General features: G+C 36.2%; 6 protein-coding genes and 1 long non-coding RNA gene across 9 annotated transcripts; 2 read left to right on the top strand and 5 right to left on the bottom strand.

Moving 5' to 3' along the window:
* Positions 1–33,022: 33,022 nt before the first annotated feature.
* LOC150098626 (uncharacterized) lies at positions 33,023–34,850 on the bottom strand. Its single transcript, XM_090405574.1, has one exon. It carries the CDS (start codon positions 34,843–34,845, stop codon positions 33,121–33,123), a length of 1,725 nt encoding a protein of 574 aa, XP_090261700.1. The 5' UTR covers positions 34,846–34,850; the 3' UTR covers positions 33,023–33,120.
* A 23,276-nt stretch (positions 34,851–58,126) lies between these two features.
* On the bottom strand, positions 58,127–77,106 carry LOC150098625 (uncharacterized). Its single transcript, XM_090405517.1, has 2 exons — positions 76,919–77,106; positions 58,127–60,119 (listed from the first exon to the last, which is right to left on the bottom strand). The coding sequence occupies exon 2, from the start codon at positions 59,623–59,625 to the stop codon at positions 58,261–58,263; it is 1,365 nt and encodes a 454-aa protein (XP_090261643.1). The 5' UTR covers positions 59,626–60,119; positions 76,919–77,106; the 3' UTR covers positions 58,127–58,260.
* Positions 77,107–104,520: 27,414 nt separating this feature from the next.
* On the bottom strand, positions 104,521–121,572 carry LOC150098624 (uncharacterized). The gene is made up of 2 exons (XM_090404947.1): positions 121,361–121,572; positions 104,521–107,670 (listed from the first exon to the last, which is right to left on the bottom strand). The coding sequence occupies exon 2, from the start codon at positions 107,071–107,073 to the stop codon at positions 105,640–105,642; it is 1,434 nt and encodes a 477-aa protein (XP_090261073.1). The 5' UTR covers positions 107,074–107,670; positions 121,361–121,572; the 3' UTR covers positions 104,521–105,639.
* A 24,121-nt stretch (positions 121,573–145,693) lies between these two features.
* LOC150098623 (uncharacterized) lies at positions 145,694–188,656 on the top strand. The gene is made up of 2 exons (XR_016549511.1): positions 145,694–145,821; positions 188,033–188,656. It is a non-coding gene; the product is annotated as an uncharacterized LOC150098623 (long non-coding RNA).
* A 57-nt stretch (positions 188,657–188,713) lies between these two features.
* LOC150098622 (E3 ubiquitin-protein ligase Rnf220-like) lies at positions 188,714–352,597 on the bottom strand. Of its 3 annotated transcripts, none has more exons than XM_090405192.1 (15): positions 352,385–352,597; positions 328,345–329,032; positions 272,777–272,894; positions 272,625–272,667; positions 267,147–267,221; positions 261,585–261,627; positions 257,423–257,541; positions 243,752–243,875; positions 237,402–237,519; positions 229,293–229,379; positions 220,393–220,448; positions 215,244–215,298; positions 203,945–204,038; positions 192,758–192,832; positions 188,714–189,150 (listed from the first exon to the last, which is right to left on the bottom strand). In XM_090405192.1, the coding sequence occupies exons 1-15, from the start codon at positions 352,442–352,444 to the stop codon at positions 189,079–189,081; spliced, it is 1,827 nt and encodes a 608-aa protein (XP_090261318.1). In that variant the 5' UTR covers positions 352,445–352,597; the 3' UTR covers positions 188,714–189,078. The 3 variants fall into 3 exon arrangements, with proteins under 3 accessions (XP_090261318.1, XP_090261319.1, XP_090261317.1); XM_090405193.1 differs by having other exon boundaries at positions 352,369–352,402; XM_090405191.1 differs by lacking the exon at positions 352,385–352,597 and adding an exon at positions 351,576–351,826.
* A 49,324-nt stretch (positions 352,598–401,921) lies between these two features.
* LOC150098621 (uncharacterized) lies at positions 401,922–414,540 on the bottom strand. Its single transcript, XM_090405671.1, has 10 exons — positions 414,465–414,540; positions 414,085–414,127; positions 413,221–413,309; positions 411,778–411,868; positions 405,860–405,914; positions 405,642–405,697; positions 405,372–405,432; positions 405,003–405,123; positions 404,815–404,889; positions 401,922–402,262 (listed from the first exon to the last, which is right to left on the bottom strand). The coding sequence occupies exons 1-10, from the start codon at positions 414,528–414,530 to the stop codon at positions 402,191–402,193; spliced, it is 729 nt and encodes a 242-aa protein (XP_090261797.1). The 5' UTR covers positions 414,531–414,540; the 3' UTR covers positions 401,922–402,190.
* Positions 414,541–538,347: 123,807 nt separating this feature from the next.
* On the top strand, positions 538,348–567,848 carry LOC150098620 (uncharacterized). Its single transcript, XM_090405290.1, has 21 exons — positions 538,348–538,655; positions 538,793–538,947; positions 544,681–544,846; positions 544,955–545,103; positions 547,775–547,980; positions 548,076–548,297; positions 548,400–548,492; positions 548,570–548,788; positions 548,900–549,160; positions 554,789–554,995; positions 555,115–555,202; positions 559,586–559,746; positions 560,351–560,431; positions 560,623–560,802; positions 561,283–561,355; positions 562,581–562,778; positions 562,899–563,072; positions 563,192–563,370; positions 563,459–563,636; positions 567,378–567,580; positions 567,687–567,848. Exons 1-21 carry the CDS (start codon positions 538,348–538,350, stop codon positions 567,846–567,848), a joined length of 3,663 nt encoding a protein of 1,220 aa, XP_090261416.1.
* Positions 567,849–576,716: the final 8,868 nt, after the last annotated feature.

Raw genomic sequence — 576,716 nt, 5'->3', positions numbered from 1 at the left:
ATATAATCAGGTAAGATTTTGGAGAGTTTGTCCCAAGATATGAAAGAGTGGGGAGGGGAGAATTGTTCTTGTCACCGAGTTGAAGCAGAATTGGGTTGTGATCGGACGAAAGTTCATTTATTGTTTCCAGCTGATATTGGCATATGACGTTTTTGAGGACGACTTGACTTGACTTTAAACCATTACTCAAAGCAACATTCTAGAAGTCAAGACGACTGTCTTGACTTCTAGAATGTTGCTTTGAGTAATGGTTTAGAGTTCGACATTTGTCGTTGATTGTGGAGCTATGCCAGGCTATATGTTTGGCGTTAAAGTCACCAGCCATGATGATGGAGTCTGTGAAGCTGAGAATGGTGTCCAAGTCAGATACCAGTAATGGAATGCTGGGTGAATTATATACAGCATAGATTTTGATACTGCCAACATTGTTGGTATGAACATCAATGCCTGTTATCTCTAGGTTCTTGGTTTGTGGATTGGTCAGAACATTGTGGCTTAGGTAGTTTTTAATATATGTGGCTGTTCCTCCTCCACTGCTGGTGAGTCTATCTGTTTTGAACATAATATAGTTCCGTAATTTGGGGTTATTAGCTGGCCTGAGATGTGTTTCATTTACCAGTATTATGTCAGGATTGTGTCTGTGAGAGAACTCTTGTAGTTCTAGGATTTTGTTATTAAGTCCATTGGTGTTCTATGCAGTGATCATGAGAGAGTTGGGATGGAAATTTATTTTATTCATTATTGAAGGCTGTCAGAATTGAGTGGGTACCTTGTAGGAATCTTTTCATGGAGGACGGCTGTTAGGCTCCGACTCATAAGGTCAACAGTGATTTCTTCACAGGTGATACTCTGTGAAGTACTACTTTGAGATTCTTTTCACTGGGTAAAGCAAAAGTGTGATATGGAAGACTTTTGTTATCCATTAATCTTGTCAGCTGTCTGTAGTCCGTGACTGAGGCTGGCTGGATTTTGGCTCCTTCATTTTGATTTTTAGCCAAGGAATATGAGATTTTATGTTCCCTAAGAGCTGATGTGACAAGTCCATTTGTCGTTGTTCCCTAGTATAACTGGTGGAACCTTTTCGGTGTTCCTCGGGATATCTGATGTTGGTATGTCTTCATCCATTTGGTCTTCTATAGTTCTTCTTTTGTTAGAGTGCTCCCCTTGAGAGATGTTTTGAGAGTGATTTTCGTGACAGAGCAGCAATGAGGTCATCTTGTGAAATCTCATTCTCCTCCTCCTCCATCCTATCATTAGAGTGAATATATTGTTTTATAAATCCTGGCCAGTCAGATTCTAACTTGCCTATTATGAGTTTCAGTACCTCTAGGGACTGTTCCTTATTAAGGATCTGGATCAATTCTTCGATGTTTTCCATGTCAAAGTGTCGATTTCCTACCAGCAGAAATTGGATAATAGCAGTATAAATAATGCCGCAGGGTTAGGGGACTGCCAGCAAAGTATCCTGTAGACCTAGATGGACTACTAGCAGTATATAATCCCGCAGGGCTTGAAGCCTGCCAGCAAGTGTCCTGTAGACTGAGTTGGTCTACTAGCAAATTAAGTCTTGTTGCAACCTACCAATTGGGAAAAAGGAGTATCAGTATCTCACTTGGCCAGAGTTTAGAAATCTACCTCCCTATAAAACCTTAAATTCACCACTGGTCCTCATTGCGGGTGGGGCCTGCCGGCCATTTGACCTCTTGCACATTTCGTGCAGAGGGGGAGACAGTAGGAATCACACTGTGTTAGCGCTAGTGCAATGTAAGATTACTGAGAAACCTTGTATGCAATGTAACTTGGCTCAGTCTAAAATAACACATCCATTCTCATCAAAATCGTCATTCATTTCCCACACTAATTTTTCGACAGATAGATCCAGGCAAGAGGAAGGGAGATAAAGGAGGCTTCCCTCCACTAATACATCTGAAGAAAAAAAAAACATTCAGAATCTTCTGTTAAATTGGAACTACTAGTTTCATCCTATTCGATCTTATCGTTGGATTTATTTGTAATATCACTTTATAATATTACTATGGATATAAATATTGCTTTTTAATATTTAAAAATATTACAAAAATAATATAATATAAAGTAATCGTCATTAATGCAAGATGTGATTACAGTTGCTCCAATTGCTCTCTGTGGGAAAATGTTGGTCTCCTTACACAGTAGCTGTTGAGCCTGATAGGTTTACTTTGAGATTGCGAAAAGGGAACATAATTCTGTCGATTTTAATATTTTTTCAATCTCGTGGTAATATCAATGAAGGATCACTGAGGCACTGGATCTCTCATAAGATCACTTATATATTCATCTATATGTTGTTCTATGGAGTGGGGGGTTCATAGTTCTTAGTTATAATGGGACGCAGTGAAACAGAAGCAGGGGCACACCAAGGGTATTTGCTGCCTGGGTGCGAACTTTTATCGGCCGCTCTTAATACTGCATTGTATAATCCAAATTAGATATTAGCTGCCCTGAGTTTGCCGCCCCTCTCAATACACTCCAAAATTACTATAAAAAGTCAAAAGGACGTATAGGGAAATAAATTAAAACAGTATGTTTATTTTTGGAGTAAAACTTTAATTTCAACATTCTAAAATGTTATATTTCTTGCTTTTCTGTTAGCAAAATCGTCGAAGTCTATTTTATAGTAATGTAGGTAATTCTTAATCAATTATTTAGAAAAACTCCACTGACAACTAGCAACACTTGCAGCAATTGTGGGGAAAATTCGCAGTAGTATTACAATATTTGGAAGAGTTCTCGAGACTGTATTTTAGAATTAACTGCAAAAGTTCAAAAAGGTTCAAAGTGTCGCCCGGGGAGGACCCCCCCCCCCTAAGTACGCATCTGATGCTAAGAGTTCTTTCGCAATAGCCATTGTTCTGGAATGCTGTAGAAGAATAGGAGTTATATATTTTGTTATTCTTCTTCGTCGTCGTTTTTAATTAGATGGATTATTATTATTATTATTAGACACCTCCAGGGAGTCCAAAGACTCATCGAGGGAGAGTGTGCCAACAGCATCGAACGTTGCTCCCCCTTCCAACTACTAACCGCGCTCAAACTTACTTAACTGAGCCATTAGTAGCAGCAGAGGCTCAATATGCGATAACATCAATTCTACATTCGCCTGAAAAAAAAAAAAGAAAAAAGAAATCTGGTCTAGCTCAGCACGAAGTCAATACTGACCACAAATTCTTCTTTCACATCGGCTTTAGACATTGATGCCGTTTTAAAATGAACAAAAATATTGGTAGTGGTGATCAACGGAAGATGGCATTGTGTGTTGATAGTAGTAGAGTTGTGCGGGATTGAGTGCCCTCTTGCGATGAGTTAAGATGTTCTCCTTGGAGGTGTTGCGTAATAATAATAACACCATAAAGACGTAAGGAAACAGTTATCGACTCAAGTTAAAGAGACGATTCACTCTCTTTTGAAATCCATTAGTTTTATTGTACCTTTTTCGAATCTTCGGTAAAACGAAACATTATCTGTTAGGTATAGATCAAAATATTTCACTATATATATAGTGGTGTTCAAAACCTACAAAAAAAAAAAAAAAACCACTATTTCTGAAGATTACAACCGCAAATTCAGACGAATCAGCTTATGGAAATTTTTATAACTCGATTTCGAGTAGAAAGCGGGTTATAAAATATTTTTTATAACCCGCTTTGCGCGATTAAATTTTCCGAAATTGAATTCCTTAACGTGGTAGCACTCAATAGGATAAAAGCAAACGGCTGAGCTAAGTGAATTACACTTGAAGGAAGTTCTTTTCGTGAAGGAATAAAGTTACAAACTTGCATACTTTTGTAATGTCTCAAAGTCATCATCTACATGATTTCACGTGGAGAAGAATTCTTGGAATAACTGAAGAAGGCTGCAGAATTATTAATATTGACAGAGAGTTCGGAATCTCACATAGCGTTGTGTCCAGGTTCTGGGAAGCGTTTCAAACCAACTGAACTTGTTCCAGGCGTTCGCTAACAGGTCTCCCTAGATCTACTAAAGAACATGAAGACAGATTTTTGGTTTTTTCTTCTTCTTCATGTAGCTTCCTCAATGAGAAGGTGCAGCCATTTCCTTCCAGTTCTCTCTGTTGGTGGCTTTCCTTTTTATTTCTGCATAGCCATGTAATCTTGACAATGATCTTATATCTTCAAGCGATGTCCTTCGTTTTTTGCCTCTTGATCCTTTACCCATAATTTTTCCTTCTAAAACTGGTAGTACCTTCTGTCCTGCGACTAGCAGTACATGTCCTGCTAGTCTCATCGTTCTCTGGATCATTTCCTGTAATATAGATCTCTGTCTTCTCATTCTCTCTAGGACATCTGTATCTGTCACATGTTCTGTCCATGAGATTATCAGAGCTCTCCTACAGCACCACATTTCGAAGGCCATTAACTGTTGCCTTAGTCTCTTCTTGAATATCCATCCAGGTCTCACTTCCATATGTCCAAATTGGCCACACTAATGTTCTTATCATTCTTTTCTTTGTCTTGATACAGAACTTCTGAACAGATCTTTATTTTTCCAGAATACATCTTTAGCTGTGGCTGTTCTTATTTTTATTTCTTTATCTTGCTTTCCATCTGCAGTAAAGTTTCTGTTGTATGCTCGATTTTCATATTGTTTAATATGAAAATATTAAATAATATTATATTTAATAATTTCATTTGAGATTTTCATAAATTTGGTCTCTTTTTTTCATTTATATCTAATCCAAAGTGTTTACCTTCTTCAATTAGTAGCTGCAATAATTTGATTAATTTGTTTATGTTTTCTGCTATTAGAATGGTATCATCAGCATATCTAAGATTGTTGTATTTTATACCATGAATACTAATTCCTGTATTTTGTTTTTCAATCTTTTTCATCGCTGTTTCACTACGGATATTAAATAGATTTGGTGAAAGGATACAACCTTGTCTAACTCCTCTTTTAATTTTCACTACAGAAGTCTCAGAGTTAAATAGCTGCATTTTCTTATTGGTGTAAATCATTTTTATAATCTTAAGTATATGATTTTCTATGTCTAATTTATATAATATATTGAACATTGTATTATGTTTTACCCAGTCAAAAGTCTTTTTAAAGTCTATGACGCATATGCAAACGTTACTATTTCTTTCAAGTGATCTTTCTATTAGTATTTTTAGTTTCAGGATAGCATTAATGGTTCCCATTCCTTTTACGATGCCTTTTTGTTGTTCACTCAATTCACCTATTAAGGCTCTTTCAATTTGTTTGTTAACAATGGTTAAAATAATTTTAGATGCATGGGATATTAGGCTCACAGTTCTGCAATCCTCACAATTTTGTGCATTATTTTTCTTTGAAATTAGTATACAGATAAATGTAAAAACTTCAGGTAATTCTATTGTTTTATAGATGTCCTGAATGGATTCCACTAAATAGTTATTATTGCCATTCGAAGCTTTCAGCAACTCAGCTGGGATATTATCACACCCAGGGGATTTATTATCAAGAAGATTCTTAATTACATGTTCTATCTCCTTTTTTGCAGGTAGAGTGGTGTTATGTTTAACTTTGGTGTCGTGAATCATCTAACATGTTACCATTATCATTATCATATAGAGCTGATAAGTACTCCACTCATGTTCCATTTATCTTTTCCCTATTAATGATTATGTTTCCATCTCTGTCCTCGATGTTATTAGATTTTTGGTTATAACAGCAAAATGTAATTGGTACACCATGGCAGGTCACTTACAAGTCGCCTCCATTCAAGCACAGGTACAAGGATATCTTGACAAGCTGTGTAAGTTCTATGGTCAATTTTCTCGAGTTTATGGGACGAAAAACCCGTGTTTTCAGGAGTAAATATGATTTCCCCTGCCAGATATCAACTAACTCAGGAACTAGTCAAAGAGAGGTTTAGAAAAAACTCCTCTAGTGGAAATTAGAATTGAACTCCTCTTTATTCATACAGCTTAGTGCCATGGATGCAAACAACACTTCCACTGAGGTACAGAGGTGTGGTCTTTCTTTTGGCTAAATGTTCTGGTATACTGCATGGATGAATAACTGAATTAAATTCTTTGTTGAGAATGTCTTTCCCTTAGTCCGCGTGGTTAGCCTAGCGGCTTTGCACTTTGCAAACATATGCCTGGGGAAGGAGTGTCCCAGGTTTGATTCCCGTCGAAGACGCGAGGAATTTGAGGATCTTTCTCAGGCATAGCCAAGTTAGCCGATCTTGGGAGCTGGAATTAGGGTTTCCTCCGCCAGTTTATCTGAGTTTTTCATCCCGCAAGCAAGCAAACCGGCCTCGTGAACATACGCTTCTACATCCAAAAATATATCCCCCCATCGGCAGATTGGGCAACAGGTCGGTTGGGAGTGGTACTGACTAGTAATCACATCTAAGTAACACGCCGACCCTGCATAGGAAGTGGGAATAACGCGTAGTGAAAGAAGTTGAGAATGTATTTCCCTTGTGTTATTAGATGACATTTTAAACTGCTGAAAATGATTTACTACAAGAAAAGTATTTTTTTTAGATTTACATGTCCCATGTTAGTTTTTCAAACGTGTTTTCCCCAGGTTTTCTAATTAATTTGGTTTTGTTTACTGACTGAATCTTGATGGCTCGGGTATGCTGTACGCATGGGCTTTTGTTTGCTATAGGAACGTACACAGAGATATCTTTGGGTTGTTTACTATTATTATATGATGCCTCCAAGGAATTAAGGATTCAGTGAGAGAGGGCGTTCTACTCTACTGCGCCCAACTGACCATCTTACCTTGCTTACTTAATCCACAAACAGCACACAACCCGATCTACCACCCATACAAATAGTATTTTTTCTGTAAATTGTGATTTGCTGGCTGGTAGTTGACTTAGTCCATTTAGTTAAAGTATACTGTAGTTCCCTGTCTAATTACCGATTAGTACCTTGTTTTAGGTTAATTTTTAGCTGGATCCTGAGTTTCTTTTTTTTAACTAAATAAATCCTGTAATGCATTTTCTTCCCTATAGAGAGTAGGCGAGGCAGTTTTATTCCCATTTAACTGTTGGAGAATGAGGGAAAAGTTCATATTATGGTAATTTGATACTGTGGAATTCTCAATGTATGCCACATTGACCATAGATGAGCAGAAGAGTGAAAAGAAAGAAGGAACTTGTTAATAGTAGCTTTGAATGAATTTGAAGTTCGTTGTTATTTGGACATACAGGCAAGATTTTTTTTTTTTTATAGAAACTCGGGTTTTTAACTTATCAGAAAATCAAATCTAGAACTGCATGTTGGTTTGGTTAATGTGGAGCTTGAATATTGTGATCCTATCATGAAAACCCATGTTATGAACCTCAGTTCTGAATGTTTTTAGCAAATTCGTGTTCCAGTCGATGCCTGGAATTTTGCTTCAGCATGTTGGCTGATGAATAGCAATTTTTCATATTATCCTTTGTAGCATCTCTACAGTCACATTCGGTGTGTGTGGTGGGTTATTCTCTATGGATAGCACTTGCAATTGACTCGCTGTGCTTCCATCTCAGAATGGTTATCACTGATTGTGGACCTGGGATGGCCCAATTTTTCAACAATCTGCCAAAACAGATTGGCCTGCAACATGGCATCCTATCACAATGCCTCTTTTACACTCCATCACTTCCCTTCTTGCAGCCCTTTCACCAAGACACAGTTCTACTGACTTGGGAGTTTCGTATTCCTCCAATTTATATTGCCTACAAACACGTGACGCATTACAAGGCATGATAACTTGTGCATGGGTGAGGGGGGTTTCCATTGTCTTCCTTCCAAGCAATGTTTGTTATTAAATGGGTTTTATAGGATTGACATGGATTTTTTTTTCAATATGTACCATTAAAAAAGAGAAGGGTGACGAATTGGTTGCCAGAGGCAACTGTGAGTGCTTTTTCAGTGAATGAGTGCAAGGAGAAGTATGATCATTGTACATGGAGATGTCCAAGAAATAATAATAATGCGAGATGCAATATAGGCTGAGCACAATGTCTAAATTTTTGGTTCTTCAAATTTTTCTTGTATTGTCCTGGCATACTTGTTGGAGAACTAAGGCTTAGAGAGTAGTTAGATATGTTCATTGGAAAACAAGAGATGAAGGTATTCCTTCTTGCAACTACTTTTTTCAGCACGTACGACACGAGCTGGTATACCATTCAATCCCACAGATTTTTGGAGCTGAAGAACAAAAACAGTAATCTGGATATGGAAAGGAGGATTAATGGAGATAATCTTATCTGGCTCATGGAATATCAAAGGGCACTTGGTGCTGATGGGTGGGTGAAGAACACTGCATAGTATCATTCCAGGAAATTTGGATCAGGTCATGGTCTGAGTTACGAAGAGGATTGCTAACATCTAGTTTACTGGAAAAATTGGTTAAGATCAAGGAATTGATCTTAACTAATTTATTATTTATCCCTACATCTTAACCAATAATTGGTTAAGATGTAGGGAATGTAGTCTGGGATAAGTAGAAAATTTGTGTTAGAGAAATTGCTAATAGCAAATACCTTAACATTTCTTCCGGTTGTTAAAAGACTATTATTTCACGAGTAATGTTTCTGTATTCATATTTTATTGCCACCATGAAATTATAAAAATGTATGACAGCTATTATGAAAACACAATTGTTCACTGATTGACTTGCATAAACTGTTCATGTTCTTGGGTCCAAGAATCTTACAAGACTTTGATATGAAAACATCTGGACCATTTACAACAAGTCTTGGAACCTCCTTTATTGAGTGGAACTATTTTCGCCCTCTTTCCACCCCTCGGGACTAACCCATACCCGAGACTCAAATTAAACAAAATCGTCAAGGGTACTGACAATTCTTTAGCCGCTTCACGTACGACACAAGCTGGTATACCATTCAATCCCACAGATGCATTGACATTGAGGTTATGCAATAGACTACTCACCTCCACTTCATTCACCACAATTCCCGTATAATCTATTGGTTCATTCATTTCTGCAATGTCACGACCTGGATGATATATTCTTGCAAAGTGCTCACTCAGTACTCAACTATATCAACTGATTCGGTTACCTCCCTACCATCGGTATTCTTTAAAATCATTCTGCCATATACATTTTTCCTTTTACTTGCAACATATCTAAAAAACTGTTTAGGATTCTCTTTAGCCTGCATGGCCAATGTTTTTTCGTAATCCTTTTTTTGCTTTTCTTACCACACTCGTTACCCTTCTGGCCTGCGATTTATACCGTTCGTGTGCCTGACGGTCACCTTTCTCCTTAAATTCCCTTAATAGTTGTTTCTTTTTTTTTTGCAGCTCAAGCCTATTATTCATTCATTTAACCCCTACTTGATTTATTATTCGGACTCTAGGTATAGTCAGCCATTGCTTCATGCAAACACTTCTTAACTACCTCCCATGCACTATCGACTTCTAGTCCTTGCAGTTGTACATGCCATGGCACTGAACCAATCAAACTCCTATGCTTGTCATACTTTCCAGCCCAATAATTCCACATGTACTCTGTCTTAATTGTAAATTCCACACCTTTAGCCACTTCCCAAGTCAAGGCCCTATGATCACTCTCACCAATTGGTGGCAATGTGGTCATATTTGTTACAGCCAAATCCTGAAATGCAATTACTAGGTCAAGCACTCTCTGACCCCTAGTATTTTCCATTACATGCTGTCGCAGATAGTTATCCCTTAATAACCGCATAAAATCCAATTCCTTCCTCCTGTGTGTCCTCTCCTCACTCGCATTGATTGGAGTGAGGAGAGGAAATCGCCCATAATAATTACCCTCCTTCCACTCATTTCTTCTATTTGCTTGTGCATACTGTCACCACCATCTTTTCCATCACCTGGTCTATAGCAGCACCCAATTGTATATTTAGTTCTGCTAGCCACAATCTCACACCAAATGGCCTCAAATGTGCTCTTTTCTCTATCCTGCAATTCAACTTCTATTCTCCTTGGCTGCAGCTCATCAGCTATCATCAACAATACTCCTCCCCCATTTTATTCTCCCTGTCATTCCTGAACACACACTATACCCATCACATTCAATCTCAATAGCTATATCATCTACAGTCAGCCATGTTTCACTAATGCCAATAACGTGTGGTCTGGAAGTGCCAATCATGGCCAAAGATTCTTCCTTCTTGTTCCTAATACTCCAAGCATTAGTGTACATGCAGACCCCCATCCCCACCTTGATGCCTTATACTAACTATCCCATTCTGATTTGTTGTCCTTATTCGCTCGGGCATATTATACTCATTCATACACTCGACTGCCTCCCTAAAGTCTGCATATCTAATCCCTCCCTTAATAAATTTAGTTTCCCTGATTCTGCACATCCACTTCATTCACTTTTTCAAGTCTCCTTACACCAAATCCATTCAAATGCAAGCCATCCATCTTATATAGATCCTTTCGCACATCGAACTCACTCCACCCGTCCACAAATTCCACACCACTCGTCATACATAACACATGCATAGTCATTTGCAATTATGGCCCTCCTTTTAAACACTTCACTGTCATATCGTGGTAAAAGACTAATCATCCTAACTCTCTCACTCTTTTCTTTTGCTACCTCAAACAATTCATTCAGGTCCTCTATCATTTCCATTTTATCTCCTTTCAAATCATTCGTACCTGCCATAACAATCATTTCTTTCACCCTTTTCTTTTGCTCTCTAATAGACTCAGTTACGTCCTTGATGGTCGCACCAGGTTGGTACGATTTTGTCAAATCCTCTACTAACACACCTCGTACTAACGAATCTCCATACAGCACTCTCTCCTTCATTTTGTTTAAGTTCACTCTCATAGTCTTATTTTTCCTATCATACTTTTTATTATTGGCTGGTACACTCAGTAGACTTTTGTTCATACGCTCTAGCTGCTGCTTTGCTCTTTGTATTGCTCCACTCAACAACGCGATCTCACTCATAGTATCTATCTCATATTTTTTATTTTCTGTTAAACCATTAATTTGCTCTGTATTAATACCATCATTCACACTTTCTACATTCACGCCCTCAGAGTTCTCTGCTACAACCTCGCCATTTCTTGTCATATCACTATTTTCTTCATTCTGAAGTTTGACAAAAATATCACACTCATGACCTGAAATACACTTTAATTCCTCATTTTCCTTACATTTTCTACACACATTCACTCCTTTATTGTCATCTAACCATATTATTCCAACTGCACTCTGCAAAGCGTACATTTTGCAGATAGTACACTGAATAATCTCCTTTATATTACAGTTATTGAATAAAGATGGCGAACCATTATTACTAGCCGCCATTTTCCTTCTTACGGGAACCTTACTCACTTCTATTGTACTTTATCAAATTAATAATTGAAACACAAAAACACACAGACATACTAAGATATGCAAAGCAAACAAAACTATGTAATATTCAAGTAAATTTGTCAATGATAACTTAAAATAACACTTATTTTATCAGGAGCTCTCAACGAACACTACACACTATGAATCCCTCTAGCGGCAACTGTATTCAGATTACTCCAGAGTCAAAGGGATTCATCGAGGGAAGGCCACTTCTTGGTCATGCAATGCCTAAATACTTATTTGTATCTTTCTTAGAACACATTCGTTGATGTCCTTACAATGTCCACTAGCAGCCCAATGTCCAAAGTGTAGTTTAATGAACATGGGTTATCAGAAGTAGCTGTGAGTGCATTGTCTGTAAATGAGTTCAAGAAGTACATTAGACATTGTATGAATAGTAGCATGAGTTCCTGCAATGATGTGCATTTTTGTTGTGAGATTTTAAGAACATGGTGGACTGTGACACATAACTAGCAAAGAGAACAGCTAATAGTATACATATATACTGCCCTGTCAAAAGTATGGGATCTGCTATAATGGGAAGGTAAGACATCCAAGGCAGCAGTTTTGCAGAGCACAGCTGGCAACCATGTCCAAGCCATGTTAGTTAAGTGATTTTCAACAAGGCATGATCATTGGGTGCGATATAAGTGGCAAGCCATCTGTGAGATCAGTGTTCTGACTGGGCATCCATGATCCATACATGATATTGTACAGAAATATGAGAAGCATGGTGCTACAACAGTTCCACCACAATCAGGAAGACTCCTGTATCCTTTTGGACTACGACAAATGGGTTGCTTGAGAGGTCGCAAAGACTCACAGGACCACTCTTCAGGCCATCACAGCTGTTGTATCAGTGGACCTGATGGGTTCTTCCTTTCACCTCCCAATGTGGCCCATCAATACGACAGGGTAGTGTGCTCTTCATGAGATGGGGTTTTTTGATTGGGTTGTAAACAGGAAGCCTTTCATCTCAGAGGCGAATGTTCAGTGACATCAGCACTAAACCATTCACCAGTGGGCAAAAAAGATGTGGAGTGATGAGAGTCGCTTTCTACTCCACCAATTGGATGACTGTGTAGGTCTGGAGACACCCTCACCTCACGAGAGATATGACCAGTTGCGGCTTGTGCATAGGCACTGCGGAACTGCAGCACCCCCAATTTTTCTCGATATATAAATATATTTATATTATTTGCTTGTAATATTTAATTTTATCATCAACAATCCTTTACAATTCTTATTTTGTATAAAAAATAATAAAAATCCATCGTTTTTTTTTTTTTTTTTTTTTTTTCTTGTAGCACTTAGGAGGGCGAAAGACGCTAGCAGCACTGTGTTTACCACAGTGTCAGTATTTGCTACGCGCGCAAGCATATGCATATCATAGTGAGATACGTACTATTAGCATTGTCCGTCGCGCGGTTCCACTGTTGTTTATATGCAGTTTACGCCACTAATAGAGTGTTTGTAGTGCTTATCGTGTTTACTCCGTCTTTTTAAATATTTGGACATTACAATTAAAGACATAACATTTGTTATCGATTTTTATTTTAGAACATTATTGGGGTTATAATAACGGATTTTATTTTTAAGTAATTTTGAATTATACCAAACTATAATTTTATCGATAATAAACAAAACAAGAAAATATATTTTACTTTTAAATAATTTTGAATTATACCAAATGGATAATTTTATCCATAATAAACAATATTTTTAATGTTTAATTTTTTTTTAAATTACCATAATTTTGGTATTTTATCCAAACACGTATACACTGTACTTAGTGTATGTATATTTCGAAAGTTGCAGCACCCCCCATGATTTCAAGCCACCTCTGTATCTTAGCAAATTGAGCGCTCGTTAATTGAACAATCTCATTAGGTTCTGACAATCTGCATTCCATTAAAGTTATTCTTCCACATTCACTCTTTCGTTTGCGTCTGGCATAACAAAAAAATTATTTTGGATTACCTTTAGCTTGCATAGCCAATTTAGATTTCTGCACAATACTTGTTGCACAATGCTTTTCTGGCCTGTGCTTTATATACAGACAAATCAGCCCTTCAGAACACACGCAATTTACAGACAAAAAATACTAGTTGTGGTGGGCGATGGATGGAGATGATTCGTAGTAGAAGTGCGATGTAGTGGTTGAGACTGTTGTAGGTATCCTCCCATGATGAGTGTTCGGACTCCTTGGAGGTATCAGGAATAATAATAATAATATATTTCATAACTCCTCTCACTCTTATTCTCACAATATTCTTTCTGCATTATCTTCTTTTTGTGGATCTCTTGTTTAATGAGGTTGCACATCCATTTTATTCCCAACCTATTATTCTTCAGACACTAGGGATACATTCAGATACTGCCTTATTTAGGCACTTTTTCAAAGATTTCAATGCATTGCTGACATTTTTCCCTATTCAGTAACTGATACCATGGGACCAAAGATAGTATTCTCCTGGGTTGATCATAATTTCCAACTCTGTAGTTCACCACGTAACCTGTTCTAATGGGAACATCAATATAATTAGATACTTCCCAAGACAGCATGATCACTGTCAATAACTGGTGGTAAAATAGTCATATTTTTAATATAGATTCCTTCTGATGCTATAGACAAATCTAAAACTCTTTGACCTCAAGTTCCTTCTTTTACATGCTTCTTGAGAAAGTTGTCTCATAACAATTCAATAAACTCCTCTTCATTCTTATCATGAGATTTCTCTTTTACCCAATCAATGTTTGGATAATTAAAGTCACTCATAACAAACACTTGTTTAGTACTCATAAGGCTAAATTGGAGATGCATTTGGTGGACAGAGAAGTTTTGTTTTTCGTTGTTTTTTTTTACTGTGAGGATATCTTGTTTCAGGAGTCAGAACATAACAGATTAGGTGACAAATGCACTCCATAGAGAAGCACTCGCAATCATAAGATTCAGGTATGCTGAAATTATCACATGGTGGATTAGACATAATGTTTGTGTTGCTTTTGATATTTTCTTAACTGTTACCTCAGCATAAGAGAATTTCAGGACAGGTGTTGTAATGGCTAGCTTCCTCTTTTTTCTTTTTTATGAAAGGTCATTAGTACACTTATTGTATCGTGGATGGGCTAAGGATTTTTTTTTTTTTTTTTTTTTTTTTTTTTTTTTTTTTACAGCTTTTATCAATTATATATTTTTTTTGTAATTTTTATTTTTTTATTTTTACATAGTTGGAAACCTTGCTTGGAAGACCAAACATGGAACTTTTTTGAGCCACTTTAGGCCTCTAATAAGTGAGGTGGCAGTGGTCTCACACCAGGCGATGAAATTCACCCTTTCATCTAAAGACAATCACAAACATCCTTTTCTATAGTGGAATTCAAACCTGCAACCTGTTGGTTGGAGAGTAAGTATTTGCTTGGAAGACCAAACATGGAACTTTTTGAGCCACTTTAGGCCTCTAATAAGTGGGATGGTGGCGGTCTCACACCAGGCGATGAAATTCACCCTTTCATCTAAAGACAATCACAAACATCCATTTCTATAGTGGAATTAACCTGCAACCTGTTGGTTGGAGAGTAAGTATGATGACCATTCAGCGAACATCTTTGCATCTTGATATGAGACATTTTGTTCAGTTTTTATCTTTTGTATTTCTTTTTCATCCTTCCACCTTTGTCATGAGCAAAGTAGGTTGGATAGCCTCACTCACAGTTGACAAATTTAGGTATCTTTGCAGAGTGATATTTATTATCATATTTTTACTCTCAACATTGCAACCAGATGGTAGAACCATGACAGGCAGACTGAGCATGCCTGTATTTCTGACATTTAAAGCATCTTAGTGGATTACTGATGTAGAAGGTTTGAGTACATATTATATATCAGGATGCATTTCATACCTGTCATTCCTTGATTTTTAAGTTCTGAATATATTTCCTGATCTCGAACATCAAGGAGATCTCATTCTGATATCACATCTAGAATAATAGTTGAGTGTTAGTGTAATTAACATTCTTCCCACCACTACCACTGGACATTGCCTGCAATAGTTTTTCTGAATGTTGCTGATATGATGTAACAGAAGAATATCACCAGAACATAGTTTTACCAGTTTTGGGAGATCCTGCCAATCCTAAAACCTTCTGAATAAAGAAGGGCACTGGTGCACCCAGGAAGGGGACCAAGGGGCCCTGGCCCCCCCAAAAGGTTAAAAAGACTAGAAAATTTTCCAAAAATCTTTTCCTAATTAAAATTCTTCTTTTTTTTTTTAAATTTATGTTGTGTCGTGTCTTCTATTTCTATACTACTTATGAATTAGCAGTCACATAAGATGGGAATACCCTCTGGCTCTCAGGAATCACGACCATTGTGAATGCAAGGCGAACAAAGTAGTGCTCGGACGATACTTTGTTTGCCCAAGCCAGGCCAGAGATCACAGGCATCATGTATTGGCGATCACTGCAGATGCTCAGTCATAGGTCGTATGCAATGCATAGCATCTATTCTCAAATCGTCTACTCAAACCCCCCCCCCCCCCACTCCAAGATTAAATCCTGAGTGCATCACTGAAGAAGGGTAATATCCACCTGTTGCATGGATGATGAGACACATTGGTATATGCATGCCAGCCATGTAAGCCTTCACATTCTATCCCACTAACTATATCATCTTCTGTTAGCCATGTCTCACTAATGCCAATAATTTTTGGCCAGGATGAACTAATCAATGCCAAAAATTCCTCCTGCTTGTTCTGAATGCTTCTGGCATTAGTGCACATAAAGTGCAAAAATCCCTTAGGCCCACTGCTATCCTGAAGCTTTATACTATCCCTATTAGTTTATTATCAGTGGTACTAACTGATGCATAGTATACACATTCTTACACTTAACTGTCCTGCACATCCACTTTCACTTCATTCAACAACAACACTTTTTCCAGTCTAACACCAAATCCATCCATTCAGATACAAACCACCCTTCTTGTATAAGTCCTTTCACCCATCAAACTCACTCCACAGACTCCACATCACTCCTCCTGCATAACCTATGTATTGAGTCATTCGCTATTATGGCCCTCCTTCTCAGCTCTACTCTGTCATACCGCAGCAAGAGACTCACTATCTTAACGCTTTCATTCTTTTCTTTTGCTACTTATTACAGTAATTCTTTTGTGTCCTCTCTCTCATGCCGTACTTTTCTTTCAAATCATTTCCAGCCAATATGATCATCTCTTTCACTCTATCCTTTTGTGCTCTGATAGCCTCACTAACATTAATTTTCACATCCAGAAAGCACGATTTTGTCAATCTCTCATTGATAACATCTTTCATGATTGAATCGCCATACAAGACATGCTCCTTAATTTTTCTTTCTCTCTTGGTCATGCCCTCATTTCTCTTATCTTGCATTTCTTTCTTTCTGTTATCAGCTGACCCACTCACCAGACGTTTCTGCATTCGTTCCAGCTCCTGCTTTTCCCTGTGTATCACTCTGAGTAACCAAGATATCTCCCTCATTATGGCCAATTCTTCATTCTTTACATCAGTTATACTATTCTTTCGTTCAACACTTTTACTCCCTCTCTCATGTCACATTTAATCTCTCTTTCAATCCTATCTGCCATTACATCACACATTTTGAAGCATATTCTGAGTTCCATCCACTACTTCAATCTCGTGACTTGAGACACATTTTTGATCCTTGCTCTCATAGTATTTTCAGCACACTTTCCCACCACTATTGCTTTCAAACCAAATTCCATTTGCATTCAGTAATGCATACAATATGCAGAAGTCCCTTTGGCTAAATTCTTTAAACAATGATGCCTTGGATGTCATTGTTCTGCTTCACATCAGTGCCATGTGCTACACTACATAACTTACTGTGCAAAAGACTAAATTAACAATATTTAAAATAAAATTTTTAACTTAAAACTAATTAACTTCACTTAATTCTAATTTAGGATGATTTTTAGTAAAGATGGCAAATTAAATATGTAAACAAACAACAGAATTATTAAAGGTGGTATGATGATAGGAGGTTAACTGAATAAGTATGCAAAACAGTATTCAAATAAATTTTAACTTTTGGCTCTGAAATTGGATAGAAATATAAGTTAAGAAAAGTAGAGATCATGCATATTAAAGTTCCAAGGAAAATAAGGGGAATAAATATAGAACACTGATGGTACATATTAAAAATGAAAACATTAGAAAGGAAACTTGACATTATTAGCATTCAAGAATGCATGGGAAAAGCTAATCTAAGGTAGTATGGCCACTAAACAAGAATTGAAAGAGGTTAGCAAAACAGGTGTCTGATCACATGATTCCACTAACAAGACTCAGAAAAAATCAAGATCTAGATGAACAAATGAAATTAATAGCATATTATTATTATTCAGGTTTCCATGGAGTCATTAGACTCATTGCGGAAGATCATTCTTAGGAAACACAAAGTCTATCATACGACTCTTGAACTCCTTGACCGTTCTTGTTCTCACCACTCTATCATGCAGTGCATTCCACAGTTCTGCCACCCTGCATGCAAAAAAACCACTGCTCACAGCTTCCTTTCGTACTCTCCAGGGATGGCCCCTTGTCATCGCTCCTTCCCGCTGCTCCACCAAGTGAAAGAACTCTCCAGTGTCCACCCTGTAACTGCCTCTCAACAGTTTAAAAGTCTCGATCATATCACTTCTCTTTCTTCGATCCACCAAACTCTGCAGTCCACATTCCCTCAGCCAATCCTCATAATTTACACTGTACAGTCCTGAAACCATCTTTGTTATCTGCCTCTGCACCCTTTCCACAGTTAATTTATCCCCTTCATATCCTGGGGACCAAATTTGAGAACAATAGTCTAAGCGTGGTCTGATCAGGGTCTTATACAATGGAATGATAACTCTTCTATCTCTGCAGGTCATTGTCCTCAGTATTGCAGCAATCTTCTGGGTTACCTTCACCACCTTTGCAATATGCCCCCCTGAATTTCAGATTTTTATCAATCATCATTCCCCAGATCTCTTGTCTCCCCTACTTCCTCCAGTACAGCTCCTCCAATCGATGTATCCCAAACTTCAAGACTTTACATTTTGTGCATTAAACTGATACCCCATTCATTTGCCCATCTGTCTAGTTTATTCAAATCCTCTTGCAGGGCTGCCACATCTGTACTATTACTAATAACCCTTCACATCATCTGCAAACAACTGAATATACCTTGCAATCCACTGACAATGTCATTGATGTAAAGGTTAAACAATACAGGTCCCAGTATTGAGTTCTGTGGAACCCCACTTGTAACCTTCTGCTTCCTTGATATTGCCCCACCATACACACCTCTCTGATACCTATCAGACAGCCAATCCTGAATCCAGTTGACTAACTCGACATTTAAACCCATGTGCTGTAACTTAAATATCAGCTTATCATGTGGCACCCTGTCAAATGCCTTTACAAAATCAAAAAAAAAAAAAAAATGGCAGTATATGTCTTTCTCTCATCAACTGCTCTTGACACTTTATTATAAAAGGCAATCATATTACTTAAGCAAGAGCGCTCCCTCAACAAATGCATGTTGATTCTCACAGATAACACTGTATCTGTGAGTAATTAGTCCCTCACTAATTTCTCTAAGACCTTAATTACTGGTGACACACAAACTGGCCTATAATTAGACACTTCTAGTCTGCTGCCACCCTTATGCAATGGCATTATCTTACCTTCCTTCTATTCCTTGGATACCTTTCCCATAGCCAGACTTTCATTGAAAAGCCAGGTCAAAGGTGCTGTCAGTTCTTCAGCACATTCACTCAAAACCTGCGGTGAAATACCAGCGAGTCTAACAGCTTTACTGACATCCAGAGTACTCAGTATTTGGAACACACTCTCCGCTTGCACCTCTAAACCTCGAATCTGCCCTACTCCTGTAGTATTAAAACCTCCTTCTCCAGGAATGAAATACTCCAATAAAGTGTTCATTGAACAACTCCACTATGTCCTCTGCATCAGACACTCTATTCCCATTTTTTAATCCAATGTCATTCTTCTACAATCATTTCTCCTCCTACTGGCCACACAGCTAAAAAATTCCCTAGGATTTTCTTTGGATCTTAGTGCCAATCTCTTCTCATATTCCAGTTTTGCCTTCGTCACCATACTAGTCACACTCCTGGCCTAAGTCTTATATTCTTCATGCATATAATAAATTTAGTTTAATCCTTTATCCAAGTGTAAGCAAACAAAGTTTGCACCCGAAGTATCTTCAGGACTGAGGCAACTTGTGGTAAAGGTGGACTAAGCTCTCATCACTTGTCTTAGTATCTCCCATAATGCAAAGCACATCTCCTTGCAGACGTATAATGCTATGCATTAAAGGAAGGGCCACTACCCAGACTTCACTGGTTTCGACCTTTATTGAGGTCTCGTCAGTGGGAGCCAGATCCAAAGGTGGTGATACCAAGGTGGAAGCAATGGAGGAAAAAACTTCCAACATCTTTCTCTAAATCCAGAATAAGGTGAAACACCTTTTGGCAACTCGTACAGGTAAATATGACTTCTCCATTGTTTTCACCTTGGTATCACCACCTCTGGGTCTGGCTCCCACTGATGAGACCTCGAAACCGGTCTGGGTAGTGGCCCTTCCCTTAATGCATAGCATTATACATGTCTGCAAGGAGATGTGCTTTGCATTATGGGAGATACTAAGACAAGTTGTGAGAGCTTGGTCCACCTTTACCACGAGCTGCCTCAGTCCTGAAGATACTTCAGGCGCAAACAAAGTTTGCTTACACTTGGATAAAGGATTAAACTAAATTTATTATAGTCTAACCAAGTGGAAAAAAAAAAAAAGAAAAACTTCCAACATTCTTCATGCATCTACTCTCCACTCCTCTCCTTATATATCTTCCATAATCTCTTTTTCACCTGCAGTTCCTGTTTGATATTGTTTGTCATCCACTTTACACCAAATTGTGTCTGCTTCTTCACTCGTGGAATACAGCTTACTATTGCTGCTAACAAATATTCCTTTTCCAAGCATTAATGATATCCTGGCCTTCCAATTCTGCCCTCCATGAAACTGCCCCAAGTTGATATCTAAGACTATTATAATCACCCACCTTATAATTCTCATATGTTCCCTTTTCTTTGATACACCTGCATTACTATTCATCTTTCAAGTCAAAACCACATGGGCACTCTCTCCAACTGATGGGAGAGATGTCATCTCACTTATTATTTGGTCATAGCTCTTCTGATGCTATGACAAAATCCAAAACTCTTGAACATCTTGTTCCCTCTATTACATGTTGCCTAAGACATTTGTCCCTCAAGAATTCTAGAAATTCCATTCCATTCCCTTATTATTACAGGCATTTCCCTCTTCCCAACTTATACTGCTGTAGTTAAAATCTCCCATAACAATCATTCTTCTTACACTTGCCAAGCTCAACTGCCTAAACATCTCCTGCTCCCCCCCCCCCCCTCCTCTGTACTTCTTAGCTTGTAGCAACACCCCACTAAATATCCTGTCTTGCCCACCTCTACCTCACACCACATGCTTTCAAAACCATTAGTGTCACTGCCTTCCAAAGCCTCCACTCTTAGAGGACGTAAGTCATCACTTATCATAAGCAGTACTCCACCACCACGCTTTCCCTTCCTATCCTTCAAAAAAATGCTGTACCCTGCTACTTCTATTTCTGTTATTATATTATCTTCCATCAACCACGTCTCAGTGATCTTAATAATCTTTGGCCAGGCTGACGCTATCAGTGCCACCAATTCATTTCCTTTATTCTAGATACTCCCAGCATAAGTATAAAAATTTTGAAGAATGAAATGCAAGATCACAGAATTAACAGATTAATTTAGAAGAAAGTTGCTGATAAGATGCTAACTGTAAACTTAATGATGTAGTACTCTCATAATATTCTATCCTGTGCAATCTGTGCACATTCAGGAAATCATGGTGATTATGACAAAATCTTGAAGTTTTTATTTATCTTATTTAATGATATAAAATTTTCTTCCTCTGTATTTCAAGCATAAATGTTCAAACAATACTCTCATTACTCTCACGATTACTATCACACATCAGAATGTCAGTAGACTTTTAATGATATTTTGAAGATGCTTATACAAGATTTACATCTTGTATAAGCAGCTGATAAAATTTCATTTGTAATAACTCCAATACGCTTTGATCATTTGGGGGGGGGACAGATAAAGATTCCCTGAAAATTCTTTAAGTAAGTAAAGAAAATAATGGTTTGTGTGAAATAAATTGAAAGTTGTTTTGATAAGAAATTTTTACATATATAAATTAATTTTATTCTGTTGTGAAGAAACTTCATGAAATTTGTCATTGCCATCTGACTAATGAAAGGTGACTGACTAATATTTAAATTATTCTTATGTTTATTATAAGTTAATGTTTAACCAATGTCTAAGCCTTTCTACGAGAAAAGTTTATTATAAGAATAATAATTATTCTTTAAATTAAAGAAATTATATACTTGGCTTAATCCTTTATTCAAGTGTAAGCAAACAAAATTTGCACCTCAAGTATTTTCAGGACTGGGAACTGAAAAAAATTTCCAACGACAAAAAAACCCAAATTATTATTATTCTCTGTTGTAAACAGCAATTATTCGAATCTCATTTGAATTTCAAATTAGATTTAATCTCTATAAATTTCAGAAATTTTTCTAGACCTTACAAAACTATCATAAATTAATTCAAGAACTATGTGACCAGCAAAAATTTGTGTGCATCTTTTTTCATGCAAACAGTGAACTCTAATTTATTGCTTCAGTCTTAAAGAAACTGGAACATCAACTGAAACTCACTGAGCAAGAGACACCTGTCTTTATTAAAAATCATTACTAACAAGTTTACGTCCTAGTTTACTGAGCCACCACATTCATGGACTTTCAAATATTCATATAGCAGGGAAGATACTGAAGTTATTTTTTGTCTCTTCCTTGAATTCTCTTCAGTTCAGAAAAAGCAGGTTGCAAACCCTTAGCTGGTCACACCAACTTATATTGATTATAAAAAAATTAATTTTTATAGTCTTACTGATTAATTGGAAGGATGGACAACAGCTATTTTAACTCAGTAGTAACATTGCAATCACTTGGTTAAATAAATAATTTCTGAATTGATCTACAAACTCTCACCACAATTCTCTTGTTCTGACAGAACTGGAACAAAATGTGATGATGAAAAAAAAGGCTAATTTTTTATTGAATCTTTTTGAGATTTGGGAAGTCCTTCTGTATTTATTTATTAATAAATTCACGTATAACATTAACCTTCCATTATATTTTTATATATGTCATAAAATTTAGGTTGTAGGGTACAATGGATTTCCAGAAAAGTTTGAAAAACACTGAGATAAAGCACTCAATTTTCAATTTATAAAGAAAATATTAAAGAAAACTTAGTCAGTGGTCTTTAATATTTTCTACAATATGTAGAAAATATTCCACCTTCAATTTTATTATTCTATTAATAATAAAAGTTTGCTTTTCTATTTAAAGTAAAGAAATGTTTTGGTTTCTAAATTTAAGCATTGAGCTTATGTTCAAAAATTGGTATTCTGAAAAAATTTTAGGGCAGATTTTCAAACTGATATCAAATCAGATTCTTCTATTTTTTTTAATAGAATTGAAGAGTGATTAAAAGGGCACTTAGATTACATTGTGACTTAAGTAACTTTATTTTGTAAATTATACACATAAATATTTGTATATATGTTTCTTTATCATTTTCGGCATACCAGATACACTATGATAGTACAATACAATTATTATATCAGTACTAGTTTCCTATCAATAATTTTTCTTCTAAACTGATTTATTATTTGTCTGATAAGCAACAAGATCATAAAGTAATGTAATGAAATTATTTATTAGCATGAATGATAATGTAGTACAACACCAAGAAGGGAGATAAATGCTAGTGGGACTAGAGGTGAAAGAATCAGAAGTGTGTGTGTGTGAATGAAAGTGCTCAGTTACCAAGATTTGAATAAAGTTGTAGGAATGGATGACAATATTACCATTTATTTTCAGGAATGTGCAAAAGAATTAACTGTGCCTTCATCCAATGTTTAATGATAGTCTTACAACAGAAAAGGTACTTAAGTGGAAAGAGGTCAAAATAGGGTCAATGCAGAAGAATGGAGACAAATCTTTCAAATTAAAGATTTGTTGGCATATATATATATATATATATATATATATATATATATTAGTTTTAATTAGTTTCACTGATTGAGTTTATTCACCCCAAAATCATTGGAATATGTGAAACATGGTTGAATGAAGATGATATTCTAACAGTAATAGAAATGGCAGGATACAATATTTTTTTTAAGAATAGAAAGGACAGGAAGGGAGGGGGAATTCTGCTGATGATGGCAGAGGAATTATGTCCATATAAAATAGACATGAAAGAGAGAAATAATTTCAATGGTTATGAATTCAGTGTGGTAATAAGGAAATGTATAATTATACATATAGATATGAAGAGCATTTGGGAATAAGGAAAATGAATTTTTCGAGTTCTTGAGAGATAACTATCTCAGGTAGCATGTAAAGAAGTGCACATGAAAAGTGAGAGTTTTAGATCTGATCATTTCATCAGAGGATGTAATTGTGAGTGAGGTTTCACACTTTCCTCTACTGGTGAGAGTGATCATGAAGTGATCACCTGGGTTGAGGCTAGCCATATGCAGACATTTGTGAGGAAAGGATATATGTGGAATTATAAGGCTGGTAATTATGAACAGCTCGGAGCTATAGCATGGAATGTGGAGTTGAGTAACGAAATAAATGTTGCTTGGAAACTGACATAAAAATACATAACAGTATCAATGTGTGAATGTATTCCGAAGGCCAAAAGGCTGAATAAGGTAGGTGTAAAATGGATGAATGAGGAGCTTAAGCATGAAATCTGGAAAAAGAGGGTATTTTGGAGGCAGTACAAGATGAATAATGGTAATAATCAGTTACACGGAGTGTAAAGAACAAGCCAGGATAGTGAATCAGCTAGTAAGGAAAAAAACGGATGAAATTGGTAGAATGGTAACTGCTGTACAATACATTGTTGAGTATTCAGTGATAAATTTATAAGGGTGTTTCATTCTCATCAGGATGTAATCATGAGGAACTAAACAGACTTCTGAGTTGGAACAGTGACTGGCTGTGAGATAGGTATCGAAACTGTATATGAGGATGCAGTGTCTTGAAGGAGGAGGATCACTTGTGTGCTGCTGGGGATATATTCAGGCCATTGTTGTTTAATTTGTACATGAATGATATTGGGATGAGTTTAACTGGTCATATGCTGCTGTTTGCTGTTGATGCAAAATTGGGGAGAGTCAAGCAGATATTATGGCCTTACAGGAGGACTTGAATAGATTGCATGAATGGGGTAAGTGAAACTATCAGTTCAATGTCACAAAGTGTAAGGTTTTGAGATTTGGTAAGCAACATTGGGATGCAATGTATACACTTTGCATCCCAAGGACCCTGACATGCAGAAATAAAGAGGTTATGATGCCATTATGATATATGATATGGGCTAATGGGGGTCTTAAATTCATGTACACTAATGCTAGGAGTATTAGGAACAAGAAGGAAGAGTTTTTGGCCATGGTTGGCACTTCCAGACCACAGGTTATTGGTATTAGTAAAACATGGCTGACTGTAGTTGATATAGCTAGTGGGATTGAATGTGATGGGTATAGTGTGTTCAGGAATGACAGGGAGAATAAAATGGGGGGAGGAGTATTGTTGATGATAGCTGATGAGCTGCAGCCAAGGAGAATAGAAGTTGAATTGCAGGATAGAGAAAAGAGCACATTTGAGGCCATTTGGTGTGAGATTGTGGCTAGCAGAACTAAATATACAATTGGGTGCTGCTATAAACCAGGTGATGGAAAAGATGGTGGTGACAGTATGCACAAGCAAACAGAAGAAATGAGTGGAAGGAGGGTAATTATTATGGGAGATTTCAACTATGGTCGCATTGATTGGAGTGAGGAGAGGACACACGGGAGGAAGGAATTGGATTTTATGCGGTTATTAAGGGATAACTATCTGCGACAGCATGTAATGGAAAATACTAGGGGTCAGAGAGTGCTTGAAATAGTAATTACATCTGAGGATTTGGCTGTAACAAATATGACCACATTGCCACCAATCGGTCAGAGTGATCATAGGATCTTGACTTGGGAGGTGGCTAAAGGTGTAGAATTTTCAATTAAGACAGGGTACATGTGGAATTATCGAGCTGGAAAGTATGACAAGCTTAGGAGTTTGATTGTTTCAGTGTCATGGCATGTACAACTGCAAGGACTAGAAGTCGATAGTGCATGGGAGGTAGTTAAGAAGTGTTTGCACGAAGCAATGGCTGACTGTATACCTAGAGTCCGAATAATAAATCAACTAGGGGTTAAATGGATGAATAACACCATTAAGCTTGAGCTGCAAAAAAAGAAACAACTATGGAGGAAATTTAAGGAGAAAGGTGACCGTCAGGCACACGAACGGTATAAAGCGCAGGCCAGAAGGGTAACGAGTGTGGTAAGAAAAGCAAAAAAGAATTACGAAAGAACATTGGCCATGCAGGCTAAAGAGAATCCTAAACAGTTTTTTAGATATGTAGCAAGTAAAAGGAAAAATGTACATGGCAGAATGATTTTAAAGAATGCCGATGGTAGAGAGGTAACTGAATCAGTTGATATAGATGAGTTACTGAGTGAGCACTTTGCAAGAATATATAATCCAGGTGGTGACATTGCAGAAACGAATGTACCAGTAGATTATACGGGAATTGTGGTGAATGAAGTGGAGATGAGTAGTCTATTGCATAATCTCAGTGTTAATACATCTGTGGGATTGGATGGTATACCAGCTTGTGTTGTATGAGAAGCAGCTAATGAATTGTCAGTTCCCTTGACCATTTTGTTTAATTTGAGTCTCGGGTCTGGGTTAGTCCCAAGGGGGTGGATAGAGGGGAAAATAGTTCCACTGCATAAATGTGGTTCCAAGACTGCTGTTGTAAATTACCGACCGATTAGCATATCAGGAATGATTGTCAAGGTCTTAGAGAAATTAGTCAAGAAAAGAATACAGGATTGGATAGATGAAAATGTGATATTGTATGCGGGACAACATGGTTTTGTGAAGGGTAGATCATGCCTCAGTAACTTGCTCACGTTTTATAACACAGTGACGGCTGAACTGAATAGGGGTAATGGGTTTACAGTAATACTACTGGACCTTGCCAAGGCTTTTGATAGGATACCACATAGAACCCTAATCAGTAAACTGGAGCAGATGGGGATTGATATAGGGTTGGTGAGATGGATAGGAGGATGGTTGAAGGAGAGATACCAGAGAATAGTTTATTCAGGAGTGGAGTCTAAAAGACGGCTTGTGACTAGTGGAGTGCCACAGGGCTCTGTTCTTGGACCAATGCTTTTCAATTTGTTCATCAATGATATAGGAAAGGATTTGAGAGGAAGTGTTCACTTGTTTGCTGATGATGCAAAGTTGGGTAGAGCAATTATGAGTGCACAGGATGTCAAAATTTTACAGGATGATTTGGATAGTTTGGAGGACTCGGCTACAAAAAATGGATGTCAATTTAATGTGCCAAAGTGTAAGGTTATGCAGTTTGGGGTGAAAAGAATAACAGCAGTATATCACATTGGTGGAACCGTACTCCATGAGATTGATGATGCCAGAGATTTGGGAGTGTTGGTGGATAGGGAATTGAAGTTTAGGGGGCACATTGCAAAAGTGACTAAAACAGCTCACCAAATCACTTGGCTTCTGAAAAATACTTTAACATGCAGAGACAAACAAGTTGTTGTTCCTCTGTATCGAGCCTTGATAAGACCCCATCTGGACTACTGTGCCCAGTTATGGGCACCAGGGTTTCTTTGTGATGGGGAGGAAGTGGAGAGGATCCAGAGAGACGAGTGACCAAGATGATAGCAGGTCTGTGGAATGAACCTTATGAGAATAGGTTGAAGATTTGTGGGTTGCAGAAATTGGTCGATAGGCGAAGGAGGGGTGATATGATTGAGACATTCAAATTACTGAAAGGTTTCTATAAGATTGATCCAGAAGATATTTTTGAAAATATGACTGGTGGTGGGAGGACTAGGGGCCATGAATGGAAGCTGGGCAAGAGCGTGGTTGACAAGGGTGTTAGAGCTAGGTTTTTTACTTGGAGAGTAGTGAATGAGTGGAATAAGCTTCCAGAGTCTGTTGTGGGTGCTACGACTGTGAATACGTTCAAGGCAAGGTATGATAGATACCGTGTGAATGTCGAATAGTTGTTCTTGACATGATGTTAAGGCCTCCCTCGATGAGTCTGTTGACTCCTTGGAGTTGCCCGGAACAATAATAATAATAATAATAATATAAGGCCTTGATCAGGCTTCATATTGATTATTGTGTATGGGGATGCAATATGTTGGAAAGAGTCCAGAGCATATTCTGAAAGTTGGTCAGTGGTCTTTGATATGTGGAGTATGAGGACAGATTGAGAGAACGAAGTTGCAAAGCCTCGTGAATAGGAAGAGATTTTCCATAGAATGGGAAGGGAGGGGGTAGAACAAGAAGCCACTTTTGGAAACTGTATAAGGAGCATGTGAGCAGAGGAGTGAGGAGCAGGTTCTTTGCATGGAGAGTGGAATGCAGTGCTTGAGTGTGTTGTGAATGTAGACACATTGAATCAGTTTAAATCATGGTTGGATGAGCATTGTGTGCAATAGTATATACCTGCCATTACAAATCTCTGACTCTATGAAGATCAGATGATGATGATGATGATGATAATAATAATATATCTGCAGCTGTAATTAGAGTACTGGAGGGAGTTGAGAATTTGTAAAAGGTAGATCTGGCTTTAGCTGAAGGCCAGCATACTATGTCTGCCAACTGTGTGCGTGTTAAAGTTCTTTGTATCTTAAAAAGATTTAAATCCAGGTCTTTCCAAATGAAGGCATTGTTGATATTGACTAAGTTATGGAGGCATGCTTACTTTTTTTTGCAAACTATTTGCATTTTATGATAAAGTGATCTATGAACTGAATAAAGGAGACTCACATATGGTGATATTTTTGGACTTTGCAAAGGCATTTGCAGCACATGACAATATATAAGTGGAGAAGATGGAGATGGATAATACATGGACAGGAGATCAGCATTAAAAATATGAGTATGGGGGAAGTGGGAAACAGTATCCAAGAAAAGAATGGTAACTAGTGGTGTTCTGTTCTTGGGCACCTAGATATCATGTGGACTGATAGGAGAGGTTCAGCTGTTTGGTGATGATTCAAAGTTATGTACAGTTTTAACCTTCAGGAAGATTTTAGTAAATGTTTCAGCTCGAACAAAGGATATGGCTGTTTACTGTATTGGTGGAAATGTGCTTAAGAAGGTGGATGAAATTCTGGATCTGGATTTGTAACAGTTGACCGTGTTGCCATGTGAAGATCACATGCATGTGGTGGGAAAGCTACACAAGACATTGCTACATGATATAATAAGGAGCACACTGACAAGTAGAGATAAGGTGGTGTAATGCTACAGTCTAAGGCACTCATCAAACCATACATGGACTATTCCTGCCCAAATATGGTTTTCTAGTTTCCACTGTGAAATTTTTCACATTCTCCAGAGTGACTATGGCAATGTAGGACTCTGGAAAGGAGAAAAGTTGAGGAAATATAATTGCAGAGTTTGGTTTATAGGTGGAAAAGAGGAATATGATAGAGATGTTTAAGTTGCTGAGGGAATTTTACAGGATTAACACCCCCCAACTGGCCATGACGTCTATAGATGTCCAGCAAAATCTGGATACGATTCTGTAACACCTATCAAATAACATGGATAAAAATTGCAATTAGGTCTCACTATTTCATCTACTACGGTTAATAGAGAGGTTAATACAGAAAGTATTATACATAGAGCAGAGGGCAAGAGGGGACTGCTGAAAGTTGTGTAAAGGATTAGTGGAGTAATAATGACGGAAGTGAGAAGTAGATTTTTACATGGATACTGTGTGAGTGGGTAGTACAGGAATGTGTTGTGAATGCTAAGAATGTGAATTTAAGTTTCAGTGATAAGATATGTTGCTCACTGCATGAGATCTCCCATGATAACTGTTCAATATATTTATAGTATAAAATTATATTATAACAGACTCCTGTTAACTGTAAACTTCTTTTGCTTAGTTGTATGAAATTAGAAAATGGCCTAGTCATGTGATAACCAGCCAACAATTTTTTCAGCATCACAATAGAAAAATCAAGAGAGTGTTTAGTTTGAATTTTTCACTGAAAGTGATTGGTCAACACTGTATGATGGTAAGCAATTTAAAAATCTTTTCTTTCCTGAAGCCTGTAAAAAAAAAATAGTCACTGCTTTTGTAATATTTGCAGAGCGCTTAGCTTTGCAAAAGGCCTGGCTTTGCTTCTCATCACAAGGGTAATCATGATATGGCCTTTTCCAACTGAAGGCAAGTTTAACTGGTCTCAGATAGAGGAAGCAAGTTTTTTCCTTCCATTAAACTCGGGTTTCTGGGAAGGAAAACAGGCAAACTGGTGAGAGAACACACACAACTAATAGACAAAAAAAATTAAAAAAAAAAAAAAACACTGTATAATGTGATTGTGTAGTACAGATGGAATTGTGTAGTGTAAGCTGGTCTTCAGTGATGAGTCTTGGGACTATGGAGGTGTCATCATAAGATAATAATAATATGGCAGATATGCACTACAGTGAACATCACTATGATGAAATGATGTGCTATAACGAGCTACAGAGTCCATTAAAACGAATGTACTACTTTAAGCTCACTATTACAAATGGTAAATGCTCAAAACCTTCATGACAGAGAACTGAATCTCCTAGCAAATGATGTCACAATCAGTAGACAAAGGAAATGGCAGGAAATCATACATTGATGACAAAACAATGTTTATGTATGGCAGGAAACAGAACAAAGGAAATTTTATATTAAAAAAGAACAAGGAAATCAATGCGATCGCCAACTGATGACAGAACACAAAACATGTAAAAGTATCAACGCACACAATAATGGGAGATATATAAGAAGGAACAAGAAAATTATGAAATTATAAAAATGCTAATGCAGAATTAATATTTAAATTTTTTTAAATATTATTGTTAGCTTAAATTAATGTCACTTAGTTAACATTTTCATGATTAACTAAATATTTGCAGACTGTAAAATTATATTAAAAAATTTAGATTAAAAAATTATATTAAAAAGCTTGGAGCCTGTGTAGCTCAGTGGATGTGCCGTTTACACACCACGGCACTTGGCCGCACGAAGGAAGACTTGGTTTCGAGTCTAGTTGGCGACTAGAGGAAATTTTTCTAAGCCTTTTTTTAACCGGTTCCTGAGTTAGTCGATCTCTAGCACGGGCAAGCGGGTTTTCCCTCCCGGAAACTCGGGTTTTTCGTCCCGTAAACTCAAGAAAATCGACTGTAGAACCCACATTATTTCAGACATTAAATATATTGTGTTAGGGACCACGAGATGGCGGCACATTTGAGCCGTCTCTCTTCACTGCGTACCGCTTAATTAGTGATAGCCTTGGGCCATCTATGTCTGATTGGTACCAGTGGAGATTGAACTGCCCGCTCAGTCTCCAAAAGTTAGATAGGGCTAAATGGCCTCGCCTACTCCCCCGTATACGGAAATAAAAAGGCGTTAGATGATTTTTTTTTTTTGAAAATTTAGCTTAAAAAAATCAGAATAAATGCAGTTTTTTACTTTTAGGGTAAAGAGCCTTTCAAACACAAAATGAGCTGTTATTTACACCATCTCCATACCTACAGTATCAAATTATGCCAGGTGTCCATCACTGAGTCTGTCCAATTAGGGAGCTGATTTGTTCAAACCAGCTGCATGAATCACTTTCTCCTCTTCAGTTGATTAATATGTACACAAAGGCTCATCACTTATGTCCTTTCCCTATTTGTAACTGGAAGTGATCAATTATAAAGTTGATTGACTGCTGAAGTTGTCAGGTTAGTTTTGATCATAATGGTACAGGCTACACATGATTTAGTTTATTATGAAGATTTCAGGCAAATGACATTAATTCAAACTAATGTAACATTTCAAAACTTAAACATTAATTCTGCATTTTCACATTTTTACAATTTCATACACTTCTAGTTTTTTCTTGTCTCCCATTATTGTTTGCATTTGTACTTTTTCATGTTGTTTATGTTTGGTTCCTGTAAATCCTTTTTGTATTTTGTCATAAATGTATGATTTCCTGCCATTTCCTTTGTTTCTTGGGAATGGAGTGTGTGTGTGTGGGGGATAAATTTCTTATTCTAACTTAACTATAGCAAACCTTATGGACTATAACAAACTATTTCTCTTGTCCTGAAGGGTTTGCAGTAAAGAGTGTCCGCTGTAGTAGTAATAATAATGTTGACATTGCTCCATATGTAACAGTAAGATATACAAACTTTGATTTTCTTTTTTAATACTTTTAGGTATATATTTTTCCCAACATTCTAGATAGAAGTTAATAGCTATAGCAATTAACGCTGATGTTTACTTAGTAATGATGTTTTATGAATGGTAAGCATTTTAATTTTAATGCTTCTCATCTGTTGTGAATTCTGTTCTGAAGAGCAGTATGGTGTGTTTTAATGTTAGAATTCTGAACTGAAATATGAAATCCTACTCAAAGGATAGATACCGTAATCTCCAAATTATCTACGTTCAAATAACAGCCTCAATTAACCAATCCTTGAATGTGCTAGCATATAAACAGACTTCTATTACAGTACCATGTAACTGTACCTTCGATTAATTGTACTCACAATTACCCAACCAACAAGCTGATTTAACAAGGTGAATGGATAGTTAAGGAATTACTATATAGAAAAGCAGTTGTTTGCCACAATAGTTGAAGATGATGGATTATGTATATAAAACCAAGCTTTGATCATGACTTTGCCCAGAAAAACCAAAACATAACTTAAAGTGCCCAGGTGTGGACTGTCTTTGGTGTGGTTGCAATTCCCCATATTATGGGGAATTGCAACCACAATTCAGAAATCAATTCAGCTTCGTATAGAAGTGCATGTTGAAGTATCACCTATGGTAGAACCAAGGCCTCAGCTTTATTCACTAGTGATCTTATTTCTTCTGATCCCTATGATGACCAGTCCACCACACGCACACACAGTGAACTGGGATAGATCTGAAATCATATGCAGATGCTATAATGAACTTGAAAGAAAAATTTTGGAATCAACAGAAATTGTACTGAACCCTGTCCATCTTAATGTGAACCTTAACTACAACCTTTTTGATCATTACTCCCTTGCTTTCAGCTGTGGTGTATGTGTGACCACACAGCTAGTCCAAAAATTCATTTTTTTTATGAACTTATTTTTTTAAAATATGTCTGATAGCTGCGAAAGCCTAATTCATCATAAGTGTGTGTGTAAATAAAGAAAGAACAACTCACTGTTTTCATATGGCTAAAAATTTGTAATCATATTAGACTATCATATCAGGTACAACACTTGAACGTGCACATCAGAAGATGCTGAATTTTCAAGTTGTAAGATAAAATGATCACTGAACAAGAATTAAAGAGGCAGTAAATAAGAATTAATTCTGGACCATTCTTAGAATGCTGCTCTATAAATCACTCTTATTTGTGAATTCCAACATGTTGTGTGAGGTATCGTTTCTTTGGAAATGGTTTTCCACATATTTCACAAGTGAATGGCCTGGTGTGAATTCTAATATGCGAGGTGAGGTATTCTTTGCTGGAAAATGCTTTCCCACATGTTTCACACGAAAATGGTTTCCCAGTGGTGTGAATCGAAACGTGTCTTTTAAAGTTTGATCTATCTGAAAAAGTTTTTCCACACAGCTCACATCTGTATGGTTTTTCAATAGCATGAATCCTTATATGTCTTGTAAAGACATGGTTACGTGAAAATGCTTTACCACATATTTCGCACGTATAATGTTTTTCATCAGTATGAACAACAACATGTGATTTAAGGCATTTTTTGTCTGGAAATGCTTTGCCACATGTCTCACATGTGAACTTTGTCATATTAGTATGTATGCCAATGTGTATTCTAAGGTTTTGCTTGCTTATAAATTCTTTCCCACAAATGTCACATATAAATGGTTTCTCATTAGTGTGAGTCCTGATGTGTGTTTTAAGGTTTTGTTTTGTTGAAAACGTTTTCCCACATGTATCACATGCAAATGGCTTCTCGTTGGTGTGAATCCTGATGTGTATTATAAGGCTCTGTTTTGTTGTAAAAGTTTTTCCACACATTTCACATGTAAATGGTTTCTCACTAGTGTGAATTCGAACATGTGCTGTAAGGCTCTGCTTTGCTGAAAATGGTTTCCCACATGTTTCACATGTAAATGGTTTCTCAATATTGTGAATCTCAGTGTGCAATTTAAGGCAATGAGTGTTCAAAAATTCTTTGTCACGTGCTTTACAACTAAATTGTTTTATATTATTATGAACTTTTGCATGTGATCTAAGATACTGCTTGTTTGAAAATACTTTCCCACATATTTCACATGTATAGGGCTTCTCTTTAGAGTGAATTTTAATATGCCTTATAAGGTGTGGTTTATCTGCAAAGGCTTTTCCACAAATTTCACAAGTAAATGCTTTCTCACTAGCATGAACAACAATGTGTTGCTTAAGGCACTGTCTGCTTGTAAATGCTTTATCACATATTTCACATGTGAATGGTTTCTCATTAGTGTGAAGTCTAATATGTATTGTAAGACTTCGTTTATTTGAAAATGACTTTCCGCATATATCACATATGAATGGTTTCTTATTAGTGTGAATACTGATATGTGATGCAAGGTTTGTTTTGTCTGAAAAGGGTTTTCCACATATTTCACATGCAAATGGCTTCTCATTAGTATGAGTCCAACTATGTCTTGTAAGTTTTCCTCTGCTTGAAAAGCCCTTCCCACATATTTCACACCTGTGTGATTTCTCATTGGTGTGAATTTTAATGTGCGTTGTAAGACTTCCTTTATTTGAAAATGCTTTTCCACATATATCACAAATAAATGGCTTCTCATTAGTATGAACCCTAATATGTATTGTAAGATGTCCTTTCAATGAAAAGCGTTTCCCACAAATTTCACACGTAAATGGTTTTTCATCAGTATGGACCCTCATATGTCTTGCAAGTTTAAATTTGTTTGAAAACACTCTCCCACATATTTCACATCTAAGCAATTCATTATTAGTGACAATTCCAGAATGCACTATCGGATTTTTTTCTGTTGAAAATATTTCCTCGCATAAGAGATTTTCAATATCATCATTCATCCTGCACATAAGAAATTCTGTTCGCTTAGAAAAACTTTTGATACACATTCAAAAATTTCCTTGATAGCCTGAATTTTTATATTTTCATGTGATTACTTAAATAATTCCATAAAAGAGTCTATAAAATCCCCTAACAAATTTCAATTCTGTACAGTTATATTTTTTTTGCAAGAAAGAATTATCATTGATATGACAACTTCTTTCATACATTAGAAAAGCACAAGTTTGTGTCCAAGGGATAAATTTAGCCTATTTTTTCAGCTATTCTGTATTCTGAAGCCAATTTGTCTCACAACCATAAATTAATTTTTATGTCACTAAAAAATACTTTTTATAATAATAAACACAATACACTCTTTATAGAAACAGAAGAAAGTGCAAAACAGTAACTCTTTATGCTCCTGTTCTGTTTGCACCATCTAAAAAATTCTTTCATATGCTTTGTAAAACTGATTAAAGACTGCTCCAGAAAGATTTATCTAATCTGAATGATAAAGAAAATAATGCATATTAAATAAAATAGTTCTCTATTGTAGAATCATGTACCCACATATTTTAATCAGGAAAAATTCATTTGAATTTCTCTTTTGAACATCTTTTGTCTCTTACGGTATCAAAGAAAAACGAAACTTGCCATCTGAAAGAAACAAAACATAGTCATAAACAGAGTATTCTAAATGCAGTGTGTGTCTATATATATATATATATATTATTATCATTATTACTACAAGAAAACTCCAGAAAGAAAATTCCTCAATGAGTCCGACTCATCGAGAAAGCTATATATCATCCATACACCTGTCATACTTTTTCATGAATTCATTCACACTATCTGCACTCACCACTTCCAAAGGCAAGCTATCCCCATGAGCGCTAGATGTTTTTCTCATGCATTCATTCTCATCTTCCATGGATGCTCTCTCTACTCTCCATAAAATAAAAATTTCCATTTAATGGTATATAAAGAATAGTCATCTCAAAGCCTTGTAAAGAGGCAAAATGACCATCTTATCTTTACATGTCAATGTTCATTTCAGATTCAAAAGTTTGTAGGTCTCTATCATATTACCCCTGATATCTTTAACACTTAACTTTGTCTATTCTCTCCATATATCTGCATCACTCCGAAACCAGGAGGCCAGATCTGAATACAACAGTTCAGATGAAGTCGTATCAAAACCTTGTTGGTCGACTGGTAGAGCCTCTGCTACTAATGGCTCAGTTAAGTAAGTTTGAGCGGGGTTAGTAGTTGGAAGGGGACCAATCGTTCGATGCTGTTGGCACACTCTCCCTCGATGAGTCTTTAGACTCCCTAGAGGTGTCAAATAATAATAATAATATATCAACTTTGTCAATTTTGAGTTTTACATCTTGCAATAAGCAAGGAGTGTTAAGGATTTTAAGATTCTATATGATAAATATGTTGTCAGTTGAATGAACCTCCCACAATGAGTCTGCCTACTCCATGGAGAGTGTAATAATAATAATAATAATATGACCTGCCCATTGCCATTTGGATCTTTTAATGGCAGTTATAATGTCTCCCACCCTAGTCTTCACACCCCTAGTCCTAATGTTGTCCTAAAGTTATAACTCTCATCCCCAGTCCTCTGATCCAAGTACTGCGCTTTTTATCTAGAATGGTAATACCAAGTAATGATCTTTCCATTTTTCCTCTGGGTAATCCTCAACTTGTTGGTCAATTTTTTTTGTCAAAGTCCACATTTGACTTCCATATGTCATGACCAGAACCCGTTGAATACATTTCTTTTCAGGAAGGATTGGGATGTTCCCTTTGAGTGCTTCATGGTGTTTTCCAAATTATAATATAAAATTACTGTATACAGAACTATAACATAACAAATAATGGAACATGAGTGTATAGTGCTCAGTAGTGTGCTGTGATAAATTAATGAAACAGGAGTGTATGTGGTGCATTTATCTCAACACAATAAGCTGAAAATGCATAGAGCAAGAATAATTCTTCGCAGCTGTTGCTTTATTAATTGAATGACCCATTTAATGCAGCAGGAGAAACTAGGTCATTAATAAATTCTTCCAATTAAAAAAAATGCAAAAAGTGTGTTCTGAGGATGCTTCACCCAGAAGCATAGCCTGTGGAGGGTCTAGGATTTTTTTGGGGTGTGCATGTGGGGGGGGGGGGAGCAGAAGTAGACTTCTTTAAAAATTTTTGCATTACATCCAACTCACTCTGCAATTTCTTTCTGCATTAAATTTCTCTGTAGTAGTCAATTGCAAACTTCGCATCATTCTGTCCACTCTGCTAAATATCTCCATGTTGGGGGGGGGGGTCCATTTCCTTAAACAACCAAACAGACTTATTAGCAGAGGCAAGTACCTATGCCAAGTTTTTTAGCATAAACTTTTTTTATTTGGGGGGTTTCTTTTTCTTGTTCTCTCTCTCTCTTTCTTCTTATTCTTCAACTTTCTGTACTTCTAGTTTATAAGGTCTTCAATTGAGAGCTGTTTTTCCACAGCTTCCACTAACTACTCTATATTATTGTGCAAAAGGGGAGTCAAGTGCCTTTCTGCAATGAGTCCTTGGAGGTGTTATGTAACAATAATAATAGCTTCATTTTCAACCTCCAATTTCAGCTCTTTAGTTAGCAGCACTATCTTGTCACCAATGTATTGTAAAGTTTTGTCAAACCATATAAACATATTCATTATAAAATATTAATACCAGAAACACTTACGTTTAATATTTATATGGTAAAATTTTCGGCTAAGTTTCATAGCCATTGTCAATACAGTTATTGGAAAACTGAAAAAAGAACAAATCGTTTTTTCAGTTTTTCCTAAAGAACAATTTTCAAAAGTTTGCAAAAAAGAACATTCTTTTTTTTTTTTTTTTTGAGTTTTCCTATAACTATATTGACAACGGCTATGAAATTTATCCGAAAATTTTATAATATAAATATTAATGTAAATGTTTCTCGTAATGGATATGAAACTTAGCCGAAATTTTTACAGTAAAAATATTTAACGTGTTTCTGGCATTAATATTTTATAATGAATTCTTCCGCTTACGTCTCGATTTTCAGACGAGTTCATATAAACGTATGAACATATATTTATTGCTGTTTCTTCAGACCCCATGAATACACTCTGCTGTCACCTCACTCCATACGCAATATCTTTGTGTAAGATATATTTCATACAAAAGTCTTCTCAAACTCATCAGCAATTGCCTGAGAAAAAGTACAGTATTTATTAAAAAACAGCCTTGGGGGCAGCAATAACATACTAGTGCAGCGCTTCCCGAACTGTGGGCCGCGGCTCCCTTGGAGCCTGTGAGTTTTGTTGAGGGGGTCGTGAAATAATGAAAACAAAATTAACATTTGTACTGCAAATATACAATAACAATATATCTATCTATATAAAAATGTAAGATGCTAAAAATGTAATATTTGCATTTGAATTTTGCAATATTCACTGTGAATGTTTTGTACCGAATATAAATACAATAAATATTATAATAATATGTCTGTATTACAATTTTTTTTTTTTCAATGAGGCCTTGAAATATTTTAATTTTTCCAAAGGGATCTTTACATAAGTTTGGGAAGCACTGCTCTAATGCATGGAATACAGGAATGAGATGCTATTCAGTTCCTTCCGTTAAGTCATCCTGCAAAACAGGCAAATTGGCCTGAGATTTAAATTGCATGCATTGTAAATCGAGGACTAAGTGTGTATCTCTCTCTCCTTTTCCAACATAAATGAAATTTCAAAGTAAAGGGTTATTATTACCTCTTAGAGGTACATTTCCAAGAAATTACATAAAAAAACACTAACCTTTAAACTAATCACTAGCGATACAGAAATGCTTATCTGAATTTCATAATTGGGTCCTACTCTTTTAATATTAGTATTTATTCACTAGGTGGATATTTAAAAAAACAGTGAACGCATGTGGTTATGGTTTCAGTTCTCGAGTGATGAAATCAGACAAGCAACGAACAGAACAGGCCTTATTGATTTATTCGAAAAGTTTATATCTGTATGGTCATCTTATTCTTCTGAATGAACAAATGAGAAAATTTCCTTTCGCTCCTTCACTTAAAAGAACAAACTATTAAATCCCAACACTGTATTTTCAAAAATTTAATCAACTGTTTACAAACCCCTAGCACATTTTTGTAAATGTACTCTCGTACCAGAATGCAGATTTAAAGTTATGTACAACGCTAAAAAAAATCAGCTAACGCCTTTTATTCCCTTATAGGGAGTAGACGAGGCCTTTATACCGTATCTAACTTTTTTGGAGACTGAGTGGACAGTTCAATCTCCACCGGTACAACGCTATTAATACAAAAATTTCACATATATTTTTCCTCGCTTCCATTATTCCCTTACACCAGTGAAAAATTAAACTAGCTAATTCAGTCAGTATGAACTTATTATTAATTTAAATTATTAAATTAACATTTAATAAAATTTCATAAAACTGCTAATTTACAATAATTTGCTTTAAAGATAAATATTCGAATCCAGGGTATACCAAAATGCAGTTTACTCACAGTGTTTTCGACATTTCTTTTTCTTTTCTTTTTTTTAAGGAAAGATATGTTTTATTTTCATGTTTATATTTAATAATAATATAATAATAATACTATAGAAACAGAACTTAATGGAGAGGAGCGATACCAGATGTATACATTTTTATAGATTTATACATATAGAAATATAAGCTTAGGGTCCAACTTCAGCATAGATCATGTTAATTTTACCCAGCAAAGGGATCCTTAAAGGTATAACTCAGGATAGGAGGAGAAGGGGAAAAAATATGAGCAAGTGGTAAATTAGTAGGGCTAACAAAATGCCACACCATTTTAAAAATCAGAACTATTGCAAAACAACAATAGCAACAAAGCTTCTATTTGTTGATCTTTTGCAATTTAAGCACTATTGGAAGAACAACGAGACATTGCACTCTTTGACTGGAAAAGACCTGAATTCGATTCTTGTCGTAACGAGAGGAATCTTTATATGGTCTCTTTCCATTGACAATGAGTTAGCCGATCTCGCAAGGCAGTAGCAGGGGTTCTTGCCAGAAACTCGGGTTTTTAAGCCTGCATATAGGCAAATCAGGAGAACACACACACACAGTTTACAGACAAAATATACTATTGAGTGTGGTGAGCGGTAGATGCCATTGTGTGTTTACTGTAGTAATGTTGTATAGTTGGAGAATTAAGTAAGAAAGAAACTGAGTTGTATTGGAGTTGTGTGCCTTCCAGTTATGAGTCCCTGGACTCCTTGGAGGTGTCACGTAATAACAGCAGCAATACAAGGCATCTGCTCAATCATCACCACCATGCCATTTTCTCTTTCTCACTATATTCAATTTGGTACATTATTTAGATAACGGCATAGCCCAAATATGATTTCCCTTCAATTCAATCAACAACTCATTGGAAGGACTAATATTTTGTTACCTACAACATATTGCAAGGACTTTCTAAAGTTCTTTCAAGGACCACTAAAGGTTTTAAATCTATTGTATCTGGACTGTCAAACTGAATAAAGAGTTAGACAGTCAAGAAATCCTGTAGAGATCAGGCATGGAATTTATTTTATTTCGTTTTAATTTATTACTTTACATAATTTTATGTGGCCTGGATAGCTCAGTGAAAGTTGCATGTGCCATCCAAAGCACTAGGTTGGCCGAAGAAAGAGCGTCGTAAGTTCAATTCCTGTTGTGAAGAAGAGGAACTTTTGCTAAGCCTTTTTGCGACCGGTTCCAGAGTTAGACAATCTCTGGCATGTGCAAGGCAGTGTTTTCCCTTTCTTATGGAATCTTGGGTTATTCATCCCTTAAACTTAAGAAACTCGACTGTAAAACTCACACTATTTTCACACAGCAAACATTGTGGTAGGATTAGGGCCCACGAGATGGCGGCACTTGCCAGATGCCATGTATAATTAGTGATAATCTTGGGCCAGCTATTTCTTATTGGCTACCAGTGGAGATTGAACTTCCCCCTGTCTCCAAAAGTTAGGACTAAAACGGCCTGGGCTACTCCCTGTATAATAAAAGAATGTACAATAAAACCTGTAGAATAAAATTTTATTCTCCCTGTAGTATAAAAGACATTAGCTGATTTTTTATCTCATCTTCTTTTTACCCTCTTATACCTTGTGGTGTCGAGGGTTTATTAATCTATGGACCTGAAACTGTTCACAGGATAACGTGGTCAGTCCTATGCCCAGGTGTATCCTATGTCTGTAGCGTTCAGTTCTCAAGGCCTGTTTGCCTGTTTTGTGGGATGAAAAACCCTGGATAAATTGGGGTAAAAAACCTATTGTCTATGCCCAAGACTGGCTAACTTGGCTATTGCTGAGGAAGATCCTTCAGCTCCTCACGTCAGCGACAAGAATCGGACTTAGGACACTCCTTCCCTGATGCTGATTTTTTATTTATTATTTATTTCGAAGCACTTCAGGTCATTAGTATCCATGATGGTCTCACTCTGCTTATTCTTATCCACAGTAATGAATCCATCTACTACATTATCATGAATAGCCGGATTCGATTACATGACTTATTGAATTGGGAGTACGATTTTTTATTATTTGACAGGTTACTCTGGAAGAGGTTAAAAATAGTCCTAGAATTCGTCTAGTTAGTGACGAGATCAAACCTACAAGCCTAGCATGATGGAAATTACAACTCGTTTGCACAGAATTTATTCTAATGCAATTCAACGTTGACACCAAAAAGTTGATTCCCAATTAATGTTACACAGTTACGTTTATTCCTGAAGAATAACGGCTCGTTACAACGTTTCTGGTTGGTCCATGCAGAGAATCTTAAATAGGCACTAATTTCATAGGTGGCTGACTACTTAAATACTGGCAGCTCAGCAACCTTAACAGAAAGTAGCAAGTATATTGACGCTTCGTGATAATAAACGCATGTAGGGAGCCCCAAAATAATGTTTTGGGTTCAATGGGCTTCTAAATAATAAATAATTCACTCTGTGTTTTATTACCAAAGGGATCTGGCAGGCCTCCATGGTCCTAACTATTCGGAAATTCGTCGGCAGCCAGTTTAATATTTGTTGTTCCTAAAAGATTAGTGTCATTTCTACCAGGGTGAGCTGAAAAGGTGTGATAATCACTTTTAAGGAATTGAGATAGAACCATTTATCATAATTCAATCTACCCCTCGTAGCTAATAAGTACAGGAATATCCTATAACGATATAGTAAACAACCTACCATGTGTGTCTAATGCTCAACTGGTATAATTGCATGAAAGTGCCATATGAATTTAATCGAACATTTTTTTGAGTTGCGAAGTTAAAACCGGAGTTTCTTCAGAGTGACTGACTAACTGGTGGAAAAGTCACTCTGGGCGATAAACCGAATCGAGTCTAAAGGTTAATCTGTGATACAGCTTATGACCACCAGGTTATGTGGGCAGCTAAACAACGACAATAATAATAATAAACAAACAGTAATAAAAAAATAAATCAGCTAACGCCGTTTATTCCCTTATAGGGAGTAGGCGAGGCCTTTATACCCTATTTAGCTTTTGGAGACAGTGGACAGTTCAATCTCCATCGGTAGCCAATTAAAGATAGCTGGCCCATGTCTATCACTAATTATAGCAGCCACCGATGAAGAGGCTGGCAAACAAGTGCTGCCATCTCTTGGTGCCCAACCCTAAGAGGATATTATTATTATTATTATTATTATTATTATTATTCCTGACACCCCCAAGGAGTCCGAGGACTCATCGCGGGAGGAAACCTACAACTGTCTCAACCACTACACCTAACCTCTATTATGAATCGTCTCCATCAACACCATCTACTGCCCATTTCCACCACCACCACAACTTGTATTCTATGTCTGTAAATTGCGTGTGTTAAAGGCCGATTTGTCGGTATGCGGGATGAAAAATCCGAGTTTCCGGGAGAAAAAACCCTGCTACTTCCGTATGAGATCGGCTAACTCACCTTCGATTGAAATCGTCCAGATAAAGATTCCTCCCATCGCGACGAGAATCGAACTTAGGCCTATTCCAATCGAAGGGCGCAATGTACCGTCGTTCTTCCAATTGCGCTACGGATGCGCAATTGGATATGTTATTGTCTGAAATAATTTGGGTACTACGGTCGATTTTCTTGAGTTTACGGGATGAAAAACCCGCTTTCCCGTGCTAGAGATCGACTAACTCGGGAACCGGTCGAAGATAGGCTTCACAAAAGTTCCTCCAGTCGGTGACTAGACTTGAACGTAGGTCTAACTTCGAGCTGCCAAGCGCAGAGGACTCAAGCACCACTTCCACTGAGCTACACAGGCCTCTACAGTTTTAGATTCTTCAGTAAATTTTGTCATGAAGTTAATTTGGTTATTAATTGAAGATTTTAACGATGTAAGCTTTTTAATTCGTATTTCAGATTTTTCCGGATATTGAGATGAAAACTCGCGATGCAATTTTTCATAATGACGTTTTAAATTCCCTACATTGAAATTGCTCACTGTTGAACACAGATGAGGCAAAAAGCTTTACCATTTTTCTCAATAAAAGCATAGTCTTCTTCCCATTCTTCCTTAAAATTTCTGTGTTCGTCGATATACTTCGGCTTCTGTTTATTTTCAAAAGTCATGCTGCAAAATATTCTATAATAAAATTTTAAAAATAAAATATTAATATAAGAACTACGAAATTCAGTAATGTATCTTTTTAAATTTTCTGACATATAAATATAACTACATTGCCGAACAGCATGTGAACAACAAATTTCATCAAGCCACTTGAGCACTCGAGCAGTCATTGACCAATCGAGCAGCAAAATACAGTTAATTAGGAATGGCAAACAAACATCGATGATTTTTAGAGAAAAACATCGCCTTTTTTCCCTTTGCCTCGAGTTTCTTTAAATTATCACGATTCAGAAAAACTTTATTAGGCCATTGCCCCATGTCTGCTAGAAAATTAAGAAAAATTATATTTTTTATTTGTTAGTTGAGCCCCAATAAAACTTGACAGCCACATGCAGATCGCGAGGCGCAGTTTGGCCACCGTGGGCATATAACAACAGAAAGCAAATAATGGAACTACAGATTGATATAAAGCCGGAAACAAGTTTTCCACTGAAACACAAGAAAATGTGCAAAATTGTGATTAACGACCTAGGTATAAAAATAAATAAGTCTACTAATGACGTTATTCCTCTTTAGGTAACCTTCATGAAGCTTAGAGAAATGTTCATGACAATGTACCTAATCATAAAGTGATCAATGTGCAAACATTTGCTTGCAAATAGATTGCAGTGCTCAGCTCTTTTTGTTTCCTAAGTTGAACTGAAGATCTTAAAGATGCGATTTCACAATGATTCTGCAATTCAAAATGTCAACAGAACTAAATACCATGACAGCAGATTAGTTATTCAAGTCATTCCAAGGCGCCAGTATGAACAATAACAACAGGTAAATCTGGTTATATATATAGTCGGTGACTGGGGGAACTCTTTCTAAGCTTTTTTCGACCGGTTCCCGAATTAGTCGATCTCTGGCAGCGACAAGCAGATTTTTTCTCCCGGAAACTCGGGTTTTTCGTCCCGTAAATTCCAAGAAAAACGACTGTAGAACCCACATTATTTCAGACATTAAATACTAGCGTTAGGGTTAGGGATTTTTCCTTCGAGTACTTGTGTAAACCTGTTACGCAATCTAGCGGTCGACGACAATAAAAACGACGGTTACATGTTTTAATAGCAAACGAGACGAACTTGTTCTACGTCTTTCTTTAGCGATTCCTGAATCAATCCATTCGTCGAAGACTAGTAAAGCTCTACTTTAAGAAAGTAGTTTTCAACTCGTAGCGTTTCAGACTAGTTGTTCGGGTTAGGGCCAATGTCCTGATAGATTTCTCATTGATAGCTTCACTTATCATCGACGGATATAGGGTTGAGCCCAGCATCATATCGAATCTTCATATGCGTTATTTCTTTTTGCAATAAAAGGGATAAGGGATAAGAGCCTGTGTAGCTCAGTGGATGTGGCGTTTGCCAACCACGGCGCTTGCCGCACGAAGGAAGACTTGGTTTCGAGTCTAGTCGGTGACCAGAGGAAATTTTTCTAAGCCTTTTTTCGACCGGTTCCCGAGTTAGTCGATCTCTGGCACGGGCAAGCGGGTTTCTCGTCCTGTAAACTCAAGAAAATCGACCGTAGAACCCACACTATTTCAGACATTAAATATATTGTGTTAGGGTTAGGGACCACGAGATGGCGGCACATTTGATCCGTCTCTCTTCACTGCGTACCGCTTAATTCTGATTGGTACCACTGGAGATTGAACTGCCCACTCAGTCTCCAAAAGTTAGATAGGGCTAAATGGCCTCGCCTACTCCCCGTACTTAATAAAATTAAAAAAGAATAAAAAAAAAGGCGTTAGCTGATTTTTTTTTAGCTGATAAAAGGGATAAAAAATCAGCTAACGCCTTTTATTCCCTTATAGGGAGTAGGCAAGCACATTTTGTCCCTAACTTTTTTAGATACCGAGTTGGCAGTTATCCTCATCGGTAGCCAGAGACAGTTGGCACAAGACTCATTAATTATAAGCAGCATTCAATGAAGCAACGATTGAATACTATCGTCATCTCGTAGTTCCTAAGACGATAAGTTATAGTCTCTAATAATGTGAGTTCCACTGTCGATTTTGTTGAGTTTACTGGACAAAAAACCCATCTTGCCCATGACAGAAATCGACTAACTTGGAGTAGAAGAAAGGCTTAGAAAAAGTTCCTCTGGTCTACGACCAGAATCGAACACAGGCCTTTCTTCCATTGTCCTGGCTGAGGAATAAAACTACACTTCCACTGAGCCTTGAGGAAAAAAAAAAAAATTATTAGAGAATTAATTTTCTTTGTCTTATTGTTTCTGTCCTGAAAGAGATTGAGCTGTTTATGGATGTTGATTTCATATCTGCTGGTTTCGTAAAAGAGCTCAGATCAGCTTCTGGTTTAGGAATGTAATGATTTGTGTTCATCCAGCATGTGATGCTGTAGTCTCTGTGGATGCTTTTTTTAAAAGCATTAATTATTAAAGTACAAAAATAGTCTTCACCAATACATGGACTGAAATATGAAAATCAAGATTGTGTATCTCGACTGTTTCTGAGATGGAGGTTTGTTCTGACCTAGTACATGCTTATATCCTACTGCGTGTTTTATTGATCTTACAAAAAAAAAAGTGAATTCATTGCGAGTATTCGCTGGCCCGTTTGCATGAGATTAAACATGATCATCTTATGGATGAAGCAAATTAATCTTCCTTTTTTTCAAATAAAAAAAAAAAAACTTTAAAGAATTATCGAATCGATGGCTTTTCAACTGAAAGGTAATTATTACATTACATCCTCACGACTGCACACAAAATATCGATTGTAAAGAGTACAGTATTTTTATTTTTAGGTAGGAAATAAGGGGGGGTTTGCTACTACTGATATTGGATGACTTGAATCAGTTAGTATGGAGGCCTATGAATGAAATACTAGCAAGTTTCTCATGTGGCAATGAGTGTGAAGTCATCTGGTGTTAGATGGAATCTTAACAAGATCAAATAAATAGTTGGGTATTGTTAGCGCTGTGGATCGGTTGCTAGCAACAAAGAAATGCATTACCAAATAAATACAACCAGGTGCGAAAAAAGTAATCATAATGGGAGGACTAATTATCCAAACATTGATTCAGTAGCAGCAAAATCTCATGAGAAACTGAATTTATTGAGCTGTTTGGAGACAACTTCCTCAGTCAGCATGTGACAGGAGGAACCCAAGATCAGAGAATGTTAAATTTGATTAGTCAGAGAGGAGTTCAGTTAAAGACATGACTATTCTGCTCCAGTTGGCAACAGCGACCATGTGTTCCTCACTTGGGAATTGACTAAGTTTATGAATATTTCATTCAGAAAAGGTTACATTCTGAACTAGAAAGCAGGAAATTACGACCAACTTAGGAGTGTGTTGGATTCTGTGCCATCGTATCAGTTGTTGGATGGGAAGGATATTGAGAGTGCATAGGCAGTGTTTAAACATTTCTAAACACTTTAAGAATGTGTCTTTAGTGTTCGAAGAATAAATAGAGTAAGAGTAAAACGGATGTATAATCTTCTCAAGCTGGATATTTGTAAGTAAAGGATTATGTAGAAAAATATACCTTGTGCATTTGGCTGATGTCCATTATGAAAATTATAAGTAGCAGGCCAGAAGTGACAACTGTTGAACGGAAAGCTAAGCCGAAGTATGAAAACTTCGGCAAGCTAAACGCAAACCGAAAGAATTCTATAGTTGTGCTGCAAGTAAAAAAAAAAAAAAAGAATAACTCTACAGAATGCAAAAGTTGTTGTTCAACAAATGAGCCCATTTTGTTAAAAGCTATCAACTTGGTGTAATCAACAACGCTAACTGATACCGCTTTACTGAATGAAGAAACTCAGGTGTATGAGGTATTTGAGCTGTTGCACAAACCGAATAAGAAATCTGCAATGGGGACTGATGGGATATCAGCATGGGTGCTAAAAGATTATTCAACTGAACTAGCTATTTCTTTAACAAGGCTATATAATCTGAGTCTCAGAACAGGGAAGTCTGCAGGAAGGGAAAGAACGTATGGTAATTCCATTGCACAATTGTGGTGCAGAGAGAAGTGTATGCAACTATCAACCAATTAGTACCTCAGAAATGGTGGTGAAGATTTTGGAAAAATTAGGACTTGCATTCAGAAATGGATTGACAGTAAATCTCTGCTTTGCAAAGAGCAACATGGGTTTACTAAAGGTCATGTTTTAGCAACTTGCTAACATTTTACGTTTCCTAAACTTAAGGACCAACACTATTTCTGAAGATTATAATCGCAAATACAGACAAATTAGCTTGTGGTAATTTGTATAATTGACGATTTCGAGTGGAAAGTGGGTACATACAAATTTTCGAATAGTGCACAAAGGGATAACAAGATAGCACTCAACAGAACAAAACATTAAAGGCTGCACTACACAAATTATTTAAAATCCTTAAGAAGATTGCAGATTACTGATATCATCAAAGTTGGAATCTCACGTGGCATATTTCAAACCAAAGGAATGCGTTCCCGACGTTTCTTAAGTTTGTCCTAGCTCTACAATGGAGCGTGAAGACAGATTTTTGGTTATAACAGCAAAAAAGTAATCGATGTACCATAGCAGGTCAGCGTGCAAGTTGGCTCCATTCAAGCTCAGGTGTGCGGTTATCTCGACAAACTATGGCAAGTAGTCTTCGACAGGTTAGGCCTATACACCTGAAGGCCTGTAGTCTGTGCGCCTTTATCTGCAGCTGATCATAGAGCACATTTTCAGTGGTCCATAAAAATTAGACAATAGGCCAATGTACTCTTTACAGATGAGTCATTTTAGTTTAGTCTTTCCTTCGATTCTAGACTATGCTTGATCTGGTGTGAACGTGGTACAGCTTACGAGTACCATCGCAAGATTGTACTGATGTTGAATTGCAGAAGAGTTTAACCACGTCGCCGTCAATATGGATAAAATACATAAATCCTCTCCACTTCGTATCCATCATATATTTCAATGTAATATCAATGGTATTACAATTTTAATATGCACTTCACATCCATGGTAACCTGGACGCATATATATGTCTTGGCGGGTTAATCTAAGAATGGCAAGGTGATTAAACCAAAATAACAATTTTCCTATTCTAGATATACATAACAAAAGTTACATACATCTACACCACTGCAGGACACATACATATAATCAAAACATTTAGCATGATAAAGATTAATAAAATGTGTTTGCTGATATTATTTCATTCACTATTGGATCGGACTACATAAATCCAGTACATCACAGTTTACTAAAGGAAGGTCATGTTCACATTTCATAAAAAAAGGAATGGATATACAACACGATTAGATTTATTATTATTATGTGACACCTCCAGGGAGAGTATGCCAACAGCATCGAATGATCCTTTCCAACTATTAACCACGCTGAAACTTGCTAACTTTTTTGCATGAGCTATTAGTAGCAGAGGCTCTACCAATCGACCAACCTTTGCTGGCAACCTTTTTGACAAGATTCAGCACGAAAGAATGAGTGACATATCAAAACATGTATTGGGGATGTCAGCTATCAAGCTTTAAAATGATCAGTGGTGTATACCATAGGTCAACCCTTGGTCTATTTTTCTTCAATCTTTGCATTAATAATACTGAGGATTTAACAGGTGGCATACAGCTATTTGCTGTTGATGCAAAGGCAAGCAGGGTGATCAAGAATGATTTAAATAGGCTGGAATTATGGGCATGTGAAAACAGATGTCAGTTCAATATTAGAAAACGTAAAGTCATACAGTGGAATAATGAGATATCCAGTAGCATATTATGCTACTGGATATCTCATAAAAGAAACTGACTAGGTTTAGGGATCTTGGAGTTTTAGTAGATAGAGGATGAAGTTCATTGGTCATACAGTCTCTTCTTCTTCTACGCGTTATTCCCGCTTCCTGTGCAGGGTCCGCGTGTTATTTAGATGCGACTTCTTGTTAGTACTACTCCCACCAACCCGTCGCCTGGTCTGCTGCTGGGGGGGGGGATATATTTTTGACTGTAGAGGAGTATGTTCACGGTTTGACCGGTTTGCCTGCTTGCGGGATGAAAAACGCCAGATAAACTGGCGGAAAAAACCCTACTGACCGCGCCCAAGACCGGCTAACTTGGCTATGCCTGAGGAAGATCCTCAAATTCCTCCCGTCTAGAACGGGAATCGAACCTGGGACACTCCTTCCCCAGGCATATGGTTGCGAAGCACAAACAAAGCCACTAGGCTAACCGCGCGGTATTGGTCATACAATGCAAGTTGCAAATATAATTGCAATGCTAAAACAAACACTGACATGTCAGAATAAGGAAGTAATTTTGCTTCTTTACAAGGTTTTGATATAACTTCATCTGAACTACTGTGCACATATTCTGATATGATGCAGATAGTGGAATGGGTGCAAAGCAGTGTTAATGATATCAGGATATGGAATGGAGATTGAGTAGAGATTACAAATTTGTGGACTGCAGATACTAGCAAACAGAAGAAAGAGGAATGATATTGTAGAGACTTACAAACTTTTGTAAAGGCCATATATGATACCACAATAGATAGCAGTTTTTTATTTCATGGAGTGCGAGAGAGGACATCCATGGAAGTTGAGAATGAATGCTATCGAGGAAGGGCGAGAGCTAGATTTTGCCTTTGGAGACTGCGAATACAAATAGTGAATGAATTTACAAGATGTGACATAGTGTGAGTGATATGTAGCCTCTCTCAACGAGTCCTCGACTCCTTTGTAATAATAACATCCAAAGATTACTAAATACATCTATGCCACAGGAGGATGTGAACCCACAGTATGTGGGTCACAAAGCAGACGTGATTCTTAATACTGTGATAAACTAGTAATACATTTATTGTGTTAATTTAGCACTGAATTCTATATATCAGGTGAGGGTTACATTTCAGGAAATATTTTGCATAAGACATCAAAACAATTTTTTTAGCATAAAATTCTTTATTAATCTGTTTAATAACTAAAAATATTACAAAATATTTCACTGTTTATTTACATTTCCAACATTATTTTTGCTTTTATTTCGAAAGACAAGCTTTTCCATAAGTTTATGTATTATTGTATGTTTGCCACTGAATGGATGATTATATCCTTGCTGCATAAAAAATAATTTTTCCCAAATACTTATGGTTTCTTGGACTTGTGTACAACATATGTGATATAATAGTAAAAATAATTCAAATATTTCCTATATTTTAGCAAAAAGTCACATTTTATAATAACTATGTCATATCAATACACAGGTATAGGTATGTGGCATGCAGGCACTTCATAAATAACAGGAAGTGAATAAACAAAGCAAGGCCTAATATCTTGAAATGTGTCATCTAGTGAGCTTGAATGGGCACTTTCAGTTGTTGGTCTGAGGACGAGTGCTTTCTAGATGTCAGGTAGCTATAAGCATTCAACATTACTGAGGTTAAGGTAATTTTTCAAGGCAGAGGCAGAATTCAAATCAGTCATTTGTACTTGTATTTGTTTCTGTGAAGGGTATTCAAATACATCTGCCAGTTCTGGGCAGCACTCTGAGTTCAGGGGTTCCATTACTGTCTGTCCTGCCAGTATGGCTACAGCAAGAGATTAATTATAGCTGCAGGGCACACAGCAACAATGAGGCAAATTTGTTTCAGGTTTACCATGTACCCTGTCATGCCAGGAAACTAAAAATTTCTATTTAACTACATTCAGTACTGCACTACTATTCATGACTTGAAGACCATATTTTTAATGCTCAACGAGGAATACACCGGGGAAAAAAAAAGCAACAATTATTAAATAAAAACAGGTTTTATGTTTTTTAATACTTGTATATTGCAAAGGTGGTGAAAGTAGCACAGAGGATTGCTGCAATAATGAGAAGGACACTGAACTGCAGAGATAAAAGAGTTATCATTCTCTTGTATAAGCCTGATCAGACCACACTTACATCATTGTTCTCAGATTTGAAGGGGATAAATTAACTGGGGAAAGGATACAGAGGCAGATAACAAAGACAGGTTCAGGACTGTACAACGTTAGTTATGAGGATCGGCTGAGGGAATGTGAATTGCAGAGTTTGGTGGATAGGTGATATGATCGAGACTTTTAAACTATTGAGAGGTGGTTACAGGGTTGACACTGGGGAGTTCTTTCACTTGGTTGAACAGAGGGAAGGAGTGATGACAAGGGGCCATTCCTGGAAGTTACAAAAGGAAACTGTGAGCAAGAGGGTGAGGAGTGGTTTCTTTGCAAGGAGGATGGTTGAACCATGGAATGCATTGCATGATAGAGTGGTGAAAGTGAGAACAGTCAATGAGTTTAAGGAGTGGTATGATAGACTGTGTTTCCTAGGAGGGACCTCCCGTGATGAGTCTTTTGACTCCCTGGAGGCCTTAATAATAATAATAATAATAATAATAATAATAATATTTACTGCAGAAGCAAATACAAGTATAAAAAACTCTTCCTTGAAAAACTATCTTAACTTTAATGCTCAAATTAATCAGCTTAATGGTGCATTTTAAAGCTTTTGTTTCTTCAGTTCTTATATAGTGCTGCATGCATATATCTTCACATGCATATTATTCCCTGACGATGCCAATCTGATTATGACAAAATATAAGAAATAATAATTAAATTATAAATAGTTATATCATCTATGTTGTCATCTCCTTCGTAAAAATACCAAATGACAATCAAAATACGGTATAAGTTAAAATATCAGACTTTTCTTTGTTGTATGAGTCATTTAATACTTGATTACGTGCATTGTTAAATACAACACATTCATCATTTTCCACTTGTAATAAATATTTATTTATAATTTTTATTTACAATAAGAACATTTTTTAGCCATGTAAATTCTATGGTAGTATCATGATGACCAAAAACGGAAAAAATACTAGTGACACAAGTTTTTTTTCTGCCACTGTAAAATTTTCTTGTCTATTTGATCATGGGCATATACAAAATATTTAGCATAGCAACAAAAAGTTCAATGAAATGTCTTTGCTGATGGATCACGTTGCATAAAATAAACTGGACTTCAGTTTTATATACACTGCTCAAAATAAAGTGGTTATTTTAGTTTCTGACATTTAATTATAAATTTCTGCAAATAATTATAACTATCGGATACTTTACATATGAATAAATATTTCTTACCTATGGAATGGGTGTAATTGATGAGATATTGTTTAAATAATCGATATGTAATACAAATTTAACAAATTACATTTTAGCGTGAAATAATTTTAACAAGAATAACAACAAGAACAGATAAAAAATTGGTGCATCTTGATTGCATCGACCAGATAAGATGGTCAAACAACTTCTTGTGGGATATTTCCCACTCTTCTGTGACAGCGATTTCGAGCTCTTGAAGTGATCGTGGTGGCACCAGTCGAGCAGAATCATGCCTACCTAAAGCATCCCAGGAATGTTCGATTGGATTACAATCCAGTGAACAAGGCCAGTAAATTCATTCAATATCTTCTTCCTCAAACCACTCTTGTACTAAATTTGCATGGTGTGGACAAGCATTGTCATCCATAAAAATTAATTCTTGGCCAATTGCAGCAGCATATGGATGAAGTATAGGTTCCAAAATCAAGATATCTTTGGGCTATTTCTGATAAAATAGATATCAGTATGGCCACCTATACATATTCCAGCTCATATCAAATTCCCACCTCAATGTTGGGGTTTTTCATGACCTAACTGTGGATTATTTCTTGTTCCACTTTCATGCCATATCAAGATACGTCGGTTATCTGGTTGCAGAACTGAACCTGAACAAAATAATGAGTAGTAGGTGACACAAGTTTCCATCTGAAATGATAATCATGCACTGTGGAAGTGAGCGCAACAAGCCATGCTTTTATATCCCTCACATGCTAATAAGGCTAAGACACGTTTCTTAACATGATTTTGTATGCAGTTGCATGTTCTACACTGTTGTATATTAAAAATATTTTAAAATAAATGTGTTACATTTGTAAATTATTTTTATAACTTTATAATTTACAAGAAAACCAAAATATTCCCTAATTGTTTTGAGCAGTATACTTTGAATAGGCTAGAGAAGGAAGAAGAGAAATGCATTTTGAAGAAAAAAATATGAACTGTTAGTCAGTGGCACTGTGGTTTAATTCTGACAGAGTCAAAATATACTATAAATTAATGATTCATGAATATTAACCACTGTATTGGACACAAACATGCAAAATAAGAATGTGCACTGTATCACAGAAATTAAAATACCATGGATACAAAGTATAAGATAGCTCATTATTTCATCTACCACAGACCAAGTAGGTGGTTAAACTGTGAATTTTGGATGGATTTAGAAAACTGTTTTCACTATTGTCAGCACTGAAACTGAAAGTTATCAAAAACAAACAGTTAAATTTATAAACACATTCAGCTCTCACTACCAAACTATTCCTGTAATCCCCAGTTTGTTACAGTGAGTTACCTGTAATGAGGACAAAGGTTGTGTAAAACCACAACCTCTTCATTTTTAGAACTATACTACAATTTAATTATATTACACTAATATGACTTTTACGTTAATTACAGTTAAAATATATCTAGTCATCTTAAATAAATATTTTCTTATATCAATGACTTCATGAAAGAGTACTATGTTGCTAACAGAAAATTCACATTATGAATAAGTTCTGCTAAAGATTATGCAAAATAAACTATATACAACAAACTTATGCTTTTTTTCCCTATTAACAATGAATGAAATTTAAATTCACAACTAAAAATAAACTTGTTACTAATATACATTTCATTTTATGGCATTTAAGTGAGGATGCCATTATGTGTGGTCATGCAAAAATTTCTGAAGTGTGATTAATTGTCCCAGTTCATTCATGAAATAATGTCCTTAGTAATTGTATTTGGATATATGTATCATTTGGACTGTTAAATTAGATGATTTTAATTACTCACTGAGATGCACACTACCAACTTGCTTAGTCGAGTACTGATGAGCTAGAAAGGCTCCCAAACTTTGTGGATGGCACTGCCATAAAACAAAAATCTATTAATGCCTTTTATTCATGAAAGAGTAAGCAAGGTTGTTTAGCCCTAAAAACATAATAATAAAAATAATTAAAATTGGCAGACTGTGCATCCTTAAAAGATATTTTCATATATTTAAGATTATAATGAACAATCTTCACGACTTCAGTTATAGGATCACTTGGAAGAAATGTTTTCGAAATGGCTTGGAAAAGCAGCAAACTATTTTTAATGAAGATGATTGTGAGGTAGAACAATATCCATGTATCACATTACAAAATAATTATTAATTAAAAAATAATAATGATGGGTAATGTGATTCTGATGATGTAGAATAACAAATGGAGAAAGAGAAAGGAGTGATCTGTTTGATTAATTTGATATTCTGATATATAGTATTCAGGACTCATTAAGAAGGCTTCTGTTTTGAACACCATATCATTGTGATATGTTGTCCAAATAGCACCACCACCACATTATGGCTGAGTGGTTAGCCTATCTGCTCTCCAGCCAAAAGGCTGCCAGTTCGAATCCTGCCATGGGCATGGATGTTTGTTTAAAATCTAGTGGTAGTGGTCAGCAGTGGATGGCACAGGTGTAGTTGTGGTCAGTTGGTGGATAGAGTGGCGGAGACAGAGTTGTAGAGAAGGTGCCCCCCTCAATGAGTCTTTGGACTCCCTGGAGGTGTCAAATAATAATAATAATAATAAAAGTTTTAATGGGATGAGTCAAGAGTGGAAGAGGACAGAGAGAGAGAAAGCAAGAAGCCAAGAGAGTTGTGGCACAGGCGAGGGCCATGGCATATCAAGATCTGTATGATCAATTAGAAACAAAGGAAGGATAGACAAAAATTTACCAACTAGTGAAATGTAGAAATAAAACAGCAAAGGACATCTTACATATGAGGCAGATCAAAGACACTGAAGGAAGAGTATTATGGAGGGATGTGAACATAAGAAACATATGGAGAATATACTTTGAGGGACTTTTGAATGAGGAAAATGCAAGGACTCACAGAGAAGATGGGCAGCCTTCTGAGGGGATGGTGCAGAACATCAGTAGAGTTAAAGTGATGGAGGCCATGAAGAGGATGAGGAATGGAAATCTCCAATTTCCATTCCTCACATTCTGTTTCTGTTCCATGCCTCCACTGGAATCCTGTCGGGATTCCAGTGGAGGCATGGAAGGCACTGGGGGAAGAGGGAATTCACCTGCTGTAGGACCTGTTCATGAAAGTTTGCCAACAGGAAAATATACCCGAGGAATGGAGGGAGAGTACTCTTGTCCCCATCTACAAGGGTAAAGGGGATGCACAAGACTGTAAAAATTACAGAGGAATAAAGTTGATGTCCCGCACAATGAAAATCCTAGAAAGGGTTGTTGATGGAAGATTGAGGAAGGAGGTGGAGATTGCAAAGGAACAATTTGGCTTCATGCCTGGTAGATCAACAACAGATGCTATTTTTGGGTTACGGCAGATGATGGATAAGTTTCGAGAGAAACAACGGGAGCTACATCTGGCATTTATTGATCTGGAGAAAGCATACGACAGAGTGCCAGAAGTCTGGAGGTATCTGAGGGAGAAGAAGGTTCCAGAGAAATATGTCAGGTTGATGCAGGAAATGTACAGAAATGTGAGGACAAGTGTTCGGACCTGTCTGGGACAGACAAAGTTTTCAAGTAACAGTTGGCTTGCATCAAGGGTCAGCATTGTCAATTTCTGTTTAACATTGTGGAGGTGGTGAGAGAAGATGCGCCTTGGACAATGTTGTATGCAGATGACATCTTGCTGTGTACAGATTCAAGAGAAGAAGTGGGAACTAAACTGGAATGATGGAGAAAAGTACTGAGAGAGAGAGAGAGGTATGAGACTGAGCAGAAGTAAGACAGAGTATATGTGTTGCACAGTGGGCAGCAGCCAGGAGACAGATCTGGAGCTGGAAGGAAATGACATCAGGAAGGTGAGTGACTTTAGATACTTAGGTTCAACAGTGGAAGAAGATGGAAGAGCCGAGAAGGAAGAGGAATGCAGGATACAAGCGGTTTGAGGAACTAGAAGGAGATGGCTGGAGTGTTATGCAATAAGAGGGTGCCGATCAATCTGAAAGGCAAAATCTATAGGACAGTAGTGAGGCCAGCTATGACGTATGCTATAGAAACTCTGGCCATGAGGAAAAATAACATCAACAGGATGGAAGTAGCAGAGATGAAAATGCTTAGGTGGATGTGTGACCAGAAAGGATCGTCTGAGAAATGACTATGTGAAGGGAACAGTGAAAGTTACGAACTTAGGAGCAAAGATACAGGAGGCAAGGTTGAGATGGTTTGGTCATGTGATGAGGAGGGAGGCTGAATATGTGGGAAGAAGGGTCATGCAGATGGATGTGCAAGGAAGGCGGAAGCGTGGGCAGCCAAAGAAGAGATGGAGGGAGCTGGTAGAAGAGGACTTGAGGATGAAGAACTTGGATGTAGTGACAGCCCAAGACAGGAGGAGACTCGTCATCAACAGTGATATCCCACTTAAGTAGGAGAAGCTGCAGAAGAAGTGAAAAAAAAAAACATACTCTAATAAATAAAATTCTACATTACTTATTAAACTGCAAGCCCATTTAGCTGAATGAATAGCATATCTGCCCTCCAACCCAACAAGCTGTTGATTTGAATCCTTTGTGGGCATGCATGCTTGTGAATGTCTCCAGGTGGAAATGAATTTGAGTCATGTGTAAGACGACTACTACTATCCTGCTTACTAGAGGGATGAACGACTTGAAATGGGCTACAGTTAGTCTATACAACATGGCTTAAAGATTATCTATTCCTTAGCCTGCCTGTGATACTAATGTAATATAGATTTATAACAAAAACAGGTTATAATAGCCATAATTATAATAATAGTGTCTAAAAGGATTAGCATGGGAATTTTCCCATAAACTATACCTGGTTTATAACCTTTTATGAGTAGGATTCACATATAAAACATTTCTGTAGGAAATGTCTGTTTGTAATCTACAAATAATAATTCTATCAATGGCTTGCACATAAAAGGCAGAACAAGGATAGCTGTACCTGCCTACTGTAAAAAGTTTTATTTTACACAAGACCAATTAATTTATCAACAAGCTCCCAGCATGGATAATTCTTTGGTTGTTCATATTAACAGAAAACAAACTATATCAGTTATATTTCTAAAGAATACATGATTTTACACAAATTTCAGGAAGAATTTCTGCTGACATCAACAAGACCTATCTATAAAACTCAGTTCCATTCATCATCAGAGACAATGTTCCTCTATAAGAGACATATTTTAATAAATCGAAGCAAAGCACAATTTGGATATACCAGTTACAGTTTTTTTCATTACAAATTCTTAAGATTCTATGAGTGATTCTCAGTGATAAAATGTCTTATGAATTTTATACATCTTGTGTTATTTACCAATAATACATGGACAACCAACTCAAGTCATGAGGCAAGATAATTATCTCTGGAATTTAACCAGTTCCAGTGCTACTATTAAATAATCCATTTTCAAATGATTTTTGACATTCATAAGAAATTTCCAAACAAAATGCAATGATCAGAAAATTATGTAGGAATGTAACTTCATTTTCACAAGATTATAAAATGATAACAATTCAAGCATTCACAAGTTGGTTTGTCAGATTTTTGGGGTAGGTTAAAAGGCTTTATTTACATTGCACAAATAATTTAAAATATCAAAGAATAATACAAATTTTTATGGCACGTTTAAACAAAAATGTCCTTGACAGACATATCATATGCAAATAATTATTCATCAGTATGAATCCTAATGTGGGCAGTAAGGAACTGCTTTTTTTGAAAAGCTTTCCCACACATTTCACACGTGAACGGTTTAGTGTGAAGTTTCATATGTGATGTGAGATAATAATAGTTTGAAAATGCTTTCAGGCATATTTCACATGTAAATGGTTTCCCATCAGTGTGAATCATAGTGTGCCTTTTTAAGTATGATTTTTCTGAAAAGGCTTTACCACATACTTCACAATTAAAGGGTTTCTGATTGGCATGAATTCTAACATGTTTTGTAAAGACTTGCCTACGTGAAAATGCTTTCCCACATACTTTACATGCAAATGGCTTCTCATTACTGTGAACAACCAAGTGTGATTTTAAGCGACATTTATTTGAAAATCCTTTACCACATATTTCACATGTAAAGTGTGTAGTATTAGTGTGTTGGCTAATGTGTATTATGAGATTCTTCTTGCTTAAAAATGTTTTCCCACACATATCACATATGAATGATGGTGTCTGATTAGTGTGAATTCTAGCATGTGCTGTGAGAGATACTTTGTTTGAAAAGGCTTTACCGCATGTTGCACATGTATATGGTTTCTCATTAGTGTGAATTCTAAGGTGTGCTGTAAGGCTTTGTTTGCTTGAGAGTGCTTTTCCACATATATCACATGGAAATGGTTTCTCATTAGAGTGAACCCTGTAGTGCCTAATAAGATTTGTTTTGTCAGAAAATGCCTTCCTACATATTTCACATGCAAATGGTTTTTCACTACTGTGAGTCCTAACATGCTGTGCAAGACGTGTTTTGTCTAAAAAAGCCTTCCCACACATTTCACATGCAAATGGCTTTAGTATACCAGCATTATGAATCCTACTGTGCTTTCTAAGGCGTCCTTTGTTTGAAAAGGCTTTCCCACATATTTCACATACAAATGGTTTCTCATCGGTATGAACGACTATATGTTGTTTAAGACACTGTCTACTTGAAAATGTTTTACCACACACTTCACATTCAAATGGTTTTTCATTAGTATGAATTCTAACGTGTATTATCAGACTTCGTTTGTGTAAAAATCCTTTACCACATACATCACATGCAAATGGTATCTTATTAGTGTGAACTGTTGCATGCGTTGCAAGATTATCTTTTCTTGAAAATGCTTTCCCACAAACTTCACATGCAAATGGTTTCTCATTAGTGTGAATCATAATGTGATTCTTAAGTTTTTCTTTTGAAGAAAGTGTTTTCCCACAAAGTTCACATGTAAATGGTTTTCGGGTGTGAATCCTTGCATGTGCTATAAGATTCTGCTTTGCTGAGAATCTTTTCCCACATATTTCACATATTACAAGATTTTCAGCATCAGGATTCATTTTGCTTAACAAGATGTGACAAATATATCTTTCATTTAGAAACTTCCTTAATGGTTTAAATATTTAAGATCAGATGATCTTGCATTACCGTTTTTATGTTTATCAAAAGCACTGCTCTTAATAAACATCTAAGAAAGTGAGTAACAGAAATTTAATTATTTGCTTCCTATTATAGGGAATAAATCCTACTTGTTTTATAATCCTCTTCATAAAGGCATTTCAATGTCATACCATTTGATATTCTTATTAAAAAAGCTTTTTACAATTAATCATTTCATGCAATGTAACAGAGAGAAAAATTACTTTTTATACAGCCAATCTGGTGTATATAAAACCTGCACACACATATATTTAAATAATACAACAATTAATTCCCCTTAAAGAAAGTGTATATATTTTTCTCTAATTACGAACCAAAATCTACTAACAAAGGTAGTATGCGAATATCATCAATTAGACACTTCTTTGCTCAAAACTTTTCCAAACTTGCTTATCTGTAAAAAAAACAATAAAAGTTAGTTTTATACAACTGTTGCAAATACAGCAATCTCTCAATTATTCAACTTTCATTAAATCCTCATTTAAGAATTGGGATGCATTACCATGAGAGGCAACACATTCTGATTAACACTTGAATTGGTTAAAACATTAAGTGACTCCTATATTCAGTTCACTATACCTCAGTTAACAGCAAATGTTAGGAGAAAAACCCAAGAAGATACCAAGATAACAGAGAGATCACTACAGAAATAAATTATCATAATATCCTCTGTGTAGTCAAGGCTGAATGCAAGAGCTACCACTGTCCTACCCCATAGCTCACTGTGCCTTAAATGCATTCATTGTTTCTGCACTCACCTTACTGTCAGGAACCAATCACCCACTACCCTAACTTTCCTCTGGTCAGACTTTTCTTATACATTCCAGGCATAGCTCCTCTCACCCAAACTGTATGAAAAAACCTCATCCACACTGCAAAATAATCCGAAAGTGGTCTGATCAAGGCATTATACAATGGGATCATGATCTCTTTCCATTTCTAAATGCCACTGTCTTCCGCATCACCATCATAATCCTCGCAATTCTAGCAATATGTCCCATAAATTTTAGCACCCCCACCACCAATATATCAATAAAATGTACATCACATGTCTGAAACATATTTTCAAGAATAAGAAGGTCAAATAAGGTAGGTGTAAAATGGATGAATACAGAAAGATTAAGCATGCAATCTGACAAAAAGCATTATGGAAGCAGTACAAAAATCAGCGCCGAAAAATATCTTAAGGAGAGCAAAAATGCAGTGTGGGCAGTAGGAAGAAGGAATGCTTATGGGAGAATGATCTGCTGAAAATGTTAGAACTGCAGAGGACATAGTTAAACTATTTAATGAAAAATTCGATAACATATTTCATCCTCGTAAGTGTCATACCATGTGGAGCTTGAATGAGAAGAGAATGCCATAGCAAGGACATGGTGAGTAATGGGGTATAAGAGGAATATCCTGTACATCCTCAAGGGGTGTACAGGATATGATAGTACTACATGAAAAATTTACATCGTTACTAACTTCCTATCTACAATTTTCCTCCAAATCAGTCTGTTACTTGTCAAGACTCCAACATTATCAGATCTTATATTTCTATCATCTAAGGCACTTTGTACCGTATCAATCCACCTATATCTTGGTCTTCCTCTGGGTCGTTTTGCTGCCAACCTGGCAGAGAACACTTGTTTTGCTAATCTTTCCTCTCCCATTCTATTTAAGTGACCATACCACCTGAGATTAGCTCTGCTAACGCATTCCTGGATGCTGACAATGTCAAGTTCTTTCCTAATATTCTCGTTTTTAATATGATATTGCCATTGATGCCATCTGTTCACACCACTAATCTTTCTCAGGACTCTAATATCTGCGGTCTCTGGCCTTTGGTCAAGTGTTTTACTTTTGACCCAGCCCTCAGATCCATAAGTTAAAACTGGTTTGAACACTGTCTCGTATACAGGTAATTTAGTGTTCGGACTAATTTGTCTCTAATTTCTTACGAATTTATTCAATTGACTTCCTACCATATCAGCTTTGTTGATTCTGTTGTCTATTTCCATATTTAATTTACCATCTTCACTAAAAAACGTGCATAAGTAGCTGAAATGTTTTACCTGTTCCACAGGATCTCCGTTCACAACGCAGTTGACATTTTCAATGATTTTACCTATTTTCATTGTCTTTGTCTTTTTATTGCTGACCTTCATACCATATTTATTACAACAGTTATTCAATTTAGTCAGAGAATCTTGCAAACTTGTAGCAGATTTATTTAGAAGTATAACATTGTCCGCAGCATAAAGCAAAGAGCTGACATTAACATCTCCATCTCGAACTATCATTTTTAATACCACTTTCCTTCATAATGTGATCCATATAGAAAATGAATAACAGAGAGGATAAAGTACATCCTCGTCTCAGACCAGATTTAAATTTAAACCATCATCCTGTACTTCCTTCAATTCTAACTGCTGACTTAAAACTCAAATAAAGACTAAGTATTGCTCGATAAAATGCTCCATTGACACCATATAACTGTAGCGTATTGAATAATTTCTTTCTTGGCACCTTGTCATATGCCTTTTCAGATAGACTTTCTCAACTATTTGTCGTAAAGTGAAGATCTGATCCTGAGAGCCTCCGTTCGGCCTGAATTCAGTTTGTTCTTCACCAAGATTTTTTTCCACAATTCTTCTCAATCGTTTCTCAAGTATGCTTGCATAAATCTTGCCAGGAACACTCAGTAGGGAAATACCTCTGTAATTCTCACATTCAGTTTTATTTCCCTATTTATATATGGGTACTATGAGAGCTCTACTTCAATCATCGGGAATTCGTCCCTCTGTCCAGGCCTTCTGAAGTATGCAGTGCAGTCACTGTAAGACTTTTACCACCATACTACAGCATTTCTGGTCAAATATCGTCTACTCCTGCTGCCTTTCCACATTTCAAGCCTTTGATGGCTTTTTCTACTTCAAGTATGGATATGTATTCATGACTGTATGCCTGTTGAGTGTTTTTTAACACTGTGCTATCATTGCTCAGAGTAATAACTTCAAAAAATTTAGCAATTTTTCGAAGTTATTACTCCATACTTCAAGGATATCTTTTTCTCACGTTTTCATGTCACCTTTATCATCTTGAACTCCTTTTACAGCACTCTTTCCTCCATTTCTAAGCTTCTTCAACAACCTCCAGAATACCTTACCACCTTCTTGATATTTATTTTCTATGTTCTTGCCAAAGTCCTCCAATGACTTTTGTTTAGCTAGTTTTACACAGTGTTTAGCTTTCTTACATTTGTCTCTGTATTCTCTAAGAGCACAAGCTGACTTATTTGCCAGGAACTTTTGATATGCTTTCTTTTTTTACTTCACTGCCTCTTTAACTTCCTGTGTCCACCATGGAGTTCTGATTTTTTATCCTTGCACACAACCTCACCACATGCCTCTATGGCTGAATCAATCAGGGTTTTCTTCAAGGCTTGCCACTGAATCTCCAAGGTTTGTTTCCTGTTCTCAGACTCTTTCATTTTTTTTCAATAACCTTTGTGTATTTTAGTCTACAGTTCACATCTGAGAACTGCTCAACTTTTATTCGCTTTAAAACTTTCTTACATGTTATTCTTTTCGATATGAAATTCAATTTTATTCTGCTCAAGACTAAATAGTGATCCCTTTCAAATTCAATTCCTCTGTACACTCTGGTGTCCTGAACCAGGGAGAAAACATCACTATCAACAATAACATAAGTCAACGAGGCTTTTCTTATTCCTTGCCTCTTCTCTCCATGCGAATTTGTGCATATTTTTACGTTGGAACATGGCGTTAGTAATAACCAGTCCCTGTCCCGAGCAGAAATCCAACAGGTATTAGCTTTGCTCTTTTCTCCAAATTTTCCCAAAATATTTTTGTATGTCTGACAATCATTTCCTATTCTGCTATTTAGATCCCAAACAAGGACCAAATTTTCCTTTTTCATTGTGTCAGTTGCTTTCTCTAAAGCATCGAAAAATTCCTCCACTTCGACCTTAGTAGAACCTTCTGTGGGACCATAGGCACAAATAAGTCTCATTGTCTAATTCCCCATTCTGATATTTGCCCACATCTCTCTACTTGAGACTGGCTGTCATTCAAGAAGATTAGCCTTGTATTTAGTGTTGAATACTATGGCTACTCCTTGTTTTCCTTGCCTGAATATAACATTTTGTATTTACTGCTCAGAAAGATCTCACCAATTTTTGTCTTTTTTGTTTCAGTCATCCCTATTATGTCGATCTGTACTTATCTAATTCCTCAGCTAGCTCCATTTCTCTGCCATTCAGGATTCTTATGTTGATAGTACCGATCTTTAACTGTGGTTATGTTGTTTTCACCCCAAAAACAACGGGGGCCTTGTTTACCCGGGTGACGCCCCAGCTGGCATGAAATTTTCTCATGTTGTACCATCATTCTGTAATTTGGTTTAAGCCAATAAGAATTACAATTTGGTCGGCTAAATCCCAAATTGCCAGTACATCCTCATTCGTTCAGTATCCAGGGAGATACCCAACAGGGTGCACCACGAGAAGGTGAAGATTGGACATTAGGTAAGAAGCCCTGGTCGGTTCTCCGCATTCCTTTCAAGGCTATGTGGAGGTCTCCTCTTAGTTATACAGCTTTGACCCTTAAGCACCCCATCATCAGACATGTATGGAGTCAAATGACTCCCTGCAGGAGGTCCAGTATCACACATACAGGTCATCATGTCATGACTTAAATGTATTGTCTCCACACTTTCAGGCAATGCATTCCAACCACCCTCCATGGACAAAAACTACTCTTCATCCATGTGCTCACATCCTCTTTATATAGCTTCCAGGTAAAGCCACTAGTTTTTTCATCTGTCTCTACCCATTCCATGACAAATCTCATCCACATTAATCCAGTAATAACCCCTAACAACTTATACATATTGATCATGTCTCCCCCCCCCCTGCCCATCCACAGCTGGGCAGTCTTGACATGCTTGTTTAAGAAATGCCTTCTAAAAAGGTAAATTTCAATGGAGTGTAAAGTTGTTCCACTTTATAAAAGTCATTCTATTTATATCATATGCATGTTAATGATACTGATGTTTAAACAGGGATGTATAATTTTTTGCACCTGAGGCACAGGTTGGGATCAGCAAAGAGAAATAAGCAGATGTTTTACAGGACGTTTTGAATAGATTGAGTGGACAAGTGGATGTGTGTGTTTTCGCGGGCCGGGTTACTATTTTAGTGTTATGAAGTGTAAAATTTAAAATTTTATCTCGAAAGAATATTAAGACTGGTATACATACAACTGGTGGAAATATCTTGGAGGTTGAGAAGATAAGGGATGGTGGACAGGAAACTGAAATTTAAGGCAACACTGCTAGAATGATACACCATATTAAAGAAATTATTAGAAGGACACTGACAAGTAAATAGAGAAAGGTTATTTTCACTACTTAAAGGCTTGTTCAGGCCATATATAGATTACTGTGAACAAATTTGATCTAGTTTTCAAGAAACAAGGATATTTTTGAAAAGGTACAGAAAAGAGTAAGTTAATATCAGGTCTCTGAAATAAAATGTATGAGGGCATGTTATTTTCATGGCCTAGCAGATAGGAAGGTGGGTGATATTACTGAGACATACGTTAGCAAGAGATTATTATTATTATTATTCAGGCCTCCATGGAGTCAAAGACTCATCGTGGGAGGTCCTTCCTAAGAACATAAAGTCTGTCAAGATTCATCGAGGGGAGGTCCCCCTTAAGAAACACAAAGTCTATCATACCACTCCTTAAACTCATTGACCGTATTCGCTCTCACCACTCCATCACACAATGCATTCCATGGTTCAACCACCCTCCACGCAAAGAAACCACTCCTCACCCTCTTGCTCACAGTTTCCTTTCGTAACTTCCAGGGATGGCCTCTTGTAATCACTCCTTCCCACTGTTCAACCAAGCAAAAGAACTCCCCAGTGTCAACCCTGGAACCACCTCTCAACAGTTTAAAAAGTCTCAATCATATCACCTCTCCTTCTTCTATCCACCAAACTCTGCAGTCCACATTCCCTCAGCCGATCCTCATAACTATGCTTGTGTACAGTCCTGAAACCATAACATGGTTAAGATTTTTCAAAGATTGGAGGAAGGTCAGGTAAAACAATAAGCATCTCTGGAAGTTATATGGGGGTGAGGGATGAACAGGATTTCCTTGTATGTTGGTGAGCAGAATACATTGTCTAAGTGTGGTGATGAGTTTAAGGTATGGTTTTCAATGAACTTTGTGTGATTCCCTGACTATGGTCTGATGATGATTATACAAATAATAAACAAGGATATGTTAAATTAATTTCACTATATACACTTTGATTGCAGCTAGTTATCAAAAACAATCACAATTATCAGAATTTCTATAAAAATATTATATTAAAATGAAATAAACAGTAGCTCATTAGTCATGGTGATAAATCATCTCTGCATCCAATTGTATTGTAAAATCTCTTGTGGTCAAAAACAGAAATATTTTTCACTTGTATCGATTTTACATAGGCCATAAAATACTTATAATTAGAGATGTATGTAACCTACTGTAATGTAATAAATTTTTGCAATATAATGTTAGAATATCTGAATGTAGAACCACAAGCAATTTTAACTAAAAGGATCAGACAGGATTAGGCTAGTAAACTGAAGGTCAACAACAGTCTCAAAGGTCACCGGAGTATGAGTTTTGCCGCCAAAACCTAAAGTAAGCATGGGTGATAAGGGCGCGTCCAGTAAATCCGAGAAGTTTTGGAAGGAAGGCCAAGGGACAGCAAATGATATAAAAGACAGACATTGAGGGGCGAAGACACTCTCTTATTTTTTGTTCCTGTGGTAAACTTCTCGAGGAGGGGAAGAGTCAGGTCCTGCGAGCAGTAGTTCTAAAGATCATGGGGAGTTCGCTAGCAGATGAGGCTGTATTTCAAGGTATCCTCCCGTAAAATTCTTCAATGAATGTACCGATCTACGTGCGTGATGATTTGTAGCAGCCGAACCAGTTCCTGACATTGCAAAAGAAATGCAGTGCTGTTAGCAGGGAGGAAATCGCCAGACGAGTACCATCGGATAGTATCTGATCACAGCCGTAGTGCATGTTTAAGAAAAGAACCAGTAGAATTCACACTTAATTCTTTTGGATTCAGGACTGTACAATGATATAATGAGCTTTTAAGTAGATTGTTTTTATGTTAATCACCTAGATTATGTGTACAGATGATAGATGTTGATTCTGTTTAACTAATGACATAATGTGTTGAAGAGGTCAGAAAGCCAAGTCAGTTTGAATGTGTATAATAGAATACTGTTGACTTAAATAATGCTAGAACGTATATAGTGTAATTTTGCCTTATATTAATAGTAATGAGAGTAAGGCTATGTGTGCTAAAGTCCATCCACATGTCTAATAAGTTGAGTGTAAATAATTTCCATGTCTAATGCTTTAAGTGAATTGTTTTAATGAATGTGTGGAAAATCAGACATATGATATGTACTGTTTCCTTTATATATTAATTGTCTTAGTTAGAATAAACATGTTTGGTTTTGTTAATGACTTGCTTGATCTCTGTTAGCCAATGCACTTTCTCATAAAAACAAACTTAACCTGTATGACCTAAGCGAAGTTATGACTGAGTAATTCGGAGTTGCTTGAGATAAAATTGATTTAAGGGTTATTTTATGTGCTTAGCTAAATTATTTTCTTGTATGTAAAGGGAAAAAAAAATCTTTTAAACAATCCTTAATGGTGCAGTCGTTAACAAAAATAAATTTTTAAGGATTAATACATTTGAATTATAGCAATGTAGAGTAAGGATTTGGTTCCACACAAAGACTTTTCCTAAGTCTATGGTACTAGCATGAGTGAGAGAATACTTAATGGCATTGAAAGGGGGGGGTGAGTAAAGCTAAATACATTACTAAAGGATTAAAGTTAAATAATATTATTATACGTGAGTTAGAGATTAGAACACATAGGCATTTTCTACAAGCTCAAGCAATCACGAAAATAACAAAGTAAGAGTGGAAAGGTTGGTCGATTGGTAGAGCCTCTGCTACTAATGGCTCAGTTAAGTAAGTCTGAGCACGGTTAGTAGTTGGAAGGGGACCAATCGTTCGATGCTGTTGGCACACTCTCCATCGATGAGTCTTTGAACTCCCTGGAGGTATCAAATAATAATACTGAGTTAAAAAGTAACGTAATAAACTATAAAATACAAAAAACTAAACATTACACTATGACACATGCAATTCACACATGACAAATCAAGAGTGGCACAGAGCAACAGAACATTCCAATGATTACAAAAATAAAACAATGATTTTGGTTTCTTATGCCATGATGGACAAAACTCCAATGCTGTCTTAATCTTTTGTTTTATACTCCACAAATTTCTTATTCTCACCAGATGATGCACCTTTCTGGCTGCACATCATTCTCATATCAGAACTATATGATCATTCTTACTATCAAAATTAAGTTATTTTCTTGAGGGAAAACATGAAAGTAGCAAAAGAGAAGAGTGAGCAAGTAAAAGAAATGATGTGCAGTCTGTGGATGTGTGGAGTGAGTCTGATGGACAAAACTTACACAAGGCCAATAGGTTGCATTTAAAAAGGAGTTAATGTTAGGAGTCCAGAAAAGTGCTGCTGAATGGAGTGAAACTGGAAGCACAAACCAGGAAACTAGAGGTATTATTGGTGTGTGTGTGGGGGGGAGAGATGCAAGTGAGTGTGTGTACATGGATGCAGGCACCAATGAGACAAGTGAGTATGAGAAACAAAAATGTTGAACATTGTTCTTCAGGTAACTAATGAGAATGGGATAGTCAGCACAAAATGTAAGGGTGGTTATGAGTCAAGGGGATAGTGCACTTTATGAACAAATAATGCCAGAAGTATTTGGAACAGGGGTAAGAAGTTCACAATTAGCCAGTCCTTGACCAAAAGTTACAGGCATTAGTAAGATGTGGCTGACAGAAGATATAATTATTGGGATGGAATGTGAGAGGCACAATATTTTCAAGGGAGGGCAGAGAGAATACGATTGGAGAGGAGATATTACTAATGCTGGCATGTGAACCGCCATCAACAGTAATCACCCCCACAGACACATACAAAAAAAAAAAAAAAAAAAAAAAAAAAAAAAAAAAAAAAAAAAAAAAAGTAGCAATTAGCAGGTCGCAGAACATCGGTTGAGAGAACTGCAGCTTGCAGAGTGTCAAGAAGAGTCATTTGTGTTGAAGGGAAGAAAGGATTAAGAGATGTGCGATTCATCACAAAATCATGTTATTTCTTGTCCATTGCTTGATTTACTAGCTTGATTTTTGTTGTTGCTTTTTTTTGTATTTATTTATATGATGGATCCGGTACTGTCAACAAATTCTGGTGTTAAACCTTTCGGTAGCACTTGCAAAAGAATATTGCATAATGTGCTGACATTCTACAAAAAAGAATCATTAGAAGGCAGTCTCCTTGTTCCAATTTCTTAGGTGGCAAAATGTGCAAGTGAAATTGTGTTCTTGAGTGATACTTGTGACATTAAATTAAGAAATATAAACATGTTAACACAAGAATATTTTAATATTTACCAAATATTTCAGTCTGAAATTAACAGACTATTCTCAGTGGCTTGATAGGAACAGTTTTTTACAAGGTGGAATACAAACAATTGATCGTTCAAAAGTAGGACGAGCTGCATGATGTTACATTGCTAAGATGAACAAATTATAGGTATTAATTTACAATTTCATATAATAATCTTAATTTATAAACTCAGAGATAACATTAGACCAGGCCTGCACAACATATGGCCCGCAATGCTATTTATTTTGGCCCATCTGCCTGATTGAATTATTTAATCACACAGGGGAATATGAAATTAGACAATTTTTTCCTAGCATTGAATTAAATTTTTCTAAGACTGCATGTTTACGTTCATGTGATTAATGTCACAATCATGTTTCTTTCAACTCGACAATAAATTACATTTGGAGTTATTCCCACTGTCGTATTTAATAACAAATTATTATAATCACTTCGAGGTTTTGTTAGTGCTAGTGTTGCTGCGGGGAAATTCAAAGTTACATCTCCGTGATAATGACTTGATGTCTACAAATGAGAACGAATCGTATTACACAAATTTGGCCGTGCCTTGACTGGCTTTGGCAGTGTAGTGGTTGGTTGTAGCTGGAGCAATACATTACATAACTGTTATCATAACCTGCATTATTATGAGTTTTTCATCGTTAGTTTTTGTAATTAATATTGTCAATCTCGACACGATGAGCTTAAGTAAAAAGCGTAACATTAAGTAATATTTTCGGTCATGAACTTGAACAAAACTAAACAGCAGTCATCTTTAAGTGATATCAATTTAGAGGCCATATTCAGAACAGCCACCAAACTTTGATAAAATAGTGGCAACAAAGAAATGCAATGTGTCCCATTGTGACATTCTGAATGTCACAATGCAACATTCAGCCACTGATATTTCACTGAGAATAAGTGTGATATTCTCAGTGAAATTATTAGTAAACTTTGCAGCTATATCTGTTTGTAAATAATTTTGATTATAATTTTAATTGTAACGCTCTAAAAAATTTAAATATGCATATTAATTAGCATTTACTGTAGACCTACTAACAAATTTACTTAAGTGTAGCTGCAGTGGACTAGTCTAAGATTCTAGATCCGAAGTGATCTGGCCCTTGGTCAGGTAGTCCAAGTTCGGTTTGGCCCTCAAAGACAATCAAGTTGTGCAGGCCTGCATTAGACTAATGTAGGAATTAAAAGGTCTCAATTAAAAAAAAAATAAATAAATAAAAAACCTAGTGTTATCACTTTCCCATATTTTTGACAAGGATAGGCAATCATTTCGATTCAAATTAGGACGGTGAAGTAAGGCCTCAGCACTCTCTTTGAATAAGCGTTTGAATTTATAGCGACATCTGTGTAGAAGGCAAGTCCTGGACCAGAGAATGTTGTGGCTTGTCTCTATCCCCTGCTGTGCCAATCCAGACTTATCAGATTTGTTGTGAAGAATATACAACTGACGTTCTTGTATTCTTTTTTCTATAGAGCGCCCAGTTTGTCCAAAATACAACAGATTGCAGTTACAAGGAACTTGATATACACCATGCAGCAACATAGTTGAGAGTTTATCTTTAGAAAATGGGAAATATGTGGATATTTTGTTAATAGGAATATAAGTGGCTGTTAAATCATATTTGTTCAGAATTCTTGATATTGGTTCTGAGATTCTGGAAATATATGGAATTAGAACTCTACATATTGATTCTTTGTTGTTTTGGATAGGATTGCAGAAATCAAACAGATGTTGTGCAGTCTTATCAGAAGTCACGAATTACAGAAAGAACTCATTTTCATGAGTTCTTTCTCTAATTCGTGGAGGAGTTGAGCAATTAGTTCTAGCTTGTCGAATTACACATTTTATAATTAATGTTTTTTGATAAGGATGATGGGCAGATTGTTTGAGAACGTAATGTCCAGTAAAAGTAGGTTTTCTGTAAACTGCTGTTGTCAGAATACCTGAAGGCGAACGGATGAGAAGGATGTCTAAAAAGGATAACTTGTTGTCTTTTTCAATCTCCATGGTATAAACTTAATATGAGGGTAGAGAATTGATTTTGGCTAAAAAGGAAGGGGTAAGGAATCTCTGCTGTGAGGCCACAGTGAAAAAATGTCTATATATCTAACCCAAAAGGATGGTTGGTATATAGATGAAAAAAGGATGTCTTCTAGATGTTCCAAATAAAAGTTGGCTAGAGCATGTTAAAGTGGACTTCCCATGGCCGTTCCTTCCACTTGGTTGTATTTGTTGTGAAACAAGAAATATCCAGAGTGCATCACGAAATCAAATAATTTTACGATATCTTGTGGGAAGATGTCAGCCAGTAAATGTAAAGTCTCTTTGAGAAGTACATTGCTAAATAGAGATTCCACATCAAAGCTCATAAAATCAGTAGGTTGTAATGAGATTTTTTTTTTTTTAATTTGTTTAAGAAATCAGAAGAGTTTTTCAAAAAAGAGAGTGTTCTGCTTATATGTGATTTCAATAATTTCACTAAATATTTGGCTATGCGGTAAGTAGGTGAATCAATACAGTCAACTATAGGAAATATTGGGCAAATATTAAAATATTCTTGTGTTAACGTGTTTATATTTCTGAAGTGAAATTGTGGGCATACCGGAATCGACTGTTAAAAGAATTCATAGGGAATCAAAAGGCAAAGATAAGTCAAAATTTAAATCTCCTAAAAAGCACCAGAAAAGCAAAACCATCGAAAACATAACTTTGAATGATTTTGATATAGACGTTATAAGAAGTAAACTATTCACGAATAGTTTTTCTAGGAAAAAAGAAACTTGATGGAAAATATTTCATGAAATCGGATTTTGTTTCAAAAAGACACAGGAGGAAACGTATCGAGAGTGACAGTTTTATCTAGAATGCAGTATTTGAGAGCAATACAACATTTCAGGAAGAAGAAAAGACTGATTATGTATTGAGACAAAACTTGACAGTAATTAAACTTTTGGAAGATAATGGCAATCTAAAGAAGATATGGAGTGTAACAAACCGGAAATGCCTCACAGCACATAATAATTTTGTGTGTGGTTGGAGAAATGGTTTTTTTTCCCGAATTCAAATTTACTTTAGAAAGCCAATTCAACAACTGGAGATTATCATAGTCAAATGAATTCTATGATCTTCAAAATGTGGGTAGAAGAAAAACTAATATCAGACATTCCTAAAAATGCAGTTGTTATAATTTATAATGCTCCATATCACTCCACCCAATTAAACAAATTCCAAATTGTTCTAATAGGAAGCAAGTCATTATAGATTAGCTCTTTGCAAATAAAATTTCCCCAGATATGAAAAAAATTAAATTGCTCAACTTGGTCAAAAAAAACTCACCCAAAACTAAACTATTTTATTTCGACATGATACTCAAAGAGCATGGATTCCTAGCCTTGAAACTACCATCATCAAATTCCTGACATGTACCCTCAAGGGGTATATAGGGTATTATGATAGTACTACATGAAAACTTACATTTAACTTCCTATCAACAATTTTCTCCCAAATCAATTTGTTATCTATCAAGAGTCCAACATTATCAGATCTTATATTTCGGTTTTCTAAGGCACTTTTCACTATATCAATCCACCTATATCTTGGTCTTCCTCTGGGTCTCCTTCCTTCCATCTTGGAATCAAACACCTGTTTTACTAACCTTTCCTCTCCTATTCTGTTTAAGTGACCATACCACATGAAATCAGCTCTATTAACACATAATGTTAAGTTCTTTCCTAATCTCCTCGTTTTGAACATGATAGTCATTCATGCCATTGCCATCTGTTCACAACCCCTAATCTTTCTCAGAACTCTCATATCTGTGGTCTCTGGTCAAGTGGTTTATTTTTAACCCATCTCTCAGATCCATAAGTTAAAATTGACTTGAATACTGTCTTGTATACAGCTAATTTAGTGTTCTAACTAATTTCTCTCTTATTCTGTTTAAATTTATTCAGTTACTTCCTACTATACTGCCTTTTTTATTTCTGTTGTCTATTTCCATATTTAATTTACTATCTTCACTAAAAATTGTGCCTATATAGCTGAAATGTTTTACTTCTTCTATAGGTTCTCCATTCATGATGCAGTTGATATTTTTAATGTTTCTACCAATTTTCACTGTCTTTGTCTTGTTATTGCTGATTTTCAAATCAAATTTATTACAACAGTTATTCAATTTAGTCAGGGAATCTTGCAGACTTGTACTCGATTTATTTAAAAGTATATTATCATCTGCATAAAGTAAATAGCTGAGATTAACATATCCAATTCTGTTGTCAGGTTTAATACCACTTTCCTTCATAATGTGATCCATATAGATAATGAATAACAGTATAGATAATGTACATCCTTGTCTGACACCAGATTTACCATCAAACGATCTTTCTATACTTCCATTCTAACTGCTGACTTAAAACTCAAATAACAACTAAGTATAGCTCGATATAATGCCCCATTGACACCATATAACTGCAGCATGTTCAATAGCTTTTCTCTTATCACCTTGTTATGTCTTTTCCAGATAACAATTAATAATTAATTGTTAATTTAGCTGATTTTTATTAATTAATTAAACATAAAAATCATTAAATTAATTTGTGCTGATTTTCATTGACATATTCCATTCTGATCACCAAAAATTTATAATATTATAAGTACTTACAAGTGAATGCAGATTTTTTCTCCTGTGTGCTGGTAGTTTTCCCCTCCTTTTGTACATCCTGGAGTTCGCTTTGTAGGCTGGTGGTGGATGACTTACTATCAGTTGCGTTACAAACACCTTCAATAAGAGATTTCTTAACACCAAAATTAAACAGTCCCTTGTCTCTTATTCATATTAAAATTTAAATCTGCAGGTCTATTACTTTTAAAAAATCACGGCACTACGGTTTCGAAACTTTCACGCTACGATACGAACTTGCGAAGAAAGTATTCAGTATTACTAGATTTGAGAACCGGATGCAGACTACCTTGATCTTCAATTTTAATGGAAAATTTTCTTTATATTTCCTTGCTAATTGGTCACTAACATTTGCAACACAGATGTTATTTCTTTCGGTTTTGAGAACAGAGGATACACTGCCCATTGCTGTAAATGGCTTGCAAGCAACTTTTACGATCGGTCAAACAGCGGTATTCTCTTTCCCAAATGTTGAAAGGTTTTGATGTGTGAAAATTAACGATACACAGATATTATTAGGCATTCTTGGTCTGAGCTTTTCGACATATTCACAAATATTATTCTCCTCAGAATATTTCCATTATAAAATATTTATTCATGAAAAATGCTTAAAACTAAAATGACAAATTCCAAGAGAACTTCACATGGAAGTTCTCCTGGAAAGGTTTGGGAAACTCTGCTCTAATACATGTAACAGCTGTCCATGATGAATCCTATGAAAAACTTTAGCAAAGTCCAAACATATTATGGTATATCCATTTCCTTTGTCCATTATTATCATTACGTGACACCTCCAGGGAGTCCAAAGACTCATCGAGGGAGGTCACTTACTCTATATGTCTCCGTCTTCACCAACTACACCAATGCAATCTACCACCTGCCACTACCACTAGTATCTCCACAGACAATCACAAACATCCATGCTCATGGCGGATTCGAACCTGCAGCCTTTTGGCTGGAAAGCAGATATGCTAGCCACTCAGCAAACCAGGTCAACTATCACAACTGTGACATTATTATAAAATGCAGGCAAGTTACTCAAACATGACCTTCCTTTAGTAAATCCATGCTTTTCTTTGCTAAGCATAGATTCTCTTAACCCATTTTTGTTTGCAATCTCTAACCTTTTTTCCAAAATTTTCACCACTACTCCAGAAATACTAATTAGTTAGTGGTTTGGCACATCAGTTTTTGCACCATCATTGTGAACTGGGATTATCATACATTCTTTCTGCTCCTCTGGAATCTTTCCTGTGTTGAGACTCAAATTATACAGCCAAGTCAGATGAAAACTCTTTTAGCATCCATGACGATATCACATCAGTCCACAATGTCAAATTAATATTCAGCAGTTTGTGGATTGGTCTAGTATCTCTTTTTCATACACCTAAGTTTCTTCCTCATGTGTGTTGGTAGCTGGCCTGGTTGGCTAAGTGGCTAGCATACAAACTCTCCAACCAACAGATCACAGGTTTGAATCCTGCCGTGGACATGGATGTTTGTGTTGTCTTATCTTGTGTACTGCTATAACCTTTGATATGGCATAGTATGACCTCTACTATCCCTGCACCATTAAAAAACCATAAATCATCATTATCATCATGTAGCAGTAGCACTGAGCGCAGAATTGCACATACAATTTTCTGCTTTGGAGTTCAGCATGTAATGCTTTCAAAATGGACTATCCATACAATTATCTACTTCCCACATCAGTATAACATGATCACTGTCACCTCCCAAAGCCAGAACAATCATGTGTTTCACTGAAATTCCTCTCTGACACCATAAACAGATCTAACACTCTTTGATTTCCAGTTCCTTCTCTCATATGCTGCTTAAGGAAGTTGTCACACAGCAGCTCAATAAATTCGTTTTCATTCCTTCCATGAAATTTCACGGAATCAATGTTCAGATAATGAAAGTTATCCACAACGATTAATCATTTAGTACCTATTAGGTTTGTTTGGGGACGCATTTCATCATCACCAATAGCTGATTCACTAGGTATTATAGCAACACCCTATCATGTATTTGATCTTGTCAGATTCCACCTCACATCAAATAGCCTCAAACTCACTGCTACATGGAAATCTGTTCCTAATAGTACAATCGCAGCTATCTACCCTAACTGGACTGAAATCCTCTGATATTCTTTGTATCACACATACACACACCATTTATCTACTATCTTGTCTATTCTTCATAAAAAATACTGTACCTTTACACACAATACCAGTTAGTACATTTGCATCTAAAAGGCAGATGTCAATAATCTGAGACCACAATGTATTCACTAAGGCAACAAACTCAACTCCTTTGTTCCTTATACTCCTGGCATCTGTATACAGATATGGTAAGTTACCTCTATGCTTTCTTGTATACTCTCTACTGTAGTCAATGACTCAACTGGACAACTTGCACATTCCTGTTCAAATCTAATGGGTTACTTATGCAGATGCCCATACTTAAAAGTCTGAAACAAAGCACCGTTTCCCAATAATAACGACAACAACAACAAATGCAGCATTTTCATTTTCTTTGGAGATCTCAGGTGCCAAAAGGTTAATTTCTGAACTGGAATTCAGTACTCTAGACCTCTAGTCATGTGTATCTATACATGACTAAATGTCTGCATGGATGTTGTTGTTGTGTGCATGCTATGGATAGCTCACAGTACTTCTTGTTCAGTTTCACTGAAATGTAATCTGCATGCAATGAAAGTATATATTACCTCTTTGCAAAAGTGAATAACTTTGTATAACAAATCATAAAACATGCAGAAAAAAAAGATTTAAGCAAATACCTGCTTCACTTGTAGTAATATGATCTATAATGTTAAGACCTACGGTTAAAAACTGCATTGGGTTAAATCAATTATCTTAAAAACGATCAAAACAGCCAAAATTTACCTTAACCTCTGTATCTTCTATTCACGCTTTCTGACATTAGCATTGGACCTCTTGCATTAAAGGGATCAGAACAGATACACTTGTAGACAGTCCTTGCGAGGGGGAATTAAGCCTGAAGCTTGCTTTTCGGCACTTTTTTTAAATCTGGCGAAAGCATTTCCGGTACTTATCTCAGTTGACTTTGTATATCTCGAAACTGTTGGGATAAATATTTCAATTAAAACAAGGAATTAAATTATAATATCTGGTTTATACATTGATCGCAATGACTCGATGTATACCACGTGACCACCTGTAAGTAAAATCTCTGTTTTTGGAATTACTTTCGGCGCCTTTTTGCAATTAACTCTCGCACCAGATACCGTATGGATATTCGAATTCTGAGTGGATATTAGGAACGTTAATCGCGTACCACAGAGACAATCATGCTTTCCAATGCAGTTATTATTTCTATTATTATTACCTGAGAGCATATCTCTCCACTACTCAATTAAACAACTACAGCGAACCGCAACTACATTATCATTTACAGCAACGCCATCTACTGTCCATAACCACCACTAGTATTTTCAGAGATAATTAGAACCATCCATATCCGGCCTTTTTGCTGGAGAGGGGATACGCTAACCACTCGGCATTATACGAAACAGGAGTAGAGAAAGGCGGGGGGGGGGATGTCAACAGCACTCGGTGTTCCCAAGTACTGACCGCACTCGATGCTGCTTAACTTGTTTAATACTGATCGGACGGGAATAATTTAATTCCTTGTTTTATTCAACGCGAGATGACCGTTAGCCATTAAACTTTTTATTATTTTATCCTGTTCTATCCTATCATTCTCATCCGTTTAGGATGGGTTGAGTCCCCTCCTAATGAGGGATTTATTGTTTTACACTAGCAAAATTACTGGGCTTTACTAAGGCCCTTCACTCAATATACTTAATTATTAAATAAAGACAATTATTCTTCAAAGACAATAGATCATTTTTCCCCTCAATGTTATCAAAGTTCATACATCGACATCAGTGGTTTTAACAGGCACTTAAGCACCCACGACCTTCCATGTATCCTAGGATTTCGTAAAGCATAATTACATACGGTAGCTAGCCCTGCACCTATAAGTATTCTTTTACTTATAAATTGAATGTCTTTTATTGGCAGATTTCTTTTATTGAGGACCAAAAAACCCTTCCAACGCCAGAATAAGACCTTCTAGCTCAGCTTCTAAGCTCATCGTGTCCTAGACGGGATTTGAACTCAGGTCTTTTTAAGCAAACGGCTTCGTCTATACCGACTAAGCTACGGAGACTTGACAACATTCATACACCAAAGCCTAATTTTCAAGAGCAAATTCAAAACATTTATTGTATAAATTTCGAATTAAAAAAAATGCTAAGCATGTTCTTTAAACTATGACTTTGAAAACAAAAGAAGCCATGGTAAGCAACCTCCCCACCTGTTTATAGTTAGCCAAACCAATCCCATTTTTCATTTAGAATGATTGTAATGATGCATTACTGAGATATATTAGATTACAGCCTCATCACCTTATCTTTCAAATGCACATCACGGATCGCTAGTTGAAAAAGTTTCAGTCATGAAGAATTTGGGTCCCTTGAGATGTACTGTGTTGAATATCATCACAGTGCAGATGCCGAAAACAAGAACTGTCAGATGAACTGCAGTAACGTGATTTAAAAAAAAAAAAAGTCTCAAAGCCATCAGTGGATTAAGTTCACTGAAACCCAAAAATAGGCTTTAATTTGGTTTATTTGGATTTACAGCCAAAGCTATTATTATTATTATATGGGAAACAACATGGAGTCCTTACACTCATCGAAAAAGGCCCTAAACATTATACGAACCACTCCAACATTCACACAATATCTATCATACTTTGCTTTGAACTTATTCAGTCAGAGCACCCACAATAGATTTTAGCTGCCTATTCCACTAATTCATTAGTCTTCAAGAAAAAAAATTCACTTTCCTGCTAACGACTCTTGCTCAGTACCCAAGGATGATTCCTAGTTCTCCCACCACCAAATCTGTTCTGAAAAATTATGTAAAATTAATCTGTATTAATAATGTGAAAACTCTTTAGTAAATCGTTTTTCAATAATTTCACTCGTTTTCAACCTGCCAACCAATTTCCATAAGCCACAAATCTTTGTTCAACAAACCTGTTACCTGTTTGGTCACTTGCCTCTGGATCATCAATTCCTCTTCCACATTCCCAACAAACAATCAGATCTGTGCACAGTTATCAATATGGAATCTTAGCAGGGGGGTCTATATATAGGTATAATATAATAACTCTGCTTTCTTTGTTCGTCAGGGTGTTCTTCAGTAACCATATTCTCCGATGAGATGTTTTACCCATGTTTAAAACATGTCCTCAGAACGTTTTAATTCCCTATCCACGAATACTCCGAAATCCCTGGCTTCATCAGTATAAAAACCCCACTTGCCCGTGCTACAGTCTAACCAGGGAACAGTTCGATGAAAGGATTAAAAGGTTCCTTTAGTTGGCATCTAGAATTGAGCTGAGGCCCTTCTTTAGGCGGCTTAGTGCTGTGGATTCATACAGTACTTCTACCAAGCTGAACAGGCTCCTGAGCCATAAAATATAATTAATATTGCGAATTGTTAACAATAGTGATTAATATTATTTATTGTATAAGTTTTTAAACAATGGCTTCACATATGTAAGAGAAAACTAAATAGGATTTACTAATCATATATATTTGATTCAATATACACTGCTTGGAAAGAAGTCAACAGACATCCTAATGGGCACGGTGCATCGTCACATAAACGAGTCACGTGTTTGAAGGCGGTATAGCTTGAAGAAATATGATACTCCCAAGTCAGTGAAACTGTGTCCGGGTGAAATGGCTGCGAGAACGGAACTGATGGAGTTTGAAAGAGGCGTTGTAATAGCTTGCCATGTTGCAAACCTCTCTCTTCGGTAAATTGTTGACATGGGCCATCCTTAATGATACTATACTGAGATTAAAGCGTAGGGAGTTAATTGCAAGTGGTACCCGCGGTACCACTTGCAATTAACGACCCACCACGCTCACTGATCATCACCTTCGTGACATCGTACGGTGTAATATGCAAAACCAGCCATTTGTCGGCCGACACGTTGATTGCTGAGTTACGGGCATCGATTGGAACACAAATATGTATAAAAACATTCAGAACCGAGGTTCACAACATGGATTTCCATGGTACGACCGCAATATGCGAACCTCTTTACCCGAACTAACCTTCAAATGCAATGGGCTTGTAAGTGGGAGGTGGATGCTTAGAAAACTGTAGCATTCAGCGACTAATCACGATGCATACGCTACCGAACTGATGGTTGAGTGTGGCGAATGTCCAATGAACGTCTCTTACCAGGTCGAGTATCCCCAACTATGAAATTCGGATGTGGCGGTGTTACAGTATGGTCCTATTTTGGCTTGGAACATCTATTATCAGTGCCACGAACACTGAAATCCGAGTAGTATCTGGACAATGCAAGGTTTCCTACTTTTTGGCGTTTCTCCAGAGCTAATCCTTGTCACTTTCAGCAGGACAATGCACTGTCAAAAGGCTGCTGCTACTGTAACTGCGTGATGTTCGTGTCCGTTGTGTACATGAACGTTACTATACTTGACTGGTTGCACAGAGTTATGATCTCAACCAAATTGAACATGTTAGGATGAACTAGAGCGCCAGATGATGTTAAGGAACGTCTTCCCTACAACAGGTCAGGACATCATTACATACGTAAAGGAAGGAGAGCCTAAAATGCCCATTGTTCGCTATAGTACTTTTATGCGCCTGCAGAAAAGTATATCCCATAAGAATGCTCTGTATTACAGCAAAAGGAGGTCCTACATCTTATTAAGGCGTATCCTATGGCTGTTAGTTCCTCACACTATGGTATCCGTTGACTTCTTTCCAAGCATTGTATCATGAACTTCTTCAGGGAGAAGGCAAAAAAACTGGCAACATTTAAATGTTGAATACAGGAACAATCTCGATCGATCGCTGCTATGCGGTACGAGGAAACAATATTACAGTTTAGAGACGTGGGAATAAATGTATAATTAAATTACTTAAAAATATAAATAAACAATTGACAACTATCACTTCCCAAAAATGACAAATAGGCATACAGTCTGTCCGATTAAGATGGTGGCATAAGGCTTCACACGATTTGAAAAAATATACGATGAAATTTGAACCTACTGGAGTGTAGCCTCTTGGTTTACTTGCAGTGACCTGTCTATTGTCGATGGCATGAGAAGCAAGGCCTGAATATTCCGATTCCAAAAATCTTATATAATTTTGATCCTGGATTCTAATGTTAGGAGAACGGCCAGTCTCTCCAAAGTTGCAAAGATGGTGACAACAACAGAGTATTTGCACTAGGCAAGGATAGAGGTGAGAATATCTTTGAAAGACGGTAAAAAAAATTACAACTTCCAGGACGGTTTAAAAGTGGTATACAAATTACACCTATAAAAGGTCATTGACGTTTGTTCAGATGTTCTTTTAAGATAGGGTATCATGATTCTTTCAATGTCGGATTGCAATCTGGAAAAGATATTATAATTACCAAATATTTTCTCTATCAGTCTTGCTGTATCTATTAATAAAGTAACTTTCATTTTATTTAATTCTTCTGGCAGAACACTCAGAAGAACAAATTGTGCCTGCTCTACAAGAGACTTTTGAGAAGGATGATGATGTGAGGTTAGATATATCAGCCAGTGAAGAATGGTTTCAATTAGTTTTAAAATCTAAGTCTCAGCTCTGGCAGGATTCCAAGGGAAAGAGAGAAAATAGTACATACACCATTGCATAAACATGGTTTCAAGACAGAAGCAACAAACTACAAACCAATTAATATATCAGGAGTGTTATTAAAGTATTTTAAAGTATTAGAAAGCTTGGCTAAAAGTAAAATTCAGGAATTGAAAAAGCATAGCTTTGAAAAGGTAGGCCCTGCATCAGTAATTTGTTCACATTTTGTTACATTTAGATAAAGGAAATGGCTGCCCCATGAAACTGCTGGACTTTGCAAACGCATTTGACAGAATAGCGCATGGAAAATTGAATTGCCAGAGATGTATGATAGGAATTGTGTTAATAATAGATCGAGTGGGTCACCCGCGATGAGTCTTATGACTCCATGGAGTGACCATAATAATAAGCTAACGCTTTTTTATTCCCGTATAGGGAATACGTGAGGGCTTTAAACCCTAACTTTTGGAGACTGAGTGGGCAGTTCAATCTCCACCAGCAGCCAATCAGAGATAGCTGGTCCATGTCTATCACTAATTATTCACAGTCACCGACAAAGAGACTGGCAAACAAGTGCTGCCATCTTTTGGCACCTAACTCTAACAGGATATGTTACTGTCTGAAATAATAGGGGTTCTACAGTCGATTTTTTTGAGTAAGGGATGAAAAACCCGCTTGCCCGTGCGGGGAAATTTGTTAGCCTTTCTTCGATCGAGAACCGTTCGACGGAAGGCTTAGAAAAGTTCCTCCAGTCAGCAATTAGACTAGAACTATAAGTGAAACTTCGTGGAGCCAAGCGCAGAGGATGCAAGCACCACTTCCACTGAGCTATACAGGCCTATGGGTGGCCATTATATTATTACCAGAAGAGTTACAATGTATTAAAATATATAAAATGTAGAGGGTGTTAGTTATTTTACAAATGAAATAAAGGATGTGCAAAGTGGATTTATGAAGGGGTAAAATCAAAGGGTGAAGAAAATGTATCCTCAGTATCAGAATGATCTTAGAAAAACTTGCTGATGCCCCAAAAAAGTTTATCTTTATTTTATATATTATAATAAAGCATTTGATAGTATTCACCAAAAGAAATAAGAGAAACATTAATATAGTTTGCAGGTGACTCAAACCCAGCAAACTCTTTCCACACCACCTCTTCACATCATCCATTCACTCTCTTGACTGTCCTTTTCTAATTATAGTGATTTTACCATTCTACCAAACAGCAAGATTTTGATCCGCTGTTCTCCAAAGAGCTTAAATTTCCTTTAAATTATTTTTTGTACTAGTTCTCTTTGCAGTTTGTTTTTGTATACATTTCCTCATTCTTTATCTTTTCCATCCATCCAAATCGTAAAATATTCCGATAATATATTCTCTGAAATGCCAATTTTCTTCTCAAATATTTTTCGGCCATTATCCATACAACCATGGAGCCCACTTGTGAATATATGCATGTCCAGAGTGGTCTCAGCTTTTTGACAAAGCTCACTGATTTCCCATCGCCTGTAGGCTTACTTTCGCTTTTGTTTCAGTTCTCTTTTTCAATCTAAATAGGGAGCTCCTAATGTCTTCCATGCCCATTGACATTCGTTTGCTCATTCATCCTCTTCTCTCCAAATAACATTATTTTAGTTTTAGGAATGTTGATTATCAATCCACTTTTTTTTTTTTTACGTTGAGCCCATACACGAGAGGTTGGTAGATCACCTATAATACATCAAGGGGAAGGATGTTCCATAGTATAGCGGTTGCAGGGAGGAGAGAAATTTGTTCTGTGGGTTTCAAGGTGCACTGTGTAGGGATGTTGAGCAGTAGCTGCACATGTTCCAAGCAGCTTAGAACTAAGTGGGGGAATTATCGATGCTATTGTGGATGAACATTTTCCATGGAAATATTTGTAGAAGACAGTGCCTTCTACGAATATAGTGCAGAGACTGATCGCCTTCTACTCCCCTTAAATTTTGCATTTAAATATTTTTTTTATTTAAATTCAACATTGTTCTTTCTAGTCCTTCATATTCTTCAATAATGAATAAGTAATCTGAAAACAGTAAATTACTGATTTTTGTACCCGAAGTAAAATTCCTGTTATATTTTCGCCTATGATTTCTATTCTTTCCAACAAAATGAAAAAACTGCTCTAGGATATTAGGTCACCTTCTCTGGTGCCCAGGACTGTTTTACCGCTTCTAAATTCAAGAAAATATGCAAAATTTAAAAAAAAAAGGAAAGGGTTTTAATGAAATAAAATTTTGCCGGTTTTTACCGCCATCCAAACATTCCGCTCATTGGCATTACCTGTTTCTCGGGGAGTTATGACGACCCTGCCCGTTCGTCTTGTTGCCCAGAACCATCTTCCCGTTTCTCTCTATTATAATTGACATTCTGCGAAAAAACATATCAGATTTCTGTGTATTCTATAAGAATCAAGTGCACTCACGCCGTTTTGACCTATACAGTACTTACTGAATGTCAGTAAAAAAAACCTTGTTTTATTTTTCTTCTTCTCTTCAAGGATTAGTCTTTTGCCTGTTCCGGCTTCACTGGTCTTCCTCTCTCTCTCTTTTCCTTTGGTCTACATCTATCCGTTTCTTTTGGAAGTCGATATCTTTTCATCCTAAATGGATGTTCTTTCCATTTCCCTCTATATTCCTTGAATTTAATCTAACCTAACCCTGGTCCTCCACGTTGGGGGTTTTTGTATAAAGTTGGTTACCTTATCAAGTAAAAAAATTCAATAACTCAGACGCTTGAACTGGATTTATTTTTACATGGCATTTTCTCCACAATTAATTTTAACATTAATATTTGATGCATGTGGTAAAGTGTGAGGACCCGATAAACTACCAACAGAAATTATTAAACTAATCAATGACAGTAAATGGATAAAATTATTCAACAGAATTTATGACTGGATGAATTCAACTTTATTGTATTGCCTAAAAAATCTAATGCAAAAACTTGTGATTTCAGATTGATTAGCCTAATGAGCCACTCTCAAAATATTCCTAAAAATTATTCATAAGAATACAGCAAAAATGTGATGATCTCATTAGTGAAACTCAGTTTGGTTTCAGAAATGGCCTAGGAACAAGAGAAACTTTTCTGCTTATATATCTTAGAAGAAAGATGCAGAGAAGAAACTGACCTTTATACAGGGTGTTCGGGATAAATTTGACTTATTTATAATTAATTATATTTTTCCGTCAGTTACATGTATTAACACACACTTCTCTTCATTTAAAAGTTTGGACCCTTCTTCATTCATATACAAGATGTCAGAAAGGATGGATAGCTGGAACCCACCTGAATCATGGAAGAGAATAACTTGTATGATGATGATTCGTGCCCGCCATCAAAATAAGGATATTACGACTGCTGCCCAATGCTCCCTGAATACAGTAAAAACAATCAGGCATGAACTAGAGACTTGCAATGGTGACTACGAGGATGTAGCAAGAAGAAAGATCCCTAGCAGACGATCTGATTGCGTTCGTACAGCAGAATTCCTCGCAAATCTGCAGGAACAGGTGTTGAAGAACCCTGGCATTGGAATTCGGGCTTTGTTCGTGGAGTTGCTAACTGTAGTCAAGCCCTGGATAACAAGGGTAGCCAATGGTAGGCCGTATGTATGGCAGCAGGATTCGGCCCCTTGCCACACCTCTGGGAAAAGTCAAAAATGGTTGTCTGAAAATTTCTACGACTTCACCAGTCCAAATGTTTGGCCTCCAAACTCCCCAGACCTTAACCCCATGGATTATTTTGTATGGGGCGCAGTTGAAAAAGACACCAATCGCACTTCCAGTAATACAAAAGCCCAGTTAATGGATAAAATTAAAACAGTTTTTGCGGCCCTTCCCAGGGAGACTGTAGCATCAGCTTGTTCGAGGTTCCGAAGCAGAATTGAAGCTGTGATCGATGCTAATGGTGGTTATTTTGAGTAAATCTTGTTGATAGTATTGTAATTAACTCTGCCTGTAATGTTTTTTTGTCAATTCATTAAATTTAATAGATACAAAGAAGATTTTCTTTTTCCTTACGAAACTGTCAAATTTATCACGAACACCCTGTATTTGTTTTATTGATTTCGAAAGGCGTTTGTAATGTCCAGCATAATAAACATCTTAGAACAACTAGGCCTAGATGATAAGGATGTTGTAATCATTAAAAACTTCTACCGGGAGCAGAATGCATCTGTCCTAGCAAATATCAGGACAAGCAGTATCAAAATTTAAGAGTGAGTGAGACAAGGATGTGCACTATCTAAACTTCTATTTAACATCTATCAGAGGGCCTTATTTTGCAAAGGCCTTAGAAGGAAGAAAGGCAGGAATAATCATAAAGTCAATTAATAAATAACTTATGCAATGCAGATAATACTGCTTTAATTATAACAAATATTCAAGATCTTCAACTATTCCTGGACTGTGTCAACAAAGAAAGCACAGAAACGTGCCTAAAAATTAATGAAAAAAAGAAATTATGATAAGCAACAACCCAACGTTAGCAAGCAGACGTAATTCTAAATGGAAATAAAATAGAACGAGTTAACAAATTCCAATACCTGGGATCCTGGCTAAACGAAAGTGCGGACTGCAAAATGGAAATAAGATCAAGATTTGAAATTCTAAGACAGTCCTTTATCAACATGAAACCTATTTTATGTAGCGATTTAAACATTGAAATTTGAGTATGCATGATAAGTATGGTGAAGTTTACTATATGGAAACATGGACGATAAAAGCAAATACAGAAAAAAAAAAAAACAAACCCGAAAGCCTTTGAAATGTGAATATTTAGGATCCCATGGATAGAAAAGGTGATGAATGAAGAAGTACTGAGAAGAATAAATAAAAATCGAGAATTAATCAAAATTGCGAAAAGAAGAAAAAATGCCTACTTAGGACATCAAATAAGAAACCATAAACATAACATTCTCCAGGTAATACTAGAAGGTAAAATCAACGGTAAGAGAAAACCTGGAAGAAAAATATCATGGCTAGTCAATATAAAAAACTGAACACAGAGCCACTAAAGGCAGAAGTAAATTTGCAAAGGTGGTCACTGAACTCCGTTAGGAAACAGCAATTAAAGATGATTTGATGCATAGTACTGCTGTCACTTCTGAATCCTACATATACTCATCTTCTTGATTTCCTTCCGTTACTTTCTTCATTCTTTCTGTTAACATCATGTAAGTCCTTTCCACCATATGACAATTGCACAACAAAAAAATCCTTAGGTCTTATTGATATATAACTTTTTCAGCCAACTAGATAAAACGATCTCTGGAGGATTAGTTCACAAGGAAAATTCTTGCGTTTCAATTGTGAAACACACCTGCACAGATTAAAGGCATTCAACTAATCATAATCACACTCACAAAGAAGTTGTAAACCTACAGCACACTATATATGCTTGCCACCAACAGGCTGTGAATAAGTCGTAAATATTATTATTAAGAGAGACTTCCAGGAGGTTAAGGATGCATCGAGGGAGACCACATACATGCATCAGCTACCATACTTATTCTTGAATTCATTCATTCACACTTCTTGCCCTCACATCCAATGGCAATCCATTCCAATACGCACCTCTATGAGAAAAATCTAGTCCTCACCATTCATTCTCCACTTCCAAAGATGCCCTCTCCCCACCCCTGCATAAAATGAATAATTCCATCAACCAAAATCCTGTATGGCCCTTTCAGAAGTTTGTAAGTCTCAATCATATTATCCCCTCTTTCTCCTGTTTGCTAGTGTCTGCAGTCTACAAATTCTCAATCTGTCTTCATAATCAATATTCCACAATCCTGATATCATTTTTAACACTCCTTTGCACCAATTATATATTTGGTTTAATCCATTATCCAAGTCTAAGCAAACAAATTCGTGTATAGAGGCTTAAGTGCTGTGAAGACATAATGTTGGAGGTTTAATGAATTTTTTACAACACTCAGAAAGGATTAAAAAGAATTTAATACTTCCTATATTTCGTCCTAGTCACTAGGACATCTATGGGGATTATAAAAAAACTAATGTAACATAACACAAATATCATACAATACTAAGCCCAACCACGTGGGTGACACTAAAGTCCTATCTAGGTGGAGCGCCCTCTAAGGGCGGTTGTAGGTGGCCTGGAATATAAAGTAGGATCTCCAGTAACACTACAAAATCACTAGCTTCATCAGTTTCTTCTAGCATAATCTCAACACCATAATATGACATTAGATATCTAATCACACCAAAGTGAATACTTTATATATATATGCTGACACCTATTTTTTCATGCCCACAATTCCAGCCTATTCAAATCATTCTGCAAGTACTGCATATCAGCAACATTCCTGATTACCCTACCTATCTCCACCTCATCAGCAAATAGTGGTACGTTGCTTGTCAAATCCTTCCCAATATCATTAATGTACAGATTGAATAACATTGGACCAAGCACGGAGTCACCCCCCCCCATATACCACTTTTTGATATCTGTCAGTCAGCCATCCTCTTATCCATACTATTCTACACCCTCTGTCCAAAAAGAAACCGAACTTTTCGAAAATATAAAACTATTGGCGCCACCTGTTGTCGAAAGCGGCGACCTTCATTGGTGTTGTGTCAACTGTTTACATTTGTTTCATTAGAAGCCGAGTTATAGTGCCAAGGGTGACAGTGTTTTGACGAACGGTCGTTGTCACGATATTCATGCCGTACGCGACGAATTCTCGCTGTCAATCGCTTCAAAACGTTGAATTAAACTCGCCATTGACTTTTGGCCAGGCGGAACGAATTCTTGGTGGATAATACACTTGGAATCGTAGAAACAAAGAAACAAATCAGCATCGTCGTTACTTTTGACTTTTCCAAGCGACTTTTTTTCGGATGCCCCTCTTCTGGTGGTCTCCACTCAGCACTCTCGTGCTTTGTTTCGGGCTCATACTCAAAATACGTTTCGTCACCCGTAACGATCGTTTCAAGGAAGTTGAGTCCTTACAAGCGATTTTAATGAGGTCCTTACAGTGTTCAATGCGATACATTCTTTGATCGTCGGTCAACTTGTGGGGAACAAATCGCGAATTCAATTTACGAAGGCCCAAACACTCGGTCAAAATGTTGTGCAGTTGATTTTGGAATCCCCAATTCACCTTCAATTAATCTCACGGACGATTTCGGGTTTTCTTTGATGAAATCAGGGACTTTTGGATGTTAACTTTGATCAGTCCAGTTTTTGGACGGCCCGGCTATTCGTCGTTCTCAAGCGTTTCACGACCACTTTGAAATCGCTTAAACCACTTGAGTACTGGATAAGCATTCATCACCGTATGCTTTTTGAAGTATTCGATGCGTTTCGGTAAAACTTCTTTTACCAAGTTTAACACAAAAGTCAATCGCAGCTCTGTTTGAAACTCATTTCTGACTGTTCGTCAAAACAGTTACTATAATAACTCGGCGTCTAATGAAACAAATGCCATAAACAGTTGACACAACACTAATGAAGGTTGCCGCTTTCGACGACAAAACGATACAACAGGTGGCACTACTAGTTTCTTATATTTTCGAAAAGTTCGGTTTCTTTTTGGACAGAGGGTGTATAATCCAAACCCATATTCTCCAATTTATGCAACAGTCTACATTCTGTCAAAAGCCTTAGAAAAATCCAAAGTATCATGGCGTATCCATTCCCCTTTTCTAGTTCAATGGTAACATTGCTGTAGAATGTGAGCAAGTTGCTAAAAACATGACCTTCCCTTAGTAAACTCATGTTGCTCATTTCAAAGTATAGATTCACTGTCAACCCATTTCTGAATGCGAGACCTAACCAATTTTTCCAAAATCTTCACCGCCACTCCTGAGATACTAATTGGTTGATAGTTGGATACAGTGGTCTTTGCACCATCCCTATGCAACGGAATTATCATACTCTTTCCATTCCTGCAGAATCTTCCCTGTTCTGAGACTCATATTAAACAGCCTGGTCAGCTGAACACTCCATTCATAAACTTAGTCACTTCCCAAGTGAGTACCGCATGATCACTGTCACTAACCAGGATAGTTGTCTTTAACTGAAACACCCTCTGACACTATAATGAAATCTAACAATCTTTGACCCCAAGTTCCATTTGTCACCTGCTGCTTGAGGAAATTGTTCTGCAACAGCTTAATAAATTCGTTTTAAATATAGAACACACTGGCATGTTCTAAATTAAAACGGATATCTAAAATCCTCAATATAGTGACTGATTACTATATTCAAACTAATTCATCTCTCTAATAAACATGGTGGTATCACACCAGCTATTGAATATCGAAAATGCCTTTTATTTCTAAGGGAGTAAAAGAGACTTTTTTTTTTTTTTTTTTTGAAGATCAATAGCTGGTCAATCACCATCCTTAGCCATCACTGACAGCTGGCTCAAGATTGCTATGGATCCAGAGGTATCTTGAAAGAAGAGCACAGCAGACAAGTGCTGCAATCCCAAACATTATAGGTTACTTTCTGAAATAGCATGAGCTCAACAGTTGGTTTTCTTGAGTTGTGGAGTTAAAAAGCAAAGTTTCCAAGAGGGAAGAACCCTACTTGCCACTGCCAAAGATTGTCAATCTTAGAAAATGGCTGAAAAAAGCAATGGAAAATTCCTCCAATCAATGACTAGAATCAAACTTTTGCAGCCTAGCATTGTAGAAAAAAACATCATTTACACAGGCTATGTCTACACGAGTATACTGAATATCACTAAACACCTATACCATATCATATCTCAGAACTCAAACATACTGCCTGTAATTTGGAAAGTAGACACTACTTAATCGAGATTGGCAAACTGTTCTAACAGTGAAAATTGGGCACCATAAAGCATTTCCTATTCTTAAAAATTAGGCCAAAACAGATCTTTATTTTGTAGAATTGAAATGATTAAAATATTTATTAAATATAAGAAAGCTATTGTACAGAGTCAATACATTAATAATGAAGTAAAAAAAACAACTTATGTCCTTGGTCTAATATTTCTATCAGTGCTAGTGAATTGTTCGACTGAAAAGCAGAGTTGAATTACGTTGTAATTACAGCCAACACAATTACTGATATGGGTATTTTGTCTGTTGTGCATTCTGCCTGTTTTGCAGGATAAAAAGCAGTTTCTCTGAGGGAAAATCCCTCCACCAGGTATGAGCAGCTTTCAGTTGAAAAGTGCTTATAAAGGTTCACTGCATCACAGAGGGCACTCAAACCTGTCTATGATGCAAGCTTTCTAACCCAAGAGCATTATCGACCAAACTTAAAAAAACAAAAGAAATTAATGTTACAACATCCTCACTGAACAATTATTCTATTGGCTGTGTATATACAAAGCAAGCAACCTTGTCTGAAAAGAAATATCATATAAAATAGTTCTATTGTAGTTAAGATTTTCTGAAAACACATGTAAATATTCATGTAACACTACATTCTTGTCATTATATACGTTTAATATGTCATATACAAGAAATTCCAAAGCCTTTAGCATATCTGTGCCATGTATACAGAAGTAATTGCATGTGTGTGAGAGAGAGTAAAATGGAATGAAGAGGACCTATCCAAAGAGTAAAATTAGATAGGATGAAAGAAGAGCAAGAGAAGTTGATTTAGTAAATTTGAAGGTGTACTTCTGCATGAGTGTTGGTTTAAGAAGTTACGAATGTGATAAGATCAGCTAAGATATTATGAAAAGATCTTGACAGTTGAAAAGTTGCACACTATAAGGTGTCTTAAATAAAGCAAAGAAATGGAATATACTTTCATTTTGCAGATGGAATTTGTGATCACTAAAAGGTAACGGTCATCATTGTACAGGAGGAAAAGCATTTGTAAAGAGCCCTGGAGTACTCTATTACAGAGAAAACCTGTAGAGAAAATTCAATGCAATTGTAAAGGGCAGAAGGCAAGTATAAGACAGTAGTTTCATAAAGTCCCTGTCATATTACCCATTCAAATGCTCTGAAAACTACATGAGTTTCTCCAATCTTTTCCATGGCTGTGTGCAAAGGTAAGTGAAATTGATAAGAAATGCTGTGGATCTAGAATACCAAAATTCAAACTACCGTATGATAATTGCTGTTCTGGTTGGCTGAGCAGATAGCATGGTAGCTCTCCAACCAACAGAATGCAGGTTTGAATCTTGCCACAGACATGGATGTTTGTGAATATCTTTTGGTAGAAGATGAGTTTCATCTCTTGATGTGAGACTACCACCCAGAGGATTTGCAGATTCTGTATAATCTCTCTGTGTGTGTATATATATATATATATATATATATATATATATACAGGACCAACAAATATGCTTGTGCACTCACTTATGGTGAGTAGCTGCAGACTGAACAAAATTCAATATTTTTTATTTAATAAAAAAACAACTTTCTAAATAAATTTTGTAGAAAACAGAAGTATCTTCATAATATAAAGGGACATTCTAAGAACAAAAAATAATATAAAATTAATTTTTCCAAAAACAAAAATCTTATTTTTACTGTTCTTCCTATTCTTATTATTTATTAACTTCTTTTTTTGGAATGATTCTCACACAAAGGAAATGTTCTCCAAACAACGATACTAATCACTTTATGAAACTCCAATTGACTTATCCGGACACATTAAAAAAATGAAAGGGAGGGTCACGGGTACATACATTTTTTTTTTGTTTGTGGTGAGGAGTTGGCATAATTTGAGTCTGTGTGTGTGCACGTGCACGCGTTTATATATATAAATGAATAAAAAAAAAATTTCAATACCATCTTGATTTCATACTGATGGATAGATGCAAGACAAGAATATTCCTGAATTTCAATATATGACAGATGATAATTCTGAAGCACATACAGATCATAAGGATTGAAAGAGGCATGCAATGATCTGTCCTTGGTACAGTGATTTGCATTTATTATGTATGCAGAAGTTGCAAGACAAGAAATACCAGGTCAACTTTTTCTTTGGGTGATGTCAGAGAGAGAATGACATGGAAGGGCAAAAGCTGCATGCAATGGCCTAGACAGGTATGCTTGTAACTGGAGCAGGAAGCAGATTTTCTATACTGGTTCCTTTCAGATTTTGATTTGTTGATTGCAAGATAGGAGCTTCCATAGCTCAGTCAGTACAGACGATGCCCTGGGTTCGATTTCCGTCAGTGACATGAGGAAACTATTGTCTGGTCTCTTTCAACTAAAGGTGAGTTAGCCATTCTCATATGGAGGCAGGGGGGTTTTTTTACCCGGAAATTTTGTAAGCATTGAATTTAGCAATGTTGTCAGAAATCTGTGAAGAATGGCTAAGAAAATCAGAAATCAGATTGTAAAAGTAGATATTCTAGAAGTTTTGGTGATTTGTGCATTGCAGTGTTTGTCAAATGAGAAAGAGTAATGTAATGTGCTCTCATGAACAAAACTAGTTGAATTTGAATCATCAAATTTCTGATATGTACCCTCAAGAGATGTACAGGATAACATGATAGTACTGCATAAAACTTTACATTATTACTAACTTTCTGTCTTCTAATAAACTGCATCAATCCATCACCTAGATCTTGGTCTTCTTCTGGGTCTTTTTTCTGCCATCTAACACATTTTGTTCAGTTTTCCTTTCCCATGTTTAGCTCTGCTCACACCTTCTTGAATGCGAACAGTGATAGGTTCTTAATCTGCCATTGATGCCATCTCTTCACTCCTAAATTTTACCATAGCTCCCTTACCAGTGGTCTCTAGTCTTTGATCAGCGCTGTTTTATTTTATTTTTCTTTTAAGAGGTCCTGTGGAGGGGGCAGCTCATAAAAGTTGTAGCTTAGGGCATCACACCAACCAACCTTAAGTCTATTTTTCATCCAACTCTCAGATCCATAAGTTCAAATCAGTTTTAATGCTTATATATACCTCTATTTTAGTATGCTGGCTAATTTTTCTGTTATCCTGTATCAAGTTACTCAGCTTGCTTCTCACCATACCAGACTTGCTTATTCTATTATCTATTTCCAAATTAATTTACCAGTACAGGCATTTGTGAAAATTTCATAAAGATAATAAGCCTATACTATATCTTGCAATCTGATCTGATTTTCCCTTTCAGTCGTTTCTGACCATATGAGACTTTGTAGGTATTGTCCACAAAGTATTCCTGGTGAAATTTTTGCAGGGTAGTTCATCATTGCTTTTCCTAACCCCCCAATTTTATCTGAGCTTGGGACCAGTACATGGCTGGGATGTATTCATGACTGTAATCCATGTGTGTTCACGGGGCCAGTTTGCGTGTTCTGGGGGATGAAAAACCTGAGTTGTCATATTTCTCATAATAAAAAATCCTTTACTTCTAGTTTTGTTTTACCAACACCCAAAATACTGGACAAGATGATGTTTATATTCTGTACTAACTAACTTCAATTATCATAAACATATTACAAGTAATCCTTCCTCAGAAAATAGGTTTTCTCCTTTGCTCAGACATTACTGCACCTCTTAAACTATTAACTTTACAGAAATCCAACCACTGAATACTGTTCTTGCATCTTAGGAGTGATGGTGCCGCAAGCTCCTTAGAATTCCTTGACTCAGTACAAAATAGCACAATTTGATGGATTAGCCTTGTTCCATTAATTCACATTTCCTTTCCACAGACATTCAGTTGCTACTACTTGCATTTTCTACAGATCTTTGTATACTCATTGCTCATCAAAATCAGCATTTATTAAATCAGTTAAAATATTTAAATTTTTTTAAAATGTTGATCCCATCCACAAAGGGTCATAAACCTATAGCACAATATCATACTGTTTGTGGCTTTAGAGAATCTTGCTCTAGAGATCAAAAGTGATTATTTCTAGCCACTTTAGACCTTCAGCAAGCAGTGCAGTAGTCTCACACTGGGACATGAAATTTAAAGGAATTTCATGTCCTAATGCAATTTTTTTTTTTTTCAGTGTCATAAAAAAAAATTAATTTTGGAACTAGGAAGAAATGCAGCAGCTCTTTAAATATCTCTTCACAATACTCACTCCAAAATTGTAGAAAAAACTTTATTTTTGTCCAATTGTTCATTCTCTTTGATTTATCTCTTACGTATACCTGCAGGTTTCCAAATCCAACTAGTTATTTCTTTCAACTTCCAATTCAACTTATAACACTACTGATTATAGACTGAAAATTATGTAGCACAGTTGATTTAGAACTTTTTTTCAGCTTTCATAATGCTCGTTGGCTATATATGAAAACTGGTTCTCATGTGGTAAGCAAAAGGAAGAATGATTATAGAAGGATAAATTTAAAGAATGCTAATAATAGGGTGCCAGAAGCAGGAGACAGCTGAATTATGAATAATCACTTTGTGTGCATCATGCAGTAAGTGATGTGACAGCAATTGAGATGACACTACAGGTAGATGAACTGGAAGTATTCAGGATATTAAGAAATCTCAATGTGAATTGCAACCCGTTGGCACCAGCACAGTGCTACTAAGGAATGCGAAAGAGGTGCAAATAGTTACATTACATAAAGAAGGTTCCAAGAATGAGGTAATTACAGACCAATTAGTATCTCAGGAATGGTGGTTAAGATATTAAAAACATTGATTAAAGGTAGAATTTAAGAACTGATGAACAGAAATATGATACAGATACATTTCCTTTAGTGTTACATGGTGATCAGCATTCATTTTAGACAAATTATGGACTCTACAACTGTGTTAGATAAAATAAAATAATTATTTCTAACATGGTTGTAGAGTCCATAATTTGTCTAAAATGATACAAAGAGAGACAGTATTGTTTTTGTGAATGGAAGGTCTTGCCTTAGTAACTTAATACATTCATGCTGGGACATGTTCTGTGCTGCACTATGGCAACATAAGGCACAATGCTGTCTGCCATGAATGCGTTAAGTGACAAGCTGAGTTGGATAAGGAAAATGATTGCATCATGATATTGCTGGACTTTGCAAAGGCATCTGAAGGAAACTGCATAGAATCCTATATAAAGTTGGGGGAAATGGTGATGACATATCTCAAATGGTGATGGATAAGAAAGTAGCCAATTGACAGATCAGAGAATAGTATATAATGGAGGCAAATCAAACAGGCAGTGTTTGAAGACCAGTGGTATGCAACAGAACTCAGTGCTTGGACTGTGCTATTCAATTTTTACATATGCTAAACTAGAGAAAGAAACAGTTAATAAATGTTGCATAGTAATCCTGCAGGATAATCTAAATAGACTGATAGTTGCCAATTCATTGTGTTATGCACTTTAGGATGAAAAAACTACAGGCAAAGTATTATATACTGTGAACTGGACTATAAGAAATTGATTAGACTAGTTTTAGATTTGATATTTTAAATGCATGTTATTTAATAAACAATCTAACAATAACTCAAGAATAATAGAAATATTTAATTTAGAAACAGGTTTGTACAGCTTCGAAATAAACATACAGTAGTATCTCGCTAATCCGAATCTCTTTAGTCTGAACCTTCCAGTAATCCGAACTACAGTTTGATAGAAAAAAGTTTTATTTATTACGTATTATTATTTTGTGTTTTATTATTTTTAATTAATAATTATTATTTTAACTATTATCATTTATTTTATTATTATTACGGTACAGTATTTTTTTCATACTGTCGATTGTACGGTTATAGAGGACTATTTTGATTAATTGTGTATGCACGTTTGCTTTTTCATACTGTACAGTACATACTGTATTTTCGGCATGAATCACAAATATACACAAAAAGAGGAAATTCAAAACGTGCATAATTTGATTAAAAATATAAATCCAGATGTTGAAATTTCACAAACAGATGTTGTGGAATGGATTACAGATAGAACTGAAAGTGAATTCGAAATCAAATCAGATGAAATTATAAATATTACGCTACAGAATGAATTAGAAGACGATGAAGAACTCGAAGAAAAAAAAGTAAAACATGAAGCTTATGTGTATAGAATGGACTAAGCAGAATGATAAGCCACTGCACAAAATTTTGTTGCTAATGCAGCTCCGAGAAGATGCATTCGAAAAAAGTTTAGCTTCAAAGAAGCAAAAGAAAATCAGGGACTTTTTTACAAAGAAATAAAAAAAAATTTTTTGTGCTATTTTGTGAAACTTTTTTGTGTTGTGTACAAGAAAGTGATATTTTTTACATAAATTAAGTTACGTACCAAACTATGCAATTTTGTTAAATCAGAATCCTCAACAATACAGGTACATACAAATTAAATTTTTTACTAAAATAAATGTGTGTACCGTATTATTATTTTTTTTTGTTTTACTTTACAGTACAGCAGCTTTTTCTATCAGTTCATTTATTTACAGAATTAAATTGATATACCATTAGAATCTGATTATTTTTGTCTTAAACGCTAGTTATTGTTGTCTCTTGAGGAGAAATTCGCTAATCCGAACAAGCACGGTTTTTATTAGTTCGGATTAGCGAGATACCACTGTATATACATGGCCTTATATCACTGAAATAAGAGTGCCGATTTATGTTCAAAACAGATCCCAGATAAAAATCCCAATTTTTACATAGTCCAGATAATAGGTATAAAGCATTTTTTTTTTTTTTTTTGAGATATGCAAAAAATTAACAAAAATAAGGTTATCTTAAACTTACAACAAGAACAACATTAAAAGCTAACAAGACTCTCTGATGATGATAATGTCCTGATTCGGGAGGTTTACTGAATAAGATTATTCATAAATATTATGTACATGCAAATACATTCATCACCAGTATTTGATTTGCATAAGAAGTAAAGTAGCAGTTAAGACTGTGCTAACCAACTCTCTTACCAAACATTACTTGTTTATAAACTAATCATATTTTACATCATCACTAGGGGAAACTTCTTTAAACCAGAAGGAAGACAATTTCATGAATGATTAAAATTGCACTTGAGTAACATAAACAGAGAAATAATTCATAAATGGCTTCAAAATTTAAGTTTGAGGCTTGTCATTACTATTCATCAATACTTTTATAAAAAAAATATTTAATCAAAAACAACATTTGTAGACAAGTCATGGTTTTTTGTTTGACAGATAATTATATGTAAACAGTTGTCTTAAGTATCTATCAAGTAATGAATTCATATTTTGAATTCATTACTTGATAGAAATATTATTATTATTATTCAGGCCTCCATGGAGTCAAAAGACTCTTCGTGGGAGGTCATTCCTATGAACATAAGTCTGTCAAGACTCATCGAGAGGAGGTCCCCCCCCCCCCAAGAAACACAAAGTCTATCATACCACTCTTTAAACTCATTGACCGTTCTCGCTCCCACCACTCCATCAGGCAATGCATTCCATTGTTCAACCACCCTCCATGCAAAGAAACCACTCCTTACCCTCCTGCTCACAGTTTCCTTTTGTAACTTCCAGGGATAATAGCACATCTGCAAATATAATGTGCAGATGTGCTATATTTCACAAATTTTTTTTATATCAACCACAAAGGTGAAAAGTTGCAAGAGTATAACCCAACAGTGTAAATGGCTTCAGGACTGTACAAGGATAGTTATGAGGATCGGCTGAGGGAATGTGGACTGCAGAGTTTGGTGGATAGAAGGAGAGGTGATATGATTGAGACTTTTAAACTGTTGAGAGGTGGTTACAGGGTTGACACTGAGGAGTTCTTCCACTTGGTTGAACAGCGGGAAGGAGTGATGACAAGAGGCCATCCCTGGAAGTTATGAAAGGAAACCGTGAGCAAGAGGGTAAGGAGTGGTTTCTTTGCATGGAGGGTGGTTGAGCCGTGGAATGCAATGCCTGATGGAGTGGTGGGAGCAAGAACGGTCGATGAGTTTAAAGTGTGGTATGATAGCCTTTGTGTTTCTTAGGGGGGGGGACCTCCCCTTGATGAGTCTCGACAGACTTTATGTTCTTAGGAAGGACTTCTCACGATGAGTCTTTTGACTCCATGGAGGCCTGAATAATAATAATAATAATAATAATAATAATAATAAATACATTAAGATGAAAGTAGGAATCTATTAGCATTATTTAAATTAAGGAGATATTAAATCCCACATTGTTTTAAAACCGAATAAGAAACTCAAAGATTGGAATCAGATCACAGTTTCATGCCGAATATAGTAAACTATAAAAGTATCGGCGATTACTAGCGTGAGCCAATTCAAGTAGTACAATCTCGGGCAACTCGCAGCAAAGGTGGTAAAGTTCTGATCGCTATTCTTGGTATTATCCATAATGTAAAAACACATTTCCTAGGAAATGTATGCTGTTATTACACCATGGTGGGAGGCCACTACCCAGACCGGCTTCAGCCCTCTTTGAGGCTTCATCAGTGAGCAGCTAGACCAAATAGATACCAAAGGACATAACGAAAAGAACTCATATACTCTGCCATACGAGTTGTCAAAAAGGTGCAACCATTAAACTACCCAAATACAAAGAGCCAATAGGTATTTGGGTAATCTATTAGCAAATAGGCTAATAGATTACCCAAATACTCTTTGTATTTGGGTAATTAATTAGCATGTTTCATGAACAGCTGGATATTGTAGACTTTGGGAAAGAGAGTGCGAAAGGTTGTTCTAAATTAAGAGCAACTTATGTTTTTATTCTTAAAAGAGAGCAGAATCATCAAGGCAGAGAAATTGGGATAACACTGTCCATGAAAATAACTATAAAAGAGAGAGACAATGCAGAAATAGAAAAGAAAGTGATTGAGAAGAAATCTATGAGAAAGGAGTCATCAGCTAAATGGATAGTCCTCTTCTGGAATGTGGCAAGCATTTTTAGACAGGCATTTACCATAAGCATTGTGGCCTGTTTTGTGTGGAAGTGATATAAAAAAATATCATTGACATGAATGAACCATAGCTAGACTCTTTGAATCCTAGAAAACTTTAAATTAACATAGGTAATTTTAATCAGGGAATAATGAACAAATATATGTGTGTACGCAAGCATGACTGAAACAGAACAACTAAGTCTAAAGAGCCCTCCACAGGCTCTTCAAAAAGGTTACTTCCTGACATGTGGAAATCACAATACTTAAGCAATACAATTCCAGCCCCCCCCCCACCTCCAGAGATATGGACTGCCAAAAATCACAAACAGAATGTGCCACTACATCCTATTGTATACTGATTCACTCAATAAACTGCAACACCTCTTCACACATTAAAAACTTGTCCACTTTAAGACCAGTATAGAAAACCTCTCACTCCAACACACTAATATAGGTTTGATGTCAATTCTCTATTTACTAATGTCTCTCCAAGCGCAATTTCTCCCAATATCTCAGCCTTGTTTAAGTTCACCATGACTAGTTTGTTCGGCAAAGAAAATTTTATAAACAAATAGAGGGGGCATCCATGGGAACTCCCCCCACCAACAAATCATTTTATGGAAACCCGAAACCTCTGAACAAAAACCAGTACCCCAGACAGTCAAATCCAAAGAATATTAAAACCCTAAAACTACCCTCTCACACACCCAGAACAGAGATTACACCAAATCTATTACTATCCCATATATCTGAAGGGCATCTGAAAATTTGACAGAAATTCTAAATTAAATTCTAATTTGCTTCCCCAAATATCAGCCATGGTTCATTGATCTGCCAGGTATCTACCAGGTACTGTGCAGTTGGACAAACAGGCAGGACGGCCAACACATAATGCCAAACACAAGAACTACCCACTATCTGGACAGCACTCATCCTGAGAACTTCTTCAGCCTAACAGCCAAGAACCTCACTCCTCCCCAAAGTTAATTGGGGGGGGGCACTATGACTTTAGACTTACATTTTGTTGTTCTGCTTTGATCATACTTATCCTATGTAGTGCCTTCATGCACATATCAATTTGTTCAATGTTCCTTGATGATGGCAATTTAACTATGCTATAATATTGCAAATAAAAAACTAAGTTTTTTCTATTTAATATATGGTATACACTGTTAATTTCCTTAAGCAATAGTGCTATGAATAATCAATGCATAAACCTTAACACAGAAAAAGGAGTTAAAAAGACTTGTGAATCACTTAACTTGTAGTAATAATAATTTTGTCTGATGATACAACGGCTGCGAGTCCCTTTTTACAGGGAGCTACGGCACCATCTCAGTCCTCCCAAATTTTATCCGGGCTCAGATCAGTATTCCTGACTGTAATCTGTGTGTGTGTGTGTGCATGGGGCTGGTTGCCTGCTTGCAGGATGAAAAACCTCAGATAAACTGGCAGAAAAAACACTGCTGTCCATGCCCAAGACTGGCTAACTTGACTATGGTGAGGAAGATCCTTAAGCTCCTCACGTTGTCAATGGGAATCGAACCTAGGACACTCCTTCCCCAGGCATATGGTTGCGAAGCGCAAAGCCACTAGGCTAACCGTGCAGACAACTTGTAGTAATATGGTATTTTATATAAAATATATGAAAAAAAAGTTAAGCATAAAAAACTTATTGTTTAATACTGACCATATACAAATATTTTAACTTTCTTTGCCTACCAGTTTCGCTAGCAAACTGTCTAGCTTTTTCAAGGCATTGATGGAAAAGTATAAAAAATACTAGTAAATGCAAATTGAAAGGAACATAAAAACGTTGTAAACACTGTAAACACTCTAGTAGCTAAGGTTGCATATGTTCGCGTGACAGAGACTGAGTGGACTTATTGTTCTTAATTATTATCACACATGGGTGTTTGTTGTAAACGCATAATGTGATTACCAGCTAGCTGTAGTTTAGATGGATTTTAGAGAGAGGATGAGGTTTTTCCATGAACTGTTAAGAATAGTACCCTGGTTTCTGTTGAGGTTTCTGCCAGTTTTTAACACTACTGCAACTTCCTTGAATAAACAATGTCTATAATCGTCTTCTAAATATGGCATGGAGTTATTTTGCCACTCTATCATGTGGTTAGATGTACAGAAATGATGTGCTAAGCCGGAAGAAATACTTCTACTGTGGTTTACATCACCGTGCTCTCTCTGTCTGATCTCCAAACTCCGCGAAGTTTATCCGATGTAGCCGAGACCACAGGAGCAAGGAATGTAATATACTCCTGGATATTTGTAGAATGGCACCTTGTCTTTTGGTGATCCTAAAAAATGTTTGATGCTGGTGGTTGGTTTGAAGATCACTCTGATGTTGTGGGCTTTTAGTATTCTGGCTATTTGATAAGAAATTGACTTGATGAAGGGAATCACTACAGTAGAAATGTGCTGGGAGTTTGGTTCTTCTTGTCTGGGGTTGTCACCGTATAGATATTTCTTGATGATGTTCGGAGGGTATCCATTTTGTGATAATGTTTTGGCTATTAGTGAGATTTCAGTCTGTGTATCCTCCTCTTCTGATATAAGCTTACGTGCTCTATTTTTTGACATATGGATAATACTTAGTTTGTGTGTCTTGTGATGGTTAGAAGTATAATGAAGGTATCTTCCAGTGTCTGTCGGCTTTCTGTAAATAGATAAATTGACACTATTTGATTGTCTTTTTATAGAGATGTCTAAAAAATGCAGATGGTTGTTGTTTTCAACTTCCAGAGTGAATTTTATCTTGTTATGTATGGAACTGATTTTATTCACAAACGATTTTAGGTTTTCTAAGCTATCTTGCCATATAATGAAAATATCGTCAACATATCTCCACAAGATAGCTTAGAAAACCTATCAAGGACTTGTTTCGTTGTGTTTATCAGCTGATTTTGCAAATTTTGGGTAAGCAGAGATCTGGGTTGTATTCCCTCTTCCATGCTGCAGCCTTAAAGGTTCCTTTGTCCTTTGCATCAAATATTAAGCTAATATTGTTTTGCTCAGCCCAGTTTGTTAATGCTTCACCATTTCCATCATTATTATTGTAATTCCATATATGGTGTGATGACTTTTAAAATCTCCTATGTAAATAGGAGGAGGATGTGGAAATATAGGAATTACTTCAGGTGGCCAATCTACCAGGGGAGGCTTATAGATGTTAACCACTGTGAGATCTTCAATTTTGGCTATGATAGTGTGTATATTCTGATTAAATGTGCCGATATTAAGTGGGCATTCGTTATCTTATTGCGTAAGTTGCACAGTCATGAGCTTGGTGATATGTAGCTCCTAGTATATCGAACCCTGCAATTTTTCCTCTAGATTTCAATTGTTGTTCATTAGCTGTGCGCATCTCTTGAATGACAGCTATGTCTATATCATTTTCTCGAAGGATTTTTGAGAGATATTGACTTTTAGCAAAGCTGATTCCTTCAATGTTGAGTTGGCAAACCCAGAAATTAGCACCCAGATTTCTTGTTTATTGTCTCTTCATTTTCTGCATTATTTTCAATGTTAAACTATTTTCATTTCATTATTAAGAAAAAAAAAAAAAAAAAAAAAAAAAATCAGCTAATGCCTTTTTATTCCCGTATACGGGGAGGGTGAGGCCATTTAGCCCTATCTAACTTTTGGAGACTAGTGAGCAGTTCAATCTCCACTGGTATCAATCAGAGATAAATGGCCCAAGGCTATCACTAACTAAGCGGTACACAGTGAAGAGAGACGACTCAAATGTGTCGTCATCTCGTGGTCCCTAACTCTAACACAATATATTTAATGTCTGAAAATAATGTAGGTTCTACGGTTGATTTTCTCGAGTTTCCAGGAGGAAAAACCTGCTTGCCCATGCCAGAGATCAACTAACTCGGGAACTGGTCGAAAAAAGGCTTAGAAAAATTTCCTCTAGTCGCGACAGGCTCTTTCAGTTCAGTATTAAATAAAAAACATAAAAATTCATAGAAACAGGAGACATTAAATATGCAACCTTATTTTTAAGTCAAATATATGTAAAAACTGAAATTTTGACCAGAGAGCTTATGAGAATACAATCTCTGTGTTGAGGCTTAAGTGCTGTGAAGAATTCATGTTGGAGGTTTAATGGATTATCAGCACTGAGAAAGGATTAAAACTAATTTTAATACTCCCGATATTTCATCTCCGTCAATAAGACATCTTCAGGGATTACAAAAAACTTTTTTTAACAACACATACACAAATACAATAATGAGTGAAACTAAAGTCCTATATTCATAAGTATATAGGACTTTAGAAAAAGCATACCTTGAATAAAGTATATTCAAGGTATGCTTTTGGGTCAGTATTCTTCTTAAAATAAATTTTTATTTGTACACATCTGATTTATTAGCCTTATGGTTTGGTTATATATTGGACCAGCTCCATTTCCACTAAGCAAAACTATGAAATAGGAGGGGGATAAGAGTGAGACAAAGTTGGTGTGGGGTTGTCATCAGATTAATGCAGAAGAGCTTTTTCATAGCGTGGAGGTGAACAGGAATAGAACAAAAGGCCAACCCTGGAATTTGTACAGATAGTGAAGGCAGAGGGGTGAGAAGTTCTTGCATGGAAAGTGGCTGTTAAGTGTAATACATTGACTGACAGTGGGGTGAGTGTAGAAAAGTTGAACAAGTTTAAGGCACTGTTTGATGATACTTTTTTGTGATTGGGGGCTTAACACAATGAGTTGTGACTCTGTAGAGGTCTAATGTTAATAATCAGTAAACTAAATAATTCTAATATGCACATTTTATTGAAATTTGAGCTTTTTTTTTTTTTTACTGTGTAACTCCATTCTTCTTGTTTAATAGTAAACATTAGAGTGTACTGTTATACTTGTCCTGAAGAAGCCAGACAGAATAGCTAGTGAAAAATTCGTGCATATCATTTACAAATATCTGGTCAACGAGTAATAAAAAAAAAAGAAGCTCATGTTTTAATGTTTGTGACCAAACGCAAAACAAAAATGCACATTTTATACATACTCAACCACATTTATCACTATCTCTCACACATACCCACACACAAACATTTTTATTTAGCAAATATTTATCATTAAATTACATGATGTGGAGCAATACTTTTAATATAATGCAACAAGCCCTAACATACTCTAAAATTTTGTAACTGTAACCATATTTTCACATTTATTCATATTATTAGACTCCAATGGAGTCACATCTACTCTAAGCTAATATGTCAATCATGACATGTCTTAAATTTTCTGGCAACAACTCTCTGTCACTTCCTCCAAGAAAAAATTTACTTCTTACAAACCAGACCTTTATTTATTTTCCATGCATGGCCATATACTGTATGTCTTCTATTCCAGGTTTACCAATCACATAGAAATGGATATAACTAATTCCATCACAATAATTCATATGTAATCTGATTAAAGCCTTGTGATAATCTGTCAAAAGACTTGAAAAATTTATCAGATTTTTATCCTAGTCCTAACTTCTCCAAATAATCACCAATTCATAAATTTTAGCACCATCTTGCTGCCACTTCCAAAAGCTCTCATTCAGAATGTAATCAAACCATGAAGTTTTACTTCTGTGGTACAGTCTGTTAAAATGATTCCAAGATAAGAAATTGTATGTAGAGATATTTTACTAGGCTCTGATGTCCTTGTAATATCTAGCTTGTTTAGCATTTCAAATACAGGAAGCTATATAATATCCAAATCCCTTAGTTCATAGAAGGAGATGGTTGTGTACAATAACAGGACACCCTATTCATATAAGCGGTAACACTACAAATAACAGAAATCACTAGAACAATCAACTTTTTCAATTTTTATGTCTGTTCAATAGTCAGATAACAGATAAAACTGCAAATAATGAAATGATTAATTTTTGTATGTTAGGTCACGTAACATGTAACATATTGAACTTAAGTATATTTTCATCTTGAATTGATTAAAATTTGTGTAAATTTTAAAATGTGTTATGAACACACAATTTGCATATAATGTCTATATAACTTTATATGAAAATTACACTAATGCAAAAGCTGGATAGCGGAATGAATCTCATATGAATTTAAATAGAATGAAGTATAAAAATGCTTTCATATTAGAATGAATTTTACTTATTATGAATTTTAATATGTGCCGAAAGCAACTGTCTCTTTGGAAATGCTTTACCACATGTTTCACATATGAATGGTTTGGTGTGAATTCTAATGTGTGTTGATACATATTCTTTACTTGAAAATGATTTTCCACATATTTCACAAGTAAATGGTTTTCCATCAGTATGAGTCCCAATATGTTTTGTATAGTTTGATTTATCTGAAAATGCTTTTCCACACACTTCACATGTAAATGGTTTATCAGAACTGTGAATCCTAACATGCCTTGTGAATACATGGCTGCGTGCAAATGCCTTGCCACATATTTCACAGGTATATGGTTTCACATTGGTATGACCAATAATATGTGAATTTAGGTTTTTTCTGTTTGCAAAGGCTTTGCCACACATTTCACATATAAACGGTTTCTCGTTAGTGTGAACAATCATGTGTGTTTTAAGGCAGTCTTTATTTGAAAAGGGTTTTCCACATATCTCACACACAAATGGTTTTTCATTGGTATGAATGTTGATATGTGATGTAAGAGACTGTTTGTTAGTAAATGCTTTCTTGCATATATCACACTTGAATCGTTTCTCATTAGTGTGCATCCTGAAGTGTATTGAAAGCTGTGACTTGCAGGAAAATGCTTTCTGGCATATATCACATGTGAATGGTTTTTCATTTGTGTGACTTCTAATGTGTGTAATAAGACTTTGTTTATGCGAAAATGATTTCTCACATAATTCACATGGAAAAGGTCTCTCATTAGTGTGAACAAAAATGTGTGATTTAAGGCACTGCTTTAATGAAAATGCTTTACCACATATTTCACATGTATAGGGCTTCTCATTAGTGTGTCTCTTAACATGTCTTCTTAGATGCGCTTTATCTAAAAAGGCTTTCCCACATACTTCACATATAAATGGTTTTTCATTAGCATGAATGACAATGTGCTGTTTAAGACATGGTTTGCTTGAAAATGCTTTGCCACAGATTTCACAAGTAAACGGTTTCTCGTTAGTGTGAATCCTAACGTGTACTATAAGGTTGCGTTTGTTAGCAAATGCTTTCCCACATGTGTCACATGCAAATGGTTTCTCATTAGTGTGAACCCTTATGTGGAGTATTAGGTTTGATTTGTCTAAAAATGCCTTCCCACATATCTCGCATGCATATGGTTTCTCATTAGTGTGAATCCTAATGTGTCTAGTAAGTTTTCCTTTATCTGAAAATCCTCTCCCACATAATTCACATTTAAATGGTTTCTCATTGGTGTGAGTTCGAACATGTATAGTAAGGCTTCTTTTGTTTGAAAATGCTTTCCCACATATTTCACACCCGAATGGTTTGTCATGAATTTTAATGTGAGCTGCAAGGCTTTGTTTTGTTGAAAATGTTTTCCCACATATCTCACAAATTACACATTCTTCAATGTCAGGATTCATTTTCTGTATGTGAAGTTGTAATAACCAGAAAATCTCTTCGCATACTAACAATTTTAATTTGTATGCAGCTTAATAATCAGTTGTGCAAAAAATAAATAAACAAACAAAAAAAACAGTTCATTAGTTACAGATATTTATCTGTAAATAAGCTTGAATAATAATTATTACATTTACTGAGAACACATATTTTTACTTTCGTTTTACCTAAGAAAGTGTGAAGCAAGAAAGAATTTAACCATTCACTTTGGCCATGCTTGGCTATAAAGTAACATGCCTTTAACCAACAAGGCTATTTCAATGCAACACTTTCCTTTGGACATTTCAAGGACACTTTAACATAGAACATTTTTTTTCTTTGTGCAGTGTTAATATGAGTGTAAACAAACACTCATAACTTTCTTGGTGGAAGTGATTAAAATGAATCTCCAGAAAACTTCATATTCATATATATGTATCAATGTGTAGTCTCCCCCCCGCCTTTACTATACAGAATTATGCACCAATATATTAACCGAATAGTCAAAATCTTCACCTGGGCTTCTATTTTGCATATGTTATATGCTTCATTTGAAATGAATACTTCAAGCAACTTATCACCTGTAAAAAAGAACAGAAAAGATATAGTCAGTATGCAACAAAGCAGCTATCCACTTGAAAATTGTGCAATTCTGCATAACTGAGAAATATATATACAACTGCAACGTAAGATTACTTACATTCAAACTATAATGATTCATAAATATTTCTGTGCATTATTAAATAACTTATAAAAGCATGATGGAAAAAACTGTGCTAGCCTGGACACCATGAAGAAAACCAAGAAAACCATGCTCAAGAAAACCAGGAAGAAACCAAGAGATATAAGGTGTGCAAATTCCCAGAACGAACACGTAAAAACTTTACCTGTAAACCAGTAGCTACCATCACCTTCGAAGTAATCCCCTTGTGCAACAACACATTTGCTGCTGTTGCCACAGTTCAAAACATTTCTGGAACTGGTCTTCAGGAATGACTTTTGTTACTGTCGACATATGATGCTGAATGTTGGAAACTATATCTGCTTCAAGGCATTATTCAGTTTTAGGAACAGTCAAAAGATACAAGAGGCCAAGTCTGGTGAATGTTTTATATATATATATATATATAAATTTATATATATATTCTTGATCTTCTACTCGGTTGTAATGATACATTTTAGAGAATAAGTTTTAAATGACTTTAAACCAAGATAAAATATTAAATTTTAATGATAATGATACAACTAGTTTCAGCCTTTTACAGCCTTCTTCAGGTATCCACTAAAGGTAGAACACAGTAATAAAAAATTGAAGTTACAAAAAACTGAGAATTACAGGCAAAAAATGCAATATGAAAAAGACCAGTTCCAGAAATGTTTTGAACAATGGCAACAGTATCAAAACTCTGAGTTTTTAGCTAAAAAAAAAAAAAAATCAACATTTTTGTGTCAATTATGTATTGCATTTTTTCGCCTGTAATTCTCAGTTTTTTGTAACTTCAATTTTTTATTACTGTGTTCTACCTCTAGTGGATACCTGAAAAAGGCTGAAACTAGTTGTATCATTAAAATTTCATATTTTATCTCGGTTAAAGTCGTTTAAAATTTATTCTCTAAAATTTATATATATAACATTCACCAGGCTTGGCCTCTGTTGACAGTAATAAAAGACATTCCAGAATACCAGTTCCAGAAATGTTTTGAACAATGGCAACAGCATCAAAACTCTGAGTTTTTGGCTAAAAAAAAAATCGTCCTTCATATTCACCAAGGACATTGTTATGATGGATGCTCCAACTGTTCAACAAAAGTTTTAAGTCTCTTGTTATGAAGAGCTTCACTCAACCTTACAAGCAGTTCTGTTTGTCCTTGTTTAATGAATTCAAAGTGAATTATGTCCTTCAATCAAAGAAATAAACAAGCACCGTCTGTCTTGACCTTCAACCGTGACATTTGCACTTTTTTCAGTCTTGGTGAAGATGATGTTTTCCATTATATACAAAGCATTTTATTTCAGTGTCATACTGAAAGCACCATGTTTCATAACCAGTAATAATTCTTTCAAAAACAGTAAACTGTGAAGAAAGATCAGAGCAAATATCAAACTGCTGCTTTTGATCTTCACTCAAAGTTCATAGAACCATTTTTGCAGGTAATTTTCTCATTTTCAAATTGTCCATCAAAATTTTCCCCACTGTTTCTTCTGCCAGTAACAGTAAACTTAATCATCTGTTGGACCAAACTAATTGCCACCCTCTTTTTATACGTACGCATGCTCGATGAGTTTATGGTTGACCAATTCTTTCGTTGTTTCTTGTCTTCCCATTCCTTCGTAAACCTCTTTATGCCACTCAAATACAATAGACTTTTTTATGACATTATCACTATACGCTAATTTTAACACGTGTAGAATTTCACTTGTACTTTTGCCTAATTTTCCGTAAAACCCAATGTTAATGTGCTTTTATAAATTTTGTTCACTCATTTTTTACACTGAAAGCAACAAACACCCATGTGCAAACTCACTTGTCAACTAAAGATTTGAATGTTTTGATAGTATTCAAGGCAATAGTACAGTCATGCACAAGAGTACATTATTCTGCAAATTTAATTGTCAGTTATTGGAACAACTGTTCACAGAAATGAAGAGATAGGCATTATTAACATAAGAAGCATAAGGAAAAGCAGTGGAGCAAGCAGAGCAATTACAGATACCATGAAATCATAATTGGTGTTACTGAGACAGAAAAAAAACATTTCTATGTTTTCGAGACATTTATAAATAATAATTAAAAGATGTTATATTCAGGCAGTGGTGATCAGGAAAAGGAAGGAGAAGCAATAGTAATTAACACTCAACATGAAAGCAGGCAATTTCAAGTAGTGTGCTATAGGAATTTCAAAACAGGAAACTAAACAATAAGACTTGTTTGTGCCTATGCTCCCAAAGAAGGTTCTACTAATGAAGAGGAATAATTAGAGGAAAGATGAACAGTTGAAAAGTGGCTCTTGTTAGAGATCTAAACAGCAGAGTAGGAAAGGAACATGGCATCATCTTCCTATTCCTGATATATACATTCAGAGGGGGATGTATAGGATATTTATTTATTTATCGTATAGCTTGTACACATGGTTAAAAGACAATAAGATAAAATACATATAAATATAGATAAGATATATGATAATATGAATAAAAGAAAGTAAAACATCTACATTCAGGCAAATACAAATATGAAATTTATGACAAGCATCAGACAGAAGGTTAATCATATTTTAACATTTAGGTTTTTAATCCAGTTAATCGCCTCTGGGGATAGGTCAAAGATATCCTTAAAGTCACCTGGATATGCTGTCAGCTTGCATTACTGTACTATATGGTGAATGGTCTGGGTCTCAGCTCCACAGGGACAGCGAGGATTTGATATCTTACCCCACTTTGAAAGTAAGTCTTCATATACACCATGGCCTGTACAAATCCTGTTAGCCGTTGTTCATATATTCCTGGGCAGGTCAAGTCCAGATGGTTTTTGGAAGATGTTTATGTAATTAAGAACTTCAGGTGATACTGTTTGGGACCACAGTACATCGCACCTACTCACCATATTGTCATTCTGGCTAAGATTACTGGTGATTTTTATGGTAGGTCTTCTGGATTTTAGTCTATTAGATAAAGCATCTGGAATAAATTCATGTATTGGGAGGTTATGGTTATTTAAAATTCTTTTATATTCACAAAGCAAGGCTTCCTGCCGTCGGAGTTCCGGAGGAGCAACATGGCTCAGAGTGGTGAGCCATTGTAAGGGTGTACTCCTAATGAAACCTGTTATTAAATGCAGAGCGGAGTTAAGTTGAGCATCTAGTTTATTGACATGGTAACTATTGAGCCAGACAGGAGCACCATACTCTGCTGCACTGTAAACTAGACCCATGGCAGTGCACCACAGAGTTGTGACACTTGAGTCCCATATAGTACCACAGAGCTTCTATACTATGTTATTTCTGATGCAAACTTTAGCAGTGATATTAATGATATGCTGTTTATATGACAGAGTTCTATCCAGAGCTATTCCCAAATATTTAGGTTTTGGATTAAACAAAATTAATGTTCCATCAGCATATATCTCTGGTTTTTGATTTGCAAGTCTATTATTGAGGTGAAAGCAAGAACATTCGGTTTTACCAGAATTTGGTGTTAATCTCCATTTTTTATGGAACTGCCATAAAGCCAACAGATATTTGTCAATATTTCTTCAGTTCTTTTTATAGACTTGTCACTGATCGTCAAAGCTAGATCATCTGCATAAGCAAACTTCCTGCTGGCTGTTTCAGGGATATCTGCGAATAAAGGCTAAAAAAGCAGTGGTGCAAGCACCAAACCCTGAGGTAATCCATTCTTAAGCAATCCCTGTTTACTGATACTTCCTCCAGAGACTACCCTGAAGTATCGATCACACAGTAAGTTGTTTAGGAGATGACCCAATTTTTTACATGGGATGACCTTAAGAAATTTATATATGAGCCCCTCCCTCCAAACAGTATCATAAGTCGCTGTTAAGTCAATAAGGACTGCAGTAGTCTTCAGGCGTCTTTGAAATCCTGCTTCAATGTAGGTTGTTATGCTTCTGAACCCTGCTTATTCTATTGGGACACGTTCCAAAATTTTATTGCTGATCCTATGCAATATTAGTCTCTCCAACAATTTGTAGGTTGCACTTAAAAGGGCTATGGGGCGATAGCTTTCAGTTCTGTCTGCTGGCTTACCTGGTTTTAACATAGCAATGATTTTTGTCCTTTTAAATTCTTTAGGAATGCAGCCACTTTCAAGTATATCGCTAAAGAACTTAGCCAGCCACGATCTTGCATAAGGTCCACAGTGCATCAGGAATTCATTATGAATATTGTCAAATCCAGGAGCCTTCCTCATTTTGATATTTTGAAACGCCGAGGATATTTCCTCTTGGGAAAAAGGCAAAGAGAATTGTTGATTCTTTTGAGTTACAGACTTCATAGCCTTTAGTATGCGTTTTACCTCTTTAGTATGTTCTTTATTTATCGGAGCTCTAGAAAGTGAAACAATATGAGCAGCTATCTGATTTGGATCAACAAGAGGAGATCTCTTTGGTACAGAGGGGCTTGAACCAAGCTTTTTAAGTAGCGACCAGGCTTACCAGGCTTTTCTACTGGAGTGTTTGAAATCTATGTTTTCAGTTATTTGAATCCACTTTTCCCTACGTTGAGAATATGGAGCAGTTCTTCTCCTATCTCAGGATCCTTACTTTCAAGGAATTCCTGATATAGGTATTTGCTTTCATTGGACCATCCAGGCATGTATTCTTTTTGGTAGCCCCGAGGAATGTGTATTTTTGCCACCGCTATAATTACTCCAGTGAACCGTGTATAGTTTATAAGTTTGGGGAATTCTTCTAAGGTGTGCATCTAGATCTGCAGTGAAGTTTTCCCAGTCAGCTTTTTGGAAATAATATCTTGATCTAGGAAATGATGTTATCACTGGAATTTGGGCTCCTAATTCCACAAAGATGGGACGGTGCTGGCTATTTGAAAAAATCTCAAGAATACGTCTGAAAGTCTGTAGAGGCTGATTTTCACTATCAGTGGAGACGAATGTCAAATCTGGGTTATATTCCTTATTCCAGGCTCTTGATTTAAAGGTGTCTTTTCCCTTGGCATCAAAAATCAAGTGAAGACGGTGTTGATCTGCCCATTCAACTAATATTTCCCCGTTTGGGTCATTATGATCGTATTTCCAAGAAGTTGAAGTCTCCAGAGTACACCGTTGGGTGGGAGATGTCTGTAGAACATCATTTGGCCAAACAGTTGCAGGTGGTTTATATACATTCACAATCGTGATATCTGCTACTTTAACAGCGGTCTTATGGATTTCTTCATTAGTAGAAGAAGATATCAGCACAGCATTTTCAATACCATTTCGGACATGTGTTATGTTGTCATAGCTACGACTGTAAGTAATCCCGAAAATGTCGTAGCCAGGGATTATTGCTCTAGATTTAACTTGATTTCAGTTTAGATATGTGATTCTTGAATGAGAAGTAGATCGACGTTTTTTTCTCGTAGAAGTTTGGAAAGACATTTACATTTAACTGACAGATACGAAGAAGATAAAGAAGAACTGTTGTGAAGGTCTTGAGTTTCCATGTGTAAATATGGTCAGGAGATTGCACAATGGTCTGGACACCAGTTGCTCTAGCTCTTTAGCATAACCCAGGGTGCACCACGAGGAGGCAAGCTAGAATTGCACCCAGGTACTATCATGATATAGGATATTATGATAGTACCACATGAAAAAGTTACATCATTACTAACTTTCTATGAACAATTTTCCTCCAAATAAATCTGCTATCTGTGAAGACTTTGATATTATCAGATCTTATATTTCTGCCTTTTAAGGCACTTTTTTACTGTATTAATTTACCTAGACATTGGTCTTCCTCTGGGTTTTTTCCCCTGCCATCCTGGCAGAGAACACTTCTTTTGCTTTTCTCTCCATTCTGTTTAATTAGCCATACCGCCTCAGATTAGATTTGCTAACATGTGATGGAATGTTAACAATCAAGTTCTTTCCTGATATCCTCATTTTTAATATAATACTATATTGATGTCATCTATTCACTCCCCTAATCTGCCTCAGAACTCTCATATCTGTGGTCTCAGTCTCTGATCAAGTGTTTTATTTTTGACTCAGTTCTCAAATCCATAAGTAAAAATTAGTTTGAATGCTATCTTGTATACAGCTAGTTTTGTTTAGTTTGAATATGACACGCAGACCCAATCTGGATAATTCGGAGAAGACCAAAGCTAATAATAACAGCAAGCACCTACTGGATTTCTGTCCAGAACACCAGTCATTACAAACATCATGTCCAACATAAAGATGCATAAAGCCACACAGAGAGAACACACAAGAAATAAGAAAAGTTGCACTGTTGATAGTGATATCATCATCATCATCATACTAGTTCAAGATGCAGTAATATACTGTACAAGGATTTGAAACAGGAAGTGATCACAAAAACGATTTAACCCCTCAACTGGGCAGGACGTATATATACATCCAGATAAATCTGGATATGATTCCGTAACACCTATTGAATAAAAGATGTTGGTAAAATCCTATAACCAACATCTTTTCTTTTCCTCCTATCCACCAAACTCTGTAATCTAAATTCCCACAACTCTGTATAACCATCACTACAGAGTCTTCATATCATTTTGGTTATTCATCTAAGGATCCTCTCTAGTGTTTCCATGTCACAAATTTGGGCACAATAGTCCATGTGTGGCCTGATCAATGCATTATACAGAGGCATCGCCTTATACTTACATAACAAAACATAGCAGCATCACATTGCTGCTGTGTACATTGATTTAGATCTAATATATAAATATTGGGAGGGAGGGGCAAGTATAACAAGAATCAAACCTTAGAAACCAAGTAGCAAATTCTGAAGAAAATGTCAAATCATTCAGCCAGAAAGCATGTGGTGAAGTTGTCTGCAAGGTGCATAATCAGACTCAGGGTAGTCTCAAAAAGTTTTAAGTAGCAGTCCTGGAAAAGAAATTATGCTGCAAGTTCTTGACAAGCAAATCAGTAGTTGCTCTGAGAGAATACAGAGAAGAATGTAAACAGGCTAAGTTATGTAGAAAACAAGCTAAATCAAAGTGATGAGAAGATTATGTTAAAAATATAAAAGACATTGCAGAAACAGACATGACTGGAATTGATGTGGGTTGCAGAATTGGAAGTGCTTCAGATATTGCAGAATCCCAATGCAAATATGGACATAGGATTAAATGGAATATAGTTCGCCCACCGTTTGTAGATCTCTCCTTGGCATTTTGCCAAGAATAGTCGATTCATGCTGAAGGAAAGAAAGAAATGAAGGATGTACGAATTGGTCACCAACATGCGAAATCACGTGCTTTCTTGTCTGTCGCTGTGCTAGTACTAGCTTGATTTTTGTTATCGCTTTTTTTTTTGCATTATTTTTTTATTATTAATTTGTATGATGGATCCAGTACAGTCAACAAGTTCTGTTGTTAAACGTTTCAATAACTCTTGGAAAAGAATATTGAATAATGTGCTGACATTCTGCGAAAAAGAATCGTGTCCTTGTTCCCCTTTCTGAAGTCATAAAACGTGCAAGTGCAATTGCGGGTGTATCGGGGTCGACTGTTCAAAGAATTCCTAGGGAATCAAAAGGTGAAGGTAAGCCAAAATTTAAATCTCCTAAAAAAAAGTGCCAGAGTAAAGAAAACCATCGAAACCGTAGCTCTGAATGATTTTGATGTAGACGTTATAAGAAGAACTATTCACGAATTTTACGTGGTCGAGAAAAGAGTGCCAACCGTTCTGAAATTGATTCCTGTGCTTAAGGAAAAAATTAATTTTCCTTGGAAAAGAGAAACTTTAAGGAAAATATTTCATGAAATTGGATTATGTTTTAAAAAGTCCCAGAATAAAAGGAAACTTATCATGGAGCGAAGTGACATTGTTTTATCTAGAACGCAGTATTTGAGAGCAATAAGACGTTTCAGGGAGAAAAAACCTGATTGTGTATCTAGATGAAACTTGGATTGATAGTAATTTAATATGGAAAATGTTGGCAGTCTAAAGAAGAATGTGCAGTGCTACAAACCGGAAATGCCTTGTGGCGCATAATAATTTTGTGTGCGGGTGGAGAAATGGGTTTTTACCGAATTCAAATTTACTATACAAAGCCAATTACTATAGGCAAATGAATTCTACAATCTTCAAAAAGTGGGCAGAAGAAAAACTGATTCCAAACCTTCCTAAAAATGCTGTTGTTATAATTGATAATGCTTCATAATCACTCTATTTGATCAAACAAAGTTTGATCAAATAGAGTGATATGAAGCAAGTTCTTATGGATTGGCTCTCTTCCAAATTGGTCTAATAAGAAGCAAGTTCTTATGGATTGGCTCTCTGCAAATAACATTTCTCATTCCCTAGATATGCGAAAAATCGAATTGCTTAATTTGGTCAAAAGAAACTTGCCCACAGCTAAACTATTTAAATTTGACATGATGCTCAAAGAGCATGAATTTCTAGCTTTGAGGTTACCACCATATCATTGCGATATTAATACTATTGAGTATGTTTGGGCAGAAGTGAAAAGTTTCATTCGCTATCGCAACGTAACTGGAGATACTGACATGTCCAAACTTTTTAAGCTTTCAGAACAGGCGATTGAAAGTATTACAGTTCAAAACTGGGAAAAATATTGCTTTCGTGTCACCTCATTGGAAAATATGTATTGGGACAAAGACAAAATTATCGAAGAATTATACGAACCTTCGGTGATCAGTTTAAGTGAAAGTGATGGCGATTCGGACACCGATTTAGATGACTATGAAGATTAAAAGGATTTGATAATGGTATTTTTTTCCAACCTTTTTTTGCATGGGTTTGTTAAAAGAGTCACAACAAGTCATAAATAATTAATCGGTTTAGGACATTAAAGTGTCTCAATTCTCTCAACTGTAAGTTTAGAATATCTAAGTTGATTTGAAAAAATTTCTGTTTTTCTGTATAATAATTTTTATTTTATAGAAAACTTTCTTAAAAATAAACTTAGTTAAATTTTTGTTTTATGCTATACCTTTTTTAATTTTGTTAATACTCTACGTACATTTTTCCAACTGTTATACAAGCAAAATAGTTACACTTTAAAAACTACAATGTTCGTAAAAGAAAAGCTAAATTTTCTGACCTGTAATAATAAACAAAGACATCCCAGAAGACAGATTGATTACCCTATTATCAGAATGGATTCTCCTTTTTCTGACATGCGCAGAAGTGACGATGGACCTCTAATCGGTGGGCGAACTATATCAGATGATAATATGCAAAGGAATTGGCATTGCCTCTGACTTAAGTCTCTGTTCTAGTAAACTCCTAAGGGAATGGACAAAGTACAAAACAGTTCTGCATAAAGAAGGCTTCGAGAGAGAGAGAGGGGGGGGGGGAAATTATAGACCAGTCAGCATCTCAGGGGTTGTAGTAAAGATATAGAAATTAATTAAAAACAAAATTCAGGAGATTTGCTATGGAGTGATGAGAGTCACAAAAAGAAATAAACCATTTTGCTAACTTTTACAATACGCCCTCTGAACTTCGACTCCCTATCTGCTACCACTCCCAAATTTGTAGCCCAGTTCCATCAATGTAATATACAGCTTGTAATATGTTTATTCACAATCTTACACTGTCACATTAAACTGGTAACTGTTATCTATTTAATGGCAATCATTATTTCTTTCTGTATAACCTTTCTCATCAAATTCCTGACATGTACCCTCAAGAGGTATACAGGATATTATGATAGTACTTACATCATTACTAACTTCCTATCAACAATTTTCTTCCAAATCAATGTTACCTGTCAAGACTCCAACATTATCAGATCTTACATTTCTGTCTTCAAAGACAATTTTTACTGTATCAATCCACCTATATCTTAATCTTCCTCTGGGTCTTTTTCCTGCTAATCTGGCAGAGAACACTTGTTTTGCTCTTCCATTAGCTCTGGTAACATATTCCTGGATACTAACAATGTCAAGTTTTTCCTAATATTCTCGTTTTTAATATGATATTGCCATTGATGCCATCTGTTCACTTTCTCAGGACTCTCATATCTATGGTCTCTAATCTTTGGCCAAGAGTTTTATTTCTAACCCAGCTCTCAGATCCATAAGTTAAAATTAGTTTATACAGCTAATTTAGTTTTGACAAATTTCTCTCTTATTCCATATAAATTTATTCAGTTAACTTCCTACCATACCGGCTTTGTTGATTCTGTTATCTATTTCCATATTTAATTTACAATCTTCACTAAAAACTGCTTGATAAAATACCCTATTGACACCATATAACATTTTGAACAGCTTTTGCCTTTGCAGGTCTACAAAACTTAAATACAGATCTTTGTTATGTTCCCACAATTTCTCAACTATTTGTCGTAAAGTGAAAATCTGATCCTGACCACCTCTATTTGTCCTGAATCCAGCTTGTTCTTTAAGCTTTTCTTCCACAATCCTTCTCAACTGTTTCTCAAATATACTTGCATAAATCTTACCAGGAACACTCAGTGGGAAATACCTTTGTAATTCTAGATGATTGGAGCAGAGCTCTCAGTACCTTTTTTGTATATGATACTGAGAGCACTGCTCCAATCATCTGGAATTTGTCCCTCTGTTGAGGCTTTCTGAACTATACAGTGCAGCCACTGTAAGACTTTTATACCTCCATACTCTAGCATTTCTGGTCAATTATCATCTACTCCTGCTGCCTTTCACATTTCAAGCTTTTGATGGAGTTCAGATGTCTATCCTTGCAGACAACCTCACCACATGCCTCTCTGGCTGAATCAATCAATGCTTTCTTCAGGGATTGCCACTGAATCTGCAAGGTTTGGTTCCTGTTCTCACACTCTTTCATTTTTTCTTGAATAATGTTTGTGTATTTTAGACTACAGTTCACATATGAGAGCTGCTCAACTATTATTCACTTTAAAAGTTTCTTACACATTCTTTTCTTCTTTTCAATATGAAATTCAATTTTATCCTGCTCAAGACTAAATGGTGATCACTTCTAATTTCAAATCTTCTGTACAGTCTAGTGTCCTACACCAGTGAGAAAACATCACTATCAACAATAACATAGTCAATGAGACTTTTCGTATTCCTTGCCTCTTTTTTTCCATGTAAATTTATGCACATTTTTATGTTGGAACATTGTGTTGGTAATAACCAGTCTATGTTTCAAGCAGAAATCCAACAGGCACTTGCCATTATTGTTAGTGTTCCTCTTTTCTCCAAATATATCTAACATTAATTTCCTACTCTGCTATTTAGATCTCCAACAAGGAACAACTTTTCCTTTTTCATTGTGTCAGTTGCTTTTCCTAAAGCATCAAAAAATTCCTCCACTTCGACCTTAGTAGAACCTTCTGCAGGACCACAGGCACAAATAAGTCTTATTTTCCAGTTCCTAATTCTGATATTTGCCCACATCACTCCACTTGATATTGCCTGCCATTCAAGAAGATTTGCCTCATATTTTGTGTTGAATACTATAGCTGTTACTAATTTTTCCTGATTGTTATTGACTGAATATAACATTTTGTATTGCTGCATATTGCATAGAAAGATCTCACCAGTTGATGTCTTTTTTGTTTCAGTCACCCCTATTATATCAATGTCATACTTATCCAATTCTTCAGCCAGCTCCATTTCAGGCTTATGTTGATAGTACTGATCTTTAACTCTGGTGATGTTGAGTTGGGGTGTGTTTCAGTGGCTGACTTTTCGCTGTTCACCCTGGTTTCCTGGTGAAAACAATGGAGGGGGGGCCCTTGCTTAACCAGGGGGCACACCAGCCGGCATGAAATTCTGCCACATTGTACTATCATTTTATTTGTGGTTTAAGCGAATAAAAATACAATTTGGTTGGCTAAATTCCAAATCGCCAGCCCATCTTTGTTCGTTCAGTATTCAGGTGGATACATAACAGGGTGCCAATGTGAAGGTGAGGATTATACATTAGGTCAGAAGCCCTGGTCGGTTCTCCACATTCCTTTAAAGGCTATGTGGAGGCCTCCTTTTAATTATACACATTTGATCCTTAAACACCCCATCTAGCATTCACTAATCAATTAACTTGCTAGTTTTGCATCATCAGTAAACAACAAAATATCCCACCACTACCAAAACTACTCTTCTATTATTAATGTACAAATAAAACTTAAGTAGCTACAACACAGAGGCTTGTGACACACCAATCATCTCCTGGATCCAATGTATAATAGATTTCCTGTAGTATCCTGTTCAATGCCTTTGTGAAATACAGCTGTAAAATGGTGTAGTCATTTTCTTTATCAACTATTATAAGAAAAAAAAAAGTTAATAACTAACTGAGACAAGACCTACCCTTTGCAAAGCCACACTATCCATGGAGTATCATATTCCAATCTATGCATTCCTAAATTCTGTCTTAAATAACTTTTGCATTACATTAACCATTACACTTGTGATAATTTATAATTGCTAACACTCTTGAAGCCTGCTTTATGCAAATGAACATTATTATCCTCTTTCCATTCCCTGAGGACCTTGCCAAGCTGAGACTTAAACAACTTTACCATAGGCACTGCCAGTTCTCTTGTAATATGTGGATCAATATTATATCCAATCCCATAGCTACAGGTCACAGTGATATTTATAATATCCTAAGTACCTTCAGTTAATCTAGCTCTATTCTTATCTCACCTCTATCATGTTGGCAATTGCAGTATTGCTGGTTGGAAGATAAGCCTTGTAACTCCTTTATATTTTATGCTTCTGTCACCTTTACATCATTGCTCATTAAAATTATCATATAATCAATCCTCCTTAACACTCAGCAAATGTCTGGTATTTCCTTCAATCTGCTCAGTTAATTTCATCTCACAATCTGATCTTGGTTTCCTATGATCATCATCATTCTTGCTTTGTATTGCTCACTGAATCTTCTGATCACTTTTCTCTTTATATTCCCCTCCACAATATTTTTTGTTGCAGTTCCTGCTTCATGGTGTTACTTCTCCATTTAATTCCCACATGACTTATTCCCCTGACAATTTGGGTATACAGTCTGATACTATTTTCCTCAAACATTCTTTGACCATTTCCCATATATACTACATATCCTTTCCTTTGCAGTTTCTTATGCCAAAGCACTGCACCAAGCTGTCTGCTAAATTCGTTGTACTCACCTGCTGAGCAGTTCTACATATGTACAAATGCACACTCTCCCTAAACCATCGTTCCTACTAACTTACTTGTGTTGACTGCATTTCCGCTACCATCCTCTTTTCTCTCTATCCTCACGAAAACACAGTACCCCTTACAGTGGCATAGCTAGAAATGTTTCCGCCGGGAGCGAATTTTGAGTTTGCCGACCCTTTTAATGCACACCAAAATTACTACAAAAAGTCAAAACAACGTATTGGGAAATAATTTCCGTAGGTACACGACTTCTCTTGCATCTTATAATGACTAACTTATTCAGATTCGAAATGTGATAAACTTTGAAATCCCATTTACCCCAAGGACCATTAACATCATCACTTCTCAGCTGCATTTAGTAAGTTACAGAATACAAAACGTTAATGACATTAAAATCCCTCGAATAGATCAAAACAAAAAATAAGACTTTTGACTCCTATCTCTTACCTTCAATTCTCGCCATTCTTAAATTGGCCTGGGATAAGTGTACACTGTAAAGGAGGAAATAAGAATTGTAACAATAATTCCATAGTCAATGAAACGGAGAAAGAAACACTGAAAACCAATTTTAAGAGTTTCATAATAATTAATTTACTTATTTTTTGAAGCACACAACTACAGCAAAGTTCTTTCCTAAAACAAATACACGTGATCTTCGTTTGAAATATTACTCTTGTCCAATCGTTTGGCGCATTTTTGCAAGAACTCTCGCACCAGAGGCAATTCATGCATTCAGTAGCTACTCTGATACGGTGGACGGCGACTACTGTTTTCTGGCTTTCCTACAGTACTTTGTGCATTCCTAAACTCTGAACGGTACTTTTACTTGTCGAGTGCTCTCTTCTTCATACAATGTTATCTTGGTTGACCACTTAATCGTTCTTATAGTCGCCTGCGTGCATCACTCTGGTTAATCCTTCTGTTAAGACTATGAACTAAAAATTTCATTTCCCTCCCTTATCTTATTATTACTGTTATTATTAATTAACTGGCTATCCGTCCTTCAGCCAAAAGGCTGCGGGTTCGAATCCCGCCGCTGGCATGGATGTTTGTGAGGGTCTTTGGAAATATTAGTGGTAGTCGACGATAGATGGCGTTGGTGTAGTTGTGGTCAGTTGGTGGATTGAGTTGTGGAGGCAGTTTTAGAGCAGGTGCCCTCCTTCTATGAGACTTTTGACTCCATGGAGGTGTCAAATAATGATAATAATATTGTTATTTTTTATTTGTTTCCTCTTTGGCGTTGTAACATTTTCTACCCGTCTAATCTGCTTCGTGTTTTTTACAAACCATATCTTGGGAGGTGGCTAAAGGTGTTGAATTTACAATTAAGACACGGTACATGTGGAATTATCGGGCTGGTAAGTATGACAAGCTTAGAAGTTTGATTGGTTCAGTGCCATGGCATGTACAACTGCAAGGGCTAGAATTTGATAGTGCATGGGAGGCGGTTAAGAAGTTTTTGCATGAAGCAATGGCTGACTGTATACCTAGAGTCCGATTAATAAATCAAGTAGGGATTAAATAAATGAATAACACCATTAAGCTCGAGCTGCAAAAAATGAAACAACTATGGAGGGAATTTAAGGAGAAAGGTGACCGGCAGGCACATGAACGGTATAAAGCGCAGGCCAGAAGGGTAATGAGTGTGGTAAGAAAAGCAAAAACGGATTATGAAAGAACATTGGCCATGAATGCTAAAGAGAATTCTAAACAGTTTTTTTGATATGTTGCAAGTAAAAGAAAAAATGTATAGGGCAGAATGATTTTAAAGAATGCCGATGGTAGGGAGGTAATCGAATCAGTTGATATAGTTGAGTTACTAAGTGAGCACTTTGAAGAATATATCATCCAGGTGGTTGCATTGCAGGAATTAATGAACCAATAGATTATACGGGAATTGTGGTGAATGAAGTGGAGGTGAGTAGTTCTATTCCAAAACGTCAATGTCAATACATCTGTGGGATTGGATGGTATACCAGCTCGTGTCGTACGTGAAGTGGCTAAAGAATTGTCAGTACCCTTGACCGTTTTGTTTAATTTGAGTCTTGGGTCTGGGTTAGTCCCGAGGGGTTGGAAGGAGGGGAAAATAGTTCCACTGTATAAAGGAGGTTCCAAGACTGCTGTTGTAAATTACCGACCGAGTAGCATATCAGGAATCGTTGTCAAGGTCTTAGAGAAATTAGTCAAGAAAAGAATACAGGATTGGATAGATGAAAATGGGCGACAACATGGTTTTGTGAAGGGTAGATCATGCCTCAGTAATTTGCTCACGTTTTATAACACAGTGACGGCTGAACTAGATTAGGGTAATGGGTTTACAGTGATTCTACTGGACCTTGCCAAGGCCTTTGACAGGATACCAGATGGAATTCTAATCAGTAAACTGGGGCAGATGGGGATGGATATAGGGTTGGTGAGATGGATAGGAGGGTGGTTGATGGAGAGATACCAGAGAGTGGTTTATTCAGGAGTTGAGTCCAAAAGACGGCTTGTGACTAGTGGTGCGCTGCAGGGTTCTGTTCTTGGAGAGGAAGTGTTCACTTGTTTGCTGATGATGCAAAGTTGGGTATAGCAATTGTGAGTGCACAGGATGTCAAAATTTTGCAAGATGATTTGGATAGTTTGGAGAACTGGGCTAGGGAAAATGGATGTCAATTTAATGTGGCAAAGTGTAAGGTTATGCATTTTGGGGTGAAAAGATTAGCAGCCGTATATATATCACATTGGTGGAACCATACTCCAGGAGATTGATAAGGCCAAGGATTTGGGAGTGCTGGTGGATAGGGAATTGAAGTTTAGGGGACACACCGCAAAAGTGGCTAAATGAGCTCATCAAATCACATGGCTTCTGAAAAATACTTTAACAAGCAGAGACAAACAAGTTATTGTTCCTCTGTATCAAGCATTGATAAGACCCCATCTAAACTACTGTGCCCAGATATGGGCGCCAGGGTTTCTTCTTGATGGGGAGGAGGTGGAGAGGATCCAGTGACGAGAGACCAAAATGGTAGCAGGTCTGTGGAATGAACATTATGAGAACAGGTTGAAGATTTGTGGGTTGCAAAAATGGGTCGATACGTGGAAAAGGGATGATACGATTGAGACATTCAAATTACTGAAGGGGTTTTTATAAGATTAATCCAGGAAATATTGTTAACAACAGGGCTGGTGGTGTGAGGACTAGGGGCCATACATGGAAGCTGGGCAAGAATGTGGTTTGCAGGGGTGTTAGAGCTAGGTTTTTTATTGGAGAGTGGTGAATGAGTGGAATAAGCTGGCAAAGTCTTTTGGGGTGCTACGACCGTGAATGAGTTCAAGGCAAGGTATGATAGATACTGTGTGAATGTCGAATAGTTGTTCTTGACGTGATGTTAGGGCCTCCCTCGAAGAGTCTGTCGATTCCTTGGGGTTGCCCGTAATAATAATAATAATAATAATAATATCTCTAGATCAATAATTTTTTCAATAGTCCATGTTTCTGAGATGTACATTAATGTAGGATATACGTAGCAAGTTATCAATCGCATTCTTGTATTTTTATTAACTTCTCTTAGTTTAAGTATTTGTTTCATGTAAACCAAATCTCTTTATTTCTTGTTCATTTTTTTCATCACAAGTGATTGGAGTAGCCCACACAAGAACTAGAAGCCCTTAAAGTTTAGTATATGGAAAACCAACTAAAAAAAAATCCCAATAAAACCCAAACGTGTCATCACAATAATATGGAGGATAGGAGAGAATTGAATACAGAATGGAATGGTGTGAAATTGGTCAATTATCCAAATCCAACTTACCTAGGTGTTACACTAGTTAGGACCTAAAATTATAAGCGGCACATAGAGAAGAAAACAGCTAAAATTCAAACACGATAATAATATTCTCCGTCGATTAACATCATCTCGGTGGGGTTCAAGTCTGCAAGTACTGCACAGCTCTGAACTGGCACTTTGCTTTTCGACAGCAGAGTATGCTAGCCCTGTTTGGGAAAGATCTTCACGTTAAAATTATTAACAAAGTTTTTAATGAAACATGTCGGAACATTTCCTGCAACATTAAGGCTAAAAAAATTAACCATCTATACTCATTATCTGGTATTGCACCTCCTCACATCAGAAGGACTACACACAGTAGATATGAGCAGAATCAACAACTAATGAACGGCATCCTCTGTATTAACATTCAAAGTTATTCCATACTTTTACAGTACATAGGAGGCTAAGATCAAGGAAAAGTTTTATTCATTCACTGGAACGGTTGGTTGATTCCATGAAAGCTACAAGTTCAACGATGTGGAAAGAACAATCTCCAGAGGTTCTGAATTTAAACGAATTTCTTCCTTCTGGCTTACGACTAGACTGGAAAAGATGGAAGATATTGGATAGACTTTGTTCAGGAATGGGCAGATCAAAGCAGAATATGGCCAGATGGGGGTTACACAGACAATGACAGCTGCTCATGTGGTGAAACACAAACCTTGGATCATCTTCTTCAATGCTGCTTAATAGACACCAATAATATATGTACCCGAGAAGATTTAATGGAATGTAATGAAACAGCTTTAAAGTATATTAGTCACTGGATGAGTGAAATCTGACATTTTATGTTTTTGCTTAATGTTTTATGCAAGTGGCATTTTCGCTTTTAATGTAGGGTTTTAAGCCCTATTATTTTAATGTCTATTTCTTTAAATATGTGCTTATAATCATTTATGTGTAAGGTTTTACGTTTTCTATAGTTCGCATAGGAAATAATAAACTTGTTCTTTGAAAGTAGACACCACAGACTTGCACAAGACAGTCTTTTAACTAGCTCAAATTTGAAATTTGTGTGTGTGTGTGTGAGAGAGAGAGAGAGAGAGAGAGAGAGAGGGAGAGACAGAGAGAGAAAGAGGAATTTCGCTAATTTTCATTCAGCTCTCTGTATGTCCCTAGGTTTCTGTCGTCGAATGGCAGTTTATTTATCATGTCAGTTGTGTAGAAGTTTCGGGTGGCTTTGCCGTTTTGATTGTTGTACTTATATATTATGTAGCTTGTTGACTGTGGTCTTGTTATCTGATATGTTGTTCTTGTTACTCTACAGGTTGGGCTGTAGTAATGTCTTAACATGACTGTGTAGTGGTATGAGTGTTTCACCTTAAATATTTTGTGTTTTGCCCTTGCTGGCCGCATAAATGTGGATTGATCCCAGAATATCAGTTTTACTATTTTATCTTGCAACCATTACCCTGTTAAGTCTGTAATCTGCATAGAATGCATGTGATGTGATTGCATATCTTAAAATGTTTTCACATAATACGTTATAGATTAGTATTTTTTTTGTGTGTGTATGTGTCAGGGCAATGTCTTTTAATCGGTATAGTTTGATTGCTATTATCCTGACATGGTTGTGTAGGTACTTTGATCAGCATCGAAGTGAAGTCAAAGATAGCGTGTTGTTTTCACCTGTGTGATGGTTGTGGTTTTAGGTTCAGCGCTTTGTGTATTGGAGGATGAATGTTGGATAGTGAGATATTTAGTTTCCTTGGGTAGAGTTTGTGGGGTTTTTAATATGATTAGCTTTAGAAAATAAGGGGATAAACATCCTTTGTTGATTTATAGCCAGTAAGCGAAACTAAAGATCGATAACTACGATCTATAAGTTTCATGCCGAAACACTATCGGCGAAGGCAATTCGAAGTAAAGATGGAGCAAGATCCCTCACTAATCTTGATATTTTCTCATAATGTAAAACACAGCTCCTCTTGAGGACTACCTCTCCTGATTATGAGGAGAGGTAGTCCTCTCCTCATAATGTAATGGCAGTATTACATCTCCTAGGAGCTGTGTTTTACATTATGAGAAAATATCAAGAATATTGAGGGAGCTTGCTCCACCTTTACTTCGAATTGCCTTCGCCGATAGTTTTTCGGCATGAAACTTATAGATCGTAGTTATCGATCTTTAGTTTCGCTTACTGGCTATAAAACAACAAAGGATGTTTATCCCCTTATTTTCTTTATTAAGGTGCCAGAAAACTAGACATTTGGCTTTTCATCTTAACTAAAATATGATTAGCTTTGTTTTCTCCAGGGTTTATACATATGCTGTTTTCGGTTAAACAGTTAGTGATTTGATTGATGTCGTGTTGCATATTTCTATAAGCGACATTTGCGTTGTTGTGAATGGATACTATGGCCGTGTTGCATATTTCTATAAGCGACATTTGCGTTGTTGTGAATGGATACTATGGCCGTGTCGTCTGTGTACTGGAAGATTTTACTTTTTAGGGGAAGATGGCTTATGTCGTGTGTGTATATGTTAAATAGAATGGGAGATAGGACAGTCCCTTGCGGTACTCCATAAGTTACAGGTACCACTTTGCTGTACGCTGATCCTATAGGTGTGAATAGCTTCCTGTTTTTTATGTATGCTTTAACATGAAAAATACTAAAACCACTGTTAAACACCACTGAAGTAGACGACCTCCGATTCCTATAGTTTCGTTAACAAGGTTTTGTGTGTTAGTGTGTCAAATGCTTTTGTTAGGTCAATGAAAACGGCTAATGTTATTCTGTTATTATCCGAAGCAGCGTTTATTAGGTCTGTGAAATCTACAAGGAGTGTTGTTGTTCGTTTATTTTTTGAAAGCCATATTGTGTTTTGGATTTGATTTGAAATTTTTCAACGTATGTGGAGAGTTTGCAATGCATGATGCGCTCCATGATTTGGTTGATTACAGACAATGTGGGTATGGGTCTGTAATTACTTACTAATGTTTCTTTTTCCATTTTTATGTACGGGTGTGATTAATGAAGTCTTTAGTGTTTCAGGTATGTGTCCCGTTTCGAAGATTTTATTTAACAATTTTTGTATAACTGGACATAGGTTGGTTAAGTGTTTCTTGATGTCTTTTGATCTGATTCCGTCCATCCCTGGTCCTTTGTTAGGGTTAAATTGTTGAACTGCAAGTGATAGTTTTTCTTTTGTTACTGTGGGGAACCATATCGACTGGGTTGCTCGCGGAACTTGTGGAGAATGTTCATTTACGTGAGGAACGGTTGTTTCTTCTAGTTTTTGGACAGAGTTCACGAAGTGCTGATTAAAGTTGTTTGCCAACTGTTTGAGGGAATTGGAGTAGCAAGCAAAGCTGTGTGTTATTGTTTCTGAAGCAGCGGTTTTGTGTATATTGACCAGCATTTCATTAATCAGGTGCCAGGTTTCGTTAATGTCGTTCTGAGCTGTTGATAATTTGTTGCTGTTGTAATTTCTTTTTGCCATTTTAATCTGTGTTGTTAAGAGATTCCGTTTTCTTTTGTATTGAGCTTCTAAAACGAAATTATTTGGTGACTTCTTAAGTTGGCTCATTTCTTTGTATGTTTGTTATCCATGGATTCTGTTTAGTTTGGGAGCTTAATTTTATTTTTTGTTAAAGCTTTGTTATTAAATGCAAGTTTAAGATTATTACATGCAACTTCAGCAGAGTCTAAAGATGCTATCTGCATCCAGTCTGTTTCGATTTCGTCGTTTCTTTCGTTTATCATGCTATAATACTGTACTGTAGTCTCAGTGAGTTTATGGGTTCTGGTTCAGTGATAACTGTAATCCTGTCAAATAATGGTCTGCCAGTTTGCACGTTATGACGGCTGCTGTGTGGTTGTTTGGAGGGGCCCGTATATTTATAAGGTCAATACAGGATGAGGTTGTTGTATTTCCGACTATCTCTTCTCGTGTATACGACTATATGAATTGGGTTATGTTATATGCTGATAAGAGGTGTAGCTATTGTTCTGTGTTGATATTTATGTTCCTAATGTTTATATTCATGTCTCCTATTATTATCATCAAGTATTCTGAGGTGCCTTCTTGCATGGCTAAAAGCTATTTGTGTAAATCATCTAGAAATTTTGTGGTGACCCTAAAAACTATAGAGGTATCAGTATACTAAATTACTGTTACAAAATAAATAGCAGAATCTTAAATAACAAACTAATGAAATCTTCCGAAAACTTTATTCTAGAAGTAGAGAATGGATTTAGAAAAGGACGGTCATGTATAGACCCGGCCTTTTGCCTAAAATTAAAAATAGAGAAAAGAAGAGAATATAATTTAGAAACACATATTGTATTTCGTGTATACAGGCTTAAGTGCTGTGAAGACATAATGTTGGAGGTTTAATGGATTTTTTACAACAATCAGAAAGGATTAAAAATAATTTAATACTTCCTATAGGGCTCTCCACCTAGATAGGACTTTAGTGTCACCCATGTGGTTGGGCTTAGTATTGTATGATATTTGTGTTATGTTACATTAGTTATTTTTGTAATCCCTGTAGATGTCCTAGTGACTAGGAGAAATATAGGAAGTATTAAATTCTTTTTAATCCTTTCTGAGTGTTGTAAAAAATCCATTAAACCTCCAACATTACACATTGCATTTATTGACTTTGAAAAAGCATTTGACAAACTTAAAAGAAACATAACATATTAAAAGAAAGACAAATACCAAATAATATCCTAAAAGGTATCACAAGTATATATGAAAATAATCCAATATAAATAAGATTAAATCACGAGCTATCATATACGAGAGAGATAAACCAAGGGGTCCGACAAGAATGTCCCCTCTCAGCAACTCTTTTTAATATCTACTTAAATGAAATAATAATGAAATGGAATAAAAATTTACATCAAGGAATTAAACTTTCTTCTAGAGTTAACTTAAACACTCTCCTCTTTGCCGACGACCAAATAATAATTCAAATTCTGAAGATAACTTACAGAAAACTATTTTAGATCTAAATGAGATATCCAAAGATTATGGTATGATAATATCAACAGAAAAATCAAAAACTATAGCCTTTAAAGGACAAGATCCAGCAAGAACTAAAATAGTAATAGATAACAAGATCTTAGAACAGGCGAATTCATTTAACTACCTAGGATGTATGATTACATATGAAAATGAAAAAGATATAAATGTAAAAATTGCAAAATATTTAAAAATAACAGGTGTAATTAACTTTATATTTAAACCCAACCTAGTTCAAAAACAAACCAGACTAAAAGTATACAATACATTAGCCCTATCAATCTTAATGTATGGAAGCGAAATCTGGACAATAAAACAAAAAGACAAACAAAGATTAACAACAGCATAAATGAAGTTTATGAGAAAAACTGCAAAGTATACCCTATTTTATCACAAAAGAAACGAAGATATCATGAAAGAATTAAACCAAGAACCAGTAATAGAAAAAATTAAAAAATATAAACATAAATGGATGGAACACGTTCAAAGAATGAAAAAAACAGAAAGATTACCAAATCAAGCCTTAAAGTACAAGCCATTAGGAAAAAGAAAACCAGGACGTCCTCTTAAACGATTCAACGATGACTTCTAAGGCCGTAACAGGCCATGCTACGCCTAAATCCTTCATATGCATGATGATCATCATGAAGTAGGGGACGTTTAATATCAAAGAGTTTTCTTGTTTGATGTTTTTAATTTCGATGCATATGTTTTCTGCATATTCTAATTTATAGTTTATTTCTGTTACTTCTAGTTATGTTTGGTAAATATTATTATACCACCTCCTCGTTTAGTTTGTCTGCAGTGTTTGTGTTGTTGGAAGTGTGGTATTTGTTAGATGGTTGCCTCTTCGTTTGTCGTATTCTCCACATCAACATGCCCCTGATGTTGATGTGGAGAATAGATAGTCCTTTTTTTGGGAATAGTCACTTTTGTTTCCATTCTGTTATCGATTTTAGAATGTGGCAGTTGTCATGTTCCGGGGTGATTACATCTGCCTGGTGGTCTGCGTTCATGTAAGTTGGTATGTTGTTCCCTTCTTTACGACTCATCAGTGTTCTTTTTAATGTGGCAGCCCTGTTGAGGTCTTCTACGGATTTTATTTGGATTAGCTTTACATTGTTTGTCTTTTTAAGGAATAGTTTGCTGTCTCTTATCTATGGTAATTTTGTTCTGTTTTTACTTTCCTCGTTTGGTAGAATAGTTTCTGATAATATGCGTCAGGTATTCGGTCAAATATATTGGGACATTGTCGTGGGCTCCTTTCAGATCCTTGACGATTGTTTTTTTAATCCTGCTAGCTTTTATAAGTGTAATTTTTGTTGTGTTGTTGGTGAGTAACAACACGACGGCAGGAGGAAGGGGATTACTTTTTCTTTTCCTTTTTTGTGGTAACCGATGTACTGACTGGATATCTTTTGATTCTATGGGAGCACCAATTTTTTGGCTTAGTTGTATTACAGTGTCTTTTAGATGTTCCTCAGCGATTTCTGGGAGACCGTTTATGAGGAGATCCTTTTTATACTGTTGTTGGTTTAAGAGTTCGTAAAGTTGTTTTAAAGAGTTTGGTTCTTGTTGTAGTTCCGTTGTTTCTTTAATTAGATCAAAGTTAAAGATCTTTTTAAAGTTAAAGTCAATTTAAAGATCTTTAATTCACGCTTCGCTTCGTGTTTTATTTTCGCTACCAAGTGGCTTAGGACAATCCCGAACATATAAAATGCACGTTTCTCCGGCAGTTCCTGCATGCTGTGTGGTTTTCTTCCCACGTTAAGTCTTCCTGGCATTTGTAGCACTTCATATTTCTTGTTTTGACGTTCTTGCTGTAATTGCAAATATGGCGACTTTCTTTGTTCTCCTCTCGCGTAGTTGCCCAACGTATACTTCGAAATTTGACTACTTATAATTTACTTATTACTTAACAGATACTTACAGTTTTTACGTCAATATGTTCGGCTTGAAGAACGGCATTCACTGACACAGTTTAAATTTTAATTCACAAGAAAAAAATCTAATTTGCAACTTAAAATATGGGAGCATCGAAATAGCGTGCTTGCTGCTAATGCGCCCTCTCTTATAATAATAATAATAATAATAATAATAATAATAATAATAATAATAATAATAATAATAATAATAATAATAATAATAATAATAATAATCAATGTATTTAAAGCTTTTATATAAGCAATCAATTCTAAGTTAGAGCCTCGATAAAGTTAGAGCTTCATACAGTTAAGCCTCCAGAACAAAGACCATTTTAAGTTTTCGATTGTAGTCGCGACAAGAGGAATTTTTTCTAACCCATAATTCCACCGGTTCCCGATTTCGTCGATTCTGTCATAAAAGTTCTCCCCAAACGGGATTTTCATTGCGAAAACACAAAAAAATCGAACGTAGGACTCACATTTAGATAATAATGTATATTGTTAGGGTCAGGGACGACGCTATGACGGCAGTTAGTTGTCGTATTCTAGTTACCAGTTAATGTGACTAATAGTGTCAAGCCAGTTATTCCGTAACTGGCTAAAAGTGTACGCTAGCTCCCTCTAATCTTCACCTGTTAGGGATAAATGGCGTCGCCTACACCCTTTGGGAAAGAAAGACTTAATTGGATTTTTATTTAATAATTCCAAAGTATTTGGACAAAATGCAAGACTCATTGCATTAACATAGATTCCAGCAAGCTTTATGTATATCACGGGGTGAGATAAACTGTGTTGCAAAACTAACTGGGGGTGAATGCATCATACTAGTGAATACATACTTGACGTGAGTTAGACATTAATCCTAAAGAATTCAATGTGCATGAAATGCAAAATTTGATTGACCTGCACAGAAATTTGATTTGTGTCCTATACAGCATGAATTACTACTTTAATACAGTCAAACTTGCATGTCCAAGTTCACTACAGAAATTGATTCCAGTTTTGGTGAACGACTATGCCAAAATACTGCTACCCATTATAAACAGCTAGCTTAAATTATATATAATGTAGGAGAAAAATATCGTATATGATCATAGCCAATGGGCTGTATAGGTTTACGTAACATTCAGATATCAGTATGTATTACATTTTCGAATGCTTGGGTGAAACTAGGCTAACCACTCGTCAACCAGGCCGGCCTGGTTTGCCGAGTGGTTAGCGTATCCACTCTCCAGCCAAAAGGCTGTGGGTTCGAATATCACCATGGGCATGGATGTTTGTGATTGTCTGTGAAAATAGTAGTGGCAGTGGTTTGTGGTAGATGGTACTGGTGTAGATGTGGCTGGTTGTCATTGGTGAATTGAGTGGTGGAGACAGAGTTGTAGAGTAGGTTCCCTCCCTCGATGAGTCCTTGGACTCCCTTGAGGTGTGTCAAGTAATAATAATAATAATAATAATAATAATAATAATAATAATAATAATAATAAAACAAAATCTTTGTTCACAGTTTTAATCTAGTTTATGACAATGCTGGGTACGTTTACCTTGATACATTTGATTAAGCATATCGTTACAAATCAGAAACATTCCTAATATTTATTGAAGTTTAGATTTACTCAAAAGCTTAACTTTCTTCAGCAGAAGTGACTCTCTTTCATAGCAGGGTTTTTTCTCCCGGAAACTCGGGTTTTTCATCCCACATACAGACAAATCGGCATTTCAGAACACACGCAATTTACAGACAAGAATACTAGTTGTGGTGGAGGTGGGCGGTAGATGGCGTTGATGGAGATTATTCATAGGATAGGTTCGATGTAGTGATTGAGACATTTGTAGGTGTCCTCCCGCGATGAGTCTTCAGACTCCTTGGAGGTGTCAGGAATTTTTTTTTTTAAATATATTTTATTGATTGCTAAAATATTTATACATACAATAAACATCTTGGGTGACATTGCATCTTATAATTTTACAGAGTTCAGCACTAAGTGCTGCATTTCCTACATTGGATTTCAATTAATTTTTTTTTATAATACTTTTTTGCCTTTATATTATGTATTTACAACACATGTTCTTCTAATATTAATAATGAAGATTATACAGAATTTTTTGTATAATTTTTTTATTTTTTATTTTATTTATTTATTTATTTTTTATTTTTTAAGTTTGAGAAAGGCTTGGGTTAGCTCTTATGAAGAGGGTGGGATTTAGCCTTCACTATTTGTGTCGTTGCTACTGTTTATGTTTGGGATGTAGGCATTGGATGCTAGTGATTTGTGATGTGTATATTAGCGTTAATGGTTTCTTAACTTTGTTGGTATATTTTCCACAGTTCGTTTTTTAATGTTCTGTAGTTATCTACGTGTTTTAACTTTCTTGGTAGGTTGTTGAGTTGCGTGGGTATCTGATGTGATCTCACAAAAGAACCGTATGAGTTGTTGAAGTGTGTGGGGATGTAGAGAGTTGTTGTAGGTCGTGTTATACGATATGTGTCTCTGTTGTTTCGATAGGTAATGCTGAAATAATTCCTTGTTAATGTCATGTAGTGTTTCAGGTTTTTAATGCTCAGAATTCTGTGTATCGCCATGTGCTTGTCGGATATTGGTTGTTGCGTGTAAGGTGTCCAGATCACTGTTGACACGATTTTCCTGTGTAGTGTTTCTAATTTTGTTAGGTGGCTGTTTGATGTATTTGTATAGACTGTTATTCCGTATCTGAGTAGGGATTCACAGATACCGTGATATAACAGTTTTTTATGTTGGGTGGAATAATGTCTTTAACTTGGAAGAGTTTTGCTGCAATGATCCGGAGTTTGGTGTGTAGGTATTCTATATGTTTTGTCCATTTAAGGTGGGAATCTATATACAGACCGAGGTATTTTCCGTTTGTTACAGGTTTGATTTCGGAATATTGGCAGGTATTTTTGTTGTTAATGCAGCGGTATGTGTGACAGTGTATCGATAGTGATGCAGGGCGTATGATTCTTGGATTGTGTATTATCAACATCTGTGTTTTGGTGCCGTTGATTAGAATTGCGTTTTGGTGGAAGTATGTTGTGATTTCGTTTAGGTATTGTGGTGCTTTGCAGAGAGCTGTGTTAATGTCTGTGTGGATTGCTAGTAGTGCAGTGTCATCTGCTTATTGAAATATTTGTCTTCTTATGGATATGTCATGAACATCGTTAATGTATATGTTGAATAGAGTGGGTGATAATATGGCACCTTGAGGTACACCGTGTTTTAGTTGTATACTCCGACTGTGACATGTACCTATTTTTGTTACGTGTGTTCTCTTTGAGAGGTAGTTCTTGAACTATGTATGCAGTGTTCCTCTTATACCTATTGAGTATAGTTTGGTGAGTAGTATGTCATGTTCAAATGTGTCAGATGCTTTGGTTAGGTCCAGCAGTATAAGGACGGCGTACTTGTTTTTGTCGAGAGCTTTGTTTATTGTGTCGGCGATGTGTTCTAATAAAGTAATGGTGCTTTTTGTTTTCTGAAAGTCGTATTGGAACTATTTACAGATGATGTTGTACTTCTGTAAATAGTTCCGTAGTCTGGTGTGTTATTTTTATTAGAATTTTTGAGATGACTGGTATTATAGCTATTGGTCTGTAGTTCTGAGTATCATTTCTTTTGCCGTGTTTGTATATTGGCGTAATTACTGCAGTTTTTAGTTGTTGTGGAATAATGCCTGTGTCGAATATTATGTTCACGAGTTTCAAAAGTATTGGATTTATTTGTTCAAAATGTGTTATAATGTCTGTGAGTCTTATTTTGTCTATTCCTGGAGTGGTCTTTGGTTTTAGTTGTAGGATTGCTTCTTTCAGTTCCTGTTTTGTTATGGGTGGAAAATACATCGTTTGTTGTTGACTTTGTGTCGGTAGTTTTTTGTTGACCGTTGGTAGTTTGTCTTTTATGAGTTGTGTGATGTTGTTTGTGAAAGCATGGTTGAATGAGTCTGCTAGTTCCTCTTGGTTTGTGTCCTGACTGAAGCTTTTTGCAATAAAATCTTGTGCTGAAGTTTTCTTTTCTCGGGTTACTAATTCGTTGAGTGTAGCCCATGTTTGCTTAATGTTGCCGTTATATTCCATGAATTTTTAGAAGTAGTAGCATCTTTTTGCCCTACGAATTTTTGTTGTTAGTTTATTTCTTGTGTTTTTGTATAAAGTTTGTAAATGTGTGTTACTGGGTGACTTTTTAAGTTTTTTCCATAGATTTTCTTTTTCAGTAATAGTATTTAGTATGTCGTCATTTATCCATGGATTGTTGTCTGTTTGTCGCCTCGTTTGTGTAGGTTTTGTTGCTTTTTTGTATATTTACGTTAATTACTGATGATGTATATGTATGAATGGGAGCCCGTATATTGATATGATCAATGCATGATTGTGATAGTGAGTTATTGAGTATTTCTTCTCTTGTTGGGGAATTAATGGTAGGGTTTATGTTGTACTGACTTAGTACAACATAAACATACAATACAACATACAATATAACTCACTATCACAATCAATGCATGATTGTGATAGTGAGTTATTGAGTATTTCTTCTCTTGTTGGGGAATTAATGGTAGGGTTTATGTTGTACTGACTTAGTAAATCAAGATATGTGCTAGTGGTTGAAGAAGCGTGGTCAAGAGTATTTATGTTAATGTCTCCTATTAGGATGAGCCTGTGTGTTGTACGCGGTTCGATGCCTCTTAGCCATGTTTCTAACTCGTGAAGAAAACTGAGTGAATTATTATCTGGGGATCTGTATGTGTGAATAATCATTTTGAATAATAATAATAATAATAATAATAATAATAATAATAATAATAATAATAATAATAATAATTCTAAATAAGCGGCTATTTTATTTCACACAAATAGTATACATATAAGCAATAGCCTCTGGCGGTCAATTTTCTTCTGCGTAAAAAATTTTTAAAATAGAATTACCTTTAGATATCGCAAATATGAAAGAACAGGTTTATTGTTTGTTTGCGGAGATTTGTTGGCTTTTGTGCTTAATTCACTATCGAGTATGTAGACATTATAATTGTACTGGAATGCTTCTTGTCTTAATATATTTTGTAGTCTTAAAACTTATCTGCTGTTTTCGTAACTTTTTTTTTTATTTCAAACCAGCTAAAATAAATTATTTTCTATTATTTTTATTCTTAATAAAAAATTCAAATAGGGTAAGCGAGGTCGTTTTAGTCCTAATATTATAACTCCGTAGAAACAGCGTTTGCTTTGATAGCTATAAGCGAAAGATAGGAGGACCGTTTTATGTTCGATTGTAGCCACCGACGGGCAGACATCTTGATATGACTTTCAGTCGGTTCCAGAGGTAGTCGATCTTTGGCATGGGTTGGTTTTTGCCTCAGAAACCCGGATGTTAATTCCACAAAAAGACAAAATCAACTGCAAAGCTCACACTATTTCAGACAATAATATATAACGTTAGGAAGCAGGAAATGGCGACAGTTGTTCTGCCATATTTTCCTTCCAGATGCACTAGACCATTAAATAATCTTAGGCCAGCTAACAGTTAACATGCCAAACAATTAGGGTTAAAACAGCCTCAGCTACTCTATTTGGATTTTTTATATTATTCATATTGAATGATAGATTTGATGAGTTTATTATCCTTTTATCTTCTAAGAATTCCTCTTTTTTTGTGTATTTATGCCACAGCAGAACTTTCTCACATTTTTCATCATATGGGAAGAAAGCGAAGCCGAAACTGAGAATGATGACATCACGCAACTGCAATTAACAATGTGAGAAACGTGATCAATCACTTTTAAATCATCCAAACGAAAACTTCATTTATATTCACTACAAAATCATTCTTCGTATATAAGATGACCAGAAGACATTATCTGAAGCAGATTCGATGATTGTGGACCAATTATAGTAAATGAAATTATTTGGACTGAAATCACTGAATTCCAGTTATTATTTTTCCACCATGAAAAATATCAAGGGACACGTTCCATACTAAGAGAACATGCTCGACTCCATTACATCACCTCCAGAGTTGTGTTTACAAGGAAAGCTTGGTTCATTTATTAATGGGGTTCCCACTATCTCTATACCTACTGTCGGTACAAAACAAGATGTACCATTACTCGTTGTACCACATGACCTTTTTCCAGTCTTCCAGCGTTCGTGACACCATTGTAGACCAACTTTTCGGTTCTTTGCAGAAATCAGTGATTTCCGTAGAAAGTTCTGTTTGCCGTACAAGCTTTCTCACACGACGCCGATCTCATTCCTGATGGACTGTCTAAGGACCACAGTATTCCTCTTAGAGAAGTAATGTCGATTGTTTCCCCAATGATTAAACAGCCGTGATATATCAAATTTTGAGAAACCAGTCACCTCTGCTGCTTTCAAAATCGTGGCTCCAGCCAGGCGGGCACCTGCACTATAAGACTTTTATCGAACTCCGAAAGATCCTTTGTTTTTTCCATAGCGATCAACATTATTGATGATTACTGACAACAACATTTTTAAATAGTTGCCTGGAATACGTGGTGACTCACATGACCAAGCATTTTGTATACACTGGGTGATTTTCGTATATCTGCATAAAGGTTTCCAATTAAATTACCGGTATATTTGGTGTTAAAAACATAAAACAAAAACTCCAGTGGATTTCTTTCAGAGGTAAGGAGTTCACTGCATCTATCATTCAGATTCATTAGTCGGTTCTCTGATACATAGGTGACAGTGTTTTTCATCCCGCAGAATGTACAAACGGGCTAGAACATGCGCATTAAACACCGATAATACTGTTCTTTATAGCCTTCATTGCTTTGTCCATAACTCCAAGTAGCATAGCTTAGTTTAGTCGGTTTTGTAAGATGAAAAACCCAAATTTCTGGAAGGGGTGGAAGCTCTTTTTCGCAGCACAAGCTAACCCACCTTTAATTGAAAACACCTTTTAAAGGTTCCTTTATCCTTGATGGAATTTGAACTCTGGTGTTTCTAACCGAACCGAAAATATCCCGTCCTTCGTTGGACTAAACATTCATGATAAGTAGGGTTCTCTTCAATTTGGGTTCTTAGATGAACAAGTTTAGGAATTTTTCAGAGCTCTGCACCATTAAAATGGGTTTGGAGATCAAATGCCCGGTTTTTTCAAGTATTACTATTTTCAAGCATTGATTTCATATTTCGAAGTTACTAAGAGGTTAAGATATTATGATCAGAGTGAGACTTCTTATGAAGAATCTTTTGACTCCATGGAAGTCTGTTGATTATTTTTATTACGATGATGATGATAAAGATCGAGCAAGTTGGAATTCCGCTGAAAAAAAAAAATGTTCTTGAATTTGGCGACTAAAATCGAACTTACAACATTCTTTCTTCCGAAAGTCTGGCTCTATGGAAGAAAATTCCATTTCCACAGTGTTATTCTGCTACCTTGGATGATTCACTTAATCTTAATAATCATTGAGTGAAGATAAATGTCGAAATATTTTTATGAGTTTTTCAGCAACAGTGGCGGCCGGTGAAAAATTTTAAGTGGGGAGTGCTGCATATACAAAAAAAAAAAAAAAAAAAAATCTAATCAGTAATGAATTTATTAAATAAATTTACATATTAAAAATTGCTTTATTAAAAATATTTTATCCTCACCACGAACAAACACCAATAATAAAAGTTTCGTATCAATGGCAATGTGACAAGCGCAAACGAATATCGGCGGCGTGGCATAGATCGCAGCGCATTTGTTTCGTGTAACGATAATTGAAAAAATATAATTCTTTTCATATTATCAACAGTGACACTCGTCATAATTCAGCCTTGTATCTATAATAAATAAATAATTATATGTTATTTTAACAAAATAAAATAATATTGACAAAAAATAGTTCACCACGCACACCAATTATAAACGTTTCATTGCCGGCAAAGATTGGTAGAGCCTCTGCTACTAATGGCTCAGTTAAGTAAGTTTGAACGCGGTTAGTAGTTGGAAGGGAACAAATCGTTCGATGCTATTGACACACTTTCCCTCGATGAGTTGAGTCTTTGGATTCCCTGGAGGTGTCAAATAATAATAATAATAATAATAATAATAATAATAATATCTCACAGAAATAATGTGCGTAAGGATACTAAAAATACACTACCGTTTGGGCAGTGTCTGAATGACATAACGTGCAATGACAAGCGCAAACGAATATCGGCATTAGATCGCAGTGCATTTGTTTCGTAATCTTAAGTGTTTAATCGAACAATTCCAATTATTAACTATTCAATCAATGTCGAAACATAAGCTGTAGACTTTAACATGTTGTATTGCATTTATGTAATGTTGTAAGCATTGTATTATTTATAAACACAAACAAAATTTAAAATTTTCATTTTTTCCTTGGGGGTGCTACAGTGTCGCAGTGCTTATGTGCGGGCCGCCACTGTTCAGCAACTATCTACCTAAGGCTCTAAATAACAGGTATGCTTATTGGCCGCCATTTTGTGTTCAGAGTCACATTAGTTTGAGCTCTTGATTTTTTTCGACTTCATATCGAAGGTAAATATTTAATTATATACATATAAAGCAGTACAACCAATAATAAAGATCATGGGAAGTCTCTCCTTTACGAATTACACGAAAAATGAATGCTTTATGAACGTTATACAGCTACTTCTTTTACTGATAAATGATACGCGATATATAAGTATACTGTATAACCATGGCTTATGTATTTTATCAAAATCGCTAATACTTAATTATGTAATGAGAAAAATATACATATAAAGCAGCACAACCAATAATAAACAACATGAGAAGTCTTTCTTTACGAATTCCACGAAAAATGAATGCTTATGAACGTTATACAGCCTTCTTTTTACGGATAAATGATACGAGCTCTAATCGCCAAGATGGAACCAAGATAGCGTTTGTAAGCGTACCTATTATTTAGAGCCTTATATCTACCTTCTGTTTTTATAACTGATAAAAATGTTTTCTGAAAATATCCAAAACCTTTCGCCTTGACTGAACGAGTCGAGGGAAGAAGTTTTGAAGTTATAAAAAGAAATATTTATCTTCTCATCATGAAGATTATAATGCGATGGATGGCATGAAATGTGTTTATTCCGTGATGTGAAAAAATGAAATTTCGTGAAGAAGGTTTGATAAATGCATGAAAAGTTATTTGATAAGATGAAGTATTACATTCTTCACAGGATTTTGGTTTTGTAGGATTAAAATTGACTAAATTATCTTTATCCCACCACTTCAGAGCAACTAGAAGATCGGTGCTTAAGGTATTGACCATCGAAGGTCGAAGCTTAGGTCATCTTTTTTTTTTTTTTTTAATCCCACACACACGAAAAGTACCAGAACAAAAACACATCAGTGCTATGTGTGAGGCGCAGATAAGAACTGGGAAAGAAGCAAACTATTAACATTTTTATTACAGAGCTGGTCATAGAAGTTGTTGAGAAATGCAATATCGGGAAGGCTGTTCTAGAAGATAGAGGTAATTGGAATAAAATGAGAAAGAAGAGAAGCAGATGCAATGTGTTTTCAGGTATACTGATATTGTACCATGTTGTGCAGTTCTTGCTCTTGTTTTAACAGGCCCAACAGAAATGGAGGACGAATGTTCGCCAATTCACAGGAACAGTGACATAGAAGTACCTGCAGAAGAGACACAGAGCTGAAACATTGCCTCTGCTAGATAGAAGTTGAAGTGAGTCATGGAGGAAAGGGTCATCTTTGAACAAAATGTCTCTCCTCTGGACAACATTAAGAATGTAGGAACGTTTTAGGTGCACAACCTCAAATATGGGAACAGAATTCTAAGGAATGACATTTGTGATTTGGGATTTATGCAGAGTTAGTAGCTGGGAGGATGTGAAATAGTGAGTGAAAAAGGAATATCCAGTTTTGAACAAGCTGAGGAAGCTATTATTATTATTATTATTACTATTTGCTACTCCATGAAGACCCAAGACTCATCAAGGGAAGCTCTAAACACCATATCAAGCACTATTAACCTTTCATGCAGTATCTATCATATTCTGCTTAGAACTCATTCAATCAGGCATAACAGACTTTGGCAACGTATTCTACTCATTCACTCCCCCAAAGCAAAAAAAAATCTAGTCGTCGTACCCCTGCTAACTACATTCTTCCTCAGTTTCAAGGATAGCTCCTAATTCTCCCACCACCAGTCTTGTTCTGAAAACTTCCTTTGTACTAATCTTGTTAAAACTCTTCAGTAATTTGTATGTCACAATCACATCACTCCTTTTCTGTCTATCAAACAATTTCTCTTTCAGCCTGTGAAGGATAGACGTTATACCATCTTGAACACTGGCCTCTGGATCCCATCTACCTCTTCCTCATTGCCAAGAAACCCAGGTAACCAGATATGCGAACAGTAGCCAAGATGGGAGTCTTATCAAGGCTCGATAAAAAGGGAATAGTAACTTGCTTGTCTCTTCCCATCAAAGTATTCTTCAGTAACCAAGTGATTTGATGAGCTGCTTTAGCCACTTTTGCTATGTGCCCACCCCTAAACTTTCCCTGTCCATTAACACTCCCAAGGCTCTGGCTTCATCAATTTCCTGGAGTATACCGCTGCTGTATACTCCAGGAAATGTAGAATACAACTGGTAATCTTATCATCCCAAATTGTATAACCTCACACTTTGCCACATTAAACGGATATCCATCCTCCTTTATTCAGTCTGGCAATTTATCCCAATCATCCTGCAAAATTTTGACATAATCTCTATTAACTATTGCTCTATCCAATTTTGCATCATAGGCAAACAACTGAACAGTTCCTCTCAGATCCTTTCCTATATCATTAAGGTTCAAATTAAACAGTAGCGGCCCCAAAACAGCCTGCAGTATGCGATTATTCAGAGACCTTCTTCTACACTCTACTGCTGAATAACTCTATTAACTCTAATAACTGCACACTCCACTCCACCTCACCGACCTTATATCCATCCCCCATGTAATGCAGTTTACTGATTATAATTCCATGTGGTATCCTGTCAAAGGCTTTTGCAAAGTTCAGCAGTATCGAAGTAAACTCATTTCATTTATACAACAAGAAAACCACGTTGCTCCCATACATTATTCAATTTTCATTAATCCATTGCTGTATTTTGCTCTTGACCAACTTCTCCATTACTTTTACAACCACAACACCTCTTGATATGCTGATCGTTCGGTAATTTGCTACATCATTCTTGGAACCACCTTTATGCAATGGAACTATTATGATTTGTGCTTTGTACTGCTCATGTCTTTCTCCTTGAATTCTCTACGCAATTTTTTCATTTCTGCAACTCTAGCTTAATGATGATATTCATCCATTTAATTCCCACTTGATTTATTCTCCTGACTCTAGATATGAAGTATGGCACTGATCCAAGAAATCTCCTAAGCTTGCCATACTTATGAGCCCTGTAATTACACATATACCTCCTCTTAACTAAAAATAATTCCACATAGTCCTCAGACTTATAGGCGCTCATTCCCCATGATCCTAAAGGAGCTCAGTATATCTTCTTAACCACCTGAGTATGGCTTCAGGATAATCGGCCATACGTTTGCAGCGAAGGGACCCGAGATTTCGATAAAGCCATGTCAGGGCCACCGCTGATTCGGCTAGTCTAACGTTCACGTTCATTTGATATTAATACAAAAAAAGCTGGCTATTCAGTTAGACCAAAGGAAGGCAGTTTACAAAGTAGGCCTTGATGTCAAACACAATTGAAAGCTCTGGAAATGTCAAGGATTATATCGCACGATTCTCCGAACCTTTCTATGGCACGTGTCCAGTGATGGGTGATGTAGACTAAGAGATCAGCCATGGATCAGAATTGGCAGAGTCCATAATTGTGGACACCGGTCAGTTTGTAGGTAGTGAAGAACTGACTGTTGATAATTTTCTCCATTATTTAGGAGAGGATCGTGGTGAGTAGTTTGTAAGTAGCCTTTTATCTCTTTTTTTTTTGGAATGGGTTGGATTCCATTCTTACTTTTGTTGGTGTAGGTGCCAATTGTGTAAATAAGATTGACGAGTTACAGAGGACAGTTAGTTCTGGAGCACAACGTTTGAACACAATAGAAGAAAAGCCATCGAGGCAATCAGACTTTTTATTGTCAAAGTTATTTAGTATTATTCTTATGTCTTTTTGTCCAAACACTGCAAGAAGCACACAGTGCTCAGTAGCTGGCAAGAAGGTGATTTGCCTCTGTCATCGATGTGGGAGTTAGAGGAAAAGAATGATACCAGCAGGTCAGCTTTATTATTGGGTTGTAATAGTGGTGCCATCTGGATGAGAGAGCGAGGGGTAAGTGTAAGTTAGCAGAAATTGCTTCTTATGGCTTTTGTGAGGGAGCAGAATGCACAGCTTTCATTTGGACAAGAGGCGAATAATTCAAATCCAATTGGATATAATCGCGTGTGTATCAAATCAGCGTCTCCATAGCGCCATTGGAAGAGACAGGGACAGTACGTCCTTCGACCAAAAGAGATTCGCATTCAGTTCTCATTGTGAGGTAAGGTCGGTTGGAGAACCCATGCAATTTACAGACAAAAAATACTGTTGTGGAAGGTAGACTTGTTTGTAGATCATGGATAGTGTTGTTGTATGTACATGAATGATTAAGTAGTGGAGGTGGTGGGTTGTGTTGAGTGGAGTGGAGTGTCCTCCCATGATGAGTTCTTGAACTCCTTGGAGGTGTCACATAATATAAATTCAGTACTTGTTCTAACGCTGGTTGTGGCTAATATTTTATATAGCAAAAAATCAATTAAAATGCTTCCTAAATGTCAGTTTGTATTCACATATACTCTGATGCAGTTATTTGAAAGACAAATATTATTTTCCACTTAACTATAAAACAGTAATGGACATTTCTTATCCCTTCTTTCTATGTCAGGGATAATGAAGCCTATTATTATTACGTACACCTCCAAGGAAGTCCAATGATATATCGCAAGAGGGTCATGCCCATCCTTCACATATTTATTAAGGCTCTAAATAGAAGGTACGTCAACTTTCCGCCATATTGGTCCCAGAGTGGCACCTCGTTTGAGCGCTTGATTTTTTCGACTTTATAGCGAAATGGGAGGTTTTCTGCTACAAATTGTACAAATGGGCATTCTAAATGGTTCAGTCTCTATCGATGAAAATTAAGCCAGTAATAGGGAATTATTGATACTGTTAAATAAAAAATAACTTCAATTTTGCCAAGAATTGCTTAACAGGTTCGCTACCAACTGTGGATTACCAACTGGCCTTGAAGAAGTAAAAGTGCTTAGCATGCGGTAACAAACTATGTCCCAGGAGCGTGGCAGCGAACGTGTTAAAGAAAGGGTTACATCTCATAAATTATTGTAGATAGGATAAATGGCCCCGCCTACCTATACGGGAACAAAATAGGCGTTAGCTGATTTTTTTTTTTAATTATTCGTATTTTTCATATATACAGTAGTTTCTTTTTTCTTTAAAAGTTTATTTCTTAGTAGAGATTGTTTAAAATTGTTCAAGTATCCATCGTCTAATGTCAGTTCCGTAGTTTTAAATTAATAACATAAATTTCTAAAATTAATAACAGTATTTTATCAAAATCGCTAATATTTATATAATGAAAAAATATACATATAAAGCAATACAACCAATAAAAAAGGACATGGGAAGTCTTTTCTTTACGAATTCCACGAAAAATGAATGCTCTTATGAACGTTACACAGCTACTTCTGAGAGAATGGCGCGTGTAGGCGTACCTTCTATTTAGAGCAGTGTTTCTCAACGTGGGGCGTCGCCCAAGAGTTTGAATATTTTGGGGTACAATTAGAAAATGTACATGTACTTATACATACAGTATTTAGTTTATACTTTTTCATAATTTGGCTGACTATTGTGCTAGAGAGAGGGGGGGGGCATCAAAATCTTTCAGATGTTGAAGTGGGGCATGATCCAAAAAACTTTGAGAAACACTGATTTAGAGCCTTATACCTTACGTCAGTATACACCATCTGTATAGTGCGCCATCTGCTGTCCATTAGTAGTAGCTTTATTTGTAAACTTGTGTGTTCTGTAGACATACATAATTTTTTTTTTTTGAAGCCTTTGGCTCTTCATATAATTAGCATACATAAAAAGTTATTTAAAAATTGTACGTACTGAGTGAGTCTATGTTCATTTACGTTCCAATTTCAGGTATGTTTGTAGTCATCGGTATACCTAAAATTATTTATATCCTGCTTTCTTGCTGTGTTTCTCGCATTTTGGTTTGTTGTTTTTAGTTTTAATTATTTGTTAGTAAAAGTATTCTGAATTTAATAGCATTGCAAAAATTCGTTAGAAAATTAGATTGTGTTAACCAGTAGTGTTCCTACATAAGTAGCTCGATTTTCCATATTATTATTATTATATTATCTCTTTATATTCTGATTATATTCTTATATATCTCTCACTGTTTTGCACATGAAAGTTCTCCCCCTATTATAAATTATGTGGCAAATATTAAATTTCCAAAGAATGGAATAGAGAGATCTTTCAAGATGATTCCATTGATAACTTGGAGCTATCTTTTGATAGTAAAGATAACCCTTCTCATCCTCTGAACCACAATGTTGACATATGCAGACAAAAGTATTTTAATATCGCATGGTTTTATAATATAAAATTAATTATATTATTAAGTAATAAAATTATGAAGTATTTTTTGTTAATAGCAATTAGCAGGGAATTCAAAGGGGATGGACGTGCACTATATGATCCTTTCAAATAGGATCATCTAGCTTCTCCTCCCCAATCCATGGTGAACTCTGTAACCTGAGCAACTAAGTGAATGAACCAAGTGAATGAGTAATTGACCAAGCTTCCCAGTCGGAAGCTTGGTCAATTACAAACAAGAATGGAGATTTAGGGCAAGTTTGGAGGTTCTAAGGTGACATTCCAACCACAAACTAGGCTGGTAACCAACTTAGTTGAATCTTTTCTTACTCCAATATTTCAGGAAAGAAGTAACCAGACTGTCAATCTGGAAAATGACTCAGACAGGTTAACTGATATGATCAAGGTAAGGAAAGGAAAAAGAATGATAAATGAAGAATATCTGGAGTGTTGCTACTTGGAATGTCAGGAGTATCCATCACAAATACCAAGATCTAGACAGAACCCTAATAGGAAGAAATATCAGATTGGCAGTAATAATGGAAACAAAAACTAAAAACAAAACAATTAAAATCAATCAAAAAATTTGCTTCCCAAAAGTTTGCTTCAGATGAAACAGATAATTTTATCTATATCTGTAGTGGAGTCAAAAAAAGGGAAGAATGAGCAAAAGTAGGAGTAATGATTTTTATTCACAAATCAATGAAAATATATTACACATTACAAAATACTGGAGAAAGAATTCTAGAACTAAGATTATAAATAAGTTGTGGCTTCCTGACTATTATTGGTGTCTTTGGTCCAGAGGAAGGAAGAGAGGAAGATAATAATGCTTTTTATTCAGATATACAAAAAATAAAGTATAAAATTAACCCAAATGATTATCTATTAATGTTGTGGCTTCCTGACTATTATTGGTGTCTTTGGTCCAGAGGAAGGAAGAGAGGAAGATAATAATGTCTTTTATTCAGATATACAAAAAATAAAGTATAAAATTAACCCAAATGATTATCTATTAATAATGGAGATTTCATTGCCAGAGTACAGAACATTCCACTAGATACAAATATAGGAAAAATGGTGAAACTATATGCAATAGAAATGGATACAGAGTTAGGAATTTTTTCCACATATAATAACTTAAAAATTACCAATACTTTTTTTCTAGCATGAAGATTGCCATAAATTCACTTCAGAAACAAAAAACTTAAAAAGTATGATAGACTATATAATAGTTAATAGGAAAACAGCTAATATGATACTAGATAGCTGGGTATTTAGAGGTGTAGAAATAGAATTTGATCATTATCTCTTATAAGGAAAATTAAGAATATCCCCAAGATGGTTTAAAAATAACTAAATCAATGCTAAGAGAAATCTCTAGGGCTCTTTTAGAGTTCAACTCTTGGATGATAAAAGTATTAACTACTTTTATTGAAAAGAATAAATGGAAAACTAGAGAAAATAAAAGAAAATGATGATATAGAGATAGAATGAAAAAATATATTAATAAATGTAGCAACAGAATGTCTTGGAAAAAAAATTAAATGAAAGAGAAGAAAGGGAATAAAAAACTGGGATGAAAATATTGAAGAAGTAGACAAGAAAGAAGCATGTAAACAATGAATAAACACAAAATCACTAGAAGCAGAAATTAATTATAAATACAAAAGAGCAATAGCAAAAACTTTTAAAATTATTTAACAATATTTGGCAGCAAGGAAAATCCCAGAAAGTTCGAATAAGGCATTTATCATTTCAATATATGAATTTTGGAATATATGAATATTCCAAATCAGCTGTTTGCTGCAATAACTAACATCTATCGCCTCTGTAGCACAATTGGAAGAATGACAGTACGTTGTGCCCTTCTATTAGAAAAGGCCTAAGTTCAATTCTCATCATGACGGGAGGAATCTTTATATGGACTTTTTCAATTGAAGGTGAGTTAGTCGATCTCATGTGGAGGTAGCAGGTTTTTTTCTCCCAGAAACTCGGGTTTTTCATCCTGCATACAGACAAATCGGCCTTTCAGAACACACACGTAATTTACAGACAAAAAATACTAGCTGTGGCAGTGTTGTTTGTGGGTGGTAGATGGCATTGATGTAGGCAATTGGTAGTAGGGTTCTGTGTAGTAGTGGAGACTGAGAGTTGTACAGAGTTGTGCAGGAGGCCACCTGCAATGTCCGAAGACATTGCAGGTGGCCTCCTGCAATGTCTTCGGACTCGTCGGGGGTGTCACGAATAATAATAATCTATCAAAACAGCCAATCTTGAAAATATGCAAATCTCTATTCAATATGAGATTCACCTTCTCAGATTAACTTGAACCTCAAATCTCTCTTGACATAAACATATAACAAATATTGTCTCCTCAGCATCCAAAAAATTAGACTTTCTCTTTCACTCAAGGTATTACTTTAACTCCAGCAGCTCGTAATCCTATATAACTCACAAATCTGCCCAACTATTGAATACTGCTCTCATATATAGGGTGGTGCCCCTAAGAGTTCCTTGAAAATACTGGATTGCATATAATAAACAGCAGTTTGATTGATGATCCCTCTCTCACTAATACAGTTCACTCACTTTTGCACAGCAGTCTGCATCTTCTGTAAGTACATTTATGGCTGCTCGTAATCAGAATTGGCATCAGTAATTCCCCCACCCTCCTGCAGTCTGTCCACACACACACGTGCAGTAGCTCACCAACATCCTGTAACAGTTCAGCTCTAAACTCACAGAACAAATCAATCGAAGGTGAGTTAACCGATCTCATATGGAGGTACCAGGGTTTTTTCTCCTGTAAACTCGGGTTTTTTCATCCCGCATACAGACAAATCGGCCCTTCAGAACACGCAATTTACAGACAAAATACTAGCTGTGGTGGTATTGGTCAGTAGATGGTGCTGATGTCGATGGTTGGTAGTAGAGGTTAGGTGTAGTGGTGGAAACGGAGAGTTATACAATAGATGTACTCCTGCGATGAGTCTTCGGACTCCTTGGAGGTGTCACAAATAATAATAATAATAAATTTCTTCTCTTTGTTTATCCTTTCCACTGCTGCCCTCTGGAACAATCTTCCACCATGTGTTTCCCAAGGAATACAACCCACAGTTTTTCAAGTCAAATGTGAATAAATTCCATCCATGGTGTTCCATCCATGGTCTAGTGTACTATAGGTTGACAAACCTCTCATGAATAGGTTCTCCATATTAAAAAAAAATTAATAATAAATAAATAAATTCCAGTTTGTTGTCACATTACTTCATATTTGGATTCTATTGTGTGTGTTGCCAATCCTTTTGTCTTTTTTTTTTTTTTTCCACATAAAATGTTCTGAGATGTATATCTCTCCTGACTTGCCTGTTTGTTGTATGTAACACAAACTACAAGTACAGGATTCTGTAAACACCAGGTTTCTTCAGTGGCAGATGGGAGGGGGGAGATTTTGGAGGCCTGAGGAAAGACTGGAAATCTTTTTGAATGGGAAGAAAGCAACTTTAATCCCTTATTGACATAGTATCTTTGAAATCTTGTCCATGACTAACAAAATGTAGTGGGGAGAAGTACCTCTTTCCTGTAGACTTATTTTCATTCTTTGTTTGGTGGTCTATGGAGTTGCTGTAAGATTTTTATTAACCAGTGTTCTGTTAATAAAAATTCCATCTCAAATTCCATCCTACCAGAGAATGTTGTAGCCATTCTCTGGTAGGATGGAATTTGAGATGAATCTGTTTGTGTTCTTAGGCGTTGACTTGGCTAACAGCAGATATTACAGGAACAGAATGTGTAGAGTTTAATATTTTCAGAGAAAATAGGATGAAGTAGGAGTACTGCTCATGATGGGATCTGGCATGCAAACATCTTCCAGTGGTCAGCTTCCTGTAAACTGACTAGCCGAGTTGCTAATGCAGCAAATCTCATAACCATCTGAAATTACAGCAATCCCCTAGGTCACTAAACAAACGAACAAAAGAGAAAAAAAAAGACTACAGAGGCACAGTACTTCCCTCCTTATTTGGTCAGTCACGGACAAGATTTTAAAGATACTATGTTGAAAAAGGACTAAAATTACCTTCTTCCTACTACAAAAAAAAAAAAAAAAAAAAAAAAAAAACTTCGGTCTTCTTAGGCCTCCAAAAGCTTTCTATCTGCTTTTAAACGTAACCCTTCTGAAATGTTAACATATTTATAATAGTACAGAAAAACAAGGAATGATCTTACATCATGTCTGGACTTCACTCATAAAGCATCTGATGCACTCAAATACTAGTAGCATTCATGACATCACTAACCATTAAATTGTAATTCAGAACACATGCATTCCATTGTTTTTAATTATTGTTAACATTCTTAACTCTGTTTTATTCACTATTATTTCTCTAGACACTTGGTGTCTAGAGCTTTGTTCACCAAAGCATGCTACAAATGCAGGAAAACTTAATGAGAGTGGTTGTTGCAGGCAAATATGTATAAAGGCACCCATGTGGTGGATGAGTGTGAGAAGTGTGAGAATGACCAACAAGTGCAGAGTCTAGTCTCTCAAGCAGAAATATTGAATAGGGTAGTCAATTCAGGAAGTTGTTGGGGGCCTAAAGGAATGCTGCAGTTTCTATATACTAATGCCAGAAATATTATGAACCAAAGACAAGAGGTTTTGGCATTGGTTAGTGCATCCTTGCCAAAAGTTATAGGCATTAGTGAGACTTGCCTAAAACCAAATGCAAAATTAACGAAGGAAACTTTCACGTAAAAAGATTTTTTTTAATAGTATAATTTTCGCCTGTGTGTCACACGCATCTTCAGTACATGTTAAGCTGAAATGAAACAATAACTGACAATTCCAAAAAGTGCCACCTAAGTAGCTAGTGTAAGATAACTAAAAAGGTCAATAAAATTTTCTAACAAAAAAAAAAAAAAACTATATATATAATAAAAAGTTAGGAAAGATTAGCTGATTTGTAAAGCACTATCTCCGATAAAGGGGATAGACGTAACCCATCAGATCTGTTTAAATTAGGAGAGTGGAGTAAAGTTTCACATGTTTCTTTATAAAGCATTCTATGAGGAACCGACTTTTGTGAAGGACTCTTGTCTTTTTCCAATGGACTCTATGTCTGGTTAAGATGGCATGTTCTGCAAGTCCAGACTTTTCAGGTTTAAGGTACTGAATATAAGACTGGTGTTCTTCTAGTTCTTATTTTGGACAAACAGGAAGATCTGCCTCTATTTGACTAGAAGAACACCAGTCTTATATTCAGTGCCTTAAACCTGAACAGTCTGGACTTGCAGAACATGCCATCTTAACCCGACATAGAGTCCATTGGAAAAAGAGTCCTTCACAAAAGTCAGTTCCTCATGGAACGGTTTAATAAAGAAACGTGAACCTTTACTCCACTCTCCTAACTTAAACAGATCTGATGGGTTATGTCTATCCCCTTTATGGGAGATAGTACGAGGGCTGTTCAATAAGTAATAAGACTAATTTTACTGTTGCGAAACCACTCATCACAATACTAATTTCTGTGGAATAAAGAAATGTTGCTGTCTGTACTAACAAAAGAGGTTGATAGATGGCATGTACGGGCTGATGTGCCAGAGTGTCACGTGACTAAATGCAAGTGCTCATCGGCACGCCTACGAGGTGCGACCAGTCTTTGAAATGGAAGCGTCCTTGGAACAGCGTTATGCAATTAAATTTTGTGTGCGTTTGCAAAAATCGGCATCGGACACTTTTAACATGATACGTGAAGCTTTGCGCGATGAAGCAATGTCGAGGGCAAGTGTTTTTCATTGGCATAAAACTTTTAAAGAAGGAAGGCAAAATGTGGAAGATCTTGAACGTCCATCACAGAGACAATGATCAACACAGCAGTGATTAAATTGTTGATTTTCAAGCTGTAATTCTGTAATTCTGCGATCAAGGAGGATCGTAGAATTACAGTATGCCAGCTGCATGTTGTCCTGAATATTTCTGTGGGAAGTGTTCACTCAATCATGGCTGAACATTTGGGACTGAAATGTGTTTGCGCCCGATGGATTCCCAAACTCTTGACACAGGAGCAAATGCAGCATCGAGTGGATGTGTGCACAGAATGGAAAGAAAGACTGGAACAAGAAGGTGACAATTTCTTAAAATGCATCATTACAACAGATGAAGCTTGGTTGTATCACTATGACCCTACAGTGAAACAACAAAGCAGAGAATGGAAGCATCCGTCTTCGCCTACCCCCAAGAAAGCAAAAACTGTAAAATTGGCTGGTAAAAAGTTTATTTTTCACTTGGTTAGAGTATAATAAAATTAGTTTAATTCTTTATCCAAGTGTGAGCAAACAAAGTTTGCGCCTGAAAGTATCTTCAGGACTGGGGTAAGGTGGTACAACACCAGGACAACTCCTTGCAAAGGTGGAGCAAGCTACCAACACTCCTATATCAGTATCTCCTATAATGCAAAACACATCTCCTTGCGGATATGTCTAATGTTATGCATTAAGGGAAGGGCCACTACCCAGACTAGTTTCGACCTTTATTGAGGTAGAATGGGAGTTCATGCCTTTCATCACTGGCCTCTTTAGATTTAAAAAAAAGTTGTGCTGAGAGTCACCTTGATAGTGAGAGAGGAGAGGAAAGATAGAGTGGATAGTAGTAGATAGTTAAAGGAGGCCTCAGTCGATCTACTTGGCCTGACTTAAATGCCAACACCAAGCTGATCTCCGACATCATCTCCCTCCATCCGTTCTCCTCTGCGTTCTCCGGCCAGCCACCTCTTCAGATGTCTGGCCGATGAAAGAAGTGAAAAAAAACAAATGCAGGAAGACACACATAAATTGAAAATCAAAAGAACTAGGACACACATAAACAGAAACAACAAAAGTCTGTGAATTAATAGAAAAAGTACTGCCAGAACGGGGGAAGAGTCTGGCCCGAGTGATGCAGCCCGCAAGGAGCTGCACCGCCTCGCTGTAAGCCTTCGCCGCTTGGGTTCTCAGGTCTGCCCCCTCCTATGTGGATTAAGCGTGAACATACAGAAACAGAACCAAGAAACTTAGAAGGGGCTTTTTTTTGAGTCATATTTGCCCTGCTATCCCTTACCGCTTCCTCATAGTCTTTTACCACGTTTTCCATCACTGTGAGTATGTGTACTGACTCTTCATTATTAAGTTGCCATATTCTCTTCAAGCATTCATTTCATTCCGCTCGGTCGTAAGTGACTTTCCCAAACTTGAGCCATATTCTAAGACTCTCTAGCTCACCTTCACATTGCAAAGCCACGTCTCCCTTTTCCTGTACAGCTGTGTGGACTTTGTTTTTTATCTCGGGTTTATTCCTAAGATAGAATAGGATTCGTTTTGTTACATTCGAATATTCATATAGGGGTTCTTTTCTTTTTACCGGTTTTGTAATGGGGTGAGAAGAACCGGTGTTTGCATCTACTGGTAAAGTTCTTTTTTCAAATTCCTTCATTATCCATGGGTATCTCTTTTCCAAATCTACTCGTGTCAGCGACTTCAATGTGTCGCATAAGTGTTGTTTTTCTTCCTCTGTTAAGTCCAGGTGACCGTCCAGTTGATGGGGCTCGAACTTGGTTATATCCTTTACATAGAATTCTCCCCATATGAGTCTATTGCTCCTCTTAAAGAACAAGAAAGTTGGCTCTCCTTTTGTGGTCATTATCTGAAATAGTTTTTCTGCCGTTTTAGGAGATCCCTTAAAGTTCTTCAAAATGACAGAGCCGTTTGGAGTATTGCTTTTAACAAAGCTTGTTCCTTCCTTAGTTTCTGGATTGTTTCCTTGCTCTCTGTCTTCTTCTTCTGATAAGGTTTCTTCCTCATTTTCTGTGTTGCTTCGCGATATTATCTCATTTCCTTCCTCATCCTCATCTGAACTTGAGGCTTCTATTTGGCTTTCAGTGTCCTGTTTATTTCGTTTCATTTCTCCTTCTTCTTCCGGCGTGATGGGTCATTTTGTTGTACTGGTGTTGATTTCCATTTCCTCTGTTTCTGTGCTGTTATTGTTGCCTTCCGATTCATTGGTGTAAGATTTCTTAGTGTTCTGTTTCTTTTTCTTCCTAATTCTCCCTTCTGCGTTCCTCCCAGTTATTGCCTGATTTCCTAATGTAGTCGATGTGGTAGCTGGCGGTTGGAGTGCTGGAAACTCTTCTGGTTCATTTGTTTGTGGTTCGTTTACTGTTTGGCCGGTAGCTCGAGAGTCCTGTGTTGTGAGCTTAGGAATGGCTACTGCCGCAGGTGTTATGGCGCCTCCTGCTCTTTCTGCAAGGGTCCTATTAGGACAAATGTCTATTTTATGGGATGTGTTCCCACATTTACGGCACGGTGACTCACATTGATTCAGTGTGTGTTCTGTCGATAAGCAGTTGCGGCATGTGTTGTTTTTCGGGCAGTGAGCGCTAAGGTGACCCAAAGCGGTGCACCGAAAACATTGTTTTCTTACGCCTGGATAATTGACTATTACTCTTGCTGAGCCTAAAAAAAATCAAGTTGGGGACCTTGGTTTTCATCTCAATTGAAATGCTCACTTCCCCTGACTTCCACTCTGGGATATCCGCGTCTTGTCCGATTGTTACGTTTCGGACAATCCCCCACTTGGAGAAAATGGTTTTAATGATTTCCTCCCCTTTCTCTAGATATTCGAGTGGAAACCTGTCAATTTTTATGGATTTTAAAATACTTCCGACTAGGAAGGGTAGGTATTTTTTCCCTTCACATTCTACGCCTTTAAGGAGCGTTTCTCTTGTTGTTATGTTGTTTGTTACTATTTGGAATCTACCCCCCCCCCCCGATAACCTGATGTGGCTTGATGGATAACAGTCCCGTGGACTTCAATCCCTTAATCGGTATGAAATAGTCGTATATTAAATGTTAGCGAGCACCTGGCTCACCCTATTTAGGGTTGTACGGAGGTACCAGAATCGATAAGCAAAGCAGCTTTCGGGCGCTTATGTTTCCACCTATCGTGTTCGTCATAATTAGATGACTCTTGAATGAGTTGATTTGGATGAATAGCTGCTTTGGCAAAATAAGCAGCAGCACTGTTATGGAGGAAAGTGGGAATATTTGGAATATTGGCATTTTGATGTAAGAGAGTATTTCTGACAAACCACGGAGCATTGAAGATCATACGGAGGCACTTGTTTTGTATAACTTGTAGCTTTTTGATGTTAGTGGCGGAAGTGTGACCCCAGGCTGGCGATCCGTAAGTTAACGATGGTCTGATAATTGTTTTGTAGATCCGTAGTTTGTTATCAGTGCTGACTTGACTTCTTCTATTGAGGAGAGAATAGAGTTGTACAATTGCAGAGTTTGCTTTTTTGCATGCATAAACTATGTGGGAGTTAAAGTTTAAACGGTTATCATGTTGAATGCCTAGATATTTTGTGCTAGATCTCCATGGGATGGCTGTGTTAAAAAGTTTAACTTCTCCAAAGTGAGATGCTTGTCTTCTTGTGAATAGAATGGTAGTGCTTTTATCGTTCAAAAAATGGAGAATATCTGTAAATTGCATTTACAGATATTCTCCATTTTTTGAACCAGTCCTCTAAATTTGTTGCTGCAGTTTGTAATCGCTGAGTAGCTATATGTGGCCTGAGAGATCTGCTAAGAATTGCCATATCATCCGCATAACTAGCTATAGTGGTTAGTGATGTGCTAGGAACATCAGAAACAAAGATGTTAAAAAGCAGCGGTGAGAGTAGCGAGCCTTGAGGGACACCAGCAGTGATTTTTTTCAGTGAGGATCTAATTCCACACAACTTAACCTGAATTTTACGGTCCTGTAGAAAGGAGTTAATAATTTTGGTAAGATAAAGAGGGATGTTGGCTGCAATTAATTTGTAGATGAGACCTTTGTGCCACACCTTATCGAAAGCTTTTGCAACATCTAGAAAGATAGCTCCTGTGTGCTGTTTCCAGTTAAAGCCTGTAGTGATGAACTCAGTCAGTCTGTGAATTTGCTGTGTAGTGCTATGTCCAGTACGGAAACCAAATTGTTCTTTCGGAATTATGTTATTTTTATTCACCTCCTCATTAAGTCGGTTGAGAATGACTCTTTCTGCTATTTTTCCTAGGCATGATAGAAGACTGATAGGTCTATAGCTCTGTGGCATCTGAGGTGCTTTACCAGGCTTGAGAATAAGGAAAATATCGGCTTGTTTCCATCTTGAGGGGAAATAATTAATTCTCAGAATTGCATTAATAATGGCTACTAAATGCATGACAGCTTTGTGTGGGAGGGCTTTAATTGTTTTGTTGGTAATTTCGTCTGGACCAGGGGCTTTTTTGTTTTTAAGCTTCTTAATGATTGAATAGACCTCTTTAGGTGAAGTGGGGCAGATATTTTCACAGCTACAAGGTTGTCGAAGCACAGAGCATACCCTACGATGTATTTTTTCTATGAAGACTAGATCCGCTTGTGCATAATTAGGACGGCACTGAAGTTGGAGTGCCTGAATGAGAGCTTCTGCTTTTTCGTTATCTCTGTAAACAAGACCTCTTTCTCCGTGAATGGGCTGGATGTTAGAGCGATCTGTACGGAGAGCTTTAGTCAACTTCCACAGAGAATTATCTTCAGTTTGAGAGAACAGAGTTTTCTTTCCCATTGCTGGTTTCTGTGATCTTTTAAAGCGTATCGGACTAGGTTGGACGCTCTATTTAGTTCTCGATGGTCTTGCAGAGATAGCGTGTTGTGATAGCGGCGTCTGAGCCTATTTTTGTTCCTTATCAGAGCAAGAATTTCTGCAGGAAGTAAGTTAACTTGAGCTGGGGTGGAAGTAGAGCAAGCTGCGGATAAGCCAGCCTGTATTTTACATTCGAGATTGTTGACTGCCACGTCAATTTCTTCACGGGTGGAAATAGTAGGTACTGAGTCTATGATAGTGTTCATTTTAGTCTTGAATTTTGCAAAGTTTGTGTGGGATTGGCTGGGAATGAGCTCAGGCTCCTCCCCTAAACTTAAGAGTACTGGATTGTGATCTGAGCTTAGCTCGTCAATCACTTGAAGTCGGAATTGATGAGAAATATTGTTAAAAATAGCAATATCCAAAACATCAGGTCTGCCGGTCGCTCCATAATGTGTTGGCTCAATCGGGCCTGCAATAACAATATTCCTCTTCAAGGCAAAGTTGTAGAGGATCATTCTGTTGTTGTTAAAACTTTTGCTGTTCCATAAAGGATGCTTGGAATTAAGATCTCCTGCTACAATTATTGCTTCATTTGTATCTAGTAGCTGAGAGAGATCAGAGGGGAGTAGAGGTTTGCCAGGGGGGTTGTATACAGAATAAATCCTTAAGCTGCCTGCATTGTTGGCATGAATTTCTATGCCTGTCTCCTCAAGGTTAGATGTATTAATCTTCTTAATCTCATTATAGCGAATGTTTCTTCTGACAAAGATGGCAGTGCCTCCACCTCTGGCATTAAGTCTGTCATTTCTAAGTAACGAGTAGTTTCTGAGTTTGGGGTTATCGCAGGGACGTAGGTGAGTCTCGTTAATGAGGAGAATATCAATTTGCAAATGATCTGTAAGTTCCTGTAATTCCAAAATTTTGCTGTTGAGACCGTTTGCATTCCAGAATATTATCTGCATAGAATTTGATGTTGAAGCCGGATTAGTCATTAATCATGGAGAAGATGACTTGAGTATTCCTAAGGAATTTGTTGGTGTCGGCCTGGCTTGGATTTGTTTTGCTGAAGGCCATTAGCATCTCCCCAAGTGAGGCAGCGAGTATTGCTGAAGAATTTTGACTGCTAGTTGCAGGGAGTACCTTAGTGTTACTCGAGGAAACCACGGAAGCATAAGATTTATCTGGTGTAACTTTTCGCGCTTTGATTTCAGGCACAGATCTCACAATATTTTTCTGAGTGGGCTGGGTTAACTCCTGTCTAGGCTTTTGAAGGTTGGATGGGTGAAGAGAACAACCCTTGTAATTTGCAGGATGTGGGCCACTGCAGTTCACACATTTAGCAGGTGTGGCCTTTGGCTTGACGCAAGTGTGCGCGGGATGGTTGCCACCGCACTTCACACACTTGTAGTCTGTTCTGCATAACATTTGCGCATGCCCAAATTTTTGGCAGCAATGGCATTGACCAGCCGATGCCTTTCTTCTTAGTGGCTCGGTCTTGATGACCAAGTTGCAGACTATTTTAAGATCATAAATTTCTCTCTGATCTTTACTGATCTCTACTAAGACCAGAGGCATGGGGCGCTTGTCTGCTCGATACATTCGAGAAATCTTAATCGGCTCCAAGCCTTGTAATCTAAGGTCAGTAGCTATTTCTTCTGATGTTATGTTTTCTACCAATCCTCTGATCACTACCTTGAGGTTCTTTTCACTTTTAAGTTGGTAAGTATGGTATGGAAATTTATGATCGTCCATAAGTCTGGTGAGTTGGCGGTAGTCCGTTGTTCCTTCAGGCTGTATGCGGACTCCGTCATCTGTGTTTTTGGCTGATGAGAACTTGATGTTATTTTTCTTCGTCATCTCTGCAAGCAACGACCATTTTTCCTTAGATCGCAGGACTACTGGTGGGATCCTCTCTTTGGGCTGTATCAGTATTTTTGACTGTTCTTGCACTAGATTGTGCTGATGTGTCCATTTGAGGTGCAAATTCAGGTTCTGCAGCAAGAGACTCTTGCTGCAGAACCTGAATTTCTTTCTTTCTTCTTTCTCTTCTTTCTGCTGACTTCCTGGTAATCATTAGAGTCTATGTCAGTTGTTGTAGCGGAGGAATTGGCGCTGTCATGTGTAGGGCGAGGAGAAAGTTCGGAGGTTTGAGGGCCTTCTGTCTCGACCTCCATAATCTGATGAACTTCTACCTTCCCTGGCCATTTTGTGTGTAAGATGTTACCAATTTGCCGAAAGATAGCTAGAAGTTCTTTGAAGGAGAGATCCTCATATGGTGAATCCATAATCTAGACTTGAAGTGGGGGACAGACCTGCCTTGTCCCTTCAACCACCGAGTGCTGCACTGGGCAGGGAACAGGAGAGGGCCTGGAAAATGTTTTTGAAAATGAAAATAAAAAGTCTTACTTGCTCTGATGATCGAGCACGCTGTTGACACATCAAATAATCACTATTTTAATTTTAATATTGAAAGGAACTCTGAACTAATCATTAAAAACAAAACTTAACTCACTGCTGTAATACTACAAGGAGCGCTGATAAACACGTCTGTACTCAAAGAAAAAGCAGAATAATCACTCCTCTCTTCCTCTACCCCCCCCGTAAGGGGTAAGCCCGTAAATACTTTCTGCTTTGACGAATTTGAGAAGAGCTCTCACAAACGTCGCTTTGTCGATGTTTGGGTCAATTTCGATCCCGAGAGTACAAACTCTTGGCAAGAATTTCGACATTGTTTAAAAGCAAATACCTTACCAAAGGAATAGCAAATTTCAGTCCCCGAAAGGAAATACCCTAAAATGGACCTGCACCGATTGGAACGAGGCCGCAAAAAAAAATAAAAACCAACAAAAGAAAAACTATAAGGGTTCTTACCAAACAATACTGGAATAGGAGCTCTCTCTCGGGATCTGGTAACTGGCAACTGGAATCCAAATGAAGACTGGAACATGGAGCTTTCTCTTGAGGTCTCATCAGTGGGAGCCAGACAACGCCGAGGTACTTCTGTAGAAAGTGCGCATGGAGCTCTCTCTCTTTGGGCCGCGGGAACTGGATCCTCTTTTGGACTGGTAGGCACAGGTTCTTTCTTCTTCAAACTGGAGCTCTCTTTCACGTCTTGACAAATAAGGTCTCATCAGTGGGAGCCAGGCCCTAGTGGAGATACCACTGTTAACTGTTAACTTAAATGGCGAGATGGACGTCAGTCCCTTGGACTTTTATCCCTTCATTGCTTGATTGTGACTATCGATAATGAGAAATTTTTTGAGCGCATGGCTTGCCTGAATTAGGACTGTGTAGAATCATGTGAAGCGATGATCAGAGCTGCCTTCGGACGTTTGTGTTTCCATCTGTCGTTTTCATCATAATTTGATGCATCACGAATGAGTTGGTTGGGGTAGAGTGATGTCTGGGCGAAGTACTTGGCTGCAGTCTGGTTGAGATATGAAGGTATGTCTGGCATTTTTCCGTCTTGGTGGAGGAGAGCATTCCTAACAAACCGCGGGGCGTCGAAGATCATTCGGAGGCATTTATTTTGTAGTACCTGTAATCTTGTGATATTGCTGGGGGAGGTATGGCTCCATGGCAGCGATCCGTACGTTAATATGGGTCTGATGATTGTTTTGTATATTGTTAGTTTGTTTTCTGTACTGACTTTGCTTCTTCGGTTGAGTAGCGGATAGAGTTGAGCTATTGCTGAGTTGGCTTTGTTGCAGGCATGTGAGATGTGGGAGTTGAATCTGAGTCGGTTATCCAGTTTGATTCCCAGGTATTTTACTTCTTTTTGCCATGGGATATCAGTGTTAAACATCGTGACTGCTCCGTGGTGGGTTGCTTTCCTTCTTGTGAATAGTATGGCAGTACTTTTGTCGGCGTTGACATCTATCCTCCATTTCTGAAACCATTCTTCAAGTTTTGTTGCTGCGTCTTGTAGTCGTTGTGTGGCTAAGTGTGGCCTGAGTGATCTGGTCAGTATTGCCATGTCGTCTGTATAGAAGGCCGTGGTAGTTGATGCTGTGTTTGGTAGGTCTGAGATGAAAATGTTGAAGAGTAGCGGCGATAGGAGGGAGCCTTGCGGGACACCTGCTGTGATGCTTCTCATGGGGGATCTGAGGCCACGTAGCTTAACTTGAAATTTTCGGTCTTTCAGATAGGATTCTATGATTTTTTGCTAGGTTTAGTGGGTATTTTGCAGCTATTAGTTTGTGGATGAGGCCTTTGTGCCATACTTTGTCAAAGGCTTTCGCCACATCCAGGAAGATTGCACCTGTGTGTTGTTTCCAGTTGTATCCAGTAGTTATGAATTCTATAATCCTGTGGACCTGTTGGGTTGTGCAGTGGCCTTTGCGAAATCTGAATTGTTCTTTTGGGATTAGGTCGATTTTGTCCGTTTCATTTTGTAGGCGGTTCAGAATTATCTTTTCTGCGATTTTTCCCAGATTTGATAGGAGGCTGATAGGTCTGTAGTTCTGGGGAAATTGAGGTGCTTTTCCGGGTTTGTGGATGAGGATTACATCTGCCTGTTTCCAGCGAGTGGGGAAGTAGTTGAGTCTGAGCATTGCGTTGATGATCGCCACTAGATGCATAACTGTTTTATGGGGGAGTGCTTTTATGGTTTGGTTTGAAATCTCGTCAGGACCTGGGGCCTTTCTGTTGTTGAGGCTCTTGATGATTTGATGTACCTCCTTTGGTGTAGCATAGCTTGTATTGTCTTGGCTGTTGGTTTGATGGAGTGCGCAGCGGACATGCCTGTGTATTTTTTCAATGAAGTGCAAGTCTGCATGCGCATAGTTGGGGCTGAATTGCAGTTCCAGGGCATCCGTGAAGGCTTCTGCTTTCTCGTCGTCTCGGTAGGCCATGCCCCTTTCTCCCTGGATTGGCTGAATGTTGGGGCAGTCGCTGCGAAGGGCTTTCGTCATTTTCCACAATGAGTTGTCTTTGGTGTTTAAGGAGCTTAGCTTCTTCTCCCACAGCTGGTTCTTGTGATCTTTGATTGCATATCGAAAGAGGTTTGTTGCCCTGTTTAGCTCTTGTTTATCCTGGGGGGGATAGTGTTGTATGGTAACGGCGTCTGATCCTGTTTTTGCTGCAGATGAGCTTTAGAATCTCTTCTGGGAGCAGGTTGGCTTGAGCGGTAACGGTGGAAGCTGCTGCTAGGCCAGCTTGGATCGTGCTTTCCAGTTTTCTGATCGCTGTATCTATTTCTTTAGGTGAGGAGATGGTTGGAACGGGTCCTGTGAGGTTGCAGAGAATAGCGTTCAGCTTTTTGAAATTTGTGCAGGGCTGCCTGGGGATGATTTCTGTTTCCCCGCCTAGGCTTAGCAGTACCGGATTGTGGTCGGAGCTTAGATCATTTACTACCTGTAACTGGAATTGGTGCGAGGTGTTCCTAAAAATGGCTATATCCAGCACATCAGGTCTTCCCAGTGGTCCGTAGTGTGTTGGTTCGGCGGGACCTGCTATGATGATGTTTCTTGTCATAGCGAACGTGTGTAGGCTCTTCCCATTGTTGTTGGAGTTCCTACTGTTCCATGCAGGATGTTTGGCATTTAGGTCTCCCGCCACAATTGTAGCTTCATTTGTGTCGAGGAGCTGGGAGAGATCCTAGACTAGTAGTGGTTTGCCTGGAGGGTTGTAGACTGAATATAGCTTTAGGTTACCTGCATTGTTGGTGTGCATCTCAATTCCAGTTTCTTCCAGGTGTGTAGTCGTTGTCTTCTTGATCTCATTGTATCTTATGTCTTTTTTGACAAAGATAGCCATTCCACCTCCTCTGGCATTGGGTCTGTCATTCCTAAGTAGTGCGTGGTTCCTTAGTTTGGGGTTGTCGCAGGGCCGAAGGTGCTTCTTGTTGATTAAGAGGATGTCTATTCTATGTCTTGCTGTAAATTCTTGTATTTCCAGGAGTTTGTTGTTTAGGTCGTTGGCATTCCAAAATGCGATCTGTATGAAGTTGTTCGAACCAGGTGTATTATTCATTGCTTATCATTGTGAAGATGACTTGAGTGTTTTTAAGAACTTGTTCGTATCACTCTGATTGGGGTTGGTCTTGCTAAAAGCCGTTAGCATCTCCCCTAGGGTGGCAGCAAGGATAGCAGCTGTGTTCTGACTGTTGGGCATAGATTCTGCTGATTTAGCCTTTGAGGTGACTGCTGCAGCATATGAGCTGTGTGATGTTCGCTGATTGATATCTTCTTCAAGGGGTGTGGCACGTTTTTGAGCTGGTGGAGTGCCTGATTTTCTGTTGCTTGCCAGGTTATCTGGGTGGAGAGTGCAGCCTCTATAGTTGGCTGGGTGTGGGCCGCCACAGTTTGCACATGTGGCTGGAGTTTTGCGTGGTTTGGAGCATGTGTGAGTAGGGTGACTGGCCCCGCACTTCACACATTTGTACTCTGCTCTGCACAGTTTCTGTGCATGCCCATATCTCTGGCAGTGATGGGATTGTCCTGCTGTTGCTTTCTTTCTGAGTGGTTCTGTTTTAATCCTGAGATTGCAAACTGTTTTGAGATCGTAAATCCTTCTTTGTTCCTTATTAATTTCCACGAGAACTAGTGGCATGGGACGTTTGCCTGCCCGGTACATTCTTGATATTTTTATGGGCTCCAGTCCTTGAGATCTAAGGTCGATGGCTATTTCTTCGGATGTGATTTCTTCTACCAGTCCTCTGATGACAACTTTTAGGTTCTTTTCGCTTTTCAGTTCAAAAGTGTGGTATGGGGTCTTTAGTTCATCCATCAACTTTGTTAGCCGACGGTAGTCTGATGTCCCTTCGGGCTGGATACGGACTCCTTCGTCAGAGTTTTTGGCTGTTTTGAATTTAATCTCGGAGTTTCTCATGGCCTCCGAAATTCTCGACCATTGTTTTTTGTCTCTTAAGATTACCGGCGGGACTCGTTCTTTGATCTGTGCCACTGTGTCCATTGGCTGGTGTTCCGGTTCTTCGGGTGGTGTCTCTTTTCGTCGCTTTTTTCTGCTCACCGTTTGGTAGTCTGGTTCTTCCGGAGTCTGAGTATCTGTGGCTGGGTTGTTTTGTCTTGTTTCATCTTGAGATGTGGTGGGGAGAGGTTCTGAAGGTTGATAGTCCTCAGATTCGACTTCCGCGATTTGATGGATCTCTACTTTACCTGGCCATTTTGTATGTAGGAGGTTTCCTACATGTCGGAAAATTGCAAGTAGCTGCTTAAAGTCTAGTTCATCGTAAGGAGTGCTCATGATGATTAAGACTAGTCTTTTACCTTTACCTTACCTATTTACCTAAAATTTCTGATCACCTGTCTCAGTCTTTACCTTTAACTTACCTTACCTTCAATCACTGTATCAAATCAGTGGAGTGGAGATACCAGGCAGAAGCATTAGCAGGTCATCTCTACCTATAGGAGTTGCCAAATGGTGTGCCACCCTTTTTTAATAAATTATTCTGGATTTAGAGAATGATGTTGAAAGTTTATTTTTCACTTGGTTAGAGTATAATAAATTTAGTTTAATCCTTTATCCAAGTGTGAGCAAACAAAGTTTGCACCTGAAAGTATCTTCAGGACTGCGGTAAGGTGGTACAACACCAATGCAACTCCTTGCAAAGGTGGAGCAAGATACCAACACTCCTATCTCAGTATCTCCTATAATGCAAAACACATCTCCTTGCGGATATGTCTAATGTTATGCATTAAGGGAAGGGCCACTACCCACACTAGTTTCGACCTTTATTGAGGTCTCTTCTGCCTTGGTATTCCACTTGGGCGTGGCTCCCACTGAAGAGACCTCAATAAAGGTCGAAACTAGTGTGGGTAGTGGCCCTTCCCTTAATGCATAACATTAGACATATCCGCAAGGAGATTTGTTTTGCATTATAGGAGATACTGAGATAGGAGTGTTGGTAGCTTGCTCCACCTTTGCAAGGAGTTGCCCTGGTGTTGTACCACCTTACCCCAGTCCTGAAGATACTTTCAGGCTCAAACTTTGTTTGCTCACACTTGGATAAAGGATTAAACTAAATTTATTATTATCGGCTGGTAAAGTTATGACCATAATGTTTTTTGACTACGAAGGCATTGTTTACCAACACGTAAACGGAATACTGTAACGGCTCATACTATGCAGATGTTTTACGGACAGTGGTACAGCATGTCAAAAGGAAGCATCCTTTGACGTGGTGCAATAAGAATGGCTTCTTATTGCACCACGATAATGCAAGGCCACATATTGCTGGTGGTGTTAGTGGACGTTTTGCAGAAGTACAACATAGATATCCTACCACACCCTCCATACAGTCCTGATCTCGCACCGTGCGATTTCTGGCTGTTTCCTCAGCTCAAGAAACCACCAAGGGACTGCCATTTCGAAAGCAACAAAGCATGTCTAAAAGCTGCGGACGCGGTTTTGAAAGAACTCTCAAAAAACGGACTTTCACATGTGTTTAAGAAGTGGACGCAACGTTGGGACAAATGCATCGCGTCTCACGGTAGTTAATTCGAAAAAGGCCATGTAAATGATGACGATTAAAGGTAATCTGTTTTCTGTATAAATATAGTCTTATAACTTATTGAACAGCCTCTGTACTTTACAAATCAGCTAATCTTTCCTAACTTAATTATTGTATATATAGTTTTTTTTTTTTTTTTGTTATGAAATTTTATTTACCTTTTTAGTTATTGCTTCACTAGCTACTTAGGTGGTGCTTTTTGAAATTATCAGTTATTGTTTAATTTCAGCTTAACATGTACTGAAGATGCCTGTGACAGTGGCGAAAATTATACTATTAAAAAAACTTTTTACGTGAGATTTTCTGTCATTAATTGTGTATTTATATGTCTAGATATTCCCTTACTAAGAGTTATTGCCTAATAACAGATGAAAGTATTTTCAAGGAAGATAGGGTGGAGTAGGGGTATTGCTGATGACAGCAGATGAATTGCAGCCAAAAAGAATATGAGATAGTTGGCATGGTGGCTGTTCATTTGAAGCAGTCTGATGTGAGATCAAGGCCAATAAGACAAAATATATGGTTGACTGCTGCTGTAGGCCAGCGTGGTCCATGCATGATTTGGAAGCCATGCATCAGCAAATTAGTATGAGTGTGGGTCTAATAATTATTATGGGGAGTGACTTCAACTATGGAAATATAGATTGGAAGAGAGATCACGACAGGAAGGAAATGGAATTTATACACCTAGTGAGTAATTATTTGCGGTAGCATGTGATGGAGGAGACACAAGGTGCAAGAGTATTGGACCTGGTCATTAAATCAGAAGAGCTATCTATAACTAAGGTGGCCACATAGCTTCCATTTGGGGAAATAGACCATGTAGAATTAACTTGGCTTCTTGTTAAAAAATGAGGAATATTCTAACAAGGAGGGGTATTTGTGGAACTACAAGGCAGGTGATTGTGGCATAAAACACTGCAGGGTAACGATGTTAGTATTGCATGGGATATAAAGGGTGTCCCAAGATTCACGCAAGATTTAAATTTAGCACCATTTGTAGTAAAGTGTTGCCAACGAGAAAAAAAAGACAGCGTGACAGCTGACAGTTCAGGGTTATTAAAAATGGGGTGCTACACGAAAGAACAACGCATTTTCATTGTTGAGCAATATTTTAAAAATAATGAAGGTTTGGCAGCTACAGTTTGCAATTTTCGTACAAAATATGGTCGGAATAGTGATTTAACTTCATCAACTGTGAAAAGATTAATTGAAAAATTCAAGGAAACTGGATCAATTAGTGATCTTATACACTCTGGCCGTCCTTCAACAAGTCGTTCAACAGAAAACATCGAAGCAGTTCGTGAGAGTGTTGCTGAGAGTCCAGGAACATCAATTCAGCACCATGGTCTTGAATTGGGCATTTCGAGAAGCTCTCTACAGCGTATTCTCACGAAAGATTTGCATCTTTATTGCTTACAAAGTTCAATTGACTCGAGAACTGAAGTCTACTGACCACACACAGCGAAGAGAGTTCGTTGGATGGATTATGGAACAACAAGTGGATGCTTATTTTTCGAACAAAATCATCTTCGGCGATGAGGCTCATTTTCATCTTGATGGCTTCGTTGATCGACAAAATTGTCGCATTTGAGTTTCAGAAAATCCACGAGTGATTGTTGAGAAACAAATGCATCCACAACGTGTCACTGTTTGGTGCAGATTTTGGGCTGGAGGCATCATCGGTCCATTCTTCTTCGAAAATGCGGCTGGTAAGGCAATAACAGTTAATGGTGCTCGCTATCGCAACATGATAATCCAGTTTTTTGCGTCTAAATTGCAAGATATGGATGTGGATGACATGTGGTTTCAACAAGACAGTGCTACATGCCATACAACCCGAGAAACAATTCAATTACTGCATGAGTCATTTCCTGGTTGTGTAATTTCCCGTTTTGGTGATCAGAATTGGCTGCCCAGATCATGTGATTTAACGCCGTTGGACTTTTTTCTTTGGGGTTTTTTGAAGTCTAAGGTTTATGCCAACAAGCCCACGACCACCCACGCCTTGAAGGAGGAAATTGAGCGCTGTATCAATGAAATTCAGCCACATTTATGCAAAACGGTCATGGAAAATTTCGACAAAAGAGTGCGTATGTGCCAGCAAAGCCGTGGAGGCCATTTACCCAATATGCTATTCCATGCATAACCCTATACTGTATACTTTATGAATCAATAAGAAATTACAATTTTTAATTAAAAACCTGTGTTTTCTATCAAAATTACTTCTTGCGTGAATTTTGGGACACCCTGTAGTTAAGGGTCATCTAGAGCAGTGCTTCCCAAACTTCTGGATGTCAGGGCCTCCTTTGCAAAAATTAAAATATTTCATGACCCCCCATCGAAAAAAAATTGTAATAGAGAGATATATTATTATAATATTTATTGTATTTATATTCAATACAAAACATACACAGCGAATATTGCAAAAATCAAATGCATATATTACATTTTTTGCCTCTTACTGTTTGGTTCTGAAGACGATGCAGGCTGTTCTGGTAAAATATGAAATACTGTCCTTTTTTTTTGAGTCTGTTTCTGCTTCTTCTGATTGTTCGCCAGATTTTTTTATATTTTTTATCAGCCACTTATCCATCTCAGGGTTAAATTTTTTAACGTAGAATAGATCAAATAATAGCACCGCTTACTGATACTGGCACACCACAGACTGATAACATGAAATTAGTGAATATTACCTGAATAAGGGAATCCCCGGACCAGGAACATTTTTCTCTTTTGTGACTTTTCTCCCTTTACGGTAATTAAGCCTAACGCGAAACAGACAGCAAAGGCATGTTATTAAAAGTTGCATATGATTGGTGTGGTATTAACAAAAGATCGTGCAACCAAAAGATAAAAGCATAGCTGACAATTGAGTTGAAATGCTAACTCTCTTCAACCGAATTCCATATGTGAAACTGCCATAACATTCATTATGTATATATTACTTAGTTTTAAAACTTTTACAATTTTAACACACGTTCGGTTGAATTTTATTGCTGCCTTGGGAAATTGAACTCACACACATCTAATTAATAACAATAGTTTTTAGTTAGATACTGTGTTTGCCCATGCAACATATGGTTTTGTTTCAGTCTATATATACAGCATAGTTTCTGTATGAGGGGACATATGATTCATTAATTAGTGTTTTTATCCCAGTTGTCTCTAATTGCACTATTTGTTGAGAAATATATTACACAGACTGCTCATACCTTATTTACTGGCATAATAAAAGTACTTGTTTTTATTGCCCTCTGCAGTATAGTGGCTGTTAGGGAGGGCATGTTGTTTACCACTGCAGGCGAGTTACTATCTCCCCACATGAACTTGTTTAAGCTTTTTTTCATGTATGAAGTATATGCAAAACTTTTATTGGTAACAGAAAACTAGCTTGGGTGACAGTGATAATATAAAACGAGTTTTGATATGTATATAAAGTCAATATCAACAGTGCCTGATTACGAATGCGTGATGAAAGGGACAGGAAGATTTGGAGCTTCCTTGGAGAGCATTCGAAGTAAATACAATTAATCACTGCTTTGAAATGAAACATATGAATAAGCAATATTTACTAATATTCATTAAGTGCTGAAATACGTAGGAAGCAAAGTTTGTGAACCAACACCAATGTGTGAATTTTTCCATTAAAATATAAAAAATAACAAAAAAAGAAATAATAAATAATAAAAGTTAAATACATTTCTTTTAAAATAAAAAAAAATCTACTTAGTCTTAAAACATTTTAAATTTGTTTTCATTATTTCACGGCCCCCCCTCAACAAAACCTGCAGCCCCCCAAGGGTGCCGCGGCCCACAGTTTGGGAAGTGTTGATCTAGAGGGAGCAGTATTAAATTGTATACCTAGGGTAAGAAGGGTTAATCAGGTAGGAGTTAAATGGATAAGTAATATCATTAAGCACGAGCTGCAGAAAAAGAAAATGCTACAGAAGATATGTAAAGAGAAAGGTGACCAACAAACTCATGAACAGTACAAGACTCTGGCAAGGAAGGTAAAATCAGATTATGAGATGAATCTAGTCAAGAAGGCCAAAGGATTCTTTATTCTTTTATTTGGCAGATAAGAGGAAGAATGACTATGGAAGATTAATTAATTAACCATAATGAGTGATGATGGTCACGAGCAGACAGAAGTGAATAAAATAGTTGAGTTACTGAGTGACTATTTTACAAGGGTATATCATCCTAGTGAGGTTATTGCTTTAACCTATGTGACATACTAATGCGGGAACAGAGGTGGATGAATTGAAGGTTCTTAGGATATTACAGAATCAGTGTAAATACAACTGTGGGATTAGATGGGATATCAGTTCACGTTTTGCAGGAATGTGCAAGGGAACTGGCAATGCCTCTGACTAGGCTCTTTAAATCTCATTTCTGGTAGAGTTCCAAGTGAGTGGAAAGAGGGCAAAATAATTCCCTTGCATAAGGGAATTATTTTGCCTTATGCAAGGATTTATGCTTATGCCTTATGCCAAAAAGAGGATTTAGGAATGGGCAGATAAGAATATGATACTTTATGGGGGGGGGGGGAAACATAGCTTTGTGAAAGGTTGGTCATGCCTTAATAATTGACTAACTTTTTATAATAGAGTGACAGCTAAGTAGGATAAAGGATATGGTTATACGATGATTCTGCTGAATTTTGCAAAGGCATTTGACCGAATGCCACATGGAATTCTCTTATGCAAATTAGAACAAATGGGGGACAGATGTGACATTAGTTATGTAGATAAGAGGGTGACTGCTGGACAGATATCAGAAAGGTGGTATTGGAGGAACAGAATCCAGGTGAAAGCTGATGACCAGTGGTGTGCTGCAAGTTTCAGTGCTAGGATTGTTCATTACCGTTTAATTTGTACATAAATGATATAGGAAATAACCTGAAAGGAAATATTCAGTTGTTTGCAATGAATCAAAATTAGGTAGAATAATAGCGAATCAAGGTGATGTGATGTGGAGAGCTTGCAAGATGATTTAAATAAGCTGTTAGTATGAACAAAAGATAATGGGTGTCAATTATGTGGAGAAATGTAAGGTTATGCATTTTGAGATAAATAGATTACAAGATGTGTACCACATTGATGGAACTATTCTCCAGGTGGTAGACAGAGAGTTGAAGTTTAGAGACATATTGCTAAGGTAGTTCATAAGATTACTTGGCAATTGAAGAACTACACTAACAAGTAGAGATAAGGAAGTTATTCTTCTTTATAAGGCCTCAATATGTTCACATCTGCACTACTCTGATCAGGTCTGGTCTCCTGGAGATGAGGAAGCAGTGAAGAATATTCAAAGGCACATGACCAAGATGGTGAGTGGTCTGTGGAATGTGCCTTATGAGGATAAATTGAGGGTGTGTGGAATGCAGAAATTGATTTATAGGAGGAAAAGAGGGAATATGATAAAAACATTTAAGTTGCTTAAAGGGTTTATAGAGTTGATGCAGAGGAGATGTTTCAGCACTTGGCTAGAAGCACTAGAACAAGAGCTCATCCTTGGAAGTTGAATAAAGGTGTGGTTAGTAGGGGTGTGAGGACTAGATTTTTTTTTTACTTGGATAGTTGTGAATGAGTGGAATAGGTTGCCAGAGTCATTTTTGAATGCTTTGTTAATGGATTCAAGGAGAGTATGATAGATTGTGTGGATAGTTCTGGTCTCCTGCAATGAGTCTGTGACTCCATGGAGGTGCCCATACAATAATAATGATAATAATAATCTCCTGAAGAAGTGAACCATAGATGTTCATGAAACTAGCTGAGTGTTAAATAAAAATATTTTTACAACCATTTTGTTCTCTTTGGGGTACATAACTGTATTTTAGATTATGCTTTCTATCACAGAACCCTTTACAATGAAGAACTCATCGAATCATATATATTAATTTAAAGAAAAACTATCCATTTGCAAACTGCATTATGATTTTGGAGATTCATATAGTTATTAATTGTATTAGAAAAACATGTGGAAAATATATTTCTCATATTTTATTTAATTTTGAAGAATAACAGAGAAATTTTTTATATTTATATATATTACTCCCACACATCAGACAACAAGGCCTATAGCAAATAAATGTTGTGTGTTGTGTGCAGGCTAACATGTTTTTAAATTTCCCCTTCACACTCCTCCATCATTCTCAAATTTCCTATATATATATACCCTCAAGGTATACAGGATATGATAGTCCTACATAAAGAAGTTACACCATTACTAACTTCTGATCAACAATTTTCCTCCAAATTAATCTTTTATATGTCAAGAATCCAATATTTTCATTTATTTCTGTCTTCTAAGACACTTTTTACTGTATCTATCCACCTACATCTCGGTCTTTTTTTTTTGCCATCCTGATAAAGAAACTTGTTTTAGTAACTTTCCCTTTCCCATTCTGTTAAGTTACCATACCACCTGAGATGAGCTCTAGTAAAAACATTCCTGAATGCTAAAAACGTCAAGTTCTTTCCTAATATCCTCATTTTTAATAGGATACTACCATCGATGCCACATGTTCACTCATTTCTAGTCTTTGACCAAGAGTTTTATTTGAAAAATAACAGAGAAATTTTTTATATTTATTACTCCCACACATCAGACAAGGCCTATAGCAAATAAATGTCGTGTGCCCAGCTCTCAGATCCATAACTGTGTTATGGTTGAATGAGAATGAAGAGTTGGGTGGAAAGGAGAGAGATCAATGCTGCTTGGGTGATATTCAAGAACCATCTAGTAGAAGCAATGTCTAAATATATTCCATAGGTCAGAAGATTAAATAAGATAGGTGTGAAATAGATGAATGAAGAGATTAATGAAGAGAAAAAGGCAGTATAGAGGAGTGGTAATAATCAATTCCATGGGAAATACAAAGAGTAGGCAAGGAGGGTGAAGGGTGATTTGGATGGTAAGGGTAGCAAACGTTTAATGTGAGCAGCAGTTAGCTAATGAAGCCAAAAAATATCCTGCGCAGTTCTTTTGATCTGTAGCCAGCAAAAAAAAAAAAAATGATTATGGTAGGATGGCATTGAATGAAGAAAATGGTATAAGGACAACTGCTGCAGAAAATATAGTTTTGAGATATTTAATAAGCAGTTCATAAAGGTCTTTCATTCTTGTGAATGTGACATCATAAAGAGTTTGAGAACAGTGGATGATGAGGAGAGACTAGCTGTAAGTGAGCAAGAGGGTATATGGGGGAATTGAGCAAACTTGATATATTACTATGTATTTTGAAGAAATGTGCAGGAAGTTGATATCTTGACATATTTGTTTAATATGAATTTGACATTGGGTCAAGTTCCAAAGGAGCGGAAGGAAGGCAAGATTGTACTACTTCATAAAGGAGGGGATAGAATTCAAATATCAGATTATACACAGGCCTGTGATGGAAAAGTTGTCCGAGAAGTAATAATTGATTCTTATAGATTCTTAGGTGCTGAGTTCAGAAAAAATAGTAAAAAATTTCCATCACCCACCAATTTTATCCAATTTCTAATTTTATCATTTTTATTAGTAGTACAGTGGTGCCTCGCAATTCGACAGTTGAATTTCGCAGGCCGGTGCATGCATGGAATTGTGCGATGTCATTTCTTGTTGGGCTGCGTTGGTTAATTTTCAATTCTGCATTTTTCAGAAAGTAAAAATTTTGTGTATCTGCAGTTATTTTTTTGAGTGAAATTTAAGAGTGGGTCCAAAGAGAAGTGAACAGAGAAATAATTCAGGAAAGAAGCACACTTGGTTGAGCATAGAGAAGAAGAAGAAGAAAGAAATTGTAGATAAAGTGCAGAAAGATAGAACAATTACAGATCGAGCCCAAGAGTATGGCATTCCTAGGTCAACTGTGGCAACTTTTTGGCAACAGAGAGAGAAGATTATGGGTGCTAGGGTGTCTGCTGGTGCAATAAAGATTTCTGACAAGAATAGATCTTCAATCAGTGAAGGGATGTAAAAGCTGCTTATCACCTGGATTAGAGAAAGACAGATGAAGGGAGATCTAGTAACTCAGGCAATGATCTGTGAGAAGGCTAGGTTAATTTTTGAAGAATTGCAGAAGAAAACTCCATGATGTACCTCAGATCAAACTGAGGAATTCAAAGCAAGTTGAGGCTGGTTTCACAGATTCCAAGGTAGAACAGGCATCCATAGTGTTCTCAGACAGGGGGAAGCTACTAGTGCAGATAAAGAGGCTGCAGAAAAGTTTGTGAAAAAATTTGAAGATTTAATCAGGAAGAAAGGCTACCTGCTACAGCAAATTTTTAATGGGGATGAAACTGGGTTATTTGGAAGCGCTTGCCAAATCGAACTTACATCACACAAGAAGTGAAGCTCCCAGAACATAAGCCTATGAAAGATAGGCTTACCTTTTTATTGGCAGCAAATGCAAGCAGAAACTTTAAACTAAAGCCACTTCTGGTCTACCACTCAGAAAACCCTCGGTGCTTTGGGAAGAAAATCATTAAGTCCAAACTGTCAGTGATGTGGAAATCCAATGCAAAAGCCTGGGTAGACCAAGTTTTCAAAGATTAGATTTTGGAGGTGTTTGTCCCAAGTGTGAAGAAGTTCCTCACTGACAGCAATTTGCCTTTGAAAGCACTGCTGATCCTTGACAATGCTAGTGCCCACCCTCAAGACTTAGAGGATATTCTTAAAATTGACTATCTGCAATGGCAAGTCCAGTTCTTGCCTCCAAACACGTCACTGATCCAACCCATGGATCAAGAAGTGATTGCATGTTTTAAAAACTTTACACCAAGGCTTTGTTCTCACGGGTTTTTGATGTGACTTATTCTTCTGACAAGACACTGAAGGACTTCTGGAAGACCGAGTTCACCATTCTCCATGCCATTTCCTTTATTAAAACTGCCTGGGATGTAGTGACACAGAGAATCCTTCATGCATCGTGGAAGAAACTCATTCCTAATTTTTCTCAGGATGACAACAGTGCAGACGAAGCAGCTGGAGAATCAGAAGCAGCTGCAGCTATGCGAGAGATCATTTTGACGGCAGAGAATCTTGACATAGAAGAGGTTGATGAGGCTAATGTAGAAGAGCTTATGGAGGATCACGATGATGAACTGACTGTGGAAGAACTCGGAGCACTCAGCAAACAAAAGAGAGAGAGAGAGAGAATTTCACCTGAAGAAGAAGATGGCAGGGAAAAAGGGCTGATGCCAACAGCTGCCATTAAAGAAGTTTTATTCCATTAGGAGAAGGTGCAGTCTGTTTGGAATAGCACACCAACACTGCTGATGAGAGTAGAATGACAGACTTATTCAACAACACCATTATGCATCACTTCAAACCCATCTTGAAAAAGAGAGAGAGACAGTCCACCCTTGATCAGTTCCTCATCCCTGTTCAAGCAAAGAGGAGATGAGAAAAAGTAGAACAGGATAAAGAAGACCACCTTCCAACATCTAAGGCGCAATAGTGCATTTTGTAATTTAGTGTGTTATACAATAGTAAAATACGTAACGTAAATAATATGGTGTATTTCTCTCCCACTCCCCCTAATGGGGGAGTGGGATAGGGGTCCGACAACGAATTAATCTATTTTCCATAAACTTATATGGGAAATATTGTCTCGCAATTCGACATTAGTTCGGCAACGGATTAGTGTCGAATTGCGAGGCACCACACTATTTGGATTTAAATTCAGCACATTGGTATTTATTTTTATTCTCCTTTATTTACAGCTAATTAGTTGTATAAGTGGTTTTTTGATGACTCTAACCATACCGATGACTGTTACTTCTGTTCTTTGAATGTAATGTGGTGATTTAGTTATTTTTAATGCGAAAAATAAAAAAGACATTTCCTATCCTAATTTACCATCTGCAATATTCCCATTGGAACATGGTTCTGAAATACCTATGCCAACACTTCCACAGATTTTAGAAGAACCACTCAGCAGTGATTCAAACGAAGAAGTTGAGGATTTCAATGATGACGAATACAAAGATAGTGGCCCACCTGAACTTTTTTCACAGACCAATTTAAACGACTTGGTCAGAGATTTGGGTCTTCCTAAGGAATCTGCAGAACTGCTGGGCTTGAGACTAAACGAAAAAAATTTGTTGCCCCTGGCACTTCTTTCTCATGGTTTAGATATAGAGACAGAGATTTTCTTCCTTACTTTTCAGAGGAAGGTGATTTAGTTTACTGTAACGATATTCCCGGACTGATAAGCAAATTCAATGTAAAATATGAAGTCATCGATTGGAGGTTGTTTATTGATTCCTCAAAAAGAAGCCTCAAAGTTGTGCTTCTCCATAATTACAATAAGTATGCTTCAGTACCAGTAGCACACTCTGTGCATTTGAAACAACGATATGATAATTTAGCCTTCATGCTCAGCAAACTTAAGTACAATGATCATAGATGGACAGTTTGCAGTGAACTTAAAGTCATATCTATGATTTTGGGACAGCCGAGATCGAGAGCAACATTGGATCAAGAAGGAATGGAAGTAAAAATGTGTTACACAAAACTTTGGTTGTTCGGGAAAAAATCCTTTTACATCCGCTTCACATAAAGCTGGGATTGATGAAGCAATTTGTCAAGGCTTTGTTGAAAGAAGGAGAGTGTTTTAAATAAATCTGTGCAAAATTTCCAGGATTATCTACAGCAAAATTGAAAGAAGGTATTTTTATCGGTCTAAACATCACGAAACTTATGAAGGATAAACTGTTTGAAGAAAAAATGGCAACTGTTGAAAAAGAAGCACGGAAAGCTTTGAAAGAGGTGGTGACCAAATTTTTAGGAAATCACAAGACCCCCAACTATAAAATGATTGTGGAAGACATGTACAGAAGGCCTGGAGTGTATTACGGAAGCTAGGAGGTGCTACAATGATGACTACTAAAAAGACAGATGTTACACCAAACCAAGTTGCTAACCACATTACTAGAATCTCGAGATGCCAATGTGACAGAAACCATACTATCGAAGTTAAAAGAGAAGCGCCCGAATCAGAATACACAAGCCCCTTCAGCGATGAGGAAATCAACAATGCATTAGCCGATACAAATACAAGAAAGGCCCTGGGGATTTGATGGAGTTCACCTGGAATTTCTTATTCGTGCTGGCAAAAATACCAAAAAAATGGCTCTCCGTTTTTTCTTGGAAATAGTGAACACTGGCATGTTGCCGAAGGAATTTAAGAGAGCTAAGATCATAGCCCTTCCCAAACCCAGAAAACTATCGTCCAATCGCACTACTAATTTGTGCATATAAACTACTGGAAAGACTATTGTATAACTGCATAAGCATCACCATTCCTTGAACACGTTCCGATAGAACAGGCAGGCTTTAGGCCCAATCGAAATTGTTATTGTGACCAGGTTCTGCCGCTGATATCATACATTTAAAGCAGGCTTTCAAAGAAATCTAAAAACTTCTGTAGGTTTCCTTGATTTAACTGCCGCATACAACACTGTCTGGAGAGAGGGCATGCTGTATAAATTAAAGTACTACCATGCTAAAGAATATACAGCTTGTTAATAATATGCTCAGCAATAGATATTTCCTTGTTGTCCTTGGAGAAAATATCAGTAATCAGAAGAAACTCAACAGCCTACCACAAGGCTCAGTACTGGTTCCTCTTATTTAACCTATATATAGCTGATCTGCCAGATACAGTATCTAGAAAATTCTGCTATGCGAATGACATAGCATTAGCCATCAGAAATAGAGAACTAAGACAGACAGAGGAAACTCACACAAATGACTTTGCTGCTGTGCATACCTACTTTATAAAATGGAGACTGCAACCAAGTCAAAGTAAAACTGAAGTGTCAACATTCCATCTCAGCAATAAACTGGCACATGACAAGCTGAATATCTGATTTGTAAATTCAGTTCTACACTATAACAAATATCCAAAATACCTAGGCGTTACACTTGATCGCACCTATCATATAAGAAACATGCTGAAAACACAGCTGGAAAAATAAGAACTAGAAACAACATCGTTCAGAAATTATGTGGTACTTCTTGGGGTGTAGCAGCAACCACATTACAAACATCTGCACTCAGAGGTGGTTTTTTCGGTGGCAAAGTACTGTGCCCCAGTTTGGCTCAACAACTGCCATACCAAACTAATTGACTGCCAGCTTAACACCACAATGCGACTTATCAGTGGAACCATAAAACAACTCCTGTTTACTGGCTCCAAATGCTGAGTAACTTAATACCCCCAAACCTACGAAGACACGATGGTCTACTACGAAAATATGATGAAATACTGAATTGCCTACACACACCAACATACTAGCACTACAGCTCAACAGACTGAAATCAAGAAAGCGTCCTCTCTGAGAACAACCAACAACAATACCAAAGAACGATGGAAACGAACGTGGAGCATAAATATCAATGCCCAACTCGAAACTTGGTTTGATAGGCATTGTCTCAACATCCCTGGTATGGAACTGAGCCGAAAGACATGGATAACACTGAACAGGATTTGCACCGGACATAAGATGTGCAAGCTCTCTGTACGAGTGGGGAAAAATTCCCTCACCAGAACATGACTGCAGGCACCCAAATCAATCAGTCCACCACATTTCTTCTGAGTTCAATCTTTGTGCATACACTGGTCAAAGAAACGACTTCCTGGAGGTGAGAATGCCTGTTATAGACAACTTGATCTTAACTTATAAGTGTTTTGTTTGTTGAAAGTAGAAGTGTCTGTTTTATTCTAATTGTTTGTTACTTAATTTTTACATATTTATTTTGACTTATGTACCTTTTTGTAACTGCATACGTATGTAGATTGCCATACGCTAAATAAAAAGAAAGCCATACATTCTTTCAATTCATGCAGAATCTTCCCTCTTCTGAGACTCAAATTATATGGCCTAGTTAAAGGAATAGCCTATTCAGCTGAACACTCTTTTAGCACCCATACTGATATTCCATCAGTCCCTGTTGCTGAATTCTTATTCAGTTTGTGCAACAACTCTAATACCTCCCCCTCATACACCAGGTTGATAGCTTTTAGCAAAATGGGCACTCATTAATTGAACAACTTCTTTTGCATCTGTCACCCTCACACCATCTGTATTCAGTAGTAATTCTTTCATATTCATTCTTTCTTTTACTTGCAGCATATCAATAGAATTATTTGGGATTATCTTTAGCTTGCAGAGCCCATTTCTTTTCATACTCAGACTTCGCTTTCCATACAACAGTTATGACTCTTCTGGCTGCTGCTTATAATTTTCATAATGGACATGATCCTTATGCACATGGTATTCCTTCCACATCATCCTTTTCTTATGAATCTCCTGCTTGATAAGATTTCACATCCATTTGAATCCTGCCCTATTTATTCTTCAAACTCGTAGGACACATTATGGTATTGCATCATTTAAGTATTTTTTAAATGCTTCCCATGCGCTGTCGATGTTCTTCCCATCCAGCAACTGATGCCATTGCGCTGAACTTAGTATATTCCTCAGTTGGTCATAATTTTCTGATTTGTAGCTATTTTCCAAGTGAGTACTACATGATTACTGTCGCTGAATGGAGGCAGAATAGTTATGTTTTTTAACTGAAGCACCCTCTGACACTATAATAAAATCTAACACTCTTTGACCTCGAGTTCCTTCTGTTACATGCTGCTTGAGGAAGTTGTCTCTCACCAGCTCAATAAATTCAGTTTCATTCTTCTCGTAAAACTTTTACTGTTGCCCAATCAATGTTTGGGTTGGGTCATCACCCCCCACTGACATGGGGTGATGACCTCTGCATTCTGGATGCTATGGCATGTGCTGTGTGATCATCTGGGGTATATACCCCATCGTTTTTGGCAGTTAAATGTGGTGAAAATCTTATCTGTGAAGAGAATATCTGTTTGTTGTTCATGTACTGCTGAAGAAGTACCTTTTGATTTTATCACCCTCTGCTACATAAGTTGTAGTGTTAGGAAGCATCCAGTAGAACAATGATAGGCTCTCACCCCTGCAAGGTCATCAGTAAGTACACTTGACATTTTTCTATGTGAAATGTTCATCTCTTGTAACATTACTTTCTGCATTCTACCAGGATTATGCCTTCACAGTTGCATCCTAATGCAGGGTGGTCAACCTGTTCTTTGGCGGTCAGTATGTCATCTATATCATTATAACAGTTAGTGATAGATGACATACTTTCTGTATCATAACAGTTAATAGTCTGATACACAAACATCCTGATGATTCTGAGTGTTTTTAGCTTGTTGAAAATAACGGGTAGCTGCATTCCAACCTTGTGAGGTGTTATTACTGCTACACAGTTTCATAATCTCCCCACTGCATGTTAACCATATAGTTAGACAACTCTCTCTACTGATAAACATGCAAATGATGGCTGCACACAACACCACTAATGGAACTGGGCTCGTGCAATTCCATAGGCAGTGCACTGGTATACAGAAGTTGTAACAGTATTTATGGCAAGATTCTGTAAACAACTTCCATAACTATTGATTTTTGGACAGTATTTGATTACAGTAATGTAGAAAAATGAAATTTAGTTCTTTTGATGGGGAGAGGACTTACATATCCATTTCTTTCAGATTGTTTGTTGAGGAGTGTACCATCTCTTTCATTAATGATATTTTCAGTGTGATAGGTAAGAGATCTCAAAACCTTTGCCAGCAAAGGTTGGTCGATTGGTTGAGCCTCTGCTACTTACTAATGGCTCACAAAAAGTTAAGCAAGTTTGAGCGTGGTTAGTAGTTGGAAGGGAATTGATCGTTTGATGCTGTTGGCACACTCTCCCTCGATGAGTCTTTGGACTCCCTGGAGGTGTCACATAATAATAAAAACTTTTAAGACATATACACACACTAATGCATATCACCACCACCGGGTCTGGCTCCCACTGATGAGACCTCGATAAAGGTCGAAACCAGTCTGAGTAGTGGCCCTTCCCTTAATGCATAGCATTACACATGTCTGCAAGATGTGCTTTGCATTATGGGAGATATTTAAGGCAAGTGATGAGAACTTACACCACCTTTACCACAAGTTGCCCCAGTCCTGATGATACTTCAGGTGCAAACTTTGTTTGCTTACACTTGGATAAAGGATTAAACTAAATATATAATTTATATTCTCAGGACATCTTTATGTGTAAGCAAGAATTTTCACCTACTTACTGAGCTAATATAAGTACCATAAAGAAACTGACTTTATAAATGATTTCTTGCATCTTTTTATTCAAATTGGTCCATGCAAGTTTTTTTTTAAGATAAGATCTATAAATCAGAACAAGCACTAATGAAAAGCTGTTTTATTGTGGTAGGAAATTCTCACAATAATTATTACAAGGACTTCAATGAATGAAAAGCATGTGAACATCAAATGGCTGTTGGCAATTTCAGAAATCAACAGTCCTGTTGTTAGAAAATTAATAAGTATTGTTTTAGAAAACACTGGTATATAATTTCATTGTGTAGTGAGGACATAACACACTGCTTGAAAAAGGCAATGTAACCCCCCCCCATGGGGAAGGTGCATTGTGACATGTAATAACAAGTCACGAATTTGTAGCTGGTATAAATTGGAGAAATATAATGCCCCCAAGTGAGTGTAACTGTGTCCATGTGAAATGGCTGCGAGAAGGGAACTGATGGCATTTGAAAGATGTGTTGTGATAGAATGCCATGTTGCAGGCCTATCTGCTTGGTAAATTGTTGATAAATTGGGCCATCGAAGGTTGACAATCAGTGAAACCATATTGAGATGGAAGCGCAGCGAGTCAACTGCAAATGCTATCTGCAGCAGACAACCTACAACACTCACCGAACATGACTGTACTGGTACTACGAAATATCATGACTGGTGCTACGAAAGATAATATGTAAAACTGCGATTTGTGACCAACATGTTTAATGCAGAGTTCCACGCATCGACTGGAACACAAATCTGCACAACGAGGCTCACAAAACATGGGTTTCCATGGTCAGACTGCAATATGCTAGCCCACATTACCTGAACCAACATGCAGCATCGTCTTCAGTGGTGCAAAGAGTGTGTACAGTGAGACTAGAAAGCTGTGTTATGGAGTGAAAAATCACAGTACACTCTGAGCAGATGGATGGGTGTGGGTATGGCAGACGAATGTCTGTTATTAGAGTGTGTAACCCCAACTATGAAATTTAGAGGTGTTGCAGTGTGATGATATGGTCCTGGTTTGGCCTCAGGCCTCTATTTGTGGTGCCACGAACATTGAACTCTGAAAGGTATCTGAACATTCTGGATAATGCAATGCTTCCTACTTTGTGACATTTTTACCATTGTCTCTATTTCAGCAAGACAATACACCATGTTATAAGACTGCTGCTGTAACTGCATGCTTTGTGGACATAAATGTCACCACATTTGACTTGCCTCCACAGAGCTCTGAACTCAACTTTACCGAACATCTTCTGTGGGATGAACTGGAGAGTTGGGCGAGGTCAAGGGACATTTGCCCCACAATAGTTGAGGACCTCATTACATGCTTATAGGCAGAATAGTCTAAAATTCCCATTGATCACTATCATATGCTTGTGGAAAGTATGCCCTGTAGGATTGCATAAGATGTAGGAACTTCTTATCAGAAGTTCCTACATCTTATTAAGTTGGGCACTATGGCTGTTTGTTCACACTACAGCATCCATTGACTTGTTTCTGAGCAGTGTACAGTTGTGTTGCTGGTCTTCTTACCACATAAGAAATGAAATTTGAAATAGTTTGTGAAATTCATGTGTTTCACATCAGGAGACATAAGTGAATAAATTAAAATAAAAATCACATTCAGTATGAAATATTTGAAAATAGGAATAATCATGAAAAGCATACATGTGCTATGAAGATAGTTGCTGGTTTGTGGTGCTTTGAAAACTACTGGCAACCACATGCATATTGTGTTTAATGCAAGACCAGATTTGATGAATATCATCCATTATTTCTTATTGCACTTTTAAAGGTGTTTTATCATTTCAGCTAACTCCCTGAATGCTCTTTGAGAAAAATCTGTAATCTATGTGGAGCATTTCAGTTGGTTGCCATTGATGTTTAGTTTGGTTGTAAGTGCTGCCAGTCCTGATTATTATTTTTTTTCATTCTCTACGTCCTTGATGTGTTTAGTCCAGACTTCTCTCCTGACCAGAATGTCTGTCCAATGTAGTACAACCCACAGGTACAGTTGATCTTGTAAAAATCAAGTTTAAGTGTTAGATGGGAAAGTTTGGAGGTTTCAGGAAATTACAGATCTTGTTGATGGGTTAAAAGGCAACCTTTATACTGTTGTACTAGCCTTGATGTCTTATCAGTGCCACTTGTTCATCCAGTTGTCTTGAAGGTTGACATAAACAAGTGGTCAACAAAATTCTGAGTCTTCATGGTCAGTTGGTTTATTATGATCCAGGTCTGAATCCTGTATGATGTGAAGAACCTATATCAGGTGTTTTCAATAAAATGGTGAGCGAGCCAGTCTCATGCAGAGGTGGGATTTTTATCTTGGAAACTTTTTTTGTCCCTCAAAACAGGCAAACTGGTCAGAAGAACACATGCAGCTATAAGAATAAGGATCACTGCCCCCATTCCATCAGATTAGTTTCGAATGCCTCCATGGTCAAGTGTGGGTCTATGTGTAAATGTAAATCAGGAAGGAACCATTCTTTGACAGAATGGTACTGAAGAAATTGAGCTCTTGGTTTCTTTTATCTATATTAGTGGAGATTTTGTAAGCTCTAATCGTGTAGGGTATGAATAATGCTGGAAAAAGTTGTTGGTATCCTGTAAACTGAGTGTCTAAAAACAGTAATGACCTGTTGACTTCCAATTCAAAAACGAATATTATTCAGGTATCCTGGCCAAATGATGAATATGTCCAGTGGCAGCTTGGCCTGAAATCATGGTGGTGCTGCAACTTTCGAAATATACATACACGCTGTAAGTACAGTGTATACGTGTTTGGATAAAATATCAAAATTATGGTAAAAATTAAAAAAAAACATTAAAAATATTGTTTATTATAGATAAAATTATATAGTTTAGTATAATTCAAAATTACTTAATAAAATCCATTATCATAACCCCAATAATGTAATGTCTTTAATTGTAATGTCCAAATATTTAAAGACACGGAGTAAACACGATAAGCACTACAAACACTCTACTACTGGCGCAAACTGCATATAAACAGTGGAACTGCACGACAGACAGTGTCGCATTGCATCTCACCATGAGATGCATATGTGGCTCTGTGGTAAACACAGTGCTGCTAGCATCCTTTGCCCTCCTAAGTGCTACAAGATGAATTTTTATTATTTTATATACAAAATAAGAGAATTGTATAGGTTTGTTGATGATAAAATTAAATATTACAAGCAAATATAAATAAATTAAATATATATCGAGAAAAATTGGGGGTGCTGCAGTTACACAGTGCCTATGCATGAGCTGCCCCTGAATATGTCATAGATGTATTTGAACCAAGCTTTAGGTCACATTCACTGGTACTGTAAAGGGTTCTTCCCAACCACTTCATGAACAAATTTGCATATAGAGAAGAAAGGGATGAACCTATTGTCAATCCTTCCTTCTGTTCAAAATATTCCTCTTGGAATTTGAAAAAAAAAAAAAAAAAAAAGTGCTATCATCAAATTCCTGACATGTACCCTCAAGGAGTGTACAGGATATGATAATACTACATGAAAAATTTACATCGTTACTAACTTCCTATCTACAATTTTCCTCCAAATCAGTCTGTTACTTGTCAAGACTCCAACATTATCAGATCTTATATTGCTGTCGTCTAAGGCACTTGGTACCGTATCAATCCACCTATATCTTTGCCTTCCTCTGGGTCATTTTCCTGCCAACCTGGCAGAGAGCACTTGTTTTGCTAATCTTTCCTCACCCATTCTGTTTAAGTGACCATACCACCTGAGATTAGCTCTGCAAATGCATTCCTGGATGCTGACAATGTCAAGTTCTTTTCTAATATCCTCGTTTTTAATATGATATTGCCATTGATGCCATCTGTTCACGCCTCTCATATCGGCGGTCTCTAGTCTTTGGTCAAGTGTTTTACTTCTGCCCCAGCTCTCAGATCCATAAAGTTAAAACTGGTTTGAACACCATCTTGTATACAGCTAATTTAGTGTTCCGACTAATTTTTCTCTTATTCCATTTTAAATTTATTCGATTGACTTCCTACCATACCAGCTTTGTTGATTCTGTTGTCTATTTCCATATTTAATTTACCATCTTCAGTAAAAATCATGCCTAAGTAGCTGGAATTTTTTACTTGTTCCCCGTTCACAACACAGTTGACATTTTCAACGATTCTATCTATTTTCATTGTCTTTTTAATGCTGACCTTCATACCATATCTATTACAACAGTTATTCAATTTAGTCAGGTAATCTTGCAAACTTGTAGCGGATTTATTTAGAAGTATAACATCGTCTGCATAAAGCAAAGAGCTGACATTAACATCTCCAATTCTGATATCATGTTTAATACCACTTTCCTTCATAATGCGATCCATATAGATAATGAATAACAGAGGGGATAATGTACATCCTTATCTCACACCAGATTTAACATTAAACCATCTTCCTGTACTTCCTTCAAATCTAACTGCTGACTTACAACTCAGATAAAGACTAAGTATCGCTTGATATAATGCCTCATTGACACCATATAACTGTAGCATATTGAACAGCTTCTATCTTGGCACCTTGTCATATGTCTTTTCCAGATTGACAAAACTTAAATACAGATCTTTGTTATATTCCCATGCTTTCTCAACTATTTGTCGTTAAAATGAAGATCTGATCCTGACAGCCTCTATTTGGCCTGAATCCAGCTTGTTTTTCACCAAGCTTTTCTTCCACAATTCTTCTCAACCGTTTCTTGAGTATACTTGTATAAATCTTGCCAGGAACATTCAGTTTTATTTCCCTTTTTACATGTGGGTATATTAGAGCTCTACTTCAACCGTCAGGAATTCATCCCCTCTGTCCAGGCTTTCTGAACTATGGAATGCAGCCACTGTAAGACTTTTATACCACGACACTTCAACATTTCTGGTCAAATATCATCTACTCCTGCTGCCTTTCCACATTTCAAGCCTTTGATGGCTTTTTCTACTTCAAGTATGGAATGTATTCTTGACTGTATGCCTGTTGAGTGTTTTTTACCACTGTGCTATCACTGCTTGTTTCATTTAGTAATTTTTCGAAGTAATTACTCTATACTTCAAGGATATCTTTTTCTCCCATTTTCATGTCACCTTCATCATCTCTAACTCCTTTTACAGCACTCTTTCCTCCATTTCTAAGCTTCTTCAACAACCTCCAGATTATCTTACCACCTTCTTGATATTTATTTTCTATGTTCTTGCCAAAGTCCTCCCATGACTTTTGTTTAGCTAGTTTTACACAGTGTTTCACTTTCTTACATTTGTCTCTGTATTCTGTAAGAGTAAAAGCTGACTTATTTGCCAGGAACTTTTGATATGCTTTCTTATTTCCTTAACTGCCTCTTTAACGTCCTGTGTCCACCATGGAGTTCAGGGTTTTCTTCAAGGCTTGCCACTGAATCTCCAAGGTTTGTTTGCTGTTCTCAAACTCTTTCATTTTTTCTTCAATAATCTTTGTGTATTTTAGTCTACGGTTCACATCTGAGAACTGCTCAACTTTTATTCGCTTTAAAACTTTCTTACATGTTATTCTTTTCAATATGAAATTCAGTTTTATCCTGCTCAAGACTAAATAGTGATCACTTCCAATTTCAAATCCTCTGTACACTCTGGTGTCCTGCACCAGAGAGAAAACATTATCAACTATAACATAGTCAATGAGACTTTTATTATTCCTTGCCTCTTTTCTCCATGTGAATTTGTGCACATTTTTATGTTGGAACATAGGTGTTAGTAATAACCAGTCCATGTCCTGAGCAGAAATGCAACAGGTATTCACGTTATTATTAGCTTTGCTCTTTTCTCCAAATTTTTCCAAAATATTTTTGTATGTCTGATAATCATTTCCTACTCTGCTATTTAGATCCTCAACAAGGACCAACTTTTCCTTTTTCATTGTGTCAGTTGCTTTCTCTAAAGCATCAAAAAATTCTTCCACTTCTACCTTAGTAGAACCTTCTGTCGGACCATAGGCACAGATAAGTCTCATTGTCCAATTCCCCATTCTGATATTTGCCCACATCTTCTTGAATAGCAGGCAAGCCTCATTTTGTGTTGAATACTATGGCTACTCCTTTTCCTTGATTGTCATTTCCTGAATATAACATTTTGTATTTATTGCTCAGAAAGATCTCACCAGTTTGTCTTTTTTGTTTCAGTCACCCCTATTATGTCGATCTGGTACTTATCTAATTCCTCAGCTAGCTCCATTTCTTTGTCTTCTTATGTTGATAGTACCGATCTTTAATTCTGGTGATGTTGAGTTGGGGTGTGTTTTCAGATTTGTTCCAGTAGCTGACTTTTCGCTATTCGCCCTGGTAAAAACAATGGGGGGCTTTGTTTAACTGGGCGACGCCCCAGCCGGCATGAAATTTTGTCATGTTGTATCATCATTTTGTATATTGGTTTAAGCCAATAAGAATACAATTTGGTTGGCTAAATTCCAAATTGCCAGCCCATCCTCGTTCACTATCCAGGTAGATACCCAACAGGGTGCACCACGAGAAGGTGAGGATTGGACATTAGGTCAGAAGCCCTGGTCGATTCTCTGCATTTCTTTAAAGGCTATGTGGAGGTCTCCTCTCAGTTATACAGCTTTGATCCTTAAGCACCCCTATTAAAGTGTTATTAATATGTTTGAAAAGATCAGCAGTGTCCAGTGGAAATAGGTGCTGTTGTAATTATATGGTTTCCGAGAGTAGAAACCATACAATTACTACATGAAAGGCTCGTCAATCAGGGTTTATAGTTTTCTCTTCATTGTTTCTTTACCAACTGTGTTCTGATTTTTCATAGGTGAGCCTGTCTAAACTGTTCCAGATATTCACCATTCAAAAAATCCAATGTTTGCACTGCATTGGACAAACATGTAGGTTGGTAAAGACGTGGAAGCCTGAACACATGAAGGATGTGGAGAACAAAAGAAAATACAAATCAGGACTGGCACATACAACTGAAATGCTGCACTTTATATAAATTACAGATTTTTCTCAAGAGCGTTTAAGGAATCAGCTGAAATGATAAAACACTCAACAGTGCCACAAGAAACAATGAATAATACATCATGTCTAGTCTTCTCACGTGGTTGCCTGTAGTTTAGAGGATCACAAATCAGTAGATACCTTCATGGCACATGCAGGCTTTCTATTATTATTCCTCAAGTGAATAAAATAAAAATCAGGCAAAATTCACTGTCTCCTGATGTGAAATGCACTAATTTCATGAAATTAATGTTGATTGATTAATAAAATTTTTCAAATTCCAGCTGTTGTGTGGTAAAAATAACAGCGATGACTATATTACTGGTATATAATGTAAAATTCAGTAATTACGTGGTTTAAAATAATGCTTTAGGGATAACTCATTAATGCAAATTTAGCATGTTTTGAATACACCATATTATTAATCCTTGCTAATTTTCTTGTCTTTCCAGTGCACTTCTATAATTATTTGATTTAAATTAGCAGTCAGCATCTACTGGCTACTGAATGAACGAGGATTGGCTAACAGTTTAGGATTCGAAAATCCAAGTTATAAAAAAAGAAAGGAGCTGCTTGAAGAACTGCATTTCACAAGAATGCTATGTATGTTTCAGCTCAAGCAGAACAAGAACAATTTAAATCAGATCACTGATAAAGACACTTGTGAAATTATGTGCAAAATATTGGACTAATGCTGTTATTAGTTTTGTAAATTGTTTAAGATACAAAAACAGACCAACTTTCTTTAAGATAAGTATTGTGCTTATGGGATTTTGATAATTATAACTGTGTATGCTATAGTGAGAACTGGCTATAGAATCTTGAGAGGATTATTAATTTAGCATAAGATAACAGTAACATGTTAGATACCGATACCAAAACAGAAGCAAGCCCAGCTCTTTGAAAAGTTTTCAGAAACCAAACCATTCATTGCACTTGCCTGATTTTCACTTGTTTTAACAGTTTAAAAACACAAGTATTGATTGTTGTTTAATGATTTAAAAGATCATCCTGTCACAAATATAAACTGGTTGTAGCATTCAAGCAAGATAATAAAAGAATCAGTTAAATATTTCTATGTCCTTTTTATTTTTTTTTAGTGAAAGTGCAATAATTGATTTTGATACACACTATTAACAAATAACAAAATATTTATTTTCTGTTCCACAGAAGCTAAATTTCTTTTATAATACAACATTTTACACATAGATACTGCATTCAAAAATTTTAATCACAGATCTCTTGTAGTTAGCAACATATAAAATGGAATGAAGTTCCATTCCTTGGTCTGCTTGTAGTAGCAGACAGCCAAATGAGACTAAGCTTGTTAATGTCCACTGGTGAATATATGCACGTTGTACAAGATGAGCATTTTTCTTGTGATGATCACAATATGAAATGGGAAGCACAGCATCAACTTGAACAAGTGCTTTAAGTGGAAGAAATTTACAACAGTTCAGATTTGGTAAGCTGTATTCAATGCAGCCAATCTTTGTTCTCATAGATAAATGCGTCGAAGATCTGCAGGTGATGTTATCATATTGCATTGTGGACACAGTTTCTTCACTCCCTAAATTTAGTAAACAAATAAATTAAGAAATTGGTCAAGGAAATTTACTTCATGTAGTGTAGTAAAATGTAATGAAAATAAAATTGTTCTCTATGAAAACTAAACAGTATTCACATGCATTGCTTTGTAAGAACCTAAAAATAACCTGCACATAATAGCTTTGTCCATTATACGCAGGTTACAAACTTTCTGGTATCAGGAAGCTTTGTCACTGATATTACTTAGCAGTGATATCAGCTCAAGTCTGAGTTCATGCTGGATTGTCCACCAGTAACACTATCCAGCTACTGGATCAAAATATACAACGTATCTTGCATAACTATTTCAGTTAGGTTTGACATACTGTGATAATTTGTGATAAGAAAAATATGTAAAAGAACAGCATTGCAATACTTCAAACCATGTGGTACAAATTCTGAGAAGTTGGTATTGCTACAGAGCAACATCAGATAGACTAGAAAGGAAGTGCAGTAATCCTTGCTGAGTCATTAAGCATATATGTGCTGTATTGCATAAAAATACTGCCTATGTATTTAAAAATAAAATCCTCCCTTATAGATATCACTTAAATGAAGTGGCCCCACTTCCTTTTTATCCAATTAGGCTGAAGTTCTTAAGGTAGCATAAAGTTTACAGGATATATTAACAGTATAAGATATAATCTTACTTGGAAAAATGACAAGTAGACCTCTAGGTGGTAGACTCTCCTGGTGACCTTTTATTGGAGGTGGGAAGGGGCATCACCATGTTTAGTCTCTAGAGTAGGATTTCCAGCCTTAGCTCTCTCTCTCTCCCTCCCTGCATGCAGTGCAAGTGAGGGCCTCCTAGTTTACTCTCCACACTGTAAATACTTAACCAGGGAGCCAGTGCATCATCCATTTGTGCTAAAAGCATGTTGTGAAATAGCAGTCAAGTTGTCAGACCTGTTGCAGGAGAGTAGATGACAACAAACTTGTTTAATTCTCCAAGAGGCTTCCTGATCAACTGATGAATAATCCTGCTGCTGCTTACTTTGCCAAGTTGTGCCTCGAGGGAGTCTGAGGACACACTTCAAAATCCAACAAACTATTATGAATTCATTGCCTTCTCCAACATCAATGATGTACACTACCACCTTACAGACATCCAAACCTGATATCATTCATCACTAAACCACAGTTGGTATCATCTGCATCATCTCACCTCAAACTTTTCTCACTACATCCTCCATGAGTCCTTTTGTAAGAAGGGAATGATTTGCACATGTCAATATCAGATATTCCATGTACCAGTCTGATTATCATTATCAGACTGGGAATCCCCTTTATGTGATAGACTTTGGCTCAGATTTATTTGCCTTCATCTGCTGCCTCTACCATTCTCCTAACTCTGATGACTTCACTGTTTATCTGAAGTCAATCACATACCATCTAATTACCAATATTGAGAAAATCTTTCTAGGTGATTTCACAATTTAGACTGGTTTCCATTTTCCAAGACAGATGAAGCTGGAAGAGAAGCTGAACTGTTTGCTGTCAGTAATGATTATACATATTATTCACTAGAATTCCTGCCAATTGGGGATTTCTACACCCTGTTTCCATGGTCTGATTATTGTTTCCACTCTAATCCTAGCACTTGCTCTAATCTAATCTAATAACAGAAATTGTCACTGCAATGAGTACTTTACTTCTCCCCCACACCCATTCCATTCAAACCCTTGACCAAATCATGGTTCTCCAACTATGGGTGGAGTTTTTAACTTGAGCCACTGGGCATATGCTGAATTTTTTTGGCTTGGAATGCTTTAGTACAAGTCAAAAATTCATATTCCCAATGGTTCAATTCAAAGACTCTACCCTCTTATTCAATTTATTCTACATAGCTCTATAATTCATCATCATAACACTAATTACAGGTATAGACCATATTGGCCTGTTCCAGTCTCATTATCCATCCAATATTCTTTTTTGAGGTCTGCCCTGCTCTATAACTCTTAACAAAAAATCCACAAATTGAAAAACTGACTGTACAAATGCACTAAGCTCACCTCCAGTTCAAATAGAGCTTTCTGATCCTTTGCCTAAAGAAAAGGCAGATGTCTTGACATCAGTTTTTTTTATTCCAACTCCTGTATAAACAACAAATTTCCCATTATTCCATGATATGCTTCCTTTGATATTTTGGCAGATTGATATTAAAAAAAAAAAAAAAAAAAAAAAAAATACTCAGTAACCTTGATACCAGTGTCTCCTTGTCTTAATGGCCACTCTTATTGTACTATCTCTTCAAGCTATGATACTCATCTGCTATCTATCCTACAGCCTGGAAGCACTATTGCAAGCTTTCGTCCAGCCATTTTCTTCCCAAAAAAAGTCAACAATTGAACTATCGCCCTAACTTCAATACTCACAAAAATAATGGAAAACACCATTAATAAATACCAACTGCTTCACTTCACAAAGACTTGTCAATTAGTAATCACCTATGTGGATTCTGTCATTCTTGTTCCAGAGCAGATCTCCCAGCCAACCTCACCCACCTTTGGACACAGATGTCTTTTCTGATGTACCCTGAATATAAGAAATGGGAATGGTTTTGCTGTGATCTAGTGTGTAGGTTGCAGGAAAGGGGGGGGGAGATAGAGAGAGAGAGAATGCCTGAAATATTTTATCTATTTTGTAAGTTTATTGCCATTGGCTAAAACATGTCAGAAGGTTTAGTTTCAAGAGCCATCTCATTTGAACAAGTAGCCCTGACTCAGTGTGTAATTGAGGATGCCATACTGTTGGAATGTATTATGTGATTGCTTATATAAATTCCTTCCTTTATGTATGGATTTTCTATAAATAAAAAATATTTCTATACTTCTATAACAGGGAACTGTTTGAAATCATAAAAACATGAACGATAATACTGGTGGATTGGTGAAGGCACTTTTTTTTGTTTTTTTAAACAGCAGCTTTCACATGAGAAGTAAAACCTATGTCACATGACTGCCACATATGGGATTGAGAAAGGAGGCTGTTAACACCTGATTATTAATATTCTTTTGAATATTAATAATCAAAAGAATATTATCAAAGGTGGTGGAGAAAATGAATTTGTAGCTGGATTGTAAATGGATGTTAGGCAACTTGCTGCTTGTATTATTATAGGTGCTTACCAGAAAGTGGAAGAATGGTGGATGGCTCAAAAATACCTACATTCATTGAATTAACTACAATAGAAACAGTGGTTGGAGTGGGTCTGTGAGAGAGGGATCATTGATCAAAAAAGAAAGCTCAGCGAGTTTGGACTTGTATAGATGGCTGTTGTTGTTAACATATCTAAAGCAAATGTCAACCAGTACAAATGATAATTCCCTACTGAATTAGGATTGATCACAGCTGCTCAAAAATATTTAAAATGCCTCTCCACACAGATGAGATTTTTGAATGAAGCCTTTCAGGCAAATAATCTGTGGTAAAATTAATCAGCTATTGATATAACCGAATAAATGTTACATCACCTTTAAAATAATATTCAGTTCTTAGTTGTCAAGAAATTTATTTTTTATTTAACTAAAGAAATTTGAAATAAAATGTGTATATATATATAAAATACAATAGTTAATTTAAAATCTTACCAGTGTCCTCAGCCAACACTCTTCACAATGTACATGCCAGCAACTAACAGATACCAGTGGCTTTGTATATGGTTCCTAAAAAGTAAAAATTAAGTAAATTTTATCAATTTTACAAAAATGTTATTAGATAGCTTTTTCATTTAATGCATTTAAATAAATGTCTGAGAATAAGAAACTTGTTTATGCCAAAGCTATATAAATTATTATATAGCTTTAATTTTTTAAAGCTAAAATAAAAATAAAATTAAAATGCCAATTAAGAATTACTGCTAAAGTAATATTAGATTAAATGCACTTTGTATTAAAACAGAACATTGTAATTATGACTTCAAAAAAATGCAGGGTTTATGAATGTCAGAAACAGTTTGTACCCCCCACCCTTCACTATCAGCATAAAGAGATAGTTGAGATAAACCACTTAACTTTTAAATCACCTTATGATGCAAATCATCACTGTAGCTGTACTGATTATCAATAGCCTTATGATCAATACAGCTACAATAAAAACATGAAGATTGTTCTACTTTGTCCAGCAAAATGCTTGCAGGCAAAGACAGAGAGGAGATGGGTAGCACCTGTTCTTAATCACCTACTATTTAGATGAAGGGAAACATTACCAAATGTCATGACCAATTGGTCATTGCCCAGATAAACAAGGACTGAGTCTTCTTTTGGAGACACCAGGAGAGATCATGAAAAATGTGCTACTGATAACAATGACCTTTCCATAGAAAAAAAATAAAAAATCAGCTAACACCTTTTATTCCCTTATAAGGAGTAGGCAAGGCCATTTTAGCCCTATCTAACTTTTGGAGATTGAGTGGGCAGTTCAATATCCACTGCTAGCAATCAGAGATAGCTGGTCCAAAGCTATCACTAATTAAGCAGCATGCAGTGAAGAGATGGTTAACAAGTGCTGCCATCTTGTGGTACCTACCCTAAAACTTTTTTTTTTTTTTTTCAATGTCTGAAAATAGTGTGGGTTCTACAGTAGATTTTTCTTGAGTTTACGGGATGAAAAAACCCACTTGCCTGCATTCCTCTCACTTCACGTATGACTAATCAATGTGTGCTTCAATGGCAATGCTCACCCTATCTGATTTACAGTCATAGTATAAATGTCTTGAAAACTATTCATAAAATTAATAACTGCACAAGAATTATTTCTTCATGCATTTCCTGGGTATGTGGTGCACACACCCTGAATATATGCTCCTGGTAAAAACTTTAATTCAGGAATGGGTGGACAGAAATAAGACTTCATGGGAAGAACCAAATGTGAAAGTATAGTATTTTTAAGGAAGACAGAGGGCAAGAGGAGCATTATTAACAATAGCAGTATTTCCTTTCCATACATAAAAATATTTAAATGGGCATTTCATCTGAAAAACAAATTTATGACTAGAACATATATCAGCTCAAGATTCTACAACAACCAGCATACTATAAATGGTCCATCATTGGTATATGTGAGGCAAGATGGAAAAAGTTCCATGTTTGGTCTCTAAAGTAGGGTTTCTGGGACTGTAAAAATAAAATTTAAAAATATATAAAAATTGATGAAAATAGAAAAAAAAACCCTAGCACACCCATGGTATAAAAAGGTACTATAGGTTTGCAAATAATTTGCCATGTGGTAACATTAAAAAGAAAAATATATATTAGGCACAGTATCATACTTTTGAAACCTGTGAACAGTAGACTTATAATAATAAAGAGTAAACCACTAAATATATCTGTTATATAAGTATATGCACCAATAACCTCATATGATGGTCAGGAAATGGATCTCATTTCTGACCAACTCAATAACCAGATCTGTGAAACACTGAAAGAAACACTTTCTAATAGTACAAAGGAATTAGAACGTAAAAATCAGAATAGATATATTAGGAAGGAATGTTGTCTCCTTTGTTGATCATTTTGGATTAGGTGAAACAAATGATAGTATGAAACTAATAGGATTTGTTTTGTGAATGATCTCACTATAATCACAAAAATGGACCTGATAAAACGTAATTAATTATACGGGTTTTATATTTAATTTTTATAAGAATATCAACTAAAGAACTAAATATTTCCCATATGCTGATGTTGGAAGTGACTATAATTTAGTCATAGCAACATCAAATTCTTGACATGTACCCTCAAGGTGTGTACAAGATATTATGATAGTACTACATGAACTTACATCATTACTAACTTTCTATCAACAATTTTCCTCCAAATCAATCTGTTATCTGTCAAGACTAACATTAGCAGATTTTATATTTCTGTCTTCTAAGTCACTTTTTACTGTATGAATCCACCTATATCTTAGTCTTCCTCTGGGTCTTTTTCCTGCCAACCTGACAGAGAACACTTGTTTCACTAATCTTTCCTCTCCCATTCAGTTTAAGTGACCATACCACCTGAGATTAGCTCTGCTAACACATTCTTGGATGCTAACAATGTCAAGTTCTTCCTAATATCCTCGTTTTTAATATGATATTGCATTCATGCCATCTGTTCATGCCCCTAATTTTTCTCAGGACTCTCATATCTGTGGTCTCTAGTCTTTGATCAAGAGTTTTACTTCTGACCCAGCTCTCAGATCAATAAGTTAAAATTAGTTTGAACACTGCCTTTGAAATCTGTCTTGTATAAAGTTAATTTAGTGTTTTCACTAATTTCTCTCTTATTCCATATAAATTCATTCAGCTGACTTCCTACCATACTGGCTTTTTTGATTCTGTTGTCCATTTAAATATTTAATTTAATGTCTTCACTAAAAATTGTGCCTAAGGAGCTGAAATGTTTCACTTGTTCTATAGGTTCTCCATTCATGATGCAGTTGATATTTCTAAGCTTCTGCCTATTTTCACTGGCATTATCTTGTTATTGCTGATTATCACACCAAAATTATTACAACAGTTATTCAATTTAATCAGGGATCTTGCAGACTTATACTTTTAAATAAATCCAGTACATCTGCATAAAGTAAAGAGCTGAGATTACCATCTCCAATTTTGATATAAGGTTTAATACCACTTTCCTCAATAATGTGATCCATATGGATAACGAATAACAGAGGGGATAATGTACATTCTTGTCTGACATTAGATTTAATATCAAACCATCTTCCTGTACTCTCTTCAATTCTAACTGCTGATTTACAACTCAAAGACTAAGTTCGTTTGATATAATGACCTACTGACACAACATAACTGTAGTGTTTTGAATAGCTTCTCTCTTAGCACCTTGTCATATGCCTTTTCGAGATTTACTAAACTTAAATACAGATCTTTGTTATATTCCCATGATTTCTCAACTATTTGTTGAGAAGTGAAAATCTGATCCTAATAGCCTCTATCTGGCCTGAATCCAGTTTGTTCTTCATCAAGCTTCCCTTCCACAATCCTTCTCAACCATTTCTCAAGTACAGTTGCATAAATCTTACCAGGAACACTCAGTAGGGAAATACCTCTGTAATTCTCAGATTGTTTTATTTCCCTTTTTGTATATGGGTACTATGAGAACTCTGTTCCAATCATCAAATTTGTCCCTCTGTCCAGGTCTTCTGAACTATGCAGTGCATCTACTGTAAGACTTCTATACCTCCATACTTGAGCACTTCTGGTCAAATATCATCTACTCCTGCTGCCTTTCCACATTTCAGGTTTTGATGGCATTTTCTACTTCAAGTATGGATATGTATTCCCAACTGCACATCTGTTGAGTGTTTATCACTGTGCTTCACTGCTTGTTTCATTTAGCAATTTTTCGAAGTAATTACTCCATATATCAAATATATCCTTTTCTCTAGTTTTCATGTCACCTTTATCATCTCTAATTCCTTTTACTGCACTTTCCTCCATTTCTGAGCTTTTACACAGCCTCTAGAATATTTTGCCACCTTCCTGATATTTATTTTCTACGTTCATTCAATCAGTGTTCTCTTCAGGGGTTGCCACTGGAACTGCAGTGTTTGGTTCCTGTTCTCAAACTCTTTCATTTTTTCTTCAATAATCTTTGTGTATTCTAGTCTACAGTTCACATCTGAGAGCTGCTCAACTTGTAATTACTTTAAAACTTTCTTACATGTTCTTTTCAATATGAAATTTTATACTACTCAAACTAAATGGTGATCACTTCCAATTTTAAATCCTCTGTACACTCTAGTGTCCTACACGAGGGAGAAAACATCACTATCAACAATAATAGTCAGCGAGACTTTTCTTATTCCTTGCTTCTTCTCTCCATGTGAATTTGTGCACATTTTTATGTTGGAATATTGTGTTAATAATAACCAGTCCATGTCCCGAGCAGAAATCCAACAGTTATTTCCCATTATTATTAGCTTTGCTCTTTTCTCCAAATTTTCCCAAAACATTGTTGTGTCCCATTTTACAGTTTTTATTCTATTTTATAATTTCCTCTTATCTATGTTCTTCTATTTCCTAAGCACGAGATATCACCAAAATATTTTCTAATATCTAAATTATTTCTCCCCTTAGTACCCCTAATATTTGTATTTATACTGCACCTTTTGGGATATTTAGTTTAATATATTATACACAAAAACAAGGAGAAAGAACTCAAATATGTCTGAAAGTGAAACAATGTTGCAGTCATGACACTTTATCTCGTTTCTTAACATTAATTTCCCGTATGATTAGGTTCGTATTTTTCAAGTGGTGCATTGGACAGCAATTTCAGACAACTCTTATCATTGAACAAAGGTTTATTAAATTCCTTAACATGGTACAATTCAATTTATGTGATTACTCAATTTAATGCTAAACTAAATACTCACAAACTAACATTAGCTTATTACAAGTAATTAGGCTATGATCTTATAATGAGTATTACGATCATGCCGCCATAACAATTCAACACATAAATTCATTTGACATGGACAAATAAGATTAATTTACACTATTCAACTATTTTAACTTAAGTAGATTAACTAAACCGTTTACAGCTCTAACACATAACTAGTATTACGATCATGCCGCCATACACATTCAACCTGTAAATTCATTTGACATGGACAAATAAGATTAATTCACACTATTCAACTATTCAAACTTAAGTAGGTTAACTGAACCATTTACTGCACTAACACATAACTAGGACATTTTAACTTTCCAATACATTACAATAGACATGCAAAATTCTCAGGACACTTAATTCTTCACATAACATTAACACTAGCCAGCTTACTTTTAATATATTATGTCAGATACTAAAGTCCTAGTATAAATTTTCCTTGGTCACTTCAACAGTTCCGTATTAGAATAATGATACTTATCACAGACAAATTTTAGTTAACATTAGATATATTTTACAGTACCTTTCTTTCTTGGGATTTTCATATGGGCCTTTACCTTCTTCTGATTGAACTATCTTGGTGTGACCTCTTCGATAATCTGCTTCTCCTACGTTCCTTTTGGAATTGAATTAGGCTTACGCTGGCTTATCCTTTTCGTAACTCTGAACCACACTTTGAATCATCTATATATCGGCTGTGCAACTCGCCACGTGGACATCTATTTCTTTACAGCTCTCCCTTTTTCGTAGTTGTCACTGAAGTTGAAACACAAAGAATATGTTTCCTTTTCTTTGACTCTGACATTCTTCGCTTCCTACATAGGAAATACGGAATCGAAATTCCGCTCACTTTCGTTTCCATGTTGTGACATGGAGATATAACCCCTATCTCGCCACTCAGAAAAACACCGTGAAATCCCTACGAAAGAGCTCGCAAAGGACTCTCCTGGAACAGAATCAAAACCAAAAAATCCCCGTGTGTGTGTGTGGGGGGGGGGTTCCCAACCCTTTTATACTTGTTCTCCTAACGGCACTTTTTCTAACTTCTATTCTCCGCCCCCTACTTGTTTTTACTTCACTGACCAATTAGGGTGGCGTTTTTCTGCCAAACGTCATTTGATCGGCGAGCCCGTAACGATGTCTCAATCCAGGAATCGGCCCTGAGTGATAGTTTGTTGTTTTCCTTTGCTAGCCTCTAATTTAATCCCCTTTCCAAAAAATTTCTATGAATTTACTTATTAACTTAATCTCTAGCCTCTCACATACCATTTCTTATGACTAATCCCTTTCTGTCTTATTTATTTGACTTTTCTCATTTAAATCATATCACAATACTAATATATTCTTTCTTTTGTTAGTTAGTTTAACAAAACCTTTACATTATATATATTTTATTGGATGCAAGAATCTTTCTTTTAATTAATTCAACTATTATCTTTTTATGCAGGGTTTTTAATTTATTTTATTTATTCTTCATGTTACACCATGATAGCCGAGAATTCTATAATCTCAAGATATCAGGTGTAACAACATTTTTGTATGTCTGACAGTCATTTCCCACTCTGCTATTTAGATCCTCAACAAGGAACAACTTTTCAATTTTTATTGTCGGTTGCTTTCTCTAAAGCTTCAAAAAATTCCTGCACTCTACCTTAGCAGAATCTTTTGTGGGACCATGGGCACAAATAAGTCTCATTGTCCAGTTCCCCATTCTGATATTTGCCCACATCACTCTACTTGATATTGCCTGCCATTTAAGATGATTAGCCTCTTATTTTGTGTTGAATAATACTATGGCTACTTCTTTTCCCTGATTGTTATTGCCTGAGTATAACATTTTGTATTTATTGCTTAGAAAGATCTTGCCAGTTTTTGTCTTTTTTGTTTCAGTCACTTATCCAATTCCTCAGCCAGCTCCATTTCTTTACCATTCTTTGCCATTCATCACCAGAGTTCAAGATTGGTGATGTTGAGTTGGGATGTGTTTCAGGATTTGTTCTAGTAGCTGACTTTTTGCTTCACCCTGGTTCCCTGGTGAAAACAAGGATCCCCAGCTGGCATGAAATTCTGTCATGTTGTACCATCATTTTATTTGTGGTTTAAGCCAATAAGAATACAATTTGGTGGCTAAATCCAAAATTGCCAGCCCATTCTCGTTCAGTATCCAGGTAGATGCCTAACAGGGTGCACCATGAGAAGGTGAAGATTGGACATTAGGTCAGAAACCCTGGTCAGTTCTCTGCATTTCTTTAAAGGCTATGGGGTCTCCTCTCAGTTATATAGCTTTGACCCTTAAGTATCCCCTTTGGCAAGACTATGGGGAAACAAATATCATGAAAATCACAAAGTATTCTAGCAGATATTGATGATGCTTTGAAATGGAGGAAAGAATATTTCAGAAGTGATCAGAGATGATAAAGTTGATAGAAAAACAGATATTCTGGATGTCTGGAATATTTACTTTGAAAGATTATTAAATTAGATAAGCAGTGTTAGAAATGTGATGGGAAATTCAAGAGGAATGCAATCAGGAGGTCATATCAATCCTTGAGGTAGAAAAGGCTATTAGTAAATGTAGAAAGGCAGCTGAAGCAGATGATATATTTCAGCCATAAAGACAGGAATACAGAAGTATAACAGTTATATAACTTTTTTTTTTGTCAGCAAATATATATTTGCTGAACAAGTTGTACACTAATTTGAGGGAAAATTGACAGGAGTTAATAATAATGTAAACTTAATCATGCAGTATAAAGTATTCTGTAAATTCTTTGAGGGTATATATACGAGGGGGGGGGAGGGTCTGGAAAGTTCTGATAAACACCTGGAACAAAAATGATATTAAAGTAACTGATATAACTACAAGAAAGAACATACTAGTAGCATCTTGACCCAGAGCAGATAAAAATGTGGGCATAATTTCCTAAAATACAAGATATAATCAGTATCTTGGAAAATTTAGACCATGCAAGGTTTTCAATATGAAAAACGAGGAATGGAGCATACTGTTTTTAAATATATTAATAGCATAAATATGAGTGTCTCTGAAGAAAGGAAGCCATTTGCCATAACATGTAGTAATAGAAAAGTTAAAAAAGGAACCTGGTAATCCATTTGCAAATCACATGTGGTAGATCATAAGATAGCAAACCTGATTAAATTTTCTGAACATTTCCAAAATGTGGATGAAGTCGGCCAGGAGATTTTCTGTGGACTGAGAGTAGCAGAATACATTTTGATGAATTGTCTCCAGATGGTGAATTTTGTTGACTCTCTCCATTAGAAATCTTTTCCACATACCTTCGATAAGATGTAATGGAGCAATAATTTGAGAGTTATTCACCCCCCCCCCCTTTTTTTTTCTTCTTGTTTTGGAATGGAAGGATAAGCGGCTTGCTTTTCATGCTTGAGGATAGCTGTCTGATAGATGAAAGCTAGTATGAAAAATTGTATAGCAGACACCAGATGGAATTAATTCTAGAGTACAAGTTTTAAGCATAATTGGAATGGTTCCAATGGTACAGAGCCCAATACTATCAGGACCAATAACGACCTATCAAAACTTAATTCTTTGACTTTTCTTCTTTGCATTCTAACACATCAACTAACATCTTTAATCTTCATACTCTTAAAACAATTTTTTCATCCGCTCATCATTCTTTTGTCATGGAATCAGATGATATTTTCTGGATAGTGGCAAGCATTTTTAGAGAGATTTCTAATATATCATTCCAAATATAAAAAAGAGTATTGTTAGGATATGGAATATAAATACAGTTAGCAGTTTACAATTGCAAGCGAGAACTACAGGACACCAACTGTGCGTGTGTATTTTTTTAAATTTATTTTTATTTTTTTTGCAGTTATGGATGTGAAGTGTAGCATGAAATGTTGGAGATGTAAATCAGCGCAAAAAGAGAATTCTGATCTTGACTGGATATCTGAGTATTATCAATTATACGAAGAAATGAAGTGTGGTATCTTCTTTGATAAGATAAGAGTAATTTGGTAACACTGATGTCTGCAAGGCTGTCCATCCTTACTTTAATAGACTGTTTATAGATCTTTAAGCTTAGAATGTTTGAGCATTACAAAGGTTTTTCAAGTGAACAAAGGGAATTGAGTGTACTATATTCAGCATAACTAGAGACAGGATTTGAGATCAATGAGAAGATAATTTAACTATAGTGGAAAAAATACAGAGCCTTGGGATACTCAAACATTGGTGGGGAGTCTGAAGAAAGGAAACCATCCACCATGAGGTTTAGTGAACAACCAGAGAGGAAATTAGCGACCCAACAGCAAAACGTAGAAGCCAGACCATGAGATAGTGGCATGGTAAGTATGCTTTTCAGCCAGCTTCAATCAAACAATCAACATCACATTCCTGATATGTACACCCACAGAATTAGAAACTTTTATTTTACGTATAGACATGTGACTGCCAATACTAATCCTCTTCAATTCCGTGCATATAGTTTGGTGAGATATGGGTTGGGAATAGTAGTCATTAAATGCTCCAGACAACTGCTGCACATAGGAAGTTCTGTTTGTCTGTATAAGCCTTCTCAAGTAGCTGTGATCTTGTTCCTAACAGACTGTCTTAGGACCACACTTATGCCTCTTAGACAAGCAATGTTGGTTATTTATCTGCTGCTATCTCTGCATTAGACCAGCTAACTCACCTTCACTTGAAAAAAAAACTCACATCAGAATTCCTCACAACATTATAACTAAACTCCCTTTTCCAACTGAAGGGCACATCCTGTTGTACTTCAAACTGCACTATGGAAACATTTAATCCTACCCATTATGAGATGTGTTATTCACTCCGTTATCAACTGAAGTAGAAACAAAAGAAAAAAAATCTCACTCAGTAGTCAGTCTTTTTAGTCTGCTCTCTCTCTATGTTCACTGGGCATCCATCTACAGATGCCGTATGGTCACTCCGATGCTCGATGATGTTCCACACCAGGCCTCGCCATGTAGTCCTGTTGTTTGCTTTTCTGGCAGCCTCAACTCTCTGAAGATCAGTCACTCCACACATGCCATCCATCCATCTATTGATGGCCTACCCCTGCCTCTTTTTCCAGGAATTTTACCTTCTATTACTGTTCTGAGAAGTCCTCCTTCCATCCTTTTTATGTGTCCAAAATATTTTAACTTTCTTCTGTCAATATCCTTAAGGAGCCTTAAAGTTCTACTAATCTTTTCTAACACCCATTCATTTGTATGCCTTTCAGTATATGATATCCTCAACAGCCTTCTGTAACACCACATCTCAAAAGCAGATGTCCGTTTCTTATCTGACTTCTTTAGGTTCCAAGTCTTGCATCCATAAGTCGCTGTTGGAAAAACAACTGCATCTAAAATCCTCAACTTTGTTCCCATGGCTATCTCCATGTATCTATCCATCTGTCCAGATTTTAGACAGGTCTCTGACTGTTGTTTTAGCCATTCCTAACCTTTTTCTGACATCTTCTGAACAGCAATTTTTCACATTAATAATGGATCCCAGGTACTCAAACTTGCTGACTTCCTCAATTCTTTCTCCATTAAGATACACTTGTTTCTCAAGAGCTTCTCTGTTTGTTTTTCCTTCGAGAACCATGATCTTTGTCTTGCTAGAATTGAGTTGAAGTCCTCTGTTATTACTGATCTTGTTAACTTTGTGAAGAATTAGTCCTAGTTCTTCCATGTCATTACAAAGGAGTACTGTATCATCAGCATACCTCAGATTACTGATCAATCTACCTCCTATCGTAATTCCTGTCCTGAGCTCATCCAATGCCTCACGCATGATGTCCTCTGCATATATACTAAACAAGTGAGGAGAAAGTAAACATCCTTGTCTAACTCCTTTTCCAACTTGAAGCCAGTCAATCAATCAATCTATTAATCAATAAATTAGTCTGCTTTGCCATTCTAAATATAACCTCTGACTGCAATTTAATAATTTAAATTGTCAGTAAGTTCTTTTTCTGAGGATTATTTACTGAAACTTGTTTTGTACAGCAGAACTCGAAAATGGTATAAATGATTTTGCACAGAAGTTAAAACATACAATGGTATCCATTGTCATAAAATGCACTATCAAAACATGTTCCTTCCTTCCTTTTAATGTTATAGGTGATCAGCATTCATTTTGATAAAAAATTTTATGGTGACTATTACTGTGTTAAGAGTAATAACTTTCTTCAAGCTGGGTATGGGAATGAGTGGGCTAAAAAAATTTGTACACTGATAGGGTAAAGTAGATTCCAGTGTTTTATGTAGTAAAATTTGCCAATGTTTTTAATATTGTAGAGTATAATAACATTTATTCTGAATTAAGGATTAGAGCAGTTTAAAGAGTACAGCCTTTTCCTTTCTTACCATACATATTAGGCACTTCATTCTATCATCTGATCTATGCATTTCTTCTAAATCTTTTATCTTTTCTTTTAGTGATGAAATGACTTCAGTTTCTCTGAAACAACACAAAATTTAATTTGTTTTATGCAGACAGCTATAGCTTGTTAAACTGTTTCCAGAGAAACAAGCTTTCACATTGTCTGAAAGAATATTTACTTAAATCACATGACAATTTTCACTTTTGCAACACTCCTAAAAAAATACTCTATTCTGAAATATCTGCATATACATGTAAATATAATATATTTATTAAAGTAACAAGATTTATATAGTAAAGAAAATTTACAGGGCAAAGTTTACATACACACCTTAAAACTTTCATTAAAAGATTTATATACTGTTAAGTGCTACATTTTTGTCAGTGAATGGATGTTGCAATAAGTTTTGAATGCAACTGTTACTGTGGGCAAAGAAATCTTGATTTTTTAGCGATACTTGTGCCATAAACGTAGGACACAATAGCATGTGAACACAAGGATAAGGATGAATAAAGTATTAAACTTTAATAGCCAGATATTTCAAACTGAAAATTACAGGTCTTCATCAGCGACATAAAGCTAGCTGAGTACAAGGCAGATGAACAATGGATTATTTAAAACAGAGCTGTATGATGGTATAATTAGAACAACAGAAAAAGCATTACATTAGTTTAAAAAATAATTAATGTCAGATTTGAATGAGACTTTTGTATATTTTCAGTAAGGAAAGGCAGTCATTCCGATTCAGACAATGGAGTAAGGCATTGCTGTTCTCTTTAAACAAAGATTTGAACTTGTGGTGGAATCAATGGAGTAATCATGCTTCAGACCAAAGGATATTGTGGTCAGTATCAATTCTGTGTTGTGCTAGGCCAGATTTCTTATTACAATTTAGTTGTAATCTTTTCACCACAGAACACCCAGTTTGTCTGAAGTAAGAAAGGTGATAGTCACAAGGAAGTTGGTAGACATCAGGAAGAGAAAGAGGAGATTATTTATCTTTAGAAGATGGGAACCAAGAGGAGAGCACGTTGAAAGATACAAATAAAGCCACTAGATTGTTTTAAGTTCTCTCTTTACTGTATGTTTAACAAACACAGGTGACATCTGGATCACAAATTTAACAACGTTGTTGCTAAGTGAAGTCCACTTATGCTGTACAAAGATAATTGGATAGACAGTATCTCAAGATGCTCTTTAAATGAAATTCTCTCTCTTTCCAAAGGACATGACTTTGTTATAGTTCCCAAGAAAATACATACCTGGATTTCCTCAACAGCATTGAATGTTATGTACCAACTCTCTTCACATTCCTTATATGAAGCGATATCAGGCATGCTCTGATCCAGAGAGAATTAGAGATCCATGAAAGAGACACTTATGGTGGAGGTAGTGTGAGTGATGGTTTGGGGAGACATCTTGTTGGGTGGACACACTGACCTGTGTGTGCTTCCTAGCAGAATGATATATGCTGCAACTTATAGAGATGAGGTCCCCTGTGTTTGTCCATATGCAAGTGGGATGGGGGGGGGGACATTTATCCAGGAGAATGATAATGGTTATCCTCAGTGGTGAGCTATGGAAATTTTAACAAAGGGTTCAACATCACTGAGCAAAAAAAAAGCTGTATTTCACACAAAAACATTTATTAATACAGCTTGTGTACAAATGCCAATCAAAAACTATGAGGGGACAATCAGCCTGTAAAGGCTATCATTTTTAAACAAATATTTCATGATCTAAACATGAAATATTTGCACACAATCATCTGTTAATTTATCTTATATAAGAAAAACATTTTTGAACTATCAAAATATAATAAGAATAAAATCTTATAATCACACATATGAAATAGTCCGCATTTTTTATAAACAAAATAAATTTCTTTTGTTTGCGATAGAAGTTTTTATGACAAACAATCTATAAATATTACCTAAACACAATAATATTGAAGTACGTTATATTTCTCTTTTGTTTTTATACTTCAAGTGATAATCAACGGTACCAATCAAGGGGCATTATTTTATAGTCCTATTTATTTATATGTGATTACAAAAGTGAATTCTTATTTGTAAAATGATGGTAACAGTAACTATAATATTTTATTTAATAAAATCACTTTGTTAGGTTACTATGAGTTTTTTGCTTAATATATTTAAAAAAATTGTTTTTTTTTTTTGAAAAATAAAAAAGTAAACAAGAAGAACAAGGATCTTGCAAATTTGAGAAAAATTCAAAGGGCTTGGGTGAGTCCCTTATAGTTCACCATTGCTTGTCCTCATCAAGTGAAGCTTGTGGACAATAAATATCTTCATAAAGTGAATAATAAATATCTTCATAAAGTGACTATCATATACATGGACTGTCCAACCAGGTCTCCTGACCTGAATCCTATTGAGGATGTCTGGGATACTAAGTACATGTGTTGCTGCTACTCTCAAACTTCCCCCATCCCTCCTCAAAACCTTGAGGGACTTAGAGCTTTGCAGGAGCAATGGTTGTTATTACCAACAGAGCTCCTGATCGCCATTATATGAAACTAAAAATAGTATGAAACATTGTTTTGAGCATTGTATTGCCACAAGGGGGTGACCGCATTCCTTACTGAGGCACATTCAATCTCATTTTGACCTCTTGTTTCTGACCATTGTTATCATGTACCCATTTGTTAATGAATTAAACTATTCATTTACAATTTGTGTTGGTGATTACTAAAAAACTTAAAGAATTCACAACGTATACTGTTCGGCAACATCATGCTTCATGGGAACATAAGATTAAGACGCAGGCACTAAGAACAACAAATGAGGTAGAAGCAAGGAAACTACTGTTTTTCCTAAAGTCCTGATGGTGCCCCCTAGTGAGCTGTATTAAGTATTCTTGGCCGTTGGGCTGAAGTTCTCAAGATGTACATCTCCCAAATTTGGGGCAGTCGCATGCATCCAAATTTGTTGAGATTTGGCATGTTCCTTAGGGCTGAAGCTGATTCCATGAATAGTCTTTCAAATTTATACTTGCAGCAGTGTATTACTGTCGCTTTCTTCCACCATATTCTGTGGCATGTATCCAAAGCATGGTCTGCAAGCCCAGAGTGGCTCTAATGGTGAAACTGGATGTAGTCCTTGTGTTCCGAAATTCTGATATCCGCTGTCCTGCCTGTTTGGCTAAAGTAGGATAGCTTACAGCTGCAAGGTCTAGGGGAAGTGGTTGGGCTTTAGTGGAGCAGATAAGGGATGCCAATTTTCTATATGGTCGTAACAAGAGGTCAGGTCATGTTAATTCAGGATTTTGGTAATTTTTTCGGAGGTGTCACGGATGTAGGGAATGGTGATAGATTTAGAGTAATCTTTCTTGTAAAAGGGGGGGGGGGGGCTATGGTTTACTTTTTGAACAGATTAGTTTAGCCCTGTTGTATAGCGTCTTAATAATTCCGTATTGTTGTGAGTGTGTGTGGGAGGGCAGGGGGGGGGATTGTTGCTGAATGTACCTACCTGTATGGGTGGGTTTTCTATAAACTGAGAAAATCAAGGTTCCATCAGGCTGGCAGGTGACTAGTGTGTCTAGGAAAGGGAGGCTGTTGTTTTCCTTGTTTTCCAGGATGAACTTGATTCTGGGGCGTTGGTTGTTTAAGTGCATTAAGGAGAGGAGTGTCAGAGCCATGTGGCCAAATAGCAAGCACATCATCAATGTAGCAAAGCCATATGGTAGGTTTTTGTGGGGCAGAGTTTAAGGCTTTCTCTTCAAAAGTCTCCATAAAGAAGTTGGCCAAGAGTGGTGAACCCATGGCTGTCTCCTCTATGTTTGTAGAATTTTCCCTGCCAAATGAAATAGCCTGAGTTCATTGTAAACTGAAATAGGATTGAAATATCAGGGGAAATTTGGCTTGGATGAACTCTAATGTTTCCTTGAGTGGGACATTAGAGAATAAGGAGGAGACGTCAAAACTGACTATTATGTCAGTATGTTGTAGTGTAAGGTTTTCTACACTGGCTTTGAAGTGGGCTGCGTTTTTTTTTTTTTTTTTTTTTTTTTTTATGTGTGATGGTGTATTGCCAATGTAGTGTGCGAGTGCTTTGGCTAATTTGTACTTGGGGGAATCAGTGTCATCCACTATGGGACATAATGGCACATTTTGTTTATGTACTGTATTTTTGGGAGTCCATAAATACGGGAGGGGTCTAGAGTTGAAGGGTTTTAATTTGTTAGGTAACTTTCACAGGCCAAGAAGTGACCTTCTTAAGGAGCCTATGGCGTTTCCTAATTTGTGAGTTGGTGGGATTGTATTCAATGGGTATGTAAGTAGCCCGATCTAATAATAAAGCATTAAGCTTGCCTGTGTAGTCAGAATGGTTGAGCACAACGGTGGCGTTCCCCTTATCTGCTTCGGTGATTACTATTTCTGTCTTTCTTCATTGTTTGGAAGGTGGCGGATCCCACGTTCAATCTGGATCATAATTTCTTTGGCTGATATTTTTCTAGGAGGAATGGCGAAATTGTGGCCATGTGTAAGAGCGTTGAGTGCTTCAGGCTTTAAAGTAATGGAAGAAAGGTTGACTACCGTGTCGAGTGGTAGTTTTGGTTTGGAGGTAGCGTTCTTTTTTAAATTATCAAATTTCTTGATATGTAGACTCTGTATTCCTCTCCTTAACGCACTTAAACAACCAACACCCAAGAATCAAGTTCACACTGGAAAAAGTTGAAAACAACAGCCTCCCTTTCCTAGACACACTAGTCACCTGCCAGCCTGATGGAACTTTGGTTTTTCTCAGTTTATAGAAAACCCACCCATTCAGGCAGGTACATTCATCAACAATTCCCCCTCCCTCCCCCACACACAAACAATATGGAGTTATTAAGACACTATACAACAGGGCTAAACTAATCTGTTCAAATGACAGTGCCCTAACCACTGAATAAATCACATCCTTAACACTTTCTCAGCCAATGGGTACAACCCCCCAAAAAATACTGAAACCAGTAAACCACAGCTGCACCCCTTTACAAGAAAGATTACTCTAAATCCATCCCCAACATCCGGGACACCTCCGAAAAAATTACCAAAATCCTGAATAAACATGACCTGTCCTCTCGTTACAGACCATATAGAAAATTGGCATCCTTTATCTACTCCACTAAAGACCAACCACTTCCCCTACACCTACCTGGTGTATACCAGGTCCCTTGCAGCTGTAAGCTATCCTATTCATGACTTATTTTTCACGGTATTAACAACACCACAAACACTTTTATCCACAAGGATGTTTTATTCACGCTAATATTTCGCTGATTTTCAACTCAGCATCATCAGAGCACAACACACATATAAACGCGACAGTGAGTGAGTGAAACAATGTAATTGCAAAAGACAAAAGATCTAAAGTCCTATTTTTGGCGCCCTCTAACGAGAAAAAAAAAAAGCAGCAGTTATCCAGGAGTTTTTCTTAGGATAACCGTCTCCCAAATTTTTGGCAAATTAATGCAACCATATTTGTTAAGGTTGGGAGAATTCTTCAAAGCCATTGCTGACTCAAACTTAAACAGACAACACCCCAAAATTCACTTCACAGTAGAAAAGAATCAAATAACTGTCTACCATTTCTTGACACATTAGTCACCCGCCTGTCAGATGGATCACTATCTTTTTCTATTTACAGGAAGCCTACACACACAGGAAGATACCTACATAAACAATCACATCATCATCCAGTCCAACAGTACGGCATTTTAAAAACACTTACACACAGAGCCAGAGCCATTTGTTCTAACGATACAGCTCTGACCACTAAACTCCAGTACCTGCGCCATGCGTTCTTAGCCAACGGCTACAATCCCTACAAAATAGAAAAAATACTACATAGGCCCATTACTCTGCCCCCCCCCAATACACAAGAATACAACATGACCATTTCCATTCCCTATATCAGAGGTACATCGGAAAAGATAGCCAAAGTATTGTTGAAACATGGCCTTCGCACCACCTTCAAGCCTCATGTCAAGCTGGCAACTCTGATCCGCTCGCCAAAGGATAAACTCACCCTTTAGCACACCCAGGAGTGTATGAAGTTCCATGTGACTGTGACTTGGCCTATTATGGGCAAACAGGAAGATCAGTGAACATCCGCCTGGAAGAACATGAAAGATACATTCGCTACTATTACTATGGCAAGTCGGGACTGGCAGACCACGCTTTGGACACTCCTTCACACAGGATTAGACGGAGAAAAACGAATGTGCTATTTAGGAGTCGTTATAGATCTGAAAGATTATTTTTTGAGTCAGCAATGGCTTTGAAGAATTCTCCCAACCTTAACAAATATGGTTGCATTAATTTGCCAAAAATTTGGGAGACGGTTATCCTAAGAAAAACTCCTGGATAACTGCTGCTTTTTTTTTTCTCGTTAGAGGGCGCCAAAAATAGGACTTTAGATCTTTTGTCTTTTGCAATTACATTGTTTCACTCACTCACTGTCGCGTTTACATGTGTGTTGTGCTCTGATGATGCTGAGTTGAAAATCAGCGAAATATTAGCGTGAATAAAACATCCTTGTGGATAAAAGTGTTTGTGGTGTTGTTAATACCGTGAAAAATAAGTCATGAATAACCATCAATGCCTAAGCTTATCAGTTAGAGTAAGCTATCCTACTTTGGCCAAACAGGCAGGACAGCGGATATCAGAATTTCGGAACAGAACGACTACATCCAGTTTCACCATTACAGCCACTCTGGGCTTCCAGACCATGCTCTGGATACACGCCACAGAATACAGTGGAAGAAAGCCACAACAATACACCGCTGCAAATATAAATTTGCAAGACTATTCATGCCAAACCTCAACAAATTTGGATGCATGAGACTGCCCCAGATTTGGGAGACGTACATCTTGAGAACTTCAGCCCAACGGTCAAGCATACCTAATACAGCCCGCTAGGGGGCACCATCAGGACTTTAGAAAAAACAGTAGTTTCCTCGCTTCTACCTCATTTGCTGTTCTTAGTGCCTGCGTCTTAATCTTATGTTCCCATGAAGATGGCAATGTGACGTTGCCAAAATATAGAAAGTATATATTAAAGTTTATTTTAATTTATATACCAGTATACGTTGTGAATTCCTTAAGTTGTTTAGTAATCATGTGCAACCAAAGTATAAGCCTTTCTGTGAGAATGTGTGTGGGTATTTCTTTCATATCTCATATCAAACTGAAAACTTTAGTTTCTGAAAATCCCTGCATATCTAGCACCATGATTTTTTAGCTTTAATTTTGGGAAAAAAAGTGCGAGTTATATTCGAGTAAATATGGTATTGTGCTTCAGATTGGTGGGTTACATTGTGGTTCTAATTTAGACCGTTCCAGCTTGTAACTGTATAGCTGATTCTCACTATAGTGGCAACATACTGTTCAATATAGCAAATCTCCAAACAAACTTCTCATCTTCCTCTTTCATTCCATCCTTCTCTATTCTTTGGAACAATCTTCACCAATACTATTTTTTCCAACTTTTTAAGAAACATTACCAGATTACTTCTTTCCCCATAAACACTTACTCACACACGGTACTGTTGTGTTATAGGTTACAGTTCCTTTCATGTGTGGGGTCATCATAAAAAAAAGTAACAAACTCACTATAATAATCTACTTAAAAGTCCCAGGTGAACCTCCAAAAGTTCTAAATTTGATATAGCAAATATTCTACAGAAAATTCAGTATACCAAACTATCTACTATAACAAATATTTCTGTAATTATACACTAGTGTACAGAACCTAAAATACTAGCGCCATGAATGGACCAAAAGCTAAACAGAGATTAGGCACCTACTAGCTTTTTTTTTGTACATCTAGAGGCTGCACTCTTCCTAATGAACTAGTCATGAAGAAAAGCTGTTCTAGCAAAAAGTGGTAGACGTAATGAAAGGGGAGTGAGCAAGTTATTTCAGATCTCAACTGTGAACAGCTGTTGACCAGCAGCTGCTTGCATTTGTATATGCCTAAAGTAAAGTAGAAAAACAATGGAAGCCAGTTCAGTAGAACTGCTCCTATAAGTACCTATAGAAGAGCAAATGGAAGAAAGAACAACTATGATAAAATAGGTGAAGTTATTGAGTAAGAAAGGTCTTTAATTAAATCAGACTAACATCTATGGACAGCAGCAAGAATTTTTAGAGTGATGTTTAATATACAATACATGCAAAAGTGTTGTATATTAAACAAGCAACTTAAGGCTGCACAGACTTAAGATTATTATATGGTTAAGAACTGAGAATTACTGTCTTGAGCAGAAAAGGGCACTAGGGGGATGAAGAGACTATGAATATATGTTTGTGCTATGAAAAGCCAAAAGTGAATGTAAGATTAACAAGAAAAATCTGATCTCATCTATGGCTCTGGTTATTATTTAATAACTGGAGTTGAAGTGGGATCTTTCTTGCAAAAAGTGTATTTTTGTTATATTAATCTTGACCATTTCAAGAATGACAAGACTGGCTGGTTATTATGATGAAAGAAGGGGGAAGCAGCTCTTGGGTTTACCCTGATGTTACTTAGGCAACCTCTGAATCAATGACTGTAAAACACAAAAGATTGCCTAGGTAAGATGTGCAGGATCCTCCTATTACTTAAGACCATTGCCTGGAGATTCATGCCTGAATGCTGTATGTGGCTTTAAGCTAGTTTGCCTAGAAAGAATCTAACCTAAAGCCAGATGAAAAATCTGGGATTTCATTATTCATCATCAGCAATCATCAGATGAATTTTTTTTTTATTCTGTCAGAAATTTTTAAAAAAAAAAAATTTTTCAGCTGAAGAAGGTTCCTCACACACTGGTGACGAGAATCAAACCCAGGTCTTTTGCAACCAAAGGCAACAACCATTCTATTTGAATATGGTAAAGAGGCTGAATAATGGCTAGAAGATAAGCATAATCTATGACATTGTTTATGAAAGTGCTTATGCTTCAGCATTGCATGGTTGTTCAAATGAACTGGAGAATGAAGTTTTCATTATCAACCAAAACTATGGATAGCATTTTAAATCACTGAGAGGTCATTTATATAAAGGAAATAGAGGATGGATTGACAATATGAAGTTCTGACACATTCCAGTATTGGCAGAAAAGTGTGAAGAAAGAAAGTTATCAATGATATAGCTAATGATTGGAGAGGAAGCTGCACTACCAATTAAAAAGGGGTGGTGGTGGTTGTGAGAAAGAGATCATAAGATGGTAGATTGCTAAGTAACCTCTTATGATAGAGCAATCAAATGCCTTGGAAATGTAAAGAGTATGTACACAAATTTCTCTAAACCTTTCAATGGTGTATCCAGAGGTAGAACCAGGCCTAGAGAATCCACTCTGAATTCAGAATGAATAAATTCATACTGCAGATAGCTAATTAGTTGTGCTTTTAGACAGTTGAAGAAGATGACTGCCTAACAACCTTCTATACCATTTTTGAGAACTAAGGTGACAATCATAGGACAATTGAATAGTATTTAAAAAAAGCATGCACCAGTAATGGGCCATTAATATTTAAATCCACAGCATTCTTCCACCTGAAAATATGAGTGTCCTTCATCATCTCACTTTAGCCATTCTTGTTACAAAACAGTATTGTCATTTGCAATTGCAATATGGACTATAAGAAGTTCGATCACTAACAAAGTTTGCTTCCATATGCACCTACAACTTTGGCCAGAAAGACCATGTTTGAATCCTGTCTAGAACACTAGAAACATGTACGTATGGTCTATTTAAATGAAGAGAGTTAGCTGTTCGTACAGAAGTAGCAGTGTTATACCTCCAGGAAACTCAGATTTCTTCTTCTACAAAACAAACTGGTGTATATGAGGATATAGTGTTCCGTAAGAGAAAGTTCACTAGAAGTGTACTGCATGGGTCAGTTTTGAGACCATTGTTGTTCAATTTGTATATTAATGATATTGGGATGGGTTTAACTAATGATATGCAGCTGTTTGCAGATAATACAAAATTGGGGAAATATCAATGCAGAGTCAAGCAGATGTTATGGCCTTTCAGGAAGACTTGAATAGATTGCATGAATGGGCAGTAAATGGGACTGTCAGTTCAATGTTGCAAAGTGTAAGGTTTTGAAATTTGGTAAGCAATGATAGGATGCAAAGTATACACTTGGTGAGTAAACTTTAAAGAAGGTAGAGGAGATGAGAGATCTAGGACTAGTGGTGGACAAGGACCTGAAATGCATGGACCACATTGCACAAGTTGTGAAGATGTCACATCAGATAATGCAATGATGCCTTTGTATAAGGCCTTGATTAGGTGTCATACGAATTACTGTGCACAGATTTGGTCACTAGGTTTTCATGGTGATGAGCATATGTTAGAAAGGGTCCAGAGAAGATTCACAAAGGTGGTCAGTGGTCTTTGGAATGTGGAGTACAAGGACAGGTTGAGAGAATGTAAATTGCAAAGCCTCATGAATAGGAGGAAGAAAGGGGGGGGAATATGATTGAGACAAACTCTTCAAGAGTTATTGGGTTGACATGGAAGATATTTTTCATAGAATGAGAAAGGGGAAAAACAAGAAGCCATTGCTGTAAACTGTATAAAGAGGGTACAAGCCGAGGAGTGAGGAGAAGGTTCTTTGCATGGAGAGTGGATGGTGAGAAAAATGCATTGCCTGAGAGTGTGTGTGTGTGTGTGTGTTGTGAATGTAGACACATTGAATCATTTTAAGGCGACGGTTAGATGCAATGGTGTGTACCTTCCATGATGAGCCTCTAACTCCATGGAGGTCAGATGTTAATAATGATAATAATAAATAAACCATCCAGAGAACATATATCAATAAACATAGCAAACTATTGACTTATAAGAAGACAAAAGTACTTGAACCTGAACAGGCCAATGATTGTAGTACTTTCAAGAAAGATGAGATGGATGTATTAACAAATAAGTTTCTGGTTACTCTTCATGGTTTGTGCAATCTAATTCTACATAACAGTAATTACTTAACATATAAGTACTGCATTTAAAAATACAGAATTTTCCTTAATCATTAGGAAATTGTTTGCATGGCATGGAAAGTACATTACTATAATGATTACTAATTATAAAGGAAATTTATGTGGTATCTGAAAATTTTTTTCTTGTCACATAAACCGCTTTATTTATTTTTTTAAACCAAATATGCCAACAACAGATTTTTAGTTCTCTACAATATTTTAGTTCCTTTAAATCGTAGATTACATGAAGATACTGACTTCTGCATTTTTACATCACTAAATTTATACATATATTATTTTGCTTACCTTTGATCTGAAGTTGTGGAATCAGGATTATTTTTTTCTTCTGTCTTAGCAACATCTGGAAAAGAAATGAAAATATTTGCTCATCACATAACATTATCAATTTGTTCTTTGAAGTTTGCCTCTTTACTTTTAGATTGTTCTATCTACCTCCCTATAGAATATAATCCCATCAGCATCCAAATTAGAACACTCTATAGGCTGGCCTGTGGAAGTGACTAACAGACTAAAACCTTTTCACTCTAGGCTCCCCCCCCCCAGATATATGGACTATCAAAAATCCATAAGCAAAATGGACCATTACATCCCACTGTGGATGGCATTGATTCCCCCACATACAAATTAGCCAAACAAACATTTAGCCAAAGTGTACACACAATATACTGGCAACACACCTTCACACATAAAAAAAACTCAGCCCACTTTAAAGTCCCACTCAAAGATACCTTAGACCTCATCCAAGCCAAATTTGCTCCTAATATTTCAGTCCTATTTCAGTTTGCCATGAAATCAGGCTATTTCGTTTGGCAAGGAAAATTCTACAAACAGATAGAGGGGACAGGTATGGGTTCTCCACTCTCTCTCTCCACCCCACCGACTTCTTTATGGAGACCTTTGAAGAAAAAGCCTTAAACTCTGCTCCACATAAATCGACTGTTTGGCTATGCTATGTGGATGATGTGTTTGGCATTTGGCTGCATGGCCTGGATACACTCTACAATTTCTCAATACACTTAAACAGTCGACACTCCAGGATCCAGTTTACTTTGGAAAAGGAAAACAACAGTCTCCTTTTCCTAGACACTTCGATTACATGATAGCCTGGATCCCTGGCTTTCTCTGTTTACAGAAAACCTACACATACAGGTATGTATGTGTAGGTTTTCTGTATGTGTAGGTTCCCATCCCAACAATATGGGATTATAAAAACTATATAATGGGACAAAATTAATCAGTTCAGATAACAATGCCCTAACTGCTGAATCCTTATCCTTATTCTCCCTACTGGTGAGGTGGATGAAATAGTGACACCAAATTGCACTTCTTATTCATGTTATTCAACGGGTGTTAAAGAATCTTATCCAGATTTAGCTTATGTCTATAGACGTCATGGCCGGTTGGGGGGGGGAATATCAATAGACAGCCAATAGCTACAACCCAAAAAAGGACATCCAGTTCTACCAATACAGCCACTCAGGATTTGCTGACCATGCACTGAACACCCATCACAGAATACGCTGGAAGAAGGCTATTTTATTATACCACAGCAAGTATAAGTATGAAAGATTATTCCTTGAATCAGCTTCAGCTCTGAAAAACTTCCCAAACCTCAACAAATTTGGGTGCATGAGACTCCCCTAAATTTGGGATGCATACATTCTAAGATAGTCAGCCCAACGGCCAAAACTATCCAATTTAGCCTACTTAGGAGGCACCTTTTAAGACTCTAGGACTAACTTCTATATCTCAGTTGTTTTGTGATCCCTGAATATGACAATGTTACATTCCCGATATATAGGTAGTTATTAATTAAAGTGTGTATAATTAATAATTCAGTTTACATTGTCATTTCCTAAAAATTTAGAAGTAAGTGTTTCTTTTAAGGTGGTCAGCATTCACAGTGAAGAATTTATGGAGACAAAAACACACATGTTGGAGTAATTACTTTACTTATAATTAAGAAAATAACACTTTACGTTTTGACTTCTGTATTGAGGTCATCAGAAAAACATACGTATGCACAGGAAACTACAACACTACACAAAAGTAACATAAATCTAAATGCTTTGTTAATTGTTTACCTAGCCTGACCCCTGGTGAAAAAAATGATAATAATAAATAAAATATATACAAAATTTAATTAACAAAATAAAATAAACTTTTTATACATATTAGTATAATAATATACAGATGAATAAAATTAAACCCCTCTAAATAAATAAAAAGAAAGTTTTATAGCAGAACTACATTAAATAATTTCTACAGTTCTCTTATATTAAGGTTGGGGTTGTTCCAGATGCTATATGGGTTGAAGATGGGTCCTCCAGATTGTTGGAATTAATCTATCATTCTTGTTTAGATTTGGATGATGTTTCAGCATCTCAGAGGCTTCTTTGAACTTTCTTTCTTTCAAATCAGGTTTTGGTGCAGTGTATAGGGACTTGGTGCCTTTCCAGTTCATTCTGTGACATGTTTGAAGTGTATGGTCTGACAGGCCTGTTTTACCATAGTAGAGGAATTTAATGTGGCATTTACGTTCATATTTTCTTAATGGAATGGTGTGTGTGTGTGCCCTGTTTTCCCTATGTAGGGTGGGTTGCAGGTGCACTGAATTTTGTAAACCCCTGGGTGGGCAAGGGAAGAGGATCTTTAGATGTGCTAAGTATATTTCTTAATTTTACAGGAGGTTTGAAGGTTGCCTTAATGTTGTATTTGTATAGTGTTCTATTTTTTCTATGCCCCTAATATATGGTATAGCTAAGGTATGCTTGTAATCTAAGATTACAAGAATGCCATGGCCATATCTTGGGTAGTGTGTGTAGTATTCTATATCTCAGTCAAAAGCTTATCTTTTGACTGAGGTGGAATGGACATTGAATATGATCCACTATGAATTATAAACAACAGCAGAGTAGCAAACACTTTGCTGCTGGCATATAGCTGTGAATCATTTGATTCATCTTTCAATGAAAAGATCAATAAAAAAATCATGTGACAATATAATAACTTTAGTAGCATCTGTGAGTCAACTAAGGCCATGAAGAAAGCATGTCTATCCATTTGTCAATTGTGTATGTTCCCTGTCTAATTTGTATTGTGGAGATAAAAACCTTAGCCCACTAACAGTACTAATGTACTACAGGCTTACAACCTTTCATGACTGGAAATCAGGGTTTTGAATCCGTCTTTCTGTTCAAAAATGCAAAAATGGTACATTCATGTAGTGACCACAATACATGAATGGTGAAATGTGCAGTGTACACTACATGGGTGCTATACCCTCTTTGGAATGTGTGTGTGTGTGTATACAAATAAGAATAGAAAAAAGTAATGTTATTAGCACTGATCGTGTTAGAGCAGAACTTAGTTCTCAAACAAAAAGGAAATCTAGTCTACAGCAAGTTCGTTCAGTTTTGGTATTATTATAAAGTTTTATCTTTTAAACCAGAATCATCATCATCAGCCATTTTCTGTCTACTGCTGGTTAACCCCCCCCCTCCACCACCACCAAAGTCCTCCATTCGTTCCCATCTTGAGCCTTTCTATGCCATCTTTTTAATCTCATCCTCCCACCACCTCTTTGGTTTTCCTTTAGCTCTTTTTTCCATTTCTAGGATACCATTTTGATATCAACTTTGTCCATTTTTGAGTGTTATTTCTTGCAGCGTAACCTGATTATTTGGATCTTTTTAATAGCTGTTATAATGTCTCTCACCCTGGTCTGAGCTCTGATCCAGGTATTGTGTTTCTTCTATTTTCTTCTGGGTAATCCTGAACTTGTTAGTCAAAGTCCATGTTTCACTTCTGTCATGTTCGGAGGTATACAACCGTCAAATATTTTTCTTTTAAGCAGATTGGAATGTTTCCTTTGAGTGCTTCATATTTTCTAAAAAGTATCCAACCAAGCTGAATTCTATGTATAATTTCTTCTTTACTGTTACCCTCTATTGTGATCTTTGGTCCTATGTAAACATATACAGTAAACCCTTGATTTTACGGACAAAATTTCCTGTCTATATGTCACATGTGAAAATTAACACCCTGTTAATTTTAAAATGCTTTTAACCAAGATTTGCTTATAATTAAATTAACAGGTTATTTTTTGTTATTAATTTCCTGTTATTTTTAACAAATTTTGGCAAATAGGCCATCATATGTTGGAAAAACACTGTAGTAATTTAGCCGGCATAAATGAGTCACCACTCATGAAACATGTTTGGCGAATGATTAGCACGTGATCACACCAATCGCGCTGTAATTGGTTCTTTTGTCGCGTGGCAGTTTTAACGCTTGCTGGCCGATGTTCTGACATGCACTAAGCCACACCCGTGTGTGCATTTGTTTACTGGGGGTGAACATTTTATAGACCTATTCGATATAAATTTAAAATTAGATATGTATCAATGGTAAAACACATCTTTGTAACCATAACCTTAAAATATGGACAAACGGAAAAGAGTTAATTTAACGTTAAATCAAAAATTAGAAGTCATACAAAAGTTTCTGCATAAGTAAAAACATGTAAATTAGGTAATTTGTAATTTTTTTAAACATACGCATTCGGAAAATCTACTTTATTATATAACAGACTTTCGGATTTAACGCACCCTCCCTCGCCCAAATTAGTCCATTATATCGAGGTTTTACTGTATTACCATATCAATTTCCTGGTGCTCCATTTGTATTGCCTTTTTGATGATGTATTTATTATACATTTTTGTCCTTGTTTAATCTTTTCTTTTTACTTTCTCCATTCAGTTCACTGATCATTTATTGAAGTTCTTCTGCAGTTTCATAAAAGAACAATGTCATCAGACAATTGTAGGTGATTTAATACTTTCCCATATACCATAATTCCTCTATTTTTCCAATCCAGGTTTTTAAAAATTTCTTATGGAGCTGCTGTAAATAATTTAGGTGAAATGGCATCTCCCTGTCTAAACTGCTAGAAAATTTTATATCTGTGCCTGATTTTAAAGATGTAGTTGAATTATATCTACCCTATAATATAAAATGATAAGCCTTTTTCGTAACGTTTTTTTGTCAAGTTATTTGAAACTCAGGCGCTACCCTGAGTGTCGAGTCAAAAGAATTCAAGGAGAACCGGCCTACCAGTCTGGAACTCGCGGGGGGGAGCCCTCCCTAGTGTGTGTGTGTGTGTGTGTGTGTGTGTGTGTATAAAATTTGAAATCAAGGAATTGAAAACACACACACACACGAGTTTTTTTTTTCAATTCCTTGATTTCTAAGGACTTCTGAAATAGCTAATGTTGAGATTGAATCAAATGCTTTTCAAAATTAATAACTGCTGGACCTAAGTGCTTTAAGTATTCATCTGTCTTATCAATTACCAGAATAGTAATTTTTTTTTTTTATGGATGCATTATCAATATTGGTTGACAATGTAACTGAAGTGAAACTATATACTTACCACAGTTATCTACCCATTTACTAGATTCCAGTGCTCTTTGTGGATGAGGGGAATCACTAGATAATGAAATAAAATATTAGAAAATTGACTGAGATATATATTTCATAATTTATTAGCTTACTAGAATACATCTTAAAAAAACAACTTAACTATGCTCAAGTTTCTTAACTTTAAAATATATGAAAAGTTACTTGTCTGATGGTTCTTGGAGAGTTATTTTTTTCTCACCAAGATTCTTGGGATAGATTTATTAATAAAATAGAAGACATACATGGAAGACAAATCATTGCCTACAAAATATTAGGAAATTAAACAATGAAGAATGAGATACAGCACAAATCAACACAATACAAGAGAAACAACGGAAAGAACATAAGTATTTCTGGTATGACCTTTTTCTCTCTCTCTTTTTTTTTTTTTTTTTTTTTATTTATTATTATTTTTTTATCCCACACATGAGAAGTACAAGAATGTATAGCACATCAGTGCTGTGTGTGCAAGGTGCTTTAATGTTTTTTTTAATTGTTTTTAAGTTTAATAACAGAAAACGATAATGAAGAAATCAGTATTCATATAGAACCAATTAGATTAGAAGAACTAAAAGAAGCAATAAAAGGTATCAAAAAATAGAAAATCAACTGGATTAGATGGCATAAATACAGAGCTTTGGAAATATGGTGGAGAATATTTACTTCAGATTCTTAAAATTAATAAAGAACTGTTGGAGGAAATGTGAGGTTCCATCCGATTGGTCAAAGGCTAAGGTTACATCGAGATGACTGGAAATCACAGAAGAATCAGTCTATTAACAGGTTACAAAATTTACAGTAAATTTTGTAACCTGTTATATGATTTCAGAAGATAGTGTATATAGACAACATTTATGTTTGAATACAAATTATTGGAGAAACAAAGACGACAATTTAATTTAGAGACTCCTCTGGCCTTGATAGATTATGAGAAAGCTTTTGATAACATACAGAAAAATTACAGAACATAATGAAAAATCAAGGATATGCATTACATTTAATACAAGCTGTATATAAAATTTATATGAAGATAGAAAAATACAGTTAGGTAATAAATTAAGAGAAGAGATTTAGCCATTAAGTGGAGCAGCAATCTCTTACTGTGGTTTATGAGCATAACAATTTAGGACTGCTGCAGCATTAGCCATAGTCACTTTTATTATGATCATTTTCTTGTTCTGTAGTTCTGTTAATGGTGCATATGAGAGAGCCTAAATTCAGGAAGTTTCCCTTACGTTAACACATGAGCAAAATCAAGTTTAATAACATCAGAAATATCGCATTAGCTTGGCAGGAAGGCAACGAATACTATGCTCCATTTACATCATCAAGTCAACTGCTGCTATTTCTTTAGGTATAATTGCAAAGTTGACACAGTTGTGGCTTAGGATCAACATTATTTATAGGTATTATCAATGATATTTTTGAATGTGCTTTATTTTTAAACTTATCTGGCTGCTGAAGCATTTGAGATTTTTACCAGTATTAGTCAAAAGTTGGCATTCAGAAGAGGCAAGCTTTTCTTTCACTCTGCTGCTGCTAGGTTCATTAATGCGTGAAGCTTTTTGGCAACTGGAATCAGTGCCTCAAGTTTATGCATGGAGAAATAAGACAATTACAGGTTAAGTTCTAGTTGTCAACTAACTAGAATGTGGCCTAGATTTGGATAACATCTCTAGCCCCCCTTTTTTCTTCTTCGGACCTGCTCATTCCTGACTTCTTCCAGTACCTGCTGTATTCCGGACCGTACGGAGACGTTAGATGTCGGCACTTACAGTCCTAACCCCTTGGCTATATAGTGAAAAGCAAATATCGAACTGGTGGCACTGACGAGAATGACCAGCTGCAGATCCAGAGAGACGTGGACACACCGCCCGTCGCACGGCAAAGCCTAACAGGACGACCACCATGAGGACAAAAGGCAAAAGAAGGATCGAGTTGAACTAGACAAAGCAGTGAACAGAATAGACAGATCTGGTAATCCTGCCAAGAGATGGTAATGTACAGAATTTTGTTATAATTTCCCCAATTAGAGTAAAGAAAAAAGGGAAATGTTGTGTAACTGTTGAGTATGGACAATTTATAGAGAACTCTTAGATAATTATCATATTTGATAATGGCCTGTCTTCTCCACTGGATAATTGACCTGAAAAGATCATAGAATTGTGACAATATTTAATATGAGAGATTATCATAACTTAGAGAAATTTAGAATGGATAGTTCAAGACTAGCATGTGGTGCATATTAATGTTTAATCTCATAGATCGAGTTAATGATCATATCAATTTGAGTTTTAGTTGATTTATCTAATGTAATGTGTAGTGATAATGAATTCATCATCACCATGCATATCAAGGATTTAGGCCTAGCATGGTTCCGGCCTTAGAAGTCATCATTGAATCGTTTAAGAGGACGTCCTAGTTTTCTTTTTCCTAATGGCTTGTACTTTAAGGCTTGTTTTGGTAATCTTTCTGTTTTCATTCTTTGAACGTGTTCCATCCATCTATGTTTATATTTTTTAATTTTTTCTATTACTAGTTCTTGGTTTAATTCTTTCATAATATCTTTGTTTCTTTTGTGATCAAATAGGGTATACTTTGCAGTTTTTCTCATCAACTTCATTTCTGCTGTTGTTAATCGTTGTTTGTCTTTTTGTTTTATTGTCCAGATTTCGCTTCCATACATTAAGACTGGTAGGGCTAATGTATTGTATACTTTTAGTCTGGTTTGTTTTTGAACTAGGTTGGATTTAAATATAGAGTTAATTATACCTTATTTTTAAATATTTTGCAATTTTTACTTTTATATCTTTTTCATTTTCATATGTGATCATACATCCTAGGTAGTTAAATGAATTCACCTGTTCTAAGATCTTGTTATTACTATTTTAGTTCTTGCTGGATCTTGTTGTTTAAAGGCCATAGTTTTTGATTTTTCTGTTGATATTATTATTACGGGAGACTCCGGAGAGTCCTTAGACTCATCGAGAGAGGCCCTAAACATCATGTCCACACAACTATTCGACATTCTCACAGTATCTATTATACCTTGCCTTGAACTCATTCACTGTCATAGCACCCACAACAGACTCTGGCAAATTATTCCACTCATTTACCACTCTAAAAGTAAAGAACTCAGCTCTAACACCCTTGCTAACCACACTCTTGCCCAGCTTCCATAGATGAGATGTCCCCTAGTTCTCCCACCACCAGTCCTGATCTCAAAAATATCCTCTGAATTAATCCTATAGAAACCTTTTAGCAATTTGAATGTCTCAATCATATCTCCCCTTTTCTGCCTATCAACTAATTTCTGCAACCCACAAATCTTCAACCTGTTCTCATAAGGTTCATTCCATAGACCTGCTATCATCTTGGTCACTCGCCTCTGGATCCTCTCCACCTCCTCCCCACCAAGAAGAAACCTAGGTGACTAAATCTGGGCACAGTAGCCGAGATGATGTCTTATCAAGGTTTGGTATATAGGTACAATAACTTGCTTGTCTCTGCTCGTCAAAGTATTTTTCAACAACCAAGTGAGTTGATGAGCTGATTTAGCCACTTTTGCAATGTGCCCCCTAAACTTCATCTCCCTATTTACCAACACTCCCAAGTCCCTGGCCTCATCAATCTCATTGGTCTATAAATAATTATCATACCATAATCTTTGGCTATCTCATTTAGATCTAAAATAGCTTTCTGTAGCTTATCTTCAGAATTTGTAATTATTATTTGGTCGTCAGCAAAAAAGGAGAGTGTTTAAGTTCACTGTAGGAGAAAGTTTAATATCTTGATGTAAATTTTTATTTAAGTAAATATTGAATATGATAATGAATTGACTGAGTGTATAATATATCTGATTGTGTAAAATTTAAGATCTCAATAAATATGCTTTGTATTCTAAACCTGACATTGGGGAAGGTAAAATATGATATTCTAGAAGCCACGATTGCAAACTAAGTTAAACATAGCTGAAGTAGAGTATACTGTTAATAAGATTTAGTGTTAGATTCTTCACCTCTGTATAATAGTCTGGGAAGGTCTCCTTGGATAAGAATCCCTTCTATCCTAAGATATTGGCTGGTGCAGCGTATCAAATAAATTTGCCAGTATATGATCAGGAGACAATCTCAGATAGTAATCATTAAGGGTTTGCTCCTAACTAAAAAAAGAACCTTTATCGGTTAAGATATACACGTGAATAATCTAGGAATTGACCAGAATTTTAGATTGCCTTTCTACATAGTGCACGATAGGCAAGGATTGATTTAGATCTTGAGGTTAGTTAAGATAGAAAAAGATATTAAAATCTTAAGTGTAGAAGGGCAATGATAAAATAAAATATAAAGTAGTGACATAACAATATGCTGCACCATCGGCACATCTGTTTAAAGGGATCAAAAGGTGTTTGTATTTGTGACCCCACACCTGGGAATGTGATGGTAGGGGAATTTTTAACAGGAATAAATGCAAAAATATAATATTGATGATATTGCCATTTCGTGGGTTTGCACCACACACGCTCTGAATATTCATCCCTGGTATCCACTCCATAACAAACAGGCTATAGGTATGAATCCCATTGTGGGCATGAATCTTTATGACTGTCTTTAGGTGAAAGATGAATTTCATCACCTGGTGTGAGACCACTTCCCCACTTATTGGAGGCCTAAGGTGGCTTGAAAAAGTTTCATGTTCAGTTTCTAGAGCACAGTTTCCAGACTATGTAAAAATCAATAAAAGTACAAAAAAGTATAAATTGGATAAAAAAAATAAATAAATCATTAGCCCACTCAGTACTAACGTATTACAAGCTTTAACTTTTCTTGTGAGTAGAAATCACAAAAAATTGTCATTTTTTCTTGAATAATATTTAATAATATAAAAGGAATAGTTAAGCAGCTTTTAAGCTGCTTAACTATTCCCTTTAAAAGTTTTCTTGCATATTCGTCTTTTCAATATAATATTTTTATCCTGCTTAAAACTAAGTGATGGTCACTTCTAATTTCAAATTCTCTGTATACTCCTGTGTCCTAAACCGTGAAGATATCACCATCAACGATAACATGGTGAATGAGACTTTTTTCTTGTATCCTTATGTTGAACCATGGTGTCAGTGATGACTAATTCGTGTTCTGAACAGAAATCTAGCAAGCACTTAACATTATTATTAGTGCCCCTTTCTCCAAATTTTTCCAAAACATTCCACATACTTTGGATTTATTTCCTACTTCTGTTTAGATCTCCAACAAGGATCAGCTTTCTTATTTTCTTTCTGTTAGCAACCTTTTCTATGACTCAAAATAATTACTCACCTTCTTCGTCAGTAGAACCTTGGATCATGGACACAAATTTCTTTGTCCAATTTCCTAATTTGAAATTTGCTCATACAACTCTGCTGAAATTGCATGCCAAGGAAGAAGTTTGTCTTCATATTTGGTGTTGAATGCTACTGCTACTCCTTTTTTTTCTTTCTCTGATCACTATTGTCTGAATATAACATCCTATATTTATTTTTTTAGCAGAATCTCGCCTGTTTTAGTCAACTTTGTCTTAGTAACACCAAAAATGTCCAAATGATACTTCTCTAGTTCTTGTTCCAGTTTGATTTCTTTTACACCAATACTTATGGTGATGGTGCCTACCTTCAATTCTTCCAATTCGTTTGTTCCAGTAGCTGACTTTTCACCGTAGTTCCCTGACAAAAATAGCAAGGGCCAAGTTGAACTGGTTGGCTAGCATATACACTCTCCAACTAACAGGTTGCAGTTTTAATCCTGCTTTGGGCAAGGAAGGATGTTTGTGATTGAACTGGGTGAGGAATTTCATCACCTGCCCACTTATTGGAGGCCTGAAGTGGCTTTGTTGAAAAAGTTACATGTTTGGGTCTCTAGAACAAGGTTTCTGGACTGTGTAAAAAATAAATACAAAAAAAAATTATAAAAGAATTAATTTAAAATAAAAAAACTTAGCCCACTCACATTAAAAAAACTGGTAAAAATAAACAAGGGCTCCTGTTTAGTGAAGTTAGCAAGTTGGACACAAATATAATGGTACAGCGCATTTGTTGTACCGTCAAATTTGTGTCTGGTTTACTAACTTTAGTTAACAGGGGGCCTTGTTTAATTTAACCAGTTTTTTTTTTTTAACGAGATTCTCAATGACAAAAAAAAAATGTCTTCTTCAACAGATTATTGGACCATTTTGAGCTAATGCTGTCATCATAAGTTTTCTCCATCTCTCTCTCTCTCTTATAGGCTGCATCTTGAATAGTCTTCATCCCGATGTCTGAGGACTTTCATTACCATGTCCATCCATATTGATTGGGGTCTTCCTGTAGATGTCGTCAATTTTATTAATAATCACTTGTTTGAAAAGTTGATCATTTTCCCTCAAAACATTGCCAAATCACTTATAAGTGACAGAATGTTGAGTCTTTGAAACAGATTTCATAGTTTTTCATGCCTTAATTTATATAGTCCAGTATTATGATTGTAAGAGTCTAAAATCTCTCTCTTTTTTTCTCCCAAATGTAATAAATTTCCTATACCCCTCCCCTTTGTTTACCATGTTTTACAACTGTATGCTAATATACGACATAGTTTCTCTTTGGATTTTCTTGCTAATATTCTGGATTTCAAGAGTTGTAAAATTGCAAAAATATCTACAATTAGTATTTTCAATTCCTCTCCTCTGTTGCTTGATGCATATCATTGTAGCTGTTAATGTTGACTCTTAGATCTTTAAAAAAGTCATCCACTTACTCAAAGATATGATTAATCATAACTAAATTGGATTAATTAAATGAGATGTAAACAGTAGATTTTAGGTATGCTGTGGTTCCCAAATCACTTTGGACAGCACAGTTTCCAACTGAGGAGAAAGTAAAATTTTTTTAATTTTACTAAAAAAAATGGAAACCAGCATTAGGATACAAAGTGATTTGGGCACACAGGTTCCAGTTGAAGAGAGCATCTCAACCCTACTAACTTTATGGAGTTCAAAAGATACTGAATTAACAGCTGTATAAGTGAGTGGTACCATGAACATAAATCCTCCTCAGCTTCTGGAAGAACGGAGGCTGAAGAAGTTATAAATTAAATGTTATGCCACAAAAGAAAAAATTTGAAAAGTCAACCCAAGAAAATAGATCTAATTTTTGCTAAAGATATGAGTATTATCTAAAATAAGAAAAACCAAAATGAGATTTTTTTTTGGAAGGAAAAAAAAAAACGTGTTTGCATTGCAATTTACTAGGTCACCCCAGAGAAGATGACCAGCATGGTAAGGAAGGCAAAATTAGATTATGAAAAGAAATTAGCAGGGCAGGCCAAAGGAAATACCAAAGAGTTGATTTGTTATGTTATTTCAATTTCAGCCTCATTTCTGGCAAAGTCCCAAGAGAGTGGAAGGAGGACAAAATTATTTCTTTGCATAAAGGAAGAGCCAAGTCTGTGGTAGCAAATATTGGCCAATCCGTTCCTCAGGAGCGGTGGTAAAAGTACTGTAAAAGTTGGTCAAAAAGAGAATTCAGGAATGGGTAGATAAGAATATCATAATCTACGAGGAGTGGCATGGCTTTGTGAAGGGTCTGTCGTGTCTTAGTAATTTACTAACTTTTTATAATAGGGTGGCAGTTAAGTTGGATAAAGGGAAAATGGCTACATAATTATGCTGTTGGGTTTTGCAAAGGCATTTGACAGAATACCACATAGAACTCTTATGCAAACCAGAACAAATGGAGATAGATATGACTGGTGATATGGTTACAAGAATGGCTGGTGAAGGAGCAGAATCCAGAAGAAAGCAGGTGACGAGTGGTGTGTGTGTGTGTGCGCGCCACAAAGCTTTGTGCTTGGACCACTGTCATTTAATTTGTACATAAATGATATAGGAAATCTGAAAGGAGATATTCAGCTGTTTGCTGATGATGATGATGCAAAGTTGGGTAGAGTCATAAGTAATCAAAGTGATGCACTGAGCTTGCAGGATGATATAAATAGGCTGACAGTATGGGCAAAACATAATGGATGTCAATTTAATGGAAAAGTGTCAAGTTATACATTTTGGGATAAAATGATACAAGCTGTATACCACATTGAGGGAACTATACTAAATGAAATTGATGAAACCAGGGATTTGGATGTAGTAGATAGAGAGTTGAAGTTTAGAGGGCATATTTCTAAAGGTAGCCAGCTAGGGCAGCTCCCAGGATTACTCAGTTATTGAAGAACACACTAACAAACAGAGATAAGGGAGTTATCAGTTCTCGCTTTATAAAGCCCTGATATGACCACATCTGGATTTGGTGGGGGATGAGGAGATGGTAGAAAGGATCCAGAGGTGAGTAACCAAGATCATGAGTGGCCTGTGGAATGCTCCCTATGAGAACAGACTGGAATTTATCGGCTGCAAAAGTTGGCTGATGGGCAAAAAAGAGAGGGATACGGTTAAAACAAGTTATTTAAAGAATTTTACAGAATTAATACAAAGGAAATATTTCAGCACACCCATTCTTACCCAATTTCCAGAGGTCATCCCTGGAAATTGGGTAAGAATGTGGTTAGTAAGGATGTAATGACTAAATTTTTCACTTGGAGAGTGATGAATGAAATGGGTAGCTAGGGTAAGTTGTGAGTGCTTTGTCTGTGGTTGGACAGTACGCATTCATGATGCGCTGCATGATGTCATCCATGGGTTTCCCTTAAACAACTTAGAAACCATATCAAAATTAAATCATAAGTTAAGAAGATTTTAATTTTTTTAGAGTATCAGATAATAAATAATATATCACAGCATTTATTGAAAATATTTTAAAAAAACGCAAATAAAAAAACTGAATCATATAACTCTGCCTAAATGTATAATTACATTAACAATGCCCTTCTTAGTTGTTGTCTTTCTTTGTCTTCATTTGGTTCATCTGCTTTGCATGGTATAACATCAGCTTCTGTGTATCTATACATCAAGGTCAAGGTATAATAACAAAAATAACAATCATCCCATACATTTTAATAACATTTGAATTTGATAGGCCCAGCACTATCAAGCATTCAGAATGCTTGTTAGTGCTGGCCTATCATAATCTTGTACACATCAGGAAATATTGAATTAGTTCCTGTTGTGAGAGTAGGAAAAAGTCCTCTAAAAATGCAAAGTATTTCAATGGGCATACTAATTAAATTAGTTTTAACAGTTATTCTACAGTTATTTTTCCACTCATTTTTGTGGGTGGAGACTTTTTTCCCCTCCAGGAGGGTGAGGAGTCTCCATCCACACAACTGGCTAACTCACCTTTAATTGAAAAACTCTCATAAAAGTTCTTTGCATCATAGGCAGGATCTGAACACAGGTCTTTACAACTAAAGAGCTCCATCAAAACTAACTTTATGGAGACAAAATTTTTAAATTATATGGATTCATATAAATAAAGTATTTCAAGTTTTTTTTATTTCCTTTTTTTTAATATCTTTTTGACAAGAAGCAAAGATACTTATTGTTAGCTCTCACAATATAAAACTGCACATACACAGAAAAAAAGATTTGACTTAAAAATATCTCAAGATTGTGCTCTTACTGTTGAAAAATATTTAATATTACAAAAGTTAAGTATTAAACTACACCTAGGCTTACTGCTACTTAAACTATTTAAATGGGTTTTAAAACATGATAATAGTTTAAAGCAGTGTTACATTTCACACACACATGTAACAGTTGTTATATGTGTATGAACTCAGAGAACAGCTGAAGTTATATTTGGCTTCTAAGGACCAATTTTGAACATTTTATCAGCAATAATGTGTAGTTGGGAAAACTTGCATTTCTGGCAGACATTTTCTGACATCTGAATGAATTAAATACAAAGATGCAGAGTAGAAATGAATCTCTGCTGTCCATTACAGATAAGCTTTGTGGCTTCTGAATGAAATGTTCCCACTTGCAGCAGCTGATCAAGCAGGTGGAGATTTGATTATGAACATTGGCCAGCATCTGGCCAATGTTCATAAGATATTCTTCATCAAAGGTTTACTGCTTACTTTCCTGACACTGATGTTGCATGATATGATTAGGTGAGAAATCCATTCATCCAGTCCACTGTAGTCACTGAATTGGACCTAACTATCTAAGAACACTTGACTGAGCTAAGCATGCATTACACATTGGTGAGGACATTTATAGATAATGCTGTTTCAATTCTGCTACCATTTGCCATGACTTACTTCTACAAGTCAGGCTTTTCTAGCCTCACTCAAATTTAAACCAAATTTCAGTCAGTGGAACATGAATTAAGAGCATTTGTCCAATATTCCTCCACAAATAAAGACTATACCTCCAAGCAGGCACACATCTCACATTGAAAACAAATCACTTGCATCAGTAGTGCACTCAGGATTTAACTTTGGGGGGGGGGGGGTTGAGTAGACTGTTTGAGAATACACTCAACGAATCGCACACGACCTATAACTGAACATCTGTGATGATCGCTTTCATAAGTAGTATAGAAATAGAAGGCACGACATAAATTAAAAAAATGAATTTTAATTAGAAAAAGATTTTTGAAAATTTTTCTAGTGTCTTTTCCTTCTTCTTTGGAGTGGGCCAGGGGCCCTTGCCCTGGACATAGTGAGGCAGTGGCGTAGCTCGGGGGGGGGATCCGCCCCGAGCGGCACTTTACACGCAAAACAATTTTATTTTTTGACAATTCTATTTATGTTAACTTAGTAATTTTATTACTTAATAATTAGTTTTCAACAACTATACTTACAACTAAAATAAACATAGTGTTTTAATTTCTTTACCTATGTCATTTTGATTTTTTGTAGTATTTTTGGTGTGTATTGAGAAGGGTGGCAAACTCAGGGACCGCCCTGGGCAGGAAAAGCTCTAGATACGCCACTGTAGTGGGGTGGAGTCTAGGAGAGTGGAGTACCTCAGCGTTTGATACTAGGGCCACTACTCTTCAATGACGTAGGGAAAGATTTAAGAGGGAATATTCAGTTGTTTGCTGATGATGGAAAGCTGGGGAGAGCAATAGTTGATAAAGTGATGTCGATATCCTGCAGGATGATTTAAATAAATTGGCAATTATGGGCAAAGGATAATGATTGTCAAATTAATGTTGTAAAATGTGAGGTTATGTACTTCAGATTGAAAAGGTTGCATATGGTGTGTTATATTGATGGTATTGGTTTGGGAAATTGATGAGGCTATGGACTTGGGGATAATGGTGGACAAAGAGTTAAATTCAGAGCGTAAATTGCAAAAGTTGGTAAAATAGCTCAATGAATTACTTGAATGTTGAAAAACACACTAACAATTAAAGATAAAGAAGTTATTATTCCTTTTTATAAAGCTATGATTTGGCCATATCTTGACTACTGTACACAGATTTGGTCACCTGGGTTCTCGGGGAGCAGGAGGTGGTTGAAATGATTCAGAGACGAATGACAAAGACAAATCTGTGGAATACTCCCCACAAGGATAAGCTGAAGGTTTGTGGGTTAGAAAGTTTAGTTGATAGGTAGTAAAGGGAGGGCATGATAGAAACTTTTAAGATAGTGAAGGGGTTTTATAAAATTGATGCAAGTGAAATTCTTCGACATATGACAAATAGTCCGAGAACTAGGGGGCCATCTGTGGAAGTTGTGTGAGAGTGTGGTTAGTAGAGGTGTGTGTGGACCAGATTTTTTGCATAGCGAGTGGTAAGTGAGCAGAATATTAGTAAAATTGGTTGCGAGTTCCCTGATGGTGAATGGTTTCAAGAAGAGGTATGATACGATTTGTGTGTATGATGGTTGATTTGGGTCTCCTGCGATGAGTCTTTGGACTCTATAGAGATGCCGTAAAATAATAATAATATACAGTTTTGCTAAGATTTGCAAATTGAAATAATCAATGCCAGAAACTCCTGCTTATTCGGTATAGTACACCCACAGATTTGAGACCCTTCGACAATTCTGCACATGTTACAAAAAGGAGAATCGATTCTGATTACAGGGTAATCAATCCATCTTCTGGGATGAGTTTCTTTATTGTTACAGGTTAGAAAATTTAGCTTTTCTTTTACGAACATTGTAGTTTTTAAAGTGGTAACTATTTTGCTTGTATGACAGTTGGAAAAATGTATGTAGAGTATTAATAAAATTAAAAAAGGTATAGCATAAAACAAAAATTTAACGAAATTTATTTTTAAGAAAGTTTGGTATAAAATAAAAATAATTATACAGAAAAAACAGAAATTTTTTCAAATGAACATAGATATTCTAAACTTACAGTTGAGAGAACTGAGATACTTCAATGTCCTAAACCAATTAATTATTTATGACTTGTTGTGACTCTTAACAAACCCATGCAAAAAAAAAAAAAGGTTGGAAAAAAAATACCATTATCAAATCCTTTTAATCTTCATAGTCATCTGAGTCGGTGTCCGAATCATCATCACTTTCACTTAAATTGATCATCAAAGGTTCACATAATTCTTCGATAATTCCGGCTCTGTCCCAATATATATTTTCCAATGAGGTGACATGAGAGCAATATTTTCACAAGTTTGAACTGTAATACTTGCAATCGCCTGTTCTGAAAGCTTAAAAAGTTTCAACATATCAATATCCCCAGTTACGTTGTGATGGCGAACAGTTGGCACCTGACCATGTAAAATTTGTGAATAGTTCTTATAACGTCTACATCAAAATCATTCAAAGCTACATTTTCAATGGTTTTCTTTCTCTGGCGCTTTTTTTTTTTTTTTTTCATAGGAGATTTAAATTTTGACTTATCTTCATCTTTTGATTCCCTACGAATTCTTTTAATAGTCAACTCTGATATGCCTGCAATTGCACTTGCACATTTTATGACTTGAGAAAGGGGAATAAGGAGACTGCCTTCTAATGATTCTTTTTTGCAGAATGTTAGCACATTATTCAATATTCTTTTGCAAGAGTTACTGAAAGGTTTACACCAGAACTTGTTGACTGTACTGGATCCATCATACAAATTAATAATAAAAAAAATAATGCAAAAAAGCAACAATAATCAAGCTACTACTAGTACAGTGACAGACAAGAAAGCACGCGATTTCGCATGTTGGCAACCAATTCGTACATCATTTCTTTCTCCCCTTCAGCACGAATCGACTATTCTTGGCACCAAACCAAGCGAAGCTCTACAAAGTGTGGGCGTACTATAACTCTTTCATATTTTCTCATTCTGTACCTGTCACTATTCAAATCATTTGTAACTACTAAATTCACTAAATCTTTCACTTTCTTTGTGCATTCTATCAGCATTACTGACATCATTAAACACCCAAAGAAGTAAAATTATAAATGCAATTTTTTGAAAATTATGGAGACAACTGCCGTGTTCGAATAAAAACTTTAGCTTAATATAACTAAAATCTACATTCGACGTTTTGACCTTTATGTCAAGGTCATCATCTAGAGCATACAACTATACACAGAAAACAAGCTACACCACAATCACACTGGTTTGTTAAAGATACTGACCAACTGCTACAACAATTGTTGGCCTGACCTCTGGTGAAAAAAAAATTATACATAAACGCTAGAGTCCTATTATTAGTGTTATCTGTTGGTTGTAGAAATACATTGGGTGTAACAACAAGTATCTATCTATATACATATATTAACATCATGATTATACTTGTACATTTCAGCCAGTTGGTATGGAATGGTTTCTAATACTAGTTGAAGATTGGTTAGAGTCCTGACTTATGTTGGATCTTATGTATTAGGTAGGCTGAATGTGTGCTATCAAGATCCTTGGAATTTTCATGCCATCTTTGTTGTTGATATTTGGGTGGTTTATCAGGATTTCACAGGCTTCCTTAAATTTCCTTTCATATCGGGTTTTTGTGTGGTGTAAAGAGTGGGTGCTTTTCCAGTTGATTTGGTGTAAGGTGTTGAGTGCGTGGCCTGAGAGGCCAACTTCACCATAATGGTTATATTTAATGTGTTCTTTCTTGCATATAGGGATTGTCCGTCCTGTTTCACCAATGTACGGTAAGTTACAGGTGCAGCGGATGCAATAGACTCCAGGATGTGCTAATGGGAGGAGAGGATCCTTAGAGGAGTTGAATATGGTTTTAAGTTTAGTGGGTGGTTTAAAGGTGGCATTGAGGTTATAATGTTGTAGGATTCTGTTGATTTTTTCTGATAACCCTTTAATGTATGGGATGGCTATGGTTTTACTGTAATCTAGATTTGTTTTTGTTGTTGTTTTATGGAGTATTTTATTAATAGTATTTTTGTTATAGCCATTATTTATGAATGTGTCACTGATGATTTTTAGTTCTTGTTTCAGGGCTTCTTGATTAGAGCAAATTGGTGTAGCTCTGTTTGTAACGGTGTTAATGGCTCCATATTTTTGTGATGGGTGGTGGTATGAGTTAGTATGTATTGGCCAGTGTGTGTCGGTTTTCGGTAGACCATGAAGGATAGACTGCCTGAAGGAAGACGTGCGACTAGTGTGTCTAGGAACGGGAGTGAATTTTGATTTTCGATTTCGATGGTAAATTGTATGCGTTCGTGTTGTTTGTTCAGGTGGTTTAAGGAATGTGTTTAGCATTTGTCGCCCATGCGGCCAGATCGCGACACGTCGTCAATGTATCTAAGCCAGACAGTCGGTCTTAGTTGGCAACACTCAAGGAGTTGGTAGGTCATTCCCCCCCCCCCCACACACACACATAAAAAACACACAACACTTTATAAACAAAATTAAGAACATAACACTCGACAAAGACGACTTATTAGTCAGTTTCAATGTTTCTGCCCTTTTCACTAATGTCCCCATCAATGACAATTCTCCTACTACAGAACAAATTTCTGCTCGACATTACGGTCCTCTTTGCCCACATACTACAGTCTGGTTACTTCGTGTGGCAAAACAAGTTTTACCTACAAAAAGAAGGTACAGCCATGGACTCACCGCTATCCCCCCCAATCGCTAACTTCTACATGGAAACCTTTGAGCAAAGGGCTCTTGATTCCGCTAAGACCGACTGTCTGGCTTAGATAAGTTAACGACGTGTTCACGATCTGGCCGCACGGTCAACAAACGCTAAACACATTCCTTAGCCACGTGAACAAACAACACGAACGCATACAATTTACCATCAAAATTGAAATTCGCTCCCGTTCCTAGACACACTAGTCACACGTCTTCCTTCAGGCAGTCTATCCTTCACGGTCTACCAAAAACCGACACACACACTAGCCAATACATACATGCTAACTCATACCACCACCCATCACAAAAATATGGAGTCGCTAACACCCTTAAAACAGAGCTACAACAATTTGCTCTAATCAACAAGCCCTGAAACAAGAACTAAAAATCATCAGCAACACATTTATAAATTAAAAACTAAAATTTACTTTCAAAATGAATGTATGATGACTACTTCCATGTAATTATGCATAATGATTTACTTTTATATTTTATATATATTCTGTTCCTTAAGATTGCTTTTAATTGTACCTGCTCTGTATCTATACAATAAATAAATAAATTTCAGAATAAATGTCAGTTTTCTAAAATATCTCTGAGCATATGATGTATGTATACTATTTTTTCTTAGAAATGTTCTATATTCATCATAAAATATCATTACCAGAATCACTTAAGTAATTCTAGAAATAATATTTTATGATGAATTCTTTCTCTTACCTATTGATTTTTAAAAGAAAAAAATGTTCTATATGGGTTACAGTTGCCACTTCTCAACTTAGTAACTGTCTGAATGATATGTATACTACAAACTGAAATACACACACACACACACACACACACACACACACACACACACACACACACACACACACACACACACACACACACACACACACAGAGAGAGAGAGAGAGAGAGAGATCACAGAATAATTCTATGATTTATTTTTAAAATCAAACTACTATTTATGTATTATTATTATTATTAAGAAAGACCTCCAGGGAGTGAGGGACTCATCGAGGGAGGCCACATACTATATGCACCAGCTGTCATACTTATTCTTGAATTCATTCACACCGCTTGCACTTGCAACATCCAATGGCAATCCATTCCAATCATGCACCATCCTCTGAGAGAAAAATCTAGCCCTCCCCCCCCCCTCCTAGCGGCCTTCATTCTCAGCTTCCAAGGATGCCCTCTCATCATTTCCCCACTCTCCATAAATTGAAATCCTGTATGACCCTTTCAGAAGTTTGCAAGTCTCAACCATATCACCCCTCTTTCTCTTGTTTGCTAGTGTCTGCAGCCTACAAATTCTCAATCTGTCTTCATAATCAGTATTTCTCAATCCTGATATCATTTTTAACACTCTTTTGTACTCTCTCCAATATATCAGAATCACAACAGAAACCAGGAGACTAGACCTGTGCACAATAGTCCATATGAGGTCTTATCAAAGCCTTGTAAAGAGACAAAATGACATCCTTATCTTTACATGTGAACATTCGTTCCAGCATTGCAATTATCTTTTGAGTTGTATTTGCAATCTTTGCCACATGGACCCTGAACTTCAACTTCCTATCTATTAACACTCCAAGATCTCTAGCCTCATCAGTATCTTCTAGCCTAATCCCACTAATATAATACAACATTGGATATTTAATCATGCCAAAGTGAATGACTTTACATTTAATGACATTGAACTGACACTCATTTTCCCATGCCCACAATTCCAGCCTATTCAAATCATTCTGCAAGTATTGTATGGTGCAAAAGAGATTTGATTGGAGATAAAATCAAACACTGAGTTTAATTCATATAATATTTGTCTAATAATCCTGAATGTAGAAAACACACACACACACATATATATATATATATATATATATATATATATATAGAGAGAGAGAGAGAGAGAGAGAGAAAATTCTACATATATATATAAAACAGAAAAATTTAAATAACTGAAAACTGAATTTCATAATGGAACAACAAAAAATGAAGGATACTGAGGCTGTCCATAAGTAGCAGTATCATCACCATCTACATTAAGATCTTGATCATCATTGTCGTCATCATCATCATCATCTCCCTGATTAGTATGCCTTCCAACTTGAAAGCCTGATGCTAAAAAAGAAGAAAAACTAGAAATTGAGGGATTTTGATACTTTTAAAAAAATTAAATGGATATGTACAGGACCTACTGAATAATGGTTTTATTAATTCACTATTTAATTATTAATGAAAAATAAGACCTTTAGGTTTGTAACATCATAACCTTATTTGAAGAAAAGATACTAAATATCCATAGTTTATTTTATACTTGTAGCAAGTTTTTTCACTGAATTGGAAAGTATACTATTCTCAACAAGAAATTATATTCTTATTTTCATTCTAATTTTAACCATGCATAATCAGAACAAGTTTGTGCATGAAATATCTTCATGCACAAACTACAATTTGGATATTGGTGTGTGTGTGTGTGTGTGTGTGTGTGTGTGTGTGTAGAGAGAGCGAAACAGAGAGCAGCTGCCTTCACATTAAGATGCTCTCTGTATCACATAATACAGAGTACACACTTCTTTCAACATGTAATTCAATGAATTACAGTTAGCCACAACCCAAACTTCAACATTTGATAAAGCCAATCTGTTCAAAAACTTGCTCCAAGAATTTCAAAGAGACGGATGTTTCCTGTCTATCACTAAGGAGGAGGAGAACTAAAGTTCTCCTTGATAGCTCTGAACTGTCTTATCTGAAATTATCATATCTTATTGTCACTGCCTTCCTAAAAATGCTAATATAAGATCATAGCAAAGTGACAGCTCCTGAATCTAGGATACATTGGAAAAGATATCCAAAGTGTTAAATAAATATAATCTTCATACTACTTTTAAATGACACAACAAACTAGTATTCCTTATTTTGACTGCTAACCTTTCTTACAACCAGGAATGTAAAAAATACTTTAGACTATCAACTTAGCCTATTATGGACAACACTAACTGTATCTATCTAGAACAGTGTTTTTCAAACTTTTCCTACGATGGAACACTTCACAAATCCTGAAATTTTAATGGAACACCTAAGAATGTAAAGCTAAGCGCACACTATCACTGAAGTAGGCTGTATCACATCACAAAAAATGCGACAGCGCATACTACAGGGATGCTGGGCTGCAGTGCATCACATTAACCTTGTTTGTGACTGCATGTTTCCTAGAATAGATACCCCATACTTCACTCGTGCTCGGAGGTGTCAACAACCGCAAGTGCGTCATTGTCAAGGCCAGCAGATGCTGGCCTTAATAACACAATCCGCATGCAAAGTGAGGAGCACCTGATTTTCAAACCTGTTTGATGTGTTGTAGTATTTAAAACCATTCCAAGTTCATATCAAATTGAGTAGGGGATGCCAGGCCATACAAATAGTTGAAAGGGGGCACTGGGCAAAAAAAAAGGCTTTTCACTTTCTGTAGAACACTGGGGGTTCTGCATCAGAAAGTGAATAAGTGTTCCATGAAAAATACAGTTTGGGAAACCCTGATCTAGAAGAACATAATACATGTGCTACCATCATTATGTCAAGTTAGAGCTAGCAGACTATGCCTTGGATAGTTCCTCTTCAAACAGGAATAAATGGAAGAAAAGCACAGTGCTACAGAAACCATTATAAAAGACAGTTACATCAGCAGTGAAAGTACTTTCTAATTCTCAACAAGTATGGCTGCATTATTTCACACAAACATTGCAAGATACATATTTTAAGATAACCTTCATCCAAAACAATCCAAAAACACTACATTACTTGATATGGTAATGCCTTGCATTCTATGATACGTGTTTTGTGCTCTATGAAAGCTACTTTTGAATTTAATGAAATATCAGCAGTATACTAATTATCACATTTATTTTGCTGAGTGGTTATTTCATGTTCACTAGAAACAACACAAAAGTTAGCAGCTGAATTACACATATAATAAAGAAGTAACATTTGCAATACATTGTAAAAAGAACAAGAATAATACAAATTAAGACAATAAAAAGCCCAAACTATAGGAAAATAGATAGGAATAGAAACTTTCAGCTGCATTCTTGGAGGACCTATAGAACAAGTAAAACATTTTAGCTATTAAGACAGTTTTTAGTGAATATGGCAAATTAAATATGGAAATAGACAAGAGAATAAACAAAGCCAGTATTTGCAGGGAACCTGATGAATAAATTTAGATGGAATAAGAGAGAAATTAGTCTAAACACTAAACTAGCAGTAAACAAGACAGTGTTCAAACCAATCTTATTTTATGGATATGAGAATTGAGTTGGCAATAAAGCACCTGATCAAAGATTAGAGCTATAGATATGAGAGTTCTGAGAAAAAATTAGGAGCTAACAGATGACATCAGTGGCAGAATCATTAAAAATGAGGATATTAGGAGGAAGGAGCTTGACATTGTTAGCATTCAAGAATGTGGAGCAATGCTCATCTATAGTGTATGGTCACTTAAACAGAATGGGAGAGGAAAGGTTAGCAAAACAGACGATTGATTCCAAGATGGGGGGAAAAAAAAAAAAAAGACTCAGAGGAAGACCAAGGTTTATGTGGATTGATTTAGTGAGAAATGCTTTAGAAGACCAAAATGTTAGATACGACAATACTGGAGTGCTCGACACTTCTGCGCATGTCAACAGGAGGAGAATCCATTTCCATAATAGGGTAATCAGTCCGTATTGTGGGATGAGTTGTTTATTATTACACGTTGGAAAATTAACTTCTCTTTTATATCATTGTAGTTAACTATGTTGCTTGTATAACAGTTGGAAAATTTTACCTATGAAGCACGTGATTTTGCGTGTTGGCAACCAATTCGTACGTCCTTCATTTCTTTCTCCCCTTCAGCATGAATAGACTATTCTTGGCAAGTCGCCAAGCAGAGATCTACAAACTGTGGGTGAACTATAACAGACTAATTGGAGGAAAATTGTTGATAGGAGATTAGTCGTAATGTAATCTTAATCATGTAGTACTGTCATTGTAGCCTGTATACACTCCTTGAAAGTAAATATCAGGAAATTGATAATGAATTATTTGTGTCTGTGCCCCCCCCCCATAAGAGGGTCGTGTTAGGAAAGAGGTAAAGGAACTTTGAGGACAGCCAACAAAGAAAAAAACAAAACGGAAAACTAATTCTTGCTGGAGAACTTAAAATCAGTAAGAAATTAATCTCAGAAAACAGAAGCGAGAAACTTGAATCTGGGACTAAACATAGCATCAGCCACTTCCAGTTCCAAATAAGCAAGGTGGGATGGTGGTGTTTCACAATGCATTTCCTTCCATTAGTAACCTAAAATGGAGAATGGAGAGGGCAATCTCATTAGCCAATGTCATTTCTCACATACAAGCAGCAAAATGTATTTAGGAGCTTAGGTATTGGTTTAATCTCATCTTCAGGTTTAATGGAATGAAAACAACAGAAACGAAATAAGTAAACATGTGTTTAATAGTTTCAATATTCTGTCAGGGACATTCTTCTTCTTCTTGTGCCTTATCCCATCTATTTGGGATCATCCTTTTAGATGATGTGACTTTATGTATGCGATCCCAACTGACTTGTCACAGAGCCTGATGTTGAAGGGGATGAAGGTATTTTTTGTCTGTAGAGGTGTGTGTAGAGGAGATGTCAGTTCTGAGGAATAAAAAACCCTTGTTTTCCAGAGGGGGAGGGATCATCCACCTTTGTATTAGACCGGCTAACTCACCTTTAGTTGAAAGAGATCAGATAAAGGTTCCTCGTGTCATGGATGGGAATCGAACCCAGGTCTTTTCGACCAAAAGGATTTGTCTATACCAACTGAGCTAGAGAGGCTCTTCTGACAGGGACATAATATATAAAAACTATAATAACAGCACAAAACATACAAACAATAAATGGAATACTAAAAGTCTAAATTACTAAGATGGGGCAATGTCTATGGGTGCTGGTCCAAGGTTTTGTATAAAATCAAATGAAAGAATACTACTATGCTTCACCACAACAATACAAACTTATAAAGCTTTTTTTTTTTTTTTTTTTTTTTTTAAAGGAATTAGCAGGCTTAAAAAAAAAATTAAAAAAAAAAGTGATTGTGTGAAACTTCCAAAGATTTTTGAAACAGTAATTCTCAGATCTCACATCCAACAGCCGAGGCTAGGTGCCAGCACTTCTGTTTTGTACATCTTTTTTTAGATGCACAAAAGAGACATTTAGAAGTACAAAATGGATTTAGAAAAGGATGATCATGTATAGATCTTTTGTCTAAAATTAATAATAGAGAAAAAGAAGAAAATACAATTTATAAACACATATTACATTTATTGACTTTGAAAAAGTATTTGATAAAGTTAAAAAAAAAAGTATTTTATTTAACATATTAAAAAAAAAACAAATACAAAATAATATACCAAAAGCTATCATAAGTATTCAATATATATGAAAATCAAGTACAAATAAGATTAAATTATGAACTATCATATCTGAGAGAGATAAACCAGGGAGTCTGACCTCTTTCAGCAACTCTTTTTAATATTTATCTAAATTAAATAATAATAATAAAATGCAATAGAAATTTCCATCAAGGTATTAAACTTTCTCCTACTATAAACTTAAAATACTCTCCTTTTTGCTGATGATCAAATAATAATTACAAATTCTGAGGATAACTTACAAAAAGATATCTTAAATGTAAATGAAATAGCCAAAAATTATGAAATGATAATATCAATAGAAAAATTAAAAATGGCCTTTAAAGACAAGACCCAATAAGAACTAGTAATAGATAACAAGATTTTAGAACAGGTGAATTCATTTAACTACCTATGATGTATGATTACATATGAAAATGAAAAAGATATAAACCTAAAAATTGTGAAATATTTAAAAATAACAGGTGTAATTAACTCTATATTTAAATCTAACCTAGTTTAAAAACAAGCCAGACTAAAAGTATACAATACATTAGCCCTACCAGTCCTATTGTAAAGAAGTGAAATCTGAATAATAAAACAAAAAAACAAAGATTAATATCAGATGAAATGAAGTTTATGAGAAAAACTGCAAAATATACTCTATTCAATTACAGAAAAAATGAAGATATTATGAAAGAATTAAACCAGGAATCAGAAATAGAAAAATTTAAAAATATAAACATAAATAAATGAAATATGTTCAAAGAATGAAAACAGAAAGATTACCAAAACAAGCCTTAAATTACAAACTAGGACATCTTTTAAAGAGATTCAACAATGACTTCTAAGACTAGAACAGGTCACTCTAGCCTCAATTTTTGAAAAGCATGATGATGATGACTCCTCTTCAACTTTAGGCTTCTAATCTAACATCCTCCACTTTTGTTTGCATGTTATTACAATTCTTAAATTTTATCACAGTTGATATCTCTGGGAGAGAGATGAGATATTGGAACTATTAAATGTTTTAATATTTCCCTGTGCTATTTCATTCCATCACACTAGAATACAGGTTTATCATTATATTATTGCTATACTTGGTTCAATAATATTTGTAGCATGTTCTTTTTACTATGTAAAAAAAAGCATATTAAGCCTGACAAGAAGTAATCTTCTTACCTAACTGAGTAAATCCTACTATTTTTCATGTAGTGAGCAAAGGATGATGAAATGCATTCAAAGAGGATGGTAAGGGCAATGTGAATTTAAGGTATCACAATCTACAGTAATCTCAGGTATAATGACACTACTATAATTGACCTCTTTCAATGAGTCATTTAACTCCACAAAGTCCATAATCAAATAAGTGAAACACAAAACTGTTGGACATTGTGTTTATTTTAAGAATGTATTTCCCAGCCAGAAAATTATAAAACCATAGGTTTTAAAGAAGGTAATAAAACAATGCTTTCCAGCTGAAAATGGATACTACATTACAGAAGCTTTATTTATTTTTATTGTTGGTTCCCACCCACAAAAAGTTATTAGTAAACCTATAATGCATTTGTGCAGTGGGTGGACTAAGGATTCCCCCATCCTTTTTTTTTTCCAATCAATTTTATATATATTTTTGTAATTTTTTAAAATTTTTAGAGAGTCCAGAAACCCTGCTCTAGAGACCAAACATGGAACTTTTTTAAGCCGCATCAGGCCTCCAATAAGTGGGGTGGTGGTCTCACCAGGCAATGAAATTCATCTCCCACCTAAAAACAATCACAAACATCAATATTATCCATATATATATATAAAAAATTTTTGCAAAATGCTGATTTTTCTTAAACTGTTAAAAAGCTCAAATGTATGTAAAAGGAAACAGATAATGAAGCTTAAGTAAAAAATATATGGAATTTCTTACTGGAAAATCCTCCTTCAAATAAAGTAGTTGCACGTATTCTTGTCTGTCCAGCCCATTCATATTCTTCAAATGATTCTTCTCCATCAACATCAACATTTTCATCTTCAGAGTCACAATCTTCTCTCTAAGACAAGTGCACTTTAGAAGCTATAGATAAATTATATAAACAAAACCAACCAAAATACAGAACACTTCAAAAAAATTGTGATTTCATAAGTCTGTATTTATTCACAGAATTGATCTATAGTAGTGTACTTGATTTTTAATTATTATATGTCACCAAGTTGTGTCAATGATTATCAATATGTTAAATAGAAATGTAAGTCCTGATATCACCAAGTCCATTTGAAAATATCAGCTGATATTTTCAAATGGACATGGCTGAGTATGGCATCAATCATTGTCATAATACTTTTTTTCCCCCCTCAGTGTTTCCAAATCATGTATCCTATAAGAAATTTTATAGAAATCTGAAAGGAAATGTTCCAAAAGAAGTCCAGCCAATGAAAATATTAGACTAAGTTCCCTCCCATCAACCAATTCAAAAAAAATCTGAAATTCAGAGTTTAATAATAATTAGAGAGGCTGCAAAGTTCTCCAATTATATTAAGATATCAACATTTCTATATCCAAACAACAAAACAGGATTCTCCAGCTAAAAGATAGGTGTCTTAAAATCCATATGAAGATGTCATATGAACATAGTATTCTTTGTTCATGTGAAACTTTATATGGAATTTTTTGAACTCCAAATTTGGCAAATACATGACTCATGTATTTGCCAAATTTGTATTTATCACTCACACAAAACTATCTCACAGAAGTAAAATGTATCCTTTAAAAATTATCATCATTAAGTTTTCTATTTTTTAACCCAATTGAACACTTAATTATTATTTTATTAATGGGGGATTTGATTCTTATATCCACATCTAAAATTACACTGTGCTGATTGAAACTCTTCATGAACCATAAAAAGGACTGAATTTTTGCTAGATGCACCATGCTGATGTTGCCTCATAATTTTAATTTACATTGTTATTATATTCTCACAAAGATGATAGAGAAACCTTAAGGCACTAATCAAAAGTATCAAAGCAAATCTTCACTACTGCAAGTCAGTTATTCTGTGAATATAAATACATAAATTTCTAAATTGCAGTTATTTGTGGATTATGAGTATTATAGGGTAAAATTATATTTTACTCTATAATACTTAACAATAAAAAAAAAGCATTCATTCATTTAGCCACACAGTAAAGAAACTATACCATATCCGTTTGATTTTTAAAATTCTTTATACTACAACATAATACACCTAACCTTCGATTTATGTAGTACTTGAATTACATGGTTGAAAAAATGCAAACGTTTTTTTCACAATATATTTTCAGCTTAATGTGTGTGTGTGAGAAGTTATGCAGCTGCCTTATACCCCATGGTTGTGGGTTCTGTACCCATTGGTAGCATACAATTATTGAGTCAGTTATGCCAGTTGTCACTTGATTGTTACCATACACAGAGATATCAATCTACCAGACCATGCATGCAATTTGAAGATGCTATAATTAAGCTGTCAATTAATATATTCTATATAATGTGAATTTAAATGATCTATTTATTATAATAATATAACTGGTCCACTAGCTAATTTAAATAAGGAGATAACTGTTCAAAACATAGCTATATATACTGTATCTTTAATAATAAATTATTTAAATAAAAGTATTTGTTTAATGGCATGTTTTATTATCCTTAAATTTTTGTGGTTTATCTATACATAAAAATAAGGTGTTAAATTTATTTTAAAATATGTAAATATTGAATTGAGTGTTATGGAACTTAACATTTTCTATACAAATGTCAGTCTTGATTTACAAAGTACTTTTGCAGAATCATTCTATCGTGAAAACTGAGGATTAGGGTTCAGTATACAGGAAAAAAATGTAAGAGTTTTATACTTTGATAATAAAACAAATTATGATCTGTTGTAAAACACAGAACATTCAACTATGTTACTGCAGAAACACTTTAAATTGTACTTAAAAGGACTGTCCTATCATGGTGCCCTTCCACACAAGAGGTTGCAAAACCTATAGCATACGTGTGGGCAAGTGGCCAAGAAGTTAACATGGAATGTTACCAGAATAAGTTTAAATAAGAGTTACAAACAAATCAGTCTAACCACCAAGTGGATGACGTGTGCTATTTTGTGTTATGGCTTAGACATGTTAGATACATTCCTGGTGTATTTAAACAATAAAAAAAAAGCATTCATTCATTTAGCCACACAGTAAAGAAACTATACCATATCCATTTGATTTTTAAAATTCTTTATACTACAACATAATACACCTAACCTTCGATTTATGTAGTACTTGAATTACATGGTTGAAAAAATGCAAACGTTTTTTTCACAATATATCAATACATCAAGAAATATACTTCACAATAGGAAAATAAACAACTGTTTTTTCTTCCTGGACTTCTACCAGAAACCTTCCACATAGCCTTTTAAAGAATGTGGAGATTAGCCAGGGATTCTGACCTAATGCCCAATTCTCACTTCCTCATAGTGCACCCTGTTAGGTCTGCCTGGATACCGAACAAAAAAGGATGGGCTGGCAATTTGAGTTTTAGCTATCCAAACTGTACTCTTATTGACTTAAACCAAAAACATGATCTAATTTCATGCCAGCTAGGGTGTCATTCAGACAAACTGGACCACTGCGTTTTCATCAGAAAACAATGACAAACAGTGAAAAGTCAGCTACTAGAACAAACTACAACTCAACTTCAGCAGAATTCAAGAGAGAGAACCTTCAATAGATGAAGTATTATTATTATTCAGGCCTCCATGGAGTCAAAAGACTCATCATGGGAGGTCCTTTCTAAGAAACACAAAGTCTATCATACCACTCCTTAAACGCATTGACTGTTCTCGCCCCCACCACTCCATCAGGCAATGCATTCCATGGTTCAACCACCCTCCATGCAAAGAAACCACTCCTCACCCTCTTTCTCAAAGTTTCCTTTCGTAACTTCCAGGGATGGCCCTTGTCATGACTCTTTCACGCTGTTCAACCAAGCGAAAGAACTCCTCAGTGTCAATCCTGTAATCACCTCTCAACAGTTTAAAAATCTCAATCATATCACCTCTCATTCTATCCAAACTCTGCAGTCCACACTCCCTCAGCCGATCCTCATAACTAACATTGTACAGTCCTGAAACCATCTTTGTTATCCACCTTTGTACCCTTTCCACAGGTAATTTATCCCCTTCAAATCCTGGGGATAATTCTGGGGACCAGATCTGAGAACAATAGTCTAAGTGTGATCTGATCAGAGTCTTATACAACGGAATGATAACTCTTATCTCTGCAGGTCAATGTCCTTCTCATTATTGCAGCAATCCTCTGTTACCTTCACTATCTTTGCAATATGTCCTCTAAATTTCAGGTTTCTATCAATCATCAACCCCAGATCTCTTGTCTCTCCTCTACTTCCTCCAGTTTAACTCCTCCCATAGAGTATGCAGCATCCCATCAATGTGTCCCAAACCTCAAGATCTTACATTTTGCTGCATTAAACTGTGAAAATCAATGAAATTTTCAATGAAAAAGAAGTCAAACTACCAGAAGAATTAAGAGCAAGTTGACATATTGTCATTCAAACAAAAAAAAATAAAATAAAAGTGAGATTCTTCTAAATCACAAACATAAAATGTTTGTGATTTTCCATATTCATGAAATTGTAATCAGGGAAAGGAAGGAATAGTTATAGTATTCAACAACAGATACAAAGATTAGTCTATTCTTGCTTTCAATGCACTTCTGACTGAATTAATCCACCTAGTCCTTGTTCATTCAGTGGGTCTTTTTCTTGGCATCAAACACCTGATTTGCTAACCTTTCTTCACTCATTCTATTTAAGTGGCCATACTACCTTAGATCAGCTCTGCTCACACATTCTTGAATGCTAACAATGTCAAATTCCTTTCTAATATCTTCATTATTAATATGATTCTGCCATTGATGCCCCAGATTTTTCTCAGACCTCTCATATCTTAAGCCTTGTTTTCTAGTGTTTGATCATGTGCTTGATTTCTAACTCAACTCTCAGATCCATAATTTAGAACTGGTTTCATCACTGTCTTGTATACTGCTAGTTTGGTGTTCTGGCTAATTTCTCTCTTATTCCATAAGAATTTATTCAACCATATCATCGTCATACATAAGGATTTAGGCCTAGCGTGGCCTGTTCCGGCATTAGAAATCATCGTTGAATCGTTTAAGAGGACGTCCTGGTTTTCTTTTTCCTAATGGCTTGTACTTTAAGACTTGTTTTGGTAATTTTTCTATTTTCATTCTTTGAAAATAGAAAGAATGTTTCCAAATTTCCATCCATTTATGTTTATATTTTTAAATTTTTCTATTGCTGATTCTTGGTTTAATTCTTTCATAATTTCTTCGTTTCTTTTGTGATTAAATAGAGTATACTTCAACCTATATTTAACCATATCAACTTTGCTTATTCTGTTGTCTGTTTCCAAATTTAATTTGCAATCTTCACTAAAAACTGTGCCTAAATAGCTGAAATATATTACTTGTTCTATAAGTTCTCCCTTGAAAATGCACCTGAAGTTTGCTATGTTCCTGCTTATTTTTGTAGTTTTGGTCTTTTTATTACTGATTTTCATGCCAAATTTGTTACAGTTGTTATGCAATTTAGTTAAAGAACCCTAGAGCCTTGCACTAGATGTGTTTAGTACATCATCTGAATAAAGCAAAGAACTAAGGAGGATATCTCAGATTCTAATATCAGGTTTAATGCCACTTTCTTTCATAATGCAATTCATATATGAGTAGATGAAGAATACAAGTGGAGATAATGTGCATTTTTGTCTTAATACTGATTTTACAGCAAACAATTTTTCTGTATTTCCTTCATTTCTAACTGCTGACTTACAACTTAAATATAGATTATGTATTGCTCTGTATAATATTCAATTTATCCCAACATAACTGTAGTGTTTTGAAAAGTTTTTCTCTGACCACCTTGTTGTATACCTTTCCAAGATCTACAAAACTTAAGTAGAGATCCTTGTCATATTCCTATGATTTCTTAACTATTTGTTAAGAAATAAAAATCTGATCTTGATAACTTCTATTTGGCCTAAACACAGCTTGTTCTCCAAGTTTCTCTTTCACAATTTTTCTCAATCTCTTTTCAAGTATACTTGCATAAATCTTATCTGGAACACTCGGATAAGAAACTCCTCTGCAATTCTCACATTCAGCTTTCTTACCATTTTTTACAGCTGAAACTATAAGAGTTCTACTTGAATCACTTGGAATTCGACCTTCTGACCATATGTCATCTGAATTATGCAGTCACTGCAAAACTATACTTCTATTTTTAAGCATTTCTGGTTGAATATCATCTACACAGCTGTTTTTCACATTCCAAGTTTTTGATGGCTTTTCTTACCTCAAGTATTGATATGTACTCCTGGTTGCACTCCTCTTGAAAATTTTCTATTACTGTTCTGTCACTGCTTGTTTTGTTTAACAGTCTTTCAAATCAATTAATCCAGACATCTAGGATATCATTATCTTCAATTTTCATGTTACCTTTATCATCTTTGATTCCTCCATTTGTCTTTTCAATAGCTCTAGAACATTTTGCCACCATCCTGATATTTATTGTCTCTCTGTTTTTAGTGTATAATAAGAGACTTTTCAGATGCAAGAAATAAGAGAAGCCTCATTGGCTATGTCGTTGATAGTGAATTATCTTCATTCTGGCTCAAGATACAAGAGCATATAAAGGATTTGACACTGGAAGTGATCATCACTTAGAACTCACTGGCAAACTAAGAGTTAATCTGTACACTTAACAGATAAGAGCTCATGTAAACTTACTAGTAAAGAACTTTTTTACATTATTTCTTCTGTTACTGTAGCTTTTACTGTTCAAACTTTACAGAGAAATTCACCATATACTTTCCTAGCAATATAAATCAATGTCTCTAAGTTTGGTCTTTCTTTCTTTTTTAGCTACTTTTTACACACAGCTTTGAATACTTGCTGACTTGCTTTCCATGAATTTTCAGTATCATTTCTTTTCCAGGGTGGCCTTTAACTCCTTGAGTCCACCATGAAATTCTCATTTTTTTTAAAAATCCCTGTAAACGATTTCAATGCATGCATCTCTAGCTAAATAAATGAATGCCTTCTTCATATTTTGCCAGTGTTTGGATCTTGTTTTCAAATAAATACTTTCCCTCCAATACGATTTTTATATTTGAGTATCTACTGTTCATCTCTGAAAGCTGCTAGACTTTGATAATTCCTTTTTAAAGCTTTTGTACATATTTTTCTTTTCATTGATATTCATTGCTATCCTCCTCACAAATGGTATTCACACTTTCTTCAGTATAATCTTGTATCCTGAACCAGTGTGAAATTTTTTATCAGAAAAATCTGAAATCCATGGCAGGAAGTCAGAGGCAGTGAAGGAAAAGAAGAAAATGTATTAAAAGTTTCTCGCAAGTAAGTCAGCCTGTGCTCTGAGAGAATATAGAGAAATATGTAAGTTAGTGAAGCAGTGTGTAAAACTAGTTGAAGAAAAGTCATGAAAAGATTTTGGCAAAAAACAGACTATAAATATCAGGAAGGTGGCAAGATATTTAGGAAGGTATTGAAAAGTTTAGAAATAGAGGAAAGAGAATGTAAAAGGAATCAGAATGATAAAGGGGACATGAAAACTGAAGAGATTATAGGTGTCAGATCATTGGAGTATAGTTCTCATAGTACCCATTTACAAAATGGGAAATAAAATGGACTGAGAATTACAGAGGAACTTCCCAATTGAGTGTTGCATATAAGTGTTGCATGTGAATCAGATCAAGAGGGGAGTGATGTGGATGAGCAGGAGAGTAAGACAGGAGAGATTGAAGAAGTGGAAATGAATGGGGAAGTGAGTGGTATGAGTATAGAAAATGAGTGATTGGGTGTGCAAGAGGAGCAGGGAAACAGGAAAGCTCAGGGTGGACAGGGGTACACAGCATGAGAAAGGTGGATGCTCCAAGAGGAGGTGAGAGCATGTGTAGGCAGGAAAGAAATGGGATGACCAGGGATCAAGAGGAAACAGATGAAATTGAAAAGGGTTCTAAAATGAAGAAGCAGAAAGGGAAATGGCCCCAGTCCAGCATGGAGAGATCACATCGAGTGAGTGGTATCAGTGGAACTAACTATAGATCCAGAAATGAGCTGTCGTGTTTGTATACCAGTGCTAGAAGTATAAGAAACAAGGTAGACGAAATGGTTGCACTAATTGCATATGTTCACCCAAAGATTGTCGGAATAAGTGAGACATGGTTAGATGAGGACGACATCTTGACAGGAATAGAGATGAAAGGGTATGATATGTTTCGTGAGGATAGAAGGGGTAAAAAGGGAGGGGGGAGTGCTATTGATGATAGAGAAAGAGTTATGTTCACAGAGATGCAAGAGGGAAATAAGGCTAGTGGTTTTGAGGCAGTATGGTGTGAGACAGAGGTGAACAGAATCAAATACTTGATGGGATGTTGTTATAGATCTGGTAATGTGGATGGTGGTGATAGTGAAATGTCAAATAAGTGATAGTCAAATAAGCCAAGCAAATAAGAAAAGGGTGATCATTATGGGTGATTTTAATTATGGCAATATAGACTGGAATGAAGGGATAGCAAATGGAAGTAAAGAAAATGAGTGAGTTTTTGAGGGATAACTACCTCAGACAGTATGTAACAGAGGGCACACGAGGATTAAGGGTCTTGGATTTGGTCATCTCATCAGAGGATGTAATTATAAATGAGGTGTCAAATCATCCACCAATTGGTGAAAGTGACCATGAGGTGATTACTTGGGTGGTTGCCAGCAGTGCAAGGACCCCTGTGAAAAAAGGGTATATGTGGAACTACAAGGGGGGTGATTATGAAGAGCTCAGGAGACAGCTTGTGGGTGTAGCATGGAATGAGGAGTTAGCTGGAAAAGCGATCAATGCAGCTTGGAGGATTTTCAAAAACTATTTAGTAGATGCAATGTCTAAATGTATTCCAAGGGTGAGAAGGTTAAATAAGGTAGGTGTGAAATGGATGAATAAAGAGATTAAGCATGCAATACAGAGAAAAAGGGCATTGTGGAGGCAGCATAAAAGAAGTGGAAGTAACCAATTTCATGAGGTCTACAAAGACCAGGCAAGGAGGGTGACTTGGATCGTGAGAGTAGCTAAAGAGAACTATGAACAGCAGTTAGCTAATGAAGCCAAAAAGAATTCTAGGGAGTTCTTTCGATATGTAGCCAGCAAAAGAAAGAATGATTATGGAAGGATGACATTGATTGGAGGAAATGGTATAAAGACAGCTGTTGCAGAATGTGTGGTGGAGATACTTAATGAGCAGTTCATAAAGATCTTTCAATCTTGTGAATGTGACTTCATGGAGAGATTAAGAGCAGTTGATGATGGGGAGGAGAGACTGACTATAAGTGAGCAAGAGGTGTTTGGAGAGTTGAGTAAACTAGATTTAAATAAGGCTGTGGTAATATATCACCACAGCCTTATTTTTTGACATTTTTTTTAATACGAGTCTTACACTTGGTCAAGTTCCTAAAGAGTGGAAGGAGGGCAAGATTGTGCCACTTCATAAAGGAGGTGATCGAACTCAAGCATCAAACTATAGGCCTATCTCTGTGTCAGGTGTTGTGGTTAAGTTGTTGGAGAAGCTTGTGAGAACTAGGATCCAGAGTTGGGTTGACAACAATAGTATAATCTTTGATGGACAGCATGGATTTGCTAAAGGGAGGTCATATTTTAGTAATCTACTTACTTATTACAATAAAGTGACTGCTTCCTTGGATAGAGGAGAAGGATACACAGTAATATCCTTGGATTTTGCAAAGGCTTTTGATAGAGTACCTCATAAGTTGACAGTCAAACTAGAGTAGATGGGGCTGGATATTAGATTAGTGCATTGGATTGGAGACTGGCTATCTGATAGGTATCAACAAGTTTTATATGGGGGTGCAATATCCAGGAAAAGGAAAGTCACTAGTGGAGTGCCTCAGGGGTCTGTTTTAGAGCCATTACTATTTAACTTGTATATTAATGATATTGGCGAAGATTTGGATAGAGATATTCAGTTGTTTCAATTAGGACGAACCATAAAGAGTAGTGAAGATGTTGTGGCCTTGCAAGAAGACTTGAATAAATTGAGTGATTGGGCAAGCAAATGTGGATGTGAGTTCAATGTTGCAAAATGTAAGGTTTTAAAATTTGGAAAACAAAGATGGGATGCAGAATTTATGCTTGGTGAGAATATATTGTTGGAGGTAGAGGAAATAAGAGATCTGGGGGTGATAGTGGATAAGGATCTAAAATTTAGGGGACACATCGCCAAAATTGTGAAGACAACACAAAGACTTCTGGGAATGATGTGGAGGACACTGACGTGTAGAAGTAGGGAAATTCCTGTTCCACTGTATAAGGCTTTGATTAGGCCACACATGGACTATTGTGCCCAGATTTGGTCACTGGGGTTTTCAGAAGGATGAAGAGATGTTGGAAAGGGTCCAAAGGCGACTGACTAAGGTAGTTTCTGACCTCTGGAATGTTGAGTATGAGGAAAGATTGAGAAGATGTAATTTGCAGAGTCTGGTGGAGAGGAGGAAGAGGAGAGATATGATAGAGACCCACAAGTTGGTAAGGGGTTGTTATAAGATCAATGGTGGAGAAGTTCTACAGAGAATAGTGGGAGATCAGGGGAGAACCAGAGGTCATCCCTAGAAACTGTATAAAGAGGGTGTGAGTAGGGGAGTGAGAGGCAGGTTTTTTTTCGTGCAGAGTTGTGAATGATTGGAATGCCTTGCCTGAGAGTGTGGTGCCTGCAAGGAGTTTGAGTGTGTTTAAGACACGGTATGATGAGATGTGCGTGTGATAAAAGGGACTTCTTAGATGAGTTTGTGACTCCATGAGGTCTTGGGAAATAATAATAATAATAATAAGATTTATGTAAACACACTTGAGAAAAGACTAAGAAAAATTGTGGAAGGGAAACTTGGATAAGAAGATTTTAACTTTAAGACAAATAGGAGAAATCATGGTAATATAACAAGGATGTAATAATTCTTTGAAAAAATGGTTTAACATATGCAAAGAAAATTAGTATTTATTAAAAACTCCTAAATATTTTGCTTATTGTAACATGAGCATCATTTAGGAAGAAAGAGTAAAAAAGAACTAGTTAACATTCATAATATGAACACAAGAATGAGTCAAACAGCATGAGTATACTTTCACATCACTGTCACAACTGAGTGAACAGGAGAAAACACTATTAAAGTTCCAAGGAATGAAGTATAGTTGTTTAATTCAAAATTAATTTTTAAAAAATTAAATAATTTATGGTGATTACTTCCCAAAATTTGAAGACTGGCATTCAGTCTGATTAAGATTAAGGTGAAGATGGAGGATGATGAAAAACTGAAGAAATCTTCAGTTTTTACAAGATGATTTCCCTGAACATGTCATTAAATTGTTTAAATTTACCACCAATATAGGATACTTCTCATAGCAGAATAAACCATATAAGCTAAAAGAAGGCATGGTCATAGGCAGTCCCACTCACCTGCTTTGGCTGATTACTTCATGGAGCATTTGGATGCAAACTTTTTAACACCATGTTTCCTTAGTCTCATATCTGGCTTGTACTGGTGATATCTTTGTGGTCTGGTCCAACTCTGAAACAGAATTACTTCAATTTTTGGACAGAATAAACTCCTTATAAGCTTACATCAAGTTCACTATTGAAAGTGAAACTAACAACAGTCTTCCCTTTCTGGATAAGTAATAATCTGTAACTGTACAGGCAATATTTATTCTTCCATTTACAGGAAGCTTTCCTTCACTGGCAGGTTGAAGTTGGGTTGTATATCAACCCAACTTCACATCATCCTTCACAAAAGACAGATATAATCAAAAGTCATGTACACAAAGTATGAGTGATTTGTTCTTTGGACTCTCTTCTATTAGAAGAAATAAACAAAATAAGAATCACGTTGTTGTCTAATGGACATAAAGAAATCACCATCCAGAAAATAATTGATAATTATCATCCTTTAATTAGACTACAATCTGATGTTAAGAGGATTTCTATATCTTCTTAACTCTTAAAGGGACTTTTGAACAAATAGCAAGGATTATCCACAAATACAATCTGTACACTACTTTCAAACTGGCATGAAAGTTATCTTCTTTCCTATCAACCACTAAAGATAAATTGTCTCCACTATCCTTACCTGGTGTTTATCAAGCACCCTGTTCCTGCTGACTTTGCTATTCTGGACAGACTGGCCATTTTGCTAAGATAAGAACCCAGGAGCACCAAGATTACATAAGATTTCTAGAATCAGAGGACTCATTGCATGAGAAGCAAGAATGTTCTTGCTTCTCATGTGCAATGACACTAGATAAGAGTTCACTTGGATCAGACAAAAATTTTGCACTGCACTAGATTTAAATTCGATCATCCATGCTCTAATCTTAATCGAACAGATTGCATGCCTATCTCCAAGTTTTGGGAAGTAACTGCCATAAGTTGTTCATAAATTATTTATTTACAATAATCAAATTCCTAATGTGTATCCTCAGGAATGTACAGGATGTTACATTACTTAGTACTTATTATTAAGAATTAATATTAATAGTACTACATGAAAAGGTTAGATCATTAAAAACTTCCTGTCAACAATTTTCCTGCAAATTAAGCTATTGTCTATCAAGACTCCAATATTATCAGATTTTATATTTCTGTCTTTTAATACACAATTTAGTGTATCAGTCTACCTAGATGTTGGATTTCCTCTGGATCTTTTTAACTGCCATTCTGTTCAAGTGACCATACCACTTGAGATTAGCTCTGCTAATAATGCCAAGTTTCTTTCTAATATCTATGTCATTGATATTAGTATTACTATTATTACTATTACGTAACACCTCCAAGGAGTCCAAATACTCATTGAGGGAGGGTACCTACTCTACAACACTCCAACTAACCGCAACTACATCAACGCCATCTCCCACCTGCCACCACCACTAGTATTTCAATTTGCCATCTTCACTGAATAAATTTATATTAAATAAGAGAGAAACTGTTCAAGTCAGTTTTGACTTGAGCAGAGCTGACTAAGAAGTAAAACAGTTGATCAAAGACTAGAGACCACAGATATCAGAATTTTGAGAAAAACTGGGAGAGTGAAGGTGTCATCAATAGCAGAATCGTATGAAAAATGATATCAGGAATTAATAAGACATTGTTAGTATTGATGAATGTGTGAAAAGAGATAATCTTAGGTGGTATGGTCATCACGTAAAGAAAATGGGAAAGGAAAGATTAGCAAAACAGGTGTTTAATGCCAATATGGCAGGAAAAAGATCAGAGGAAGACCAAGATGTAGGTGGGATGCAGTTAGAAATGCCTTAGAAGACTGAAATATAAGAGCTGACAATGTTGGAGACCCGGATGATTGAGTAAATTGGAAGAAAATTGTTAATAGGAAGTTAGTAATAAGCTAAACTTTTCATGTTGTACCATCACAATGAACAGTGTCAGAAGCCCTAGTCAATTCTCTGCATTTCTTATTGACTAAGTAGAGATCCCTTCCCAGCTTTGACTCTTTGATCCCTTCCCCTCCTCTAGTTTTGACTTTTAAGTAAGATCCTTACACAAATGTATAATCTATATAATATAACATTTCAGAATAATGGTTTGTTATTTGCAATCTGAGAAATATTCCTGGCTAGCAGTAGAGCATTTGAGATATCCACCACTCATCACACTATGAAATTTATAACAAAAGAAACTGAAGAAAGTTGTGTTTAATAGTTAGACTTTTTAATCAAAACTAAACTTTTCATAGAGACTGAGGAAATAGATAATATGGATTTCACTGGAAAATAAAAATAGTTAAAAGATCCCATTTCTTCCTCTTACTTTTTAAAAGTGAATTTACTGAATTTATTCATTAGTCTTTCAATTGTAAATTCCTATACGCTAATACATTTTTGAAAATTATGGAGACAACTACTGTGTTTGAGTAAAACTTTAGTTTAATATAACTCAGCTCAACTTAATGAACATTAAAGGTTATTTCACTGATATAATAGTATCTTTTAATTTAGTAAATCAGATAATAGTCCAAATAATATAATAATCCTATACACTAGCTAAATATTGGCAAATAAAGAAAATAAAAAGGTATTAAAATATATTGTGTAAAAATATGCAGTTCACAGCCTCCCAAGACAAATGTATCTTCTTTACCTTTTTTTTATTTATAACAGTAGTAAAATAATAAGTATGAAAGTATATTATTTGGACTATTTTCTGATTTACTAAATTAAAAGATACTATTATAAAATAACCTTTAATATCCATTAATTTAACCATGGTAGATGAATATATCAGTTATCTTAAACTTTGCATACATGTCATTTCAGTGAAATGGTATTTCAAATGAATTTCAATGACACTTCATATCTGCATTTTGTATGATGCAAACATACATCCTGGCAAGAAGAATGGTTAAACATGTTTAAATATAAACAATGAAAAGGAAGTCATGAACTTACTTTCCGTAGACACTGTTCGACATGAACAGTAAGCTCTTCTGGAGTACCAAACAACTTTTCATTACAAACAGGACAATTTGTTTCATCAGATTTCTTCTTTTTTCCTTTAACTGCTCTTGCTAAATAAAAAAAAAGCAAATCTTCAAATTTTTATAAACAAAAAATGAATAAATTCACTTTTTGATTATGACAGCAGCATAACTTCTCCTTTCCACAATAAGTTTTCAGAAACTCTTTGATAGTTTTAATGGGGTCCTTTGTAATTTGTATTTATTTTGCTTAGTGTTTTCACCAAGTCCATTAAGTAGTATGGCTCTCCCTGCATGCATAGTTTAGCAGCAATGGTAATTATGCCACTGGGTAATAATATCATTATAATACTGATTATTTTTTTATCTACTATAAATAATTTACTTTAAGACCATCTTAAACATAAAGACAGTGACTTTGTGTTTAGAAGTATTTGTTCATTTTACTGTGCTGTCCACATCATATATTATCCAACAGGAGAAGTTACTCATTATCCTGTTGGATACTGAGAAATATAAAAAAAAAAAAAAATGATGAAAAGCTGTTCAAGAAACCTGTCCACAGAAGAAATCTGTGGAGAGGTTTCTCAAACAGCTGAAGGATGCAGACTTTGAAAACAGAGTGAGAGAACAGAAGCATATAGAATGAATTACTGCTTTCATTCTATGAAAGAAGTACCTACTAAATGTACCTATTAGCTCTGTGGATGCTCCCAAACAGAGAAATTGGGCTTGGATTGGATATCAGCATGGGTGTTGAAGGAAAACACAAGACAATTAGCAATTCCTCTGTCTTGGTTGTTCAACAGTTTTTCAGAGTTTCGTCATGAGCAAGATTCTTAATGAGTTCAAGGAGGATAAGATAATTCCATTATATAAATGTAGAGCTAAGAATGATGCAATCAATTATAGTCCAATCAATATTTCATGGGAGGTCATTAAAGTACTGGAGAAGCTAGTTAAGAGCTCACATCCAGAGATAAGTAAAAAGATCTGATCATATCACCAGAAGATATATATGGTCATGAACAAAGTTTTGAATCACCTTCCAGTTGGCAAGAGTGATCATGAAGCAAGTCTTTCTCCCAGAAAATGAACATTTTGGTGGCATTAAAACCACTAAGTTATCCTCCCACTTGAGAATGAATGGCAACGAGATAGATTTTTAAGTCATTGAGCACTATAAGATTTTGTAAGTGAAGAAGATAAAAGAAGAGTACTATCATTAGCAAAGTCATGAATACGGTTGGATGTCAGAGATCACTGATATATAGCAGGAATAGTGCAGATGAAAGCATAGACTCCTGGGGAAATCCAACATTAATTAAAAATATGATAACTAATCTCAAATGTGGTTCAGACATAATTTATATTTATAAGTTTTTATGTTTAAAATAGCTCTGACATCAGATAAGTATTCCCAATATCAATGATGACAGATAAGTATTCCCAATATCAATAATGAGAACTGAACTCAGATTTTTTTTAATCAAATAGTGCATATCAGGATTTTCTTCTGATTCTGCTAAGGAGGTAAGGTACTTCTTTGGAAGACTTAACTATGATAAATTATTACAATTAAGACTTCTTAGAATTGGACTGTACCTGCAAAAGATACATCTAGATAATGACAGTATGAAAAAAAAAAAAAGATAACAATAAAAACTATTTGATGTCATCTAGATGTATCTTCTTCAAGTACAGTCCAGAGGATAGAAGACTTAATTGCAATAATTTACCATCAATGTTTGTAGAAATTAAAGATGGAAACTCAAACTTATGTGGAAATAAATTTAATTGATGTAAAATTTTCTCCCAAGTATCTCCAAGTCATCTTGAGGACATTAACAATGGAACACAAAATAAACTGCAGTAGAAGAATTAATGCAGACAGTCAGTAAATTCCTAATTTAAAAAAAAAAAATAATAATAATATAATACGATAATATTTAAGAATTTAGAGAAGACTGATATGATATTTTCCATAACGGGGATAACCAAAGACAGTCAGATCTGTTTAAATCTGGGCAGCGTAGAAAGGCCTCAGAGTTCTCTTGTATAACCGCTACAAGGAATCTAGAACCCTATATTTAGTTGAGATGGTATGTTCTCAAGAAACATGTGATAAATTTATCATAATTTATCTGCAGCTGTCTATTGTGAGGAACATAAATCGTACATCCATATCATAAACCAGAGCAGTCTTGTGGTTTACTCTTTCTATAGCCATTCTATAAGAATGGTTATAGAAAGAGCTGCGAGGCCTTTCTACACAGCCTGAATTTAAACAGACAAATGGCCTTCAGTTATTCCCTTTATGGTAAATATCATACTAACCTTCTGTAAATTCCTGATTATTATCTTATATTAATTTTTTAAATTAGGAATTTACTGACCATCTGCTGTCTTATTTATGCTCTAGTGGTGATTTTAAAATTAATTATTTCATTGTATTTTATTTTGTGTTACATAGTTAACATACTGAGGATGCCTTTGATACTTAGGTGAAAAGTTTACATTGATTAAATTTAGTTCCACCTAAATTTAAGTTTGTCTTTAATTTATACAAATAATTTATCACAGTTAAGTCTTCCAAAGAAGTGCCTTGTTTCTATAGCATAGTCAGAAGAAAATAGAATATGTTTTTCTATTCAAGTTTGAAACAAATGGCAGGCCAGTACAGGGAACCTGCATCATGTCCAATAAACTATTACCTAGAAATTCAATACAGTGAAGATATTTCATTGTATTGACAGTTATATGCACAGTACACAGAGGTATATGCATTCTGTAAAGCTAAAATTTCCCAGAGAAAATGTGTTCAAACATAAACACCACAGTTCTGATTTCTCCATGTTTCATGAAAGTATATAAAATTTCATTAAAAAATAAAATGGAACATGACAACTATGCAATAATCACTGCATATCTTTTATATCAAAATTTAAAAAAAAAATAAAAAAATAAAAATATGAAGTGCTAAATTAATTAGAAATTAACTTGATCTGTCCTTTCAAAATAAGAAAAATATGTCATCATATGGACTAATTTCCTCTTTAATAACACTACATTTTTTAAATACAACATATATAAACTAAAAACATATCAATAATTCAAGAAATTTGTAAGTACTTTAATAATTTTTATAAAAGATAAGCAACCTTTTATGCTGTGAAATTTACATTCAAAAATTAAACCTTAATTCATTATTTGAAATACACATGCTAACTACTTGTCCATATAAATATCCACTTGGCCATTTATATGGATTTTAAACAACTATAAAGGATGCAAAACAAACATAGTAGTAAGAATGCAGTTTTCATCAAACAACTACTTGAAACATTAAACTCCCTGATTCAGATCACAAATAATATGTATAAAATTTGCTTAAATCTGACGATTTTTTTTCCCATCAAGGTCTTTCTTATTATCTCTCTCAATTTTTCTCCCCCTCTCCTATCAAGAAACAGCCAACTGTTACTATAGTCAAGAAGGAACAAAACAGCTGTCAAAGGATTGCTTTTGTTTCTAAACGTGTTCTCTTCAATTTCAAAGAATATTTTATTGCAGCTTACTTCTCACTGTATTAGAAAAACAGAAAATGAAATCTTTACTGCATTAATAATGCCCAAGTTCTTTGTGAAATTTTCTCAAGAATGTTCAGTCAGTTTCAGATATTCTTTTATCTGGAGTTACGTTTAATATCATGCAGATTCATTCATTTATAGTCTATAAATTCAGAGCATGTGTCACATCACATATGGTTCCATGTTATAAAAAAATGCATGCAAATGAAAAAAAAAAAAAAAAACTTCCACAAGATCAAATTCTCTCATAATCTCTTTCTCCTATTCCTCATAAGAAAAAAAAAAAAAAAAAAACAGCACAAACACTGCCTTCAAACCTCTCCCCACCTCATTGAATTTTAAACAGATAGTATTGGATTTTTTTTTCATTATGGTTGTCTCTTTTGGCACTTGGGTGGACATTTATATGGAAAAGCTGCAGAGGAGGGGAAGAGGGGGGAAAGGTAGTAAGGATATGAAATGGGAGGAAAGGAGGGGAGGGGATGGAAAGAGAGAGAGAGAGAGAGATTGAAAAGTAGCAGACAAAGAGAAATGATAACTTACCAGCAAGCCTATTTTGGCGGCTTCCTTTAACTCGATGATATGTCTAAAAAAGAAGGTTATTTTGTCATTCACATTTCTAACTAAAAAAGTAAGCAACACACACACCAGGGAACAAATGTGTGATGGTTATATCACATTACTATTTTTTTTAAAGAAAAAGAAAATAATTTTGAGAAAAGTAACTGATCTTAAATTATGCACTACTAAGTAGCATTTATGCAATCAATTTCTTGATGATATTAAATTATATATATTTAGAAAGATTGTATTTATTATCATACTGTTAAATTACATGGTTCTGCAAATTCCTAACTGAAAAAATAATATTTAGGCAACTAAATTAGTAAGTATACAATTCATATTAGGTGAGGTATATGCATTTTGAAAATAAAGCAAAACAAACATAACATCAATATTTTCATTGGTGAAAGTTTTTTTAATTAAAAAAATAGGCTATATATTATAATTAAATGTGTGATTTCGATTTTATTCCACTTAAGTATTTCATACTATAACGAAATTTCTGCATAGACTGCACAGCATTGAATGAAATTATGGATGTGAAAAATATAAATATGCCTAAAAGCCGATTTAAAAATTCTATAAATAAACGATTTTTATATGACTTCCATCATCAATTAGCATTATAATGCTTAAAAGCTGCAAACTAGATTTTTTTGATCAAGTTATTAATGAATAAAAAAATTTTATTTAAAACAGAAACTTGATTTTTCCTTTATATTTTTAATATAGAAAGAAACAAAACATGTATTAAAACAGATATTTAATTTTAGTAAGAAATACAGTCAGCCCTCGATTTAGGATGTATGAGACTTATGACCACTTGTACTCAAGATGGTAATCCTGTCGTAAAAAAATAAATAGCCATAACACATTCATCCACTGTACAATAACATCTTTTCATTTTTTCAGTAGTTATTTCTTTGTAAATATGGCCATTAAGCAAAAAAAAAGTTAATTCTTCTAGTGGTGTGGAAAAGGAAGAGACCATTGAATTAGGTTGAAAACTAAAATAATATATATATATATATATATATAGTGATTTCAGATTTATTGCCTTTTTGACTTACATAGGGATTGTCAAGCACAGAATTGCATTGTACGTAGAGGACTAATTGTACACTTTTCACCAATATGACACTGATATGTGAATTAATATAAATAAAAGTTGCCATATTATTGCACTTGATAAGCACTTTATTCTCTTGTTTTCATGCTGTGAAGTTTCTGTATGTTTTGTCTCTAGACCATAAAAGGTTGTAAACGATAGTACATTAGTACCACAAGCAGGTTAAAGATTATTTTTATCATTTTTTATTTTTATTTATTATTTGCCTTTTTTATTAACTTTTTAGAGTCTGAAAACCCTGTTCTAGAGACCAACATAAAACTTCTTTTCAAGCCCTTTCAGACCATCAATAAGTGGAGTGGTGGTCTCATTCCAGGCAATGAATTCATCACCTACCTAAGGATAATTTACAAACCTCCATGTCCATGGTAGAAATCAAACCCATAGCCTGTTAGTTGAAGAGTATTAACATCTAACCACACAAGCAAACTTTACATGCAAATTGTTATTATTTACTTATGTTAGAATAAAACATTGTAAAGAGAGATTTTATATAAATGGAAGCAAAGGATGATTTGCTGTTTAGATATTTTATATTCACCAGAAGAAAAACTAGCACCTTAAAATACAGCATATAATAGAAACAGAATGGTAATTGTAGATACTAAGTTTAAGAAAGATTTCTATCCTGTTTCTATTATATGCTGTATTTTAAGGTGCTACTTAAGAAATTGGGATATTTAAAAGGTGAATTAGGGAGCAAAGTAGGTTTTAAATGTTAATTACACGTTTATGGTTGGTGAACAGAATATTCAATTTCCATAGCCAATAAGAGAAAAATTAAAAAAAAAATTCAATAACTTATTAGTTGAAAAAACAAAAGCATGTTAAGTACTTACCTTACAAGGTCATGATCAGTACATCTTGTACTCATCATGTACCTATAAGTACTGAATGTAACATTTTGTCCAAAGGTTTCAAAGTTTGCTTTATCTCTGTCTAATAAACCTATGAATAACATCATTTCTAACACAGAGAGGAAACTAAAGAAATTACCAAAAGATGCTGTAGATTTGATCTGCATCTATCTCAAAAATGGAATGTGTGGCACTCCAAAAAATAGATGACAGGAACTTTGTAGTAGTAAAAGCAAACAAAGGTAATGCCACAGTCATGAATGTGGAGGAATATGTTGAAAAAATGCAAAAAAATTACTGATGCCAACCCATAGTTTACTTGATTGTGACTCCTGCTTGGCATACCCACAATATGACCAACATTTAATAAGAGATATTATGAACTGATGTGAAGATGCCCAAGAAATGTTTCACATCTAGGCATCCTTTAGTTCCTAGAATTTGTAGAGCTCCCAAGTTACAAATATGTACATACCACTACAGCAAAAAGTGGATGCTGGACATTCACCTACCTCTCTCATCTCTGAATATCTTGTACAACTAATAGTCCCACTTATAGGCAAGATTGATACCCAGATTAAAAACACATCACACTTATTGAAAAAATGAAGTACTTTGTAACAGAAACTTCTGACCTACTAACAAGTCTGGACAACCTCTTCACCAACAGAAACTTTCTCCACTTTGAACTAACCTTTCATGGAATTGTTTGAAAAACAGGTTCCAGAAAATTACAACCCAAACTTTGGTGTTCATTTTATGGGCCATAGAATGGCCCATAAAAAACAACAAAGTCTTGTAGTTGTTCATCTTCACAATATTCATCCCTATATTAAGTTCACTACTGAATTAGAAAACAACAGATTCCAGTCTTTAAATACCTTCCTGAAGGTCTCCAAACAAAATAAACTTAACTATTCAGTCTAGAGTAAACCAACATAGATGTGTGGGGAGATATTCCCAAAATCCCGTCACCATCTGTCAAAAATTGGTATTATAAACCCTGCGAGACAGGACACAACCTTTCCAGCAGTACTATTATTATTATTATTATCATCCCAAGACCTCATGGAGTCAAAGACTCATCTGGGAGGTCCTTTTATCACACACACATCTCATCATCTTAAACACACTCAACCTCCTTACAGACACCACATTCTCAGGCAAGGCATTCCAATCATTTACAACTCTGAACAAAAAAAACCTGCTTCTCACTCCCCCACTCACATCCTCTTTATACAGTTTTCAGGGATGATCTCTCATTCTCCCACTATTTTGTGTAGAACTTCTCCAGCATTGATCCTATAACAACCCCTTACTAACTTGTAGTTTTCTATCATATCTCCCCTTTTCCTCCTGTCCACCAGACTCTGCAAATTACATCTTCTCAGTCTTTCCTCATAACATTCCAGAGGTTAGAAACTACCTTAGTCACCTTTGGACCCTTTCCAACATCTCTTCATCCTTCTGAAAACCAAGTGACCAAATCGGGGCATAATAGTCCATGTGTGGCCTAATCAAAGCATTATACAATGGAACAAGAATCTTCCTACTTCTTCAAGTTGGTGTCCTCCACATCATTCCCAGAAGCCTCTGTGTTGTCTTAACAATTCTGGCTATGTGTCCCTTAAATTTCAGATCCTTATCCACCATCACCCCCCAGATCTCTTATTTCCTCCACCTTCAACAATATATCCTCACTAAGCATAAATTCTGCATCCCATCTTTGTTTTCCAAATTTTAAAACCTTACATTTTGCAACATTTAACTCTCATCCCCAGTATGAAGAAGAGAAGCGAAGAACTCTAATACCTCAGTCTAATCCTTCCAAAAATGGTTAAAAAGATACCACTCCAGAGGAGTGATATCTTTCTCTTACATATGGTTGATGATGAAAAAGATAGCAAATATTCCTACATTAACATAATAAGGAATAAAAGTTGCCTTCTCCCTGATAAGAAAGATCAAGTCTCCTTTGATCTTGAGCGTCCTCATTCACCACTCAAAACATCAGGAGTACACAAAATCATGTGGAATTTTCTATGTGAGACAGATCAGGAGAGATACACATGTCAGAGCACATCAATGACATGGAGGAGTAAAAAAAAAAAAAAAACCATCAGGACAAGCAGCACACACAGAGACAAAACATCAAGTACTGTGTTTTCTATCTGTAATTCATTTTATAATATATTCATAATGAATTATAATGGCTTGTATGTGGAGCATTCCATAGATCTGCCACCAGTTTGGTCACTCATCTTTGAATCATCTACCTCCTGATTTCTGAGAAACCCAGATGACCAAATCTGTGCACAGTAGTCAAGGTGTGGCAGAATCACAGCCTTATAAAGAGGGATAATAACTTCCCTATCTTTACTTGTTAGCATTTTTCAATATCCAAGTAACCCGTTGAGCTATTTTCCCAACTTCTGCTATATGTCCTCTGAATTTCAACTCTCTACCTGCCATTATCCTTAAGTCCCTAACCTCATCAATTTCTTGCAAATCAGTGTGTTGAAAGGTTACACAGTATGTAACCTTTCAACCTGAAGTACATAACCTTACATTTTGCAACAATGAATTAATCATTATCCTTCACCCACAATTCACCCAATTTCTTTAAATCATCCTGTAGGATATCTATATCACCCTTATCAACTAATGCCCTCCATAGTTGTGCATCATCATTAAGAAAACTGAATATCCCTCAACCCTTAAATCTTTCTCTGTATCACTGATATACAAATTAAAGAGTAGCCCTAACAAAGAATTCTGAGGTACTCTACTAGTTGCCCTTATTCTTCTATATTACACTCCATATACTATTCTCTGGTGGCTGTCTGTCTGTCAACCATCCCCCATCCATGCTAAGCTTCATATCCATTCCCATTTTCTCCAAATTAGTAATAGATTTCCATGTGGTATTCTGCCAAATACCTTTGCAAAGTCCAGCAGTATCATGGTGTCACCATTTTCCTTACCTAGTTCTGCTGTCAATGTTATAAAAAAAATTAGTAAATTGCTAAGGCTGGATTTTACTTTTCTAATACTTTAACTACCACTGTCTTAGAGTCACCTTTATGTAATAAACTATCTTACCCTCTTTCCACTCTGTTTGAACTTTGCCACATCAGATGAGCCTTATTCAAAGGCTCTTGCATACCTGTTGAGATGTAGAGCAAGAAAACACAGAGCTTGATGTAAATAACTGGATATAAAATGGAGCAGGAGTAATACAGGCATTTACAAACATAAAACTGGGAGCAGAAAAAGAATTAAAAAAAAACTGCAAATTGAATGCTAAAACAGAAAATGTTACAAACTTTGTGGTTAAATATAGTTCTTTTCAGCACTTGATCTGCATTAAAATCATAATGCTTATTAAAGAATGGGGTTAGTGATTAGATGTGAACTATGACCACTAATACCTGTAGGATTGGAGGAAAAAAAAACATTAAGATTATTTTCTTATCTAAGATAAGAAATAATTTTAAAGCAAAAGGCTTAAAAGTTAAGATTATATTTAATTCTATAGAAAAAGGTACAGCATACCTCCCATCTTCCTGAAGTACCTTTGTCCTGTGATCCACTGATACTTTTCCTGCTTACAGATGGGGAAGGAATAGGCTACAGAAAATGTGCAATTTTTATTTTTGTGCATGGAGACACTATTGTCTATGTGCATGGAATGCACATAAACAATAGTGACCGTCACATCTTAATTATAAACAAAATGAAATGGTATTATCATGAAAAATTATCACAGAAAAGATAGATAAAGAAAGAAAAGAAATTCAACAAAGATCATTTGAAATTAAAGTAATCACTATGTAACAAGAAAGAAAAAGTTAAAATTCTATTAGAACTTTATTATTTCGATTAACTCTTGCAACAGCATGATAACAATAACATTAATAACATGACTATATTAGACCATCTACAAAAGAATGTTGGCATTTTAAATAAAAATATTTTTCAAACCAAACTGTTAATGAAAGAGCCAATTCAGAAGTTCTTACACTGTACATGCATTGCCAGTGGGATATGACGTAATAGTTTCAACTTTCATTTCAGTTGCAAATTAGACTGAGTAAAAATATATGCTCATTTTCTGTTTTTCTGGTTCTTGTTCAGATATCCCTCATTTTGCATGATGATGCAAGGCCACATATTTCACTTGCAGTATGTGATCTTATGGAAAAATATGAATGGCAAAATATGGAAAATATTTATATGCAGGTGGAGGAGAAGGGATATGATGGAAACTTATAAGTTACTAAAGGGATTCTATAAGATTGACAGAAAAGAAATTTTCAATATATGGAGAATAGGGAAAAAACAAGAGGTCACACTTAGACAACTTCTAAGACTGTGATTAGTAAAGGTGTGCAGACTAGTTTCTTTACTTGGAGAGTGGTGAATAAGTGGAATGGATTGCCAGAGATGGTTGTGAGCACTCCAACAGTGAATAGGTTTAAGGAGATGCATGATAGGCATGTGTTAATGGATAGTGTGGGTCACCTGTGATGAGTCTTTTGACTCCATGGAGTACCCATATAAATAATAACAATAAACTTCCCAACAATCTCCTGATGTGATCCCTCTGTTCCTTGGATATTATTTGGTAGATAGAATCACCCATTAAGCATGATCTAGCAATAGGATATTTCTATTATTTCTATTAAACTCTTTAATTACATAATAATGTGGTCTCAATACTGAAAACTTCCCACAAAACTACTAAACCACAGAAACTTACATGTTTAAAAGTTGTTTCAGAGGAGATTTTTTTAGATGCACTTGGGAATCCTCGAGCTTAGTAGTGAAAAGATTAATCATAGATATAAAAAAAAAAGAAATCCAACCATAGAAATATAAACTAACAGATTTTCTATATGATTACAATAATTTCTCCATGATAACAAACAAATGCAAGAGACTGACCAAGAAGCGCAATATCATCACTGAATTCCAAAAATATTTTTTCCCAATAAGATGCTTTATACAGATATTATTACTGCCTTAATTATGCAAATATTTTTACTGTTTATTTTCTTTTCTCTGCAATAAAGAAGTATTAATTTTTCATATAATTTGTTTCTCCAACCACAAAATTACAATATAAAATTCACAAAGATTTTAATTTTAAGAAAAAAAGCTGAGAAATCAAGGAAAATATCACAAGGATCTTTATTTAAGATGGGTAAATCTGGACGAAGCATACAGTATGGTGCAAAGAGAAAACACAAAACACTTCAATTATATGTTGTAAACAGGATGTTATAACAAGCAATACAGAGTGTCTATATTGGAGTTGTAATGTCAACAGTCAGACTAACGGAGATACAACATGGTTTGAAGTAAAATCAGGTGCAAGATAAGGGTGCACACTACTACCTCAATACTACCGTATTTACAATATATCTCGCACCCCTGATTTTACTTTACAAAAAAGAAATTAAAAACTTTTGCACATATATACTTCAAGCACAAAAAAAGTTTAAAACTTATAAGAAAAAGATAGTGAATGTGTTATGGTAGTTTCAAATATTTTGGAATTCAGTTAAAGAGAATCAGCATTTCAACTCAACAATCGTCTGCTTGCCTTGGCCATTGAGTCGCACAATCTTGTGTTAATACTGCACCAATCACATGCACATCTTCCCAGCTGCACTATCTCTACCGGCCTACCATTGCTGTACATTATGCACTCCGCTTTCACTTCTTATTAGCCATTTGTTAAGGTATTTCAATGTATTTCAAGTCTTGTAAATTACTGGTAATTTTTGCTTGAAATAAGGAGAAATGTTCAAGTTACAGTGCTGGTTTTAAACTCAAAGTTATCGATTTTGCAGAAAAACATGGCAATCGAACAGCAAAGTGAGAGTTTACAGTGACTGAGTTTAATGTGCGATATTGATGTAAACAGAAATGATTCTGAAATAATAAAAGGACAAGCAATAATGAAACTGTTTTAATTTAATTACAGAAGCAAAAGATTCGAATATATCGTGTGATGCAGGTAAGCAACTGATCGTGTAAATAATGATGCTAATTAAAATTTAAATGAATTCATTTTATAAATAATGTAAGCAATTATATATTATAATGAAAACCGAGGAGTAAATTATAAACGTTAATTTAGTTTTTTTCCTGAAAACTTTAGTTTTTCAAAATCCCAGCATATATCTCGCACTATGATTTTTTTTACTTTAATTTGGGGGGGGGGGTGAGAGTTATATTTGACACTATTTAAGAATGCTGCTGTCAGTAATTGTCCATAGTGTTGATTACAATGGGAAAAACAAAGGATCTTTTGGAGTTCGATAAAGGACTTATTGTGGGTGCCCATTCTGGATAGAGCCACGATTTTGAAAACAGCAGAGCTAACTGGTTTCTCAAAACAAGAGATATCCTAGGTGTTTAATTAATGTAAAAACCCACATTGCTTGTCTAAGAGGCATAACTGTGGTCCTAAGACAGTCTGTCAGGAATGAGATTGCCATTGCCTGAGAAGGCTTGTACAGACAAACTGAACTTTCAGACTGAAGCATTTAATGAAGGCTGGTCCTGACCCATATCTCAATGAATCATGTGCAGGAAATTTGCAGTGGTTACTGCAAAGTTTCTAATTCAGTAGACAATATGTGTAGTAAGGCACAGTTTTTAATGAAGATAACAATTAAATACAGAAAGACAATAAAATAAGCAAAACTGGTATGGTAGGGAATCAAACTGAATAAATTTAAAAGGAATGAGAGATAAATTAGTCAAGACTAACTGTAAACAAGCCAGTATTAAACCAAATTTTATCTTATGGATCTGAGAGTTTGGTTCCAAGCAAAATTCATCAACAACTAAAGACCACAGATATGAGGGTTCTGAGAAAAATGAGTGAACAAATGTCATCAATGGCAGATCATTAAAAATGAAGGTATCAGGAAGAAGCTCTGCATTGTTAGTATTCAAGAATGTGTGAACAGAGCTTATCTCCAGTAGTATGGTTACTTAAACAGAATGGGAGAAGAAAGATTAACAAAATATGCTCGATGCTAGGATGGTAAAAAAGTAGGTGGACTGATGCAGTTAGAAGGGCCTTAAAAGACTGAAATATAAGATCTAATAATACTAGCATTCTGACAGATAAGACTAATTTGGAGGAAACGGTCAACAGGAAGTTAGGTAATAATGCAAATTTTTCATCTTTTATTGTCATACTATTTTATAAACTCCTTGAGGGTACATATTAGGAATTTGATGAACTTACTTAATCCTGGTCCTGATGATATTCTAGTTTGTATCTTCAAGATAAATATCTGTGTGAAATTTCTTTTATCTATTATTTCAATAAGTCTATTATTAGAAAATTTTCCCCTGCTATGGAAAACCAGTTCTGTTATACCTCTGCACACATTTAATTCCCCTTCCAAATACAAACTACTGTCCTCATAAGATCTACCAATGCAACAAATTTACTTGCATCTAAATATGTACTCTCTCAAGTTTTGGAAGATATTAATATGCTGATATTATTTGAAACTGGCTTTTCTAAGGCTGTAAATCTCTCTCTCTCTTTCAATCTCTTCTCATTCTCAAACTTTATCATATCAAAATTTCCACCACTGTTTTCTGAAATGATTCCAGTTATCTGATTGGTACCTAAATCAATCAAACTGAACAAATCAAATTCTATGGTAACATGCTTTATATAAGCCAATTATTGATAGCAATAGCAAAATTCAAACCATTAATAGTGAATATTAAAACTTGGAAAGATGAGGAAGAAGTATTACAGAATTTTTTTGATATTTTCCCAAAATATATAATTTCTTTATATTGATTTCAAAAACATAACCTAAACATTTTTTTAATGTTTTCTCAGTTGCCACCACTTCATATAACATCACTGGCCCTGTCCATCCAATGGTTTGTAGCCAATTAGAATTCTGAAAATCTACTAGTGTAATTAAATATGTGCATGGATCCAAGGGTTTTATTTCACTGCACATTTTTTTATATTGATTTTGAATGTTTTTACCCTCAATATTTATTTATAATAGCACAGAAGAATTAGATTTTTCTCATAGAAGTGATTCAATATGTTAGAACAGAAAATGTGAGATGAAAAGTATTATCATTAATCAACATAATATCCTGTGTCACTGATAAAATGCATGTTTTTCCTTCATGTCTCACAAACTGATAAACCCACTAATATATAAGTAGCTGACATACTGGATTCAATATTGGTGGTTACGCAAGGTAAAAATTAGATATAACATTAACAGAAGCTTTGAACCTGACTTGGCCCATGATAGAACACATGACACTGATTTATCACATGATCCAGCTTGAAACCTGAATTATTTCTATTATTAATTTGCCTGACTGGTAAGCTAGCACAATTTTTTTTCAATTCATTCTGCATGACAGGGCAAACCAACCAAGAGAACACATGCAATTGAGAGCCATAATACACTGTGTAGATAGGATTAACTACAGTATCAAAACATTAATTAGGTTAAAAAAAAATCCAACTTCATTTGCTGTGATATGCCATTGAGCTTAGCATGCAAAGGAATATGGGATGGGATAGGATATTAAAAGATAAGAATGGCAAAGTTTTCCTGTAATTAAAATAATAGGAAAAATTTGCAGTTTCTATCCTGTGATGTCCAGAAACAAATTCCAGGAATAGGCAAGAAGTTGAAAAGATATTGACACAACATATGCTGTAAGTATTTACTTCTAATTAAGCAAAATAGCACAAAACAAAATTATGGAACTAAAAGAATGAAGAAAAGGCTTCGATAATGGAGATAAGCGTAAGGTAGATAAACATCCTTCAGCTCAAATAACATTCCGAGATATTTATTTATTAATTAATCTAATTTTGATTGATTACTTATTACTGTTTAATAAATAAATATCCTAAGTGTATTATTTATAAAACAATACACTTATTACTTATATTATGATTATTATCGTTTCGCTGATTTTTATTGTAGTTTTAAAAATCTTTCTACTCACTCTGTACAAAGGTGTTCCTTCTCGAGATGGCCTTTTCAAATTCCTATAAAAAATTTCTTATTAAAATATGATTTTAAAATTAATATAGGAATAACAAAAGTAAGAGAATTCAAAATAAATATAAATGCTGGCCAATGAATAAGTAAACTCACTTGGAGATTTTCGAAAGTTTTTCTACTTCCTGTTCAAAATGTGCTGCCAGTTCAAGAGATCGAACTGTAACTCCACAAACAGGGCAATGGCTATCTGAAGATTTTGTCTTTTTGCATTCTGCAGATTAAAAAAAAAAGGGAGGGGGTTAAGCAATATAATTATGACCAATTATAAAGAAAATCAGAAAATGTATTACTTTTATTCTATCTTTAGACAACTGAAAGAATGACAAAAACAAAACGTTTTCGATTCCTTTCAAGAAAGAAATCTATAATGAAACTATTTTAAAATTAATTTCAAGGAGGACACATTAAAGTTATTATTGCTACAACACCTCTATGCAGTCTCAGGACTCATCACAAGAGGCCACTACCCCATACAACATTGCAAAAAAATTGTACGATCAACCATATACACTATACAATTTTTCTGTTTGTTAATTGTGTGTTCTGTGGTCCGTTCCCATGTTTTAAGGAAAAGTGCAAGTTTCGGGAAGAATATAAAACCCTACTCCCTCCATATAAGATTTGTTAACTAACCTTCTATTAAAAAAAAAGTTCATAGACAAAATTCCTTGAATCATGATAAGAATCAAACCAACGTTCTTTTCCAACAAAATCAATGATCTCATTGTTCACTGTAAATAAACTATGAAAGTACAAAACAAAATTTGTATGAACTTAAATTTTTAAAAATTTCTTTATGTATTCTGATGAAATTCAATGTTAGTTATCCTGAAATTTATTGGACAATTCCAAACTTTGGTCTCATGGTTCAATCACAGTCAGTCAGAATGTATCCAATTCTAACAGCTGTTTGTATAGATAAAGCAGCTGTTAGAATTGGATACATTCTGACTGACTGTGACTGAACCATTCCCGCAGTTGTCATTAAATATTATCTAGTAGCGTATATGATTTATGAAGTTCGTATCAAATTTGCTCATTTGTTTTGAATTCTATCCAGTATGTTCTGTTTAATTTTCCAGAGATATTTCATTTCAAAGGTTAGCAATTTTCTTTCAGAATCTTTTCTAATTGAATACCATGATACAGAAGCCACAAAGGCATTAATTTGGCAAATTAAGTAATAGATAATGAAGATATTAAAGTTTCTCTTTTTTTTTCTTTCTTTCTTTTTTTTATTTTGATAGCAAAATAAAATGAAACTTAAGAAACTTAAAATTTTTCTTCCTGGTCTCTGATGAGAACCAACAGTTTGAAATAGTTGCCATGCAAGTGAAATAAAATCAATGCACTAATAAAAGATGAACGTAAGGGCTCCTGGGCAGAATTTATATCTTAAGTAGTGCAAGACAAGGCAACTCCTATATTGAAGGTGATATTCTCAAACTCTGGTAAAATTCAAAACTTTTACCATTCTCCTTTATTTGGTAAAAAATAGATCGTTAATATCCTTGTTATACATTACTTTGCCAAATTGAAGCCTCTATTATCTTGGTATTATACTGATATACAAGCCTCTGTAGCTCAGTCAGTACAGACTGAGCTACAGAGGGCTTTCCAACCCTTTCTTTGGAAAGACCTGGATTCAATTCCTGTCCAAGATGAACCTTTATCTGGTCTCTTTTGACTAAAAGTCAGTTAGCCAGTCTCACTGAGTCGGGTTTTTCATTTGCCAGAACAGGCAAACCAGTCCTGTGAACACACACATCTATAGACATAGGACACACCAGGAAGCATAGGGGCTAACCACCTTATCCTTGAGACAGTCGCAGTTTCAAATTGTAATAGGTCATGCGTAATATGAATGTAATAGGCCACTAGGCCTAATATACGTATAAGGAGGAGGAGGATGAGAATACGGATGTATATTATACTTGGCAAAAAATTATATTCTTGTTTTAATCTTGTACCCAAGCATAAGTGCGAAGTAACTTCATGACTTGTCTACTTATATCAGGCTGTCGACTTCACATCAATTGCCTCAGTATCGCTCATTATGCGATGGATCACTATCCAGACTAGTTTTGACCTCTGAGGTCTCATCACTGGAAGCTAGCCTCAAGTGTACACCAAGGCTGGGAAGTCAACAGCCTCAAGCAGACAAGTCAAAGTTATAGTCCAAGATAAGCGAGAGCTGTCGTTGGCAGACTGCCAAGAATAGTCAATTCATGTTGAAGAGAAAGAAATAAGGTGATGAACGAATTGGTCAAGAGCATGCAAAATCACATGCTTTATATGTAAAATTTTTCAGCTGTTATACAAGCAAAATAGTTACCATTTTAAGAACTACAATGATCATAAAAGAGAAGTTAATTTTCCGATCTGTAATAATAATCCTCATGCCACAATATGGATTGATTACCCTATTATCGGAATGGATTCTCCTTCTGTTGACATGCGCAGAAGTGTCAAGGAGTCTAATATCTGTGGGCGTACATACTTCAACTTACATGGCAAGTGGAAAAACTTCTCACAGAATATAACTCTAGAGCATGGAATCTCCATGGTACTGAATTGAGGTTTTTTGCCCTCTGTTGCATTTCGTGTGTGTAATCTAGATTACATACATTCCTGACAAATGGTACTACAGAAATCCCTCGATTAATGTGCTCTTTAAAACAGGCGCATTAATCAAAAAATGCACTAATCGAATATAATAACCTATAGGAAAAAGTATAATTCGTTCCTCAAATTTCTTTTTTGACCTGTAATTTTTTTTAATAAAAGAAAAAGGAAAACCATTTCATTTTTAATAAAATGAAATGGTTTTCCTTTATCTAGTTAAAGGAAAACCATGAAACTGAAAGACAATAGGGCATATTCAGAATATGAATTTATTATTCTACTTCTTAACAAAAAGAATTCTGCTAAGGTAGTTTGGTGGACATTCTGTTTCTTTCATACAACTGACTATGGCCCTATTGCCTCTTCTAGTACTTCTGCAAATTTTGCTGCTTCTCTCTTTATCAGGGTCAGCCTCTAAGCATTGTGGCTTAAAAACTTTCTGTGAAATCTCTTTGGGCTTGTCAGCAATTAAATTTTCTTCATATTCTTCAGAATCTTTCCACTGTGCATCTAAATTTAGCAGGTCGAAATCGCTCAATTTCTCATAATGTGATTTAATTAACTAAGATTCATCTGAAAAGCCTCTAAAATCATTTGCACAATGTGGAAGAATCTGCTTCCAAATGGCTTGCATATTGTTAGTAGTAATTTCATTTGACTTTGCAATTTTATAACCAGGCCGAGATTTCTCTGATTTGGCCAGAAAAGTCTTGGAAGGCATTCGCTTCCAGAAAAGCTGGTTTCATTGACATTAAATATTTGTTGGTCACAATAGTCTCCTTCTTCCACAATTTTCTTCAAAATCTCTGGATAATTTGCAGCCACCTCCTTATCTGCACTTGCAGCTTTGCCTGTGATTAGAACATTATATAGGCTATTGCTTTTTTTTGAAACGCTCAAACCACCCGGCACTAGCGTGGAATTCTTATTTTCCATCATTGATAGCCCTATCTTTGAAAAGGTTACAAACAGACTTAATGATTTCGATTTCGTGCTTAGAGGAATCTGTTTTTGGTTACAATCTTCAATCCATGTAGAAAGAAGTCTCTCTAATTCAATCATTATAATACTTTGATTTCAAGTGCATGCCTGATGAACTTGAAGCAGCCTTACCTTTCTCTTTGTATTCAGCAGCTTTGCTTAAATCTGTTCTTATAGTTGATTTACCCATTTTTCTGTTCTTGTCCTATCTTTATTCGCCTTGTTACTTTTTCATTTTTTATTATTTCACGTTTTTCTTCCGATGAGATTATTTTTCGAATCATTTTCACACTTCCACGTTTTTGCTCACTAACTCTTTTACTCATGATGAAAGGTTGGGAAAATACTTTAAAATAAAAAAAAAAGTAAGGAAAACAGTTGCAAAGGAGGCACGAGGTATGATCAGCAAAATGGTATGTAAAACAGACGACATAAATTTTGGCATGAAATTTGGAACAGTGTACATGGAAATAGTGTAGTATGCGATTAAAAAATAACTTTATAAAATGTTTTAAATCGGTAACTACATTATTTCATCCTGGTGAGAGATTCTATAAAATAATTAGCCATAAAATGTACAGATAGAAATTTTTAAAATCTGTAACATTTATTTTTAAGATGTATACATCTTAAATCCGTGCGGTTTGCCTAGTGGCTATGCACTTCGCAACCATATGCCTGGGGAAGGATTGTCGTAGGTTCGATCCTCGTCGGAGACATGAGGAGTTTAAGGATCTTCCTCAGCCACAGCCAAGTTAGCCGGTCTTGGGCAGCAGGGTTTTTTCCCCAGTTTATCTGGGGTTTTTCATCCCGCAAGTAGGCAAACCGGCCCCGTGAACACACACGGATAGTCAGGAATATCGCCCTTAGGGGATGCAGCAGAGGAGTGGCGAGCCGGCTGCATTAATACGCCAGTAACCCCCTCATTAGGAGGGGACTCAACCAGTCCTTGACGGATGAGAAAGGATAGGATACGTCTTAAAAATAAAGGCGCACTAATCGAATTTGGGTATCGAAAAAAAAAAAAATGACGCACTAATCGGAGGCGCATTAATCGAGGGATTGCTGTATACTAATTACTGAAACGTAGGAAAAACAAAACGTGAAAACATTATTTTCAAACAGAAAGTAAAATTTTTACATTTATAACAGAAGCCCAACAAAACATTTTTGAATTACTATCATGCCACTGATTTTTTCCAATGGATGTGTTTTGTGTATGTTTTTTTTTTTTTTTTTTTTTTGTAATGGCAACGTGACTGCTGCCGTTCAGGAATATTATTACGTGCCACTTGCACGGAGTCTAAAGACCTCACTGCAGGAGGGCATTCTACTCGTACACAATCTACCTTCTCACCACACAATCCAACCATCCTCACTACCGCCCATTAATTTTGTCTGTTAATAGCGGCGACGATTTATTATTATTATTGTTACATGACACCTCCATAGAGTCCCAGGACTAATTGCTGGAGGTCACTTCCCATTCACTATAATCTACTTCATAGATTTATTTTATCAGATATTGCTGGTGCCGTAACCAAAATCGAATGCAGGTCTTTCCGACCCCGGTATTTCTACAAAGAATACAGCTGGACGTGTTCAGTAATGTTCATCGACAACAAAGCGGATAATTTTGGGTATCGACGACTCTAAACGAAAGTTTTTTAAATACCAAACAAAAAATAAATAAATAAAATACAGGTCACCTAAATAATCCAAAGGGGAAAAAATTACAATCTTGTGTGGCGTAACCAAAAACTAAGTAGTTTTATTAATATTAAAAACGGAAATCTCATTTAGGTATTGATTTTTTTTTTTTTTTACTAAAAATGGTATACAATATTTATTTAAAGAGAAATAATGTACAATAAATAAAGTTAATTACAGGAAATCGCTTGTATATTTTGAACCAAAGAGGACTTCACTCTTTAACAAACCGCTTCCTACCTAAAGAAGTTAACCAGTGCAGTCTAGGAAAACTCACGAATCGACAGAAAGTTGATTTTATAATTTAGTCATTTATTTTTTAAGGATTAAACCACTAGGAATTAAAAGGAAAATATATAGTTAATATAATGGCGTAATCCAGCGTGTAAACCTGTAAAGCTTCTTATTGTTGATTTCTCTAGTTCTCAACAGGCGACACCTGCCGTTAGTCCTCATTGGTTTAAAAATATACAAGTGATTTCCCCGTAGTTATTTTATTTATTGTACAATATTAAATACCGTACATATAAATACAATATTAATAAAGTTATAAAAGGACCAGATCACCGTACTCGTCAATGCAATAACTCAATATTTTAGTATGATAATTAATTTGCTTTATTTATTTTTTATTTATTGCTTTTTTTTTTTATTTAATTTGCTTTATATATTTATATTTGCTTTAAACGCTGTTCATGGCATAAATTATGTGGGAGAATAATGCCACTGAACTGGCTTCGATCCTTCTCCACTTTCCTCTGAGCTTATTCCATCTATCTTTATTTATGTAAAAGTGCACCTCGCACAGTTTTCCCAAGGAAAACAATTTCCAGCTGTTCAATAAAAAATGGTTCGTTTTCTCTCACCAACTTCTTGCCCACATGCGGCAGTACTAGAGCTTACAGCTCGTCGTAAATGGAATGGATTTTATATCAGGATGTGCATCAAGTCTGGTTACTATTTTGGACATTTCTTAAAGTGGACAAAATGATCTTTCCCTCTCCTTCCAAATAACAACTCGGCAACTTTTGAGAATCGGACCCATCTGACATTTCTGACTGAAAAAAAAAAAAAAAAAAAAAAAAGACTTTTCAGAAAATATCTGATTGATTGATTTCTATTTTACTGACCGTGTTCTTTTTTTTTTTTTGCCTATTCTTAGCAGTATCGGCCTGTTAGGTTAATCACAAAATGTGTTAATGGACATCGTGTACTAGATGCATGTATAACGGGCTGGTTTGCAAGATGAAATCTGCCACCTCCATATGAAAGAGGATAATTAATTTTTTGGATCAAAATGTCCTTTATAATGACAATTTCATCTAAAAATGAAGAATCCACTCACTCGGTAACAAGTGAAAACCGCAGATATTTTTATATTACAAAATGAATATATGCTTCTGCGCACACTTGAGTCTTGCTCCTTCGTGCTGCAAGAATTTAAAAATAATATATTCTGTTTAATTCTTCCAATTTCTCTATCATTTTTTAAACACAATCCTACAGGAGGAGAGAAATCTGTAGAGCAGGAGAGAAATTTTATATTTGACTATAACATATCAGAATTAAGAGCGGCACTGAAGCTCAACTTCAAGTAGCGATCACAAGAGGGACGCAGCGAAGACAAGCATCAATAGAATTTCAGCGCGCACCACACGGTAACATTCCGTGCCATCTAAGTCAACTGACGCAGTTACACCTGTTATCGACATTTCATTCAAAACGGATGATGCCAAGAGATGAGTCGTGCTATCTTAAGTGTTGCCGTCATGTCATCCAATACCGTGACGGGGCCCGCTCGACCAGATTTGGTTGGGGCCTCATAAATTCCATCGACTGTTCGCAGGCTTTTCTGTGTCGGACATTATTACTTAGCTTTGGAGTTTGAGGCGCTCCCGTGATCGATTCCCCTTGCCATACTTTCCAACGTTGGCCGCCTGTCATTTTTCATCCCCCCCCCATCTCCTCATCCTCCCGACAGCGGATGACATGCTGACAAATCTCTGCAGTATTAACCACATAGTAGCGATATTAGAGGTTTCTGGCCTACAACTGTGTCAAGCTGGATTCTATGAATTTATATTGCTCCGCGTGGAAGTGACAGGTGGATTTCACTTCACCCCCCCCCTCCTCCGTGAACACGATTAAGCTTAACAAGGTTATGCACTCGGAGATTCCTACTTCAAAATCACGCTAGTGTGTAATCGAACGTTTGTAGCTGAAATTCAGTAAGCTGCTTTAAACACAATTAAACCATGCATAAAACAAAGGCGTCTAGAGAAAGCACTTTTTCATTAGAGAAAAGCATAAAACGCGAACATTATTATTGTCTGCATTTTAACCCACATTAAGCTGATATGACTAAATAATGTAACAAATCAGAAGAGAATAAGTTTGTTCTGTATGTAACGATGTACATTGACATTTGCTCTTTAGGCAAATTTCACTGAATTTGAAACAGACATCTTATTCGGGTAGTTTTCATAATGCAACTCGCCGAAAATAAATAAACCAGATAAGACTTGCGAGGTGAGCCAATTTCTCAGAATTTTAACAGATGTATAAATCGACATAAATGTAAGATTGTTCAACAGACCCAATAGCCAATCACAGTCTTATAAATCTATTTCTGGCAACGATGAGAAAGGGAGCAATACTACCTCCAGTCTGGTTTACGGTTTATCAATGCATGTTATCTATACACTACACAGTGTATTATTGCAAATGTGCGTGTTGCAGTCCGACCAATCATCTTTATTTTATTATTTAATTGTACATGGTCTGAGCTGTGAAAACAAAACAAAAAAAGTACTCTGATCTTTCTGTGGGTTTAATAACTTAAGATGCCGGTATAGCTTACATCAGTAGCGCACTCAGAATTTAATCTTGGGGGGGGGGGGGGGGGAGTTGAGTCAACGATTTGAGAATACACACAACGCATCGTATACGATCCATGACTGAGCATCTGCAACGATCGCTAATTTACAAGTAGTATAGAAATAGAAGACACGACACAACATAAATTAAAAAAAAAAAAATGAATTTTAATTAGCAATAGATTTCCGGAAAATTTTCTAGTGTTTTTTTCTTTTTCTTTGGGGGGAAGGGCCCCTGGCTCCCCCTCTGGGTGTGTCACTGGCTTACATCATCACGATATAAGTACGTGGTCGCCATACCGGCGACCACGTATTTGCGTCGGGGCTTAAATCAGCTGGATAATTTAATTTATTAGAAAACTGATCCTCTTTGCTAAATATGTGGTCGCTATATATACCGGCATCTTAATGATCAAAAACTTACTTTACAAGGGTGGGCTGAAAAGTTGTGATAATCACCATGAAGGAATTGAAGTAGAACCATGTGACATCATTCTACATATTCCCCACGAAGTGTTATACACTTCGTGGGGAATATGTAGAATGATGAATGGGGAATATGTTATAACGCCGTTGCATCATTTGCAATCCTCTGAGAAAAACCATTTTTGTTCTGGGTGTTTATCAGAACCTTTCCGCCCTCCCTCGTACAATCTGGTGTTTAATCCTCTTCAAAGCGGGTTTCTGCAACAGGGGCACTTTTAAAAAACTCAGTCTGAATACAGGTAAAACTTCCCGTCCTAAGGGATAGATAGGATGAAGAAGATGAGTTTGGGTTGAATGCCAAGGGGATGTTGTCATGTTGAACTTTCCATTACTGAATGGATAGCTTTGAGATTACATCATCCGGAGACACTTCAACGCTTTCAAAAAGAATTGTTTTCTTGTTCTCCTCCCCCCCCCCTCCCATCCTCAGGAATGCAGCCTTTGATAACAAAAGGCAGAATTATTCATATTTATCATCATGATCACAAAATTCAATTTGTATTAATTCGTGTATTTCTTGCTAATTTTTTTCTCTCACAAAACTTGATTTTTCATTCATAGATAAAGAATGTGCCAGTTTCGTTACAAATATCTCCAGAAAAAGAAACAATCTAAATCTGCAATGCCTCGTCTTAAATTTTAAATTACGTGACCTCCAGGAAGTCCAAAGACTCAAAGAGAGAGGGCACCCACTACACAACTCTCCGCCTCCAACCACAACTAACAACAGCTATACCAACACCATCTGCCGGCCACCACCACTACTTCCACGGTGAATCACAAACATCCACCCAGGACGGGATTCGAACCCGCAGCCTTTTTGTTGGAGAGCGGATACACCAACCACTCGGCCAACCAGGCTGGCTGAATGGTTAGCGATTGGCTATCGGCAAAATCACCACCTCATCCTGCTAAAGCATTCCACTCGCCACCCAGTCTTGAAGCAGAAAATGTATACCATACCTTTAATACAAGAGACTAGGGATTATCCCTTGTCTTTATCTCTCTTCTTCTAGCGGCGAGCTCCTCTCAGCAATGTCGCAATCATATCTTGTATCTCATCCTATTTACTCAGTTCTGAAAATTATATTCTTTCAACTTATTATCACAACGTTTTATGATATTTCACAGATCCGATAATCCCTTTGTTAGGCATCTCTGAAGCAAAGCCTTAATCAGTGGAATGATAATTTCATCTTCACTTGTTAATGTTTTCACTCTAGTAACACCTCCTTATACTGTTTATCACTTTGCAATGTGTCCATTGAACTCACCATTATTACAAGATCAATTGCCTCCAATACTACATCACCAAATATAGTATGCAACGCTAATTTTTGAGTTCCAACGCGTAACGCATAATTCGTGATGAACTATCACCTCAATTCTTCTATCAACATAATCAATCTCAAATCGTTCTGAACCAGTATATCAGCATGATTCCTTATACAACTGAATATCCTTCCACACTCCATTCTCAATATCACATAATAATATTGAGAGTGGGGTATGGAACAGATGAAACAGCAGTCGAAGGAGAAAATCCTATAGTAACTCTCTTCCTTTGAAATTGGGCTCCAGTATCATTATCTCTGATATCTACAGTATTAACCAATCAAATCAACCATCCATTTACCGCAACATATATACCAAACTAAATGACGCAGTTTGTTAAATGTCTGCAAAATCCAGTCCACAAGTGCAGTGCCTTATTATAAAAAGTAAACTAAATTACTGAAACAAGACCTTCCTTTAACAAACCGGTATATACGTCTATCTAGAATCTTTTCGTCATCTACCAATCCCGTATCCTATTCCCAATCAAGTTCTCCAAAACTTGAACTCCAGATGGGCAAACTGCTCTAATTGATAACCATTGTTTTCTTCCCCTCGTATACAACGATAGAATCTTCCCTCTTTTCAGTCGTTTGGGATATTTCCAGCCTCCAGAACCATTAAACAACCAAGTCAAGGATACTCATCTCTTCCTTAGTACATCCTTTCATAATATATGATGAACTGTCATGCAGTCCGCCCATTTATATTCACACCACGAGTACTTACAAGTTAAATAGCTTCAGCACATTCGCCTTTAATCCCTCTGTTCTCTGCTTACCTGGAAAAAAATCATTTCCATCAAAATGAAATAAACAAAAGAATCATGAAAAAAGACTTAAGTTCTAGTCTAGTTGCCGACTATAGGAACGGTTTCTAAGCCTTTCTTCGATCCCGCTTCCGAGCTAGGCGATTTCTGGCACAGGCGAGCGGGGTTTTTCGTCCCGTAAACTCCACAAAATCGACCGTAAAACTTACACTATTTCAAACAATAACATTCTGTGTTAAGAGACCACGAGATGGCGATAAGTCAGTCGACTCTTCATCGGATGACATTTATAATGGCCGGCCTGGTTGGCAGAGTGGTAGCGTATCCGCTCTCCAGCCAAAAAAGGCTGCGGGTTCGAATCCCGCTGTGGGCATGGATGTTTGTGATTGTCTGTGGAAATACCAGTGGTGGTCGGCGGTAGATGGCGTTGGTGTAGTTGGATATTGAATGGTGGAGAAGGAGTTGTAGAGCAGGTGTCCTCCCTCGATGAGTTCTTGGACTTCCTGGAGGTGTCAAATAATAATAATTAGTGATACTCTTGGGCTATATCTGTCTCTGATTGGCTACCAGTGGAGACTAAACTGCCTCCTCGGTCTCCAAAAGTTAGACATGGCTAAAACGGCCTCACGTACTCCCTATAAGGAAATAAAAGGCGTTAGCTGATGAGAACTGGGATTATTTCAAATTTTGTACTTTTACTGTAATGTTCTTCTCTTTCGCAATTCTTACTAAATTGTTCTGTATCCATTCGACGGGTGCCTTATTTATCCTTTTCAGATTTAGTTATGCAATCTGTTATTGTCACCAAACATATCTTAACATCTCCCACATACTATTTAATCTCATTCCCAAAGTCCCCCCCCCCCCAAAGGTACTTCTTCGAGCTGTTTTTCTGGGTCTTTTGAATCTCCCGTCTGCCAATTCAACTTATCGACTCACTAAGTGGTACAGTTGACATCTTTCTTCATCACAAACCGCATGAATTCGAGAAATTATAGAAATTATTTTTTCTTTACATCCATATGCTATTTTCTCCTTCCCTTATATGTCCACATTTAAAACCCTCCATGTGCAAGCCAAGCCATTTACTTAAACATTTCTTTCTCTCGCCCTCAATATTCCCAGGTTTGCAGTAAACTGCAACTCGATCTTTCTTCAATAACCCCTACTTCACAGACCAACCATTTTCAAAACCACTCTCACTATCAAGTTTCTCAAACTTTCCAGAGAACACATTTCATTCGCTATAATCCAGACTAGTACTTCCTCACTTTTAATCTGTTTTGTCTTCTCTAAAAACACTATACTCTCATCTTCGCCAGAATTGCGCTGCCAGATGCACAACTATCATTGCAAATTGCCTTTCCCGATCTACGCAGGGTTGCACAGTTCGTTGAACTATTTGAAAACTTATATTATGCCAAAAATAAAGAAACGTTTGCTTTCTGTTCCAAAAGATGAAGTCGCAAGCACACAGGGTTAGATGTGCAACACGGTAACGTATACATTTCTTTTATAACTAATACTCTTCTGAATTTCTGTATAATGTAACGGGGGTTTTAAAAAATCCGTACTGTTTGAAACATGCGGCTGTATAAAAGGCCAACGACTAGAAAGAAAAAAAAAAGCCCAAATCCATCAAAGAAAAATCTGTTTTCAGCCACTGTCCCTAACACTTCGTTAATGGTAGCGGAAAGTCTGGAAAGGTTACAGCAATAAGGGAAAGAACCACTTCCGCCAACTAGTTTTAACAAGAACTGCTGGGGGAAAACATGGGAGGGAGTCAAATCACTGATGTACATAAAATGCAGGAGATGATCGACTATGTACCACGAACAGCTAAGCGCCGTCTGGGCGTCTGTCGTCCGCCCAGCACGTTACCAATCTGTCCCCTTTCGGTGTGTGCAGGACTTTAAAATTATACTTTAAACCCCCATCTCAATACGGAGGAGAAAGCCAAAGACAAGGTTAAGGGGGAGAGGGAGGGGGAGTCGACGCAGAATGTGGTCCATTAGCAGATGAAATCCGCGTCGGGCACAGTTTCCAGTGGTCATTTTGGTAATGCATTTGTCGCGAGCGTCGGTCAGCAGGCGTGCACTCTTACATGCCCGAGGTCAAAACAGTAATGGATGAAGACCAAGGAGAATCGTTTCGTAATGCTATCGGCTACGGAGCGGCAGGGTTATCGTCGGCCCATTAGTGGGCAAGCGATTAGTATAGGTCGCCTGGCTTGACAGCACGCCGACCTATCGTTGTCACCCGGCGTTCTCCGGCGGAGGCTCGCCTGCCGCAACTCTCCGAATAGTCCGCTTGTTGCTACCGTTTGGATTCGCGCCAGGCAGAAGAGCGTCAACATTAAGGGGGGGGGGGGAAGAGAGAGAGAGAGTCACATTAAACTTTAAAGATAACAGGAGTCGTCATTAAACGTGGCTGACACTGGGAATACGCAATTAAACCGTTTTCGCTTTAAATATTTCCCGGTATTTACAAACTGCTTGTAGTGCCAATAAAAGTAGTCGAAAGGAAGAAGTCATGTGGTATATATTGACGCATATCTCACGATAGCACCACACTTACTACCTTATGTCAGTCTGTTCAATTTTCTACGCATTTCACAAATATACTTATTCAGTAGGGCGGCTAAGAAACCTTCTCAACAAGCCTCATTCGGTGTATTCAGGAACAGAAGTCAACATAACACTTTTATAAAGCCGTAAAATAGTCCAAAACAATTTAAAGGTGAAATGTGGAAACTAGATTTCAATTTGATCTTCTTCCACATTTCAATATTACTGTCAACAATGTCTCCGAAAGCTATTAACTGCGCAAGACAGCAGGTCTCGATATTATTGGAAGACTGCCATCGAGTAAATTCGGTCTGTGGATGATTTGTTAGCATACTGATAATGATTATGAGATATGCGATGTGTTCGAGGAAAGGCCAATATTCCATCTTACAATAAATAAATCATTTCTAAAACTAGGTATATTTACAAGATCTTGTAAATACAGTGTACATCAAAACTTTAATTTTTCGATGATTTAAGTCATGTGTAATGGGCAATCTAGGAACATCTCAGCAAATAATACAACTTTATAAATACAACTTTTGGGGGGATGGAAAGCACTCCTTATGTTCGAAAGTATAAATTTATAAAATAAATTAATAAAATAAATATTAACAGACTGATATGTGCGCTGAGCCAGACTTCCTAATCGTGACGATACCTCCTCGGTGGACAGCCTAATTAGGCTGTCTGCCCCCCCCCGCCCTTACTAAATCCTCAATCGAGTTTATTTTACTGAGTATGACAACAGTTCGTTTGTGGGAGTGACCTTCTTATAAATGGGAGCAGTATCATAGCATGCTTACCTTTTGACCGATAATTTTTTCTAATTACTTTCTACGTCACCAAGAATTTTTTTTCTTTTCTTTTTCAGAATGGCTAATTGTATTAAAAATGTCGACAGTCGGATTCCATCTCTCACCCATCGTCGACAGAGTATTCTCACAACATGTTAGGATCAGGAGCATCGTCTCATATCCATTAGTCATGTTGTGTGTGTGTACTTATGTTTTCTGCAATCGATTTTGTTCAATTGCGGGATTAAAATACCAATTTTCTTCCGGATGCCAAAATAGACTAGAATCGACTCTGGTTCTTTGCACTATTCTGTATCTATCAGTTATTTCCGCTCTGTTACATAACAGTGGCCTGCCGAGGAAATTTGTTTAGGCGGAAAAGTTTTGTGTATATGAAAAAAAAGGTATTGGGGAAGGCCATCCTGTTACCGAACTGCACATCATGTGATTATGGCTGCGAAGACAATATCTAAAGTTTAGGACAGCACTTAACCCTATGGAAGTTGCTGTTACAAGGCGTTTGTCATCCTTACTGACTTAATTGCCAAACGAAATCCTCCATCGAGTTCATTTTGATTCCTCGGGGAATACAGATCACGCATTTAGCTCAACTTTTCTCTCTCTTTCCGCCACCCCTTTCTTTTGTAAGCAGCCAGTCGACACCGCCCATCATCGCACCGAGGTTACACATTCTCACAGCGTGGCAGACAGAATCTTCTTAATCCCAACTAGTATTTAATTTGGATGCACTCGTGTGTATTCCATGGTCGATTTCTCTGAGCTGCAGGATTTAACACCTAGCATTTGTAAACATACACACTAGCTCGTTTCTGTTTCTATAACAAGTCCCAATGAAAGCTTTCGAATCACGTGTTTGGGTCAATATTTTAAATTTTATTCAATTCCACCTGGTCAGAATGGAGCAATCGTCATATATCATTTCGAAACGCTTTGCGTCTGCAAATGATCTGCTTAAGTCAAACCTTGAGATGGCTCGACAATTTTTTTCTAACAGATAATTTGGAATTTCTGCTAAACAGACCAAACAATGAATGTTTTTCAAGTCACTTAAGGCTTCCAATTAGGATAGTGTGCAGACGCTATCGATTCAACAATCCAAGCTGTGAGATTACATCTAACTATCGAAAAGTAAGAGGACGACATAATGATAAAAATATTATACAGTAACGGAATAACACTTCAGAAAAATATTATTTGTAGAATTTTCAGTTACTGCATAATAATTTTATCATTATCCAAGCTGTTGATACTTGGCTGAGTTGGATTCAGTAATTGAACATGTCAATGACGTATAAGTCACCTCACGCTCCTGGAACGATTCCCGAATTATTTCTAGGTGAGAGATGATGTTCAGCCAGCGCGAGACTACTGCTTCTTGAAGGCCTCAAGTGGCTTGAAAACGTTCCATGTTTGTACCCTAGGCAGACTTCTGGAGTATCTAATCCGCGTATTAATGCGGTATGAAGTGATGGTCCGCAAACTATTCGAGTAGGCGGTGACAGATGTACGAGTAGTTCCATTGGTATCATGGGACCTAATATAAGCCAAGAAAATACACTACCAGACTACACGTCGCCATCTAACAGAATGGCTCCGTTCATTTATTCTGCTGTCGCCATATTCTGATTTTGTATCTTGCTGAAATCTAACGGATTCATTTGACCAGACGATTTTTTTTCTACTCCTGTGTTTAGTGCGGTGAATACTGCACTCATCTTTCTTCTTACTGTGGTTCTATAGTAGCCCCAAATCGCTCCTTAGTGTCCTGAATTCATTGACTCCATTGCTGCCTATCCAAATCTTACTTCTCCAGTTTGGACGCGGATATGGTGCTACAATCTGGAACTGAACTCTTAACCGGAGTTAAACAGTGCAATCATCCCAACCTTGACAGGACCTAATGAATTGTTATTTCTGATATACTGGTTTACAGACGAGTGTTCCGATTGAGTGTGTTACCTACCTAGTCCAGCCATCAATACTGTTGTCCAACTTAAACAGCCCATAAACCTTTAATCTATCGGTAAATCATTTACAGCTTTCAACACATACAAACCACATGTATAACGTGCATATAGCAGCACTCGATGTTCCAAACGCCCTCCTAAGTCTGTGAAGCCACATATCGATGGCGGCACGAACAACATCCAACGGAAACGCTCCGACTGCTTGCTCCAAATCCACCTTTAGACTGGCAATGCTAGGGTGTCGTTTCTTGCAGTCTGGAAGTCCAAAGATCAGGACTTCCCAACGGCCAATCAGATGGTGATATGTGATCGGGTATATTCACCTCCAACCACTTGTGTGGTGGAGGTGTATATTCGTCAGTTTATTATGTGTATATTCAAGGAGGTGTATATTCAAGCAGTCGAGTGGTTGGAGATGAATTCACCTCCAACCACTCGACTGCTTACCGTGAAACAAGGTGTTGTACAGGGACCATACATACATACACACAGGTCCCAGCATGGTGTATTGATACACTTTGGCGGAAATTTTGACTCCTTTCTAGCAGAAATAAAACTTGGATATCCCATCCGTCACCCCCACCAAACAAACCATCACTGACGCGGGGTGATCACCTCTGTGAATCCAGGGTGCTTTGGCAAGTGCTATGCAGCCATCCGGGGCATACATTCGATCGTTTTGGCCGTTAAACGACTCTTCAATGGTGAAAAATCTTCCCATCTGTGAAGAGGATATCTCGGTGTTGTCTGTTGTTCGCATACCGCTGAGGAAGTGCCTTTGGTTTTATTACCCTTTGCTGCATAAGTTGCAGTGTTAGGAAGCGTCCAGTAGAATGACGATAGGCTCTCACTCCACCGCCCCCCTCCCCAAGTCACCAGTCAGTACATGTGACATCTTTCTCTGCGAAACGTTCATCTCTCGCGACATCACTTTCTGCTTTCCTTACAGGATTATGGTGGAGGCGTGCCTTCACAGTCCTCACGAGCTGTTCCGTCCTAATGCAGCGTGGTCGGCCTGTTCTTTGGCGGTCAGATATGTCTTCTGTATCGCTATAACGGTTAACAGTCCGATATACAAACATCCTACTGATCCCGAGTGTTTTTAGCGTGTTGAAAATAACAGGTGGCTGCATTCCAACCTTGCGAAGTATTATTACATCTACACGGTTCTCATAATCTTCCCACTACATGTTAACTCGTGCAACTAGACAACTTTCTCTCTACTGATAGCATGCGAATATTGGCTGGGAACAGCGGCAGTAACAGAACCAGGCTCGTGCGATTTTTGTGGGAAGCGCGGAAGTTGTTAGTACGATTCCGGTACCGCATTATCATCCCCTCTTCTTCCACACCAATAATTTGACTACAGGACTGGGTGTTGTAGTTGCTGAAACATTCTCGTTCCAGACATTAGTGCAACGTCCCATTATGAAGACAGTTTGAGGTACGTGTACCAGATAACCTATGCTTAGGAGGATTGTTTATCTATACATTGCTCAAATATTGACCATTGCCAATGTCTGCGATAAGTGACTAAGTAGACAACTGGAGGAACAACGGTGTACTGCATCCTTCGACTGGGAAAGACCCAAGTTCGATTTTTGTTGTGAAGAGATGAATTTTTATATGGGCTTTCTCAATTGAAGGAGAGTTAGCAGGGTTTCCTCTTCCGAAGAGTTTTTCATCCTGAATAGAGGCAAATTGGCCAAGAGAACACATGCAATTTACGGGTGGAAAATATTATTGATTAAGTGGTAATTAAACAGTTAAGGTGATGAGTTATGCGTAGTAGAGTGCCCTCACTCGATGCGTCCTTGGAGGCGTTACGTAATAATATCCAACAGTATACACTGCATGACTTGTTTTTCTCCTTCAGATTTTCTTATACGCCACTCTGAATATCAACCGGGCAGACTGATCAACATCATGACGAAATATGTCGCAAAACACTATAATATGATCGACTTACGGGAGCATATATTGACAGATGCAAAGGTCTATCGATTAGAATAAAACTGGACTTCCAACTTTTCTAAACAATGCAATGCGGATGCCTGAATAAAACTAACAAGACACAAAACTAAACGGCTCTACTATTACAATCAAGTTTTCTGATTATGTGGTAATTAATGAGGAAGAATGAACAATACAAGTGATAAAGAAATCGTGCTGTCAATATTAGCAAAACACCAGCCAAGTATCTAGGGATTCAACATATGCAAATACCACACACGGGCCATGCCGGACTTATGTATGAGGGCCACCAGAACACTCTTTCCATTGCAACAATATCTCATTAATCACTGCCAGTTCCTACCGCTATTAAGTGCAGTCGCCCACAAAAGAACATCCTTTCCTATACACTACGAAGCCACTAATCTCTCACGGCCGTATCACGTAAAATGCAGTTGCTCTGCCTTCCGAGTTGTGATTGATACCGACGAATGCTCCCGAAATTTGTCAAGATCACTCAGCCCGCAACATCGCGCAATGACTATTCTATGTTTAATACCCTGTCTCCAGAAAAGGGCGCGTTAACTTCTAGCCGCACGAGGCTTTATTCCATCCCACGACAGACAAATAGTCGTGCGATAAGCCTAACCTCAAGTAACCATCTGCCTCAGTAATCAGCATGCACAAGTGGGCGATGATCGTCGTCAAGACCGCGGCAACAACTTACGGCTCTACTGCAGCTGCGGGACTTTTCTTCGTAAATGGGAAAGTCCGCCGGGACTTTCCGGCAGCTTCGCTCAAGCCGTGTACGCCGAAATCCTACCGCTTTACTCGCTAAGCCCTCTAGGAGCGGCCGATAGTTGCAGGTAATGATTAATGGTCGTGATTGATAAGCTGTTGTTCCCTCGAGATCAGCTCCGAGGGTAACGATGCTACCGATAACGACGCTACGCAACACGAGCGGTTTAAATAATGCTCCGTTCATCACGTGCTCGCTGTAATCGCAAAAATAACCTTCTCGAACACAATGAACATGTGGGAAGACATATTGGATTTTGTTCCGTCGAAAAACATTATAATAAAAATCACCGGCGGGGCATCGGAGCTTAAATATGTTGTCACTGGGAAATGTATGGATGGATGGGCTTAAGGATTGGGGAAAGGCACGAGACCGCGATTAAATACTTGCCCGAATAAAACATTGCCTTGTGCCAGTCATTTTGTAAATAAGCGATTCTCCTCAAAAGGATACAACGCTAAGGTCTAGGAGACACCAGGTGCTAAACAAGCTTCCGTATCATTCCATGTCTGATGGAAACGGAGACTCTACCGGCTCCCTTTCCTGATTGGCTGAGAATACGCGGTTGGATAATGACCGCCATCATTTAAACGAAGCTCCTTTTGCAATGGATAGCTGAAAATTAGATGCGAAAAAATCCTTCTCAGCATGTGATAATGACAAACTCGGAGAGCAGGCTACCACCTAAAAGTTGGAATATAAACAACAATGAGCTTGATGTCACAGTTTAATTGAGGTAGAACCGAACTCGCTCTGCAAATGATCGCACATCAATTTGCTTTCTAAATACCACCACACACACACCTAACGATGATATTATAAATAAACGAAATTTGAAAAGACGGGTATTCCGATTCCATTTTATTTAGCCGAGATACTTTCTATTTTGCTGAAATAATATGGAATTGTGTTTATAGCATTTTTGCAAGGTAAATTCAGTATTCATTTGTGAAGAGATTCACAATGTAATTCGATGGCAATATGCTGAAGTTATAGTTCGATTTACTTCATTAGCATGCTACACAATGTTCAAAAACTTTCAAATTATTATTTTTCGCATTGTCAATGGTTACGACTTACGTGCGGAAAACCCTTCTACATAAAATTATGAACTGATTACATTTACATACAATAATACAAGTTTTACAGATACTAAATAAAAAAAAAAGGTGTAAACCTCAATATCAAACAATAGAGTATTGTACCACAAACCTTATTGACACTCGTGGATTTAAGAGGTTAAAAATAAATTAAGACTACTGCCGTACTCTTCTCTCAAGATAAGGACTTTTCAACTGAAGGTGAGTTAGTACGGAATTGGCAGGGTTATTTTCCCTCCCGGAAACTCAGGTTTTTCATCCCGCAAAGCAGGCGAACCGGCCATTAGAACACATACGATATCAGTGGCCTTATAGATTGAGTTGCTTCGGCCATAAATTCAATCTCTCAAGTTAGTCTCTAAACTAGAGACCATGCTGTCCAAATGTCAAACTATATACATGTTCATATGTCTAATTTTATCAGGTTCATTCAGTTCTCACATATAGCTGGCGCTTTCCTTAATTGTTTTTTATATACTAGCAATACAAAGGTAAAAGGAAATTAATAGGAATAATACGTAAGTAAATACAAAAGTTCTAATACCTAATTAAAATAATAAAGCACGAATGTGACAAGACAATAGAATGCTAAAAGCAAAGCGATTAAAATCGACTTTTTTATTCTTTTTTTTTCCCCATTTTTCCCATGCAAAATTCGGAATTCCATCATTAATTTCCCAATAGAATTTTAAAAATCACTCTTCGTTTGATTTGCCATTGTCGACGAACAAATTCCAAACTATAACTTAATGTAGGGGTAGTACTACAAATATCCTAATGATTAACGAAGTTTAACATATAACTTGCACCTTCCAGTCGAAAGATGCTTCTATGTAGGCTGTCGTGAGAGAGTGATGGCACAGTTAGAAATGCACCTCAGTTTGAATCCTGTCAAGAGCGTCACATGATGAGGCGTTTCGTTTGCTAGACGTAAATAAATGACGTAATGCTATTTCATATCTTCAGATGGTTGTCCAGTGAAGAATAGCAGAAAGATTTTGGCCAGTAGAGTGGTATTTCTCATAAAGGTGTCGTAATTACACTTCGTAATCACAACATTCCAGTAATTTCTCTTCAGTGAGTTCGAATTCAACCGCGGTATGGAAATCGGTGTTGTTTGAAAATTACAACCGAAGAAATGTGGCCATGTATTATGTCAATAAGCTGCATGTATTCTTTTGGTCGGTACGCATGAATTGGGATACCTAATATTAACGTGAGATTGGGTGGGAGGACCTACTCTTCCAAAATAAATAAATACGCAATACGTAGAAAGTGTAGATCTCAAATTTTCAAACTAAATTAGTTTTAAAAAAATAATTTAAATTATCCTTTTGAAATACATTTAAAATGTATTTTTTTTTATACTGAAATCGGAATAAAAATTTTATTCTAATAATCTACATTCAATATTTTCTAAAGCCCAAGTAACAAGGTTCTTCAGTTGTGAAGACTATTTTCGAATATAATCATTCTCTCATCGGAGAAAGAACGAATAGGCACTTTTGAAATATTAAAACAGTCTTGTGCCAAGGCCCAGTATAAGTACGAGTGTAAACCAGAGGATTAACTGTCAATCTTGAATCACAAATCCAGTAAACAGAAACATAACTTTAGCAGTGCAGAGTAGTGAAACATAATCTAAGCACTATCTCTGTAACCGATAAAGATGGAAACAAATATGTTTAAGATTTCTAAATTTAGAGAAATCTTAAACAATAATAAAACAAAACTCTTATGTGAATCCCGTCGAAAAGATGTAAATTTAAGATGGACACTGGGTAGGCTAAAGCAAGGATAATCTAGACACACCAAACATCCGTTTAGTCAAAATATTCTAAACATCCATGTCCACGGCGGGATTTGAACCGGCAGCCTGTTGGCTGGAATGAAGTATGCTATTTACTCAGCAAACCAAGTCGGTATAAATTTAACTTATACAAACAGATTAGATTAAGAAAAGCTGGAAGAAACGCGTGATTACATAAAAATGTATAAAAACTTCAAAAAAATATATCCATATAGTATGGATATATGAAGTGATGTTCCTAAAACATCACTTCAGACACTAGAGAAATCCAACACGTATTAAAATGCTGATATGCTAAGATTATTCCAGAAAATAATGGAAGATTATTCATAACTTAATTGGAAAAGCTATACGTCGGACAACTCTCCCTACACTTACACACATGAGAGCGGAGTAAATGAGGAAAGATGATAGCTGACAAATTCAGTAACCACGTTAGTCAGAGAAAATTTAAAAAAATGTCAAAGCACCCTGGTTCAATCATGCTATAAGAGATTTGGTAACCCCATGTAGTATGAAAATGAAATCGGAGGTCTAGCCTAAAAACTAATAAAAGTTCAACATGCTGAACTTTATGGCATTAATCTCGGTACTGTTAAGGAATGACAAATGTACGAATTAACTTTTGTTGAAACCCAAAGTTCCCATCATATAGTCTGCTTACTGACCTCTACAACTGAAAGAGCAATATTCTATCTTGCCATATAATATTTGTGACAACGGATGAATCTTTATGCTCAAACCATGCAACTAATGCTGAGATTCCCTAAGTCCAAACTTTCTTATACATTCTTGCTTCTCTATATCAACGACCTTTTCCATGTGAAATTTCCATTCTAAGTTTCCGGATGACAATATAATGCACTTATCGTTCTTATTTGACAAACTTGTAGAAATCAAAACTACCAGAATATCAATTTTTACAATCTTATATTCTGATCTCCAAACCATTCTTCAATGGGATCCTGATAACTGAGTTTTAAGCATTGGAATGAACAATCCTGTCTTATTTCTCATAAAAACGAATTCCTTTATTACATTCTTACTTTCGACAAATCTCTGGAGAAGACAGATTTCTCTTCTTGGGATAATTTTGACCCCCAATCTTGCTGAGCATAAACACATCACAAATATCATCTCCTCGGCATCCAAGAAATTAGATTGTTTAGCTCCAGGCATTACAGATCTGTCTCTAACAACTGAATACTGTCCTCACATTTGGGGAAGTGTTGCCCCTAAGAGCACCTAAAAATAACTGACTCGATAAAGAAAGAACAAAATATTTAGGTTGATTATTGACTCATGTCTCACCAACTCTCTTTTATACACGTTCATTTTCTGCTGCTTGAATTTTCTACACTCATTTCATGGTCATCCTGTTCAAAGTTAGTATAAACTCTTAACTCAGAGAAGATTTTTTTCCCTTTCCTTCATTCCTTCTACTGCTGTCGTTTAGAACATCCTTTACTCTTCTGTAGATTGCTCTTTAGGAAATAATCTTCAAATCCAATGTCATTAAGTTTTCTTTTCCCTTAACTTTTTGACCATGTTGTACTAATGTAGTATAAGTTGAAGCACTGTATGGGAATTACCATCAGAAACTAGATTATTCTCCATCAATCTGCAAAGATTGATCTACTCAACCAACCTTTCTTTATAAAAATTCGTTTTTTTTTTTTTTTGTTAATTAATCAAAAATAACTTTTCTATGATATTATCATTATCTTTTCCATTTTTGACTAATTTCATGGTATCCAGTTTTTTTTTTTTTTTAATTTTTTATCCCAATCCATGAGAGATGTTAGTCACTATGGTATACTAGTATCCTGGATGGGTAGTTGAAAAAAAAAAAAAAAAAAAAAAAAATTCGACGCAAATTATTTCATCAAATTGGTATTCAAGTTTCTAAAACGAACTACTGTACTTTGCTCTAATCATCGAGCGCCGCAGCAAGATAGTGAAATCAAACAAAAGAAAAGAATACTAATTGTATGCTCTTTGATGTGTGGGATCACGATTAACAAAGCAATCGAAAATAAAATAAATATCGAAAAATCTATAGCAGCACTATGGAAATTCTAAAATTTTCTGATAACCATTTTAAATGATACTGAAAGAAAAACTTTAGTATTTCAGATTTGTCCTTTTGACATTTTTTTTTTTTTTAGCTCCAGCCATTTTTTAAAAATCCCTTTTATTAGTAAGTCAAAATAAAAATACAAACATAATAAATAGATTTTATTCAAATACGAAATTAAATAGTAAATTAAAATCAATTGACACCTATGAGTCATAGGATTCTATAGAGATGCCCGGTTAAAGTAATATTTGTGAAGTGAACAAAAATGACTTTTTTTTTTAAAAAAAAAAATCTTTGTTAACTATAAATTACTACAGATAGAAATATTAGTAACATTAATAAGTAAATTAATTCAACTCCGAACTCATCGAACCAACTTCATCCTCTGCAGTCTTCCCTATGCTGTTTTCCAATGATTACAACAATTAGGTCTTTAAAAGAAAATCGCCATTCCTTTCTTCTTTTTTAACCACCTGTCTACACACACATAGGTCTTGGGACCTCTCGTGAGTGGGGATGATTATATATATAAACCTGAAATTTCATTATTTCAGAGAGTATTTAAAATATTCCACAACACTGTCGTATTTTTAATTTTGTTTCAACGGCTTGCTCATCAGAGAGAATTTTCAAATGTGCCACATTAGTTAGCGGATCACTACAAGACTACTATATAACCCCACCCCCTCAGTATTTTAAAAGATTTTCTTTGAGATACACCAAACACTGACGGCCAATGACAAAAAAGCAAAAAGTATCAAGAGTAAAATACCGTAGATAGAAATGAAGATATGGAGCAGATAGAGTTTTGAAAGCAGCTAAGGAGGTTAATGCAACTGCCTGTTAATTGCATGTGTTGTATCTAGTTTGCAGGATAAAAAATCTACATTCTGAGAGAACCTCTGCAACCTCAGTATGGGAAGAGGTTGATGTACGATGTTACTAGGAAAGAAAGAGGAAGGGGAAACAGTTTGTACTGGTATTATTGACGTGTATTCGGAAGGGATGAACATGGATTTGCATGATATGAAGGAGAATTTAAATAGCGAGGAAACACAGAATTGACGTGAGTGGAAAATCTGAAACAGACACCACTTAAATAGTGGACTAATAATACTGAACAAATAACATTCCCTAATATTTTGGGACAGTCATATTTCCTCTTTGCTTGTTCATATGACTGTCCCAAAATGCTAACCTCGCTTATTCAGTACTAAGTTTCCACTCCGTATTTTCGAAGAAAATTTGATATGATCGTAAGCTATGATCAATATATTTTGTGATTGAGATTCATTATTGAAAGATGAAATATTTACTAAATCAGATGTGTTGAACATTTACTTAACAAAAACAGATTTAGAAGCCTTCTAGTAATCTCCATTCTGTCTTATTCAAATGTTAGGATGCAATAAGAATTTTTAAATGAGACTCTCAGCCAAGAAAGATCGCAAACCTATCAATAGTACATTAGTATTGTGGATGGAAAGTTTATTTTTTTATTTATTTTTACATAATCAGGAAACCTTGCTCTAAGAGACCGAACATGGAACTTTTTGCAAGCAACATTAGACCTCCAATAAGCGAGGCGGGCGGCAGTCTCGCACTGAGCAATGAAATTCCTCTCTCACTTAAAAAGGTATGCACAAACATCAGTCGCCATGGCAGGATTCGAACCCATACCCTGCTAGTTAGTGAACTAACGCTAACCACCTGTCCAGCCAGCAGTCTCGTTTTCTTGTCAGCAAGTCGTTTTTGATTTTGAGTTTGATAAGTCGAGTACTTCAGCAGAAAGCTCATTAGTACAGAAGCGTTTCCCACAGGGGGTGTTCTTTCAAATCAGGGAAGAGATTAAGCTCTAGAGAGCTCGTGTCAAGACTTTACAGTGGAAGGAGGTTAGGAAGTACTTGCCATCCATACTTTTTGATAAGACAGATATATCATGTGACCTTGCCTCGCACTATCGTGCAAAATGAACACACTCATCATCATGAGCTGTGAACATAATGAAGTTTTGCAGAAGCTTCCTGTAAGCTATTAATCATTATGTAACTTGTCTTTCGGTTGTTAGCACCTACATTTTTTGGACAAGGAGAAAGTGGATGGTTCGACTTTTCTATTCTGGTTCAAAATATCATTATTTCGTGTAAGGCGCTCAAAAACTATTCGCCTTCAGTCTCAATAACGATTATACATTCTTCTGCAATTCTCTTACAAGCTTGCCGGTGTGAAACCCACTCTTCACTTTTTCACAATTTCAGTCGGCATCCTTAAAAAACACAGTTAAGATGATTGCTTCATACAAAACATCACGTGTTTGGCGACAATCTTCTTCCAGATAGCACTGGACTGTGATTGCATCTCTCCACTACACAAACTTCACGTTTTCTCAGGGATCGCATAGTGATCTCTGACCCGAGTTGATTCTTACTTCGCGGAACAAGAATATCAGAAATAGAATACGAGAACGTGACGTATTCTACTCTGATGGAAACCACTACATCAGTCCACTGATTATGCATGTACAGAGTTCAAAACTTTTAAGGTGATTCGTATATTTGCTGCTATTCTAGAAATAGATTGTTTGGCAAGTTGAGTTAATTAGGATCGCGGAATGTGTTTATTTTAGTCCATATTTCAGGGTTCTTTTCTAATCAGATATTTGTGAGGTGTCAACCATAATTTATTTAAAAGGTGTCCAAATCATTCGTCTCTCACTACATAGTAACTGCTGATCAGAAAACATTAAAATGAAAATCAAAAAATATCTTTCTGGATAATTAGTGCGTTTCGTTGAAAAGTCGTTTATTTTTAAGGTGAATTTAATCAAGCAAGAATAAAAAAAAAATCCTTTTTTATTGATTTTTTTTTTATTCTTGCTTTTCAACATATAATTCCGCGGTATGAAATTTAAAACAGTAGTGAAATAACGCCTATTCCCCCCCCCCCCAATTATTTTTGCTCACACGCGCACACATTTTTTTATATATTTTGAAGAACAGCGAAGTATCCTTTAACGAGTGATCTGTCGTTTTTGTGTCAATCCCTGAGTGCTCCTCTTGACCTCTGCTTCCTAGCCACGTGTGGGGTCACAGCCCAAGGCGATGACCCAAAAGAGTTATGACGGCTCATTGCAAGCTGGGAGTGTGAGAAATCCGCAGGTGCGCACCGATCTCAGGTGGCAGGTGTGACTAGTTACCTTCGGTGGTGACAAGCTCGCTCTACTATGTCAGTACATTGCAGCAGTCTTTCACTACAGCCGCTGTTTATCGGGTGCGGACACCAAGCTCTCCCTCTGGGGGTTACTGTAACGTGTGAAATATCCACGTCCACAGCTCGCAAATAAAGAAGTCGGTAAGCTAACCTGGAGTAGTTTTCTTCAGTGCGGTAGGGTTTCTTTTATGAGGGGACGAACGTTTAGTCGGGGGGAAAGCCAAAGTGCACGTGAGAAATGATCTACTGGTATTGCATTACGTTATTATTCACAAGCTGCCAGTGGTTCATCCAAGCTGTTAGTTGATGCCTTTCTTTGCTTTGTCCCCACTTCCCAAGACCAACCAGCGCAGGTGCATTCTCCCACACGTGCTCGAAACGTTAAACAACTGTAGTTGACTACTTAGCCTGACATTCAGCTGGGGAATGTGTTGTCATTGTTTGCGTTTTTCAGTGTTACAAAGCTATGCACAATTCTGCCCATACTGGATTGTGCACCACTCTATGGATAGTTCTCAACCTCGTGTATCACATCACCAATGGCATGTGTATGATGGTACCTATACACAAAGTGTATATGTGGGACAGAAGGGAGGGGGTATTCAATGAAAAGAGAAGTTAGTTTATGCAGTTCGAGTTGCTTTTGCTCTGCGATAAACTTCATGGGTGTGTATCTTCATTGTCCCAAATACCATTGCTCGTATCTGTACTAGAAATGCTGCGTGTTCATCAGAAGATTTTATTTTTCTTTTCTAAAAATATCTTTGTAGATGAATTTCGACTATTTTTTTTTTTTTTGTTTGTTTGTTTCCGGAATGCAGATGAAATGTTGGCAATTATCTGGTATATTTTGTACTGGAAGTATTGAAATTCTATAAATCGCACCGTGCTGTTTTCTCCAAGATAAAGGAGGGGAGGATTAGATATTTCATGGAATCTGCATCACTTACGTAGTAGAAAAATCGGGATCCTCACAAGTAATACGGGATTCAGGACGATAATGATTTAATGTCATTTTTTAATTACATTACCACTCTAGAAAGTGTCATGAGTGAAACTAATTGTCTGGAGCGGTTATAGCGCATTAGTACCGCGGACAAGCTAAACTACTTTATAAATTAACAGCCAACTTATATAATCTGGGAATCCTACCCTGGAGATCGAATACGGGTTTTTTTTAAAAAAAGTTGCTTTAGGTCTCCAATAAAAAGATTATTAGTCTCAAAACGGGAGATGAAAATGTATCTATCAGTTCAATAGAGAACATCTCTTATTTATATTTTTGAAAATGTTAATACGTTGAGCTTCCCGTGACTCAGTCGGTTTCAATGATGCTCATGAACTGGGAAGAACTGGTTTCGAACCCCGTGCAAGACGCAAAGAACCTTGTTCAAGGGTTTTCAAAGGAAGGTTGTATATCCGACCGGTTAGATAGTCACACCGTATAAGATCGGTTAGATAGCCGATCTAATACGGTGTGACTTTACGAAGTAAAGTTATTTACAGACTCTTTGCAGTATTACCACGCTGTAATAATACTGCATTAAAATTTACAGCTTGACGCGAATATAGCACACGACGTAGCGACATTTGTTGTTCGTTTTGTAAAGTCGTGGGTTTAAAGACTTTTCATCTGAAGGTGAGTCGATCGATCTCCTATGGTGGCTGTTTTTCACTACCTAGCAAAACAGGAAAACCGGCCAGAAGATACGCAATTAACAGACACAATACACTGGTCTCATAGCCTAAGCTGCTTTGATCATTAAGTCAGATAACTCAATCCGCCATCTAAAATGAGCTTGGTCTCCGCGCTTACAGACTGATGCAGCAGAAAGAAATGGTTGCACGCAGGATTAAAAAAAAAAAACGCACTCAAACTATAGTTGCAACGTAGAGCGCACCGTTGGTACCTATGTTAATAAAATAACTTCTGCATGCATAATACATTTTCTCTTCAGTTAGTAAAACACTGAAAACTATCTAGGGACATCAAGAAGAACCTTTATCAGATTTAATACAGAGATGGAAGCATTTTTTTTCTTCTCGTCTTCTGCAAAACAGGCAGACATTTTTGTGTGTGTTCTTCTGCAAAGAACACACACAAAAAATAACATTACACAGCTAATGCTTCAAGCTATAATTCCAACAAACCTAACGCATGCATAACTATTTTTCCCTCTCTTATGAATATCAGAGCAGTAAATTGCTATGTGCCAACGAGAACATTATTAGCATTTGTTTAAAAGCAACATAAATGTAGGGTTTTAAGGTATTTACTAACTGAAAGGGCGGTATAAGCCTGATGCTAATATAGTGTTTGTCTTCTAATGAACACTAAATTGTCAACAGATTATGAATTTAAAAGGCACGCCATGTATTATTTTATCGAAGAGATGTTAGATACGAGTATGAAAATGGAATGACGTCGACTACAAGAGTGGAAGTGTGAGAGAGAGAGAGATTTGCAATACGAAGTTTGTCTATTAATAATGTCTGTGGATGAAATGAGATACTTCAATTATGAATTCGCACAGCTGAGTAGTTTAACTGTTGTCAACGAGAATCTCTCGAACTGACGATCCCAGAAAAGCGTGAATAAGATAACACAATTCAGAATCGCATTCCTGTTTAATTAGTATTTTTTTTAAGTGGTAATAAAGGTATCGGAGAGGTAAAAGTTTCTTAAGATCTTATCGTATTTTTATAAGTTCTAAAATATCGCAAAAATAAATGTATATTATTTTCATCCATTGAAAGACCACAATGCAACACTAAAACCAACGGTGGACCGAAGCAGAAAAAACGCAATAAGTTTACCTATCGACAAGTGGAAAGGGTATCTGCGAGCTATAACTACAGATACGTATGTGTGTGTGAGAGGGAGAGAAAAAGTCGGCCTAGTTCGGTTGCCGATGAGATATACACTGCGCTAACTTGCTGGCATCAATATTTTTCCACACTCAACGAGTAAATCTTGACAGCAAAATTATTCCATGATTTCAAGGAACACCATGAAAATAAAATGCTCAAAAACGTGCACGGTCAAAATACATCACGCTGCCATAAAGAACTTTTATATTGTATTGAGAATCCATTTTGAAAACCAGTCGCCTAGTAAATTAATGGAATTGCCATTATCATAGATTGCAAAGAATCATCGTGAGAGATCTACACCCTACATCCAAATCAATAAAGTCAAGTTTTGAATCCATTCCAACAGCATATTCCATTTTCTCACCAATTATGAGATCTAAAAACCTACTTTTAATGCCCTCATTCTACTTTTAGAAGTATTACACAATAAAACTGTTTATAAGCTCTTCTAAATTTAAATTATAAGCTCTGTCGATATAGTTGTTACACTAAACCAATCTTTCTTGAATCATTGCTGTTCGCAAATAATTTTTAATCAGTTTAAGCTTGGGAAAACTCTTTTCCGCACTTGCTACGCTAACAGGAATTGTTTACGTAGAGACGGCGCCTACCGCAATATGGCTGAACGAGCGCCCTTATTAAGCCACGCCATGAGGCAGGCTGCCTCTATGCTACACCCTGTCGAAGATACTGCATGGACATATTCTTTTGTATATCATAATTCCCAAAGTTTATAAGTATATAATTTGTAAAATTATATCAAACCAGAGCGAAGTTATTGCAATATATCTTTCGACAGTTTGTGCCCCTGCAAGAATCCAATTAAAACAAATTGGAATGGCTTAAAATTTGGAACCTTACAAAAAATTGTTAAACTTGAATATAATCCGCCCAGTCAAATTTTAGAATAATTTGCTAAAGCCACCCAAGAAGCGTTTGACTTTAAACATTTTGCTTCCTTAATATCCTGTATTAAGGAAGCAAAATGGATGCTCCATGTTTTGATATCGTTTCGTGACATTCCACTGTATTCTCTTTCCTCACTGCAAAACTGAACAACTCAGATAGGCATAATCCAAATACGGACGAACACCAGTGAATGCTTGTCATATGGGTGACAAAATATGCGGTTTTTATTTGAATAAATATATTGGAACATTTTTTCGAGATTTGCGACAATTTGAAAATCTCGCAGACAAACGGCGTAGTTTAGAAATTATCGAAAAAAATAAGAAAAAGTTAGGTATGTCACGAATGTATAAAACAGATAGACACTAGTCTATTTTATCATTTACTACCATGAAGTATACACAAATCTATTATAAAAAGTTAAAATTTATCAAAACTTACACATACAAACACTTATAGACCACACATGGCCATTTGCAGTCGAGAGAAACGTAAACAAACGTAAAGACGCAGTATTAAAATGTGACCGCATAAAATTAACTGATATTAATTATTTAGTATAAAATAAAATTAAAAATATTATAACGATTCATTTATTAGTGTATAGGCTAGGCTACCGTCAAGCAACAGTATCGACTGGACTAGATATAAAGCAATATGATTGCCGCTTCTTCGTTATTAATGCATGAATCGTTAACCTGTAAATAAATATGAATAATTTCTTTTTCACATTATCTTTTCATTTTTTGATATCTAGTGTTAGTAATACTTATAACCAGTGGCGGTTCGTGGCTTGAAACCGTGAGGGTGCTGCAACTTTCGAAATATACATACACACTGTAAACACAGTGTATACGTGTTTGGATAAAATATCAAAATTATGGTAAAAATTAAAAAAAAAAAATTAAACATGAAAAAATATTGTTTATTATTATCGACAAAATTATACAGTTAGATATAATTCAAAATTACTTAAAAATAAAATATATTCTTATTTTGTTTCATGAAAAAATAGTTTATTATCGATAAAATTATACAATTTAGTATAATTCAAAATTACTTAAAAATAAAATCCATTATTATAATCCCAATAATGTTCTAAAATAAAAACTATAACAAATGTTATGCCTTTAATTGTAATGTCCAAATATTTAACGAGACGGAGTAAACACGATAAGCACTACGAACTACTACAACTGGCGCAAACTGCATATAAACAACAGTGGAACTACGCGACGACAATGCCGCATTACGCTAATAGCGCGCGTAGCAATATGACATTGTGGTAAACACAGTGCTACTAGCTTCCTTCGCTCTCCTAAGTGCTACAATATGGATTTTTATTATTTTTTATACAAAATAAGAGAATTGTATAGGATTGTTGATGATAAAATTAAATATTACAAGCAAATATAAATTAATAAATATGTTTCGATATATATCGAAACATATGTCTCGATATATATCGAGAAAAAATATGTCTCGATATATATCGAGAAAAATTGGGGTGCTGCAGTTCCCATGCGCAGCACCCGCCCCTGCTTATAACATCTGACAATGTTTTGTATCACATAAGATCGATGGGTACTGACAGAGATACGATTCATCTTGTAAACAGACGACGTAAACTTAAAAGGTATCGATAAATACAGTACAGTACTGAAAATGTATTTTCACTTCCTTGTGATTTTCTTTTCTATAGCTTACTTTATTGTAAGAATATAGTTACACGTATAATACATACATTACAAAATGTGTGTTAATCGACTGTTTGTTATCGATAAGGCTTCCTGTCACCAGTAGGCTAGTAGTAAAGTTTTTGGGGAGTTAAAAGTTATACACATTTGCGAACATCGCGGGTGGGTGGAGGGGGTCAGCGCCCCTAACCCCCGCGTTGTTCAAGGATCAACTGTGACTTTCTCTAACTGTACAAAATAATTTAATTCAAAATATTTTTGGTTTGAATGATTACGTACGAGTTTTAGTGTTTTTTTCATTTATTTCATACGTTCGGTATTTAACCACTTCGTATTTATGCGAACTCATTCACGAAAAGTTCACTGCTTTTCACCAATACACAAAGAATTCAGATAAAATTCTCATAACTATTTCAAATTCCACTCATTATAGCCTTTCTTCGCTCGCATTCCATTTTCTTAATTTAGAAGTCCCAGAAGGAAATGAAAACGCGTACTCTGAAAGGATAATAAATTAATGAAGTATGTTGTTCAACGGGCCAATTTAAACACAAGCTTCTAACAGCCAGCCGATAATAATCTTCCTCCTAGATTTTACATAACAATCGCAAATCAGCGAAGATATGCATTAAACGAGTCGCATAAAACGGAACAGCTGATCTCAAATTACTGATACTCCATTGGAGGTGCACTCTTTACTTACTTAATGTGGCCTGGTAGTTATATAAATTTAACACTTCTTGTTAATGAGTTCAAAGTTCCTACAAAGAACTTTGGTTAACGAGCATAAGATTTCAGTTATGGAGCAAGTAAGAAATGCTAAGCTAAAATGTAACAAAGAATATTCGCAAATCTTGAAGGATATAATGAGAACTGTACCATCAAATCATACAAATAAAGCACATATATTAGTACTGATTTATTTAACGGTATCTGCCAGTAATATGCAAGTTGTGCGTTACTTGTTTTGGATGTCGAGTAAAAAACAAAGTGATTATCAATAAATGGATTCTCATCATACTGACTGCAATAGAAGACTGGTTGATTGATAAATATCAAGCAGATACGTGTGTAGCAAAACGGTGTCTGAGAGGAGTGACACATCGGATGTCAGTGTTCAGTACCTAGTCATCGTTTTATCATTTTAACTTAATGCAGTGGTTAAATTCTAAACGAATAAGCTCCAGGGCCCTTAAAGTAAGAATCATAAATGTGAGGCTATTGCTGGATTGTCGCAACATTTTTTAATATTTTTATTTATTTATTCTGGTGGAGTTAAAGCCATCAGGCCTTCTCTTCCACACCACCAGAAACATTAAATACAAAATTACAAATTAATATAATACTTCTAAGATATTAAAAGATTCACTATCTCAGTGCATGTCACATTATTATGTAAAGTAAAGCACGCCCCACATCTAGCCCATTAAGAAACTGAAGATCAATTAATTTTGAATGATCTATAAAAGGACGATTATGCTTTGCAATATGATAAGCAGTGCGAAACACACGGCACGTGATTTCGTGAGTTAAAGATTTCTGTTCTTCTACAATGTGTCGCAATGAATTCCATCTTTAACTTCTAATAATTGCTTCTGCACTTTTATGAAATTTGGTATCTCTATGTTCGTAGATTTTCTTTCGGAGCTGCTTTTGTTGGCATTGTTTAGACCCTTCCCCTTTAATACGTATTAATCCATTTATCCACTCTGATGCTAAGTGAATACCCTGATGTGAAGAACTTGCGCTTAGGGTCTATACCTCTGCAAATGTTATACATCCCAAACCTCCGTCCTTACAAAATAACCAAAATAGTCGACTTGCTGTCCACTCGATTTTCCAGCAAGTCGGCAAATCTTTCCTTCCGTTCAACGTATTAATATTATCGCAGTGCAACTGATGGGAATTCTGTGTTTCTGTGGATTCGTTCGTTACAAGACCTCTTTCTCTTCAGAAACTACACACTACAAACTGTCATTACAAACTCGTTTTGTATTATCACTGTCATCCGAGCTACTTTTCCGTTTAAAGAAGGTACCAATGTACTTATCCATAGATGAAATAGTAGGCCTACATAAACACAAAAATATTACACGATTTTCTTTGCTTCACAATCACGAGCTCTGATAAACAACTGCTAATCTGCTGTTCTATTGTTGGTTTCTGACTGTTGCCAACCAGAAAAGACAAATTATTGCTACGAGTCTGTGAAAATTCCACTACACTATGCTGCAATGATGTTTGCTTGTCAATAGTTGCAAGATAACGCATTACAGGAAGCTCCAAACCTCCCCGTCCCTTTCACGCGTTCGTAATCAGGCGACAGTTGATACTGACTTTATATACACATTGAAAACTGCAAACAACTGTTGAATAATAACGCAACAATGTAGGCATAATTACCGTAAAGGGAGAAAAGTCACAAAAACAGAAAAATGTTCCGGGTCCGAGCCCCGGCTGAATTTAACCACTGACTTAATAACTTAACCCAGCTCACTTTTTAAGGAAATATTCCATTGCTTTCGGATAATGCAAACTTAAGAGTTACAAATAATAGCTCTGATGATGTGGTACCTTCAAGGAGATTTTTAATGTTGGAAATAATATCGGTTATCGCTGCATTTCAAGTGTGAGGTTATGTACTTTGGTTCGAGGAGATTAAATGCTGTATATCGACGTGATTACACTAAGCAGGGGAAGCGATGGATATGAACATAAGAGGACCTGAAATGGAACGATAATGAAAAGTTACTGGGAAGTCACGTTGTACAGAAATGTACAATTCTCCACTTATCCTCTTAGATATCAAATCCTCAATCCACTTCATTAACCAATTATCCAAACCCTGTCTCAGATTTAAACATTTTTAATGTAAATCCCAATCATGGTACATGGATCCATATGCGTACGTCAAGAAAGGAAATACCTTTTGATAGCGTAAGCAAGATGGATCCATTTCTACGTCTGTCTACCGAAAACCAACTTTTTCAGGTTGTTATATCCACAATACATCAGCTCACCAACCATCTTAAAAATACGGCATCATAAAATCCCTAGTATTCAGAGTACACAAGATATGTTCTTCTGAAGAATCTCTAAAACGAGAATTGGAAATTGTCAAGGAAACGGCCTTACTAAATGGATATAATCCAATAATAATCCCCCCCACAAAAAAAAAAAAAAAATAATAATAATCAAACACTCTCCTGTAAAGCAACCCAGACGGAGAAGCCCACAGGCCTCCTATACTATATATTCAAGTCATCTTTGAACGTGTGGCAAAAATTATGAAAAAAATATCAACTCGTTGCTACCTTCCCCAAAAGACAAACTCTCAACAATGATGCTACCAGGCGTATACAAAGTACCACATTCAATTCAGGGGTTCGTTAATTGTGGCAGCGGACGCATTCGAGATTAGAGTTGCGGGCACCAGTATTTTTTTTTTATTTCTATGAAAAGTTATACTTGCTTATCATATCAAATGATAACAATTAATATATTAGCATTTCTATTCTTATCTATCTGTCCAATGAAAATTTATTGCTGGGCAGATAATCTTGATTTGATCAATTTTTCTTTTTCTAAGCTCATATTTAGGTGGATGACTAACGTCAAAAGAGCTGTGATTGCACTTGAAATGGCGTTGGAGGTTGCGTTTCTTCTGCAAAAAAAAAACATTCATCTTTATTCCAGATAAAACAATAGTTTCTTCGCAATCGTTATTGAATTAATAGGTTCACTGTTTTTTAATTTGAATTTACTCATTTTGGGGTAAAATTTTTAAACACGATTAAGCAATGTATGGTCAAAGCGTACCGACAACACCAGTGAAGTGGTGACACATCCTTCAAGCGCACGGTTGCCAGTAGACCAAATACATAAAACATAGAATAAAATTGCCACTGGTAACACTCGCACTCAAAAACAGAGGAATTACAAAATGTAAAATTTTTTTACGATTTCAATAAATATTATTATTACTAGGAGACGACTCATATTTTCCAATTTTAATTTTATTTTTTCCTTATTTAATAATTGATTGAGGGAGCATGCAAATAACTCCGCGGGCATCGGGTTGAGAACCGCTGGTGTAACTTGTCTTACTGTGGACAAACAGGTAGATTGTAAATAAAGGTATCTCTGAACACCAAGACCACACCCGTCTTATCAAACCTGAGAAACCTGGTTTTGCACAACATGGAATTGAAAATGCTAACAGGGGATTCAATGGCAAAACGCTAAGCTGCTACATAGATAAACATGGACGTTTATTATTATAACGGTGTCTCCATGGAGTCTAAAGACTCATCGCGGGAGACCCCACATTGACACACTAACCTTTATTTACACAATACCTATCATACTTCTTGAATTCATTCACAGACGAAGCATTCACAACCACCTCTGGCAACGCATTCCACCCCTTCACAACCCTCTAAGTAAAAAATCTAGTCCTAACACCTTGTTAACCACACTCTTACATGATCTCCAGGGGTGCCCCCTCGTTCTCTTCCTTCCTGCACTGGTCTTAAAAATGTCATCAGTATCAATCCTGTAAAATCCCTTTAATAATATATATGCTTCTATCATATCGCCTCTCCTACGTCTATCAGCTAGTTTTTGGAGCCCACAGATCTGCAACAATCTTTGTAACTCGCCTCTGAATCTCCACCAAGTAGCGTAGCTAGGGGGGGGGGGTGCGTCCGCTCCGGGAGGCACTTTGAACCTTTTTGAACTTTTGCAGTTAATTCTGAAATACAATCTCGAGAACTCAGTTCCAAACAGTGGCGAATTCTCCATGCTCGCTGCGCAAGCTCATTACTTGAGAAAGTAAGTAATATTTATTTGTTAATAAAGGCATGCATTTATAAGCATTCCATTTAGGCTTTTATTTTTGTAGACAGAAGACGTTTTAATCTTGCGCGGCAATAATTGAGCTTTGCGTTGTGTATCGAAGGCCGCGCTAGTCAAACTACCTTGGCTTGCTCGGTTGTGAGAGCATCCAGGTCCTCGCTTCAGCAGTGATTTCATGCGCGCGCAGAGCCATTTCCGCTCCCTCCACATCATTTCACCCTGTTGCTTAATCACGGGCCATACGCAATCAAAGTAGCTCTAGCGAGTGAGCTTCAGTCAGCCTTTACAAGTGTGCGTGTTGCTTCCGAAAATTAAGTTACAACCAGCTTTTTATGACGATGTTATTGACCAGTTCATAAAGAACTGTAGGGTAGAATTTGTATGATTAAATGTACATAAATTTCAAAATACAGGCAACCCTCGTATAACGCGGTACTTATACAACGCGGTCTAAAATTGTAGTAACGCAGTGCTTATACAACACGGTTCCGATAAAAACACGGTCTACAAATTGTAGTAGCCCTTTATCTTTTCATATGTTTTTCACCGTGCGACTTAAAAATCAAATTTTATCTTCGTTAAATTTGTGTCTGCCTGTATCCCGCATGTAATTATAAGTAGCAAATTTATATTAGGGGAAATACCCTTTAGCATGCATGTACCTCAATTGTTTACAGTATAAAACGTTTATTGTTGAAAATTGTCCTCGTTTCTGCCAGGAAAGTGCATTAAAAATCATTAGTGTGTTCATCTCAAGCTGAGCACTTTATTTTTCTGGTGAGTTACATACAATATGTAAAATGCTTGCTTTTTTGCGTAGAAAATTATTTTTTTATAGTAATGGCCACAAATTGCAACGAAAGGGAAAAACCAACATTGAAAACAAAATGAATTTCTCTCGAAGAAAAATATTCAAAATCTTGGATCGGTTGAAAAATGGAGAAAAACCAGGAGTTTTTGCAGGGACTTTGAATTTAAATTAATCAACAATTCGAACAATCAAACAAAATGAACATAAAATCCGAGAAAGTGTTTGCTGCTGGGTCAACGATAAGTGCAAAGCGCGTTGCTCGTGTACGCGATATTCTAATAGAAAAATGGAGAAATCTCTAATGATTTCGATAGAAGATTGCACCTCAAAAGAAAATTCCTATGGATGGAAATCTTATTAAACAAAAAAACTCTTAAAGTTTATAAACATTTATAGTGCAGACCAGGTGTTCAATGCGGATGAATCCGGGTTATATTGGAAAAAAGTGCAAAAACGCACCTATATTTCGAAAAATGAAAGATCGGCTCCTGGATTCAAAGTTTCCAAAGATAGAATTATTCTACTGTTTTGTAGTAATGCATCAGGTGATTACATGACAAAACCAGTGTTTATTAACCAATCCTCAAATCCTCGTGCTATGAAAGATTAAAATATGCACTATTTTATATAAATTTAAAATAAAGAGCCAATAGGCTTCATTTCGGCGATGTAAAACATTATTTAAATTAAGGGGATATTAAATCCCACATTGTTTTAAAACCGAATAAGAAACTCCAAGATCGGAATCAAAGAGTTTCATGCAGAATATAGTAAGTATAAAAGTATCGGCGACTACTAGCGTAAGCTAAAGCACGTAGTTCAAGTACGTAGTATAAACTTTGATTCCGATCTTTGAGTTCCTTATTCAGTTTTAAAACAATGTGGGATTTAATATCCCCCTTAACTTAAATATAACGCACTATTTTATTTTGCCTAAAATATTTATGCATCATGGGCAATGAAGTTCAAGTACAATTTGTAATTTTTATACTATGTATTTGTTTCATAATTTATGTTTTCTTAACTTACATGAATTACCTGAATTAAATAAAAATATTTTTTGGTTGGATGTCATTATTTATATAATTAAAAAAAAAAATGATTTCGGAACATTTTTCTATGTGATCTGAGAGTCGCATAACGCGATTTATATAACGCTGTATTTCTGCGGAACCTAACATCCGCGTTATACGAGGGTTACTTACATAGTTTTAAATGGCCAGTAATTCATTATTCCGCTAATCAGACTTCAATCACACCCCTCATTCCCTGAATGATAACAAGCGTGAATTTCAAGACCAACATTCGCCTCTAGTTCCAAATATTGTAATACTACTGCGAATTTTTCTCACAATTGCTGTAAGTGTTGCTAGTTGTGAGAGGAGTTTTTTTTAAAATAAAATTTGATTAAGAATTACCTACATTACTATGAAACAGACTTCGCCAATGTCATCGACGATTTTGCTAACAGAAAATCAAGAAAAATAACATTTGAGAATGTTGAAATTAAAGGTTTACTTCAGAAATAAACACTGTTTTAATTTATTTCCCTATACGTCATTTTGACTTTTTGTAGTATTTTTGGTGTGTATTTAGAGAGCGGCAACTGCTCTAGCTACGCCATCGTAGCTAGAGCAGTTGATTTTCTGGAGAAATCTATCTAAAAAAATGTCAGATGTAGAGAAAAACAGGAATATATAAATCTGGATTGGCATTTCTCACTACCAATGAAATCCAGAGTTAACTGGCAACTCACAAAAATACCATACACAGAATTTAATACTTATGTATGCAAATTTAAAGAGGCTAGTGAGATCATGCAGTATCTGACAGAGTGATATTAAACCACTCTGTCAGATATTAATATTAAATCCCCTCTGTTGATTTAATATCAAGTCTGCATATTGATGAATGAGGCTAGGAGACAAAATGTTATATCCAGTAACAATGACCCAAGCTCATGATATCTCATACCTATCTTCAATGTCTATCACACATTAAATGAATTTTAAAAAATGGGTGTTTGTTATTTATAAATATCCATGTTAGTACCTCTTTATATTTGTGTTTATTATATCAATCTGAAGCACCTTAAAAAAGTTCTTCTCAATGAATTCACTGTAATTCTCACCGAATACATTGCATATTTGCAAATTAATGATTAACATGCTAAGTTGTCTGTGAGCATGACAGAAATTAGTGTTTACTGTTGTGTAAAAAGACACCTGTGGGGCATATTTACATAATACATGTTTACCACAATTGAATATGAATTTATTAAGAACCTGTTTTCCATCTCACATCATCAGCATGTAATGAAGTACCACAAATCCAGCTTAATAAATTTGCTCTACCTGCAATTGATCATATTTTAGTTATATAGGGACATCAATCAAAAGTTATTTCAGAACATCAGAGTCGTATTCAACTTATCAAACCTTATAAATATTATCTGGCTCAACACAAAATTAAGTAGCAAAGGGATCCGGTGGGATGATACCAAACTCCTGCATAGCTGTAATTATAAATCTGAAGTTATTAAAAGCAAGTGCTTAAATAGTAAGAGTGGGTTTCTATAAAAAAAAAAAAAAAAATGCCCTCAATTGTATTATTTTTTTTTTTTTTTTACATATCAAATAATGTTTTATCCTAGCCACAATGTGACTGCATGTCTACAAAGGCTTCATTGTAATGCAAGCTTTTCACTGTTCAGTTGTATTCACATTTCTATTATTCTTCAACCCACACCGTTGATATTTTATGGGAAACACACACACATGATGGTTGTAAACAAAGTAATGGCAGTACTCAGGAAATGCAGTTAGTAATTCAATTGTTACTCTTGACAGATAGAGGAGCTAGTTGTGTGTACTGTATGCATTGGAATAGGCCTGAGTTTGATTCTCGTCACAATGGGAGGAATCTTTATCTGGACGATTTTCAATCGAAGGCGAGTTAGCCGATCTCATACAGAGGTAGCAGGGTTTTTTCTCCCGGAAACTCTGGTTTTTCATCCCACATACAGACAAATCGGCCCTTCAGAACACACTCAATTTACAGACATAGAATACCAGTTGTGGTGGAGGTAGATGGCATTGATTCGTAGTAGAGGTTCGGTGTAGTAGTTGAGACAGTTGTAGGTGTTCTCCCGCGATGAGTCTTTGGACTCCTTGGAGGTGCCAGGAATAATAATAATAATAATGCTACAAGGTGATGCAGCCTATTCTAGCAAGTGTCCTTAAGTGGTTAAAGTAAACATCTCAGTGTGCAACATTCTAAGGTATGTTCATAAGATTAGAACAATGCCCCCTAGATTAAGGTCAGGTTGCACGAGGTAAAACTGTGAGTGACTGTTATTGTGGCTTTAGGGTAGGCTGTGGCAATAGTGCCCTACTGTTACCAGACTGTCGTAAGATGGATCAGAGCGCTTCATGTGGGAGAGATCACCCAGATCATGATCACTGTGCAGAAAGGCTTGCCATTTCAGATGAACACGTTGAGAGCTCCTTGCAGTTGATTGGCGATGGACTGTATGTCAGTTGGTCCAGAAAACTGGGATAAACCACCAAAATGTACATCCTAAAAGAGAGACTTATGTGCAAAATTTCAGCTCACTGGTTCCACATCACTTCACTGTAGATTGAAAACTTGGGCAAGAGATTATGAGCTTGAACAGAAGAGACAATCCAATGAACGGCATCATTCAGGATCACTCCCCCTTCCAAAACAACTTTGCCAGGAACCCAGCACAATTAAAGTCACGCTGTTTGTCGCTAACAACATTGAAGGAGTCATTTTTCATCATCCTGTGCCCCAAGAGAAAACTGTTAACACAGTACTATCAATGATTTCTGAAGCACCATTTGCATTTGTCTTTAAGGAGAATGTGAATACATCTTTTTAAGGGTTCTCCATTGTGTTTCTTTGCACAAAAATGAATGAAGGCATACATTTTAACTGATGATAGATGTTGGACAGGCAGTAATGGGAAGTGTTGGAACATCCTCCATATTAACTGGATGAGTCCTTGCAAATTTAACTTGTTCCCCAAAATGAAAGAACCTGCAGAGGTCTGCGGTTTTGTGATGTGCAAGAGGTTCTTCAAGCAGTAGGTTGCACTATCATTGAGATCAACAGGCAGCACTCTGCTGATAGTATCCAGCAGCTCCCACAAATTTGGAAACAGGTGAACATGAAAGGAGATTACACTGAAGGAATGTAATTGTATAGACTTGATAAACTTTTACATTTTGTGCACATGTTGCCATTACTTTATTTACAACCCTTGTACACACACGTTAGTGTTATTTATTAATAAATTAGTATTTTACTGTAACACGTGCATGTGTGTTGTGCATAACAAGCATACTATGCAAAATTAAAACAGCTGAATGTTTAACGAGTAAAAATAGCACCTTGACAAGATATATCCAGGGAGGATATAATGGAAATTATATTTCAATACTGGAGAGACAGAAACCGACATCAGAAATCTAAAATATGGAATGGTAATAGATAATATTCAATGTTTCAATATGGGAAAATAAGTTATTATCGTCAATATCTTCTAGTGGACCAATTTAAGCACTGTGCTAGATATGATGGCAACACAATTAAGTGACTAGTTTCTGATCAAAAACTCTCTTCTAAATTTCTCTGACTTCATGAACATCTACATTTCTATTTTCTAAAGCACATGTAAGTGTGCTTTAGAACTTTAGAACTGCATTAATTGACCTATATCTTGATTCTTAAAAGTTTTGGTATAAAGATCAGAAGAACTGAAACAAACTTTATTACAATTCACTACTAAGTTTCATGCACTTTTTTCTTTTTTTTTTTTTTTTTGGAAAATTTCTTTAGGAGATGTTTTAGACATAAGTTAAATGACAGGAGATCTTTAATGTGTCACAGTTAACAGTAATAGAATTCAATGTTGAAAAATGGTTTTAACTTATATTATAAAAAAAAATCTGAAAGTGTACAAAAAGGTGCACAAAACTAGTTGATAATACAGCACTAATAGTATTTTCAGCTAAGAATTATGTAGTCTTTATACCAGAACTTGCAAGAATTTTTATAAATGCACTTCTCAGGTTTCTGTGAAACCTCAGAAGTGCAATGTATCTTAGTTTTTCTCTGAGTCTTTTTCATGCCAATTTTGCTTCAAACACTTGTTTTGCTAACACCTCAAAATAGTCAACACCACATCTCTGTCATTGATGCCAGCTGTTTGGTCCTCTAATTTTTCTCAGAACTCACATCTGTGGTCGCCAGTCTTTGATCAGCTTTTTTTATTTCTAATCTAGCTCCTACATCTCTATATATTAAAACTAGCCTGAATACTGTCTTGTGTATACTGATAGCTTGATCTTTAGGAATGCTTTCTCATTTCATATAAATCCTTCAACTAACTCCAAGTAATGATTCTCAGTACTCTTATTGAAAATACAATATTATTCTCAACAAATTTCCTCACTGGAGTCAGACTCACTACAACAAATCTCACACAATCAGTGACATATCATATCAAACTCATTTAGGTAATGGAATACAGGAAACATTTGCAGCATACCCTAACAGTGCAATGCACTTGTCCAAAACTCTTCAAGCAAAAACCCACTCCCTTGTTTGCTACATTCTTATATGGTTTCCAGGAAAATGGCTTCTCATTTCTTTTCCCCCTTCCATACACTGTCTGGTAAGGTGTGATAACCATTGAACAACAGATAAGGATGAAGCACCAACTATAGAACAATGGATAAATTGATAATAGCAATTGATCTTTTAACATTGGGCTTTAAAAATAATTTTTTCAAATATAATTAATGAAAATGCATAATTTTTAAATGATGAAAATACATAACTGACAATATGTGAAAAGGCTGCATTGAACATCTCAAAAGGCTGAATAGCTTAAGGACCATAAGTTCTTCATCTCTGATCTACACCATCAAAAGTTTTTCCATTTCAGCAATATGACTGTTACTGCTACAGTTATCTGTTAAGTATAACAGTCATATTGCTGTAAATGGCTATGCACTCCTCACTTTATGTTTGTTTTTAACAGCTACAACAAAAGTAGTGAGTAGTGCAAGGTAAATTTATTTAGCCTTGGATGTATCTAAGTGTTCAATATAAAGTGTTCATTTAAATTTAGTGACTATTATCACTAAATTTAATAATTTTAATCTTAGTATGTAATGTAATAGGTTTACGAATTTTATTATTTTCAGTGGAAAAGAATAAAAGCAACAGCATCCTTACTTTGAATTTTATCTGCCATTATTAACAACAATAAAAAAAAATAGTTTTAAACAGTTTAGAATTCATGGCAAAAACACCAAAATATAGAGATGTAGTGAGCAATGACATTACAAACAAACAATAGGTTTATGAAAACTGTGCATCAGGTGATTCATGGGAGCATCATGTCACTAAACTGTCATATGAGTGAATGCAGTGTTGTATAAATAGGCAATGGTCGAAATTGAGAATCACAGTATGAGTGGATCATCATAAAGTGAAGTTTTACAAGGCCAAGTATTAGTATACCTTGTTCCATCTTTTCTGGCAAAAGTACTTTACACCTAGAGCCACCTATTCAAATCCTCTTATAACAATATCATACCTGAAATCTCTGACAGTGCAAAACAACTGAAATATCCCTTCTCAAACCTTGAACTGTGTCATTGTATAAATCAAACAAAACCCAGAACAGAACCCTATGGCACCCAGCTTGGCAATCTCTCTCTTTCTTAAGACATCACACTTCACATACTCAATGCAATGGCTTCTATTGGTGTTAATAAGGCCATCAAAGAAAGAGAGAGGAAAGGTAACCGAATAGATGGCGTTGATAGCAGTAGTGTCGTAGTAGGAGTAGTAATGGAGAGGGCAAGATGTATTTAGTGAAGTAGAGTGCCCTCCTGCGATGAGTCCTCTGACTCCTTGGAGGTGTCACATAATAATTGTAGTTTTTGTTCCAGAAAAGTTTATGTGAAGCATAATGTGTACATATATGATGAACAGTGTACAAATAATTTCAGAATTCTGAGGGGGATGATGTGAAGAGACAATGTATCCTCTTGTATTTTTGTTTTCTTCCCACCACAGATTGAAAATTGCACCTCACATTAGGCTGTCTTAGGATGAAAACATTCTGAAAATGAAGGCTCTTATCATATTTCTTCTCTAATGGTTACAACTCAAATCTCATCTACAGAATAACAAACAGAACATGACCTTCAACTGCAGTTTCCTTGGGAACACAATTTTATGGTTTCTATACCTTATGTTAAAAGTTTTTAGAAAATCTCTCTCAGCTTAGCATGAAGCAAGTCCCCATGTCTTTTTATCATCCTGTTTAAAACTTTGTATTTCAGTGTTTTTTGTACAAAGAATAATGTGTAGCTCTTACCCATCAACCAAATTTAAATAGGAATGAGTACCCAATTCTTTTCCAGTTTTAGGAAGTTATCTTAATACTTCTCACTACTGTGTTATTTTTTTTAACAGTTTAAATGCTTTATATTCTAATACAGGCAGACAGAATTCTCCTCATACTTGTAACATCATGTAGTCCAACATGTGCATATTGATAACTGTTATTCTAAGAGTGTTTAATGTTATAATCAGAATAGTCGAGATTCAACTGAAAATTTTGTAGTATCATTAAAAAAGTTAATGTAAGTAATTTCGATTTCTATTATTAATATTACACATCAATCTACATTTCCTGGACACCTGACTAAAAATTTCTAAAATTCCTGCTTATTCCCACAAAATGGTTTCCAAATGAAAGGGAAAACCATTGGGAGATTATCAATAATACCTCACTTTGCTTTTTGGAAAAAGTTTGTTTTTTCAAAAAATGATGTATCCATCACATTGTCTAAGGAAGATCTAATGGATGGGTTAGAAATAAAATAATTCAAAGATTGAAGACAGCAGATATGGGAATGCTGAGTAAAATTAGGAAAATAAATAGATGGCATTGGCATAAAAACTGACATCATTAATATTCAAGAATGTGTAGTTTGGCTAATCTAATATCATATCCCACAATTTAGAACTGGAGTTAAAATTTTGATTAAAAAAAGTGTCTAAAGCAAACACAGCAAGAAAAAGAGTGAGGCTTAAGTATAGATTGACTGACACAATTAAGAATTTCTTTAGAAGATAGAAAAATAAGATGTGATCAATTAGAGACCTAACAAATCACAGACCACTTTGGAAAAAAAATTATTTATAGGAAATACATAATAAAATCTTAATTATGTTAGCCGATCAATATATTGCACATTTCTTGACTATACTATACTATAAAATGATAACTATGACAATTAATAAAATAAGCTGCTTTTATAGCAGAATGTAAATTACAACTAACTTCCCAGCAAATTGACAAACTTTATATGTTTTACAAAGATTTAAATTAAACATTCAGACAGACAAACAGAAAACCTGAAATTAATTTTCTCAACTTATCCAATTCAACACCAAAGAGTTTGTAAAAAAAAAGTAGTTTGCAAGCAGAAAGGAGTTGCCCATTATTGTGCAAAAACTTAAAGCAACCATAACAAAATTAATTAGCGCAGAATGTTATACATTCTGCTGTGTGTAAGTACTGGATGTGGCCCATTCCTTGAATAAGAATGAAATGAAAAAGAGTCGACAATGGCAATGCTTCTTTTGTTCGTTTTTAAGTGTGTTTTCTTCCTGATAACACAGACCACGATCAGAGCTAAATGGTGTTCCTTTTGAAGTACCAGCTAATTTTGATGATGCTACCCACCTGCTTAGAATGCTATAATGATATACTAATAAACTAAAGAGATTGTGTAGCAGCAATTACTTAGCTAATTAAATGTTTATTTAAAAGTGAAGACATTTGCATTTCTTTTCAACATTAAAAAAAATTAACTCATTCTGAGAATGACTCTTGCAGAGAATACATAACTATGGTACACCAATCACTTGGGATTTAGAACTACTCCTCGAAATTAATAATAATTTAAAAGTTTCTACAAAACTTCTCCATTGTGCTAATTTCATTTAAACTGATTTGCAATGAGCTGCTTTATGAACATTAATGCTAAATCTTGTGATTATCTTTACCTAAATATTGCAACTGCTAAAAGGGGAATATTAATTTCAATCATTTCAGTTAGCATTAACATTTTAATACTATGTACTAGTACTGTCTCACAGCCCTGAAAATACCCTATTATTATTTGCCTTCCACTAAAAGATTTAACTCCAGCTAGGATGACAAGCACAAACTCCATTAACCCAGTTTTTTCATTTTTTTTTCATTTTTTTTTAATTTCATTTCTATTTCATACCTAACTCCAGTACCTCTAACCCTACTACTGTATATATCCAAAGTGGGTAATTATCATTATTATCAAGGCATTAAGTTAAATTAACTGACTGTGCAAAAAAAAAAAACATCACTGAAGAAGTAAAAAAATGCAAAGGAAATGGATTGGACACACATACTGAGAACAGACAGTAGAGAGAGAACTTCCTAGAGTGGCTTGATGTGGATCCCAAAATGAAAATTGAAAAGGGAAAGACCTAAAGTAACTTGGCAGAGAAAGAAGACAGAAAAGGAAAAGATGGTTGGAGGAGTTGGAGAGAAGCCAAATTGACTCAGGACAGAGGTATCTGGAAGAAACAGATCTTGACCTTATGTGCCATCAGGCATAAAGAGGATAAGTATCACGGCATTTTCAAAGGAGTTTGAAGACATCATACAAGAGGCTTACGTTATCCATTATTCATACAACTCCTATTAAACTTTTACTCATTCAATGCCAAAGCATTCATCAATATCTAAGCATGCATGATAACTTCCAGCTGTCATGCACTGAAAAATGCATGGCATCGAAACTGGAAAATATTAATATTAAATCAATAAATTGATCGAATTAATATTATATAATGAACCACTGAAAATTTTCCTCTGCATCAAATGAAAACACCTTTAGTAGGTTATATATTTCTATCATTCATTCATTATTAGATTTAATGGAATTAATACACAAAGAGAAACAATTAAACACAAGTCGTCATCATCATCATCATCATCAAATTCCTGCCATGTACCCTCAAGGGGTGTACAGGATATGACAGTACTACATGAAAAAACTACATCATTACTAACTTCCTATCTACAATTTTCCTCCAAATCAGTCTGTTACTTGTCAAGACTCCAACATTATCAGATCTTATATTTCTATCGTCTAAGGCACTTTGTACCGTATCAATCCACCTATATCTTGGCCTTCCTCTGGGTCGTTTTCCTGCCAACCTGGCAGAGAACACTTGTTTTGCTAATCTTTCCTCTCCCATTCTATTTAAGTGACCATACCATCTGAGATTAGCTCTGCTAACGCATTCCTGGATGCTGACAATGTCAAGTTCTTTCCTAATATCCTCATTTTTAATATGATATTGCCATTGATGCCATCTGTTCACGCCTCTAATCTTTCTCAGGACTCTCATATCTGCGGTCTCTAGTCTTTGGTCAAGTGTTTTACTTCTGACCCAGCTCTCAGATCCATAAGTTAAAATTGGTTTGACAAGTTCAATGCATTTTTCATTAAAGCTAAACTGTAAGAAGGGGAATATTGGTAAATAAAGGCTGACATCAAAGATCGCCATGATATCATCATCAAAAAATTAGCTAATGCCTTTTATTCCCTTATAGGGAGTACACAAGATCATTTTAGCCCTATCTAATATTTGAAGACTGAGTGGGCAGGTCAATCTCCACTGATAGTCAAACAGAGATAGCTGGCCCAAGACTATCACTAATTATAAGCAGCATCCAATGAAGAGACGACCGAGTGGCACTGTCTGTAATCCTAACATGATATGTTATTGTCTGTAATAGTGTAGGTTCTATGGTCAATTTTCTCGAGTTTATGGGATGAAAAACCTGAGTTACGGGAGAAAAAACTTGCCTGCTGTGCCAGAGATTGGCTAACTTGGGAACCGGTTAAAGAAAGGCTTAGAAAAAGTTACTCCACTTGGTGACTAGAATTGAACCTAGGCCTTTCTTCAGGTGTCTTACTGCTAAGGGATCAGACACCACTCCCATTGAGCTACACAGGCCTTTATCATTATTATTTAAATCTAAATTTTGGATTAAAGTTTAGAAATGAGTGGAATTTTTAGTATAAGATGAAAGTATGACCAGTAAGAGGGATTAAAGATTTAGCTAACTGTTTGTCTAACTTAAAAGAGAGGGAGTCAGCAGCATCAACTATGGGACACAGTTATTAGGTTTATGAATTTTAGGCAATCTGTACATCTCAACAGGGAGAGGGAACTAAGTTTCAATTTTTTTTTTTTTTTTTTTTTAAATTTCAGCAGGCCAAGGTGTAAAATCTAACCACCACATTTTGTGACCTGCAAAACTTCAACTCACAGGGAATATTCCATTGACTCGATGTCATCATCTTTGTCACCTGACTCTGTAGTCACTCTACCACTTCATCTCCAAGAAACCGAGTGACCATATCTGTGTAACCAGAGGTAAATTAACTCCGCTGATGGAAAAGCACTAACTCATTGCTGAAGAGAGAAAAAAAAAAAAAAAGTGCTGACCTGGTTGGCCAAGTTGTTAGTATATGCACTCACCCAACAGGATGCCAATTCAAATCCTCTGACACACATGAATATTCGTAACTATCTAAGTAGGAGATGAATTTCATTGTCTGATCACTGTTCCACTTAGTGGAAGTCTGAAGCTTGAAAAAGTTCTGTGTTTGATCTTTAGAGCAGGGTTTGTGGACTATGTAAAAGAAGTAATATAATTAATAAAAATAGAAACAATTGCCATTTGAACCACAGTACTAACATACTATAGGTTTACTAAAACCTTTTATGGGCAAGAGTCACAAAAAACACCACTGAAGCCAAACAAATACATGTAACAAATTTTCTTTGCTTAAATTATATTTTCTGATTTATATTCTCAGAATTAAAGTCTCCCAGTTTTTTCCAGCCCAATCAATATGCCTAAACCATTCTGTGCTCACTATCTTCTATATTTTCAAGCCTAAAACATCTTATGAGATATCACTTGTTTATTTCAACCTGACCCTCAAGTTGAAATAAACCGAACCTATACACCAAAGAGCCAAAACATTATGACCACCTAGCTAATATGATGTTGGTCCTCCACGTGACATCAAAAGAGCATCTATCTAGCAAGGAATCAATGCTACAAGGTTTCTAAAGGTTTCTTGTGGTACCAAGATGTAACCAGCAAATCCTTTGACTCTTGTAAGTTATGTAGTTGAGCCGCCACAGAGTGGATGTGCTGTTCCAACATAAACCACAGATGCTCGACTGGATTGATGTCTGGGGAATTTGGAGGCCAGAGTAATACCTGGAAGTCTTCCTCATGTTCTGCAAACCATTCTTGCACAATCCGAGCAGTGTGATGATGCATTATCCTGCTGAAAGAAGGCACAACCAGAGGGGAATACTGTTGTCATGAACAGATGTACCTGGTCAATGATGTTTAGGTAGGTGTCAGTTTCCTGCACATGAATGACTGGAACCAGGATTTTCCAGCAGAACATTGCCCAAAGCATTACACTGCCTTCACTGGCTGGTTTTTATCCCATGGTGCATCCTGGTGCCAATACTTCACCAGATAAATGATGCACACATATCCACCCATTCACATGGTGCAACAGGAAGCAAGATTCATCAGACTAGATGACCTTCTTCCATTCATGCAAAATCAAGTTTTGAATTGAGGTTAGCATGGGTACTTCAAGTGGCCTATGGCTACGCAGCTCCATTTTCAGCAGGGGTCAATGTATTGTGTGTCGTAACATATTACACTGTTTCATTAACATTCAAATGACTGGCGAGTTGCACCACATTTCCCATCCGGAATAGCCTTTGCTCTCCTCGAACATTGATAAGCTGTGGTTGGCACATACCCTGCTAGCAGTTTGCAATTTCTCCCTCCTTGTACCACTTTGAAGGCACTCACTACGGCTGACCATGAGCACCCCACAAGCCTTTCCATCTCAGAAATGTTCTGAGCAAGTCATCTTGCCATCACAATTTGGCCTTTGTCAAACTTGCTTAAGTCCGCTGACTTTCCCATCTGAAGAACAAGAATAACACTGATTAACAGAGTGCAGTATCAGGTGTTATATATACCGTTTCATGACCTGCACACATGGTGTCATTTCCCTGCAGTTTCTTTGATTTGCATGAAGATGTGCTGGTCATAATGTTTTGGCTCTTCAGTGTATATTGATGTTCTTTACATTAATCCCAAATAGGTATAATTCCTCTGCTAACAGTACCCTGCCTTCTTTTACTTTTCCCAGATAATTTTATATTCCTCAATTTATGTATATCAACCTCAGTTAGCTACCGAGTATAAAATAATCAATTATAAATACAACTGATATCAATATAAATATAGTAAGTCAAAATGATCAATTCAGAAACATTTTTATTGAGAAAAAAAGTTTTATTAAACACCAAAATATGAAATTCAGAGTGGGTACTATGTGGCCATACATATGTCAAAATGATACTGCATTTCCTGGCAAACAGATAAAATCTGGCAATCAACTATTGCAATATCCCTGAGTATGCAATTCTTGGGTCATCTGTGTTTTGGGGTAATGACAGTACATTACACAGCATCCTTTATGTAACTCCAGAGTTTGTCAAAGGGAGTTAGATCTGATGACCATGAAGATCATGCTGTAGGACCTGTTTGTTCAAAGGGTTGCCATATGAATGTGAGAGGGATGCACCAACTTGTTGGAAGATAGCATCAGGTTTGTCCTCGAGGTCTATGGCATTGACCACAGCTCTAGTATGTCACAATACACACTTCTAGTGACTTTTCTAGAAAAAAGAATGTTCCATAGACCACCACACATTAGGATAAAAAAACAACATTTAAACAGTCCTTTGAATGGATTTTCTAAACCCCATATATGGCTACTGTGTCTATTCACTATTCTGGCTTTGTTACTGAAACAATGTTGACAGAAATGTGTCTTTTCCTTGACATGGGCCATGTTTGTGCAAATAAAGTGGCTATATTGTTTAGGGTAATGCCTGGAGTGGGCGTATGTGGTACAGCCAGAATACAAGGCATTTTTGCATATTCACACAGCTTTCTCTACCTCACAGTAACACTGTTGTGTCAAGTTCTGTGGGTTTCTATAAAAGCGACTGCTGAACAGGATTTAGATGTGCATATGATTGGTGCGGCATTAACAAAAGATCGCGTGACCAAACGACAAAGACAAGCATATAATTGTTGAGTTGAAGTGCTAATTCTCTTCAACCGAATTCCATAATATCTGAAACTGCCATAACAACATTCACTATATATTTCTTGGTTTTGACATATTCATGACAGGGTGGCGTTTTGTCCGTTTATCGTTCTGACAGAACTTTTCATTAGTGTTTGTGTACTGCTTCTGCATTGCGCAGATAGACTCAACTCACATAAAGTTTCAAGCCTTCGGCTGAATTTTATTGCTGCTTGTTTGCGTGCTGCTTCCATGTCAAGCTGGCAGGTGGACTCCCCTCACACACATATTATATGGTATGTTTCAATTCATGGTAGAATTTTATTTGAAGTTGGCCTTTGTGATCTGTCTTAATGACATCAAAAATTTCAAATGCAATCAAACAAACACTTATTTCATGTAATTGAAAATGGACAATAGTTTTTAATTAGATATTGTTTTTGCAGGTGCAACATATGGTTTTGTCCGAGTCTATACAGCATAGTTTCTGTGGGAGAGGACATGATTCATTAGTTAGTGCAGTTTTTATCCCAGTTCTCTCTAATTGCACTATTTGAGCAATTAGAGACATACTGCAAATTGTCTCTGTACCTTATTCAGTGATACAATAAAATTACTTGTTTTTTCTTGAATCTGCAGTATAGTGGCTGTAGTGTATATAATGTGTGTGTGTGTGTGTGTGTGTGTAGGGGAGGGGAGGGCATGTTGTTTACCGCAGGGAGCGAGTTACTATCACCCCGACGTGAACGTGTTTAAACTTATTTTCATGTGTGAAGTATATGTGAAACTTTTTAATTTCTTTTTTCATAAAGTAAAATCAGGGATGTGAGTTATATGCGAGGACGAGTTATGTTCAAGTAAATACGGTAATCCAGAACCCTAATCTAGGGAACAAAAGATATTCACAAATCTTCCTTGACCACAGTATCACTGGAGAATCAATATAATTACATGGCCAACCAGACAGGTATTCTATTGGAAAATGACATGGTAATCACTGTAAGGCATGGAAGATCTTCAAGCTCAGAATGTTTGAGCAAAACCACATTTGTTAAATGAAGGAGGAGCATATTATCATCAGCAGAAATATGGATACAATTTGACATCAGTGGGAGATCATTTATGTGTAAGCAAAAAATGTGGATAAAAAAAAGCCCCAAGGCTTTTCTTTTATCCACATTTGAGAAAATATTTTAAACCTCATTTATCAAAAAATCCAGTGTGTACCCCTGCTATTATACAGCAATGTCTTTCAAGACCTGTTTTATAGATTTAGGACCACTGTTAAGGTTGCCCCTAGATAAGCACTGTTTTGCCATTCCTAAATTTAAAAAAAATATGTAGAATTGAAACAGTGTTTTTGTAGTTGAGATATACTTTTGCCAGTTTTTGCTGCATTCCAAAATTGCAGCTGCTAGGCATTCCCTCAGTTGCTTAGTGGGCTATGATAACCTGCTTAGGAACCTAAATGCTTAGCTTTGGTAATGGCAAAAACTAAGGATTTAGACATTTAGAAAAATGAAATGTTATTATTAAATAAGTATTTCTGCAGTTTCTGTTATTATAACTAGATACAGCAACATATGTAGATAAAGCAGATGAAATATGTAGCAATTGGTATAAGTAAGAAATCTGTTAGACCTCTGTGGTTAATTGATACATAACTATTAATCAAAACGTCAACAGATGTTTTGTTTTACAAAATCATAAAAAATATCTTCCATGTGAACTGAACAATGACAGAAATTTATTGACACATGCAATACCAATAAAATTCAAGTACAGGCAGTTCTTGACTGAGTTCCTGCACACACTTGTAAAGCAAGAATTTATTTCTCATAGATGTAATGTTAAAAAGGGATTATGTTCTCAGCAATGAAATTTGACCATAGTAAAGTTAAATAAAGGTCAACAAAACACAAGATTTATGCTTGAACAATGATTTATTTATCCAGAGAAATGTATTTTCTTTTTCATTTTTCCTCCCAGAATAACCTTTAAAATCAAGCAAATTATAGAAGTTTTGCTTGAAACTTGCGTTTTATATTTCTTTTTATCTCTGCTGGTTCTTGAAATCCTTCAAAATGATCAATAAAATAATAACTAATTAATAACAATAAGCACAGTAGTACTGTATCGTATAGCAACTATTTCTTGCCTTTAATGGTCATAGTTTCAATTTTGTTCATAATAATAATAAAAAAAACCTCTTAATCCTAGGAACTTATAAAGTGAAAACTCATAAAGTGGGAACTGCCTGTATTTTATAAATATGAAATGGCATTCACAGCAATGATATGAATATTCAACGAGAGCACTGAAGCTCAATTACATAGGCCAAACATAAATGATGATAACTGCCTACCATTCTGAAAGTTTGGCAAACTTATTCTTAACTGTATGAAATATTTTTAATGATTCCCAATAGTTTTTATCCTAGCAATTTGTGGCTGCAGAGGCCAAAAAGATACCAATGTTATTGCATGTATTTCACTGTGCAGTGGTATTCAATTTTCAATTATATTGTTCTTCAACTCTCACTACGGATGTCTTATGAGATGTAACAAAACGATGATTAACAGTTTGATTAATAAAAGTTATTAATATTTACTGTAATATACATATAAATTTTTCTCTTTTTAATGTTGGTTCCACCCGTGGAAGATTTTTTTGTAAATCTATAGTATATTCACACTGTGGGTTGGTTAAGGATTTTTTTTTTTTTTCATTTTTTCTTTTTTGAAATTTATATATTGTATTTTTTTACAAAGTCCAGAAACCCTGCTCTAGAGATCAAATGTGGAACTTTTTTCAAGCCACTTTAGGACTCCAATAAGTGGGACAGTGGTCTCACACCAGGTGATGAAATTAATCTCCCACCTAAAGACCACAAACATCCATGCCCATAGTGGGATTCGAACTTGCAGCCTGTTGGCTGGAAAGTGGATAAGTTAACCACTTGGCCAACCGGGCCAGCAAAAAATAACCATGGTTTTAATTAGTTTTACTTTTATAAATAATTTATGAAGATTGATATACATTTTATCAGTGATGACAGTCTTTTATAAACAGAAAGTGAGGCAAAAAACTAGCAAAGGAAAGCACTTACTCCTTAGCAACCTTCCCTCTTCTGGAAAAGTAGTTTCGGTTCCTTCTGTGCAATCAGAACTAGGAGTACCAACCAGTCGCTCAGAAGTTTCCATGCAGTCTCTATCACTGGATGTTTCTTCTTTTACTTCAGATGGCGAGGCTACTGATGAACTAACAATCGAATGTGTAGAGCATGACGAGGTATTTGTAACTGCTGGGTTTACAAAAGTACTTCTATTGTTGAAAGCTGAGGTAAGTGCAAGTTGTGGTTGCAATGAAGATGCATCACCTGGTTGCTGTTCTAATTTCAAACGTTTAGCAGGAACAAAAGCTGACCCATGGAAACCATTACGATCTTCTGGGGAACTAAAAGTTCTAAATGCTCCATTGTCATTAGAGTTGATATATCCTATTTTTCCATTAATGCTAGTTGTGGATGTCACCATATTAGGGTGTGCAGGCATCAAATGACTTGATAATGATGGATAATTTTCAGCATGGGAATACAGAGGTCGGACATGAAATGATGCAGCTGTTGTAAATGGTACAACAAGTGAAGAAGATTGTGTGTTGTCTACTGACTGAGGAAGGGTGGAGAATGTATGCTGACTAGGGTCTGAAGACGAAGAAGGTAAAACCATTCTTCCAGAGGATGAAGAAGCTCCAGGCAGATAAACTGATGTGTCAACACCACTGGCAGACAATCCCTACAAAACAGAAATATTAAATTAACCTGAATAAAAAAACAAACCTTTTTTGCAAAAAGTGATCAAAAGTCAATAAACCCAAACTTATTTGTTGCATACATCCTCTGAAAATTTATATAAACAGAAAATATATAAGCTTATAAACAGAAAATATTAAATTTAGCCATCTTTGCATTACTCAGAAATCTCATGAGTGTTCATCTGATCTAGCCGCAATATTGCTCTAGTGTATGAAAGGCTCTAGACCTATTACACAGTGGTACTGTGAATAGGTTAAGAGTTGTATAATCTGGAAATCTCATGCTCCAGAGACCAAGCATGGTACTTTTCAAGCTACTTCAGGGAGCACTTTCACACCAGGTAATAAATTCTTCTATCACATATCTATGCTTGCAGTGGAAATCAAACCCATGACCTGTTGGTTAGAGTGCAAAACCCACTTTGCCAATCAGACCTGCAATTTTGTCAAAGTTACTTTTCAAATGCATCTTGTACAAAAAGGGTCAATAATTTATGGTAGAAGTTCTCCCGTGCGAGACATAGTCATACTAGATGGTGGTCAGACTTGAAGCTTTGAGTAGAGGGAAGTCTCAAGCAAGCTTGTAAAATTATTATTTTTCTAAGCCAAGTCAAAATAATTCATAACAAAAGGCCAAACACAGACTACAGTACATATCTTGCCTTGAAAAATGCTCAGTGTTGAATGAAGCATTCCATCACAAACTCTGGCAATGCAAAAAATGATTTCACTTTTATACTCATGTGACTGTTATGCAATTTCCATGGATAACCTCACATTTTCCCATCACCTATTTACCTTATACAATAATTTCCCTGTATCTATATGAAAGGGAAGAGGAATGCAAGCTCTTTCTTGTGAGAGATCTGACAGGACTGTGTTTTGGTGGCAATGAAGTCTACAAGGTTGTCCTTGCCACAATGAAATATAGCTAGGAGATCTGAGTTCAGGTCCCTGTTCGTGATAGATCTTGAGGATTCTAATACTTGAGCACTACAGGGTTTGTCATATGAAAAGGAGAAATAGAGTGTACTGTCATCAGCAAAGCTATGAATAGAATTGGAAATCTATGAGAGCAGGTCATTTATATACAAAATGAATGGGTGAAAGAATGGAACCCTGGGGTACTCCTGCACTGATGGGGAAATCTGAGGAGAGGAAACTGTCCATCATGATACATAGTGAGTGACTAGTGAGAAAGTTGGAGATCTAGTTGCAGAGTGTGGAAGGCAGACCATAGGATGGCAGTTTGCTAAATAGGCCCTGTGCCAAATCTGATCAAATGCCTTTGAAATGTCGAGGATAATCACTGTGAGTTTCTCCATGGCTTCCAGAGGTGAATGATGAAAGCTAAAAGATCAGCTGTAGATCGCGAGTGGTGGAATCTACACTGCTAAGTTTGGGTACCTCTGACTTATAAAGAAAAAAAAATAATTCAAATGGTGTAGTAGGATATTTTTATGCTTGCCTCCTACTCTAATGATAAGTGAGCCTTCTGGACCATTGCCAAGGCTACAGAATGCAACTTCCACCTCTGTCACATCCAGATGGTACCATAGCAACATAATCCAAAGATAAGAATAATCTCTTGGCATCTATCTTCTCTTATATAGATAACTAATCCTATTATATCAATAACAACTCACTGCATCCCTCCTCTGATCTTTTTCCAGAAGAATTCTTAATAGCTTAGATAATATTAACCAATAAGTCTCCTGATCCAGTCCTCTTCCAAACTACTCAAAATCTGCTCCAGAATTAACATCCATGCTATATCATCTGAAAAAGATGTCATACTCATCAAGGGTCCGGCCAATACCACGAGAGCAAGACTACAGCCATTCTACATTAAAAAAAAGGTAGGAGATAAAGTCAGCCATCAAACTGTCATCCCATTAAACCTTACTTCAATCCTCTCAAAAACAACAGCAAAGGTTTATTAACAGCCAACATCTTCACCTGGAAGCCTACCAATTAATCAGTGATCACTAATATGGATTCCACTACTCTTGCTTCACAGCAGATCTAGCCAGCCTTACCCAAATGTTTGGGTAAGGCACAGAAAAATAGACTGATAGCTTGATAAATAGAGACTATTTACCAAGCTATCAACGTCAGGGTTTCCCTTCTGTCCTTTGTAGTTGGGTTGCCAGTGGTAGACTGTTTCATTTCTTCATAATTCTCCAGTGCTAGAGCATTTCAGAGCTCTGTACTTTTATCCACACTCTTTCTCCAGTACATTAATGACCTTCTGTCACTAATTCAAATCCTATCTATAGTTCTGTTGAAGACAGTACATTCCATTCCTCTTCATTTGTATCAAGATCATCCATAACCTAAATGATGCCTGGCATTTTTAATTTAATTTATAACCAAGCAAAAATACTTTCTACAGCTTGCTCTAATCTAGGTGTAATCTAGAGAGTTACACCTTTTCCCTACTTGTATACAGTAAATATACGACTTCTGCATTACTTCAACCATGGTATCTCTTCTGGGTCTGGTTCCCTTGATGACATTTATCTTCGAGTTTGCTTGCTTCCTGGAGAGTAGAGAGCCTTTGCTTGGTGGTAGTTTCTTTTTTTTTTTTTTTTGCCTGCACTGAATGGAGTTCACTGTGGAGTTTCCTTTCCTGGAGTGATATAGGTCAGAAGTGATCCTTTATGGTCACTCAAAAGGGATTTAGAGTGATCTTCAAGATCACTGAGTTTTTGGAGAGGTATCCCACACTTTAACATACCTCAATAAAAGTCAAAACTAGCCTGGGTAGTGGTCATTCCATAATGCAATTAATATGAAATCATTAGCTTCTATATACAAGCAGCCTAGTCATGAAGATCCTCCACTTGCAAATTATTTTTGCAAGTGGAATATCTTTGCATGTTTGCTCATGCTTGGATAAAGGATTAAACAAGAATATAATTTCTTAGCATCTTTAGTTTAATTTATAACCAAGTGGGAAAAAAAAAACTTTCAACATCATCTATAACCATCAGGGCAAGGATAATACCATGATTCCTTTCTTTTAGGCTTGCACGGTGATCCGAATGCATTTTTGGAAATTATGGAGACAACTACCGTGTTTGAATAAAAACTTTAGTTTACTATTACTAAAATTTTACAATTCGACGTTTCGACCTTTATGTCAAGGTCATCTTCTGGAGCGTACAAATATACACAAGAAACAAGCTATACTACAATCATACTGGTTCGTTAAAGACACTGACTAACCGCTACCACAATTGTTGGCCTGACCTCTGGTGAAAAAAAAAATATACATATATATATACATACATATACATACATACACACATCAACGCTAGAGTCCTATTATTTGTGTTGTCTACTATATACATATATTAACATTTCAGCCAGTTGGAGTGGAATGGTTTCTAATACTAGCGGATTGGCTAGAGTCCTGACTTATGTTGAATCTTTCATATTAGGTTGGCTGAATGTGTGCTATCCAGATCCTTGGAATTTTCATACCATCTTTATTGTTGATGTTTGGGTGGTTTATCAGGATTTCGCAGGATTCTTTAAATTTTCTTTCGTACCATGTTTTTGTGCGGTGTAAGGAGCAGGTGCTTTTCCAGTTGGTTTGGTGTAAGGTGTTAAGTGCATGGTCTGAGAGGCCTGCTTCACCATAATGGTTGTATTTAATGTGTTCTTTCTTGCGTATAGGGATTGTCCGTCCTGTTTCACCAATGTACAGTAAGTTACAGGTGCAGCGGATGCAATAGACTCCAGGATGTGCTAATGGGAGGAGAGGATCCTTAGAGGAGCTGAATATGGTTTTAAGTTTAGTGGGTGGTTTAAAGGTGGCATTGAGGTTATAATGTTGTAGGATTCTGTTGATTTTTTCTGATAACCCTTTAATGTATGGGATGGCTATGGTTTTACTGCAATCTAGATTCGTTTTTGTTGCGGTTTTATAGAGTATTTTATTGACAGTATTTTTGTTATAGCCATTGTTTATGAATGTGTCACTAATGATTTTTAGTTCTTATTTCAGGGCTTGCTGGTTAGAGCAAATAGTTGTGGCTCTGTTTTTAAGGGTGTTTATGACTCCATATTTTTGTGCTGGGTGGTGGTATGAATTCGCCCGTGTGTGTCGGATTTCGGTAGACCGTGAAGGATAGACTGCCTGAAGGAAGACGTGTAACTAGTGTGTCTAGGAACTGGAGCGAATTTTGGTTTTCGATTTCGATGGTAAATTGTACGCGTTCGTGTTGTTTGTTTAGGTGGCTGAGGAATGTGTTTAGCGTTTGTCGCCCGTGCGGCCAGATCGCGAACACGTCGTCAACGTATCTGAGCCAGATTGCCGGTCGAAGCGTGGCGGAATCAAGAGCCCTTTGCTCAAAGGTTTCCATGTAGAAGTTCGCGATTGGGGGGGGGGGGGGATAATGGTGAGCCCATGGCTGTACCTTCCTTTTGTTAGGTAGAATTTGTTTTGCCACACGAAGTAACCGGACTTTAGTACGTGGGCAAAGAGGGCCGTAATGTCGGGCGGAAATTTGTTCTGTAGTAGGAGAATTGTGTCATTGATGGGGTCATTAGTGAAAAGGGCAGAAACGTCAAAACTGACTAATAAGTCGTCTTTGTCGAGTGTTATGTTTTTGATTATGTTTATAAAGTGTTGTGTGTTTTTTTTATGTAGGAGGGGGGGGGGGAATGACCTACCAACTCCTTGAGTGTTGCCGCTAATTTCTTGGCTAGGTAGTAATTGGGACTGTCTATTCCTTCTACTATTGGTCGAAGGGGCACATTTTGTTTGTGTATTTTCGGGGGGAGGGCGTAGTGGGGGTTGAGTTTTTTAACTGTGTCTGGTGGCCAAGAAGTGACGGACTTTAGTAGTTTTTCTGTTTTGTCCTTTATCCTCTTTGTTGGGTTATAATTTACCATTTTATATGTGTTGTTATCGGCTACTAGTTGGTTCATTTGCAGTATGTATGTTGACCTGTCAAGGACAACAGTGGCACTGCCTTTATCAGCTTTCGTTATTATTATGTTTTGTTTGGCTTTTAATGATACCATGAAATTCAAATGTTACCAAAAGATCTCTTGTCTCTTTTACATTTTACTTACATTTTCTTTGCCTAATAGGCGAAGATCATTCCCCCCCCCCCCTTTTAGGCTGACTTGCATTACTTGCATTAGCCATTTCTGGCAGAATCCACAATCTCCTCAGCCTCCAAGAAGTTCAGTGTCCTCTTCTCTTCAAGCCATCATTTCTCACATATACAATCCTAATATTGCAGAAATTCTAGATTTATCTAAACACAGAATATTGACATTACATTTGGAGTAGTGGATCAAAACCTTCATAAAGTCTGATGCTATCTACAAGAGTAATCCAATTAACAAATGATCCTTCTCCCATAGATTCACTCCAAAAATTTCTCAAAAATGTTCTGTTTTATGAGTTTTCTACACATTTCATGTGTACCGCCTCCACCAAATGGACTACCATAATTTCTCCATTCCTTCTAAAAATGTTATAAACATTAGCATTTGCACCTATGTGCAGTTCAGTTCCAACTTATCAAACCAACTTATCATCCACCTCTGTTATTCTATCTAAACCTGTTGTCTGTGGAGAAAATTGTGTGAAGACGACTTTTACAAAAACAGAGGAGGAGGTGGATGAAAAGTTGGTTTGTAAATTGAAACTGAACTACATATGGATGAAAACTAGCAAATGCTAATCATTGTGCATTATTAAAAAGGACCACTTTCGTACATATATATGTATAGCATTTTTCTGTTACAGAATCTGTAACCTTTCATTTGCATGGTTAATATAAAAAAATTTTATATCTGGTTCATGAAATCCTGTACACATTTCTTGTTCATTACCAATTTATATAGCAAAATATTTATCCAGTATTAAGAAATACATACAAGAAATGCATGCAACATTTTGACAATTATCAGGTTGCTAAGGAAGATTCTCAACAACATTTATAGCATTTTATCATACTAATTTGCATCCATCAAATGATTTTTAATGCAAATTCTGTTAATAAAAAGGTTGCAATCCTATAGTTGCAACCAGAACCCATGCTCTAGAGACCAAATATGGAATTTCAAGCCATTTCAGGTCCCTCAAGCAAGCAAGGTGGTGGTCTCACACCATGTGGTGATATTATTCATCTACCAAAATTACTTTAAATGAAAACAAACAGTATTAGTTAAGAAAGAAGGAAATGTAGATTTTTTGATGCAAAATATTCTAGCTGTGTATTACAACTGCTCTTCCTCCCCTCACCCAAATCAAACCACTCAAAAAAAAAATAAAAATCTAGTTAAAATTACAACAATTACTGATAATTAATACTACAATACAGACTAAGACAATATTGTTTGGGAGCACAACACTAAAATGTTCTGATATTTGTAACAGTTCAGGGCTATTTCAAATACATAACTGATATAAATAAAAAATAAAATTTATTTAAAATAAATATCTATCAAAAATTATTCTTTATGAATTTTCCAGGTGGGTGGCACACACTTAGCACACCTGAACATATGCCCGCTGAGGAACATATCCCCTAGCATTTAACGGGGAGAGTGATCAAGACTGCATGATCATTCTCCCCATTAAATGCTAGTTGGCCACAATGGTTATGAACAGATGTCTTTGATACTCTTACACCCGAAGTTTCATGTATCATATGCTGTTTTAGATAATTACCTTTCAGTAGCTGCATAAATTTTGTTGCTTCCCCTCACATGTACTTTCCTTCTTTCAGTCTATATCCCTATAGTTTTTATTCACATCAGTCATTAATTTGAAATAGCCATGAACTGTTACAAATATCATGTCTAAGACAATATTGATCAGGAGCACTAGAATGTCTTGATATTACTAAACAGTTCATGGTTATTTCAAATAAATAACTATCAAAAATTATATTTACATGCAATTAAATCATACAAGGCACACCTTGACTAGTCAAAAAAAAGAAAGAAAGAGTAATGCGATTCCCTATGAAGAGCCTGAGATGAAGCATCTGTGTTCAATTTTAATGGCAGAGAATAAGTTACACACTCACTGGCAAATTCGCACTACATCTAGTTGACAAGCTCAGATGTTGGACCTGTTATTCATAACTTATTTTAAATGGTATTACAATGTCAAACAAAGTAAATTATATAAAAAAAAAAGTAAATTATATAAAAAAAAAGTAAATTATATAAAAAAAGTTTATTAACTGACTTGTATTTTGAGCCAGCATTTTCAGAGCAAAACAAAATGTTACAGTTGACATGAGAGATAACGAATCCATCCATCAATATTCAAGGCTCACCTTTCCTAATTGGATTGTGTGTGTGTGGGGGGGGGGGGACAGCAGCTGCAAGAGGGACTTCCAATGGTCACGATCCTTCGCCACCAAGCTCAGGTGTTCTAGTGGGACTCCCAGACGTGTCCACCCAAGGTTTTGGATATAGTCTACCCAGTGAGTGCTTGGCCTTCCACGTGGCCTCCCACCCTCTGGCTTGACAAATAGGGCCTGCTGGGGGAGCCCCTCTTGTGGCATTCTGACCAGGTGCCCATACCATTGTAACTGTGATCTCTCAACACAGAAGCAGTGGCGAGTATTGAGGGTTTCCCCGAATTGCAGAGCTTCTGACCCTATAGAGTCTTGTCAGCCCTGCAACTCCTCGAAGGAACCTCATTTCAGCCGCTTGAATTTGTGTCTGCATTCTTTTGGTCATTACCCAGCTCTGATGACCATAGGCGAGGATAGAAACAGACTGTATTGAAGACGGCCAGTTTTGCCTTCTGGCTCAACTCCTGCTTCAATACTACAGAAAGGCCAAGCTCCCGCAATAATGAATAAGTGAAACAATTCAAACTGTAACAAACAAAAGATCTCAAGTCCTAATTTGGCACTTTCTAATTTGTATAAAAGAAGTATTACAGTTGTTTAGAAGTTGATCTGGATGACAGTCTCCCAGATTTTAGGCAAATTAAAGCAGCCAACTTGAGGTTAGGAGAATGCTTCACAGCTATTGCCGACTCTAAAAATAATCTTTCTGACATGTAATGACTTGTATATAGTATATTAGTTTTCTTCCATCTAATCCTGTGTGAAGGGGTGGGTGTTCAAAGTGTAGTCTGCTTAGTCCAGACTTGCCATAATAATGGTAACAAATGTATTTCTTATGTTCTCTAAGGCAGATGTTAAGATATCTCTAAGGAAGATATGTTAAATCTTCCTGTCTATCCATAGTAGGCTCAGTCACAAGAACTATATACCCTCCAGGATATGCTAGAAGATGGAGTTCATCCTTAGGATAGTAGATTAAAGTTGTTAATTTGAAGTGTGGTTTTAGTGTGTATAAAGATTATGTTTTATTTAGTACTTCAGCTATCTTCTCAGGTATATCTAGGATATATGTAATAGGAATAGTGGTTTTCTTGTGTGTTTGGAGAGAAGTAGGAGAGCCATGTAATATTTTATTCTATTTTGTGGGAGCTGAATCCATTGGCCACAAAAGTATGGCAAAGTTAGCTCAGTTCTGTGAGAAGAGGTGTATCATTAGAACAAATAGCCCTAGCTGTGTGTGTGTAAGTGCATTGGGCTGGATAATGATGCGACTGTTTATCTACATCGTCATCCATATCTTCCACTGACCTTCTACAAATGGGAAAAAATAGTGAACTATCTGAAAGGTGAGTGACTAACATAACAAAAAACGACAAACAGCCAACACCCCAAAATTCCCTTTATAGTAGAAAAAGAATCAAATAACTGCCTTACACAACACACCCACTGGGTGCCACTGCTTGACCTAGGAGATGATTAAACATGTGAATTTTGACTCAAAAAGTATGTCCAGAACTACAGAGCAGATGATTACCACAAACTTGAGAAGCAACTGAGAGCAGTGTCATGGCATCAGAAACTGTAGGAATTAGAAGTGAATGAGAAATAGTCAAGTCAAGGGATGCTTGAAAGAAGGAGACTGCTGGAGTAAGGAAGATAAACTGGTGAATCAAGAGTTAAATGGATGAGTGACATCATTAAGCAGGAGTTGCAAAAAGAAAATGTTGCAGAAGAAATGCGAAATGCAATTAGCAAGCTAATGAACAGCACAAACAGGCAAGAAAGATATAATATTTTTCAGCTCAAAATGAATAAACTTATGCTTTGAAACATTGAACTAGTAACCATTATTTTGTGCTCATAATGTCAGCTTTCAAATCTTGCATTATCTCCACATCATCTTTATTTACTATTGCCTTTCTTCAGCAACAAAACTGGATATTCACCTTAATACCATCCTGGATATCAATATGCAAATTAATAGCAATAAGCCAAGTACAAAGCCATGTATTTGGCTTATAAGTTACTAACCTTCTTGATTTTGCTGCACCATGTACAGTATGGCAAAAAAAAAAGTACTGAACTTTGACACCATTTGCTACACATGCTATGAGATATGCTATTCGACTGCATGCACATTAATAGAAGAGCACGTGTTGAATCTATGCCATTACATTTAACTGTAGCAATGTGTTGATGTTGGAAGAAAAGACATTTATCGTTGAGCATTATTTTTGCTCATACCGAGTTGGAAAAAGCAAATGCTCTAAGCCTATGACATGTTTGTGAGCACTTTGTTGAAGGAATGGGTATTCCACCATGACCCACAATTAAAACCTTTATCATCTTAGGGACAAAATTAAATGAAATGTCCAGCAGATGTCCCTACTCCTGTTCTCTAAGATGTCAGAGAACCTTTACATGCACTATGAAAGCTATCTTGAAAGACAAGGTGCTAATTTCAAGCACGTAATCTGCTGTCATTAACATGCTTTATTCGACCAAGATTCCATCAATAGTTGTGGATGTACATATCATGTGTAAACATATATACAGTTATTCGGTACTTTTTTTTTTTTTTTTTTGAGCATACTGTATAATATTATCCTGATGTCTGTCTATGAGCCATGTTACCATAATCATAATAGATGTTGATACAGTATTCTTTCAAATGCCTTTGAAAAGGCAAACAATTCTGTCAATAAAACATAGAATGCTTATTTTTTTAGGAACACCCTAAAAAAAGTTTTTGAACTCACTGGCTTAGACCTGTGATTTAATAATTAAAACTATTATGAAATGGGAATTAAATCAACAACAGATAATTCATTTTGAAAAACATGCCTTGAAATTATATTTAGGGTAGATTTGCAATGCTTCATATTTCTACTATTTTCATAAACTTGATAATTTAACTGAGAAAGTACATGGATAACTATTTTAACAACTCATGAAGAGAATCAAATGACCATAAAAGAATAAGTGAGAAATGAATTAAAAATGATAAACTGTAAAAGATTAACATAAAGGTTAAAAATACATGGAGAAATAATTAAAAATGCCAGAAAAGGATGAACAATGTGGAAAAGTAATTTAAAACCCCATAAAAGGATAAAAAAATAAAATGAGAAATGAATTAAAAATGATAAGCTGTAAAAGATGCGAGTCTCCTGATAGTATAGGAGACCTACACTAACCTTTATATACACTTAAATTCAATCTCCTTAAACTCTATCACAATAAGGGCATTCACAATTCTGCCAATCAGTGCAGATCATTTGCACTCTCCAAGCAAAAAACATGTACTCTGCACAGTCCTACTAATCACACTCTACATAACTTCCAAGGTTAACCTAGTTTTTTCTCTCTCTCAATTCTATCCATTGTGTATTGAAAATTTTCCTTGTTCCAATCTTTTAGAGAACCCTGTTTAATAACTTAAAAGTTTCTATCATGTTCTTTCTTTTCTGTCTATCAACTAAACTTTGCAACCTATACACCTTCACCCTATCTTCATAAGAAGCATTTCACAGACCTGTCACTAGCTTGGTCACAGTATCTGAATCCTGTCCAATCTTCTAGTGGTGGGGGAGAGGATTATAGCATAGCCATTTTCTTAATCAAACTTATGTCATTTTATTATAAAAGTGAGTAGATTATTAAGGCAAGATCCTCTCCCCTTCAGATCTCGCTTCTTCTTATAGAGTATCATATTCCTGTATAATTAATCCACCTAATCTTGCATTCTGACCTCAATCAACTTTTCCAAAACTTTAATCTTCACTCCCATGATACCTGACAAGTCTATAATGTACAACCTGTCTTGAAGTCTCATTTAAGTAAAGGAACTATCTTGTCTTCTTTCCAGTTTCCTGTAACCCTGTCAGTACTAATACTTAAACAGCCTGGTGAGGGGTACTGGCAATGCTCATAATACATGGCTGATATTCCTCCCTAATCCCATCACACGTTTGTATCAATATTTTGTAACATCCTAAGCACCTCCAGTTCATCTACCTCTATGTTCATTGGTCCATGTCACGTCAATCTGTATTATCTCTACTTGGTTGATATACTGTTGCAAAGTAATAACTCGGCAACTATTTCTTTAGCATTTGTCACCTTCTTACCATTAGAATTCATTCCAGTTATTCTTCAAAAATCATTATTTGCTTTACTCACCACATAATAAAAGAACATTAGGATTTCCTTTGGCCTGCTCAGCTAAATCATCATTATTATTACGTGACACCTCCAAGGACTCATCGAGGGAGGGCATTCTCCTCAACAACTTTCAGTGTCCACCGTTTAATCCACCAACTACACAAATGCTACTATCATCATCTACACACACAATACCATCTACTGCCTACCACCACCACTAATATTTTTTGTTGGGAAATTGTGTGTTCAAGGCCAACTTGCCAATAAATCATAATCTGATTTCACCTTCCTTACGATGCTGGTTAGACTTCTTGCTATGTTTTCACAAGCCTAATTATATTTGTCCTTATATTGCAATAGAATGCATTTTCTTTTCTGCTGTTCTGCTTAATAATGCTACTCATCCATTTAATTTCTCCAAATGATTTATCCACCTTATTTACCTGTTTGTAGTCTGATGTTGCTTCCCTCGAACACGTACAATTCCTTATCTTTACACAATGATATTGCTCCAGGTGCTTCTAAGACATAATGAAGAGCTGTAATTTCACATATTTTTTTTGCTAACTAAAAATTCCAAATGCTAAGCAAACTTTCTATTCAAGACTGCAAAATCACTCTACTCAATTGCAAATAAAGCGATGATCTTGGTTATTAATTAACTTTCACATGCTATCAAAACCTTTAAAGAACAACTTCTTCCTCAGCCATTTTCAATCCACTGTCGAATCAAGGCTTCCCCCATTATTTTCCAATTAAGAACAACAAAAACATTAAACAATCAAAAACCTAAATCCCCTGTAAAATTTACATAACTTCCAATTTATGTAACTTATTTTTACCAGTTATATTCACAATATAATGACAAGTTTTGATGGAGAGGAATTAATCCATAAATCAATGGCAGACATTGGATTCTATATATATGCACTACATATGATGATGCAGTCATGTTTGTTAATCATCAAATATGTGTTTATGCAGTTAGCCTTTGTGCCATACACCTGGGGAAAGGAGTGTCCTAGGTTCAATTCCCGTCGATGACGTGAGGAGCTTAAGGATCTTCCTCAGCCATAGCCAAATTAGCTGGTCTTGGGTGTGGAGAGCAGGGTTTTTTCCCGCCAGTTTATCTGAGGTTTTTCATCCTGCAAACCGGTCTCACGAACGAACACACACACACACACACATGGATACAGGCAGGAATACCTAAGACGATCCCTCCAGCCATAGGTCTGAATTGTCAGCTATGCCAGTCCCAAGCCTGGATAAAAATGGGGGGGGGGAGATTGAAGTGGTGCCATACCTCCACGTAATAGGGGCTCACAGCTGTTGAATCACATAAGAAATAAATAAAATCAAAAATGTAGCAGTTGTATCCAAACCAAATACTGGTGAATCTGTTAAGCAGAGTAAGACTATAAAATCCATAATGATTATTTTTAAAGATTCAAAAACAAAAATCATAAGAATATTATTATAAATGAGTGCCATTGGAAGGGGGGGGAAGGATACTTGAGGAAATAATGCAATTAAAGAATTGCTTAATTTTAGAAATTAAGTGAAATGCCTTCTGGTTGGCAACATGCATTTGAGTTTTGGGATAGTGTTTGAGCAGATTTAGAATTTATACAGTGTTAGCAGTTTTAAAGGGGAGTAGTCTGTTAAGCAGTAGGGTACAAGTTCTTTGGAGGCTGATAATGTTGCATTCAAAAATGGTGTCCTCCTCCATTAAACATACATGGGTCACATTACCAAGCTTTAACTTAGTAATGTAACACAGACCAATGTGCAAACACACATAAACTGAAATTGCTCAGAATACGAAATCTTGATATGAATAATGGTGATGGGATTAAATGCAATATCAGCCTGTGTGATGAGAAAGTGCAAGAGAATCAGTAGTGTTACCCCAAAATCAGGCTTTCTAATTTAAATGATAGGATTTCAATGGAGGGGAAAGAGGATTAGATAATTGCATACCATGCAACTGACTGTAAAAAAATTTCAGGTTTCTCGTCCCACAAGAAGCAAATAAACATTTTAATCTGCTAATCAGTCAGCCAATTTTTTTATATATGCCTCTCACCCAGGGGTGTAGTCGGGCCAGGGCGCACCAGGGCAAAGCCCTGGTACTTTTTTAAAACTATCAAAATTTTTCACTTCATCATAATAAATTATATTAATTATAATAACGAGACTTATAATGCATTTCCAGCTTTCGATCAAAAATATAGCAGCTTGCCGCTTGTCATTTACGTTTACGAAAACATGGCAATCTCTCTTCCATATGGGCGTCGCAATAATAATGCCAACTTCGTGCTCTGGATTTTGGTGTCCAAGGCACTATTTCTATTAGGACTACACCCCTGCTCTCACCCATGTATTGTAAAAACTATAGTACATCAGTACTGCAAATGAAATAAATGTTTTTTTTTAATTATATTTAATTTATTTTTACACAATTCAGAAATCCAACTCTAGAAATAAAACAATTGATTTTTTTTTCCAAGCTACTTCAGGCCTCCAGCAAGTAGAAGCTACACTGGATAATGAGGTACTTAGCAATGTTCATGCATCACCCAGACCACTATGGTATCAAATGAATCACTGTTGAGGCCTTTAAATGTTAAGTACGATGCTAATGAAACTGTGCCTCATTCAATGTTTCCATACTCACCACACCCTCCTCAGGCAATGTACTCTCCTTGCTCACCACTCTCTAAGCATAAACATCTTCCCCCTATTCTCTTGCTCACATCCTTATTATACTGCAATAATCATATATGGTTATTATTAAACATTCCAAGACTAAGGAAAATTCACTGTGCCCAAGTATTATACAGAAAACCCTTTAATTATCCAACCACAGCAGAAAATTAAACTGAATGACGGGTCACGTGATGCTTAGCCAGGTGAGTACGGTAAAGCATCATGTAACTGCCTTCACTGTAACTAATGGAGTCTGGCAGACAGAAGACGAAATATATAATTTAGGATGTGGGCATTTGTAATGAAAAAATAATATATTAACAGAACTCTGACAAAAGCCAAATGAGTCAAATTGTTAGCGGGCAAATGTAAACTGATCCCCTTACCACGTATGTATAAAGAACGTTTTAACTGTTTCATAAGGACGTGACAGTATTCTTCCTTTCGGAAGCTGGATTTTTCGTAAAAAAAAAAAACATTACATACATACACACACAATTAATGGATATCATACACTGGTCACATAATCTTAGTTACTTCGGCCGTAATTCTAAATAGCGATACCACCACGACTCTAGTAGTTTTAACGTGGTCAAACTTGAATTTTACGCTTAGCAATTACCCCCCCCCCCAAAAAAAAAAAGCGAAATTTGCCTGGTCAGTTAGTTGGAAGAGGACCAATCGTTCGATGCTGTTGGCACACTCTCCCTCGATGAGTCTTTGGACTCCCTGGAGGTCAAATAATGATAATAATATTCGCTGTTGATAACCTTGCTGACTTAGATTCCTCCTGTCGCATTTCTTGCAAATAAAACTAAATTCTAACAATTGAATAGACAGTAAAAATAGAACAATAGGCATAAACATCAACTTTGGATCTGCTTTACCACAAGATGATCGACCATTCGTCTCCCATACTTTCGGGGATAGTCCCAGCAACACGGCTCATGTCCTTCCGGATTATATTCGCCATTACGAGTTACATTATAACAATTAAAAAGAAACATTTGCTTATTTTATGAGGTATTCAGAGAGAAACTAGCAATAAATCCTTGTATATTGAACAAGATAAATTCTCCAGAAAAATATATATTCCACCATCTCATAATTAACATGCCTAATTAAATGACACAAAAATCCGTATTTTTTAAAAATAGATACGTTAAGAAAAGGTGCCTTATTTAAAAATACTCAAAATTGCCCCCCCCCCCCCAAAAAAAACATAAGGACGCGATGGTAATCAGTCGTTTCTTTTTCACATAGAGACGGTTATTGATTGTTCAGGGATCGGTTAATATTCAAGCGGATGAACCAGAACATAATAAATCATAAAATATCTTAATGTAATGGATATATTTATATAAAACACAATTATAATAAATTAGTGTTTTCATGTTAGTAATTTAACTTATTTGTGTTTAAAATATACAATTACAATAATAAATAAGTACTTTACTAATAAATAATAAACATTCCACGCAGGATGACGACTTTGTTTTCTTACAAGTTTCTACGGACATAATCCTTAACCATAGCGTCATACGGTATTATGTTTTTATTTCAAATATTCATATGTTCCAGTCATTTATGGCAGTTATTCGTGTGCATATTTTAATGCACAATACATTATCATGCTTGTTATAAAAAAGGAAATTGGAAATGGACTCCTATAATCGTGGGTCTAATCAAGCCCTATTACGTTGTGTAGCAATCGACCCATGCCGTACTATTCAGAATAAGGCGAGTTTCTCTTTAAATCCATAGGACGTTCACCTGAACGACTACCTGCCACTAGTCATAGTTCCAATTAACTTTAAGGGGGGCTAGTGTTTAAAAAATGACCCCCGCCACCCAATGATCTCCTTAAATTTGAAAACTTGTTCAGCGGATAGATATAGTCAGATTGATGAACGCTTCTAGCCCATGCTAAAAATATCGTTTATACTTTGTGGCTCTTCTACAAACTGAGTACTTTCCAATGAATTTGCTTTATTATACGGTAATTTCCCTCAGAATACGTCGCATACAGCAATCATTCGTATGCACTCAATCCCATTTCTAACTTGCTTTACTGCTGCCTCTCTTCATTCACCAGTAGAAACTTGGTCTATTTTAATGTAAGAGATATTTTCAGATTACTGGCAATACAACTGAGGTCATAAGTAATCATACATATTTCTGATATGCTTCGATCTGCGGTCATTCAAGATAAATGTCATCAATCTCCTATCCATAGCCCATTTATAGTATTAGTATGCTATAAGTGTTCAGCTTTTTTTTTTTTTTTGGTGGTACTGTTGATATTTAAAAATATATTTTTTTAATTAATTATTTTAATTAAAAACAGCAAACTGGCCTTAAATACATTTCGTAGTAATGATTTCTATATCCTGGTATAAATATGGATTGGGGTAATCCGTGGAGTTCATACCGTTTTCATTCTGGGCAAATTTTTATTTCCTACGAAGACCGTTATATAATTATGTGATTCTCCGTAATCATTCCAGAGGAAATAGCCTGTGAGTAAAACACTGACACCTATAGAAATGCGTACTCATGCCAGATCCTATCTTATCTTCTGTAATCTTCGGCATGTGTTTTCTAGTCAGCTTGTCTTGCAAGAGGAAAATCCTGATTTTCAGCCAAAGATATATACATCGAGATATAAGCTACATATTTGGATTTTTTTAAAAAACTTACAGCTAATATATTAAATAATATTTCGTATGTTCAGTAGTGCATTATATTTCGAATTATGCTTTTCGGGCTCATCGAAATGTCGTTTCTCTACTTCTTTGGTTCCGCGGCTGTATGGCCTTGCATATACGAAGCTCGTATGTGGCGATCAAAACCCATTTCAGATAATGCATTAAGGTATTACTGCTAATTTCATACACATGAATTTCAGAAGGTATCAGCTAATTTCATAAGGTCAGTCAGTACAAGTGTAAGCTGAAAAAGCTTCCGAAAAAAAAAAAAACTTCAGAGGCCTAATCAGGATTCACATGATTATTCCAGTCCTAAGTAAACTTCTGATAATTTTCTTTGATGAAAATGTCAATATCTGGAAGTATATGATGAACGCTGATGAGAAAAAAAAATTCATTTCGCTGATGTTCAAACTTTATACTAGCTGTTGAGTTCTGATAGTTTTTAATGGTCTTTTGTCTCAAGCTGTTTATTATTTCTGAATGATGTAAAGAATCAAAAGCTTTTTCAAAGCTTACATACACTAAATATGCTGGAAGATGATATTCATTTACTTTTTTCTATTACTTGGCGATTAGCCTTCCTTTCAAAAATAGTTTTTGTTTTGTTTAATCAGCATTTTCTTTTAAAAATACTTGGATTCATTAGTCTTTAGGGGAGTCGGTCACGCTGGAGCTGCTTCATTTTCACTATATTTATCTTCTTATATTGTAAAAGTATAATTGCGTGAAAAGTTTAATCGCAGGACGTCCACTTGACATGCAGTGCCATAAATTCTTACCAGTTCAGACATTTCCAGAAGGATCGTGGTTCACACCTCTAAAAACATCCACGAATTCCCCCACCCTCTTCTGGTGGTTAGAAGTCTCGGAAGTGAACGATATCGATGGGTATTCGTCAATCTTGCATCACTCTCTCACTGTGTTATCACGAAATATTAATATGCAATTCGTTTTGCAAATGAATAACGCAAAACAATGCGCATGCGTACAGACGTATTTAATTATTCTTAGATATTACGAAATGCCATGCGCATCAGCAAAACGATTATTATTATACCGGAAAAAAGAGTCAAAAGGCTTCACTTCGGCGATGCAAAATTATTCAAATTAAGTGGATATTGAATCCAACATTACTTCAAAGCATAGTACAAAAACTACAAGAGTTTCGTGCCGAATATAGAAATTCATCTCCTAGCTGACATGTATGCTGTTATACATTATGGAAGGGGGAGAGAGCACTACCCAGACCAGTTTCGACCTCTGAGGTCTCGTCCTGTCATGAAAGGATTGCTTACGCTTGGATCCGCCGAAACTTTTATAGTTTCTCTACTCGGCTTTGAAGTAATGTTGGATTCAATATCCACTTAATTTGGATTATTATTATTGTAAGGGGATCTCCATGGAGTCAAAAGGCTCTTTGCGAGAAACCCAACTAACTATTATTCACACAATACCTCTCCTTAAATTTATTAATTTCCAGTCGATTTTCAAGACAATTAACTACGTCTATGGTTTTTTTTTTTTTAGACGAAAAGTCTTAGTCAAGCCAATTGTGTTGTGTGTTGAAGAGTTCTGCTGTAAATGAACTCCAGAGTTCTTACTGTTGACGTCGAACATGAGAGTTGTATAGAATGACTCGCGAACAAACATATTTATAATGATCAGAAATGACAACAATGTTTTAAATCACACCGAAATTATGAATCATGCATAAAAAAAAAAACCTTGAGAAGGAATACAGTCAAAAAGAATACGTTCTATTTCAACATTAAATACAAAATGTAGAAAGGACATTATCAATTCGGGACATGAATATACAGAAAATTTTTTCGTATGTATGTGCAAGAAAGGGGCACGTCAAAATGCTAAAATCCATGATTTACCCCGGTTCTACTCCACTTCTTACTATGATCAGGTTGAATCAGATAAGTCAAGCTTTTACAATAGGCTTGCAGGAGCCCGGTTGGCTGTGAGGATAGCAAACCTGGCTTCCAATAGGTTGGAACTTCAAATTCCGCCGTAGGCTTGGATATCTGTGAATGCTGTCTTCAGATGGGAGATAAATTTCATCTTCCTGCTTACTGAAGGCCTGGAGTGAACTGAAAAAATTCCACGAGCAAGATTTCCGGATTATATAAAAATATAACAAATAACCCCTTAGCCCACTGATGGTTCTGATGCACTACAGGCTGTACAACTTCTCTTGGGTAGAAGTGCTAAAAAAATATTAAATGTTGGTGATCAGCAACATTTTTGTTGATCAGCAAAAAGACGGGCGTCATATACTTCGGTACTGTTAATAAGCGGCACGCCCTTGGTTTGGTAAGGATCCGTCCAAAGTGCAGAAAGACAAATCATCTGCAGTACAAAACAAGCAAACTGTTACTTTAGTTTTTAAATGTAGCCTAAGTGATTCAGCAAGACGTTAGGATCCTCAGAACTGTATCGATCTTCGCATACCTTTCCTGCCTTCCTAAGCACCGAATCTTTGAATTTTTAATGAGTTACATCATTTTCATGCTTTAGTAGGCTATATGAGATTGTTCACTTGGTCCTCTATATTCTGACTTATGCAGTTTCATACATCTAGGCTGGTGTGCACTATTATTGCCATTTGTCTTATTCCAGATAATATGAGAGTGGATTTTAAAAATCGGAATTTACATTGTATAAGAGTTTTTTTTTTTTTTTATGTTGTTGTTCGGTTCTGTCAATACATTAAAAACGTATACAAAATTATGCTGACGGAAGGCGCAGAAGGTTACATCTGAGGGGAGACAGAAAACAGTTGAAGGGGGGGAATATATTGAAAAGGATACCGAGGAAAAGAAATGAAAATAAAACTTTACATTTTTAAAAATGTAATGATTTTTAACGATTATTTTTGATTATCATACCTGATGTCATATATGGATATGCTAGCAATTCCACATACATTGTTCATCCCTTCTCATTGCATACATTCTAAATCTACAACCAACTATTGTCATTTTGTTGTATACGAAGAATAAGAAAAGATGGATTTCTGTTTTAAATATTTTTAAAACATTAAAGAACTCAAACGATTACGATGTTTCAGATTTCAGCAGTAAATATAAATGTTTCCTAAAATACGGGATAATATTTAAAATAAAAGTCTCAATAAGAGTTCCGAGACTACTTTACTCCTGTACTTCCCTTAATTCATTTCAAAGTGTAACCCTATCTTCAGTTTCACACATAGTTCAAATCCAAGATTTCTGGATTATATAAAAATATATAACTATTCAAATAGTTACCCCATACATAGGCGTCTCTCTCATGGATTCCGTTCCATAGGTAATAAGGGTAATAACTATTTGAATACTTCGTTTATAAGATGTACAGTATTTTGCTGTAATCTTATCGCTGATCAAGTTAGTTAGTATGTTAATATCTAATGCACATGCGCAATGCATATATACATGGGAAAATATTCAGTTAAGCAGAAATGTAGCCGTATTAGTGCATTACAAATAAATGTGTACCCTACTGTGCCATCACTGAACAAAATAATTATACAAAACTAATAAAAACTAAGTTTTCGTTGGAAAACATAAATGTAATTAAAATGTTGGAGCCAATACGTAATGCAAAAATTATAAATCAGCAGCACATAAATATTGTATGAATAAATAATTTAAATGATCCCCCCCTCCCCACTACACACACAAATGGCTCAACATTTCGTAATAGGATTCACATAAAAACTAAAGGGCCAATTATGAGGTAAACAGTTGGAAGGATTTCGCACACAAGATATTTTTGGATTCTTCCCTTTCTGCAGTAGTAAAATGGATAAGCAGGGCAGTCAGAACCGTTTGTCATTTGGTTATAATAAACAACAGAAACGACGTTTTTATTCAGAACTTCTCCCCCCCCCCTCTCCCCACACACCCGATGCTCAGGGAAAGCGGATGTCCCTCACACCTGGTGAGTATGTATAAAAAAAATGTACTGCACAAATGCGGTAATCAACTGGTCACCACTACTGTGTTTCATATCTATGCATTCCCAGGAAAAATGCAAATCCAACTATAAATGGTCTCGGGTGCAGGGCTTCTGATTATCTGGCTATGCACAGTACTAATGTAGTATTAGTATCATGTGACATCTCCATGGTGTCCAACATCGCATTGTAGAAGAGCATTCTGCACTACACAGATCTCCATCTACACACAATCCACCATCCACGCACTACAGGCTTATAACTGAGATTCACATTAAATAAATAAATAATAAAGGAATACAAGAAGTGGGTAAAATTCCTTGTATTTCGCATATCAAAAAAAGCTATTATTATTATTATGTGACACCTGCAAGGAGTCCAAGAACTCATCGCGGAAGGGCATTCCACTCCACATCACCCACAACTTTTCTTAAATTTATTTTAAATTTCCGAAGTCTAAAAACTGATCTAAAGCAGCGTCGCTATCTGACATCAGTGTCAAGAATATTAGTACACAAATCTCATTTTGAAATTTAAGTATGGCTTATTTCAAAAGGGGAATAACAATGGCTTAGGAATCAATTTTTTATTACATACAATTCCATGGTAATTAAATTATATTCGGTATATAATGGATATTATTTATTGTAGTAACGTGGAAATATGCATAAGAGAACTGTTTGTTTATATTGGAAACTTAATATTTCCCAACATAAAACAAAATCATTATTCTTAGACTGTAAATAACATGCAAAAATCATTATCTTTCTCAAACCATTGCTATGTCTGAAGGCACTTCATAATATTATTGGTGGGATCTCCCTATTTTTATCGCTTTTACCACTGTCCACCGAATCGTATTTTCTCCCCAGAGAATATTTTATGACATTACACAAGATAATACCTTCGTTTCATTTGAATAAACGATATTATTTAAAACTATAGTATTTATAATACGGTTTTAAATACTTCAGTTTTATAAAATTGTGGTATTAAAATATGCTAGGAATATTTCTAATTTGAAAAAAATAAAATAAAATAAAATTTGCAAAGAAAATGCAGTCAATGTTTTGCGTGTGGGATGGGGGGGGGGAAGGGTTGTTCTGTCACAGAATCGATGTTTTCCAGCCCCATCCCCACTGATATCATTAAGGATGTTCCCCCATATTTACGGCAATAATAATAATAATCTGGATACCAGGTTCGGTTGCAAGTACCCAAACCTCGGGCGATTAAATAACTAATATCTTAGGCAGAGCTATGAATTTAATGTATCATATACTGAACACAGATAAGATCCACTGAGATAAATATTATTATGGGCATGACACCTCCAAAACCGCAGGAGGCGAGTTTACCACTACACTACTCGTCTGCACTAGATCATCCACATATACCACTATACAGCAATTCACAGATTGCTGTAGTCCATTTTTTTTAAATAAAAAAATAATTTTCCTCAAGTACCAGCATACCCATAATTCAATATTTTAATGTTTGTATTACTGCTTGGTGGTGTATATTAGCAGACCTGAAAATACTACAAGCGAATATTAAAATAATCGTAAAATTTTTTTTTTAAATTTTGGTTAAGAGAATATTACGAAATTCGATTAAAAAAAAAACCTCTTACCTGAAAAGCTGGATAGTTGTAAGTAGTTTGATAAAATCCCGCTGCATGAATGAAGCGGTCTCTTGGACTGGCCATGGCCAGCATTGAGGTGGAAAAAAAAAAAATGACCAACTATACTATATAAGAAAGTTTAGTGATAAATATATTGCAAATGGGTAGCAGATTTGCTGAAACGTCCTCACCACAATAATTACAAAACTATAGTCTTAAAATGGTGTGCTGACCATTGGATTTCAACATTTCCAGTGAGATATTTCCTAAATGATTAGTATCTGGGTAACAAAATAACTGACCAGTATACTGAAAACTATGTTGTATAATATTCATATAGTAAGAGTACAGATTTAACACTAAAACATTAACAGTGACACCTAACCAACACGTGAGACGTGCAATTGCTCTCACGTGTACGCCAGGAACAAAACTGACCTATTTCAAACTCGGCGCAAGTTGTCGAGGACATTTACGCATACCCTGCATCCGTCCACCCTTGCTTTAAGATATAAACAATTCTGAAACGCGATTGGCTACAGACAGTAGGGCGTTTTGGCAGCACATGAATGACAGAGCAAGGGACGCCACTTACTACAGGCCATAAAAGCGTCTCCGTTGACGAGCGCTCGTATATAAAGATCTTTAATTACGACAAACATAAGCAAATATTCCATAATATTCGTAGCAAATATTAGCCTTATTATTGCCAAATCCTCATTTATCACAAAAAATATACAAAAAAATACAGATCGCTTAGATCGCAGTGGATTGCTGACACATGTTTGTAAACATCACTTACGCGAGAGTCAACCTACCGCTTTGGCCTCGTCTTCCGCTTTAGTCTCCTCCTTGTGCTGTTCTGTTTCTGAATCCATTTTCAGCGTTCACATAAATCAGGTTCTTCTAATAATGAAACAAAACAACTCTTTTTTCTTTTCTGGTTCTGCGTTTCGAAGATTTTAGAGAGATGACATTTAAAAAATAAAGATATTCAATGGATTTTTAGTTTATATATAAGAAAACTAGTATCTATCAAGAAAACTGCTGGCAACGAATGGAATTATGGGTGTTCTCCACTGCCATCTATTGGTAGTAAAAATAACCAAATTGTGACATTTTCAATTTCAGCATTTTAAGAAAGAATTAAAAATAAAAGGAACCAAGAGAGAGTATGTTTTGTTATTTATATAATAATTTATGAATTAAAATATTTAAAGTACTAATTTATTTAAAATAAATATACAAATACTACTTCTAAAATGTATAATAAAAATGCATTATTATTACAAGTGGTTATCGTTAAACGCCAAGGAAGTTATGGCCAAAGAAGAAGCAAAATTGACGGAAAAGCAAACGATGAACAAAAATCTCATTTTAATAGAAGAGAACTGGTTATTTAATGATAATAATAACTGAAATATAGAATTTTAAAATAAATAAATAAATAAAATAATAAAAAAATGTCAATTCCAGCTATTAAAGTAAACAACTTTTTTTTATATGAAAAAAATGTATGAAACATTTCATATTAAAACACATTTTTGTGCTAGGTGTTTATCAAGGGAAATCCTACTGAACCCGGTCCACTTAAATAATAATTTAAGTTATAACATCCCAGATAGCCATGCTGCAGTTATTCAATATTGGCGTTCATGTGAACTTGCACGCACAATTGCAACAAACAATGGCACGCCAGTTGGAACAACTTGAAAAATACAACGTTTTTATGTATCGATTATGTGAGGCAATTTGTACCTGTAATTTCCAGTTTGTTTATTTAAATAATTCAATGTTTATTAGTATTCCTTTCCTTTATAAATACCTGAAGAAGGCTGCTATATGCCGAAACTAGTAGTATTTATCATTAAAATCTTTATATGTTATCTCGGTCTTGGAGTCATTAAATCTATTATTTGAAATGTATAACAACCGAGTAAAAACTAATCACCACATATATATATATATATATATATATATATATATATATATATATATATATATGTATATATATATGTAAATATGTATATATATATATATATATATATATATATATATATATATATATATATATATATATATATATATATTCCAGAACCCACCCTTCGTACCGTATGCTTAATCTAGCTTCAAAGACCGTGAGATTATAACGCCACACCACGCATGATCCTATTACCACACTTAGCTACCTGAATCGACATTATGTATGTACAGAACATCGTCCTTGTACTTATGTAATCGTTCCTTAAAAATTATATCTATATGATAACGAATTTTATTCCTGGATACATCTACTTTACTTCCCTTGGTGCGTATATTATTAGTTCTATATTCAATTAACAAAGTTCACAGTCAGAGTAACAAGAAACTTGAAATATCTAATGAAATTTTTCACTACCAAATGAGTCCAATTCAGGCCTTATCCAAAGACCAAAGACTCGACTAGATATCGTCGTTGAATGCGAGGTGTCTTATTATTATTATTATTATTATTAAATTAGAAAGGCGAAAGAAAAATTACATACGCAACTATTAACTGTTATTTGCATTTTTTTGTAAAAAAAAAATTGAAAGTACTGCGTCCTGAAATTTGTATTTTGTATTACACTGGAATGTATATATATATATATATATATATATATAATTATTATTATTATTATTATTATTATTATTATTATTATTATTATTATTATTATTTTATTTGACACCTCCAGGGATGGCACCTGCTCTACAACTGTCTCCACCATTCAATTACCAAATGATCGCAACTACACCAACGCCATCTACCGCTGACCACCACTGGTATTTCCACAGACAATCACAAACATCCATGCATACAGCAGGATTCGAACCTGGGATTTATTACACATTTATAAAATGTTGAATGATATACTGTTTAAAAGAAACCAGGTACTGGGAGCACTCATAACTAGGATGCCATACGCAGTTGCTTGTGTATACACAAGACACTGCATATCCCTATTCCTGGACTGAATATATATATATATATATATATATATATATATATATATATATTATAAAGAAGGAATTATAAAGTATTACTGAAAATTTAAAAGAATTCATTATGCATATTTATTTATAATAAACATTCATGAATTTATTGATAAATTTTTATCATGCATGTTTATTCTGTTATATAATGTTGAGCAGAATAAATGAGAAAATATTCCTTAGTCGAGGAATTGTGTTTGGAATTATGATCAAAGTAACTAAGAGTTTTGGCGCAGGAAATTCGTTTTTTATCCTACAAAACAAACAAACCAGTCATAGAAAATACACCCCTTTTAACAGACATAATACGCTAATTTTCCTATAAAACCGTTTAACTCACTTCACTTGAAAATTCCATATAAAAGTTTTGGTCTTAAACGGGATTCGAACTTAGATCCTTTCCCATTGAACGTGCATCAACCCATCAGTCCAGGATATGCAGTCTTGTGTATACATAAGCAACTGTATACAGCATCCTCGTTATAAGTGCTCTCAGTGTCTGGTTTCTTTTAAACAGTATATCATTTAACATTTTTCAAATGTGTAATAAATAATTGTGAATGGTTTTAAATTTACTATAATTTTGAATAGTTAGAAATCCACCTTCGTGAATGGATATTTTTTTTCCTTAAGAACAGATGATGTCCATTCTAAAATTTAACTGTAAATTAAATAACTACCAAGACATGCATAGCCTCATGGTAACTATCCTCGTTGTTAAATCTACAGAAGACTGTTACTGGGTAGATTCTATTCTCTAAATAAGAGAACTTTTTTCTAAACCTTCTTCAAGTCAACTTTAAATCCTTTTTTTAATCGAAAAGAACTCAGGTGTTTAACGCACCTCAAATAAATACTAAGATTAGAATTTAAAAATGTCGCATCTATCTACGTAGGCTGTTCAATAAGTAATAAGACTATATTTATACAGAAAACAGATTACCTTTAATCGTCATGATTTACATGGTCTTTTTCGAAGTAACTACTGTGAGGCGCGATGCATTTGTCCCAACGTTGCGTCCACTTCTTAAACACATGTGAGAGTCCGTTTTTTGAGAGTTCTTTCAAAACCGCCTCCGCAGCTTTTACACATGCTTTGTTGCTTTCGAAATGGCGGCCTCTTAGTGGTTTCTTGAGCTGAGGAAACAGCCAGAAATCGCACGGTGCGAGATCAGGACTGTATGGAGGGTGTGGTAGGATATCTGTGTTGTTCTTCTGCAAAACGTCCACTACACAACCAGCAATATGTGGCCTTGCATTATCGTGGTGCAATAAGAAGCCATTCTTCAGCAATGGACGCTTCCTTTTGACGTGCTTGATGATCATCGCTGCTGTGTTGATCATTGTCTCTGTGATGGACGTTGAAGGTCTTCCCTCACGTTCAAGATCTTCCACATTTTGCCTTCCTTCCTTAAAAGTTTTATGCCAGCGAAAAACACTTGCCCTCGACATTGCTTCATCGTGGAAAGCTTCGCGTATCATGTTAAAAGTGTCCGATGCCGATTTTTGCAAACGCACACAAAATTTAATCGCATAACGATGTTCCAAGGACGCTTCCATTTCGAAGACTGGTCGCACATCGAAGGCGCGCCGATGAGCACTTGCGGTTAGTCACGTGACACTCTGGCACATCAGCCCGTATACGACGTCTATCAACCTCTTTTGTTAATACATACAGCAACATTTCTTTATTCCACAGAAATTAATATTGTGATGAGTGGTTTCGCCACAGTAAAATTAGTCTTATTACTTATTGAACAGTCCACGTAGCATACCGTGAAAATGCATTCAGCCATAACAATAGTGGAGATTGATTGACAACTGATTCCAAAAAAAAAATTAGGGCTAAAGGAATGCAACTGACTGAGAAATGAAAATAATAATTGCTGATATCTGGGAATTGCATCGACACTTCTGTAGATGGGTGATATGTTGAAAGTTCTGCTTCTTCTGCCTTCTATGTGATAGGCCTACTGCCCCTGTTACAGACTAACTTACCAACTTTAGCTCTTCTAAGTCGTGCCCGTCCCGATGGTAAGGTAACTAGCGAGAAAAACGCTGCTGTCCACGCCCAAGAGAGGCTAACTTGGCTATGGCTGAGAAAGTTTCTTAAAATACTCACGTCGGCGACAGGAATCGAACATAGGACACTCGTTTGCCAGGAATATGGTTGCGAAGCGCATAGCCACTAAGCTAATTGCGCAAGTTGTGTTGAAAGTTATGTCCTGTATATATGCCGTATGAAGGCTGTTGAACAATTTTTTGTTTTGCTCAAAGTGTTAATTTCTACTGGTTTCGTGTGCATTATGTTACACATTTTCAGGAGAATGAATAGAAATAATCCAAATATTATTACATTGGCTAGGTTTTTATAATAAACAAGTTACCGGTATCAGTAATACAGAATATTTCAAAGTGAGGTGAAATCATTCTAAAGTGTAATCAGTAATATTGAAATCCAATATAATTAGCCACAAAATTCTTGAGAACTTTAATTTCATTAATTTGATGCTTGTAAATATTAGAATCAAAGTTTTGGAAACACTACTATATAATATTAATCACTAAAGGTAAACATTTAAAGCAAACGTCAGATCCATTTTTTAACGTTGGTCCAGACTATCGTGTGGATCCTTACTTTCTTGAAATAACCACAAATTTCTACAGCTGACAGTCCTTTTCTCTCAAGATTTCTTGAAGTTTGAAGTTCAATTCTTTCTTTCTTTTTTTAAACCTCGCTCGAAGTTTCACCCGTCTTGTGTGATTAGGTGGCGATTTTTAATTGCGTGTGCCCCCCCCTGTTAATTACATAATTTGTGGTAAGTACAGCAGTCATTAACCCACGACGGCTCTCTTTGGCATGCATGAGCACTAATTAAAATCCCATGACCAGGTTTAAATCGCCCCACGCGGCTAATGGACTTATTAGAAAGCAACCTCACGCTTTCCACCCTGTCCTGTCACTCAGCGAGCCAGTAGGTCGACTTAAAACCGCACATTTCTTGACGGGTCTCCATCCTACCACTCATTCCTTGTTGGCCTGCGAAGGGAATGTTTTTAAGAGTTCATTCTGTTTGAAATCTTTGACGTATTTTCTGACGTTCTCATCTTTGAATTTATCTCCGCTAGAGGGCGTTTTTTTAATTATTAAATGTTGATAATTTTATTTACGCTACTGCAGAAGACGTGATGTAAAATCTGTTGTTGGTCTAAACAAAGATTATGCAAAATAACTAAATGTGACCAAATTATAATAATATAATAATCATTGAGTGAAGTGAAATTATGTAGTCAATATTACTAAGGTACGTAAAAGTATTATTGGGAATAATAATTATAATAAATAATTTTGTGGATCAACGCGATGCTTAGTGGGTAAGATGAATTATTAATAATCAATGCTAGTATGCAGGTATGATTATGCTATATATATTAGGTTAAGAGATTAACGGAAAGAATATATATATATATATATATCAAATAATATAAAATATTTATTTTGACTCTGTATATGACAAAAAGAGACGATCTACATTTTTAAAATCATATTTCTGAAATAAATAATACATGCACTGTATAAAATATAAATTTACTAAATATATGAAGAGCCAAAGGCTTCAATTCGGCGACATATAACTTGTTTAAGTTAAGGGATATTACATCCCATATTGTTTCTTAGCCGAATAAGAAACTCAAAAGAGTTTCATGCCGAATATAGAAATTATATAAAGTTCGGCGATTCCAAGCGTAAGCAAATACCTGGATAGCAGCAACTGACCTTTAAGGTAGTGCAAGCTGAGGCAACTCATAGCAAAGGTGGAGCAAGCTCCACCTTTGCTAAATTTATATCTTGAAGCCAATGCCGGACATTTTCCCTTTCTACTTGAAAAGAACAGGGCTTTCTGGTAGGAGAAGTTCGGTGTGTGTGAATACCACCACGAAAGGGTGAACACATAACAGCACATTAGAAAAAAACAAACAACAACAAACAAAAAAAAACTAGCATGCTTTTTATGCTGCTAAATTTTAACAAACAAAAAACTGCGACATTATAAAAAGTTCACCTTTACTTTCTAAAAAAACGAGGCGTGGTATAGCAATCTATTATATAACCTATAGTTCATATTGGTGCTTCGGTTCCACTAAAGCAGCTTCCCAAACTTTGGCAGTAAGTTTTGTTGAGGGGGGGGCGTGACATAATGAAAACAAATTTAAAATGTTTTAAGACTAAGTAGATTTTTTTTAAATCTTAAAAGAAACGTATTTAATTTTTATTATTATTTATTATTTTTTTTTATATATATATTTTAATGGAAAAAATCACACATTGGTGTTGGTTCACAAATTTTGTTTCTTTCATATTTTGGCGATTAATGAATATCAGTAAATATATGCTTCTTCATATAAGTTTCATTTCAAAGGTGTTGATAAGAAACGCAAAAAAAGATTACAAATGTAAAATCTTGAATATAAATACGATAAATATTATAATAATAGATGTCTATATTACGATTTTTTTTTCAATGGGGCCATGAACTATTTTAATTTTTCCAAAGGGGGCCTTGGCATCCATAAGTTTGGGAAGCACTGCACTAAAGGTATGAATAATACAAAAACTGTGATATATATAGACCACCTATGAAACTTTTTTTTGAAGCCATATACTTCAAAGAATTATTTTCTTGTGTAGTGAGACTTTTGGAGTTTTGTTAATTATACAATCAAAAGTGTAGCAAAGTAGAAAATTATTTATTGTGCAAATAATATGAAGACATCTTCAGTATGAGACGAAATATTTGTATAAAAAATAATTTTTTACTGTAGTATGCATGGAATTCTATAATTATTCAAAGATTTGCATGTTATTCAAAAATGATTTGCATGGTTGGATAAAAAGATCCGTCTACCATTAAGGAGATTGAGCTAATCAAGTTTTTCGCGGTTTTTTTTTTTTTTTTTTGACACTAGACAGAATCCTGGCAACGTAGTTGTTAAATCAAACGACGGACCATAAGACAAAAACAATCTTTAATAGCCCATTGTTCCAAACTCGAGGCCAGAAGACTTGTGGTATTATGATTAGATGTTTGGATTGGAAGGAAACAATAATCAAACCAAACAAAGTGAGGATAAAAATCACGATTACCGTTTCGTTTGGCATTTTTATAATACCAGTAGTCGAAAATGGTTGTCCGAGTATTGCTCGATGGGAGAAGGGATAAACAAGGTTGTGATCTTCATTTCGATGATCATCATCATCATCATGTGATCTGAAACGTGGGTGATAAATAAGGAATCAAGAAAAAGAATTTTCGCATTTGAAAGAACTCATTACAGGAAGATTCTAAGAATAGGATGGGTGCAGAAAATTACAAATGGAGCTCTATCGGAAGATACAACCAAAGGAGAATCTAATGCAGACGATTATAAAACGGAAGCTGCAATTATTTGGACACATCTGCAGAATGAATGAAGAATGGAAGATAAAGACATTCATGTTTGGTGTTATGGATAATATAAACAGAAGAGGTAGACCATACAGAGAATGTATAGACGACATAAAGGACTGGTGTGGAATGGGTGTACAGAAACTGCGACATTGTGCACTGGACAAAGAAAGGTGGAAGAAGATAGTGAAGGAGGCATCAAACTCCAACTGACAGTGAGCCCATGGTTTGTGATGATAATGATGATGATTTGCATTTTCTGGAATTCTAGTTTTCAGTGTTTTCGGTTATCGGGGCCGACTTATAAACAGTACGTAACTGATTACAGGATTACAAGAAAATATAATCGGAGATCGCGTTATCGATGTTTGAAATTAAGGGGTGGGGTATAGACGAAGAAGTTAGTTCAATTTACAGAGGGAAAACAATATATTCTTAGATGAATTTAAATATGTCAAAATGCTAGTAAGTGCTTTTAGTTTTTGTGTTACAAGGAAATAAAAAACATATCGGTGGAATATTTCAGATTACACAACATTTTTTAAGTGAGTTTCCTTTAATATGTAAATTTGCAATTACACGAAAGTGATTGATACCCTACAGTTCAGTTTCACACACAGAGAGAGAGAGAGAGAGAGAGAGAGAGAGAGAGAGAGAAATCTTATTGCATTGCACACACATTTTTTCAGTTTCAATTCCTATTACGTTGTAATAGGAATTGAAACACAGAAGGAAAATAACTTTAGCTGATGGCTGAAGTATTTGACACTAGTATGTGGATGTTAAGCAGTTACACCAATTCGTGTGCATGTTTTAATAGGCTTATGTGCATATGTTTGGGTATGACGCGCACGCTCATGTCTTGATGCCATTGCTTTATAAAATAGATGTTTCGAACAAATGATTCTTGATATATAAATGGCCGGATGGAAATCGTTATAATAGCAAGCTTCTTCTGTCACTCAGAAAATGGATTGGACATTTCTGACCTAGAGAACGAATACCAAGTCTTTTGAGGGTACTCAGGATTGTGTAATGCTTTGCTTGGTTTGTGGATAATTTGTGTACGATTACTGGTAATAGCAAATCTCTCAGTTATCAGCTGTATCAGTGCAGATGATTGGGAAATTATAAGAGCGAAAAATTAACAGATGAATTTAACAGAATTAGGAAAATAGATTTCGTCTCAAGATAAATAAATAAAAATAAAAAAAAAAGAGGACGTTTTAGGTTGAGCACTGTCACATCAAATTATAGAACTATCAGCTTCTTCAATTAGTACCATGTCGGTTTTCCTGCCTACACATACCTTGCCTTTTCGTTTCGAAAAATAAAACATCATCTTTGAAACGAAAAGGTATCCATACCCTGTTGGTTGGAGAGTGTACGCTGCGTATTCGGCTAACTAGATTATCTGGGTGTCCTTAATGGACAGCGTACGAGATATATAGAGCACTGGTCTCCAAAGTGTGGTACGCGTATCCCGGGGGGTACGCGAGTCGATACGTGGGGGGCGGGGGTATGTCAAAAAAAAGTTTTATATTGATAGGAAAAAATTAAGTAATTAATTAAAGATAAAGAATATTACTTTCTTTCATCAATTAAATATATATCTAATATAGACAAAGAGGTTATAAAGATCCTGTAAACTTAAATTTGCGAGTAGCGCACATTGGGCGACTTTGCACACATAATTGTCCGTGGCAAAGCTGTCATGTTTTTTAAAACTAGGGAGTAAATCTATTACTTCTTATCATTGCCATTGTTTGTAGAGCATCCTAGTTTTGACAAGCCCAACTAGAGAAGGAAAATTGTTTAGTTATCCTGCTATCTACAGATGACACCACAGTTGTATTAATTATTTGACTATTAGTAGTAAGTTTAACGATTTTCAGTATATATTGTTTCTTTGCCATTCCAATGCCTTTTTGTGCTTACTTTTACGTTTACACTAGAAATAGTGAATTAATATTATCAAAATTGCTTACATTTTTTAAAAGTGTTTGATATTATCAATAGTAAATGAATTATATTTAAATTTTACAAATTAACCCTCACAAAATGGATAAATGGTTAAAAAAATTTCCTCCAAAGAAACCGCGAATTGAAGATAATTATGATAATACTTCTACATCAGACGAACAACAAGGAAAAGGTAGGATTGATTCTTCTATTCAAACAAGTTCGTTATCAGTCAAAGTAAGTCATAAAAACATTAATCTGAAACTTAACAAAATCTTGCCCAAGAAAGTTCGAAATTATCAAGAAGACTACTTGAACTGGGGATTTACATAGACAATAGTCAACAATGAACCTCGTCCTACATGTGTATCGTGTCATGAGACGCTATGTAATGGAAGTATGAAACCATCATCATTAATAAGACACTTAAAAACTAAACATCCTGAACATGAACACAAATCTTTACAGTTCTTTGAACGATGTTTGAAGACATGTAATTCTCAATCCAACAACTTAAAAAAATTCACTAAAATTAACAATAAATATTTGGAGGCATCTCTTGAGGTTGCATTCTTAATTGCAAAAGACCAAAAGCCATTGGGGAAACACACCATTGGGGAAACACTTGTACTCCCAACCGCCATAAAAATGGTAGAAATAATCCATGGAAAAGAATATGCAGATAAACTAAAATGTATTCGCTTATCAGCAAATACAATTGGTAGACGTATAGAAATCATTGCAGATAATTTAAATAAGCAACTATTAAAACAAACGACTCAATGTGGGAAATTTGCTATACAGCTTGATGAAAGCACAGATGTTGCCAACATGTTTCAGTTATTGGCATTTACTAGATATTATTTTAATAATGAATTACACGAAGACCTACTTTTTTGTGAGGCACTTCAGGAAAGATGTACAGGAAAAGATATCTTCTCAACAATAAATAACTTCTTTGTTAAAAATAATATTTTGTGAGAAAATTGTTTAAGTATAACTAGCGATGGAGCAGCTGCTTTAATTGGTACAAAGAAAGGATTCAAAGGAAAAGTAACCGAAATAGCAACACATGTCAAATTCATTCATTGCATTATCCACAGGCAAGCTATTGCGAAAAAAAAAAAATGCAGTCTGATATATATATACAAAATACTGCAGGATGTTATCAATATAATTAATTTTATAAAAACGAGGCCTTTGAATAGTAAAATATTTACAGTACTATGTCAAGAGATGGGCAGTATCCACGAAAATCTTTTATACCACACGGAAGTTCGTTGGTTATCTCGAGGAAAAGTGCTTAAGAGAGTTGTAGAACTAAAAGATGAGTTACGCATTTTCCTACTGGATAAAGATAAGAAATTTGCAGATCTTTTCAATGATGATAAGTGGTTATTAATACTATGCTACCTAGCTGATATTTTTGAAAAAGTAAACACGCTTAATTTGTCTCTTCAAGGAAAAGGTAACATTTTAACAATGAATGAGAAAATAACTGCATTTCGAAAGAAAATGGTGCTGTGGAGAGAAAAATTTGAAAAGGGGTGTTTAGAAATGTTTCCATCTTTATCTGATTTCGTTACAGAAAATAATGTAAATATAAAACAAACAAAAAGTCTAATATCTGCACATTTAAAAAGTTTAGAGACATATTTTTGTAACTTATTCACAGATCTTCCTGGCGAAGAATTTCAATGGATTTTATATCCATTTGCATAAAATGTAAAAATTAACCACCTTCCGATTATTTTTCAAGAGCAATTAATTGACATTAGATACAACACAGCTTTGAAAAACGAATTTCAACAGAAATCTCTTCACAATTGGTGGATGGCAATTTAGTAAACACAGCAAATGATGCACTCCTACCGTTTGGTTCTACTTATTTATGTGAGGTATCATTTTCTGCAATGACAGGTATTAAAACCAAATATCGAAATAAATTAAACTTGGAACCAGATCTTCGTATCGCAGTATCAGAAGCCATCAAACCGTAATTTCAAGAAATAATGAAAGAAATGCAAGGCCATTGTTCACATTAAATATTGTAATAAATATGTCTGTAAGCTGTTAATAATAAAAATAATGTGTAAAAATATCTAGTGTTTTTAATTATTATATGATGATATTATTATTATTATTATTATTATTTTATTCACATAATTGATACACAGTCAAAACAAGATATCATATAAATAAAAATTTGACTGGTGATTTAGAACAATGCAGATTATACCCAAGAATCTTAGAATAGTCCGTCAGGTAGCGTCGTAAAATATGGGCTGTTCCAAGTAATGCAGTTTTTTGTAGGTCACATGGGGTCACTTCATTGATTTTTAATTGCTGTAAATAGTTGGACAGCTTCTTTGAAGTTGCACCAAGTGTACCGATAACTATTGGAATGACTTTGGTGTGTTTAAGCCACAGCCGGCCAACTTCGATTTCCAGATCTCGATATTTAGTAATTTTTTCCTTGTTTGTTGTTGATCTTTGTTGTTGATGTTGTTATCACTGGGTACTGCGATATCAATAATCCAAACCTGTCGATGTTCTATAATTGTGATGTCAGGTCTATTGTGTTCCAAATGCCGATCAGTTTGTATTCTAAAGTCCCAGAGAATTTTTGCTGTTTCGTTTTCCAATACAGTCTCTATTTTATGCTGCCACCAGTGATCAGAGGTAGGAAAGCCATATTTTTTGCTTACATGCCAATGAACTATTTTGGCAACTTGATCATGGCGATATTTATAGTCAGTTTGTGCTATTTTGCTGCAGGCACTGATTAGATGTTCTACAGTCTCATCTTTCTGATCGCATAATCTGCATTTGCTGTTATTATTGATGTTGAAAATTTTTGCTTTGATTGCATTAGTTTGTAATGCCTGTTCTTGAGCTGCTAGAATAAATCCTTCTGTTTCTTTTTTAATGTATCCGTGTTGTAGCCATTGCCATGTCTTGTTCACGTCGATTTTTTCCTCAGTATCTCGAAGAAATTGGCCATGCAAGGGTTTATTTTTCCAGCGCACATATCGGATATTTTGTTGTTCCTTTTTGTAATCGGATTTGTTTGCTGTTGCTTTTAGAAGGCCCTCGTGTGTAATTGCTTGAAGCATTGGCTGAGAGCTATTGTCGATGTAATTTCTTAAACCAATTTCTTCTTCTTCCACAGTCTGTCTCACTTGCAGCAGACTCTTTCCACCTATTCTCTTCAGTAGGTACAACCGGTCAACATCACTTCGTGGATGTAATGCATGATGCATAGTCATTAGTTTTCTAGTTTTGCGGTCTAGTTTGTCCAGGTCTTCTTTTGTCCAATTTATTATGCCAGCTGTGTATCGGATCACTGGTATAGCCCAAGAATTCACTGCTCTAATTGTGTTTAATCCATTTAGTTTTGTTTTCATAATATTTCTAACTCTTTTGATGTATTCTGATGCTGCCTGTTGTTTAACTTTCGAGTGGAGAATAATCATAAACAAATATCATTGGCTTCTAATATTCCTAGGTATTTATAGTGTTTGTCAGCTGAAATTGCTTTCATATATTTCTCTTGATTAAAATTAAAATTGCTAGTGTCATTAATTTTTCCTCGTTTAATAGATAAAATTGCGCATTTATCTAAACCAAATTCCATTTTGATGTCCTGACTGAAAATACGAACTATGTTCAATAAAGAGTCTATTTACTGGGCCGATTTTCCATATAGCTTCACGTCATCCATATACAACAGATGGGAAATTTTAATATTACATTTAGGAATTTCATATCCAAGTTTTGTTTTCTTCAGAATCATAGACAAAGGTATCAAAGAAATGTTGAAGAGCAATGGTGACAAGAAATCACCTTGAAAAATTCAACGTTTAATGCTGATATCTCCAAAATCGTTCATTATTCACTATTAATGTTGTTTTCCATGATTTCATAACAGTAGCCAGAAACGAACATATGTTTTTGCTAATTCCAAATATTTTTAGTGATTTTAGGATCCAGGAGTGTGGGAGGGAATCGAATGCTTTCTTGTAATCTATCCATGCCATGTTTAAATTAGTTTTTCGTCTTTTTTGAGTTTCTGAGAATCATTTTATTAATAAGGATCTGGTCTTTTGTTCCTTTAGATTTTTAAAATTGCCTTTTTGTTCAATCGGATAAATCTGATTATCCGATAAGTAACGGTATATGGAATTTGGTATGATTGCAGTGAACAGCTTAAGCATAGTTGGTAGGCATGTTATTGGACGATAGTTACTTGGGTCTGCATCCTTATCCTTATCTTTCATGAAGAGAAAAGTGCGCCCAGATATCATCCAGTCTTCCACTGAGCCAGACTGCAACAAATAATTAAATTGTTCTGCCATTCGATCATGTAGACTGGTTAGATGTTTTAACCAAAATCCATGTAGTTCGTCTTTGCCAGGTGCACTCCAGTTTTTTAATTTTCTAGCTTGAGAACTGACCATTTCTTTAGTGAAAATGACATTTTGCATTTGTTTTTGTTTCATTTCTGATTCTATTTCCTTAATCCAGAAAGCATCTTTATTGTGTTCAATAGGATTATCCCAGATTGACTTCCAAAATTTGAGTGTTTCTTCTTTTCCGGGTGAATGATGGTTTGCATTGGTATTTCTCTGGAGAGACTGGAAGAACTGCCGTTGGTTCTGTCGAAATTTCATATTTTGTACATATTGGTTTATTCTTGCTTCATATCTTTTAATTTTCTGTGCAGTCGCTGTAATTCTTTGTTTTATCTCTTCGGTAACTTCAGAAATTGTTTTGTTGGCCAAATTATATGTGTTAATCAGTTTGTTTTTGATGTTATTATTTTTCAACCGTCCTTCTTTAAAACTCTTTAAGTTGCTTAGATCAGCTCGAAGCCTGTTAACCTTTCGTTCTAACCGGATTTTCCATGGTGCAGATTGTTTCATCCTCGGCTTTTGCTCTTTCGGTTTACAACCAAGCTTCACTGAAATGATATAGGCTGTGCTGTATAGAAGCTGATTTGTTTCCTTTATACTGTTGGTTATGATGGTTTCAATTACAGCATTTGCATCTAAGAGGAGCTGTTTTAGCTTAGATTGTTGTAAAGCTTTTAATGGTGGTAGTATTATACGATCATTTATGGAGTTCATATGTTCCAATATCCCTGACTTCATTTTACACTGCCCTTCTGTCAAAACACTCTGAGGTATGTCGTCAGCTTGATGTTTACTGAGTTGAATTCCAAAGTTTGATATAGCTACCTCCTGATGATTTTCTGTTACTGGAGTTGTTGGTTTATTACGTAACTCTCGCAGCTCAAGTTCAGTAAATATTTTGTTACGGAAAATGAAATTCTTTTGGTCCAGAAGTCTTTGTTCTGTTATTGCAGATTCCGGAAATTTTTATTTCAAAATTAAATGCATACGCTTCCTGAAACCTCGTTTTTCTCGTGTTGATCTGTAAAAACATTTCATAATTTCTCTGTTTTCTTCTACAGTCCATTTTTTGCGTTTGGTTTCTTCCAGTCGCTTTTCAGCTTCCTGCTCTGATTGCCCAGCAAGGAGAGCTGGGTCCTGTAGCCCACTTGTCGCCTGATGCCCAGGATCCCCAACATCTGACGCGGTCCTTGATGACCCGGGCGTCGACTGATCCGGTATGGATCTCTTCTTCCTTTTCACCATTAAGATGGGGGATGGAACACTGTTAGTCTGGCTCCTCAGTTGAGACCTGCCTGACAAGAGGTGGCCCTGCTGGCAGCTATGCAACCGCCTGAATAGCTCTCAATATCACTGAAGCACCCAAGCCCCACCGCCACGACAAGGTCGTGTTCCTTCGGGGGATTATTATTATTATTATTATTATTATTATTATTATTATTATTATTATTATATAATACTTATTACAATAGATTTTTGCTCAATCAATTGGGGGGGGGGGGGACGCGCTATTTATTTTTTCTGTGTTGGGGTACGCGATCAAAAAAGTTTGGAGACCACAATGCACAGCACATTCTAGATTCTCAGACGTATATTTCTGATTATTTTTCGTAATTTATTTTCAAGTATAATTGCGTCTTCAAATTCACGACATTTATTAATTATACTGCTGACATTCGTATATAAACGAGCAAATGGCTCTTATTTTAAAATCTCTGAAAGTTTTGCACAAACCCTGTAAGCATCCAAGGAAGTAAAAATAAATAAATAAAATAAGAAAATAACTAATTTTTCATTCCTAAGCGACTAGGTGGCTCTGCATATTTTTGGAAATCGGTAGACAGCTGGGTTCTTCCTTTACAATCGCCGAGATTTGACACAATCATATGACCATCTGCATAAGAGGCGATGTTTCTAACTCGTATTTGTCTGTGTTTTTGTGCATTCTAAGGTCAATTTTGTTGGGTTGCGAGATTAAAAATCCTTGTTTCTTTAGGTGGGGAGAATCTTACTTGCCTGCACTGACGATCAATCTCTGGAATCTGCTGAAAAGCTCCAGAAATTTTTTTCCTTCTAATCGGTTACTAGAACTGAATTGGTCTTCCTTCTGTAGATACTTATGGAAGTTACTACAAGGCCACCCGTACTACTGGAAGTAAACATTAATGTAAAAATAAAATTGCAGTTTCTTTTCTGGTCACTGAACCGACCAACACAGACAGAACGCTTTATTTTGAATTATTAATTCCATTGGTTGGTGTTCCTTGCCAGTTATTGTCCCATAATCCCAAACATTCGCCGATAATGGGTTCCCATGATTTCTCCCATCAGAATCACTGTCATTCTCATATAAATACAAGTATACATCTAAGCATATATTGCTTTCCAGGTATTTATGAAATGTTCGCGTACTTCATCCTTCCCCAGTCTTCAGCCCATCATTATTCTATCTTCTAAAAAATAAATGCAATCCTTTCAGAAATTCTGTTATGCTTTTAAACGGGTTTTCACTCATAAAATAGTCTTGTTAGGTTTACAGTATAATATGGATCATTATGCAAATAAATGCTTTATGAAATAACACGTAATTATATAGTTTATAAGTGTTTTTTTTTTTTATATATTTCAGTCAGTCATGTTAGATTTTCGTAGAGAGAGGAAGGCCAAACATTTTTACACTGGTGGTATAGTTGAATACTTACAAAACGACCTGCTTAGGGTGTAAACATTTTATGAATACCACATATTGATGGCTGCATATCCTCGTTATAATTTATAGTTATAAATTGGCCTTTTTTTTCCCAGTCTATTCTCGAGTTAGTAGAGCTTTGGCACGGATAAATAAGGGCGTTTTTTTTTTCTTTTTTTTTTTTACCTTCCTTGAAGGAATTTTGGTTTTAATCCCACTACTCAGAAAAATTCATATAATAATACCAGCTTGGTTTAGGAACACGAGATGGAGAAGTGTGCCATATTCTCGTGTCATGTCTGTGCTTGCTAGCTAGAAATTGCAGCAATCTTCTGGAGATAAGAGTAGAGTCTGGCCCAATGGATGTCTAAAATGTTAGGGCTAGTAGGGAGTGCTACTTACTCCCTCTGAGGAATAAAAAAGCACAGAAGATTAATTTATTTCATAGATAATAATAAGAATTACGTCATATGTTTGGTTTACGCTATAATAAGTATTATTATTTAATTATTTTGTAATTATTATTTTTTTTTATTTCAATATTCGTTACTTCGGTTAAGACAAACTTGAGCAAAAAAGGTCAAGTTATATTTTTCTTTTCGCACCAATATACCACAGAATGATACAACAACATTTATTATTGAATGACTGTTTACATACAAACAGAAGCACCATTTTCCCATGTTTACAAGATAAAGGGTTGGCATGAAAACAAGGGTCAACTAAACAGAACTGTTTTAAAAATATATATATATTCATTCTTAATGTGGAATTAGAAAAGGAAATCGGAGCTACAAAAAAAAAAGTTCGTCCATTTAATTTCCTTCTTGAGTGGTTCTCTGACAAGGTTACGTCCCCAACCATAGTCAGGGCGATTCATCCTGCTAACAGGGCTCACCTTTCATTAGCAGCATGCAGGAAAAGTCGCCGACGTCAGCGAAACTTGATTTGTAAAGTCGGGTAATTAGCGATGTTAATAGCTTCTCCCATCATCCGCCAGGGGATCGTGAGACATCGGAACTATGGGACGGCTTGCTCAAGTTTCCATCTCTTTAGTTTATGCGGTAGATCATGAAGAGCGATTGCTATATGCAGATGGTAGAGTACACACGTCAATTAACAGCTTTTCTTACCTTATTATGGTCACAGGAGAAAACGAAAATTAAAAAAAAAAAATACACTAAGATTCTTAATTCTTAAGCGAGCTGTAAAATAATTTAACATGCAAATCAGTATTTACAAATTTGTAGAAACTATTCCCTGCTAACATAGTAAAAATTATACAAAAACTACTTTATACTCTATTTTTTATTTATTTTTTTTTCTGTTAAATTTACATCCGGGAAATGACATCGGGCAAATGATTTTTGAATTTTATGCCAAAAATATAATACTGTAAAATCCTTGTTCGCATTCTCAGGCAAAAACTATGGAGTGTTTGATATGCAATATTGCATCATACTACTGTGCATTGCGGCTGTTTTTAGATTACAGTTTGCGATCTTGGGAATTTCAAGGTTTCGTATTGTGCTACCATGGTTACGTTATTTGATAATGTACAAGCATTATACTTACTACTGCACTTTTGCGTGTCTACTGATATAAAAGATATTGAATCTATTCTGGGATTTGTTTGCTTTACCCGATAGTGTATTACGAGTTTCATTTTCGTTTTAATTGCAGAAGCGAGAAAGTTAGGAGTACGAAAGTTTATGAAAAAATAGAATTAAAGATACAATTGGTTTGAAAATACTGAATCACAGTATTTTTTAAACACAAAAGAAAATATATAGACAACTTTCAGTCATTAAAATTTCCAAATAAATTCGTTTCTATTTTTATAACTTACATAGTTATAGAAATAATTGAGCAAAAATAATATTTCGATAAATTACTAATTAGGTTTAAAAGTTTCATTTTTTTCGGTGTAAACGTTGTATTAAGACGATTTCATAGTGACGATTATCACTTTTTTTTTGTAATTTCTTTAAATTATTAATTTAATTATAATTCAAGAGAAGCAGAGAAGAACGACAATTAGTGTTCTTAATATTATCTATAAAAAAATATAAGGATACAAAAAAATTAAATTTAAATGTTGGATGAAAAATTTTGCTAAAATTGTAAGCAACATGTGCAGCTTTATTTTATAAGGAAAATTTTAGAATAAGCAGATTCCCCCCCCCTCCCCCCATGCACCCAGTATTTTGTGGTAAGCATCATTAATATTTCTCCAGTTTGACACAGAATTTCTTTTTTTAACATCGTTCCCAGCCAAATAGAAGTATTGTTATCGCAGTTCCTTTGTTTGCCGTACTTGACTTAAAGTGGAGCGGGGAGTGAGGGGATGAACAGCGTTGTCCGTCTCACTCCGCTAGTCCACTACAAGAATTCAAAACTACCTTGAGAACCAGAATATTTCACGCCACAACAATATCTCATTTCCTTACGCATTGCACATAAAAAAATAACACGACGCGCTCCTTTTGAATAGATGCTGCCCCCTAGTGACAGAAACAATCTCCAACTCTCGAACGGTAACACTGCACTCGGGAGACTCGGCGATGACAGCGAGCTGAAGGTGACAAATCATTTCCTCCTCATATATCGTAAAACTGCCGGCAAACGGCACCGGGAGATATTTGATGCCGGCAGCATGATCGTGATGTTTCTGCAGATGCTCGTGCATTTTATAGGTCCCTCAGGTGCCCCAAAACCGAAAGACCCACGTGAGATCTATCCACTTATGTTGCCGTGGCGTTTGTGCTTTCTAGTAGCCACCACCGCGTCTGACCGTAGCTCCGCCAGCATTCGGCTTTTAAGGCCATCAAAGTGCCGTTTCGCTGACATACGAGCCGGGGGTGTTCCGGGGATAGTGGGGAGGTTGTAAAATTGAACGAGACAGCAGTTCGCCGATCTGACAATTCTTAAACAGATTTAAAATATTGGGTTACAGTCTACCAACGAGATATTCCACCACTTGCGTCTCGAGATTTAAAGTGCGCTACAAGGGCGCGCGCCTCTAGAGAACCCACCTGTCTAAACGAATTATGGGTTCCACTTTGAATTCTCAAAAGTTTTTTTCGCAATAAGGATATCAGAAAAGGCCTGGAATTTAGCCACTTTGGGAAAAGTTTAATTTAATAGATCGAACAGGCTTGATTGTAAATTTTTGAACGAAATGCTGGTCTGATTTTTGTTGCAAATCACTGTTGACCACTCATAAAATGACACTAATTTAAAATAGTAAGCAGCAGGTGTCACTTTTGTTTCTTCAGGATAATCGATGGGATTTATTGTGAACATTTCAGTCACATCTGCTTTTTCTTTCTTTCGTTTTTTTTTTCGTCTTTTTTTTTTAGACTGCTTGACAAGAGGAAATAAAGAATCTCCCCCCCCCCCCCCTTTGCTTTCTGTCTCGCTCCATGTGACCTCTCCTGCCATGCCCCTCTCTGTTCATATACTCTTCTATTAATCGTATACTGCACGTGCCTTTGAAACCTCCCCTGCCGCATGAAGTTTTATTGAGGAAATCTGTTATCCTTACTACTTAGACGGGAGCTAAAAGGGACTCTACGGAACTAAGGTTAACTGTGTGTTGTTCCCCTAAACTGTTGTTACAAGGGGTCGAGCATTCTTCCTGGTATTAATGTCCAGCTAAGCTACCCACTCCCAGCATCTCACGGTATTCCTTTTCAAGTACAGTAGAGCGGCAGTAAGAGAACCACACACCCCTCCCCCCTCCCAAAACCCAAGGTGTACTTTCCTGCTCCCTTAACTTGGCCAACTGAATATTTTGTCATTCGTTTTGCCAGTTATTCAGCCAGAAAATTGGACTTCAGGCGTGCTGGTAAGGGAATATAGTGTCGGAGCAAGGTTTTATGGATCCCACCTGAAACTGCGGGGTCTATAGCACAACAAAAACAACCAGGATGGGTTTTTTTTCAGAGGGGAAGGTGGGCATCAGGATGATATAGATAAGTTTTCGGATGTTCTTTTACAACATAATTTAATCAGAAAGATTCATTTATATGTTCACGGATCTGGATATATTTCTTCATGGGTTATTCACTTCTCATTCTACATTTGTTTAAGAAGTTCAAGTTTTGTCGGTACTTCATGCTTTTTTTATATTTTCGGTAGGAAATTTTGATACCAGCGGCTCACTTACACATTAAATCTCAGAAGTAGTCCGCATAAAAGCTGTTTAGAAACTGTTGTCGAAGGTCATCGTGAAAGAATCATAAAAGTTAAGAAATTTTCACTTTTAAGATTTCCTAACAGTTTTTCGTAATTTAAACAGAAACAAAAAAAGCTAAATAACTTTGTTTTGGTGATAAAAAAAAGTAATGAACAGAGGGACTATATAGCAAAGATAAATGGAGGGGCGGCCAGTATAATTAGTGAGAATTGATGGCCTCGCCATAAGGAGCCGTGATCAATTTTCTTAGACTTTTTACCTGGAAACTTCTAGACATTTTCATTAATTAGATTAAGTAATTATTAATTAACACCATTAAGCGATACTTGATAAACCCCCGAATGAGGACTTTAAGCCCACACGTCATGGCTTATTAAGATAAGTTTTTGCAAGGCCGTGAGATATATTGCACAGCAGAAAGGTGTAGTGGCCACAACAAATAAACACAGACACGAGTAATTATGAGTGGCGCGTTTTAACGAGGAATGAAAATAAGTATCTTAATTAGGAGAGAGCGAATGTGGCGGATAAAAAGTTGAAAGTAGGACAAAGGTCTTGTAGAAGCGGCTTCGATCTCTGCTGGAAGGTGATAATGAGTGCGAAATAGCTGCACGTGGCGAGGAGATGTCGGTAATCATGCAATCAAAAAGTGCCACGCACAAAAGAGAAAGCGAGTTTGTGATGATATTCGTATCACTTATAAGAATCAATAATCGAATGAAATAATAGTGAATTACGCTGAAATGAATATGGACAAATCATTTCTGTGTTGCATCCCTTTAAGTATAATTATTTTTGTCTGTAAATATGTATGTTTTCGGGAGGAAAAACCATGCTATCACGTATGAGACCGACTAACTCACCATCATGTGAAAATCCCCGATTCAAGTACGGAGGCTGATGATATTTGTTTAATTTAATATACTAATTAATCATTTAGGTTGAAATATTGATTTAAGGAAAATGCAAATTAAAGCTGAATGTGAACAAATATGACATTATAAACTGAGTGGACACACTTTGGAAAGTTCACGATTATAATTTTGGTTGATATGGAATTTCGGCTTAGTAATCATATTATAAGACAACTAGTAAAGTTCGGCAGATTGTAGGTTTGATTAAAATACGTTTCACTCGTAAGAGGAAGTTATTATACCCGTTACACAAGTCTGTGGCCACGCCAAATATTGGATACGGCTGACAACTCTACTCATCCAGCTTTTGAATGGATGTCAAAAGAATCGAAGGCATTTTCAGAGAAGAGGCCCTAACTTCATGTAGGAATTATATTATGATAATTATGAAAATCACTTCGTTAACTGTAATTTGTTGAACTTATAACAGGAGACGAAGAGGAGGTTTAATTGAAGTTATTGATGCACTTGACTACATTCCGGTTCAGCTAAGTGCGACAAATACTAATACAGGGTATAATAAAAAGATAATAATGAAGGGAGCTAAAACAAATGTGAGATGTTCATTTTTTATTGTTAGTTGATTTTTTTTTTTTATTGTCAACAATGAGTCTTGTCAAAACAATTTAATTCTTTTAAGAAAGTTTAATTGTTTTGTGTAGAGGTAAAGGAAATTTGAGAGTAGGTAAGATAATTTAAATTTTGAGTGTATTAAATTATATAATTTATTAGCCAATGAAATCATTTGATTCAAAGGCTGATCAATTTTTTTACTCATCACCCAGGCAAACTGTACGCTGTTTTACCTTGAGTATTCCAGTTTTCTCCCCAGTGACATAGAAAACGTCTATCTTCATGGTACAAGTAGGGCAAATCATTTGGTATTTATGGAGTTTATGCCGATGTTTTGTAAATGCCGAGGAAGCAGTGGATACACTGCTTCCTCGGCATTTGTGCCGTACAAATCAATGTATCAGTGGAGTACATCAGTGGAAGTACTGAAAATTTTTAGTCGGCCAAAATTTTTAAGTAAGTGTGGTCCACACCTCAAAATAAGTATTTATTATTGCTTCGCTAATTTCGCAACATTACAGCAATGCTTCTCAAAGGGACAGAAATCGCCCCCAGAAGAATTGTTTTTTGGAGGATGATAATTAGTTTTTTTAGTGCGACAAAAATATTAGGAATCGCGCCAGCCAGTAATGTACCGCTGCCATATGAAAGATGATGGACATATATAACAAATGATGAAATATACACTTAATTTTTAAAAATAATGAATAAATTCACCTGAGTCGGTGAATTCCTATCACCGACTAAGGCTGTGATAGGAATGCGTCTTTGCGTGTTAATTGTGTTTGTTTGTTTGTGGCTGGTTTCTTTATTTTGCTGAAGTAAAAAAATCAGAATTTCCAGAAAATAAATCTCTTCCACCGGCGTATAGAATGGGCAAATTCATCTTCGGATGAGACTTAGGTGCTTTTCGCGTCTTAGGCAAGATTCGAAACTAGAATCTTTCTAATGAAGTCTGTAAATATTGTGTTACACTACCTCTAGCCAGTCTGGCTGGCCTGATAGGATAGTGTCTCCAACCAACAGACCGTGTGCTCTAGTGTCACTGTAGCACGGATGTTGTTGAACTTAGGTGGTAGATTATTTTCACTCTCCGGTGTGATGGCGCATCATGCTCGTCTGAGGCTTGAATTAACATAAAATCATCAAGTTTGGTCTCTTCATTATTGTGCTAGGATTATCTGATCTTAAACAGAGTCACATGCTATCGTAATAACAAAGACAGATTGCATTTTAGTAAAGTTTTGTCAAAGATGACAATTGATTACTGTCATTATCAGTACGTGTCATTATTTTATACGCAAATGTAAATTTCGTGTATGATCATTCTGTTATATATAACAGGCAACTATAACACGTAGCTTGTTTATAGTATGTCATATTTCGCAGCTTTACCTCGTGTCCTAGAGTGCAGGGGTGATCTTGTGTATACTGTTAGCGTCTGTGTATTGTTTAGCGTATATCCTACATGGCTGCTAGCGACGTGAAATACATCCTATAGCCCTGGCATCAGTCTATAGACCTTAGAATTAGTGATGTTCTAGTCACCGGCCATAAATGCCATCGACCGGGGGAAATATTCATTGAAACGTATTATATTGTGCTCTGCTCGAGGTGGTCAACTGCTGAGTTAATTAAGAGCCGTGTTCGAGACAATGCTTTATATCCATCACATTTCGGGGGCCTTGCGGAGAACTTCTAGTGGCTGGGAACGCGTTGTCTGTCCACGGCTCTTCTTTTCGGCTCATGCTATACTGGTGGAGGAAAGGAGGGGTTTTGAGGGGGGATCTCCTCTTCCATCTGTCGGAGATTTCGACGAATACAAAAGGTGTCCGCTACCAGTGACACTTGACCTCCTACCGAGCCTTTGTGCAAACGGTTACGGTCTATTTCCTGCGTTGGCCGCACGTGCTTATTAACGATATTAGGACTTCCAGACGATCAACTTTTGTTATCAAGGTCTGGCAGGAGGGTCTTCGTTGGGATGATACGCGTTGTTTTCAGCCGTTCATAGTTAAATGGGAACTAAAGAGGGGACATTTTGGAAAGAGCGCACGCAAAAATTGGTTACTTTAAATAGCTCAGGGTGGGAAGAGCGCGTGACACTAATTATCGTGCAAGCAGATGACGGAAAGGTTATTTTACTCAGAAATGTCTGTTGTTATTGGTGACATCGCTTGCTTCGTAGCTAACAGGCACCATCTAGTTGCTCTTAATGACGTTTAAAATGCAATTAAACGAAGATATTCATGAGTCCCAAGTGGCTACATTATAATAATTCTTAGTTTGTCGTATAATCGACACGTTAATCAACACCAACCACGAACAGCAGTGGAAGAAACGTATTTTTGTCCGCGCAAGAATGTCGCCTTAATGTTTGGTGTACATTCTCTTGGCCAGTGGTCCTTAGTTCGTTGGAGGAACTTTCTCTACACGAGAATTTTAGCGGACGATTTCTCTTCATTTACACCCTGTTGACATTAATTTATCCCAATAACTGAATAATTCCGCTAATTGCTGTAATTTAACGAATATTCATCACCCTCACTCTTCTAAAGTGTTGCTCTCAGCTGCTATTTATCACTGTGACTGCAAATAGCCCAACCATAACCAGTGCATTATTAACCGGCGTCAGGCTAACAGAAATTCGTTGCTCGGGAGCGACATCTGGTGGATAACAAAGGCTGGGTGTGTATAAGGTAGCTTCTATGACTTGTTTTCCGCTGACCTTTGTACGGATTAAGTGAGTGAAAACTGAGTGGCATGGGGTGTTTCGGACGTTTCATGGAGCGGAGTAGAACGAGGAGTCGACAGGGGCAGTCTGAGCATCGAACGTGGGCAGGATGTTGCATCGATGCCGCTATCCGAGTAACAGTGGAAGAAAGGCGGCGGCGATAAGCAATTGTGTCCCGTGCCGTCAATAACACGCTCCGTGGTGCGCTTCATTGCCCTTCCATCGGACTTACCTGTACACGTCGGCGCTCTTCAAAGGGGGTAACACGGCAGAAAATAGGAGTCGCTGACTTCCGCCGTCGACATTGACCGCTTCTGGCGACGTGTGAAACGCAGTTACATTTTGTTCCTGGGCTACGAAGTGCGGGGGGGGAAGGGAATGAAGAGAAAATGGAAAGGGGAGACGACTTAGATGTCATACGGCCATAAGACTGCACGTGCAACTGTTCTCTCCTTCCCGTGTTCGGAACGTCCATAAATGTCATCTCCGTGGGGTTCTCCACTTTGTTATCGTTCGAGAAAAATTCATTTTCTTTCACAGTATTTTGATTTCAGTGTTCATCTAAGATAACACAAAAGATAGTGCAAGAGTAGCGTTGACTTTAGAGGAATACGAATTTAGGAGACAGCCAATCCCCTTTTATAAGCTACTTTCCTTATTTTATAAGGAAAATAAGCTTATCAGATCACCTGCCAATCTGTCCGTTTATACACACACATACAAAGAGAGAGAGAGATCGTTATATATAGTGTGAGATATCTATTGCTCATTTTGTTCACATTATCTCGGCTATCAGCTCGTTTTTGAATATTATTTTACTTGTCTGTTTATTTAGAACAAAAATTTCCAAACCATTTTGCGGTTCACCAAAAGGGGGCGTGCGTTTTTAATACGAATTAATAATAATAAAAATATTATTGATGAAATAAAATAATATAAAATATTATTAATAAAATAAAATAAAACCCCTCCTTGCCGCACCAAACATCGACTAACGGAAATCGGGCGAAGAACGGTCTAGAAAAAGTTTTGTAGTTGAAGATTAGAATGGAATTTATAACGGTCTTTCTTTGAGCAGCCTTTATATATATTTGAAAACAGTGTCGTACTGAACGGTATACTTATTTTTTAAAACTGTCAACTATATTATTATTTTAATCTTTCACCAAAAACCATAAATCCATCAAAGCTGGAAAGGGCATGAAATCTACGAATTACTGATTTTTTTTTCTTCTATATAACGAAGTAAAGGTAATGTTTATGCAGGTAAAATAATAATAATATTTTACGAGACCTGTTCTTCGTGTTTGAAGAAAAATTTATCCTGAAACTGCCGACCGATACTGACTAACTCAGTGCTGAATGTGGATAAATATCGATCAGCAGCAGCTCAACCAAAGACACGAATCTTTTTTCTTATTATTATTGACCTTCTGATTCGTCCTGCCTCAATCATGTTTTGGGAAAACTATTTAGGATCGTATAACATACATTAGTTGACCAATTTCTAACCATACATTTTAAGTACAAAAAATTAAAGAGCAAAGATATATACTCTGGTGAGAACTAATGGTTCGAAACCGCTGTCTTTTCTCATAATTGCGATGGCTGCAGAATTTTCAAAAATCGGGCAGTTATCGGAGGATCCCAATCTGATAGAAAACATTCTGTGGAGCAATCAGGATGTTTTTCCATGAGGAAAATTTTAGGAATCGACAGAGTCGCGATTACTGGGCCGACCATGGTCATGTGAGTTGAGACTCAGTAACTTTGGTGTGAACCGATTGCTATAGTTTGTCGGTCCTTTTTGGTGCAGATAGAATGACGAGCACGACATTCTCTTCTATTTGACTGTTCAGTAGGTATTTAATATTTTGCTTTATAACATTATTTATATTATGCAACTATTACGTGATTATTGTAAATTAATGATTTAAAAATTGTTACTCAAAACTATTATACGCTATGTTTGTAGATAGTATCGTATAAACATATCACTCCATGCTTATCCGAGCATTCGTTATTTGAAGTACTTTTCATAACCCAAAATCATAAAGGTTGCTTTTGGCAATTTAGTCCTGTGCAAACAGGCTACGTAAGAATAAGAAATTTTAAGGAAAAAAAGTCTCTTACAATTTGAAATAATTTAACAAAAATAAAAAAAATAAAAAAAATAACAAAGCTATTACTTATATACAGAAGTACTTTTATATATAAAAAAGTGCCGAACAAAACGGTTAATAAAATACTGCGAAATTAGATCATGTCCCTATTTCACACCTTACTTTATACTAGATCGATCCTCTCTACATGGAGGTATCAAGTAGTAGTAATAATAAGGCAAAATGTATCAACTTTAAGCTTTACTTTTAAATAGACGACAAAACTGGTATTTCTAATTTTTTGGTTAGACTTTATATTAGTTTTTATTTATTTGCATTTAATAAATGCGAAATACAATTTTTTACATTTAATTAAAATTAATTTGAAATATAAAAAATAATATATTATTATTTAATAATAATTCCTGCACAGTTTAATACTGTTTGTCTGCACTGTTTTATTAAGTAAATTTAGGATTTACGTTTTTCATCTATTAAAAAAAGCTGTTGTAAACAACACACAGAAAGCAAACAAGTGTACTAAGCTTTCTATTATTTGCAGCAGAACCAGAGGACTTTTGAAATATTGATTTGTTCTCAGCACCAACATGAAGAGGTCAGCTATGGCTGGCTACAGGCATATGATATTGAGATCAGAGGCAGACGACGTTTCCTGCTCTGCACATAGTAAAAGAAACTGTCTGTATGGGGAAAAAAAAAAAAGTTAAATGAAAACACTGAAATTGTAGCACAAATGCACTGCTAATTTAAAATATTTTCAAATTATACTGTAAATAGCAAACTAGGTTATACGTGAGTCGCTGTGTTAGGGAAGAATTGCAAAATTAGCAGCCGAACTTGGCCTGAGAAACGCACAATCAGTCAAGCTATTTGTTTTTCTTGCGCAAACTCGTAAATTTGATGCTCGGTTTACCGCGAGAAACAGCGAGGTTTTTTTAATGTCTTTTGCTGATTATGAAAACAGCTTTCAGTAATAATTAGATGAAGATAAACGGGTTTTAAGGTTTCAGGATCATTAAATAGCCACGTTGGTTAAGGAGGTAATTAATACATTAGTACCGGAAACCGCTGCGCGCCCTTCTAGTACCGACCAGCTGGTCATTATTACCGTAATAAAACATTAACCCCTTCTTACTTTCCCTGTCAAACGCTCCAAAAAATACGCCGCTGGGGTAATTATAAGGAAAATTACAGGCTCTAATTGACCAAGCGAGTGACGAACACCTTTAAGAGTGAAAGTTTTAGTAAGATTATACTTGGCTAACATTGCTGCATGCAACTTCGGTGTTCTGGAAATGGTGAGAGGAGAAAAATTAACAGAAAAAAAAAAAAAAAAAAATCCACTGCGAATACCGAAAAGTAAAATTCGCACATTATGAAAGGATTACTATAGAGACTAATACACATTGATAATCTTACAGAAAATAAATAATTCGGAGGAGAAAGAAGTCTCTTGGTCTGGTTTATGGACAAAAATAACCATGAATAATCCAGAGGTTTCAGCTGATGTGCTCCATCAACTTGAAAATCCGGGAACCGTTAATGTCAATTTTCGTGATTGCAGACATGTTGTCTAGCAAATGACAACCGAATATAAACCTACCTTTTTTTTTTTTTTTTTTTTTGTAAATTACTAGTACATTATTCCCTTGGGTGCGCTAAGGATTCTTTTCATATATATTTCTAAACTGATACTGAAATTATAGAAATTTCAATATCAGTTCTAGAAAGATACGAAGTTAAACGGCTCATTATAAGCCGTTTCACTAATTAAACTATTCGTTTGCTATAATATTTTTTTTTTTACTGGAATTATCCCGAAACGATTGGAAAATATATGCCTATACATAAAAAAGGTGATGTTTAAAAACGTAATAATTATAGACCAATTACTCTTCTTTGCCACTCCGAAAAATACAGAATCATCCAAATAACATTTATGAACATATAATAAAAGAAGCTAGAAGAATATTTCTGGCTGAAATGCAAGGAATTTTGCCTTTTTTGACATTTTTATCCAAGAAGTTATTAACGAAGCATTGCCTCGCTAATAATTTCATTGCCCCACACGCACAAAAGGAGTAAAATTCAATGGTAGACCAATTACACATATCATATACACAGGTGATGTAGTAATTACAACAGATAATAAATCAAATCTCCATTACCAGCTTGCAAAATTACAAGAACCCTGCAGAAATTATACTATGACTATAAATTCAAATAAAACAAAGATAATGAAAATTCGAAGAGTCCCGGAAGATATACGGATAACATTTAATCAGGAAATCATAGAACAAGTTAACGGTTTTAATTACCTAGGAACATACTTGACTTCAAATTTAAATGCAACAATAAAATGTAAACTTTCCCTGGTACGGTCGCCGATGAATAACCTTAATAAAGTTTGGAAAAACAACAAAATACCTTGTTGTTGCTGTTGTTATGTTCCATCGAGATAAAGAAGCGCATTCCAGTTGCTTCTTTAACTCCATCCACCCATCTAATTCTTGGTCTTCCTCTTCTCCTGCTTCCATCAACTTTAGCAAGCATCATCATCTTCTCCAGACTGTCATTTGCTCGCATAATATGTCCGAAGTACGACAATTTTTGCTTGATGATCATAGCTTCGAGGAAGCAATCTGGCTTTATTCTGTCTGTCACTGATTTATTGGTTTGCTTTGCAGTCCATGGTATTCTTAGTAAGCGTCTCCAAACCCATAATTCAAATACATCTATCTTCCTTCTTTCACTCTTTCTCATGGTCCAACTTTCACACCCATACAGTACCACAGGGAATACCATTGCTTTCACGATTCTGATTTTTGTTGCTAGACTAATATCTTTATCTTTAAAGATCTTGCTTAAATTTGTCATTGCTTTTTTTCTGAGTAATAATCTTCTTCTAACTTCTTCGGTACAATAACCATCTTTATCAATTCGGGATCCTAGGAGCACAAAATTGCTAACTGCTTCCATTTTCTCCCCATCTACTTCAAAAATCATTAAGTTCACTTGTTGCCATAACTTTTGTCTTTTTGAGGTTAAGTTTAAGACCGTATTTAGCACTTTCTTCTTTAACTTTCATAATAAGTTCCTCCAAATCTTCTTTGCATTCTGCTAGCAAGGTGGTATCATCTGCATACCTCAAATTATTAATATTTCTTCCACCAATTTTAATTCAACTGAAGACTCCTCCAGCCCTGCCATTCTTAAAATATATTTGCTGTACAAGTTAAACAGGTAAGGAGATAAAATTCATCCTTGTCGCACCCCTTTACCTATAGTGAAATACTCAGTTTCTCCAAGATCTGTTCAGACAGTAGTCTTCGTATTCATAATAAAGATTTCTCAGAAGGATAATGAAAAGCTCTGATAGTACTCCCATTGTTCTTAACACATTCCACAGTTTCACATGATCTACAGAGTCAAAAGCCTTGCTATAGTCAAGGAAACAAAGGTAGGCATTCTTTTGATATTCCTGTGCTCTTTCTATTATTCATCTCACATTGGCGATTTGATCTCTTGTTCCTCTGCCTTTTCGAAATCCTGCCTGTTCATCTGGCATTTCTCTCTTCATGAATGGTTCCAGTTTTTTCAGAATGATCTTAAGTAAGACTACTTGCATGAGAGATCAGTGCTATAGTTCTGTAATTTTCGCACTCTCTTGCATCTCCTTTCTTCAATAAAGGTATATAAACTGATTTTTTCCATCCAGTGTTTCCCAACCTTTTTGATGTCGCGGACCCCCTGTAGCGAATGTCAATTCACCGCGGCCCCCATAAAATCCAAAATGGAAATTTTTTATATTTTACATATCATAAAGATGAAGTAATAAATTACAATTTTACAACACTAAATGTGTCATTTATGACAATGCAATACTGTTATAAATGGAGATATTAGGAAGAATATGAACATATCAATTAGGCCAGGTGTGAACAATATGATAAGATAAAGTTTAATGAACATAACCTATCCCGCGGACCCCCCCCCTTTGAATTACTCGCGGACCCCCGGGGGTCCGCGAGTAATTGTGATACAAATGTAGTTGTGATCCAAATTCGCTGACACAGAGCTGTTAAAATTTTAACTGCCTCTTCTCCCAGGGCTTTGAGCAGCTCAATGGGTATTCCATCTCCTCCTGGTGCTTTCTTACTGGATAGCTGTTGCAGTGCCCACCTCACTTCACTCTCCAGTGGTACTGACTCCTGTGTATAATCCTGCTCTTCAAATTTCTCAGTAATTTTGGAATCCTTTCTGTAAAGGATTTCTGTATACTCTTTCTGTATACAAAATACCAACAACTCTAAAAATAAACTTATACGAAAGTGTAAAACTGTCGGTACATGGGATGAGAATTAACAACCCGAGATTTGCAGATGACATTGTTATTATGGAAGAAGAAGAAGAAGCAAGAGAACTACAGAAAACATTGAAACTGTTAAATGAGGGAAGAAGAGATTTGGACTTGTTATGAACTTGGAAAAAACGAAGACAATGGTATTTGATGAGAAGAACATGAAACAAAAGATACAAGTGGATGCAATTGATATAGAAAATGTAGAACAGTTTACACACTTGGGAAGTAAAATGACGTATGATTTGGACCATAAAAAAAGAAATAAAGATCAGGATTGCAAAGGGAAGAACAAATCTGAAGGCCATGGATAACATCTGGAAAAGCAAAGTGATCAGCCTGCAAACAAAACTAAGAGTGCTAGAAACATGCATCTTTAGTGGTGTACTGTATGGATCTGAAATGTGGGTAATAAATAAGGAATCACCCGTGTGGGGACACCTGTAACCCCCATCGGGCGCGTCCCCTGGTGGCGGATCGGGGAATGCTCGTTATAGGTTACTATGAAGGGTAGGAGGGAAATAAAATACCTCCCGCGGACCAACAGGATAGCACTTCCCTCATAGGCCGGTCTGGGAGCTCGAAGGTGGCAGCCCCACCACCAGACTCGGGTGCTGAAGGCTAATCCCCTGCACACCTTAAAATTTCACTCATTAAAAGAAATAACAAAGAGATAGCCGAACTGCCTAAATGGTTAACGACAAAGCGAGGAAAAAGGTACATGAGATATGGAACATGGAACATTAAAAGTCTACATGGAAAAGAAAACGAATTAATTGATGTTTAAAAAATCAAGATTGGATTTGCTAGCAGTCACAGAAACAAAAAAGAAAGGTCAAGGTTGCCAGAAAATGAAAGATGGGTATATACTTTTCTATTCAGGGGTAAACCCAAGAGAATGGGGAAAACAAGGGGTAGCTTGCATAATTAAACCAGATCTCAAAGAATATATTACTAAATGGCAACTAATAAACGAAAGGTTGTTGACAATCACTATAGATTTTAAATCAGACAACCAAGTATTCACTGTGATTGTTGCATATGGCCCAAACGATAATGCCAATAAAGAAATTAAAGATGAATTCTTCGAACTCTTACAAAAAACAACTGAAGAAGTTCAAGGGCATATCATACTACTAGGAGACCTTAATGGCCGAGTAGGGAATCAAGTAGATGAAGAAACGAAACAAGTGTTGGGATCACAAGGAGAAATAATCCGGAATAATAATGGAGAAAGAATCATAAATCTTTGCCTTACTAATAATTTAGTGATAGCGAATACTATGTTCAAGCATAAAGAAATCCATAAGTTTACCAGGGAAGAGCCCAATAGAAACGAAAAATCTATAATCGACTACGCCATCATAAGCAGATCGTACTGGAAGTATACAAAAAATGCAAGAGTCTACAGAGGTCCTGAAATTGGCAGTGACCACTACTTATTAGTATTGGAAACAATCCATAAAATAAAAGTTGAAAAATGTAGAAAAAGTAGCAATGAAATAAATGTTAAGATAAAGAACTACAAACTAAAGAAAGAAGAAACAGCCATTGAGTATAAAAGTAAAATAGAAGAGAAGATGAAAGAAGTAGAAAAAGAGATATATGAAGACCAAGATGTAGAAAACCTATGGTTCAAAACACTTCTTCTAGAAACAAGCAAAGAAATTTGTGGTGTATCATTAAATAATAAATAGAAGAAACAGAAAACACACTGGTGGACTGAAGAATTAAATGAAGAAATTAAAAAGAAAAAGCAATTATGGAAGAGATATATAACATCAAAGCTGCAGGTTGATAGAGAACTATACAACAACCAAAGAAATGAAGTTAAAACCTTAGTGAAAGCAGAGAAAAGAAAATGCTGGGAAGACTTCGGACATACTTTAGAACAAAATTTTAAAGGAAACCAAAAACTTCTATAATGTTTTAAGAAGAATGAGGTCAGAGAAAGAATGTCTCATAAAGTTTATCAAAAATAAGGATGGAAAGTTACTCACAAATTCCGAAGACATCATGGAAAGATGGAAACAGTACTTTCAAGAATTATTGGAAGATGCAGGACATGGAAAAAATAGAACCCTAAGAGCAAGACACACAAGAAAATAGAAGATCAGAGTGAAGAAATTCATGCAAATGAACTGTTAGCAGCAATAAATAAAAGAAAACGGCAAATCAGCAGGCCACGACCAAATAACACCAGAAATGGTAAAGAATTTAGGAACGAAAGCCATAAAATTTCTTTTACACCTATTCAATGTTGTATGGAAAAAGAAAATTATTCCCAAAGACTGGGAAGTAGCTATAATAATCCCTATATTTAAGAAAGGAGACAACCGCAAATGTGAAAACCATAGAGGAATTTCGCTTTTAAGCGTTCCAGGAAAATTATATACCGCATTTTAGAAGCGAAGCTTAAGAATCAAATAGAGGACACGCTGGATGAAATGCAATATGGCTTTCGAAAAAATAGAAGCACACAGGATCTTATCTTCAGTCTTAGACAAATATCAGAGAAAACATTGGAATATGGAAAAGAACTACATTCATGTTTTATAGATTTTGAAAAGGCCTTTGACCGAGTTCCCAGACACTTAATATGGCAAACATTAAAGAAAAACAAGATACAAGATAACTTAATAGCAGCCATACAAAGCCTCTACAAAAGTAATAGAAATTATGTAAGAACCTGTAATAATAGATCAAAAGAATATGAAACAAATGTAGGCGTGAGGCAAGGCTGTATCCTCAGCCCTCTTCTCTTCATCGTAGTAATGGATGAAATTTTAAAGGCATACCAAACAAAAACAAAAAAGTTCCACTTAGGATACAGGAAACTGAAAGAAACCAGGATTTCACATATGACTTTTGCAGATGATGTAGTGATTCTAGCAAATAAAGCTGAAGATCTGCAGTACAATATCAACATTTGGCATGAAGAAACAAAGAAAAGGAATATGACCATAAATATAAATAAAACTAAAACAATGATCATATCTAGAAACCAACAAAAACACACAATAAAAATAGAGAATCACCAACTGGAACAAGACCACTCCTTTAAATACTTGGGATCATATATACAAGAAAATGGTAGACTAGACACAGAAATTAACAAGGATAAGAGGGGGAACAAAGCTATTCTATGCAATGAAAGGCCCACTCCTAGATAAGAAAGAAGTCACCCAAAATACCAAAATGGCAGTGTACCGTTTCGTGTTTCTACCAACATTAACATACAGTTGTGAGTCTTGGTATTTAACAACAGGAAACACAAATAAACTACAAACAATTGAAATGAAATATCTCAGGAAAGTGGCACAAAAAACAAGATTAGACCCAATAAGAAATCAAATCATAAGAGACAGCCTTCAAGTTGCACCTCTGAATCAATTCATAACACAAGCCCAAATGAGATGGTTTGGACATCTCAATCGAATGGAAGAAGGAAGAATAGCAAAAACTGTATACGAAAGCCAGAAAATAGGAAAAAGAAACATAGGCAGACCCAGGAAAGGTTGGCAAAAGGATAAAGAAAAATTGGAAAAGATGGGAATTAACTGGAAAGAAGCAAAACAACAAACCTTGGACAGGACGGCATGGAAATCTTTTTGCAAAATCTCGACGCTTAAAAGCATAAGAGATCATAGACGAAGAAGAAGAAATAAGGAATCAAGAAAAAGAATTTTGGCATTTGAAAGAACTTGTTACAGGAAAATTCTAAGAATAGGATGGGTACAGAAAATCACAAATGAAGAGCTGTATTGGAAGATACAACCAAAGGAGAATCTAATGCAAAAGATTATAAAACGAAAGCTGCAATTATTGGGACACATCTGCAGAATGAGTGAGGACCGGAAGATAAAGACATTCGTGTTTGGTATTATGGATGGTGTAAACATACAGAGAATGGATAGACGACATAAAGGACTGGTGTGGAATGGGTATACAAAACTGCGACACTGTGCACTGGACAAAGAAAGGTGGAAGAAGATAGTGAAGGAGACATCGGACATCAACGAGCAGTGAGCTAATGGTTCGTGATGATGTGAATGATGATAAAACTACTAGCAGCTCTCCACAGACAGACCTTAAGAAAAAAAAAGCAGAGAGAAAAATGTTGGCTTTGAAGTGAAATGCTTCGGGAAAATAAAACTCATTGGAAGAACATCCTAATTCAACAATTTCTTAACACAGTTAACAAGCATCAACTCTGTTGGTTTGGTTACATTGTGCGAACAGAACCAGACAGCCTTCCTTGTGTTTGAGGACTCTGGCTCCCACTGATGAGACCTCAATAAAGGTCGAAACCGGTCTGGGTAGTGACCTTTCCCATAATGCATAGCATCATACATGTCCGCATGACATTAATCCTTTAGAACTGCATTAGAGCTTGCTTTGGACAGAGAAGCGTGGAAGTCACTTAACCATGAGGGACTCAATCCGTCTTGAGAACGGAAGAGAAGATAAAGTTCGTTATGAAATTAATAATCATAATAAACTGAAAATATGCGTCGCAACATTGAAAGTTACTCATCATTAATAATAGTAAAGTATTCAGGATTAAATAAATAACTGAACTGTAGGCCTATTTTAGTCATCTTCAACATTGATATTCATTGACATAAACAGTTAACTACATAAATTTAATATATTGAAGTAAAATCACATACCCTAATTGAATCACATTTACCCTAATCTAGTTTTCTAATTACCAGAACAAAAACAAACAAAGAAGGAAAAAGAACAAAGAAGGACAATGCTATCCATTGTCTGCATCACTGAAGTAACAGCGGGCACTTTATTTATTATTATTATTTTTAATGTCCAGTTACTTAATATTAGATTAAATTGTCTAGTAAATTGTGCTAAACTTCTTTGGTAAAGCACCTGTAGTTAATAACTGGAACAATTACTCCCCTTCCCACCTCAGGTGTACGTTGTCTGCATTTTCTCGTGTACCACTTGAAAGACAGCAGCGCATTTGTTCCGACGTTATCCTGGGACCTACTCCTTGCAGTAGAGTGCCTTAATGTTGTCTGCGTCTTAATTCTTCACAGTACCCTCGCTATAAACATTCCGTTGTGTCCCCTGGAAGCAATAATTATGTGGTAAAATAAAAGCCCATCAGCAGCTTGCGTCTTCAGTCCCGAGCAGTAAGGAGATAGACATTAATAGGATCATATAGGGAAGGACAGATAGCAGTTTGCAGTGATGTCGATCGACACAGCCCCCCCCCCCTCTCCTCCGAAGCCTCTCGTGCTGTAGTGTTCGCTGCGCGTATGATTCCAAAATATGACCCATCCGTCAGAGCGATGTCATGATGGATGAACGCGGGTTGGAAGATTCAATTATTCACCGGAAGTCATGTTGTTACATGCCAAAATACGGGGGTAGGACAAATGCCTCCTGCCACTCACCGAGCCTGTAGCACGTTCTAAGTTTCAATATAGCAAATTGATCGGCTGTTCATCTGTCGGCTGGGGGGAAGGATGCACAAACGGCAGCTGTCGGCGGTAGGAACGCGTATTTATATACAAGGCGGGCAAGTGAAGTTTGCCAATAAGTTGCGGACGCAATATGCCACTGTGGCGGGGTCATTTCAAGGAAATAAAGCTCGCCTGGACGTTAGACGATAAGTTAACAATTAAGGTTCGCTGTTGCCGAAGCTTCTGACGGCGGAATACCTACCCGCTTGAACACACACACACACACACACACACACACACATACACACACAGAGCGAGCGAGATGTCTTCTTAGCAGAAGCTAAAAAGTCTTCGAATATGAGCGCTACGTTTTTGGTTGTGGTTCGCGATATCTTATCATTGAGTTGTGGGGACTTCCGAACAGGGGGATGCTGGTTTCGTCAGTGTAATGAAGCATTAATTTATCTTCTGTGTAGTCGTTACCCACTAGTCCTCAAATCCACCCCCCCCCCTCCGCTCTCTCTCTACTCTATAGAGAGAGAGAGAGAGAGAGAGAAGGTATTCATAGGTTAGGTTCATACATGACGAAAGAAGGTTCGTTCTTCTAAACCGCGATACTTCAGTTTTGTCTAAAGAAAAAACAAACAAACAAACGATGCTTAGAATATGAACTGACAATGAAGTAAAGAAACGGATTCTATTGCTGGGGAGTAATGGTGAGAGAGCCTCCGTAGCTCAGTGGTTTAGACGAGTCCTTTGGTTGGAAAGACGCGGTTCGAATCCTGTCTGTGATGGAAAGCAACCTTTATCAGGTGTTTTCCAATCAAATGGTGAGTCAGCCGGTGTTATACGGAGGTGGATGATTGTCCTCCCTTGTTTTTGTCTCTCGAAACAGACAAACCGGCCCCGTGAACGCACGTATCTACAGACATAGGTTAATGACTGCGGGATAGAAGAGATCCATAATAGTCATCCTCTTGGATGGAGATGACCTATGATAGAATAGTGTGGTGGCGCTGAGCGATTGGAATTTTTCCGTACATATTTGATATTGTTAAGCAAAAGTTGTTTCAATAACATTGTTGAGTCAGGAATGCCTTAACTAGTTATTGTTTCGACAAGTTCGTTGGAGAAGTGAGTGTGAGTGAATGAGAGAGCGAGAGAGAGTTCAGATTTCAGTCCAGCTGAAAATTTCCAGGTTGAGTAAGACCAGAAAATATTTCAAGAATTGTTCGTGATCAATATTAGAATTAGCCAATACATCATGGTTATGTGGTCTCAACATTTTCAAATGTTTTTAAGGAAAAATATAAACTTTTTTCCTAAATTTTTGATTTTTTTCTAAAGTGGAGTTTCTTGGGTTCTGATTTTCCTAATGGACGAACTAACTTCATTTAAATCAGGTTTTGAGTATTGTAAGCCCCCCCCCCTCAAAAAAATGGGAAATAAATGTCAGCCGTCAAACTATCTTCCATTATCCTCTCTCTTAGTTCTATCATAAATACAGGAAAAGCTCATCATCGTCTTCACCACCTGGAGGTTACCAGTTAAAAAAATAAAATAAACATGGATTCCACACCTTTTCCTTTTACTAGTCGATCTTACCCATCTTTGCATATAAGCCATGGAAAGGTTTCAAGAAATTTATGTTGTTCGTTCTTAACATCTCCAGAGCATCTCATTAGATTTGGCACAGAAGTTAGCATCTGTTATTCACAATGCATGGCGCATGGTTTCCTGTTTCAAGACCCCGCTAATGGCGGAAAATGTTGGAGTTGTTTCAACTCACATTCCTCATCCTATACATAAATGACCTTTTTTTTTATTAACCTCAAATCCTGTCCACATTTTGGCTAATGGTAGTACATTCTGTTCCTCTGTATTTCACAAACTTTATAGTGCTCATATCATCGGAGATACAAGAGCTTCTTGTCCTTACATAACAAATACACATTCTCAACAATTGGATGAGGACTATTTACTGAACTTCCTTACCTTTGATAATACTCGGATCTCATGTACGATCCGATTACTCTTCTTCTTCTTCTGCTGACCCATTACCTGCAACTTTTCTTGGCCGTATCTCCCTCTCACGTTTCTTGGAACAGCCTTCCTTTCTTATGTTGTTTTTCTCAAAAAAGACTGCAACCTCCGAATGTTCGAGATACACACCGACAGATTCCTTCCTTTCACTTTAACCATTTGTTTGTACAGCGTACTGATGTGCTATAGGCTCTGTAACTTCCTTTTTTGTGGTGTGCGTGTGTGTGTGTGTGTGTGTGTGTGTGTGTGTGTGTGTGTGTGTGTGTGTGTGTGTGTGTGTGTGTGAGGAGGATAATAAAAAACAGACTAATAATTGCTATCGAATTTCTCCCAGTTGAGCGCTCATCTGAAATGTTCTTCGACAAATATGAAGGACCCTAGTAAGAATTATTGCAATTAAGGATTGCCATATCGCCAAACTGTACAAGACATAGATGCTAACTAGGAGTAAGCGTAAGAGGAACACAATGTTCAGGAGAGTGACTAGCTCTTTAAACAACAATAGAAAGTGTAAAATTGGCCTTCATATCCCGCAGTTAATGCTTTCGGCTTCGGTAGAAAAAAACCTACGCTAGGTTGGCACTGTGGTCAGTACATCAGCAGTTAAGGAAATGGAAGATAAGGCTTAGAAAAAAAAAGTAGTATCACACTCAAGATGATGTCCCTTTACCCTCTTGTGGAGACATCATTTGCTAGGAATGGAAACGACTGTGAACCAACGAATTCTTCTAATCTCTCCTGCACTGTTCATTTTCAAAAGATGAAGTATTGGATTTCAAGATGTTCACGTGAGTTACACGGAGTTTATTGCAAGTTTTCAAAGTGATGCGATGTATTTAAATAATAATTCCGATCACGCAATCTTGCAAGAGTACTTTTCTACCATGAAAGCGATGTTGGTTTTTTACGTGATGAATCATGTGTCCATCGTACCAGATTTGTGTGAGTAGCAGGTTCTTGCATAATTTTCTAATTTTATGACCAGGCAGTATATGTTATATGTGTATGCATATAATACGTATTGTATCGATCCATTAATGACTTTGTTTTCAACTTTTTTATGTAATGCCTGCCCACATCCGAGTCTTTGCTCTTTTTCCTTATAAATTCGAACAAAAACAAAGTGAAATATGGTGATAGAGAGAGGGATTTTAATATAGACTTCAGCTTCATTTCTTTCGTTTTAAGAGCTTTCTTTCAAATTTGAAACTTATAACTCAAAATATATAGGTAGTATTCATTTTTGTTATTTAAAATAAAAATTCACAGTATGTTTTGCTCCAATTTCTTGTGGAAGGAGTGACAGGTCCTCACTTTTCCTCTGGATCTGTTACTGTTTCCGAAGAGATTCTTGAATGTTCTTCCAACTTCACAGTCATGGTCATTGAAGCATTTTGATACTTCGCGAGAAACAGAGTGGCATCATTAAGGTTGACTTCTTTATTATAGCCAGTTACATGAAGATCTCTAGATTCTCACCCTGCTGTCAGTATTGAATGAGATGACCGACTGGTTGGGATCATTTACTATTGTAATGACACCATTCGTTCATTCATGAGATGAATTGATTCAGTATTTCTGTTCTGGAACTCCGGGATTAAAATGGTTCCTGCTATGTTTCCTTATGGATTAGTAAACATAAACACTGTTTTCATCGATACATCTGCAAATGTGAATATGTCCACTGAGATGCACGAATGCTGGTTGGTTGTTAGGAAACACGAAGAAGCAAGTAAGGCTATGAAGCGAGTATATCATAGTATATATGCTTATATACTACTGGACAGCCTCCCAGTCCAGAATATTTCATGTTCCAAATATGTCCATACCGACATAGAGATCACTCAAATTAGTATCGCTTTCGATGTTACATCTCGTTATTTCCTTGTATGAAATAACGTTTATGTTTATGCTAGAAATCTGAGGTCCATAATGCTCTCAGTAATATTAGCTATCAGTTATCAATACAGAACTTATCAAACAGTATATTACATTTTTGAAAATGCAAGGCCAATTAATATCTTTTGGATTTTCATTGCTTCTGATTTGCAAATTACATTCACTGATTTTCATTCAAAGTTAATGTTTTGTATCGCCAGGCAGTTTATTTACGCTATCAGAGTTTGATTTCATTAAACATCATCACCATTACAGAACCTCCATGAATCAGACGATTCTTCATAGGTCTACTCGAGGTCGCATAAAGTCTGTTGTACTATTTTTTTAAATTCATTCAACGTCTATTGAATGAATCAAATTCTCAAATTCTATTATCAAATTCTCATCTGGTAATATGTTCCAGGCGTCCAAAAATTTATTTCCCAATCCTTACTGAAAGTCCAGTAATGGCTGCTTATCCTATGGAAATGTTTCTTACATTCGTTTTGTAAATAACTCTTCTTGAATTTATGTTTTTCTGTCATATCGTTTCTCCTTCTTTTGTATGAGTTATCAGACTTTGCAGATTACTCTCTCTCTCTCTCTCTCTGGTAGCTTGCTTTTCACATTCTCCGTGTTATCTTATTTACTCATCTGTTTACTCCAAGGTCCTTCTCGAAATCCAGGGGACAAGTTTCTGTGGACGCTAATCTACATGTCGTCTAATCAGGGATTTATATAAGTGAGCAATCTCCAACTCTTCAAGAAATATATCAGTAAGTTCTTTCTTTCTTGCCAACCACTAATGTATAAGATTAATATATGTATAAAATATAAATTTCTTACAGTTTACACGAAGTACATATAAAATATAAATTTTTTACAGTTTACACGAAGTACATAGTGTCGTCATTCTACAACCAATACGCTGAGGGCTCAAATTATGCTATGTCATAGATGTTTGTAAAACGTCTTAATTTGTGGGTCTCAAAATTTAAAATTTAGGACTTAACACTAAAATAACTGGCATTTCCACTGAATTCGTACACATTTCCAACTTAATTGATATAAAAGCCGATCTGATCACTTCTAATGTTACCCTCCACCCGCTTCTCATCATACACAAACAGCTTGAATATCTCCTGCAACTCATTGACATAAAAGTTGAATAGCAGCGCAACACCGGCAGAACCATGTAGAACTCCGCTTTTCATTTTCTACCTCCTTAATATTGCATATCCTATCATAAAGATATAGGCATATCTTCGGACAGTCAGTTGCTAATCTAGTTCATTAATCTGATATCTGAACTCATTCGTTGCAACTTATATATTAATTTGTCAGACGGAAAAGAGTCAAATGATTTTGTAAAATACAGAAAATCTCCGATATATATGCATTCCCCTCATGCTATTACTTTATTATAAAGTGATATCCATGTTGACTTTTTTATAAATAATCTTGCACTCATGAAATTCTTACACTGGTATTCTTTCTGATTTTCCCCAAATCCTAATTACCACTGAAGAAAAGCCAAAAGTCTGTAATTTGATGCTTCTACTTGACCACTGCCCTTATTCAATAGCTCTAATTTATTCTCTTTTCTCAAAGCATGGAAAAATTTCGTCCAGCTTTTCCTTTGTTGGTAGTCAAGTGTTTAGTTTTTTTAAATACTTCCCCACCATGTCTCGACCAACCCTGTAGGAAAACCTGGTTCTCCAGACTAAAATACTCTGAAAATGCAATTATTAAATAGTTCTTCAGTGTCCACCGACAACCATCTTCTCCACCCAACAAAGTTATTCGTCTACAGTCATTTCTCTTTCTACTGGTCGCATAACGAATGCGCCCCCTGCTCGACACATCACACTTTCTTTCTTTCTCTCTTTATATCTTATCCATGACCTGTTTTTCACTTGCAATTTGTCCCTACCCCCAAGTGGATCAATTAGTCATCCATTTCACTCCAGATCTATTTATCCTTCCCATCCTAGGAATGCCATTCATCACTGATGGTATCAAATTTTCAGGAGTGGCTTCCATTCACTATTAATCTTTTTTTCCCTTCAAATTCAGCCTCAAGCTACTTCATAAATACACCATAATCACCAGCTTTGTATTTCAATATAAATTAATTTCTCCCTGAGGTTGTCTCTTTTTTACTCATCCTCGAAATCAGGATTACATGATCGCTCCTAGTCAACTGGATAACATTAAGGATAACGATAATATTTTGGTCACAGCTTCATTCTCTGAGAATAGAACAAATCTTCATCATGTCTAGCTTTATTTTATTTTAATTAGAATCCATCCACAGGGAAAAAAAAGTGACTTATAGTACATTTCGCACCATGGATAGATCAACGTTATACAGTCCAGGATTTCGGTTCTGAAGAAAACATTAAACGTCCTTGAATCACTTCGGTCTTCCAATAAGCAAGACGGTCTATAAGGGGTTGAAAAATCACTTACTACCTAACACATTTGCAATCATCCACGTCAGAAACGGGATTCAAATTCACAGCTTATCGGGAGAAATGGAGAGTGGAAGAGCTATCCCCCCGGCCAACCAGACCTGCAACTGTCATGTGACGCTCTCCAGAGATTAATTGCAAATATTAATAGTCCTAAGAGAAGATTTTCTCTATTCTGTAAATGTTCTCCTTTATGTTAAATTTCGTTAGTTTTTTCCTCTGTAGATTAATTATTCTGATTTGTAAATAGTCTCTTGAGAGCTCAATGCCGAAATATCGAGATAAATTTAACAAAGGATTTTCATTTATTTAAGAATATTATTTATATATACGGAATTGTATGCATCAAGTTTATTGCAGAAAAAAAATTTAAAACTACTTTAATGAAAATCTTTGGAAGAAGATGATCAATGAACCATTTACTTTTTTTTTCTAAAAATCAGCTAAACTTGTGAAATTAATAGTTATTAATTGGTTTGTTTACATATAGTTGTGAATATTTCATTCCATGTTCCGATAGCTGAATTTACACTGCGGGTAACTCACATCTTGGATGCAATTGGCCAATAGACTGAATTGCGCATGCTCTAGCATGTGTAAGTGCTCAACCCAATGATATACAGAATTGTCAGTCTTGGAACACTGATGCTATTAACGGTAACTTGAATATTTTCCTGACACATCAAAAATGTCACAAGTTGAAAAATTTATAACAAGACATTACATTAAATGTTTTAAAAATTATCTAAGTACTTTTCTAAATAAAGAAACAAGCACACATTTCCCCGCATTCTTCGAAATGAATTTTTCTTTGCTATTTAAATACAAAGCGAATGAAGTGATCGAAAAATCGGAATAGTTGGTTCCTGTTCCTTAAGTCTGAACTTCGTGGAAAAATCCCTTGCTTTATAAGAATGAAAGAAACTAGCACAGTGCGCCTACTAAATACTTGTATAAAGGCATTCAAATTTTAAATAAGAAGTTTTCGGAAGTCAAAATGGAAGACTAAAGGCTTGAACACTTCCTCACCTAATATATATATTATAGGGAGAGGGAAGAAATTTCCTAAACGATGGCCTCAGATAAACCACACGAATGTTTCGCATTCGTGTTGTTCAGTGGCTCCTTGGATGCGATCTTCAAATAGCAGAATTTTCAAATAAGTTAACGTCTCTTCCTGATTAATAAGCTGTTTGATCGCTATGCGCTAATTACAGCAATTCTTTGTTTCCCAACTCTTTATTACGGTTACATTTTACCGACCTGGGAAGTTTGGTGACCTGTCCAAGTATTTGTGGGTGGCAAGCGTTCACTTGACGCCGGAAGGATTGCCAATTTAAATCCTTACGAAGCAGTTTCGCATTTTCTTCATTTCATTGGAGGCAACGCTACACATTTCACCCAATCGAAAGCTTGTTAATCTCTTAAAAGACTAATGTGACGCTATTCTTTACCTAGCAGAAAAGAAGGATCTCAATATACCTTTCACTTAACCCTTGAAGCCCAGCCTGGCTCATTGCTCCTGGATAATTACCCTGTCTGCAGTCCGACCAGCATAATTGCAGCGGGGACCGAAGCGTCTCAGAGATGCACTGAAAGCATTTACGGTAGCTCTCCGAGCGACAGATAGCGTTTAATGACATTGTTTTACAACATCACCTAATACGGCGACAATCCCCCCACACGACAATCGCCAACCCAGTCCCCGCGAGGGTCCAGCAGCCGCAGTGTATAGATATATCACCGACACACGGAAACTAAGGTGAAATTTCAGTCATGGAGACTACAGAAGGGCTGTAAACCACCTCGTGTAGCGTCGGTATTTCCTTTAGTAAATTTTAAGTGCATGAACTCCCCCCCCCCCCCTTCTGAGGCTCTAAGGAGTATCTCACTCCAAACTAACCACGAAGTAATATTCTAAAAATAGAAAGAACTGTAGTTGTACAACTTCTTTAGTACACACTTTTAGCTCAAACAGTCGTTAAAAGCCTAATGGATAGCCCAAGGATAGATATTGGAAGGCTAATACTATTTCACCAAATACAGTCTTTCAGACAGTCATCCCAGGGAACCTTCATCTACTCTGATATACATTATTCCTTAATTGACTACTCAGACAGATCTCGCAATATTTCAAGATACTCAAGTCACCATATTAACTGAATTTAGTGTTTTTTTGGATATTTAATTCTTAGCAATTACGTGTTATTTTAACTTGGAAGATCACGAAAATTTCTCTCCATCATTTTCACTTTAAAGTTCTGGAAGATCTGATGTAAAAGACACTGCTGACCATTTTGTATCTTTATATGTTAAGCTCAGTTTAGATTATCAAGTAACGGAAAAAAATATTGTATTATCGCTTTACGCGAAAACACCATTTTGTTTCAGAGTTAACTAAATCTTCATCCAACAAGTTAATGATTAGAATGATAGTGAATGGACCCACTGGGATCGTCACCAAAAAATATTAGTATTGAATCAAGTAGTTATTTCTATGGATATCGGATTCCAATCTTGTTTCCGGTTTTCTAGTTTTTCTTTTTTTCCCGACACATTACTTTCTCCGAACAACGGTTAACTTTATGCAAATCCATGGAACTACTGAATATTGTTCTCAAATCTGGAGTGATTCCCCTAGGAAATCGCGAAATTTTTGACTCACTACAGATCACGCAGTGCTTTTTATTTCAAAATTAACAAAACGATCGAGTGAATTATCAAAAATAAAAAAATAAATAAACAAATAAGACACCATTCCCAATTTCCATACTATTTAAGAGAACTTTCTGCAGTTATTTGATACTTCATAATTTATTATACAAATACGAAAGTAAACTAATAAGAAATACTGTTAGATAAACCTTTTGCGCATGTTACAATATTGTTTAGCCTTTAATGTTACTAGGTACTCTGATTGTCATTTTATGAGTTTAATTTCTATATAAAAAGTATCATTTCGTCTAGATGCTGGATGTATTCTAGTAAAACGTAAGACAATAATAGCATTTAAATCGTATTTCCATAAATTGTTTTGATATGTCCGTGATTAACACGATTATTAGTTAACAACCTGAAAATTTCTTACATAATTTTATTTTATATATCTTACTTATGGAATATGTATTTCTGGATTGTCTAATGTGATAATTATTTTCAAGAATATATAAAATATTGCCATTTTTATAAGTGAGAAAAAAGTTCAGGTGCAGTGAGGACAAGCAGATTTTTTACAGCTACGTGAAAAAATTGTAAAATTATACGATGACGACAAAACTAGTTGGCTTTGTCGAGTCCAGTGCGTATCCGGTATACGCACTGGACAAATTCTGGTGTCTTGCCTGGAGGTTGAGAACAACTAGAGTCGATTTGTCTCTTCCTCGCGAACGTGTTAAAACAAAACATTTTATTCGGTTTTATCCGACGTTAGCGGATGTTCTGTTCTTAAAAATAATACAAAAAATACACTGGCGAAGTTGCCAAAAAATGTCTTGAACCGTAAAGCAAAAAAATGAAAAGATTACTAATTTCTTTTCTTGTTCCATAGTTAACAAACTGAAAACGTAAGAAAATAAGTGGATAGGCTACTACTACTAATCGTATGATGATACACGGCCGTGAGTCCCCTTTTACGGGGAGGTACGGCACCATCTTAATTCCCCCAAATTTTATCCGGGCTCCGGAACCGGCATAGCTGATGAATCAGACCTATGGCTGGGTCAGTATTCCTGACTGTAATCCGTGTGTGTTCACTGGACCGATTTGCCTGCTTGCGGGATGAAAAACCCCAGATAAACTGGGGAAAAAACCCTGCTGTTCACGCCCAAGACTGGCTAACTTGGCTATGGTTGAGCCAAGTTAGCCGGTCTTGGGCTTGATCCTTAAACTCCTCTCGTCGTCGACGGGAATCGAACCTAGGACACTCCTTCCCTAGGAATATGGTCGCGAAGCGCATAGCCACTAGGCTAACCACGCGGACAGTGAAGAGGCTGTGTTTGTACATCATGATGATATCAGCGTCCATCAGCATGGAATGACTGACATTAGCAATGGCGAAGTTGCTCGGCTGCTGATCAAAAAGTTGCTTAATGGGCTACGACAGTTCTGCTTGGATGGTGCATTATGTAAGCGAAAGAAAAGAACTCAGATTAGAAAAGAAGATTGTCATGAGGATTTTCCAGGAATTGAGCAAACAATGAAGTTGTTTTGACGAAAGTAGATAGCAACAACTACTGTCTTCAAGAAAGAAAACGTTATCACACTTTGAACCTTTTTGAACTTTTGCAGTTAATTCTAAAATACAATCTCGAGAATTCGTTTCCAAAGATTGTAATACTACTGCGAATTTTCCTCACAATTGCTGTAAGTGTCGCTAGTTGTGAGAGGAGTTTTTCTAAATAAAATTGATTAAGAATTACCTACATTACTATGAAATAGATTTCGCCAATGTCACCGACGATTTTACTAACAGAAAAGCAAGAAAAATAACATTTTAGAATGTTAAAATTAAAGTTTTACTTCAAAAATAAACAGTGTCTTAATTTATTTCTCTATACGTCGTTTTGACGTTTTGTAGTATTTTTGATGTGTATGGAGAGGGGCGGCAAACTCAGGGATCGTCCCGGGCTGCAAAAGCTCTAGATACACCACTGACCACCTGCAAAACTTAGAGAGTTAGCGTCTGCTTAACTGGAAAAATCTTTGTGATTCCCAAAACTGCTTAATATATACTGATTTACAAACGTGAATAGAAACTTTTTCTCCAAATAAATCACTTACAAAACCTTCTTAAAATGCTATTTATTTATTTTTTGGAAGGGATAATTATATAATTAAAAAGAATGAATGCGTTAAATTTAAAAAAACAAACAAACTTTATTTGATAATTAAAGAAAAAAAGTTCAGAAAAATTTTAGCGAGAATGATTACACGACATCACATAAAATTTTATAAAACAAATTCATTATCATTTCCTTCAAAACTGACGTTCAAGAATTCCATTTTGCTGATGTGTGAATTAAAGTCGCCACTATATTTATCCTTTTTTGTTTTTAGGATTTTCTCATTATGTCTTATAACCATTATTACTGGCGTTTTTCTTTTGTGGAAATCTTAGCTCTTTTGCCAATCTTCATTCCATCATTCTCCCCATAAAACATCGTGTAACTTGAAACCGTATCCATGCCGGGAAGACTTGTCTGTTGAACGTTCTCTGCGATTCTAACCATTAATTCTTAATTATGTAGTTTATTTTTATACAGTGAAAATAATCTCTGAAGGGGGATGCGATTACATTCTTTCTTACATCAGTTTGTGAAACTGAAGACTCCATCTAAGAACTATGGTGTGCAAGAGATAAATGTATTTAAAACACCCATCAAAGATTTTATGTATTTTATTCTCTCTTAGATTCATAATAACTCTAAATAATGAACTAACATACAGTATAACATCTTTATGTGTATTAACATATTTAAAGATAAAAATGAGAGCCTCGTGGTCACAGCCGATTAACTGTACACCATATACATATATTTATATATAGCTGAAAAGTTTGTTTGAATTTTTTTTTTTCATTTGAAAACTCACAGAAATTCAAAGTTTAGAGAAATTAACACACCATTTAAATTTATGAATTCAGAGACATTTCCAAATAAAATAATTAATTATGTGCTTACAATTTTTTGGATTTCCGAGATGGTGTATTTCTGACCTGTGATCTTTAATTAGCTGACCTCATGGCACGTTGACTTGGTCCACGTACACACACACTATCGATTTTTGAACTGTTTCAATTATTCATATTCCAGAGACGTAAAAATGAAAATAAATATAATAATCGCAGGCGATTTGTATATTTGATATACTTTCTGTGCGTTTTCTTTAAAACCTGACTCTATAATAGTTTTATATAAAATCAGATTTTATTGATGAAAAAAATATTACTTACGGTAAATAAAAAATAAATAAACAAGTACATTTAGGTCGTAGATGAGTAACAGCGTGGGAACTGCAAGCTGATGAAAAACCAAAACTCCTGTACACTTAGTTATACATGCAAAACCTTCAGTGGCATATTTTCGGATCTGTTGCATTTTGCATCTTAGTTTTTATGCCATAAACCTGCCATCTGTACACTATGAGATACAGTCAGTCACTATAAAGGAATTAGAGCACCTTTTTCTTTATTATTCCATTTAAACCTGGCATCACTTAGTTGCTCTTGGTCACCAGCGACCAGCAATCTCTTTTTTTTCCGACTATGACATATAACAGGAAGTGCATTTATAAGGAGGAAGTGACGCCATTATCATCACAGTTGCAGCTTGAGAACCGAAGAGACCATGGAGGCAATGGAAAATTTACATATTTATAAATGGATCCTACGGAGGTCGGTAGGAGAAGTTATAGTGTCGCACTGTGGGCATAACCGCTTTGTACCCTGAAAATAAATATTGAACAATGGATATAGATGCATACAGATTACATTTAAATGGGAAATATTACATAACACTTTGAGAAATTATATATTTACACATGCTTTCATCCTGACCAGAGCAGGCCTTCTAGGAGGATGTAGCCAATGAATTCCGACAGGATTTTGAAAAGCCATTAATATGAATTTTGTCAAACAATATTTATAATCGATTATCCACTCTACATAAGAAAGCTCCTTATAGAACGCCTGTTCTGATTATAATAATAATAATGAGAGAATTTCCTCTCTTTTTTTAAAGATTGTAATCCTAAATAAATGAAAGAAAGTGGAGATATTTCATGATAGTCGTTAAACTAGTCTATACACACACACACACACAGTCGACATTCCACTCCCTCCCTCCCCAAATTGCACTCATATGACGATAACAGCCAGGAAGCAAAGATAGTGGAGACGTGTGCTGTACTGTTCATTCGAAGTTGCCGATCGGCATGGGCAAGGGACGTAGTCTCACGGACTTCGAGAAAGGCATGCTTGCAGAATACTGGTGGGAGGGGGTGGTAGTATCCAGGAAACTGCCAATATTGGATGTAGGCGAGTGTTAATGTCAAGGTGTTTCAAGAGTGGAAAGGATACTTAGCAGAACTGAAGTCGCCAGCGCAAGAATAGGGTTTTGTTTGGTTTATTTTGATTTATGCCGAAGCAACTCAGTCTATGAGATCAGTGTTATTATGTCGGTTAATTGCGTGTGTTCTATGGACGGTTTGCCTACTTTACGGGATAAAAAAACCTGAGTTTTAGATTATAAAAATTATCTTTTTTGAAGTAATATGCTTGAAAAACTTACAAAACTGAATACTTGTAAATTTTTTTTCTCAAGCGCCAAATAATACTATGTATTATTTGGCGCTTCCAATTTTGTAGAGAAAATGCCATTGAATTTTATGTGGCAGGTGTAGGTATATTTTTTCTGATGGACAGGCGACAGTTTTAGATATCCCATGATATCTAAGAGTAAGATGAATTACAAGATAGATTCATAGGAGTTGCCAACAGCAATTTAGATACCTTGTGCTGTTGAATTATCCGGAAAGATTTTTATGATGACAGACCGCAATTCTTAGATAGCACTTTTGCAGATCTAATCTTCACATTGTAGCGTTTGGGTAAGATCTGTCCAGTGGATATTTTCCCGGCTTATTTTCATGCAGGTGAGAGGAACTATTGCTCAGTTATGCAGAACATGTTTCTATGTTTGGACATTTATATTTGGAGACATGTTTACGTGGATCATAATAAGGAGATTACTTATGCTATATATTGTCATAATCTCTGTTATTGCAGTAGTTAATTTTTATGATCACATATGAGGAACTATCTTGTTTAATTTTACTAAAACCGAAAATTGCTTGATGGATTTTGAAGATTCAAAATACGACATTTTTTTTACGAATTCATGGAGCGATACGCACTTTTATCTATTTCTTAAAGCTAACGCTGATCTTAAAAGAAAAACATGAACTTCTCAACCAGAAATTATTTATAATAGCGATGACTCACTCTTGCAAACACGAGGTGCGAAACTGTGTCTAGTTTTCAGTCTGTTTTAGTTCAGAGTTCACATTTCGTACGACTGTAGCGTGTTAATGGCTATCAACAGCAGATTAAAACTGACAACAACTTTTCAATACGAATACGAATATTGAGCAGCGAGCTTGCAGAATTTAAATACGAGAGAAAAACGTGGATGTAATTAATGAAGTAATTAAATTTCATTTTTCACACTGAAAAGGCGAGTGAGTGCACATGGACGGCCAACAGTGAGCTATTTCGATGTACAATATTGAAACTTTCTTTGCAAGAAAGGGGGGGGTGAGGGGGAAGGGAGATATTTAATGGTCACGTGCAATCATTCAAATTTCCTTTTCGACATCAAAGAAAAGGAAAGTGTTCGGTAACGCAGGCACGTTTTCCTGACACGATGTTGATTTTCTTGGGAAACTTTAGTTCTGTTAATGTCTTGTACAAGTTGTCCGCTGATTAGCGTAATGAACCCATTAGGCCCGGCGGAGCCTCATTGCCGTCACTTACGCCGCAAGGACACGTAATTAATGAAGCACACTTATTTAATATGGGAAAAAGCCGCCTTCTTGTGGATGTACAGAACAAAATTAATAAATCCCCAACAGCTGACTGGAGGCCATACATCATGCAGGTAAGTCCGTGTGCACTTCACGCGTAACTAATGCCGCAGACATGTCCCTCCGTAGAGGGTTGGGGAGGATGTGGTGGCTCTTGAATCCAACCGAGGGGGCTTTCTCCGGAGGTTTGCAGATAAAACGAGTGTTTACAAGAATTATAAGTTTTCCTGGGGGGGGGGGGTAACAGAATATCTATGTTGCTATGACAGCCTCATTCAGGAACTATGTTAGTATTTGATGTTGAGTTTATATACGGAACTGGAGAAACTATCCCTATCTCGTGTCAGGAAAGAGGAGTTAAGACTTCATCATACCCTTCCTGACTTTAGTTTCATTAAAGGTGGTTAAACTTACCAATGACTTCAACCAACAGCGCTCACAGTGAACATGCCAACAGCAAACAGATACCACAGGCTTCTTGTATGGTTCCTAGAAGACAAAGAAATACCATTTAGCCACTGGGTGTGTGTGGGGGGGGGATGGAACGAAACAACAAAAAATAAGGAATGCTATTAAGACTACGCAGTTAGGAGAGTACTTACAAGACAAACGACACATTTGACATCGATGGAGGCACAGGACTTCCCTTGCGTCGGGTTGTGACAACGGTTTAATAATCCCAAGATATACCTCGCAGGCGGAAACGGCGTAACGTCTGCCGGACTGCAATGAAATAAATCATAAAAATTAACTATAAACAAGAAGCACGATGCTGTAGCAGTCTCTGTTGAAGTCAGTCTAGCATCATAAGTGCATTTTAAAAAGAGAGTTTAGCCGAGTTTAAATAGAAACTATGTTCAGGGCTGTTTGGCTTACTTATTACAACCTTCCAAATTATAAAATATTCCTAACAATGTCATATTCGTATTCTACTCACATAAAAGAAAGAGTCTTTAAAATTTCTTTCGTACCTTTTATATCCTCCACATGTTGTCTCTGTACTTTGTTCTTCCGTCAGTGCGTTTAGAGAATCTGCAGGTGAAATATTAGCAAAACCCATGAGAAAAGGTGAATAAATATGCTGATAAAAGATTGCAGTTTACAGTGACAATGGTATATCTTCTTGATCATGCATGAAAACATCTATACTCTAAAACACAAGTCAGCAAAAAAACCTTCCACTAATATAAACACCTTTTATAAATAATTATTTTTGTTCGGTTAATAATAATTAGACATACCAGGAGAAAAAATGTTCCTTTCAGCACACATATTTCTGTGGCAGGGAGACGTATTACTGAACATTAATGGTCAAGGAATCAAAATATCCACATACACAGTAAGGGGGGAAAATGAAAAATAAATCTATTATTATTTATATAAAAAAGAAAAAAAAATAAAAGCATTGATAACGTAAAATGGGTTACTTAAAAAAATGTTCATTCACATTAAAGGATACATGTCTGAATTGTGGTCTACCATTCCTTCTTCGGATTGGTGAGAAAGTTGCTGAACTGTAAGTAGTAAAACAGTTTTCCTAAGAAACTGATTGACAAATAGACATCTTAAGCAAATTTTAAATTGCCAGTATGACACAGAATATGATTAGGGTACCACTGGAAACTAAGTTTATGCGAATGTTAATCTCGATCGATAGCAAATAGTCTAGATGCAGCTATAATGTAAACTTGTCATGTCCTCTCTCAAAGAGCATCTTTTTCATGATCTTCACCTCTGACAATCATACCCAAATCCTGAGGCAAGATGAAATTTGTCTCAGGATCTGGGTATGATTATCAGAATTTTGTCTCTCTTTTGATCTAGGAGTTTCTTTTTCTGTTTTTATCAAGCAGGTCGCGAAGTCAATGCGACAGTTGTTTTGTATGGTTGGAAATCTACATTTGATTCCCAAATAGAACGCGGATTGACCTTCACAAGGCCTTTTTTTTTATTGAAAATAAAGCTTAGCCAGTTTCACATCGGGTTTTACTAAAAAAATAAGATAAAATAAAAACTAACTGCAGAACACACACACACACACACACGCGCGCACGCACGCATTAATAGACCAACGGATCAATCAAATAGTCTTCTGAAAAACTACTGTATACAATTTCCACAATTGCTAGATATCTCCCCCGCACATTATGGAATATTCTTTTCATATTTTACAACCTTTCGTACATTGGTACTGTGGGTGGAGACCAAATTTGAAATTTCTTCAAGCTACTGCAGGCTCAAAATAAACTGGTAGTCCTCACGCTGGGCGTTAAAATTCATTTTCCACCCAAAGGTGTTCATAAACATCCATGTCCTCTGTTGTTGCACTCCCGACCAACTATCTATGGGTTGGAGAGTGAAAGCACTATTTCAGCCAACTAGAAAGGAAGAATATTTAGAAAAAGAATTTTCAGAAAATCTTTCTGAAAAGAGAAAGAATAGTTATGCACGATCTCTATCTACACCCTATTTTATGAGCAGTTTTTTCTATTTTATGTTTTTTCGTGAGACTTTTCCTGGGCTAATCAGCTGAGTTGGAATTTACATTCTCTTGATTCTTTTAACACGGACGTCATTCAGTCATCGTTCAGTATACAGCCCAGTTTCATTCTCGGCAAACCATCTTCTCTTCGCCATTTCTATCTATATTCCAAAATTGCATTTCAACACATCACAAGGATTATAAGCTTTATAAGATTATAAATGGTGAAATAGGATGCTCAAGAATTCACAGTACTTCCAGAGGCGAATCCTGACTTACTTTAAAAGTGACCCATATATATATATATATATATATATATATATATACAGGGTGTCCCAAAATTCACGCAAGATTTAAATTTAGCGCCATTTGTGCGGTAAAGTGTTGCCAGCGAGAAAAAAAAGACAGCGTGTCAGCTGACAGTTCAGGGTTATTAAAAATGGAGCGCTACACGAAAGAACAACGTATTTTCATTGTTGAGCAATATTTTAAAAATAATGAAGGTTTTTTCCCGAACAAAATCATCTTCAGCGATGAGGCTCATTTTCATCTTGATGGCTTCGTTAATCGACACAATTGTCGCATTTGGGGTTCAGAAAATCCACGAGTGATTGTTGAGAAACAAATGCATCCACAACGTGTCACTGTTTGGTGCGGATTTTGGGCTGGAGGCATCATCGGTCCATTCTTTTTCTTCGAAAATGCGGCTGGTAAGGCAATAACAGTTAATGGTGCTCGCTATCGCGACATGATAATCCAGTTTTTTGTGCCTAAATTGCAAGATATGGATGTGGACGACATGTGGTGTTAACAAGACAGTGCCACATGCCATACAGCCCGAGAAACAATTCAATTACTGCATTTCCTGGTCGTGTAATTTCCCGTTTTGGTGATCAGAATTGACCGCCTAGATCATGTGACTTAACGCCGTTGGACTTTTTTCTTTGGGATTTTTTGAAGTCTAAGGTTTATGCCAACAAGCCCACGACCACCCATGCCTTGAAGGAGGAAATTGAGCGCTGTATCAACGAAATTCAGCCACATTTATGCAAAACGGTCATGGAAAATTTCGACAAAAGAGTGCGTATGTGCCAGCAAAGCCGTGGAGGCCATTTACTCGATATGCTATTCCATGCATAACCCTATACTGTATACTTTATGAATCAATAAGAAATTACAATTTTTAATTAAAAACCTGTTTTCTATCAAAATTACTTCTTGCGTGAATTTTGGGGTTCAAATTTATTTTATTATTAATTATTAATTTATTTTTAACAATAATTGTTTTTTTATTAATTCAGTTTATATTGGTATAATGAAATATAAAGTCAGATTCCATCTGCTATATCATTAAATATTCACAATTTGTTTTCACTCTAATTTCTTTTGAGAGTGAGGGGATTGCCCGTACTGCCCGGATCCTTTGCTGACGCCGTCTTTCAATTTCTAATTCACTACACAGTAAGTTTTACAACTTTTGAGTGCGGGAATCTTTTAAAAAAGATATATGGATCATTTTAATGTTGTATCTAATTTTACATGCTTGAGAGAGCTAAAGGATTCAGAGTTAAAGAAATAAAGTTTTGGACCAACCACGTTGGAAATTCTGGTGCATATTCAGTCTCCCATACATGCGAAAGACACTTTTAGAAATTTGTTTTATGTAGACTTTATTTTGTATTTCCTTTAGGGATGATATATGGTGTTTTTAAAGGACCGTAATGAATTAGTTCCAGCCATGATGAAATTTAGGATATCGTGTATCATCATCACCTTTGATGAATTAGTGTTATCACCTGCGCACCATTTTCTACTTCTGATCACGTGACAAATATCACTCTCTTCTTGTTCTTCAATTGTCAGTTCAGCCACAATTATTTTGTATTCAATACGTTTGCTACACGGGAGGTGTGCTTGTGTGTGGGTAGCTAGGAGGAGTATTAAACATATTTCATCGATTAGTTAGGCCACGTTTGTGTGTTTGCTAGTTACATCATCGTGGGAAGGAGAAGATATTAGTTCTACAGAAGACACATCTAAGGTGAAATTAGAACATACTGAAAGGTGTGGTCAACCAAACAGACGTTCTGCTGATAGTACCTCAATAGAAGTCAGTTCCGCCTGGCGCGAGCAACTAACCACGCCTCGTCAAGCACATGGACAGATTCATTCCCGACAGATGTTATAGTATTTTAACAACCTACGGGGGGGAAGGGGATGCAAGGGGGGGAATAAGAGAGCAACAGCAGCAACAACAACAACACTGCGCAAGCACCCGAAAACAGTATCGCGTTTCTATTCATCGGCGAACACACGTCCGGGAAGGTTGTGCGGCTCCTTGGACTCGATGAGGCGCACGTAGCGTTCTATCTTTTCGCCGTTAGGAAACACACGCGTTCAAATAAATTCTCATAAATTACACAGACAACGGGATGGAAACCTGCTCTGCGGAAAGGAATGCGGAGACTCCTCCGGTTCGCAGGGGCTTCCCGCGAGCTTGTTATTGCTGCTTCGTTGATTTGTACCTTGTCACAACTGGTTCAAGAATGCCTCCAGGTTTAATATCTGACTCGTCGTCGCGCTGCCGCTGGCAATTTTTAAACGGCCGTAATCGAATCTCTGGAAGTGTAGCGTAGCGAAGCGGCAAAAATTGGCAGCAACGGCTACATCATCACTTGTCGCTATGGAAACCACACTGGTCTCGTGCCACGCGGAACCCCGAAAGTAGCGTAATAAAGTGTGAAAAGGGTCGCAACCTTTAAACGTGCAATCACATCAATGGAAGGGATCCCCACCCCCACCCCCACCCCTACGGTCGTGTTATGAAACGGAATACGGCCTCGCACTGACTGAACGCTTTTAATCAAGAACGATGCTGGAAAAGCTCATCTTTTCGCCCTTTGCCGACGCTAAATTGTCTTGATGGTGTTAGTCGAGGGTAATGACAACCGCTCCGCAGGGGTGGGTCTGCCGCTTAGCCCTAAACCAAATCAGATCTTCACTTGGAATTTAGATCCTTTCGCAATAATAAGTTCGGAACGCGTGGATTTAATTCCGGTTTCTTAGAGACGCAAAACTGAGGAGGGGGGGGGGGGAACTGACTGTACAGACACCGAGAGGTAGGTCGCAAAGTCAAGAATTAAAGCTAATTTCAAGTTAAAAAATAAAGGAGGAAAAAAAGGTCAACCGAAAATAAAAAAGATTCCTCTTAATTTCGTTTGTGGTCTGGAGACGTACGTAATGAAACAAAAAAAAAAAAAAAAACGAGTGCATACATTAAGTAGGCTAAGTCAAACCTATTAATAAAATTAGGCAAATTCTAATATTTTTCAGGATAATGACAGATCAAACAATTGGATTACGTTGCACTATTCATAAATGGAGAAGTGCTCATATAATCATTCATTCATTTTCCTGATAAACTTCCTCTTGTTGGGCAGCTTCCTTTGTCATAGTCTGCGTTCTTAAAAAGGGTCTATACTTGGAGTATTTCCAGATCAACAACAAAAACTGCTAGTACCGCTATAGTAGAGAACGCAGGAATATTTACATTAAACAAATACACTCAGCATATACTCCTTTACATTTCGTTTTTTCTTCATTCACTTATCCTTATAAATTCAACTTTGTTATCCCCTCTCTCCAGTGACTTATTCCATTTAGAAATTCTGACCGCAGAGCCTTAATTTTTTTCACAAAAAAGAACTTGCTTTTTGCTACTTGACATACTTTTATGGATTCTCACTAGGAAATGTAAACCAATACTACATTTGTTCCGTAAGTAGGACAGGGTCTTTTGTTTATTATTATTTTTTAAATTTTATTTATTTTTACATAATTCGGAAACCAAAGTTCTAGAGATCAAAAGTGGAACTTTTTTTTTCAGACCTCCAATAAGCGGGCTGTAGTCTCACACCGGGCAATGAAATTCATCTCCTGCCTAAAGACAATTACAAATATCCATACTGAAGGCTGTGTTTGATCCCGCAGTCTTTTGGTTGGAAGGTGACTACAATTTTTTATGTGAATTCCACCACGGGCTTACTAATGGTTAGATAATCTTCTTCTGCTCTAGAGACCGACATAGGACTTTTTTTCAAGCCACTTCAGGCCTCCAATAAGCAGCCTGATGTTCTCATAGCATGTGATGAAAATTATCCACCATCTAAATACTGTCCTAATATCCATGCTATTCGAACTTACAGCGTTTTGGTTAGTTTGCGAATACGTTATCTACAAGATGCTATTTTACGCATTTAATCGCCAGCTACATTCCTTGGAAAGTATCTATTAGGATTGCATTTATCTATGTGTGCAGACAGATGAAACTAATTACCTAAAATATAAAAATAGTTCAACAAAGAATGCACCATAATATTAAATTATGCATTATTAATGTGATATAAAATATTACGTTATGATGACTAAACTTTTTATAATAATAAAAAGTGAAATTTACATCTATATTGTTAAAAAAAAGGTCAATCAAACTCTTCATATTATCTTAATACATACTGCTCATATTAGTTCAGAAGGTTCCCACTTGTAAAGTTGGGCGCTGACAACTGACTAACATAAATAAATAAAATTAGACAACATACATAATTGACTGGAAGGCAGTTAAAATTACATTTAGAGTTCACAGATTTATTATTTATTTTCGTTAACTTCTAAAAAAGCATGAAGTTTTAAAAATAAACTAGATTATTTATTTGCTAACAAGTCTAGAATACGATAATTAATATTCAGTATTAAAATTGTTTGATATGACCATGTTCATAACAGATTTAATAGTTTGCTTGTATTAATAGGTGATTGTAATTAATATTGCAGAACACCGAATTAAATATTAGAATTCAGAGGGAAAGATATATATATATATGTATATATATTACCGGTTAATTGAAGCATCAACATTGATTTCTGGTTATCTTGTGGTGAGCTGCCATTTTCTCCATTAACTGTCTTGTCGTCTTCGTCCTCCTCCTATGAATAATTAAAACACCCAGATTTACCCTCCGGCGCAATTACAGAGGTAAGTCTCTTCTGTCATGTGCATAAACATAATGCATTTCAGATCAAGGACTCTACGCTCTTAGCATTAGAACCACGCTTGCCTAGAACCACTGAGCGGTCATTTTGTTATCAAAGCCAAATTCCAATTTAGTAAACATTTTTCTTTTATTAGTTGCTTTCAAAAGAACCTTACGTTCATTTCTGATGTGTGTGTGTGTGTGTGTGTGTGTGTGTGTGTGCTTCCACCCACGAAAGGTTATTTTCAAACCTATAGTACATTTTGTACCGTGGTTTGGGCTAAGATTTTTTTTTCTATTTTTATCATTTTCTAATATTTTTTTCGTATTTTTAATTTTTTACATAATCCGGAAACCCTTCTCTAGAGACCAAACATGGAATTTTATGAAGCCACTTCAGGCCTCTAAGTAGCAGGACGGTTAATCAGCCGCCCTTTCATTATCCAAAAGTATACAGTTTAGAAGGTCAAGTGTTTGGCTCGAACAGTCATTGGACTAATATTCAAAAGAATATCGGATGAGATAAAACATGTTCACAACATGGATTCTAGAAAGTGTAAACGGACATAACATTGGATGATTCAACACTAGAAATTCACTCAATTGGAACTGCATCAAATAAAATCCATGGTGAGAGACGTATACAATGCAACATTTAGCGTATCATACAAAATTGAATTAAAAATATCGTACTCTTCGTGAAGTTGCGACATTTACTCTTCGGGTCAGAAAGGCTTGGGTTCGAATCCCATGTAGATCGCAAAGAATCTTAATGAGTTTTTGAACTGATGGTCACCTGGCCGATCTCATAAGACGGTAGCAGATTTTTTCCCTCCGGGAAATTCTGGAGTTTCATTCAAAGCTTACAAATATATCTGAGAACGCACGCAGTTATACACCGGCCTGAAAATCTAATAAGCAAGAACTAATAGATCCAAATTTGCTTCGCTAGAAGGAAATTAGACATATCCTTTGGAGAGGAACAGATATTACTAGTACAGAATACTATAGGTATCCATCGATATAATGTAACCAAGGGTGATGGACTGTGTAATACACACAGAGCTAGGAGGTTGTTTTCTGGAGTGGAATTTTACGGGGGCGTGGTTTCTTTGTGACGCTCAAAATGACTGCCATGGTGGTTTTAGCAGAATGGTTCTCCTAAAACTATTTCTTTATGAACTTTATAGATGACAAAGAGCCGAAGAACTTGATTTCTATCCGAAAAACTGGACTGTATAGTTTAACAAAACAAACCATAATCTTGTGTGATTTTAGCATGAAATTACAAGAAAGAATACTCACCTTTGTCGTGCACATTTGCCTTGCTCTGTGTACCTTCCACGCATGTTTGGCCTCTTCTAGAGGTGACTTTTTAGGTCTCGCGCTGCGAGCTGAAAAATTAATTCCAACATTAATATATGCGTTTAGATCTTTCTGAACAATTTCATCCAATACTTTTAATAACATTTTAATATTGTGATAAGCATTAGGTTAACAAATTATCATAAATAAAGCACTCTCCTAGGAGCTGAATGATACGATTTGAAAAGAGAAAAAGAGTTTATGGGTTTCTCCTCTCCCCAATTGTGCGCTTATCTGTTCTCAGCTTCTTTCGACAAAGAACTTGTTATCCTAATATGAACCGAAAATGATCATATTTTCAAAGTCCTAATCGTAACCACCTCCGCAATCTCGAATAACAAGAATCTGTCGAGTCACTGCACGCGTTTAAATTTTTCATTAAATATGATAAATGGTTAATATAAGGAAACGATCTTCAGGATAACGGGGGTCATTTCTGTCACCTGTAATGGCTGTTATTATAGTTTGTGTTTATATATTGTCGGTGTTACTGCAAACCTCATATTTAGAATCACCAGCGTTCAAGTAAGAGTTTCCTCTTGCCTTCCCCCACCTTTTTTTTTTTAGATGTCATTACATTGATAAAGTAATCTGAATAATAAGAAACAAAAATAGCATCATGTTGTCTAGATGAGTTACGAAAACAGGTATTCGGTAGATTAATACAACTCTGCGAAAATCGCGACTAGTTTAATTATAAAACATAAAGATTCTTAAAACATATATAGATATTATTAGCTACATATATAGATACATTTATAAATGACACGAAAATACTTTATGAGTAATATTTAGAATGCCTACCTCCAAGTCGGTTGAGCCTATTCGACCTTACTCTCATGTAACTCTGCAACAGAAAACGCAGTCAGTTATATTGTTTATCTGTCTTTCCTTCTACCTGCTAATTTATAAATAAGCTAATGGACAGTATTCATTCAAATATATAGCTATACATACAGGAGATAGACAATTTATTAAATGATTCAGCTGCAGGTACAGTGGAGGATTTGTTTTTCACATCCACTCAGTTTTCATGACAAGAATAAGTGCGTTGATCACCTTTGTAATAAGAGCTGAATTGCATTCCATTTACTATGCGAGTGTATCTCGTATATTGTCCACCTCCTGTTCTGTAAATGCAGCAAAATACAGCAAACACTTCGGCTATTTCTTATCTTTCTCACCTCTTTTCTGAATTCGGGACATCTCTTTTCCACGTCTGGATATACATTAAATCTCAAGTGATCCATCCCCGTTGGTGAAACCTGAAAATAAAAAGTACCACTTTTATCGGACATCGTCTGTATTTATATGAATGACTCAGTGAATTTTAATTTGACAACTGATCTCAATAAATGCTTTGAGAAAAGTGAAAAGTCTACTATAATTTGAACCGAAGATTCTCATGATGAAGATACCATCAAAGTTAAGAGCATATCGAAACTTTTTCTTAAGCATATGCAACTCTTAAAACAGTTTTAAGTATTACACTCGCTAAACTGTCTGAAATCACAATTGCAATTGTAATTTCGGAGAAGGTAAAGCTGAAATGAAAGAAGAAAAGTAAACGAACCAATAAAGTATAAACAAGACCAGGGATATGATGGCGTGCTGGCCGTTTCGCAAGGAAAAAAAAAAAAACGTGATTGAACAGTGCAAAACTGACTATGAGTTGAAAACTCCTATATATTGCTTTATCTAAATAAAATCAGTAAATTAAAATGGAGATGTCTTGACAAATGTAACAACGAAAAAACATCGAATTGCAATAAAATACTTCTGGACCAAGCCGAGTTACATATGTGCCAGTAGTACAGGCAGACGGATGAGCAAAATGAATCTAATAGAGAATCCGCATTTAGGGAATTACACCTTAAAAAGAAAAATGGTATTTCCTTAGCTAGGACTGCAAAATGATTTTCTTTCTAGCTGGGCCTGAAACTTAATCGCTGTGTTCTGTGCTAAGATGGGGAAAAGAGTTAATAATTTCTAATTATCTTGTGAGCTATTAATAACTCAGTTCGGTGGCTACTGTAGACTAAGAGTGTTGTTAACCTCGTAATAAATCAATGCGGAGCTTTGTCCCTGGGGAGCGGAGGCGAGAAAAAAAGTGGCGTTTGTGGGGACTCTTAAAATTTATCATCTCGTTGCACATTTCTTCAGCATGTTAGTCTTAAAGCCCGTCACAGCCAAATAACTTGGCTAAATATAAGCTTTATTAATACTCTGATATGGTGGTTTATCCTATCTACGTAGTTTGCTATGTATGCAATCGCGCGTGTTCTCCGGCTGGCTTGTCTACTTTTCAGGACGACAAATCCTGCCGCTAATTCACTTTCAGTTAAAAAGTCCTGATAAATGTTCCTCGTGTCCTCGAAGAGATTTTGAAACAGATCTTTTCTAATTAAAGGGCGTCGTGATACAGACTGGAACAGGGGATTCTTAAAATGAAGTCGCACGATATTAAATACTGAGAACTTGGATATTACGACAATCGCCTCGACTAAGAAGACGAAACCGGACTTCCTGTAAATTGCGTTTTTTAATTATTATATTTTTAATGGGCATCCCACCCGAAAAGCTTGTTGGTAACCTACAGCACACCGCTTTAGAGACTACTTCAAGCATGGTGTCTCAAATACCATTCATACGTTGAAGATTTCTTCAACATATCGATGTTCCATATATTAATTGCTTTAGAGTTTTCTGAGTTACGGAGGCTCTTCTTACGGAGCCTCCGTGGCCCAGTTGGTTTCCACGGAGCTCTTTAGATGGAAAGACCTGGGTTCAAATTCTTCTTTGACGCGAACCTTTATCAGGGCTTTTCATTCAAAGGTGAGTTAACCGGTTTCATACGCAAGCTTTTTCTCCCCGAAACTCAGGGTTTTGTTTCTTCAAAACAGTCAAACCGGCCCGTAGACACACACAGACAGGATACTAACTGCTAGATGGAAGAGATTAGAGCCTCACCATCTTACCTTTCTACTGCGCATTTAAGGTACAGATCCATAATAGTCAACCTCTTGGATGGAGATGATACTTGACAAGAGAGGAGAGGATCTCTTACGGATTCGAGGTAGCATAACTCGGATATGAAGTCTTTGCTTTTAGTTAATGGATGAGTTACAAGAATAAGTGGTCAAGACCATCGTTTTTTTTTACAAAGGGTAATCTGTTAGGCAATGGATGGTGATATCTATCTAATTCCCTCCTGAGTCAGTTCCAATTAAGGACTGCAAAATATCGTCTTTTTAGTTTTGAACTTAGCCCTTGTGGCTGAACCGCTGCACACGCTAGCCGTGTTATTGGTAATAATGGGTCAAGTAATTTTATATGAACCTGAGTATTTTAGTCCTACGTGGGCACCATTTATTGGCCTGAACACATTTCACTTACACTCAGTCTTGATCCTGTGCATTTTGAGTGCGAATATCGAATGACTGCAATTAAAATAACTGTTAAGGCAGAGTATCGTACTTGCACTTAAAAAGAGATAATCCAATGCATTGCTCAAAAGATTAAGTTGGCTTAAAGATTAATATAATTGATCTATTGAATTGTTCTATTCAATAGCATTGCTCTATTACAGCATCACACAGAGTATAAATAGCATTTACTTACAAAAGCATAATAACATTCAATGAATTTTATCAAAAAAATTATAAAATTCAATGAATCTGAACCTCTTCTCCCTCCATCCCTGATACTTTACTATTTTTGCATGCATTTTCGTTGTTGAGCAGTGAAATATTTACGCGCAGACTAAAAATAGACGGCTGCCTACGGCGGCGAATTATGCAGGTGTAAAATGTGTTTTTATAAAATTACTGTATATTTTTAAAAACATAATATTAGGTTTACTTATTAATTGATCTGAGAATAAGAAAAATCATATAAAAACAGTGCCTATGCCAAGAAGTTAAATCCGGTACTCTTGTTTAGGAAAGAGACTCTCATCTCCTCAAGGCCTTTGTTACAACAATCTGAAGATAGTACAATGACTCATCAAAATTATTATTATTATTATTTTTTTTTTTTTTTGGGTCCGTCAACTGCTTCTATCCTCCAGCATCAGTTCTCCTCTTAATGGAGATAGCTAAAGCATTCCTAGGATTTTCCTTGGATTTCGGTATCTGTGTTCTCTCATTTTACTTTTCTCTTTATCGCTATATTAACTTTATTGCTGGCTTCAGACCCTTATAATATCCAAAAACAGGATTTTTTTTTGTAGGAAACCATTTAAAGTCGAAACCATATATGCTGTTTAGCAATCTCCTCATACTGTTTATTGGAAAACAGCAAATTATTATAATATTTCATACGTTTTTATGACTGTCTTATCAGAGACAGCAGAACACATGCACATACATTATATTGTGAAGTGAGTAAGTAGAAGTAAGACAAGCATGGAAACATGTGCAATGCAAGAACAAAGAGAATGCCTTCGCGATAAGGTTTATCAGAAATGCTGTTATGAACGATCTACCGACATCTGGTTTGTGTTCCATGAAAATTAGGCATGTTATGCAGTTCAGGAATTCTTAGTAAAGCAACATTCCCGTGATTGCTTAATCATCATCATATTGATCAGATTTATCTTGCTGCTACTTCTTCCCTCTAGGTCGATGAGCACTTTGTAGGGAGAAACAATTTCAAGACGTCATGGTTATTCAACTAAATACGACACTGCCGCCATCCCCAAAGAGCTGAACTGAACAATGGAAGGAGCATTGGAATCATTGCATGCAATTCAAATAATACTTGGAAGGAAATAACACCAAGTAAGCTGTATACGCTTTAATTTTCTTACGAATCCTGATCTGAATATTTCTGAATTTCTAATATTTCGCTTTTATAACATTTTCATTCGTAATGATGTTAGGGGATGCTGATCTAGACTTCATTAACGACATCTGCTCCTAGAAAAGCATTCAGTTTTTTTGATTTACCAATCAGACACACCGAGTCTAGACATCGCGCCACCTTCATTAAAACTGTTTTACATTTTAATAATTTTGTAGCTTGCTCCCCCTTAATGTCATCAAAAATCTATTTTCGTTTTCAGTGTTTCACAACATTCAAACACTGCCTTAATTAACACAACAAGTTCCATACAGACTCTAAATGTCATAACTTTATCTCCGAACAAAACCATTGTGATCAATCCTTTGTGCGCTCTGTAATAAAACCAGTCTCATTTCTTTATTATCTTGCATAGTATGCTTTCTAATTTCTTAAGGAGATAGGCTTTGTTGTTCTTTTTTAAATCTAAAACTATACATTACTTACTGACTACTCTTTAAAATTACGGTGATTGAAAATAAATTTGAAGTTGGCTGAGTAGATAGAATATCTTCTCTCCAACAAATATGTCGTAGATTAGAATAACACTTCGGATCGGAATGTCTTTAGATGAAATTGAATTTCATCTCCTGGTGTAAGACCACCACCCTACTTACTGGAGATCTGAAGTGGCTTAAAGAGGTCTCATGTTTTGTCTCTGTATTATATGATCCTCTCCCGCTAACCGTCCTAATGTAAGATAGATTTACAACATTTTATCCGAAATAAGAAAGTATTTCACTTTTCCTTTCCTACAAATTTCGCACCTCGCTAATGAACTACAATCTTAAATTCTGTATTTTTTCTCAGTCTTATTTTTTATAACATTTAAATCAACTTGTCTGAATGTTATAAATTTTTTATAACATTTAGACAAGATGGGATTTTTCTTAACCACAATTTTTCTTTGCATAAGACATATTACAAAAGTCGTCTACTCAGCATCTAAGAAATTACGTTTTCTCCCCGCACTCGTCCACTGTTAAGACTCATGCAGTAACTGATGCCATCCCTTTTACAGTTCAAATCAAAACTCGGAGAACAGATTTTTCTTACTGTTCTTTAACTACTCTGTTGTTTCGTTTCGAACCATTTCCCTTTCAGTTTAACATCTCTTTTAACAATGTCTCTTCTGTACACCCAACTTTCCGACCATCCTCAGATCCGACGTTGTTCAATTATAGTAATTAGTATGCTATACATTAACAGGTAAACCGGCCCCATGAACACACACACACACACACACACACACACACACACACACACACACACACACACACACACACACACACACACACACACACACACACACTACAGCCATAAAATAGGTCCTCCCCCACCCCTAACGTCAGGCTGGTTGGGGTTACTTAAAGTCGCAGTATGTAATAGCGGACCCTGCGCCTGCAGGATAAAAACGCTAGAAAGAATGTGTGCTATACATTGAACACCTTCGCTCATGCTGAGGATTATCACGAGCACTTTATGCAGGCCACATAAATATCCATTTTTTAATTCAGCGTCTGAAATTTGGCCATGATATGTTTCTACGTATGATTTTTCTAGTGGAACAGAGATCGGCAGTGTTCGAACACTGTAGTACCTAGACTTGAGTTAAGGAAACACAAGAGAAGGAGCAGAATAAAAGTGAAGAAGTACCAATACCATGCTTAGTAAACCTCGGCCAAGATACTATATTCGTGTCACGCGCCTCTTTTTTAAAGTTTTATACAGAAGAGGATGAGGAGTCACTGGTTCAGTTTCTTTGATTAATGTCTCCTTTGCTGTACCTCGAAGACCTACTGTGACTATCTGAAGTCTCTTACAAGATACACGGAATGAAAACTTAGTAATCTATTTCCCCCTTTTCATTTTCTTCGAGTCGTATAGCCTCAACTCGTAAGGACATAGACTCTACGAAGTTCCGGAAGCGTTTCACGGCTGATGGTTCACGTAGATCAGATCGTATCCCAGTTTCCTCAGATTGCACTACTTCAAATCCCCGTCGCGAACAGCCTGTTCCACTTCACTTCTCATAAGGACCTCAGGACTCAACTGGTAGCGACGATGCTCTTTTAATCTTTTATTTATTTATTATTTAAATAACATGCAAACCGTCCGTGAACCATTCGCAAACCATCTGCAGTGCTATGTTATCCTGCTGGAAGTAACTGATATCAAGCGAATAAATTGTGAGCGCAAAAGGATGCGCCCACTCGGCAACACTGTTCAAGTAGACTACGAAGTTCATTCGTCCTCATAAGTATGAAGTGACCTAACGTCTGCGAATAAAATACTTCACATTGCACTTCACACATCCGTCGATAGTTTTGTCAACTGGTATGACGGGTTGATAGTATTATGGAGCTTCTGTAGTTCATTTGGTAAGGACGACACCCTGTGGATGGAAAGACGTAGATTCCAATCCCGTCTAGAACACGAGATACTATTAAAAGGCATTTTCACCTGAAGGTGAATGAGTCGGTCTTATATGGATGTGGTAGAGACTTCCTCCTAGAAACTCGGCTTTTTTTATTTTTTCACTCTAAGCAGAACACACTTCAACCTTTCTAAAGATATGCGTACATATCTTTAGAAAGACAGCAGTTTCCTGATACGTTTTTCAGTTCTTTGCTTTGATTACGCTAGGTTTAAATTTCAACCAGAAAAACAGAGACTCATAAGGTTTAACTTCCTTATCCTAATTCAATAAAGTCTTAATTTATGGTTTCCAAACTTTAGTGTTCGCCGCCTCCATCATCATTATTATTATTATCATAATGTGACATCTCCATGGAATCCTAGGACTCATCACGGGAAAATGCTCTGCACACACAACTCCTCCCCCGTCTGCACTTCCCAGTTCACTGCCTAATATTAACTAGGTGGATGACGGATTATTACTGCTCACTAACACATTACATAATCCACCATCCACACACTATGCTATCTATAGTCTTTTAATAATTTTTTTCCCTGTTAACTGAATATGTTCTCTGGCCGATTTTCCTGTATGCGAGATTAAAAACACTTAAAAAAATCCTTATACTTCCATATACGAATAACTCATCTTAAGTTGAAAAATACTATATAAAGAGTCCTCTGGTTAGAACGAGAATTGAACGCAAGCCTTTTCCAATCAAAGGGCTTTCTTGTCATCCTTCCAAATGTGCTACGGAGGCATTATCTTATCTCAGAAATTCTTTCATCCCTTATATTACGAAATTTTCACTCCTCCCCGCTTTTCCCTTTAAATAACTTTTCTTCACAAAGAAGTGCGTGACGTCTTTATGACATTTATCTAAATTTAAACGAATAATTTGTAACTAGCGATTTTTTTACAGAAGTGGCAGCCATTATTGTTTACTTTAGGAGTAATAAGTGTTCGTGTAGAGTGTCTGCTTACTTTGAATTTAACATTAGAGTATATTAAATGAAGCAAAAAAAATTATCTTAGGGAATGAAAGAGGGGGGGGGGAAGGAAGGAGAAAATAGGCAGAAAAAGACAAGGTTGGGAGGGATGAGTAACGGAAAGGAAAAAACTTGGAAAGGTGAAATGATGATCACCGGCATCCACACACACACACACACTGGTTTCTTAATTGTTTCCTAAAAAGGTAAAACTTATTTTTTCTCATCACTTATGCTGAAAGCATATCGAAAAGAATCGAATAAAGAAGTAATACAAAAACCCTCTCTGGCTGTAGTATTTATTAATTTTGGCATAGTTTCCGAAGCACTGTTTCTAGTAATAACAAAGGAGAGACTTAAAACGATGATTAAAAATATCATTGCTATAACTCTAACTTAACGTATTAGTATCTTACCTGATTGCCAAGTTCTGTCTCCTGACTGAGCCATTCTTTGTTCCTGAAATGAGATATATTTAATTACAGAAAGAAAACACACATTAAACCTAACATGTTATCATTACTCACTCACTGCAAGATAGCTTAAAAGATGCGTATTACCAACTCGCCACAATAACAGAGTTTGAGTCTTATAACATGATAAGCAAAGTCTTATAACACAGTATTATTTCTTTTACAATACTTGCGAGATTAGTGCAATTGCAGTACACTCTAATCCATGTCACTATTATATGATCATTCGGTATTGAACACCTTTCATTTCTATAACTACATTAATATGTAGACCAGTTAGAGAAAAGAGTGAAAGTGTACCTGATCAACTCGCATAGCCGTTCTAATTCCAGATGGAAGTGGTCCGAAAGTTCAGTGGAGCAGAGGTTTCTACCACACATCGGACAGGATGGGGGTTGGCTGGGATCTGAATTCCAACGATTGATATTACCTGAAAGCGAAACATAAAATGTAAGAGCAACTCGAAAGTGTAGCTTTTCTGTCGTCCACATTAGAAAATCAGTCAATAATATTCTTATAGTAGCTATAAGCGCCATCATTTTATGATCGTTTTTTTCAGGTTGGAATAATAATAAAGATAAAAACTAGTTGTTGATTTGTAAAAATCAACTTTGAATTATAGAATTTATCTGAAGCATTGCTAAACTATTTTCGAAATCTTCCTAACTACTTCAAAAATGTACAAAATTGTAGAACGTGCTGAAGTGTAGAACACCAATGCTGATTCCGTTACAATTTTTAAAATTTTATTTTTTAACCGAAAGGTTAAATCAAGTCAGTTGCCACAACTACATACTGATTATGGTCTTTCTTATTGCTATTTTCATGTTTCTTAATTTAAAAATGAATTTCTATTCATGTTTCGATTAAGATCTTTCCACTTCGTATTAGTCGATGTTGATTGCATGATTGAAAACGTACTTTGCAGAGGAATAAACCTTGAAGTGTCTATTTAAAAGCTATTAGGAAAACATTTTTATGAACCTAAATGATAACATAATGCGTTTATTGCTTTGTATTCATTGTTTATTATCGTGGTGTGAATTAATTTGTGTTCCTTATCAAAACTGAACATTAGGATTGAAATATCACATTCGTTATTAAACCCCTGAGACAAAATCTGTTGTTCTACAACATCGTTAATTGCTCACCGTTAACCACTGATAAATATCGATATTCATTTGCATAAATATTAATTACTAGGGATAACCCTCGCTGCTCTCACTCGCTTGTCAACCTTCCCTCCACAGCGGAGGTGTCGTTGCTCGATACCGCTAAACTTTGTTCTTTCTCTGCTTCCAGTTGGTTGCTGTAGATTGAAATTACAACCTAAGTATCCCACTATGTTATACACAGAGGTTAGCTTTCTTTTATTCATATCGATAACCTAGGATTTGAAATATTGCGACAGGGAGAAAGAAGCAGAATAAAAGTTTTAATGTTTTAGACATAACATTTTGCTTATCATTACGTAAATTATTTACTTCCGACTATAAGATATACAAAATCTGTCGATCTTTCTGTTCGGTCGGATACAAATGATCATGGTCGTTCGCAACTGATTCATTCTGCTGTTTTCCATGGTTTTCGGACTGGTGTTAAATCTGCATAAAATTGTAGAAACATTTATATTTTTTTCAATCCATCGCGATCAAAATTGAATCTTTCATTTATCTTTTAATACATCGTATGCTAAATTCACCAACATTCATCATTCAGTTTTAAAGGACAACCGAAATTTAATCATCAGCTTAGTTGGTGAAGAACGTCTAATAAAAAATAAATTAATTTGGTTATTGTGTACTTAAATTTCGATTTAAAAAAAAAATTAAATTGAAAGCAGATGAATATATACAAAAATACAGGATTAGTCCACGAGTATAATTAGGTCTCTCGTTCGCTGATGTTTGGGAAATTTATGTTCTATATTAACTGTTCTTCAGTCTTCGTTTTTTTTCATTTTGGTTAAGGAAGCGTCCATAATTCCGACTACCCTTTCTCTAACTTTGCACACCAAGTTGGAAAAGAAGCTGAATTCTTTGCTGTTAGTAATTATCCGAAATAAATCGTATCCCAACCTGCCAGACTATCAGATTCTTCTCCTTCGCAACACTCTGGATCTTTTCTTAACCAGCGCTCTGTTCAAATAGGCCGTTGATGTTAGAGCTCGAACTGAATAAATATTACTCTAATAATAACCTCGCGCATGTTTATTTTTCCGCAGATCGCCCTTCTCCCAACCACCCTCGCTCTCGCATTCTATGGCACTACATGGTACCAATTAGATGACCCCTCAGGATTTCCCTGCCGCTTATCCCCTCTGCCCCCCCCCTTCTCCCGTTTCAAGCATTTGCTCCTATCTAACAAATAAAGCTAATTTTGCTTAGATGAATACCTTTATTTCCAAATCCGAAATTCAGCATGCATTCAGTAGTTCAAGTTAAAAATTCCAGCTTCTCATTCAGCTTTACCATCCAGCCTGTAACAACTGTAAAAAAAAAAAAAAAAACCTCATCAACAAATCCAACATAGACTTTGTAAGTACCAAATGCAGTGATCTGCCTCCTGCTCAAATGATAACCGAGCTGTCTGGTACTTCACCAAAGCTGTTATGAAAACTTCGAACCTACTATGTTTCCACCTCTCTCTCTCTCTCTCTCTCTCTCTCTCTCTCATCCTGATGGCACAATGGTAACATTTCCTAAAGATAATGAAAATCTCTCGGCATTGGTCTTTTCTTCTAACTTTTGTTTAGATGACTAGGACCATTCCACGAATAGTGGGAGAAGATTTATCTTCGAGACATCTACTCACAACACGTCATATTTACTTCAGAAGGACACCAGAAAAATATTCAAATCGCCTTGATATTAATGTCTCCTAGTTCACATGATCTCTCTCTTCAGTTTTTCTTAAAACAACATGGAAGCAAGACTTTATCCAGTCTGTCTGGCGGTCACCAATAACCAACGTCTCACTAACTGGAGGGTACATCAGTTAATTAGTTATCACCAATATTAATTTTGCTATTCTCGTTCTATAGCAGAACTCGCTAACGTTACCCACTTTTGGACACAGGTTGAAAAATTAGGAGAAACTCGTGTGGTTACTCTAAAGGAATTTGGAGTATTTCTCAAAAAGTTATTCTAAAGGAAGCCATCGATGTCAGATATGGCATCGCTGGCTTCTCAACAACACTACCATCTTAATGCTCTTTCTGTTAACTTTTGTGAGTGGATTGCCAACTTCTCATCGGATGTCGTTCATCAATGCTGAGGTGTCCCAGGGTTGTGCACTCTCACACGTTCTCTTTCTTTACATCCACATTCTCTCTCTTTCTCTCTCTCTCTCTGATTTCAAATCCTATTCATAGTTTTGATGATGACAGTACTCGCTCTTCTTTTTCATCCGAGAAACATTGTTGTATTCAAATAATTCGAAATTTAAAATCTTTAACTATTGTTAAAGACTCATCACCCTTCTCTCAAGTGGAGCTAAATTACAAAAATTGTGCATTGTAAAAATTATGAAAAAATACGACAGTTTGAAATCTGTCGTGTTATTTCAAAGCGAATTGAAGAATAGCTATCAATGCATTAGATCACACAGCAATGGCTATGCGATCTAGTGCAGGCCGATGATTACATACCAGTGTGAAGGAAACAAATTTTATTTGGGCAGTTTAAATCGACGTTTATTTTTCTTTTTTTAGTCGTATTAAAAGCATTTATTTATACAATTTTCCATTTTGTATTGAAAACTGGAATATAAAGCCGTGCTTTATATTAGGCCTAATAATCGATGCAACTATGCACAATGAATTAAAATTTTTCCAGAATGCCAATACGTTGAGCTCTTGGGTTCTAAATTCTCAACTTTGAGAATCGTAAATGACAAAAAAAAAAAGTAAAGAAAAAAGAATATATGTTCAGTAACTTAACATATTAAGAGGAAACCTATGAAAAAAAAGTTAGCGTTTCTTTATGATAACTACCGAACATAGCTCCGTGACATAATCGGGCGAATTTGATCCAGAAACGGATCAGATAACTTTATGACGGTCAAGTATATAATACCTCCTGAAGTCAGATTCCTCGTGGGAGGTACTACCAAAGACTAAACTAAATCTAACAATGTCTGTATCTATCTTAATGTGCCTTAAATCAATTTACATATAAAGCAAAACACTGCAAATCTGCTATACTACAGAATCCTTTTCGCTCAGTCTGAGAGCTGTCTTTAAATTTCCTGAACTCTCTATTCAGAAAAGGTCTTTAAGTTAAAATGACCTTTCTCTATAGTTTTCTTCACTTTTCTGTCATAAATGCTCAGCTTCTGCTACATATCTTTTGAAGGAGATTTTCTTGGATACTTTTTCATCTGATTGGCATTTCTAATTCCTTTGTTTTTGTGAAAGAAAGTACCTAAGAGATAAACTAAATCTACTAACTTATATATATATATTATATATATATATATATTTTTTTTTTAAATTATATTTATTTGAATCAGATGTTCTTCCCGATCTTGAGCCACTCATGTTATTCATGTACTATTATATTTTACTCATAACTTAGGTCTTTGATCAACGAACGTGCAAAATATGTTTATTTGTGGTTTGGATGGATCGAAACTTAGGTTTTGAGACCACTACATTGTGTTCGTTAATCGTTTCTATTTTCTGATTGGTTGTCTGTTTTGCGAAATGCAAAGTCAGAGTTGCAGGGCTAAAAAAACTCTTTCACTTTCATATGTGAACAGCTAACTCACTTTTTAATGAAAACTCCTTTTAGAGACCCCTTACGTCGTTACGTTTCTAACCTAGGTCTTTCCTAACCGAAGAGCAGATATCGCATCTTTCTCCCGCTTCGTGGCGCTCGTCTGATAACAATTTATCCTTGCTTCTGATCACATTCACGACAGTAAATATAATTTCGCAGTTGTCGTATAGTGACAGTAATTGCTTGTATAAGCTTGAATTGCCCAATAGAAGTATAGATTTGGGTACAACAGAGTTGGAAAGAAAACTATAATTCTTTTGTGTGATATTACTAAAGGAAGAAAATAAACTTTTCGCATTGATAAATTTACTGTTAAGTAATCAACTATTTTTATAGCAAATTATAAACTAACTAATAAACAACGCGCGTTTGTAACCAATAAAAAAATCGCAGTTATTAAAATGTGCAGATGATATTCAAGAACTGATTACTGAAGTTCCGCAGCCGACTCTCCATAATATTCTAGTTATTTATTAGCTGGAGAGACATGGAATCAGCTTCTGCTCCCTCGCATAAGAAAGTGGTTTAGGCCGCTTCAAATTCAGTGCAAGTCACAAGAGACTTGAGGGGGCTATCGAAGAGTTCTTTATGAGCTCTTAAAAGCCCATTATATGGATATATCTACATTTGTATTCCTGCTTTATGGGGGTCGTTATAATCGAGATGAAGCTCCGGCCAAGGAATTATGTGGGCAGAGACGTAAGGGAAAGCTTATCCCTTACTGCATGTACCAGGTAATTCATACCGTATTCGTTTGATTCCTTATCTAGCTTAAACCAGGAATTATTACTGCTTTTTTTTTTTTTTTTTTTACGACCACCGATCTATGTCGACCTGGTATCGCTTAAGTCTGGGATATGTAAGAGATAGCGAAAGGAAATTTAAAGATACCGCAAGCGAGACATAACATCGAACGATTTTTAGATGATATGGCAGATAAATGCACACGCTCTTCAGGAGGAGAACAGGGGATTTTTTTTACCTTTGAAAATTATGCATGATGCCAGTAGCCTTGGGGACAGTCTTAGTTTACATGTACGGATATTTGATGCCGCTGTCTGTTAACGGATTATTTTTCTAAGATTTCAAGTGAATTTCCGAGTCAATTTGCAGTCTATCACTGTGCTTGGCTTTGTTCACGTCCAACTGAATAGAAATATTCCTCAGAATGTTGCTTATTGGCATATTTTCAGTAGTATCTCCTTGAAAATTCCCAATTATTATACAATGAAAATTTATACAATGAAAAGCATTTGATGTTCTCTATCTCTCTTTTCATGCCTGTTTACTAAATTCTTTCACTATCTCATTAACGATGTTCCCTCTATTTTAATTAATGATTAAGCTAGCGTTAATGAAACCGATGTGAAATAAATGAAAGTCGACGAGCTTTAAAAATCCTTAAAGGTTTAGAATTCAAATCTCCCTCACTGAGAAGTAAAGTTTGCGTAATGACTGTGGATAAATAAAGCATTAGATTCAACATTGTTGTTGCTTGGTTGTAAATGAAGGGTTCTTATCCCTTAGCTGAAATATATTGACGGCGTGAATCCCTTCGAAGTTCTTTTAATCTTGTTTACCTCAGATTTCTGTTGAAGAAAATATCCATCTAATGTACACGATGAGCATCATTATCAGCACAACCAGACTACCATAATCTAAGCTATTCAATTAGAAATCTTATTTAAATATATCCAGAAAAACACCACATATGGACAAGACTAGAAGGGGAAAAAAAAAAAAAAAATAAAACTATATTCGATAGGTCATTGGGAAAATGCCGTTGAATGTGTACGTGGATGTTTTGATATTAGTTAAAATTATCATGCGAGAGAGGATACAGATTTCTGAATGATTCATGAAGTTGTGAATTACCAGTGGAAAAAACAATGAAATAAAAAGGAAGAAATCTGGAAACCAGATGCGTTCAATATGCAACCGAATCAGTGTAAAAATTGAATATGGAAGTGTAGAAGACACATTATAAGACATTCTGTAATATACCGGATAAAAACTGTTGTTAATCCTAACAGATTACTGAATGATAATTAGAAGAGACAAGAATTACATAAGTGGAATGAGGGATTGCTCAATTCACTCTATCAGGCTCGGAAAGGAAATGATTGCTACTTCTTACTCGGCTCACATTCTTGGTATCAGAAACATTAAAGAAGCGGAAAAATGCAAGCAATCCAGAAAGCGATTTCTCGAGACAGCTGACAATCACGAGACGAAACTATAACAGTAAACTTATCATTTCTGAAATTCTACTTTTTCTTTAATTACATCATGTAACAAATGAAAAACTGTTTTTTTGTCTTTTAAGCAAAATGTGATGTTCTTTATAAGTTCGAGTTTATAAGTTTGCACCAAACTTCCCTAGATCACCATAATATTTTTCAGTATTGTTGTATAATCTTTCTTACGTGAAATAAGACAGGATCCCCATCTTGTCTTATTTTATGTAAGAAGGATCTCACTTCGTCCCGCCCCCTCCTTTTATTTGATAATATTCAGAATTCCAAATAAGATCATATTTCTCTTCAGATAACTTACACCTCTAGCCTTCCCTATGTCACATCCACATCCTCCTCATTCTGCAGAATCTCATTGCCTTTCTCCTTAAACGGAGAAAGACATCGAGTTTGTCATTTGTATAACCACTAAAACTATATAAATACGAGATTTGCATGGACTGTTCTCACGGTTGGGGATGGAGAATCAAAAAACTCCCCTAAGAATGCTTGATGCAATCTAGAAGAGGATATTCCAACTAATGATGACCTCTCTTTCACAAACCTTTCAGTCATTTTCTCAGGCGTTCTGCTTTCTACAAGTATTTTCATGGCTGCTGCTCTAACGAACTTACCACCATGCTTCCTTCGCTTTCCTCTAAGCACGTAAAAAACATGAGCAGCTTCTAGTCAACATCTATATAAAGTTCAACTTTAGACTTACCTAACCAATTTCTCATCCTCCTCTTTCATTTCATTTGCTTGTATTCTCTGAAGCATTTTTCACACTAGTTTCTCCAGGACTCCAACTTCCAGCTGTTCAACAAACACATCGATACATTTATTCTTTGCATTAAACACTTGCCCACACGGTAGTCTCGTGCTATTGGTTTTGTGACTTCTCTTATTGGATTGATAAAAAAAAAAAATCCTTTATGTACAGAAAAGTTAAATGAAAACTGAAACGTGATTATTGAAAAATTAGGCAGTTATTATTTTTTCCCCATGTTCGTTTATAATCAGCTTGTGGAATGAAAGATTATGTAGTCAGCAAGAGTTACCTAGCAAACAGGAATTACACTTTTCGCTTTTCCTGATGGATTCTTTCGCTATGTTCGGCCCTCTCGGTAGTTCAGTTGGTAGCCACGATGCTCCTCTTCTTTTGGAAAGACACGGGTTCGTATCCCGCGAAGAGACTGTTGGAGGACTTTTCAACTGAAGGTGAGTTAGCTGGTCTCATACGGAGTTGTAATGGATTTGTTCCTCCAGGAAAGTCGAGTTTTTCATTAAACTTGCCAAGAAATTATATTCTTGTTTAATTCTTTATCCAAGTATGAGTAAAGTTTGCACGTAAAGTATCTTCAGAACTAAACTATATAGAGGCTGATGACGTCAGATCAGTTTGCCTTGGCATCTCGTAATACAAACACTTATTTTCGGAAGTGTTTGTATTTTGTAATTTCCTCACTTACAATTATTTTATGTAAGTGAGGAAAATCGTCTTTTAGATTATGAATGAATGAATGAATGCCACAAAGAATTTTCTTTATGCACTATAACTGTTTCCCCCTCTTCCTCACGTTTGTATTTTTCAGTTGCTATAAATCTGATCATCTCTTTAAATATTACTTATCTCTGATTCTAATGAAAAAGATTTTAGATTGGAAAATATATCAGGACTCTTCCGGTAGAAAAGTAGCGCGCTTGTATATCCGGATTCTATACGATCGCGTGCATTTCAGACTGAAAATGGTAGACTGGGGAAGAACTACTGCCGTCTGAAAACCGGAGGAGAATGTTGATCATCAATGGAATAATCCTATTCTATTACACGGATAGTTTGAAATTAACGTAATGTTTCAAACTGATAATTCACTATAGAATTCTGGAGGAAATGCATGCTTTGCAGCTCTCCGGAAATATTTGTAAGTTTTTAAATATTAGAATTAATTACGCGAAGAAGAAGACGGAACAAACCATCATTACTCAGGTTTTTCATGGACTAGTATCGAATAATGAAATTGGAAGGGAGTTTACATACATTATATGAGATATTATCAAAATATCAAGAGCTTCACGTGTTTCCTTTGGCCGAGATCTGTTTATAAATATAATAATTTGCTGCATTAGTGAACTTGATGGTTTCATAGTTTAATTTTAAGATCTGAAGCCATCCAGTCTGTGCAATCCTCGGTTTGAGATATCTATCTATAATATAGACAAATATTTCAACCTGAAAATGATAGTATTTAGGGACATTTATTATTGACATTACTGTACCAAGCAGTTGCTTTCACGGAAAATGTATTACACTATTATGCGGTAAATAGACTTTTACAGTGGGGAAAATTCATAATTATAAAATATCTTTTTATAAACCCCTATTCACTAAAATATATTCTTTTCACTCTTCAGTCTTTATTGAAAAATGTCTTTACTGCCTATTTTCAAGCTCCGAGTATATCAAACCTGAAGTATAAAACTACCCTTTGCTTACAAAATAGTCGATTTGCACGATGTTAAAATATTTTAAATGTTAAAAAGGCATTTTTTTAAAATTGGGAAGTTTAGCAAATGAATACTGTTATTTTATTCATTTTTAATTCTAAATATTAAAATTAAATGCCATTTATTTTCGTATTCATCTAACCATGCAGTCATTCAAAGAACCAAACTCCCACGATATGTCTGTTAATTGAGTGTCTTATTCGCCAATTTACATGTTTTTTGAGCTGCGGAATCTGTAGGTTCACTACAGCAATAGGACAATGTAGAGTCAAGTGCTATTCGCCAACTAATCCCAGCTAATTCCTTCAGCCTTTTGTGAGATCTCACTATGTTTATTGGAGGCCTGAAGTGGCTTGAAAAGTTCCAACTTTGGTCTCTAGAGCAGGAAATATTAACATTAGAAAATTCAGAGAGAAAGAGCTCTTTTAAAGCTTCCCTCTTGGGATTCCTAAATTCATTACTTATTTTGATGTTTTGATTTGCTTTCCTGCACGCTGTGATTCCAATTGGAATTTGGCTAGTTTCAGCCGAACAAGGAAAACATTGTTTCTATATATATATATATATATATATATTATTTTTTTTTTTAATCACCACTGTCAGTGGTGTCTGCAAAATCCAGTGTGGAATTATTGTGGAAAATGCCTGGTACTGTATTCAAAAGCTTTGCTCTTAAAACTGCTAATTAATTAATTAATTAAAAATCATTCTTAACAGAATTACCAAACTTACCATCTGCGTATCCAGTTTAATTATGTTTTGCCAAATACTGTGGCTAATGCTCATAAATTACTGTTCATATTTTTGGCGAAATAACATTCATTACAGTGGATTGAAAATATCAATATGGTAAAATATTAAAAACAAATTTACCATATTGACATTGATAATGACATATTGACATATTATTGCAAAACAGCTTCTCGCTTAATAACAGACAGCAACACTTAATTGCATAGCAATTTTTTTCAAAGTAAAAATGCGATTATTGGTTCACACCTCACAGGATCACAGGTGGAAAGATTTGTCGTGGCACCCAAGATACAACGTATTGATAGTATGAATATCTTGCATACGTATTACACAGTGGTTTATTTATGCAATGATACATTCAGAAATTTATAGCATAAAGAAATATTTCATATCTTTTCGTTTCGTTTAAAAAAAAAATAACAACAAAACAAACACATAACAACATAAAATATCTTATAGAACTACAGTATAAGTAAAACTATCCGTGACACTTGCATCTGTGGTATTCTATATTTTGCTGTTTCATTTTGTGGCATTATTAACAGTTATTTGTTCTCTAAGAATTAAGGCCTTCCGTTTTTGTTATATCACTAAATAAAAATAAAATGGTTAAAATGTTTTTAAGTTATGCGTATAATGTTGGTTCTTGATTTAAGAAAATTGAAGCTAACTATAGGCGTAACGTAGGAACACATACATTGCTCTGCATTACATAGAATGCACAGTAATTATGTCTAAGTGAGAAACTAAGCGAATTCCTAAAAAAAAAAAAAAATAAAAAAAAAATAAAAAAAATAATAATAATAATTTTTTTTAGAAAAAAAACACACACAACTATTTAATTAATCGTGTTAGAAAATGAGAAATTGGACTCCCAATTTTCAAACACTTATATTAATTCTCCATTAACTGAAGGCGTTATCGCTTCCTTTCTGATTATTCTATTAATTGTTGAGTTGCCTTGGTATTTAGTACATATTTGAAAGATCTGTCTCCTGTTTGAAAATTTTGATTTTTATCAGTCATTTTTAAAGGAACAACTATAAAGAAAGACAAAGGTTTCCCGACCTTCCCCCCCCCCTCCATCCTGAGAAAGTTTCCTAAGTTACTACCTCCTTAAAACTCTATGTAACGCAAGATAATACTTTAACAAGAGTTCGTTGGATGGTTAAGATTACCTTCAGGCAATTAAGACCATGAAGCAAATGTATTAATGCTTCCCAACAGATTTGTGTGTGTTCCACACGAGACTGATTAATTGGGTTTCACATGAAAAGCCTTTGTAAATATTCCTTTCATCTCAGTGTGACGCAAACCGTCGTCTTCGTAACAGTTTTAAATATAAACCTATTTTTTTTATTCCATTTCCCAAAAAATATCTTGGTATCTTTAACATATATTATACCCAAGATAAAAAATCGTTCTACATCTATCCCTCATCCTGAGATTTTTATTTAATAAGGTCAAAGCACCTTATGGTAACTTGTTTTGGTAAAATATTTATAAGCTCTATATTACTTAAAACTTAGTATTTCTTAGCCTGTCTCCCACTGATGAGATCTCAATAAAGGTCGAAACCGGTCTGGGTAGTGGCCCCTTGCCTTTAATACATAGCATCATACATCTCCACAAGGAGATGGGCTTTGCATTAAGAGTAAATATTAAGAATAGTGATCAGAGCTTATTCTACCTTTACCACGAGTTGCCTTGGATTTGCACTACGTGCATGGTCAGCTAGACTTGCAACACTTGCAGGCGCAAACTTGACTGACTTGTCTGTTTGCTTACTTGGGAAATGGAGTAAAAAACCAGGTTTATATTTAAAATAACTTGGTATCTTTAACATATATTATATATTATACCCAAGGTAAAAAACTTTCTAAATATATCATTGATTAAACTTTGACTGATGTCAGGTTAGCTTATGGCGAATCAGCAAGATTAATCTAAATCCGACTTCGGCCGAATGTCGGTCAATATGCCATTACTGTATTTGTTTGTAGCGTATTTCAAGTTTGCGAATCTTAGAAGGCTACGCGAAGCGTTCATGAATCTGAACATGAAGATGGAAGAAGCTACTTCTTCCATCAATAGTATTAAGATAGTGAAAATGAATTTAAGGAGGGTTTTAGAGGAATTCCTACTTGAGAGAATCTTGTACTCTCGTACGACTGCTTGTCAGACTGTCATACAAGCAGTCGTAATCTTGTACGACTACTTACTCTATTCGAATTTTTCGAATAGAGTAAGTAGTCGATCGGGTGGAAAGTATCGTCTGTAAGAAAAGAAAAAAACTCAGCTTTTTTGAATGTGTTTATGCTCATGAGACTCGAATTACTGTTATTTTAAGATGGATAATCCCTTCTTGATAAGGAAAGTGGATGCTATAAAAAGTGATAAATGGATTTTTTTTTTTTAAGAAAAGGAGCAGGACCGTTTGGGAAGGTTCGAATTCACCTCATGTTATCACAAGTAATCATCTCAAGTTGGTGAGAATACTGGTAATAGCCAAATGGCCTCGTAGTTACGTTTCATTTCCGACAGTAAAGAGGTGGTTCTTTTGAGAATGTCTAGAAGTTATGAAATTTGAATTCTTGATTGTACTAAACTAAATAGACTTGAAAAAAATGTAAATACAGATTTGTCAACTAATATGAGGATATTATTTCTCGATATCTTCAAATATTTTTTGATATCCAACTGAAAAAGCTTGCGTACTGTAAGAACATGGGCCGTTTTGAAATATACTTATCTTAGGAAAGGTCTTAAAATAAAAAAAAAATATAAATAAAAATAAGTTAATATAAATTAACGTTTAAAGGGAAGACTACTCTGTAGGTAACAATGGCAGGTATGAACGAAAACGTTCTTATGTGAATATTCTAAAAATAAAAAAGAACAGATGGACAAAAGCAAATGACGGGCTATAAACGTACAAAGAATAGAAGAGAAAAATCAGAGATCGTTTGAAGCTTGAATTGTTACGAGATAAAAAAATTCTTAGCTCACCTACTACAGCTAACAAATTCATGATTCACCATACATACCAGAACTGCAAAGAGAAAATGGGAGTAAGATACCTTGCTGACACATAAATAAAACCAATAGACCAAGATGATCCTGCACTCAAAAGACTATCGAATAAATATATTCAAAGGAATGGTTTGAGCGGTCCAAGTAAAAACTCGTTCTACAAGAATCAGTGTGGGGGGGTTTGCCGAGTGAATCCTGAGGTATAAATCTTTAAAGAGACTCTGAAACCGGGAGCAAGAACAGAAACGATATCGTTTAACGATAACTTTGTATTTTAATAGATTTCCAGTCCAAAAGTGACCACTATAAAAGAATCCAACTGTGTGCGTGTGTGTATGTGTGTGTGTGTGTGCGCGCGCGCGTGTCGCAGTCATCCTGCTTTGCTGTCTTCGGCTCTGATCTATGATTGTTCGCTTATTGTATCACCGACATGGACTGTGCACAGGTCGGAGACAACCCCCCGCTTGGTCATAAGTCTTCCGCTCTGTCGTGGAAACACAATGCACACGACCTCGGCCGTCGTAATCATCCAAGAAACACGAGAAATATGCCGCTATTGACGGAGCCATGATTATATTACAGGGCTCGCGCACATACTGACCACAAAGCGTTATGCGGCCAACCGTGTAATCTCAGGTTATGGGAAAAATACTTAGCAAACCACGCGCAGCTTCGATGTCCATCTCTCTCTCTCTCGGCAATGCTTATAATGCGATGCCAGAGAATTTTGAATTATCTTCGGTTGTTTGCAAGATTTGTGCAATCGGATATATGCGTAGGAACTGTAACACTATCGCTTTCCCCCCCCCCCCTTGTTTTTTTTGTGAAGGGCGAATGTTTTTTTTTTTTTTAGGATGTGGATGTGGGCATGTCACCAATACGTTTTTGACATCTTTAAGTAACACACTGATGCGCGAATATCAGCGAAACGAATTTAGACTGTCAAGATCTGGAGAGATAACTGGAACTACTTGTGTAATATAAGGGGTAATATGAATTATAAAAAAAATAGTTTATGTTGGATAAATTATAAACGAATGGCAGATGTGAGTCAAGTGACTTCTTCCCTAGTTTGGGGGTGAGAACAAAGGACACTTAACTAATAAATTCCCTCGTCGCTTACATAGCATAAACCCATGTATTTACAAAAAAAAAAGTTTCATACTGTGAAATGGAGAGGGAGTCATGCATCCTTTTATATATTGACAATGTTAATTTTATTTCTCTTGAAAATAATAACGTGACTTGCACTTTACTTAAAATCTACAGTTCAATATCTGGTGACAGTATTCGCTCACCAACCAATAAGTTGTAGGTTCCAATCCCATCTTAGGTTTTAGATACTCAGTGCCAGACTATCGACACTCTTAGTGCAGGTTTGAAGTGGCGTGAAAAAATATCATGTTTGGTCTCTAGAACAGCGTTTCGGTATTATCCAACCCTTAGACCTGTAACCCTTTTGGTGAGGTTTCACATTACGTTCCATATAACAATCTCAACAATTATGAAGCAACTTATTTCGACCAGCATTATGACCTTTGCGAACAAGTGATTAAAAGAGTACATTACTGTCTTCATTCATTCCCTATAGAAATTTCAAGTAAAAGTATAGATGTAGCAAATCAGTTGAAACAAGTAGGACAATCTTAATTAAATTTATAACCCTAATCATATATGAATGCTCTTCCCACCTCACATCCTCTTTGAGAGTAAATTTCTGAAAATAACGATGGTCGTGATGATGTCGACAATCAAAAGTACGGCAACAGATCCAGACTTAACTTTTTAGGTTTCCTGCTTTATACCATTTACTTCAATATTTTTTAGTTATAATATTTATTTCGTTTTGTTTAGTAATTCAAAAAATGTAGGCATGTTTCTTTCTCCATTCTTTTGTTATTTTAAAACTTCACGGCTTGTTTAATTTTTTTTTCTTTTCGTTTTGAGATGCCGTGCTTCCCCCCACCTCACCCATCGCTCACTTTCTCGATCTACCATTGATTCTAGTGGAGCAATAATAGATATAAAAAATATAGACGAGAATGAAGTGAGAAAAATACCTTCTCATGTATTATGTCAAGACCAACAGTATAGCGTTGTCATGGCAACTAATAAAATACGTTGAGCTTATATGAATCATGGTTGTATAAGTGGAACTATATTCAAGTTTATGGAGATCACTGAGTTGGAATTTGAAGGATGTGAAGTGGGTGCGAAATTAGAATGTTTGACTGCTCATCCATAAAGATGCTTGTATTCAGTTGTTTGAGTGTAATATGAATGACCAGTATGGCGACATCTCTTTCGGACTGTGAACAAATGTGCCCTTGCTATCAACTTTCCCCTCTGGCATTTCACCAAGTGATTTGATTTCTTCACAATGCAGCGCGCAAGAGCAGAAATAAGTGTCTGGTCAGTGAAGGCTTTTAAATCAGCGTCTTCAGTTGGTATTTTAATCGGGTTTATGCATCATCTCAGACGGAGCGAGTGGAAAGAAATCAAATAGGGATGCGAAGAGGCGTCAAAATGGTGACAGCCCAACCACACTTATGATGGGGTGGGGGGTGGCTGAGAAATGGATCGTTCTGATTCGCTCTACTTTTTCTGCATGTGACGCACAATATGTTTCTACTTATGTGCGTACATAAAAACTTACTCCGCGCAAAAAAATCAATCCATTTTTAAGAGGCAGCGAAACGTATCTCAAAATTCAATCCTGTTGGATCCTGACCACCATAGAGATTAAGATTTGTGAACTAATCGCTTTTTTGTATTATTATATCGGGGGTGCATAATATTGTTATGTAGGATTCAACACGTGCTTCTTGAAGACCATTTTCTGATTGCATGAGCAATTACTAATTATAAAGAGGAATCATTTTACTTAGAAAGTTATTGTTTTAGTCACATATGAGCATCCATCTCTACTACCCTTGAGTGTTTAGCATCCAAAGGTTTTGCGTGCACAGATGTGCCCAGAAGCTAATCCTGTGATTCACAAACTTCTATCTATCAAGATAAGCCAATTCCCAGTTACCGGGTCTTAGAGTCAGAATGCTTTTTTGCTAAGATGGGGCTTTAGGTAACCACCTGCTACTGAAACGATGTTCTGTCTGTTTGTATCGTTCCGATGGAGCAAAAAGAAACCACGAGAATGCAAAATTATTTATTCTCTTTTGCGTTTTACAAATATTTTCATGATTTTTATGTATAAATATCATCCAACTCTCCCTATACACAACAAACTTAGCTCAACTGATATCTCAAAATGAGCAATTAAGATCGACATTAAACAAATATCCTGTTTTGAGTAAGCAAAAACAGAATTTTCATTTATTCCCTGAATGTATAAAGCTTGCTTGTGTCTGTCATCATAAGATTAGATGCATTATTTCTACATAAAGCCTTTTGAGACTGTTAATGTGTTATGTTAATTTTATTTTACTTGCAAAGGTCTCTACGCATCTTGATAGATGTTGGCAACTGCATTAAAATTTATTACAGATGAAGATGATTTGATTCTAAAACTTGATTAGTAAATTCACATGTATCTCCCAGTGATCTTGACGCTGTTTCTCCTTTTTTTTATTTTTTTTATCTAGCTTTGTCAGATAAGCAGCCATAATCTGACAAGCTGTTACTGGCTTTTCAGATAATGGCTTCTATAATTGCTTTTAAAGCACACATTATTTTCAGACCATAAGCGTTTCCCCACAGAAATCCATATTTCTATGGAAATACTTATATATTATTTTTAAATTTTAAATTCTCAAAATAACTATACTCGAACTAACCTTTTGGGGTTGTCTCTGGAGTACACTTCAGGTCCGATTCCAAGTCCTCAACTTCTACGGAGGATACTGGAAGAAAGCAATCTTTTTCCTTCAATGGATCTGGTGGAGACATACTTTGGCAGATTATTTCCCCTTGTGTATCTTCCGAAGGACTGTTCCCCAGCTTGTCTTTAATATTCGTTGAGTTCTGGTTAGCGAATTCCATCACACTGCTAGTTGGAAGCCCATATTTCGTTCCTCCCATGTGGTTCTTTCTGTTTGCCAGAAAACATTTGCTTGAATTTTGATACCGTCCCTGCAAGTAGGCCAAAGCTCGAGAACCCAAATCTTCAGCTTCCTTGAGGGAGTCCTGGGCTCCAGTCAGGTCTGTTGATGAGGTCAGTAACGAACTATCTTGAAGACCTATCCCATGTTGTGGAAGAACGGAGTGGTGGACGGGAAGAAACGGGGTGGACAGGAAGGGATAAGTGTTCATGTGGCCATACATGAGAGGCATGGGGAAACACATGGAGCTGGAAAGAGCTCCGTAAAAGGCCGACGGCGTATGTTTACCCACTTCAGCAAATTGTCCTGGCTCCATTTGATTTGCTTCTTGGGTTCCTCTTTGGTTACTGGTGCCTCCTATAGGGCGATATGACCTATAAAATGCAAAAATAAATAATAAATATTGCTTATTTAATTATAATTACTTATTACTTTTCACAAAACTGCTCACTTAATGTCTCAATATCTTTATAAGGAAAGATAAGTGTGAACAGTTCGACCGCGTACGATGATTCAGAGGAACCCGGAGACAAATGAGCTGACGAGTGAAGAGTCGTCAATGACCAGTGATGGCGCTACTGTAGTAGAGTGACCTCCTCAGATAATGACCACCGTTGGACAGTAATAGGCACTTAATTTAGTGTCACGTGGGAATAGGCGGGCCCTTCAAACCCTTAAGAGTAGAAGGCTAGTTAAAATTAAACTCAAGGCAGTTGAAGGTACTATTTTAGGATTGAAATAATGACAGAAGGTATTTATAATAATAATAATAAAATGAGTCTGTAACTGAACTCATCTTAGGTGACAAAATAAATAAAAGCAATAAAAAATCATCGCTGATTTGGAAATATCCAAATTCTTTTTGATTTTGTGTTAGAGAATTGGAATATAGAGAAAATCGTACTTAAAATATATTGAGACTGATAAGCGTGTTTTTATGTAACACATTCTTCATGAGAAGTGAAAAAGGGATCACTGTATTTAAAGGGGGGGGGGGAATGCTCAAACACATCTACGATAAAAGCAATGATTTCAACTAATCACAGAAGATTGTGTACGTACAAACAGCGCACCCTGGATCGGAGGAGGAAAAAATTTTAGGTTGTGTAGATATAGGATTACTTTTTATTCATTTTCTTTCACATTTGAAATTATTCGAGGCATGCTTGCATCGATTTCGAGGGCGCTATCGGCGTATTTCATTCTTAGCTGCGAAATCTTGTTTACTTTCTCTTCACATATTGTTCTCAATCTGACTAAAGCAAATAAATGTTTCCTAATAAACAACAAATAAATGTTTTCGTTTAAAAGACCTTATATTACCGATCGTTTGTGATAAAATGTCAGCCCAAGATCATTTTATCACAGAAGTGCGTTTTACTACAAGTAGAAAATACTGCAGATTATCTCTATTACCAGGAGAAGAGAATTCTTCATCCAGATGCTTATGAGCTGCTCCGCATAAGATCCATATGCTGTATACAACTCTCTTTATCCCCGTACTCAAATTCCTTAACGAAGTGGGCGCTTGATAACCAACTGTTTTGTTGACTTCAACACAAAGCGAAAGTCAAATGGACCAGTTTATTATCTGCTCACAGTGTTTCTATCCCTAAATTTTCCGTCTCCGCTCCATCACCAGTAGAATGATCTAAGGGTTCATTAAAGCGCGATCCTCTTATTAACTCCCCCCCCCTCCAAGATGAAAGCTTGCGCCCCCCTAAAGTGGGTACAGACTCCAACTACATAGTAACTACGAAAAAGTCACCTACCTGGTGGTCTCCCAAAGGATCGGCGATAGAAACAGGGGGTTCCACTAGAGTGCACGTGCTGCGGGTGTCGTCTCACTACTGCTCGCCGGCGACTTCAGTCATGAGAGTGCCTGCCCGTTTCATTTGGCTGTCACAGTGACTTCCGATACAGAGACGGAACACGGCACACACTCTCTCTCTCTCTCTCTCTCTCTTTCTCGCTACGGTACGGTAGCCGGGGTCGAGTAGGGTGGGAGAGAGAGAGAGAGAGATTGAGGGAGGGGAGGAGTGGGGGGAGAAGTTGGACGGAAGTTCGCTGTGAGTGGATAGAAAGAAGCTCTTTGCCGAGGTCTTGAGAGAGGTAACGACTCCAGCCCGGGACTGCGCTAAAAAATGGAGATGTACTGTTGGCGTGGAGATGATCACTGAGTGGGGGTGACTGAGAACCTCGCGCGTCTGTTGTTGGCTCGCGGCTCCACATATTATGAAGGCGGCGATTGGCTAAGAGCGAACGAGGAGGAACAACACCGGAAGCACCGCTCTCTGCGGTATGACATCTGTCAGCCGAAGAACTGGCCGTGAATAGCGTCCGCCTAACCGCCACTTGATATGCCCTCGATACGTGCTGTAGCATCGTAATGCACGCAAGGAAACGAAACCACACCGAAAAGTGGTCGTCTTGCGAGGAATGACGGACGTATCAAAATATCGAAATGTTTTCTCGAAGCCCCCCCCCCCCCACCACTTTCTCTCGGGTGTTGGTCAGTACTACTACGGCGATCACACCATCGAAATACTCTAAAATGTCACTCGTCTTCATCACCGTCTCCCCAGTTATTCCCCCCCCCCCCCCGAGTGAGTTCAACTGCATCAAAAGGCTCTTCAGATGTCCTCGAAGTCATTTCCACCTTTAAGCAACTCTCATCAGCAGTTCAAAAGAAGTTGTTATTGAATTAGTTTCAGACAATTTTTCTATTAAGGGCTTACTACATAATAAAGAAAACGACCCTCCTTCATTATCGCTAATATCCCAAAGAACTTTGCAGTGTTATGTCAGTCACTGACATAGTTATGCAAAATAGTTTGGGATTTGTACAACTAACAAGGAATCGTGCCAAACATCCTAATATCTTTAAACTTTAAGGCCCTTAAGTTGGTGCAGTACTACAGCGTATAATGTCGGGTGCATAATTTACAGCATATATTATATGAGTTGTTTAATTTTTTTTTTTTATTCATAGCTGAAATGAATCAACAAATATCAGTAAATATTCCGAATACCAAATTTTCATTAACAACTTATCCATCTAGAACATTTCGGCAATTCGTACAGCTCGAGAGATGTGACTGCATGCTGAGCATTCTCTCCCCCCCCCCTCTCCCTCTCAATGGTTAGCTAAACCGCGGCAAGATTTAAAGCTAACTATCCTAACATCAAAGACAATATCATACGATCAAATTGCATTACTTCAACAAGAAATGGAAAGTGCCTTTACAACACAGTTTGATTGGAAAGAACTAAGCTCGAATTCCTCCTGAACCGGGAGAAACCTCTCCAAGAGTTTATCACTGAATGTCCTTTAGCCAATCTGTGAGATGAAAACCTCGAAATTTTCATCTAATAAAACACTGTTTTATTAAATGTTGAAATAAGATTAACAGTCTAATCATTACAACAACAACAACAAAAAAGATTGATATGAAGTCATTTGATTGCAACGAGCCATGGGATGGATTGGAAAGTCCCATCGAGTCGAAGGAGCAAAATTTGCTAAACTGTATTCGATTTGAAGTACATGAAATACAGTTTGATAGCTTGTATTTGCATACTACGTAATGGTATTTCTAGCAATGCTATGAAATGAAATGCAAAAATCTTCTGTTATGTTTTGAGCTAAATAATTTGTGTCAAAAATTAAAACAAATATAATTTTAATTGCTTTGATTGTAAAAGTGGCATTGGCCTTTCGGCAAAAATAGTATTCCTGCGATCACCCCTGAAGCGTGCGGTTTCTAAAGTTATTTCCTGCAATGCAGACAGAGTTTACTCTTTATTCTACTCCCTTCCGAAAGCCAGTTCCGAACAAATGGGATAATTAAGTGAAGTGTAGGTAATTGGCAAGCCCCTGGGTTCAGCTTTATGACGTTAAAGTCATGTACACTAAAGTCATGGACTCGCAAGCGGGGAAAGGTGGGGGTTGTAAAAAACCGAGCTGAAGGTTCGCTTTATTTGAAGGAAAGACAGTCGGAGGGGATAATTTCGGGTGTGATTGATGCCGGGGGGAAGAGATTAAACCACTTAACTACAGTACAGGCCTTGTGGATTACGGCCTGTGTATTATGGCGATAGAGCAGCTTCTGCATTCTTTGCGAAAGTGTAATCCCTAAGTAACCCGACTTTATACAAAACTTCAGGTGCACTTATAATAGGATTAGCCTTAGATAATTCCACTGTTTAAATGGTGGTAGTTACACTTTTGAAGTCTGGTAAACAATGTTGCTAGAGGACATTGTCACATGATCTCTGGACAGGAATACGTTTAAAGGATGAGTGAACAAAGCGAACTCCTCCAATTTGGCTTCACCAAAAGTTTTCTTTGGAGAGCTTCGAGCAATTTAATTTGCGAGAAATTTAGTGAAGTTACACAACATGGAAGCCAAAGAAAACACGTACCTTACAGGCTTAATACACTCACTGTCTTCGCCTTAGTTGCTTTAGCTTAACACACACACAATGCAGAATTATATCGTAGGCGGACTAAGGATTTTTTTCATTAATTAATTAATTTATTTTTTGTATTATTATATATTTTTTAATTTTACATTGGCCTGAATCCTACTCTAAAGACCAAACAGAATTTGCAAGTCACTTTAGATCTCCACTAAGCAGATTTCACACGGGGCGATGAAAGTTTCACAACGGGTGGTATGTAAGTTGGAAAGCTGGTACGGTACTCTTCACTACTCGACTAACTATGCCGGTTGTATAACACCAACTAACTTGCCTTCAGTTGAAAAACAGGATTTGAATCCAGGTCTTTCTCAACGAGGGATAAATGTTGCAACTGCACTAATCTATAGAAGCATTACTGTATTGTCGGAAGGTGAGGCAGGCGTGGAGGTCAGAAATCTCTAGATTTTTCAGTTCAGATGTGAAGGATGAAAGATAAGATGGTCTATCCCTTAAACCGGGGATGGAACCAGATTTTAATTTTAGGTGGAGGAATGGATTAAGATTTTAAGGAGGATGGGAATTTAGAAATATTTTCAGTTTTGTTTTGTTTTTTCCAAATATTTCCTAATTTATTAATCTAATATTTATGGTTATTTCAGCATGAAAAATTCTTCGAAGTACACAAATATCATGGATGGGCAGGAAGTTAAGGAGAAAAAATAAATTTTTCAACATTGGAGTTGAAGACATGTTCGTACTCTTTAGCAAATTAAACAAGTTGAGACAAAAGGACCTACTAGAGGGCATGAAGGAAGAGGTTGGCAAAATATTTTCTTGTAAGTTTGGAGCTGAACAGGAGGATCACAAATCGGCGTACGCGTTTTAAGATATTTAGAGGAGAGGGAGAATTATCGGTATCAGTTCTGATGAATAGTGAACTGATGAACGTAATTGTAGAAAATGCAAGCTGCCGAAAATGAACGTTTGTGTGAAAGAGAAGTTAATCGGTGAGAGATTGGCTGCATCATTAACCACCTAATTGTTGTTTGATACAAAAGTATTTTTAGTAAACTCCTATGGGGACCAGAAACGTCAAAATAGTATTCAGTTATTTTAATAAATATTACGTATGATCTTTAATCTTACGTAATATTTATATCACGTAAGATTAAAGATCCGAGTAATTCAAAGACTTGCTTACATTTGCCTTTTAATCGGTATTGTAATTCAATAAAGACAAAATAGGTTTAGTTTTTTTTATTTAATAGATTACCAATTCTCCACCTTTATCTTTTTCAGGTCTTATTCATACAACTCTGTCTAATATACGGATACTGAATAATAGACAGAGCTGCATGAATTAAAATGCATTTTATATTAACTCACTACTACACACTTATTTTCAAGAACAATCTATAGTTTTATATGACATCAAGTTTTCTATATTAAAAAGCGATTTCCCATATTTTTGATAATAATAATAATACTGTACTTCGAACGAGATGTGAATATATCTTAGAGCTCTTTTATTCATCAAAATACCTAGGGTAAGATCTCCGCATTTATGGGGTTTCTGCACTCAGTCTTATAAACTCATGTTCTGAACCCCTCCACTACGTTTTCAGTTTTTGTATTATTTTGCATCAGTTAAGTGCTATAAAGTAGCCAAATTTAAGCCAAAATTGGAATTGCTGAAAAGATCTGAGCAAAGATTCCCAAACAACAAATTGCATCGAAATCTGTAAACCTGGAGCGGTGTAGTTACATGCGTGTAGACCGATGGAAGGGCTAATAGGATTGAGTGATCCTATTAGGCGCTTATGCTTAGTTGTAACTTGCATTTAATAAGTGGGATAAAAAAAGGCAAATGAAAAATACGCTTGAATAAAACAGAAGGACAAAAAAATATTTTATTTATTTATTTTATTCTTGACGCAATCCTGGAGTGCACCAAGCGAAAAATTACTTTATCACTGACTCCAATTCAGAGTAATAACATTACAGACCATTTTGTTTCCTAAATCCTCCCGGTTGGCCTAGCGGATACCGTACTCAGTCTCAAACCAACAGGCTGTGGGATTGAATTTAGCCATGGACATGATTGACCGTGGATGCAGGTGCTAGATGCGTTTCACCACCCAGTGGTACGCCTCCTTTCAGCTTATTGGAAGCCTGAAATGGCTTGAAAAAAAAGTTCCATGTTTGTCCAGAAGACAGGTTTTCGATCATTTAACCCTGAATCTGTCCACGGTAATGATATGGCTGTACTATAGCCATTTGTTGGTAGGATTCACATTAAAAAATAATAATAACAGTATACTGTGAGTTCATTACCAAATTAATTATAATGTCTTCAATGGCTTTTTTTCTTTCTTCCGAAGTCCTAAGTTAAGTTTGAAGAGCAAATTTATGATATTAAGCTTTGAATTACCGAAACAACCAAACTATCAGGCCAGTGTATTGATGGTACTTTATGGCCAGTTTACATATTCTAATGCAGGGGTCGGCAACCTTTTCAGATTCGTGGGCCACATTCAACTTTTATTTTTAATAATCGGGCCGCAAGCATTTAATTAAAAGAAAATAGTCAGTGAAAAAAATACTTAAGTTATCAATTTTTATTATATCAATCTTAAAAACACAAAAATATTTAAAGTAAGAGATATGAAACAAGCATGAAAATGAAACTCAATGAAAATTTATTATCACGTAAAAACAAAGTAATATAGTTTATCATCATCATTATCATGCGTATCAAGGATTTAGGCCTAGCATGGCGTGTTCCGGCCTTAGAAGCCATCGTTGAACCGTTTAAGAGGACGTCCTGGTTTTCTTTTTCCTAATGGCTTGTTTTTAAGGCTTGTTTTGGTAATCTTTCTGTTTTCATTCTTTGAACGTGTTCCATCCATCTATGTTTATATTTTTTAATTTTTTCAATTACTGGTTCTTGGTTTAATTCTTTCATAATATCTTCGTTTCTTGCGTGATCAAATAGGGTATACTTTGCAGTTTTTCTCATAAACTTCATTTCTGCTGTTGTTAATCTTTGTTTGTCTTTTTGTTTTATTGTCCAGATTCCTCTTCCATAAATTAGCCCTACAAGTCTTAATGTATTGTATACTTTTAGCCTGGTTTGTTTTTGAACTAGGTTTGGTTTAAATATAGAGTTAATTACGCCTGTTATTTTTAAATATTTTGCAATTTTTACGTTTATAGCTTTTTCATTTTCATATGTGATCATACATCCTAGGTAGTTAAATGAATTCGCCTGTTCTAAGATCTTGTTATCTATTACTATTTTAGTTCTTGCTGGATCTTGTCCTTTAAAGGCCATAGTTTTTGATTTTTCCGTTGATATTATCATACCATAATCTTTGGATATCTCATTTAGATCTAAAATAGCTTTCTGTAAGTTATCTTCGGAATTTGTAATTATTATTTGGTCGTCGGCAAAGAGGAGAGTGTTTAAGTTAACTCTAGGAGAAAGTTTAATTCCTTGATGTAAATTTTTATTCCATTTCATTATTATTTCATTTAAGTAGATATTAAAAAGAGTTGCTGAGAGGGGACATCCCTGTCGGACCCCTTGGTTTATCTCTCTTGTATATGATAGCTCGTGATTTAATCTTATTTGTATTTGATTATTTTCATATATATTTGATAGCTTTTAGGATATTATTTGGTATTTGTCTTTCTTTTAATATGTTAAATAATATGTTTCTTTTAACTTTGTCAAATGCTTTTTCAAAGTCAATAAATGCAATATGTGTTTCTAAATTGTATTCTCTTCTTTTCTCTATTATTAATTTTAGACAAAAGGCCGGGTCTATACATGATCGTCCTTATCTAAATCCATTCTGTACTTCTAAAATAAAGTTTTCGGAATATTTAATTAGTTTGCTATTTAAGATTCTGCTATATATTTTGTAACAGCTATTTAGTATACCGATACCTCTATAGTTTTTAGGATCATCTCTATTACCTTTTTTAAAGATAGGAATCACAATTGCTTTTTTCCATTCTATTGGGAGGATACCAGTTGAGTAAATTTTATTTAAAATAATAAGAGTCTTTCTTTGAATCTTGTTCCTGAGTATTTATATAGTTCTGAACCTAGCTTATCTTCTCCATGTGATTTTCCGTTTCTTGTTTCTTTCAGGCTGATATCTAATTCTTCTTCAGTTATTTCCTTTTCATTTTCGTTAATTGTTTGCCAGTTGTCTTTTTTAAAATATTTGTCTGTCCACAGTTCTATGTAGTAATTTATTAGAAATTTTTCTAATTTCAATTCAGTGTTTAATTTTATCTTTTCTTTGTATCTGCATTTAGGTGTTTCAAAATCTTATATACATTGGGTCTTATTTTATATAAATCATGTTCTAAATTAGAAACAAATTTATTCCATGATTCTCTATGTCTTTTTCTGACTTCTCTTTTAGCTATGGCTCTTATTCTTTTATATTCTATTTCATCTTCTAATCTTTTACTGCTTAACCATTTGTGATAGGCTTCTTTTTTCTTTTTGATTATTTCTTTGATTGTATCATCCTAGATCTTCAGTTTTTTTCTTTTATTGAATTTTTTGGTCTTTCCTAAGCTTTCATTTGCTGCTGCAATTGGTTAATTCTTTGTTCATATAGCCATTGTACATTTGTGTCATTCAAAAGTTTAGTTTTATAAACAAATGTTTCAATTTTTCTTTCTGTTCTTGTTACTTGTAGCCATTTGTAGCCCTTAATTTTATTTTAACAAGGAAGTGGTCACTGCTTATTTCATATCCTCTGTGAACTCTAACATCTAGTGAAAATTTTGATGTCTTTTTATTTAATATGAAGTAATCTAATATTGATTTCCATCCTCTTGTTGCCCGAGTATATTTATGTATGTCTTTATGTTTATAGAAGGAATTCATTATTTTTAGGTTATTATAAACTACAAAGTCAATCAATTTTTTACCATTTCTGTTTAGAGTGTGTTCTCCATGTATTCCTATTTTATTATTAATTTTCGTGTTTCCAATTCTTGCATTTAAATCTCCTGCTAAAATTACGTAATCATTTTTATTTATTTTATTATATATGTTTTGTAGCTGATTATAAAAATCAATATTAACTTGTTCTCTCCCCTCTTCTGAGGCATATAAACCAATTATTGTTAAATAGCCTCTATCTATTTTTATTCTAGCTTCTATTATTCTTTCATTCCATAATTTATAATGTTTTAACTGTTTTGAAAGGGAGTTATGAATCCAAATCATGACTCCTGCTTGTGCTCTTTGGTCTTTCTGTCGACTCCACTGTATATCACATTAAAATTTTCAGTTCTCATGATTCCTTTTAATTTCTTTTTTTGTTTCAGTGATTACTGCTATTTTAAAATTTCTTTCATTTAATAATTGGTCTAATTCTATTTCTTTATATGCTATTCCTCTTACATTGCAGTTTGCTATGTGTATTATATTTTGTCATTTCCATTTTCGTTTTACCTTTTCCATTCCAGGGTTGTTTTCCATAGATTCATTCCGATTACCTTTTTCTGTCAGCTTACAAGTGGGATTATGTTCTCCATGTCAGGGGACTAGTCTGACGATGGAATAGTTGCGTGGTAGAGCTGCTACCTTAAGGCTTCTGGACTAGCTTTTTTCCGAATTTAAACCCATAGGAGGAATAGGGTATATTGAAGAGGACAGAGTAGATTATAGAAGAATTATAGTAAGGTTTATAGAGAGGGCATAGTTGTAAGGCCAGAAATGAAAAGACCCCATGGCCCCCGAGTACTCTAATAGCATAGGGGTCATAAAATAAGAAGAGTTGGCTGATAAGGCCTTATAGGAAAGATTAAAGTAAGTGGATCTTCCTCAAAGTAGAAGGAGAGGACAGATCCAGCTAGGGATCCATGGGAGTGCAGCTTCCCTTACAATCAAGATGATTGCCCCTTATGGCCCTGTTGGTCCACGAGTCCTTATTCAGTATATTCGGACCACCCCACCCCACCACACACACACACACACACATGGTGGACTCCCCTATCCGCCACCCAGCGGACGCCCTCTCTAGGGGTTACAGGGTCCCCCGAGAGAATTCTGAAACTTCCATCTGCAATATAGTTTATGCATCACAATATGTGTGTCTCCTGCTTAATGTGCCTTTTGTGATTGTTTTCCATTAGCCAAATTGTCTAGATCCACTTTATAACCTGAGGTGCAAATTCAAATCGAAGCATGCAAATGTTCATCAGTCAGTTGAGAAGAAAATTTACTTTTTCTAAAACTCATGGGAAAAAAAATGATTTTCGCAAATGTATGTGCTTCCAAATGCGACTATCATCTTCTTTGCGAAACTGATTAATCCTTCGGTAAGCATCGATACATTTTTGGGATATTTTCTAACGAAAATGCGTTCTTTAATGTTTCATTGTGTTGCAATTCCAAAACTTCCATCTGCAGTCGGTTTGGTAGGTCATCAATGTCGACATTAAAAGGGTTCAAAAATAATCGCATTTCGATGCTATTTTTATGAAAATCCACAAATCTTATTGAAAATTCTATTTTGTAAATCTTCAATAATACCAACAAAAGTTTCCTTTTGTGTTTGCCATCCAACTGTAGATGTCGATTTGCAACATGTATAATGATGTAGATTTTCTTCCATGATGTGTTTCTTCAACAGACATAGTTTACCTTCAAAAGCTTTTATGTCAGAAAACAGTTCTGATAGTAATTTACCTTGGCCCTGCAGGTTCAAATTAAGTTCATTAAGGTACGTCGTAATATCTACCATAAATGCAAGAGACATAATCCATTTTTTATCCGATAGTTGTGGGACAGTATTTTCGTGTTCCGTCATGAAAATATCTATTTCTTCACGTTAATTAAAAAATATTTTTAGCACAGCACCTCTACTTAACTATCTGACACTTGAGTAGTAGATAACTTCCTCTTGAAATGTCCATAACGTCTTTTCTTGATGATAAAATTTTACGGGCCACATACCATGTAAGTATAGTCAACCTTTTATGGGGCGCCAAAAGTGCACGCTCGGGTCGCATGCGGCCTGCTGGCCGCCGGTTGCTGACCCCCCCTGTTCTAATGGATGAAAAACTTACCGCCTTAATATGAGATCAGCCAACCCATCTTAAGATGAAAAGTATTCAAGTTTTGTAAAGGTTTCTTGTGGCCTACATGGGATTTGAACTCAAGTTTTTTCCAACTTAGAGGTAACCATTGCACATCTCGCGCTGCACTATTGAGAAGTTGCATTAGTCACATAACCTGTCATTAATGTAATTTAATACACAACCTTTGGTATATTAAATTACACCAAAGCTTTGGTTGCTTTAGCGTGGTTTTGAGTGAAAACAAAGATAGAAGTGAAGACAACGAATCAAAAAAAAAAAAGAAAAAGAAAACATCTAGGCACAAAGGCCACACGTGTGCTCAAGATACGGAGTCAAAATACCTACCTATAGACTTCAGATTGAAGTCTATAGGTAGGTATTTCTGCAGTAATTTTGTTGTGTACGTATAAGTGAATTGTTCCCAGTAGGACTTGAAAATCTTCTATTTCTGTTAGTGAATACTTCCAGTTCAATTAACAGGCTCTTCGTTTACTCAGCGACTGATCACGTGCCACAAGGTACTGCTGTGAAGGTGCTATCAGATGAGAAAACGAAGGAAAAGTATCATCTATAAAGAGTAACTTAATTCAGCAACTTTAGTCCGACTTCTGAATTGCAAAATCAGACAAAATGTGTGCAGAATTACGATTGTGAAGTTATTGGATCGTCTGAAACAGTCAGACATTGCACGGTCTCTGTAAACTGGTGATTACTTTTTTTTATTAGTTCATTTCTTCTTCTTCTTTCCCAGATTCCATCAGGAACATTGGAAGTCTGTGATTGCTTTCCATCGGTTCCTTGCTATTGGTCTTAGTTCAGCAAAACTCTTCTTGTCGCATTCCATTAAAGTCGATCTCCTCCATGTATTTATTATTACGGCCAGGCTTTCTCTTTCTTCCTTGTGGATTCGATTCTAGAGCTGCATGACAGATTTCTTCATGATCTTTCCTAAGTGCATATTCAATCCATCTAAATTTTCGTTTTCTGATTTCAAGATTGACTTTTTGCTGATTTGTTCTTTTCCAGAGGTCTTCATTAGTAATAATTTGTGTCCACGAAATTCGAAGTATGCTCCGCAGACATCAGTTTAGGAATGTTTGTAGTTTTCTTTGTATTTCCTTTAAAACCAGCCACGTTTCGCATCCATATAAAAGAACTTATTTAATACACGCATTAAACATTTTAAATTTTGTATCTGTGTAAATATTTTTCATTTTCCATACTCTACTAAGTTTAGCATGCGCACTTCTCGCCTTTTGAATCCTTATGTCAACATCTCTAGTTGCTCATCCATCTGCAGATAAAGCACTGCCGAGATATGTAAAATGTGAAACAGTTTCGATTTTTCCATAGTCTAGATCACCAAGAGTTTTATATATTTTCCCTGATATTCCTTTGGCATATTTCATTGTCTGCTCTAGACAAAAATGAAAGCAGACTCCTTATCTACGATAAGGATGTCTGCTATCATTCCATCCAGATTCCATCATGCAGCACCTGCCATTGAAATTTGTTATATCCTTACTATATGAGGTTTATTATCTTCTGTGGCATTCCTTTGTTTTGAAGTACATTTCTCACAGAATCTCTAGCAATGGAATCGAAGGCTTTTTTTCATAATTCACAAGCAAGCAGCAAATATAAAGCTGAGTTAAATTCACCCGACTGTTCGATTATTATTCTTAAGCTGCTAATGTGGTCTATACATGTTCTATTTGGACTAAAAATTTAATATCCAAAATATTAAAGCTTGAAAGAATAATTTTGCAGTAAATTTTGCTGACACATAGTAGATTTATGTCCTACCAATTATTACAATTTCCTAAATCTCCTTTCTTTGGCATTTTTACTATTATTCCTGTATATTTATCTCTAGGGAATGTCTCTTTTCTCCATATATATTGGAACAGTGGGTAAAGCATATCTGTGATTGTTGTGGTGTCAGGTTTTAGGACCTCTGCTATGATACCATCATGACCTGCCTCTTTCTCACATTTCATTTCTTTAATAGCCTTTTTTTTTAAAAAAAAATTCCAATTTAGATGGTGGGCTGGTATCAATTTTTAATTCATCTACTCCTTTTTTATTTGTCTTTGTATTCTATCATTGCCATTGTTCAAGATTTGGCTAAAACATTGTCTCCACCTTTCCAGTTGTTCTTCTGTTGACACTAGAATTTTTCCATCGAGATCCTTCAGCGGGACATTCTTTTGCATGGCTTCTCCAGAAAGCCTTCTTATAATATGTGTAACTCTACTATTATATTTATGTGCAGCTTGTTGTGCCTGCTATGCCAGTTCTTCAAACCATTGCCGTTTATCTTTTCTAGCACTTCTCTTAACTTTTTTTATTTAAAATCTTATATTTATCTATGAGTTTATTTTCCTTTTGGGGAGTATTTCTTGCACATAATTTCAGCTTTATTTTTTTCCTTTCATCCACTAGTCTCCAAGTTTACACTGATAACCATTCTTCTTTCTTTCCTTTAACATATCCTGTAACATGTTTCGCTGTATCATTAATAACTTTTTTTTATCTTTTTCCATTTAGCCTCTGTATCATCATTTTTATCATATTCTTTCCTCCATCAAAATTACTATTCATATTTCTCCTCAATTTTATTTTAAACTCATTACAGATTTCAGCATTTTGTAATTTTACAATATCAAGTTTCCATCTATTGAATGTTTTCCCCTGATGAATTTTTCGAATATATAACTACATAGATCGTATTATTAGGCGATGATCTGAGCCAATATCAGCACTTCTTTTATTTCGGACATTAGTAACATTTTCCTGCACACCTTTGGCTGATAGCAATATGATCCGTTTGGCTTTTCATCTTAGCAATATGATCCATTTGATTCTGGGTTTTGCCATCTCGTGACACCCAGGTTATTTTATGTATTCTCTTATGTTGCAAGATTGTGCCACCTATTACTAAGTTATATATGCCACATAGTTCCACTAACAGTGGAACTATGTAGCAAATTCAGTCTACATTTGTAGATTTGTGGGTTGCAGAAATTAGTTGATAGGCGGAAAAGGCGAGATATGATTGAGACATTCAAATTGCTAAAGGGTTTCTATAGGATTAATTCAGAGGATATTTTTGAGATCAGGACTGGTGGTGGGAGAACTAGGGGACACCTATGGAAGCTGGGCAAGAGTGTGGTTAGCAGGGGTGTTAGAGCTGGGTTCTTTACTTTTAGAGTGGAATAAGCTGCCAGAGTCTGTTGTGGGTGCTATGACGGTGAGTGAGTTCAAGGCAAGGTATGATAGATACTGTGAGAATGTCGTATAGCTGTGTGGACATGATGTTTAGGGCCTCCCTCGATGAGTCTCCCGTAATAATAATAATAATAATAATAATAATAATAATAATTTCTCTCTTCCAAACCATGCTTACACATTATATTCTTCAGCCCTTATTATTTGCTGAAACACTGCATGAATGATCAAAATTTGGATTACTTAGTACATACAAAAAAGTAGAACAATTAGAATTTGCACTAGAGCTATGTAAATCAAGTCTTATTTTCTTTGCCTCATTTTGTATGGAAAAAATGAAAACATTCTGGACAGATTAGAACCTCACACCTACCACAGATGTATCTTTGTCATTGAAGTCACCCATGAGAAGTATGCTCTCGTTACCATGTGTCATCATTAAGGTCTTATCAGATAGACTGTATAACTTTTTCTTCAAAGGATGCATTGTCAGTTGGGGCATAGCACTGAACGACACTTAGCTTACCAAATTTAGTTTTAAGATTTATTGTCATTATTCATTCTGAAATTGGTTCCCACCCATCATTGCTTGACTAAATCTTTTGTTCATGAGGATTCCAACTCCATATTGATGTATATCAGTTATATTAGGCATTCCTGAATCAAGAAACACATTCCCACTGGGAAAATTTATTCTACTAGTACCATTCCATCTTACTTCGCTAACCCCCAATCTTTTATATTTTCCTCATATCCTTTCTAAATGACGCTAGTTTTCCTGTTTGATAGAGTGTTTTAACTCTCTCATGCATGAATTTTTATATTCATTTATAAAAAATTATAATGGCATGATACAGTACCATTTACTCTTACAATATTACCACGAATCCATTAATTTTGCTAAATTTATGTCCTCTGTGCATTATGTATGTACTAAGTAATCCCCTTGGGTTATTTAGTACATACAAAAAAGTAGAACAATTAGAATTTGCAGTAGAGCTATGTAAATCAAGAACAGTCTTATTCTCTTTGCCTCGTTTTGTATGGAAAGACTGAAAACATTCCTGACAGATTGGAACTTCACATCTACCACAGATGAGGTTCCAATGTGAGGTTGTTTTACTCTTGCAGTGTACATCTCTGCAACGATTGGCATTAGCACCTATTGTCTTCTTTGGGAAGTGTCCACCACCGTTCAAAACGTTTCTCATGTGACACAGAGTGAGTTTTGCGTTTCTTTAGTGCTGGTGGTGTCTGACTCGAAGGCCGTCCTCGTTTCTTTGTACCTAGCTGAGCTAAACCTTGATATATCAAAGCAGTTGCCACTCTTGATTTGAATTCCAACAAATCCAATTTTTCTTTTTCTCCCCATTTCCAAATGATCCGTGCATTACAAACAAGTACGTTCAACATATGGTAAAAAATTCTCATATACCATCGTTTGTTCCTGGTATCATTTCGATACCAGGAAGCCACAAGAGAGTCCATAAGGTCCACTCCACCCTTATGTTTGTTATAAACAGCTATGCTGCGAGGTAGTGATATTTCAACTACATACTTTTTTCCTTTCGGGATGAACCTCTGACATACACCGACAAAACTCCTTTCCTAAGTAGCTAGATACCACATGTACTATTGAGTTATCAACCCATCTCGTGACAGTAATGCCATCAGAGGACGTGGTAACTGACATATTTCCACAGCCCATCTTCTGCAAATCCTTTTCATTTTTCAGTTTCTTATCATCACCTTGAAGTCGATTTCTTCTGCATGTACCCATATAATAAACATCATCTTCCTTTAGTTTCTTAATTAGGGCGATGCTCGTGAAGAAGTTCATTCATGACCATTAATTTATGTTTGCAAAAATAAAAAATAAAATAAATAAAATGATAAAAATATTGTACAAGAACTTTCTAACCTCAAACTATTTGCCGCATAGATTACCTTACAAACATATTGTCCTCATATGAGAACAGGTTGTTTTCAAGTTCGTTTTATGAATGTGGTAATAAACATGAACAAATTAAATATTCACACTTCATCTACAAGGTATAACGATATATAAAACCATACTAACCTTTCCAGAAGACTCATAAAATCACCAAATTCAAACCAACAAAACAGCAGTTTTTACTTCCTCCTTGATACCACCATGCACTTCAGAGAGATTGGTATTCCGGTAACTCTGTTGAAACATCTTTCATCTGATGTGGTTTCTAAGAACACTTTGGTCTCCCTCAGATGAGGACTACATGCATACAGTAGCACTAAATTATGTGTCCTCATATGAGAGGGTTAAAATTCCATTGGCCAATTCGTGTCATAATTTTCCAAGTTTTAGTCGATATCAAGGAGTCCGTCTGATTTCTTCATTTATACGACTTGAAAACAATATTTAAATTTTCGGAGACTTGCGGGTTGTTAGCCCACAGAGTTCCTATTCTGGTGGTAGAACTGCTACCTCAGCATCGAGACATACGTTTTATACACAAGCATTTACTCTCGTGCAGATGTTTCGGTTATACTCCCGATACCCGGTCACCAGAGCCTCGTTTATGATAAATGTTCTACCACGGGAAAGTTTTATTTTATTTCGTATGATGATACAACGGCCGCGAGCCCCTTCTACGAGGAGGTACGGCACAATCTCACCCCCCCTCCTTATTTTTATCCGGGCTCGGGACCAGCATAGCTGACGAATGAAAGCAATGTCTGGAGGTACCGTCTTAAGTATTCCTGACTGTAATCCGTGTGTGTTCACGGGGCAGATTTGCCTGTTCTGGCGGACGAAAACCCGAGGAAAGAGACCAGATAATAGTTGCTCACGTCACGCACGGGAATTAAACCCAGGTCTTTCCGACCAAAGGGCTTCGTTCTATGCCGACTGAGCTACGGTGGCCCACGTGAAGGTGAGGGTGGTATTTGAGTGAGAGAGAGTCTATGTGTTATATATCATGAAGTCAAGGACTTCATATTATTACCCAACCACCACACCTTTTAGTTCATTAACTCAACATTAATGATAAACATTGGCAAAATAATAGGTCTGCGGTATGGTATTACGAAATCTCCGTAGAAATGTATTTCGCCGAATAAGGTGGTATGCAATGCTCACTTACTTTTAACATGGAGTGTAAGCCATTCCAAAATTGTAACCTGAACGCTAAGTTTAGGAGCTCGAAAGGAGTTCCGATTGTGAACATTTGAAGAAACTTCCAACATATTTTAAGAAAGATCCTTTTTTATTCGTCTTCCGTAAGCAGAGCTCGGCTTCGGCGAGCAATAAAGCGGTTCATTAGACTTCTTTGGGACTTCATCCACTCCAGCAAAGATGCATTTCAGTGTGCACTTAATTTAATATCGGGACGTCTGTCTTACAACGATATCTGTACCTTGGGGCGGGCTATGTTTTATCGTTCTATTTTCCACAGAGCTTTAAACACGGTGCTCGCTCTATTAAACAATCTACAACAATTTTATTGTGCTTTCAGGAAGTGGATAACATTGGCAGCACACACGCACACGCTCGTATGACAAATTTAATGAAAGAGAAAAAAACAGTACGTTGCTTGGACTTCTCCGTAATAAATTCAACTCAATGACATGTTATGTAATCCTTAACGCTTTTGGTTTATTTCGGGGATATTCTTAAAGAAAGCTACGAAGAAAATTTTCGGGAAATTGTTATTACTAAAAAAAAAAAAAAAAAAAAAAAAAAAAAAAAAAAAAGAAAGAAAGAAAGAAAAGAAAAAAGTCGCATTCATTTTTTTTTTTTCAACTAGAATGGCCTCTCTTTCCTTCTGGAAGTTGTTTAAACAGTTTCCCCTCCTCCTCCTCATCCATAAAGCAATCCCGAAGACGAATGCGACACTTGTGTCTTTAGGTTAGAAAGACTTGGTTCAAATCCGTCTAGGACTGAAAATTTTATAAGATTTTTAAACTTTTCAACTGATGATCAGTTTGCCGGTTTCATCTGATAGTAGTAGGATTTTCCTCCTAGATTTTTTTTTTTTAAATTTTAAACTTTTAAAAATAGGCGAACCGACCAGGAAAATAGATGCAACTAACACACCATATACTTGTCTTGCCTCCCTTGCAATTCCAAACACAATTACGAGATTACAAACTTTCGACAAGTTGCCTTGGTGTTCGAAGTTCAGTTGAAATCCCTAATTAAAGGCACTAATCAAATCAAGTATGGACTCTTGGGCAAGTTCGTGTGTTTTGTGTAATATAATGCTAAGGTACGTGATGGTTTGTTTTTATGACAATCATTCCTTATTTACTTGGTAGCAAAATAATAATGGATAACTGTTATTCTTCCTTTAAATAAGTTTTATTACACCTATTGAAGAAGCCTAAGGGCTTCTTCAATAGGTGTAAGACACATGTTTTGAAAGAGAGGAAGTTGTCATTTTTTAAGGATTTTTAAGAGCCCTCTAACCCTTTAGGACCCGATTGCTCTGTGTTTCCATTATTACTGTATTATGAGCTACATCTGTTTAAGGATAATTCAAAGGCTATCATTGCTGAACTACAACATCTCTTTAAGGGTAGTTCAAAGGCTATCATTGCTGAACTATATCTCTTTAAGGATAATTCAAGGGCTATCATTGTTGAACTACATCTCTTTAAGGGTAGTTCAAAGGCTATCATTGCTGAACTATATCTCTTTAAGGATAATTCAAAGGCTATCATTGTTGAACTACAACATCTCTTTAAGGGTTATTCAAAGGCTATCATTGATGAACTTCGCCTCTAACTCAGGGATACGTATTTATATCTTCACATTATGCTATGAGCCCGAGAAAAGTCTTTGATTTAGCGACACGTATGTATGACAGATTAAAAAAAAAATTCCTATTCGCATGTTGTGTGTGAGTATTAATTTTTGCGAAATGCCCTCAAGTGGCGTGAGCTATTTGACTTTCCCTTAAGCTACTGGGAGAGAGATAACTAATGGTTGCCGAGATTGGAAATTTCCTTGTAAACAGGCTGACAGAGATTGGTGTAGTTCACAATACCAATATTTCCGTTTAATAAATTTTCGTGTGGGTCCACACGGCATGTTCTGGGCGTAATTAAAAGAGCCGAAATAAATGGGAATTAACACGAGCCAGCGCAGAGCACTCTAATTAATAAACGAATATTAAGTTGGCAAGTGGATGGGGGTGATCATATTTGTCCCCGGACACGCCGAACGTTTTTCCAGAAAAGGTCATATTTTATCGCGAGGAGGCGATAACATACACAACTAATCGGCTTTATATTACGGAGGTCAAATTAATGGCCGCTCGCATTGACTGTAATTTAAAAGATGGTGCGTACAGGTAAACAAAATAGCATCGCTTCACACACACACACACACGCTCGCACGCACGCTCGCCGAGGCGTTCATATTTCAAAGCCGCTGTTGACAGAGGGCAGTAGAGCGAAACCTGTGGCAAAAATGAAGAAGAATTTTCCATTGCAAGATGGAGAGTTTCTCATATTTCTTTATTTGGTCTTGTTTTAGGTTCGTGCCCCGTCGACTACACGATTGATTAGAAGAGAAAGTTGGTAACAAACTTTCCCCCGTTTTAGTTTGTCAGCGAAGCCATTAGTCGAATGTAGGGGGGAAGCACGACATTGTAAACCGGGAAAGAAAAAAAAAATGATATTAGGAAATGACCACGTGATCTCTAACGCCACCAAGCGACTGATGGGTAAGTCTAAAGAACTGTTGTTTGTTTATCCTGTGAGTGAATTACGTTTCATGATCGCGAGAATGAAAGATTCAGTTTTAACACATTTTTAATTCAGTTTTCGGTTTTTTTTAAAATGTTAACCTTTTATCAAACATTTGTTTTTTTTCCCATCGAATACTAAAAGAATAATAGCGATGCATTCAAGTTGGCAGCAACATTTGTATCTTCCAATGTTTCATCACAAAATTCGTACACATTACTTACGACATGTTACCCAGCCAAACAAGAAATCACACGTCAGCAATACCCTCGAAATGTGTTTGGAGATTTTTTTTTTTTTTTTAAATGTTATCTTTCGTGTTTAGGTAAATAATGTTGTTTGGGTTTCATAAGCCAATTGACATTTACCGCGTGATTTATGACATCAAAACATTATAAATAGTCAATCATTTAAAAATAAAATGAAAACGTTGGCGTTTTCATTCCTCAATGGAAATAGATATTCTTTTAGCCCTGACCGATTTTTCTTTTTTTGAAATTAGTAGACTTTTTCCCTATCATGGTAGAAGTTGAGTACATGTCTACGACGTGCTAGAACCAATTTTCCTATTCCCAATACTTATTTGTATGAATTCGTGATTATCCCAAGGTCGCTTTTATTCAGATAACGAATAAAAAATTTTAATTTCCGGGATGTGTAATTCTGCCACCTCGACATGAGATCCGAATCTGGCAATTACAGCTGCAGAAATTACTTCAAGAACCTATAGTTTTCAATCGTTATTTTAAAAGTGTCATAAATTATAGAGTAAATGTTTATTCTCATATCATTATCCTTTGTTTTGCATTTAAATTGTATGCATAGAAGCATACAATTTAGGAAGAAGTGACGGCATGCCGATGACCAAAGATAATCTGGTTTTCATCATATTTATATCTGACACAAACTTAACTAAATTTGCATAAGAAAGATATGACACCGAATCCACATCTTTGAGTGATATTCTAACTTATTTTGCTTGCGACAATATCCTATTGAATTCTTGTAGTCGATAGAACGGAAACTGCGTCATCTATACCTTCCACTCTATTAAAAAGTCATCGCTATTGTGACTGTGATTCTGCAGCTGTGGACAATACATCTCAACGGTGTATTTGTACGTTACAGTGTACCCATGATGTACGTTAGCTGGCTCATCTGTTTTTTTTTTTTTTTTTTAAAGCGAGTTCGATCAGTTCGACTTTCCTTGAGAGATGAGTCACTAGGGAAGGTCTAAACGCACTTCCGGCCTACAAATACGCTTCACTGGACATATATTCAGCATCCCTTGCGATTTGTTCTTCCGGACCATAATCCGATTGTACTCTTTTCCTCCGACCGGAAGCACAGAACGTAGAAATATTGGTTGCTCGCCGTGGAAGCGGAGGATCTGTAGATAAGAAGACAAATCCCCAGGCTATCTCTTTCGCGGGCGTTTTGAAGGCCGTCGATGGCATCGATTCTGAGGTGTCGTATCGTGGGGAGGAAAACACCATTAAACTAACCCCGATAATCTACAAGTCCTCGCCCAGGACTGTAAGGTCGATCAAAAATGACGTTTCGATTTAATATTTAATAGCAAAAGAAAGAGGGGAGGAGGGTTACTAAATAAAACCCCAAAATTTATATCCTACTGTCTGGAGTCGAAGTTTTCTTGCTTACCGGAAGTGACGTTTCTGTGGCAGTAAAATAAAATTGCGTCATTTGCATTCTGTCCATTTAAAAGTCATCATTAGTTTGTTCTCTACCTTTATAGATTTTTTTAAACTAAAAAAAAAAGCATTTAAATCGATTCTGGTCCCAGAAACCCCTTGTGATTACTTCCGGTGATTGATGACTTTCTTTACACCCATGTCTGGCGCTTGGAACTAAAGGAAAAAAAAAAGGTTTAAAACATTGCTGGATAATCCCTTATTTAGAGATAAAAGGGGGGGAAGTGGGTGGGAGCTAGAAGCAACAGCTTGGGAAGAATAACCCCAAATGACCTTAATTAATGATCCACATAAGTCTCCAAGCGATTGGTTCCAATTCCCGTGTTTACAGCCTCGCCAAGATGACCGTAATAACTTCGACTTAAGTGGGTCTGCGGTGCGTAAAACATCTGCGTCCCATTCTCCCGCGCGCTCAAAGTACATCGCAGCGGCTACCTTAAGCAGATGATAAGCTCAATGCTGCCTGACCATCAGCAAGCCATTAAAGCAAGCTTTCTCGTCCCCTCTTTTTACAGGCCTCAATACCCTACTTGTTTTAGGCCTTATAATGGTCGGAGTGTTACGGATGCTTTTTTATTGTGGGTGTTTGAAGATAATCAGCTACACGTGCTTCGAAAACACACTGGTATTCTAGAATTACACGTACTAAACAGCTTCGAACTACAAAAAAGCGTTTTGTCTATGATCATAAACATTAAAGATGGCTTCATTTCAAATAAAATACTCTGTAAGTTCAAGTGTGCTATAGGGGGCGCTAGTGACCATTTAGTCTGTAACATCAGTTAGAGACATAAGTAACGTCATATATTTAATATTAACACATTTGTTGTCCCTTATTAAAAGCTTTGATTATTTTTCCTTACTCCACCTAAACTGCACCTTTAAAATCAGTTTAAGTGTATTCTGTGAACTCGCTGCAGAGACATAGCGTGATAAAACGAAAAAAAGTGAAATAGTTGCTTCAATAGGTATTTTTATTGTTTTCCCTCTAGATCAGAGTCCTCTAAGACTGACGTAGTTGAACTTCGTGGATGTATCACGCAATAATAATAATAAGAAGAAGAAGAAGAAAATTCTAGTGATAATTCATAGCAATTGAATGACTGCAAGATAATGATAATTGAAAGGTAACTAAAGCCAAAAGAAGATAGCACAAAAAAATTAAATAAATAAATAAAATAAATCCGGTGATATTTTATTGATAAGTAGAAGCATGCATAGTTGAAGCAGAGATCAGGATGATTTGTAAGGTGATAAGCACATTTCTATTTCAAGGATAAATGAAAATCGAGCATTTCCTATGATCATTGATTATGCTTCTTGAGCTTACCACCTATTTGTATCTCTCACCTGAGAGGACTTTATTCTCAACCATGACGAGGCTTCGTTACCATAAGCAGTGATCGCAGTTTTACTATCAAGAATTTCAGAAAGGCATTCCCTCTGATTATGGAGTCACTTTTTATTATTGCTTGTCCAGAATGATAAATGCTATTTATCGAGATCTTTGAATCTACCTCCCAATTGAAACAAAGTGTCACACACACACACACACACACAAAAAAAAAAAATCATCATATTTCCCCCCAAAATTGCGTAATCCTTCTCATTCTTCTGTACCAGTGTTATGGATGTTAAGGCCCCTTTGGAAAAATTAAAATATTTCACGGCCCCATTGGAAAAAAAATCGTAATACAGACATATATTATTATAATATTTATTGTATTTATATTCAATATAAAACGTACACAGCGAATATTGCAAAAATCAAATGCAAATATTACATTTTTAGCATCTTACATACACATTTGACATGGAACACTTAGTCTTAAAACATTTTCAATTTGTTTTCATTATTTCACGGCCCTCCTCAACAAAAATAACGGCCCCCAAGGGGGACGCGGCCCACAGTTTGGGAAGCGCTGTTCTATACCATCAATTTAACACGTTAGTTTAACCAGTTTTAGAGTTTTTCCATAAGTACAAAATGTATTCTTAAATACATAAAGAAAAAATATAATGAAATAAACTGCTGACTTGGTTGATGTGCGGTGGCTCTGCAGACTGGGGGTTCGAGTCCTGTTGCAAGTTTGGATGCTTGTCTTAAGTAATATATGATTTTTCATCACCTTGCGATAGGCGATTACTACCCTAGCGATCTGAGGTGAAATGAATTAAAAACAAATAAATAAAATAACATAAGAAGACTATATTTGCTCTGAAGTGCAGGGTTCCTGGATTAGTTAACTTTTAGGCCAGACTTTCGTGGTCGTTGATTAAAAAAAAATAAAAAAATAAAAAAATAACATTATGTATGGCTACAAGTCCATTGCTCATCCATTAACGTTATTTTAACCTTAATTGACGGAAGCCTTTTCCTAATGAAATTATAAATTTTGATATTTTATATTTTACTTTACAGTGTTGTCATATATTTAATAAATAATATCCGCCCTATAACCTGGAGGATATTTGAAAAATCTTAATTTTAAAAATAAATATATATAAAAAAAAAAAGAAACGAAGGCAATATAAAGTACAAGAAAATGAGTTAAATTGCGTGAACTTCTGAAAGAATATCGACAGTTTTTTTTTTTTTTTTTTTTACTTTATATGAAGCAAGACCGAAAACGAAAACAAATGTTACAAAGTGCCTTTTTTTCTTAAAAAAAAAAAAAAAAAAAAAAAAAACGCTCTGTATTCACCAGTAAGGAACAATTTTAAACATAGCCAATATTTATGGATGTAAATAAATAAATAAATAATATATAAGGTAGATTCATGAATATTATTAATAACTGTTCAAAGTTAGTAGTTCCGACATGTATTTAAAGTTCAGATTGGGATTCGTATTCCTTGGGAAGTCGCTCAAATTTGTAAGAGTAAATATGCAAACTTTTTTGCTTTATTCCAATGAATTCTGTGACTAGCAGAGAATAACTGTGGCTAATATCATGAACAGAATAGATTTTGTTCATATTCTGTCATGTTTATTTTTTATCCCGTTTATTCATGTTTTTCACTAAGACTACTTTTGGGTAATCTAAAACTTTCCAACTTGGCTTCGAAGAGAATGCTCAATTTGCGACCCCATAGCAAAATCTTTACTGAGCAGTTAAAGGCGAATGAACTACTAAGTAAAGTTGATATATGTTATAGTTCTTTGCTCATCCGCTAACGTTATTTTTACCTTAATTGCTAGAAGCATTTTCCTAATGAAATTATAAATTCTGATATTTTACGTTACACTGTGGTCATATATTTAATAAATAATATCCGCCCTCTAACCTGGAGGATACTTGGATTCATACTTCAAACTCTGATGCAAAATAAGTAGGTTGCAATCATAAGTCGATCTTGAACACATTTGAAGTAGTTACATCCAGATACAATATAAATATGAAGTTGGATAATTTTAGAGTTTATCTTACACTTACTCATATCTCCTGGTGGATTATACTATTAGTAATTTACTTGGCGAACGTAAATTTGAATTGTCATTAGAGAATCACAATGTTGCTTTACGTCCTAAGGAACAAACACACACATAATAAATAAAATACACATTTAATTTAATAATAAATATAATTTTTCTTGCGACTTCCACTCAAAAGGGTATAAACCTATAGTATATTAGTACCGTGGATGGTCTAAATTTTTTTCTATATTTTTAATTTTTAATGTTTACGTAATCCGAAAACCCTTCTCTAGAGATAAAATGTGGAACTTTTTTTCAAGCAAATTTAAATAGTAAATGTATACATATATTTCATTTATTATTTATGAGGGAATTCTAACAAATATAAATCATTACCATAATGGGATATGCTCGTGTAGCCTAAGAAAAATGCTTGTTCTGAAATAATAATAATAATAACAACAAATCACTTAAAATGGTATTGTTTATTATTTATTTATTTATATTTTTTTGTGGAAATTGGATGCAGTTTTAAGGAAATGAACTCTACCGTTTCATTGGGATAAGAGTGCTGATACTTTGAAAAGTGTTAGCTACGTTTCGGTGGAGTATGACGGCTATAAATGAGAAAAGGGGTCGTCTCTGATCCATAATGCCTCCCTAAAGAGGGACAATGCGCTCTTTCGGAGCACCAAAATTGTGTGCACACGTTCGGAGTGGCTTTCATATATACACTTGGGAACGTTGAAGACTACATGTCCGCATAAATGACTTCTACAGCCTTTTAGCTCTCCGTATTTAGATGAGTACAAGGAGTCGCTTTGTACAAAAAAGAGAGAAAGAGAGCCAGTTGGGCTTCTATTATTTCCATCTAGTGCGGTACTACCATCATTTACCTGCGGTAGTTCCGTATCTGCACACCTGCAAGCTACTGTACTGGGTGGGAAGCTGATGTGTGACAAAACGTCGGCCACTCACGGAGTTTCTGGCTAGTCACAACCCCCGCTTGCACCTCCCCGAGTGAAGGACGAAATTTTCCACCCGACTGAGTGTCAAATGTAGCTGTCCGTTCGGATAGTTCGAGTTTAGAACCACATCGAGCTTTAGTTCGCTGAATAGGTGGTGTTTGTGACCGTGAGGGGGCACTGCTTGGGCCCTTTCACGCTCCACGTTAAGGTCGCCGTGAACAGCTGTGTCGCGCGAGAGTTTATGATGCATTCAGAGCACCGTGTGAGTGATCGCCGCCTTTTACAGCAGAACGCAGGGGGGTTTCTGGTGGTTTGGGGGTAGAGAGGCCACTGATCCCTCTCGCCTCATTCACGGCAGGCCCCCAGTCACGTGGAAAAAATATGACTTCGCCCGTCAAGAAAATCATGTCCACGCAGATCGATGGACACCTGTATGTACATTCCTGGACTGTCGGGGAAGTGTTGCGGAACACTCGGGGATGCGGTGGGGGCGGAGGGAGAAAACGTTCGAATTCTTTTCGAGGCTTAGAAAAAGTGAAAATAGGACTTTATATTGGTCGGAGTTCTTAACCGACTTCGCCGACCGAAGTCTTTCAGACGGATCTTGTTTGGAGACCAATGATAAAGTGGTTCCGTTTTGACACACTCCCAACTCGGACGTGCTTCATGGAGTGGCAGAAATGAAATAACACCAACATTCGGCAGCTTTATTATCGTCCTTCTTGTATTTAACTTGTCAAAACTCTCCTTTCCTAGTTGACGTTAGAGTATACCATCACGAACAGTAAATAAATAATAAAATTACTTATTAAGAAATAAAAGATTAACGTCAATGCCCAGTTATGCATGCGTTATACAATAGAGTTTTTAATTATAGAGTTTATATTCTCGTTGACTTGCAGTATCTGTATTTTAAGATTAATACACTCTTAAAGAATGGTTACAACATCAGAATTATTAATTACGTATTGAATAAACCACTACAGGCTCCATGACAACCAGACGGTCTTACAGCATATCAAACACGTCACAGACAAAATAGCAAAAGTCCTCTAAGAACGTAAAAGTTGCCTTTAGTAGGTCTCTACAACATTTTTTTTTTTTTTTTTTTTTTTTTTATGAAGAGGCCTGGAGTTTATAAAATCTATTGTAACTACGGTGTTTGTTACGTTGGACAAACGGGAAGTTCTAGAGAAATCCGTATAAAAAAACATGTCAGAGATTTAGAGAAAAAAAAAAAACGGCATATTAATCAGGATTGGCCTTTCACACCACCAAGGAAAACCTAGTTGGCAACTCACAAAAATACCATACATAAAATTTAACAATTATTTTTGCAAATTTAAGGAGGCTAGTGAGATGATACGATGTTCCACCCATTGTAATAAAAACCAAGGCCTGATATTAAATCAACTGTGGGCAGCCAACATAAGAGATCTACGTATTGATGAGTTAGGCTATGAGACAAAATATACAAAATCCCGTTTTTGAATGAGAGATGAAGAAACACTTTATTTTATTAATCTGAAAGCAAGCGTTTTATTTATTTATATTGAATATGACGTGACGTCGCTGCAGTTATCGGCGCGATTTTGCTGAAATTTTACCGATTATACAGTGTGAAAGTCTACTGTAAATACAACAATCTCTGAACACCGCATGGATCAAATTTCAAACATCGAACTGCACACCACACATACAAACACGTGCGAGAGTAGCTCCTCTCTCTCTCTCTCACACACACATAATGTATTTTAACTAATCATTCCCACTTAGACATTGACATCCATTGTCTAAGTTGTTAATAATCAAATAAATGACTGTCAGAAGCAGCCAAGAAATACTTACGACAAGTCAGAGGAAACCCAATCAATACCACAAATTGCGCGCCGAACGATGTGAGCCCTCTCCCACTTTTCTATCACGTTCATCTGTTGTCATCACTATGGACACCGTGGGGTGATCCTGTTGCTGCCATCTAGTGGCGATATAAGTAAATGTGGTCGTCAATTGTTAAGACTGGGATTAAGAAAATTGACTAATGGAAATATCATTGGGTTAAGTAGGAGAGTTGTACTGGGAACTTCGGAGGCGTTGACCGTGACTGTTGGATTAGGATCGTGATGATAGTAAAAAAAAAAAAAAAAACATCTGTAAATGATGTCGCACCCGCTGAGGCATTGTGCAAATATGACACGCAATGTCATCACAAACGGAAAATATTTCCATCTGTATAAAGTTTTAGTTTTGTTTGTTGTTGGCTAAGACGGATGTAACCTCCTGTTTCCATGAAACGCAGAAGTAAATGAAATTGTATGTAATTATGTTGTCAGATTTTTGCAACAGTCGGATGTCAAAAAAATCCATAAAAATGTAACATCATGAAAATACAGCCCATAAGATCAGTGCACAACAGTGGCGCACCCAGAGGGAGATCAAGGGCCCTTCCTCCCCCTAAAGAAAAAGGAAAAAAACAGTAGAAAAATTTTCCCAAAATATTTTCCTAATTAATAAAATTATTTATTTATTTTTATTTATGCTGTGTTGTGTCTTCTATTTCTATACTACTTATGAATTAGCGATCATTGCAGATGCTCAGTCATATGTCGTATTCGATGCATAGTGTGTATTCTCAAATCGTCTGCTCAACTCGGCTCCCCCCCCCCCCAAAGATTAAACCCTGAGTGCGCTACTGATGCACAATACTTGGGTTTTTTATTTATATTTTGTTTGGCCCAGTGGTAGATGACTTAGCCTTGGTGTCTCTTTGTGGGTCGCTCTCTGGGAGTTAGTTTGATGCGAGGACCACGCAACTGTTCTCGAGCAAGAAAAGCAAAAGAGAAATCTAAGAGGCTAAACATGTAAGACGAGCATCAAGGAATGTGCAAGAGTTTCATTTCTGAGATGTTTTCAGCGATTGATGGGTGTGCCAAGAGGAAGCGGAGGGTGCATCGAAATACACCCAGAATGGCGTCCCATTTTGGAGTAAAAGATTCACAATTTAGGCTGCTGTGGGTTAGCTCTGGGGTCTAAAGCGTGTCGATGTAACCCCAGATAAAGCTATGTTGTCGTAAAACACATTCGGGATGTTTTTAATTTGAAGGGACCCACAGGTAGGGGATGAGGCAATGAAAGAATGCTGCCAATATTTGCATTTTTCTGTCACAATCGTGCATTTTCGTTGGACACGAGCAAAGGCGAAGTGTTTTTGATGTATTAGGAAGGGATCTTTCGAGCGTGTTTGTTTATTTTCCTTTATTTCTAGAAACGAACTTGGAGACTGTTTTGCTTCTCCTTTTTTTATGCGTTGCTTCTTCTGTTCCCCTATCCCCCCCCTTCCACCACCATCCCTGCTGCGTTTGTTCATCTCAGCACCTCACGGATAACCCTCGACTCTCCAAAAGCAGCAGCCGATCCTCGACGGACCCCTCCGCCCGCCGACAAGCTAGATAAATGTTGTTTAAATCTCGCCTTGGACGCTTCTCCCAGGGCTGCGCTAAGCCTAATCGACCGAGGCCGAGGACACTCCGGGAAGGAGGCTTTCGCCTATCCCCCAGAGTGTCGGCAGCAGCAGTGACGGAAGATTTGGGAACAGCGAATCCCCGGATTACGCTCTCTCCCCCCCTCCCCCCCTCGGGGACCTGGTAATGACGACGTGTAATGGGCGCAGCACTTTCCTCGGTGCACACAAAGGTTTTTATGCGTTCGACTCGGTCCTAGCGAAAGGTTTTCTCCCTCGCACGGGAAAGACACTGCGGAGAGGTTAACTGGATTGTTAACGTAACCACTTGTGAGGCATAGAAACCCCCTTGTTGTAGCCCAGTCATCTTATTATGGGGTGGTTCAGCAATGCACCTGCACGTGTGTCTACAAGTCGGAGTTTCCGACTGAAACACCATCTTCGCGTTGTGGGTTAATCTCGGACTAATTGTGTTCCTTACTCGAGTGTCCGTGGGAAAGAAAAGTGGTCACCGATCGCTCTGTCACAATCTACGAGCGGGCAGCTAACTGCCTTCATGATTGCTTTATGGTCAGCCGGAAGCGTCGCTTGCAGTAGCCCCCGTTTCGTTTACGTCAAGGTCGGTATCAAATGCGATTAGACCGTAGCAAAGGATGGTCTTGAGAACGTTACTTTTAAAGACTTCTGGTAATTAGACGGGCGACGAACAGTCCCGCTTGAAGTCCTTTTGTGACCACCAACCTTCATTTGTAAGTCTTTATAGATGTTTATTGTGTTTGCAGCAGTGTGGGCGAGACTACACTGTTATGTAATCCCGTGGGAAGTTGTCACATGTGCTTACGGCTGCTGGACGGAATCTCTGGCGTGACATTGTAAGGAATGTCTTCCTGTACGTTGGTTGTGATCCCCCCCCCCTCATCCGGAACTCATCGATGGAGACCCTTTTGTATTTCTTTCCCTTTTTAAGGGTGAGGCGTTTAACAAAGCGGGTATTAATCACCCCGCTAACTCATCTCACATTTCTTTTCATTTGATGCAACAATTCCCGTTTCTATTTGGAGTAGGAGAAACAGAGTACTTGAAAGTATTCACATTAAATCACGTCAAGAGAGTTTTCACACTGTTAATACGGGCCCGATTAAAGCTTTGTTTTTGAAACTGCATATCAGGTGCAATCCTGTAGTTACCTGGTAAATAAACGAATGCAAACTATGAACAGTCAAGGTTCCTAGCAAGGAACACTGAAGCACGTTTATAGAGACTTTTTTTGTTATAAAGGGGAAAAAATTCGAGTTGATATAAACCTTACTGCAAACCATCTTAGCATAAACATGCTAAGCTACTTGGTTGTATCGGACTATCGAGTCTAACGTGTAAAGGAAAAATGAAATGAGATTGGAAGGAATGCAGTACTATATTTTAAATGCAATGTACAGTTTATATGATCCAGAATACATTTCTTGTTATCATGGAGTTCAAAATTGACGTAGACTCTTATGATATTCGTTTAGAAACTGTGCTAAAGTACTGCACGTTAAACTAATTATAATGAAAATGTTCCAAGCCAGTTTCTGGAAGGCGTTTCTAGGAGTAAAGTGTAAATATCAGAGTTCTGTCTGCTTCAAGCATTGAGATACTTCCGTGGACAATATTCTGCTGAATTGGCCACTGTTATTCCTCCACTTTCTTCTACCATCATAAGACGAAGAGCTATTGCTTGCCAACACCCATTTTTAGTACAGCTTAAAACTTCACGAATTAACTTCTCTGCCTTCCAAGTTTGCATAAACCATGCCTTTATGTTCAATGAGTGAAACAAGTTTTAGCATTGAAAGAAATAGCTAACACTTTTCTGGCGAGGATGGAATAATATAAACGACGTTTTTCACGTTGGTCACTGTCTTGGCGAATTATCCTGTTGGTTATTTCTCCACGTGCGTAGAATATTTTATAGATTTGTATTCGTAAATATGTAAGAAAAAATTGTAAACTGTTCTAAAGCCATGCAACAAATATCAATCATGCTGGAAGTAACCAGCATAACTGATGTTTGTTGAATATTTGATTTTACAACCAAATGCGATTATCATTTTAAGGACGTAGAATGTAACTTTTAGTTCACAGGTCGCGTCTGATCTGTAAATGAAAAGACTTCAAAAAACTGTTAATGTTTTCAGTAGAGTTGACCGAATATATATATATATATATATGAGGCAAAACATTATAGCCACTTGCTTAATAGTTGAACCTACTTTGTCATTGATAATCACTTGCAGTAGAAGACTACAAAAAAAAAAAGGTCCTGAGGTATTCTGGACCAACCAGACAGAATAACTTAGCGCCTTGCTCGATCGCCGACCTGCGGGAAGTTATTCTCTCTAGTTGGTCCATGCTGTGTTCCACATGAGCCGACAAATGTCAGAGATTCAAATCAGGGGAATTAAGAGATTAGTGGAACACACAGAATGCTCTTCAAACCATGCTTGCCCAATGAAAGCCATGTGACACTGAGCATTGTCTTGCTTGAAGAGATCAGATGATATCGAGCCGCATCGTTACCATGTAGGACAATATATGGTCCGAAACAATGCCCAGGTAAAAATGATTGGACAAGGTGCGCTCAGTGGGAATGAGAGAACCCACAAGCAATGTCCATGAGAACAATTGATGCGGTCGGACCCATTTATTTCTTCTGGAAGCGGTGAAACAAGTCGAAAGTGAACAGTGATTTAAATCATATTTGAAATGATTGCACTTCGTAATCTGCACGCGAAGGTAGCTTCCACAACAAGCAAATATGTCTGTCGGTAGAACACGCAAATAGCTTTGAACTAAAACTACAGGGAAGATACGGCTGATCTTGCAGCTAGCTACTTAAAGGTTAGGCCTTAATTTTTAACTTTGGTTTTTATTCATTAGCTCTAACATAATGTGCAGAGGAGGCTACATATCGTTTATTTTTTCCCCTGGTAATTTCATTCATAAAATATTATTGTGGACACAAGCGAAACTGTTAAGGGATACTCCTTTTAACCTTCGCTTCCTTGACAACGGACAAGCACCATAATAGTGTCAACAGACCGCCCTGAAAGCTATAAAATTACTTTTTCTGACTTCCACAAGTCTACTTAATCATGCTTGGACACTACCCGCACTGACTGCTGGAACTGTAGTGTAGTGTTGATGTGCTAACGGGGGAACTGTAATTGCTACGTACCCTAGTCAGCCTCTTTAAAGAGGTTCGCACCATCTGGTCCCATTATTGCAGCGGTAATTATAAGTTGCTATAGCATCACTCTCTCTCTGATTCTTGGCCGTCGATAATGGCTATGATGTGTAGTGCTTGCGTGTGAGGAGAGGCTCATTTCAGGCTTGCAGCCAAGTGTGTTGATGCAAGGTAATAATCCATCGAAGTATCAGCGCGGTTTTGTAGTCGGGACAAGGAAAAGAGGGAATGGATGTTAGGTGGTGGAAGCATATGTCATTTAACCACCAGCTCTGAACCTAATGGTTTGTCGTTAGATGCTTCAAAATGTGGGTCGGTTCAATGATGCCACATCAGATGCAAAAAATGGATCTTAATTCTTTTTGATCGTCATATAGGCATGCGCAGTTTATTCTAATTTTAACGTATGAAACTTTTTCTGCTACGTTAAATATCGAATATATGTAATTTCTATAAGTTATAAATTTAAGATCCTGATCTCCGATCTACACGCTTTATGTTACTTACTCTTAGGACGATTCTATGCAAATCGAACAGGTGATCCTTGAGCCATTCCATGTCTTGCATCACTTTAAGGCTTCGTGATTGAATTTATTTTTAAAATTTTACAATCAGTTTTATTTTGGTCGTTGCACAGTTAAAATGTATGGGACTAGTTGCTATAATCTTTCGTAGGTGGGGTTGTAACAAAATCTCTAATTAGTGTTCGTTTATCTGTCTTTTCAGTGCAGATAAAAAATATTAGCTCAAAACACTATATTTCAGTACACAAGGTGTCGTACTGTGAGGCAGCGTTTTTGTATTATTGCTGTCTGTAATAGGAAAATCAGGTACATGAGAAATTGTAAAAAGATGACGTCTTAAAATCTGTCTACTACGATTAATGCTCTCACAGGAGTTTAGTTGAGATAAAAAACCAAAGTATAGTTTCTGTTAACCAAGAGCTTTGATGAAATCGGTATAGGCTAATTTTTTGTTGTTAATGGAATTCACAAATACTCAATAAACAGTGCAATCTTTGCAGACAAATGTTTAAATGGTTGGTGACTTGTTTGTTAACGTGAACCCCCACATTCCTAAGGGTTATTATCAACTAGGAAAGACGATAGTCAAAAGCACAGTCAAGCTAGATAGGGTATAAAGGCCTCGCCTACTCCTTATAATGGAATAAAAAGAGTTAGCTGATTTATTTATTTTTTTTTATTTATTCAAATAGTTCATAACAGATGGAGGGATGGTTTTGTGGAGTTCATCAAATTAATCAAATAAACGTATGGATATCGATAGTAATGGATTCAAACATATTACATGACACTCATTTAGTCTTTGTCTCATCATCGCTATTTGAGTTTCAAGTATATCGAGTTTCAAATATTTTAAAGAATTTGAAACCACATATATCTGACACGTAAAAGACCACACGAATCACACCTACACATTAACAAGGGAAAAGAAAGCCAATCAAGAACTATAGACGTATATCTACACTACCACTTATCAACAAAATTATGGAGCAAAGAGCTTAGATACATAATCAACGTTGCCCAGATCGATAACTATAGTTGTGGTTATCGACGCGTGTAAAGCATTTAAATACGATGGTGACTATCGCGAACTCCTCTACTCCAAATATGTTAAATGGGTATCTGAAAACAGAAACCTCGCATAGTACAGTATCCTAAAAAAAAAGCTTTATAGGTATACTATTACGAAAGAGGAACATGTATTCTGTTTATCGTACAGGAAACATCCCAAGGAACAATATACGCTAATCAGAGTTCATGTTCTGATTTCATTGAGGTCCAGAGGTATCTATCCGCTATATTGCCACTGCAGCAACAAAGCCATAATTGCAATCACTAAATAGTTTACTAACTAATGTCATCGTAAGTTGGGCCTAAAATAAATATTGAGATGAACGCTAATATATTATATGAGTCAATATTCATTCTGTGGGTGTTGTCTGACTTGATTGATTTTCTCTTTAGAGCGATTAAGAATTGGAATTGCAGCCCCTATCCGTATTTCTTCTTTCATTCACTCTTAGGATGCTGATCTGCAGGTTTACAGGTAGGGCCTTCCACTAGTGTTAAGATACTGATGAAATGCGACTTTTAGAAACTTAGTAATGGTATCAACGATTTACGTTGCGTTCCAAGTCGGTAATTATGTTTATTTTATGTTAAGATTTTTTTAAATTTCTTTTATAGTTCTCTATAATCGCGAGTGCTATGGATAGATAACAGTAATCACAGTGCAGTAAAGATTATATCGATTAAGTTGTGTTGGCCACTGTTATTAGCAATGCATTCCAGAGATGACTAAGTTTGTATCGATTCGCCAACTAAGACCAATGTTTCCAAGTCACCATTGTGGTTTGAATGGATTAGATAGTAGCGATGTGACTGGGAATTTCAGTAGAGATTGATGAGTTTAGCTGTGAAGTGGTCCCAAACGGAATGTTGTGTAGGATTTAGGTGGGAAGGCAACCACAAGGAGCATTCTGTCAGCAATCCTCCTCTGTATATATATATTGATGACCTTGCGCAAAGCCTCCGGTGTGAGGCTCATTATTTGGTGATGACACAGCTGTTTGGACAGGCGCCAACAGTGGGCCGAATATAAAGCCATCTTGCCGAATGAACACCATTCCCATATGCGCTGAAGAATGAAAAGTGAAGATAAATGCCCCGCTAACAAGATGTCATTTATTTTCTTTCTAGAAAGGGTAAAAAAAAAATATAAAGTTTTAAACTCGAACGTGAATCGAAGCTAAATTGCGCTCACTAAAAGGCGCGAGAAAAAAAAAAAAAAAAAAAAACAGACCAAACGATCCACGTATTACAATGGGCGCATGCACAAAAGTTTAGAAGAAAACACGTTATTCAAAGTAGCCATTGTTTGAGGGAGTTAATTGCGATGACAAGTGGAGGTGGCGGTCTCTAGTGGCAAACCTATAAATGATTTTATTTTTATTTTTATTTTTTTTTTATCCGGTCAACTTGGTGGTAATTTTGTGTAAAGCTCTTCTTCTACGCAAAGAGTTCTGGGAATTAAAGTCGCGCGACTGCCATAATGACAAATAAAGCTAATTTGACCGGACATCTTATTTTAAAATGTCGTAACGTAGCTTCGCCACCCTTCCTATTAAACGGATCATGCCGGTTTTCTTGGAATCGTAAGTGGATGGGAAAAAAAAAAAAGAGGGAAACCCCCCCTACCAGATAAGCACTTATAAATATTGACAGTCGCGGGGAAAACGCCGCGCACCCCGCTCTTCGTTTCCAAGTCGAGTAGGAAAAAGGTTCGTTCTACCAGATGACGTAACAAGGAGAATAACGGAACGTCCCAATTACGAGGAAAGAGAAGGCAATTACCTGCGTGGCAGAGATCAAGGAGGATCCCCTGTGCTATGTCAACAGTGTCACTTCGTAAGAGCGCGCCTCGTTCTCACCGGCTGTGCCATCTGCTCATGCTAGAGCTGTTGACATACGCTTTCCTGAGAGGCCTAGTTAATGATGACAGAGACGGTTGTCACTGGAGTGGGATAAAAAGGTTTGGTCAACCTGCTCTGATGAGAGTGGCATCTGTAGTCCTCCTCCTAAACTCAGAAAGTCGGACAATGCAAGAGGCTAACATATGCGAGATGTAATACTTTAACACCTACCCAACTTGATAGAGAATCAGTCTATTTCAGATTGTTACTGATTTTTTTATTTTATTTTATTTTGAAATCTTCATCATCATGCAATAATTTAAATGGAATTCATGTTTTTATATTAGTTCTTTGGTTGTTCACGGATTTTTTTTTTTTTGCGATACCTGGAGGTCTTTATTTTTATCATTTTAATTTTTTTTTTTTTTTTTTTTTGCTATCTGGAATGAGACTTTAATGAGTTGACAACACCTTTTTTAAAGCAAAAAATCTTGATTAAAATCGACTCGATTTTTTTTTTTCTTTACAAAGTCATAACTGGGGATTGACAGATTATAATTGGGAATGATGACTCCTAAAGATGCTAAACTACAACATGAAAAATTACAGACGATTTTAAGCTCTGTAGGTCTTCATGTTTCCAATTCTTAGGACCCTGAATTTCAATTTTCAATTAAAAGCAGTAATTGTTTTTTTACAAACTTCCAACCAAATAGCGAAAGAAAATGGCATATGATGTAGATATTAAAACAATAATCAAAATGCAGTCCGGGAACCATTCTACTTTGCTACGTGTGCGTGTACAAACTCAGTGCACTTTTTGTTTGCACGTTCCAGGAGTTTCTATTAGATCTACCAACATGTGATAATTAATTATTAAGATAAAGAATAATAAATAGCATTATTATCTTATAGCCAAAAAGTAAAACAGTAGTTGCTTTTGAAACTTAAGTTAATTTGAAAATGGCTTAGATCTTACAAGAATACAGTTTTCTCCACGGTCCTGGTACTGCACTTAAAGTATGACTAGCCTTGCCCAGGAGATCCGCGTTTCTGCCTTTTATTGGGATTATTTATTAAAGTTTTACCGACAGCTGTTTCAAATGGTTGGTTCTCGTCGAGGGTATTTTCCGAAGATATTTTTTTGTTTCTCTTACATTGCCTGTAAGACGAAAAAAAATTTTCTCTTACAATGTGTCTGTAAAGTTTTCTTAGAAAACTTTACAGACACATTGTAAGAGAAATTGTGATTTTAAGCTTATAGAGTGTTCTCATCTTGATATGATATATTTGACGGCACTCAATGAGGGCGATCTCCCGATTTGTCAGAGTTGGGATTTGAATTCGGTGCAATTTTATAACAGTGCAAAGTTATAGCATTGTTTCAGAGCATGATTCTACCTGGATATGTAACTGCATAATCTTTCCTGATTCTATTCCACAATCCTGTTCCATGTCGGCATACGAAGCATATATGAATAGTTTCGATATTTCCCCACTGCTCTCAAACACATCATGGACTGGAGCCACCCTGTTATTATTCTCCAACTTAAATGTAATTGCAAAGATCATCCCATCCCCATTCAATCAGAGATTAGTAAACATTTCGCATTGGTCTTTTCCTTGCCAGACTCTGTTGAGAACAGCTGATTTTTATACAAGATCTTTGAATACAAGATTTCGAGAGACTGATTTTTCTGAGTACAAAGATCCGAGAATAGACACCTGCAGGAGAAAATGATAATATTTTCTCCTGCGGGTGTCTATTCTCGGATCTTTGTACTCAGAAAAATCAGTCTCTCTAAATCATAATCTAGAATCATCCTTTATTCCTATCAGGAACGAAAGAATGCCAAATTAAGTCTTTTTTTTTTTTTTTTTGGCTCATTTTTCTCTCTCTATATTTATGCATATACTTTACCGAGAGTTCGCATGTGAAAAATTACAACTTTTAAAACCCAATATCCTTAGAATTGACAAGATCTTGGATTTCTGCTGGTTTCTGAGGAGAGCCAAGAGGTTCGAAACAACTGTCGTTGAAACTTGAATGAAAACTGCGAATTTTTAAATGGCTTGGGCACTTTCAAAATTATTTAAGTTTCAAAGATATATAATCATTCGTTTCTTAGCTATAAATTTAAACTTAAAAAGTTTAAAATGTGATTCTTCGTGTGATTTTTAACATCACATGAAGGCTTTTAGCTACTTTTCATCTATAATACATAAAAGAATATTTACTGTAATAAGTAAATGTTTGCGTGTTTTTATTAAATTGTTTCTTTGCTTATTTGTTTTATTTTTATTTAAAAATAAGACAATATACATTTTAAAGTAAAATTGTTATTAATGACACCTCTTATCTTTGCAGGAAGATCTGGATTTACCAATAATTTCAATGTTCGCTATTTTTATTTATTTATTTTTTAAATGAGGCCACTCACGAAAAATTGTAAACCTAAAGATTTTCACCAGCATACTTGGCTATGACACAAAGCAATCAGATTTCGAATAATGACTGAAAATTAAAAAAAAAAAAAAAAAACCGTTTTCCATAGCCACCAGATGGCGTAAAATATTGTTCTCTCACAAAGTAATACAGTTGATAATAGTTGCAATATCTATCTATTGGTAACATTCTTTTTTTAAATTATTGCTAAATAATTTTAAACGTTCATCTTCCAAATGAATGAAAAACCAAAAAAAAAAAAAAGGGGGGGGCCTCATACACTTAAAGTGGATGAGGCCCACTTTAAATGTATGAGTTTTTGCTTTTGCATGTCCCTGCGCTTATAAAGTACTCGATGAATTTTGATAAAAATTATTACTGTTCGGAATCTCAATTAAATCTGCGCTAGTATCCTATACCAAAGATATAATCTGAAAATATCGGCCTGTAGGACCACTTTGAGAGTTCGCTTTCGAGTTGCTGGCTATGGGTTTGAATTCAGTATGGCGTAGTGTTCCTGAGAGGAGGTAAATTGTTTTCATTAGCAATCGTGCTTATTTTAGGACTGAAGTTGCGTGAAAAAAGTTCCATATTTTGTCTCTAGAGTAGGGTTAGATAGTAATAAATACAATATAACTTGTCACCATTTTGAGAGTTTACTTTAGTATTAAAAATGACACACAACTGCCGTTATAGGACATTCCTTTTTTGTTTTTAGCTTCTCTCCTTATCTCTACGATACGAAATGTCATATGCAATACTGTTCCTTTGAAGCGATAATAGTTGAAGCTGTTTCTCAGAGTTCTTTATCATAATGTAATTGCAATATTATCATATGCAGTTTTCTTTATGCAATTCTCACTCACCAGAGGTTGTATTCTATAGTACTTTAGTATCATTAAGAACCAAATTACTTGGGACCACTGCTTTAGCCAAACATGGATCAAGCAACTTCGGACTTCCAAAGCGGTAGTCACACATCAGGAGACGAAAGATATTCACGTATATTCATACCCGTGGTGGGACTCAGATCCACAACCTAGATGGTTTGAATTCAACCAGGAGAATGGAGATGCTGTTCATTCAGTAAACTAGGCCTGCAGTTAGGCGTTAGATAGTTAATTGATGGATAAGATTTAATATGTAAAGTAAGCTTTTATTTAATATTATTGTGATTTGACCTTAAAGCACGTTTTGGTTTTTAACTATCCTTGTGAATAACAGTGATGAGCAGATCCAAAAATGTGCCTTTTTATGATCCGTGATTGTTTACATTCCTTTTTCTTGGCCATTAAATACACCAAAAGCCTTAAAAACATGAAGCTGACATTAAAAAAAAAAAACAAAAAACATCAGGACATAATCGCAATAGACACCAGGTAGATCATTAGCATTGAAAACCTCCTACAACTGGGGGGAACTCTATTAGGCTAGAAAAGACTGTATGCTTTGTAAGGATCAACAGTTGATATCGACAGATTAAAATGTATTTATTGCGCCCCCCTCCCCCCAACACACAGAAAGAGAGAGAAATAGAGAGAGATCACTTATCTCTTTTTCAACAGTGAAAGAGAAACAAAGTTGGTGTGGCCTGATTCGGTTGGTGCAATCTGTTAAGTAGGCCTATATAAAATTTATCGTTTTCACTTTAAAGTTGTTGGGGAAATAGAAACCGTAAACATCAGGTGCGAGATGAATCCAATAAAGCAGATAACGCTGTTAGCGCGCTCACACCACCAACTTCTGTCTACAGCTGACGTATCAATAGGGAGGGAGTGTAAATTGAAATCACTGCAAAAAATTTGCGACCAATTTTCTTCGGAGTGCCCTATTGCAGCCAATCGGATTTTGAACATCACTGTCTTCGTTTTTTTTCCCCTCATCCGTTTCTGTCAAAGGAAGGTTACAGAAAACATTTCCTTGTTGCTAGGGAGCAACATGTTGACTTCAGTTGTTTATTCAACATTCAAAACGCACGTGCTGGACTTTCAGTTGAGGTCACGCAATACTATTACAACCTGTCAGTGACTGTTGTAGGTCAGAATGACAAACCTCATCAGAGCCATTTGTTGGCCATGATTTACAAAATTAGCGAAAGCCAATGACGTCATTTCCTTGTCTTAAGAAAATATGATTTTTACATTTACTGCTATCATTTGGAGTAATACTCTTTCGGCTTATTCTTTTGGTTAAAACGTTGTACACGATTTTTTTTTCTCCCAACCGCATGGCTGCCATGAGAAATGCAAGCGGCTCCAAAATCTAATATCCTATTTAGGTAAACAACAGTGTGCAAATTTATTCACGAAAAACAAAGAAACGGATAAAAACTTCGATAAAGCCAATCTCCGAAAATTTTAACGCTTGTAATATTTCACAGCGATCGCGGTTTCTTTGACAACGCTGATATTATTCGAGAAGGGCGAGGGAAAAAAAAAAAAAAATAAATAAATAAAAAAATCAAATGCCTGCAGGCTAACGTTTAAAGTGGTAATACTTTTCTGGGGATATTTGAACTTCTTGATTTCATGATTGGGAGAAAGGGAGAAGTCGTGCGTGAAATAATTTCGTTCTAGACGAAACGCAACGAACGCTGAAGAAATAAATGCCATTTCGCACGTTGTGTCACTTGCACGGTAATCCATCTGGCAAATACATTTTCATATTTGAAGATTTTTGATGTCATTTGTTACTGCTTGGACCATTACGGCATGAGAAACAGGACAAGCAGATTTTAGCTCATCTTTTAAACGTCTCAATTAGGGAAAAACTGATGCGATAGAAAAATAAAGAAAGAAAGAAAAGGAGATAAAATGAAAGAAGCAAATGCTACACGTTTTATTTCCCCGTTATAGGACAATATTCAATTACAAATTCGTTTAACGTTTCAAAAAATAATCTTTCAATTTTACGACGTGTTCATTTAACAATTCTTTACAATTTTATTCCAACTAGCAAACATTTTTAAAACGATGTTATATAGAAACAGTAGTAGAAGAGTCGATGTTAAACATTAAAAATTAATTCACAACAGAGATAAGCATTTGTTTCAGTTTCTGGTTGTTCATTTAAAGTTTAAATGGATTAAAAATGTTAATTTTCGAAATTACGTTGAACATCTGTTCGCATAAAGGCAACGGATTTGAATCGAGTTTTCTCAAAATGTTACTTTATCATACTGGAAGGTGCTAGTTTAAAACAATAGAAATTATTAATTGGAAAGAATTTCCCTGGTGACTGAAAACGCGATAATAAAAGTTTTAATATTATTTAAAACAATCCAATGACTTTGTAAACAAAGAACCTATATAATTGCTAATTTATAACCTTATAAAGTGTGTCTGTAGTTGATAATACGAGGAACAGTTGCAAGTCTGTAAAGTTTTGCTTGCTGACTCGTAAATAGAAAATATGAATGCGCACAATCACGAATGTTTTTTGAATGGTTCCCTCTGGAAACTTTGTGCCAATACTTGAAAACAGCAATAGTTCAAATAAATGGAATAGGGGACTTGTTTCTTAAAACAATTCCCTTTAGGGTTCATACTTTTTTTTTTGCTCTTTTTTTGTTTCCCTTGCAGCTGTGTTTGAAATTCCATATATTAAAAGGTAGGATCAGCCGCACGGTGACGCATTACAGCCCCCGGTGCTTGGGCGGTGATAAATAGTGCCGGTGGCTCCAAAAAACGGGGCATTTACCGAGAATTCAAAACCAGTCGAGGTAAATTGCTGCCATTGTGGTGCTGTGAGTAAGGCTTGCCATCAGTCCGAGAAGCGGGTATTAGGGTCTAAAACAACGAAAGTTAGGGCTAATGGGGATATTTGAAGCCCATTCTTGAGGAAGAGTTGGCCGCCGGGAGAAGGATTACCAGTCGTCTTTGCCAACCTCCACGGAGAGATTGAGATTAATGCGTTCTCGATCCTTTCCCACCATTGCCCGAACTCTGTCTGCGTGAGTGGCTTGAACGGACAAACAAGGCGACACAAGTGGATCACTCGCGCGTTCCATAACTTCGGCGAGCCCGCCATTTGGGGACATTGTCACGCGAAAGGGAAATAAAGTACGGGCAGGGGGGGAAGCGAGTGCGGGGGAGGGGAGTAAGGGATGGCTTTTTCTGATTTTGCACGTGCCGGCTAGCGATCTTGTCATAACGGGGAAAGAGGGTGGGGGGAAAGGAAAAGGAGATTTGGAAGGTGTTTACGCCGGACTTTAGCTTAACAGTGTTGACCGCCGCCAGCCGCAAGCGATGATGAGTCGACTTTCCGTGATTGGAGCGGACATTAGTGTCGCCACCTTAAGCAGAGTCTCTCAGTGTCGAAATGAGCTGTTTCTTAGCTGAAGCACGTTCCATAAGATCGCATCGAAGCTTCGTCTTGATACTCTCTTACTTAGGGGGGAAGATTTCGTAGCGCGAGCCTTTTCTAAAACAAATGAACGCCTCCTTTTGATGGCTGTCGACTCGTCATCGAACAGAGTAGCTGTTAATTAAGAGATGACGCACTCTTTTCACAGAGAGGGGGGGGGGCACTCCCCACGCATTTCGAGATCCCTTTAACAGCAAAACTTTACCTCATAAACAGGAGATTTCTTCTTTAGGCAATTTGAAGTTGAAATCCATCGACAATGATTGTACTATGATCGCCTGATACACGGAAATGTACACTCCCCGCAAAAGTGTAGGAAACACAAGTAAACGATTCTTGTAAAAGCACTTCGGAGGAACCTACAAAGGATCAGAGAGTATAGAATTAAACGTTAACTCTTTTCGTAAAACAATTTTGAGTAATTGAACTCTGTTAACTAAGCCGATTGGTCAATATTTTGTAGAGGCAATCAAGACTCCAAAGTAAGGGTACATTTCTAGGATTTATTATTATTATTATTTTCTTTATTTTGAAAGCAGATGAGAACAGAGTTTCCGTTGGACAACTACAAACGAGACTGCTTTACTTATCCTTACTTGAAAATCCCTTATAAAGATCCCCCATCCTGGGATTCCAACCCAGGCCTTTCCAACAAAACAACGTCATTAAAGCGACGAAGAAACTTTCTCATAGGAAGATGAACACGATTCCAGTCATTCCATATTATAAAAAGAAATTCTTTATTGTTAGTTGGATTTGTATCTTTGCTTGGCAATTATTTGCGTATTCATTTTAATGTTTATACAGTTGTATGCTTTGGATTTTTTTAGTAAACTACATCATCCAAAGCGTACAACGGGCCACCCTTTGGATCTTTTACCTTCCATCGTTATATTTAGCGCTTTTGTTGGTAATCTTTCTGTTCTCATTCTGGTCACATGACCAAACCATCGCAGGCTTCTTTCTTGGATTTTTGTCTACTATTGCTATTTCTTGTTTTAGTCGTTTCCTTATGTCTTCGTTTGTCAATCTATCCAGCAGAGATACTCCAAGTAATCTTCTTAGCCAACCCATTTCAGTAGTTAATAACTTTTTATTTTAATTTTTTATTATTATTTTTACACTATACTATTGGATAACAATAGTAATTTATTTTAACAAACAGATCGCATGATTATAGAGATGAAAAAGGCACTAGCAAGAGTGCTGAAAAGACTCAAAAGTCATACAATTTACTAATTACTAGATATAAATATACACTTGCTTAAAAATACTTAGAACTCTTTATCGTTAGGTTCCCAGAAAAAATAAAGAATGAACGTAGAAGAATAACTCTACTGAATTCGGTTGCTATGCAGTGGAAGACGCAGAAGAGACTGTTCAACTAATGAGTGCCAATTTTGCTAAAAGCCGTTAACCTCAATCTGCTGTATGCAACGTGGAGCTCAGTGCTAACTCTTCACTGAATGAACAGACTCGTGTATCGGGAGGAGGAGTTAATAAACCCTTAATGTTCATAAACTGAATAAAAATTCGGTATTCGGGCTGATGAGATATCAACACGGATGGGAAAATAGTGTTCTTCTGAACAGCTGGCTGTATAATTTGAGTCTCAGCACAGGAAAGGTTCCTCAAGAGTGAAAAAAAAAAAAATGTGTAAGAATTTCGTTACACGTGGGTGATGGAAAGATTGGTTGATTAGCGTGGATAAGTAGCGTAAGGTGTCCAGTGTGTGTGTGTGTGTATAGTTCGGTCTTTACATTAACGACATTGGGAGGGATTACAAAAGACATATAGGTGTTTGCTGATAATGCAAAGACAGTCAAGTGTAATCAGGAATGTGACTGACATGCAACATCTTCAGCATGATTTCTGGGATTGAAGGAAGTCAGTTAAATGTTAGTAAATGTAAGGTTGTGGACTTTGGTGTGAGATATCCAATTAAATATGGGATTATGATAGAAGAAACCAATTCAGAATCGGGATCTCGAAGTTTTAATAGATAGGAAGTTGAAGTTCTGGGATTATGTAGTTCCTGACATTGCAAATGCAAAGCATAGGATAATTACAATGCTGAAACGAGTGTTAAGAGATTAAAAAAGAAGCATTGAATAGAGTCAGATGGAGGTCAATGGTTGAGGACCCCCGAAGCTCCGCAGGGAGCAAAGAGGATACGTAAGGTAAGGTAAGGAAACGAGTGTTAAAGATGATATCGGATTGTGGAATTAGATTATAATAATAGATTTAGAATGTGTGGCTTGTAGACTCAGACAAACAAGAGAAGGTGTACGATAGGATAGCATGGAATGTTTACTAAATACCATTTCTCCTTCAATTTCATAAAGGAATCCATTTCAGCTGAAGAAGTCCTAACAGCTTTAAAAAGAGTCCCATCTATCTGAAATAAAGCGATATCAGAATTACGCAATCTGTAGGCCAATATTTATATTATCCGTTTCTTCAAAAATACACCCTCTGTCCAAAAAGAAACCGAACTTTTCGAAAATAGAAGAAACGAGTGGCGTCGTCTGTTGTATCTTTTTGTTGTCGAAAGCATTTAGAATCTTCATTAGTGTTGTGTCAACTGTTTATGCCTTTTGTTTCATTAGAAGCCGAGTTATAGTGACAAGAGTGACAGTGTCTTTTGACGAACAGTCGGAAAATGAGTTTCAAACCTCTTTGAAACGATCGTTACTGGTGACGAAACGTGGTGTTTAGAGTATAAGTCCGAAACAAAGCGCCAGAGTGCCGAGTGGAGACCACCAGATGAGGGACATCCGAAAAAAAGTCGCTTGGAGAAGTCAAAAGTAAAGACAATGTGGATTTGTTTCTACGATTCCAAGGGCATTATCCATAAAAAAAAAAATCGTTCCGCCTGGCCAAACGGTCAATGGTGAGTTTTATCTCGAAGTTTTGAAGCGATTGATAGCGATTCGTCGCATACGGCATGAATATCGTGACGACCGACCGTTCGTCAAAACACACTGTTACTCTTGGCACTATAACTCGGCTTCTAATGAAACAAATGTCATAAACAGTTAACACAACACTAATGAAGGTTGCCGCTTTCGACAACAAAAATATACAATAGGTGGCGCCACTAGTTTCTTATATTTTCGAAAAGTTCGATTTCTTTTTGGACAAAGGATGTATAATGAAAATTGCAATAAAAAATAGGTTATTTTTTAAATAAAACATGATGGATTATGGCATGATTCCGTCAGTCATGGCATATTATTTTTAAAAAAACTGCACATTGTACGATTTAAGGGAGATGGAGTTATAACCTATGGTTTCAATCATACTTAAAAAAATGACACAAAGCATTTCATAAAAATTGGAGTTCGTTTTTCAAGTTTCTCCTGGTTTACATCTTATTTCTGATTTATGACCCACGTTTAATGAATCCAAAGAGTGACATGCTAAGCTTTAAGCAGCAAGATATGAACAAATATAGCAATTAGTAACTCTAGTTTAATCCTTCTCAGGCACTTACACTTTTATACATACTTGTATTATCCCAAGGAATATTATTCATCATGATATACAAATTAAGAATTGATATTTAATTGATAGGTGAAGAAAGAGATAGGCTTAATAGGTTGCGTAGAAAGAGGAGACATGATGTACAAAACAATATAAAATAGTGACGTGTCTTGTGAAAACGACCCTACCGTTAGACAAGCACAAACAAGAACTTTTTGCAAGGGAAGACCAGGAACAAAGATGTCGTTTAAGTTCTTTAAGGAAAAGCAAATTGTTTTCACAGGGCAGTGTGGACCAGGTTTTGATTACGCAAGGAGATTGGGCTTGTTTGATGTTAGCTACGATCACTTATGAGCTAATCAATTCACTTATGATCACACAGGTGTGACTATCTTCTCATTATCTCCAGCCTGTACTTAATATTAGACTTTTTTTGTGAATAAGCAAAATTGTATTATTTTGAACACCTTTAAACAATTGCTCGGGTTTCTGCACTACAATAAATAACTCGACTTAATTTCGACAAGATCTGTTTTCATAGGAATCCATTTATTCATTGATTTGCCTGTTTACGATCTTTGTCTGTCTGTCTGCCTGGATCGAGAAATGGTGCACCTCTGTGATGAGTGTACTTTGGAACGAAAGCGAAGAATTCTCGTCTGAACAGCTGACAGTCTCATCTCATTTCTTTTTCTTTATTTCTTTCTCTATCTGTTTCCCTCTTTTAATAGCATTTTTGTTCTTTTATTTCCTATTTCCCCCCCGATCACGAAGATAGCTCACAATAGAATCAGGGAAAGATTCTCAGGTTGGTAAAGGGATAAAAGGGAGAATTATACAACCCCCGGAAACGAATGAAATCCTGGAAGTCACCAATGTAGAGTCTGCCGAGAAACAAACAAAAATCTTTCGCTGATTCTGCGCTGTTTCTCACGCAACTTTATTTATTTATTTATTTACGAAAGCGAATCTTCAAACTACAAAGAGATAAATTTAGCGTTCATTAAAAAATTCTCAACGTTTTCTCTGTTCGTTCTGAGTTCGAACTTCAGTGCTTTTCTGTCGGTGGCCAAATGGCCGAATGAGGAGGGAGAGGCCAACTTGGGACGTTTTTGAACACCCCGAAGAAGCAGCGAGCAAAGGACGTACATTCTTAGTGGGGGAGTCGCTGATCGGATTGTTCCACTCAGTTTGAGACAAATCGCGAACAAAACAATGTTTTGCATCGCTAAGAAGTAGTCCGAAAATGGATTTCAGGAATGGACAGATAGTGTCGTAAAGAAATGGACATCGGAAGAAAGGGGTCGCCAAGTGGGGGCACGGAACCTGGCGGAGACGCGACGAAGTCCACTAATGTGAAATAATTAAGGAGCAATGCTGGAAGTATGTCCAGCGCTTGCATTTTATGACACGGATCCCCGTGAGGGCTCCACCTGAATAATCGGCCGGGTCCCGAACACGCGTCGACAATGACATGATTAATTTTACGACCATCCCTCATGCAACTTATTGTTGGCGTCGCATTTACGATCTCATTTACAAGTTCTGGCGTTAATTTAACGGCCTGTTTTCGACATCGCCTCGTGTTCGTCGAATGACCTCGCGACCTTTCCCCCCTTCTTCTCACGAAGAAAAATTCAACGAGCCATTCGGAACGGCCCATTAAATAGGGAACAAACAAAGAGCGACCTCCCCCCCCCCCTTTCCAAACTCCGAACGAAGCAAGGTAACTCCCGTGGACGTCCGGAGCTCCCAGCATCTTCCGAAGCAGTGTCGCTTCGCCGAGAGAGAGAGAGAGAGAGAACGCGCGTGCATCGAGAAAACACTATTCATAGCGTCGCAATAAATTAAAAGCACCGCACTTGTTGTTAGGGGGTGTGCGCGGATATCTGTTAACTACCGCGTCTACCGACGCACTTTACACGCCCTTGCGGTTTTATTATTAACTTCTCGTGCGAGAAGCCCACCCGACAAGACGAAAGTTCAGAAAACGGAAAGGCTACGGCAGCCACCCCGTCACTTTTCGTGCCATTTACTTCGTGCGTTTATCGCTGATTTATTTGGTGCAACACGGCTCTATCTGCCGCACGTACGTGAGCGGCCCATTTCACATCCAAACGGCCTTTTCCAAATACGGTACGGCGGTTAATCGGGACTACTTCACAGACCGCTAGTGTTAGGAAAATGTCGCCACACCACTTCTATGATTTAGTGGATCCCTCCTCCCTGTGACTCAAATCTACTCGCTTGGAAGAGGGTTTGCAGACCGCTAATCCGGATTCGCTTCCTCGCCGGGTTTGCAAAAACTCGCTACTACGGCAAAGTTTCTAACGAAGTCCAAAACTTCGTTCCCTTTTCAAGGATCCATCGTACAGCGATTGAGCATGCAACGTGACGAATCTCTTGACTTCGAACGAGGTGATCTGCAACGCAGTTTGGTTTATCCCAAGTTAAATAATTGAAATGAGCTCAGTAAAGATGATGATGATGACAATATTGTCGTCATCCCTTTTGTCAACACATGAGTTGGACACATTTAGGGTATGTCGTTGGGGGGGGGGGGGGTCAGGTCCTCCAAGTAGAGCAACATACTTTTGTGGCAAATTGTAATCTGGAAGTTTATCGCGTAAATGTTTGGAAATTGTAGCAAGATTAGTCACATCTCTTTCTAATTTAAATGCCACATTCATTCAGCCCAATCGTTCGTTTTATACTGAGGCACTTACGTACTAATAAGGAAGAAATTAAAAATAAAAAAAAACATTGATCCTGGTTTTTCACTATACGCCTGGGGATATAAAACTGTTTATTTATTGATTTTTTTAAGGAAAATTAATTTTCTTTATCACAAACATTTCTGATAGAGGGAAGGAGGAATTAACATTTTGGCCTAATCCACGATAGTATTAATAAATGGATATTAACTAAAATCTTCGTTTATTCATTTATCCCTTTATTAATCCATTTATTATCTTATTCATGGGAAAAAAAAAACGTGGAGAGACTAGATAACTGAAGATCTAGAAAAACAATGGAAGATTATAGGAGTAGGAAAAATGGAGAGCTTTGATTCACTCGACCTCACAGTTTCGTTCGGAATATTTGCTTTGTTGATGATAATGTTGATGGTATACGTACTAATCACTTACCTCTCTAAAAAACTAACGTACGGATCCATGATTGCGATACAGTAATTGGAACTTGCTTAGCACTCGACTATCATCATCATGTTTTCGCTTCACCATCGAATTTCTAAGAGTGTGTTTGGTTTTCTCGATGACTTACAACTATTCAATATGACATCGGCTGCAAGTCATGTTCTTAAGATCTCTTTGGTTTTTTATTACTAATATTGCCTTTTAGGCACGTCCGCGCAATCATCTGAACAAAAAGAGTGTAAATTCAATGCGTAATGTTTTTTTTGTTTTTTTTTTTTGCAAGGTCCATACCTCACAGCCATTACTCAAAATGTTTTTACTTCGTTTTAATTTAGATCCACATAAAGGTCGTTCATCCCACCTTGCATATGTCAAGAGGATAAGACTTTCACTTCATATAAACATACAAACCATCCTTAGAACGTAGTATGCAAAGTTGAATGCTTATTTAAAATTGTTTTCAATCCTATCATAAAACTTGTAACAGCATTACTGAAGCTGACTTTTTTTTTTTCTTTCTATTTTTGCTCTTGGTCATAAAACCACCTTGGATTAACTTTTCAATCGCCCTTCATCACAATCCAGAACCGAAATACTCTTCAATTCTTTTAAGATTCACCTGGAAATGATTTTTCTTTTTTTTTGTGTTTTAATTTTGGATGTTTGTTTACAGTTGTTTTGCTGTGAGGAAGTAAAGTTGTTCTCGGGAAACACAAACTTTATTATAGTTCCCACTTTCTTGCGTTTTATTGGGGATACTGATGTGCTCGCGGATGAGACTGACGGCTGGGCTTGCTGATAAATACATTTAAAGGCGTCCCAAGTGTTCTGGCTGTTTGCCATCTGACACCGTAGGACTTTTTATCCAAATGGTGGCACTTCCATTGGCACATATACAAATAACCTTATCCATCAGCCCCCCTCCCCTCCTTGTACGAGGGGGTGCTGCTTGACGAGACAAGTGGGTTTGTTCGCACGTGTTTTTATCTCAGCGTCAGCACGCTCGCTTTTACTGTGAACCCATTTTTTTTTCGCTATTCCAGTCTTCGACTTTCTACGACACAAATAAAACATACTCACTTTCGGTGAGGGCGTTTCGCAAGTGTTTGTTTGCTTGGATGATAACTGGGACTCGCTTTTGTCTTAGGTGTTGGCCATGTGAAAGATCTCGAGAAAACAGAATCATTGATCGAAAGAGATTGACAGGACTCTAATCTGTAAGCGATTGTGTCGCCATCTGGCGAAAGTCATTAGTACTTAGTCGTAATAGAAAATTAGAATATTATAATGCTTATGATTGGTTAGATGGGCAGACCGTGAAGAAAACTTCTGCATTTTTTTTTTATTGAAGTTTATTTTCTGGTGGACTGTTTTTAGTATGCTCCCGAACCCCTCTACTTTGATCCTTTGGAGTGAAAACAAAAAATAGGAGGGGGGGGGGAGATGACTACAAATGCATATACCATTCCCCTAGACACAGCAGTATATTTCTTATTCATGTTTTGTGGATATTTGGCGGAAGGATGGAAAAAGAACTTCCCACTACTGATGACGTCACCCCCAACGATTTTTGGGACCCACACTTCGTCCCTTTCAGCTAAAAATAATGTCTCCCGTTGGTTTTTCAACTTGGGGACAATAGTAAATCAACCATTTTGACATCCGAGTGGGTCAAATCGATTGAAATTCAACGATGCTCTTTCCACCTTCCCCATTCTCTCTTTGTCCCCCCCCCCATTCAATGTAGGTAGTGCACACGCGCGCACACACACACACACATCGAAGAATTGTAACTTCAGTTTCCAGGAGGCTCGATTCACTTCATTGTTTCCGACGCTGCGCCAGCCATCATCATCATCCACGACACGTCAATAGCATCTTACCAGCTGTGACAGGTTGAATTCTAATGAGGTTCTTGCCCTCCCCCCCTTATGTGTCTTCCCATCCCCCCTGTGCGTGTATTGCAGCCCAACAGCTTTTTAATGGGCTTGGCGGGGGGATGCCGATCAGAAACGGGCTCGGCTTTCCTAACAACATTTTAAATACCAGCCGAGCTCTGGCAGGCCTAATTTGAAAGGGAAGTTACCTCACAACATTTGTGCAGACTATTGTCCTATCATTTGCCCGCATTTCTTTTCCCACCTCGGCAATCTCCAGACTGGCAGAGGTTGCGCCAAATGTCTAATACTAATCAAGACGCTTTACTGCCTGCTTTTGACGCTTTTATTTTTGCACCAAAGTTGGGGGAACTGGCTGCTGTCTTCAGATAAAAAGCATCGATTAAAATAGGTAAAAATAGCGAGAGATTTCGTTGCTAAGCGAAAAAAAATCACCGCCTCCAAGAATTGTACGTTTTTTTGTTCTCTTTTTTAAATGGGCAATGGTAATTCCCCCCCTCCTTATACCCCCCTTGACGATGCATCCACTTGAAACTAAGTCACAATTAAATCCTGACTCGAAACGCCACAGATTTGCACTTCTGAGGAATTTATAGCGAACCAATCTTTTCCATTTTTGCTAGTTGGGATTTTTTCAAACTTTGGGTAACTTTTTTTTTTTTTTTTTGATATTTTTATGTGAATTTCTCCCACTAGAGGTTGTAAACATAAGTACCAGGCTTAGGGATTATAACAATGATTCGATGTCATTTTTCACACTTAAAGAGCAAGTTCTGATAATACAAACCCCAAAGATAACACAATTCCGAAATGACTGACACACCATTGAAACTGTTTATTGCATAAAAACGAGTACAGCTATTTACTCTTCAGTTTTAATAGAGTTAATAGACCGATATTAGGAGGAGTAATTGATGAATATTTATTAGTTTGTTGTCTTTTGTATTTTTAAAAATTTTTTGGTTTGCTAGGATCACGTGTAGTGTGAAGTACTAGCGTTGTATGCTGTACATCCCTCGTGGGTACATATCAGGAATTTGATCATGACGAAAAGAGTGGAATATGGGAATATGTATCATAATTCAAGAAAAATACCAATTTATTAATATAATTTGTATTTAATATTAAGGTAAAGATTATTTTCATTATCCGGTGTGAGATCATCGCCTTGCTTTTTTTGGTGTCTTGAAATGGTTTGTACCCACGGGTCCGATTATATATATATATATATATATATATATATGATGCGAAGAGTCTTTATATGGGCTTTTTCAATTGAAGGCGAGTTAGCTTATCTCGTACGGAGGTAGCATGGTTTTTTTCCCTCCCTGAAATTGGGTTTTTCATCTCGCATACAAGCAAATCGGCCATGAGAACACACAGTATACATACAAAAATACCATTGTTGTTGGTTGTGGGAGTTAGATGGCGTTGTGTTGATAGTACAGTCGTTATCTCTAGTGAGAGGATTAAGTAGGGGAGAAGTTGAGTTGTGTGTAGTAGAGTGCCCTCTATTTCCGTTATTTTCTCAGGCATATAAGATCACCTGCTCCATTTATCGGATATTTTGGGAATCGGAACTGCGTATGGGATGCAAAGAACTTTTATCAGGGTTTATCATCTGAAGGTAGTTTGACGGTGTCGTATGGAGATGGCCTGGTTTTTTTTCCTTTCGGAAACTAAGTTTTTTTTTTTTTCCCATCCTACAAAACAGGCAAGCCAGCTAGAAGAACAAACGCAGTTTACAAAACAGAATGCATTAACGTTAAAGCACTCATTTTTTTTTTTTTTTTGTAAGTCTACAGTAACTAACCAAACGAATTTATTTTTGAGCATTTCTTATGAATTTCGATTTGTCAATCATTAATCGAAGTTCATATACAGAACTTTATATTTTATATAGGTAGCAAATTCTCATCCATGACTTGGATGCTGGTTTTTTTACTTTTTCTTTCCTAAAGTGCTAAGCTGAAGGAGGGCGGGGGATTCTTTTCCCATTCGCTGAACCCTTTAAAGAAAAAAAGTCCACAAAGATTTGTTAGGTGCTCGTATCACATCTTATTATGACTGGGAGGGGGTGGGAGATGCACATGACACGAGACATCACTATTACGCAGACGAATTCCTTAGACTTGGTAAGTATTGTATAATACAAGACTTACTTACGGGTTGTTGGGTCGCAGGTCAGATCGGCATTCTTCTGTCCAAAATAGGTGAAAGCACCAGTAGCCTATGTACCTCCGTGCAGCACTGTCAACCTTTTAAAATAATAAAATCTTTTCTCTTCGTGCTCTCAGCTTAGTGCCGTGCTAGCTATCCCCTCATCCCCCCCCCTCCCCAAGAGCTGAATTCAACGAATCTCAATCTATTGCGAAGGTCCGTCCATTGAAGAAAAGAAAGGCAAAGTAAGATAAAACAAACACGGTCTTGTCGCTAGCAAAAAAAAAAAAAAAAAAAAAAAAAAAGCTTTTCTCTCTCTGTAAATGCATTCAGGATAGAAAGAAAGAGAGATGGAGATGGGAGCGAGATTATTTAAGTGTAAGCCATCGCGTTAGAGTGCAACTTTTCAACGCACGCCCCATTTCTTCCTCTTTGTCCAAGTGCCGGCCGTGTCGAGCGAGGACCAACATATGCCTGACGCTCTCTTAATGTGAGATTCATGCAGTGGCTACGGCAGCTCCGCGATAGCGTTTGTTTTTCAAGTTTCGTCAATGCAAATCGCACCTCGTAATCAGATTACTGAGCGAGGTACGGCTCAGCCTTTTAGGGGAATTAAAGTCCCCTGCCCGTAAATGACTACGTGAGGATATGGCAGTGGGTACAGTTTTCACCGCACATGTCAGTCTGGAGCTCCGCGAGCTGACAGCCCACCCCCAAGAGCAGCCACCGAAAAGCGGGAAGATTAACCAGCTCGCGCGCTAAAAGGTTTGAAACATTCCAGAAATGCAGGAAGCGTTTGTCAATCTACAAAAACCTGTCAATGACATACGGGGGGGGATTGGGGTGGGGGAGAGCACAGGGACGGCTGTCTCCTTTTTCTTGGATGGTCACCACCGCACTACCCAACTATCTGCTACGGCGATGAGGGGAGGGTTGTGGGAATGAGATCAAAGGGAGTGAACATCTATAACAGTTTTTTTTTTAGGCCGGCAGAAGTTATTGCATAATTCTCCCGACTACCTCCCCATATCCTGTTCCCACTTATCTCTCCCACGTCGAAATATTCATCCTCGTGCGGTGGCTTTTAAAGTGATCTCGGAACGTTAAGATAGTTTCAAAGATTGAAAAATGATCAGTCATTTTTACTCTCTCAAACTGCGACCCGTGTTGCTTGGGGATGTACAATAGCCCGGTGATGGGTTGCAAATCGAATTACTCTACAAAGCTCTTTAAAACCGACTCGTGCAGAGAGGAGGAAGAATTTGTATATGGGAATTCAAAATTCAACTCATATTGAGTTTTGAATCCTATCTTTTTTACGGCCTCGGTAAAAATGATTTGTAAAACGCTCATTTATCGCTTTTTAACAATAATCTGCTCTCCCGTCAAAACAGGCTCTTGATTCGAACCTTGTTGTGGTATGGACATTTGTGAATTCTTTGAAGGCGTTAGATGATTTTTTTTTATTGCTGATGAGAAAGAACCTTCCTGTTTATTGGACTCATAAATTGGCTTCCAAAAGTTCCAAGTTTGGTAGCTAGAGCAGGTTCTCAGATTCATTTACTAAACTTGTTTAATATAATATTTTTGTATATACTATTATCATTCCTGATAGGTCAGTGACTGCGTTTACAAATTTATAAATATTTTTTGAAAAGTACAAAAAAGTAGAAGACAAAAGGACGTAGTTGTGTTATGAGAGGGAATACACAAATCAAGCAAGAAATGGTAGAATCCGGTAGAATCTCAGTTTATAGTTTGTTATTTGTAACACATTTAAAATTTAATGGCTGTAAAATAATAAAATAAGTATGTACTATTAATGCTGTGTGTGGTTTTTACCGGTTATTAAGCAACGAAAAATCGTACGCAATACAAGCTTTCTCTGAATTTGTGAAATAAGGGACTCAGATGAAAGGTGGACTGTAATTATTGTAGCTTATTCGACTCAATTGATTCGGAATACTAATGATTTGGAGAGAGCCAAAATATTCTATAATAGACTGTTACTTTTGTTTAAATACTGGATCTGGATTTTCTCTAAAAAAAAACAAAGATTTACGCAAGCTTAGAATCTACCTAAATCCACATCATTCTTGACATCTTCTAGCTTCTGTTTCATCAGCCACCTGGCGGATTTTCTACTTTGGTGTAAATAGGAAGTCCTTTTGATCGATCAAAGCATTTATCAAGTTGTCAAACGATCGCATCTGATTAATAAACGATTATGTCAGAGATTTCAATTTATCTTGACAACAGTCTGCATCTGTTTGGATGTCATCTTCAGCAATGAACTTAGTAACTCCAGCAACAAAAAAAGAAGTCTCATTTTAGAAATAGAACAAAATCCTGAATTGATATTTTCAGAAAAAGAATGGATTTTTTTACTGTCGTAATGTAAATTGCCTTTATAGAGAAATTAATGAAGGTAATTCGGAGAGTTTTTTTTTGTGGACTTTAAGACAACAGCTTAAAAGTACTTTTGTCATTACAGTAATGGGAAGTCTTAAGGCTTTCATGTTGTTGTTGTTATTTAGAATTATAGCCAAAGCACTATACATTATGAGATCAAAGTATTATGTCTGTTGTTGGGTGTATTGTTTACACTTGTTTGTCTATTTTTCAGGATAAAAATTCGATTTTCCCGAAGAGGAAAACCCTAACACTTGAATTCTTCCGTACATCTTACACATGCAATAAGTATGAAGAAGGCTTTTGAAAATATATGTGCACGTTATATAAACTTAAGATGTTTATATAACAGGACTTACTTTCCTGAAAACGTATTACTAAAATGAGGCTTAACATGGGAATGTTTGTGGAGTTATAAAAGTCATTTTGATGCTGCTAGACATACAGATGTTTCACAAATTCTTTTTCCGGGGAGGAGGCATGCATATGGAACAGGATTGAACAAAGATGGACCTAAATTCCAATTCTTAGGCGCAAGATTTTCAAAATTTAGAAGCGAAACTTAAGGAATCATATTTAAGAACTAGAACTAGAAGCCTGGAAATCATTCAGAGATATTGTTGAAGGTTGATTTTGGTGATATAGCACAGGTTGAAAAATATATATTAAAAAAACTGATCGATCAATTTATAACCAAATACCGCAGACCAAAAGATGAGTCTAGAATATAAGTGAAATGCACCTCTTCCATTCTCATCTGGATCTAAAAATCTTGGTACTGTAACTCACAACCATAGAACAAATGACATCCTAGCATTAGCTCTAACGTATAATTGCGCGTGTTCTAGCTGGTCTCTCTACTTGGCAGGAAGAAACACCTTAAAACAGACCAATCTAAGAACTTTTATAAGGGATCTTAACGTCCTGGATGGAATTCGATCTCAGGACTTTCCAATTAACCTGAAAAATGAAATGTTAGTATGCTGAAGTACCTCTTCTTGTTTCTTCAAAGAAGAAACTCAAGAAGAAATAAAGTACTTATAAGAACTTTTAAATTATTGTGTAGTTTTAATAAGATCGTATTTTTCAACTTTTGTTTTGTAAATAGTTTATTTATCTAAGTGTTTGTTATCCAAGAGAGATTGCAGAACTTAGTGCGCCTTAAATTGTCTCGAAATGATTAAGAAGAAACAAAAAAGGAACTTAATGATGTTCTTTTTAATTGGAGATTGTATTTCTTAGAGCAAATAACGTGATGAAGACTATTTAAGGTGACAGAGGACGATAAGCCGAAAAAGGAGGATGAAAAGTTAATTTGGCAGATTTTTATAGGTTGATGTGGAAGAGTAAACGTATGTCCACCAACAGCTGTTCTTATTTTTAAATATTTAGAAGCAAGTAACAGTTAGTAATGGCCAGGTCACCATGACGACGGTCATTAAAATATCCACAGAAGAGGCATAAAGCAAAGAGACAGGGCATTCATATACTATTCCGTTTCAGACTGAACCAAACTTCTCATCTACCTCTGTCCTTTGAGAACAGTCTTCACAATACCTTTTTCCCTGGCGCATACAACCTACAAATCTTTAAGAAACACGCAAAACGAACTATATTTTGCAATGAAATCCTATATTTGAAAACGTATCCATACTCGATAAATTTCTTCAAATAATATACTGTATATTTGTCGCATACATCACAACAGTTCTTGCAATAACAAATGGAAATGCCGCAATCGAGGCTTAATCAACCTTTCAAGAATTTCTTTTCGCATTGTATAACACTACTGACCAGACGTATATTGGGAAAAATATATTTATTGTAATACAGTAATTTTTAGGTTTACATTTTTCATTCTAACCGTAGTGGCAAAACTATCGAAAACTATCAAAACTATCGGTTGCTCTCTGACTTGTTAGAATTTAAGTACATTGCCTAATTCGTTCTGGGTTCAATTACTCTAATAATGGTGTCGCGTTACTATAAAAGAATGATATTGCAGATACAGGTTTTAATGATTGTTTACGACAGTCATCGACGGTATTTACAGACTTGCAATAACTGAAGATTCTTCGATTTTCATGAAGCACTGATAACCGAGGATATATTGGGAGCTTTGTTATCGACATCATCATCTTTGGTTACACCCATCTAAGAGATGCCCATAATGAGAGTCCAATGCAAGTAATATTTCATCACTAGTTGCCCGTAAAGAACTTTTGTGTTTTCTCAGTTTGCCTCTTGTCTTATTTCATTAACTCTTCGTTATTCGAAGGCATATTTAACAGCATTCAGTTCACCTAGATCTTGGTCCCGTTTTTCTGGAGTCTTTTTTCAGCAATCTTACATCAAACGCCTGTTCTGCTAACCTTTCTCATATATATAAATAATAAGGAATAAAAAAAATCCTTACGTTGGTTGGGATCACCAAAGAAAAGTCTTCGACGATACATCACTTAGTTTGGTTAAAAATTCTTGAAAGTATGCATGAATATATTTAAGAGAGTATCGCCATCTGATAAAGTAAAGATCGCTGAGTTGAATATTTCCGATTGGATGCCACTTTTCTACACGTCAGTGAAGAAGCATACATTACCTCTTTTAACACCAAACCATTTTCCTAAGCATTCTTTATCTCTAACGGCTGATTTTCAACTTAAAATATCAACTATATTATTTCCTATAAGATCAATAAAAGTAGAATGTAACTATAGGAATACTATAGTTACATTCTACTTTTGTGTGTAAACAACATAATAGTACAATGCATGACGTCATTTCCCTCTTAAACTAGCAAACGAAATAATAACTGAAATGAGACAAATCTTGCTTGGAGAAATGCATAATCACTTCTCCCTCTAGATACTAAATTTCAACCATTTATTTATCCTGCATTGGTCATCTCGGGGAACATGATTGATCCACAAGAAAGAGTTTTGATTTTAGGAGTGAGTGACAACACGATGTAATATTTGCCTAGAAGGGTTAGCAGTAACGACTTGCGTTTGCATAGCCATTTATGTCTGCACGGCTCATTTGTGGAAATGTAATGTTACGCTGATTTGTAAGAAATGTCACAGAGGACATGTTTGGTGTTGGCCTCGCAAGTGATGATATTTCCTTTTCTGTCAAAACGACACCACATCACTTTTCCCCCCCGTGTTACTCCCCCTTAGATCCCCCCCCCCCGTGCTTTAGCAGTCCTTAAGCGAGGCTACAACAAGTGATCCCATACAAGTTCCAAAGCATCTCTCTTTAGTTGCAACTGTCACCGGGCCTTGATGGCCTGTTTTTCTGAGCTCCACTGATCTTGGCGGATGTCCTCAGCATCTTAAGCACGTCTTCCCCATCCCGCGTCTCTGCCTGCGTTCAGTCGTGTCGCGCGGAGCGTGTACTTTATTCCGACATCCTGTCACACCATTGCGTCCGACAGAGGACTTAGCTCGCAGCAGTTGCCCGTCACCAGCGTCTTTTGCCCCGAGATAATGGGCGCCATTTTCCGCATCTCCTGAGCGTTCTTCTGCGAACGCTGTGAAGTGGAAAGTATCGAAACACGACAAGAATTTTTGTTTTGGGGGGTGTTAAGAGGAAATGTATGGAAATCTGAGAGGAAAGAAAAAAAGGGGATATTTTTTGGTGGGTGGATTGGCGTGTCATGAAATTGAAGAAAACTTTCTGCGAATAAAAAAAGGGTTTACAGTCAACTCTTTTCTTATTTATTTTTATTTTTTGGAAGGACACGAGATTTTCGAGGGGACTTTTAATACAACGAGAAAGACAGAAAAACAGTCATTATTAAGGTCGTTATAAGAACAGCGTATGTTTCTCCGCATTGCACTCTGTTAGGTTCCATTGTGAATTGAAGTCATTTCACCAATTGTTGTTTTACCTCTTGATCAATTAGCACGAAGAAGTGATGCTCTTAATATGTAGGCGCCTTATTCTTTTAAACAACATTCAATTATTGAATATCCTGTGGAAATTTTAGAAATAAGCTTTCAAAATATATACCAAAGAATACAACAATACATTTGATTGAATATTATATCTAAATAATGTATAAATGTTATATATTTCAACGAACTAATAAGCAAATGCACAATGTCTTATGAATCGAAACCCATGATAGATCCAATATCAGAACTTTTCAACTAAAGATGAGTTAGCCACTCTCATAACGAAGTATAGGAATTTTTTGTTAACGAAAACTCGAATTTTTCCCCCCCTCAAAACAGACCAAAAAATGCCATAAAAACACACACGCAACTTACGGACATAATACACTTCGTGGCCTTAGTTGGCGCCATAGCCTTAGTTACTTCACCAGTAATTCTCTCCCTCCCTCCCCCGCACACACACACACACATACGTTTCATATCCTTAGTATAATTGACAAATCATTTGGTGTCGCAAGTGTCGACAATTATCGTTGTCAAAGTGTCTCTATGACCGGTAAGCTAATAGCATGTTTTATTTTTCGTAACCAGAAGTGTTTTTTTTTGTTTTTAAATGAAAATAATTAAATCTATAAGAGTAAAGAATGTTCATTTTCGGGATTCTAGTTGGCTCCTCCAGTTCCTGTGAGGGGGGGGGGGACCTCGAAAAGAGGACTTTTTAATACATTAAAATATTGAAAATATTTTAATGTAAAATATAAGTCAAAATTTTGGTTTAATTATTATTTTTTTTTTTATGTAACAAAACCGATGTATTTATAATAACCATCCTGAGTTAAAGAAACAGAGGGAGTGCTAGCGCCATCTACTGGAGTTATTAGTAAGTGTACATGAAACTGTCGAGTAGAATGATAATTGCTACGGAACATTTTCATTTTCAAGTTGGTAAAAATTTCATAAAAATGAGAAATGATTGATACATTGAAAAATTTTATTCTAAGTTTAATTGTGAACTTAGAGTTCACTTACAGTTCAGAATTCCAGCCAAGGTAACTAAGTAAAATAATACAATAGAAATATCAAAAATATAACTACGATTTGCGAATATACACTGCTTGGAAAGAAGTTAATGAACACCCCATGAGCAAGGTGCATTGCGCTCTGTAGCCAGTATAAATTTGAGCAATTTGAAGTGGTGCTCCAAAGTCAGTGTAACTGTGTCCGGATGAAATGGCTGCGAGAAGGGAACTGACAGAGTTTGAAAGACACAGTGAGATAGGATGCCATGCTGTAAGCCTATCTGTTCGGCAAACTGTTGACAGATGTCATAGGTCAACAATCAAATACCATACTCAGATGGAGGAGCAGGGAGTGAACTGCAAGTGCATGCAGTGGATGACCCGCTACTCACTGAACGTGACCGCAGGATGCTACGAAGGATAATATGTCAAAACCGCCATTAATCGGCCGACGCGTTGAATGTGGAGTTCTGGACATCGAGTGGAACTCGAACCTACATAAAAACATTCAGAACTGAGGCTTACAACCTACGTTTCCAATGTAAGATCGCAGCATGCAATCCGCACATTATTCAAACCAACATGCAGCGTCGTCTTCAGTGGTGCAGAGCTTGTACAATGGCACGTGGAAGCTTGGAAAGCTGTGTTACGGAGCGACGAATTATGCTTCACCCTTTACCAAGCAGATGGACGGGTGTGGGTATGGCGGGTGCCGGTGAACGTCTCTTACCAGAATGCATAACCCAACTATGAAATTCTGGGATGGTCCTATTTTCCCTGGTTTGGCCTCGGGTCTCTGTGGTACCACGAACATTGAACCCCGATAGGTATCTGAACGTTCTGGACAATGCAATGTTTCCTACTTTGTGGGTTTCTACGGAGCTAACGGTTGTCTTTTTTCAGCAAGACAATGCACCGTGTCATAAAGCTGCTGTTGCTGTAACTGCGTGGTTTATGGACATGAGCATCATCACACTTGACTGCCCTCCATAGAGTCTTGATCTCAATCCTATTGAATATCTGTGGGATGAACTGGAGCGACGGTTAAGGTCAAGGGTCGTCCCTACAACACTCCAGGACCACATTACACGCCTACAGGAAGAATGATCCAAACTTCCCATTGATCGGTATCGTACGCTTGTGAAAAGTATGTCCCGTAGAATTGCTGCAGTCATCGCAGCGAAAGAAGGTCTTACACCTTACAAAGAGCCACGGGTGTCATGGCTCTTTGTTCTTCATACTATGCTGTCCATTGACTTCTTTCCAAGCAGTGTATAGGAGAGTCGCTACCAAAAAGGCGAAATAATTAGGTATACTTCGATTCTTTTACGTTATTTGTGTTATTTTTTTAATTAATGTTATAAAAGGCGACTGAAATCGAGTATATTATGGATGCAGTCATATTTTATAGCCGAATATATATATAAAAACACTAAAGAAATGTGTGGGAAATTTATTATGTCTGGATTCATAATCTTTTCTATTTTAGTATCTTATGCCAAATTAAAACCTTTCTTCTGTGTATTTTAGTAAGTTGTAAAAAGCTTTACAATTGAAGAAGAAAAATATTAAAATTGATCATGAAAGATCTTTCTATTATAACATGACTTATTTAAATTATCTTCTGTCCTAAAATAAATTTTAAATTATCCATTCTTATGTCTGTGAGACGATGGCAAAATGTTTATTGTTGGTTCTGACGCTGTCTGTTATGAGCCGCGCAATATTAGACTGCGGTTCTGTCATGCAGATGTGTCTGTTTTAAAAATAATAAGATTAGTGAGTACTGCTCATAGTAAGATAGTTTCGCAACATATATTTCAAACAGTTCTGATTTTTTCCTGAAAATAATCTCTTATTGATAACTAATCAAAACTGCACCACATATTCCAAATTTATTAAGCAAAGTTTTGAAACCTAGTTTAAAGTACCCCATCCACCCACAACAAAAGTCAGGAAATACATAACCTAGCTTATTTGTTTTTCTTTCATTTTTTTTCCTTTCAAAATTGTCACTAATTTTTATTTTTATTGCAAATAGAGCTCTCCTTAATTTCTTTCTAAAATTTAAAAACACCGTGTCGGAGAAAATAATCTAGCTTACCAACAAGAAAGAATCTATTTCTTTAGAGGCCATAGGCCTTCTCCAAAATTGAAAATTCAAGTACAGAAAGTTGATTAGGTGATTGACCAACGCTTCGTGGTGAGTGTTCCACCTAACCATACCCACTTGTATTTGAACTATTTAAAGAGGTATTGTATTTTGTATGATCAGGTCCAGTTGATTGAATGGTTAGCTTATCCGCTTTCCAGCCAAGAGTCTGCATGTTCGAATAACGCCAAATTTAAATAACTAACAGTGTATGATGGCAACATTTTATGAAACACTTGAGGGGAGGGGGTATTCAGGATAACACCAACATGCTTCAACTCAGAAAAGTTTAAGAATAATTCGGAGAATATAACATCGAGTTCCAACATATCTCGTATACTATAATCCTCTGACATGATAAAAGGTGATAATAATTAAACTATAACTATAAGCACTTCGATGAGAGAGAGAGAGAGAGAGAGAGAGAGAGAGAGAGAGAGAGATCGAAAGAACCTCGTTATCATAAACGAAACGAGTCTCATGCTGGTTCACATACTAACTTGTGAGCAAAAGGTTTACTTATGTATAGTTTTATCTGGACTCCATTCAAGAAAGGGGTTGTTAACTGTGGCTAAGGATTAAATAATCAGACAACCTTCTGTAGAGACTAAACCATGAAGTTTTTATTATTTTATTCTTAAAATTTAACTCTTCTGCCTTCCAGTAAACAGAGCGACAATCTCACACGAGGCGACGAAATTGGTTACCTCTTAAACATATTCGCAAACATCAATGTCCCAATAGAATTTCAACTCAGCTTTATGTTCGTTCATTGGTAATGATGGTTGGATACAAATGGCTAAATCTTGTCACGTTTCATCATCCAAAGGTCCTTAAAGTTTTAATTTCTTTTTGAAGGAATGAGCTTATGTCTCGTAAATGTTGTCTAGTTTTGCAAACTTACTGAACAGCTGTAGACATTTTTTCACTTGTGTAGAAAGTAAATTACAGTTTGCTTACATTCTGATAAAGGAATTAACAAAGAATATATTTGCTTGGCAAGTATAATTTATTGAAAAGCTATTCCCTACCTTCTCAAACTGCAATAACGATCTAGCAGCACAAGTTAAGGAAATGCTAGTGCTGCCATCTATACTTAACATACACAATCTTATTTTGTCAGCATCGGTGATTATTGCAAGCTGCCGTAACCTTTTCATCAATCATCAATAATTTCTTTTCACACAAAATATGCCTAGTGAAAAGAAAAGTAGTCATACATATTTATATATCTGATGCAAACCATATCAATGAAGAATATAATTAGTTTTAAAAGAATATTAGTTGAAAAGAAAATCATTTTTATAGTTACGTACATTGTCAGAAGATGGCAGCACCATACACACTAAACATTTCAAGAATTGTAGAGAGGAGATATGAATATAAATATTTATTTTTATTATTATTGCATGGGTGACTCAAACTATCAACACAATATCTATCATGGCTCTATTTGAAATCATTAACGAACAAGGCGACTCAGGCAACCCATTCCATTCATTCACCACTCTCAAAGTAAAAAAATTCAGTCCTCACGCCCTTGTCACCCACACTCTTACCCAACTTCCAGGAATGCCCTCTTGTTCTGCCCCCCTCTAGCCAAGTGCTCAATTATTTCCTTTCTATTAATCACATAAAATCCCTTAAGTAACTTAAATGTTTTTATCATATTCCCCTTTGCACATGAAACCAACTTTTGCAATACCCACCTTCAATCTATCCTCGTAGGGAGCATTCCACCGGCCACTCACCATCATGGTCACCGGCCTCTGGATCCTCTCCACCACTTCTAATGAACTTGTAATGTTTGTATTCCAAAATGCATAACTTTACACATTTCCACATTAAATTGACATCCATTATACTTTACCCATACTGTCAGCCTATTTAAATCATCCTGCAAGCTTTCTAGATCAGCTGGATAAACTGTTAACTATTATACCAACTAACTTTGCACCATCAGCAAACAATTGATCATCATTCAAATCATTTCCTATATTCTTTATGTACAAATTAAACAGCAGTGGTCCATGTACAGAGCCCTGCGGTGCACCACTAGTCACTTGCCTTCTGGATTCTGCTCCTCCACATACTACTTTTTGGTATCTGTCCATTAGCCCCCCCCCTCGTATCCATATTACTAGTTTCATATCCATTTCCATTTGTTTCACTTTGTGTAATAGAGTTCCGTGTGGTATCCTGTCAAACGCGTTTAAAACATCGTCAGTATCCTCTGAAAGTACAATCGTGTAGACATCCCCTTTATCCAACTCATCTGTCACCCTATTATAAAATGTTAATAGATTACTAAGGCATGAACTACCCTTCACAAAGCCATGTTACCCCTCGTAGAGTATTATTCTCATCCACCCATTCCTGAATTCTCTTTTTGATCAACTTTTTCAGTACTTTTACCACCAGTCCCGAAAGTTTGAGTGGTCCATAATTTGCTGCCATAGACTTAGCTCCTCCTTTATGCAAAGGAATTATTTTGCCCTCCTTCACTCTTGATACTTTGCCAGAGCTGAGATTAAATTAAACAACCTGGTCAAAGGCATCGCCAGTTCCCCTGCACATTCTCTTAATATGCGAGCCGATATCCCATCCAATCCTACAGTTTTATTTGCATTCAGATTCTACAATATCCTAAGTACCTCCAATTCATACCCTTCTGTTCTCGCATCCCTGTCACCTCTGCCATAACAACATCTTCAATTGGATGACATGCCTTTATAAAGCGATCACTCAGTAGCTCCATTTCGTCCACCTCTGTCACCTCTTTACCATCTGCGCGCATTAAAGTCATCCTTCCATAGTAATTCTTCTTCTTCTTCTTCCCACTTACCAAACGAAAAAAACTGTGGGATGTCCTATCTTTTTTGAAGGTCTTGCTTAATCATCTAACTCTTACTCGATTTACCATCCTGACCTAAGGTATAGAGTGTGATATTGCTTCCTCCAGATATCCATTGACTATCCCCCATGCACTGTATTGCTTCGAGCTGCCTTGTACTTCCACTTATATCCTTTCTAGGCAGCAAAACGTGGAATTTCCACGTTTTGCCCTTCTAATGAAGACTATGTGATCACTTTCTCCCAATTGGAGGAAGTGTAGCCATCTTATTTATAGATAGGTCTACTGATCACATAAGATGTTACACTCTCGTCTCACGAGTCCCCTTCATCACATTCTACTTCAAGCAGTTATCTCTCAGTAAGTGTATAAATTAATTTAATGTTCATTTAATGTTGTCCACGCGACCATCGGACCTATTCAACACTGTAAAAAGCAACCAACACCACACCTTTATCGCATAGACAAAACATTGAACTCAAGTTCTTCAGCATTGTTCATATGTTAACACATCTATCAGACTGGATGATCTTGACTCATCGCTACCCAGGATCGATTGAACTGTGAACAGTTCAATTCAGGCTCACAATTGCGATCTATTTTCTTTGTTGTTCACAATTTCGAGCTTGTAGTTTGAATCTGTACTATAAAAATTCATGGATGCAACCTTTTATGACTGTTAGCATCTCCCAACACAGATTCTTTAGGATCTGAACGCTGTCTCAAGAAGCTCATGTAATTCAGTATTTTTAGTCGTATGTTTTGACTTATTTTGACCTGTAGATTTCACTTTTCGTGAACTGTGAACTTGAAAATATTGACATACAGTGCAGTATCACTTTCAGACATTTTCCCTACATAATATCCGACTTTTCTCTAATGACGAGCTTTTCCTCTTTCTGTGTACTCAAAGTACACCATCGAAATGACTTTTGAATGAATCACTGGTCTCCTTTCTATAAACCACAAACTCTCCACATTGCACTTGTATCCATTTTATGCAATTCAGTAGAGATGTCGCATAACTTTTGATAGGAGAGTGTATACTACACGTAGAGTGCTGCACGAAAATTTAACGAAAAATCAAGTTACCGAATGGCAAATCTTAGAAAGACACTTTATCGAAAAAGCAATTCATAATTATCAATTATTCGAACAACAGTTCATCGAAAAACAATTCATCAATAATTTTCGATGATTTTTTTCACAATTCATCGAAACTCATTTTAATATTTTCGTTAAAAGAACATTGCCTGTGGACAAACCATTATGGTGATGTGAATGAAATGCATGAAGGAATAATATTTAAACATCTTTAGCTAGATTTCCCTTGTGGAAGAGTACAAGACGATTTAAAACAGCTTGAATTAATAAATGGATCAGGAACAAGATGCGATTAAGCATTGCAATCGATCCCTATAAAGTGATTAACTAATCGAAAATGACAGGAGCTTTCAATTTATGCCAAGTAAGAATTACGATACTTTTGTATTTTAGAGGAACAGGTCAATTTCCTTTTGACAGTGAATGGACACCGAGAGGCGTTGATGTCGCTCCATCAAATAGAAGCAGAAATTGACTAATTGCTATAAAACATTCTAATTTTACTGAAGTTCATAGTTTATTTTGAATTTAGATTTGTACTTCTTATTTCTTGCCATTTCGATGTGACTTGATACAGCGAGCTCCTTTGTTATCGTTGAAATATTTACAGAATTACTGTTTTTCTTTTGTGTTATTTTAATTCTGCCTCAGACATAAATAAATATTTGATTTAATGCGTCACTTAAAATGAAAAAAAAAGTGCTCTACTTGGGAAATAAAGAGTATTCAAAATCATGTTAATTCTCCTCAACAGATGTCACTGCTCTTCTGCACTTGAAAAATCACATCTAACTTTATTATGTAAATTTATTTCATAAAAACGTACTAACTTTATTGTATAAAAATAAAAAAAATATGATAATGTTTAAAAATCTCAAAGATATCTATTTTTTTTTTTTTAAAGTTAGAAACTGCATGTCTTTGTAATGTCTTCATTACTATATTTTAATATTGCAAAATGTTTCTGTATCTGTTCTCACTTTAAAGCAGACATTGAAATTAATGATACTCGCTAAGAAGTAGAGTTTAACATTGATTAATATGGTAAAAATCACAAGGGACGCAACGCACAGACACACTTCACGACATATTTCATATACGTCACTACCAGTGGCTGCTCCTAGCTTGAAATCGTGGGGACACTGCAACTTTCGAAATATACATACACACTGTAAGTACAGTGTATACGTGTTTGGATAAAATATCAAAATTATGGTAAAAAAATTAAAAAAAAAATTAAACATGAAAAAATATTGTTTATAATCGATAAAATTATAAAGCTTGGTATAATTCGAAATTACTTAAAAATAAAATCCATTCCTTTAATTGTAATTAAAGGAATGGATTTACAATTTTTGGACGTTACAATAAAATCCTTTAATTGTAATGTCCAAATATTTAAAGAGACAGAGTAAACACGATAAGCACCACGCACATTCTACTACAATGCTGCTAGCGTCCTTCCCCCTCCTAAGTGCTACAAGATGGATTTTATTATTTTTTTATACAAAATAAGAGAATTCTATAGGATTGTTGATGATAAAATTAAATATTACAAGCAAATATAAATCTTCTTCTTCTTCTGCAGCTTCTCTCACTTAAATGGGGTTACTGTTGATGATGAGTCTCCTCCACATCCTCCTGTCTTGGGCTATCACCACATCCGAGTTCTTCATCCTCAAGTCCTCTTCTACCACCTCCCTCCATCTCTTCTTTGGCCGCCCACGCTTCCTCCTTCCTTGCACATCCATCTGCATGACCCTTCTTCCCACATATTCGTCCTCCCTCCTCATCACATGACTAAACCATCTCAACCTTGCCTCCTGTATTTTCGCTCCTAAGTTCGTAACTTTCACTTTTCCCCTCACGTAGTCATTTCTTAGACGATCCTTTCTGGTCACACCGCACATCCACCTAAGCATTCTCATCTCTGCTACTTCCATCCTACTGATGTTATTTTTCCTCAGGGCCACAGTTTCCATAACATACGTCATAGCTGGCCTCAATACTGTCCTATAGATTTTGCCTTTCAGTTTGATCGGCACCCTCTTATCGCATAGCACTCCAGCCATCACCCTCCAGTTCCTCCAATCCGCTTGTATCCTACATCCCACTTCCTTCTCAGCCCCTCCATCTTCTTCCACTGTTGAACCTAAGAATCTAAAGTCTCTCACCTTCCTGATGATACTTCCTTCCAGCTCCAGATCTGTCTCCTGGCCGCCGCCCACTGTGCAACACATATACTCTGTCTTACTTCTGCTCAGTCTCATACCTCTCTCTTCCAGTACTTTTCTCCATCTTTCCAGTTTAGCTGCCACTTCTCTTGAATCTGCACACAGTAAGATGTCATCTGCATACAACATTGTCCAAGGCGCATCTTCTCTCACCTCCTCCGTCACCACCTTCATGACAATATTAAACAGGAACAGACTTAATGCTGACCTTTGATGCAAGCCAACTGTCACTGGAAAACTTCTGTCTCTCCCAGGTAGGTTCGAACTCTTGTCTTCACATTTCTGTACATCTCCAGAACCAACTTGACATATTTCTCCGGTACCTTCTTCTCCCTCAGACACCTCCAGACTTCTTGCCTTGGCACTCTATCGTATGCTTTCTCCAGATCAATAAATGCCAGATGTAGCTCCCTTTGTTTCTCTCGATATTTTTCCATCATCTGTCGTAACCCAAAGATAGCATCTGTTGTTGATCTACCAGGCATGAAGCCAAATTGTTCCTTTCCAATCTCCACCTCCTTCCTCAATCTTCCATCAAGAACCCTTTCTAGGATTTTCATTGTGTGGGACATCATATTCCTCTGTAATTTTTACAGTCTTGTGCATCCCCTTTACCCTTGTAGATGGGGACAAGAGTACTCTCCCTCCATTCCTCGGGTATATTTCCGTGTTGGCAAACTTTCATGAACAGGTCCCACAGCAGGTAAATTCCCTCTTCCCCCAGTGCCTTCCATGCCTCCACTGGAATTCTGTCGGGGCCCACCGATTTTCCATTCCTCATCCTCTTCATGGCCTCCGTCACTTCCACTCTACTGATGTTCTGCATCATCCCCTCATTAGGCTCCCCCATCTTCTTTGTGAGTCCTTGCATTTTCCTCATTCAAAAGCCCTTCAAAGTATATTCTCCATCTGTTTCTTATGTCCACATCCCTCCATAATACTCATCCTTAAGCGTCTTTGATCTGCCTTACATGTAAGATGTCCTTTGCTGTTTTATTTCTACATTTCGCTAGTTGGTAAATTTTTCTCTGTCCTTCCTTTGTTTCTAATTGATCATACAGATCTTGATATGCCATGGCCTTCGCCTGTGCAACAACTCTCTTGGCTTCTTGCTTTCTCTCTCTGTACACCTCTCTGTCCACTTCCACTCTTGACTCATCCCACTTCTGCTTTGCCTTCCTCTTAGCTGTCACTGCCACTTGTACATCATTATTCCACCACCAACCCTCCTTCTGCTCGCTAATCTTTCCAGATATCTCACCAAGCACCTCAATTGCACAGCTCAGGATTACTTTTGAATGATGTGTCCACCAATCTTGTACACTTTCCAGTCCATCCGAAATCCTCTCTAACACCCTCTCCCTAAAACGATTCCTCACACTCTCTTCTTTTAAGCGAAACCACTTAATTGTCTTCATCCCATGGCTTCCAGAGGTTCTTATCTTCGATCTTATTTTAAAGTCTGCGCACAGCAGTCGGTGTTGCTGTGCCACTTGATCTGTGGGAATTACTTTACAATTTGTCACAACCTTAAGATGTTTTCTTCTAGTCAAAATGTAGTCAATTTGTGAGCTGTTGTTACCACTCCTAAATGTTATCAAATGTTCTTCCCTCTTGAAGAAAAACGAGTTCACAATTGCCAGATCAAACGCTACTGCAAAATCCACAATCCTCTCTATTTATTTATTTATTAATCTATTTATATTTACAAGCAAATATAAATAAATTAATAAATATATTTATATATCGAAAAAAAATTGGGGATGCTGCAGTTCCGCAGTGCCTATGCACGAGCCGCTCCTGGTCACTACATAAAGCAATAAAATATTATCAAGTCGCACACTAAGCGCACTTATGCAATTACAACAATGAAATAATCGGCGAATGATTCAGCAGATTTTACAATATCCCCCACCTAGTGGAGAAGTTTTGTAATACGCGTCCTTGTACATAATATAGTACACTTTTTTATTCAGTCATTGTATAATTTTTTTTATTATTATTCTCTAATTGTTTGCTTTCCACGTGATGCACTAAGCATGTTATTTATAATTTTGAATTTACAGTTTATGTAGTGCAGTATGTAACCTAAGGATAAACCTGGACTAAAATGCGTTACACTTAACTCCTTGTTGAGAGAATCTACTGAAGCACAACAGGAAGAACAGGCAACATGTTCGAACCCTCAATTATCTGTGAATGAGAGGACATATTCAGACCACTGCCTTAATGAATTCTTTAGAAGTATTCAGGCAGTGATCTGCTTGATTTCCTCTTAGTTTTTTTTTCACCATCACTTCTCCATCGATTAATAAGACTGGCCTCAGCTGAACTGATGTTTCCCTGGTTGTGGCGCTGCAGCTACATGGACTGATCGGATAATTTTAATCATCTGTGATAACAACATGCTGGAACTGTTATATCTAAACCACGCTTTGATTTCAAATATCAAACCCATTTTTCTCTATCACGTCAGATTTTTCCTCTATGGCATTTTCTTTTTGCTAATTTGTAAGTTTTTGATCGTTTTAAGGAGGCAGTATTATTGAGAGGATCAAAAAAATCGATTTTTTGATATTATTTTCTGAAAGTATGTACTTTTAAAAATCTGTTCCTAACTTTTCATCAAGAAATTCGAAAAATTCCCGAAGATATAGCCTATTATTCAAAGCGGTGCGCAGATCAGAATCGGAGCGCTCACCGCTCTCACTTGTTAGTAAACGTCCTTCATAAATTGGCACGGCTATTTCATTGGAATGAGCAACTGGCCGAATTGCTGAGTCGAGATTTGGATACACAATTTCTTTCTTATTCTTCTTATTATAACTAGAAGTCTGAACTAAACAAAAATAGCAATCGTCTACGTGATTTTTCGGTTCACGCCAAATCATTGGAATGCCAAAAGCTAATTTTTGGCGTTTTCCCTTGCTCCACTGTCGTAAATTTTCTACACACTACTTACACACTTTATTTGGAGCCCATGACTTGTCCTGATCTGCAATTTTTACGTCAAAGTATGCAAAGTACACTTTCTTAACGAAATCAGTAATATTTGTCCTTTGACTGGGAACAGTAAAGCTGCCACAAATGTAGCAGAAGGAATCTACACTATTGACACAATTTCGAGTAGTAAACATGATGTATTTTCTTCACTGCCGACTAACATGCAATTAACAAGACAAAACAAACCAGAGACTTTATTGAAACGTTATAAGCGCTCATCATACTTTCACGATCGATTAACGATTGACTGATTTCGATCGTTCTTTGTCCGCTATGACGCATATAGCATTCATTTGTTTTAGGCAGTTGTCATCGCCTACTTTTCATCACCTAAATGTATTAGATCGGTTATCGGCCTCTCTCGCATTCAAAGCGCCAGTACGTGCCGTTGCAGGTTCTTACGCATTTATTCGTTTACTAACAAGCGAGAGCGGTGAGAGCTCCGATTCTGATCTGCGCACCGCTTTGAATAATAGGCTATATCTTCGGGAATTTTTCGAATTTCTTGATGAAAAGTTAGGAACAGATTTTTAAAAGTACATACTTTCAGAAAATAATATTAAAAAATCGATTTTTTTGATCCTCTAAATAGTACTGCCTCCTTAAAACTATCAAAAACTTACAAATTAGCACAAAGAAAATGCCATAGAGGAAAAACCTGACGTGATAAAGAAAAATGGGTTTGATATTTGAAATCAGCGCACCCAAAGTAGTAAAAAACAAGTGTCAGATCATAATCAGCAGAAAAAAAATTTTTGTTTGTTGGCCAATGTTATTATTATTATTATTATTTTTTTTTTAATTTGAAATAAAAAAAAGAAACTTTATTGCAATCTCCAGCTCACAGACCCACACCTACTCTCTCCTGAAACTCTGTTGTCAGTTTTTTTTCATTAAATCATCACATTGAACCATACATTCACCGTTAATCTTCCTCTTTGTTAAAAGGAGAATTGTTTATTGATACGGGGCTCCGATATCATAGATGTTAGATACAGCCCAACATGGGTACGTGTTTTTTTTCCCATTATTTCTGGCTTAGCGTATCATTACATCATTCTGTATGATGTTTGGCTTCCTCTACTGCTTCAATCAACGCAGCAAAAACTACAATTTTCGATTATTTTTCTCATTTATGCCTTTTAAAGATGAACTTCTCCAGTAGTGACATTATTCTGTCAATACATTCTCCTCGAGAACTTACTTCAGGACCGGGTTGGCTTCTCCACTTTCAAAGCTCCGAATGGAAGAATGCTGAGGCATTTGATGTCGACAACTATTTTATGAATTAATACATTGAACTCGAATTCCTGGTCGTCACCAACTGTGGCAAAATTCAACATTTTTTCGGAGAGTATTTTTGACGTTAATAATCAAAAATACTATTAACATCACACAGCTCCGTCATCGGAAGTTTAGACACAGTTTGATGCAGACTGAGCAGCCGAATCTCCGACAGTTATCTACCCTATAGATATAAAATGATAAGCATTTTTATGTAACGTTTTTGTGTCATGTTTATTGTCGGGCTTCTTAATATAATATATCCTTATAAGGACTGGCTTAAAGGGGCGAAGCAAGAATGCTTTCATCTTCCCCGTTATCTGTAGAGGAAAGTGTAGGGATAGGGTGTTATTGAGCTATTAAAGCTCTGATCATGGCAGGAGGGTAACAGCAATAGCCGACTCCCAGTTAGAACTTCATTGGCTACAGCATTGCTCATATAATATATATTTAATATATTTAATAGTAATTAATAATAATAATAATTTGGTGTGGGTAGCGCAATTATTTTTATATAAAAAATTTGAAGGGCGGCAAAGGTGGAGCAAGCTCCGAGCATCTGATCCAAAAAACCAGCTTACCAGCTCAGAGAACCGGCTTACCAGCCCGTAACTTGGGGGGGGGGGAATCCCCCCTCGAGTTTTCAAAATTCGAGTCATCAGAATTCAAGGAGAACTGGCCTACCAGTCCTGAACTCGGTAGGTTGGGCGCCGTAGGCGCCAGGGGAGGGGTGTATCCTCCCTAGTTTCAAGTATAATTGGATACTACAAAAACGCCAACTGGAAAGATCTCCTCAATGTTTATTCTTTATTTTACCAGTTTGAGTGTTGAAAAGCAATGGATCCTAGTTTATCCTCCGAACTCAAAATAATTTTTCTTGTCATAAGTATCTTCATTCATCTTTATACCTAGAGCTATTCATTATACCTATATAATGAATAGGTATAATGAACTTGCATAATGAACAGCTTTATACCTAGAGCTGTTCATTATGCAAGCCTTGCTTGCATAGGGAACACTGGAATGAACCAAAAGAATTCTCTTCCCAATTATCTTAGAGTTTGCTGATATCGAAAAATTTGGAAAAGCTTGTACGTCTCAGTACTAAAACTTCTTGCAATCCTTCAATTCATGAAACACACGCGTTCCACAACTTATTCATCACTTAAGTCTCCTTTTTCATTTTACATCGATGATATTCTCACAGTCTCTATGTTAATATTTAGATCGTTTGTCACGGTCTATGATATTAGCAGTTCCTAACCAAACACTTATATTTTAAGTCACATATTCATTGCAAGCAATGCCAGACACGCATACAAATTTCCTGTTATTCTAAACAACTTGCCTAAATCGATTCTCTCTTCAACATATTTGTTTCTTATCCCTTTTTGTCTGCAACCAACAGTCAGGCGCGATAAATACATGGCCATTCTCCAAACACGTTGGTCATGATAGAGCCTTAAATCAACTGCGTATACTTGGAGTTAACTAGTAATTATAAAAGCTACTTTGTCATAAAAGGAATGAATTATTTGTGTCTTTTCAGGTTAATTAACTTCAGACTGCAAAGTAACTATTATTAGTTCAAAATACCGTCTGGAAATTAGACACGAGACCATTAATAGGGAATTGCACGTGATGGTAATCTGTTTCATAGGAAAGAGGAGGTGGGGGGGGGGATAAGAGAGGGGTATTCAAAGCAGAATGCATGTTGCACTTGCTGGGTATTTGAAATTACCTGTCAGCAAACACCTTGGATGGCTTCCGCGGGTTTTGCACGTGCAGAAATGGAAAGTTGAAAAAAAAAAAATATCTCAACGATTTTATCAAAGGGGTGGATAAGAATCGATACGATGGCGTGATACGAGGTGTGCGTTGCGTGCGTCGGCAGAGAGCTACAACGACAATACTCCATTTATTTTGGTAACGGCAACGTCTTCTTGGGTAGCTACATAACAAACGACTTCACCAAGCAATTGTCGTCCGTGTGCGGGTACAAACACGTGTCTGAGAGTGTGGTCGAAGCAAAATGGGGAGCCTCCAAGTCCTGCTTAGTCACTTGAGTAACAGTCGCTTCTCCTCCCCCCCTCGAGAATTAGTCACAGAACTTTAAGAACAAAGTCTTCCTTTCCGAATTCTATTAAATGACCGTTGTCTTTCTTTTTTTTTTATTTTTTAGGATCAAAGTTGCAAAACCCAGCACATCAGTGCAATGTGTACACAGACGTTTAAGAAGAAAGTACAGGTAGAGCAGGTAATGTTAAGCTTCAGTAAATCTCCGGCTAAAGAAACTCGTTTTTCAGTAATTGGAGATTGCAGTCATCAGGAGAATCAGCTGGAGGAAAGGTTCCAAAGAGAGAAAGAGAGAGAGAGAGAGAGAGAGAGAAAGAGAGAGTACAAGTTTAATAAGTAACGGTTGTTGACGTGTCTTGTGATGAGATGGAAATTGTAGCCGTTAAAGGAAAACACTGTGAAGAAGGATGCATCAATGAATGGAAGTAGATGGAATCTGGGCTAGGAATGAATAAAAATTGACATCTTCTAGTGTTTTTACATGCATAGAGGAAAAAGGAATGATGGCGGCTCTTTTCGGTATCAGTTTTATTACTCGTAAAGCAGAAACTAAACATCAGTGAGAAATTGACTTTATTGAGCTTCTGAGAGAAGTCATTTTAATAAGCAGACTGCATCAAAGCATCTTACGGAAGTTTTTGGTGCATCGAGAATACAAAGAATATTATTATAAAAATGGGCACATTCAGAATTTGGTAGTAGTATTGGTGAGAAGAAACTTCTTTCGCTGAAGAGGACGTCAAATTTATTGGAAGAATGATGACGCTTCTATTTATGGCAACATATCACAGTACCCTGTGGTATGTTGGATCTGATTTATTTTTTTTTTGTTGTTAGAATTGCTTTGTTACACTTAGAAGTTTTGCAGATGAAGGTCATCTCTCCAGCAAGTATTGTTTCATTTATTCAATCACCAAAAACAGAATCAGGAGAGAAATAACACTAATCCGACGTAAGTAGTACTTTTAGAGGTCATCTCACTTGGTATTACTTTACTGTCAGTGTGCTAATGCTGATGACACAGTGGATAGCGTATCCGCTCTTCAATCAGCAGGTTGTTGGTTTGATTCTCATGCGGATTTGAATGTTTGTTAAAGCTTTAGGAGAATGCAGATGATTTTCGTCGCAAAGTTTGAGACCAACACTGCTTATTGAATGGTTTGAAAAAGTTCCATGTTGTATTTTCTGATGCTGTTAATGTCATTCTAGGATGAACTTGAAGGTTCAGTTCTCTATAGAAAGCTACTGTTGGAGGCTAAAAATTTTTATTGCCAAACAGTGGGTAATACAAGAGATAACAGTTCTATAAAGCCTGGCACGCGTGTTGCACATCTTCGGAACACCTTGTTGATAAACTTTGATGAATTGAAAATGGCTGAGAAATATCTCCAGCCTGCAGATGATGACAATTGGCTAACTTTAACACTTGAACAGCTGGATGAAACTTTATACAAAATGAACCCTAATGAAAGGTCTAGAACAAAGTTAAGTTCCATGTTGGTTCTCTGGCACATAGTTTCAGGATTATCTAACACTTCAACCCACTCATGTAATAAATTTATCATTGGTTTATAAGCATTCGTGTGTGAGATTCAAATTAAAAAAAAATGTAAACATTGAAGGCGATGCCATTTATAAATCCGATGAATTATTTATTTAGAAAACTCACTCTCTCTTTCTCTCTTCATTTAAGCTAATATGATAACAAATTGTGGGTGTCTTTTCCCTCAACATTATAGCGATTGTATGTAGTATTGCATCTAAATACCATCAAAAAACAAATGATGTTTCAGTGTGTTGAGATTAGTTATCTTTCCAGCTATGCTCTGTGGACTGTGGGTGGAACGTCAGATGAAAACCTGGGGAGAGGAACAAACTAGATGTCATAGTCCAACAGAACCAGGCAGAAGCAGTAGGGTTATCGTATGGGAGATGTTTTCCTGTAAATATCTTAGAGTCTTAATACCTATAGACCATGCTATGAATGTTACAAAGTACCTATCTATTGTGTTGATCAGGTACACCGCTGAATGGAGACTTCTCTGCAACGATGTACTGTTCGGAAGTGGTTCACTCAATACGACAGTAAGCTCCACGTATTACCATGACTGTGGAATCTGCTAGAACACTCACAGATCCATGGGAAGCAATCGTATCGGTTTTACCGAATACCTCCTAAACGTTCAAAAGTCATACGGAGTCCGTGCTGCCATGCAGCTGCAATCCTAGCATCAAAGAGACTACCAACAGGATGATGGTCACAATATTTTGAGTGGACAGTGCATGTTGAATGGAGAAGCCAGGTTTGGGGTTTTAGAAATAGTTCATGCTGTCTAAATAGCTTTATCCAGAAATATTTCTTCGTGGATTGAAGTATCACTGTAATACAGATGGCACAAAAATCTGTACGAAGCTCAGGTTTTTGCGTGAGGAAGCCACTAATGTCCTCTAACTGAATTTGTGTGTGTGTGTGTGTGTGTGTGTGTGTGTGTGTGTGTGTGTGTGTGTGTGTGTGTGTGTGTGTGTGTGTGTGTGTGTTTGTAAAGACTATCACATCTACAGTTTCGTATGGTAGATTGTTGGCTTCTTGAAAGAGTGGTTGAAACTACGCAATGGGCGGTGAATTCTTTGAGGCATTCCTTATCTCGGGGAAGTTTTTCCTTGTCCCTGACGTGTTCGTGAAGTTAGCAGTCCCGACCTTCTGCCCTGTGGATCCCATGTGATTCACCACCAACCAGCTGGGAAACGCGACTCCCTTTCTGCACTCGGCGTCTGTGGTGACGTCATCGCCGATCGTCGTGAGCTCAGAATTAAGTACAAGGCTATACTCGTGCTAATCCCGTCCGTCATCAACGGTACATTGTTCGTCACGCATGAAAATCGATGGCGCACGCGGTTGCCATGGTGAGAGCCCCCCCTAGCCGTGTTTGTTGTAAGAACGGACCGAGCTTAGGAGGCGGCAAAAGGACTTTTCTTCGTTCGGTGTCCAGCGAAAACAGTACAATCAAAGTGAGCGTTCGTCTTTCGGTTTCCGAGGTAAGTTTCCGTTTTGAAACTCCGCGTGATAGAAAAGCCGCGCCCAATGATGATTTTGTGACACATTCCTGTGGAAAAAACAGTGTAATCGTGTTTTAGGCTTAGCATCGTAAGGCTAACGAGTGGACCCGTGTTGTCAGTGATGGTTCTCCGGTTCACAGTGGGAAAACGAAATGTGTTAATTCATCCGTGTATAAGATGCAGTGAAAGCTGTTTCCATTTATCAACGGAATCATCCATGGTTAAAAAATATTGGCATTCCGATGTTCTTCAAGTTCTCTCTTAAGCCAATTATTCTACCTAACATTACTTAATCTTCTCCCAAGAATAGTTCATAATATTTCCAGTTTGCATACACTTACCGAGTGCATTATATGCTTTGCAATCTTGTGTTCTGCTGTGTGATTGGTGTCTCCAGGGCAAGGGTGTACAGTCTGCTGTAGACGCATTTTTATTGAGCACCGTGTAGGTGTAAGATGGGTGTCGAAGACCGCTGTTTAAGCGGAATCAACTTTGTTCTCGGAATGGCCGTTGTTTGTAATGTACTGCTTGTATCCAGGTAACGAAGCGATTCAAAAGATGTCGCCCCTTGATTGTTTGTTCAGTCTTGGAATAAATAAATAAAAAAAAAAAAGAGTAAAAATTCAATTAACTGATCACGTAGTAATGGCGCGCGGTTGGATCACGTGGTAGATGCTCTGTGACATGCCTGAAGACGTAATTTTCCACAAGGACACAGTTTAAGTCAATGAATTGCATAACAAAACACTCTTGTGCAAAGAATTTTGTCCTATCTGTTCTTTCTAAGTGATTGTCTAATTCTTTATCTCATTCGTTTTAAGGAGAAAAAAAAAAACTTAAAAATAATATGCACTGTCCTACACGAAGCATCTGAGTATAGTGGTTTATCCTGTCTTCATTTGGAGTTATGTTTGTAAAGAAACGTCTTGTGAGGAATGCAAATTGAATACGATGCATTAGCATTTCAAACAAAAATTGGAAAGTACATACATCTTTAGATATTCCATCGTAATCACTTTTGTAAGTATACAAATTAAAATGAAGTTTCAATCCTAAATATGCATATATTTTGTTTCATTTTTTTCGTTTATTATTATGTCGGAGTATATCTGGATTTTAGTGAATTTTGACTAAATAATGTAGTAGTTTTGTTTTCTTTAGATTCTACAAACAGGGGGCCCCTTCTTATAGAAGGGCCCCGCATCTTTTTTCTCTAAAAGAGAAAACAATTCAATGCGTACAAATAAAACAACAGCAAGAAGGGCATAAACTACCGTACACTACTCACATTCGCGTGTATATTATCTTTTTTTTTTCTTGCATTTTTTTTTTCAAACCGTTTAGGATTAAGGCTTTTTTCATTGCATACAATTCAGTGCAGTATAATTGTCTGCAAGCTACTCTGAATTGTTATGATTCGTTTGATATAATTCAGTCTTTTAAGTAAAGCTATCAATCCACCTATATCTGGGGACCTTTTCCTATTATTTTCAAACAGATACGTGGCCTGATACTTTTCCATTGACCCATTCTGTTAATAGTGTCTATATACAAAGCCCAACACGCATTCGACTACTTTCCTGTACATCTTGCAATTATATATCACCTGTATCTTTATACTTCTGTTTATAACAAAAGCACTCAAGGAAGCACATCTGTACGTTTCCGGCTTGTTTTCTTTACCACGTTTACGTTTAGATGAGTTCTTATACTTCTCATGTATGTCTAAATAAATCTTCCTTAGCACATTAATTTGCTCTTCTATGCTGTCTCCTCTTAGACGATTTTTTGAAGTCCAAATACAAAGGACACAAACCTAGTCACACTTTACAAAGTAATTACTTTCAATAACAAAGGCTACAATCATTTTATAATAAGATTCTAACCTATGGACCCCTAGCGGAACTTTCTATCAACTACAGTGAATCACGTGAGCAGTTCGGTTAAACCCCTAGCCTCGTATGACCTAAAACACATGGGTGTTTTAATTCATATATGAAGCCGCATGTTGTTATCCTAACAATTCTAAGATAATGATATTTAGGATTATTTTGACCCAGGACAAAAATTAAACTCTGAAAAGAATGTTTGAAGATTGTAACTTTGTTTATCTGTTTTTTCGCAATTGACGTTTAGAGAATATCTGGAACGACTTGGTTAACATACATAGCAGACATTTCATTACAGTCGCTAATGTTATTACCGAGATATTACCCAAATGATTTTTGAAGTAGAGCGACAAAAATAATTACAGCTTATTTATTGAAAACATACGCACAAATTATCTTCAGAAATAAAAAAAAAAATTAATTAATATTGAAAAAAAAAAAGGTAGTAGCTTGTGTAGCTCAGTGGATGTGGCGTTTGCATACCACGGCGCTTGGCCGCACGAAGGAAGACTTGGTTTCGAGTCTAGTCGGCGACTAGAGGAAATTTTTCTAAGCCTTTTTTCGACCGGTTCCCGAGTTAGTCGATCTCTAGCACGGGCAAGCGGGTTTTTCGTCCCGTAAACTCAAGAAAATCGACCGTAGAACCCACATTATTTTAGACATTAAATATATTGTGTTAGGGTTAGGGACCACGAGATGGCGGCACATTTGAGCCGTCTCTCTTCACTGTGTACCGCTTAATTAGTGATAGCATTGGGCCATCTATCTCTGATTGGTACCAGTGGAGATTGAACTGTCCACTCAGTCTCCAAAAGTTAGATAGGGCTAAATGGTCTCGCCTACTCCCGTATACGGGAATAAAAAAGCGTTAGCTGAAAAAAAAAAAAAGAAAAAAAAAGGTATTAAGTGATGATATGAAATTGATAGAATGTTTTTTGTAGATATTTATGTAGGGAAAATTGTTCATACAGTCTTTTGACTTATAATAACATGTGATTTATAACATTTCTTAACTCAATATTACTTTTTCCCAGCCAATATATGACTTATTCTTCAGGTCTCTTTGACTTGTTTTAGGGGCTGAAAAAGTCAAATTTCTTATAGGGATAATACTTCCATTCCCTTATGAGATCGACTGCCTTATCTTCAGAAAAAAAACTTATAAAGGTTCTTCAATTTCTAGACCAATTCTATAATATCCAGGCCTTTCTAGTCCAAAGAACATGCCAGTCGAACTGCTGGTATTAGGGGATTGAGTATTTTTTTTATTAACAAATTAACTAACCACATTTTTGATGATTCAAGCAAAATATTCTTTTTAGTCTCCTATCTCATCAATATTGTATCCTTCTATGCGAATTTTAATTTTCTATTTGTGATCAACTTTCTCCATGATTGCTTTCGGGGGGGGGGATCATAGGAACACCTTCCCATTTAGGAAAATGGAGAGAGTTCCTAATAAAGTGGCCATTCAGTGTATATATTCCAATGAGAATAGTGGGAACTGTTTAATCCCATCTGAATTTGACTAATCGGTAGATAGCCTAGCTCCATCCTTATTCATCAACGGCAATTGTTCATGACTACGAACTATTCGAAGATGGCAGACAAGTACCGCCATTTCATATTTCTAAATAATACCCTACGAGCTTTCTTTTAGCAAGCTAATGTTCTAGACGCAGAAACTTTACCATAATCGTATACATTGGCACACTCCATAAAACTGTACCATAATAATTATTATGCGCAAAAAACCAATCGTGTGTTCTATGGTATTAATTTTCTTTTTATAAAAAATATTAGAACGTCAATGCAGTGTTACGTGGGTATCACTTTTTTTATAAGGTAAATTTAATATTTAACGATCTCGCGAAATCCTTTTGAGAACATTTTATATAACATTTATGTTTTATATGTAGAGAAGACCTCTGACGATGAGTCCCAAACTTCATGGAAATACCAACATAAATAATAAAAATAATCCCCATTTCACGTTAATAAGAGAACTAAAAGTGCTTTTTTTCTAGATCCTTATAGTAAAATGATACGGTATTTATTTATTTTTTACTGTTTTTCGATTATTTTGAAGTATGAATAGTATTCTTTATAAGGTTTCGGGCTTGCAATTAAGTCATTTTCAGTAAAATCGAAGGTTGGAAAGATTGAACTCGCAACTTTGCATAGAGTGACACTTTTTTGAAAACTTGCAAATAAGGCATTAAATGTATTATTAATATACTAAGAATAAAACAAATCATCAGCTCACACCGTTTTATTCCCCTATACAGGGAGTAGGCGAGGCCGTTTAGCCCTATCCAACTTTTGGAGACTGAGTGGCCAGTTCAATCTCCACCGGTGCCCAATCAGAGATAGATGGCCCAAGGCTATCACTAATTAAGCGGCACGCAGTGAAGAGAGACGGCTCAACGTGCTCAACTCGTATTTAATGTCTGAAAGAATGTGGGTTCAACGGTCGATTTTCTTGAGTTTACGTGACGAAAAACCCGAGTTTCCGGGAGAAAAAACCCCCCTTACCCGTGCCAGAGATCGACTAACTCGGGAACCGGTCGAAAAAAGGCTTAGAAAAATTTCTTCTAGTCGCTGAATAGATTCGAAACCAAGAAGTCTTCCTTTGTGCAGTCAAGCGCCGTGGTGTGCAAACACCACATCCACTGAGCTACACAGGCTCTCTATACTAATAATATACGAATATTATTAATATACACAACATTTTTTTTTAATGCCAAGGATAGAAACACCTTTAGATCATCAGCGTGGCAAACAGAGTCTAATTCGAACTTACGTTTTGTTTCAATAAATACAGAAGGGCAACCATTACCAGCAAGACGATATGTACTTTCTAACTTCCCACACAGTCAACATCAGTGCCGCGCCGTGGGTAGGGGGCGCCCTTGTGCAAAACGTTTTTCAGCGCCCCATAAAATAAGTTTCCATGAAAAATTTTTGCGAAAAATTTTATTTTGTTAAAAGTACAAAACAATTTATATGCATGCATAAAAATAAATTTTATTTTACAGTAGTAGAACATTGTAATCATTGAAATTCATTAATAATGAATTTTTAATAATAAAAATTTTAAAAAATGTTTATTTCATTAATATAAAAATACAACAGAATATATATATAAACAAAAATTACTTTTATTTTAATATAAAAAGAAATATTACTACATAACAAAGATAATTTGGAGATATGCTTTTATCTATATAACAATTAGGATAAATGTAGATTTATTTTACATATTTATCCGTCTTGCTTTAGCCACCACAAAATTTTTAATAATATCTTTAATGCCTAATGAATCCATAATATTATTATTATTTTCAATTGATATAATTGATAAATCCGTTAGACGCTCTCCAGACATTGTTGACCGCAAATAATTTTTTATTAGTTTCAATTTTGAAAAACTTCTTTCCCCTGATGCTACGGATATTGGTAATGTTAAATAAATACGCATCAAATCGCAGTATCGGAAACGTGTCGATTAATTTATTTTCGTATATATAATTTAAAACATCCTGAGGAGCTGACTCTTTTTTTAATAAAACATTGCAAAGTCTGCTTGCAACATTTACGAGACTTAAGATTTCATACCAAACATGAACAGAACAAATAATTTTAAACGAATAAATCTTTGAAATTAAGTTGTCTGCCTGAACTCTAGAATTGATATCTTTAGTTTCATCTTCCGTAATATCAAAAAGAGCCTGTTAAATTTCCTTGATATTATTTTTAAGTGGCTTTATTGCTTCTACTCTACTTTCCCACCTAGTAGCATAAAGTGGTTTCAAATTTAAAACATGAATATGTTTTTTAATATAGCCCAATGCTTCACAGATATTGAAAAATAATTATATAATTCCTGTATTACTCCCAAAAAATGTATAGTTTCACAGGATATCTTAGCTCCATCATTAACTTCCGAAGTTAATGAATGAGCAGCACACGGAATAATAAAAAAACCTTCAATTTATTTCAAGGATTTTTTCTGCAGTCCATTATGTTTGCCTCGCATATTTGAACCGTTATCATAAGCTTGGCCGCGTAAATCTGAAATGTTAATATTCAATAATTTTAAATATTTTTTTATAAATTGAAATAATCCAAAATACCAGTGGTAGAAGATGCCCAGTGGTATCTTCTACAGATTGAAAACCCAAAAAATGTTCATGAATTTCTGCTATATTTGTATCTTTATTTTGATTAACAAATCTTATAACAATAGATAATTGTTCTGTGTGGCTCATATCCGGAGTAGTGTCAAGAATTAATGAATAGTATTTCGTCTCTTTAACCATTTCTAAAATTTTTTGTTTTATAGCTTCAGAAATTATACAGATGATTTCATTTTGTATTTGATCACCTAAATAATGTGCAATGTTCCTTTTTTGTGATGTTTGGATGCAATGCAAGTGTTCTGCCATTATTGAATCAAATTTAGCGACAGTTTCTACTAACTTTAAAAAATTGCCGTCATCATTTTCAAAAAGTTTTTGTGAAGAACCTCTAAAAGCTATACTCTGTTTTGACAAATATTGTATTATGTAGATTAACTGTTCTATAACAGATTGCCAATTTTTTTCTCAGTTTCATATAATCTTTGTTGTGTGCAATCAGTAATGCATTTCTTATTTTAAGAAATGCATTACTGATTTTAAGTCATTTTAAGTTCACTGTATTTTGAACAGTTTTTAATGTGCGTGGAACTTGTCTCGTATTTTTAATATATGACTCAAATGTTGCCGATCATTACAACTGTATTCATTTGTAAGTTGGGAATTTTGACTACCAAATATTTTGCAATAATAACAGAAAACCGAATTTCGCGATTCTGAATAAACTAAATAACTTCGTAAAAGTTTTTCTCAATTTGCTAAAGTTCGACAACAATATTAATCAGAAAACTTGCTGCCAGATTCATCTTTGCGAAATTCTTTATTAACTACTTGACGAGGGCAATGCTCAGCTAAACAATCTCTAACTTTGGTAGTTATATGATTTGGCCAAGTACCTGGATCATTAACATTGAAATTTAAAGTAAAATTTGAAGTTTCGGGTCTTGCTGAATCGGAATCCAATATTTCTTCTGCTGCAACTTCTGTAGACAGTCCAGTTTTATTTTTGCATGTAACATTTGTTTCTTCATAGTTATCTTGTAATGTTCTCTCTTTTTTCTGTAGTAGTCTTACATGGAGTATTTGCTTCGTCAGAACTTTCTGTTCTTTGTTTTTTATGTGGTTCTGAAGTTAAAAATTTATTCAGCGATCTGGCCAATTTATGTTCCAGTTGTTGTTATTGCAATTGTCTTTTCCTGTTTTGTGCACCAGATAACTTCTTTGGCTTTTTTTCCGACATCTAGGGATTAACATACTTGGTTAGACTTTAAAATAAGAAGAGTGGTAAAAGTTGTCCACCAAAATAAATAATAATTTCTGAAATTTCTCCTTAAACTTATTTTTTAACCCCTTAACTGACTATTATTTTTAAGGTGAATGGCCCAAAACTGATTTTTTTTTTACAGAATTTGATTTTTCAGATGTATTAAATAATAAATATGCTTACATTTTAGGTATTTTTTTGAAAATTAACATGTAGAGATATTAGCCACTGATTGATTTCTCAATGATATTTATTTAATATTTTTTACATTCTGGTAATAGTTTAATAATTAAGAAATTTCAAGAATATTAAAATTATTTATTAAAGAAATTAGTAAAATTATTCCAACCCCAATGTCTTTCAACCAGAACAAGAAGAAATATATAAATAAATCTCTTATTGAAAATTATTTATTTTCTAGACATCTTCCCAACATAACATGAAAATATTTTGTTTTCAAAACAAGATAATTAACTAAAATGAAACAATTTAACTGATTTTCAAACTTAGCAAAAATATAATAGACGTACTTACTTTACATGAATAATAATCCAAATTCACAAAAAATTTACTAAACAACAATAAATATTATAAAATAAAAGGCAACTGCACAGTAACACTGTAACGCACAAAATGAAATGATGCAAAATACATCAAAAAAAGTATCAAGAAAGGGCCAATTGCAGTATGTGTAAAAAAACCTAGATAATTTAAAGAGTGTTATAGCTCATAAATAACCTATGTTTATTAATTTAAGTCGAGCCTCATCAGCCAGACGTGCCGATAAGAATACCAATAGTCTACCCCGCAGATATATGGGATTTTTATCTATGGTCCCTCAGCTGATTAATATGTTTATAATTTATAAACTATTATCTTTAAAATTTAATTTGTCTATCAAAAATCTAAAAATAAGTACAGAATTAAAATCAAAGTCAAAAATTGTCCAACGTCACTTAAACACAGAATACACAATACACTCAATATGTTTCACATTCAAAATTGAAATGACTCTGAAAAAAATGTAAAAAGTGCGTATTTGGATAGACACTATTTCGTCTACCAAATTCTAATCGGAATTTAAGAAAACGAACATCGTAATGTACACCTATGTTTCAGACTAAATATTTTTGGATAGATCAGTGTTTCTGAAACTTCAGATATCCGTGTACCCCTTCTTTTATTTTCATTATTACCAAGTATCTTATCAAAGTACCCTTATCAAAATAATAATAATAATAAATAAAAATATATTTCATTGTAAATGTCTGTTTTGTTTGAATTTAGATGTACATTTAAACAAAAAATTATTTATTTTTAATAGAACAAAATTTATAAAGATACTATACATTTTTACTTAATATACATAATTTATCATCAATGAGAGGAGTGAAATTGCTTATTTCTATATCTGCTATATTGCTCTCTTTTGTGCGTTTTATAAATCCAGTCTTTAACCAATGATCCATACTTAAGAATTTGAAAGCTAAAAAAATTACCGTATTTACTCGACTATAACTCGCACCGTTTTCCTAAAATTAAAGCTAAAAAAATCATGGTGGGAGATATATGCGGGGATTTTCGGAAACTAAAGTTTTCAGAAAAAAACAACAACTGAAAATGGGTATGACTTACCAAGAATCTTCTATTCTCCATCCCTTCTTCTGTCCTCCAGAGCGGTTTCCTGATGTGTAATCAAAGTTATCTACCACTGTAGAGTCATCTTCTTTCCCATTAGATCAAGCAAAAATTACCAGTAATTTAAGACATGAGATACGTAATGAACAATCCTTGACAAATTACTAATGAGAAGTGAAAGATGTGCGCGATTGTAGGCCAATTGAGTAAAAGCAGCTATTAAGAAGTGCATATGATTGGTGCGGTATTAACAAAAGATCGCGCGACCCAAACAAAACAAGCTGACAATTGAATTGAAATGCTAATTCTCTTAAACCGATTTCCATAATATCTGAAATGCATTCACTATATATTTCTTAGTTTTAACACGTTCGTGACAGGAGGGGAGGTAGTGTCAAGCAAAACCATTTGTTGCACCTGCAACACGTGGTTTGCTTGAGTGCATATGGCAGTTTCTGTTGGAGAGAAGATGTGATTCATTAGTTAGTGTTTATATTCCCAGTTGTCTGTAATTGCACTATTTGTTGAGAAATATATTACACAGTCTGCAAATGATGTCTGTGAACCTTATTCAGTGACAATAAAACTAATTGGTTTTCGTGTTTCTGCAGTATAATGGCTGTTGGGGATGGCGTATTGTTTACTGCAGGGAGCGAGTTATCGCTCCAATGTGAAATTCGGGACGATAGAGACTCGCAATTTGAGTAGGAGAATTCATGCATAATATAATTTAATGTATATATATATATATAGACTATAAAAGTTTATGAGATTCACATCGTATGATACTTTATGTGTTGTTTCCTTAAGTATCTAATAAGTGGGTTCTAAAATGTTTAGTTTTAGTATGTATGACTATAATTTTTTAATTAATAAAATATAATAAGCACATATTTCACTGTCAATGGGAAATGGCGCCTTTTTTATTTGCTAACTAAACGCTGTATTTTTGTAAAATATCTTGTTGCCGTAATACGGCTGAACGAGCGCCCTTATTTAAGCAGCGCCGTGAGGCAGGCTGCCTCTATGCTACACCCTGTCGACGGTACTGGGCAAAGCACAGCGTAAGAATGAATTCACGGTCTGTCTTAAACTAACAATTTCCATTAAAAATATAATAAACAATCGAGAATATTTATAAAATTTTCGCTGAGTCGATGCTTACTCTGTGAAATAAAATCTGTGGTAATATTGATAACGTTTCACTTCAAACGATTTATAATAAAACTGGTGATGTATTTAAGTTAAAAATGTTGTTAGATTATTAAGAATTCATAATAATTTGACTGATTTAAAATTTCATTTTTATTGCATTAACTAAAATTTGTAATTGTGTAATTTATATAGTACGATATAATTCAAGAGTAAGAAAATTTAATATTATTTTTTATTATTTCCCGTGGTGAAATGGCGCGCCTATCTTCAAGCGCCCTTGTACGGCGCACAACCGCACTGCTCGGCCCTTGTCAACATCGACCGATGTTAGTGGAAATTGGTATGACATTACCTATAGCAAGATTCTTTCCAGGACATAGCTGATGAATTATTACACAGCCTGAACTCATCTCGAAAAACAAAAGGGATTGATACGGTTGAAAACCTTGACTTCAAACGATCAAGTAGAAAAGCTTGGAATCTTCTCCAACAACTCAACTATCCACAACTAATCTACCTAAAAGAAAAAGCACAATTATCTCCCCTGAGAAAATAGCTAATCAAATCGTTAATATGTCAAGGGCACCTAAGGACCGTGAACATACCAAGAAAGTTAAGAAAGAACTTAGAGCTTTAAAAGCAAATGCCCCTGCTTTCTCACAATATACCTCAATCTTCATTATAGATGAAGTAAAAGCCGTCATAAAAGATATCAAAGCAGGCAAGGCCTTAGGCTTCAACGCTGTCCATCCTAAATTTCTGATTAATAGTGGACCAAATACTATAAAATGGCTCTGTGAATTCTTTTCTGATATATTATTGACTGGCCGACTACCTAGCCAGTTTAAGAAGTCGAAAATAGTTGCCATTCTTAAACCTGGAAAACCATTCCAGGAGGCAAAAAGTTTCAATCCTATTGCTTTATTGAGTTTCACCTATAAAATGTTAGAACACCTTCTGTACAACAGATTGTCCATTCCAATTTTGCAGCATGTCCCGATTGAACAAGCTGGTTTTAGAGAAAAACATGATTGCTGTGATCAAGTGCTGACTCTAACATCATACATAGAAGCTGGATTTCAAAACAAGAAAAAACATCAGCTGTCTTCTTGGACCTAACAGCAGCCTATGATACAGTATGGCGTGAAGGTCTTATATACAAATTTCTTAACATTGTCCCATGTAAACGGACTGCACACTTAATTTCCTCCATGCTCACTGAACGTTTCTTTCAAGTTAGATTAGGAAATAAAATGTCCCAACAACGAAAACTTAATAATGGTCTTCCACAAGGGTCAGTATTGGCACCCTTACTTTATAACCTATACACATATGACTTGCCTGCTACCATCTCACGCAAGTTCTGTTATGCTGATGACACTGTAATTGCCATTCGACACAAAAACATGAGTCAGGCTGAAGAGGTACTTACGAAAGATCTGAAAACAATAAGTGAATATTACAAAAAATGGAGGCTTCAGCTCAATCCAGACAAAACAGAAGTATCAAGCTTTCATCTTAATAATCACATGGCAGATGTCACTTTACATATCTTCTTTGAAGGATGTTTACTACGACACAATAAGTTTTCAAAGTGCTGTCCAGGGCGTGACCCTGGTACTTAACAAACGTTTCTGCTAAGTTAAGAACCCGTAACAACATAATACAAAAACTAATAGGCACGAGATGGGGAGCAACATCTGATAACCTGCGGATTACAGCTTTTGGCCTAGTTTTCTCTGTTGCTGAATATTGCTCACCAGTGTGGCTAAATAGCACACACATGTTAAACTTGTTGATAACCAACTAAATAATACAATGAGACTGATTTCTGGCACAATTAAATCAACGCCTACACACTGGCTTCCAGCTCTTAGCAACATTGTTCCACCGAATCTACGCAGGACTAAGGCTCTCTTACAGGAGTATAAGAAAATCTTGGAGAACACAGCCCTTCCAATACATTTAGATCTCTCAGACTTAAGTATACGACGATTGAGATCAAGACATCCATCACTACAATTAGCCCAACTACTACTACAATCTAACTTTGACTCGAAGCAAAAGTGGCAAGAACAGTGGGAGAGCCATACAGATGACATCACAAAATTTTCTCTCAATGAATTACAAGAAAGTTTTGATGCTTGCTTACACCTCCCACGAAAATCCTGGACTCAGCTTAATAGAATACGAACTGGTCATGGTGTATGTGCGGACATGCTTTTTAAATGGGGTAAACGACCATCCCCGCATTGTGATTGTGGAGCTCAAAGACAAACTGTGGACAATAATGTGACTCAGTGTTATCTCATAGCATATTCAGGAGACAAATTGGACATTTTAAGTGCTACACCCGAAGCTATGAACTATTTGACCAATATGGACGTAACCTTTTAATTTTATTGATTTTTAAAATGACTTTTAATTTTATATGTTTTTAAAGTGACAGTGTATTGTACTGCATGTTTTGTTATTCATGCCATACGAATAAATAAATAAATAAAATTCAAAGAAGAGCTGTATTTATAGTTCCCGTGAGATTAAATATATCAACAGGTGTTATTTCTAAGTGTATCATCGTTTTAGTTAATTCTCCGAAATGGTTGTCTAAATGATGTGAGCCGTGTCGAGAGAGTCTAAAGAATTCCCGGAAGAACCTGACCAGTCAATATTCCCATTCTAAGAAATTTTCCATTGTGGTATACTCGGATGAATGAAGAAAAGATCCAATAAATCCGAGTTCACTCCCACATTGCATTGAATTTCAATGTCCAGTAACTATGGCAACCTTCTGAAGTGGTCCCACTGATGAGACTTATTATAGCCGAAGTGCGGTACTTTGAAAATAGCAAAGTAGTTCCTTTACACTTGAAAAAGAACCTATTTCGCATGTCTAAAATCCACACAGTGAGGTTTTTTTCTCTGACGTCACACAATGACAGCGTGTTTCTTTCTGAATTAGGGAAGTCACGGTTTGAAGAACATGATTTGGGAACATCTCTTCCGTGAACTTTACACACCTGTCCATTGTCTTTTCCGATTCATTTGAAAGGGAGGAAGACGCATCGTTAAACTTCCGAGCGGAAGTTCAAGGTGCACATTATCAATTAGTAGACATAGAACAATATACACCCATTCCGTTATTAATGAAATAATAAATTCTTTCTCTTTAATAAACTAACATCATTCAGTAAAAGCAACACTTTGGGCAAAGTGTTTAATTAAGGTGTATATCGTATACTGATTTTAAATTTATTATAACTCATTCGTTTATTATAATCACTTTTATGCCGAATAAATAAAAAAATATAAAAACCTGTTTGTAACTTCATACGAAGACATTTAAATATATGAATAAATTATGGTTTATCCATTTATGTTTTTAAGTGTGCAATCAGAGACATCTATTGTGGGTCGTTGGAGTTAATCAATTAAATAATTTTTATTAAAGTAAACACATTAATTTAAAATTACATATAGAAGTATATTTAAGGATGAACAAAGGTGAAAAAAAAAATGAGTACTCTTCTGTATTTCTAATCGTAGAGTTGGGGCAGGGTTGAACTGAGTTGAACATTAGAAAAATCTTTTGGAAACAAAACCACAACATAAACAGTTGCTTGAGATTAATGCTGTCATTGAACTTTGTGCGACAAGTGTATTTGCTCTACTAATTGCATATGTTTTGCTGCAGGTTTATCTGTTTTCAAGAAGAAAACTCGTGCTTCCTGAAGAGAAACCTTCCACCATCATCGCATAAAAAGAACCCATCATTGGAAATCGTTTATAAATATATTTTGCCAAACATACCAGAATCAGACTAAGGTTTATGGAAGCTAAAGACAACGTTCTTTCATTCTCCTCATAGAAAATATAAATATGATGGTGCACGAGATTACATTTGTTTGTTACTTTAAGTGATACATGTTGAATTCGAATAGTTAGATTTACAGAATCACGACACTTGAATAAACAAACCAACGCCCTAATTTATGCCCAACATATTAATGCGACAGTATCTTTTCGGAATGCTATTGATTTAATAAATTGGAGAGCAATTTTGGAATTTTTCCAGAGTGGACGAAAGAGTTGTTGCTGATGAAATTAGAAAGAAATCTTTGAGATCTATTGCTGTTCTGAATAATGACTATGTCAATAGTGGAGTGACTATAATAAAGTATACACTAGAGACAGTCGCTAGAAAACAAAGCCATACGTGCAGGATTCGCAAGGTTTTATTTAGAGCAGGCTGTTAACCTCAAAATCAAATATGAGTTAAAGACAACTGATTTGTTAAAGGCAAACGACTGATTTCGGTTTGAAAGAAAAGCTACTGATGAACTTAAAAACAGCTTCATTATAATAATCAACGCTCCACTACCGACTTGATTTTTACGTTTCTGTGTTAGTTCGTTTTTGTTGATTTAATTAGAAACCATGCGAAAAATTTTATGCTATTCTACTATGAGTGGTAAATAATTATAAGTACTGGTTCGAGTTACAGAGATAGCCATTAAGGGTTAGGCAAGTGTATTATCTGTTACTTGCGTGTGTTCTTAGTCTCATTTGTCTGTTTTGAGGCATCAAAGAATATGCATTTCTCTGGAGGGGAAAAATCCTGCGTCTTGCATATGAAATCTTGTGTTCTAGGCAGGATTTGAACCCAGTTTTTTTGCATCCGAGGACATCATCTTAAATAAATAAATATACAGGGTGTTCGGGATAAATTTGACAGTTTCGTAAGGAAAAAGAAAATCTTCTTTGTATCTATTAAATTTAATGAATTGACAAAAAAACATTACAGGCAGAGTTAATTACAATACTATCAACAAGATTTACTCAAAATAACCACCATTAGCATCGATCACAGCTTCAATTCTGCTTCGGAACCTCGAACAAGCTGATGCTACAGTCTCCCTGGGAAGGGCCGCAAAAACTGTTTTAATTTTATCCATTAACTGGGCTTTTGTATTACTGGAAGTGCCATTGGTGTCTTTTTCAACTGCGCCCCATACAAAATAATCCATGGGGTTAAGGTCTGGGGAGTTTGGAGGCCAAACATTTGGACTGGTGAAGTCGTAGAAATTTTCAGACAACCATTTTTGACTTTTCCCAGAGGTGTGGCAAGGGGCCGAATCCTGCTGCCATACATACGGCCTACCATTGGCTACCCTTGTTATCCAGGGCTTGACTACAGTTAGCAACTCCACGAACAAAGCCCGAATTCCAATGCCAGGGTTCTTCAACACCTGTTCCTGCAGATTTGCGAGGAATTCTGCTGTACGAACGCAATCAGATCGTCTGCTAGGGATCTTTCTTCTTGCTACATCCTCGTAGTCACCATTGCAAGTCTCTAGTTCATGCCTGATTGTTTTTACTGTATTCAGGGAGCATTGGGCAGCAGTCGTAATATCCTTATTTTGATGGCGGGCACGAATCATCATGATACAAGTTATTCTCTTCCATGATTCAGGTGGGTTCCAGCTATCCATCCTTTCTGACATCTTGTATATGAATGAAGAAGGGTCCAAACTTTTAAATGAAGAGAAGTGTGTGTTAATACATGTAACTTACGGAAAAATATAATTAATTATAAATATGTCAAATTTATCCCGAACACCCTGTATATTTTACTTAACCTTCGTTATGTATCATATATTTTATATTTCGATTTAAATAATTTTATAAACACTACAGTTAAATAATAAAATATGAAATAAGTGCTACAGTTCAAAAAACATACGAAAGAATTGCGTTTGAAGTTTTGGTGTTACGATCTTATTAATGCTTGAAAATCGAGATTTATGAAGGCTTTAAATCCGATTTGAATAACTGATATTAAAATATTTGTATAGTGCATTTGACCGGATGTTTGAAGCGATCTTTTGTGCATGTGTCTGTTGTGTGGAACTTTGAGTATTCTCTTCAATTTTTCGTGCTATTTCTGTCAATGTAAATGTTTCAGGAAATAAAATAGAATCCGGAAAGAAGACTGCTGATTTTCACCTGTTCTTCGTAAGGTCAGGGAGCTTCTATGAATTATGCATTCATCTTCCGACAGCACCTGCACCCATACAAACATTGCTTATGTATTTGCTTCAGGAGTTTTCTTTCATACAGAGGTCAAGGCTGAAGGTCTTGCACGATGTGCGTTTAGGTTTCATTTTTTCGAGATGTAACAGTACTGAAGTCACGTGTCAAAACCAGATGATGACTCCAACGCCATCTGCTTTAAGAAAAAAAAAAAAAAGGATAATAATAAGAACCAGGTAAAAGACACAGCCAACTCGCGACTTCATAGTCATTTTGAAGTATCGACCAAAAAAAAAAAAAAAAAAATGGTTCGAAGGAGGAGAACTTTTGAGTCAATCACACCTAAGACTTCGTTGTCGAGACAGCTTTGCTGAGAGGGACCTTCTCGACACTGCCACGTGCTAACCGTAATTGGAGTTCTAGTCGTTTGTTACATTCACCAGCCTTTGTCACTGCTCTGTTATTGACGGAGACATAAGTGCTCTTTGGCATTAGCGCTCGAAAGAATAAAAAAAAAAAAAAAATCGATGGAGCTTCACAGGTGTGGCTCAGCTAGAGAACGAACGGAGACAGGTGTTCCCTATCATTCGGACATTAGAAGGGTGCTCTATGAAGGAGAAATGACGCCGGATGCCATTAAGGAAATGTAGTGCAATTTATTTACGATGACCCTAGGAAGGTGACAGAGATTAAGTGTTGTTGATCCATTTCTGGGAACCTTAAAGATCATAAATTTCTCCTTTTTGGTGGAGAATGTTTTAAAGTGATGTATTCCGATTCCTCTGGTGGCATAGCGATAGCGGGAAGCAGCAAAGTAGAGGGAGTCTTTCTCTCCTGGGATCACTAATATAAAGATGATGAATTTTACTTTTTTTTTGGGGGGGGGGATTAAACAAACCTCTACCTTTATGTCTTTATGGGAGAGTGTCTTCAGGAACGTGCGAAATATTTTTATGGATCGCCAAATTATCTACATTTGAAAATAAAATAAAAAAAGTACCTTTATGAAATTAGAATTACCTTTTTCAGTGCATAATTTCCTTTTGAATGACTAATATGGTTTTTGTGGGTTGGAAAATTATCTTATGGATGGAAGTGTCAAATCATATTTATGAGTCACTGGACTACCTTCTGAAGGTTGCTGAAATCTTTTGCTCGGGAAAATCTCGAAACTGTCCTTAATATGTCCTGTCGTTAGTTCCCTAGATGTTGATAGGATGCAAAATGATCTTGCAAGTATCCAAATGAATTCTAAGATCTCCATATTTTCTGAGGAAGTAAAATTACCATTAAGGAATTGTAAAGCTTCCTTCTTATTATTAATTTTGTCTCAGGAATATTCAGAGGCACTAGAGAGGATGAAGTGAATGCGAAATGAGTTCGGATTACTCACTTTCAGCAGTATTTCCCTAGCTCAGTCAGTATGGACCAATCCCTTTGGTCGCAAAGACCTGGGTTCGATTCCCCTCAGTGACGTGAGGAACCTTTATCTGGTCTCTTTCGACTAAAGGTGAGTTAGTCGGTCTCGTACGGTGGTAAGTTTTTTTTTTTTCACTCGGAAACTCGGGTTTTTCTTCCCCCAGAACAGGCAAATCGGTCCCATGAACACACATGGATTAGAGTCATCAATACGTCACAATCAGATGCCAGTCCCGAATCTGGATTAAATTGGGGGATTAGGGAAAGCAATGGTGAACTAACCTGTAAAAATCTCACCAGGAATGCTTTGTGGGAAATGCCTACAAAGTCACCTACGATCGGAAACGACTGAAAAGGGAAAATCAAATGAGATAGCGACATTTCCGACAAAAGAGCATACGCGGTTCTACCCCTTCCTTATCTACTGGAAAAAAAGGGGAAGGGGTGGATTAAACTGACCTTTCTTCCGTGCATTTTTTGCATGACTTAATACAAAGAATACAACCTTTTGATGTAGTTGAATAAACTTTATTTATTTGTTTATTTTTAGCAGAGTTGCAAAGTTACTCTACTGATGCATTGGTACACAATCCTGGACGACTACATTTGACATTCATTTGTTCCAATTAACCGGTATTAACTGAAGAGCAAGTCCTACTCTTCGTTTGCGTGTCATCCTAACTCAGTTAGGCTTAACCATCGGAAATGGATTTCTCCGAGTCTCACCCAATAACGAATTCACGACATGGTTCACCACCAACAGTTATGTGGTAATCAATAAAGATAGTTTTATGAGTTCGGCCTCGCTGACGGACACACACACACACACGCAAAAAAAAAACCCTTTTAACATGATTCGTTTTGCTTGCCATTAGCGAGGTTTGTGTTGGGTTGCTATGGAAACGACACACTTTCACACAGCGTGTCCGTGACGCAATTACCAACGGAGCTAAGCACAAGGGATTCACAATGTAAGCACCCACGATGTGGGGAATGATACACGGGGTCTTTCGGCGGATGTGTGCGTATGTTTAATACGATGTAAAATTGCATTCACCGATGTTTTTTTTTTTTTTTTTTTTTTTTTTTTTTCATTTTCAGCCGATGGAAATACTTCATTAAGGGGTGGAGAGGAATATCAGGGAGAGAACGTTAATGTATTTAAAATAAATAAATAAATAAACCCACCAAGTGCTCAAAACATTACCAATCTCCATGTCACTCTTTTCGTTTTAATACTATTGTCGGGTTCAAAACGGAAACTTAACTCTCCCCATGCTGACTTAATATACACCAAGATCGATAACAAAATATTATCAAAATAGTTTGCTTGATAGTCACATGCGAGGAAAGGATATGATTGGCGCCAGAGAAACTGGAAGCTTTTTTTTTTGCTACCGGTATGTGTGGAACTGTTAGCGTGATTGCCGGTTCTCTTATAAAAGCATACAAAAGGGTGAACTGGAAAACAATTATGAGAAGCTTCTATGTGATTATTGTTCGAAATAAAGGCAGGAGGGATCATTTGATATAACACTACCAAGTGACACCAATGACATCAAGAAATACCGTCATTTAACCTTTGAAAAACATGTTTTTTTTTTTTTTTCCTTTTCCTACTTGGTTTGTTTTTCTGTTCTATCGTTTGTCCTCTTTATGCATAACCAAGGTCACCTGAACTGGATGCATTGATCGTAACCAAGTGAAGTTGTTATGGGCCGATTGTGTTGGCAGCTATGGCAATCGTTCCCTTGGAAACCTATGAAGAATGTCCGTTTTTCTATGACGTCTTTTAATGAGAAGGTATGAGATTAAGAGGATCATGTTTATGGTCTGTGTCCCACTGTGTGCTTGTCTGAGTATCTGTGTTTCTGGAGCTGTTATTATAAGTCGTGAACTTGGTCTTCGAAGCGAGTAAGAAGTCTAATATGATTACATGAGGGTAAGTATGAGCAGTTTTTTTTTTTTTTTTTTTGTGAGGGGTGGACAACAGATACTAACCTTTTTTGATAATGTTTTTGTTTTTCCACTTCCAGAAAGACAGAAATTGCGATGGCTTCAAGAGCGCCACCTCGTCTTAAGTCACGGAATGAGGATGTGCCTCGCTGACAATGAGATTCCACAGCGTTCATGGCAACAACATTGTGGTTGATGAAGGAGGAACGCGTGCTTTCCGTACAGCTTCGTTCTGCGACGCTGTCACCTTTAGCTACAAGCCTTTGCCCACCAACTCCAGGATCTCTGTGGTGTTGGGAGCGAACGAAGAATGGACCGGAGCACTGCGAGTCGGGGTCACTTTACACGATCCTTCAGCAATAGGAGCTGCCGGGGTCCCTCGATATGCCTGTCCGGATCTGACGTCGAAATCAGGATATTGGGCACGCCCCCTACCGGAGAAATGGGCAACCAATGGAACCAGGTGAGCTTTTATCTTGTAAAATAGTATATCTGAAAAAAAAAAATAAACAGTTTCTAAGGAGGAGGTAGCTCCAGTAGGAACATTTAATTTTAGTCAAGAATTAACTTCGCATATTTCATAATTCCTTTCTGGTTTAGGCTCACTTTTTATGTGAACTCTGTTGGACATCTCCAGTTATTTGTGAACAACGAACACAAGGGGGCGTTACTGTTAGGCTTGCCCGTAAAAGAACAATTATGGGTGATCTTGGACCTGTATGGAATAACAGTGTCGGTGAAATTCGTGGCCACAAGTAAGTATCTACTTTACGGATCTAACTTTAGCTTCAAACTGTTTAGTTTCTCTCTGAAGTTTTTTTTTTTATGGTTGTTGAATATCCTTGCCTCAGATAAAAAAAAAGGGGGGTGTTGCGAATTGCTTGAGTGATCTACGAGTTTCTCTTTCATAAATAATGCGTTTAGACTTTATTAATGGATTACTTGAAATAATAAGCAAAAAATTCTTGATCTTTTCAATTGTTTTTGTAAAATTTATTTTTTTGATAGACTCCCTAATTATGGTCCGAATTATTATTTGCCCTACATGGGATAATCCATTTATTCAACAGGATTAACGCAATAGTACTACTGGGTCATAATTTCGCAAACGTTCATAAATTCATCTCCTATCTGAAGACCTTCAGAAACATCCATGCTCATAGTAGGATTGGAACCCACTATTTATTGATTTGAAAGCGGGGATGCTATTTATTCTCTCCCACAAAGCCGGCATTATTTACAAAAAAAGCATCTATATTTTAATATATCGATCTAAAAGAAGAGCCTCAGTCGGTATAGACGAAGCCCCTTTGCTCGGAAAGACCTGGGTTCGATTCCTGTCAGTGACGTGAGCAACCTTTAGCTGGTCTCTTTTGACTAAAGGTGAGTTAGCCGGTCTCATATGCAGGTAACGGGTTTTTTTCACCCCCGGAAACCCTGATTTCTTCAGTTTCGAAACGGATACCCTTTTAGATATGTCTTCAATTGACTAAATAAGCAGAACGCCGATGGAAGCAATTCCAAGCACCAGAGTGGGTTTTTCACAGTATCGAATTCGGTTTTCTTCGATTGCCGTTGAAGTAAACGTGCTATTTTCCTTTCCCACGAACAGGATTAATTCTTTATTTCAACTTTCTCGAGGTCATCACACAACTTTGTGAATTTAATGTTGTTCCTTTCATGTTTTAGTCATGGGTGTAAGATGCCTTTGTAGTCCCACAAGACTGTCAGCATGTTCCCAATGTTTCACAAACAGATTGTACGATAAAGATTTTATTCGACCCGAACGTCTTGTCTCTTTTAGGATTATAGAAATTTTTCTGGTATTAGAAACCTTCCATAGTGCACTTCGTATTCAGTCCACCAACATCTGCGCGGTTATGTACTCAAATATTTCTAAATGAAAATGAGTGCAAACCAGAATCGCATAGCGATTTTTTAAAAGTAAAATTCGCGATTATATGCAGTAGTTTAGGACAGTTCTCTAACAGGATCACGTGCCCAGAGTTATCATGACATCAAAGCTGCATGTGTTGATAGTACGAATGCCTTCCATATGCGTAGTGTATATAGCGATTTGTTTATGTAAAGATATATTAACATATTTATACCATAAAGACATTTTCATATCTTTTCGTTTCTTGAATTAAAGAAATGCAAATACTTTACAATAATCTACAGTATGAGTAAACCCATTCGCGATTGCAAGTTTCTGCTAGAAGAGTGGTAGGATCTTAAATCCCTTTCCACATAGACTAATTAAGACAATTACAAACATCCAATGCCGAGATAGGATTCGAACCCGTGGTTTTTCATTCTCTCTCTCTTGGATATTTTTTCTTTCGACTTACTGTTGATATCTTATCGTAAATATACAGCCTTTTTTAGCTATACTGAATTTTACCATAATAATCGTTATACTTGGCTCATCACTAAGTATAAACCAAGTATAAAGATTATACTTAACATTAAGAAATAGGAAGACAAATACCTGGATAAGATCTCAAACAAGTGTCATGGATATTGTAAAATACATTAAACAGGCTTAGCGGAGATGGGCTGGCCATATTTCCAGATGCAGTGACAGGCGATGGACTAGAAAAACAACAGAGTGGAGACCAATGGAGATGGAGCAAGACAAAGAGGAAGACCGAGAAGAAGGTGGAGAGATGAACTGGAAAAAGATGCTGCAGTGAGATGGACGGGAGAAGCAGAAAACCGAATGGTCTGGGAAAACCATGGGGAAGACCTTCGTCCAGCAGTGGACAGAACCAAATGTTTGAAGAAGAAGAATCTTTATACTCGGCGTTTTTTTTCTGTTTAAATCCATAAGTGATATTGTGATTGAAGAATAGAGAAGGTATAGAGGGGAACTTTACATAGGTACATTACATGAACAGGGTTTAGATGGGCACTCTTGATATTGTCTGTAAACAGATAAAGAGGTATAAAATTGGTATTCTGGGAATCACAGAGACCAGATGGAGAAAGTCACTTCAATAGACAGGATGGTAAGCTAGTTATTTATTTAGGAGGTAAATCAAACATCATGGGGTAGCTATGATACTGCAGATAGTTCAAGCAAGAACCCTTCTTGGTTATGATCTCGTTAATGACAGGATACTTTGTATTCGATTTAAGGCTCATCCCACCAATGTGTCAATCGTGGTAGTTTATGTATCCCCCCCTACTTTTTTGGACTGCCTATCAAGGAGAGATGTACTTTATATCTTATGGGACTTTAATGCAAAAGTAGGAAAGAGTATGAGAGTTAGGCCTGAGTGTGGCTTGTTTGGTCTGGGTGAAACGTAACACCGGTGGCGAAAGACTGTTGGAATTTGCCCATGCTAACAGACTAGTTATTACTAATACTTGCTTCCATAAACACTCACAACGGACCTATACTTGAATATTTAACTAATAGGTCAAGGCACCAGATTAATTACTTCCTCCTGGCTCTCTCCCACCAGAGATGCTTGTCTTGGAGCAGACTGTGGTACAGGCCATCAGCGAGTAAAAGCCAAAGACCAAGACTCCGAAACTTTCCAAGTCAGGCACATCCCACTAGACTGGTGGGATGTGCCTGAGTGGGTTCACAGAAGAAACATCAACTCATTTGGATGATCTTTTGCAGACTAATGAAGAGAACTCACCTGAAATGCTTTGGGAATGAGTCAAGGTTATAATACAGGATACAGTCTAGAAGTATCTCGCCCCAGACCAAAAGACCCATGGATATCAAATTCAACATGGAATCGAATCGAAAGAAGGCAGCTAAAAATACTGAGAAACACAGGGACTGAAGAATATAAGATATTACATAGAGAAGTCAGAAGAGCCATCAAGCAGGATAAGGAAAGGTTTTATACTAATAAATGTAAAGAGATAGAGTTTTAGATGAGGAGGCACAATTATAAAAGGATGTTTTGTTTAGTTCGTGACCTAAAGTACGTTTAAGCCCAAATTAAATGTCATCAAAGACAGGAAAGGAGCATTACTAATAGAAGAATTGGAAATCAAAAACAGATGGGAAGAATACTCTGAGGAACTGTACCATAGAGTGGATAAAGAAAATTTGGAGGAGCCCTCTCACCGAGAAAATTCCGATTTGGAACTTCCTCCACTTAGGCATGAAGTTGAAAGAGCAGTTAAGCAGCTTAACAGCAATGTAATGCCTCTGGTGCAGATGGAATCCCAGCAGAGGGAATGGAAAGCTAAGAGTGTTTAATAGATTGATCACAGTGATAGAGGAGACAAGAAAATGGCCCACAGACTGAAGGAAATCGATTTTCATACCACTACATAAGAAGGGAAATATGAAGGATTGCAAGAACTATAGAACTATTAGTTTAATATCTCATGCAAGCAAGATTTTATTAAAGATCATTCTAAATAGGATCGAGGCCAAAGTTGAGGCAGAAATGCGAGAACAACCAGGTTTTAGGAAAGATAATGGTACTAGAGATCAGATCCTTTGCCTCAGACAAATCATAGAAAAGTACACACAATTTAGAATCCCTATGGTAATGTGTTTTATAGACTGCTCTAAAGCTTTTGAAGGTATTCAGCATGTGAAACTGTTGGAAGTAAGGAATATGATGGGATTTCCTCAATACACTATCAGGTTGGTATCTAACTTGTACTGTGAGCAAAAAGCCACGCTGATGATATCGTCCTGTCTTAAGCTCGTCCAATGCTTGTAGCGTTGGATAAGTTTAAAGCAGGAATCGAGATAGGTGGTAGATTGATCAGTAATCTGAAATGATACGCTGATGATACAGTACTTCTTTGTAATGACAAGGATGAACTAGGACAAATTCTTTAAAGAAGTTAACAAGATCAGTAAGAACAGAGGGCTTCAGCTTAATCCTAACAAGACAAAGATTTTGGTTTTCAAAGGAAATACAGGCATAGAAGCTCCAGCAAGGCGTACCTTAGTGGAGAAAGAATTAAGGAAATTAGCAAGTTCGAGCACCTGGGATCCCTTATTAATGCGAAGAATTGCTGGTCAGAAGACGTCAGAAAAAGATTAGAAATTGCTAAAACAACAGTCAGAGATCTGGAAGGATGGCTCTATCTCCACAGGAACAAAGTTGAGGATTTTGGATGCAGTTATTTTTCCAACAGTGACGTATGGATATGAGACTTGGAGCCTAAAGAAGTCTGATAAGAAAAGATAGCTACTTTGAGATGTGGTGTTACAGAAGGCTGTTGAGGACATCACATGCTGAAAGGCGGACAAATTGATGGGTGCCAGAAAGGATGTATTTTAAGACTCCTTAAGGATATTGAAAATTGAAATACTTTGGACAAATTGAAAAGATGGAAGGAAGACTTCTGAAAACAGTAATAGAAGGTAAAATTCCTTGAAAAAAGAGGAAGAGATATACCCTCAATGAGATTAATGGATGCTGTCTGGAGTGACTAATCTTGAGTTGAAACCTCCAGAAACGCATACCGTATTTACTGGAATATAACTCGCCCTCGCGTATATCTCGCACCCCTGATTTTACTTGACGAAAAAAGAAATTAAAAAGAGTCACATCTTTCGCACACGTTTTACGCACACGAGAAAAGTTTAAAACTTTAGGAAATAGATAATGAATGTTGTTATGGCAGTTTCAGATATTTTGGAATTCGGTTGAAGAGAATCAACATTTCAACTCAACAATCGTCGGCTTTCCTTTGTGGTTGAGTCCCGCGATCTTGTTAATACCGCACCAATCTTATGCGACACCGGAAGTAGCGAATAGTAGATTCTTGGTAAGTCATACCTATTTTCAGTATGATTCCGAAATGATAAAAAGGACAAACAATCATGAAACTGTTAGTTTTAATTTAATTACAGAAGCATTGTCGCTAAATATTCAAAAATATCACGTGATGAAGGGAAGCGGCCGATCGCGTAAATAACGTCGATAATTAACATCTAAATACATTCATTTTATAAATAACGTGAGCAATTATAAATGATAATACTGAGAATTTAATTATAAGCTTCCGTTTAATTTTTTCCTGAAAAACGTTAGTTTCCGCATATATCTCCCACCATGATTTTTTAACTTTGATTTTAGTGAAAAAAGTGCGAGTTATATTCGAGTAAATAAGGTACAACAGGACCACCTGGCAAGGACTTGTGTAGACGTCACCGAGCATCTGAGTGACCATACGGCATCTCTTGATGTCCAACGAATAGATGGATGATGAGCGAAACATTGCAAAAGAATTCTGGTTTTTCAAAATAAATACATTTTTGCAATTTAAAAATATTCACAGATTTTAATGGACGCCCAAATGCTTGCAGATTTTGGATTCGAAATATTCAATTGATAGCTGCAGATCTTATAGGGTAGGCAAGTAACGACGTTGAATTAGAATGTACTGAATTAGATGTCCAATGCAAAGGTGAAACTAACTTCCATTATCCTATACTTGTATTTATTCCTTACGAAATTAAACTCGTTTATTTATTTATTTGTTTATGCTAGCTGGAAGTGCCCCAATAGAGGTTGTTGCTCGTGGACCCGAAGCTCTCTTGGCTTATCAGCAAGCGTGTACAAAAGGCAGTGTTTCCTCTTATCGAACACGAATAGCACTTGTGGGGCCACCTGGTGGTGGTAAGACTTTTCTGAAACGGATCCTGTTAAATTTAGGGTACGTAAAGTTTCTCCCTCTCTCTCTCTCTCTCTCTCTCTCTCTCTCATACACACACACACACACACTACTTATCATTTTAATCTTATTATTATTTTAATATTCTAGTGATTCTACAGAAGACGAACAAATGGACGATATTATCGCTACGTGCTTGTGCCAAAACAGTAGAGATGCTCAAGGTGATCCGTGGAAAGTGCTGCCATCTGGTGGAAATACGGATAACAAATCAGAAAACGAACACCAGTGCAGTTTAGGTAAGCTTGAATACCTTAAGAAAACCAACAGTTTTCTGAATGAAATTCAGGTAATAAGGAGGTCACCTCGCAGGTTACCTCCTAGCTTGTCTGTAGTATTAAAATGCCATTTTAATTTTTTTTATGTATGAAGCATTTTTCACATAATAAAATATTTTAATATAATGTCTTATAATGGATTAGTTTTTTTTGTATTTGACTTTGTTGGCGGTGATTTTACGCGAACATTTCTGGTTTCGATTCTGAACGTTTACAAGGTGCTTTAAAGGTATCCTGGATGATTTGAACGATATGGTTTAGTTTAATAAATATCTGCCGTAAGCTTGGGAAAATTGAAACATCGCTGAGGGAATTCGCTTGTGGTTCACTTATGCTCGCACACAAATGCACATCTTGCATTTCATGTAATCCCATACATGAACATAGAGAGGAGACTGGGATCCAGCGATTGAAGAAGCGATATTGGAAGAAGCAACAGAGGTTGCGAACCTCCATTGATTATTCAAATATCGGTTAATATTCCGAGTGAAATGCGAAAGTGTTCTCATGCTGTAATCCATCATTTTTAATGTCCGCATAGAAAAATTCTGTAAGAGGACTAACAGTTTCTTTTTGTTAATATCTTGGACTCTTCGTGTAACCTATTTGTCTAGAAATGGTCTCAGGAATAAAAACTCGAAATATTAACATCTGGATGTCTTTTTAGCGAATTGAAAGTAAAGAATTAATAACAGAAATGCGTGTTTAAGCTAGAAATAACAGAAGATAGACCGCAGAAATGCGTGTTTTACCGAGAAATAACAGAAGATAGACCGTAACTTTCGTTTTCAATCTAACCATCCCCTAAAGGTTGTGAACCAGTAGCACATTAGTAATTAGCATCGTGAGCAGTCTAAGGATTTTTCTATTTTTTAAAAATTATTTTATTTTATTTTTTATGTTATTTATTTTTTTTACATAAATGTTTTTGTGCGTTTGTTATTTTTTATCGTTGTACATGATTTATTATAAGAGAATTTTTTAATGTACACGCGACTAAGATTTCTAAATGAGCCAAATATTATTATTATTATTTGAGATTTCCAAGGAGTCAAGGACTCATCGAGTGAGGCTATAAATCACCCAACCCAGCTGTCATAACTTCTCTTAAATATCATTCACGCTAGATGCACTCACTACCCCTAAGGGGAAGTTATTCCATTCACTCGCTGTTCTCTAGTAATAAAACCTAGCTCTTACCCCTTTCTTGACAGCAAATAAATTTAACTTCCGTTGATTCTTCCTCGTGTTCTCTCTCCACCTTCCACATAATGAAAAATTTCATCAGTTGATATTCCATAAACCCATTCAAAAGTTTATAGACCTCAATCATATCACCCCTCTTTCTCCTGTTAATCAGAGTCTGTAATCCACATACTCGCAATCTGTCCTCATAATCTAAATCCCATAATCCAGATATAATCTTTGTAACTCTTCTTTGCACCCTTTCCACAGCTTCTTCATCCCCTTGGAACCCGGGAGACCAAATCTGCGCACAGTAATCCAGGTGTGGTCTTATCAAAGCCTTATAAAGAGGCAAAATGACTTCCTTATCCTTACATGTCAAGGTTCGCAATTATCCTCTGAGTTGTATTTGCAACTTTTGCTATGTGACCTTTGAACTTTAAATTCCTATCCACCAATACTCTCCACAATAAGATCCTTGTCTCTTCAGTTTCTTGTAGCATAACCCCGCTAATATAATATGCCGCTGGATCTCTAATCACGCCAAAGTGCATTACTTTACACTTACTAACATTAAACTGACAACCATTTTCGTTTGTCCAGATTTCCAGCCTATTCAAATCATTTTCTAATTGCTGAATATCAGTAGCATCCCTGATTGCCCTGCCTATCTTCGCATCAGCAGCAAACAATTGCAAATCTGATGATAGATCCTGCTTGATGTCATTAATGTATAGATTGAACAATAATGGCCCAAGGACTGAACTCTGAGGTACACTTCTGCTTACCTTAAATCTGGTAGATTTCCATCCAGTGTATACCACTTTTTCATATCTGTCTATCAACCATCCTCTGATCCATGTCAAGAGTTTATATTCCGGTCCCATATTCTTTAGTTTACGTAAGAGCGTTTCGTGTGGTATCCTATCAAATGCCTTAGAAAAATCCAACATTATCATAGTGTATCCATTTCCTTTATCCCACTCGACCGTAACATTGTTATAAAATCTGAGCAAATTGCTAAAACATGACCTTCCTTTAGTAAACTCATGCTGTTCCTTGCAGAGTATAGCATCCTACTATCATACATTCCTTCCATTCCTGTGATATCATTCCTGAGCTGAGACTCAAGTTATACAAACGTGAAAGGCGTGGCCAGTTCGGCTGAACATTCCTTTAGCAAACGGGATGATATCCTTAACATTCCCAAAAAATCAGCCCAGGTTGCACTTCAATTTTTGGCATGCACTGTATTTCACTTATGCAAAATTCAGCTGCCGAGTTAATCAATTCTCTGTCTTTTGTTCTGATGTAGATCAAATTAGCATGTTAGCATTCACGCAATATATTATATGAAACTTGGCGTATTTATACACCAGTATTCTATTTGTTTTTCTTCGTTGTTCATGCCTATTTTCTTTTGTGTTCTTTTTAACGTATTGAGCAGATGAAGGAACGGAAGAGGATTATTTTTATGCAATTGCAACGAATGTGGTCCGAGAGTTGATGGTTCAAAAGAAAAAGAAGCAAGAAGAACGCAAGAGGACTCCGTTGGTGAGAAGTGCTTTTCGATTGCAATCCAGCATCTCAAAGATTGCTCCGGCAACTCGGTCAAGTGTCAAAGAGCAGGAAAATGGGTCAATTAAGCACATGGTAAGGTTTTCAGCAAGTTCGCTTAATACAAATCAAGAATTTTACAAAGCATCTTTGAACTTGAGCAAAGTTTATACCCTGAAATATCTTTTAAGTTCCAGAGAGATGTTATCGATTCGAAGTCTTCAAAGAACGAAGAAATTCCAGATGATCTACCTCATAGGGTGGTGGAACTGGTGGAGACAATGCTCCGTGAAGCAGACAGCACTCAAGATTGGGAGAAGAAAGAGAGTGAGAAAAATGGACCTGGAAAGTCAATGGTGACTTTTAGTTTGTGGAATTTCAGCGGCCATCCGAAGTTTTTCATCCTTCACCAGGTGAGCTTTAAGTATTTGTTGATATTCTACGTGGGACATTCAAGCGCCTTTCATTGGGAAAGCATTATTTTCACTAAACGAAATTGATTTTTACTTCATTAGCTGTTCCTCTCCCCTCAAGCCATTTATGTCCTAGTGTTTGACCTGAACAGGGACCTTGATTCACCAGTACCTCTAAGTCCAGGTTGCATTGGGGTGAGTATACGTTCCTTTGTTTATAGTGCAGTTTTTAATGAGCTCTTTGGGTTTCTAAGAATGTCCTCTGATTGCAGATGGAAGTACCTCCAGCCAGTCACTTATCTGCCTTATGTTTCCTTCATCTCTGGCTCTCTGCGATTCACACTATAGTTTCTCACACGAGTAGTGAAGAGGACCTACGAAGACCTTCAGGCCACGTCCAAGTTCCTGGTTCTATCCTCTATCCTACCGTGGTTATCGTTGGCACCTTAAGGGAACCTTTGGATCCTGATCCTGAAATAAGGAAATCTATGGTCAGTTCTATCAAAGAATATAGTCGTTTTAAATCTCTAAACTAAACTAAAACTAAAAGGAGGTCAATGCTTGCAAATTGCTCAATGCTGTGATTTTTCTTTTATTTGTAGGTGGAACACAAATTTAACAGAATCAAAGAGAGTCTTCAGAACAAACCGTATTATCAACACGTCCTTCCCTCCTATTTCGTTGTTAGTGGTGAGAATACTGAGGATGACGAAACTGCTATACGAGATCTGAGGAAGCAGCTGGAAGATGTGGCGTTTCAGCAGGCTCACGTAGGAATGGAGATTCCTCTCAAGTGGATCGCATTCGAGAGGGCTCTAGAGAGGTTGTTGGAGCGAGAAGTTTTCCAGGCTGATATTAACAAAGTAAGGAAGTTGTCTCTTTTCTCCATGCATTATTGTTTCCTAGAAACTGAAATCATAACTTCCGCGATATGACCATTGCACATCTATTATGAAGTCAACAAAGAAACACAGCCTACAGAAACATTAGTCTAGCCACTAGCTAACTGAAAACATCATCCGGAAAAACAAAACAAAACAAAGTCAATGATATTTGAAAACTATCAGCCTGTACAAGATACCTTCTTCTTCTTCTGCAGCTTTTCCCACTTAAGTAGGGTCGCTGTTTGTGGGTCTCCTCCACAACCTCCTGTCTTGGGCTGTAGCCACATCCAATTTCTTCATCCTCAAGTCCTCTTCCACCAACTCCCTCCATCTCTTCTTTGGCCGTCCGCGCTTCCTCTTCCCCTGCACATCCATCTGCATGACCTTTCTTCCCACATACTCTTCCTCCCTCCTCATCACATGACCAAACCATCTCAACCTTGCCTCTTGTATCTTTGCTCCTAAGTTCGTAACTTTCACTGTTCCCTTCACGTAGTCATTTCTCAGACGATCCTTTCTGGTCACACCGCACATCCACCTAAACATTCTCATCTCCGCTACCTCCATCCTGCTGATGTTATTTTCCCTCAGGGCTATAGTTTCCATAGCATACGTCATAGCTGGTCTCACTACTGTGCTGTAGATTTTGCCTTTAAGAATTGATCGGTACCCTCTTATCACATAGCACTTCAGCCATCTCTCTCCAGTTCCTCAATCCTGCATCCGACTTCCTTCTCAGCCTCACCATCCTCTTTCATTGTTGAACCTACGTATCTAAAGTCACTGACCTTCCTGATGACATTTCCTTCCAGCTCTAGATCTGTCTCCTGGCTGCCATCCACTTTGCAACACATATACTCTGTCTTACTTCTGCTCAGTCGCATACCTCTCTCTTCCAGTACTTTCCTCCAACTTTCCAGTTTAGCTGCACTTCTTCTCTTGATTCTGCACACAGCACGATGTCATCTGCATACAACATAGTCCAAGGCGCGTCTTCTCTCACCTCCTCCGTCACCACCTCCATCACAATATTAAACAGGAACAGACTTAATGCTGACCCTTGATGCAAGCCAACTGTCACTGGAAAACTTCTGTCTCTCCCAGGCAGGTTCGAACTCTTGTCTTCACATTTCTGTACATCTCCTGCACCAACTTGACATATTTCTCCGGTACCTTCTTCTCCCTCAGACACCTCCAGACTTCTTGTCTTGACACTCTATCATACGCTTTCTCCAGATGAATAAATACCAGGTGTAGCTCCCGTTGCTTCTCTCGAAACTTTTCCATCATCTGTCGTACCCCAAAGATAGCATCTGTGGCCGATCGACCAGGCATGAAGCCAAATTCTCCATTGCAATCTCCACCTCCTTCCTCGGTCTGCCATCAAGAACCCTTTCTAGGATTTTCATTGTGTGGGACATCAACTTTATTCCTCTATAATTCTTACTGTTTGTGCCACCCCTTTAGTCTTGTAGATGGGGACAAGAGTATTTTCCCCTCCATTCCTCGGACATATTTGACTGTTGACAAACTTTTATTAACAGGTCCCACACCAGGTCAATTCCCTCTTACCCCAGTGCTTTCCAAGCCTCCACTGGGATCCTGTCAGGGGCCCACCGATTTTCCATTCTTCATCCTCTTTATGGCCTCCTTCACTTCCACTTTACTAATGTTCTGCACCATCCCCTCATTAGGCTCCCCATCTTCTCTGTGAGTCCTTGCATTTTCTTCATTCAAAAGCCCTTCAAATTATATTCTCCATCTGTTTCTTATATCCACATCCTTCCTTAACACTTTCATTGCCAAGCTGAAAATTGGAATTTCGTGTGGTGGCCAAATTTATTTTACTTTTTTATTTAGTTAGCGACATCCACGCGATAACGCGTGATCGACCGTTTGGTGAGAACTCGCATCGCGCGATATCGCGTGATTGGCAATGAACGTGTTAATATCCTTCCTCCAGAGTATTTGATCTGCTTCACATATACGATGTCCTTTTGTGTCTTATTTTTGCATTTTTGCCAATCAATAAATCTTTCTCTGTACTTCTCCTTCCTTTGTTTCTAATTGATCATAAAGGTCTTGATACGCCATGGCCTTCGCCTGTGCAACAACTCTCTTGGCTTCTCGCTTTTTTTCTCTGTACTCCTCTCTGTCCTCTTCCACTCTTGACTCGTCCCACTTCTGCTTTGCCTTCCTCTTAGCATCTTGTACATTATTTTTTCACCATCAATTCTCCTTTTGTTCTCTAATCTTTCCGGATGTTTCACCAAGCACCTCAATTGCACAGCTTAGAATTACTTTGAAATTATGTATCCACCAGTCTTCTACACTTTCTAGCCTATCCGAAATCCTCTCTAACATCCTCTCCCTAAAACGGTTCCTTACATTCTCTTCTTTTAAGCGAAACCACTTAATTGTCTTCCTCTCATCGCTTCCAAAGGTTTCTATCTTCGACTTTATTTTAAAGTCTGCGCACAGCAGCCGGTGTTGCTGCGCCACCTGATCTATTGGGATTATCTTACAATTTGTTACTGCCTTAAGATGCTTTCTTCTAGTCAAAAGGTAGTCAATCTGTGAACTATTGTTTCCACTTCTGAATGTTATCAAAATGCTCTTCCCTCTTACAGAAAAAGAGTTCACAATTGCCAGATCTTCTCCAAGATCCAGTTTCATTCCCATGATCCTGTCGTTCCTCCTACCCACTTCCAGTACTTCGCTCTTCATTCTGCCACACACCACAATTCCGACACCATTTCTTCCCTCTTTATTCGCTCCAGAGTAGAACAATTTATACCGGTCTCCTAGTCCCTTCGCCTTTTCCCCTTCCACTTTGTCTCCTGCACGCATAAAATGTCCAACTTCCTCATCATGTCTTCCACTTCTCTTCCCCTTCCAGTCATGCTTTCAACATTCAACGTTCCCACTCGCAACCTTCTCTCCACCTGCTGGGCTCGCTTCTTTAACCGCACCCGCCCTTGATGCGGTAGTCCTCGTCCACTTCTCGCAGCTGTGGGGCAATGTGGCAGCTCGTCGCTTAAGGGGTACGCCCTAGCCCTTGGCACACTTTCTTTTCGACTCATTTGATCATAGCTAGAGCTGGCAGTGAAGTTTAATGACCGGATGCCCTTCCTGACGTTAACCTTTGCCATTTATCCGGGCTTGGGACCGGCACCTATTGAGGCTAACTTGTCCCCTTCAGTGACTGCAATAGGCGAAATGATATAGCAAGATAGAAAAGATTCACCCCTAGCCCTCGAATACTCTAATAGCATTGGGGTAAGGAGCAAGAAGAGAAAGAAAAAGCAAAGAAAGAAGGGGAGAGGACCAGTCTACAGATAATATAACATATGTATATTACATGAAGTAAGGCATGGTCCAGCATCAGGTACCTCGGATTTGCCACGTCCGTACTCACTAAAGTGAGCCCATGAGGATAGCCTACAAGATACCAATTCCATTAAAACCTATTGCTCAGATCAGTACTGAGCGATATCTAGGATTTCACCTGAATGGTAATCTGCAAAATAGACTAGAATAGTTGCAGGGAAAACTGTATCGATTTAAACACATCGGCCCTAATTTACATAAAAATAGTTTAATACATTATGTGAATACACCTTCAGATACGTAATAACAACACACGCATTCTGTGCACTGACTACAAAGTAGACAGATTACGAAACAGTGCAATATAAAATGGAAAAAATGATTTTCTGGGAACAATAGAAGATGATGCCCCCCCCCCCCCGCGCCACCCCACACACGGACGGAGCAAAGCATTGCGCTGTCTGCGTGCGTGTCTATTATCACGTGTTCTAAACACAGGTTATGAAATACTGTTTCGATCGGGACTATGGAACAAAACGGACATGAAATAACATGACTGCAATCAATAATCGACGTAACATTTAAACATGATAATCGATGTGTTAAAGCCACCTGGAGCTTTTACATATCCGACATGATAACAAACTGAAGAGAGAGAGAGAGAGACCTTGGGACATATAAAGAACTGAAAACACGTTATTACTATAGGGACATTGTCCAATGCAACATGGCTTCATCCTATTCACCACCAGTATATTATATCGCACATGAACGGATATTCTATGATTTATACATGCACGCGCGTGTATGTATGTGTGATCGATCAATTTTAAATGCCAAACCATAAATATGCGATACTTTGAAACCTGTGGTTGTCGTGATGTGTATAAGGAATCCAAACCACCAACTCATAGCAATCCAGAATCATTCACAGATAAGCGAAACAAAAAGTTTAAATATGTCCATAAGAACCAGAAACAAGCATCTGTGTCAAATAAAAAAAAAACAAAAACGGTGTCCTTTAAAAGGAAACGATAGCATTTATTCAAGTTTTTTACTACTATAAATATATTTCTATATGTACAGTAAAATATTTATAAAATTGTATTAATAACTTTATTCATAAACTTTAACGTGAGAAGTGTTCAAGTGATCACTTTCAAATGGGTTTTGCTTCGCTTTGTTATCGAATTTATTCAACAATTAAGTGGAATAAAGATGAAACCAATGTTATATTTTTATTTTCTGTTATTGATATTACAATTTCATTATTTCACTTTACGATCACCAGATGGAGTCACTGTATCTTCCTTACTGATATCCTTAGAAATCTTAATTTTCGAAGAATAAAAATGGACGAGTATATGTTGTTCATTTAAAATTTTAAACCCTTTTTTTTTTTTTTTGTAAAAAAATGTACAAATAAATATTTATACATTTTAATTTCTTCTGTGCGTCTTGAAATTTCATGAAATACTATATAACCATGTTGTTCCCTAACAAGGCATTAAGAAATAATTATCATTTTATTTTAGTATTTTTTATGTTCTCTTATTTATTTATTTTTATTAAAGTAATGTATCTCTTTCTGCAACTCTATGTTGGTTCTTGTCTTACATTAACACTTAACGAAGTGGAACAAAATTAATCATATATTATGTAGAAACTGGTTGTAGATTATATTGATCGCCGGTGTGTGACCATCACCAAGGCAACCATTACGACGTGAGCCTTATTCGAAGCTAATTAAAATGAAAAAAAAAAGAATAATGCGAAAAGAACAGGATAATAAAGAAACAATAAATAAGAAGAAACGTGACAAATAAAAGATAAAAGAAAGATATTAAATTAAATAAATAAGAAAATAATGAAATAGAAAATCGCAATAAATAAATAAGTAAACAAAATAAAAGACAAGAAAGAAATAATGAAGACTAAATAGTTATAAAGAAGACAACGAAACAGCTAAATAATAAATAAATGGGAAAATGACTGAAAAATAAAACAGAAAAATAAAAAAATAAATAAATAAAATAAAACAGGAAATTAAACAGAAAAGAAAAAAGAAAATGCAATAAACAAAACACACACACACACAGACACACACACAAAGAACAAAACAAAGACACAAAGTAAAGAAAATTACTTTAAATAACAGACCTCAACTTCAAAAACGGGAAGAATGGATGGTTGTTGAAAGAGTAGTGTCTTGTTTTAAGTGTTAGTTAGATGCAGGTTCAGTCTTATTTTAATTTTTGACTCTTTCTGTTTCTATAGCTTTCTGAAGTAGCTCGATTAGAAGGAATAGAATCAGAAGAAGAATTCAGGTCCATGATTCATTTCTATCACCATCAGGGAAAGATCTGGCATCTTGGATCCGAGATTGTAGACGACAGAGAAGCCGAAAGATGTGGAGAGGTGGTTTTGAAACCACAGTGGTTTATTGACTACATCTATCGTCTGTTCGACGTCTACGGGCAGAGGGTAAGCGGTCTGTTTAGTACGGATAATATAATTAGCGAGATTGCTAGAAATGTCTTCATTTTTTGCCGTATTTAACAAACTGTTTACTTTACTTTTTTTTTCCCGTTATGGCTTCCCAGCGAGTTCTTCATGCCGATGAAAATACTTCAGACACGGAGGTTCAAGCAGATTCCGAGAGCCACCTCATTAGCGATGGTATTGTTCATGGTAACTTCCTGGAGAAGTTATGGCCTAATGCTTTCCACCACAAAATGGCTCTCCTGAGGATTTTGGATGCCGCTGATATTGTTTCCGAAATTGATATCACCAAGGTGTTTATCTTTTTTTTTTTTTTTAAGATTAATGCAAATCTGTGTTTGTATTTATTTATACTGAGAATCTGCGCCATTTGTGGTTGTTAGGAACATTGCAAAAAATGAATGACGCCATTTATTTAAATCAAGGGGATATTAAATCCCACATTGTTTTAAAGCCGAATAAGAAACTCAAAGATTAGAATCAGAGAGTTTCATGCAGAATATAGCCGAAAATAATGTGGATTTAATATCCCCTTAATTTAAATAATGTTTATATCACCGAAATGAAGCCTGTTGGCTCTTTATATTTAAGTAACTTAATGGTTGCACCTTCTTCGGAAACTCGTATAGCAGAGTATATAAGTTCTTTTCGCTATACACTTTGGTATTAGGTCTAGCTACTCACTGATGAAGCCTCAAAAAGGGCTGAAACCGGTCTGGTTAGTGACCTTCCGCCATAATGCAATAACAGCATACATTTCCTAGGAAATGTGTTTTACATCATGGAAAATACCAAGAATAGCGATCAGAACTTTACCGACTTTGCTGCGAGTTCTCCGGTATTGTACTACGTACTAGGGTCACTTGCATTAGCTCACGCTAGTGATCGCCGATACTTTATAGTTTACTATATTCGGCATGAAACTCTCTGATTCTAACCTTTGAGTTTCTGATTCGGTTTTAAAACAATGTGGGATTTAATATCCCCTTAATTTGAATAATGTTTATATCGCCGAAATGAAGCTCTTTATATTTAAGTAAATGAATGACACCGTTTCTTAGAATCCTGTAGCTTGAATTCGTATTGAAATGTGTACGAAATCGGCCTACGCAACACCAAGAAAGAATTACTGTATATAAGCTGTACCAGGAAAAAAAAAGATTAAAATTAGAGCTGACTACAACATTCAAACAACAGTAACTGATTGAAACAGCTATAATTCTCTATAAGTAATGAAACAGCTATAAGTATTTATAAAACCAAATGAATTTTAAACAAGTCGAATAAGAAAATTCGGAGATCAATGTTCCTAAATTAAAATTGAAATGTTCCTAAGTTAATTTTTTAACAGCAGCATGTATAGTAGCTCTGGTTATGGAGGTGCGTGCTGATTGAAGTCTGCACCTCCATAACCGGCTTCTCCACCTGGCTAGTCTTAATTTAGATGTTTCTTGCTTGTAATTTATTTGGGTAAGGATATAAAACCACTATTGGCGCATGTCATTTTGTTTCTATAAGAGATTATGCGTAAAAGTATAAACATCTGCACGGCAGTGAAATACGAGCATAGGGAATATGTTATCAATATTTAAATTATTATGTTTTTCAGATAGAACTTAAAATATTAATAAATGAGAAATGTTAAATTAATACTTCCTAGAAACGTTTTTTTTTTTCAGCACTGAATTTGACTAAAATGCTTTTTTATTTATTTAGGAGCCAGTGGAATTCCAGGATGGTGTGACGAAGCCTCACTTTGTTCCTTGGCTTACCGAATCAGAGCAGACTAATAACCTTTGCCCTGATTCCTTGTCGAAATGCTTGGTTCTGGTGGTGGAGTTTGTTCCGTTGCTTCCAGGCAAGTTATTGCTGATTGATGTGTCTGCGGGGATGGGTTAAAAGTCTAAAGTAAAAATATAAACTAGAAATCTCAATACAAAAGGAAATGAAACACAAGATTTGTTTTATAATTTGTTTTTATATAGTAAGTTTAATAACTTTCTGTAGAATCAGGGGATGGTTTTGTGCTGCTGTTAAGTTTATCAGTTAATAAATAGAGCCAAGGAATCTTGACTTATCTAAAAATACAACTCAAGATTATCTAGTTGGAAACATAAATAGTAGTATCTGTATCATGTTAACATTTATGTTACATGTATATTTATGTGATTTATTATTATTATTATTATTAATTGGTAGTTATTACAATATTATATTCTATATTGAAATGATGTTGAACTCACCATCGAAAGAAATAATCAATGATCAAAAGAACAATTTAGATTCTTACGAACTGATTTCTTGGGAGAAAAAAAAAGAAATTGATGCTGATCTCATAGATGACGAAAAATGCGTATTACTGGAGTTACAATTACGTCATAGACGACATAAGTATCGGTTGTACCGCATGAAACGTTGCTACCTAGAAATAAAGTGGTATCAACGACTTGTAGAAGATTTGGATTCAAGGAACGGGCTGAAAGTAATGTGCAATTTTTTTAACCCGAAACTATGCAAATCTGAAAGAGAGTAAACCAGTAAAAAAAAAAACAACGTTAAATTCAGATAGTGCATTTAATGGTCTTTATATATTTATGGGTGAAATTAGAAACATGGAAGCAAAGAGGGAGTGTAGAATGCATTCGAAGACCAATGTGAAATTAATCCTGTCTAGAAAGGACATAATGTTTTGTCTTTATTATTAATAATAAAGAGAGAGAGAGAGAGAGAGAGAGAGAGAGAGAGAGAGAGATGGATGTGCTTCTAGAATATGCCAATGTATAAAGTTGGATTCCCTTCTTACACTTATAGTTTTTTTTTTTTACTTGAATTATAATAAAATTAAAAGTAAAAGGCCTGTGTAGTTCAATGGAAATGCCGTTTACTTCTTTAGCGCTGGGTCGCCCGAAGAAAGATCTTAGTCCAGTTCTAGTCGTCGACTGGAGGACTTTTTCTAAGTCTTTCTTCAACCGATTCCTTAGTTAGTCGATCTCTGGCATGGGCAAGCGAGTTTTTACTCCCAGAAACCCCATAAAATAACATATCGCGTTAAGGTTAGGATCATGAGATGGCGACATTTCTTAGTCATCTCTTCATCGGATGCCGCTAAATTAGTGATAGTCTTGGACCAGCTATCTTTGATTGACTATTATTAGCTGATTTTGATTTTTAAAAAAAAAAAAAAAATTAAAACTTTGGAAAATGTTATTAATACAAAAAATTAAAGCCAATTATGTTAATCAAATAAGAAACCATAAGAACTTCAATGAATATTTTTCAGTTGTCCATATTTCAATGGTTTCGTTGAAAAGTAAAGTTCGGATCCGCCATTGGGTAGAAATAATAGGATTACATACAACATGAGAATAAACTTTATTTTCATGGACCTGTAAATACGAGTAAGATCAGTTACAACATCACAGTCGGCATATCGAACTATTTTATGAGCTGCTTTAACAAGCGGTATTTTTTTGCGATGAATATTTTTTGACAACGTTTTATAGTAAATATTTCACTAAACAGTTGCCAATGGAGTTGTTTCGTATGCTTTTAGAAAGACTAATTTATGTTGTTTGATTAGTGACTCTTGCATCCCATGAAAACACACAAGCACGTGCCACGTGGATAAAATAGCGAAGTATTTATGTGTAAAGTCATAAATAAAATGATGTATTATATTCATAAATAGCGAGGTGCTTTCATAAGTATTGTTATTAAGGTAGTAGCTAAGTTATGATTTTTTTGAATCTTGGATTACATTTACGAGTGCATTAACTCTATTTAGTCTTTCTCACATTAGATAAAGTAGTATTATTTTTATCGCGTATTTAAAGTGGAAGATCGCAATAATATTACGACTTTTTTTATCTGGTCTCTGCAAAGAAAAGAACCCTAACATATTTGGGCATAATTCAACAATGAAGGTCCCATTTCCCCTTTATGGTCAAGCAATTTCCTTGCTTACTTAGTTGAATACTTAAGACTTAGTATGCGTGTTTTGATTACTATATTTTAAGCTATTTTCCCCATACCATAAAACTTCCTTGTAATTTATTCTTAATCCTATAACCAGGAAGTTCTTACGTAGGTCTTTGCAGTAATTACCTGATACTGTAGAACGACTACATAGTACGTTCTTTAGATTTATGATAGTAAAAGTAATATTTAAATTATTTAGGCTGAATGAATAACATTAACTTAATATTTCATACTTTGAAAATAAAAGGACCCTTTACTAATTTTTTGCTGCCTGGGCTTGGGGCATGCCTTTGACCATGCAATGGGTTAACATTGGATTCAAATGACGGCTCTTTTCAAAAGACTTTTTTTATCCTTTAAAGTTCTGGTTGTGTAGATTTTATCTGGATTACTATGTTCAAATTATGAATATAATTGTCTTATAATACTGAGCATATCGACTGTTTAAATCGTAATGAAATAGAGAGAGAGAGAGAGAGAGAGAGAGAGAGAGAGAGAGATTCACTTTCTTTTATATCCATTTAGCTTTTATAAACATTTTTAAGAAAGCCTACAACACAGCACCCATTAGCTGAATGTTTTTCGTTCTTGTAGTGGGACTATTTACCCGACTTTTAGCAAGGATCTATCGTTGGTCTGGGAAACACAGCTGGAGGAGGAATCCCTCAGTATTTCACGGCGAAGGAAGAATATACATCGATTACAACCACGAGATGATACTGAAGAGCAATCCATTGTCTTATGCGCGTATACAGGTAGGAGAACATTTCCCCATAACTATTTCTTCACAGAGATGTAGCTTACAATCAAGAGAATTTTGGCAGTTGTGCTAAAACGTATTTACATTTTCTTAATATGGTTAAAATTAATTGTACTCAGTACCATATTGAACAATATGCGGACATAAACATTAACTTATAAAATTAATAATCAAACAATTTCTTCCATAATTTTAAATCTTTTGCAGCTGTTTTAAATTCTTTTTAACGATCTTCTCCTTCGCTATTAATAATAATTTAATTTTTGAAATTTAAGTTAATTTATTAGCCTTTTCATTTTTCAAGTTTCTACTTAAATTGATAATCGTATTATATATTTTTTTTGTTTTTTCATTAATTGATTATACGTAATTAAATCTATTAATTAACTAATTCATTTAAAACCGTTTGTAAGGGTCCTATTAAGTCAATAAATTTACTAACTGTTTTGGGAAATCGGAAAATGTGTGTAGATGCTAAATTAAACAAATTCAGAACAATTGCACATCTTTAAATTTAGATAAAATAGCGATAATATAAAGAAATTAAATCGATTACAAAACATGAATTTATTGGGATAAAAATTCTTTGATTGTTTCAGGTTTATGTGGTTAGAAAACACAGCTGTGATTCCCAAGATATCACCGAGTTTTGTTCTCCATCTCCCCACGTTTGCGCAAAAGTATGTCTCCCAACTATACCTATAACAAGTAGAAAATATACGTATACTATATTTTACATCATATAGTTTAAAATCTATTTTGTTCCATAATATTCCGTGATGGTTTTTATGTCAAAAATATATTTTTAATAAGTTTGCTGTTATTACTAATGCAATAATGTGTGATTTTTTTTATGTCCATTTCCTTTCAGGTACGCCATCTACTGGAGACCGAATTGGAGGCCATCCGAGACAATTGGTATAAACGCGTATCGTTTCGATTATGCGTTCCTTGTCCCTGCGACAAAGCTTGCGAAGTCCATAATACCACCCGATGCCAAGAGAACTCTTGCCTTCATTTTTTACCCCTGAATGACTGCCTAACACGAAAGGTAAGATCTCTTACTTAATCCACGCACGATTTCTTTTAACCTACATTGCTGTGTTCGATGTTCTCTTTTGCTTGTTCTCCGCTAGAATATTAATAACTATAAATCAGAACTAATAGCAGTAAGATTTCTCGTGAATCCTTGACCAGATGGAAAGTTTTAGTTAATTATTCAAATCGACAGTCATTAAGGCTTGAAAATCAGCATAAGTAATAGTTGAAATAACATTGAAATATGCTTTAATTCCTTGTGAAAAGGTGGCGCTAACATCGTTCATATTAATTTATGGACAGAAAATTTCGTCGACTGCTTTTGCAAAGTAAAAGATATTTATTTATGAATATTTCTTTATCTTGAAATTAAAATTAAAAATAGAATATGCATTGTATATAGACATTTTCCATTGTATTTTAATATTCTGTCATTTTTACGAAGTGTTTAATTTCTGTTTTTATTGTCCTATATTTAATTGACGGTTTTTAGGTTGTTGAATGCGACTATCGCCGAGTGAAGACCGAGTTTGCCCAGAAACAGTTCTCAGATGCGCCACCTGACGGTAAGTAGGAAATGCTGCATTTGAAATAAACATTCAGCAGTTTATTATTATATGCTAAACTCGTACTGTCGCAGCGATAAATTAGCACAATTTGCCATTAGCTTTTATTAAATGTTATTAATTCCAACTGTGCGAGGAGATCGTTTCTTTATGTAATGAGGTGTTGAATTTTTTTTTTTTTTTTGTCCAGTTACTGTTCTGTTTGCTAGGTATTAAATATCCTTTACAAAATAAAACTATGTCCCTCACGTATTAGTAAAAATATTCAAGAATTGCTGTAAGGGTTTAACGTGCCATGATCAACCAAGTCTCAAACTTTGCTGATGTTTTTTAAATCCCAAACGGTTATTTTAGAGTGTAGTTTGTTAGATTTGATATGAGCACCAGTTGCGGTTAATTCTTTATTATGAAAAAAAAAAAAAAAATTACGGTTGTTAATGCCGAAAATATTTATAAACTAGAATTGATATAAAACAATAATTTTTATGTCCTGTTGAGCTTTCTTTGAAACACCTTTTTCTTTCTTTCTTGCATTGCAGAATTCGAATCTATGGCTCTAACAGGTAAATACACCCCTGCTTCTGTTTCCTTTCTCACTGCACAGAGCAGTAGCTTTAGTGCATGTTTCCCCGGCATGCTTACGATCAACTAATAGGTCGTGCTTAGTGGGGAAAATTGTGAACTAGCCTGATACGATAGTTCCTGGAACTCTATTGGTATTAAAGCACAAAGCATGATATTGCAGAATAACAATTGACATGTTATGTCTCTAAGGTTCTCTAGTCCAGGACACGCCATTTTCTCAAAGCAGCACACTTCTACTATGTGAACAAAAATATTGAATCACTCGACCATTCATATGAGAAGCCAATAAGCCTATGACATGAGTACACCATTAAAATCCGATAAAATATTCACTGGAATAATGGATGCAATTACATATTCACCAAGAGAGTTTGAATATGGTGATATCGTAGGAACACTTCCATAAGCATGGTGGAAATGTATTATTATATTTATAGAAAGATAGTGTACAATGAATACGATCTTTCCACACCGTAACCCTTTGCCTTGTGGTAGTAATGTACTTCTAACAGTAGATCTTGCATTAGAGTTAGGCAGATGTAGTAGTAGTGTAGTGTGTGTGTGTGTGTGTGTGTGTGTGTGTAATACTGTAAGTCGTTGTCGCTCGAGCCATATTTGATACTCGTTTCTTATTTCATAGCGTGTTCCGAGCCTCAACCTCACTCCGCCAAGCTTCGTTGGACGGAGGAGTATCCTCTTATGCCCGCCGGCGAGGTCAAGTCTTGTTGGTCCCATTACAACAGTGGGAGGGACGAACCCCAGTGGCTAAGAGGGGCTGCTAAGATGCTAACGTCGGCGAATACCGGTCGGGATTGGATTGCATTAGCAAAAAGATTAGGTAAGTGCTTTAATTCCATCGACGAAGTTCGGACACACTTGTTAAACGGTGTGTGTGTGTGTGTGTGTGAACAAGGTAGTGGTAAATGCGAATAGTCATTTATTTTCTCTATTTTGGTAGGTTACAGCGAGAGAGAGATCGGCAGGTTTGAGGATGAACTCTATCCCGGAGCGTTACTCCTTCACGACTGGTTGGAGAGCAATGGGCGCACGCGTTACTGTATTGATCTACTCTCTTCGTGTCTTGAGCAGATGGGAAGGCAGGATGTCTCGGAGAGGATTCTTGCCGAAGTAGGTGAGTTCACGGAGTCACATATTAAACCTTTTTAAAGAATTATAATTCTTCCTAGCTTTCTCTGTGCGTAGTCATGCTAGTAACTCCATTTTTTTTCTTTTCTTTTTTTTTTCACGAAGGACCCGAACTTCCAGCTCCGCCCGTCTTCATCAGCTATCAGTGGGACGCCCAAGAATCGGTTCTCAGTCTCCGTAAAAGGCTGGAATTGGCTGGATTTCCTTGTTGGATGGATGTCGGTCAGATGGGAGGTGGAGATCCCCTTTACGGTAGAATTTACGAAGGAATTAGCAAAGCAAAGGTAAGCGCATTTCTGACAGGGTCACAGATACAATTCGGCTTTATTTTCCAGTCATTTACACACTGACTTTCTTTCTTTTATCGCACAGGTGGTGCTCTGCTGTCTTACCCCACGATATGCTGTTTCTCCGACGTGCTCAAGAGAAGCTAGTTTGGCTGATGTGCTACGGAAACCAATAGTGCCTGTGATGTTGGAACCAACTCCTTGGCCTCCCCCTGGTGCTCTAGCTATTATCTTAAGTCCATTGGTGTATGTGGATCTGTGTGGTGAGTTGCTTTTTATGATAAAAACGTCTTTGTTTATGTCTGAAGGTGTCCCATGACTTTTAGCAGGATAGTGTGAGTTCCACGTTTCTTATCGCTTCATGAGATGAGGAACGCAGATCCTGTTGTTGTTGTTGGTGGTGGTGGTGGGCATTGTTTTGATGTTAATGACATTAACTCACAATACGTAAAAATTATCTTCTGTAGAGGATAATTTTGTGGTTATGGTTCCAATGCACATATTATGTTAATTTTCTTCTGTAGAGGATAATTTTGTGGTTATGGTTCCAATGCACATATTATGTTAATTTTCTTTTGTAGTTCCCTTGTTAGTGAATCTCAAGCGCCGTTGCCAGAAAGTTTTTTTTTTTTTTAATTTCTACCGTGAAATTTGGTTTTTCATTCCATTAACTCGAGAAAATAAGACAGTAATACGCTCAATGGACAAAACATTAGAGATAGGGGTGATGGGAAGTTGACACTGGTATCCCCCCCCTACGCATAGTGAACGTACCTATACCCAGTGGTGAGCTATAAGGGGCTCGCGCGAGCCCTTTGTTAAATTTTTCTCAAATTTGCGAGCCCCTTGTTCGTCTTGTTTAAGAATCTTGTAGAACTAGAAAATAGCACCGTGGAATGTATACATGCTGCTATAATTGCTACTTTAAATTCATATGGATTTTCTGATAACTATATAAAAATTCATCTCATTGCATTTTGTTCTGATGGAGCCAGTGTAATGTTAGGAAACAAATTCAGGTGTTGCAATCAAACTTCTACAAAAATTTCCCAACGTTGTGATTTGGCATTATGTAGCTCATCGTTTACAATTAGCATTAGACGATTCGATAAAAAACATTAAAGAAATAAATCATTTTAAAATATTCATGGATAAATTATATGCTTTTCATCATCAATCACCAAAAAATCAACGAGAATTAAATACAATAGCAAAAGGCCTTGATATTGAAATTTTAAAGATAGGCCGTGTGTTTGGACCACGATGGGCAGCTTGCAGCTTACGAACGGCTCTTACTTTGTGGAGAAAATACCCAGCTTTATGCAAGCATTTTGCACCGAATGATAAATATAAAGGCTTTTTAAACCGACTTCTCAATTTGGAATTTTTAAAAGATCTAGCATTAATGATTGATATCCTACAGGAATTATCATATCTCTCAGAAGCTCTACAAAGTCGCGAAATAAGTATAAGGACTAAGTTAGCCCCCCCTTTTTTTTTTTGCTCGATGATGCGAGCCCTTTGTTAAAATTTCCATAGCTCACCACTGCCCATACCTAACTTAGACGGTAAACGGGCAGGCATTGTGGCTTCCCAACAGTATATCGCAATCGACGAACATGGGTAAATATCGCGATCTTAGCAACTTTGATCATGGACGTATTATTGGCGCAAGACAGATGGGTCATTCTATTGCCCAAGTGGTAAGAACACTAGGGTTCTGTAGGGCGACCGTATCCAGGGTCTACCGCAAGTCTACCATCAAGCATCAAACTTGCCCAGCGAGCAAGTTGTGACTGACCACATGTAATTGATGACCGGGTCGACGTCGACTGTCTAGGCTCGTACAGTCCAACCGCAGGGCATCTGCGGCACATCCAGTTTCAATGTCGGAGGTCCAAGAATCGTCAGCGAGCAAACGGTACCGTGTACCGGGCCTACCATGGACTAAGGGGATTCGACGCACTAATCGTGTGCCACTGTTGATAGCTCGTAATCGGGGCATTGCGTCTCGCCTGGTGTCGGGAGCATCAAAACTGAACCTCTGAAGAGTGGATCAGAGTCGTGTGGCCTGATGAATTCCGTTGTCAGTTGTACCGAGCTGAAGGGAAGGTGCGGGTGTGGCTTGACAGCATGAAGCTATAGTCCCGTCGTGCCTGGTCTACTCTGTTCAAGGAGGTGGTGGCTCTGTGATGGTTTGGGGAGCTTGCAGCGTTTCTTAATATATCTGGCGAGGTGCTTAAACGCTGCAAGCTACCAGAATGTGCAGCCTGATTACCTACACACTTTCAAGGCCATCACGCATCCTGCAGCATATGGTCTGATTCAGCAGGACGATGCGCCATCCCACCCAGGCATATTTCAAAGAACACTGGTCTGAGTTTGGGACCATTCAGTGGTCCCCGAAGGTCCGATTCAAATGCTATCGGATCTCTCGTATGCCTTTAGCGAGACATCAGATCCATATATCCGGGATCGAGGTGTTAGGTTCAGTTGTGAAGAATGCTGCAGCAGGCATGGCTGGAATTACGCATCTGGTGGAGTCAATGCCTCGGAAAGTGCAGGCTGTTATTCAGGGATAGACGAGGAACGACACGCTATTGGGTAGGTATATCTAATATTCTGTCCATTGAGTGTATATAGTATTAGGGACAATGAGATGGCCACAATTATTAGTGATACTCTCTTCTCCAGATGACAGTTGAAATCATTGATAGTGTTGGGCCAGCTATCTGAGATTGAATAATGGTGGAGATTAGAACTTCCTCCAGTTTCTAAAAGCGAATATTACATGAATTTCGAAATGAAGTGGGTAACACTGGATTCCATTTGTATCTTAGAAGATGGGCTTCTGCAATATTCACATTACTCAGGAAATTCATATGTAGGAAATGTAAATATCTCTGATTTATTCCTACTCCCTCACAGTTATCTTGGGAACCTCCATATAAATTCACATCACTGATTGAGAAATCAGAAACCTTCATGCAGATGTACCCAAACTTCACTTACATGGCGTATATGCAAAATACTTGATCACGTGGGTCACCACGTTTTCTAGGCAACTATTTAAGAATGCTGCTTGTCAGTAATCGTCAATTGTGTTGATCACAACGGGGAAAACAAAGAATTTTTCGGAATTCGATAAAGGGTTTATTGTGGGCGTCTGTTTGGCTGGAACTACGATTTTGAAAACAGCAGACTTGACTGGTTTCTCAAAAGGTGAGATATGCCGGGGTGTTTAATCAGTGGAAAAATAACCTACATTGCTTGTCTAGGAGGTATAACCGTGGTCTTATGACAGTCTGTCAGGAACGAGATCGCTGTCATCTGAGAAGGTTTCTAAGGACAAACAGAACTTCCTGGATGCAGCAATTGACTGAAGCATTTAATGAAGGCTGTTCACGATCCATAGCTCACCAAACTATGCGCAGGAAATTGAAGAAGATCGGTATTGGCAGTCGCATCCCTAAGGTCCAACACAGTATTAAAAGTTTCCAATTCAGTGGCGGGTATGTGTAGAAGGCTATTGATATTCTTCCTGCACATGACGTTAGCATCAAAATTATCATAGAAATGATTACTCTCATAAAAGAGCATTATCTGATTGGGTACAGACTTCCACCGCCATTTCCTATATTTTATATTATTTGATTGTTGAATTTTACAATGAATTATCGTTCTGTTAACGATTCTAGTGACAAACAAAGGTGGCGCTGGACCCATAGTTGAAATACTGGTTAGATATAGGAGACAATAATAACATAATACAATAGGCATTATTTATCATTTTGGATATTTGTCATTCACGATTAATGCTAACCAAGTGAAACGGTAGGCTTTATAATGGTAATTATAAATGCTTTGAAATTTTATCACTTAATGTTTAGAGTTGGCCTATTTTCTTTCATTTTTTTTCTCCTTTTTTTTCTTTCTTTCATTATTTCTACCTCCTTTCCCTAATTAATTTCACACCGACAGAAGTGTTGTTGTTATTTCTTTAGGAATCGGAGGCCACGGAGGTTGTGGCAAGCAAGCTGATTGGGAAAGCAGATTCCAGGAGATTGTGGATCGTGTTTCCCATTATATCTCTCCTGCGTTCACCGCTGCACAGATGTCTCCCCAATCGGTAGGTGGAATGATTTTGCCCACCGCACAGCCAAGATTGTCGAATTATGCTAGCGTATCCATCAACACAGACGAAAGGGTAAGTGAACGAGTGGAGGATATGAGATGACCACACTAAGTCTAATACTGAATTTTCTACTTGCTAAACAGGACCACTTTTCATGACCATTTTTTTTTTTTTCTAGACCCATCAAGATGATCCGGTAGGACTTCCAGAGGAGTCTGGAGATGAAGATGACGGTAGCTCTGAAATGGAGGACGGAAGAAGAGCCGTTCCACCGATGGCATGGGGACAACCGGAAGTTCCAAACCGTGTGGTACGCTGCTCTGTTTGTGTGGTTTTATAGACCTTCTTCGAGAGTTCCGCAACTACCATTAGGGTCTTTAGAAATGAACTTTGAAAAAAACGTCATCGGAACCCAACCACGTGTCGTAAAGGGTTATGGACGCAGTTTCGGGTGGTGCGGTACGTTTATAAATATGCACCACGTCTGAAACATTGAAGTGCCGAATTTCGTAAGCAACCAGCGACCCGTGGATCATCGATTTCATAATTGTCTGAATGATGAGAAGTGATCAGTTCAAAAAGTCCTTCCTTTTAAATGCCTCCGTCCTAAGAAAACAAACTTTCCATCCTTGCTGAATAAACGGCATCCGAACGACAGCTGTTTCCATGGCAATAATTACAGATTTCCAACATAAACAATGGATGCGCATATTATGATGGCAACCACAGGCATATTCTTTAACAGTGTTTTTCTTACAACTATGAGTGTATGGTCGCGAAAAACAACACGCTTGGTTTCCATTACAACAATTGTAAAGGGATAAAATTCTTGAAAGGAATTTTTTTAGTGGAACGAATACTGAATTCCGTCCGGTGGCCTCTTTACTTTTTTTTTGTTTTGTTTTGTTTTGTTAATTGGTATTCAAGGACAGTGACGTTCGACATGGCTAAGCGAGAGATATCCAAAGTGGAATCAGCCAACCGTCTACGGTATCGCCTAGGGAGATGTTTTTCATTCTCGGTGGAAGGTGGCCAAGGTTGAAGACCGATGTCGACGACTTCCCCCAAATTGTACCATAATGGCCTACTCGCCTATTACTGGCGGATGAAACCAAACGAACTACTCGTCAATTTTCTGACGTTAGTAAGGAATGTAGGACACACTTCACTCTCTCTCTCTCTCTTTCTATGAGGTTGTTAGTGTGCCGAGAGGCATGGGGGAAGGGGGAGGGGATGGTCCCGAGACTAGGAAGAATTAGAAACGGGAGAACTAGCAACATCGGTCTCCCCCCACCTCGTCTCTTCTTGCATGAGCAAATTCTACATTTTTTCAACTGACTCTAACGCCACCTAGTGTAAAAAATTTGTTCAACCAAAATCCCGTGCGCAGATATATTCTGCAAGCAGATAAAAATAAAGAGATTTTATAAAATAAAATTTTGTTGTTTATTTTACAATTCATGTAATTGTAGGTTGGATAATAACGTAGCATCAATGATCTGTAGAACTGGAATTGTTGCACCATCATTTGGGATGTCAAATGTCAACTAAAAATGCACTAACTGAAACAATAGCGTAATTTTTTCATATATTGTTAACAAAAAATAAAATTTTATTGCTGTAATGAACGTTGTGCTACTCCATAATGAGTAATAAAATCTCCAGAGCGAGACACTGGATGGGGTTTAATGCTTTTAACACATGCTAGCACGATACGCATGAAACCGACAATCAACAAAGAACTGTTGCTTCTCTTTAGTTATTATTCGTACTATTAAATATTGGGTTTATGTTACAACAAGCTTCCGAGTTCCAGCATTTAAATTTATATTTAATTAATAGGACTGTTTAACCAAAGAAGTTTGGTTAAAGCAGTGTCTATCTCCAATAAGTGATGTTAATACGAAAGTGCACAGTTTTAGGAGGTTCTTACTCGTGTGTGTGTGTGTGTGTGTGTGTGTGTGTATAGGAGAATCCTGTGTAGGAAGGGTAACCACCTCTCCATCGGGTCACACGAAGTCCTTGCACTATTGACACCTTATCAACCCCAACATTATGAGAACCGGCGAGCTTCGTGTTTTTTTCTTTCATTCTTGTTATGCTTATTTATTTTTTGAATTATGTTTAGCGTGGTTCAAGGCAGATGATCAGCAGTGCGGACTGATTGATCTCAGACAATTCATGACGGGAATTTAAAAAAAACAAAACAACTTCAAACATAAGTTTAAAGGAATGTGTGGATTTTCTGGATACAGTTTTCTGTTTAGACTCTCCCGGCTGTTTTCCTTGTAAGTTGTGCGTCTTAATACTTCGAGTGCTGTGCTTTCCCTTCTTTGCAGTACGCAGATATCTACATAGCCTCTAAACTTCCCCATAACAAACAGATGTGGGTCATTCCGTAAATCGAGTGTGGCGATAATCACTTCTCTCTGCACTTCTCTCAGATAACAGTTGATCTTTAAAGCTTTCAATATACGCAGGGTAGATGAAGATTGCTTTGATAAACATTCCGATATATTTTAAGGTTAAAACGCAAGAGACTTTCTTGTTGTACTAGAGTTTCCTTCTAATTTATGTTAGTAAAAGTATTATCAACTCTTTAAGCCAGCCTTAGACAATAACGAAGGCACTTTTGTCAAGATATAAATCGATTAATATGTTTTTTTTTTTTTTTTTTTGCAGCGAAATATTATCGTATATTGATTAGTTCGATTTCTCGTCAACAAAGAGAGCTAATGAACGAATTTTTATTTCGAGATGATATCACGTGACCAAAAACTGCTTCTTTTTCGGATTCAAATATCTCCTAATTCCCATGATAATTTCTTTGAATTAAAAATTTTTTTTTCTCGTTCTCACTATTTTCAAAAATATATTCTCAGCTTATGTTGCTTTTAATCAGCCGATTCAGTCTGCTAACAGCATCGTTTGCTATGGCAAATTAAATCATATTAGCTAAAACAACGAAGTACTGTTAAAACGCAGTACCCATGGAAACCAGTAGCCATTTATTAAATTTCTCTCCATAATAATAAAAAAAAAAAAAAAAGGAAATTTACACCGGACAAAACTCTTGCGCCACCTGTTGATGACGGAACGAAGAATTTTACATTTTTCTACTTATAGTTAAAAATAAACAATTAGAAAAAATAGTAATAGACAGTAGTGAACTATCCCATTTAGTCATAAAGAAGAGCAGACTAGTACAGCTGTCGCACGACTGTGAAATAAATAGAGACGAAAATCATGTTTTGTGTGTGTAAGTAATGTACAGCAGATTGTGCCGAAGTTAGGAGTCAATGTACCACTAATTGCTGGTAGTACGTTACAGTTTCTAAACACAAGTTTCTATTTTTCTTTGTCACTTTTAATTCAATTCTTTGTAACGTCACTGGCTTTCCCCCCAAACTACCTTTCCGCTGACTAACCTCTTCCCCCACTTGCTCTGTTTTACCAAGTGTTCTGTTTGGGACACAAAGACCATGTTGATCAACTTCGCTTTCTTCTGACATACAAAGAAACCTTTGGAATGAAGACCGTAGTGGTTTTGCAGGGCATTTGGGTCTCCGTGCTCCACTGACTCATTGTGTAAACGGAATTTTTTTCTTCTTCACTATCTGATGCGTGCAGAACTGTTTACTTTTGATGGAACCAATCACAATACCCCCCCTCCCCCCTTTAAAAGAAAGTATTTCAAAAACTGTTCCCTCCCTGTTAATAACAGTCTGTTCGTGGAGTGACGTTGATTAGTACGTATCAGGTCACGTTTATTCGATGATGCTTGTCGATGTACTCGTAGATCGCATTTTTTACTTTCCTGTTCAAGTCAAAATTACACCCCTGGTAAATCGCATTACTAACTGTGTTAATGGACAATATCATGGGTGTTGAACAGGGTTCATCTTTGGGTAGGATATGAGGAAGGAATCACACATGGTGTCGATGTACTGTAGGTTTTAGAAATCGTGTGTGCAGTTGATAAAAAGAAAAAAAAAAGGAAGAATACAAGTACTCTACAGAACAGGCTTTCTCTTTCATACAAGTTATCATAGTTTTTATAAAAGAAAACTCAAAAAAAAAAATTTCGATCAAAGTTGGACACCTAAGATCGCACAAACAATAGGGATGGATCAGTGTTGGATTAGTTTTAATTAAAATATAGATAAAATTTAAATAAAAAGATTTAATTCGTATTTACTGAAACAAAAATACACGATATGAAAGATACATAAATAGAATAAAACCAGAAAAAAACCAAAAAGTTCTGTATATTTAGTGAAAAGATAAATATAAACATCCGATCTAAATTCATCTTTTGAGGGAAAGAGCAAAGACCGGTGACATTAAAAAGAAATACTGGTTTCGTGAGGGGATGTCACCTTTAGGAAGAAACCCACGCATAATGGGGAAAAAAAGGAAATGTGTTTGGGAATCCGTTTTGCCTTCATTTGCCTATCAAAAGATATGGAAATTGTGCAGTGGATGAATCGCTACGTTGGGCTATTTATATAACAATAACATACAAAAGGAAGATGACGCAAAGATTGGAAAGAGAGATTGTAAATTCATCGTTTTTCGTTCCTCTTCCCAGCAAACACTGATAGAGAAAGACCAATAAAACAAAAAATTTAAAAAAAATTCAAAGATCTGCACTGGAATGTCGTATTTTGCCCGAGCTGCTTCTTGACATCGTAATTTTGGGATCCATTACTTATTAAAAAATCAATTAACAATACAAGCTGTTAATCAGTTACATTTTTATTTAATAGCTCACGCTAGCCTTAGGAATGAAAGAATAACAGCGATAAAATCTCTATCGGGAGCTTGATCTGTCAAGTGGTACTTACACAAGTCAAAGCAAAGGTGACGCAAGGCAGAGATTATGGATAATATATGACTTGCGCCACCTATCGCAAAATAACGTAATACCTTTTATCTACGTAAATGTTTTTTGCGTAGTAAATGTCATTTCTTTCTTTAAGGCAAAGGTTTCTAAAAACATGAAAGTTAACGAGGCTCGATAAAGTTTATTTTTTACTTTTTTTAAATTTCAAATTTTCATTTATCGAGGTTCGGTTTTGAGTTTCAAATTTTAATTTTTAAGTGGATTTTTAAATTTTAATTGTTTTCATTTTTAAGGGATTTTTAGATTTTTTTAAATGTTAAGATTAACATTTTTAATTTTTTTAAATGTTGATTTTAAAAGTTTTAATTTTTAACACGTTAATTTAAACATTAATTTTAAAATTTGGAAACATTTTTAATTTTAAAATAAAAAAAATTGATTTTTAAAATTGTTGTTTAAAATGTTTACTTTCAAAACTTCATTTTTTTTAGAATTTTAATTTTAGAATTTTAAAACTTTTAATTTAAAAATTAAACAGATTAATCTAAAAATGTAAAAATTGTATTTAAAGATGTAAAAACGTTTCATTTAAAAATAAAAAATAAAGTAAAAATGCAAAACTTTCTTTATTTAAATTTAAAAAATATTTAAAAAATTAAAAATCATTTAAAAATTAAAAAAATATATAATTTAAAAATTTCCAAAAATAATTTTGAATTTAAAATTTTTTAATGCAAACGTTTTTCAGTTTCAATGTTTCATTTTTCAATTCAATTTCAATTTTTTATTTTAAATATATTTTTCAATTTTTCACTTGTTACATCAATGCTCTTCTAGAATAGCAATTTCTTTATCTTTACTATTTTGGATGATTGGTCATGAGACTCATTGGAATTTACAGTTCCAATCACCCTCACGTTATTTCCTTATAAAGATTAAAGATTAAATACATAGTGACTGATGCAGAAGTGGTTGTTCAACTAATGAGCAGCCATTTTGCTAAAAGCTATCAACCTGGTGCATGCAGCATTGAACTCACTGCTACCTTTTCATCATATGAGGAACTCATGTGGATCAAGAGGAATTGCTAGAGCTGTTGCACAAACAGAACACGAATTCTGCAATAAGAACTGGGATATCAGCATGGATGTTAAAACAGTTTTCACTTGAACTGGCTATTCCCTTGACCAGGTTATGTAATTTGAGTCTCAGAACAGGGAAGATTCCACAGGAGTGGAAAGAATGTGTGGTAATCCCATTGCACAAGGGTGGCGTAAAGAGTGACGTATCCAACTATCGACCAATTAGTATCTCAGGAGTGGTGGTGAAGATTTTGGAAAAATTGATTACGGCTCGCATTCAGAAATGAGTTGACAGTAAATCTGTACTTTGCGATGAGCAACATGGGTTTACTAAGGCAATGTTATGTTTTATCAACTTGCTCACATTCTATAACAATGTTACCATTGAACTAGACAAGGGGATTGGATACACCATGATACTTTGAATTTTGGTAAGGTGTTTGACAAAATACAGCATGAAAGACTGTTGCATAAATTGGAAAATATGGGATTGCACTATAAACTATTGAGGATGTATAAGATGGTGGCTGACTGACGGATATCAAAAAGTGGTATACGCGGGATGTGAATCGGCAAAATTCAAGGTAACCAGTGGTGTGCATCAAGGATCAGTCCTTGGTCCATTGTTATTCAGTCTACATTAATGACATCGGGAAGGACATGCGAAATACAGTTATTTGCTGATGATGCAAAGATAGGTAGGGTAATCAGGAGTGCTACTGATATGCAGTACTTACTTGTAGAATGATTTGAATATACTGGAATCGTGGGCATTGGAAACGATGTTACGAGTAGTTAATATAAAGTCATGCACTTTAGCGTCATTGGATATGTCGTATTATATTGGTGGGATTGTGCTTGAAGAAACAGATGAGGCTAGGGATCTTGGAGTGTTAGTAGATAGGAAGTTGAAGTTCAAGGAACCATGTAGCAAAAGTTGCAAATACAACTCAAAAGATAATTGCGATGCTGAAACAACCTTGACATGTAAGGATAAGGAATTCATTTTGTCTCTTTGCAAGGGCTTGATAAGACCTCACGTGGACTATTGTGCACAGGTCTGGCCTCCTGGTTTCCGTTGTGATTCTGATACATTGGAAAAAGAGTGTTAAAATGATATTAGGAATGTGGAATACTGATTATGAAGACAGATTGAGAATTTGTAGACTGCAGACACTAGCAAACAGGAGAAAGAGGGGTGATATGGTTGAGACTTACAAACTTCTGAAAGGGTCATACAGGATGTCAGCTGATGGAATTTTTCAATTTATGGAGGGAGGGGAAAGGAACGAGAGGGCATCCGTGGAAGTTGAGAATGAATATCGCTAAGAAGTGGGTGAGGGCTAGATTTTCTCTAAGAGGGTGGTGCGTGATTGGAATGGATTGCCTTTGGATATTGTTTGTGCAAGTAGAGTGAATTAATTCAAGAATAAATATGATATCTGGTGTGTGTAGTATGTGGCCTCCCTCGATGAGTTCCTGACTCCGTGGAGGTGTCTCATTATTAATAATAATAATAATAATAATAAATCTATCTAATATAGACTATGACACGATTCATAATTTTTGTAAAGAGGAATTAACTCCGTTGAAGTTGTAATGCATCTTTATTGCAGTAGGAAATTCCAAATATATGAATTGTTACAGACTCTGTTAAACCAATTTTATAATTTAAACGCTTAAGTAAGTAAAAAAAAAAAGAGAGAGAGAGAGAGAAATTTTCTTTATACCGTACTTGTAAATTGTAAAGTCATAGTACACGGAAATGATCTATATATAAGTTAATTAATATTCATTTACGACATACGCACAGTCTAAGCTAAATGCTGTAATTTTTATTTACACTATAATGACGAAAATAAGTGACACAGCACATACAGAAAGGAGCTGTAGAATATTTCTACTTTGAATGTTAAGAAATTGATACGATTCAGCCATAATTTCCTTAATAACGTACGGACTCTACCAGACATCCTTTCAGTTATATTTGATGTAAGCAAAATGGTAGAACAAATATATGAACTATTAAATAAAATTAATATAAGCATTATGATGAAACAAACATTAAATATTAATACAAAAGAAATCGATACAAAACGCTATTCAAATGCAGTTGGCTTTGTATTAATTTATCTTAAATAAGGGCGAATGCTGGTCTTGAAATTCAGGGAGTGATTTAAGAGGAACGATTGAAGTCTGATTAGCGGAATAATGAATTACCGACCATTTAAAACTATATATTTAGAAATTTATGTACATTTAATCATACAAATACAACATTTATTTTACAAATGATATTCTATCTTTTTCAAATTTAGCTACTTGAATACAAATTCTACCTTACAGTTCTTCTTTGTGAACTGGTCAATAACATCGTCATAAAAAGTTGGTTGTAACTTAATTTTCCCAAGCAACACGCACACTTGTAAAGGCTGGCTGAAGCTCACTGGCTACAGCTACTTTGACTGTGTATGGCCTGTGTTTAAGCAACAGAGTGAGACGACGTGAAATGGCTATGCGCGCGCATGAAATCACAGTGTTGCTGCGAGGACCTGTAACTCCTACAACCGAGCAAGCCAAGATAGCTTTGAGTAGACGAGCAAGCATCGGCCTTCGATACACAACGCAAAGCTCAATTATTGCCCAGCATGCTTAAGACGTCTTCTGTCTACAAAAATAAAAGCCTAAACGGAATGCTTATAAATGCATGCATTTATTAACAAATAAATAGTACTTCTTTCTCAATTAATGAGCTTGCGCAGCAAGCATGGAGAATTCGTCCCTGATTTTAAACTGTAGTATTACTGTTGGTTGAAGTCATATTATCTTTTATTAATTCATTTTCAAACTATTTGTTATCTTCATTGATATAATATAATATAAGCCAATATATATAGCAGCCAGTATAATAATTGGCTGCTATCCTACGCTATTATTTACACGCTAAACAGCCAGTCAGTTTCTAAAATCAATATTCGTGTTTCAATACGAAGCTATTTCCACAAGAATAGAAATGTCTGTGAATTCATCAGTTTATTTTTTATTTTTATTTTTTTTTTTTGATTACTTGTCAAAGAAATTCCATCCAATAATAAAATGTATTAAAAGATTTACAATTTAAAAATGAATTTAGGAAATAAAAAGGTATTTTATCTCAACCTATGCGTGTATCTCAACCTAAATGACCTGTAGAACATTTCCAGTTTGAATTGACTGTCTCCAATTACAAACATCCCATCAGTGAAGTGTTTATAGCCTTGGTATGGACAGACGTCCCCAC

Source organism: Typopeltis vanoorti, chromosome 15, assembly GCF_054136105.1.
Source record: "Typopeltis vanoorti isolate ZY-2024b chromosome 15, IOZ_Tvanoo_1.0, whole genome shotgun sequence".
NCBI classification, from domain to species: domain Eukaryota; kingdom Metazoa; phylum Arthropoda; class Arachnida; order Uropygi; family Thelyphonidae; genus Typopeltis; species Typopeltis vanoorti.
Note: the sequence above shows the minus strand (reverse complement) of the source record. Positions and strands in the feature narration are given on the sequence as shown.

Bases quoted from the DNA above. Each gene is read 5' to 3' on its own strand.
- LOC150098626 (XM_090405574.1), bottom strand. From the start codon at position 34,845: ATGTGTATCAAAAGTTTTTCTAAGCGAACAGAATTTCTTATGTGCAGG.
- LOC150098625 (XM_090405517.1), bottom strand. From the start codon at position 59,625: ATGAATCCTGATGCTGAAAATCTTGTAATATGTGAAATATGTGGGAAA.
- LOC150098624 (XM_090404947.1), bottom strand. From the start codon at position 107,073: ATGAATCCTGACATTGAAGAATGTGTAATTTGTGAGATATGTGGGAAA.
- LOC150098622 (XM_090405191.1), bottom strand. From the start codon at position 351,659: ATGCTGGCCATGGCCAGTCCAAGAGACCGCTTCATTCATGCAGCGGGA. The intron at 229,380-237,401 runs GTATCCTTCATT...CTTGATGTATAG, and splicing joins GCTACTTATGGACAGCCTCA to ATACACAGAAGCTGATGTTA. The intron at 189,151-192,757 runs GTAAGATTTTAA...TACTAAATTTAG, and splicing joins AGTGTTGGCTGAGGACACTG to GGAGTGAAGAAACTGTGTCC.
- LOC150098621 (XM_090405671.1), bottom strand. From the start codon at position 414,530: ATGGATCACTTGAGATTTAATGTATATCCAGACGTGGAAAAGAGATGT. The intron at 413,310-414,084 runs GTAGGCATTCTA...TTAATTTTTCAG, and splicing joins TAGGCTCAACCGACTTGGAG to CTCGCAGCGCGAGACCTAAA. The intron at 404,890-405,002 runs GTAAGTACTCTC...TTTGTCTTCTAG, and splicing joins TCAAATGTGTCGTTTGTCTT to GAACCATACAAGAAGCCTGT.
- LOC150098620 (XM_090405290.1), top strand. From the start codon at position 538,348: ATGAGATTCCACAGCGTTCATGGCAACAACATTGTGGTTGATGAAGGA. The intron at 545,104-547,774 runs GTAAGCTTGAAT...CGTATTGAGCAG, and splicing joins CGAACACCAGTGCAGTTTAG to ATGAAGGAACGGAAGAGGAT. The intron at 547,981-548,075 runs GTAAGGTTTTCA...ATATCTTTTAAG, and splicing joins ATGGGTCAATTAAGCACATG to TTCCAGAGAGATGTTATCGA.